The sequence below is a fragment of the Zootermopsis nevadensis genome, unplaced genomic scaffold (genome assembly GCF_977971745.1).
Source record: "Zootermopsis nevadensis isolate Lab colony 2312 unplaced genomic scaffold, Znev_1.0 Znev_ptg000017l, whole genome shotgun sequence".
In the NCBI taxonomy this organism is placed as follows: Eukaryota; Metazoa; Arthropoda; class Insecta; order Blattodea; family Termopsidae; genus Zootermopsis; species Zootermopsis nevadensis.
The window spans coordinates 11062682-11530929 of NW_028259149.1; the positions used below are offsets into that span (position 1 = coordinate 11062682).

The 468248-nt window shown below is 38.1% G+C and overlaps 13 protein-coding genes and 2 long non-coding RNA genes across 37 annotated transcripts; 9 read left to right on the forward strand and 6 right to left on the reverse strand.

The window, feature by feature from the left end:
• Positions 1 to 2596: 2596 nt before the first annotated feature.
• Positions 2597 to 12099, reverse strand: LOC110834010 (transient receptor potential cation channel protein painless). Its single transcript, XM_022072708.2, has 2 exons — positions 11434 to 12099; positions 2597 to 5565 (listed from the first exon to the last, which is right to left on the reverse strand). Exon 2 carries the CDS (start codon positions 5560 to 5562, stop codon positions 2863 to 2865), a length of 2700 nt encoding a protein of 899 aa, XP_021928400.1. The 5' UTR covers positions 5563 to 5565; positions 11434 to 12099; the 3' UTR covers positions 2597 to 2862.
• A 663-nt stretch (positions 12100 to 12762) lies between these two features.
• Positions 12763 to 29020, reverse strand: LOC110834011 (uncharacterized). Of its 2 annotated transcripts, none has more exons than XM_087350416.1 (16): positions 28741 to 29020; positions 27712 to 27772; positions 25918 to 26160; positions 25148 to 25352; positions 22594 to 22724; positions 21788 to 21870; positions 21249 to 21372; positions 20469 to 20708; positions 19676 to 19800; positions 19153 to 19276; positions 18372 to 18611; positions 17381 to 17608; positions 16700 to 16812; positions 16176 to 16284; positions 15134 to 15324; positions 12763 to 13269 (listed from the first exon to the last, which is right to left on the reverse strand). In XM_087350416.1, the coding sequence occupies exons 2-16, from the start codon at positions 27730 to 27732 to the stop codon at positions 13266 to 13268; spliced, it is 2181 nt and encodes a 726-aa protein (XP_087206542.1). In that variant the 5' UTR covers positions 27733 to 27772; positions 28741 to 29020; the 3' UTR covers positions 12763 to 13265. The 2 variants fall into 2 exon arrangements, with proteins under 2 accessions (XP_087206542.1, XP_087206541.1); XM_087350415.1 differs by having other exon boundaries at positions 27712 to 27791.
• Positions 29021 to 30495: 1475 nt separating this feature from the next.
• On the forward strand, positions 30496 to 38668 carry LOC110834014 (putative pyruvate dehydrogenase E1 component subunit alpha, mitochondrial). 5 transcript variants are annotated; one of them, XM_087350426.1, is made up of 8 exons: positions 30683 to 30749; positions 31458 to 31544; positions 31619 to 31687; positions 33045 to 33218; positions 35056 to 35274; positions 35952 to 36200; positions 36631 to 36879; positions 37795 to 38668. In XM_087350426.1, the coding sequence occupies exons 4-8, from the start codon at positions 33129 to 33131 to the stop codon at positions 37981 to 37983; spliced, it is 996 nt and encodes a 331-aa protein (XP_087206552.1). In that variant the 5' UTR covers positions 30683 to 30749; positions 31458 to 31544; positions 31619 to 31687; positions 33045 to 33128; the 3' UTR covers positions 37984 to 38668. The 5 variants fall into 5 exon arrangements, with proteins under 5 accessions (XP_021928410.1, XP_087206553.1, XP_087206552.1 ...); XM_022072718.2 differs by lacking the exon at positions 31458 to 31544 and having other exon boundaries at positions 30496 to 30749; XM_087350427.1 differs by lacking the exon at positions 31619 to 31687 and having other exon boundaries at positions 30681 to 30749.
• An 855-nt stretch (positions 38669 to 39523) lies between these two features.
• On the forward strand, positions 39524 to 41012 carry LOC110834017 (uncharacterized). The gene is made up of 3 exons (XM_022072728.2): positions 39524 to 39711; positions 40128 to 40260; positions 40493 to 41012. The coding sequence occupies exons 1-3, from the start codon at positions 39618 to 39620 to the stop codon at positions 40737 to 40739; spliced, it is 474 nt and encodes a 157-aa protein (XP_021928420.1). The 5' UTR covers positions 39524 to 39617; the 3' UTR covers positions 40740 to 41012.
• Positions 41013 to 42473: 1461 nt separating this feature from the next.
• On the forward strand, positions 42474 to 48474 carry ND-B22 (NADH dehydrogenase (ubiquinone) B22 subunit). Its single transcript, XM_022072734.2, has 3 exons — positions 42474 to 42742; positions 45424 to 45566; positions 48016 to 48474. The coding sequence occupies exons 1-3, from the start codon at positions 42642 to 42644 to the stop codon at positions 48207 to 48209; spliced, it is 438 nt and encodes a 145-aa protein (XP_021928426.1). The 5' UTR covers positions 42474 to 42641; the 3' UTR covers positions 48210 to 48474.
• Positions 48475 to 49300: 826 nt separating this feature from the next.
• LOC110834012 (trafficking protein particle complex subunit 12) lies at positions 49301 to 59523 on the reverse strand. Of its 4 annotated transcripts, none has more exons than XM_022072713.2 (10): positions 59386 to 59523; positions 57715 to 58471; positions 54710 to 54921; positions 53614 to 53733; positions 53119 to 53229; positions 52352 to 52603; positions 51481 to 51627; positions 50980 to 51152; positions 50152 to 50302; positions 49301 to 49629 (listed from the first exon to the last, which is right to left on the reverse strand). In XM_022072713.2, exons 2-10 carry the CDS (start codon positions 58397 to 58399, stop codon positions 49384 to 49386), a joined length of 2097 nt encoding a protein of 698 aa, XP_021928405.2. In that variant the 5' UTR covers positions 58400 to 58471; positions 59386 to 59523; the 3' UTR covers positions 49301 to 49383. The 4 variants fall into 4 exon arrangements, with proteins under 4 accessions (XP_021928405.2, XP_021928404.2, XP_021928408.2 ...); XM_022072712.2 differs by having other exon boundaries at positions 57715 to 58468; positions 59386 to 59518; XM_022072716.2 differs by lacking the exon at positions 59386 to 59523 and adding an exon at positions 59044 to 59236 and having other exon boundaries at positions 57715 to 58468.
• A 14-nt stretch (positions 59524 to 59537) lies between these two features.
• Positions 59538 to 67829, forward strand: LOC110834018 (uncharacterized). Of its 5 annotated transcripts, none has more exons than XM_022072730.2 (5): positions 59547 to 59672; positions 60259 to 60408; positions 61879 to 62035; positions 63487 to 63647; positions 65803 to 67829. In XM_022072730.2, the coding sequence occupies exons 1-4, from the start codon at positions 59658 to 59660 to the stop codon at positions 63633 to 63635; spliced, it is 471 nt and encodes a 156-aa protein (XP_021928422.1). In that variant the 5' UTR covers positions 59547 to 59657; the 3' UTR covers positions 63636 to 63647; positions 65803 to 67829. The 5 variants fall into 5 exon arrangements, with proteins under 5 accessions (XP_021928425.1, XP_021928422.1, XP_087206555.1 ...); XM_087350429.1 differs by having other exon boundaries at positions 65973 to 67829; XM_022072733.2 differs by having other exon boundaries at positions 59538 to 59672; positions 60097 to 60408; positions 63487 to 67829.
• Positions 67830 to 68589: 760 nt separating this feature from the next.
• Positions 68590 to 71393, reverse strand: LOC110833991 (mitochondrial potassium channel). Its single transcript, XM_022072670.2, has one exon. It carries the CDS (start codon positions 70804 to 70806, stop codon positions 69733 to 69735), a length of 1074 nt encoding a protein of 357 aa, XP_021928362.1. The 5' UTR covers positions 70807 to 71393; the 3' UTR covers positions 68590 to 69732.
• A 92-nt stretch (positions 71394 to 71485) lies between these two features.
• Positions 71486 to 129138, forward strand: Galphas (G protein alpha s subunit). Its single transcript, XM_022072669.2, has 11 exons — positions 71486 to 71895; positions 72018 to 72090; positions 88303 to 88357; positions 89839 to 89958; positions 99496 to 99593; positions 105866 to 105920; positions 108254 to 108327; positions 111157 to 111336; positions 111759 to 111957; positions 115185 to 115385; positions 115878 to 129138. The coding sequence occupies exons 1-10, from the start codon at positions 71757 to 71759 to the stop codon at positions 115329 to 115331; spliced, it is 1140 nt and encodes a 379-aa protein (XP_021928361.1). The 5' UTR covers positions 71486 to 71756; the 3' UTR covers positions 115332 to 115385; positions 115878 to 129138.
• Positions 129139 to 130947: 1809 nt separating this feature from the next.
• On the forward strand, positions 130948 to 143869 carry LOC110833967 (kelch-like protein 23). Of its 6 annotated transcripts, none has more exons than XM_087350418.1 (10): positions 130948 to 130970; positions 131645 to 131818; positions 133110 to 133224; positions 133778 to 134080; positions 136377 to 136649; positions 137938 to 138145; positions 139905 to 140083; positions 141437 to 141548; positions 141881 to 142067; positions 143597 to 143869. In XM_087350418.1, exons 2-10 carry the CDS (start codon positions 131652 to 131654, stop codon positions 143844 to 143846), a joined length of 1794 nt encoding a protein of 597 aa, XP_087206544.1. In that variant the 5' UTR covers positions 130948 to 130970; positions 131645 to 131651; the 3' UTR covers positions 143847 to 143869. The 6 variants fall into 6 exon arrangements, with proteins under 6 accessions (XP_087206544.1, XP_087206549.1, XP_087206546.1 ...); XM_087350420.1 differs by lacking the exon at positions 130948 to 130970 and adding an exon at positions 131025 to 131316; XM_087350419.1 differs by lacking the exon at positions 130948 to 130970 and adding an exon at positions 131025 to 131266.
• Positions 143852 to 151783, reverse strand: LOC110833968 (chitinase-3-like protein 1). 2 transcript variants are annotated; one of them, XM_022072623.2, is made up of 11 exons: positions 151681 to 151783; positions 150394 to 150469; positions 149619 to 149789; positions 148897 to 148997; positions 147917 to 148048; positions 147690 to 147817; positions 147434 to 147560; positions 146788 to 146973; positions 146182 to 146298; positions 145219 to 145365; positions 143852 to 144179 (listed from the first exon to the last, which is right to left on the reverse strand). In XM_022072623.2, exons 2-11 carry the CDS (start codon positions 150458 to 150460, stop codon positions 143922 to 143924), a joined length of 1434 nt encoding a protein of 477 aa, XP_021928315.2. In that variant the 5' UTR covers positions 150461 to 150469; positions 151681 to 151783; the 3' UTR covers positions 143852 to 143921. The 2 variants fall into 2 exon arrangements, with proteins under 2 accessions (XP_021928315.2, XP_087206550.1); XM_087350424.1 differs by lacking the exon at positions 151681 to 151783 and adding an exon at positions 151022 to 151045.
• A 1486-nt stretch (positions 151784 to 153269) lies between these two features.
• LOC110834020 (inactive pancreatic lipase-related protein 1) lies at positions 153270 to 170141 on the reverse strand. 5 transcript variants are annotated; one of them, XM_022072735.2, is made up of 8 exons: positions 169856 to 170141; positions 166581 to 166725; positions 161708 to 161834; positions 159963 to 160111; positions 157619 to 157873; positions 157140 to 157331; positions 156129 to 156297; positions 153270 to 154088 (listed from the first exon to the last, which is right to left on the reverse strand). In XM_022072735.2, the coding sequence occupies exons 2-8, from the start codon at positions 166672 to 166674 to the stop codon at positions 153983 to 153985; spliced, it is 1092 nt and encodes a 363-aa protein (XP_021928427.1). In that variant the 5' UTR covers positions 166675 to 166725; positions 169856 to 170141; the 3' UTR covers positions 153270 to 153982. The 5 variants fall into 5 exon arrangements, with proteins under 5 accessions (XP_021928427.1, XP_021928428.1, XP_021928430.1 ...); XM_022072736.2 differs by having other exon boundaries at positions 166581 to 166728; XM_022072738.2 differs by lacking the exon at positions 169856 to 170141 and adding an exon at positions 168130 to 168180 and having other exon boundaries at positions 166581 to 166728.
• LOC110834021 (uncharacterized) lies at positions 160280 to 162846 on the forward strand. Its single transcript, XR_002544450.2, has 3 exons — positions 160280 to 160486; positions 161007 to 161141; positions 162629 to 162846. It is a non-coding gene; the product is annotated as an uncharacterized LOC110834021 (long non-coding RNA).
• Positions 170142 to 173220: 3079 nt separating the features above from the next.
• Positions 173221 to 283959, forward strand: oaf (BRICHOS-like domain-containing protein out at first). The gene is made up of 5 exons (XM_022072619.2): positions 173221 to 173415; positions 195264 to 195377; positions 238642 to 238776; positions 240653 to 240836; positions 280594 to 283959. Exons 1-5 carry the CDS (start codon positions 173308 to 173310, stop codon positions 280935 to 280937), a joined length of 885 nt encoding a protein of 294 aa, XP_021928311.2. The 5' UTR covers positions 173221 to 173307; the 3' UTR covers positions 280938 to 283959.
• An 18295-nt stretch (positions 283960 to 302254) lies between these two features.
• On the forward strand, positions 302255 to 467683 carry LOC147873664 (uncharacterized). Its single transcript, XR_015535506.1, has 4 exons — positions 302255 to 302502; positions 318356 to 318422; positions 371643 to 371779; positions 467439 to 467683. It is a non-coding gene; the product is annotated as an uncharacterized LOC147873664 (long non-coding RNA).
• Positions 467684 to 468248: the final 565 nt, after the last annotated feature.

The following is a 468248-nucleotide window of genomic DNA, read 5'->3' on the forward strand; positions in this document are numbered from 1 at the left end:
ATATTCAAATGCGGTGGACAAGTGAACAATTCCCACTTTTATTGGTTTAACGACGCTTCTAGTTACGTAGATTAAGTAGCGTCGAATGATCGGATGATACTGAATAATAAATTAATGTGGAAGGGAGTGGTCGTGAAGTGACCTAATTTAAGGCAGGCCTGTCATTCGGACATTTGCATAGAGTAACTGAAGGAAACCACGAATATCCTTAGGATAGGTGATACCCAGCATTGTTGATATCGGTATGGAATTGTGAAAATTATTTATATTCTCTCTGGATTCTGCAGTCGAAGATGAACATGTTCTTTCTCAGTCTTTTTTTTCCCCTGCAGACCGTTTACCATTTACAGAGTTTGTTAATAAAATGTCTCATAACTGTGAACAACAAGAAAAGATTTATTTTTTGAAACAAAAGTATGAATATAAGTGATCTTAAAACACAGTTACTGCAGATCTTATTTATTTTTGTCCAGATTTTAAATTGTTTGTTTACGGTTTCTATGCAAACCTAATCTTCCTTCTGCAGTTTTTATGCGTAGAACCATATGTATAATTTAAACCACGAAATATGGGCAGATAGTTGTCACCTACCTTGAAACAAATCTTGCAAGGCAGTTAATTTCCATGGACGCTACTGAGGGACTGGCTTGCTGTGCACATAGTGTAAGAACAGTGCAGAAGAAGCACCACTTGGGCCGCGAGACTGCGTCAGCGCAGTGTTTCTAACCGTTAATAAATTCAATTCAGTACACCATATTACACCCCAGGCCTTTCTTCTCCACATCAATACAGCCTGTGGAAGCAGCTAAGGAATTTAATCAGCCCTTGTAGGGTGAGATGCAAGGCCGAACTGACGCAAAATACGGAGACGGTGTCAGTGTCTTGATATTAATTCTGTTGTAAACTTACAGAAACTTATTTAATCATTACAGAAATTACACACAAATGGATGAAAGAACAATATAGTAGGGTCCATAAATCAGTTGAGAGGGAAATGGAAGCACTAGAACAGAAAAACACGTAAAATTGTAAAGAGAATAATAATATTTGTAATAACAAGAAACGGGAGTTTTCAGCATGCCAACTGGCGTTAGACGTGGTTTCATACTTTGTGGAAAGGACACGAATTAGGGATGTTCGAAAATAATGTTCTGAGAGTAATATTTGTACCCAATAAGTATTCATTTGTGGTTAATTTAGACAACACTATCAATAACTCAGATAATATACCGTCAAATTATAAGATGATTAAGAAAGAATGGGTTGGAAATAATGGAAGGTAGCGGTCTTGGCTTAATTTAAAGCATGATTTCGGCATATGTTAGAGGTTCTGAGGAAACTATGAAAAATGTTAGGGTAGCCGGTCACTGGGCCGAGATTTTAACCTTCCAAACCCAAAGCGAATTTGCTAACAATTCGGCTGAGACGTTAGGTGAGGGGTATATATGAAGAATTTTGGTTGATGAAGTAGCCTACTTGTAAGCGAGTAACTAAGGATGTAATATAGCTAGTAATTCCTTTATAGCCCACATAAAGGTAGAGAGCAGCTAGTTTTGTCAAGAAGTTACGATGGTCTAGGCGGTTGCGTAGGTTGAAGGAGACAAGCACCCGTACCGTACAGAATTTACATGGAGAATCCCTTAAAGAACCTCCACTTGGAAGGCTGAGGAACTCCGAGGACAATATTAAGATTGATCTTAAGGATATATCTTGTTGGAGTTGGAACTGACTCAGGATTTTCACTTTCATACTAGCGGCATCGAATCTTCGGCCCTGCTCTCAGATTACATTGTAGCCACGTAAGCTTTGTATTAAAATCGAAAGTAATTAAACTGCTTTATGAAGTACATTTCCAGACCACTGTCACTTCCAATACTCCATCCGGCTACTAAGTAAGAATTATTTCCCGCCCTTGCACCATATCCTATACTCGTGCAGCTTTTAATTGCATATTGTATTTAATGAGTTCTGTAAAAGCAAATCAATTTACGAGGAATTTCTTGATGATCTGAGTGACCATTAGCCTCTCAATAAAGATTCCATACAGATAGCATTGCGATGGTGTTCATGATTTTAATGCTTACTGACGAATTCTCGTATTCAGAAGAAATCTATTAAATCGTTTGTCTGATGTCCATACATGAACCTTCTTATGCGGAATAGCTTTAAGTTGTTTACAATGCCGCGGTTTTCACCCCCTCCCCATACTTCTCAGTAACCAAAAGGATTGTCATGTGTCTAGAAGTGTAATTAGAGCTGAATATAAGCGTAAAACTCATTTTAATTTTACAATCTCTAAAAAGGAGTTTCATTTTAATGTTGTATTAAGTAACTCTGCGTTTATGTTCTGTGTTACAACAAAGTGTCTGCAGCAGACTCTGAGTTCATACCAAGATGCCGTCACTGTTACCACTCAGCGTGTGTGTCGTTGTAAAGCTGAAATCGGCCATTAACAGCATCCGAACGGTTCCACCACGTAATTTTCATCCAGTTTTTCTGTTACAGCTCACTGACTGCTATAACTACTACAGGACGATCTCTGGTAGTATGTTATATAGGCTGTAGATGATTAATGATGGAAAAGGAAGAAGTGTGATAAGTTCCAAGGCACCTTTATTATGTAATTTGCTACATTGCCGGCATATCTCTTTGTTCCATTGAGACACCAGATTTTTATTGTCATTCTGAACACATTAATTGTAAAGGATTTTGTGTAGTATTTCTATATATTACAATATTTATAGTCACTAAGGCACAATGGGCTGGGAAAAACTCTGAATTAGAATTAACAGGATCTCTATTGTAATTAACCTGAGAGGGATTTTCTAAGTGTATTTTGCTAATTGTAGTCGTCCACAAAGTTTATTTTTCTCGACTGATGTTTATCAATTGTCTTAATAATTTCTCCAAAGTCTCTAGCTGTCTCTTACAACCCTGCACATCATCTTCTATTTTAGCTATTCTCTTCATAACATGTTTGGATTCTTTCGTTCTTCTGTCGACAATGTCCTTAGCTGCTTCTATAACTTTCCTATCGAGGTTGAACCCAATCCTGCACTTACCAATTGTAAAACATGTGTCTGGCCTAAATTCCACGTCTTTCCTCTTCAGATTTCTGTTGGTATACCGTGTTCCTCGATTGACAGTGATGTCCAGAGAACCACCTGCTAGTACGTTAGGAAATAAGCTGATTGTCCTCAGCAATTTGTGTTGCCAAGCACAACATAAGGATCGCGATTGGCCAATCAGTTCGTAATCGTAACGGTTGTGTATGGGACCACCGAACGCCACGATCTCGAACTGGTGCACCAGCTTCGCTCTGGACTTGTAAGCAACGAGTTCAGCGTCGTTCTTGATGGCCTGCGTGTCGCTGACAGCCAGGCCATTCAGCAGGTTGATCAAAACGATTGTCATCATGAAGACAAAGAACAGGAACACGAAGTACCCCCCGTGGTCGAACGTCATGCCGGAAGCGTCGAATTCTCCTGTCATCATCACGACCGTCTTGAGCAGAGACATTGGTAAGTTGCTGTAGAAGTCGACGCCGTTGTCTTGCACGGAGGCACTGAGGTTACGGGCTGAATAGTTAGCGCCTTTGTCTTCGGAAGACGCTTCATTGTGGTACACCTTGTAGAAGCTGAAGGTGAAGGCAATGATGAGAGGGGAGTACCAGAGAAGAAACTTCATGTAGTTAACTGTGACCCTCTTCAGCATCTCATTATAGATTGCCAGAGTGTAAATGCAGCCGAACTGCAGGATTACCTCTGTCCATGCTAGGAGCAGAGCCACTGCGGTTAGTATTTTGGAACAGCTGCCGATCAGAATAAGAAGAGTGGTCGTTATAATGCCTATTTCAAGCCAGTTTTCCAAATTGTAGAAATAACTACTCTTCTCCGGTGACATGCAGAATTGCATAAGCTCTCTGAAGACGAGTACCACATACAGAAAGAATAGAAGAGCCCGGATAACTCTCACTCCACTTTCGTCACATTCAAAATTCTGACCGCATTTGCCACACATGTTGGAGTCGGAGAGAATTTCTGATGTTAAAAAAACAACAAATATGATGTAATAAATCATATTTAAGTAGAATATTATGCTGATACGGCTCCATTTCATATGCAAGAACATTAGTAGGACGGGGTGTTTGAGCAGATGTCGAAATTTGTTTGATTGGCTGATGAAGTACAAGGGAAACATCTCAGGCAACATTTCTTTACGCCATTCTCCAGATTCTTCATCTTTCGGTCGCTCGCTGTCACGTCCCAGAGCGGGATTCAAGATTCTGAAATTAAATCTCAGAGTGTATTCGTTGTCATTTTCTTCTTTGGTACACTCCACACAGTCATCCAAAGCCTTTTCCAGTGTTTCGGGGTCGATGTCATCCAAAGGACAGACGTCGAAATCGTTCAGGGATCCTATATAGGCCCCATGCGCGAGTAGTGCCTTAGCAAATTGATCATTGTCTTCCTGAACAGCGTAGTGGAGTGCTGTATGACCAAAGCTATCGCCGTGATTGATAGGAATGTTAAACGTTTCTTGTTCTTGCAGCAAAAAATTGAAGCAATCGCGGTAGCTGTCCCGAGCCTCTCTTTTAGCGCTGAACCCCCGAAGAACTTCGTGAAGGAGAGTCTTCCCTTCTATCAGCTCTGTTTTTACGTCTCTTGTATTATATAGACACCTGAGGATGTCATAGTGGCCGTAATAACAGGCGATATATACTGGTGGCTTGCTCTCATGTGTTCCGGTTTTATTTACATCCGCTCCACTGTTGAGCAGAAGTTCAACAATATCAAGAAGACCTTGTTTGCAAGCCAGTTGTAGGAACGTCATTTGTATCAGATCTGTTCTGTTTACGAATTCTTCCTTGAAATTATGTCTGAATGTATCAACATTTCCATTTCTGAGGTCCATGTAAGCGTCATCATGTGCGTATGTGTGTTCGGCACTCTCAGGGACCTCATCTTTCAGTTCCGGGTGGTTGTGTAAGATCAGATTCCTGTCTTCCGGTCTGAGGTCGCGACGCTGGAGGACTTTCTGAAGTGTGCCTCCACTGCATTTGCCAACTGCGTCGGAGATCGCAGACCGGTCGTTTGCACTTCTGTGGCTCGCGCTCATGCCCGGAATACTGGCAAGGTACGAAAAACATTCTTCAGCTTTGTCGTTCTTTCCGAGGCTCCGAGCGGAAAGGTGCAAAGCAGTTTCTCCTTTTCGGTTTATAGCACTTATATTAGTGTCAGGGTGCTGGACCAAACGTTTGATTACGTGAATCTGTCCGTTCTCAGCTGCAAAATGTATCGGAGCATTTCCATCGTAACTTTTACATATCAGGTTGGAATCTGCGTTATTGGCCAGTAAAACTTCAACAAATTCAACCATTCCCTTCTGGCAAGCTATAGCCAGGCAGGTCTTGTAGTAAGGATCGCTGTACTCGTGGTTTAGGTTAATGTCGTTTTTGTCCTTACCTTTCAGCAAGTTAATAAAGGCACCAAAATCTCCGTCTTCCAGATATTTCAGCAGATGTTGCTGATTTTGTTTGCCAGTCACTTTGAACTTGGACATATTCTGGAACAAGAGAGACAGACACGAGTAGTTACACCTAATTGTACGCTGTACTCCGCCTAGCGGATCTTATATGGCAGAAAATTTTTCACAGAAACTTTGCTGTGATTTAGTATATGCAATAAATTAATTAAATAATTTAATGTATTTTCTATACAGAATATTCTGTTCGCCTGACACCGTCTTTTTAGGTCCACGGTTCTCGATTTTATAACTCAATCAATTGTAAGAAGCACCCTGGATTTAGTAATAGGTTTTCAGGGAAAAAAGAGACGCTTAATCGATTTTTATACACCATCAAATGTAAGACGCGCCCTGACTTCAGAAAATTTAAAATGTAAAAATGAATGTGTCTTACCATCGAGGGAGTACGATACTTTTGATTCTATTCCCCTATTTACATCTAATTCTGTGCGAGAATTTTATCACGTTTTAATTCTGCAGAATTAGAAATATTTAGTAAACGGGGTATGGAGACGTAATACTCGGAGAACAAAAATAAAATACAGAGTAAACAACATAATTAAGTAATGAGTCATCGAGACAACATTTAGATCGACCGGACATTCAGAACGCAAGGATGAGATAAGACACATGAGTAACTTCATTTCTTATTTCAGGTTCAGTAGAAACTGAATCCCGAGATGAAGTTGGGAGGAATCTCTGTAATTCTACTGCCGAATTATCGCTCTAAGCATTTGAAAAATTAGATACGGTTAGTAGCCAAATAAGTCCACGCAGCGTTACAACGCAGAAAAACAACACGGACCACGAGAACCTGAAACCTACAACTAATTCCGTGGAACGGAATCATCTTTGAGAAGCTAATAGTAGGCTCAGCTAGTCAAGAAATTTCTCGTCTTCTGCGGAACAAAAACATCAATTACCATGTTCACAAAAACCAGCCACCGGTCCTAAAGTTATCGCCATCTTCAGCCCTGAAGAAGGATACATTATATTTCTCCGAAACGCTGGTATCTATCTGTGAGTCCATACGGCTTTAATATCCAGAAGACCAACATCTTTTTCTCCATACCTGTGAGAACCTCAAATTTCATAGGGTCTATATGGTATTGTAGCTTCGAAGTAAATACATTGCTTAAAATTTCTTGACCAGCTGACCGACTATTAGCTTCACAAGAAAACCTATGTTTCGTTATGAGTCATTTCAGTGTTTGAATACCTAAAGTTAATCTATTTGAAATTGATTTAACTACGTTTCCACTATATCAGACTATAATAGCGTAGAATGATAGGATGATTAATGAATGAGTTTGATATTGAATATGCTAGGAAGCGGTCATGGACCAACTTAAAGTACAGTCCTGTTACTTTCATGGGTGTTGAGGAAGATCACGATAAAGCTTAGTCTGAATCCTCGACCTCCCGAAAGCGATACAAGAGTGCTAACCACTCTCTGGCCACTTTCGATAAACAGCTGCAGTCCCAAGGTTGGCAACTGTAACATTTCAGAAGATGTCTGACAGTAAATAGTTTAAATCTGTGAGAAAGAGAGTTGGTGGTATTTACTGTCATAGTAACAAGTATTAAAAAACTACTAACCATGTAACTATCTGACGAACTAACAAACCAGCCGATTAGTATATTATCTGACGGACTGACCGACTGAGCAGCTGAATGACAGGTTTGTCTTGTTAAGCCATATACAGGTGTCCCATGAGGAAAGGTCAATATTCTGGGAGGTCAAAGTATCGGTCATTCTAAGCAAAAAGGTGTAAATGTACATGTGTCCTATTCCGAACGGTTTCCGAGATAGAGCTATTGTACAGTTGCGAAATTGTTGATAAGAAAGAGATATTACGTACTGTTTCTAACACCGGTATTTATTGTTCAAGTGACAAAGTTGGTACAGTTTAGATAGTATAATATATTTTCGAAAATTCCACCGTCAACATCAATGCACTTTGCAACTCACCCGAGTGCATCTTGACGTTCGTTTATGCGGGCGATGACATCCAATATGGAAGGACAATTTTGGGTGCCAAATCCAAACTACTGTTCACTGAAATAGCTCTATCTCATAAACAAAAACCAGTTTATGAAATAGATATTTTACGCGTGTGAATGGGTACAACTAGGAATATGTTTGAAAACCTGCAGAAGCCACCTAGGAAATCAGTCTTGTTGAAATGACTGTGTCGGAACTCCACCGTGTCTTTTAATCTGATATTATTATGCGTTCGCTGTATCCAACGCATAAATTGAACGTATAATCGGTTACGTCTTTCTGTCAACAGCAGTGCTAATGACTTCACGCAGCATACTGCAGCCTCTCAGTCAAAACTTGATCTTCGCTTGCAATGAACGCATGTCAGTGCCACAGAGGACTGTAAGAACGCATTAGGAAATTCTGTTGACGTCAGATTGTAGTGCCCTTTCATCATCACAGGCCCATATAAGAGAAATTGAAGAATGTGTTTTGTCTAGATTTCTTGAGGAGTTCAACTCTTAATATCTATGAGACTTTCAACAAGAGTTTGTTTAAACAACGATTTAATAAAAAAAATAGACGACATAGTTATAAATCTAGTAAGAGTGAATTTAGTGCGAACACATTAAAAAATTTATAATCCTTTATCGTTTGTGAAAATTAAAACTGTGTTTTCTGTATTTTAAGACACATTTTTTTGTTCACATTTTAAAATTTCTTAAATCGGGGTGCGTCTTACATTTGATGGCGTCTAAGAATCGATATAGCGTCGTCCCCCCCCCCCCCCAAACCTATTATAATAGATGGCGTCTTAAAGCTTAGGAAATACTGTATTTTAAACTGAACATGTCTGTAGTGTTTGTATTTTGACTTCTACAGCCTGTAGAGTCGCTGTCTCTTATGAATGTGTTACAGCGCAGTGAACACGCTTATGCTTAACTGCTGGCAGTGTGGTATCTGTGAACAATTCGTGACTTCCACGCCAAGAAGTGCTCACTGCCATGCATTTTAAATGCGATATTATGAAATGAGCTTGGAACAGAGTGTGATCAAGTTCAATGCCAGTACATGTTTTGTGGCCCTCGTATTTCAGCTACATAGTTTATGGCTTTGAGTCGTACTGCATCCGTGTTCTTTCCCGAACATTACGCATGGAAATCGTTTGCTGATTTTCGTGTAGCATTTATTAATGCGTGTCCCGACAAAGTATCGAATAAGACAACAATACACCGACTAGTAACATGTTTTTCTGTGACAATTGCTCATCGAGTGACAAAGCAGCTGAAGTTACGGCCGTACCGATTCCAAACAGTTTATTGGCTGTAGCAACGGGATATGACTTCTAGAATTCAACATACCATTGGTTTCATCGTTATGTGCGTGAAAGTTCTGCCTGTAGAATGTCAGTGGGTTTTGTATAATTCTCAGAGTAAATAGGAATTTCTTCCTGAAGCAAGACTGAGAAATTGGTCGTTGTAATGAAGAAGCGGTCTTGAGAACAGAGTTTTTCGGTGTTAGAGCCGGATATCCGTCTGATAATGTCGAGTTCGGATCGTCAAGTCACGTGCCACTGGCGTGTTCAAGTATGTCGAAGATAGTTGTTTTTATATTCGTCTAAATAACTAATAAACTGCGTTAGTATTTAGTTTACTAACTACCAAAGTTGCTACTAAACAAATGAATTAAGTTATTTATTAATCAGTTGCATTACAAACTAATTAACAGTAAGTAGAACCCGAGGTTCCACACCTCTAACAGTAAAACCCGCCACTGGACACGTGTCTTATCAGCAGTGCATGAATCGACGGTATCGTCAAGCATGGCTGCCACCTTCACGCTTCGAAAATAACGACGTCCGGGAATAGTACTGAAATACATCTGAAGTATTCTTAGCCACTAAACTTTGGATTAATTAAATTTTATAATTTCAAAACAAATAGATTCTAATATAATACATGAAATATAATCGTTATCTTAAGTAGTTAACTCTAATATCCTTATCCAGTTTTGACCTCTAATTCTTACGTAGGTAATTCGGTCTGGGATGTTTCACAAGGCTATCTAAATGAAATCAAAATTCTGCTGACATATACAGATTCCAGCTACACACAGTATTTAATCGGTCGTGGTTAATAAATAGAGTATCATACTCGGTTTACCGTCATTTTAAATTTGAGAAATGAAATTATTAAAGTTTCTGCCACCTAAAATACCTCCGCCATATTGACTTATTAGCAACGTGCATCACAAATGCTCATACGTGAACACACAATAGTCGGTAGATACTGGTCCGAACCAGTAGAGAAGGATATATAAACTGTAATCGCCCTTCTTTTGTCTTGGACAGGAGATGAGTGGTAAACACTTTACGTTATAGGTAAAGGTGAATGGGTATCTTAGGGTTTGATTTAGAAGCCCTGAAATATATGAACTTATGGAATATTCCGGGCCTGCCGGGGCGAAGATAACACAAGATTATCCAGAGTCTGGCAGCATTCGCGCTCTATTAGCACGTTAAACGGTTATAGGAGGCGCCCGACTATGAATATGACCAGCATCTCCTACTTTTCAGTCAATTTTATAGCCTCGAGGACTTCCGATTACTTGTGATTTTTGTAGTCACAAACTTAGAATCAAATGGTATTATAATACCGTTGAGTTTATAATTAAATAAAACTTGCCTCGATACAAATCCTGATTTTCAACAACCAAATTATTGATTTAATGAAGGAGTAATTAATTAATGGTCCAAATCGCATCTCTTTCCCTTTTATGTAAACCATATTCTGATATCGAAATATCTAGTTTATTATCACATCTCAGGACAGTCTACATTTGAACTCAGATCTGATTGGCATAAGTTCGGTTCCCTTATCTTGGGAAACATAATCTAAAATATTTCCATCACACAATAAATGTCATGTTTAGTGCTATTTTAATATTATGAGATTAAATCTAAAGTTGAAGACTTGTTGTAATCTTTACATTACAAATTTAGTTATAACTTATCGCCCACCCATTCACGGAATTATATCAGCTGTAAGGAATTGGAACAGGCCATAAGGCCTAATCTGTATAAGCTAAAGAATAATAACATCCCTTTTTACCACAGCAAGGAGCGCCCTCAAACTGCTGGGAGTACATTGACAAGGGGTAGACACCCAGCTTATGGTTTAGGCAACAGGCTAAAATAAACAGCACGTTATGAAACGTTACACAGGATCTCTGGTTTTAACGGATTCTTAGGAACGATCTGGAAAATAAGACATGAATTTTCAGATAGATCGGACAGTATCACGTTTTCTAGACCGATCTTCACCTCACACCAAAAAAGCTTTGGGTGCAGAGAGGAACTATTTGACCCCGTTATTTACTTATAACTCTTTTAAATCAAAATGACTCCACAACAAAACGTTTGTATTACAGATGACGTCATTGGTTTGAGAATTCTCTGGAAGATGGCTACGAGCGAATTATTGTAAACGTCAACCATTTTGCATAACGTAGCGTTCAATGCAGTTATTATCAAAGAAAAATACCACTGTGTGGAATGTCTCTATATTAAATAATGAAGAATGTTTTTAGTTTAAGAAACAAATATATATATATATATATATATTAGTACACGATTTAGAACATAAATACATAACATGGCTATGTAATATAGTTCGAAATAAAGTACAATTTTTTGTATTCTCTCAGTAGAAAATTTGAAAAACTTTATCTGAAAGAAACAACAATATACGATATAAACTTATCAAATTTCAGTAAATAAAATATGTATTTGTGTACTTGATTAAAATATGCCTGCATAACAATAGGGCTTTAAGTTAAGACCTGAGTAGTACGAATTTCCACCTGCTAAAAATATGATCAGAATTAGATTCTGCATAGGCACTTAGCTGCATAATAATTCTAACCTCTATATTATTGGCGGTCTGATGTCCTGGAACACTGCAGATCTATCGTTCCGTGACTACCACCTTCCCTGTTCTGCAGAGGACAAACACTAAAGTCTGCGCGTGAAATGTTCGGTGCCCCTCCCAGGAAGGAAGTGCTGTGCTAAGTCCTGCATAACAATTGCTTGCTCTGTGTGAGTCAGAGATTTCCAGGCCGCACGCCATATTTATTTTCAAGCGAAACCGAACCCACGTAATTCAAATTAGCAATTAAATTAATTAAAACTGACAAACCAAATACTACTTAAGGTACGAAATGGACCTCCAAACCAACATGTGTGGTTTAACTATGATACCCCAGACTGCTCAAAGTCATTGCACTGAAACTGTATCACTTATTGTTTCTCCGGATGTTGTATTAAATAATAATAATACAATTTGGACAAAATCAAAATAATTTTTACTGATGAAACTCGGTATCTTCATCAGGGACGGACACAGACTTGATGTTCCTGGAAAGAAGCCTATTGATGCAGTTGAAGGCCATTCTGACAACTGAGGTTTCACCAGGGCTGGAGAAACTCTCTTCATTGGGTTAGGAGCCCATCATATCTGCTGGTTGCTGCAGCCATTCTGCATGAAAGTCACCCTGAAAAACTCATGTAGGTTTCCCCAATGACAAAGGGATATGACCCTGAGAAGACTTTCTTTGGGCTATAGCACCATATAGTCTGGTAGAAGTTTACCAGCATCTAAGAGATACCTGCTGACTCCATCATCAGGGCAATGAGTAAGCCATACTTGTGGTATCAAATGAATGGACACAGAAAAGACCTCAGAAAGAATGGTAAACTTCTACCGCACTACGTAGTGCTACAACCTAGAGGACAGTCATCTTTTTACTTTCCACCATGGAAATCTTAAATCCTACTTTGGATGTTGCCCCGCATACCAACATAGAAATTACAGCCTATTTCTTGGAATTGAAAAAGAGGTTAGTATGAATGGGTTTACAGTAGACTTTATGATTCCACAGGAAAGCCTGCATTATGTGATGGAATAACTCAGGGTCACTTTCAGGCAGAATGGATACTTGATGGTTATTATTCACAGTCACTTTTTTAAACACTCATTTTTCACTAGTTTTATTTTGTTAAACTACGTGTTTCAGCCCAGCATGGCCATCTACATTTTCGAATGCAGGAATGAAGTCAATGTCCTGGAACTGTATCACTTGTGGTGTACTGTTGTGGAATTTCACAATGGTACACCACAAAACACAGTTCAGATACAAAATACTTCTGGACTCACCAAACTGTGCAAGCAAATTTAAATTACAATTCAACCACTTAAAGTTAAAAATAATATATTTTACCCTAATTTAAATATTATTTGAGAAAACAAAAGGAGAAAGAGTAAGTCACATAATCCCAGTGCAAAGACTTTGAACATACATTTGAACCTGATGATGGCCACATTGGGCTGAAACATATAGTTCAACAAAATAAAGTAACTAAATAATAATCATCAAGAATCAACATAACACACTGGGATACTACAGTACAGAAATACTACAGCAGCCTTCAGATCCAACAGATTCTCAATCCACTAGAGAGAGTTGCTCCAGAGAAACCCATCTCAGATACATTTCCTTCCCTCTGTCAGCATGACCTTCAGCCACATCAGCATTTTATGTGCCTGAACAGCAGCCTGGTGACGTTATTGAAGGTCATAGTGACAAAAGGAAAGAAGGTGACTGAGACTGGTTTTGTTGGGGCTGGGGCAAATGCTTCCTGCCATCGGAAATGCTTTAGTTCATTGTCTCTGTCTTGTCTTCTTTGCACTCTCCTTCTTTACCTTGAAAATGAAGAATAGTTTTATAAATATCAAATCTAAAACTTCTTGATGATGGTGAAGAGTCATTTGAATAAAAATTTTCTTGGATATTTTCCGTTGTCTAGTAAAATATCGGCGAAACTAGCAGACCTCTGGAGGTACGCATAAAGGAACATAAATATAACTTCAGACAGGGCCTGCTGGAGAAATCCAGATTGGCCCAACATGCGTATGAAGAAGATCATCATGTCTGTTGGGATGGATCCAGGGTGTTACTAACAGAACCTAATACCATCTACAGGAAATACAAGGAGGCGGCACACATGGCACTACTTGCCAATCCTATCAGCCAGCCTAGTTTGGATTTATCTCATATTTGGATTCCGGTCATATCTGAAGAAGTCCAAGTTGTGCATCGAGTTTCAAATTAATGGTCATATGTATTTATTCCCACATTTTGTGAGTTTTTGTTTTATTTGGCTTTTTCGTGTTTAACGAATTTTGTTTCTACTATTTTATTCTTTTACGTCCCACGGATGTATGGTGTGGTGATGTCTTTGTATTCCGGGACTTTCACTTTTTTACTTTGCCCGGAGATAGGGATTAGCTCAATCTAGTGGGCCCAACTGAATAGGAACCTGAAGACGGAGATAGAGCCCCATCTCCGAAACGTCGTTTTACGTTTTATATTTTACTAGACGATGGATAATATCCAAGAAAAATTTTATTTAAGTTTTATAAATGATTTGTATATTTTGAATTATGTCACTTAATGTATTAGATCAGAGTAGAGTTAAGTGTTACCTGCCACATTCAATTATTAAAACTTAGTGTATAGACAGTGTTTAAATTTACAAATCTCATAGTCAGGAATTTATTGTACATACTGTTCCTGCAACATAGTTAAACCTTTAACCAAATAAACATTCTGATTTCAATATTGTATACCGGTAATTCTGCATGTTTTTTTTGTGTCACTGTAAAATGTAGCCTTTCATTCTGTGAGAATAAGACATAAGTTGTAAGACTTGAGGTTTTCACAGCAGTGAGTATGAAGATTTCTGTCTTCTGCGTTGTTGTGCTGTGTGGTCTGGTCGATGTTTACCGATTCATCGCCCTGATGACGGAGGCAGTATGACCTCTGAAACGTTGGTTAACATCGACCAGACTACACAGCGCAACAACCCAGAAGACAGAAATCTTCATACTCATCGCCCTGATGACGGAGGCAGTATGACCTCTGAAACGTTGGTAAACATCGACCAGACTACACAGGGCAACAACCCAGAAGACAGAAATCTTCATACTCATCGCCCTGATGACGGAGGCAGTATGACCTCTGAAACGTTGGTTAACATCGACCAGACTACACAGCGCAACAACCCAGAAGACAGAAATCTTCATACTCATCGCCCTGATGATGGAGGCAGTATGACCTCTGAAACGTTGGTAAACATCGACCAGACTACACAGCGCAACAACCCAGATGATACCTTCTTACAAATGTTTAACTGTTCATCATTCATGATTATCATCACATCTCACTGAATACTTTGCAGTTTAAACAGCAAAACTAAATTCTTTAAGAATCTATGGACAGTCCTTATACATGAGGATGTCTGTCTTGTGAGATGTAGCACCATGGAGTTTGCTAAAGTTAACAAACATCTCAGAGGTCCTTGCTGCCTCCATCGTCAGGACAGTGAATATGTTCTACAACCCAGAAGACAGCCATCTTCATACTCACTGCTCAACCTCAAATCCTACTTAGTCTAATTGAAAGTACTCCCTAATGCATAATGCAATGTAATTTTGTTTCGAAAACTAGTTGGCATCTGTGTTTCACATCTCCACTAGTGATAGCAGTTTTGTAAATTTTTCTTACCGTTCTTTTCCTTTTTCGTGTTCTAGAAAGTTAAATGCATTCTTATAAGTTTCTATCCTCTTCTTCAGCTTAAATATAATACAATTCTTCCGCTCAATAACGAGCCCCGCCCGGCTTAGGGCTATTTCGACACATTCCTTCTCATTACGAGTTTTCATTAGTTCTGCCTGTATGTCAAGCAAATGGCCCCACTACACACACACAAAGAAAACATATGTTAGATATATTTGATTATAATATTGTGCATGGGTAATTGTGCTTGTTCTTCTGTATGGTTGTGAATGATAACCTCTCATTTTGTGAGAAGAAGGCATTATAAATGTCAGGATTAAGGGGTTCAGTAAAATACTTGGAATGACAGAGTAAGTGGAGAATATAAGATATAACATAAAAAGGACATCACATTTTCTACGAACCACTCACTTTTACAATATTGAAATTCAGGTGGTTAGACTGCACTTCTCATTTATTTATACTCAGTACTGGTGGGGTAACATCTGGGACAGCAGCTAGAAGAAATTGTGAGACATGCAGAAAGAAGTAAAGAAGGAAAGTGTTTTGAAGCTTAATAAAATGACAGATGATATCAAGAAATGTCAAGAGAAATACAGAAATTGCATCCTTCAGATGCAAAGGCACAACTACCAAATGGACTTTTCACATTCAGACCCAGGAGAAACAAGAGATTTGTGAAATGGAAGGAGCAATTTGTGTAGTTTCAGAACAGGGCTAGATGGTCCAATAAAGAAGAAAAAAACTATAGAATACGTGGGAAACAGATGGAGGAGTGAAGGCATATGAGGAAGAGAAGGAGGAAAATAAAATGGAAGGAGGCAGCTGAAAATAGATAAGAATAAGAGATGGAATGGAAGAAGAATAATTGGGGTAAGGATGAGAAGAATAAGAAATCAAGAAAAAAAGAAAAAGGAGTTAAAGGAAAATAGGACAGTGTGATGAATGCTGTTACAGAGTAATGATTGGCAATACAGAAACATACTGCTAATAGATGAATTCTTACACATGAAATTCACTTGTGGCATACCTGTTGTTGTGGGACTTGTTCGTTGATTTGCTTCTTTACACAAGAGATGTCTTTCCTTACATCAATCTCTTGGTATCCCCTGAGTTCCATTTCAAGACCATTCTGTTGCCTGCACACACATGGAAAACAAGAAACACATAAAAATCTTTTGTGTGAGAGAGAGTTTCAGGAACCTAAGCATATCTGAGGGAAGGATAATAAAACTGATCTTAGAAGGAAGTAAACAGAAACAGATAATAGATGGAATATAACCTGTTGCTCATCCAACATGTATATCCCTGGGATTTAACCTGTGTGTCCATAGTGAGAACCTGCCTACTAGCTGCCTCACCTATGGCACAATATAGCTAGTTAATTACTTAGTTAATCAGACAGATCATTAACATGGCTAACTAGTTATTCATGAATCAGTTTGTTAGCTAAGTAGCTACCTACTTTAATAAAAAAAGTTGTTTATTGACGTGTAGAAGTGGTAGAGGAAACATAAGTATGCAAACTAGTGTTTCTCTTGTAGTACAACTTACATGCTTGAAAGTGAGTTCAATTTCTCTTGCAGCTGCTTGATATGTTTATCTCTCTCGATAATCATTACATCATATTTGGCACATGTTTGTTTTAAATTGGCTTCATATTGTTCCTGAAATGTCAATAGTTACATGAGCTATATGAGAAGCTTGAGAGACTGATTTTTGTGTACTGAACAACTGTTTTCAGAAGTGTGTGTACTTCTTGTTAATAGATTCCGTTCATTAGTCTCTCTTAGTTATTTTATCGATGCCTTTCAGTTGCATATGCTATGTAGCATCTAATGGAATTAAGATTTTAAATGATTATTTAAATTTAAAATGATGTGGAAAGAAGCAGTAATAACCTATTTGACTAGTTATATTAAAACCGAAATGGGGGATAAGCAATCTATGTTGAATGGAAGGAGCAATTTGTGTATGTGCAGAATAGGACAAGATGGTCCAGTACCTTGCAAAGAAAGGAGAAAAATGAGAGACAAGTTTCAAGTTAGACCTTGAAATAGGCCACGATGCCTGTTACTAAATTTTTAACTACCCAGCATATATTGTCATCTTCACATCTCATTTAGCATTAATTAAAGTTGAAACGCCAATATTACAATTTTTACAAATCTGTGAGTAGTCAAATATATATGAATACTTCCTAATACATAATGTCAGGTCATTTTCTTTAAATACCTTTTCTGCATGTATATATTTCACATGCAGGTTTGGTAGTATTTTATGTTGATTTTTCTGTAGTTCTTCAATTGCCTTCTTGTAAGCTGCCAACTTTTTGCTTTGCTCTTTTATTATACAATCCTTCTGTTCAGCTTCCAGCCCCCTGTGGCTTAGGGCTATTTCAAGACGTTCTTTTTTATCATCAACTCTTGCTAGTTCAGTTTGCAGGTCGAGCACTAATCCCCACTAAACACACACAAAAGAAAATATATTTTAGATATATTTGATTTTAATAATATTATTGGTAAATGTAATTCTTCTTTTGTGTGGCTTAATATCTGGCTTATTTTGTGAGAAGATGGTATAAGTGTTCGGATAAAAGGCATTTAGTAAAGCACTTAGAATGTTGAGGGACAGAGTACATGGAGAATACAAGGTAAAACGTAATAAGAACTTCAAAAACTTTTAGAATACTGAAATTCAAGTGGTTAGCATTTGATGTTTGTGTATTTATGATGAAAGAACACAAAATGCATGCTGAGAAAGCAGTGGTTATGGTAGAGAAAAGAGTAAAGAAGAAAAGTGTTTTGAAGCTTAACAAAATGACATAATATCAGAAATGTCAATAGACATAGAAAAAATACATTCATGAGAAGCAAAGGGACAAACTACTTTATATTCATATATTCAGACAAAAAGAAAATTGCGATTGCAGAACAGTCTATGTGGAACAGAAGGAGAAATTTGTGTAGTTGCAGAATAGGTCAAGATGGTCCAATACCTGGCAAAGGAAAAAAAAGAAAACAGACAAATTTGAAGTTAGACATTGAAATAGGCCAAGATGCCTGTTAATATATTTTTAACTACCAACAATTTTTCATCTACACATCACATTTAACATTAATTGCAGCTGGAACACCAATATTACATTTTATTTACAAATCTGTTAGTAGTTAAAATACATAAAACCCTTTCCTAGTGCATATATCAGGTACTTTTCTTTGAATACCTCTTTCCCATGTCTCACTTGATCATCTGAATTTATTTCCAATGTTGCAATATTCTCATCCTCTTCCTTCTTTTCTCTGTTTATAAAGTCAATTTCCTCTTTACAAGCCTTCAAATCTTCTGTTTGCTTAGATATTACACGATCCCTCTCTTCAATATCCAGCTGGTTCTGGCTTAGCGTAATTTGGAGCTCTTTATTTTTATCAGTGGCATCTGTTAGTGATGCCTGCAGGTCCTGAACCTGGCCCATCATGCAAAAAGAAGTAATTATTATTTATGCATTATAACTAAACCTTTAAACAAACACACACAACTGATTTCAATAATGTTCCATATTTGTGTTGGATTGTGGTGTGTTATTTTGCATGGCTAAAAATGTGTCATTTATTCTGTGAGAATAAGACATTTTACAGGTGCTGAGAAGAAAGTGTCCAGTGAAATAAGTGGACTGATGAGAGGTAAAGTAAATAGGAGAATATGAAATATAAGAAAATAAGAACTTAATTATTTATATATGTCACTCAGTTCTAGAGTATACAAATTGAGGTGATAGAGTGTGTTTCTCGGGAAGGGGAAAAGAAGGAGACAGCTGCAAAGAAATAAGAATAAGAGATGGAAGGGAAGGATGAGAAGAGTAAGAAGCCAAAAAAAAAATAGAGAAAGAGGAAGGTGTGATATGTATTGTACGGAGCAAACGCTGGCAGTGCAGATACTTTCAGTAAATAGTTAAATTTAGTGGATATACAAATCCTTTAACATCAGATTGGCTTTTAGTGACATACCTCTTGTTGAAGCTGTGAGACTTGGCCTTCCATTTTTTTGTTTGAACTGCAGATGTTTTCATTTGCTTTCTTCTCCTCTTTGTACTCCCTGACTTGCACTGAAAGGAGAGTATTCTGTTCTTGTCTGCACACATGTGGAAAACAAGGAACATATAATAATCTTGTGTGGAAAGAGGACTTTAGGAACCTATGCATACCTCAGGAATGGATAATAAAACTGAACTTACATAGGAGGTAAACGGAAACAGGTAACAGTTAGAGAAAAAACTGTCTCCCTCCCACATTTTTTGCCCTGGGATTTAATCTGTGTCCCCATAGTAGGAACCTGCCCAATAACTGCCTCAGTTATGGCACAATATATCTAGTTAGTTGCTTAGCTAATCAGATAGATCATTAGCATGGTTAACTAATTATTGTAGAAACAGTAGCTAGCTGGTTCAATAACAGAATTGTTTATTGACATGTGGAAGTGTTGGAGGAGGCAAAAATTCACATTCTAGTGTTTCACATATAGATAACTTACGTGCTGAAAAGCGAGTCCATTAACTCCTTCACTTTTTCTTCCAGCTGGCAGTTACGTTTATTTTTTTCAATAATCACGACTTCACATTTGGCACATGTTTCTTGAAAATTGGCTTCATATAGTCCCTGAAATATCAATAGTTGCATATAAGAAGCTTGAAAGACAGAGTTTCTGAGCAATGTCTTCATTAGTTTGTGTACTTCTCGTTAATTGATAATATTCATTCATCTCTCTCAATTTATTTAATGATGCCCTTCAGTTGCATATGTTATATAGTATCTAATGAAATTAAGATTTTAAGTAACTACTTCAATTTAAAATTATGTGGAAAGGAGCAGTAATGAATTATTTGACTATTTATGTTCAGACTAAAACAGATGATAGATCTGAGGGCAGTCTATGTAGAATGGAAAGAGCAGTTTGCGTAGTTGCAGAGTAGGTCAAGAAGGCCAGTTTCTTCCAAAGAAAAGAGACAAACTTCAAGTTTGGCCTTGAAATAAGCCAAGGTGCCTGTTACCAAATTTTTTACTACCAACAATTTATCATCATCTGCACATCTCATTTAACATTAATTGCATTTTTACAAGTCTGTGAGTAGTCCAAATACATAAAACCTTTTCCTAGTGCATATATAAGCTATACACAAAAGAATGGCGCGGTTTCAAAAGTTAATAAAAATTTATTTCTCACCTTACACGGTATGTTGTGCCCGTGTAAGGTGAGAAATAATTTTTTTATTAACTTTTGAAACCGCACCATTCTTTTGTGTATTAGGGGACTTTTCTTTGAATACCTCATTTCTGTGTCTCTCTTGCTCATCCAGCTTTGATTCCAGTGTTGCAATTTTCTCATCATTTTCCTGCTGTTTACTGTTTATAAAGTCAATTTCCTCTTTACAAGCCTTCAAATCTTCTTTTTGCTTAGATATTACACGATCCCTCTCTTCAATATCCAGCTGGTTCCGGCTTAGCCTAATTTGGTGGTCTTTATTTTTATCAGTGGCATCTGTTAGTGATGCCTGCAGATCATGAACCTGACCCATCATACAAAAAGAAGTAATTATTATTTATGCATTATAACTAAACCTTTAAACAAACACACACAACTGATTTCAATAATGTTCCATATTTGTGTTGGATTGTGGTGTGTTATTTTGCATGGCTAAAAATGTGTCATTTATTCTGTGAGAATAAGACATTTTACAGGTGCTGAGAAGAAAGTGTCCAGTGAAATAAATGGACTGATGAGAGGTAAAGTAAATAGGAGAATATGAAATATAAGAAAATAAGAACTTAATTATTTATATATGTCACTCAGTTCTAGAGTATACAAATTGAGGTGATAGAGTGTGTTTCTCGGGAAGGGGAAAAGAAGGAGACAGCTGCAAAGAAATAAGAATAAGAGATGGAAGGGAAGGATGAGAAGAGTAAGAAGCCAAAAAAAAATAGAGAAAGAGGAAGGTGTGATATGTATTGTACGGAGCAAACGCTGGCAGTGCAGATACTTTCAGTAAATAGTTAAATTTAGTGGATATACAAATCCTTTAACATCAGATTGGCTTTTAGTGACATACCTCTTGTTGAAGCTGTGAGACTTGGCCTTCCATTTTTTTGTTTGAACTGCAGATGTTTTCATTTGCTTTCTTCTCCTCTTTGTACTCCCTGACTTGCACTGAAAGGAGAGTATTCTGTTCTTGTCTGCACACATGTGGAAAACAAGGAACATATAATAATCTTGTGTGGAAAGAGGACTTTAGGAACCTATGCATACCTCAGGAATGGATAATAAAACTGAACTTACATAGGAGGTAAACGGAAACAGGTAACAGTTAGAGAAAAAACTGTCTCCCTCCCACATTTTTTGCCCTGGGATTTAATCTGTGTCCCCATAGTAGGAACCTGCCCAATAATTGCCTCATTTATGGCACAATATATCTAGTTAGTTGCTTAGCTAATCAGATGGATTGTTAGCTTAGCTAGCTATTTAGTTATTGGAGAACCAGTTTATTAGATAAGTAGCTAGCTAGTTTAATAACAGCTTTATTTAATGACGTGTTAGAAGTGGTGGAATAGATATGAATATACCTAAGTGTTTGTAATGAAGGTAACTTACATGCTTGAAAGTGATTTATTTTTCTCAGTAATCAAGGCATCATATCTGGTACACGTTTCTTTTAATTTTGCCTCATGTTGTTCCTGAAATGTCAAAAGTTACATGAGCTAAATGAGAAGCTTGAGACAGCTTTTTTTTTTACTGAGCATCTGTTTACTCAAGTTTGTGTGCATCTCATTAACAGATTCCATTCCATTCATTCATGTTTCTTAATTTATTTAATAATGCTCTTCAGTTGCATATATTATAGTATTTAATTAAACCAAGATTGCAAATAATAATTTGAATTTAGATTGATCTGAAAAGAAGCAGAAATAACTTAATCTAAAACTGTATCCTGTAATTTTCCTGGACAGACTGAGAATAAATATTTGCAAGAAAAAATGTAGCTTGCTTCTACTCTGAGAATGTACACACAGGACTTCTTGAGTATGAAGCCTAATGCAAAACAATAGATGTTCACTATCAAGCTGATTGTGATTTTTGGAGGAGTTATTATGACTGAATGAGGAAGAATTAGGCAGAAATTTGTTGCTTAAATAGCTCACCCAGCATCCTGTCCAATGGACACCAGGTGCTTTTTTCCTGGGGAAAATTGACCAGTGGGTGGAAGGGATTGACCACCTGTAGGTAGTGTTAATTTAATAAATGTGTGGAGCTCTACCTCCACTCTCCCTGTATATCTTCATGATGTGGCACTTGGCCACACAGACCTCATATCTGTTTTACCTTTTACATTTCAGTGACAAATGATTCAATTACATGAAGTTCTGCTCAAGACATTTGTAATTACACTTATTATTTACTTCAGCTTTTTTGAGTGTCTCCATCAATTTAGCTTTACCCTCCTCAGCCTCCTTTTTGTGGTCCTCAGCTGATTTCAGTTGTGCTTGAAGAGTCTGCAGTTCATTCCAGAGCTTATCTTCTTGCTCTGATTCTGCACATGAACATAAAACAGTATAAGTCCAGGTATTGGTCAGAATTTGTGATCAGATGGTTCAAAAGTCATAACACAAGTGGAGGTTTAGTATGGGAACATTTTAATTACAGACTAACATGACACTAATATAAGTGAATATGCTATGGAATTAACAGGCAATCTACAAATTGCTTCTTAGTGGGTTTCTGTCAAAGGACTGACTCCTCCAAATCAGCAGTGACATTGCATCTGCATATTTCTGTGGTCTTCCACTTCATTTCACATCTAACATAGAACAGGTTTTGAATGTTTCTTTTTCTTACTTAAGGGAAACAGCCTCAGGTGAAGCTGTTTTATTAAAACACAACACAATATTTACTTTTGTTTTGTTATAACTTTGTCTACTTCATTATTTCTCATGAACCCACATACTCAAAATTAGATGCTCTTCAGTTATTGACTTATATCCACCTAGAGCATGTTTAACCACAAAAGAAAGTTATAGTTGTGTAACACATATCCATAATATCACATTCATGGAAAAGAAGATCCCCGACAAACCTGGGAATCCCAGCCATGGCAACCATCTTCACCCTGCTTCAGTAACATCTTAACCACCCCTCATATTTACCAGATTTTTATCGCCGATTCAAATCTGTATTGGGCTGCCAGAAATAGACTAATGGCTGAGAGGTTGAAGTCTGGTGTAGGACGAAAAAAAAATATTTACCAGATGCTGCTAATGTGCCATCATAAGAAATTTCATCTGTTTTCCTTTTCTCATGACAAATCTTTTGTTATGCCTTGCAGACTATCTGATCACAATTTATGTCTTTCCAAAGATTAAACTTCTAAAATATAAATATGTAATAAAATGTTATTGTTGATGTGATTGCACACAGTTTTCAGGATTTAAGATTTTCATGGCGGTAAATACAAATATGGCGGTCTTCTAAATTGTAGCACCTTGTAGTCTAGTTTATTAAAGTTTCGGAGGTCCTTGCTGCCTCCATCATCATGGCGATGACCACTGTTGAAACATTGGTAAACTTCTACCAGACTACACGGTGCTACAATTTAGAAGACAGCCAGCTTTGTACTTACCCAATTACTTTGTGCAATTTATAGTCATTTAACTGAAGCAGAAATATCCTCTTTATTAGAGATCCTGAAGATTTACCACTGCATTTACAAATAGTTATGTAACAGTCTTGTTTTCTTGAATGGTGTATGTCTGGTAACTTTTTTTTGTATTTCCATTTAATTCAAAACATTTTCCTTTAAACCACATTAAAAAATGAGCAAAATAAGTAAGTTGATAAAGTTTGAAACTTAATACATCTGTGGTAAGATATGAATAGTTCTTACTATTATAATCTCCCTTTTTGTTTTGACATCACTTTTACATAAACTGTAGCTTATTTAGCCTATGTTTCTTTAAAAAAAATATGTATAGTCAGTGCCCAATAGTGCCCTGTCTACATGCTCAACAACCAAACAGTTGTGATGTCAGTCTGTTTTAAACCACAGTACTGATGAGAACATCTGAGGAGTACAGATACCAGGTAGTGTCATCAGATCCAAAACTACATCTGGCCAGCCTCAGACAAAAACAACATTTTGTCCCTCTTAACTCTCTAATATATAAATCTAAATATATATATATTTATTTATTTATTTACAGTTCTTACACTGTATTACGAGTATATGAAATATTCAGATGAGCATACAAGACATACTGGCTCTCTCCTCTTTTGGTACAGATTAATTCTTTCCCTGTGCAGGATATTTAAACTGAGTCACATGACCCATTCTCTTACTTACTTAATTAGCACATTTGTAGATGTGTTGAAATGAATAATGTGTTTGGAATTGGCAAGTGTCTCATTTTTTGGGGCCCTTTTTATGACTTTTCATCTAACATGAAGAAACAAAAATGGACCTCTTGTCATGCTTGGTTTGCAGGAAGCTTATGGCTAAGATTTTTGCTGGCTGAATGACTTACTCAGTAACTGATCAGTTTGGTCAACTGGCAATTCACTGTACAGCTGACTAATAGACTTACTGACTCATTGCACTTACTAACCAGCTAACTGCCTGTCTTACTGACCCACAATCACTCGCCAATTAGGCTGATTGGCCAGCTAATTGACTAATTGTATAACTCAATAACTGACTGACTCATTAACTCGCTAATTGGTTGTTTAGTCCCTGATCCATTAATTTATTGATTGATATCATTATTTATGTCATGACTGATGGACTTTTTAAAAGATTACTGAGGATAGCAGCAGAAGCTTCCAAAACATACAGAACTTGTTCAAGCATGGCTTGTCTATAGCTTGAGAATACTTCATTCATAATAAGTATTCTCTGGAAACTGCAATGTAGAAAACTGTATTTATATTGATGTTTTTAAGGTCATGAATGCTTTAGCTTACCAGTAATTGTGACAGCATAATCCACGTTGAATTCACCTACTCCTTTATCTTCATATTTTTTGATGGATTGTGTGTCTGCAGGAGTTTCCTCAGTGCTCAGATCAAAAAATTTTAATTTTTCCACAGGTACAAAATCTCTGCCTGTTAAGCTCCGTATTCTGTCATGCAGGTCAATGAGGCTTGAGTATTCTTCCTTTAAGTTCTCCTAAAGAAAAATATGCATAATGCGTATAACACCATTTTCCATTTGCATTCTTTACTATTTTACATTCCTCTAATGGTTATGTGGTGGTGTACAGTTATTAGAGACAAAGAACACTGTTGCAGGTATAATTATAATACAGATGTGGTCCTGCAGAGACCAATCATTTTATTTTTATTTCATTAAGTAGTGACAACAGTAAAAAAGAAGTTTGAAATAAATTATACAGATTTTAATGACACTGAGATTATTACATTTCATACCATGAACCAGTTTTGTGTATGGTGAGATATTTTGTGTAAAATGGATAAAGTCTGACTAAAGATTAATGAAAAACAGGGGTAAATTAGACTAATACAGTAATTAATTTTGCCCAGCAACTTTTAGTGTATTCCTCCCACTCCCTTCCACTGAAATACCAAATTTCATGAACATAATTTCAATACTTCCAGAATTAAACATGTAGATGAAGTATCAAAACTGTGACTATTCACAATGCAGCCATTTCATACTGTGAATATAAAGAACACATAATATAGAAAATAAGCACTGACTTGGAGATTCTCACCCGTCTTTTTTTAAAATCAGTTTTCAGTGAATACAACTTCTTTGTTTTGACATGAAACTGTGCTTCCAACTTCTTCAGGTCCTTCTCATTAAACATTAGAGGTCCTTTTGTTATGTTCACTCTTGGAGCTGGCTTGTTTGCCACATTGGGCACAAACAAAGGTCCTGCTGTGGTAGCTTGTGTCTTCTTTCCATTGTGCAATTCATTGCCTTTGTCTCTGTTCAGGCCAGTTCCATTTTTTGCCTGAAAGAAAAAATAATTTTATAGGTTAACCAAGAAAACTAAGTTACCTGATTTCCAAAGAGACTTGTACATTTTTCTTGTTTCAGACAAGTTCCCTTTTTAGCACCACCAGGGACTACTTCTAGATATGAAAATGTGTACAAATCCATATTATTCACCTGTTTGAGTCACATTATAAGTCAGTGCATATTTTAGTTTGTTTCTGGTAGTTTTAAAGTATTCTGTCAATGGTATTGTCATATTCTTTCCAAATTCTGAGAGAACCTACTCCTTTTAGATAATTTTGTGGAACTAGAGTACAAAACAGAATTGTGTGAGAAGAAAATAATAAGTAATCCAGGAGTTTTTGTTTCCTATTTGATTTTTAGTTAAACAGTTTCTGTTTAGCATAGATAATTTTTTATCTATTTTCACTGTCTATCCTGAGGAATGAATACTTACTTATCCTGTAAAAGACAGATTCTGTTTATTTCAGTTTCTGCTGTAGACAGATTTAATGGTATTTTGACTCAAGGCTGATTGCAGAAAGGTGTAATATTATAATCAACCTAGATATTTGCTAAAGATGGTATTTAAAGGAAGTGTTGGAGGAAGAAGCACAGTTGGAAGACCTAGGAACAGATGGGAGGATGCAGTTCAAACGGATGCCACACTGCTCCTGAGGATTAGAAATTGGAAGAAGGCAGTGGAGGATAGGACCGAATGGAAGAGGAGAATTGAGGAGGCCATGGACTGAATATGGACTGGAGAGCCATAGAAGAAGATATTTGCTAAGAATATGAATTGGTTCTTATGCTACTGAATGACACTGTATCAGCTACATACATTGAGACAGAAGTAAATGAATGTGCTATAAAGAATTGATGTGCAGGTACCAGTGGGTAAAGCAACATTAGAAAGGTGAACTCTATGGAGTACACCAACATTTCAGAGGCATTCTTCACACCATATAATAAACAATGATGCCAGTACAGCAACCAAGGGTTGATGGTTGCTCAGTTCATAGGAAAAATATGACAGACAGACATGGACAGGCCCATAATGTAGTCTTTCCTCATGCTAGCACATGAAGAACCAATGTGCCACCACAACGTTCATCAATCGTTTTATCTAGCGTAACTTCCATACCAATTTAATAAAAATCTGCCCAGCAGTTCTCAAGTTTAGACATACAAATGTTTGGACAGAACTGTTCGCCCTTTTTATTCCGTTTTGTGAATACCATGAAAAAAAATCATAATACCTATAATGATGATGATGCTAGATATGTTATTGTATTTAAGGTAAGATGGTAGCATGCACACATACATTAGGAGAATCTAAAGATGAGGCGACTTTGATGAACTAGACATAAATGGGAGGATAATATTGAAATGGCTCTTAATTAAATAGGGTGAGAGTATGTGGACTGGATTTATCTGGCTCAGGATAAGGTCCAGTGACATGTTTTTCAGAAAATGGTAATGAATCTTTGGGTTCTTGATCAGGTGGGCACCTATAATTTTTTCAAGAAGGACCTTGTCCTTTGGAGTTGAATGTTCAGAAAGTTACCTTGGGTGTAGGCCTCTTCATCGCTGCGCCTGCGTCTGGAGAAGGCGTACTTCCTGCAATTCTAGGAGGAGACACACGATCTAAAGGAGTTCCACAGAATGCATTACATATCATAATGTTTCAAGTTTGAAACAGTACATGTACTACACAGAAAGTGTTTCAAAATGAGTAATGCGTGTTTTGTAAGGATATTAAATATTATCTCTCTAAGGCAGGGAACATAAATCACGAGTATTTAAAAGTATTTGAATCTAAAGCAAAAAAGTAAGCAAACAATTTAGGACATTACATAACGAGGAACTTTGTGATTTACAGGCCACGTAGTGGAATAGTCCTGCGAGAGTAGAATCACGGATGGAATGATGGTTTCGGCACATAGGTGGTACAGCGGGAAGCAGGATTACATATCGGATTATATTGTGGAAATCTCTTGCAAAATGCCTATTTAAAGAGATGTGAAGATAATATTAAACTTGATCTTAAGGAGTCAGACTGTGAGGATGCGTTGTGAATAGAACTGGCTGGCCCAGCGCTGAAACATTATTACTTAGTACGATACTGGAGGAAAAACTTTTTTCTTAAAAGTGATATAAAACGAGCCTCGTGAATCCTTGAAAAACGGCCTATGTAACTATAGTTAAAGACTGTAATCTTGAGACTTGCGGGGTGAGGAAGTGGGGTGAAGGAAGAAAGACAGCGTGTGCCTTTAACGCTCAGGACTTCCTGCATTCCTTGCAAGTCTCAATATTGCAGTCGCGCACTGTACCTTATATGTTTCACAGTCATACGAAAAATTAGCAAAATTCTTTTAAAATGAATATCTTGATACTTAATTTTTCAGAAAATAAAAAAATTGTTTTGAAAATAACTAAAGAATATTGCAATTGTATTTCGTTTTCTCTAGTTATGTACGAAATTTGGGATTGTGAAAGGTCTCACATCAAGTTTTAAGTTTCTTATTGGCACTTAGCCGAATTAAAACATATTTGGTAGTAAAGTAGGTAAAGTGAAATGCATTAAAATACTTACTGACTTTCTTCAATAATTTTGTGTTTGTCGCCATTTTACAACGCTGGAGAAACTATAACAATTTTGCTCAATATGAACATCTCATTGCGAAATAAATTTCCAAACTGTTGTATAGCAACGCCCAGTTGTGTAACAATGATTCCGGATCTCAATAATACAAACGGCCCCTGACCAATCACGGATGTGTTTATGCGTGACGTCACGTCACGTGTGTGTGTGCGCGTGCGTGCGTGCGCGTGCACACGTGTACGTACATACATCTTAATTACATTCCATGGATCCATAAGTTAGTCAGATGACAATAGCATGTAGAATAAGTCATAGTGGGTGGTTGCATTCCATTACGTCCATGTAGAATAAGTCTCAGTAGTAGTTTCACCACTATACAGATTATTGTTGGTGTATAGGTTAGGGTTGGCCTCTATTTCATTTAACACCATGCATTGAAGATTTAGTAGCATGTATTTAATTGAATGTCATCCCTTCACAATCGTATTGTTTCTGAAAGTGTACCTCATAGTGTGATTAATGTGCCATATCAGTAACAGTGTGAGGGAATTAAGTTTTTTTGTGTTCTGAAAGAATTAAAGTCGTGCTTGCATTGCGTGGTCGGCCGGCGCTCTGTTGATGTGGGCGGGAGTTGTGCGCGTTCTTCCGGTGGGTGACCGGCGAATCAGTTTCAGTGCCGCTAGTAACAGCGAACTATGAATATTTCTCGTAACTAATACATGTTATTACATTAATTGTTCTTACCTTAAATCACAAAAGATGTTCAAAGTGACTTTCTTGTGCTTGCAGGCAACTTCACGTCTTGTTAACATGTTTCAAAATACTCGACGAAGCTCTTCTTGGGAAATTGCCGAATATTTTCTTTAAGTGCTTCTGCAGTGTGCGGATAAATTGTGAACGTTATGTAAATTTAATAATTAGACCCTTTTTCCAAGAAATGGCCGATTAAGGAAAGTCTTACGGTTTCTTAATGCAAGACAATGCTACAGCTCACACAGATGATCGGTCGATGTTAGCATTAAGAGAAGTGCTTGGTGAACAAGTTATCGATCAGTGGCCTTTGCGTTCCCCAGACTTAAACCCGTGCGATTTTTACCTGCGGGACATGCTGAAGAAGAAAGTTTATGTAAACAATCCGCTATTTTGAGAACAACTGGAAAATGTTAACCTGTGTAATTGTTCTTCCTATGATTTGTTTTTTGAGGATGGATCAGTAAATGTCCCCCTTTGAAGTGTCCATACTGTAGAAGTGATCAGTTTTGTGGCTGAGAATTATAAAATGAGATTCAGTGGCTTTTGTAGCCGTGCTTAAAATACACATATCTTTGAAAACCCAATCTTCATTGAAGTCAGTGATGCTTCAGAACAATTACAACTTAAATTGATTTATCTGCAGTATGTCTAAATTTTGTGTAGTATCAGCTCGAAAGCTTTATTTACCCTTTATGTTTCTTTACCAGTCTCTCAGTTATGTAAGTTATCATACAATTTGGCAAGTGTATTTGTTAGCACATTTACAAGTGGACAGGCATTATCACATGAAACAAAATACAATTTTATTTAGGAATCACTGATGTGCACTTCTATGTTGTAATGTGAATTGTCATTTTGGAAAGAGAACCAAATGTTTTAATTTATCTTTTGGAGAAAAGGAAGGTCTAAGCTTCTTATTAATATGGCAAGTTTAGACTGCTTTTTGTTGTGATGTTCAGTTTTGTGATGGCTAAAGTAGAGATATTTAAATTCTTCAGCCTTCATGGCACATTGTACCTTTCAAGCTGCCTAAAAGATATAGATAATTGAGAGTTTGATTTTTATAAGGTTGGATCATCTTGAATGTCTACAGCAAGCAGCCTTATAACCAGCACTATTCATAGCTACTGAGATTGACCTGAAGCTATAAATAGCTTGTCTCCTCAGTGTGGCTCAAGCAGTACAGCTGTAATCAGCTAGCAGTAACAATGTTGTCAACTTGTATCAGATATATCTGTAAACGTGGGGTAATGCTTTGTAACTTGTAAATGCAATTTAGAAGTAACAAAAATCACATTGTTCTGATTTTTTCTCAGAATTGTGTTGGATTTACTCTTTCACATATTGGTAAATTATTACTCTTGGTGCAGTTCAGTGTATAAATTGTGTAACTGCAGTACATTATGTTGTCTGAGCTTTTTTCACAGACAATGGATATTTAGTTACAGAAAAAATTACATTTACATGATTTTGACATTTCACAGGAACATCATTTCATTGAGTCAGTTCTCATTTACCCAGTTGCATTTGATCTATGTTGTTGATGAATGTTTTTTTTCTGTAGAAAGTTCTGGTTTCTAATGATAGGCATTAGTTTGGTTATGTGTGTTAGAATATTACAGATGCTGGCTTTGTCCATTCATCAGTCTCTGAGAGCATCTGCATTTCTTTTGAACCCCTTGAGGTATTTGCATTTTCAAAGTATGACTATAGCAGTGTCTGAAGCTGAAAGGAACATTATTTAACCATTAAATGGGAGAATACCCACTAACTCTAAATAATGAGTGAACTTAATTTCAGTGACATTGACTTAAAATGTTTATCATTTTAGAATGTTAATAGTTTCTTGTCGTGGTTTGTGATTCACATAATCAGTTTAGAAGGCTAGGATGAGGTGTGTTACAGATGTTTCTGTTTAGGAAAAATAACTAAGTAAATTCTAATTTTTGTCTCAGATTGCAGAGGTTGGCTAGTTCACCTCCCTCCCATAGAAAATATTTTGTCTGCCAGGCTAAGTTCACCTTTCAGAAGAGAATTTACAGGTATTATAACTTAAGCAAGTGAATTAATATTGCAACTGTGATGTTTTTGGTTTGTAATGTTTGTTTTGTTTCAGAAACCACAGTCTTTGCATTTGGTTTCTTGTAGTAACAATTATGCTACAGAAGCAACATTTGAAACTAAGGTATCTTTACATGGCAGGTATGCATGGGTTTGTTGTTACCTTTGTTGTAAATGTTATTACATGGTCTTTCAAAAAGGGCATTCCATTTTAAAATGTTATCTGATTTTGAATTTTGTAAAGAGGAAGCTTGATGTCTTGTTGGATGATTTTGTATGTTAATTATGCAAAGAGAGTCTATGATAAATGTTTGATTGATTTGTGAGAGCTGTGAGCAAGCTCATATTTAACATGAGAGGCATTTTCTTCTCTGCAAACTTTTATTTTTGTTTACAACCTCTTTTACATCACCTGTACATTCAGATTTGTGGAACTGGTCTCGTAATCATAGACTTGTATGATGCATGTCTGTAGTCATATTTTCTACAGAAGTCTTGTTAATTATGAAATCACTTTTGGTAAAAATAAGCCCTACTGTATATGGCATCATGGCTATAAGTGAAAGCAAAGGGTAGTACAACAGACATCTCAAACTCCCGACTCTGATGACTGGTATTTTATTGTTTCTTTCTACATAGCACAGATCAAAGATTGTAAAGGAACAAGAATGGAACATCTTTTTTTAAAGACATTGTGTAAAAGTAATATCTGATATTGAAATAACTTTTCAGTCTGGTATTTTTTCCTGCATTGAGATCATGTTAACTGTAACAGTTGCATTTGTGGCTTGCAGTATTGAAATTGTCAGGATCAGCCCTTCAACTGAATCACAGTTTTTCATGTTACTTTAATATCACCCCTGAAAAATGTATCATTTTACAGGTCCCACAGAAAATTAATTGTTGGTGTAACAGTTGACATTTTGATAATAGATGTACAAATGCATGAACTATATTATAATCTTGCATTATAATTCATTACAGAATAGAAATTTATATTGCATGATTCTGTACTCATCCTCCCATGTATTTTACCAGCTGGTCTTGGGAGAGGCTCACCTTTTGATTGAGAGATTGAGATGGGGGGAAGAGTTTAGTGAAATGTTTTTATATACATTACTACTTTCCTTACATATCTTTTATGCTCTTTCCCAAGAATTCAGTGTAAAATGTATAAATAATACATTCCGTATAAAATGGTTCTTGCTAGTTTAAATATCTTTGGTAATTTGTGTTAAAATTTGAAAGAAGGTCAATGAATGCAGAAAAATATTTAGTGTTAGGCAATGTTTTCCAGTTCATGAACTTTGCTTGCATTTTTAAAATACTGTGATATGTTAAAACTGAGTTTTTGGCTGTACACAACATACATTTTCTCATAAATACAGAATGTATATAATTCTAATTTATGAATTACCAGTACTGTCTGGGGTGGTTTAAATAATCACCAAACTCCAAGATCAATTTATATGTGTTTGCAGCCTTTCCGCTTGCACAGACTGGAGTCTGGGCCTTCAAACATTGTGAGCATTACACGTGATGATGCTTTGGATTTCTACAACAAAATGCATATGATCAGGAGACTGGAGACTGCTGCTGGTAATTTATATAAAGACAAGTTCGTCCGAGGTTTCTGCCACCTGTACTCTGGCCAGGTCAGACTGACAGTTCCACAACCTTTACAGTCCACGACTGTAATCTTGAGACTTGCAAGGAATGCAGGAAGTCCGAAGTGTTAAAGGCAGACGCTATCTTTCCTCCTTCACCCCACTTCCTCACCCCGCAAGTCTCAAGGTTACTGTGACTTAATTCGTAATAGTCGCTGAGTGTAAGATAACGTGACTGCCTATGGTGCCATAGTCGAGGCATGAAATTCTCTTCAGAAATTTGGATGAGGACTTAGTGCATGGCATTAGTTATTAATGTTACAGAAATGAAGTACATAATACCTTCATACCATCAGAACACAATTGTTTATTACAGATATTCACCCTACACGGTTAGCATCTTAAAGGGAATCTCAATGCTGAAGTTTCTTAAAAGGTTTACATAATTATTAGTGCTTCATAAACCTATGTCTATTATTCTACACTGAAAATATTATGTTTTTAATTTTGTATATATGTACATGTTCTTTATTGTTCATCATTCTCCTTATTCTGTTTTCCATGATTATTTGCTATAGAATTGAAAATGTTATATTATTGATTTTTGTAAATAAATAGGTGATAGAATGTAAATCTTTTAGGGGGTTGGATGGCCCTTCTGCTGCGGTCTTCCTTCATTTGGTGAACTTAATAGAATATAATGGCAGTGGATACTATATTAAAGTAATACAGAAATTAAAATCAAACCCATTAGCCTCCTAGTAAAATATGATATAATATAATATTGCAGTAGATACAGTGTATACACAAAAGAATGGTGCGGTTTCAAAAGTTAATAAAAAAATAATTTCTCACCTTACACGGGCACAACATACACCGTCAGCGGCGGCAAATATCCAAGTTTCTCATGCGTTAATTACAGTCCTTCAATGTGTGCACCCTGGGTCACACGACACACATCCACACGGTAATCAAACTCATCCCATCCAGCGCTGTGGAAAAACACGATTGAGAAGCACTCATACATTCCTGTGAAAATGGGGGGGGGGGGGGGGGCTCCGTCCAGTTGTAGAATGTAATCATCATAATTGGTATTCAGTTGGGGTAACAACCAGCTTTCCAACATGTCCAAAAATGAGTCACCAGTCACAGTTGCACCATTCTTTTGTGTATATCCTGTATTTTTAAAAATAAACTTATTATAGTTATAATTAATAATAGCAGTTTTCAAATAATTTAACATTATGATCATAAATTACTAAATAATAAACTATTACTGTAAAAACACCATGTAAACTACATTCTCAATTCCCAAAACTTCTCTCACCAATATATGAAAATCATGAACCCACAGGTATGAGATGAATACTTTCAGTAGTGTTGTGATGTGGCATGAAGAGCTCTTTTTGTGTAAATGATTTTCTCAATTCAGACTAACATTTCCCCTCACTGTCATTGTAAACTTAGCAGCTGAGGGTGCCTTCTGGAACCATTTCTCATTTTTGGAATTTATAATGCTGCTTGGTAAGGTGTGCTTAATAACATTATACGTCTAAATTAGTCCATGTTGATATATGAATGAACAGTTTGTCAGAACGTCTGAAGGGAAGAGACTGCATTGGATATTTAGGTGGATGGAAGAACAATACTGAAATTGATCTTGAAGGAATAGTATGTGGATATTGACTACATTCATCAGACTCAGTATAAGGTCTCTTGACGGGATTTTGTGAACATGGCAGTAAACCATTGGATTCCATAAAGGTTAGGGGAAATTGTAATAGCTGAGCAACTCTTTGCCTCTCAAAAACGACTCTGCTTTTTGGGGTTAATTAAGTATGGAGTTCTTGTTTGAGATGTGCAACAGTTAACATTGTTTCTACAGGAGGCATGTGCTGTTGGAATGCGAGCAGCCATGCGGCCTCAGGACTCTATAATCTCAGCTTATCGCGTGCATGGTTGGACATACCTAATGGGTGTGCATCCCTTGGGTGTATTGGCAGAACTCACGGGCCGTCAGTCTGGCTGTGCTCGTGGTAAAGGTGGATCCATGCACATGTACACAAAGAACTTTTATGGTGGAAATGGTATTGTAGGAGCTCAGGTATAAATATACAAGTTAATGTAAATGTGTAAGATCTGAGTTTTCCATGACAGTGAAAATTGGATTGTGGTCTTGTGGGTTATGATATCACGCCTACCAACATTGCAGAGGAATCTATTATCTTCAACTTCAGCTTAGAAGCTATAAGAAGATTACACAGCATCATAACTCTGAAGGTCACAGTCATAATGTACAAATTTGTCTAGATACTAGCCCTCCTGTCTTTTATTCATGACATCTCAGGGAGATTCTCAATCTGAGACTGAACATTACTTACTGAATTCTCTTAATGTCTTTGGCAGTGGTATTTTATTACTACTTTCTTTCTTTGTGATTTTATTCATTGTCTCAAAAAAATCTTTAAACTTAAAAATATCACATTTTGAAGGATGGATCATCTTTTGTCTTCAGCTGAAAAGAAAGATATGTATTCTGCTGGATCTGGTACACTGAGCTATTCGTGATCTGTCTACAGTTTGGGAATAGCTCAATCTACTGCTCTGTCATTACAGGAATTGATATTGCTGCTTCTAGATTAATGTTTAATTTAGATTTTAAAAATTACAATGTCAAAAGTAATATATGGGTATATTAATTATTGTTCACTTATATATACAGTTTGTGCAAGATCTTTATACACTGAAAAATTAAGTATTTACTGTACAGATATTCTGTAGGTTCCATTGGGAGTGGGTGTTGCATTTGCAGCCAAATACTCTGGAACTGATGGCATCTGCTTGGCACTTTATGGTGATGGTGCTGCCAACCAGGGTCAGATATTTGAAGTATACAACATAGCAAAGCTGTGGGACATCCCTTGTATCTTTGTTTGTGAAAATAATGGCTATGGAATGGGCACTAGTGCAGAAAGAGGATCAGCTAGCACTGCATTCTACACAAGAGGGGACTATGTTCCTGGTATCTGGGTAAGATTTTTAAATAAACTGCATATACTAGTCACTCATTTATTGCAGATCTGTGAGCCATGCTTTACTCATCATGCTTCATTACATAATTTTACAAAATTTTGTGATCAAAGACGTGGGTGCATAAGTTATGTGAAGTTGCAATTGATCTGCTATGAAGAGCATCATAAACTCGAGAACATCATGTATTTTATTAAACTTTGTTTTAACATGTTTTCATTAAATGCTATACAAATAATTGGATTTACCAACATCTTAATTGTGTTATTCTGTAAGATTACATGTTATTATTAGACTTAGTAAACAAAACTAAACTCTAGTTCTGTTCATAGTTGCATTTCAAACAAGTGTTGAGTTGTTTGGGTTTAACATTTTATTTTCACATGTTAAATCAATTCATAACATGAATCTGTTTACTCTTCAATTTCAGGTAGATGGAATGGATGTATTGGCTGTTCGAGAGGCCACACAGTTTGCAGTCAGTCATTGCATTAGTGGTAAAGGTCCCTTAGTTATGGAGACAATGACCTACCGTTACAGTGGCCATTCCATGTCTGATCCTGGCACGAGCTACAGGACCAGGGAAGAAGTTCAGGAAGTCAGGCAAACTAGGGACCCTATCACATTGTTCAAGGAGAAGATTATTACAGCTGAACTGGTGACTGTTGATGAACTGAAGGTAAGATGCACTGGTGCATATCCTGGAATTTATGTAGAGTTCTGCAGTAAGTTGTCACACTTTAAATTTTGGTGAATGTTATATTATAACTGTACTGACTTTGGAATATTTTGAATTTAAGTAATGTAACTTTCTTTATATTTTATTCATGCCATGAATTCCCAGATTGTGATGAAGATTGTAATCTTGGCCCAGAGATTGGCTATTTTAATTGAAGATTTATGGTTTTCCTCAGTCTCTTCAGGCAGATACTGGGATATTACCTTAAATTGGAATTTTGACATTTAATCTACCATGCATTTTCCATATTTACAAAATATTGTTTGTCCTTAATTATTTTTTTAAGATGGCTGTCTTCTGGGCTGTAGCACCTTGTAGTCTGGTGGAAGTTCTACTAGACTACTTTGCCATCTTAAAAAAACAATGTACAGAGAATGATGATTTGTAGTCATTGCTGTGAGAACCTCAAATCCTATTTATTATTTTTCTCTGTTTGTTGTGTGTTATTTCATTACAGCAAATGTTTGTTGCTGAAATATGAAAACTTTTATGTAATATGAATATACGCATAGAAGGCAGTGGTTTTCAGACTGGATGGTGCAGTCAAAATGAGACACAGAACACATGTGAAACAGGTGGATTGGGGAAGAGCTAATGCAGAAAAGAGTTATCTTAATCTCTTCACATATTTAACCTGAAGGGTTATGCTGTCAGTTTTTTGAGGGGGGGAAATGCATGCATGTTGAGAATGGAGAGGTCTCTGGCAGGTGCTATTTAGTCGATGCCTTCAGGATATTCTGTTTGCGCTACTGCTGGGAATTTATGCTACCAAAACCATATTTATGAATATGTTAATTGACACTGTTGTTCTTGTGCAGGTGATTAGTGATACAAAATTGTATGTTCTACTTCCAGAAATTGGAAAATGAAATTCGAGTAACAGTAGATGAGGCTGTGAAGAAGGCAAGGGCAGATAATGAGATTGGTTTGGATGAACTCACTTGCGATATTTACTCTGCCCCCTTGGAACCAACTGTCAGAGGCATCACACCATGGAACAACTTGGAACATAAAAGGCTTGGACCAGCTGTGAATCTTCATTAGATTGAGTTTGAACATTAGGTACTGTGGTGCCTGGAACAGGTCAACTACAAAACCACAGCAATGATATGCCTTCTAGTATAACAGTGTACATAATCTGGTAAAACTATACTCTTTTGTGTTTCTTAAAAATTTACACTTTATTTATTCTGAATGTTTTGAAATGAAAGGTAAGTTGTTAAAGTTCACATTGAAATCTTTCAATTACTAGTGCTCAGTGCACCATTGTCTTGTACATAAAATAATACATAATCTTGTAATTTCACAGATGGATCAATTGGCCACACTGTATATCTCACAATAAAGTGTTGTATAGGTGGAAAATGATATTGAATAATAATAGTTAACAATGGTTATGCTCCAAGACAAAACTGTAAGGAACTACTATTTATTCATCTTGTGAAATATTTTCTGGGAGCCTGCAAAGTGATTGAGTGTTTATCTTGAATTGTACTTGTTTCGTGTGTTTATATTTTGTACACACATTCATCACACATATGATGCTACCTTTTTGCTCATCAACTCATTCTTTCCAGTCCATTGTCTTTAATTACCCTGCTTTGTGATTCAAGTCTTCATTTCATTTTAGTTTTTCAGTCATGGACTTTATTTGAGTAGAGTAGAATAAAATCAGAGGGAATGGGTATCCAACCCCTTTGCACTGTGACCAATAAAAGTGTAATCTTCACCTCCACATTTATTTCATCAGCATCCTTGCATGCTAAATAAATTACATTAATTTTCTGGTTGTAGCTGTATGATATTCACTAGTGTTCTATAAATGAGCTGAAAAGTGACAGTGCTGCAAGGGACCAACAATATCATAAAACACAATCATAATTTATTAAAAATGCTACTGATTACTCATATTATTGCAAACAGGTTTACGTTACTCAGTAATTGTCTTTAACAGAATCAGTCATTAGTGAAAATGGTGGTGGATAATGTACAGGAAGTAGTTTGCTTCAACAATGCACCATCATCACAAACTTCAGAATTTTCAACCATGCTGTTCATTCATATTTAGACACACAAAAGACGTGACAAGGATGGCGATATTATGTATGCGGAAAATAAATAATTTGTTCTCTTCACAAAATGTTTGAGTGATCAAGTTGGCAAAAAATGAGGTGGGCAGGTTATGTTGTGCTCATGGAGGAGTACAGAAAAGTAAACAATTTTAGTGAGGAAATTATGAAGAGAAGACACTAGTATTATAAGAAGCAGTGTGAAACTGATTCATCAGGCCCAAGATAGGATCTGATGGTAGATTTTTGAAAACGTAAACAAACTAGGCGTTTCGATAAAAGAAGGGGGGGTGGAACTTGACCAACTGAGAGGTCACCAATTTCTCAAGAATTCTGCTCCGTAATAATACTTTTATCCAAGAGAAGATGAACTTGCCGCACATATAATTAAATCTGTACAACCTGTCACTAAATGTAATTTCGAGGGAAGAAGCGGATGGTATGATACAATCCGCATATGAAGCTCCCAATAGAGAGAAATGTTTTCGTGACTGCTTGGCTGCACTGGTCCCACTTATCGAAATTCAGTCATGAGTTTTGTCCTTTGATTGCGGGAAAAGCGTAGGTTATGTTTGCACGATGTGTGTATGGAATTAATGTATTATAAAGATGTCAGCAAATTCAGAAGCACATACAGAGAAGAAAACGAACGCTTTCAACAAAAAGGAATGGAGGCGACGGAAGTATAGTAATAAGTATAAAGGTAAAATTCACTGATACTGTTTCAAAACACTGCGCGATATGATTAGAATCTTTATTACGTGTAAGTCGGATTCATAATCTCGTCATGGGAAGCGTTTCGTGTAGTTTCAGTATAATGTGTATGCATTTAAGTAATTGGTTTAAAGTAGGCCTTAAAAATACGCACTACCTCAGGCCCTTCACCTGCAGAAGGAAGGGTTACGGAGGACGATGTTAGTTGAGGTGAAGTATTGGATTAGAGTGTGAAAATAACAATATTTTACATCAGATTTCAATATTAACTTTCACTGTATGAAAATGGGTGTTAAGTCCATGTACTACAGGCTGCCAGCTGTACTGAACTCCAGGGTTAATGGTGATATGTATTGTGTGTGTGAAAGCGTTTTTAAAGCCTACTAACTTTGGAACTTCATGTAGTTGAACAGTGGGAAGAGCACAGACGAAGAGCTGTTCTCCGCAGTTATCACAAAGAGTTGAGGAGGTCTGCAAGCCAGTCGTCTGTTGGAAAAAACCACATGTCCACATCATTAATTTGTGAAAATAAGGAAAGGTATGAGTGTTACTTCATCTCTCAATTTATGTTCGTACCTAGAGTGTGAAATCTCATTGAGCTGACTTGTTTATTTTTATGCCTCTAGTTCTTGTCAAACTATGCTCAATTGCAATTCTCTATTGCATTTTCTTGAACAGATTTTGTGCTTTTCTAGGCCAGCATTTTTATTAAGTTTGCAGGGAAATAGACATAGCGTGTTTTCCCCAGAACTTCTGATTTTCTTTTTCAGGTTACCAAGATTAACTGCATACCAGAAAGCAGAGGAGGATTATAAGTGCAAACAAGAAGAAAAGATAGCAAAGCTGAAAGAAGACCAAAAGAAGAGACAGGAAAGATCACAAGCTATTGCCAGATACCAGAATAACAAAGCAGAAGTGTTCAAGAAGTTATCCAAGAAAACAAAGAAGGGCCAACCTGTAATGAAAGGAAGGATAGAAATTCTGCTTGAGAAGTTGCAGCAAGATTTGCAATCTTGAACTGAATATACTGACATAAACTGAGTCTTGTTTTGTTTTTAATGTACACTTGATAAAGCAATGGAATCCATTTTAATAGTGAGCCAGAATTTGAAAACCATCAATTCCTTTCATGAAATATGAGAGTATTAGTGAACTGAAGCATTTCCCCCTCTATATTTTGTTTGTTTTGGATAAGCGTCTTGTGAACATATTTTTAATAAACCCGTGGTTAATGTTACAAGTAAAATAAGATCAGCTATTTCTTTGTGAAATTGGCAGATACGATGATAAGGTTTGTTCTTTTCTGATTTCCAACTCTTGTTTCAGCAGGTGCATTCTGTAGCCACTTCAACAGTTTTCTTTCTTTTACATGTGGTTAACCTTTAATGGATAATAGAATGTGTCCTAGTATGTTAAACAGCCAAATGGAACATCAATGTCCTGCTGGGGAATGGAAGTAGTTAATATCCTGCTGCCCTTAAAAATATATCTGGGTTAGTTAGTAACTGGATCTCAGTGTCTCATTATGTAATTTTGTAGCATGTTCTGTCCAATACCATAGTGTCCTTGAAATTGGTACAATGGCCTTTATTAATGCTGTACTTAGCCATTGCCAGTTTGTGTGGTTGGTACAGGTGTATGTGTCGTACATGATCTGTACATTTCATGTAGGTGGTATAGCCTTTCTGCCACTTGTTTCTGTTTCTAGTAACTGGCACTTGAAATCACAGAAAATCATTCACCTTGTCTGCCTATGTAATGTAGTTATAAAGGTTGAAACCTTGGAGGACCGTGGATTATATCCTTTTGTTGCTGCTATGTAAAACAGCATTTCCCAGTGGGCAGCATATAACACAGTAAAGTTGCAGAGTCATCAATATATTCATGTCCCTGCCAGCCTGCAGAGACAGCCCTGTGCCTTTGGCATAGAGTGAAAGTGGTTTAGGGAGAGCAGTTATCACCATCTGTTGGGTGCTGTTTGCAGTGGAGCCAGATGTGGCCAAAGCACTAACAGTTGCAGTGTTGTATTTGGCATGTCTTGGCCCCATATAGATACGAGGGTAAGGTATTTAATATTCCAGTTATCACTGGACACCTTGTCCAGATATGCACTGCCAGTGACCAGGATGACCCATTGTGGTGTTACCACTACAAGGATCAAAGGACACCGTACTTACTGGGGTATGAAGGAAAAGTATGATACTGCAGCAGACACTGAGCATTTGTGGCTTTCGCCATGGATGTCGACCCATACACTATCGGTGAGGAACCAAGTGTAATGTAATTGTGCCTGTTGGGATGAGTACACCAAGAATAGTGGGTCCCATGTTTCTTCAGTGGATACTTGAGACTTCTCCAAAGGAGCATGGATATCAAAGTTATGACTGTAAAGACTACAATTGTGAGTCTTGAATAGGGACGTGTGTAACTTTATATTGAATCCAAGTAAAGAAAGAGTTCATGCAGTTTCTTCGCTGACTTCGGATAGCAGGGAATGACAAAAACTTTCTGAAAAACTATATCCCCCTTGCTCTGTATTATGTAATAAAATGCGGTACTTGTGGGTTATCGGGACATCACTTTAAAAATAGGTTAGGTTAATGTGTGTGGATAAATGACATACTTGAAAGTTATTATATTTTATTTCAATAAATGACAACTAATCTAATCTATTTTTAAAGCGATGTACCTAAAATGCTATTCGTTTGTGTTCGCGATGTGCTGCTATCTGTCGGAAACATCAGTAAGGGTTAATTAATATAAATAAGTTTGGTATTCTCGTACCATATAACAGTCATCTGGGTTCATAACGATTCTGTTTGTACCATCTTTGGTATCAACCACGTTTGACAAGAACAGCTGATCAGATTAGTATAGTACGGCTCCAATACGTTTAAGGGTTGGTCGTTGTGTTGGAAAATGTCGGTCGGTACTTCGTTATATCTGTTTTCACACACCCAAAAGGTTTGCAGGCTTTACAAAAGAGCTCTAAGGAATTTGGAATCGTGGTATGATAGACGGTGAGTACTGAAACATTTGAAGATGATAGCCACTTATTAGTGTATATGTGTAATGAACAATTTCCAATCATTAATGCTTTCGACAGTATTCCGTATCAGTTGCTGAAAATACTTTATTTGATGGAAATAAATTAAACATTCCACTACTAAATAATATCGCAGTAAATGTATTGTCATAAACCAGTTTCCAACAACTGACAAAGAAATTAATGGCTTCACATTATTTTATTAGAAGTAAAAATAATTTGTAATAAGATGGAACGTCAACAAAAATAGTGCTCATCTCCCAAACCCATATTAATGAACCTGTAAGTTTCGTGTGTTCCATCATTTTCAACTGCTGGAACTTTCCCATTGAACCCAACAAGGGAAAAGATAAATGTGCCAACTTATAGTCTAGTTTCTTTTCTGACTTGGATTTTCTGAAGTATTTGCGAATGATATGTACGAAAGTAATGCAACATTTAAATTCCATAGTTTGATTTTATAAAAATGTACTAACAAAGGTACATTCAAATTTATGCATGAAATGCTAGTCACATAATGGCAGTAATCATGTGTCTGTTACTTTGTCATGTTGCTAAGGCTTGACTGTTAATCATAGCAAATAGATAAATAAACTGTAGTAGTTTGGTTTAGAGGCAAGTGGTTTATATGACATCCTACTTCCAGAAGAAGTTGGATTAAGAGCTCCAAATAGGCATAATGTACATTTTTATTGGGGAAAAGTACATTTAAAATTCCTCAGAACTCCATACTGTGGTTGTTTCTATTTCTCTTTTATGTTAGTGATCTTATGCCTGATATAAACACAGTTTTTACAGCTGTTCTATTTGCTGTTGGTACTATAATAAGTAATTGAACCTGAAGAAAGTCGTTAGAGAAGTGCTAAATATCTTTGCTGCTGTGAACAAGTGGTTTATAGGTGATTAATTTTTCCTTTAAATCTTGGCAAAACAAACTTAAAAAATTGAAACTGATTTTTTGAACTTATCCATTACATTAATGTTATTACAACCACAAAGTTTTGGAAGTTGGTTCTATTGCTTTTTTAATGTGTGATTAGCTCAACCAGGGGGCCCTTCTTTCACCTGAAGTTGGAAGTAGAACTGACTTCTGAAATTTTATGGTTTTAATAACACATAGATGATAGATAAATCCAAGAAAACAACTTAACACAACATAGCAAACCTTCAAACTTCATTAAACTTTATGAAGGTAGTAACCAATAAGAAGCCAACATTAATATGCATATAAACTGTTACAATCAGTATCCAGGAAAGGATAACAAACTTCTGTAATGTGAAACGTTAGATCCCTGATGGCATCAGCATTGCAGTGTGTTGTGGGATAATGCATGCCACCTAAGAGCACTACAAACTGCAAGTTATGGGAAAGACTCATAAAGCTTATTTTGCTGTTGCAGAGACTTCCAACTCTACAGATTTTGCTAATGTTGTATTTAGGTAATGCAGGTTTATGATCCTACAATACAGTTCAATTTAATTCACTTGTAAGCATATTGGACTCATGTGTAAATGCTCATAGGATGAAGCCCTACTTGAGTCGGGATGTTTTGTCTCACAGTTATAAGTCTATTACAGATTACTGTTGTGCTTGATGTTACTTTTTAACACATTAAATTTTTCAGATATAACCTCAAAGTTTTGTATCTTCACCATGTTTGTAATTGTTGACATAGTTGGTATTTTATACATATGTAGGAATGTTTTTTATTTGTCTTATACAAAAGCATAGTCTTCATCATTTGGCTGTGGAATCTATTCATGCAGCTCAGAAGTCTTAAACATTAGTAATTTTCTTCAAATTAGGCAGACATATTGGTGTCTTTGCATAATAGACATCTGGCATAAATAATTGTAATTAATGAAAGGCACAGAATAACCGCACATGAACAAATATAAGGTTGGTACAAATTATTGGAATTATGACACCAGCTGTACACTTACATCATTTCTGGTTTGTGACAAATAAAATATTAAGCACTATTCTTGTTGCACAGAGTATTCAAGGCAAAAATTGGAAAGCTGTACAAAAATGTTAAGTAGCAAATATCTCACTAAGTTCACCAGCATACTACTAGAACTAGACCATTGAGGTCATCTGAAACTGTTTCATGTTGGTAAATACCATTTTGCAAACAAGTGATTTGAATTGCTGTTACTAACTATCATGCACAAAAACTTAACTACATTACAACACAGTGTGAGAAAAAAAGAAATGAATTTAACTTTGTATGTGTGGTATCAGAGGATAAACTTGTAAGTCCTTTACTTTATTCTATATGGTGATTCTGCCATAAGTATTATTAATTATAAGATTACTGTGGGCTGGATTTGGCGTTCAGAAGGGAGAAATATGTCCAGAATTGTGGAAAACCCTTCTTGAGAAGCAAAGTCACTCGGCTATCATATTCCCCAATTCCCTCACTTTTATTGAATACAAAGGCTAATTACTATGTTCACAAGAACTTGAATTTGAGGATAACCTTTAAATGGACCATGGAGAGAGATAATTGGCTCCAATTCATTTCAATTAAGGATTGGTGTTAACCTTCAAGAGATTTTACTGCTTTACACTTATAGTACTGAGCAGTGTTATATTTGTATAATGATTTAGTTATCAGTACTCTGCATTAACACAAAATGGTATTCTCACAGTGAAGTTTTTCGATATGAAGCTGTACTGCTAAGACAGCGGTTTGAAGAAAATCGTGATGTAAAGGATATGCGGATAGCAAAACAGCTGCTGGAGAAGGGAGAGCAGGAACTGTTTGAGAAACAGCATTACCAACCAAAGAAATGTGAGTTTAATGGTACAGCCTATAAAGCTTTTCCCTTACACTAATTCAGAAATTATTCTTTGGCTTGATTTGAAGCTTACATTTCAGAGATTGCTTTCACATTGCATGCAAAGAATATTTCATGAATTAATCTCTGGCTTACTTCTGAGAGGTGGCAGGAACATTCAGCACACTCACCCTTAGTTTGTAAATTCGCACAAAAGTCCTAAAAGATATTCCAACAATGCCCACTCACATCAACACATTTTTAATACTTATGCACAATGCAAGTAGTGGATCTAAAACCCTCCAAAATATGTGAACTACAAGTGGATATTTCTACTTCCTCTCCTGCCTTTGGGAATAATTTATTCCCTGTCTGCTAAGCCACCCTCCTCTCTCTCTCTCTCTCTCTCTCTCTCTCTATCTTCAGTTGGCTGTCAGCTTCATTTTACTGTTGTTCAACTGAATGTAATAGTGTGACTGTTAGGGAATATAGTGTAAAATAGTCCATCAGAACAATCTTGCTGCTCAGGTTACCCTAGCAATACTGACACTATCTTACTGAAAAAGTGTTGGGCAGAAATTACTCAAGTTGCAAAAATGAAAGTAGTGCACTGACCTCTACTGCAAGTTTTAGCTTGACTTGTCTTATAGTAAATTAAATTTGGTACATATAAGATGTGATCCATTATATTGTGTCCTGAAGCTGTGTGATTTATTGTCAGTAAAATTATACATTTATGTATCTTGTGGAAAGGGGATTTCGTCATACATTAATGGGATAATGTTTATGACTGTATTGTGCATAAATTATAACTGTTGCCAGGGTAATGCTGTTATGGTATTTTTGCCTTATAGTTTGCATGACTGACCATAAAATCACTGCCTGGTGTACATATTGTGATGCGATTGGTGATTATACCATGAGTTTTTATTCAAGATGGGTTTATCTGGCACTACTACAATTGATTGTGCCTTGGATTAATATTTGTTGCTCCACTAGTTACCATCATGGTTTATTGGATTTAGTTGTTCTCTTCTGCTTCATAGTATGCCATTCCTCTTAGCTGTGATTCTACATTATGTTTCCGTTCGCTTTACCCCTTTTTAGTATTTTAACACTCACTTGTCACCTACTATTTTAACATGTGTGGCTGTCTGCCTGAGCCCATATTTTTAGCACTTGTAACTTCACCAGATGATGAGTACAGTTGTTTTCATTACTCTCTAGAATGTTCTATGATTTTCCAATAGTTTATAGTGAGGTCCTGAAAGAGAGCATTCTTTTTCACTCTGTTGAACTTTCCAGAATGTGGTGTATGTAGCATATTGGCACCACTGTAGGAGGTGGTTGGGTATGCCACCTCAGCCTTTAAGACCACTATGATATTTGAAATAACAACTTTTCTGCATGTATGAATTTATGTATGGTTTATTTACCAGTGCTGTCGGCAGCTCAGATTATCTAACTGTCAAATGATAAATGAATGGTGAATAATGAATTGGATAGGATTTGGAGGGAAGTGGTCATGGCCTAATTTAAGGTACTAATGTTGTATTTGTGTGAAGTGATTGGGGTAAACTGTGCAAAACCTCAGTCAGGATATGCAGTATCTGTGCTGAGATTTGAACCCAGAATCTTTCAGATTTGAAGCAGGAGTGCAAACCACTCATGTGTGATATTCAGTCAGCTAATATGAAAGAACCCTGTTGTATCAGGAATGTTTCTTCACCAGACATTCCAGAATCCCATGTTTGAGATTTCCATCCACGTTATAGCATGGCATTTGTCACAACCACAAACCACTACCTAATGACCAAGTTCTGGATTGGGGTGCTGTGGACTTGGTAGAGCCAACATTTAGGAGAAACATACTGTCTCCATGTTCAGCCCAGAAGACAGCATATTTCTCCAAAATGTTGGTTTCTACATCATGTCACAACCCCCCCCCCCCCCCATTAATTTCACCACCACAAGAACCTCAAATCTCACACTGCCTATTAGATTTAAGGTAAATAAAGTTGTCCCTTGTGCTTATGCACCACAGATATTTGAAGTAAGCTCCACACATAAACTCTGGACTAATGGTTATAAAACATTTAATCTCTGTGACTGTGCTTTTGGAGAACTAGGCATGAATAATGGACAGTAGATACGAGTGTCTGTAAGTGATGGAATTCTGCAATTCTCTTGGCCAGATGCTATTCTAATGTTCTGTATTCAAATGTTCATTCTCACTTGGTGGTGTGTGATGTTAGAATTCTTAGTGACTATTTCAGTGATGGATAAAATTAAGACTTACACCATACTACTAATTTGCAACTGGGTCACACTGAAAAATATATATCCAGAGACTAAGTCAGAGGTTCTGCTATAGTTTAAACAGTGACCAGAATATTTTAAAGTTGTAAGTATTAAAAGAAACTGAAATTGAAGTGTTCCAGTTATTACATTTTTCATGTTTAGTTCCGAAGTCTCCAGGAGGAACTGCATATGAACGTGAAGTTTTACCACCAGACTGGGTATTGGACTACTGGCACCCTCTTGAAAAGGCACAGTATCCTGAATACTTTGCCCGCCGTGAACTCCGCAAGAAAGAGTTCATCGAAATGTGGGAGAAAAAGTACGGCAAACCACCAAAGGAAGAAGCACATCACTGAATGTGTGTTACTGAACAGATAGTATGATGAACACAGAAATGTGATTTAAAGACAGTTTGTATTTAGATTTGACGTGGTAGCTTCAAACAAGTGTAAGAATTTTCAATAGTAAAAGTTGGCACTTGGCTGTGGAATTATCTGGAGCACTAAATTTCATACATAGTTAACAATTGTATAACCATTATGAAATTAATAGGTTTTGTACATTAAGATAAAAGACGGAACTGTAAATATAATAATGCTAATAAAGATGTTTCTTCACTTATATTCAGTGTAAGTTGATTCCTATATGAATTTATAGCTGCTGAAGAAATTTATGCAGAAGTGAAGACATATTTTTTGTGACAGTAAGTCATAATAATAAGCTGGATACTTTGAAATATTCAACCATACCATCAGTAGATAGTAGGTGGGTATAATGGGTGGGATATGTCTCTTTTAAAAAACTTATCTACCTTAGAGTCACCTTAATCTGAACCCTGTTTTTAGAAGTGAGATGTATTACATGTGCTGTGGAGCACATGCCAAACTGCTAATTTAGTTGTTTGTTTTTTAAGTTCAGTTTGTTAAGAATTGAGTTTATTTTATTTTATGTTGCCATTCACGAATAAAGAATGAAACTGGGTTAAATTAAAATCCATTACTAATAGATAAGAGGAAAGTGTGCATGTAAAATGTATTATTTTTTAAATACATACTTTTTATTTAGTCTGTGCTAATCTTATGTACCAATATGATAATGGAAAACAAAAAAGTACTTATGCATAACAAATTATTTTGAATACATTTGTTATGGACTTAATTTTCTGTATCAAATGCTTTAATGTGTCTTTTCTTCTTAATTTTAATACCATGGGAAGGAAATTAAAATCAGCCTCTGATCATAGAAGTTACAAATTTAGGCAGCTTCTTTCTCAGTAAATGTAATTTAAAATATCCAACCAATAAGTATCAGTTGTTGTACCTTCTAAAGTCTACTGTCAGAAACTGTGAGCTACCACTTCCAGGGTTAAAAACATGATATATGAAGAGGAGAAGCATGCAACTTACACAAAACATTAACACCTGAAGAATACATTAAAAACATTCAATTCTCTTCTTAGACATGTATTTTATTATATTATTAATTATATTTGCAACTACAAGTTTACAGAGAGAAAGTTTGACTCACATCTTACATCTGCAGTTTAAGACATGCCACACATGCTCCGTCACCTTTATACCTACTCAGTAAGCGTAGCATACCAAGTTTCTTCTGGTTGCTGTAAGAACTCTCTAACTCATAAAGAGTGCAAACATTGAGCAGAAGGTTTTCATGTAGACCTTGTGTTGGATTTTTATTCACAGCACCTTCAAGTAACGACAGTGCTTCCTTCAGCCGACCCAAGTAAAGCAGGCATACTCCCATGTTATTCAACAACTGATAACAAACACAAATTTTCAGTTTGGAGAAAAATTATTGCATACAAAATTCTGGAAGGAAAACTTCAAGGAAGTGATTCTAAAAATCTGATAAAGCCTACATAATTCTGCAGTTGCCAGAAAAGCTGAAGGTTTCATAAGATATCACAAACACTTGAATCCAAGATTTAAAAAATAATGCTCATTTTAGTTTCTTGTCTAAACTGTCTCAGAAGTCTAGAAATGTTTACTGAAATAAATATGTAGATCTTTCAAAGATCAAACTTTGCGTATTTGTCAGCACTCAACTCCTAGTCATTGAAAGGGACTGAAAAGCAAATGAAATGTAAATAATTTGGAAAATGTATTGAGATATTAGAAGTGAGGAAACTGTAAAATGGAGGAAATTAACAATGACATATCTGGGTTGGGGCCACGGAAGTTTAACATTATACGAGGAAAACCCTATAATCAAGGAGCATTATATGACTACACTGCAAAGCACCATCACAATATAGCAACATTATTAAGATACACTTACCATCATGTTGGATGGATCTAATGTACTTGCTTTGTTGAAGCAGTCATAAGCCTCTTGGAAAGCATTTTGTGCCACAGCCATCAATCCTCGGTCTATCAAATCACGCAGATCAGAGGCAACTGAGCCTTCTGATAGCAAACCCCCAGTGCCACTGCAGCAAAGACATGCATAGCTGACAGGAAGAAATATCTGAACATGACAGTAGCAGTAGAAAGCTTTATGTATTATACGCTGTGTTAGACATTGTGTTTCATCTATCCTTATTAATGCTGGTCACAGTGGTCATGTGGTCTGAGGCATGGGCCTTGTGCCACTTGGACACTGGGACCGCGGGTTTGAATCCCACTTAAGTCATCGATGTTTGTCCGTGTCTTTGTGTGTTGTGCTGTCCTGTGTGCAGGTAGATGCCTTGTGATGGGATAATCACTCTTCCAAGTAGTTCTACCAAATGTCTAAATAGATCAAGAAACCTCCAAAAGGAGATCCCTATGCTCCACATATAGTGAATGAGTATAAAGAGGGAAGAAGAAAAGATACTTATTAATAATCCGCAGTAAATACCATTCAAGTCAGTTTTGCTTCTTTAATAGTGACATCAGGAAACATTTCTACCAGGTCAATTTGTCTGTAGTTGAAATATTATTTCTGCATTTTAGAGAGTGTAACAGTCAGTGCCAGAAGTTCCACAGTGTTAAAACCATCTGTATGGAAGGCCTTGTCCCTACACCATAAGCTCTCCAAAATTTACATGATTCATTGTGATTTATAAATAATGTTTTATTCTAGTTCTTATGTTTAATGTTACACATGTCTCACCATTATTCTTACCTTTGCTGCTGCTTCAGTTCCCGAGCCAAAGCAAAGTTCTTTTCAGCACCAGCAACATCTCCAAGCTGCAGATACACACGTCCAAGTGCTGACTGGAGAGCACGTTTGTGATGATTACCCCATTCTCGACCGTTCAGTAACAATTCCAGCACTCTGACAGCCAAACTGTAATCCTGTATGCACACAGTAGTACACTTGTATCATGTCGATAACCGAAAAAAATATCTTTATGGTGTGCATATAAGTGAAAATGAGACATTACTCCATTGAAGAAATACAAAATGTACTACTTCTCACTTTTGGGCCATCCTAAACTCCAGCACACAAAGACGTGTACTTCTTAACACTAGTCCCAACATGATATTAACAGCAGAGAATATACTGATCAGCTAAGCAACTGCAGTTAATTTGATATAAGCAACTTAATAAATTGTGAATAAGATTTATGTAAATCATTCCTTCCTTTGAATACATACCGATTGAACAGTAATTTCCACATACCTTCTGACAAAGTGCACTGTTAACAATGGAATGAAGAACACGGGCCTCTCGGCTGCCCCACAGTTTCCTTGATTCCCTGCGGTCTGATGGACTTAGTTCTGCCAGACTACCATCTTCACAAAGACCAGCATCAAGATTACGAAGGATCTAGTATTTAAAGAAAATGGTTACATTGTCGTGGACACAAATTTTGACATTTCCAAATGCCAAAGCAGCATGTCTCAGGAGAAGACTTGCATTCAGCAATAAAGCTAATTGTGCTTTGACTTAATATATACTGTTTTGTCTCTAGAGTACAGCACCTTCCAAAGATGGATACATATGAAGATTTCTGTCTTCTGGGTTGTTGTGCTGTGTAGTCTGGTCAATGTTAACCAAAGTTTCAGAGGTCGTACTGCCTCCGTCATCAGGGCGATGAAACGTTGGTAAACATCTACCAGACTACACAGCACAACAACCCAGAAGACAGAAATCTTCATACTCACCGCTCTGATGACGGAGGCAGTATGACCTCTGAAACGTTGGTAAACATCTACCAGACTACACAGCGCAACAACCCAGAAGACAGAAATCTTCATATTCACCACTGTGAAAAAATCAAATCTTACATGGATAGATATGTTCCTCCAAAACATTGATAACTACCTACAAGTCCACACAGCATCACAGTCCAGAAGACCAACATCAAAATGCCTAAATTAGTTACTGATCTAGAAATACTTGCTCTATGCTTTCAATGCAGATCAGTGATTAAATATTTGGTAATCACTGGTCTAAAGTACTGATGATGGTGTATATAAAATCTATTTCTACCAAGATGTGATTGTGCATTTGTCAGGAACAAGCATAAAAGAGTGTGAGCATGTGATACCTTTCTAACAGTAGCCAGAAGCACATGCAAGCGGTTCAGTGCCTCTTGATGTTTTGTAAAATACTGTGGTATTTCAGCTAACAGCAGACGGAAAGCAAAGGGTACCATTGAACCCATACGACCTCCATACAGTTCTGGATAAAACTGAAAGTACAAATCTGGACGGTCCAAGTCTCCAAACGGCTCTGCTTCCACTTCAGCTAATGAGAATGAGCGCAGTTTCATGTGGAGAGCCAATCGTGTGAACCAAAGCTGAGGACAAAATGTCAGATACCAATTAATCTGGACTAACAATATCACCTGCACCCTTATGTATCAGTGTGATGTTTGCATGTCAGTCTTCTTGCACTCCTAATGGACACTATGTAATTTCAAAATCTTTCAGGAGATGACAGCATCCATATGAAGTATCCTGATATCTTGCAGATACACAGGAAACTATAACTCACCCAGAAATTCAGTTAACTGCATTTACGAAAGAATGTAGTATGCAGCATGAACAAATGAAAGGGATAAGAAAGTAATATGAGAAAAATTGTGGGAAGAAGATACATTTATGAAAGAGACAAAGGAAAGAAGAAAAGTGGTGAGGGACAAAAATAAAAATAATAAATCATTCCCCCTTTGGATTTTAGTGGGCCTTTCTCACTTATATATGAATAAAAATATGTTATGGATGTGGCTACAAACATTTTCTTGTGTGTGTGATGCAAATTCAGCAGAACCCCAGCATTCTAGTGTGAAAGGTAATTACTGTGACCACAAACCTGAATGGAATGTACAGTGTGTTTGCTTGGGTGACCAGCTCTTCCTGCACCCTGACCATATATAGTAAGAAGTCGACCAGTCAAATTGATTGCAGCCCGGAAACAACCAGCCTGAAATGCAGAATAAATTCTAGAACCATTTTCTAGACTGCTAATAATTTTGTGAATAAAATAAATTGTTATTCACAAAATTATTTCCAAGTGCAGCTTTCTACGAGTTTACTTTATAGTTGCTAATATACAGTTCAGCTTTCAGTGGAAGTTGATAGTATGTATTAGGCATTTTTCATGTATAATAGACTTCCTTAACCAGCTCTCTGGTTTAAATGCCTCTTCTGGTAATTCCGAAAACAATGAAATAATTCTTTATAAACATAACATATTTAGTAGTATGCCACAAGTATGTGTCATTTTACAGGTTTTGTGGTTATTGTTTAAATTTGTTTACTATTGTACACTCTTGTTTTCTGAAAATGACAACTAGAGTAACTGCACCTGTATAAGTTCTCGAAGCCCCCTCTCATCTTGGGTAACATCATTCATGGTTAAGACTTTACGTTTTGCTGCTTCTGCTTCCCCCAAATAATGATTCACAACTTCATGGACTGTATCAACCTAAGGAATTAATTGTAATTATGAACCTTTACAAGTTAACATGTCAGTCATGAACAATGAGTAGTGATGGTAATTAAATGTGGCTTATTGTAAAAAGTTGGTGAAAATCCACCAGATACAAGGCCAATTAAGACCTTGGCAGAAACACAAAATATATTGTTCAGGAGAGATATTCTCACTGCATATGAATTACACAACTGTAGCAGATATAAATAAAATATATTTGCTATAAGATTTGATCATATTTTGCCAATTGTAAGACTTCATAATGCCCAGTATAAAAAAGTAAAATAAAATATATGCACTTGAATTTTCCACATTATAAATAAATAATAATTCCATTAGTGGAATGACACTAGTGGCATAATATTTGCATACATGCATGATATTGTCTGAAGCAAATCAAATGCTATACAGACAATCATCAAGTTTACAGTAACATCACGATGAGAATGATTAATGATATAAATTGCTTATAGTTATTACATACTGACTCCAGTACCAGCAGTAATGGTGATCAGAAGAAGCCCTGCATAACTAACCGAGAAAAAACAGAACACACTACACTACAGAATGAATATAAATGTATAAGAAAAATATAAAATTTATTGCGGAACCCATCCTTGCTGCATCAAGTACCTGCTTATTATTATAACTGAATTGCAAATTTAACACTAAGAACTGCCCATCACAAATAGCTTTATAAAATATGGGTATTGGTTGGGAAGCCTGAGGGGAAGAGACTGCTGGTGAGACCTAGATGTAGATGGGAGGATAATCTCAAGCAGAATCTATGGGAGATAGGAGTTGAAGGAGACTGGATTTTGTTGGCCAAGGACAGGGTCCGGTGGAGGGCTTTGGTTAATTCGGTGTTGAACCTTCGGGTTCTGTCAGCCAACTAGTTAGTTTGTTACACTAAACAAGAGCTGTTGACAAGAGGTAACACTTGTAATCACAACATGAAGTTTTGACATACCATTTCTTCCTCAAGTACTACCCCAGGCATTGTTAACAGATCACGGTCAGGGAAATACGTGCCAGGGGATGATGCTGCTGCTATAATCAGAGCATGCCGGGTCTGTTCTGATGGAATCCATGCGTCTCGTCGTCGGTCAGCCTCACTGGGATGAACAGGACTGGAAGCTTTTGTGAATGTCTGATCACTTAGAACAGACTCCACAGTGTCACCTATTGGTATGATCAAATCACATTATAAGCATGGTATAAGAATGTGTAATAATGGGCAATAACAACAACCGAAACTCTGCTAATGAGGTTGAGTATGAAAATGTAAAATTTGTAATACTAACAGAATAGTATCATCAGAATATGTTTTTAAGTACAGTAAACCTTAAATTTAATGGATTTCAGATTTAATGGACTCATCTGGTATTGCCTAATTTTTTCTGGACATGAGGCATTAGCAAATATTTTTGGTTTTAATGGACAAAGTACTTTGATTTTTTTGCACTTAATTATCTTTTTACACTCAAGTCTTTTAATGAACCTGTGTCATTCCAGGTGTCCAGTTTATATTACTAATCTGTTTAATGGTGTTCTCAATGAAAATTATGGCCTAAGGATGCATTACTGGTATCATAAAAATAACTGTGCAATTTAACAGACGATCAGCATTATCAGACACCCCTTCCCCCCACTGGGCCATTCAGTTGAGAGTTTACTGTATTATTTTGCTAATTTTGATACAGTGATATATTACTCTGAAATGCTGTAATCCCTATAAGACTACGAGGTGTCACAATCCAGAAGACAAGAATCAATGTCTCATCACCATGACAATCTCAAATAATAAATTATACTTTCCTTTCTCATTCAATTCAATTTTCATATAATTAAACTTCAAACATGTTTGAGATTACTAGTTATTTAATGGTTCTTTCTTAATTATTAATTAAATACAAGGATGGTATGGTGCATAATGGTGAAGGAATGGTAGAGGAAGCAATCATGGTCTAGTTCAAAGTTCTGTCTTAGCATATATACAGACTGAGGAAAAGTTCAGAACGCCTGTTCAGAATTGTTGCTTCCTTGGCTGCATGATAGCAGGGCACATTCCTATTGGCCAACATGCAAACTTCCAATAGAAAAATGTGGCACATTTCTCTTTTGTAATTGATGATTTCTTTCTATGAAACCTAGTGAATATTGTTCAGTGTAGCATGAATGATACTTTTAATATCTCACATACAGATCACAGTACACCCATTACAATGTGTATGTAAGGGAAGACAGCCAAGGAACTGTAACAGATTGGGTATGTAGGTCTAGACTAACCAAGACTGGAAAGGTGTAATCCATACCAGAATGCACACATGCATTCTTTGCAAATTCTGAATTCTGAATGCTACCAACTGAAATACAAAGGAGAGAATTGAAGTGTTATGAATTACTTTCCACAGTTTTTGCACAAATGCATAAACATAAGTTTTAAACATTGTTTGTTTTCTTCTCTACTGATTAAATTGTTTATCACAAACTGGTTGTTGAGAACAGCATACATTTCAAGGACACTGATTTTGTATTACAAACTAACCAATAAATGCAATGTACAGCTTATGATATATGATGTTGAAATATCTTTTGACCTATTAGTATTTAAAGAACAATTCAATCAGTTATCTTACTTATACAACTTTTGGTTTCCAACTATACAAATCATATAATATTAATGCCTTCTTTAAGTGACATGAATCAATACTAATACATCAAAAGATATGGTAGCTCTGTGGTAGCATATTGGATTCAATGCATGGGGTCATGGGATCCAGTCCTGGTCAAATCATTTTTTTTTATGTTGATGCCATGTTACTTTGTATCATACAATGAATTATTATACCAGAGTTTTGTATTTTCCAAAAGTCTGTGCTGATGTTGATCCCACCTCACAAGTTTGCTTGCCTACCATATTAGTACTTTTGATGAAAAGGAGATTGAAAAGTATTTTTTATGGTAGACTTCAATGGTTTACCATCCATGCCACATTTAATCCATATCTACATGATCAGCCCTATATATGTCCATTTCATGCAGTTTGTGCAAATATTGCATAATAACTAGGACCTGACAGATGGGTTTTGGAATGTAAATTCTTCACTGTACCTGGAATGAACATGCAACCTACCAACCTTTCTATTCATTAAGTACTTGTCATGCTTTCCTCGGTGATAAGTGTTGTCATAATCATGTTGCTGACTAATGACTTAATTTTAGTTCCAATGCAATACTGCTTGCAAAACCTCCCATGCCACAATCCTTAGTCAAGAAATTTCTATACTGACTGAGATTTTATATGATTAATCTAAGGTTATCACAAGACTTATGTTAAAACAGACTGTGATCACAACTCAAGATCATTATCTTTCTCAAATGTCAGATTGTGGTTTTCTGGGTTCTAATACTATGCAGTCTTGTAGGTGATTACCAATGTTTCAGATCAATCTGATGCCTCAATCATCTGGGTAGGTGGCAGCAGTAGGTTATTCCAAAACACGGTATCATGAGCTACAAGACCACAATCCAAATTTGTACTACCATGAAAACCCCAAATCTTATTTTATGATACATAACCTCTCCAGTTGATGTAGTATTGCTACCAAATCTATGAATGTTTGTTGTCTGTTTAATAATGCTGTAACACAAAGTAGATAGCACTGAAGAGAGAATGCTTAATAAATGAATTGGAAAGGATATGGATGGAAATGGTCATGACCAAATTTAAAGCACTATCCTGGCATTTGCCTAGGGGGTGTCAAGAAAACCACAAAAAGCCTCAGTCAAGACAGCTGGTCTTCATGCCAAGTTCTGAATTCAGGACCCAAATATGAAGCAGGAATGCTAACCATCCAGCAAAACATTTGGTCCCAAATCTACCAATCAACTAATTGATACTGGAAGGCAAGTAAGAAGTCATTATTCCTATCATGATTCACATGAAGATTCTTTTATTTCAGAATTCTTCACCTGTTGGTGTTGGTGTTGGTGTTGTAGGTGATGATGGAGTAAGGAATGAATCATCTGTGGTGGTTGTAAAATCAGGTGATGTCATCATACTGCTGGCACTGCTACTTGTGGGTAACCCAGGAATCATTAAATCCATGCCGAACAAAGCTGATGCAACTGATGGAGAGGGAATGCTGTGAGGAGAACGCATTGTAGTAGAGCCCAACATGTCAAAGAAAGATTTCGCAGATGCCGTACTCAGATTATCTGAAGGAGCTTCCTGAGATGAAAAGATTCTGCAAACAACAGGTTCCTCCTTCACTGGAGTTTTCATACCTACATCTAACATTTTATCTTGAAGTTTTGACCCAGTGTTTGCTGTAACCTGGCTAGATGTTGATATCTCTGGTATGATTCCCATGGATGCCAGTGGTTTACGGACAGATCCTTCATTGATTACAGTTGCTGAAACTGTAGTTGTGGTTTGGGTTGGATGGCACGTAGCTGCGAAATTTAATGGTACATTTGCTGACTGGAAAAGGTCTTGAGAACTTGCACTTTCTCGCACACTTGTCATCATGGCAGGGCCATTGCCAGATGAAATCTGATCAAAGAAACTTGCACCTGATGATGTAGATGTAGTCTGGGAAAAATACTGACTAAGTGAAGGTTTTTCTGGATCTTGTTTTATATTACTTTTATTCATCTTTGGCCTGTATTCAAGGGCAAATATCAACTTGTTATTGAAAAGTTTCTTCAGTTTCTTGATTCAATGCTGCTGTGAAAAAGAGAAAGTAAAAGACTACTGTATCTAACTAAATTCTATACATTTATATAATTAAAACTGCACACAAATTGCTTATAGTTTAATTTGAAGCAATTTTCCAGCAAAGTTAGTAGTAGTGGTTATAAGTGTGTTGGCAATGGACAAGATAGCCATAAAACACTAAAAAGATCAGACTGGAGGAAGATGATCATTTTACAAATGTGACAAAAAACACAGTCTCATTATTGCTCTGTGACCACAAAAGGACAAAATGCTGACCATGAGGTATTGTATCAAATATTTCTTTCTAGCCAACATTTCTGTTGCATGTCATATGGATATTTAAATGAATAGATGATGGATGGGAATAGTCAAGACTCAATAAACCCACTCACCAGTTTAGGGTGATGGGATGAGTTCAGATAGTTTGGGACGTTAATCCGCTACTGAATACCAAAATCCACCACAACTAATTTACTTATATTAATCTCTTAGTAGGCTCTGAATGAGATAATTTTGAATACTGACGGAATACAAACAAAATAAATACAATTAAAAGGCATTACTGCTAATTGCTCATTCACCTGAATGTGAATCTTCAGTTTTGTTCATTATGGTTTCAATTAAATTTGTTTCCCACAGTCAAAATATTTAAAACAACTCAGATTTTGGAAAATCATTTTTCTACACTAATTATGTTACAAATACACTTGAAAGTTGGTAAAATTAGTTTCAATGCGTTCGCCTTGTTCTGTATATTCTACAGATTCCAGATTGGCCTTCCTTGGGTATAGTACTCACCAAATACGTTATTGAACCAAAAATGACTATGACATAATTGAGGTTAAATACGCTAAGAAATTCAGGAGAATTGTTAATATGGCACCGGATAACAAAACAGCTATTCGGTTTGTATAGTCCCTTACCCTAAAAGATATAAATGATGTTATTTAATTACGCCATCCTTAGACCGTAAATGAATTAATAAATTAATTTTCGTCAGCGCCAATCACACAACGTATTTACTGTTTATGAAGGCCATCTTTCGAGTTGGTATATTCTGTGATTTCGTCACACACAGAAACATGATGGCGAAAGAAGTGTAGTGTGTGAGTGGAGAGCAATACAAAGGAACTCGTGTGACATTATATATTTATAGGTTATTTTTTACAATACATTTGTGGTGAATGCCGTCGAAATGAGGAGTTTCAGAGTATGTGGTGTTTCATCTGTATTTATAGCTGTGTCTTTGAAACTTGGAAGCATATACTAATGACAGCTTTGTAAAACAAATATTGTTTAGAAGTCAAGGTTCAATTGTAATGGTAAAATACGCATATGTACTAGAACATATTGCCAAATTTGTATGTTTATTATCATTAAAACCCTGTTCCACTGCTCTGGTTTTGTTTACATTGTTCATGTTGCTTCAATATCAGAAATGTTAGCTTTTTATAAATTTGTTGTACTAGTTCAGGCAAGAGGTATAAAAATTATTGCTGGTTCTTTTTAGTAGGGCTTCCCATGCTACATTTGTGTCATTAAACAATGCTATGGTTTCCAAATTATAAAATGGAAACTTCAACATGCTGTGTAAGATCACATATTTTGAACAGAATGTCATTTCTTTCTTTTAGGAAAGTTGAAATTCCAAGTGGTGGAACTGAGTTTGCAGTTTGCTGTCTAGTCATATACATCTGTGAGCTAACTCCAATATCTTAGGGTTAGAGGACAGAACAGTCTGTAGAAACTAATTAAAGATTTTGCTTCAATACTGTAATTGAACAATTTGGATCCAGAAGATGGCTCCACGGAATAAAGAGAATAATGGTGGAGGCCAGAGAAAGGGAGGCAGAGGAAGAAGAAGTGCAGAAAGAGAAAATGGGGACAACAATGAAGGAGAAATTGGAGGAGAAGATTATCGTCGACGCCGTGATCGCAATAATCAGGTATTTACAAAAATTCTACTTTTGGAAAGGGTCCAAGTTCTTTTCTGTTGTTGATTAAACATTGTCCATTTGGGAATATTATTGGATCCTGGTGTCCAGTGATTGATATCTTCTGCTGTTCCTCTGAACCTCAAGAATTGAGCAAACATCCAAAATATGGTTTCTATAACTGTCCTTGTTCCTGATGGTAACTGCATAATAATCACAGAACCAGATTTAAGCAGTCTTATAGCAAATTGTATCTTTACTGTCAAGAAGAAATGAATTATAGCATTAAGCTTACTTTAAATAATAAAACAAACTTTATTAAATTTGTAACTAATAACATGATTAACTAATATGCATAGTGCTTTTGTCAACAAGTTATGATCATCTAAGTTGGAAGAGTCATGTGGAACTCATTTCATCATAATTAATTCTAAAGTGGTTTGTAAAAAGCCTTAATTTTAAATATAGTTAGTAACTGTTAAAAAAGTGTACTGTTTATACAGACTGTTAATTATTAATGTGATATAATGTATGGTTACCCATGCAACAGTAATTCAGTGTTCTTTCTACAAAAGAAACTTATTATAATAAACGGAAGTCTTTTTGTAAATGATTCATTCCATGTTCTGCTACTAACCATCAAGTGTTTTTAGCTGTAATAACTTATAATTAACAAAATAGGAAATGTTTCTCACAAACTTCAGAGGTTCATACAGTCATTATGAGACAATCTTAAAACTTTGCATACCGTGTAGTGTATTAGAATATAGAGTGAACAAACCAGCAACTATTAACACTTTAATGGACACTATTACCATACGCGTTTCGATCTCAAGAGATGATGATCTCTTGAGATCGAAACGCGTATGGCAATAGTGTCCATTAAAGTGTTAATAGTTGTTGGTTTGTTCACTCTACATTATGAGACACATGATTTTAACAGACCACTTGTTAGACTTACCATGTATTGGAAAGTGGTATGCTATTTTGGGATAAAACTACTTTCCAAGCTCCTCAAAATCAAATGTTTTGTCCATTAACTTTAATTAATGGGTTGAGGGGGGGGGGAGAAAAAGGAAGCAGTGTTGATATGCACCTATGTTTGCATGAATGTTCTGATATGTAGGTATTTTAGTTTGTTTTCATTTTACAGTATTACAGGAGGAAAGATGTTCTGCCAAAACTTTTCTACAGCCAAGAAATCATCCATATCCAGTACCTAAAATTGTTGATCTTATTTAATGGTTAAAGTATATAGGGTAGAACTGTTTAGGGTAATAAACTTTTTTTTTGTATTTCTGTGAAGACTGATGTACTACATTTGTTTTTGTTTTTTTTCTCACTACAAGTTTCTACTAATATAACACTTTATATATTCACTGTATCACCATTTTCACTAGTGCCTTGCTTGAGATTAATGTTAGACTAAAGTAAATGTTATTAATTTCAATATGACCCTAACTTGGTGATATGGCATGTCAGGCAGTGAAGCGTAGCCGTGTGAAGAGCAAGCTCCGCACCCAAAAGACCCTGGAACGGGTAAACCAACTTAAAACAGAAAATGAGATGCTGGAGGAGAAGATTCGTATGTTGACAAAGGAACTTGGATTCCTGAAGGATCTCTTTTTAGCTCATGCTGGTAGGTGGATCTGTGATCAGCACGATTTGTTGTCGTAGATCAAAGGAATATAGAAACTGAATAGATTTATCCTTTACATCTTTGAGAAGTCCACATGCTTTATACTAGCAGCGCCCATCAATGCGTAATTTTGTATCAATATTGGAGTTTTGTATGGGTATCACACTGTTTTATCAGTTTATGATTGTTTTTCGTTGCTGAAGTAATGTATATTGTGCTGTTTTTATTTTCATTACAAAACTATTTTGATGATAGGAGGCTTTCACGGTGACTATGAATGAAGTACTGACTTCAGTACCCTGAGGACGAGGAGGAAGGTGGTTCTTGAAAGAGTGTTTTCACCTTTCAACCACACATAACTGACACAACTGGTAGCCCAAGAAGAATGCTTTAAAACTGTTATGGTTGTCCGTATATTTTTCTTCCGCAAAACAAATTGAAATATTTCCCCAAATTTTATGCAGTGAACAGTTTTTTTTTATATATATATATATATAATTTTGGATAAGAGTAATTTTATGCTAAAAAGAGGTTATGTATTAATACATTGAATACATTTTTCTGATGCATATTTGTTTATCAATATCATGTTATATTCCTCCTATAGATATAACACCCAACTGAATGTTATAGTAGGACGATGTACAGTAATGTACACTGAAAATAACAAGTTATATAACATTTTTGTTTGAAAAAGAGTAGTGTACTTACTTGACTGGCTGAAATCAGATGGAAAATGATATTTGCAGTACCAAATTAATACAGTTTACCTTTTGAAGAAGTAACATTTTCCATTTGACCTAGGGAGCACAACTGCAAACATATTCGTTGGCATCTGAGAATCCATTAACTTAAATATTGAGTGATGGTGACACAGCTTGCTTGCCATTACACTTGAGCCATCTCGTCGCTGTTGGAGTAACAAACTGTACTGACCATTCTTTGCCTGCAAGTCATGAATACTTCAGCTGTTCCTGCTCTTCTGCTACTAATATTCATACTAACATTATTGCTACTACTGCTATTAATACCACATTAACCACCATTTCTTCTGTTACTTCTTGTCCTTTTGCCCATGTCTTAACTGATGTGATCCCTTAAACAGAACTTCTGTCCTACCATAAACTGTCTCCTGCATTTTCATTCCACATTTAACTTGTCTTATTTGATGCAGCACAATCTTCTATACCATGACACGTTTAAAGTTCACAAATTTCTCATTGAAAGCTTTCTGAAAGAAAGTATTTGGATCCATGTTGTGTAACTGGACTAGACTTTCTGCTTCTGATGATATGCTGGCTTCCACTGCTCAGGCGATATTAATATTATTATTGTTTAGTCAGGTTTTCTGCAGTATGTTTTATGGCAGGGAATTTAATTAAATTGGGATTAATTAATTCTTGTTTCTTAATATAAGCAGGTCGATCTAAAATTGTTGCATTTGTCCAAAGGATCTGCTCATGGTGTAAACTTAGAAAATGTTGATTTGGAGTCTTTGCTCAAAGAAGAGCCAAAGACAGAGTCAGACCGCATCAAGTCACTACAGGAAGGAGAACGGTTGCATCTTGGAAGAGAAGATGGCAAATCTGAATTCAAGTAATTTGACTGACAAGTAAGTGTTCTGATTCAAATATCACTTGAGTGTGGTAACCATGTGCCCCCTGTTGGTTGACTGCAATGTGTAGGTAATTAAATCTCAAGACAGTCTTTCTTATGACTTAGATCTTGAAAGGAATGCTCTGAAGTGTTCAACATGTGGATAAAATTGAGTTATACATCATGGTTTTGTTTTTCCTTGATTTTTTCCTCATTTTATTTGAGCATATTTGGGGATAAAACAGGTTACATCTTCTTCCTATGACAGTGTCTAATCACTGTAATATATTTTACCTTTGCCATATTTTTCTATAGCTTATCTAAGATGTGATATGTAGTGCAATATACAGAGAATTGCTACGTATTTCAAACCTAAACCACTGTTCTAGGGTTTTTTCTGGTTCTCATCTAAAGGCTTTTTATATCTGTGTTGAGGTTCAGATATTAATTCTGTATGAAAGTGCCTCAAGGTGTGATGAGTGGATTGACAGACCTTAGAGTTTTATATACATACAAAGATTTTTAAATGAAATTCTTGTGATTTTAAATGATTTTATGTGCTGGATACATTAATGAGAATATTGGTTCTTTTATTCATTTTTAATTTGTAACCTATGGAATATAATACAGTGAACTTCCAGTCTGGAACAAAAATGTTTTCTAATACAGGCTACAGCTACCTTCCTAAAATATAATTAATTATTAAGGCCTCGGAAGTAGAGCCAGCAGAATATGTAAAAGTGAATATTGTGTGTGTGTGTGTGTTGATAATGTGCTGAACATTGGCTGTTGTATATTTCATATACATGACATTTCAGGGGTTGGCTCTGTTCCCATCTTCAGGTGATGAGTTCATGTTATAGTGATATTTTTATTATTTGTATTTTGACTTATGGTGACAATTTATATACTAGGTTAGCATACACTAGTACCACTATACCAGTGGGGCAACCAAGAAATGATTGTTGTTATCTCCTGAAGTTAGGGGTAGAACTGACTTATAGTTATGCTTATGATAGTGGACAATGTTTAGATATTATTGGTGTAATGCTGTGTTCCACAACCTTTATTTACATGTGGAACACCCTAATATGTCAAAGGCACATGATAGCACAAAAGATGTTTCCTCATGAAAAGGGGGTATGAAACTATACATGGCCAATATGTGTCAACATATCATTACTTGCGCTATAAGAATGCAGGCACATGAAAACAGAAAAAACTGCTTGTTGAATAAAACCATCAAAGATGAACCTGTGTGTGTATAGTGAATTTTGATTATGAAAGATAAGATATTTCCCTTTTTCCTAACTATAACATGAATATTCAGTTTCTTATCAAAATCTGTAGCACACCTGAAACCTTGTGGCAGCATAATGGTCATACTGGTCTTGGAACACTGGTGTAATGAACCAACTATTGTCACAGACTTTTTGAAAATTAATGTGTTAGCCAGCCAGTCAGTAGAGTACTTGTCATGACTGCCATTTGCATCACCTGTACGGTCTGCTGGCAGGTTTGTTCGTCATACACCTCTGAATATTTTTTGTTGGGATCTGTGTACCCATAATTATTTGTTGTATGGTACTAACATTTTCATTTAAATTGCTGGTATTTATAGCTAACTACATGAAGCAGAATCCATCCTGTGCAGCTAAATTGCTGCTTTTTTCTAGCTGTGTTTGTCTTTTGTACTGTCATTATTTCATCAGTTAAGTAACTCCATGGAGTGGAATCCTTCTTGAGAAGTTAATATTTGCCCAGCTGGTCAAGATATTTCCACTTCTGTGGAACCCAGAGGTTAATTATTGTATTTACAAGAGCCTGCCTGTGGATCATTTTTAAAAATTTGTTTAGAAAAATCATCTGACTATGCATAGTTCTCCCAAGTGACCTCTTTTTAGATTTTCCAACTAAAATATTTTGTTACCCATATCCCCCTTGCATGCAACAGTCTCCACTTATTTCATCCTTCTTAATTTGTTCACTGAAATAATATTTGGTGAAGGGTACAAGTTATGAAGCTTTGTCTTGTGATTTCCCCTGTTCTGTATTTATATGGATATCAATTTGAAACTTACAGTGTGTTGTTAATTACAGGTAAAAATTATATATTTTATTAAATAATGTCACTATGCAGAATGTTTCACTTGATGTTGTTTTCTCAACAGCTTTTACAGTGATTTTTACTTTTTAAAAGCAAGAGACTTCAACAAACATGATTTGGAGAATATTGAACTTTACCTGATGTAGAACAAGATGTGGGAAGTTATGTTTGCTTTCTTTCTTTTTTTACTGTGTCTTCATTTTAAGTGGATATGTGCATTTGTGTTTACTGCAGATGAAAATGAAGAGGATCTGCTTTACCATTTCTTGCGCATGGTATTATTGTTTTTGCTCAAAGGTTTTAGACATAACTTCATACTAGAGTGACTGTGTTTCGATATATTATGGTATCTGATACTGTCGTAGTAGGAAGTGCTAGCTTTTTAGTCTCTATACGCTTAATTCATCAGCAGGGCTACAAGGTCTTTTTACTTTTTAAACAAATATAACTGTGTCTTCAGTACAGGCACTTCTTTCATAGAGTGATGTTATTCTTTTCTGTTCCATCAGTCACCAAGAAAAATGGTACTCTGCTACATTTATTTATAGGCCCAGATTCAAGAGAAATACACTTATGATGACTCTTATATGTGATCAGTAATCAATAAATTCATGCAGGTGACTGCCACCTGAAGTCATGTCTCCCTGTAACAGAACTGAGGTAGTATGTGAACTAGAATAGGTCTGCAAAAAATATGCAGGTTAAGATAACATTATTCACAAAAGGAAAATAACAATATTCCTTTATGGATTTTGGTCTTCTGTGTTATACCATCTAATCTTATAGGTGGTTACCAACATTTATGAAGAACTTATATATCACCTCAGTTAAAACTGCAGAGTGTACAGAAGACCATAATCCAAATATTCACCACTACTGAAACCTTGAATCTCATATACTAAACCTGTGTAGGGGTGCAACATTACAGTGTTCAGTGTTTCTCAGAAAATTGAGGTGGTAGGTTCTTCCAAAATATTGGTAACCACATACAAGACTACACGGTGTCATAACCCAGGCGTCCACGATCTAAATTCCCACTCCTGCAAGAACCTAAATCTTATGTTGTTGCTGGAATCAAATGGGATTGCTTAAATTTTATTGTATAGTAATTATAGTATAGTATGAATTATGTGACTACACGTGAAATTTTATACATTATGTTAAGTGTACTCTGCTTTCATTCGAAACTGTTTTGTTAAAATGTCAGCATGCAACTTCCATAGTGTTTATCAGAGATATGGATGCTACTGCATTTTTAATTTTTATTGATGCTGTCAGTAACTCAGCCTGTATATTGTCAATTGAATAATAGTAAATTAAAATAGATTTGGGTGTAAACAATCATGATCTAATTTAAGATGCTATCCTGGAGGTGCTGATGATAGCCATGTAAATCTCAGTCAGGATAGAGGTGTCCAGGCTGAGATTAGATTTGGGATTTCCTCAATACAAATCAGGAGTGCCAACCACTTGATCATGATGCTTAGTGACATTGTTGTCATGTTGATTTTCAGTTAGGTTGTATAATTATGACAGACATTTGTCAACTAAGCCGACTGCTTTCACAAGTATAGAGAAAGGATAGTGTAAGGCGGGTTTTGCATAACTTATTAATCTTGTAGATAAGCCCATCATGTTTTGGTTTCAGCAGAGTGTAATAAAATGACACAATATCAAATGTTTGAACCCCTATTGCTGAGACTTTACTAAGAATCCTGCAAAACACATTTCTGTAACATGTTTATTATGTTTGGCATTCACTTGATAGGCTTGAAAAGCATTGTTTGAAATTAAAAGTGTAAAAGTTATATGCAGAATGTGGCACAAGTTCTTGAATTTTTCAGTTTCATAAGAACATGTCAGAAGTCTGAAAAGTAAGAGGACAACTTAATAGCAATCTGAACATTGTTATGTATTGCGTTGTCAACGTGGTATGAACATGTGCATTTGTTTCTCTCTTGAGAAACACTAATAAAAGCATATGCCACATATTGTTAACATACTACAGGTTAGTTAACCTTCTCAGCTGATATAATTTGATGTTAAAACTTTGTAAACTTTGGATATACTCGCAATAAAAGCAAGCTGTAAGCTGTGTGTAAAATTAATAATCATAACCTGAAAAAACAGTGAAACTAAAGAATCTTAGATGCCACCTGATTTTGGTTTCAACTATTTACTGAATGCAAGTCTAGATAGATTGGGACTCCTGAATCTGCTTAGTAGAAGATTAATGCATTTTTTATAATAATTCTTACAACCATCCATTCATAACAATATTATCAGCCATGTCTAATTCCTGCATCTCCATCATACATTTATCAATGTAAGATACTTAGTTGAAAGCCAGGTATAACAAAAGATGTATTCATAAATTATCATTGTTCTTAACTGAATACTTGAAATGAGATGCACGTTTTGCCCATGACATTTAATAACCAGAATTATACATGAATGCCATAAGTTTCTACTGGCTTTTTCTTCTTCTTTGTAATAGAAGAGTTGGAATAGTTTTGCTGTTGGTCCGGAATGTTTCTGGATGCTCAAACTTTTGAGGCAGGAGGGTAATGCTCTCTGATAATGTCGTTATATATAATTCTCCATACCCTTATGACATCATCCCAGATGATTATCAAAACAATAAAGAAATAATCACCATAAATGTTTGTTTTAAATGGTTACTGAGCGAAGGTCAGTGATCTTCCAGGGCTTCATCTGACAAAAGTCAAATCATGGCAATGTTCCATAAATGTCATTCTATGCGTATGTTTGCTAATTTGTTACATACAGAATATAAATCCTGTATGTTGCCACATTTTAAATTATGAAAGAATATGTCAACAAAACCTCATTATGTCATGAAAATATAATTTATATTTACTTAAGTGCTCAATTTCCATTCATAGATTCCCAATATAATACATTCTCAGATGCAGCTTCAGATTTTGGCTGTATTATTATGTTTGCAATTTAATGTTTATACGAGGCGCGTCCTCAAAGTAAGTTTCCCTGGGGCCGTTTACAGAAACAAAACACAATTTCATGGAAATATTTATTGCAACAGATACAGCAAGTGTCCAGCTATTTTTCAACATATTCGCCACCGGAATTGAGACATTTGTCATACCGTGGGACCAACTTTTGAATACCTGTGTCGTAGAAGTCTGCCGCCTGGGATTGGAACCACTGTGTGACAACCATCTCCGCCTCTCTGTCATTCTCAAAACGCTGACGCTGACCGGACAGGAATTTCTTGAGGTGTAGGAAAAGATGGAAATCACTGGGAGCGAGGTCTGGGCTGTAGGGTGAATCATTAAACACCTCCCAGCTGAACTCCTGCAGGAGACTTGCTGTCCGTCGAGCCGTGTGCGGCCTAGCGTTATCACTGACCGCACTTCACAGTCGGCGGGAGCTGGAATAAGAACCTCCATCTTCAACAGCTGCAACGATGCTACTGTGAGAACGCGGGAGGTGCCGTTAGTGCATGCGCCATGCTACGTCATTGCTCTATCACGTACGCACAGTCGCTTCGCGCAATATAAGGTTTGCTAGCTGTGGGACGAGTGGGAAACTTACTTTGAGGACGCGCCTCGTATATATGAAACTGTTTGAATTTATTAGTACATTCAAGACCCATCTCTGTGCAATTAAATAAAACTGACCTATTAGTTTCTTCATTTTGGATTTTGTCCATTATTAGTTGCAATATTACTTATTTTCAACAACTGAACATTTTGAAATATGGATCGATCTTGATCTGTCGGTTGGAGCTCAGCCTACTAGATTCAGCAGAGTAGGTATCCATCTTTTATCCTGAAGACAAAGACCCATCCTTTGAAATGTGTTGAAACTGCAATTGATGATGGACAAAGTTCAAAATGAAGAAACTAGTAATACAATACTTATGTCAAAGACATTTAAAGATCCTAGCAAAAATGTTTAAGAAGCTAATCTCTATCATAGTAAAAGCATTTTACAAAAGAATTGCCATCATTCATAGAAAGCCAAAATATTTACATAACAGTGGAATTACAACAGAAGCTACAGTACAGCAGGTCACTATTAACTTGGTTTGTTGGATCTGTTGTTGAACTTTTTCGTCTATGCTACAGGGTAAAATTACTACCTGATCATCACCAATCTGAATATTCTGAGAAGACATAATTAATTTCATTTCCTGAAAGTTTCTATCAAGACACTCTTCCTGTTTTTTAATTAATTGTAAAATTTCATCAGTAATCTCTGATGGCATAGTTACTGCTTTACTGTTCACTTTATTGTCTAATGTGTGAACCAGTTCGTTAAGTTGTCCAAGTATATGATTACTTGGGAGGGAAGCAGCATCTTTCATTTCACTGATAAACTTTGACAGTTCTTTCTCATGTTTGGAAAGAACTTCTGGCACATTTATAGCTATGTTTTGATCTCCATGTTTTAGTACCAACTCTCTTACAAGTTTTCTCAGTTCTTTCATTTTCATTTCACTGTTTACTGAGCTCCCAATTATACCAATTACAGTACCAATTACTGAACCTATTATTGACCAATATTTTGTTCTTTCAGCTTGAGCCCTTTCCTTTTCATGGCTTTCCTTGACTGCTGATGATAGGGTAGCAAAATAGTCCCGCTCCTCTCGCTCATACCTCTGAAATTCATCTACTGCCTTTCTTTCTTCTTTAAGAACACTGTGTTCTTGAGTTACGAGGTACACATATCGTTCTTCCCCTCGTGTTGTTTTATCTAATTCGGCGTATAAATCTTTCAGTTTGCTTTGAATTTCGGATACTAATTTATTGGCTTCTCTTCTTCGTTCTTGTGCGGAAACAAATTTTTTTTCAGCTTCAAGAACCCAGTTCTGTGCAGTTCGAACTTCATCCATACCAGTAACTTTTTCGTACCACTGAAGCAGTTCTCCAAACTTTCTCTTCACCAGATTTTCCGATGTGTTAATTCTGTGAATCGGAGCCGAATTTGATATTAACCTAACTTCACGTGCCAAAACATGACGTGTAACTATAACGTCTGATAAGCGAAGAAATGGCCAAACTCTATATGTTCTTCCTATCATCGTTTGTCTCAGGCCTCTTAAATATCGCTCACGTTTAGCTTGTCATAAGATTCAACACTACCCCGGTAACATAATGCTAAATTACAATACAAACGCAGAATCTCGTTTGTAACACATGCTCCTGTCGCAGATAGGTTATACCCTCATGTGTACGTGAAAGCCACAGGTAAACACGAATGTTTTGCTGTGTTCAAATTTATCTTTGGTGTTTTTTAATCCATGCCGGCTGTTTTCAGAACAGAAGAAAAGTATGTGTGGAATAGAACAGTTATTCTTTTTTATATATAAAATTTTTAAGGTCTTCTGAACAGGCTATGAAACTGCTCTCAAGTTAAAACACATTTTAACCACAAAAGCTAGAACCCAATTCAAGAGGAGTTCATGACAAGTCACACAACAATGTACAAAACAAAATCGGCACAACTTCAATTTTAAGCAAAATGTTTTTAGTGTGTTTTACGCAAAATAGTAACATATATGCTAGATCCAGGGAAGTCGTCAAAATTCAAGGTGAAATTTATTGCAGATGAGATGTGATAGTATTTTAAAAAACTCATCTTACGCTAGGCTTCGTATCGTCTCGTTCCTCGGTCAGTAAATTTTAGTTACGTTCCCCTCGATGGTAGGTGGCAGCACAATACGCATGAGGGTACTTCTCCAACCAACACAGAGTTCCATATCTGATTGCTTGTAATCTGTGGCAGTGAGTGCAGTCGTAGCTGTAAGCGATGTATTGCCCATGAAGACTTTTCGCTAAAACAGTGTTTTAAGGAATTTGTAATGGATGACAAGGGTTGGAAAGTGTTTCAAGATATGTGTCTTTAAGTGTGTTGTACTTTGCGTGTATTAGTAACGCCTACAAAATAGGGAATCTCGCCGTAAACGAGAGGCAGCGCGAGTCCCATCGGTGCTGCCTACCCACCATATTTCTTGATAACTGGCCTGATGCCATGGGTTGTTTTGGAGGTGGGGGCTCAAAAGCGGACCATGAAGAAAGTAAAAAGAATAAGGAGACAACAAAAAGGATAGACGCACAAATCCGGAAGGATAAACAGTTGTACAGAGCAACACACAGATTGTTATTACTAGGTAAATATTTTATCACAGAGCTTTGGGTTCAGTCGTCTAGTTTTGTCAGCCATATTGAGCAAGTAGTTTTGTTGATTTGTGTTTGTACTGCTGCTGATACTTGTTGTTTCGTCTCTTACAAGGTGCCGGAGAATCGGGAAAAAGCACAATTGTAAAGCAGATGAGGATATTGCACGTAAACGGATTTAGTGAAGAGTAAGTTCTCTCATTTACTTTCTTGCTTGATAGCCTCTAGGATTATCATAGTTCATAATTTAATTTAACCACGTAGTAATTATTCCAGGCTTTGTTCTAAGTTGTCTTTTTTTGTGTGTTACCTGAATTGTAGCATGTCAGAAGTTGGTAAATGTACTTGTAATATCCAGTTTTGTCATGTTATTGTAGTTGTCAGTCAACAACATTTGAGTCATTCTTATCCTTCTGTTTTTGACAAGATATAATTTTACTGACAGTACTTTGGTTTTTATTAATATAAGCAATGGGACATGTTCTGGATTGTCTTATTGAACAAAACTGTGTGTTCTGTCATTGTAACACAACCCTTTTAAGCCAAAGATTATTTAATAGTTTAGTCCCTCCTACTAAGAAAACACAACATGTCTCTGATAGATCTGTTGGTTAATGCTGTTTAAGGAAATTACTCAGATTATATGAAGCCCATAAATACACTTTGGGCAAAATGCAAGTTGATTATTAAAGCATGTGGTACAGAACATAGAGTTACCACCTGACTTCAAAAGATTAATGAAGTTTGAAACAAATTGTTTGCTTATTTTATTTTCTGCTTCATATATTAACTTTTAAACAGCAAGTGGTGTTGGGATGTAAATAGTGTAACCAAATTGAATTACAGTATGGAGTTTTCAGACTGTATGATTATATAAAAGGCTTTTGTGTGTTCCTCCATACTGAAACCACAATTTTTTTAGGTTTAGTATGTACAGTAGACATATTCATCTGGTTGCCCTAAGGGCAGTAGTCATTCTGTCCATGCCCTTTACTCGGTGGGGTCTATTCAAAAAGGAGCCAGAGATGGTGAATATTTCCCTGTGATACTGGAGGGTGGAACATCTTGGCTGTGGTGTGTTACAAGCAGCTTAGTAACAGCTTCTTTGTTGTTATTCACAGATTATGGACATAATCTCATGGGTTACATCAGGAGAAATAATGGCTTCATGCTTATATAAATTAGACTAAAATGCATACTGATGTACAACCTTCTTTTGGGTGCTGGCAAGCATGTTGAAGTTGACTTGTTATGATTGTTTCAAAGGTCCATCCTGTCTGTATACCCAGGGCCAAAGTGAGGAAGGTCTGGAAGTAGCTAACCTGCTTCATCCTTGCATGTTGAGGCAGTATTTTCAGATGTGTGAGAAACCAGTATTCCTTACTTTCTGAATTGAAAGATGATTTTTTGCATTCCAGTAGGGGTTCTTCACACTGTCATGTTGCCATTTAAAGTTCTTCACATCTTGTCGGAAATTAAAAACACACAAAATATGGATAGAGACATCTGCTATATCATATTCTTGCTAACAGTATGAAAGCAGAAGATTTTGTAGGACTCTATAAATAAAAATTAATTAATGACTGATTTGAGGGTTAGGTAGTTTGAATGATTTTGCTAGTTGTTAGGGCCTGAAAGTAAGTCAGTAATGCCTGTTACAGTATTTACACATATTATATTAGGTTAGGTCTAGTTACCATAAATGAAATCTAAACTGTTTGCCCGGTGAAGTCGATATGGTACGTTAAATTGGATAATGTGGCACATTTTCCTTCCGTTTGGTTTAAACATTATTTGTAATGCTGTTGAAATGGTTGGAGTTTTAGGAGAACTTATTTTGCTTTATTTTGGAACAGTTTTTCAGATGGTTAACTGTGCACTTGAGTAGTTTTAGCACTCACAGATATTACATTGTTACTGTTGTCTTATTTATGTGTACTGATGCTAGCAGAAACATAATTTTAAAATGTTTTCCCAGTGCCAAAACTCAGGGAAGCTTAAGGACACTGAATGTAAAGGTTTATGAATTCTAAACTTTGACATTAGATTGATGTTAGTGATAGGTTGTTGGAATTTATGGGCCATTGCTTGCTTTTGAAGTTGACTCATTTTTACTTCAGGCTGATGCTTCCCTGTTTTAATTCATCTGTTGTTCCCGGGTTAGCAATTGGCCAGAACTTCTGCTTCTTTAAAAGCTCTACTTGCATGTCAGTGCAGTCTGTACTATCAGATGAGCATAGTGAACCTGAATTTATTTATGTGTTTTTTCATGCTGTTTGCTCATGGTGGCACAGTGTATGACATGTAGTTAGAAAGATATTGTCTATTTAATCAACTATTATCATACAAATTAACTTGTGGAGATGGTTTCTACTGTGAGTGCTGATTTGTCATGATGCTGTATGCATCTTTTGTGATAATTTATGTAAATTCACTCCAGGTCTATCATGCCTATGCCAATGATATCGGTGTCAGTCATTGATTATTGCAGCAGCTAAATTTCTTTGCCTCTAAGGACAGTCTCTTGTGTCATTCTTGTGCTCAGAATTTCCTTGCTAATGGTGTCATAACATTGATGTATGATGACCACACAAGGGCACACTTTTATCATGTGCAAGCTTACCTCTTGGTGTGGAAGATAAAGGTTTTCAGGCTGTTCAGTGTGAACATATGTGCCAGTATCAATATGGGTATATTAGTTGTCTTCAAAAGGCCGCATTTGTATCGTTTGTTTCATGAGGTTTTATGTCTACATCATGAGTATTCTTTCTTTGGTTTTGATATTTTCTGGCAAATGTATTTACATTTTTCATAATAATAGGCCTTGTATGTGTGATGTGTTTGGCTACGTAAATATGTGCTTTATTTTAAAATAAGCCAACAGCAGTTCTGCAGTTTATTTTGAAATTTAATGTGTTCAGGGACTGTTGTTTATTAGAAGCATATCACTTGTGCATGTTGTAAGCATCATTTACATTTTCTTACATAATTTAACTTCATTTGTTTCTGTTGAAAGAACTGATTTGAAAAATGCAAAATTGGCAGGATGTTGTTTCAATGCTGTGTTGGTAGCATTTAGTGTCAAAAGGATAAATAATGTGTCACGATGTACTCTTAGGTATAGAAGTGGATACTTTTGAATGCAAAGTCAAGAATGGTTAATCTCATTCTGAATTGTTAATTTTAAAAATTATTAAAACAAACCATGGGTGAACATTAACATAGGATGAAAATGGGTAATGAATATTGCAATTAATGATCAACTCTTAATCATCTGTGAAATGTGTAATAGCAAACATTGCTGAATTTACTTCCTTTAAAAGGGTTTCACATCATTGAAATGTCAGTGTATCACCACTGAATGCAGTGGATTGCTGAATATATTGCAGGTTTTTCCAGTGTAACAGGACATTTTTGACATATTAGTTTGATGTAAAATGGTGAATACAAATTTGTAGGTGTCACATTACTGATGACAGTCAGCATTTTATAATAATTTAGGCAATGTGCAAAAAGGATATTTTTTTATAACAACTAACCATACTTTTAATTGTGATGCTCACAATGGCAATTGAGTAATTCAGAAATTAGTTTTATTGTTGAAGAGAAACCAACATTTAAATATTATTTTTGAATAAATGTGTCTTGTACTATTTTTTTTCTTTCTAACAAGAAATTCCAGTGTTTATCTGTCTTGTCATGCTTGAGCATAGATTGCCAGTTGAGCCTCTCTATATCCCACTGTAAGTTCTGTGATTCCACAGTTGTTACCTTCAGAAGCCAGTTATTAGGATGAGTCATTGCTGTGGTGACCATTTTGATCATTTTTTAGCTAGTAATCTTTGTCATGGTCTAGTAGCAGTTGTTTAGATCCAGAAGTGTAATACAATATTTTTTGTCCTAAGAGTGTGTGATTGTTGTTGAAGTGAGTGTGTACATAGTTTTTTTATTCAGTGTTATGTAAAGAAATAATGAATGTTTCCTCCCTGCTGCAGTGGTGTACTAAGGAATGTGCATATTTACATGTCAATACTGAATAAAATTTTCTCCAGTGATCGGCTGAGAAAATTTTATTGAGTTATGTCGCCGCGAAAGCTTCAAATCATATGTCAATACTGGTTAGACATTGTACTATTTCTGTTACATCTCCAGATATGAATGTCATGACATTTTAAGAAAAGAAAAGTGGTTCCATAACTGTAAGAGAAGTGTATTTAATTTCTGAGGGTTCTGAGCTGGCGGCTGATGGAATGAAGAGAACGTAGTCAGCATCCCAGATTAAATGTCGTTTTAGAAGTATATTCAGAATGCGATCAGTAATGAAGCTAACCAAGGGCCATCAAATGAAATTACCTTCTGAGATGAGGAGGAGCAAGATTTTTAGTCAAGAAGCGAAGATGCAACTAATGAAGAAGATGAACATGAAGATGACCCCCTTCCCTCCCATTGTGTAGTTCATGGACAAAAAAGAGACAATTTGTCCATTGAAAGGGAAGCTCCCACAAAGCACTTATCATTCAGAATCACCAATAATACTCCAGGAACATGCTGGACACTTAAAGTCAATACAAACATTACTGAACAGACAAATTTATGTTCAGTGCTAAGTTAAGCCAGACAAACCATTAAATGTTATGACTAATGAAATTGAGCAGATCAGGAGTCCTTTGTTTTTTATATGTCTGTGTATGGCTTACCATATTTTGAAATGTTCTGGATGACAGAAACACACAAGTTGCATATGTTATGAGTCAGGCTGTAAAGTGCAATTGGTATTTTAGTGACAATTGAATTCATGACTGGCATTTTTAAAAGTTTTCCAGTTGATGAGAGTGTGTGTGTGGGTGTTCAGGTATTCCATTTAGAGGAAAGTAGGTACTGAAAGTATGTGCAGAAGAAGACAAAAAGGTGAGGCACAAAGTATTTGCTGTTGTTGCTTGTTCTGGTGTTTTCGTGGCAGCTGAATATGGTCATATCTTCTCGGGTGATCAGTGAGAAAATGCACATCAACATACAAAACAGAAGCATCTTGGTCAGTTTTGATGGGCGCTCTCTTAAAGGTGCCATTATTGGTTACCATCCAGCTACTTTGACACTTGAAGCTGGGATTATGTGTATGTTCCTACAGGTTCCTATATCAATCTACTTTCTTTGCAGTGGGCAATACTGTGATCAGACAGATGGGGTTACAGCCACTTGCTTCCATTGTGGCCATTTTTTGCATGGAATATTTCAAACATCAGGAATTACTCTTGGATCACAGAATATAAAATCTGTGGCATGGGCCGGCATTGCAATGATTTTTGCAGCCTGGGGCATATATCTCCCACCCTTTTCTAGTAAGTAGTGCCAATATTGCTGGGGTGTCGGTTGCCAGATTGTACTCACATTTGATCTTGTTGTTTAACTCTTCAGTGCAAAATTATTGCCCTTGGTGTTGCACAGTATTCTTTCGTTTCCCATTGTGAACAATTTTGTGGGGCGTGTTCATTCACCATCTTCCATACAACAGTATGATCGAAAAGTGATGACCAGCAGAAGAGAGGAAGGGTGATTTAACAAAAGGAGAAGAGATTTTTTTTTCCCAAAGCAGGAGTAGACGTAGGATCTCTGCTTTTAATTAAGATGTTTTCCGGGATTTTAGATCAAGATCAAACATCCCAACGACTTTAACAGAGACATGGGATTCGCTCTGATTGAAAGTCAGTCCTTGCATCCGGCCAGAAACCAAAATTGTTTTGGCACGGTCATAAGAAACCAGTGGAAGGAATGGCAGCTATCTTATCGGATTGTCCGAAACATAGATTTTGTAATGACTTTCTTACCGTCGACTCTGCTCACCCCCCCCCCCCCCCCCCCTTATCTGCTCACATTAAGGGCACTGTGGTCTTCGAGAGCTGATGCGGGAATAAATATATCGGGCAGTCCCATCACTCATCTTAACAACCCTAACTATGTGCGCAGAGGCAGTGTTTAAGACGCTGTATATTAATTTCAGTCCCACATGGGTAGTCGTCTGTGTTGACTTTGGTGTTGTGTGGCGCTCTTGATGCTGGAATTCGCGAGTGTGAATTGCCTGATGTCAGAGAAGTGGAAATATTGTTCTTCCGCTCACAACATACTAATATCGAGCGATGTCTATCACAAGGTGTGTTGTGTTAAGTGGTTTAGCACTGTGCCGTTGTTGAGCTGAAGAAGAAGTCAAGACACTTTGCCCTGTACGGCCAAACAGACTGACTGGATGGGTCTTCATATCTGGCAAGGAAGAGGAATCCTCGAAGAAAACAGTCATATTTATTTATCAGGGCAAAAACTTTAAGTTGGTACTACCGTATCAGTGCACATCGTTCTTTTGCGGGAGTATTCCAATATGCGTTGAGAAACGGTGAGATCGGGAACAAAAGAAGTTGATATCCAGTACCCCATTGCTGTATTGCGGTTATTTGTTATGGCTGTGTTTCCGATGGACTCAGTAACTGCACCGTACAGAACGAAGATCATCTCCAACAAATGATACCATTACATTTCTGTTTTATTGGTGTGGTGATGTAAATGCCCGACTCCTCTCCTTAAAAGACTGCAAGTTGTATGCCATAAGGAAGGATAAACTGTCTTACATTTAAAGTGAAAGCTGCAGGAAGTTTGTGTCAGAAAAAAACAGTGTGTGTCCGGAAGAAATATGACCGAAGTTATTATCACTGGAAACTGAAATTGTTCTCAGGAAGAAGAGGCCAATGTTTGAATTTCTCCCAGTTCGGGATCAGTTAGATGTTGACCGCATGGAGGAAGTTTGACAGAACCTGGACAGAAATCCGAGACGAAAGATTCGGATCACGGTCAAAGTTCTGAATCAGCTCTTGGAAGTGCCAACACACTGGAATAGATGTAACATTGGTAACGCTCCGTGGATTCCACATATCCGGTCCAGTGCTAACCAGACTAAAATAGCAGAAATTTTAAGGATTACAAAGTTGTATCGTGACGAAGAACCGAGTGCTCATCCACATTCATTCAGTAAACAATACAAGGTCTAGTGAAAGCAGTAGTGTAAAAATATATCGCGGTAGTTGGCGCACTTATGGCAGAGTATTGAGTCATGTGACTTACGACCGGAAGTAATTTTCTCGTAGTGCATTGCGATGTACTCTATGACGTCAGTATTAAAATTCCTTTATTTGCGTTACCATTCATTGCGCACCTGCCATGCCTGGACTGTTGGGAGTGGGGGTAGGCGGGCTTATTTCTGAACTGATACGGCAAAGAATCCTTAGGCAGGACCTGCACCGAAGACGCACAACATGGGTGCGACGTACGGCGCATCGTGCAACAGGTCCAAGACTCTGTCCTTCGGCGTTGGCTATTGCGCTCTTCGGTCTAGACCACTGCTTCCCAAACTTTTTTTCATTACCCAAAACCGCTTATCAGAAAGTCATTTTTACCCAATGTAGGTAAAACACTAACTGCACAGAAATCGTATATGACACGTGAAGAGAGATCGGTAAAATATAGGAAGCAAACAATATGTTTGATGCAACGTCTTTATTTTAAACATCTATAAACATTTTTAGCAGCCACAAAAATTTGGTAATTGTTCACCATGAATATTTCATCACCCAGGTCCCAGCTAATGAGTATAATGCTACTGCTCCATCTTATTTACTAGTTCCGAAAAATTGGGAGGAATTGGAGACAGGGCAGACCTTACATCGTATTCGGTGTTCCTCAAACAGTTTTGTGCTCTTTATGAAGGCAAGAGTGGAAAATCCTACTTCATACATGTAGGTGCTCGGAAACTGCAATAATTGCATCACGGCCTCCCCAGCTACCACTGGTGGTACGCGAGCCAACTTTGAGTGGTACGCAAACTGAGTAAGAAAATTAAAAGATGATATTACGTAAATAAGTTTTCACTGAACGCTTTTGGTTAGTGGTACATTTAGTGGTACGCCAGCGAAAAAGGGTGAGAACCCCTGATCTAGGCCATTGGCAAGTCCAGCTGTTCTTTCTTTTGCAACGCTAAAGACTCACGGAGGACTAAGTTTGTGAACGTTATAACCCTTTTTGATCATATATCGCATGCAGTCGAGACCTGTGTGTGTGTATTGGAAACGGAATTGAGTACTTTTTGTACGTGTTATTGTAATAGAGTAATTAATTTTTGCACATAAATGCATTGACCACGTAAATGACACTACTGAATGATGCTTTCCTTGGCTGATAAGAGTACATTTATTTTAGTATGGTTCTACAGATTTTCGCGATCGAGTGGTTAGCATTCCTGCTTCGTGTTCGGGAGATCCAAGTTTAAAACCTCGCCCCAGATACCGGATATCCTGACTTTTATATTGGTTTTACTCAGCCCCTCAGATAAATGCCGGAATAGTACTCATTAGGCCAGGACCACTTATATATCTTTTCCAGTCTTCATTAATCATCCTGTAATTTGATGCTATTGATAGCATCGTTAAATGAACAACACAGTTTGCTAGTACAGAGCCAGTTATATGGTTGAAGTAAACAGCTCGGCATTTTCACTGTCAGTAATGTCGCATCGGATACTATGTGAATAAACGCGAGAAGGGTTTGCTCAGATGTTTTCGTCTCGAGTAGTAATCAGCTCTTACCATGATACGATATGCTTGTACTACTTGAAATGAAAACATTGACTGAAGAGTGTTTCTTTACGTAATCTTCCGTGTCTCTCCAGGAAAGATTACTTTAGTTAGAAAATTTATTGTTTCTTATGTTTACCTTCTTGTATACTTTAAAATTTAAGAGTAACACATTAGTGACGGAAACCACATCAGAAGAATGTTTTCATCTAAGATTGTAGTTAGCCATTCCGCCAGTCACCTTGAATACGTTGCCGAGAAAGCACGTAACTTTCCTGTTTCCGCAAACTATTTACGCTTTTCGTATATTGAGCTTTTAGGTGTTTTCGGACGTGGTATTTCCATTAGCTGTTGAAATTCATTCCAGACCGATTACCTCAGGTTTGCCATTTCTTCATCTTACGTAGGCCCTCTTTTCTAATAAGGGCTGCTCTTGACATGGTGATACTAAAGTGTGGAAGAACTGATTTACCGGTTTCTCTCTATCTGCCAGGGATCGTTCGTTGCCACATTGATCTGTTACATCATTACAACTTTAAAGGCTCGCATTCCATTGGCACAGAGCAGCGTATCTTCATTAACAATTAAGTTGTGCAGTAATTTAGTCAAGGACGAATCTGACCGCTGACCCATTCTAAGTGTGTTTGGTTTTATCAATCCTTGAATCGTACAGCACAAATGAACTTTGTAGTAGAACAGTAGTTTTGAAGCAAAAAATGCCATGGTTCGATTAAAATGTAAATATTTTGTAGTGGTCTCATAATTAGTGTTAAATAACATGGTTCTTTTTATTCCAAAGTGTGCATCGAACGTGCAGAAGTTATTTAGTACAGAGTTTATTCATGGAATGCAGACATTTGAGAACATTAAAAAAACTTATTGTAACAAGGCATTGCGAAAATCCTGAGGATTTAGCAACCTTTGCGTTGCATTCGGTACTCTGAGATTTTCGCTCTTGGTAAGAAAATCAAAATATAAAAGCTTTAACCCTTTGAAATGCAAAGTTAATCTAAATAACATTTAACAGTTTATTTTGCATATTAAATAAACACAACGCTTCTCCATTACAACGATTGGCTGGTTAATGCTGTTTAAGGAAATAAGCGATGTTTACCCATCATACGAAACCCATAAATACATTGTGAGCAGAATTCAGTTGATTGTTAAAGCAGATGGTACAAGTCCTATAGTTGCCATTGGGCTTTAAAGAGTTAACTTCTGTCGTTGCCAGTAGATTGGGGCCTAATAAAATTCTTATCCACATTTTACTAGTTCAGCGTCCTTCAAGAAACTGTTGTAAAGGAATATATCTTTGAGAACGCTGATTTCATATTATTCTATCAACTTTGAAAGGAGAATAGATTAACTTAACAGCAGTGCTATGATTTTTTTGTCTGTACATCTGAAGTCTCTGGCAGTTTGACCTTCGAGGAAGGTGCCCCCAGAACTCACTGACAGGACTCTGTGTTGGAACCAGTACAGGATTTATCGTACTGGTGAAGAGAACCTAACCCCGGCCGCCCAGTCACTATACTGATTGACATGTTCGGCTTAAGACATTCAGTTGATATCTTGATGAGAAAAAATAACTTGCCAACAGTTCTGAGGTTTTTATGGCTTCATATCCCCTCAGACAAAATACCACGCACAACCTTTGTATAGAAAAGAGCGTTACCTCCTCCACAATTTTTCGATAATTCTAAGGTCACTCGTCACTTCCGTAAGCTCTTTAAAACTGTGGGCTGTAGAACCATAAAAACAAAGGCATTTTCGTCCGCGGGCAAAGTGACGTATGATCGATCACTCGATATATCGGGACTTCGGTCCTGTATCTTCCAAATGAAAGGTGTTTATTCGTGGTCAAAGGAAAACAGCGTATTAATTCTTGTCACTGATGAAGAATTAAATGTTGTGTCGGAAGTAGACCTACCATTGAACAAAAGATCGTTCATTCGAGCGAAGGATAAAACTGTTTAAAAATACAGCCTTCGATGGAAGACCGAGGTGTAAGTAGGACATTGTATTTTTTTTTTTGGGGGGGGGGGTGAAATCAAGCGACTTTATGACTAGATTTGAAATCGGGGTTCATTGTAGGACTTCTTTTATGTACTGTCTTTAGTGGAGACAGCATCCCATGTGATGAGCGCCTGAGAACAAACTATTATTTATTTAAGTTTTTGTTTATTAATTAAACGAAAGCTAGTAGCTCAGCCTATATAGCTGGAATGTTAAGATAACCAGTGAATAGTGAATTGGAAAGTATATGAAAAGAAGCGGTCGTGGCCTAATTTAAGGCACGTACTAAAACGGCATTCGTCTAAATGGGCTGAGGAAAACTATGACACTATTCTTGGGCCGAGATTTGAGCCTGAGACCTTCCGAATACGAAATACGATTGCTCGCTATTCAGCCGCTGCGTTCGGTGCGAACTAATGATTGTCCCGCAAGTTGGGGGTTGGGCGTGTGGTTAAGAATTGTCACAAAAGAAGGGATCAGGCTAAGTGGAGTCACAGGTACGCACATGAGAAAGAGTTGATGGGCGCTAGACTTTGGAACGTGGGACGTTACAAATAGCCCAGGCACGCCGACTAAATAGGAAGGATTCTCCTACGTCGATTTAACCGAACTGCAAAAGAAATGACATAATAGTCGTACTATAATCGGACGATATTTTCTTATTCTTTGGAACGAAGTTTCTATGCGAGTAGAAACTGGTTTCTTCGTACTTTTCAGCAGTTAAAAGTTTAATTTTTTAAACCGATAGGCTGGAGTAACAGTTTGCATTTAAAGAAGTAATGGTAATCCGGTTGAGGAAGTACATTTTACTACGGTAAATGGTTCAGAAAACTGTGGAGGCGGGTAAAATCGATATATTCGAGAGAATATAAAACAGCGATGATAAGTCACCCCTTTGTTTTATCACGCTGTGATCTGTAAAAGCACCTTGTACGCTGTTATTAGCTGTATTACGTCAAGCAGGAAATTGACCGCCAGCCTTCACATTCGGTTTGGCTCTGTTGTGGTGTCGACACAGTCTTAAACCAGTGTGGACCGGGAGCGAGTTTCTTTTGGGGGTAAAGGCGGTCCCAGCATGACGCTGACAATTTATAACCATGAAATATCGACGTTATGAATCCATTGAGATTTACTACCACTTCCCTCGATGTGTCTGTCGCCCTTTATTGGCATAACTATTATCAACGAAGGTCAGGGATTAGGTCGATTGTAGTCTTCTGGGCTGTGACGCGTGTAGAAGGCAGGCCGAAACGTTGGTAACACCTACTAAAAGACTCGACGGAGTCACAAACCAAAATACCACAGTGGACCTCGTCATAGCCGTGAGAACCTCAAATATTAGACAGTCGCGGATTAAATATTGTGGGTATGTTTACTTTTTAGATATGTAGTGCTGTGATTTTTAGGTGTTGGAATGACTTGATATGCGTTGTTATCTTATGCAGACCCTGTTGTGAATGTGCAAATTGTTTTAATTTTGTCGCAGTGTACTCTGTACCAGCTAATCGGAGGTTGGTCACCCACTGGACGGCTGTCTTATCCAATTACTTAACGGTGTTATTAGAAATTTGTTATATTCTTAGGAAGTTTGTTTCGAGGGCATCGTTCCAGAAGGGCGTACCGGCATATTTGCACAATTAGATATATTTTTGAGATGGTAAAGTTGCGTCATATTGTGATATAATAAATATATATTTTAAATATATTTAAAATATATAGATATATTTTGTTGTATGTCATGCAAGAAGGGCATGATGCCGATGCTACATTTGGGCATATGACCACTAATAATGCACATTTATCGAAGTAAGCGTAAGAGTTCAGTATCTTGTAAATCAGTAATTTTGTTGATATGCCTTTGTGGCATGATGCCTGCGGTTTGTTTACCGTGGCTATCAAAAATATTTCTAGAGACTTTTAAATTTGTCAGAAGATTTCTTTTATTTTAATTCCTTGGTTTTTATGATACTCGGCACTTTGAAGAGACTTTTAAATGCCGGCCATCGACTAATACGGAAGTATTTTAAGTGGTACACTGAAGGTTAACCACCAAGGGGAAGGCTTGTGGTCATCAGAATTCAACTGTCAAGAGCAAGGCCGACATCCTGTGGGGTAACTAAAATGCCACGTAACCTCTGCGTTTGGGACTCAAATGTCTGGTTCGTTTTCTCTTACTACATTATGTAGGCGGTGATATGAGCGGGTTTAATTTCTCTGAAGTTTTTGCTCACAAAATTAGTGCAGCTTGTTAAACGAGGCTACCTGCTATATTATGCTTGAGAAATTTGCAGAGAATCGTAAAATATAAATGACCGTAGTAATAGACCTAGTAGCGTGGTGAGTGGAAGCGTTGTGTACAAGGAAGATAGTCCAAGAACTCGGTGTACTGTCCGATATACAAACATCAGTAATAGTTGACAAGAATGAAAAATTACTTGTGTTCAGCGATGTAAAATGTGGACTATCCCATAAGAATGTTGACCGTGAAGGCTAAGACTGAACTCATATTATTTCTTCCTTAAATTGCATACATTTTTGTAATGAGTTAACCATGATAATTTTCAAGATACTGTCTTGAAATATGCTTAGAGAAACTTGTAAAAATTACGAAAGTCAGAATATCTGGCGACCTGTGCAATATTCGAACCGAGTACCACCAAATTGCAAGTTACATGAGCTGAGACACGATGAAACAGCTGGTAGTCAACAGTCTGAGTACCAACATGCAGATAACCCTCAAGGTCCTCTATATTTTCACAGGCTTGTTCTAATTTAACTTCTACAACATGCTAAAATTAGATTTAATACTTCCCCATGCCTCATTACTAAAATGAATGATCCTAGCCAAAAGTTTCCACAAGTTCACATGAGCGGATAAAATGTTTACCCCACAATTACAGCTACGAGGTAGTGATACCTCAACGCAGTTGTTGGCTGCAGAGTGGACGGGCGGATTTCGATTTCCGTCGGGGGCACTTCTGCTCGTCCTCTCATCACTGAATTAAGAACGGATCTTGAGGCCGCATGTATTATCTCAACCCCGTGCTTTCCTGTATGACATGGTGCTGGAAACGGAGACACGTTTAGCATGCCACAAAAGTTTTTTGCAAACGTCCAGCGCAAGTGAAGCCAGCTTTTAGTGTAATCATGCAGCACCAAATTTCATTGAAGCTTTTAAGTAGTTTCAGAGATGCAGGTGGACATTTTATTGTACGTAACTAACTGAAGAAGATTTGTGTCTTCTGGGTTGTTGCGCCCTGTTGACGGAGGCAGTATGGCCTCTGAAACATTGGTTAACATCGACCAGACTACACCGCGCAACAACCCAGAAGACAGAAATCTTCATCGCCCTGATGACGGAGGCAGTGTGACCTCTGAAACGTTGGTTAACATCTACCAGACTACACAGCGCAACAACCCAGAAGACAGAAATCTTCATCGCCCTGATGACGGTGGCAGTATGACCTCTGAAACGTTGGTTAACATCGACCATACTACGCAGCGCAACAACCCAGAAGACAGAAATCTTCATCGCCCTGATGACGGAGGCAGTATGACCTCTGAAACGTTGGTTAACATCGACCAGACTACACAGCGCAACAACCCAAAGACAGAAATCTTCATCGCCCTGATGACGGAGGCAGTATGACCTCTGAAACGTTGGTTAACATCGACCAGACTACACAACGCAACAACCCAGAAGACGGAAATCTTCATACTAAGAATCGCCCTGATGACGGAGGCAGTATGACCTCTGAAACGTTGGTTGACATCGACCAGACTACACAACGCAACAACCCAGAAGACGGAAATCTTCATACTAAGAATCGCCCTGATGACGGAGGCAGTATGACCTCTGAAACGTTGGTTAACATCGACCAGACTACACAGCGCAACAACCCAGAAGACAGAAATCTTCATAGTCACCGCTGTGAAAACCTCAAATCTTACAAACTGACGGAAGCTATATCGGACCTGTGTTGAGTGGATATTTTCTTTATTTAGTCGATGTGACGTCTCGAATTTCTTTCCCGTTTATGATGCAGGAAATGATGTTTCTTGTTTTATTGACAGGAGTACGGACTCATGGTAACGCTGGGATCAAATTGATATTGTGTGATGAATGTGGTCCATTCACGACTGCATCCTTATGTAATGACACCCCATATTGAAAGATCAAATGCACTTGACATTTACGTCGGAATCTTGCTCCATTGGACCAGCTGTTGGTATATACTTGTATTTTGCCACTGCTGAGATGTGGTTACAACAGAAGTCACGACCTCTGTTTAGGATCACAAATTGGTGACTGTTTCGGAATGGCAGAATCTTGTTGAGTCTCATTAAGCTCAAGAACACTTGTTAATTGAATCGTATTTATTGCTCATACATGTCTTCGCATTACAAATATGGTACGCTTTTTATATCCTTTGCTTCCGAAGGAGGTGATCCTGGCTCTTCTGTTTAAATATGTTTCGTATCTTACTTGACTCTAGTTGTGGTTCTCATAGAATTTACGTCACGGGAAACGCACTTGGGGCGTCTTGCGGCTGACCGGATGTAATGTGCAGCTCTAAGGTGTGATTGAGAGTATAACGAGATTGTAATTTTCAGGCCTCTTGAAGAACACTTTAAAATAGCTTCATTATCTGCATTCAGGAATTTGTTTTCTTAGCCTCCTTTCGCGAGGAAGAAAGCAAGGTTTTGAAACACCATGTCTGTATGTGTGCCCATTTTATAAAGCATTTCACCGGGCTTAATGCCATTTCAGGCCACCCTAACCTGATACTTTCTTCTTTCCTACGACAGTATTAAGAACAATACTTGTAAGGTAGGATCGACCCAAGTACCGCGTAATATGGAAGCCCGAAATGGTAATGGTTTGCCGAAGAAAAGTATGCAGCTGTTGGATGATGTTTTTATCCATTCTGTGCAACAAAAATTGTCAGTCCGAAAATGAAAGTAGTGTAAGCGCACGGCTGGCATCATAATTACAATAATTAATGAACTTCCTGTATTTGTCGGCATGTGGCTTTTATGCACCTACTACTAATTGCTGCTGTTCATGCCAGATGTCTTTTTTTAGCAAAGACACCAGTATCTCTGCTTAATTTGAAGGAAATCATGAATTAGTGTTAATGATTTTTCGAGACGTGAGACGAAGCCCCACGGCAAAATGGAGGTGAAAACTATACTTCTCTTCGCTTCCATATCCCCTGGTGGGCAGGTCGGTAGGTCAGGAATCTAGTGTTGATGCGAAGATAACATTTGCAAAGTTCCAGTCCTGATGTCGTAAGTTTTTAATGCGTATTTGTATTTGCACAAATACTCATCTAAACTGTAGTACAGTTATATATTATTCAACTACATGCTTTAACATTTTCCACGTGGAGGTCAAACCAAGAGCGATTAAAAATGAAGCCCGAAAAAATAGAATGTGTAATTGTTTGTAAAGCATGCGCAAACCAGCAACCCTTTGTAAACGAGCAGTACGTAATCATTAGTATTATAATTCATGTTATTGCTGTATTATTTGTGCTGTATTTGCGAGGCTCTAAGTGATAGAGAAACTGGTATTTCTTTTGTTTTACGTAGCAGTTGTAGTATTGTAGGCTTGATATATGAAGATGAAAAAATGGCTGCCATAGAAAATGCTAATCAGATTGAAATGTACAGTGATATTAATGGGACTTCAACTTCGTCACACTCAAGATATCATTTGCTTATTTATGTTTTAAATTTGATGCTAATTCCATGTTCTTTTTCTTTCAGAGAGAAAAAACAGAAAATAGAAGATATTAAAAAGAATATACGAGATGCAATATTAGTAAGTACCCATTTATGTAACATAGATTAAAATTTACAAAAGATGACATTTGGATTGGAACTAACGAGTAATTTCTAATATTTTGAATTTTTAAAACTATAATCTGTATAAAATTTAGTTCACTGGTGGCGTATTTGTAATGGCTATTCACAGCTTTACCGTTGGCGCACTTTACTGCTAATACTAAGCATAAAAGGATGTTGTGGGGCGCAGTCTGGTGCTTGCATTCTCACGTGACTTCGAGTTAGTCGATTTTCCTGTCAAGTTTCCTTTCGTACGCTGCTGTAGCACGGCCTTACGTTAATGAGAATGTAGGACAGGTATATAAGTTTAAAAAAAAGGTTATTGGGGGTGAGTCTGGTGTGGTTATGGCGGCTGACTGAGAAAACTGTTTTTTTATGGTCTAGCAAACGTCTAGTATTTATAAATTAGTGTATGGTAACTAAACTACGAGCTGGACAACCGGGGTTTGATTCCTGACAGGGGCGGGGTTTTTTCTCTTCTCCATCACGTCCAGATCTGTAGCTCTGATGCAGAACCGGAGATTTGTATCTGACGTGTGTCTTGGGGGATGGGAATTGGTCACTCACCTTCTCTACTGCCGAAGGCAAGAATACGTGGAACTGTATCTCCACTTCTATGTACGTTTTCATGTCGTTGTCCAGCAACGACCCTGCCAGTCGTGATTCGTTTGCAGTTGTATTAATTCTTTCATGTGGAACGATGAGATTTTCAAGTTTACGTCGGAATCTTTTTGCAAAACTACTTGCTGTCGTACGTGAACACTCGTTCCGGTGTGTACCACACACACTTCGTTCCGACATGAAATAACACGGTTGGGTGAGTGAGTGTTATCGCACAGGTCAGGTACAGAGGCAGGAGTTAAAGAAACATGGGGCTAAGGATTCGGCCGTCCCCACAGTCGATGTTCGGCGAGTTGCTGGGGCGCTCGGGGGTAAACCTCACAGATAATGTTTTTCTGCCGTCGGAAATGCTGGCCGGGGAATCCGCAGGCTACCATGGTAACGAAGGTAGTCCAGGGAATTCCCATCAAGCCGCACAACCACGTGACAGAGGCATTTGTGATACGTTTTATTTGCCGTTAATATTTGTCTTTCAGGACGTCGTGCTGTTTTTAAATTGATATGTTTTAGTTCTTTTTCACTGTTATTAATTGACTAGCTTTATGGAGATAGTTCTTGAGAAGTTGGTAGTCACTCTGCTGCTAATAAATTGTACACCCTTAGCGAACGCGAAAGTTAATTAACGTGTTCCCAGCTGTCCATTACTGGTTTCTCTCCTGAAACAGCCGAATTCAGTCCGTATCACCCAACCCTTTTTTTTCCAAATCCATTTTTATATTATTCTTTTGTCCATGTGTATGTCTTGCAAGTGGCCTTTTCCATTCTGGTTTTACAACTAACATTTTCATTACATTTCGTACATTGTACTTATGCTGTCACATCTTTTGTGCCGTGTAGACAATTACGGGTGCAATGAGCACATTGACGCCTCCCATTGCTCTGGAGCATCCGGCCAATCAGAACCGAGTGGATTACATCCAAGATGTTGCTTCACAGCATGACTTCGATTATCCTTCGGTAAGTAGATTCTTAATTGAGATGGATGATGTTATGTTATGTGCTTATACTGTAAAACTGAAATTATGGCTGTAAAGTTTATAGGAAAATAAGGAAATGCCAGTAATATTTTTTATCTGGTTGTTTGTTGTGGGCCTGAGGCTCGCTGAACCAGGGGTCTCGGCAGATAGGCATTCTGTTTCCTTACCTCCGTTTCTACCTGAAGATGGAAGCAGAATCCAGCTTCCAAAATTTGAAACTTGTCAGTATAAAATGCAGAGTTATTGATTGTAGAGGCAGGTGGTACATATAGTAACCATCAGGCTTTTGAGGATTAAGTTTTACGTTAAATAATTCTATCGTTTTGTGATTAGCGTCTTATGTTTCCCACTCAAATGTTTTAATTACGGTCCTAGATGAAGGCCAAGTCCGAGCTGGTATTGGCTGTTTTTTGTTATACCATGAAGGCGGGTGTCTGTTGTAATTTTTTTTGGACATAACATACCACAGTGCAGACATTACGTCGTGTAATTCAGCCCGGAAGATAGGATCATTATGCTTCTCCGAAACGATGGCGTACGGCCAGAACACGGTGTGTCATCCCACGCCACCGTCCATTTTCAGGTCGTCGTGAAAACCTCCTCTTACGTGTGTGTGTATACAGCTTGGTCCAGTGGCGTTGCGAGATTGTGCTTCGTTAAAAGTAATCACTAAACGGTTCGAGTCTACCATTAAAGTAAGGGGGGAAAACTGGAAAAGTAGGCCTGCTCACGTGCTGGTATAACTTTAATAGCCGGTGCGAATCACTTGCACGTCGAACTGCTAGGTAAAGGTGAAGTTGTCCCTGACGCTTAACAGAGTTCGCGCCTTGCAGACGTACAGAAGAGTGGAATTTAGCTCCACCCATTCTTAACCTCGACATTATATGGAGCTTCACGCCCCGGCCGATTTTTCTTTGTACAGAAATCTTAGTCTTAAAGACTACTAATGCTGAAACATCTGAGGACTTCAGCAGGAATTTGGCAGAACTATATAATCCCTTGGGAATTATCTAATTTCGGGTTTGCTGGTGATAACTCTCGTAAAATTAAATCCAGGTTGTATTTGAACAACTTTGGTCTGGTGTCGCAGGTTTCGGTAACTTTGCACTAAAATGAGGCCTAAAAATTTGTGCATTGTTTTGTGTATTATAGTAGACTCTTGATTATCCGAGGGTGGATTAATTGAGGTCTATCTGGTTTAAGCGAAAATTAAAACGTAAAAATGTGCTTCAAGAAAGGAATAAATACAACAAAAACATTATTTAACACATCAACAAGAGTTGTTGCTAAAACCAGACGTTTACGACAGTAGAACGTATTGTTTTCCATTTTAAAAATAGTTGATATGTACTATATGAATTTTATATAAAATTCTCTCCGTTAATAGTAAGTCTTTAAACATTTAAGTAGTGTATGTCTGTAAATACGTTTACGTATTTGTTATATCTGCGTGTTTTTATTTCATTTTTGCGTATTGTTGATTATCCGGGGAAGTATACTATTTCCCAACCAACCCGCGTGAAAGTATGTTATTCATTTATCGATTTACGTGTTGATGGGTGGACAATATGAAAATGCATCTTAAGGAAAATGTGTAGGACAGTGGACTGGATTCATCTGCCTCGGAATACGGCCCCAGGGTTGGCGTCTTTTGAACAAAGTAATGAATATTCGATTTCTGTAAGAGAAGGGGAATTTATTGGCTGGTTGAGCGACTATTAGCTTTTCAGGAAGGACTCTTCTTCGGTGTAGTTGCCTTTTCTTCTAACATTGATCATTTGCGTGAAATTCTAAAGCGGCCATCTTCTGTCAGCTGTTTCGGTTTCGCATATTCTGCTGCTTTTGCCAAGAAGCTATCATATACAGTGTGAGCTGGATTATCTTCTTCTTCTGTTTTTTCCGAATCAAAACGAGAGTTAGCAGTTTCATTTATATAGAGATAATAAACCAATTCTGGCGTCTATAGTGCCATGTGATTTTAAATTTCAATAAAAACCCGTTTATCAAGAACGTAGATTGTAGTTTACTTTCCATGTAATAATAAACTATTGTATGTATCGATAATACTTTAATAAGTGAAGCAAATGGATTATTAAAATGACCAAGAAAGGCGAACCCGTGTACGTTACAGTAGGGATGTGGGTCATGTCGCTCCGCAGATGTAATTTAATTGATTTCCGATATTTTATAAAGTTTTAACAGTGAGGTCTGTTTTTGACACAAAATGCGCATTTGGGTGAGGCCTCTGATGGGAAAACAGCAAAATTAAATTTGGCACTTAAATTTTCAACGCAGCAATAAACTTAAAACAGGCGACTGTATTGTGTCAGTAACGTTTCTATGTAATTGAGAGATCCTTCTGAGACTAGCCCAGAAAAAGTAAAATAAAGTTTGTCCCACTATACGCCATATAGGCGCTTGGAGTGAGTGGAGGTATAGCTCCTCTCTTCCTTGACCTCGGCACTAGATGGGGGTGAGTGGTCAGCATCACGCTCCGGCCGGCTTTACCCCCGGGAAAGGACCCCGGTACCCATTGTAGAGGAGGCTGGGTGGGCCCCAGAGCCGGTCTGGACGCAGAGGCTAGAGGAAAAATCCTCTGCCCCCGTCGGGGATCGAACCCCGGTCGTCCAGCCCGTAGCGACTAGCCCAGAAGTCAAGTTAAATTTTAACAAATGTGGTGAAATATGGAATTCTGATTAATTTTATATTAAGAAGACTATCAAATTTGGCAGTGGTTCTGGCAGTGTAATTGTTTTAATATGCTTTCGTCATTTAGAAATATGTTAAAAGTATTTTCTGACACTGAAGCTGGGAATTTAATCTTCCACGTCTGTTCTTTCTAATTTGATAGCTCACGTGCCCTCTTTAAATCCAGACGTTGTTGGTGTCTCGAAAAATTTCTATAGTGATTTACATGAAAAATTAATGTTTCTCGCCATACATTGTAAACCACCCTTTCATAGAATTTCGAAGAAGAAACTGCGTTTATACAGTTCCAGATTCGGATTTAGCTTCGGAATATTTGTGCCCTTTCTTTGCCGTGAGGCTTGAAAAATTCTGAATCGTGTTGAGCCTTGCCGGTTGCCGGTCCCCGTGAAATGTTCTCTTATCGGAAGCTATACTGACGAGTGTGCCTGCCTTCCAGCAGTCTCGACGTTACATAAATACTGGCCAACCACAAGCTTGAACGACTTTGACATTGATGATTTTCAATGCCTGGTATTATTCATTTGAGACAGATATGGTAGGCGGAAGTCACGCTTCTCAGCAAATGACACAATGATTTGAACTTTGGCGCAAGTCGAGTTGCATTTTAAACAGTGGAACATTCCCTAGAATTACGTGATTTATTCAGGCACTACACAATGAAATCGTGCGTAGCTCGCTCGTGTTTCGTTCGACAAAGTTACCGACTAATCATGCGCAAGGCTTGGGTATTCAGCATAAACAGAACGGTGCCTTTTCGTTTGTCCACCCTGAGCTGGGCTGGGATATCTACCGTTCCGTGGTCCTGTTAACATTTTCACTTTATAAAAGCAAAATTCGTGAAATTGAAACCTATTTGAAATTTAGATATGCAAGCCATATTATCGTGCAATTACAGCGATTGTGCCTTATGGTTTTGTAATCTTATGAGTTGTTTTATTTTGAGTGTGGTGTGTTGTTTTGTTGTCTCTTATTGTTTTGTTGTGTCTTGTTTTGTTGTGTCTCATTGTTTTGTTGTGTCTTGTTGTTTTGTTGTCTCTTATTGTTTTGTTGTGTCGCATTGTTTTGTTGTGTCTCATTGTTTTTTTGTGTCGCATTGTTTTGTTGTGTCTCATTGTTTTGTTGTGCCTCATTGTTTTGTTGTGTCTCGTTGTTTTGTTGTGTCTTGTTGTTTTGTTGTGTCTTGTTGTTTTGTTGTGTCTCATTGTTTTGTTGTCTCTTATTGTTTTGTTGTGTCGCATTGTTTTGTTGTGTCTTATTGTTTTGTTGTGTCTCGTTGTTTTGTTGTGTCTTACTGTAGCACCACTGCTACCGGTATAAACCCATTTGCAGTTAATAATAAATAAAAATAAATAAATAAAAGCAGATTTAGACGTCGTAGGATTTGAGGTTTTCACGGTGCCAGGCCATTCTTTCTGCTCGTCTTTAGATGTGCGTTTTGCGTTGTAGAACTTGGCCGGTCTTCTGAGCTTTTTTATGTGGTAGACCGTAAGGCTGGGCTTTTTGAGTTAATTATAATGCAATTCCTTACTGTGCCTCGATTAAAAAAAATAGTTGATCATTGTCTCACTTAATTTCGTCTTCTTTTTAGTATACTTTATATTAATAACATTAGTGTCGATTGGCCCTTTCCCCCCCGAACCTCGCTCTTTGTTTTCAGACGTTTATTATATTCTATTTTACATAGTTTTTCCTTTGCTGTCGTATTCATTCATTTTCTTGCCGCCCAAGGCGACCGCCCGCCTTTAGTGGTTACTTCCAGTGGCTTGTTTGGAATGATTTTATGTTACGGTTCTATTTCATCGCAGCTGTTCATGCAGTGAACGTAATTTTAAGGTAAAAGTGTCTCTGATACTTCACTAAGCAGCGCGCATTGTAACTGGATGCGGTCAAGAGCCGGTCTGGACGTTACGGCGAAGATGAAAGTATTTCCCAGAAGAGCCTACAGAGCAGAAATCATACGTCGCGACAGTGGAAGTTGTTGAAAAGTTGTAGTGGTGGATTTTTTTTTAGCGGAACGTACTTTGCTTGATTTGAGGAGGCATGTAATTTTAAGGATGTAAGAGAAGTTGTTTGATGTCGGAAATATAGATTTATTTGTAAAATAAAACAAGATGGTAAAATTCAATCCGTTTGCTTCATCTCTGAGAGAATTATAATGCCTGACGTAGAATGCATAGCAGAGCATAGCAGATTCTTTCTTCATGCAAGATAAGCGCCTGCCTAGCTGGGGTGGAGCGTCACGAAGCGGAAGAAGACCCCGCTGGAAACTGAGTGAGTATCGGTATGGAAGAGCGCTTGCGAAGCGTACAACAGTTCATTGAGCGGAAATTGCGCCAATGAATGGAAAAGTGGTGACCAGCGAATTAAAGATTATTTATTATACGTTTTTCATTGCGAAAAACAGGCAACTGCCACACATAGCACATGCTTATGTCTTGGCGGGTTTCAGTTTTGTCAGCTTGGTATGTTCTTATGCAGATCATTTAAATTTGTATAATTATTGTCCTTGGATTTTCGCTGCTGGAAGTCAGTGAACAATTTCGGCATTGTGTGATGAGCCGCGTTACAGTTGTCGTTCTCAGAGTCAATACATATTCGTCCTGAAGATGGCTTCTGTAATGTTTGCCGAAACGTTGGGTAATTTTTAACATTTTGCGTGGCTCATCCCAGAAAGCCGAAGTTGGACATTAAATTTGTCTAGTTCGTTGATATGTGAAATGTGTTTTTGTCTCAGAATTTCCAGCCTTTACATTAACTAGACCGTGAGTATGGGTCGTAAGTTAATTTGATATTGCTCCAACCAAAACTGGGCTGTCTTTATTATTGGATGCGTATTCCACGGTTTATCTGCTCGCATATCGGTAAAACTGCCGTGAATTCCGTGCACATGTGTCGAGAGAATATGTTCATGACTTCTGCATGCGCGTAATATCCTGCACCTGCCGTGTTCATAAACTTGTACCCCAGACTGAAAATTGCTATTCTGTTGTCAGTTTCGTGTTATAATTATCAAGTTGTAGAAAATTAATATGCACATTAAACATTTAGAGCTCAGTGGTACATGTATATACCACCTGCATTTATAGATTTGACCACAGAGGGTATCTGTGTGTTTCGTAAGATTCTCACTGCAAACAGCTATTATTTTCTTAAACAGCGTTAACCAGTTAATGTTTGTAATGATGAAATATTGTTGTCTTTGAGGTACGGATTGAATTTTTAAACATTTAGACGAGATACGGCTTCAGAGGGTTGGGTCATTGGTTCATAAATTCCTTATTTTTGGCCCTGACTCAAAATTGGCCATTAATATGATCTCGGGGACCCACAACCGTAACCTTTAAGCTACGTTTCAGCAATAAAAATTCTTACCTTACTGAAGATCCCCTTGGGTCGTATCCAGTTTGTTAACCGCTTGCCAAAACTGACTTCGCCTGTAAGGATCTCCCGACAACATTTGCCATGCTCATCAAGTTTCAAAGTGGCAACGTCTGCCTACTTCGTCTTGCAGAAATGTAGTAGTCGCACATCGACTCTGTCCGTGAGTTGTTGCCAGTCCTTAGGGATGGGTAGAAGAAAGGGTGGTTTTAATTCAGTTGGAGCGATAGCCCTAATTTTAAATAACAGTCGCATCATCACTGTGCTCTTGTCATTTTAGAAAGCGGAGTCATTTTAATGATATTGTTTTCCTGGATTGGGGACAGATAACTGAACTTCGCAGTGCAAAGGTCGTTCACATTTTTATCTTTGCAAATGAGTGTCATTTAACGTGGCGGAAATGTGTACTCATACATGTGCTACTGACATCAAAGCCAACAAATATGCAACCCTAACTTTCCGCGCTGTTCTGTACTCGCGATCGTGATACGCGGTTGGTTTCTGTACGGCAGAGGACGAAACTCGATTTCAGATCATCGATCGTTCGTAAGTTTCGATTCTTGTGAAATGTTTTGATATCTGTGTTCTGTAGGTGTTCATATCAGCACGGTGGTTTGAAGCTTACTGATAACTTTTACCGGTGGTTGGGTACAAAATAGTGTTTGTGGTGGTAAGTAATAACAGGTTGACTTTTTATGTATGATTTGAGGTTTTCACAGCGGTGAGTACGAAGGTTTCTGTCGTCTGGGTTGTTGCGCTGTGTAGTCTGGTCGATGTTTACCAACGTTTCAGAGGTCATACTACCTCCGTCATCAGGGCGATGAGTATGAAGATTTCTGTCGTCTGGGTTGTTGCGCTGTGTAGTCTGGTCGATGTTTACCAACGTTTCAGAGGTCATACTGCCTCCGTCATCAGGGCGATTCTTAGTATGAAGATTTCTGTCTTCTGGGTTGTTGCGCTGTGTAGTCTGGTAGATGTTTACCAACGTTTCAGAGGTCATACTGCCTCCGTCATCAGGGCGATTCTTAGTATGAAGATTTCTGTCTTCTGGGTTGTTGCGCTGTGTAGTCTGGTAGATGTTTACTAACGTTTCAGAGGTCATACTGCCGCCGTCATCAGGGCGATACTGCACGGCACAACAACCCAGAAGACATAAATCTTCATACTCACCGCTGTGAAAAACTCAAATCTTACACATTTTTCTCCTGTTTGTTTCTTGTGTAAGAAATCCTGTTTACAGAGCGGTGATAAATGCATGTTGCAATCGTATGTAACAGTGAAATAGTTCCATTACCAGTTGAGTGTTTTTAGAACACGTCGTGCAGTGTGTGACCATAACGCTGGTCGCAGGACGAAGGGTGAGGAGTATTGTTTACCTCGCTTCTCAGCCATCGTGGTCTCGGGATATTTTAATAGGCCTATTCGAATATCACCACAGGCCAGACTGAACATTTCTAGGACCGCGTCTGAGCTCCGGGCCATAGTGTAGTATTTGTCGTGTTAAAAGTAGCTTCTTGCAGGAGGCAGTTTCTTCCGGTTGCCGTAAGGCCATCAGAACCAGACTAAAAGTGAACGCCAGTTACAAGCTAATAAACACACAATTCTGCTGGTTTGCTCTAGTTATTGCTGTTACAATTAGCGGTGAGGCACTGGATACGAGATTAAGACACATCCTTTTTTGCGTGTTGTGCTCATTCACATTTCTTCACTGTCGAGCGTTAATTTCGCTTGGAAGGTGCTCATTTTCCGTTTATCCAGACTGTTTAAATGGTTTGAAATGTATCGTAGCCATTAGAAATAATTAAACAGCCCCCTTATTAACCTAAATTATATCCATAATGATTGAAGCGTACATATATGAAAAAATATATACATTTTAATTTGGAGTACACTCTGACAGTACTTTCAAGTATGCTTTGTCGGGAAGAGGTTGTTGATCTGGCATCTGTTTGTTTATTCTTTGTTTATTCAGTCTTCCGCCGAGAGCTGTTATGTCAAAGCGTAAGTCGTGTTCGAATAATTGGCGTGAAGCGTTCAGTTGGCTCGGAGGAAGGGTTTCTTGAAAACGTATCTGATGGAACAGCAAAAATAGCTGACCGGTCACCCTGTCTGTTTAATTGTTTCGTTTATTTAATGACACTGATCTTTGAAAGAACTTCACTGAGTGCTACGTGCCTTCATTCGTCTTTGCACGTGGAGATGGAGGCGAGTTAATTTCCAGTTCGGTCGGTCTCCGCCTCTCAGGGTACTTACTCTCAGATGCGTTATTTTTTTCATGACTAAACTTTTGTAATGCCGGATTTGAGTATGAACACTGGATGGAAAGTTTTTGTATTACAATTGTAAATCCTAAAGTGAATTCTGCTTTTGAGCTGATGATGTGGACCAAAAATGTGAAAACGAAAGCGTAGTGACAACTTGTTATGGACAAGTCCACGAGAAAGACCGAGAGCTACAAATGGTTTTTGTTTGCATTGCATATCATAGGATTACATTGTTCTTTAACCCTTAAACCTTTGAAGGCGAGTGGTAACTATATGTACCAACTGCTTTGACAGTCATTAACTCTAAAAAGAAAACATGATCGGGTTATCTCAGGCTTGTCGGTGTTGTTCTTCTGGATAGTATATAACGCTCTGTGGGCTTGTAGAAACACGCTGCATGATGTGCCCATACATAGTATGAAGCTCCACATTCTTAAATGCCAGCCTGTTATCAGACGAGGACCTGGAAATCGAATCGTGGTGTGCAACCTGACATGAACATGCTGTTACGAAGAGATAAAAGTAGATTATGATAAATTATTGAGTTGGGAATCCCCACGTCTGGTGTCTCCAGGCTGCCCCTGTCACCTGGGGAGTCATAACCAAGCTTCACAGACCCCTGACATCCCACCTACGAAGAGGTCACTGACAGCAGCCAATCAAAATGTCAAAATCTGGCGAACGCCCAGAATAGTTAAACTATGCGTGCATGTAACTTGTTAGGTTTTAAATTTTATTTGCTGTTTTAGGACTTGAATAATAACATATTTTAACGACGCTTCAATAATATAAATATTTCTGGAATTTGTGTTGACTCCCCTATAAACAGAGGCTAGGGAGGTTGAGGTCATATATGGAGGTTTAGCAACAGATTCTGTAGTAAATTTTTATTATAACCGTTCATTAGGAAGGAATGCTTTGCGAAAATGAGTTACAGGTCTCCATAAAATAAAAACAATGGAAAAAATACTTTGGAAGACCTCAAAGAACGTCGCGCTTTCTCATTATTTTTGTTAATTTCCTCATTTGTAGTGATCGTGCATTTGAAGTAGCGATACTTGAAAGTAAAATCAGAACCTCTTGCTTTCTGACTTTTCCTTGTAGTATATAATAATAATAATAATAATAATTGAACCTGTAAGTAATTGAAATTTTATCTTTTTCAGGAATTCTACGAACACACGGAAATATTATGGAAAGATAGAGGGGTTCAAGCTTGTTTTGAAAGGTCAAATGAATACCAGCTAATCGACTGCGCAAAATAGTGAGTATGCAGATAAGATGCATTATGCATGTTATATAATTTAAGCCACAAATATATTGTAGTGCTGTATCTAAAATTCAGCTGATCTCTTTTTGATTTCCAACTTTTTAATTTCATTGACACGCATAAATTTATTTACTAATGGGATCAATGTAAGGTCGAATTCTAAACATCAAAACGGTGAAAAAAGTTCATGTAAACATGGGTCCAGAAACTTCTCATTTTCTAGTTCCCTTTTTTTTTCTTCGAAATTTCCGACGCGGGTCATCGTTTTTCGTTCTCTTTTCTCTGCCCTGGGTGCAACTACGGGCATTGTTAATTATTTATTACTTTTGCCTTTTTTAACTGCGCTGTCACCATCAAATGAGAGGATGATTAATGGAGAATTAATTTGAAAGGATATTGAAGTGAATCATATAGTAAGTAGTTGATATGTTTCAGATGCAACAGGTAAGTGCAGTTATGTGTTAGCTGTTCCCAAACCAAAAGGTCAGAAACATACCGAATTCCGGGCAACTGTTTACCATGGGTTTGGTGTATGTCTTCCTTTGATTCACCGATCTTTTGCTAGTATGTTCTTCAATATGAAGTTCCCCCCCCCCCCCCCCGCGCGCGCGCTCCCCTGACATTTTGAATGTACGAACACCCAGACAGATCTTCAGGATTTTCTCACAGTCCATTTTAAACGTTCCGACTGTTTCTATTGAAGTTCACTTATTTCAAGTGATGTGTAGCGGAACTGAGTGGTAAGTTACTTTCGTTTTACACTCCTCTGTGCGATACACATTTTAATTTAAAGAATTCACCGCCAAAGTTCTGTGAACTGTGAGGGTTTTGATTATCTTTCGTGTCCACCAGGACACAGATTTTGACCTGGCAAGCATTGCGGACCAGTTGGATATCTATGAAACGGTGTTTCGCTGGAGCTTATTCCGTCCGACTCTGCCAGTCCTGTAGCACGTACTACCGCACGGCCTTTCACTTTCGGCAACCTCCGTGTCGTTCGACTCGTGGTTGGTTGAGACCTTTCAATCCACATCGTATTTGTACATGTCACACGCGTCTTGCTGGGCGTTTCAGCATTGTGCGTGACTGATGGACATCTCAAGAGAGTGGACGACCCTGGGCGCCATGTCCGTCTCCGTGGACGCGTTTCGGAACTAAGTTTCTATCGTGCACATCTCATTTCTTAGATTGCCTTTCGAAAATTTGTTTATGATACAGCATGTCCGTAAATTAGAGAACGATTTGAAGGGCGTCTAATTAATTATAACATACGGAAAACTTATGAACTTCTGTGATCACATTAAAAAAACTTGATGGTTGTTTGACTGTTTTGCACTGCGTAAGTTTTTAGTTTGTGTTATAAATAAATAATAACACGCCCTTAAAATCGGCCGCTAATTTACGGACACCCGGTACATAGACGTCGGAATAATTACACTTTTATGATAGTATATAAAAGCTATCGCCCACTGAACGTTGTAATCGAGTTCTATCCCCTTTCTTGCTGTGTTTTGTGACTTGTGCGGAGACCGTGCTTCCCATAGGGAGAGTTTCAAATCGTACATACAGCTGCAACTGTTTTCTTAGTATGCAGGGTTACGGGTCTTTCGATATCAGATTCGTGAACTGAAATCGGTTTGACATCTTATCGGCCTGGTTAATTGCGTTATGTAACTCGGTACATGGAATATGTTCGCAATAGGCAAGGAATTTCTGTACTAGTCGAGCGAATATTAGTTTTTGAATAAAGAATTGCTCTGTGAGGAGGAGTCAGGGTAGCTCAGTCAGTGCAGCTACTGACTACGGACTGGACGACCGGAGTTCGGGGCAGAGGATTTTTCCTCTAACCTCTGCGTTCAGATCGGCTCTAGGGCCCACCCAACCTCCTATCCAATGGGTACCGGGGTCTTTCCCTGGGGGTACAGCGCGGCCGGGGCGTGACGCTGACACCCCATCTAATGCCGAGGTTAAGAATGAGTAGGAGCTATACATCCTCTCCTCCCAAGCGCCTACATAGTTTATAGTGGGACTGCTTTACTTTTTTACTTACTTTTTCTATGAAGTTATGAAATGTTACATTTTGTATGAGAGGTGATATTTTTTAACCCGCTAGTACCTAGAACGTACCTCCGTAGCGATGAATAACCAAAAACCTGGCAGCTCGTGATTTGCGTGGGCGTGTTGTGTTGAAATTTTATGAAAAAGAATGTTTCGAAACAAACAATTTTAGATAAACTTAATTCAGGTATGTTTTAATAAAAAAATATACAGTTTTAAATCCACGCAATAAAAATAATGAAGTACACAATCTACCGGACCTTAATTTGTACATTCTCGTTTCTGCCGTCTGCTGAGTCCAGTTGCAGTTCGTAATTCTAGCGGCAGGAGTATCATTAAAATAGTTAGGCTTATTTAAAATGTGTTTAAATGTAAACTGTATTAAAGTCCGTACAGGTAAACATTTTTCTGACGCGTTTTGTACTCAAAATACTATAAAGCAAGGAGATAATTTGTCGCCATTGCTTTTCAACTTTGCTTTAGGAAGGCCCAAGAAAACAAGGTGGGACTGAAATTGAATGGGGCACATCAGCTTCTGGTCTATGCTGCTGTTGTAAGTCTATTGGGGGGTAACATAAATACCATAAAGAAAACACAGAAGCTGTAATTGACGCTAGTAAGGAGATTGGCCTGTAAGCAAACAGAAATTAATCTCATCACGAGAAAGCAGGGCAAAATCAAAACTGAAAGATAGCTAATTCATTCTTTGAAAATGTGGCAAAGTTGAGTAACTTACAAAAGTTCCATTCATGAGGGAAATAAGAGCAGGTTGAATTCGGGTAAAGCTTGCTACCATTCTGTTCTGAACTTTTTGTCTTTCGTCTGCTGTCTAAAACCCCAAATTTGAAAATATACAAAATTATGATTTTGCCTGTAGTTTAGTACGGGTGTGAAACTTGGTTTCTGGCATCAAGGGAGTGTGTATGAGAACAGGGTGCTGAGGAGAATATTTGGACCTAAGTGGGATGAATTTCTCGGACACTGGATAAAGTTGCATAATGAGGAGCTTCCTCGCCAAATATAATTAGACTGATCAAGTCAAGGGGGTGATATGGGCGGGGCATGTAGCACGCATGGGATAGAAGAGGAATGCAGGGTTTTGGTGGGCAAGCCAAAAAGAAGGAGACTACTGGGAAGACCTAGACGTAGGTGGGAGGTATATTAAGATGGATCTGAGATAAATAGGATGGGGCGGTGCGGACTGGATTCGTGTGGTTCAGGATTGGGACCAGTGGCGGGCTCTTGTGAATGTGTGATGAACCTTAGGGTTCCATAAAAGTAGGGAATTTGTTGACTAGCTGAACAGCTTTTAAATGCTCTTACAGACTGGACCATGCAGTATTACACAGTTTCAGTAGACGACTTTATTTTTAAATGCTAGCCATATCTTGACTTGAAATTACGAAATGGGTGATATCGATTATCTACGATTGTTTACATTGAAATAAGTGCTACAAACGAGAAAGTCAGAAGTAAAATTTGTGATCCAGGTCTTGTCATGACAGTAAACAATATCACAATTACAGTATGAAATGTAATATTTGCATGTGTAAATGCAATCTCCATCCCATGTATAACTGTCCAGAATTAAGCCTGTAAAAGTGTAAAATATACAGAAAGAATATTACAAAGGTAGAGTAAGGGACTAATAAAGCATACACTATCTAGTGTTTGTACTTCGTTAACAGCCCTAGTAGTCATCATTTGTAAATTTATAGCCGGCATGACGTGTGTGTTGTGCAGAGTAACATAGACTACAGAGTGTTTGGACCCAGGGATGAGAAAGTAACAGGAAACACACTGCACAGTGAGGAACTTAATAATCTTTGCTGTTCGACAAATATTAGGATTGTCGGATTATGGAGGATGTCATGTGCGGGGTGCATATAGACATGAGAAATTCACGCAGAATTTTAGTAGGAAACCCTGAAAGGAAGAGGTCATTCAGGACTCTAGGCGTATGAATGAGAAAAATATTTTAATGCATTTTAAAAGAATATATGTAGCTGGATTCAACTGGCACAGGATTAGGCTTCGTGTCGAGTTATTCCGAACGCGGTAGTGCATATCCTGGTTCCTCAATATGCAGGGAATTTAACCATCTGAGAGATTATCAGCTTCTGAAGGAGGATACTACTCTATCTATTGGGAGGACAATTTTTTCCGAATTAACAGGCGCACCAAAGTTGGCAGAAATCTTAATTTTTTGATCATCAAATGTAGGTAGAAATAGGCCCATTTCATCTGGGTTTGTAATTAGTGTCGTCATGGTTCGTACTGAACAATGCGATTCGCGGGACATGCATTTCTTTTTTCTGTATGGGGGGGAAGCCCCCGTTTCTTGACTCAGTCCTGCAACGAGTGAATTTTTGTTGAGGTAGCGCGTTATATTGGCGACTAGCTAGCAACGGCAACAACCTTGCCTCGCCTCGCCTCAACTATTGATCTTGCACTCCACCTTCACAGTCCGGATCTCCATGTCTGCCAATACGACAGCTAGAAAACACGCCGAATAAACGAACCCGTTTCTTGGTATATAAAGGTTTTAATGGCAGCTTTAATAGTGTGTGCCACATTGAAAAGGATCTGTTTCCTCTGTGCAGTAGCCGAACATTAAATATGAAAACTTTGCATTGCAATGTATAGCGATGGTGTTACAAATACGACCTTAGAACAAAATGAAAAACTTTTTAGCGGAATGCTCGCTGTGTTTGTAGCAATGTCGCGAGTACAAAGCCGTGCCGGTGAAGTCCAGGGACCCAGAGCCGCGCCGTTCCGAGCCGAGCAAAGACCGGGCTTGCTATTTATAGATCGCGGCCAAACTAAAAATGGCAGCGAGTGGAAAATAAACACTGAAGCGTAATAGTCAAGGTCGTGGGCGGGGGGTGGGAATGGCGTAATCCTCCCCCAGACTATCCCGAAGGGTTGTGATAGCATACAACGCCAGGTAGGGGTTGTAGCTAGATTATGATGTAACGAATTTTCACCTGACAATACGTACCCATCCGTTGGAAAGAATGGTAGAATTGTGTATGGAAATAGGTACCTGGGAGGTTATTTGCTGTTGAAATGTGATAAAGCCAGAAGTGGTTGTGAATCAATGACTACGTAGGGTATATATTTTTCTGCTCCCCTTGCGGTGTTTTGTTAGCGCCCAATAAATCGACATTTTAATTGGATTTAGTTCAGAATCTGACATTAGTTTTGAGTTACACAGAAGCAACGTGGCTCCCTCTACGTTTGTTCGATTTTATCATAGGCTTGAATTAGGAAGGCTGGTTCTTTCTGGCAGGTTTGGTAAAAAACATTAACAAGGAATTGCCCGCAACGGGGAATTTGTTGAGAATGGGGGTTTTTATTTGACGCTTGTGTGCCTGTGATGTATTAGGTAGAATCGTAACTCTGGCATGACTTCAAAATGCAACTATTCTGGAGGAAGAAAGCCTGCTATTAGACTCAATCCTGAGCCATTTGTGAGGGCCTGGGTGAAACCTAAAAGTTCCTACACGATTATACTTGCATACATTCATCCCACCCCAAAACAAGTTTGAACAGACCAGAAATGGTGTCAGTGATTCAAATGGCAAGAACCTTCTTCTCATTTTTGACAAGACACAACTGCCTGGAAAAATGGAGATGTTTAAGTTAATGTTACTGGATAACATGATCTGCAGCAAGAGATGACAAAAAGCTTATAATACCTTTTTCCATTGTATGTTGTAATTATGGAAGCAAGACATACAAGCATGTCCAGATCTTTTTTTTTAAAATTTGTTGCAGTAGTGGACAACACAGAACAAAATACAAGTGCACTGAATATACATTAGAATAATTATTCTCAGAAACTTTGAAATTTGTAATAAGTTATCATTATAATCCCAGACAAGTGGGCCTCTATCACTCTTCAGTTGGCTTTGGGATAATTTTTACCATTTGTTTGATTGTTCTGTGTTCTGACAAACATTAATCATTTGTTTTGGGCTCAGCTACTTTTGATTTTAGTGAGAAATATTAATTTGCTTCTAGAATAAAATACCAATAGCTGTACATATATATAAGTTTTGACAATGTTTGACATATAAATTAACAGATAGATTTGAGGTTAAATATATTAAATCTGTATATTGTCTGAAAAAGTGTAGTGAATGTGTTTAACAATTTTTCATATGATATTTTACACATATATGATACCTTGTTCTTTGTTTCAGCTTCCTAGACAAAGTGCACATAATCAAACAACCGAACTACACACCTACTGAACAGGTTAGTAGCATTGGATTAAAAATTATGACAGGTAATCCCACTTTTATGGTGAAGACTACAGAGGCAGGCTCTGCTTCATTGTACATTGTACCGGCTGCTTCATTTCATTAACTATTCACTTTATACATTTGCAACTTATATTGGTAATGACTTCATGCATTTTGCATTTTGCTAGAGACTAATAATACTGGAAAAATGCTTTATCTAAGAAAATCGTATTTTGTGTCAACAGATTGTAGTTCAATCTTCTAAATTCCACACAAACCACTGAAATGTAGTGTTACAGAACACTTGTTCTGAAAATTATATGTTTATTTAGTTGCCCTTGGCCTGTAAATATTTATCACTTGTATAAATTTTAAGAAAGTATGCAAAGACATTAGCATTACAACTGAAAAATATATTTTGCATTAATAACATGTGCATGCAAGGTCTGATCAACAGGAATAACAACTATTTTGATGAATTACTGTGCCAAGGGATGGAGACAGTTTGAGGATAACAGTGCACATGCATTAGATTTTGTTAACAAGTAGCATTTGTTCATGCAGTAATGAGCAGAGAATGAGTTTTGAGTGGTTCCTTCATTCTAAAGAGGTATGAATATCTACAAGAACGTTGATGCCTTTCAGTCAGTAGAAACGTTAAACCATTAGCTCAGTTTCATGATTTAGTGTGACATTGAAGATAATTGATTATTCATGAGATGGCTGAAGATACTGTAATTTGGTAGGCCTGTATATAGCCATTTTAACTGAATATTTGGGAATGAGGCATGTCTCAGCAGAGTTCATCATTCTACAACTGCTGACACAGGAACGGAAAAAAGATCACTTATCTGTGACTTCTGATGTACTTGAATCAAAGCTTCATAAAAAGGTAGGAAATGGTGAAACTTGGACATGCAGTTATGATTCTAAAACTAAGCAGCAGTTGCCACATTATTGCATAGTTAGGTGTGTCTTCTCTTCATGAATAGCACCGGAATAATTACCGATTTATTCCATTGTTGTGGTAATTCCTCCTGGTTCCATGTCTGTCATATTTGTCTGAGTGCAGGGTCCTCCTGCTACATGGTTGCAGTAGTTGAGTTGAAGTTAATCAATTCTTTGATCTTTATAAAGTTTCAGTTTCTCAGTGGGAATAGCGGATTCAATTAAATTGTGTTCTGGGACTAGTGGTTCAGTAGTATGTATTTCAAGCTGTCTAAATTATTCAGCTAAATGAAATTTCAGTAGTTTACTGATAGTTTCTCATCCTGTTTACAAAACTGTGGGGACTTGTAAATGAGCCACCATTTTCATTCTTCATAAAGTGTACTCTGGATTTATGTCACTCAAATTCTCATATAGGTACTTAGATGATGCAAGCAACACAATAATGGAGAAGAAAGGTAATCATATGATCAGAACTTCAGTACATTATAAGTGGGAAGTTGTTACAACACAATAATGGAGAGAAAAAGTAATGATGTGGTCAGGATTTTTCTAACTTTGTGATGATAGTACTGAAAGGACTTCAGAAAAATATTTTTAGTCCTAGCAAAGACATTTGAATTTGTGTTTAAAGTCAGAAGGCAGGTGGTTACTTTGGAGGTGACTGCACTCATTAAATGTTAATGACAGCAAGTCTGTTCACAGCGTCATTCTGGCTATTTGTCATACCTCCATGCCTTTTTAAAGGGTTTCATTGGTACTTCGGGACTTTAGAAGGGTTCCATAGTGAAGTTAGTTTTTGGAACTCTGCTAGACACACCTTTCATAGACACAAAAGAAGACGTGAAGCTTGCATATAATTATACCAGTCATTCTGGTAGTTCAAGTAGACAGTTTTTTACTTTTCTGTAATCACCTGCTTCATCAGTTACTCTCTTTTATGATGTGCTCATGTAAGTGGGCATGTGGCAGTATTTGAGATTTGAGGTTCTTACGGTGTGAAGATGTTGGTGTTAGTCTTCTTGGTTGTAACACTGTCCATGAAAAATGCAAAGAATAATCTTCTTATGTTAATTTTGAACTCATGCATATCAGGGTTTTTTTGTTTATATGTGTAGCTAAATATTAACAAATTATCAAAAGCTTATTTCTCTTAGTGGTTCAGCATTCAGGGTACAGATATTTTTTGCGTGCTTTGCACTTCCAAATTATAAGGTATCTTGAGTATCTTTTGTTGTACCTTCATGAACAAATGAAAGCTTGTGCTGGCAAATGCACAGACGTGTTTGATTTCACTAGTAGACCAAATATGTACATTCAGATTTCTATCATTCATGCTTTAATCAATGGGTATACCACAATAAAATTATTAGTAAGTAGTGTATCTTATATTTCCAGGATATCCTGAGGTGTCGGGTTTTAACATCGGGTATATTTGAAACAAGGTTTCAAGTGGAAAAAGTCAATTTTCAGTAAGTATAATGTTAGTTATTTTTCCTAAAGAAGTGTGGTCACCAGTGATAGATGTTTTAAGCATGACTATATGCACAGTATATAACTTCATAGTCATCTGTATGTCTTGTTTCTTCATAAATGCTGACATATTTCCTTTATGTTTCATTGACAATGTAATTGTGTTCATTTACTAATGCTTAATTAGAGATCAAATTTGGAAGTTCTCACAGCAGCGGGTATGATCATAACTATTTTCTGGGTTATAATGTTGTATTGTCTGATGGAAGTTTGTCACTGTAGTTATGGAGGCAGAAAGTACCTCTGAAACATTGGTACACTTCTACCAGACTTCATGGCACAACAATCCAAAAGACAGTCAACTAAATATCTTTTTGTCAGATGTGTTTGATAAGCAAGAGGAGTGATTTTTTTAGCTTCTCGAGTAGTTTCCTTCAGTAGTCAGCCTAAAGTTTAATAAATTTTGAACTGTTTAATCATGGATATTTGGCGCTTGTTTGCGTAATACTACATATGACATCACTTGAAGTTTCGTTTATAGGGGTGTAAATAGAAGTCTGAAAACTTTAATGCTTTTATGGAATGGACTTTTTTTAATCCTCTGCAAGTAAAATTTACTGTTTTGTTTCTAAAAAGTGTGAGTTACAGAATCTCTGGCATTGTCTTTGTTACCTTTTCTGATCTGTTGGGTTTATTAACAACATTAAATTTTCCATTTTTGATATTTCATTTGTTCACAGAAATGCATGTTTTCACATAGCTGCTGTAATATGACCATTTATCCTGTGTTATGTAGTTAATACTAATATATATGTTGCTGTGGTCTGGATTAAATGTCAGAGTAGTTATGCGTGAAACTTTTTAGCCTTCTGCAGCATAGGTTGGAATGTGTAATTGGAGGAGTTTTACAAGAAAGTTAGTGAGTCTAAACAGATGTTTTAACCAGAATTCTAGACGTCTTCATTATGAAGAAAGTTCATTCATTCTTGCTTCATTACCTGAAATGTTGCTGTATGCATGAATATCTCTGTATGTACAGTGTGTCCGTAAAATAATGGTGGGGTAACAAACAGTCATAGTTTTGGAACAAAGCACGATAGGGACATGAAATAAACTTCAAAATAAAGAGAAACTCTCCAAGAATCTTACCTGTTCAGTAGATTTCGATATGTGCTCCTTTAGTTGCCCTGCAGACATCAAGACGATATTCAAGCTCTTGCCATATACGACCGGGAACATCCGGTGTGATAGATGAAACAGCTTAAGTGATCCGTTCTTTCAAATGGTCCAAATTTATTATTTGGACAGAGAACACTTGTTGCTTCACATAACCCCACAAATAAAAATCCATAGGGGTAAGATCTGGAGAGCGTGGAAGCCAGGCTATCCACCCTCCTTGTTTAACCCATCGCTGAGGAAATGTTTGGTTTAGGTAATCCCGCATGAATGCGGCAAAATGTGGAGGAGGTCCATCTAACTGGAGAATGCTTTGTTCCAAAACTATGACTGTTAACCCACCATTATTTTACCGACACCCTGTATATTTGTTACATTTAATCAGTCTTTTGTTTTAGGCATACTCCTTAAATACCTTCATGATATAAAGCTAAAAATGACTGCTCTCAAGAGCTTATTGTAACAGGCAGAGAAACAAGAATGTTCAGAAATCTGTTGAGAACATTTGCAAAAAAAATTTGATTGTAACAATTGAACAAGCTTACTGATCTGATGGCTAAACTTAGACTGCTGGCAGGACCACAATAAGTGTTTTTGCCTGACATATATATGCCTGTACATCATTTTCCTGGCCACTCATTGCCAGAGCACCAGTATATCCTTGTCTGAGTATGAATTTAATATTTAAGTAATATTTTTCAAGATATTCTGACAATGCCTCCATTAAATTTAAACCATAACATTTGTGAAATGCTGAAATTATGGATAGTATTCTCCAGTTGATCTTTGTAAACATACCCAATACTAATATTAAACTGTTCCATTGAAGGTATAGCTGTTGCTTCATTTGCTAATGCAGGTTACTATCTTGCACTTTTGGTGACAAGTATAGGGCATTTCTAATTCCAGTCTGCATATGGCATAGTAATTAATGCTTCTAATGATGTCATCAAGAAACAGAAGTAACTGACTTTATTTTGGGGGCTTTTCAGAAAATTTGGTGGTCCGCTGTTTCTGTGACCTCTTAGGAATAAACATTGACATCCACAAATATTTATAGACTCACTAATAGGTTTTATAGTGTTATGTTTAGTTTAATTTCTCTCATTTTACTTGAATTTGGTTTTAGCTTAACACTTTCTGTTTCCTGATATGTGATACTATGTGGGCCTACTTTCATGATTTTTAAAGTTTCAGTTGAAGACTGAGCCACAAACAACTATCATATTTCTTATATGTGGTCAAAATTTGTCAGCAGGTAGAAATATAATAGTTCTAGAGTTCATATTTACTTCTCAAATATTTTAATGTTCCTACTGCAGATAAATTTACATTCCAGATCAAAGAAAAATTGTGGGTTCTTTTTACATGAAGCTTTCACATGACATGAAATGATAAAATTCTAATGTTTTGGAGACTGTATCCACCAGAGAATGATGTGATGTATAACTACTCTTCATAGATTTTCGTCGTGGCCCTGCCTTTATGGATAATCTGTGAAACAGGAGCAGGCAAAGTCAAATGTAAACCCATCCTAGTCAGCACTGTTAGACTTACTGTTACAACCCAGAAGACTGCTTGCAACACCCATAATTTTTTGATGTGTAATACTGATGATAGCATACAGAATGTAATAAATATATCTCTTTCAGTATGTTTGATGTGGGTGGGCAGCGGGATGAGAGACGGAAATGGATTCAATGTTTCAATGACGTGACCGCCATCATCTTTGTGACGGCCTGTAGCAGCTATAACATGGTTCTTAGGGAAGACCCTACACAGAATCGGCTAAGAGAATCTCTTGACCTCTTTAAAAGTATTTGGAACAATAGGTATGTTACTGTACTGAAGTTTGAACCCAATTGTTCAGGTTTCATTCTATTTGTAACGTTCAGGCCATAAGGTTTATCCCCCCCAAAATTATTTTAAAACTCGCTCTGCATGTAAGTTTGAGATGTATATGATCTTTATATTTAATGGTAACAACCAGGTGAGGAATGGATTGTCATGTTATGTAAATATTTCATCAGTCTTAAATACCTGAAGTTAAATCCTGAGTGATATTTTAAAAGGAGCTTGTTGTCCTGCAGATATTTCTAATTTAATTTATGGCTGCATCAGTATTATTTTTAAGATAACTCCAACAATTTTTTGGAGTACAAACAGATGATTAAAAAATCATTTCATGTAAGATTTGAGGTTTTCACAGCGGTGAGTATGAAGATTTCTGTCTTCAAATCATTTCATGTTTCAGGTGGCTGAGGACAATATCAGTGATTCTATTTCTCAACAAACAAGACTTGTTGGCTGAGAAGATAAAGGCTGGAAAGTCACGTCTAGAGGAATATTTTGCTGATTTTTCACGATATCAGACACCAATAGATGCGACAGCTGAGCCTGGCGAGGACCCTGAAGTGATCCGAGCCAAATACTTCATTCGTGATGAGTTCCTGGTGGGTGTTTGCTTAACGGATAAGGAATATTTTGTTCTGAATGTGATTAAGTACTTAGAGAATTATCTGCAGATTTTGTCCAAAAAATTTTAAGTAAAAATAATTTTATTTCTTGTTAGATAAATTCTTATGTACAATTCTCTGGAATAAAGATAGTGGCCATCTCTTTATAATGGCCTGTTTTTAGGTATGCTTAATGCTTTTGTCATAGAACTTATGCCTAGCAATTTTTCTTTGTCCTTCCTCCATCTCACATTGGCCCATGAAATACCATAAGAGTATAATTTGAAATTAGCATCATGTGCTATTCATGAGAAATCTGCATGTCATGGTCTCACTTACGTTGTCATATGGTCACTCATGACTATAAGTTGAGATATATTCAGATTCTGTTGAATGGGTACAATAATTATAAATACAGTACTGAGAACTCTTTAATAACATCATGTTCAGTATGTTTACTCACACTATGTATTATATCATAAATCAGTTCTTAACAGTTATCGCTAAGTTTCATTGTGCATCCACAAAATAAGGTACATTCAAGAACCATAGCATATATCAAAACTTGTATGTTCATGAAATATTGATAATAGAATATTTCTGCTTGAAGAATTATTTTCTTTGGTCAAATTTTAGTAAAGAAGTTAGAAAATAGGAATTTATATTTGATGGATGTTGCATTAATACAAAATTTATCTCAAAAGCAGTACTGTAGTGGCTCCAGAAATGTACTGGGTGTCCCATAATTCTTTCAAGAAAGAAACTTTATTGCACATAAACCATTGATGAGGAAGAATTGGGGGGGGGGGAGGTAGGAGCAGGGAGTTATGTTTAATGTGCTGGCAACAGTGTATTGACATACATGGCAATGATGGTCAAACAGAAGGCAGAGTATGTGATTTGATGTTTAAAACATATCAGTGTCTTGCATGCGCATTGTGAATTCAAGAGGTTGTTCAACACAAGAGTAGCCGCAACATTAGAGTGTATTGTACAGTGGAACTGATACTTCAAGGAGACAGAAAGAATGAAGTTCAGTGAAATTGCTGTGACATTTATTATGTGAGTTGCAGACACTACACGGCACATATCAGTGCACTACTACTTCATTAACAACAGGTTTCTGTGTTTTTGGGGTCAGCTATAATCATCCATGTCATTTTACTTGGAATCTGCACTTATAGATTTGATACTGGTTAATTTATGCAATTGGATGGTAAAGTAGGTATTTGTGCGTAGATTCGAGAAATGTTGTTTAGACAGTGATACTGAGCAGAACATGTCATACAAACCTTGCCTCACTCCATGTGCTCCTTCTGTAAAATGCCAAGATGACACAGAAAAATACAGCTGTTGGAAATGAATGAAACTAAGTGACTGCAATTGTTTACCATCTGATAGAAACTGAAGATTTCTTCAGAAGGAGAAAAAATAGGGTATTATGCGATGATCAGAAAGTAGGAGTGAAAGTTGCATCTGAGACTAAAAAATAAACCTATTTTGCACAAAAGTAGTAGCCACCAGTGGACTTCTTGTGAGCAAAAAGCAAACTTCCCAGAGGCAGAAGAAAACCTCTCTGTATTTAAATAAATGGTGGCATTGTGGTTGTTTGATATCTAGTGAAATGTATGAGTTGAAGGCACTATAAATCATGAAAGAAATTGGAATTGGGATTCTATATGAGCCAAGGCCAGTTGCAAAAAATGTTTAAACAAAAAAAGAAGTATTGCAGAAGGTCTGTCTAGTACATACAAATAAAAATGCTCATGTTTAAAAAGTAGTGATATCATAGTTTGAAATATTGGTGATGTTGAGATCCATTCAGATGGCAGTGATAGCAGCAGTGAAGCAAACTGGTCGTAGTAAGTATGGTATTATATTTTTTATCACTATTGAGGTTTTATCGGTCATTGTGCATACTTCTGTGGATGTCTAGAATGGGACATTAATATAATTTGTCACTTTTTGGTCTTTACTGTTATTTTCATTCAAGCAATGACTTCTTTCTTGAAAGTGTTAGAAAGTGGAATAAGCATCTTGTGTGTGAATGAATGATATTTGAATAAATACAGTATAATAATAATAATAATGCACAGCAACTAAAACATCTATAAAATATTTACAATTGTAGGCAATAATAATATAAATGTGGTCCAGGTGGGACTTGATCTTATGATAATGATGATTGAGACTGACCCATGGGACTAAATTACATTCTGTTGTTGGACTATAAATTTGAAATACCTAAATGTAACATTAATGTTGCAAGATTTGTAGAACTAGAAACCTGTGCAATAGAAGAGTTGTGTGTGGGGATCCTTGTTTATTTCTTTTATCGTGTTAATCTGGATAACCCACTCAGAATGCCTGGATAAATATGATTTTTGTCAGTCATGTCCCAGCTAATAGGGATAATTTATCACACTGATCCTGTGGAACAAGGTGTCTTCACACACAATGCAAGTTAAGGTCATCATGCAGAATGGTATGGCATGATCTATGTAATATGCTGTTGATTTCAATGTGTGTCATTTTTGGTTCTTTCAGAAGACCTGTAAAACAGGAAATGCCTCTTGAAGGAGTTATGAACTTTGACTTTACCTCACATATATATGTGTGCGCATGTACACGTGCGTGCCCATGTATGCACACGGGAGTACATTAGTAGTACTTTTATACATACATCTTTTGTATATTTGGAAAATACAATTCTTATACTGTAGAGGAAATTTTAGTTCAATAAATACAAAAGATATCGCATTATTCTTCATTATAACTCCATGATAACTGTTTAAAAAAGCATATATTTTCTTAACAGTAGTATATTTTTAAACCTTAGAGCCATATTCTAGCATTCCATGCATAATTACAAACTGGTAGATGGACTTGAATGTTATGTATTTCAATGATTTTTTGATATTGTGTATTTTCATTAATCCAAGCATTTTTTCAAGTTTTATAAATCCATATTATATTGGAGTTGTACAGTGTTATCCTCATCTGTCCATTGTAAAAAATACTTTTATGAACAAGTAAGAAGAAAATACTGTGAAAAGAACATTTGTTACCATGAAATGCTGAGTTAACATTCCTTGATGTAATACTTTTATATCGTTTAATTTTGAGTTATGACTCATAGTACTCTTTATATTTTTCAAATAACATGGTTCAAATAATTGATGGTGATTTTATTGTAGTTGACACTAGCGTTTGATATGTTCCAGCGTATCAGCACAGCAAGTGGGGATGGGAAGCATTATTGCTATCCTCACTTCACATGTGCGGTGGACACAGAGAACATCCGGCGTGTGTTCAATGACTGCCGTGACATCATCCAGCGCATGCACCTGCGCCAGTATGAGCTGTTGTGATGTCATGGCAATAGCACAACTGTTGCCACTACTACCACACAGCAACTGCAGCAGGTAAATTTTACTTTAAATCTCTTGCTTATGTAGTCTGGGAAGGTGAGATGTCTGTGTTTTAAGAGATGTTTTTGTTAAAGTTTTGGCTTCATTTACTTCCAAAATTGAGACAGTATTATGAATGGAATAAAACACTATCTCATATAAGGTGACAGCTTTATATTGTAATGTAAGTGAATTAAAGGGTTCTTTTAGTCGGCTGTTAGATTGAGAATCAAAGACGCATGTGTGATCTGTAAGGAGGTCTTAATTATGTGCACTGCATGGTGTTGACCTTTTTATATATATATATATATATATATAGAAGCTGATATTCACTCAGCCAGTATATAAATTGCCTGTCTTTTGTAGAACCCAAAGGTTTATTACTGTGTAAGTGCCTGCCACTATTCAAGAAAGAATTTTCATTCTGCAGAACTTTTTACAGTGCAAAGTGTTGCATAATGGTATCATTGTCAGTTCTGTGGCTTGCATTATATTATGATGTTGCAGGTCAGCATTACAGACACCACCAACACAGCTACTGTTACCATTATCACCAGTCATTACTATCGTCGCTGTTATAATCACCACCATGTCACCACTGTTATCGCCACAGTGGCAACCACCGAGGGAAGGGGGAGGGTTCATGATCATAAAAGCTTTGTCATGGATGTCTTATCACTACAGTTTTATTCATGGTAATAATTTAGTGACGTTTCCTTACATACACAAAGTGTATACACAAAAGTATAAAGGTGGCTTTGAAATGCAATCCGTAGATTGCAGACTTTTCTCAGCTATGAATTCAAATAAATCCGTATTGGCTGTTCTTTCAGGCCAGAATAGAAAGGTTCAAGAATTTTTAGCAAGGGTTATTTTTAATATTTTATTGGTATTGCTAATCTCTGAAGTGGGTCGCTATGCTGTAGTGCACATTGTCACACTTTTCTACTGGATCCCATCTGGAAGTAAAACTGGGAAAATGTGCTATGAGAGGTCTGTAAGCATAACCTTTATGGTCCATGTGTTGCAGCTCATGCATGATCCAGCTAGTTGTGCTTGGCCATGCATTGCAGTATCATATCACTAGACTCTTGCCCCAGGAGTTACCATTCTACTTTGCCCCACAGTACAGATTACTAAATCTCCTTGTACTGTATGTTAAAGGTTAAGAATTGTTTGCCTTCTTTATTTATATATATATTGTTTGATAATTCAAATTTGACACTGTCACATGGTGAGTCCTGATTACATTATCCAATTTGTCAGTTTGATGTCTCCAACATAAAATAGTGATCATAAATGGTTGTCACATAGAGTGTGCTGATTATAGAATAAATATACCACTTCACTGATTTCCTATGTCTTAATTTTGGCAGGTTTTGAAAGGAATGCATATTAGGCAGTATCCCCTTCATTCTGCATGTGCATTTGTAATGGGTCATCCAAGCTCAGAGTTATTTTGCATCCACTGTAAGTTTCATTCCAAAATCATATTCTCTTACAGCCAGAGTCATCGTTGTAGATAACAGGACTGTTGTTGAAAATGCTGTCTCTCAGTGAATGGTTTTGTTTGCATCTTACAGGTTACTTGCAGGTCAGGATGTAATGATTTTATTAGCCTTAGTAATGATCTCTTTCATATTGTATATTATTGGCAGCAAAGCTACTAACTTATATTGCAGTGAACTTGGACATTAATCTGCTTTATTTATTGGAAAATGTATTGTTAGAAGAACTGTGTACTATAAAGATTTTTAATTATAATCCAGAAGAGTCATCGATTGGCCTTGAAAACTGTGTATTTTAGCTGGAAGAGGTTCATAGCCCAACCTTGAATGGTAGATTGTTCAATTCACAGTTTTCTAAACATCTTCATCTTTCTGGTAAGTGCACCTCTTCAGAGTTTACATCTACAAATAAGGTGCTTGCACCTTGTGGATCATGAGCAGCTATAGGAGTTGTTCCATAGGTCATAGCTTCCTCATTCATAATATTTAACCTGGAATTTCTGATGTTAATTTCCAATACATTCCCCTGAAACATTATAGCGTGGATGAAAATTAGTAATTTTTGGTCTTTGTGTCAGATGATATGTAACAGTGTAAGAAGCTGTTCTCCAAATACTAAAATAGAATTAAAGGATATATATAACTGCATTGAAATTGTGTTAACTCTTGTTAAGATTCTTGTCCTTATTTAAAATACAAACAGGATTCCAAATTTGCACCAGTGAAGTTTTATGAGTATAATCTGTGGTGATAACAGTGACATCTATGTTAGAGTAAGTCATTGTGTACATTGAAGGAAAGAAAAATTTAAATATTGTATCAATAATGATTTTTAAGAATCATTGCAGATATCATTAATGCTAATGTCTGTTGTGTAATTATATTGTAAAAACAAGATACATGCATTGTAATGGCAACTGTGTAAGGCGTTTAATGGTAGTCATGATTGAAATTACACTTTTTGTCTTTTATCTTACCACTGTACTAGTGTGGCATTTCTGTGCAGTGCTAACAGACGTTTGCTTGAAATAACAGTGGCTCTCCGGGACTGAAACTCAGCTGAGATTGGTTTTAATTTTTATAATGCTGCTTATTTCTATGAATAATTTGGTAATTAAATTGTTTGTTATGTGTATTTTAAGACCACAACTTGTAGTACATGTCCCACTTGAGCAACCCTCTTTTCATATGTATGTTAATGACATCACTTTTAGCATACAGAATTGTTGGAAGGTGCGTCTTATACTGCCATATATATTATTTACTGTGGCAATTGAGTTTTTGTTCTTAGGACAGCCAAAACCCAATCTGTTGACTTCCTTGTATACCTAACCATATTTTGTTTTCAATAGAGTACATTTGTCATATGCTGTGTTGTTACATGCAAGGTATATGTAAGTTGGCCAGTAAGTAAAGACAATATTGCAGTAAGTTTAAAAAATAATGCAGTTTATTTTACTTCTCAGCATAGTCTCCGTTAAGAGCGACACGCTGGTTCCACGGTTTGCTAGATATTTTAGTCCTCTGTTTCTTCTTTCTTTTATTTTTCTTGCTCTCTCTCTGAAAACCAAAGTTGACCACTGTTTTCATTTTATTGTTGCTCCAGAACTTTCTTCCTCATAGTGCTGCCTTCAGTGGACCAAACATACAAAAGTCACATAGTGCCAAATCCAAACTGTGTGCTGGATCTGGTAATGCCTCTCTCATACCAGTTTTTTTGGCAGATTGAGAGTAGGCAGTATCGTGAAGCAGAATAATTTATTTTCTTTACTCAACAATTCTATAGTATAACTGTCTTTACTGTGGTCACTGATGTGCCTGGTTTCACATTATAAGTGAAAATTGGCCCTCCATTTCCCAAAGTAAAGCATAATTTTGCTACATATTACCTGAACCTTGAACTTCTTTCTCACTGATAAATCCAGGTGAGGTATCATCTTCTCATGGTGACAAGTATGAAGATGAGTCTTCTGGGATATTGCACCATGTTGTAGAAGTATACCAGCATTTGAGGTGCTTTCTGCCTCTATCATTAGGGCACCCATTATCATTGCCCTGATAATGGAGGCAGCAAGCACCTCTGAAATATTGGTATACTAGCAGACCACATGGCACAACATCCCAGAAGACAGTCATTTTGTTTAATCCAGGTTTCATCTCCTCTTTGCTTTCATACTTACTTGTCAGTTCTACTTTCTTTGTGCTCTTGTAACATCATTTGTGGTACCTGGTGAACACGTCCAAAAATGAGGCTCTCTATTAACAGCAGTATGTACAGTATCTGCAGTACCTGTGTACTAATACATGAGTTTATGCATTGATGCATGTCAGTCTGCCAGAATTTAATTCTTTGATCAATCACATGACTGGAAACTTCAACTGGCCATCCCAGGTGGTGAACATCTGATAAGTAATTTCTGCCTTCATTAAACCTTTTTTGACGTAAATACGTCTATATGGAAGGGTCAGTGTCATTCCGCAAAAAAGTGTAAGAAAAATGTGTATCAACAATCAATATCAACAATTTGTAAATATGGACTGACAACAGTGGTCAGCTTTTATGCATTGTTATGTTACCTAGAAAACGTCATCTGTTTACTCGGCATTTTTGTGTTACATTACTGCCGTCAACAATCCGCTTTCGTTATTGCAGAAAGAGCTGAGCTGTGAATCGCTTGTAGAAGAAGTGCGTCATAGACTAGATAATTTTGTGCTGGTAAAAACGTTTTACAATATCACAGGTACTTATCTTATATAAGAATTATTAAGAAATCTATTGTTGCGTTAGTTTGTTTTGAGTCATTTGAGAAATTATACAAAGATGTTTTCAGTTATGGCCACAGAAGATCCTAATACAATGCTGATAATATTGACAGGAGATTTTAACATTGATTTAAAGAAGGAGGAAAATCAAAGCTTTGTCACATTTATGGAGGAAACGTTTGGCTTAATGTTGATGTCAAATCCTTGATGTAGTACTACTAGATCAAAATTTTGTATAGATATGGTGTTAGCACGATATGTTGATACTCTAAAATGTACAAATTTTATAACATAGTTCAGCTACCACAGACCCATCTTAGGTGTAACTAATTCAAGGTAGGCAGTACTGTCTTACTCAAACTTCAATCAATTGTAAAGCGTGTATAAAGAAAATATTTAGAATAACGCCACTATATAAACTCCTTACCGTATAGACGTATTTACGTCAAATTCTCCGGAACTTTAAATTTTTATGTCTTGTACAACACATAAAATCACTTATGATTAAAAAATATAATTACCTGTTATTGATAGTGCTGTCTTACTACAACAGACAGTTTAAGTTTACCTCATTTGATGTGACTAGGAGCATACTTGTGAAGAGGTCAACCCTAAAAGGTTCAGACATTCAGTAATAATAATTGTCAACAGGATTCCCTTCCTTTGAAGTCTGAAAAATAATTGTATATGACACTAGACAGAATATAAAATTCACTGCAACGTAATATTTGTTACTACAGCCATATAATGTTCAATTTTTCTTAATTTCAGGCTCAGATCAGTCACAATTACAAAACTATGCAATTGTTTAACCATGTATAAACTTTTTTAAAGTTCTTCTTGTGGTGATGATGACTGAAGGTATAGCTTTACACATTCTTAACTTTTGTACTTAATGAAGGCAAGTGGTCAAGTTTTATGCTCATTACCACTGGGGAAATGCCCCCTGTGCCCATTGTATAGGATGCTTGTTTTCCTCAGCCAGTGTGGATGCTTAGAGTGTGCTTGATTTGATGCTTCAAACTTCACATCTGCTTCTGTTTTTATATCATTGAGCACTGCGGAATTAATGTATGTAACAATGAACATGGAAGATAATGGTGTTTACATTTGAAAGTCCCCCCCCACCTATCCATTCTCTGGTTGCTGATATTATTTGCTGCAAAACCAAGTTCTGTCAGGTGTGTGCTTTTATGTGCAAGGAATCTTGGACCACTTGCCATGTCAAACAAAATGAAAATTTACATTAAACGTATTTATAAGAAAATGTAAAATAAAGTCACCAAATATGATATCTATTCACCATTCAGTTACATAAATATCTGCATTTATATTATCCAGGTCAACAAATATAACTTATGATTTATTAAAATTGTAATGTTTATTGTCATCATTAAGGGTTTAGAAAATTCTCTAAAACAAATGTGGTGGTGTGTCTTTTGTGAAAATCATTTCCATTAAATTGTGCTTGTATTTCTTAGTAGCTAACACTAAAAGTATGTACACTGTATAAAATTCATATAAAAATTATGTTACATAAAATCCTCTTCTTGCAAAACATAAACACATCCTTCAGATTTCAAGTGGTAGTTGTTTTTAAAAATGTGATGTGATTAATTGCGTCATGAATTTGTGGTTTGTTCATTGTCAGCTTTTTAACACCATATTTTTTTTAGATTATACTGTATTGAAACCCTAATGATGAGATTTACAGTAAGATTGTTTAGCTTTATAATTTTAATAAATGAGAACTTAATATTTCATTCTTTAGATAATCTAAATGTATGAGTACAAAATATACTTCTAGTGTCATGATTGATCACTGACATCAGCCATGTTCATTACAGATGATGGGCTGGATATATAGACTTTCTAGCCATCTTTGCCAGTTATCTGAGACATTATTTCATCATTTAGATGGAGCTTGAGAAGGAACATTTTGTGATTATCTTGAAATATTATAGCTGTGATATGTTCACATTGCAGTTTTCATAATCCCCATCTTTTCAGTTTCAGGTCCTCTGGCTTTCTTAATGCATTGGTCCAGTCTTTCCTTTCCACATGCATATGTGTTCCTTTAAAGAAGCATTTCCATTATCCTCCTTGTTGACTTTACCTGTTGTTTGATATGGAATTCAGTAAAACTGCTCATACTGTGCCATACAAATGGAATCCAGCAATCATCCAAACATCTTACGGCTGTAGGCAAAATGGAAATAAAAATAAGAATCACTCATGTTAAGTTCAAGCCCTATTTTGACAATCTGCAAGAAATCCATACTCAAAATTAAAGGCATATCCTTGAATGTCGCCATATTTTCAAAGCATGCTGTGCATTTCCTGCAGTTTCAACCAGGTACCTAGTTTTAAAATTAGTGTAAATGTTTTTATGTTATTTAAACTGATATGTATCACATCTGTACAATTATAAACTGGTAAGGCAACACAATACATGTGCACCAAAGGGGAATTGAGGGAAAGCCTTGAATTGCATGTCATTGGTACAATGGTGGTTAATCTAGGGCATCCTTGGACACTAAATTCAGCAGACAAGCTGCTAGAATCACTTCAAACATTAAACATTTTTCTTTGTAAATCGAGAAGAGACTATTCAAAATTGTACAGAATGAAACGGACATCCAAGAAATGTTTAATTATGCTATTAATATTAGTGTATCTTAGAGATCTCTGCATATAAATGTTTATTTTACTTGTTTTGGTCATTTTGCTGTATATTGAACAACAATGTTACAAAGTGAATTGCATTTATTGTAGAGGATAAAGCTTAAAATTTGGTGGTTGGCTTTAAAAAAACAACAGTGAGACGATGGTGAAAAGAAGGTTCTTTTTGTAGAAGTGTAATAGATGAGGACTTTCTTGATTGTTCAGAAAAATAAAGGAACTGTTTTCAGAGTGGTTCATGCAGTCAACTTATCATTGCTGCATTTTGTGAAATAGCAGGTGCTGCCTACATTTTGATGCAAGAAAGAAGTGTATTTTGTGGAGGCTTCTGAGTGAGGATCCATCTTTATTCTAAAATTTTGCTAGTAAAAGCATTGCATTTCTTACTATAGTTTTGCAGCAGGTATTGACAGTTACCAATATTCAGTATGGCATAAGATGACTAAGTTTCCTGTGATTTCCATAATAACATCCCAGGTTTTGTGAGATTTGAATTTCTCATGGTGAAGAAGATGACAGTGATATTCTTAGAAGTGCAACATCATCATTATCATTATCATAGTTTTGATTGACAAAGCCTGAAGATGATCTGATATAGTAAAATAAACTTGTGTTTAAAGTTCACAGGACATTGAAACGATACACATTCATGTTCTGATTGTTCAGTCTTTGAATCTGGTATATGTTTTGGTGCAATGTCCTGCCACAGAACTCCTTTCTTTAGTTAATTTTTCAAAATTCACACCAAAGGATTGTTGAATTGTATTCAGTGTTTCAAGGGTTTTGACTCTTAGTACATGCTTTGGTTATGCCAGTTTTATTGGCAAGAAATCAAGTTTCATGCAAATTTTTAGCATGTGCTAGAGTACAGTTCCTTACTGCATCACAGTGTGTAATAGGCATTGCTGTATCATGAATATAAATATAACTACAGAATAGGTTGGTGAAGTGTTGAACTTCATGGAAATTTTATATAAGTTAAAAATTGTCTAGTTTTTTTAAGTGTTACACAAGTTAAAAATTGCCCAGTCTTCTTTTTTAACATAATTGTTATCATATTCATTACATGATAGTTCTGCATCATATGTAGAGATACTCATTCACTGAATGTCATTTGAAACATACTTTGCAGTACTTATAAAACATAATTTCTCACCAGATTTTGAAAGAAACTGTAATATGTTGCACTGGTCCACCTTTAAAGCATTGTACACACATTGACATGTGTGTATGTACATGTTATACATACTGTATTGGTCTGAGCTCAGAAACCCTGTAGGATGAGTTATGAAGAGATGAGCTAGAATAAGGAAAAGCAATAGCCAGTCAGCAAGTAATTGCTTCTTTACTGTATGCAGCTTTTATCTACCTTGGAAATATTTGACACAAACTGCCTCTGTAAGAAACTTTTGCCCTGTGATGTGGAAAGGATCTGCTCTTAGTGAATTATATTTTTGTTTGTATATTCTGACAAATACCAAAGGAAATCAGTATATAGATTCTGCAAACAGCAAAGGCAGAATTGGTCAGTACTTTCATTCTGAGTAGTAGGTACAGCTCCTTCTCCTTGCCACCACCCACATTCCAGTTTTCGCATTCCGTGAAGAGTTTTAGAGCTCAAACCCATGTGTATTTACAGACCTGTGTATATACATATACAGAGACTCCTGTATTTTAAATATGTTATTGCCTACTATCTTTACTTTATATATAACTTCATGAATGTATAGTACCTTCTGATGTGTGACTTTCATTTATCAAAGAAGGAAGATTTAGTAATGAACTTTGAAATGCAAGAAAAATTACATAGTAGTTTTAGCCATCAACCATTCATAAAGTGTATTTTTAAAATTGTATAAAGTATCAGTCTTATTTCATATTGGTCAGAAAGGCTACTAATTACACCAAATTCTGAATTCACTCTTAACTCTTAATCTTCAAGTAAAATTGCATGTGCACGGCTCTAATTCTTTGTCTGTAAAAATATTAACAGACTTCAATTACTTTCATTTATGGAATGTGGATCAAAAATGTCATTCAGCATACAGCAACAGCAAAACAGCTTCTGTCTCAGACCCACTGCACGTGGCAGTAAGAGGGAAAAAATTGCAAAGAAATGATGCTTTATGAGCATAACCAAAGTACTTAACAGGTAATTTGTAATATCATAAATATGCAACTGGGAATAAATTAAAATTATCTCACAAAATATCCATCAGACTGCAGGATATTTAAGATATTTTACTTGGCAAGAAGATATTTGTTATTTATGGTTTTATGTGTTAGGATCTGGTTCATCCACCTATATGTTTCACTTCCCAAATCATTTCATAAATTTTGGTTTGGGAGATTTGTATTATAATTATTGCCAAATTAACTGTATGTCAGTATTGGTCCATTGTACATACACTCCAAACTAGAGTGTACCTTTCTCCTCTTGTTCATATAATGCATTATGTTCAATAAGGAATAAGGACAGCTCTTCTTCATGCTTTATGGTCATTGTACACTTTACTGATGTGATTAATGTTTCTGCCAAATGAATGTAAAATGGTAGGCTGTGAAATTCATTTATAATTTAAGTTTAGTGTTCATTGACAGAAATTTGGATCCTCATGAAATGTGTTATATGAATTGTTGCACAGAATTATGCAAGTTCCATTTTACAGCAACAGTTTCTCCCACCCAAATATTTCTTCCACTGACTACTACAATTCTACTTTTGCACACATGGTAATGTGATAGTTGGTACTGGTGTTCTGGTATATTGATATATTAGCGTCTGGAATTAGGCATTTATTACCTACATTTGTCTAAGTCATGAAAATAATTTGAAGAGTTGAGAAATGAGGGTAACAAGTGTGGACAGTAGTTCTAATAATTATTATTATGATAATTATAGTAATAATAATAACAACAACAGGCAAATTAAATGATTCATGGCCACAATTGAGTTTCATTACGAGCAGTTGAGTTTGTTTCTGGAGAGAAGAAAGTGAGCAACAAACATAAAGTTTAATCCATCATTAATTCAGAAAAGTAATATATGTATACACACTGATATATTTTAAAACAAAAAAGAACGCTTGTATTGTTGATAATATTTTATGCTTGTAGATTTTGTTTTTATTGTGTATTGTTAACAGCTGTTTATTACTTTGTTATATTTTACTGTCTTTTCTTTTATTGCTTTTACAAGATTATGTATTATTTATCTACATGATGATTATTATTTATTCATTAACCTGTTAAATTACTATAGTTTTATTCAAACATGTTGGTTAAAATATTGACAGGCATTTTGGTATTTTATACTCGTTTAAAGATATGAATGTTTTATTTTCTGTCATTCAGAAGTGGAATCCTCAAAAGCAGAGGTATCAGGATCAGACAGGATGTTTATTGGCAAAAAGTGTTCATATTTGCTTTTGAGGGAGAGTTTGTTTTTTAGTTTTGTATTACAATAAAAACAAGGCAGCATTGCTTTGTTTATATTTGTAGAGTGTACATGCAGTAGAAGAATTGCTATAAAATTGGAAGCCTGCACAAAGCATGATAAGGACTCTTGATATTCTGGTTGGAAAATACCAGAAGATTAGCCAGTTTTTACTTAAATACAACACCACCATCATTCTTAGGTATGCTTTTAGTATTGTTTTCTTTTCCATGTCATTGTTATTTTAATACTGAACAAACACATGTACTGTTTATTGATGTAATTAAAATTGCAACTCCTCTCTAAAGGGGTGTGACTTGAAATGTTATCTTTAAACATATTTAATAATAAGTGAAAAAAAATTTACTTTGGTGTATATTATTGTGAGATCATATGGCCAAAGTTTTTGAATAATATAATTTGATGTTCATAAAACCAGATTTGCTTATTATATTGGAATAGACTGTCATGTGTATTCTCTGTTCAGAAACCTCTCATATTTAGAATTTGGCCTTAAAACTTATACTTGGATATTCCACAAGTATAGTTTTATTTGTTTTACAACACAGATTTCTAAGAAGATAAAGTTAATTTTGCTATTAATTCAATGTACATTAAAATTAAGAAGTATATATAACTTCAAGATATCTTATGCTAACAGTGATTATACAGTGTTTGGACATGCACATCATTAAACAAGATTAAAGAGGTGTCTGGCACTCCAAGTGTTTGTTCACAAAGACAGGGAGTTGACCTACACTAGTCTTCTCTGTTGCCTGGACCCCAAACCATTCCTCCAGCAACCAGCCATGTCCATCTCTTGTTCACACCCATGGATATGACCTTGATATTCTCATTGCAGACCATTGACTAACCAGGTGTAACCCTGAGGTTGTTGAGGAACAAGAACTATCTGAAAGAAGAGGGTGCATGACTTCTCTATTCCAAGTTTGGTTGAATCTTGCGAAAATTTTGTTTTCTGACATTAAAATTTGTTTTTTCTTCAAATTTTTGTTATGGTTAATATATTAGTTGGGCATGGAGTTTGTAGGAGATGAATGAACTCTGCAGTTATTACTGAGTTCCAAGAGGAATGTTGCAATTTTTTTTCTTGTGTCTAGCAGTACATGAAGGGGGTTAAGGTACAAATACTACAGTTTGATGTCTGACATCCAGTATGAGTGTATGTACATGTAAGAGTTATTTTGTGGGTGTAAATGGTCTTCAGTAACTGCTTCTGCTGCCGTGATACTGCAACTTTTTACAAAAAAAGTTTAAAAATTGAACATAAACAAAATAATTATACATGCATTGCTAGTCCTTTATTATTATAATTTATTTGTTTTTCATTTATATTGCTCTTGTAAATTTTTTGAGTCTGTGGTGAAACAAATCATGTGACTACTTGAGTTGATATTGTGATTAGAGAAATATGAAACGCTGTAACCAAAATTAACATCTTACTAGAAGGTACCCATGTCGTTGCCCCTTCTGGTTGATTTTGTGGGTTTATTGTGGATGTATAATAGAAGAGAGATGGTTATTTGAAAAATACATGACTAGTGTAAATACATTGTATACTATATATATATATATATATATATATATATATATATATATATATATATATATATAGTTATATATATATATAGTTATCAAGTTCTATATTTACTTAAATATGAAATGCATACATTAGTAAAACCATTTTTAAGTTTTGATGCATAGTTTTGTATGTTTGCAATTAAGAACAGAATTTTGTTGGTCAATTGTGAATTGAAGCTCATGTGCAGTTATGTTTGGGTAAATATGTTTGATAAATATGTTTTGGTTTGTAACCATCTTAATCTTAAGTATAGGCTGCAAAATATCTGTATTCAAATATCCAATTTAATATGCTTGCATTACTTTTCTAAATATTGCATTTTATGGCTGTCTGGTTGAGGGAGCCATATGCTTCCATTGAAGACATTATTGATTGGAACCTGATTATCCAAGAATGTGTAAGCTGGTAAACCTGCAGAATGGCCCAATTAGATGAAAACCAATCATGATCACCAGTAGTCACCCAGATAACATGTATACAAGTAGGATGACATTTGATATTGCACTGACCATGGCAGTTTATCTATTAGGCTGGATAATCAGTTTCTGTTGTAACAGAATAGAAACTTTTTCATAAATGCTGCCCATAAATACACAAATCTGTGAGAATAAACTTGTTTATTTGTTGTTGTTGGATGTGAAAGTTGCAAAGGCAATCAAACCAAAACCAGATTTTGTTTAGGCTCTCCTTCCCCCTAACAATTGCTATTTAGTTGTTTAAAGAAGTTGCTATGGGAACACTTCTTTAATTAGAAACTGAAATAAGCTAAGCTTTTCAGAGAGAAATGAATTTTGTAGAAGACTGGTTGGTACAAAAATTTTAAAAAAGTCAGTTTTAATTTTTCCCAGAGATATGAACTTTGCTATATTACAGTATATTACAGAATAACAAATAATAAATAAATAAATAAATATTAACTGTGTTGATAAAACAAGAATAGTCTACAAGACAGTGAATACATGTTGTTATAATAAAGAATCTTGTTCAGTGTGTGAGTGTGTGTGCACATGCTCATGTGCATGTGTGTATGAATATGGACATATAAGTGTGAGTATGATTGAGTATTCTGGGGAGAATAAGTGTGTGATATAATGTTATTGTGATTGAAAGATATAATTTGAGAAATATGAGAGAATAGAGAAAGATCTAATAAAAATGAATGCTTTTGTCATTTTGTACAAAAGTGAAATGACTGTTGTAGTATTATAATAATTGTTCTGAATATTTGTTGAAAGCAGTAAGCAAAATACAGAAACAACACTTGCATATTGATAATACTTGGAAGTATCCCCAAACAGAGGCATTGTGTCAGAAACATTTATTTTGAGTTTTCCTTAAGTATAATTAATAGCTCAGGCCCAGCTCGATTTGATGTGACGTTTGTTTATTGCATCTTTTCTTTGAGCAGTAAAAATAATGTATTTTCCTTTCATTTTTTTTAGATGATACAAGAGTTGTGTGTTGAGAAAATTATAAGTAGTAAAGAAAACAAAAGTAGTGGTACTGTACAATGTAAAAAAAACCTCTCCGCGACACATCCAGGCCAACTACTCGAATCATGTGTCGTCCTTATCATTATAACTATACGTATAAGATACAATAGCACAATTTATGGACGAGTCATTTCAAAATGCTTATATTGATCACTGTACATTGTGTAACTGTGAATAAATTTACAATGTCATTTACAAGAAATATGTATTTAATGTGTGTTAGCAGGATGCAAGGAGACAAGTTTCTTTTTGAGAAAGAATAAATTTAATTATATACTCACAACAGAGCCCATAATTCCTTTTCTAAGTTAAACCATTACTGTTATTGTAGTATTAATTTTCCTGTTATAAACACATGCTTCATTCAGTGACTTGTCTGTCATACTGCCATAAATTCACCACAAAAATGCTTGCCATAGACATTGTGCATTATATGGTTCCAAAGGATTTAGACCTTGCTGGCAAAAACTGGTATAATGTATGTGAAATATACTCTTTAAGATAACACATTGTGATCCAAAATATTCTTTTGTATACTGAATGTCTGGACATAAAGAGTGTGATGGCATGCCTGACTTGATTGTGTGACACCTGTTTAGGATTACTTAACTTTACCAAATTGCAGTGTTTCATACTGAATTTATAGTGTTATAACTTGTCATTGAAAATTTCATGTCAAATTACAATTAATCATTGTAAAAGAATTGGCAAAATTGCCATATGACTTTTACTTTTCTAAGTGATTAATTTTATTAATGTTACTTACATTTTAATTGTCTGTTACCCTACAAAACTTATGAAAATTACTTTGAATGTTATTGAGTTGCAAATTTATGTGGCTGCTATGTTTTTATTGATAGTTGAATTAAGATCTGCCATCATGGAATATCTTCTAATATCAATATCTTCATACTAAGTCTAATGAAAATTGATATATGCGTAATATGAATATTATGGGGCTAGCTTGAGGGGAGTTAATTTTGCAAGCTGGCAAGTACAAATTCATAGTAGCAATTTATATCAACTGACTTTGTTTCAGTTCTCATTCCTTTAAATATATACCTTAATATACTGGCAGTACCTTTTCAACTGTTTTCCTATGTGTTAGGTTTCAGTTTCATTTCATGTTGGGAGTGAGGTCTAAAAACCTATTTTTCAGTGAACCATCTTAGAATAAATTCAGCAGTCTTTAAGCCAACACACAAAGGTTTTATTATCTTCCATACAATATATCCATGAGGTAATATAAGTGTTGCTTTTTTTAAAAAAAATTTCACTTTAATCACAGTAACTTTTATTGCACAAAGACAAGTCATATGAAAAGTGTTCATGCCTTTCTTGATGATGCATAGACTGGCAGCACAGCTATCTTTCTTTGAGTATGCATAAAATAACTTGTCTACTTCTAGGTGTTCCTATAAAACTTTTACATGAATATAAAGAAATTATTGAATTAGAGGGTGATTATATAGACAATTTGTGGGGCCAAAACACTTTAAGTGAAGTACATAATAAAATTAAGTTCTAGTAGAATTTAATTCTAGAGGTGTTTGTTTATTCTCAGAAAAATAACAACTGCAAAAGACAACTGATGTCATACCAATGGCCCTCTTATTTGTATGGCATAGTTTGGTTGTCATAAGGCCATACCCATAATTAAAGGTGTACATTTGGTTACATTCTGCTTTCTCATCACAGCCCATCCTACAATGACAATGTAATATGCAGGTGATTAGAGGTTACAGGTGTGGGTAGAGCAGTTGGATAGTTGGAAGATCTCACCAAGGTTTCTTCTGCCTGTAGCTTTGTGACCAGGGCTCTGTACAAGTTTTGAAAGGGTTCTAACAAGAGCAGGGGTGAACAGTGGACCCAGCAGTAGTCTGAGTGCCAGTGGTAAATTTCCACAAGATCAATACCAGTGTCACGTAATTTGTACACGCAAGTCGGTCCTTGAAAATACTTAATTTTACATTTTCAATCTTGTGACGTGTGTATTAATAAATTTCGTCTATATACCCTTTTACCAGTGGTTTACGGTTCTGTCGATAGATGGCAGCAGGGGCCTGATTCTCAGGTTGTGGAGTTTCATTCGACGATCGTATGTTTAAATTTGTGGTTCGTATCATAGATAACGTGGTTTTTAAAATTGAGTTTGCTTACCCGGCCCATCTCACGGTTCCTATATTATTCGGAACGTTTGTAGACCGTGATCGACAGCAAGACTGCTCATGTTTATATGGTGACAATGTATGCTTATCAAACATTGGTAACGACCTGCAAGAGCATATCACACCGTCAGGTGTTTGTTGTCAGTCTAGGTTTTTGTCTTGTCTGTACAAGTTCTTCCTGCTTGATGGAGCGGCAGAGCGCATGCGTTCGATATCTCATTGTGTCTAGAAATCTTCACGAAGGTACGAGTTACAGTAGTAACTAGAAACATGGAAACCAATTAAAGAGTGTAGTAGGTATCTGTGTAATAGGAAGGCTGTCTTTGTAGGATTTGAGGCTTTCGCAGCTGTGAGTACGAAGATGGCTGTCTGCTGGGCTGTAGTGACATAATTAGGTAGAAGTTTACTAGCATTTCTGAGGCCCTTGCTTCCACCATCAGCAGGGCAATGAGTCCCAGACAGCTACATGGGTCATCTCTATTGATATTGGCTTTGTGTATGGCAAAGAGCAACCTGCCAAGAATTGCGAGCCCAAGTGAGGTTTAGCTGTACTTACATATGTCAGGGAAAGTTTGAGGAATGTATTTTTCATAATTTATACTGCTTGGTACTTCATTACAGGTACAGAATGTCTTCAGTGTACAAGTTCCATGATGGCTTACATCCTATATGTATACTGCAAAGTCTTTTTGAGTTGCAGAATACAGGTTCTTTATGTGATGTGACCCTTGTTGTTAATGGAGATGAGATTAGAGCACACAAAGCTGTGTTGGCTTCTGCATCTCCATATTTCAGGTAGGCATGCTATAGCTATTTGCAGATAAATTTTCAAAACTTATTTTTGATTATAACTACACCACTCATCATACATTTTGGTCTAAGAATTTAATGATTTATCTCAAACTTATCATATTTAGTGTTTCTGACAAGTTATTTAAAAATTCAATTTGTTAGAAGCTGATAGTACACTCAACTATTCAAGAAATTTCCTACTTTTGATGGAACTCAGAGTTTGGGCGCCCATTCTGGACAACCTTGAGGTACTGAACTTACCAAAAGCATAACTGAAAGAGTTAGGTAAAATAAATCTGTGTGATTCAGAAGTAGTGAGTTAACATCCATACCATTCCTCTTTTTCACATCACTAAGCAGGGGTTGTCTCCCTGAATCTTTTTGGAAATATGGATTTTAGAATATAGGCTGCATTTACACAACACATCTTTATTCTTTAAACATGCAAATAACTTCTAAATATCTTCCTAAAGTTCAAATTTATGTAGATTGAAAAAAGGGGGGGAGGGGCATATCAAAGCCTTCACATGAGTAATTATTGTCTGCTTTACTAGCAGTGCCATGTACTTTTCCTAGAAGTGTTCTTCACAATTTGAAGCAGAAATATTCTCTTCAAACTTTCATATGCAATAATTGCATATGAAAGTTATTTTATGTACAATTATTGTACATAAAATAACTGGGAAGAATATAAGGATTTTAGATTTCTACACTGAATGGCATTGATCTTAAATAATTAATTTCTAGTGTAGTTAATTTTAATTTAGGTTGCATTAGGTGAGTTTAGGTTAGTTTAGTTCAGTTCTGTTTTGTTCTGGCCAAGTTATGTCAGTTCAGGCAAGATCAGGTCAGTTTAGGTGTGTGGGCTTATTTATCTGTTATTTATCTATTATTATGTGTCCATTTATCATTCTGTTTACAAACTTTCTTATTCACCTGTATATGTACACACCTTTGCACCATTTCACCAGTTAGGCATTTCAGTAATTTGAAGGTGATTTTCTACCTTATGTTGTAATTTTGTTTTTGTGTATTATATTGTGACATCAAATGCTGAAATTTCAGGTTATGAATCAGTAGGGTTAATGAACACTTGAGTAACTGCAGGAAACCGATTTTACCATGGAGTTAATTAATTTAGATGTGGAAATTTCTGTAGTGGAAGTTTTATATTAACAAATTTCTGTTTTGTGCTGTTGGCTGGCTTTGATTTTCTGGTAACAGCACCTAAAAGAAGGTAAGTACTCCAGCATGTCTTCTTTTAGTGTAATAATGTTTGTTGTGTTTATTACAGGGCAATGTTTACTTCAGGGTTGACTGAAACAATGCAGGATCGTATTGTATTGCATGAAATGGAATTTCCCATTTTGAGAGATATTATTTCCTTCTTCTACACAGGACATATAGATGTAAGGTACCAGTAACTTCTTGAATAAGTCATAATTGCTATTACAGTAGTTATTTGTCCTCTACTGTGACGATCTAATGATTAATTCAAAAGCTATTTGGCAACAGTTTATTGATAACAGAGAGAATGATTATGAATTTGTGCCTATCTAGCTATTTCCTTCATTATCTTATATGCTATTGACATGCCATTGGAAACCTGCTTGTCTTAATACTGTTTGATGTACGATATGAACATTCTAGTGGTAGGAACTTGTGATTTGGGAGCAGCACTAGTAGCATTCTGTCAGACCATAAAATTGGGTCTGATTGTATATCTTCTAAAGGTGTAACATATAAGATTTTTTTTGGATCATGAGAAGTTTTTCAGTTTTGTGCTAATGACTGATTAATAATTTTAGCTTGACATGTGAAATCTGTATGGTGACATGCCAAAAAAAATATCCATTAGTAGAACAAGTGTTATAAACCTTTGGAATCCTAAAGTATGCCTAGCCAATGGTAAAGGCTTTGTATATCGTTACTGAGAAAGAATTTTTTTTATGTTGATTTTAGATGACTGAAGAAAATGTGTATGTGATGTTGGAAATGGCAGATTTTTTGCAAGTGTCAGCCCTACAAGCAGCTTGTTCACATTACCTGTTGTCAGCACTGAGTGCAAGTAATTGTTTATCAGTATATGTGCGTGCCAGTTTGCGAGGTGATAAGTACACAGCTTATAGGGTCTTCCGGTACTTACTGCTCAACTTCAAGGCTGTGATGGAGGAAGAGGATTTCGTGCTTATGCCACCAGAGGCTCTTTTGAAAGTTTTGAGTTCACAATTGCTCAATGTATCTCATGAAGGCCAACTTTTGGAGGTATGGTGAAGTTGTTATATAGCTTCTGTAAAGTTTTGGGATGTCGACTGATTCATTATATCATTATTATATTTGGCATTGCCATATTCTGAAGAGCAATTACTATACACAGCATTTTGGGAGTTAACTCTGCTCTTATCTTGAAGACAGGATTGGGTTGGATCAGCTGTCATACTGACATATAATTTTTTATTACTTTTATTAATTTGATGCAAAAGTTGGGATAAAGTTTTATGTGAATTACCAAACAGTTAAAAAAATCTCCCCTTAAGAAAGTGGTATGCTGATATTTCAGTTTCAATTCAGATTTTTAATTTTTTTTTATTTACATAGTGTATGGACAGTCACATAACAACTAGTACAGTTCAGTCAACTTCAGATTATGAATCAGTCCATCATGTGCTGGAAATTGCAATACACGCATAGGTCAAAAGGAGTGTATCATGCTGAAAACAAAATAGATCAAATAAACATCATAACTTGACAAAGGTAGAGGCAGAAAAGTAAAAATAATAGGTATCATCCCAGATAAAAGAAGTACAATGTATTTTTACATAATAAATGTTGGGACAGAGAGAAATACAAGAACTGTAGAAATTTCTTTCCTTCTAGTGGTCTAACAGTTGTGATAGTTGAGACTATAGGAGTACAAGCAGCTTTTTAACTTCTGATTATCTTTACCGTTCATGAACTGAGTTTTCAGTTAAAATTAACCAGTTCTATTGGATGACTAAATTGAAATTTAACCAAATGTAGGCTATGATTGTGTTTGAAAATTACTAAATCTTGTCTTTTCAAGTGATAAAACTTCCAGTTACATTATATTTTGAATTATCCAGTTTTTAATTAATGTTGTTTTACTGCATATGCTATGAAATGTGTTTGGTGATACAAGTTTATAGAATAGAGAAGTGACTGGAATGAATGCTGATAAATTGAATACAGAGTTACATATTGTCCTGACAGTCAGTAAATTGAAAACTATGAGGAGCTTACGGTATATTCCAGTACTTCCCCCCCCCCCCCCCGCCCCCTTCACTCTAGCACCAGGAGTGAAATTATACATGCAGCGTGCATGTGACATCTGTCATTGAAAGGAAGAATGATCGTGTTTACTTATGTTATGGTGATAATAGAGCATGTGCAGCAGGATTGGACATTGCTGTCTTCACATTTTATATAGATGAGGAAGTATCTGGTGCTGAAGTTTGTAGAAGGTTCTGTGTAGTGTTGAAGGAGTATTTTGTAATGATCAGAAATATGTCAGCCAGGTGCCAAAAGAGGTGCTGGAAAGTTCAGCATGAAGCTTCTTTGCAACATTATCAAAAAGAGCAAAAGTATTACTCAAATTATATCAACCTGTGATGAATCCTTTGCACACCACTTCAAGGGAGAATCACAACAATATAAGCACATAAATTTGCATGCATCACAGATGATATTGTTTGTTTTTTTGCATGCTGTTCAGGGAATCTATTGATTTTCCACAAACTATTACTGATTCTGTTAAAGGGATGTGCCTAGCTTATTTGTAAGAAGTGAGTAGGCATGCAAAAGTATTGGTTTTACAACAATACAAAATATGGTCACATAAGTTTAGAAATACATAAATGTTCTGGAGGAAATGGGCTGAAGAATGTTTCAACAACCCCTTGTAGAATAGTTTACATTTCTATGTCAGACTGAAGGCATTGAAGCAGGATTTTTCAGAACTGTGTGTTTGGGTTTACAAAACATTTAGTGTGGTGGTGTAAAAAGTGTGCATTGTTGGAGGGTTCTTATAAAGAAATAAATGTGTCAGAACTCTTGCAGCACATATACAGAGTGTGTAATTAAGTCCTGGAACTTATTGTATGCTCCTAGTATAATAATTGGCTATTTACATGTATATAGTAGCTACTGTAAACTGACCTGTGAGCCGGGATAGCTCAGTCAGTATAGTAACTAGCTACAGGCTGGATGACGGGTTCAATCCCCGACGGGGGCAGAGGATTTTTCCTCTAGCCTCTGCATCCAGACCGGCTCTGGGGCCCACCCAGCCTCCTCTACAATGGGTACCGGGGTCCTTTCCCGGGGGTAAAGCCGGCCGGGGCATGATGCTGACCACTCACCCCCATCTAGTGCCAAGGTCAAGAAAGAGAGGAGCTATACCTCCACTCACCCCAAGCGCCTGTATGGCACGTAGCGGGACAAACTTTACTTACTGTAAACTGACCTGCAAAGGCTGTCCATGTTCCTATACCAAACTTCTATGAAATGGATGCAGCTTTAGTAATTGCCTTGTCTTTTGTTTTAGGGAGTGATACGATGGTGGAAGCATGATCATTCAGAACGATTTAAATATTTGAAACCCTTAATTTCAAAAATCAGTCTTGAACAAGTGCCAATGGAACTGTTGCTTAGTTTCAAAAGTGATCCATTGTTAGCTGATACAGAACTTTTGTCACAAATAAAGCAAACTGAAAATTTTATTTTAGAATTGAGATATGAAAAACGTGACATTAAGGCACTTTGGGATATATGTCATAAGAAGTCACTTTGGAAAGGCAGATATGGCATGGAACAAGAGGTATGATTTCTTCAAATTATAAGCATTGTACTGCATGCTGGTGTATGTTACAAGATTCATAATTTATTTCTTTCCTCAGGATTGTTTCATTTCTTATTTTTGATACCTAATTGTCATCACATTGTCTTCCAATTCCTTAGATGTCTAGACATGTTGAAGAAATTCAGAACCATTCAGATGAATCTTAATTTCTTACCTCTTATACCTCATGTGTCCTTTGTTTGACAGTCTACCTTGCCAAAAGTGGCATTTTCCCCCGAATTCACAATTCTTAGAACATAGAAGATGCTTCATGGCCAGAAAACAAAATATTTACTGATGTACTACCTGATGTTCATCACACTTATACCAATTATAAGCTTTTACATGGTAATGCTGTTCAGGGATTTTTGGCCCTATGGTATTCATTACTGCTGCACCTTGTTGTGGTGGTGGGGCTTGAGTACCTCAGTGACCCCAAGAGCTATGCTGGTGGTAGCATAGCTACTGGTAGGGTTGAGGGGGAGAGGTCAGACTAAGACAGATACCCTGGTCCTCCAGGTTGGGGGTTGGTCGCAAGGCTAACAACCTTACACCGTAAAAAGGAAGATGTTTCGAAACCTCAACCTCGGACAGACGGACCGTATGGAAGAGGAGAATTGAGGAGGCCATGGACCGAATATGGACCAGAGAGCCATAGAAGAAGAAGAAGAAACCTTATCTATCACTTCTGGCTAGCTACCGTCATGTCTCACTGCTACCACCACCACCACCACCATCACCGTGGAAAGACTTCAGAAAGTCATGGAAACTTTAGTTAGGATCACTTGTGGCTTCAAGTCTCAAGGAAGATGTTTCCGTGGCTTGGAAACTAAACTCAGTAGAAGAGTGGCGTGTGTTTGAGTTTGGAAATCGTGGGAACAAGGCCACAACTGCAAAAAATGTCTTGGATATGAATACCAGTGACAGTAATTTCTTTAGCTTGGAAACCAAGCATGATAAAAGAATCACATCAAGGTCAAAGTTATTTGTTTAAGTAGGGAGATAACAGGTGCAAAGGCCACAATCCTAAAAATATGTCCTGGATTCAAGCCCTGGTGATTTTCTGTTGCTTTTATTAAGAATGATGCGATTTCTTCCATATGAATGAAGAACATGTTTCAATATAAAATACAGTCACTGAGTTTTTCATCCTCTGAATCATATAACAGAAATTAAAGTAACAGCTCTAACATGTAACAAAATGCATATCCTGTGTATTACTGGGTCATAATGTGTTAACGTTTTCTTTGCTTTTACATAATGGCAGGTAATATTGGCAATTGGTGGTGAATCATCAGGAATAGCTCTAGGCAGTGTAGAATGTCTTACTTCAGGCTATGATAGTTGGAAGTGCATTGTTCCAACATATATACATGAAGGTGAGCCTTGTGAAGAGACACGGGTCATTCCTACCATGCACCATGCCCGCTTCTGTGCAGCAGTCACTGCCAGAGATCATGAAGTTTTTGTTATTGGTAAGTACATATTCTAGACTGATGTGGGTTTCGTCTCGTCCTTCCTTTACAAAAAGTCATTCAAGTCGGTGATTAAGAGACAGTGAATTATTTGTCAGTCTGTGCGTAAAATTGTTCATTGTGGTTGTGTTGCTTTTGAGATGATCTATCCAGTTCTCAGTTTCTCCATAGCTCCCTCTCTCTTTCTTTCCAGCTTAACAGTGTAAGGTGTAGGATTGAGATGGTGTTGGATAACAGTCTTATTCTGATTGTTTTGTTGTTGTTTTTTTTTGTATCCAGTACACACCATTCAGTATGGTGTGCATAGGTGGTTAGCAGGATTCACGACCCATCAGTGCATGGGTTCGATTGGGACCACGACATTTAATGCTCCTGCTGTGACCCCCTTTTGCGAAATAATGATGAAAGTGGAGTAATTGTTGGGATGCCACGAAGAAACTGGGGAAACCCCGGAGGAAAACTCCATGATACCTGGACCACGGCCTTGCCCAACACAAGTTGTAAATCTGAGCACCGCCGGGAATCGAACCCGGGACCCCAGTATTACAAGCCTAGTGTTCTAACTGATTGTAATGGAAAGCATGCAGGATGAGCGTGTCGCTTATTATGTGTTCCTCCAGATGCCTTTGAAGTATACGACATGAAATTCATGGCATAGGATGTATTATGTTTTAAAAGCGTAAGTTCTTCATCCTGTAGTAGCCACAACCAAATTTTGTGCTTCAAGGTCACAGCAAAATTGTGTAACATTGCAACATGAACAGCAGAGCCCAGTATGAAGGCTTCTGTAGTGGTGAGCCACATGAATGTTTGAAGCATGGATAAAAGCAGTATCATGTAGGATTCTGAAATTGTATATACTCTTTTAAAAATGTATTTACTCTTCAGCATAACAGTAACTGGTCAACCTTTGTAGCTAGACACATTTAATTTGGTATTTTGTCAGGTTGTAACTTTTCTACAGATTTTGTATGGCTTTTTTTTGTATGTTGATAATTGGCAGTAAAGTGAACGTTTGAATTCATGTTCTGGTGGGGGATTTCTTACATGCCTCTACTCATACAATTGATGATCTTCTTCAAGGTAGGCCACAGGTGGCCTATTCTGTCTTAGAGAGAGTCTTCCCAGAATCTTTTTGGTCTGCCAAAATCTCAAATTCTGTTGGGTTTTTAGTCCATAATCCATTAATTCCATGTTGATATCAGTTAACTTTGTACTGATTCTTTCAGTTATATATCAGGTATTTATACTGTTAACTTAATCTATGTGGTGGGGGGAGCCCAGAAGCATAATTTATAAATTACACTGCTTCTTTTATACTCTCTAGAGCAGATAGAATGACAGAAGTAGATGAAATTAAATTTCTGAATTATGCTTTTGGGCTTACACTCTGAGATAAAGTGAACAGTATTTTCATCAAGTTGAAGTTGAAGGTTGTATTATCCCAAAAATGGTTCTTTTTTACAGAAATATTGTACATGACATGAAACACACATATCATTAAGATCTGCCATTTGTATTTGAAATATTATTTGATGTACTGTAATGTATATTTTATAATTTATATGGAAAAATGTATGCCTAAGTAGAGTATCATATCTGTGCTGTTTATTAGCTTCACAGCAGTAAATGAACATATAGCCCAGAATTGCTGAGAAAACATTTGGAAAATTTGTATATTTCATTCAGGCACAACATTCTCCTTATATTTATCTTACCAGAAGATTTTATTCTATAGTGCAAACATTCTGTTTTGTAGGTGGGACTAACTCTTCAAGCATTCTAGACATGGCAGAGTATTACAGCATCCAGTCGAATGTGTGGTGTGACCTAGCCCGTCTTCCCGTTGCTGTGCTTGGTGCTGGAGCAGTTTTTCTAAATGATCAGCTTTATGTGGTTGGAGGCAAGGGCAAAATGAACTATGAGAATAGAACATGGGTATGTTTTTGCATTTCATTTGCTGATTTTAAAATGTTTGAATTCAGAAATATGTTCACAGAATTTTGCAGGACTTTTATGATATCTGATGAATAAAAATAATCTGTCCTTTATGTATAACTGAAATGTCTAGGGGTGATTATATTATAAGTTTCAGAATGTGTGCCTCTATATAAGCCACTTGTAGGATGTTTACGAAAATGATCATGTGTGACGGGGACATTTTGTACATTCCGAATCTAGTCAGCCAATGTGATTGACTCAAAATGTTACTCTTGATGATTATTGATTGTACTTGTTTATTACATGAAATCAAATTGCTTATCTTCGTGGTTTGAGTAGTGGTTGATTGTTCTTGTTATCTCAATCATTTTGTACCATGTTTGGATTGGGTAATAATATGACATTATGAAATCAAAGTAAATGAAATGTGAAGAACATTAATGACTATTTAAAGTATTTGTGGAATAAAGTTATAAAGCTTTGCTAATGTTATAAAGTCTCACTAAATGTTCTAAAGACTCATTGTTTTGGCTTCAGTTACTAGTTGATGGAAACACCTAAAAGTCTGGTAGACTTGAGACTTAATACCGTAGAAAGTTAATATTTTGAGCAATCTATTGGCAGTGACGTGATGGTGTAGGTGTTAAGATGTTGAACGTTGTTACATGTACTTATGTTTGACATATACTAGATTGAGTGCAAATAGTCTTCATAGGCCCTCCTGACCTCTGATAAAAGTTCTTATTAATGAATGAGAAATAACAGGCCCTTATCATGATTTGGAGCCCACATTAAACTTGAGGCCCCCTTTCTAGGCAATGGTCATCGTCATCCTATCATCGGAGAGAGCAGAGTCCGCATTACAGTGCACCCACCACAGAAATGGAGTCTTTCTCCATTACATTAGTAGGCATAGAGCTGTAGAAACACATTCTTGAGGTAGTAAATTTCAAGTTTAAAAATCCTGAAGTTCTTTTTTCTCATAAGGTGCTGTTGTGTATCTGACCTATTTAGTATGTAAAATAGTATTGTGGAAAACCTTCATTTTGGTGTGCAACTGAAGTTTCTTAGGTAAATTCTGTGTAATCATTCATCATAGTGATTTAGTTACATTTACCTCTATATAGTGTTTATTCTTATCATCCTAGGTCTTGCAGAAAGATTTCAAAAGTATTTCCTTAACTTGCTAATGATATACTGGTCTTTTAAATTGTAGGAATGCTAATGCATTTGTAGGTTAAATAGTGTCTCTGGAAAGTAAGTATTTACAGTTATGTAGATTCTTATTTTAATGTTACCCTTAAGTGCACATGTTATGAGTAATATGTTCAGTGTTGTCTTTCTCTTTAGGTTTATGAGGAACATCATAACACATGGCATGAAGTATGTCCAATGATTAAACGCAGAGCGCATCATGGTGTTGTGGCAGTTGGAGGAGCTATTTATACTATTGGAGGAGTTAGTAAGTGATAATTACTCAACTAATCAAGATATTCCTTACCTTTTATGGAACCCAAAGGTTCATTACCGTGTTCCAAAAGCCTGCTACTAGGTTACTATCCTGAGACAGATGAATTTAGTTCATACCCTCACTTTCTTAAGATTTATCGCATATCTAACTGTTGCTTTCAGAGTCTTTAATACAGTATGTAGCAGCACTGAAAGAAGTGGACATCAAATGTGATGTACTTTTGCTTATGTGATGTGCGTTTGCTTACTGACGGAATTTTTTGATCATCTTTTTACATTACTTAGCACAGATGAAAGCAGTGAATACATACATTTTTATTTTAGGTGATGATGGAGATGGTAAAGATACATATTTAAAATGTATGGAAAGATATGATCATGGAAGAAGTCGGTGGTTTGCCATGGCACCAATGCATGAAAAAAGATCGTCATTTGGTTGTGCAGCATTGGGTGAATTTATCTATGTTATGGGAGGAAATGCTGGTGAATTTTGGCTGAAAGCTGTAGAAAGGTAAGTTAAACTGGTCAAAAGTGGGACTGCTTTGTGTCAGATCCATTTGGGGATTTTTGTTTTGGACAATGGAGTAGAGGCTGTTAGAAGTGGTCCACATTGAGGCAGACATTTCATTGATGCACAAGCTGATGGAAATACCTTCCATGGAGCACTCCTAAGGCTGCTGCTGGAACTGTAGCACTGCTGCTGCGTTGATGTCTTTGTTTAACCCAAATTTATGGTCCTGTAATGCTTCCGTGTAGGGGAAGAATACATGGGGATTGGTTCAACGCTGTCTAGCACATAGTGCGGTGTATCCAGCACAGTGCAGGCCTCATGGAGTGGACAATGTTATGCAACAGAGTGACATTCTTTATGATCTTGCTGGAACTCTAATGTTGAAAATGTAAATGCCTAGGAGGGTTCCACAATAGCACTCTGTTGGTGATGTCATGCATCCATCAGGAAATTCTTTCTTTCACCAGAATCCTTAATCATAGTCAGTATTTGATTCTAACTACAGGTAAACCTCAATTTGCGCCGATTCAGAATAACGCCGCTTTTGAAACCAGCAAGTCAAAAAGTGGGGGGGAAATAATATTATTTGTAATGTTTTACAATGTTTCTCGTACTGATTCTTATACTAAATTGTAATTGTTACACCTCTGATTTTAAATAAAAATTATAAATACAGTCACCTCTGCACTCATTGCTAAGTAGTTATGAGATAATCTCCTAAAAATCCATCAACATTGCGCAACAGTCATGTGAGCATTGGTCACTCTTCACGGTGAGTCATTTGTGTTCAGCCTGATAAGGGAGTAAGGAAAAATGCGCTCAGTTCGCTTCTTGTTGACACATCAAATGTGCTGAAAACTGTGTGCTAAACGTGTTTGTGTTGTTCGACCACTATTCTGCAGTAGCAACTGTTTTATATTTATAAATTGTAGAAGAGCCACCGTGTCTGGTAAGAGAAGTGAATGTGTTGCTAAAAAGTTGCGTAGGTCTATCACGTTAGAAGATAAGATGGATGTAATTCGTGGAATAGAAGGTGGTGATACCCGTCGTAGTGTGTGCAGAAGTATGAAGTTGCCTCCTTCCACTGTGACTACCATAATGAAAAATTCATATAAAATAAAAGAGTCAATGCAACGCAAGTGAGTTATAGCAGAAGTAAACTTTTAGAAAGAATGGAGAAATTACTGTTGCTGGGTGGATGACGAATCGAAAAAACATTCCCTTGACTGAAATTGCTATTACGGATAAGGCAAAGTCAATTTTTGAGGAACTTAAGTCGTCAATGTTTGGGTGCCGGGAACGCATGTCATTGACTTCCCATTGATTTACATTATAAAAAGAGTCTCAATTTACGCTGGTTCATCCAGTAATACATCCCTGGCGTAAGTCAAGGTTTACCTGTACAGAGTAGTTTATCATCATGAGGATCAGGTTTGATTATAAGCATAAATGTGATCAAAATCATTGTAATGTTCTTAATCTGGATGTCCATTTTCACCACAGGTATTAATATGTTTTTCATGTATTAGGTATGACACTCTGACCAACCAGTGGAGTTACATGGCCCCAATGTCTGTAGTTCGAAGTAACTTCAGTACCACGGTGTACAATAATCGAATATACTGCATGGGCGGACATGACAGTGTACATTACCTGAACAGTGTTGAGAAGTTTAATCCAAATACCAACAGATGGCATTGTGTGAATTCAATGCAGGTGAGAAGGTTTGGAATGGGTGCTGCAACGCTCTTTGTACCTTTTTATAAACAAACTTTGTAATAAAGTTCATATGCAACAAACAAGTTTATTGTCATAGTATGTACCACCAGTGCATAGGTATTGTAAGTGCAGATATCAGCATTGGACTGCATCAGGATAGTTACATACGTTGAGTGAGGTATCAAAGACGGTGCCTGCAGGGCAGTTAAACTGACTAATTGAGTACTGTCCATTGACATTATCACAATAATAGAAGACCTGACAGTTACTGGGATCCCTCACATATCCGCTTCTGGTGCAGACCCCACTTGCTGGAGCTGGAGCAGGAGCGACTGTTGTTGCTTGTACTGGTTCTGCTACTTGCGATGGAGCTGCTGTAGCCTTGATACTAGTCTGTAACAGGACAATTCATGTAATAAGTTCTATGAAAGTAAGGAAAGTTGATGAAATGGTACATTCTGTATGAAAGTCTAATTTGTCTTGAACCAAAATTTCTAATATTATTAAATATTAAATATTTAAGAATCTTCAGTCATGTCATTACAGTGAGAACTGAATTTCTCAGCTGGTAGTCTGCACCTTTGTGGTTGGCAACTTAAGTTATGCCAGTCTGGAATTTGTAATTAACATTATACAGTGATATTACCACTCCTGAAAAAGCAACTGTTTTATAATTAGCAGATATTATTATAATGTTTTCATTCCATTCCGTTATGTACTAATGGAGATTTCTGACAAATTATTTCATATGCCCTTTTGTATAATTTAAAATTGCAAACTTACAGTATAGGTGATTTTGACATCTTTTCAGTTTTAGTGCCACAAGTAGGCAATGCTTTTAATATTGTAAATACAATTTTTGTAATGCATTGATAATGATTATATTTGTTGACTTTAGTGTCAAGTTAAGAATTTATGGAGCTATACCTTCACTCCCCCATACATTTGCATAGAATGGTGCTTTCTTAGCTTTTTTATAATCTTGTGTTTCTTAAATTTGATTCAATGCTGCTTTTAACGTATATTCTTTAATTTATGTTTTGTGGTGACATTGTTAAATAGAGCTAATATGCTGAAGTAATTCATGTGATGAAAATTGTCATCTGTCTGTATAAACCAAAGCTTTCACTGGATGATCATATCATCATCAAACAAACAAACAGGTTCTATTATGTAGGTTATAATCATTTGATTATTGGAATAAGTCCCTTGTACCCTGTAAATTTTTTACCTGCTAGACTGACATTAGTAATATTTGCCTTCAAAGTGTAGTTCTCATTTTTGTGAAGTTAATGATTGTGGTCTTGTGGGCTGTAACATCATGTAATCTTATAGGTAGTTAAAAATGTTCCTCCACAACAGTAGTATCTACTTACAGGACAACATGATGTCACAAGTTGAAGACAGCAGTTGAAAAGATTATTTTTGTTACCTCAGTTCCGCTTGTCTTGCCAGTCAGCACAGAATTAATAGCGATTAGCAGAGGGAACTTGCCAGCACCACAGACACCAAGGAAGTCGTCTGTCTCTACGCTCCAGATCATAGCTCCTCCCAGACCTTTGTCCTTCACATATTGTGCCTGGATTTAGAAAGATATGACATTAGAATAAGGGGAAAACACTGAGTGAGGGTGTTTCAGAACAGGATGCTGAGGAAAGTAGTTGGACCTTAGAGGGATGAAGTGACAGAAGACTGGAGATCCTGTGAAGAAGAGAAGGGATTTGTGAGATTTGAGATGAGCTATTTGATGATAGTAATATGAGAGTCTGGTTATCCTGGATGTGATCAGTAATGAGTATGGGGGAAGTGAGAAATGTGTGCAAAGTTTTGACTGGAAACTTGAGGTTTACTAGTAGATATAGATGGGAGGACAATATTAAAATGGATCCTAAAGAAATTGAGTGGGACTGAGTACTGTTGATTCATAGGACAGGGACCACAGATAGGCTGTTTTGAATATGGTAATGAACCTTTGGGTTCCATAAAAAGGCAAACCATTTTGTGACTAGTTGAACGGCTGTCAGCTTGCGAAGAAAGACCGTGCTGCGTGTAGTTAGTCTGTTGCAAACTATTGAGTCAGTTTATTGTAATTTTACTTCGGAATCACAATCAATGGCTTCGTCAGTAGTATTGTGTGGTCAGAAATTATGTAATCGTGCATGTTAATTGTCTCATTTTGTTTAAAGGCTTAAACTTGTAGATAAATTCTTAGCTATAGCTGCCCATACATCAAGGGTTAACATATCTGTTCTTTGTGCTTGTGTTAAAGAAAGAACAAATCCATGGTTAACTTTTCATGAATGAAGGTAATTTGATCCAGAAAGAAGCAGCAGGTTGAGGGACAAAGAGTTAATGGTGTTTCTGAGGTTAACAAGATATTCAGAAATATGTTTACCTTTAATTTGAGAGAATCAGCATTATCGAAACCAACCCACTGGTTTCCGTTGACTGCATAAGGAACCTTCTGTTCATCATTCCAATAAACTGTCCATTGGTTTCCCTGCTCACAGATCTGTTCATACAAACATATGGCACAATTTAGTGATGAATCATTTTTTCTAATCATTAATTATTTACATAAATCAGAAAATTTCCTAATTCTGGAATTTATGGAAGAAACATTATCACATGTGTACATTTGCTTTTCATTCACCAACAGTCTATTCTGGACTCATATTCTTAATGGAAACCCCATAATGAACATTACAATATTCACAAAGCACTTGCTAAATTTATTATTATATGACAGAAAAGGATCCTTATAAGGAAGGTGCCAGAAGACTGGGCCATACATAAGAATAGCACTGTATGTAACTTTGGAAATATATCGCTGGTATCAAGTATTGCATGTTGTCATGAAAATACTGATATGTACAGCATGATCAGTGAATCACTTGCATATACATCACCATTCAATTAGCTGTTTGTATAATTCAAATAACTTTCAGCATTATAGGACTAATTTCCTTGTGAGAAATTAAGTGTGAAGTTTACTTCATACCTCATTGTATCCCAGTGTGCCAGCTTCTCTGGTATATGGACCTGCTTGCCCTGGACCTGTAATGGCAGCATCAATACCTGTGCTTTTAGTATTTTGCAAGGTGAAGGAGCGACCATATGTGCCCATTCCAACATTCAACTTCTTAGCAGGTGCACCTTTCTGGATCCAGTAGTTGATAGCGAAGTCCTGCAAAGAAAAACATTCAAACTGTGGTAAAGAAATTATGTACATTGAAGCATGCCATTTGTAGAATCTGTGCAGAAACCAGATTTATTTTTCAAGTACCTGTTTCCTAACCCGGAGATTATAACCAACCTAACAGACTTATCATATCATTATGATCTCTTAGAATAGTAAAAATTTGTAGAGTTAAATATAGGAGGATTGAATTTTTTTTAACATTGTAGAAATGTCTCTTACATTGTCAAACCTGGAATGCTTGGCTGTCTTCAGATACTTTTCATTAGCTTGAGAACAGTGCACAAAAATATAGGAGTGTCAGAAATTCTAGGATGATTGGCTAATCTAGTGGTTTAAAAAAAAAACATTTCTTTTTTCTGAAAAGCCGCCCTAACAGGGAGAACATGGAAATACTTATGTTGTATTTTACGAGGGTAAAGTTTGTGTGAGCGAAAAGTGTACTTACAACATTCAATGTTGCACTGTCTGCTGTTCTGTCAGCAGGTCCAGCATACAGCGGGGCATTTTCACCTGTCGTAGAATCCCATGAACCATGCAAATCGTAAGTCATGATATTGATGAAGTCCAAGTACCTTTATAGAAGCAGAATATTTCTTTTCAGTTTTTCCCAATAAAATTAAATAGGGTGTGGACTGAATTTAACTGGTTCACGATGAGGTCTAATGATAGGTTCTTGTGAGTGTGAGTTTATTTTGGCTTACTTTGCAAGTGCTGGTACGTCATAAGCAGCATCAATGGTACTCTGTCCAGCTGACACAGCAGCAGAGAGGATGAATCCATTTGCATCAAATTTTGGTCGAAGTTCACTCACTAATTTTGCAAATGCTGCCTGAAAAACAAAAAAGTAACATGTTTGGCTTCATATTCTATTGTTGACCCTAATATATATGTAAATCTCCATCATTAATTGTTTGTATCTTCAAATTACTTTGTCTCCTGCAGCTCCTCCTCGCTGAGTTGGATACTCCCAGTCTAAGTCAAATCCATCAAATCCGTACTGTTTCACAAAGTTGACAATGTTGTCCACAAATTTAGCTCTTAAGCCATCATTATTCACCACCTGAAAAAAATCATTTTAATTTCCTAATACCAAAGTGGGGTCCTTGTATGACATGAAATACTCAATAGCCTACTTCTTTTCCACTGCTGTAGTTTTGAGAGTAAAAATTTGTTCTTTAAATTCTTCTTTGAATTCCACATCCTTAACTAATTTAAATGTGAAATTGAAATGCCTAGTCCTATCTATGATATGTCATTGTTTATTGCTGGTATGGCTTGGAAAATTTACGTTCACTACTTAACATGGTAATAGGCATAACATTGTTGCCAACAAAGTAACTGAATTGTTACAGTAACAAAACAGTCACAGCTGGTACAACATGGTGGGGATTTAAATATAAGTGCGTTTCTCGTCTGTTACGATGATCTTGTTCTACCACATATAACAGGCTGGACAATAAAATTATATTTAAAATTAACAAATATTTTATTTTTAATAGAAGTGCTGGGGTCCGCAGTGGCCGCGCGGTCTGAGGCGTGGGCCATGTGCCGCTTGGTCGCTGGGACCGTGGGTTCGAATCCCACTCAAGCTATGGATATTTGTCAGCGTTTTTCTGTGCTGTGCTGTCCTGTGTACAGGTAGAGGCCTTGGGACGGGCTGATCCCTCGTCCAAGGAGTCCTACCGAATGTCTATAGATCAAGCCAACGAGAAGTTGGGACCCGCAGTGCTCAGGCGCTTGAAGAACGGGTCGTTCCCAGTATCCCAGTAATAGAAGTGCTGGAGCAGTGCCCCAGAACTAATAGAAGCGCTGGGATATGGCAGTTTTAGTTATTATTTGCACGGTGGAATTAGTTCAATCAAGAATAGACCATATATGAAAATGTAGTTTTGCTGCATTTTATTTCACCTGTGAGAAGGTGCTGGATCCAGCATTCCAGCCTCCAATAGCAACCATTGTCTTGGCGCTTGGGCTAATCTGCTTCAAGGCATTGAAACGGCTGAGTGCACCTAAGGAAAAGATGTTTAAGTACAGAAGATTTTGGCTGAAGTGGATCAGAATTTTTTTTTAAATTATAGTTAAAGAGATCATAAAAAATTGGACTTTAAATTAAATATTTTCCTCTTTGTCTAGGATTGTTAAAAAACACTATAATCATTGATTCTTCTTTTGGTTGATCCCACAGTTAATAAATATGTTAATGAAAATCTTAAGCTGTATAATAATTTTAAACCTTTCATACTTAGGGGCATTCACAAATAATAATTACAGGAAGTCCATTGCCTGTTGGCCAAAATTAAACTTGACTCTAGATGAATGTAGTTTGATAACGTGTGCAGAATAACATCAACACATCAGAACAGATTTTATTTTGAGCCATGTAGTTTACTAATGTTTCAGACGACTGAAAATTCTACTGTCACCTCTTAAATCATTTTATGACCCATGTGAAATTTGGTTGTCAAAATTTCAAGATATTAATTTCTGAATTGCACTTTTCCTTTAATATAGATTAATAATAATAATTTAGATCATTGCAAGTGATTCTATGTGTATGCTTCTTTTAGACGTGTTATGTTTTGTGAATGAACATAAATTTAGCATGATTAAAAATCACAAATGGTAATTACCTTTGTCAATTTCATTCCAAGAGTCCAGAATCGTAACACCACCTTCAGAACTGACTCCCACAAAAGTATAAATAAGGTGGGTGCAGAGTGTGGGGTCGATGTTCTCTACGTCAAATTTACCGTTTCCAGGACGATAGACGGCCCAGCTTCCATAGTAACACACAACTCTGTCTGTAATACATACAGTTTATGAGGGTACAAATCATAAATTTGGGGAATTATTTGTTTTAATTTATTCAAGTGACTTTCAGACTCTAGTCCATGAAAACCTAATGAGTCTGAGGGATACCATGGATATATTTTTTAATGGCAAACGAATTTTATACATCGGCATAAATGCGTAGTTTTCCATAAAAATTATTTCTGTTCCTAATTAAATTCTGTTTAACCTGAGTTCAGGTCTGAGACTGTGAAAAGAAAAATACGTCATACTCTTTATGTATTATTGGGAGGAGAATTTTCGTTTACGTATGTAGCAATTTTACTGATGAGAAATATATTTCCTCAAAGAGGATTTAGTGCGTAAAGAGTTTGGGAAACACTGAATTTTACTTGTGCTGACCTATAAAAATAATTCTCGTGAAGATTTAAAGGATTACATTGGAGCATTTAAATATTTGAAACTTTCGTCCATGTAATAACTTTTCTGTTATTAATATTTCATTATGGCTATTTTAAACAGTGATACCTTATGAGAAATTTCAGTTCTGTAGAATAAATTGGAGCTTTTGTTGGAAGACAGTCTGTGATGTATTAGATGTTATTTATTACTTACAGTCATCTGCTTGTACATAGCTTGTTGCAATGACAAGCGCGGCAACAATGGGCAACCAATACTGCATCTTACTATCCTGATTAAAAAAGAAGAAACAAGAATTATTAAGTCAAAATATTAAACTTCAGTTCCATAGGTATTGATGGAAATTTGTATTATAAACCTTAAACAACAAATGCGAGTTACGTTGCTCTGTTGTTCAGTTATGGTACTCTGGATTGTGGCTCAGTGTGATTTTGCAAGTGTTTGCCGAAGGTAATGAATAGATAAAAAAGTAATATCGATACTGCAATCATCTTCCACAATCACTATACTCGTGGATGGCAATGCGCAGGCGCTTTAGCCACTTTACTGACTTACTTAACCTGATTAAAATAAGCTTTGTGTTCGTATTACTGATGAAGTAATTTTAATATATAATTTCACGTGGAGTAATTACAGGGCGCAATATGAATAATTAGGTCGCTTACTAGGCTATTCTGATCTCTATATACGTACTGAACAGAGTTCTTTAGTATGCATTTGGTTACAACATGTTTTAAGGAATTTAAGTTGTAATTTCATCTGTTTTTCTTCACGGGAATATCAGTTGGATATTTTTTAAGGATCATACCAGGTACATACTTACGAGCTTTGCTAATGTTGTTCAGTCGAAATGACTTCTGTAAATGGAAATTAGCCGTGATATGACTATACAATCTTTGAAAATTTCTCTTGAAATCTCTTTGATTCGTATGAGAAATAGAAAAAAATTAAAATTATCACAGCACTTTACAGCAAACAGTAATACATCTAAAGTGCCCCATTCGAATCTTGTCAATGTACTGGATATCCTAAGTCAGGTCTTTCGAAGTTTTCTGGGGCGTGATTCAAAGGCACAGGCTAATGTTGTATAAATGTGAGATTTTAAGTTTCGCGACGGTGAACATTGGATTTTGTTGGCCTGCGTTTGAAGTGTCATTTTCAGCGCCTTGGTACCTTCTTCTTTATAAGGCTCATATCTGCTTGACTTACTATTATCCTGAAGATGGAGGCGGTATGTTACTCCAGAACTTTATTAAACACCTACAGGACTATGCGGTATCAACTAGGAAGACCAAAATCCAGTGTGACATGCACATAGAATTTGTAACTCTGCAAATGATTAGCATAAAAGTGGGACCTGATACATAGCGTATTTGTGGAAAATGTCACTGTTTCAGAATGTAAGTACTGAAGAGGAAATTCTGAAGTCTTATTTAAGAGGAAGAATGAAATGATACAAAACGTGTTTGATATTCTTATTACCTGATAGAGGAGCAGCAGCGGTGTTAAATGCAGAACGTGTTCCTTACCTACGTTTTTATATGATTCCTTGTTTACACAGAAGTGTGTGTTGATACGATCAAACGAGTCAGACCTTGAATATGATATGTAGTTATTTGGGTAGTTGTAGTTCATATGTTATACAGTACAGACGAAAGTCAGAGAGTTGTAATGGGAGGTGATTTAGAGGTGCGCAGAAATAAGTGGAGCTTGAAAATATATAAAAAAAGATGGCGTTGAAACAAATCCTGGTCTGCAAATGGAGGTGAAGATTGAAAGACTGATGGATTATACGCAAGAAAAGATGAAGGAAAGAAGAATTGCTAGAGAAAAATAAAACTAGGATGGATGTATTGCAAAATACTACAAAGGAATAAGGCACCAAAGTAGACCAGTTGAGCGAAACGACGAATATGACGAAAGAAGGAAGAGAAAAGGGTAAGAAACTGGTGTATGGTTGGAAAGTAGAGTAGAATGGAATTTAGAAGAGGAATTATATTTCTTAGGGGATTGGCTTAGGAAGAATTTGTTAATCTTAGACGAATACCAGCATGTATAATATTTCGACACGTTTAAAATAACAAGATTATGGACAGCCTGTGGTAGGTACGTAAATGAGTCAGAGTTTAATTCCAATACAAACTCACGTAATTTCAGATCAGGAAGGGGTGGAAAAGAGATGAGGAGACCGGCTGATGCAGGGGCAGGTTAAAAGCATCGAAAGCAACAGACCTTACGGATAGTAACGACCCCGAGTTACGGGTTGATGCAAGTAGTAACTTCTTAGATTTATCCAAAAGAAATTAACGTTGTGGGTTTTTTGTGTTAGCGGGGCTGGATTTGTTACCTGTAATACTGAGAGTGTAAGAGAAGGTTACACAAAATGTTTATATAAAAAAAAATAATTGATAGATATTTGAGAGAAAAAAAGAGGTCGACTTTACTGGTGTTTTATGGACTTCGAGAAAACTTTCGATTCAGTTGATACAGAAACGGTATCGTGTAAGATTAAGTGAAAACATGGTTAATTGTATAAAGACAGAGTATGAAGATATTAAATTGGGGAGAATTAACGAGTTGGATGAGACAGGGGTGTAGTTTAAGCCCCTGCTCGTTTAACTTTTTATAAATAGCATGGAAATGATTAAATATAGACAGTTCTCCGATAGGTGGAAATATTCACTACTCGAGATCTCCAATTGGCTCGTTTACCATCAGTGAGAGAAATGGACCAAGCAGCGAGATGTTAAGAATGGGTGGAATTTGAACTTTAATCTGAGAAAATCTGAAGTCGTAATATTTAAGAAGGGAAGTAAGCCGATGAACACAGGAAGATGGAATAGCAGCGATAATAGATACATTAAAATATTTAGAAATCCTTCAGGAAACGCTGGAGGTGCATCTTAGACACGAGTTTAAATATTTAAACTTTATAGTTCAGGCCGAGGACGGGTGTCTGAAGTTAAGTCGCCGTTAGTGAAATCGAATGAAACAAACCTGTAAATATCCTTACAAATTCAAACTTCTTCATTAACCTAATACAAACTTTAAACTTTATAATCTCCGTGAAGTAATAAGCACAAACACAAATAATTTATTACAGTTATTACTACAGGGAAGTAAACGATAGTTCACTAATCACAAAAATAATTGTACCGCACGAAAATCAGCCGAAGAAATTAAAATAAACTGACACATATTCTGTTTCAGTGTACAAATATTAGGTAAGATTTGAGGTTTTCACGGCGGTGAGTCTGAAGATTTCTGTTTTCTGGGTTGTACGTCGTGTAGTGTGACAGAAGATAGCCCTGATGATGGAAGCAGCAAGGACCTCTGAAACGTCTGTAAACTTTTAGCAGACTGCACGGCGCAACAACCCAGAAGACAGCCCATCTTCAGTATCAACATTATTATGTAAATATTAAATTTCACTGTATTTTTACCACATGTCACTACTGCAACATTGCTATTTCATAACCGCAATGTCAAAGTGTAGCTCTTACATGCAACTTTGTGACACTTTCTGAATGTTCAGATACATTTCGGTGTACTAGTGTACGTATCTGTGACACGGCGGTGTAAAGGTAACATCATAGTGCACACATTAGCAGACTGTTTTATGTTCGTCATACATTGTATGGCAAGAAAGCAGCTGAGTTTTTGTGCTTTTCACATACACGTATACCTGATAAAGGCAGTATTTTCAGTATGGATAATGCCAATCAATATGTGACATTTATTAAGCGTGCTTCAATTAAACAGGAATTGAATTTTTGGAGTCCTGTCAGCTTCTCGTATTTGCGCCTCTAACTGGGACTCGTCTGCCTCCTGGTAATCCTTTGGCGTACGGTTTCTTCGCGTTAGTGCTGAGGTAATATATTCCACGAGCTCTGGAAAAGAAATGCCTTAGTCAGTGCGGAATATGAACTAGCGTATCACAAGGACAGTCCTAATTATGTATGATTAAGCTCGCACCAACGATGCAATTTGAGATTTTCAGATTCTTACTTAAAAGGCACGAAGAAGTGACGGGAAGGATTTGTAATTCGATTGAATTTAAAGCAGCAACGTGTTGTCTAGAAAATGAGTGTTTTCGCCACGGATAATGTTTGTCGATGTCTGTACCCGTGGCCGTTACCGACAAGCAAAATTTATTCTCCAAATGAAGGTCTCTGACGTGGATGCTTATATTTGTATGCTATGTTTGTCGTCTGTTCTTGCTACAGCTGGCAGTAAACCTTGGGGGGAAAAAACCCAAAAAAATTACATAATTTTAGACGCGTGTATGTGTTTGGAATTTTTCGGGTGTTTATCGTGTAACATGACGGACTAGTTACTGGATAAGATAAACACTGCCTTCAAGCAGACAATACAATAACGTCGGTAGAATAAAATAAAGTAATGAAAGAATCGATTTATGATCTTAATATGTTTAACACTGGTGCCAGATACATATGATGTAGTCAGGTTTGCCAGACATCGCGTATAAACACACAGCACTAGCAAGTCAGTGTGATGCTGGAAAGGTAAGCGATACTTGAGTATGTGACGAATACACATGAGGATATTTTAAATGCAAACTTTCGCATTCACCATTAAATTCAGTTATTTAACATTCTTAATGTCAAATATTTCAATGTGTCATGTAATATTAACAGTTTTATGCGTCGCGAATTAGATCCTTTAAATTGTTCTGATTCCAGATTTAGATCCGACCATATAATTAGGTCTTCTTAAATAATTATCCCTTTTTTTTAATATTTGAGATTTGAGGCTTTTACTGTGGTGAAAATGATTAAGTATACAAGTAATTATAAAAGTTGAGCAATCTCTAGTTAAATAATGTTCATACTAAATTTCACGAAAATCAGGCAAGCTGTTCAGAATTTATCAGGGATAATGGCCACTGGAGAACGATTACTGGAGCTAGGTATTGTTACTTATAAAAGTAGACTAAGATTAACTAAGTTCTGTAGTTCAAATTTGTATAATTTTCATTCTACGTAAGTAGTTACATATCTAGCTGGTTTAATTATTTTTCCTGAAATGATTATACTTCTTCTGTGTAACCATGTGAGACAATGCACGCGTACTTTTACAGCGATAACGGACTTCAAATAGCCCCTTTCGCATTCAGAGTGATACAGTTGAGTTAACTGAATGTCAATAATTTAAGAAGGCAAACCGTTCCCCCGAATGTCTGCAGACCACAACATTCCCGGAAGCAATATGACATTTCGCTGCTTTATATCGGCAAGTGATTAACTTCCAAGAATTGAACAATTCAAACTCTTGAGCCAACAGCCTTCCACCACAATACAACATTCATGTCAGTATCGATTTCAGAACAGTTGCTTCTTATTCGAATTCTGAGTGAGTGTACTGCAACAGAAATCATTTCTAGAAATATTACGACGCAGTTTGGAGGCAGTGGAGCGGTTTACAAAATAACGCTGCTGTTTAGAAAACGTATAATTGTAAGAAGGTCCATTGCTGTCACATAAAAATCGATATTGCGTAGAAAGTAGGAACTTAAACGAAAATTGTGCTGTGTAGTCAGCAAGAATATAAAAAATCCGGTAGAATTTTTTACATTTTCTGTAGCTTTTTCTTGATAATTGCGAATAATATATTCATAAGGTAGTCATAATAGATGAACCTCATTATTTCAGTAGGCTACAATTTGTTCAAGAAATATCCGAGGGGAAAAAATGAGCAGTGTCCCTAGTAATAAAGGAAATATTCGTTTACGGTTATGAGCGTTCATTTTGAAGTAATTGATCAAAAACGGAAGGTCCTGCCCAAGATGGAGTCATCATCGCACTTACATACAGCAACGACATTCCTGAAATAATGTTGGCACACTGAACAGACGTGAGAAATTTCATTCTAAAAACGATGGAGGCTATTGGCAGAACGAAGCGACTTACTTGTGTGACACGTGTTCTCCCATGAGAACGTACTGGTCATCGGGCGGGTTGCAGAAACCCAGGTAGTACAGGAACTGATTAGGACAGGGCACTGCCCAAAACCCGGCTTTGCTGTTGATCGATTCGATGAAGTATGGCGTCACCTTGGTGTGGTCGCAGGACAGAGTTCCTGCAACGGACAACAATTTCGTTGGAAGCACAGCATCTACTATCCTATTATGCAAGCACTGTCGAGTGTGAAGATGGTTGGCTGTCGTCCGACATGTTGAGCCGTGTAGTCTCCATAAGAAAATGAATTTACAATCCCGTGTGAAGAATTTATTCCCTTCTACCAATTAAAACGTCGGACCATCTGGAATATTTATGTGTAGTATTTAAACAGATACTTTAATTTATATAGTACAATTGTTTTACTTATTAATAAACACTGCGTTTTGAATTCTAGACTTGGTCTCCTTGACAGTTTGCAGAACATAAAACGTTGTCAGTATTCACTCGGTCGACGTTGATATATGCATTCTCAATGTATGTTTTACAACGACAAATAAAATACAGAACAGGGAACAAATAAGAATCACGACACCTAGATCAAATCGTTTATCTGCCTTCTGGTAATAAATTCCCAGAATTTTGCCGAATCATTTGCTGATCTTGCTCTAATTTGTATAGAAACTTCAACAAAGAAACGGAATAGAAAATCTTTATTATTTACAAACATAATTTTAAATCTTTAATCTGTTTTAAACTGTTTTTATATACTATTTCGAAGTGTTCATTAGGCTGCTAGGCAACGCAAAGGATGTGGACTTTTCTTTAGAATGTCCCGAAGGCTTCGCCCGGCTTCTAGGTAAAGCAGGTTTTAATTTAACGACTGATACAATTTGTATGAATGACTCCACTCCGCCAGCACTAGAAAGCTTAACCATTATAATTCGGGTTCTCATAAAACACTGGAATCACAGGGCTGCCAAAATCAACGACAGTATTTGCAATGGATGTGTTGAGCCTTACTGAAAATGGAGTTCTGAGCGCACCCGGGCTGACTTGTTCCTCCATTCACGTAGAAGTCTGCGTGTCCGTTTGGGCCCCACTGGCCCAGAATTCCCGCACCTGTGTGGATCACGTCTATGAAGTGAGCGTCCGTAGGGTCAAGGTCATGGGACCTGTTGGTCCCCATGTAAAACAGGATGGTTGGATCCAGACCTGTAACAGTTTTCTAATGTTCCTTATTTTTGTTTTGGAGCGAACGGATATTAGAACATAATTGTATTTATTTGCTAAAAATTGTTTAGATGTTTGTTGTGAACGTAATTGTGAGGCATCCTGTGGCATTACAAAATCAGCAATTTTCTTAACGCGTAACTTATACAACAGCACTGCAACATTAAACATTTTTGCATGCTAATGTTTCATGTTTGTCTCGTGGATATCCTGTGAAAGTTACTTGAGGCGTGTTGTGGGAATGTAAGAAACAGCCATCACTTCCTCACCCGTGATCCGCCCCAGTTTGCCTGCAGTGAGATAGTTGGCAACCAGCCCTGCGATGTGAGCCCCCACGCTGTAGCCAATAAGATGCAGGGCGTCTGGACGGACTCCACGAGGGTGGCTGCCAAGGTAGTCCACTAACTGTGCGATGCACTTCGCCCCGAACCGAGGCGCCCAGTTGATCTGACTCAGACAGGGTTCCTTGACTAGAGTCGAGTAGTCTACGATGATGATGTTGTATTCACCATGTGTGAAGTAGGCTGGAAGATCGTTACCATGTATCGCTATTAACTGTGCACCTACTTACTGAGTACCAGCAAAACGTCTATTTCTCGGGCAATCAGCCGCGTTAACTGGTTACCGTAGTAAACCGACGTTTCGGGAACCAACTCTGTTCCCATCTTCAGGGTTCTGATGTGACTGGATACCTCGGAAGTCGCCAGGCCGAGGTATCCAGTCACATCAGAAGATTTTATTGATTGTACTCGCCGCGAAAGTCTCAAATCCTATATTTCTTTTATGACAATCGTACATTCCCACTTACCAGATTTCATGTGGGGTAGTGACCATTTTTACGATGTAAGCGGAGATGGTTTAGTCACTACAAACGTTGTTATCGCCTACCATTTAGACCAAGGAAGGAAGTAATTTTAGAAAGAAACATTTAACAGTGTACAGAAGGACTTGTGTGTAAAATACTTCACGTTTATTAACTACATATTCTTTTGTCAGGCCGTAGAGCATTTTTGCTGATGGTTTAGGAGTTCCTGATTAAAATCTAGGATTCACAATCGGTCTATGTGGATAACGGAATAGTATTGTATTTAATTTCTAACCTGTCATAAAATGATATTAGAGGGTAATATTAAAATGTGATTAGGAATCAGATGTTAACTTGCTCATTGATCAGTGGCGGATTCAATTGCCAGACAGTTCGTTGATTATAAATAATTTGTGGCGTGTGTGTGAAGATGCCTGTCTTCTGGGTTGTTGTGCCGTGTAATCTGGCAGAGAAGTTCGCCGACGTTTCAGAGGCAGCAAGATCATCTGAAACGTAGATAGACTTCTCTATCAAACAACCCATAGGACAACCATTTTCATACTCGCTGCAATGAGAACCTGAAATTTCGCTCGTGTATTGTGGATTTTCCAAACAGCGGAGCCATGAAGCCTCATGAATCGCCCGAGTTGGCCGGAGGAACGTACGCGCTTTCACAACAATGTAATCGAGAATCTTCTGCAGAAAACAAGCGTGCTGGCTGAGTAACTCTGCGTACGCAATTTAGCCACGTTCACTTTCGCTACTCACTCTCCTACCATCTTGGCACGCGACTCAGCAAATCGCCAAAAAGTTACGTGCAGAACAAGGAACTTGGTTCCGTTCACGGAACAGCCGTAACAATTCATGCAGACCTAAACGCAGGACACAGACCCGCATACGTCACGCTATTTAATGACGCCATATCACCAGCTATGATGTCTTTTACGACTGCGAAACTGGTCTTTCACAGTGAAGAAAGAACAAAGAGTGAGAATGACGAACTTAATAATTTTCTCTCTTCACCACGTATTAACCCAATAGGATGATGAAACCAAGAAGGCTAAGGAGGGATGGACATGTATCAACTAGCTAGATTAATCTCGCTCTGGACAGGGTCGAATGGTGGGCTGTTGTGAGCACAGGACTTTACGGGTTCCATAAAAGGCGAATACTTTGACTATTTTGAAGACAAACATCTTCCCAAAAAGGATTTATTTCCATAGACATAGTATTTACTTCTGGCATTACCCGCAGTTTGGGGCGGAGCGATCATGTTTGGTTTGATGATTTGTTGAAAGTAGTTTTTTTGCTTTTAAAAATAACGCGAAAAAATGAACATGAATAAGATAAATAAATTATTAGCCATATCTCTGACACGGTGGTCTAGCGGTTAGAACGCTGGCCTTGTAATCCTGGGGTCTCGGGTTCGATTCCCGTCGGTGCCGAATTTATAACTTGTGTTGGGCAAGGCCGTGGTCTAGGCAACACGGAGTTTTCCTCCGGGGCTTCCCCGGTTTCTCCGTGGCATCCCAACAATTACTCCATTCACACACAGAAGAAGGCAATGGCAAACCACTTCTGGATCATCTGCCAAGAACGTATATGAACAGGTCCCAGTCCGAGAAAAGGATGGAAGGATCCTGTTCATATGGACCTGTCGTCAGACAGAACACTAAATAAATAATATAATAATATCTTTGACAGAACATTTGGCGCTATTATAACTTCTGCGTAACTATAAAATGGGATGCGTTTGTTTCGTATTGTGTACAGTTTCCAACTTGTCATGCAGTCTACTGACCACGTACCATCTCTGAGATCTGTGCTAGGAGAAAGATGGCGACCGCCACCAAAACCATGTATGATTATCTTTGTTGGGTGACTCGCGTCAAACCGTGACCCGTACAAGGAGCTGGAAGACAGCGAGTTCAGGAGTTCAGGGTCCTCCTGGGTGTCCCTGCGAACAAGAAGGGTATGACAACTCGGCGAAAGAGGTGTCAACACAATGTGGGCTAGCAATTGTATTATTTTCATTATGCTTTCCTTAAAGGACGGAAGAGAATAACTTTCTATGGTGGTACTACTGATCCAATTGCAGCAATTAATCGTCTCAGGTCCTGTGTGGGACTCTTGTCGACAGTCACAAAAGTTGCATTCCGGTTCAGTGCTGGACGTACGCCAGTCCGACAGTCTTAAAACCACAATACAGCGGACATAAAGAACGGTAAACAAAGAAAGGAGTAAATGCATTCGGTCTTGATACGTCGTCTGTTCAGAATAATAGACCCGTGTTCGATATAAACATCTGGACAATAGGATTGAATACCTGCGTGTGAGTCTGACTGTTTTGAAACTAAAAAAATTAACTGTGTCGGATAGACTATCAAACGGTTAATATCAGGTACTTGTTGAATAAATTATGAGTCGTCATTAAGAAAGAAATATAATTTTACAGTTTTTAAAGACTGGTTTTATAAGGAGTGGAAACCAATTCTATTTCACTTTACCGTAATTAGATCTATATAATATCAGAACACATTAAACCACAGAACAAATAATTGTTATAGAGAAATGTCACTTCAAAAAATTTGGTCCCCTGGCCAGTTGCGACTTAAGTTTTTTTCTGAAAATAAAAACCTTCAGATATTTGTTAGGACTCGTTATGTCGGAGATAAAAACATCGCATGCCATGGCCTCTACGTGTACAGATCGAGCCAACATTTAAGGGGCACGGTTATATTTAATCTTACAACTTCATGAACATTTCTGTCATAGACTGAGGAGGGTCTGGTTTGTTATTTGTGCGTTCTCAAGGTCCGTATTTTTTAAAGAGTCCATCCGTTCCTCTTCAGTGACTGTGAAGCAGAATCGACGTCACAGGGATCGATCATCATTGTGCAATCGACAGGTGTGCCATAGAAACTCGTGAGCTGCTCGCAGATGGGCAAACACCATGAACAAGAAACATATTTCACATTTAAACCAAGGTAAATCCTAAAACCTTGCATACCGTGCAGTGTTGAATGTATAAAATATAGAATCATACATACAAACAAAACTGTTAACACCTCATCAGGTCGAAATGCGTTTGACACAAAGTGTTTTTCGAACTGTTAACAGTTTTCTTTGTATGTATGATTTTATATTCGAGGTAAGTCTGTTTATTTCTCCGCACATATACTCTGACTGCATAAGAATAACACAGCTTTCAACCACATGACTATAAAGATGGCTGTCTTTTGGGATGTGTCGTGTCGTCTGGCTGCCTCCATCATCAGGGCAATAAAACCCTGATGATGGCACCTGAGACGTCGGCATTTTTCTTCCAGACTACACGGCGCAACAGATCAGAAGACAGTCATCTTTATAATTCTCTGATCTGAGCCATTTTCATACTTGCCGCTGCGAGAACCTGAAATCTTACAGGATTATAAATGACAAATGGAAGAACGTGTGGCCTGTTTTAATGTCTGTCCTACCATTTGCCTGATGTTACTGAGGTGTACTAGAAAAAGTATAACTGAGCAGATGATCCCACTGATCGGCCACTCACCGAGTGTACAGATAGAACTGAATGCGGGGATGCGGACACGTGTACGGTTGCTGTATGCAGGACGTCGAGTTGAAAAGGACGTTCACGGCGTTCTGCCCTCCTTCTGGTCGTTGCTGAGCTTCGGCACCTGCACAGAAACGTCACGATACTATGAGGTGTTTGAGAATAAAACTACTACATACTCAATACTGAACACAATTACGTGAAATGTGGCTTTTTCGGGGTAGTATCCTAGACACCAAACATCACGGCAAAGTGCTTAGCACTCCTATTTTATATTCGATAAGTCCCGGGGGGTTTGTCGTGCTGACCACACGTTATCCTATATCTGGTTGGATGATCGTCCACCTCTGCTTAGGCATGTGAACGTGAGGCCAGCAGCCAGCTAGTCGACTTTGGCTCTCAGAGGGCTGTTACACCACGGATTATTATGATTATTATTTAAGTCCCGGGTTCATACATCGGCTCGCAGACCGGCTATTCTCAACTTTCGTGGTTTTCCTTAATCCCTCCGGGCAAATTCCGTGTGATAAAACGATACGACCATTTCCTTCCATATCCTTTTCAATTCAGTATTCATTAATCATCCTGTAATTCGAAGCTGTGTAATCTGAGCTGCTGACAGAATCGGTAATTAAACTACAAATTTGATTGTAATATTTTCCCTGCGTGTTTAACTATTCGTAACAGACACAAGTCACAAACGGAAAATCACACACCAACGTCACATTGTGTTGTCACTCACTTTGTTTTATGACTCAGTTTTCTTTCTTACTGCAACTCAACGCACATAAACTCCCACAGGACGTCTTATCGTGACTTCATTATCAGTTACCGGTACTGTAAGTTTATTTAAAATTTCTGTCAGTTTACATCCGACGCGAAATGTAACCAGCATGCAGTATGATTTTCTCTTCACAGTGGCTTCGTCTTCATTCATTGCAATCATCACCTCAAGGGCAGAGTCTTACATGACAGAGTGGCTGCAGAGGTCAGCGTCGTAACAGTTCAGCAGACTGCAGCTTGCCAGGACAATGAAAACACGATTCCCAGGAGTCGATTATCGAGTGGCTATCCACAAGTTACCGCATTATTAACATACGCCTGAAAATTTTAATTAAAATTAAATCGACTACAATTTTCACATTTTCTTAAATAATTGTTAGTAGTTTTGTGTCCTGAACGTCGTACCGGCGCTATTCAGCTATGCTTTATTGGAATCTTTGTTATCAGTCTTTACAGTCGCCTATTTTCCACAGTCTTCTCCCCACAAGACGTGGCAAATTGTACCGATTCAAAACTAAGGCTTCAGTTAGTTTTGCTCTTAACTTCATGTTCTTTCAATACTGCATTATGTAACATATTTAATAAGAGCCACGTAGACATACGTTATGTTACTTAGGTCTACGTACTGAAAAGCTAAAGTGACTTACAGGCCCATTCTTCTTTGTATCTCATTGCTATTGATGTGACGAACGGCGATGCAAATACACTGAAATCGTACGCACTGTTTTGTTGCTGAACGCCTTTGACATTAACAGGAGGCAAACAGGAATGTAGTCTCATGTTCGTCATAAAAGTTGTGTTGCTGTACTACTACGTACATACCCAGTGGCTAATTGCGTTAGCCTAAATATTTGTGGTCGGAGGGTGTGAAAAGAAGTGAAATTTAGGTAGGAATGACAGTTGAGCATTTCGGTAAAAGCAAAGGAGAGTTTACGGACTGGTGGAAAGATTCAAAGGAGGGATTGTTTACACGCCTTCTGGGTGGCCATTGAATGTTACATTAATAGTTTTTGAGGTTGATGAGCAATTGATCAGTATTCGGGGCAGCCAAACAATCAGAACTAATGAAGCTGGACGCGGTCAGAAAGTCTCCTGTGACAATACAAGACCCTGGCAAACAAATAGAATGGCTACTACCTTCACAAAACGCGACCATCTTTCGAATAAGAACGACATCAAATAATGAAGTCGTAAGCTACTGCTTTAGGCTGAGACAGACTAAAGCGAGTTTAAACTGAGGTTTGAAGTTCTCAGGGTGGCAATGCGTCGGTTGTGGTCTTCTGGACTGTGAAGCCATGTGGTCATGCATGTAGTTAACCAGCGTTTCGGAGGAACGTATCGCCTCCATATTCAGGGAACAAGGCATTAAAACCCATAATTGAGGAATTTCAACTGATTTTATCCCGAAGGTCGATGTACTGAGCAACCAAGCGATAATATTGCAGTAACCCAAGGTCAGGATAACAGAACACTACAACAAATACGCCTAATCATTACAATCATTGCCCAGATCTATAATTTGACGGGAAAGTACGAGGAATGTTGACGAACGGTCCTCCGGTTGTAGCAGTACTGCTCCGTGATTTTGCAACTTACGTTGCTGACCCAGTTTCACCCAGTACTGACCTTAACCGTTTTTGTAAGTCGCGTTCTTAATTGATATTAGATACAGAATTTTTTGCTGATCGCGCCGCCTATGGAATGTGGAAACACCATTAAGTATCTTTGGCTGTGGTCACTCCGGTACCGAGATAAATGCCGGCGGCTTGACTTTTATAGCCTCCTGCAAAATTCCAAACTACACGGTGTTCTAAAAAGATTTATACACAACATAATAGAACCTCGTGTGTAGTTATATATCTTTTTGGGACATTCTATATGTAAAAATGCGAATTAGTCTTTGTGTAAGGATTAATGGGCTGTTTCAGAATAACAATTCACTAGCCACAGTGAGTCCTTCAGACCTTATGCAGGCCTATAGAACGAATAGATTCATAGCTCTTAGCTGTTTTATTAGCCCATTAGCGTAGCGTAGTATTTTTTGCGTGACTGCTAAGCTTTTTATTCTTAGTTTTGATCACTGGTCGTTTATTTTGTAAGCGCTCAAAGACAGAACTTGTTAAACTCAATTAATTCTCACAGAAAGCGCCCTGCCTTATTTCCCACTGATTAAAATCCATCGTGCCATCTATTACCGTTTCCTTTCATCACGAAGAAAAATCTAAGCCAGCTGTTCGTGAACTGTACAAGTAAGCGGATTAAAAGTACATTCGTGGTAGATACGGTGTATTATACTGTGCTTGGTTTTTAATAGTCCGTGTGCTTGTGACAACTCATATTGATCCACGAGTTCTTCTTTCCACACCAAGCACAAGAGCTACATCCCAGATTCCTATAAAATAATTTCCGTAACATTTAATCAGAATTTCTTACTTCAAACACCCCGCATCTACTGCGCCACTGACTTTCTCACCTTAAAAAAAGTTCGCAGGATCGCCACTTTGGAATTTTTTTAGTGGTGATGATGTTCTGCCTACTGGTATCGTGTATACTCGGTGTTATTTCAGGTCACGTAACGTGACGTCACCAGTACTCAGAACAAGACGTCCTCGCCGTACTGAAAACCTCAGATCTCACTGATTTGTTGATGAAATACGAATGAATGTTTGTCGAGAATGAAATGGTGTCTGTACGGAGTTTCCCTAAAATTAGTCAATTAATATATGTAACGCTGATGTGGATAATTGAATCTGGTGTCTTATTGATACAAGAACACGCATATTGTTAAGTGTTAAAAGCTCACTTCAAAACCGTAAGCGTTAAGAGCTGAGAAGGAGATACGACTTTGTTAAGAAGTTGACAAACACATCCAAGCATTTCGAAACAGATGTAGTTATTTACTGAAAGACCAGTCTCTTTGCAAATGCTGCTTATGTAACAGGGCACAGGCAGGCAAGAGAACTTGCGAAGCTCTGCCATCACAGCAACCGACTGTGTCTTGTTACTACGGGAATCAAGATCTGATTATTATTATTGAAACACTAACGTCACTTAGTGATGGTCTAGTGCAGGGGTCGGCAAACATTTTTTATAAAGGGCCAATCAGTAAATATTTTAGGATCTGCGGGCCAAGAGGCAAACTCGAGGATATTTATATAGGTAAGCCTACTTATGTAACAAGAAAAAAACAAGTTTTAAAAAATTTATTGAACATTTCACCAAACTGAGGTTTAAATTCAGTACTCCCTATCATCAAAATTGATTGTAAATGTTCATCCGTTAATGCTGACCTGTATTGAGATTTTACATATTTCATTTTTGAAAATGTCTTTTCACACAGGTAGGCTCTGCCAAATAACGATTTAAATCCCCGAGCATATGATCTTAATTGACGGTATTCATCGCTTGGAAGACATTTATAGAATTCTTTCTCTCAACTACTCAACTCGGCTGTTTCGTTATGGCTCGTACTTTGAAATTTCAAAGAATTTAAATATGTAAAATCCGTTCTTAGCTCGCGGGCCGGATTTGGCCCGCGGGCCGTAGTTTGCCGACCCCTGGTCTAGTGAATTGATGAGTGCAAATTATGAAGCCCCTCACGTCGAAATTTTGCCCACCCTTCTGGGTTTTCCTGTCTCTTCGACACAGATACTCCCTTCAGACCGTTTTTTCAAACATTCTGCCCGTTCTTCCTTTCGGATGAATGATAGAACTTCATACCCGTGCAGAATAAAAGCTAAATTTATAGTGCAGTTTCGAGTGTTTCAATATTCAGCTGGTTACATAGCAGACAGGAAGCCAAGAGATTCTGAACTGGATAGTAGCAAGTATTCATCGAATTTAATATGCTCTATAGTACTTCGGAAAGTAATTTTGGTTTGTTCCTATCTTTTCTAAATATTTTAACATTAAAACAGTTTCCTAATAATTATTAATAATAATTAATAATTATAAGTTATACTTCCTTGTGTCCTGGATGTCGGCTGCCGTTTGTGTGTCCAAACTCGCGTTACGGATGTGATGCAAGCGGAAATAGTAGGTGGCTTTGGCTTCGTGTGGCCGAACAAAATGGAAAGTGACATCTTACCTTCGTTAGAGTAAAGTAGTAGAAAACAGCTGAATTCAATGATCACTGCTCTTGCTATGGCCATGATGCGGTCTCCACGGCAACCGGTCCTCATCCTTGAATCTCAGTGTACTTGTTCACGACTCCAAATATCTCAGTCTTATATCTGCTGAAAATAATTAGATATCGCATTTATTATTACCGTCACAGAGTATAATTATGGCCTTCGTCATTTCAGTATGTAATAAAATAGTGATAGAGAGCTTTTTTATGTTAAATAACTCTGTTGTAATGCGTCCTCTAGTGTTCATTTTATTACGTAAGAAATAAGACATCCTCTTGAACTGAATTGGTCTGATGGTTACATAATGAGTTAAGGATAATTTTGAACGGCGCTGTAAATTTGTTGAAGTATTATCTAAATAACATTTAAAGTAAACAATTTAGAACTTTTCCTTTTAAAGTGAATTAAATATGGAGATGTCTTAACGGCGACTGAAACCAGACTCCTGCCAAAAGCACCGATACAGAAGCGACCCCCTGAGTCCAGATGTAAAACGCAGACCCCACCGTAGACGCTACTATAGACTCGTTTGCGTTTCTTGCTATCAGAGTTGCCACCGTCAGAACCTAATCTCTTCTTTTCTATCCGCATCGCAGGAATGGCACCTTCGTACACTTAAGTGTGACAGACACTGGCTATTATATTAGGAATAGATGTTCTAGCCTCTTTTGATAGCGCCTTTGTTACTGTTCAGTGTCTGTTATTCTATTTCTTTCTCTTTATTACGTTTATGATATCGGTACTTCATTCTGTATTCTGCGATCGCCCTGAAGAAATGTGTTTCTTCCGTCTTCATTCTCCTATGTTGTTTAGTTAACACCAAAACATTCAGACGTGTACTGGCTGTTACTATGCAGGGTTTTATTAAGGTTTGCTATGACTTACGTGTCTATGCTTCGTACATTTCTGTTGTTGTTTGGGCGAGATATATCAACTTGCTTGGGTTGACGCATGATTTGTATAAAATCTATATATGGAGTACTGTCAACTGCAGAACAGTACAGTGGTTGGAAGTGACCGTGGCCTAATTTATAGCTCAGTAGCGCAGACGTGATAGCAATAAAGTCACGCCTGTCGAATCCAGATTGTGAACAGAGGAGAAAAGTGATTTGTGACGTGTCTTGTAATATAGTACTTGAAGATAGTTCTAGAAAAATAGTAATGAAAACTATTTATAGAACGAAACTATAAATTTCTGTTTTCTGATCATATTTTCTAGTCTTGGCTGCACATTTAATTTGAAGGCCTATGTTAAATGTAAAGTGAGAGGTAAAAACTTAGAGATATTTGTAACGTATAAAATACACTGCATACAGCAATCAGTAATATAAATGTGAACTTTTATGTTTCTTTTGTAAAAAGAGAATGTAAACCATGGATGGACTTGAAGACGTTATGGATATTTGATGATTATATGGAACGCCACTAATTGTGTTACATACTTGCAACGAATGTACTTTCTCAACGTGTCAGTTAACTTCTGAAGATTCAGAACCTGGTACATACCACTTCAGCACTATCCGAATGCTCACTACCTACTGACGGATTGCAGAGACGACGTCTGACTGTGTCCTGCCTATCGAAGTGCGTCTCGTACTTTCCGAAACCGGTGATTAATATACTCAGACACGTGAAGAAATTCCTCCTCAGACATTAATTTAGCGTCCCTTACAATAATTATTGTGAATGCTCTGAATAGCTCGTCCTTCCTGGATTAAAATGAGTAACTTTTACTTAGCATTGACAGTAGTCGCTCGTGTGTGGAAGTTGATGTTGCCTTGAAGTAACGGATTTATGTCAAACTTAACCGAGAATTATATGAATTAGGAATCATATTAGCTCGAGTGTAAAACGGCATTAGCCTATGTTATCCAACAAACAGCATCCGGAGATTATCAGATACACATATGCAGGTTAGTTTCGAAAGCAGTCTGTCAGTTCTGTCACATCCGTCCTTCCGTCCCACTGTCCACAAACAGTAGCACCACATCATTTCGATCAGTGATGTTAGGCTTTTATTAAAGAAACTGAGAGAAAATCTATTTTTGAGACAGTTACCTATTTTCGTTCTTTACGTGAGAAGTTCTGTTTGCCTGAACACAACTGCATCTCCGTGGTATGTAGGCTACCTGCATAGCAAAGTACGAACAGCGTGACGGCAAGCAGAGGCTCAGCCCCCCCACCTCACCTTTGAGCTTTGGAATTTGATGGGAAACTTTTCTTTAGATTAACTATTTCTTAATTCCACCAATTTATTTGGGTTTCGTTCAATTAGTCTACCTCCACCATCATCGTCAGTAAATAAAATGTAGTTGAAATGAAGAATCAGAACAAAGACGAAACCGAAAAATGAGGCTTTTGTCTCGTATTGTTGTAATGTTCCCCATAAATCGTGAATTATTTCCACTAGGTTAAAGCGGTCGTATCGTGAAGCTGACCATTAACTTCTAGTGCCGATCTAGTTTTTGGAGATTTGCCTCGATTTCCCATATGAATATTTTTAGCGCGATGCTTGGGCAGAGGGGTAACTTTACGTTAACCTAAACATTTGTCGTTAATTCAACTTCTAGTATACTCTAAAATTCTTTTGGTTCTTTAAAGGTTTGTGACACTGGTTGATTATTATACTAATGTTATTGTGGACATTATAGATTTTTTCAGGGATAAATTATCTGATATATACCTGAGGGCAACCACTTATTTCCACATCCTTGAGAATTTATTATTAATAAGCGTCATGTCATTCGGAGCTATATAGCAATTTAAAGCGTCGTTAAATAGTATACCAGGAATAGACAGAATATTATCAAAATGTGTCGGAATAGTTTCCAAAAATTCGCTGTCGATAGGTTAACACTTCTGTTTCGTATTGGGAGATCCCAGGTTCAAAGTCGGTTTGGAAATCGTTATCCTGATTCTTTTCGTAAATTTCCTCAGTCCCTCCAGGTAAATGCAGGAACAGTAACCTAAATTGAGACATGGCCGCTTCCTTCAATACAGTTTCAAACTAATAGATTATTAAACATCCTATAATTTAAATGTATTTAGTAGGAGCTATAACAGCGTAATTAAAATAAACCACGAATATATAGATAGGGTAAACAAAATTGTCAGTTGCTGTGGCGGAGTGACACATATATTTATGGGAATTACTTCCAGATTTTATGATGGACACATTTCTACTACCTTAACATTACAACAAATAAGAAATAAAGACAATGAAATGATTCACCTTAGAGGCGGTCTTCTGCAGAATTCAAACACCTGGAAAGTCGAGTCCAGTCCTACGTGGTGCCAACTGTTTCGAAATAAAAATAACTTGAAAACTTGGAACTGCGATGTGTAAGAGTCGACCCCAGATGGCTTCCTGGCACCTGCCTAAACACAATAGCGCATGCTTTAAGCCCGCGAAACACAACACTCGACAGTCACAGAGCTGCAGATTACGGAACCGGCATGAGTAGCGAACACGTGCACACCGGTCGATCCGAAAGCAAAAGGCCGACTGACCATCGTAAAGACACGGCAAGGTTGCCTACATGTGAAAGTAGCAGCGCCTCAGGAAGACTCTCACTTCTGATAACGTCTCTTCATATGCATATAGAAAGTATTGGGCCCAGTTCTAGAGAATCAGGGTTATGGGGCCACAAGTGCAACTGGCGAGGCACAAGGGCGCCGGTTCCTTTTAACTCGAATCTTTTAATCGGGTCCATTGTGTGCTTACGTTTTAAGCAATTTGAAACCGACTATCGCTGTAAATTATGCAGATTACAAGGAAATTGCGTTATATTGCGCAAAATGTATGATAACTAGCCAAACAGCTCAGTTTTCTCCTAGTACGAGTATTTCTTAAATGAACTTTACATAGGTTATTACATTGCTAATTTATTATTTCCGCGTCATTTCGAAAAGACTGATTGCTTGCAATTATGTGAATGTTGGATTAAATTTCATTCGTCTTTGATTGATCTTCGCAACGAATTAAACGGAACACTTCAACCTGTTAGATTAGACATGAAAGTAAGCACAAAACAAGAAGCAAAATAATTATTCTTAATTATCATTAAATTCAGGTTGTAAAGTCAAAAGGATAACATACATCTTCAGTAAAAATGTAATGCGTAAGAGACAGTAATCTTAATACTCGCGGCCGTGAGAACCTAAAATCTCGTATGTTTGCAACTTAACAAAAGTTCAGCCAAAAATTGCTACTGGTAACAAACTGAACTGCTAAGGTTTCATTCACGGCAAAATTGCTTTTCTTTTCGTCACCGGATCCACAATTACTTGTTTTATTCATTACGGCTGCTTTAGTGACTGAATTAACAGTAATCCAGTTATTTATTTTATAATAATAATATACGTAATTTTTTATAATAATATATTTGCACATGATGTGGTGTGCAGGGGCTATTGAACTGTATTTTAATGTGTCGCCACATGGAAACAGTTGAGAAACACTGTTAGAGCTTATTGCCTGATTTCGAAATACAACTTTGAGTACTTTTTTGCCTTATACTGCAGGTCTGTACCTACCCACTCTCATCCTGTTACACATTATTAACACAGAGGCTGTAGTTAAGAGTCCTGTAACTACCTTCCCGGGGCCTGACCGTCATTCAGAAGCGACGGAAAGGAGACAGATCTCTTAGGAATCTAGAACACGGGCGGGCTCTTCCTTTCCACAGAGCAATTCATCTCCGCCTCACAAAAGGCTCTTTACTCGGGATGTACCTTGTATTCTGGAAGTTTTTCGTTATATTCCTCAGTGACCAAACGCCTTGCCATTTGAAATGTTAAGGCCTTAAAAGAGTATTATTACTCCTCAGCCAGAATGAGGACACTTAACGATCACTTTCACTGCAAGACCGTTAGAAGCAGGACTAACAACTTTTCCTTCCAGTCAGATTATCACCCTGCGTGAGATGCGAGGTTTCCACGGCGACGGGTATGAAGATGGTTGTCTTCTGGAATGTAGCATCTTCTTGTCGACGTTCGAAAGGAGCTTCTCTAATACGTCGGTCAATATCTACCAGATTATACGATGCTACATTCTAAAATACAGCCGTATTAAAATTATCACTGTTTGATTATTTTATTTCGAATCCAGAACTTCGATTCCTATCTACATTTGCTGTATAAGTTTCATAATGTTTTGGTGAATGTCGAGGTCTCGTGTGTCCACCATTTTGGACTTGAAGGAGGAACTTTATATAATGGCGCAACACGCAAATTATTTATTCTTCATTTCTGGAATTTTGCACAAGAGAGAATCTTGTTTCTAGACAGGCGTGTTAGTACCTGGCATTATTCCCACGTTAAAGCAGTTTGGAACACAGAAGGAAAGACGGGCAGACAGAAAAAGACATAGAGAGAAGCAGACAGCAGGGAGGTAGAGACAAACAAAGACAAAACGAAATGTAAATATCAAATGCTGATATTTAAGTTACAGTCCATATCTATAGTGATATATATATATATATATATATATATATATATATATATATATTTTCCAGATATTGAAAGTGTAGAATCACATCATACAAAACATATTACAAGAATGACTTCTTACAAGTTTCTTTGAACGAGAAATCTATAACGATAAACCTTGAATACAAAATTGTTCAAACTTATTTCCACTCTTCGTGTTCTAAGAAAGTCGGTCGGTTTCTTGGCTAGCTGAGCGACTAGTAGCTACCTTACAAAGGAATATCTTGTCCCATGGAGTTCGTTCAGAAGCACGAAGTTTGTTTACATACTACAACTCGTAAATTAGGACATGCAGGCATATGGTTGAAAATGTAATTGATATTATATTGTATAAATCTGGTTTGCAGGCAATTAATCTAAATTCGTTTGTGCAGGGGCTTTGGGCTAAATTAAATCGGCAGTTGAAATCAGTCACATTTTCAGTAAACTCAGTAGGATTGAAGCTCTCACGGCGGTGAGTACGAAGATGGCTGTCTTCTGGGTTGTAGCGCTGCGTAATCTGGTAGAAATTTAACAACATTTCGGAAGTTCTTACCATCAGGAGGGTCTCTTGACCTTTAGATGCATTTTTGTTAGACGATGATTTACAGCAATGAATTCTCCCCAGTTGAGATTCTAGATGCTCACATCATCAGAAGGATAATACAGATAAACCAACCGTTTATTCTGATCTGGACAGCATATGATAGTGTTTCTTAGCCGATTAAATCGGGTTTTGAAAAATACTGCTATTCTAAGAACGAACCAGTTAATTATAACAGCCCTGCTTTAACGCTTGCAGTAGTTCAATCAAGATGCATATCTACATCAGAAAGAACAGTTGAGAGTATCTATAGCAACGAAAACTTCTCAGCCGTATAAAACGCGTGGTTTCAAGAATGCAATTTTATGACTGGCCGAACTGTCGTTGTTGTGCTGACACTAAATTGCAAATAACATTTATTTACTGGCAGAAGCTTAAATGTGAGGCCAATCCTATTTTATTGTACTGCGCCTGCGTCTGTGCAGCAATAAAATTCCAATAATTTTTATTATTGTTGATTCCCGGTAGGTAGCAGCAAAGTCAGCTGTACGGTGCTGCTATCTGTTGGTGGTTCGGCGAAATACACATGGGTATTTAGTTGCGGGTCTGCAATGGTTATGGCGAGTTGATAGAAGTGAGTTTGCGAGAAAAGTTTGAACGTACGTGTGAAAATGATTGTTAGACGTGGTGCTAGTTGTGCCTGCTATGTAGGCCTTTTATATTTTTTGTACTTTATCAGAATTGGAAACACACAGCTTCTTATTAATGTGAAAAATCAGGTAAATTACAACCAAGTTTATTTTAACAAATAGGGTTAGGATGTTGGGTTGTCATTAAGCAATGAATATAAGGTGCAGAATCATAAAAGACTATGAGTAGCTGAGAATAAATGCTGATTTTAAGTGACAGTTACAGTTTATCAAGACTAGAAAGAATATAAGTTCACACATCTTTTGTTATAAGCAAATATTGTGTATGTGGTAAGGTTATGTTGGTACTTTGACAAGCATTCAGAATGTCACGATTTCAGTATAATGCAGGGCCTTCAGTCCATAATTTCGTTCTAATTATGATGGTTTCAAAAATTTTCAAAATCCTTTTATCAGAGTAATTTTCCAAGGGACACATGTCTAGAGAAAAACACATTGATAGTGACATAGTGGGCTAAGGTTACATACACATGCTTTGTTTTGCATACTAAATGTAGAATTAAATAAAAAGAGTACGTTGAAATTTAGGCACTTGTCAGACAAACACTAACATTTTTATCTCTGAATTAGTATTCTAGCATACTTATTAATGTGGATTGTAGGTATAATTAAATCCATGTTATTTGGTTATGTTTAAAATTGTAGCACATTCTTAACACAGCAGTTTTTTTCTCAAAGATAATAGAAATGATTTCTGATAAATTAAATTTTTGTCTGTATTGTAATTTCTGAGGGTTACTACCCTTACACACAAAATTGATGGTAATCAACAGCCCAAGCTGTACGGAAGTTACACAAGATGAACAAACTGTCATTTGAAGATGGCCCTCTTCTGGGTTGTTCATGCTGTTTAGTCTGGTTGAAGTATTTTCTACTTGTTAAGGAATCCTCACACCATTATTTAATTTCCATTATAGTGTTGTTCCCCTTTTGTGTGAGGGCCTCCAAAGTAATTTATTCTTTTCATGACTTTCCAATTAAATTGTGAATAAGTGACTGGTTTTGTTTTCATTACATCTCTCAGTGTGTACACTTATTATTTTGTGAATGCTATGTCAATTTTCTTCTCAGCTAAATAATCCCTGCAAGAAGTCTCATCGCTCTCCCATGAATTTGTGTTGAGCATGAGTGAATTTCACCTATTTCAGTTTGTTGGTACTACAAATGTGATAATGCATTCTATAAAATCTATCCTAATCAATAGCTCTTAAGGAAATTTAAGCCTTTTGGGATGATATTTATGAATGTGTTTGTTTGCTATTTAGATTTTCCAGTCATCTTTGATGGGCAATTTATTATCTATCTATTCAGTAAGTGTTAGTTTGTAGTTTGGTTGGTTGGTGGTCGTTGTGAAGGGATTTTGGGTCTTGTGGGGAAATGTTTATGAATATGTGTGGTGTTGTTGCTGTGGTAATGCTGTTAAGGGAATTTTGACCATATGGGATAATATTTATGATTGTGTGTTGGATGCTTTATGTTTTCCCATCATTTGTGATGGAAATTCGCTAGTATGATAATAATGATGAAATAATTAACTTTCTTTATAGAACTTTCTGAGGTATTATACAGTGTAATTATTTATTGCTATTCCACAATGAACATGGATGAATGAATTAGTTGCATACAGGTTCCTTTATTAAAGGTGAGAAAAACCTGTGAGTCTAGGAATACATACATATAGAGTAGAGTAGAGTGGAGTAGAGTTGAGTTTATTTATATTCCATAGAGCCTTCTTAGGACTCAACTAAAGGATGTAGAACATGTTGATGGGTATGTTCCAAATGCATCACAGAGTATAGTAAAGTAAAATGAAAGTAACTCTCCTAAAAGTGAATGGGTTAGGTTGACATTGTGCATATTTTTGTTATAAATAAAATCCAGTCTGACTAATTTGGAGTAAAAATGATTAAAAAATCCACAAATAGAAATTAGTTTTTGTGGACATTCTGATGAGTGTATTGATTCTGTTGATCAGCTGTCAACTTCTCAGAACACAACTTCATTGATTTAGGTAATGAAATTAAAATGTAAATTAAATATGATACAGTGTCATTGCTTTCATAATTCTAAGCCCATGTTTTATTGGGAATATTTTTTAGAGGATGAATATAAAATGAACTATAAGGAGAAACAATTTTGGACAATTATGCAGTCTGTTATGATGAGTGCCACGTTAATTGGTCCGTGTATACTGTGATATGATTGTGTGAAAACAGAGTATCACTGTTGCCAAAGAGGTGAGCAAAATTGCAAACATTACACGTGAATATATGTGCTGTTGATCTTCTGGATTATGACAAAATTATGTTTCTCTGAAACATTGGTAATCATCTGAATGACTACATGGCATCACAACCCAGATGACCATAATTTCCATCTCTGTTGCTTGAAAACCCCCAAATCTCATATGGCTCCTCTCTTTTTATAATATAATTATTTCATTTCATATCTATTATCAGGTGTGCACAAATTTGGGTGCCAGGTTGCCAGAAATTTTCTTGATAGTGTCTAGAGTTTTCTGCATGTTATTTTAATGATTTTATATATTATGACGCATTTTAAAATTTGTGTATTATAGTAACTTAAAAAATATATTTTTGGTACTATCTGTGAAAATGAGTTTTTCATTCCGTAAAAAGATACCGAAAATATGATTTATATTTCTTATTATATACTATATTCTAGTTTTTGGAGATGGTTCGTAAATTTATAGGAAATTTTTGCATGTCTGTTTTCTTCAGGTGCCATGTGGTCGTATCTCCTACATGTGAATTATAAAGGCCAGATTTAAAGGTTAAGAATATTCTGGGTGATGCAAGAAAGATGACTTCTTATAAAGTAACGATAAAAATGAATGGCTATGAAAGAAGTTGTGTAGACCGTAATAACTAGGTCTGTGTAATGGATCAACTGAAACGGATAAATTCTCTGTACACAGACTTAGTTACTCAAATCTAAAAGTTTGTGACGATGGTGAGTTATTTAAATAAAAAGTTTTTTTGTGTGTTATCCATCGTCTAATAAAATATTAAAATTGAACGACGTTTCGGAGATGGGACTCTATATACTTGAAGACGGAGATAGAGTCCCATCTCCGCAACGTCGTTCAATTTTATTATTTTATTAGACGATGGATAACATCCAAAAAACCTTTTATTTAAACAAACTTGGTTAAATTTATTTTTACGATTCTTTTTGTAACAATTTTTTGCACCACCTTGTATGCAGGCTACATATACATATCATTTGCATCTTATGCTTGTACTTGAAGTCCTCTCTGAACTTGCTTGAGTATTCCTGTTTTTAGTTTAGTTTGTTTTTGTATCAGAATTTTTAAGTTCTGATAACAGATATTCAGAATTAGCAGGTGAACTTCATGCTCTGTATATAGTACTTCGTTGCATGTAGCTGGGCTCTTGCCTTCAAAATGTTGAAACTATGCAATGACTAAATTAATGTTTTAATTGATTAGCCATGAATCCATGCAGAGAGATTCAATTTGCTTTGCAAACCATGCATAAAGATGAACAGTATAGAAATGGCTGGTCACTTCGTGTATTATCATCATCATTTCATTATTCATGATCCAAGAATTAAATAATTAAGCTCCCATCAATTTTAGTAAGTAATCTGTTGCTTCAAAATCGAGTAGATTTATCACCACTGATTTGTATTAAAAGTAGCCCTTAAGAATCTATTTTAATTTTACCCCTAAAACCTCAGACATCCGTGTAAGTTAGTAGTGAACAGTCTACCGTCCCATGTACAACTAGTTCTACAGGGCATGTTTATTTTTTGAAACACATGTTTACGTATTCTGCTTATAGTTCATGTAAACATGATGAATTAATACAGTGAAGCAACTGCAAAGAGAATGCTTTGAGTTACACCAGTAAAACATCAGCTTTAAAAACCGCTTATATCCGATTGGTATTTGCATTTCTCCCGACCAAAATAAGTACCGTTACTCTGATTTTTAAGTAGCACGTAACTGTACCATCCGTACTTTTGTACCTAGAAACAGTTTTAAAAATCTTGCATGTCAGTGTCAGATAATGCGTTTTAGAACGTGATGTTTGTCGTAAAGTTTAGTGATTTAGACGTGCGTGGTTTTAAAGGTGTGACTTTCTATTTCCATAATCAAGACCTCGTAGAAAGTTGTGCTTCTGAGTTTGAAAATTAAAAAAAAAATTCTTTCTTGCAATTCTTTAAAATTCGAAGATACGCCATGTTAAAGGATGGATCCTTATCAGCCGTATGAAGCGCTTAGGCCTACCCTCACGTCTTACGTTTGGCTGTGTTGTGCGGTTTCACAGTCACGTTACATACGTAGGCTTTAAGGCTGTATTCTAACAAGTCCCTCCCGCCGTCCTCTTCCCTGCCAAGAATACTGAAATCAAACTCCCCCCCTGCCCCGTCTCTCTGCGTTCCCTGTAAATACTTCCGAACTTCGTGACCTGTAGTTTGCATCTACCAAGGTGAGAAACTAATGCGTACATTCGAGTAATTGAATCATTTAGTAGAATGTGGCAATGTAGACTTGTGTGACAGCGGTTTGGTGTAGTGGCGAGGATCTGTGTTTAAATTTTAGCCATTCTGGTTGACTCTTCTTTTTTGTGATTTTGTTGTATTTTCATGAAAATGCAGGGATAATATTATTATAATAGGCAACAGTGTTTCCAGTACATCATTCTGTCATCTTGACACTCGTGATATTTGAGGTTATTCAGCGGTGACTGATGTTCTTCTGGGCTGTAACGCCATGTAGACACCATTTCGGAGAAACGAACTGTTTCAACAGCCTGATTTTCGCTTTTCACCATTGCCACTTAAGCCCTTTTTATCTGCCCACGAATCTACACGGCGTGACAATCAAAATAACATCGTTGTCCTAACAGTCGACGTTTTGTAACCGAACCGTAGTTAAATAAGCCAACAACAGCAAAGTATATGCGGTTTAATCTTCAAGCTGTGCACGGATATTTATCTTATCAGAAAGTCGCTTCAGTAATCTTCAAAGTAAGCACTGTGCTATAAGGCTTTGAAAAGAGTCCATAATATTATGCACATTCAGATCAAACCTTCAAACTAACTACTCACGGCTGACTGAAGACAACTTAAGTCGGAAAGTTTTAAAATTACTTAACTATAGAGTGCAAGTTGACTCACCACTGACTGACAATTGCGGGGAAACAGTAAATTGCTGTGTTTTATAAATTTACATACAGCATTTATTATCAGTCGTATTTTTTGTAATATGCTCCTTGTCCGTAGTTAAGTTTGAAGGCTCTGTGTCATTAATTACATGTGAACAGCGAAACGGTGAAGGCCTATTCTATTCTGAAGGTTTCTGACGAAGACGTAATCAGTACAATATGGATTGTTGAGGTTTTGGACTTTGTCCGTCGTCTGATGTTATAAAATTACACAACATTTGGAGGACTGGGTCTTTCCTCTTTTCAGGTGTGGTGGCGGGGACGATCACCTACTCTGTGGAGTCCATTAGAGTGAGCTAATCCCAGTCACCTTTCCAATGTTTAATTTATTTCATGCAATGTTCCGTTTTTCGGAGACACTGACTGTCAAAGGATATAAAGACCTGTGTCAGCTGTGAACTCCGTTTTAGCAATCATGCTTTCTAAACGTATTTCTAGCAATTTTTTTTTCTGAAAATTAATTTTGAGCCACCCTGTGACCGATATTGGTCTGTAAGAGAATAACTCGACAGAACCTTGTTTTAGAGCAGGGACAGCATGAGGCTGGTCGATGTGTTTTGTAAAGTTGTGTCACTTTTTATGATGACAACTTTACCTTACCTGTACGATTTGAGGTTTTCACAGCGGTGAGTACGAAGATTTCTGTCTTCTGGGGTTTTACGCTGTGTAGTCTGGTAGATGTTTACCAACGTTTCAGAATTAATTCTGCCTCCGTCATCAGGGCAGTTTGACCTCTGAAACGTTGGTAAACATCGACCAGACTACACAGCGCAACAACCCAGAAGAGAGAAATCTTCATATTCTGATGACGGAGGCAGTATGACCTCCGAAACGTTGGTTAACATCGACCAGACTACACAGCGCAACAACCCAGAAGACATATCTTCGTTACCTTACCTGTTATCATAAAACACACTTTGTTAATTTCGTCAATCTTTGGCATTATACGTCGCGTAAGAAACTTTTAGCTTTTGGAAGAAAGTCAAATCGCTGAGTATAACGAGTCTTACGGATAGATATTTGGAGCAATGTATTAAAACTGTAACAAGAGATTTTACTTGACATTGAAAGACCACTCAAGCAAAATAAATTCCAAATACTGTGTATTACTGATGGCATTATTAAAGGAAATTACGGAGTAGTAGTGAACCTGTTCGCAGTAGTAAATGACATTTTTAATAAATTTCCACTTAGTTTTAATAAACGTATTTAATAACCTTGCGGCCCACGAGCTCATAAGCAAGAGTGAATGTGGTCTTAGGTCTGTAGAAGGTAGGAACCCCTTTTTACCTGTTTAGAGTATTTTCCCCTGAACGTATAAATATTATTCCGACCAGATCATCCTCTGTCATTCGTGTTGCCTGCCACCCGCATTCGTATCTATTTTTGCTTGTATTCAAGTCCGGAGTCAGGTATTCACGATTTCATTCGATAGATAACACGAGGACATTTGCTTGGACAGAAATGTTTATGAATAGATCGCCTCATGCTTTGAAGTTATCAAACATAAAATTGTACATAAACATAACATAGACTATTGAAGTGGAAGATACGTGTAAATGCAAGCAGATTATGACTGTATCATGAATCCATTTTCCGTTTTCAGGGACTTCTCTCCTCCCCTGTAAACAGGCCTTAGATTCCCATTATCCCAACCTTGTCAGATCTCAGTAGGCCTACATTATATTACATTCAGTTGCATTCTGCTAGTATTGTAGTAAACTTGTCGTCTTGTGACTTCGATTTCAAGGAAACTTATTGCCAGGTTTAATTTATGTGTTTTGAAGCACGAAAATTAAAATTCACCCCTTCGCGACCTTGCTTGCTGAAGTTCGCCAATTTAAATCATGTCAACAAACAATTTTCGCTAGGGCTAATGTATTCTCCCTCTTGTATTTTCATCTTCTATAAATCACAGAAGAAACTTGGCAGAATAAAGAAAAGGAAACAAGCTTTCATTGAGAACTCTGTCTTAACCGATGTATTTAAAAGTCCGGGGTCTGTTCCTTCATGACTCTTCGCAAGAGTGACTGCCAATCCAAGGCGGGCCGCATTATTTAGTATTGTACCTGAATTTCGCAGTACATCTGAATAAAAGTTTATGAAATCAAAGTATTGGTAAATAGTAGAAAGTATATGGGGCCAGACAATTTAAAGTTTAATAGCGTGAAGCTGAAATATATTTGCTATTTATTTAGGGAATCTCTTTGATAATGTTTTTACGTTTTCATGAATGAAGTGTTACGAAGGATGAAGTCCTGTCGCATCGGCATTCTTCATGTCCCTATGCATTTCCGTTACATGAAGAACTCGCTTAAAATTTTAGTGCACGTTCCATGCACTTGTAAAGAGCCTAAACTTGCTTTTAGTATTCATTAACCGCTGAATAACGCGTGCAGGTTAATGCCCAGTCATTCTAATACTGTTGAATGTGTGTATCGTGGTCAAACGACTTAATTAGATAACAGTAATTGTGCTTTGTACGTAGTGCAGTGGATGTGAAGGAATGGGGTGAAAGCTCGCGTTTAGGTCAAATTGTACCAGTTCTTACGCTAAGACTGGGAAGTAATTTTCATGGGTCTACTTCAAATTAATATGTGTTCTAAAACTGTTATTACGCCCATTGTGGAAAACGGCAAGGCTGAGGATAAACAAAACAGTTCGTGTGTGCTGTTAACGCAAAAGGCCTACAATCCGTTAACGACAGCGAGTGATTACCAGCCAACCAAGTATTCTGTGAGCCGATGGGATGTTGAATGTCGGATGCCGCTTTTCATTTTACGAAAGAACTTAATGCGCACCCTAAGTTTTCATTTGAACTCATCACTCTGAACATGATATAAAACAGTTATTCATAGTATGCTTGAAAGTGACAAGACTATCTTGTATAATGGAAATTAAAGTAAGTCGGATTTGAGGTTTTTACAGCGCTGAGTTTGAAGATGTCTGTCTTTTGGGTTGTTGCGCCGTGTAGTCTGGTAGTATTTTGCCAACGTTTCAGAGGTCCTTACTGCCTCCATCATCAGGTCTCACAGCGACTCATTATCCAAATAATGAAGGCAGCAAAGAAATTAAATTCTTCATTATCTTATGCATTTTAACAGCTTCAAATTGGGTTGTTTCTTATGTTTGTGAACCGCCCTCAATTAATGCTAGGCCATGTTTCCACATAGGCGAATAATAATGCGGCTGAAAACGGACTTACTCATTCAACAGAATCTATTATACGACCTTACCCTTCCGTTTATTAGCCAGAATCTTCAGCGATCTCTCAGACTGGATAACCGCCGGTCTTTGTCGGTATATAAGTTTATGTAATTGACTTCGTTCAACTATTTTTCCATGTCAGGAATGCCTTACCACTTTCTCTCAGGTTCTTATCGAGTGTGTGTATTGCACCGACTATTTTCATGAATTTGCCAGTGTGTAATGTGTGTGTTTGTGTGGGCGTATGTGTGTGTATATATATCACTGCTGTACAGAAATTCAGTACGAATCACTTTACCTTAACGAGACTCTTAAATGGTTTGAACTCTGGGGAAGGGAAGTATGGTGAGAAGTAGCATTTTTAATCCACGTCTCATTTTTAGTCAGGAGTCAGACAGCTATAAATGGATGGATTTGATCCCTTACTCAGTTTGTTCATCCTTTCTGAGGTTTTCGTATTTCAGACGGACACAATGTGGTTGTAAGAATAATTCCCTGTTTCACTTCCAAGAAAGCCCACTGTTGTTATGGCATTGTTGCATACAGATTCTGAGAAGGGAACGCCAAGGTTTAGCATGTATTCACATTTTCTTCCTCCCCTGACGTCAGAATCGAATGGGGCTGCTAAGATACAGCGGAAGCTACGCTATGAACGCTTCCTTGCAACCGAGATCGGTGCTGAACGCAGCAGTCGCGTTCTTTGTGTTGTACACCCTCGTGTTTTCGCCTTATTCCTTTTAGACCTTGAACATGGATTTGTACATACGAGGATGTTATTCTAGTGACATCGAAAGGAAAGGTTTCTGAGTCTTGTACTGCTCAAATGCGGGACTTTCGGATATGGTAGCAATAATCTAGTGTTTGTCTGTAACGTAAGAGTGTGTCGCAACGTGGATGAGAGTAAGTCAAAACTATTTATAATTTCATAAATATCGCGACCTCTAAGACATTATCACTCCATAAAATGTGTGAATTCCTGTTTCGACGAGCCTGAAAAGGTTAATTTATATTCAATTTTTATTACTTAAAGGGCATAGAACGTCGCGTTTAGTTCTGCGTCATTCGGGAGGTTCCCTAATCGAATTCTAGGCGAGGAAACAGATTTTACGTGTTTTTCGTCTAACCCGTCTAGACAGATTTCACGAAGAAAGTTATCTCAAGCTGTCAGTTTACACATTCGGCAAGTGTGTGATTCAAATCTCGATTAGGACATCAGTTATTCTAAGGTAATAATTTTTTCAGGTCCCCTAGGAAAATTTCACCGAGAAAATTGGCAGGTGTAAATACGCGGCAGGACACCAATCATTCTGAAGTTGTTATTGCAGTTAGGTCTTTGTCTCGCTTCTTGTAGACGGCCCATCGAACAGGTTCTCTCGACCTGAAACACTTTTTATTTTCGGAAGGCCCCTGGTTCGAACATCTGATAGTAGAGTGGTTTTCCACCGACCCTCCTCCGTGCTAATGCCAGGACAATACCGGAGAGTAGGCTGCGACAGCGTCCTCCAGATCTTTTGAAATCCACACACTCGGCTGTTCTCATAGTCACTAAATAACATCTGTTGTTGATGAGGCATCGTTAATTTTGACGCTTCATGGCCCAAAAATATGGAAAATAAGAGACATATTCGTAGGTTTGCTATTCGCGCTGGTAACTTCAAAACCGTTGCGAGGTTGTGGATGCAGCTCCATTTTGTGTGGGAACTGTACTGACGCCGTGCGGGATTTCGTTTAGGCTACACGCTCCACAGTCATGTCGGAGAAGTTGCCGATGGAACACGGCGATTCACACTGCACTTGATTTCTAGATGTTGATGAAACCATTCTACTACTGCAGAAATATGTAATGTAACCAGGATAGAAAACGGAAGAGGATACGGTTCATTTAACTGCAGTTTATGTTTTTCTTTGTTTTATAGGAAAATAAGAGGTGCATGTTCGTTCGTCATTGTTTCCCTACTGCAGCATTTAAATAAATGAGAGTTTGTATGACCGTAATGCATCTGGAGTCCTGTTTTGTTTTCTGCCGTCTGTAGTACTAGTGTTGTGATCTTGCGAACTTCGAAGTTGGAAGACACTTCAGCCCTACTAATTGCAGGGTCTAGGAATGTTGCTTGTAATATATCTTCGAAAAATATGTAGTATTTTTGCGGGAATTTTTTTCAGAATGTAAAATAACATGGCATTCATGGGAGATATATTGGTCTGTTCATCTCTTGATTTGAGGACGATAAATAATAAATCATTTGGAGCTAGCAATATAAACGTTGTATGGAGGTAAAGTGAAAACGTATCATTTTCATGTAAAACATTTTTGTATGTTAGTAGAGACAAATTTGCGACGTAGCGATTGCTGTTGTCTGACAAATGCCCCATAATGGAAATATGTGTGCCTGCTAGTGTGAATTGTACACAGAAGTTGATCACTAAATCGTATAATTAGTAATTTATAATTGTTCCTAGCCTCACCGTCAGAATGAGATCTTTTAAGAAAGGCTGCGAAAATTGTCACGTAAGTCAGTTTTATGCTTCAAGGGCTTAAATGAGTTTGTTTCTTAAACAAACTGGTGGCGTGTGTATTTGCTTTTAGACGTAAATATATAGTAAGCATTCAGTTACTTAATATATTAATGCCCAGTGAGTGAAATTTGTCATGTGTGACGTCAGAGCTTCTTGCTGCCGCCACATATTTTAACTTCTAACGCAAATATATTAGTAACATCTCCATAAGTAGGTCTGTTATCTGTCGTCAGTCCCAAATATCACATGCTTGGAAACAGCTGTGCATTAGTTATGTTCGCCAGAGCGGAATTTAAACTTCCAACTAGTCATATGTATTCTCGCCATTTTAGTTTGAATTATACGAAAAAAAATCCATTAAGGCTGCATTTTTTCAAAGATGTACCTTGTTTATTTGTCACGTACGAGTAGAAAAATATTAGTAGTAGTAATTATATTTCCATTTGAGATCATGTCGGATTCCCATGAATCCAGGATAAGACTGTTTTTGAATTTGTGTCACTGTGTCAGGATACAATTTCGCCCAGCAGTTCTGCGAATCAGTTGAAATAAAGTTTAAGAGGCCTAGGACCTTTAGTGAAGCCAATAATTTATTTCTTGGAAAAATATATTTTCTAGGCTACTCAAGAAGTTACATTCTTTCATGAAACCGAAGGTTTGTAACTGTAGTTAAAAAGTCTGATAATGGATCTACTCCTGGACTAGTTGAATGCAGTATTAGCAAATAATAGCATGAAACCCATCTCGTGAAACAAATCAGCAATTATTTTCCACATAATATTTGACAAATAATGACCGATTACTTTTAAAGACGGACTTTATGCACGGAAGTTTTTTTTTAAACGGGAGGGATATCTTGACCGAGGGACTCTTGGGCTAGGAATTAGTTAATGACAAATTAATAAATCAAACGAACATGCCTGACATCGTGATATGGTCCTGAATAGGACATTCCGTGTCATGGAGGTCAGAGGCTGTTTTTTATTTTCGTAATTCCTCCAAACAAAACCGTGTATTTGTTTCCTCCCACATACGTAATGGGCACTTGACAATGCATCATTATACACAGTGTAATTCTTGCTTTTGATAGGTTAGTAAGTGCAATGAACACAGTATCTTAGTTCGTTCTTCAGGTGGTCTTGACAGTATAATAATTGGAAAGGGCTCATTACCCCAGAATATGTTTCAGTAATATAATTAGGTTTGTGTTTCAAGGTATTTGGAAAACAAAGCTTGCTTATTTTGTTTTCCGCTTGGCGTGCCAGGCAACGTTTTGCGTGCGTTCTACTTTACACGTACAACTAAATTGATGTTTCTTGTCAAATGTACACGAGATGCGTTGTTAACGTTCGGTATAAAAACTGCTTGGCTTGAATTGTGTTATTGTTAGTTTGTCCCATATGTTGCGGAAATTTGTTAAAACATTCTATCTTCCCTCATCGTATGTATGGCCGGTCGAGTGACGTACAAGGCTGAGTATTTAATACCATATCCCTCGCAGTCTAAGACGGTTGTGTTATGTAAACATAGTTGGTTCGTCGTGTGTGTGTGTGCGCGCGTCTGTGTGCGTGCACAATGTAATTTATTCGGGGCAGATCACGCCTCGCACGAGTTATGAATGATGAAGGCGCGGTAGCAGTCAGCTAAGGGTGGCTTGATGACCCCACTCTCCGGCGGTGATGCTGTGGAACATGGCTCTCTTTATCAAACCAGCCTTCCTTGGTTGGTTCACGACGTACTTACTGTAATGTGACACAGAGGTTTCCGTAACATACCAATTTTATCTTTGCTTGTTTCTGGACGATAACACCGTCTTATGGTGGTTTATTTTGTCAACATTTCGGAAAAGCTGGCTGTCTCAATTTTGTTAACGTTGAAGATGGAACCAGTAATGATTTCCGAATATTTGGAAAACATGTTTTTCGTTGCATGCAGTGAAACCGCCCTCCTTATGGCATGCTACAACTGTTTTAAGCAGTGTGGAATATATATATTATTTAATCTCGTGTTTTCTTCGTGAAATTTATTCCCACGTGTATGACAAGGATAGGTTGCTTTATCAAAATTGTAGATTTTGTGGCTTGGGATCTCAGCTGGCGACTACCTGGAGCCCTAGGGAAGGCCATCTTTGTCGACTCTGCGTCCCATCCTAGCGGGACTCATTTTTCTTCTTTGTTCCAAGGTTGTTGCACATCTGTTTCGGTCGTCGGTATAGAAGGGCATCAGACGTTATTGATCTGCGTGATGTATGAATTTGTGATCCAAATTAATGAGATGTTAATTTCGTTGGTTCAGCTTCTGTTTCTTCGCAGTGGCCTGTCATACTCATCGGTACCCAAGAATGAAGTTGGCAAATTAATTCTCGGTCAGATGTCAGATTCTCACAGCGACGAGTATGATAGTCTCTTTTGGAATGTTGCGCCGTGTTGTCTGGTAGGAACGACCGAAGTTTCAGAGGTACTAATAGAGGACGGGAGTCAGTTGTGTTCAAATTAATTTACATTAAAGCTGCAGAACAGGTGTTGTATTATAGCAGATGAATGTAATCACTGTCCAAACCGACTAGAACCAAGGCCAGTTGGGACAAATTACATATGAAATGAGATATATAGGCTAGATGTAGGAAATGAGATAAGCTCCTGAAATTGTGTAAGGTAGTGTTTAATTCGTTTAGGGTGTTTCTGTGTATAAATTACGCATCAACTTAGAAATATATGGACATTTAACATTGGGAAGACTTTCGAAATTTGAGGAGTATGACTTATTTAAAGTCTAGATTATAAATGAGATTAAAGGTATGGCGATGAGAAATTAACGCAAAGCACTTCTATTAATATTTAGTGTGGTTTTGAAGAGCCATTGTCGATAGATTACAGATCAGGTATGAAATGTAGGCATGAAATATTAACTGAAATGTTCTTTAAATGTTGTTCAATTGAGGCTTCATCATTTATCGATCATATGTCAGTTGAGATATATGAGAAATTAACTCGAAGCGTGTTCTTGGAACGTTGTATATGGTGATGAATATTGTGGAATCTGCACGTAGATTAGGTGAATAGGTCAGATGATAGATTTGTTAGAAATTAACTCAAAAAGTTGTTGGTACGTTTGATGGCGAGTCAGTGTTTCTAGCTAGGTGACAAATAAAATGAAAACTGTAGGTACATTGCATTAAAGGCAGGTTCTACAAATTTTGCATGGCGACGAACGAAGACCCGTAGCTTACAGATCGCAGACCAAGTGATGAACATGTGAAGATTGAACCCAAGAAATGCAAGGTGCCATTTGGGAGATTAATAGTAACATTTATAATTTTTCTTAAAGGAACAACAGTGAATATTTTTGTTTTGTGTATTCTAATCTTCAGGCTTTTAGACGGGAGATGGAAAAACGAAATATTTTGTACTGAAATTTTGATTTGTAGCAGAATGCTACATGTTCGAAGATTTATTATTACTTGTCAATATATAATGATTTTGTCTCTCAGTCTTGAGACAAGATATGACACTGATAGATTTCTAATGTTCCACTTGTGATTCTCTAATGGCGGATTTCAGTATGATCTCGTACCCAACCTTAAATTACCGCTGTCTTAAATGTTGAAACCTACCGCGCGGTCTAAGATGCGTATGACCTTGGGCCAGTTTTAACACGGACTCTGGGATCGATTCCCGTTCCAAGCGTGGATATGTGTCCTGCTAAATGTTTAAAGGAATACGTTTTCTTAGAATTCTGATCTGGAATAAGTGAGATGGTGTAATCCGCGGTACATGAAATATTTGAGTTATGACTACTACTTTTGTTAGTGATTCAGTTTTGTGTCTTTAAATTTATGTTCCACACAAAGAGAGGTTTTATTGACAACCGTTGTCAGTGCCGATCAGTGTAAGGGCAAAGGAATGCAGGGGTTGAAGGACTTATGCGATGTACGTGCAGTGTTCTATTTCGTCGCCTTTACCAGAACACTCTAGGCGTGAATTGGGTTTTTATGACCGTTTCAGAAACAAAACGTTGGAGTAATGACTGTTTCTTTAACACCGTTACTCCAAGTGGTCGAGTGTTTTTACAGGACATTACAGTACTGCCAAATACGAATGCGAAAAGTATCACGCTTACAAAACGGATGAAGAGATGACTTCGCGAACACCTCTTGCTGTAATGTAGAGTCATGTAAAATAGGATTTGCAATGAAAGTAAGTATCCAGAGTTTCTATAGCCCTATATTATGTACTTTATATAGGGAATTACATCCAGCTATTGTCCATCTGCCATTAAGACTCTCCTGTGGGTCTTATATGGGCTGTTACTTAGAATGGTATCGCCGTACAGAAGAGATTAGAGATGACTTTGGCAAAGCCACTAGCTGTAATTCAGAAACATCTAAACTGCAGTTTCGAGTTAAAACATTAAAGGTTTGTACAATTCTGCCAGATGTACTTTAGATAGAGAATTAAATCCAGGCGCCTTCCATCCACCTGCGGATGTTTCGGGCTGTAATAACCTCGGCGCTACCAATGCGAATCAGATTCCGATTTGTTTATCTTCACTGGGCTGTAATGTATTTACGTTTTTACCGCAAGTAATGCGTTGTTTGATGGTGGTTGAGAAAGATTTAATTTTCCCCTAGCAATGGTGTTTTGTTTTTATACTTGCTGCTTAGCTCTCACTAGATGTAACGGCTTCAGCGTCTTTTTTATACCAAGTTCCATAACGCACGTGATGTGTCCAATACGCTCGTTAAGACTGAATAGATCGTTGGCTTCTGCGTTTCTGCGTTGCTGTGATTGTGTTTGATGATAGTGGAGCCTGTGCGTTACCCCCTTCTTACCATAAAGACGGTACAATATCAATATTAAATTACTTCGTTGTACCTCACGTGACAAACGGAGGTGAACAACGTTTCACCCTTTCTTACTTCTGAAGCTTTCTTGCATTTCCCGATAAGAGCTTTAAGTGATTTTGTGAACCAGTTCTGTCCCCCCCCCCCCCCCATATCATTTTCTGTCTTCCTCTCTCATCTGCATAGCTCGTACCTTTTAGTTGGAGCCCCTACTTACCATATCGTCGTTTCTCTTGAGAACTTGCTCATGGAAGACCTTTGCCTTCTGATGTGAAGTCTTGCCTTGTGGTTAGGAATGAATTACATTATTAGTGGAATTCGGGTTTTAAAGTTCGGATGACGTAGTAAAGGTGATATTCTGCCGACGATCAGGGGTGAGAAAACAAGCCCGAAAATTTCTGGAGTATACAAGTAGGCTACTAAGTGGGAAATACCCTTGTGTACGGTCTGCATTGCTTTTTATAGAAACAGTTACGTTTAGGCTGCTCACTTGTCGGACGCAGAGTTGTGTGACGTGTCTTTTCACGTGTGAACCCGGCTACCGAAACTGTCGTGAAGGAGCCTCCGTTGACTGACGCGTGGGCTCGTTGGGAAGTCCGTTTGCCCATCTGTACGTCGGTGTGATTTATCTCTGTAACTACTTCGGATATCAGTTGTATCGAACTTGACGAGTTTTGTAGCATTTGAGGTTTTAACGGTGGCGAATCTGAAGATGGCTGTCTTCTGGGTTGTTGCGCCGTGTAGTCTGGTAGTAGAAGTTCACCGACGTTTCAGAGTTCCTTGCGCCCTGATGATGGAGGGAGCAAGGGCATCTGAAACATCGGTAAACTTCTACCAGACTACACGGCGTAACAACTTAGAAGACAGCCATCTTTTAATAGTTTTATTAGAAACGGTTCATTACAAAATACTCTATAAACGATTTGGATTAATGAAACGTTGGTAAGGACGTACAAGGCCACACAGCCTCACAGCCCTGAGTAACATCACAGTCGAAGACCTCAGATTCCAGAGTATTGGGGAACGTGGTGCTGAGGGGATCATTTGGACATGTGAGAGTGGAAGTAACAGGATGACACAGACAGTTCCACAGTGAATAGCTTCATAATCTGTATTCTTCACCAAAGATTTTCAGGCTAGTGAGATCAGGGGTAATGAGTGGTGGGTGAGGTGTGTGGTGTGTATAGGGAGACTAGAAATACACAATTTAGTCGAAAAAACCCGAAAAGAAAAACAAACCGCTTGTTGAATTAGGCGAAAATTGGGGAATGAAATTATCAACTTTCAAGGAAATTCGAATGCGAGCATGGCCTGGATTTAACTGGCTTATAACAGGGTCCAATGGCGACGGTTTTAAGTACAGCAACGGACGTCTGAGTTATGTAAAAATCGGCTAATTTCTTGACTACCTGAGAGATTCTGTAAGGTGGCCGGTGTTTTTCCTTCATTCCGGACATAGCTACACAGTGGATTGCTTGGTGATGTGGAGGCTGTATGCAAGAACATAACGATTCGATGAAGCAGCACTCAAAAGTGAGTGGCTCCATTAAGAGCTTAACTCAGCAAACAAAGCTCGAATCACGTCACATAAATGTGAATCCTATGCTACATGAAGTTTCTTTAAGCCGTAGGACTGAACATCGAATATTTTGGCAAGTTAAAACAGGAATGCTGCTGCTGTATAGGATTTAGAATTGCAGAAGTGACAGTCTCTCAGGAAACAGTCACATGCAATTAGAATGGTAGAGTGGCACACCGAGACGTGATTATACATTGGCACCACGGAACATGTTCCGAAGTTTGTTTGTAGACGGATTTCTAATGCATGCACCAAGGTATTGACGTTAAGTTGTGAGGCGTGGCCACACGAAGGATATGTCTCTTGTTGGGGGATAAAGAAGAATTTGCAACGAAAAGCGTATTGATTTGTACCTTTTATCTGGGCATAAATGTTAGTTGCATCAACACGGAAATAGTATAAATTAAATCTATAGCAAGGTTTGGCGGAGAAATATCTTGGGAAAGATATGACACTTCAATGAACACGATAAAATATTCTCCGGCTATCAGTCGCGTCAATTAGGAATAGGGTCCTGACGTTTCAGACTGTCTTCATCATCAAGGTATGATGTGATGGGTGACGGCATCGTTGTGTCGCACCATAACGGCGTATAAGGGGCATGGCGACCAAATTCCGAGCGTTCTAGACCTCGTTCTTATGTACTTCCTCCGTCCGTCTGTTCCCAATGGAAAATTCTCCCAACGCCATTCAAATGTGAGGGTGTTTTATCTGAGCGTCTTTGTGTAAAATATTCCCAACGCACCTGCCGTGAATCGAACCGTGGTCTTGCAGAACATAGCCACGTCTTTTGCAGAATAAGCTGTAGACATCATCTCATCTGAATAAAATTAGAAGACTTCCACGTAACTTGCAGATAATCCAACATTTATCGAATTTATTTTTGGGGAACGAAAGAATAAGTATCGAAGGAATTCAAAAGTGCAGGGTCTTTCTTCAAATACTTACAGTTGCTGAATAGGTCAAGACCTCCTGCATGAATTAAATTGAAAGGTTAATTAAAATATTTGCAAATGATTGGCGTTGAACTCTATCGTGAGCCAGCTGACTTTAGTTTGTTTGTGCTCTTATAACAACTTGTTTATCTAAGATACACTTAATATTATGATACCATGTACGCTAGTTCTCCTAAGTAGTATTTTCTTTTCAGGTTTTCCGACTAATGCTTCTTTCCTTTTAAGTAAAGTAGGTATTAGTCTTTTGTTTCTGCATTTCAATTTTATATTCATTGACTGTAAATTATCCTTCAAATAAGAAAACTTATCTTAGTGGCTATACATTTCTATGCTGTTTGTTGTACCTAAATGACGCACGTTGTCTTAAGTTTGGGCGGTGGTTAAACACACATTCATTTATTACAGAGGTTCGTAGCATAAAACTAGAATTAATTAAATTGTGTTGGTGTTTTCTTGTGCTTTTATTGAATTGACGGCTTATCCAACTGGAGAGCATCTTCCAAGGGTAAGACACATTCATTTAAAGTAGGCTACGTCATTTTAATGCAACTGCAGTTGAGAGCAGTATTTTTTATTGTCGTAGTTTATTGTCTTAAGCGGAGGGTTTTGGGTTCTGTTCATTACGATCTTCAGTTTTAGAGACGGTATAGTGTAGTAACAGCTGAAGCAGAGTAATTGCTGTGCTCTAAATAATGCAATGCATTAACCCCCCCCCCTCACTTTTATTACTGCAGACCATGCAAGAGCGGTGTTTCGTAGCTTTCGGCGCGAGCCTTTCGCATTACGACTGATCTGCTTTAACGGATTTTCATTCACGATTATGATTATTATTTTAACGTCTTTGAGTTACGATTGTCCGACCATCGGTTGTCTCACATTCCGTTTTATCCGACGTGCTATGTCGGAAGGCTCCATTTTATCAACAGTCAACTTGGCATGTAGCGGAATGAATGTCTCGCTCCCACCACGCACCTTCTTATCATGCACTCAGTTGCTAAAGACGTTTTACTGTTGAAGCGCTGGCGTGTGACAGCTTATTTTTCTTTACTTTACCAGGTATATTTCATTAGTCTTCGACATTTTCGACCGTCCTTCGGTCTCGTTCAGTTCTGATGATTGGGATTCTACTGTGTTTACAAATTATATAAACACGTGGACATCATAGTAGTCGCGATAGGGAGCCTGACTGGAAGTGGGTTTATTTAACGAGCACTGCGATTTAATTGTGTGATGTATGCATTCACTGCCGCCATACATAATGTATGGGTATAAAGACATGGCCTATCGCCGCACCTTTTCATACGATAATAAACCCTTCTAGCTGTCAGAATTTCGGTCTGGGTGTGGGTGATTTCTCGAGGGTGTCGTGACCTGCAAGTAGCTCTGAGACGAGAGTTCCCCACTGCAGCGCAGCGGGTCCCAACGTTTTAATGTTTTCTCGCTGTTTGCTTATGACCTTTTTAGTTATTACTGAGTAACATTGAACGTGATTGGGAACGCAAATATGTTAGTTGCTCAACTTTAACTAAAATCTAGTTTAGGTGTTAATTTGGAAAAGTCAGGTGCTTGCATTCCTTATATTTACTTTTATAACCGCGTTGACTTACGTTTAAGCCAAGAAACGAAGATATGTGCTTTCACATGACAGGCGGGGAAGGGAACGGTTTTGGAACGTAATTAGAGCGATTTGTTCTTCATATCTAAACAGTTTGTTTAGAGTTTAGCGAAGTGTTGCAATTTTGGAACCTAATCAGATTTTAGAATTTGAGGTTCTCAAGGCGAAGATGGCGATCTTCTGGGTTGTAGCGCCGTGTAGTCTGGTAGAAGTTTACCGACGTTTCAGAGGCCCTCTGAAACGTTACTAAAATTTTGGCGGACTACACGACGCTACAGCCCACGGATACCAGTCTGTAATCAGACTTTTCGTACTCACACACGATATGCAGGTGAATGCTCTAGTAAGATGCCAGGAATTTGAATGCTGTTTCTGAATCGTGTTCCTGCATTGATAGGTATTGTGAAAGAAATGTTGGTAGATATACACATCAGCCAAGCTCAGCCGTATTTGTTAATTAAGAGTTCTGTTGCATGAAGAAATAATGCAGGTTGAATTATTTAATAGGCAGGTTGCATGGTTGCCATAGTAACGCTTGCCACCACACTGACTACATTACACAAACTCTATTCATGGTTAAAGAGCTCTTGCGCTCAAGTGCGAAACTTTAATAAGACCAGAACCAAATTAACGAAAATTTAAGTATTGAAGATTATACGGCGTCATAACCCAGGAGCAGAAGCAGTTCTGCTTATTGTTATTTTTTCTCTTTGTATTTGCCCATCTTTTGAAATTAATTCAATTATGCTGTGCCTTTAAAAGTTTCACAGACTTACTAAGGTTAATGATTTTATGCGCGTTGGGGGTTGTGTGGCCAAGGCATATAAACCTCACGTGACATGTGGATCTTGCACTAACGTTAAGTTGCAGTAACAGTATTTACAGTTGCCCATTTAGCTGCTGAAAATGTAGCAATAACCGATCTTTGAAGAATATGTAGGCAACTGCAAACACGAATATTGACATTATTACGATATAAGCCTATACAGGCCTACACAGAGTTTGATGCTTTTGTGTTTGGCCTGACATGGAAGGTAACTTAAATGGCCGCTGATTTCGTGATAAGCGACGTACCGCGAATTGAATTTGAGGGGGTATTTTGAGCGACGCCTTATTTATGATCTGTTTTAGATGCATATTACAGATTATTGGATTTCAGTGCATGCATTGTGTTATGAATTCATACTAGAAAGTTTTGTTAAGGTTTCGCCTTTTGTTTTAAGAAATTTAAATAAGATAAAACATATGGTGTGATGTGGTATATGACGTGTGAACTAAAACGAGGTAGAAAGGAAGGGTGGAAGGACCATGCAGAGAGATGTGGAAGGGAAAGAATAATGGGATAAAATGGCAAGAACATGGAGTACGTACGAAAAGGAATACGGCAAGGAAGAAAGGACTTCGTGTGATGTTAATGTAATAAACTGGAACTTAACTACGAAATTACATTAGCGAGTTTCATATATGACGACTTCATTTTGATGACGATGTTAGACTCGGAGAGGCTATTGCCTTATTACTCTTTTTGGCCCGTTTACCACGGCTAACCCATAAATTTAAATGTTCCAGCATAGTATGACCCGTCAAAGGTGACGGGAATTATTAACGTCTTTCTGTTGAACAGCCATACATTTATTCCCGCATTATATTTGCAAATTACATTGGAAGTACAAAATTCATAACATTTCTTTTTAAGTAAATTTAAATTGAAATGTCTTCACCAAATGCACCGTCACAAAACTGACCGCCTGACTCCAAATTCCAGACCCCTTCCAAACGCAGACCTCGCCAGACACCACCATAGGCGCCACAGTGGCTTCGTTTGCACTTCTTGCTGCCAGAGCCGTCACCATCAGAAATTATTTCTAGATTCTTACGCGTCGCTCGTACAGTTACGCAAGCTTGACGGACGTATTAGGGGTAGATTATCACCGAACCTCAGTTCATGGCGCCTTACAGTCTGATGTTTTTTTTCTTTTTGTAGGGCGGTGACGTTCTTCAAGAAACGATAACTGCAAACGTGAGTGAGGACGTCGTTACCCTGGAGTTCCAGCGCTCTGATGGAACTCTTATTACTCAGCTCGTCGACTTTAGAAATGTGAGTATTGTTGTTTTTTGTAGTAGTTTTCACGTTGCATTGTCTCCATCCTGGTGCTGATTTTTTGATAAAACATGTGATTTGTAGGCCTATACGCTGTTTGCACAAAGAGTGTAAAATAAACGCAGCATGGGGTAACATGGTTTCTGTTCGTCTGTATGTTTCATCTCCGAAACTTCTCGACGGATTTAGATTAAATTTCATATTGGGTCATACACTAATACAGTAATAATGTAATTTTGACCTATGTGCGTCCAATATAATCCCTCCAAAGCTGTATTGAACTTTATCGTTGTTGTCAAAAACGGCTTATGGTACTAAAACCAATGTGTACGTGATAAGTAAAATATATTTGTCATTAACATCAATGTTGTGGATATTTTTCGATCGAATCAATATTCAACGAGAGAGAACGATAGTTAATTGTCGACTCTGCAGAGTTATTTGTAGCGAGATATCAATGTTGTGTTGGAGTACATATTTTCACGCTTGTCGAATTGCGAGTTCAGATCGCGGTTGTCTGGGTAGTAGCGTAGAGTACTCTTGAGGGACGTCACAGTCGTTTCGGAGGAACGACTAGCTTCCACCATCTTTCCTGAAATAAGTTCTCCCGAAACGTTGGCATCTACCTACATCAGATCAGATCACAATCTGAATGTTTTAATTAAATCTGGAAGGAGATAATTCATAAGGTGGAGTCGTTTGTCGTTTTGTATGTCTACAGGTTTTACTTCCGGAATTCTATGAAATTCGAAGTTGTCGATTGATTTTAAATTTGTTCCATAACTTGATCGAACATTTAAATTTTCTCAAAAACAGCTTAACGAAATACAAAAATGAATCTGACCGTGAGAATCATGTATGTAGTGGGGCGAGTTGCCAACAGTGGATTTGTGTCTGTGATAAATGGACAAGGCCAGTGAGTGCGTAAAGCTGCAAAGGACACGCGTGTGATGTAGGCGTGTGTGTGTGCTCCAGTAGAGTACGCCCTTTCGCTGTGATTTCAAAGAGTTTGTAAATGCAATTGCTGTTGAAATTCGTGCTTTGGTTTGTGGCAGCCGGAGAGCCCAAAGTTAACATTCGATTCACGAACTTCTGCCGTTGTTATTTTCACATCAACCAGAGCTGTTTTCTCCCTCCATTTGTTGTTTATGTAATTTATTATTACTGTTTACTTATTGTTTCTTATATACGTTCTTCTATGCAGTAAAATATACGTTCTGTTGCTCATTTGTCTCCCTTGCTATTTGTTTCCTTTACACTTGGATTCAGGATATTCTTTGAACCAAGAGCGTATAGTTAATTCGTGTTATGAAGATCGTGTGTTCTGTATGCATTTTTTCCCGCAGAGGCTCCAAATGATCGGATTTCGATTACATTTAGCGTTTTGGGTCCAGCGCATTTAATTTTTGGATCGTATCGATACAGTACATGCCTAACTATACACAGGGCTCAAAAATAGAACTTAATCGATTTTCTTAAAAACGGTTTACCGTGAAATATGTTTCTGCAATACATAGAGCCGAGACCCAATTAAATTATGTGACATTTACTTGAATCAATGTTCTTAACAAGTGATTTCTGGAAGTCGCCGAGTTGTATGTAAATATCGTTATGTGCATTACGCATGGTTTATGAATTCCTAAAACTTTTATTTGACGTATCTTACACAAATACGTAGCCAACTCCGACATAATACATACAGGGTGGGCAGAGTAAAAGGTTAGCGAACTGGACTTTCGTCCGCAACGTTAAGATTGTTTCTATTTTGGGCTTTCCTGTATTTGGCTGTTATATTTAATACTGTACATGTATAAGTTTAGGTAATCTGTTTGTGTAATATTTTTCATTTTTATTTCATTATTATTGTATGTATTATAAGTGTTTGCCTGTTGTTGGCTTCTTGGTGCTGTTGTCAAACACTTAAATAAATGAATTGAATTGAATTGAGTTGCTTTAATTGTTGTTGTAGTTCTGGACTGACATATCAGTTCATGTTCTCAGTGCGCAAACAAGGAAGTTCGGTTAATACTACTTCTCTCTACGACGTGTGTAGATTCCTGAAGAATGTTGTGATCAAGACACGTTGAAGAGAATGAAACAAAATATATGCCAATTTTTATATAACATGTTGAATATCCAGTTTATGCAAATCTACATCAGGACTCAAAAGAATTCGTGTTAATTTAGATCCTAAAGTAAGAACCGTTGGAATTAATCGGAGCATTATTAGTTGCACAACGCAAATTCCACATATAAAGGCTGGTTAGAATGCGTCAGAATATTCAAATAGGTTATGTAGACGCTATTTGAAGTTCAGTTACACCCTGAAGAAAAAACAGAACTTTAAAGAAATTAAAGTGAATAAATGTTACACTTAGCAGTACTGAAATAACACAAGAAGCGTGTATGATGTTTCAGCAGAATCTATCAAGAGATTAAAAATACACGCAGGCTAAACTCTCTATTCCCTTAAGTAAAATGCCTCTTAACGCGAGCCGAGGTAAAGCGGAATGAAAATGGCTTTCACTCTGCTCTGACGACCGTGTTCTTTTGTAGTATTATTGGTCAATGTAAATAGAAATGGATGAATTAGTGTGTGAAGGAATGAATTCATGATTTCGTGTAATGATTAGTGAAGCAGACGGAAAATTCTTTACAAAACGCGGTGTGAAGGAAGCTTCATCTTCCACAAAACACACGTTATCTAACGAAATGTCAAGTCTCGGGCCTATATAAATAATTTAACTGAATACATTGAAGTTATTGTTATATATAGAGATAAAGCCATTCAGCTTGGTAAGAACTCTGCCGTGTGGACGGAGGACAAACATGGAAGCGATGTAATTTAATTTCATAACGCGTCCTTTACACAAATATTTAATGTACAAAAAATGAACTGGCAAGGTGAAACGACAGGAATCGCTCATATGAATAAAAAGTCGTAACATGAGAGCATTACGATATGAAAAACCACTCTTTTCACTTGATAACGTAAGTAAATTGCCTTGCTAGATAAACAGACACTGAGTTTAATTCGCAACGTCATTTTCACGTCCGTGAAATCGCTTGTCTGGCCGAAGTCCCCGTGGGAATGGGGGAAGACAACATGGATGCAACGCACACCGGACCAATTTCCGTAATGGCGTAATCACCCACACCACTCCAAGCTGCCATGTCATTTCATTCCTCATGGAAACCGCAAGCCTCTATTTTGCCTCTTTCTCACAACAGCTTCAGCATGAAGATAATTGCAGACCGTGGAAGAGCATCACAAACAAACACAGAAAGGGTTTCAGCGCCACAAGCTTCAGTTCACAATAACTTGTGTCATATAAATGGGGTCTCCAGGTTTCTTTCCAGTAATTCAGTTGCGTTATCTTACATTTTCTTTGTTATTTGACTTCTTTTTATTATGTCCCTGTAACTTCTCATGAAACATGGAGCTTATCTAGAAGAGACCACAGCAGTGCATCTCGGCACGTCACCGCCGCTGCGCTGTGTTTCATCGCATTTCTCGACAGCCATGTTTCACAGTTTTCTTTGACTACAGCGGATTTTGTTCTTCCATGTTGTATTTTTCGCTATCCGCATACAAACCAGGACCGTGTGAAGTTATGGACGGCAAAGCCTGTCTAAACCGGTACATGGATTTAGTCTGTGTTTTACCGTAGCATATTGGACAGGCCTAATTTGTCTTAATAAAGAAAAAAAGCATAGCATGTAGAAACGGGAAGGAAAGATATGATATGTAAGATTTGAGGTTTTCACAGCGGTGAGTATGAAGATTTCTGTTTCCTGGGTTCTTGCGCTGTGTAGTCTGGTCGATGTTTACGAACGATTCTTTGCCCTGATGACAGAGGCAGTATGACCTCTGAAACGTTTGTTAACATCGACCAGACTACACGGCGCAACAACCCAGAAGACAGAAATCTTCATCGCCCTGATGACGGAGGCAGTATGACCTCTGAATCGTTCATAAACATCGACCAGACTACACAGCGCAACAACCCAGAAGACAGAAATCTTCATCGCCCTGATGACGGAGGCAGTATGACCTCTGAATCGTTCATAAACATCGACCAGACTACACAGCGCAACAACCCAGAAGACAGAAATCTTCAAAGATATGATATGTTTTCTCTTATGTAACCGTGTTCAATACTCTTCTTTGTGGAATCTGTGGAGGAACATTAGTGTCCCAGATGGAATACATTTAAACATGGCCGTGGACATGAAATTTGCGTATTAATTTAAGGTTCGTCTGGAAAGGTAGATAAATAAACATACATACATACATTAAAATTAAATCCGTGGCGTAACAGCCCTATGAGAGCCAAAGCCGACTAGCTTGACTGCTGGCCTCACGTTCACACGCCTAAGCAGAGGTGAACGATCATCCAACCAGATACAGGATGACGTGTGGTCAGCACGACGAACCCCCAGCCATTGCTAGTTTTCATGACCGGTACATACATACATACATATACGAAAAAAGAGAAAAAGGCAGTAAATGGAAGAATATGAAAATGTGCGTGCTGTTCAGAAACTCTTTATCATCTGCATGTATTTATCATTGTGGTATATATTACCCAGTGTTTCATCGTAACTGGAGCACGTACCTTTGTTTAGGTCTGTTCGTTTATGTACGCCTATAGTCGACCGCGATGTTCCGTATTAGGCTCAAACAGATTTTGAGTGACCGGAAGATACCGTAGCAGAGTCCTTGGCAAATCGGTGTGTTGAAGTAACATTGTTACTCAGAGCCGTCTATTATGTTCATATATCCATTAAGTCAAAAGCGTTAGGTAGGCTATAACATGGTGCTGAAATAAGTTTTCATTACAGATGGAGTAATCACTCACCCTCGTCTGCACATTTCTGCCCGTCTCTTCTATCAACTTTTCATCATTTCCTTTCATTATTGTATGAAACTCGTCGCGAGGCGCTCAACTCAGATCCATGATAGACAGACGCTAATTGACATTTATTAGTAACTTGAGCCAGGAATACCACCCGTTGTGTTCCTGTGTTGTGCACATTCCTTTGTGAGCTCGCGTTTCTAAGAACACTTTTTATGTATTTTATTGAAATAGCATGTTATTAAGTCTTATCAATTGCTCGCCCTACATTTCACATTGTATGTTCAGACTAGCTGAAGATGAGACTTACGGTTTCGATCCCAGTATCTGCAGGACTGAGTTTATTCTCTTCTTGTGACGTTTTATTTTGTGGGCATATGTATTCTTGGTTTTTATATGTTGAACGTTTTATTACATATTATTAGAGCCTTATTATCAAGGATTAGATGGGCGGGACAGTTAGCACGTGTTGAGGAAATGACAAGTGCATACACAATTTTAATTGGGAAAACCTGAAGAGAAGAGTTTGTTTGGGAGATTTACGCTCATATCGGAGGATATTACTACTACAGATCTTAAAACGGGGGGAAAACTGAACGCACTTTTGGATTTCATAGAAGGCGGGTAATTTCTTGACCAATCGAGTGACGGTTGGCTACTCAGAAAGGTATCTACCGCACATAGTTCTTCGTAGTGAGTATTTTTTTCTCTATGTGAAGCTGAAATCGAACTTCATTAGATTTCTTAAAACGGCTAATCTCCGATACAGTAGGAAGCAGAAAGGTCCATGCTTGAATGTATAGATCTCATTAAATAAATTCTGCAACTTTTGAAGATTACAGAAGACTGGAATTTTCATACCCGCCGTCGTGAGAACCTCAAATTTCACTCAGTAGCTTTAATTTTGAATATATATTCGTGAGATTGTCTTAACAGTGAAACTATTTAATTACTTAAGTAACGTTCGTTTTAAGAAGTAGAAAAAAGGTGTTTTAAAAACGACCTCGGTCTCTAGTATTTAATAATTCAGGTTTTGAATGAAAAGTTTGTGTGTGGATGGCCGTCGTAATAACGGAGTTCCCTCGTCGCTTCTCTTATGGACCATATTTCGTTTACGTAGTTTCAGATGTGAGTGGAGTGAGACCAGTATAATTGTATTCATTTCGATTATTTATATACAAATTAGGATCCTTTCCCGTGCTGTGGTTTCTACCTTTATTCTGCGCGCATAACAACTATTTTTATTTTCAGTCGTGTTGAAGGTGAACAGTTTACAGTATCAGATTTAGTTATGTATAGCCATTACGTACCTTTGTGGTTAGACCTGTAATTTTAATTATTTTGTCTTAATGTTTCTGTTGAGATCCAAATGTAGTTCGGCCCAGTAGGTTTATGTCTTCTGGTGCTAATGAAATTTAACTGTTCTCATTTAATTATAAATTAAATTATGGAACCGAGGAAGATTGTATTAAGTTTTATTATCTGCATCAAAATGTTAGTGGGAACAGATTCTGAGATGTTTTATAACAATTCATGTGAATCGTGGAGTTGTATTAGAGATTAATTTTCTTGAATTTGACGGTTACTGAACTGAAACGTTTATTGGTTAATGGGATTGAGGTTAGCGACTCTATTTATTTTAAAATAGAAGTGTAAATGTGATGTAGGTGTATTGTTATGGCGATGTCAAAGTAAACCGTTGTGATGAAGGTGAGACTGGTACATCTAAACGACTTATGTCGTCGTTAATCGAAATTACGGTTTCAGTCCTTCTCATGTCTGAATTTTGCCAGGCTTCAGTCACATGCAACTATATCAAGACATGATCGATGTTGAGGTTTGATGGTGGTGGTAATGTAACCTACTGACTTGTGTAAAACGATCTGATTTTTCCCTCTTCCCTGTCTTGTCCTCACTTTTTGTTTCTTCCTGATTTTCATCCATTGTTCTTCCGGTGGTCTGCCGTTGTTATACATTGTTCCGACTTTGTCAATTAATTCATATTGTCTTTATTTCCTCTTACAATATTTTACACAATAGCGTTCGCCATTTGTTTATCAGCGTCTTCCTTTGTTTTGTGAATGCAGAAAATGATGCATATCGATCGTATGCTTTGTCTGTCTAAAATTTAATTTCCTTATTTTTACTGTGGTCCTGCGTGTTGCAGATATGTTATAAACCAGTGAGAATTAATATTTGCATTCTCACTGAGGATACGTGTCACGCAGAATTGTCAACAGCGATTCAGCTTGTTGACACAGATTCAGTGTCAGGTGGTTTACTTTTAAGAAACGTAAACCAGCACAAAAACATCCACTCACTTTAAACTTTTGTTGACTTGAAGAATGTTCCTCTTCTGACCTACTTAAAGTTCTTTTCCATTATACAGTAATGTATTTATGCTTCATATTAAGTTCAGAGCACACTCCTGAGTTTCATTAGCAACACAAAGTAGAAGAAACGCTCGTTGCAGTTGTTAAAACATGAAATGATCCTTACACTTTACAGTAAAAAGTTGTAAGAGACATTAAACCCATACGAGCATGTAAAACATTATAACGTACAAGCTGTTTGTAAAAAGTCGTATTTCATTGCATTGGCCTTCATTACAATCCAGGTAAAGAGCTTTTATGTTTAAGCTGGTTGTGCTTAGAAACATTCAGATATGGTTCTGGCCCCAAACCATTACGCCGCTGCACAGGGTTTATGTGCAGGTATACTAAGATAATATATTTAAACACTAAGTTAAGTTAATTTAGAAGCCAAACTGAATGCATATAAATATGTAGACACTCACTAGACCTAAATAATTTCGTGGAGCAGATTTTTTCACAGACTGGTAGTTGTTTATTTGGTCCAAAAACTTCCATTCTTTTGTGGTGCGTAAACGTTTATACCCTCACCATTGGACCCTATTCTAAGCTTATTGAATCTGGTTCACACACTCGTATCGTATTTAACATACTTTTTAATATTATCATCCAGTCTCATATGATAATTTGCAGTGAAAAAAATGTGTAATGAAACGCGGAGGATACACAGATATTTATTAGACGATTGTGTTGAATTTAGGAACATAGACAGACATTGTGCCTTCTGGATCTTTTAAACTACGTTTTCAGCATATCCTCGGGGCACGAATCACTAAATGTATATATGTCTGTGTTTGCGTGCGTGCGTGCGTGTTGGGGGGGGGGGGCTATGCTTGTTTCTCTGTTTCATACATCGTTTGGCGTCGCTTTAACATATGGAACCAAATACTCGTACGTACGCGTTTCCTCGTTTTTACAGCCTTGTGTCATTAAGTAGGATATGAGGATCTCACGGCGGTGAGTACGAAGGTGGCTGTCCTCTGGGCGATCGCCCTGATGACGGTGGCAGCAAGGACCTTTGAAACGTCGGTAAACATCTACCAGACTACACGGCGCTACAACCCAGGGAACATCCATCTAACTCGAAAGCTGTTCTGTTGATGTACGAATATTTACAAACTGCACTGAAACACGTTAGTGGGAGTGGTAATAAGGCGTCACCACTGTAATGCAATTTTGATTACGTGAAAAATTGTAGCCTGCCTAAGAGTTCCCGTGAGGTTGAATTAATTTAATGTCAGTGGCGGAACTCTGAGCTGTTCATTTCTTAAACACATTCACGTGCACACTCTTGGAACGCTTCACGAGGAAAACTGCTTGCAAGTAGCACATCTGTAGAACACCGAAGAAAAAGTTAGATACATGTACGCCCTAACATGCGGCAAAAGTTACTTATATATCATATTAATGCATAATTTATGGTTCAGTGATGCTTAAATTGTACCTAATGCACTCTTTTTTCATGCGGTTGTTTGATTGTTAACGCATGACAGCAAGAAGCGAGCACTGAATTATTATCTGTCTATACCACAAGCGGTCAGAACACTAGCCTTGTAATCCTGGGGTCGCGGGTTCAATTCCCGGTAGTGCTCAGATTTATAACTTGTGTTGGGCAAAGCCGTGGTCTAGGCATCACGGAGTTTTCCTCCGGGGGCTTCCCCGGTTTCTCCGTGGCATCCCAACAATTACTCCACACACACACACACACACACACACACACACACAGAAGAAGGCAATGGCAAACCACTTCTGATCATCTGCCAAGAATGTATATATGTATGAGCAGGTCCCTGACAACCTGAAGAGGATGGGAGGATCCTGTTCATAATATATGGACCTTTCGTCAGACAGAACACTAATAATAATAAATAAGCACGTGCTGGTAGCGTGGTTGGATGGTAGATATCTACTGCTAAGGGATTTTACACCTTATTGGATAATATTTGTGAATGTATATGTTGTTATAATCGTTACCATGGTAATACTGTAACGGGGCTTTGGGCCGTGTGGGATAATATTTGTTACTATGTGATCGTTCATGGATTGCCTATTAAGCACTTGTTCTTCTGCACAACACAGCGCAGTTATTATAACCTCTTACGTCAGTGTAAGATATTGGAGATTACACTGCATTAAGTCATACTGGACTCTTCAATTAAGCAGTATTTTTTGCTGTGCAACATTACTTAATTTTAATTTGTATATGCTTTGTGGAAAAATTGCACTGAAACGAAGGACCCTTCACTCATCCATGTCCTACGGAGTATGTTTTCACCCATGCAATGCAGTAGAACAGCGTTTACGTGTTATCGCTTCGCACCTTTCGTTATTGAGTAAAGAAAGATACAAATTGTTTTAATTTTTATGCGCTGCTGTGTTACACTTTTAAATAAAAATGTTTTTTTCTCAAGTTTTTTCTGCGATTTTTAACGGGTAGGGTAGTTTTCTGGTAACGAAGAATACTTGTTCCTATAATTGGGTTCTGAAAGGGAACGGATCAGAACGTATTTTATTTACTGTTGGGGTACCGCATGGTGATACAACTTGTAACTAATAAATACGAGTTAGGCTACGGGTATACATTAAACCGTTTATGGCTGCCTAGCGACGAAACGCCGGAGAACATATATGTAGATCTCTTTAGGCAATTTTCATGTAACTGCCGTCTGTGTAGTGTTCTTGTAACCGCGACGCAGACAGAACTACAGATAACGGGGTAGGCAGGAGGATTTTTATATTACACATACGCATGCACACACTGGCCTGCTCATATAACACATTGCTTCTGGTGTTTATCTTATAATTATTGTATTTCTGGCGTCATGAAAACAACTGTGACATTTAAGGGACAATTGGAATTACCACACACCCCTTCTATTAAAAAAACATTGAGTTCATTGGTTCCAGTGTCCGTTTATGGGTTCAGTTTATTCTCATCGCCGAAATAACGCGCAGAAACGCGATTTTTAACTCTAAGAAATTACGATATATCACCGTTGCTAATGGAAGTATATTATTAATGATAGTTTTGATAATTAATGATAATTTTGCCTGACCTCTAAAGGGCAGGCAAAATTTTTTCTTCGCATTTTGATTATCACTCCAGTACCACGTACTAAAACCACAAAATATACAGACTCTTGGAATTTGTTTCTTCTCCAAACATAATTTTTAATAACTTATTATTTATACTTTTTAAACATGATAGTGTTATGGTTTTTTATCTTGTACGATTACTTTTTTCTTAAATTCTGAACGCTTTCTGAATTGCGCCATATTTTTTTTAAAGAAACCCAAAATCCGAAGACATGCCCTGTTTTTTTTATGACTGGTTGCAGGCATGCCGTGTGCACGTACCGAAAACTTCAGAATTGAATTTAAGCAAAGAACGAAAAATATAAAAGTATCTTTGAATTGAAGGATTTCATTACTCTTCTTCGGAAGTTGCGTAACGCCCATAACTGAAAACAAACACTCTTGTGTAGTTTCGTGTGGGGAAGGCTTTGTACAGTGGCTAACTCTGTAAAAGTCATAACATTACGGTTATTGATTTAAAGTATGGTGATGGTGTGGGCGATATTTTACGTGCGACCCGTTTTGAAATATTACGATGTCATTAAGATTTTACATTTTCATTTTGTATTCGTTATAATGTTTGTTTTAGAGAATATTGTAATAATAACTAGTGAAAGCGTAGCGTAATAATGTAGATTATCGGATATACGCACATTAATATAATATAAACGCGCTCGTAAGCTTCTTTCTGTTTATGGGGATGGTTTTTGTGGCTGAAACCACCGGTTTGCGCCGTGAAGATAGGAATGTGGCCTACTACAGAAGTTATATACGAAGGAAGAACCGGTGGTTTATGGCATTAAGTTTTACTCAGATACCAACTTCTACCAGATATGAAGAGACACTTTGTAGGAAACAGGCAGGCGTGGGAGAGTGGCAAATAAGGTTATGGAGGGGTGTTAATGACGTGATCAGAGATTTTTGACAGCGGTAGAACGTTGCTCTCCATAAGAATTCACAGAACTTGCAAATATTCTTGTGGTTATAATTACGTGATTTTTGATGCCGTATAGTGTTATAGGAGGTTTAAAACGCTTTGTAGGAACGTGTCTTCCTTATATTCGGGGTAGAATTGAGCCTGAAGTTGGAGTTCGTAATTTCAGGCAAAACATTCATAATCACGTGCTAGACTACATTACTGCATCATACCGGAAAGATCATAAACCTAATTTTTACGACCGTGGAGAACTCAAATCTAATATTCCAAATATGCTTTTTAATGACAGTTTTCAAAGATTGTTTGTAAGCTTGACCACGCTAATGATAGCCACGTTCCATTTTTTCAGCAAAGCTTTCCAATTGGTTTGTCCCATGTAACAAATGCTGGCAGTTAGATTAGCTGAAAATTTAATAATCTGAACCTTATTTTATCGGATTACTTACATTTTGAAACAACCGTCTGATATGTTATATACAAGAATGTATTTACTGAGTTGAAATATAATTTTTTTATACAATCTTACGGGTATTTATCTTTGAGCCAGGGTCAGACTTCTTACTCGATGCTCATTATGTACTTGCTTCTGGAAAACACACATGAAAACAATGAAGTTCTACGTTAATATCTTCCTCAACTTGTGAGATTTTCCTAGAGTAGACAGTCTTTTGTACTCCTATGCTGGTAGTTTTACCAGGGATGTTATCTTAAAGTTTTCGAAATTATCGTAATAACTTTCCAGTTGCACCGATAATTAAATGTATTACTTCCGCCTTTTCATCACACATCTGCCATATTTCAATCAAAAGGTCTTTGTATTTTAAAAATTTTCAGTTACTTTGTGCATGACGTTTCTGTCTGTTGGCATGGAAATGTCATTTATTAGGCTGAACGAGTTAGCTTTCTCTTTCGAAGCGAGATGTCAGGTTTGTTGCACGGTATGGCTCTGGTATTATTGTTATTATTGTCATCGTCGTCATCATCATTATGCTCATCATTTGCTGATGCAGCGTCTGTTTGGCTGCGTCGTGATGGCCACTAATGTATCCATTCCGGACTATGGCTCACGTTAACTGTAATGGAGGTTATGGAATGCTGCTCAGATGTTTGTGGTCTACATCGCTTATGTGGTTGGTGATATTGAACTGCAACGGTATTGTGTAATTACTACATACTCCGCTAACTTGCGGTCTTAAATGGTATCGTCAGCAGAACTGTGTTGGACGGTGGATCGAAAAATTGATTATCACTTGAGCATAATTTGAAAGGAATGTTGCATTGGTGTTTCGTCTTGTAATGCCTCTTATTAAGTTGCGGTAATGGACATAATTGCGATGCATTTTGAAAGACTGTTTTATTTACGAAAGTGAGTCACTGAGAATAAAAATGACCACTTTCTTGGTTAATGTAACGTCGCAAACAAGGGAATGCTGTTTTTTGAAGTGATCCCTTTAACACGGGCGATTTATTACTATTTACTAAGTCTGATAACTGCTTTAAGATTACATTGAGATGTCTTGATTCCTGTAATGATTTTGAGGTACGAGATTCAAAGACTGAGTTTCAAGACGATTGCATTGGTTACGTAGGAAACAAGCTGATGTTGGTGGTGTAGTTCTCACTTCACGTGAAAAGTTATGCCTAATGCGCTTTCGCCAAATATATTTGGAAATGAAATTTTTTTGAACCAGAATTGAATGTGAAGAAAAGAAATTGTTGATTTTGAGGACGGAGTCCATTAGCGGGCAGTAGACTCTTGGCTTGTTACCAGAGGGTTAGGTTAGGTTTGTTGTTGCGTTCAGATGTGAAGTTCTGACGGCGCTGAAGATGCCCATATTAGTCTTCTGGGTTGCAAGGTCAGGACTGAAAATGGAGGCAGTATGATCCTCTAAAACGTTACTTGGGTAAGCCCCGAGGTTGGAGGAAATATGTTCTGTAGTAACAGTAAATAATAATAGTAAAGCTTTCGATACTAGAGCACGATATTTCCGAATATTCTAGCTTTGACTGTTAAAGTTGTTATAATTGATATTTTTGCGCAGACCTCATTAAGTTTAGTTACGTAAATCGTTTCGTTCTGTGGTCCATTGTAATTCTCCTGAAACTTTAAGCAGAAAACATTGTTTGATTTAACGTGTCGTCGTGGTTCAAATTATATGTTGATGATCTTTAATCCAGACCAGAACTAGTTGTTTAACTTTGTATTAAAGTTCAAAAAGAACAGAATGATTCATATCATGTTATTATGTCATTTCTTGGATATTCCGAATGCAAAGAAGCATTTTACTGGAAACAAATGAGTTAAAACTTAAAAAAAACATGATCTTATTTTGATGCAATAGATTTGTTTTGTGTTGCGCCTTTTGTGTTTGGCGTCTGTAGAATACTATAGCAGCACATTCATTCAGCTACAGCTGCTTATAAATATTCGTTCTTTTGTTGTACTATTCCTGATTCTGTTCTCTTATTTATGCTGGAACACAATTCAGTGTGTTCCCATATATTTTAAATGCAGCTGTTGACTACGTGCGTGGATATAGGTGTATAAATAAAGTGTAATACGTGTCATGAGCGCTCGTTTGTTGATAAATAAACTCTATCAGTGCTCTTCAAATTCGCAGTTTAATGTAGAAACACCAGTCTCTTTTAGTTCCAGTTTGTCTGATAATGTTGAAACTTTTTTTTTTTGCTTGTGTGAGTAGTTTGATAAAATATAAAAGTTATTGAGGATCACATCTGCACAATAGCTTTGTCTGTGTAGACTATAATGATGTATGTTTAATACAAAGCTGATCGTGTTTTATTCTTTTTGATATTGTAATGGAATAAATATATGCGATGTGTGCTGTGTTTATCCGTACTATCAAACTGTGCTGTCGAGCATTTCAACATGACCCATGTATTCATATTCCAAGGTTCAGGTAGTGCGTTTTTTTATTTAAATTTCTTACAGAAAAAATTGTCTTTGTTTCACGCGTTGTTATTTGTGGGATCGATTGATGTATATATATATATGCCACCCTGTGTAAACTGAAGATGGCAGTATTTATGTGTACTCGCTATGTCTCTTTGTTTCCAGCACGCAACACGAGTAGTACGAAATGCAATGTGTGCGTTTTTATTCCGAATTCTAATAATTGTGAAGTATAAAAAAGACATGGTATACATTTACATTGTTATTAACAGCTGTTCACGTATTACGAGAAACACAGGATTGTGCAAAATGGTACTGCTATGTGAATATCATTTTATTAAGTAAAGAATATGATAACGTGTTTTATTAATGCGCACGCTAAACGGATGAGTTCTAATCCCTGATATCATCTTCAATTATCCGTTCAGGATGTATGTAGCGTCAGTATATAGAATTATACATATTACAGGTAGGATTTTTTTTGCCGTATACACCTTACACACAAACAGTTGTGTCTTTGGGTTCTTACGTTATGTGGTCTGATGGAAGTTTACTAAAGTTTGAGAGGCAGCAACTTCCACGACACAGCAACCCAGAAGACAACCATCTTTATACTCGCCGCCCTGAGAGACTGAAATTTCACTTAGGATATTTATTTCCCAGGGATATACGTGATGTTACTTGCTAAAGTAATAAACTTAAGACTAGTTTATTTTTCTGTCTGACTCAGTGTGCCCGGGATAAAATCAATACGATTCTAAATACTCGTAGTAATTGAATTTAACGTTGTTACGATTCGCTTTAGTGAATGTACACGACAAATGTTTGTTCCTGTTCGTTATCTCTAGCTTGTCACTTAGCGTGATTGACAGGGATTTTATTGAATTAAAGGAATTATAAACGGCAGAGCCATAAATAGTTTTACGTATCGATGGAACGTGCATATATTTCATCTGTAAATAATTGGCATTCGGCCTAACCAAGGCAAAAAGTTGTGTTTACCTCTTCTTCGATTGCGAAATTTGGTCCAAGTGCTCTTCGTATGGAATCCAACCAGTGACATGTGAAGTGACACATCCTTCGGTTCAGGATCTGCGTGATCTATGTTTCATGAGGGCAGAAGCGTATCTGTGTTTGTTAGTTTTCACAACTTTCATACTCTGTATGATATTTTAATTATTTATGTGGAGAGCTTCACTGCAAATTTATGCAGTGATAGTCCTATGATAACCCTTCGACGTGACAATGTTTCATCCGTGGAAGTAGTTTTTACCATCGTGGGTCGCCCTGTCATGTCCATTTTAAGGGCCCATACACATCATGCTGCATGCGCAAACAGTTGAATTCGTATATTAGGTTAGCCTACACACCACACCAGCCGGTTTTATAATATTAATTTGCTAAACTGATTTCTAAGAGTCAAGTTCAGAATTTTTAAAATCGCCTTAAGTGATTTTTAATGAGTGGTTCAGCATGCTTAGCTATAATTTCTGTATATACATCTTGATTGATTTCTTTTAATTTTCTGACTAGCCTTTCTTTCTTTTAAATGTTTACGTAACTCTGTTTTATATGCCAAAGAAACTGAAAACTTCCGTAAACAAGGAGAAATTCCGACCACAAATCTTTGTTATTTGTTGATGCCGTGCTAATTGTTATTTCACATATTGTTATTGCACAAGTATCAGTATGAAATACCTGAATTCTCGCAAGCTGCTTATGTAATCAGTCATCACCACACGCAGCGCAGTCACTTGTTTGCGCACAAAGATTGTTGTCTTGGGGAGCCCCTTTGCTGTTTGGAACAGTTGAGCAGTACGTCACATCAGGTCCCTACACGCTGATGGTGAGTGCTCCCTGTTTATGTTTGCACACCGAAAGTCGATCACCGTTTCACCGCACATTTGACACACCATCTCATATCTAGTGGTCACCAGAGGCATTTTCCATGCGTACCCGGTTTCGCTGCGAAGTCCACCAAAATGAAGCAACTGACACGCATTTTGTTTGGTTTTTTTATTCGTGTGCCACATTTGGGTATCAATTTGTTTTGACTGTACTGAAGTGACCGTCACGGACGACGGAAGCAGAATTTCGGACGTTGTTACGCATATGCTGTCAATTTCCCTTGTCAGCCAACCACCTTCAGAGTTTGTGTATAAGGTATTCAGTTACTTTAAGCGAAAATCATACCACATGTGCTTCTCCTCTCTCTGTGCCATCCGCCTTCGTTCTTGTCAATCATTATCCCACGGGAGGCCTTCTCCTTGTACTTGCGTTACGTCGCACTTGCACTTTCATTGAGAGCTTTACCGTAATCAACATTCTCCAGGTGTTTTTGATGTATTGCAGTTGTTGACAACATGAAGATAATTCTGTATGTGCCGTTCCCTTTGGTGTAGTAGTAGCCTACTAAAACATTGTCTGCATATTCCAGGGGTAAGGGGAGGATCTAGGCAACACGGAGTTTTCCTCCGGGGGCTTTCCCGGTTTCTCCGTAGCATCCCAACAATTACTCCATACTCCATTCACACACAGAAGAAGGCAATGGCAAACCACTTCTGGATCATCTGCCAAGAACGTATATGAACAGGTCCCAGTCCGAGAAAAGGATGGAAGGATCCTGTTCATATGGACCTGTCGTCAGACAGAACACGAAATAAAAAATAAAAGGGGAGGATCATGAGTTCTGATCCCTAAAATATTAGACACTGGACACGACACTGCCATCTTAGATCTTGCTAAATGATGTACAGAAGTAAAATGCCCCCAACAGACACATGGATTAGGAATTTCTTGTAGCTATCTTAATTACCTTACAAATCGATATATTTTTGTTTGGAATTAAGTTGAATGCTACTGAACACAGTTATATACAGCGCAGTTCGTGCATGAGGGTAGTTGCCGGCATTTAGCGAAAAGGCAGATCGCCCGGGCTCCTATTACGGCGTTTACACTGCAGGATTTGAAGCGGTTTGGGCTGAAGTTCAAACGTATGCCGCATTTACTCAGTCAAAGGACAACCATTCCCGTAATTCCTGTTATCAGGTGAACGCGACAAATCTGGAGTTGCTAGGACGATCTCAAACCGTACAGAACAGTAATTGAACAAATCATTCTAGTCACTTGTCTCATTGCTCAGTTTGTAAATGTGTTTGTTCTGAACATTGTAATTACTTTATTAAATCGGCGAAATTAAATTAATTGGGCACTTAATCCACGTGAAACGTTCAACACGTCCTTTAACATACGAATTCGTGGTTCCTTTAATAATACACAACAGTTTTAACTAAATGACTGCACAAGTCCCGCGTCATATTACACCCGTTCCCTATACACGCGCGCATATGTTCTGCCCCTCTTTGTACATGCGGAGGTCCGGTAGTATTTAGATGTATCTCCCTCTGTTACCTGTTCCCCGTACGCAGGTCACTGCAATTGAAGGGTCACGTGCAAAAACAAGGCCTCTCCATTGCGGTCCGAAATTTAGTTTCTTTTGTAGGATTTGATGTTATCACGGCGGTCTAGTATGAAAATGCATGTCTTCTGGGCTGTAGCACCGTGTAGTATGGTAGAAGTTCACCGACGTTTCGGAGGTGTTTACTGTCCCCATTATCTGGGTGGAGTGAAATGTCGGTAAAAGTCTGTGAACTTCTACCACACTACACGCCGCTGAAACCTAAAAGACAGCCATCTTGTTTATACTGGTAAGTACACAGAAGTCGCCCGACGTTTTTATGGGAGAACGACATTTCTCTAGTCGTTTATTACTACGTTGCAGTGAAAATGGAGCCACGTCGTGAGAATTTGAATTTAAAAGTATTTTTGTTGTGTTCAAAAAGTTTATTAAGGTCGAATCACATCTTTTTTGCACAGAACCGTTCAGTTGTCTTTATGTTCTAGCGTTTTCGTGTTTTTCGTACAGCAAAATTTGGCGTCATATTTGATTTTTCTGTGCCTAGTGCAGTCAGTGTAGAGCACGCCATTCTGTTAAGATGACGATGATTTGTAACGTGCACTGGTATAGGGTGACAGGTGTGGGTCATGTGTTGTTCCATGTCCCGTCTAGTAGTGAACATGGTGTGTAATTAGTGAGCGGTCGAAGCTGTTTATTAGTGCACACCGCACTGCGACGCACCGCCGAGCTTTGTGGTCCAGTGAACCGTCCGAGACATGACATCAAACAAATCTGACTTTTGTATCCGCTTTGCAAATAATTTTGATCCGTATACAAACTTTATCATAATGGAGTATTATAACGGAGTTTACAGAAATGTTTACAGACTGTCTGTAGAATCAGATTGTTTAACGAATTTTGTGTGTTCTATTGCAGAGTCTTTGTCGTTCGTCTGTTGATATTATTTATTACAAAATACTTCATATGTTCCCAGTTCCCTACCGTCAGACAGTGATGTGGTGATGTTGTTTGGGGCGTTTGTGATGCCATCGGGGCGTCTGCCTCCTTGGGAACTGTGTTTCGCGTCTGGCACACTAGAGTCACCACAACATGCGTAACACAGGCTGCTTACCGTCTAATTCACATAGCCCTCTAACCACCAATCAGGACCCGGCATATAGACTTACCGTGTCCTGTACGGAGTTTGTATTTCCGTTGCGCGGCGCCGTCTGCAAATGCCATGACAAAAGTTTGATACTCTTTAAAATAAGTTGTCAGTGGGACTGTTAGAATTTTAAATGATACGTATATCAAATACACATGATTCTGATTGTAAATCTTTACATTGTAGTATATCGTTCTCCTTAATATATTTCAGTGTTTCATTTTTATATTGGATTAAAAACTCATCTTTAGGCCGAAGTTTTTGTCCTTTAATAATATATTGTTTACAATTTCTTGGATGCTCCTTTTCGTAATGGTTCCATTCGAGATTGTGTTCGATCAGTGCGAGCGACTGTTACGGGCGGCTCGTAACGCTCGCGGTACAAGTCTTGGCCACTCCATACTGAAAACTTTATCTCAGGTTTCGGTTGCGGATAGCATTTCAAGTTATGCAGTTGAATCCATAGTCATGTACGTTTTCAATGACTAGTAAAATAGGTGTCAGTTTTCCTAGATTTGTGACGCTACGCCATACCGAGTTATTTTCCGGTTACTATACTGGTGTAAATAAGAATGTTCTTCACGTATTTCTTTATATTTCTTTTTGAAAACCAGGATGAAATTTATAAAATTTGGCGTGCTACCTTAATATTTACTGGCTCTCCAGAAGTAGATTATTTGCAGTTCGTGAACACGAAGGCTAATATTGCATGCAGAATATAATTTTTAAAATGTTTACAAAATTCAGTATACTTTTACACAATTTTTGCTTACAATTCTGCAGTGTTTTGTCCTGTTTCCACGGCGTATTTACATAATAGTTGTGTACGTACGTACATTACACGCCCATTTGGATAACACATGTAAACCTAAATCCATACTTGAACGTAAGCATGAAGCGTATACGCAAACATGCAGCCTCCCACATGCATGCACCATGTGTTACCTCCGTTAATATGTAATCATCAGAACACCCGCTCCCTGCGTAGATGTGACCACAGCCTGAATGACCCCTGGAGCAATTTCATGCACCAGATTCAAAGCCGCAATAATTCGGCTTTACCCAGGTATGTTAACTACATTTATCTTGGTGCGGATGGGAAATATCATGTGTAAAATTCGTCTTTTGGATTACCGCTCGAACCCGTATTTTTCATTGGTTGATGACCGATCGAACGTCGTACTGTGATATTGGTATGAGGAACAAGGATGTGACAGGAGATCTCTGTGGAATGTTACCATCACGTGGAAGGTGCGTTTTCATAGTTTTCCCTTTTTTACTCTAAGACGGGCCTGCATCTTGCTTCATTTATACAGGGTGATTCAAAAGGTTAGGGCCAAACTGAAGGAGCGTGTAAAGGGACTCAGAGAGAACAACTTTCGAATAGGAATCAATGTCCTTCGAAGTTATCCTGAGTCAGTCGAGGCCATTGAAGGTAGGGAAGTCTGATAACAAACCGCTGAAATAATTTGGTTTGTAAGATCGCTAATGTAATTCTTGTAAATTAATAAAAAAAAATTAAGCTAGTAGGAGAATAGCAAAGTATGAGAATGAAGAGTCATTCTTAAAGTGGAATAGTCTGTACGAGATTCGATCTGGATTCTCCCCGCATAAGACCCTCCTTGACGACGAGTCGCATTAAAACTTGCGTTACCTAGCGTCGTCGTTTGCTCTCGGCTGCGTGACAGGAGGTTTTCTCAGACGTCGATCAAGTCGAATCCGATGTCAGTTTTCTAAGGAAATTAATTTCCGAGGTCATCTGCCGGTCGATCGATACATATTGAACAGACTAATTCGTCTTGAACGTCAACACAGCCATTGGGAGTAGTAGGTTGGAATATCGCACTGCAAGATTTGCTCTTAATTGGTTTTTGACTGCTCAGAAGTTCTCCCTACAGTGCGCACGAATGTCAGACATGTTTCTTGGACCCAGATTACTTTAACTATTCAACGAGATGTGCCCTCACAAAAATGTTAACTTTGCGTTTTCCAGTCTTACTTTTTCCTGTACAGAAAATTTAAATTCCCGGGTGTAATACCTTAATAGTTACCATTGAATTGTAAAAATGTTTGTATAAGCCATTATAAATTAAATTTGTGACTTCAGTCTTTCTTGAGACTCTGATAGACACTAAACTAGGCAAGATATTATGTATCTTTTGTTGAACCCGAGGATTCAGGTCCGTAATCACGAGATCCCGCTACTGGTGTGAATTTACTCCACACTTTCCCATCCCATTTCTTCAAATCTATTTTAATATTATCCTCCTGTATATATGCTGAGACTATTTACGTGGTTTCTTCTTTTGGTTTACGACTAAAATTTTCCCACTCGTGCTACATGCCCTCTACATCTTTCCTTCCTTATTTGGTGAAGAGTACAAATTTTGAAGGTAATTGTCTTGTAAAGTTTTCTTCAGATTCCAGTCTCTCAGTCTCTTTTAGGTCCAAATAACCACACTGACTGCGCGCCTGCAGTCAGAATGACTGGCGCTGTACCTGTTACTTGTCCCTGCCAGCCCCCTTGTCGTCGTGGCATGCTTCTTGCAACTGAACATGCCATCCACGTCTGCAGGCTTTTCTACATTTGTGAGTGGGTCCTAACAACCAGACTTCCATTTCAGGAGAAAAAGAGACGAGAGGCCCAGTATCATAATAACATTTTGCCTGTCCCCTTTTCTTCGCCAGTGACGAGAATCCTTTATTTACAGGCAAGTTCTAAACCAGTGTTACCTCCTCTGTGTCAGAATCCCTAACTACGTGCTCAACATCGTTGGTTCTTTCTTCGGTTCTCAGTTGTTAACTCTACTGGAAGTAGTCGCCGTATAATAGATCATTTACTAACTGTTGCAGGTGCGCACAGCTAGCGTTTAATTAAACAGAAGGCTACTTACTTACACATGGACTTGTAATGCTGTTTAAATGAAAGGTGAACTTACTAAATTTACTGAGGTTCAGAGTATAGAAGTTGATGTTATTAGTGTACGAGAGGAAGAAATTCTGGAAATGTGTATTCTTATTCCTTTCAGAAAATTATCCTTTTCTTATTCTCCAGTAGACGATGGATAACTAAGTTAAGGACAATTTTGCGAGTTATGTAGGATTTGAGGTTTTCACGGCGGTGTCTGAAGATGGCTGTCTTCTGGGTTGTTGCGCTATATAGGCGATCGCCCTGATGATGAAGACAGCAAACACTTCTGAAACGTCGGTAAACTTCTACCAGACTACATGGCGCAACAACTCAGAAGACAGACATCTTAAATTTTGCGAGTTGCTTTTGCTTAACTGTGAACGTGGTCTGTTGTTCCGAGAAAATTTTTGGACGATGCATACAGCTGTCTAATATCGCAAGAGGGGAGTGAAGTCGGGATTCGCTGGTCATGAGGTCCGGGTGGGTACAGAAACAAGAGATGCGTGTAAGGAAAAGGTAGTTTCATACGTTGTTTCTTGTCTTTTCCTTTGGCGACGAGCGGTTCTCTCCGACTCCACTTCTGGCCATAAGAAGTTTATTCGTTTTCTTTATTTAAGGCACTTTGATTTGTTTTGTTGTCGTAGTCTGGGTGATTCTTTCGTAGAATATTTGACGCTACTTACTTAATGAAGTGGAAAATAACTGATTCCGTGATGATAGCGAATAGTGAATACCGGAGAGGGGGAGAGAGGGCAAAGTGTCTTTGGCATGTTTTATCCTCTAAAGCCTGGTGGGAACCTTACGTACCACCGGCTATGAACAATTAATGATTTTTCATTGTCAAAAAATATTGGTTTCTTAAGATTCTCAGAGTAAATAGTAGTTATTTCAGTAAACGGTATTAATTGGTTGATATATGGTATGGTTATGGATTGTGTATTGTTTAAGGTACGGTTTGAATGTTGAAATATTATTAAGATGAGATTAGGCTTCAAAGGGTTAAGGTACCGTACAATCAAATGGAGGGACTTTGGAAAACAAAATTTGTCTTCTGTGGGATTCGATTGAGGGTTGTCAATACAGAATATTTGTACGAGCGAGACTGCAAGGAGCGTTTGTTGATTGTGCCGTATCACAACTCAACCAGCCCGAGAGCGAAATAGTTCGGACTGTCGTAGGTTCCGTCTTCTTCCCCGGCCTTCTCTGGGTGTTTTGCCAAAATCGTAACGCTGTTTCTGACTAGCGAAGATCGTGGACGGTAGTGGAGTGGTTGAGTGCAGAAACCTGCCGCCGACCTTTGGCAAAGTTTCGTGATTAGATTAGAGATTCTCATCCCTTCTGAGTGCCATAGAATCTGGCGTCCTCACGAGGTCCCGAGTTTAGCCATAATGCACCTGCTGTTACTCTGTAGTGGCTGTTTCTTTTACCAACACTTGGGTAGGTTTCTAAATTACAAACTTCTGAGCTCCTGTGACCACAGTAGTGTAGTTGTGGAAGTTAATTATAAGAGATTTCTCTTGTGGACCTAGGTCTGCTGGCATACATGTATTATTAGGGTGATCAAATGAAGGAGGATGAGATGGGCGGGGCATGTAGCGTGCATGGAGGATATGAGAAATGCGTGTAACTTTTTATTAACAAAGCTTGAAGGGAAGGAGCCACTCGTAAGGCCTTGGTGTAGATGGTAGAATAATATTAAGATCGATCTTGGTAGATGAGATTTCATGTTGTAATGGCGGCAAGTAGAGGATGGCTGTAGTCTGGTAGAAATTTGCTGACGTTTCAGAGGTGCTTGCTGCCTTCGGCATCAGGGGATAGTCCTGAGTTAGGTTTGAAGTGTGTGGATTCGATTAATTTGGCTCGGAATAGGGAATGGTTGTGGGCTCTTGTTATCACGGTAACGCACCTCCGAGTTCCAAAAAATGCGTTGATTTCTTGTCTGGCTGAGCACATTATTAAGTTCTGAAATAGAGCGCTAATTAAGTATTATAAGTAGAGTAAATGCTACATTTATTTCCTTTTAAAAGATTTTAAAGTATCACTATAGGAAACATTTGAAGATTGAAAGGCTGAAGAAATGGAAGGAAAGTAGTGAAATAGACCATATAAAATAAATCGTGAGGATGAGCAGAAGTGGATAAAACTGGCGTGGGATTGTATCCAGTATGCGTCTTTGGTATGAGCGATGTTGATCCTGTGGGATCTAGTACCTGAGTAAAAGGAACGATTTATCACTTCCATGCACATGATAGGTTCTCTCTTCTTTTTTCTTAATTTTTAGACTATTTTTGGGCCATAGGAACTTTCCATCTTGCCTTATTACAAGTGTCAAAATATTACTTTTCCGTTAAATTATATTGACAATTTTGTGTCGTATTATTAATGCTATAACTTTGGTAGCGACTGTCTAGCCATATGAACCTTGGTTTACAAGTATTTTTTGTCTTCAGAATTTGTTGTGGTAAGCTTTGTGTTTCTGCTACGTCTGTTTTTTCAGTGCAGTGCATCTCAAACTTTTCCAGGCCTAGGGCAACATTCACCCTTTCATATCGACACGCGGGCCACAGGTATGGGCAACACGAGGTCAGGGTCTTAAAATTGCTAATGAATTGCTTCTAATATTGTGAACAAGTTCACAAATTGCATTTTTTAAACGAAATCGGTGTTAGTGACCTGTTATTTGACTCTTCCCTTGATTGAGTGACGCTTCGTTTTCAGGCTTATTTCTTTTCTCATGCATCCCTTAAAGTTTTCATCAGTAAGGCCCGTGCTATTTCTTGATTTGAAGTTCATCATTTTATCATTTAGAGTGAGATTCACAAAAAAAAATGTAGCTATCCGTTGTTTCAGAACTCTTGTTTTAGTGTATAGGCCTACATGTTAATGACTTTTTATTTTATCTTACAGTTCATTGTACTGGATTAAACTTCTAGCCCCTTGTCTCGTCAGTAACGTTCCTCACTCAAAGATGCTCCTTTATTCATTTTGTTTCCCCCCGAAACTCGTACTGTTAGCTATTAAGCTCTGTTTTCATTCCTTTGAAAGCGCATTGCAGATTTGAAGTCTTAACGGTATCATACATCCCTCCTTGTTCTCTTCGTGTAATCTGTTACATTTACTGAAACCTCATAAGAGAACCTCACAGCCTAAGGCAAGTGTTTCCCAACCGGTGTTCCGCGATGCGAATATAAGTGTGCCGCGATGCTTTTAATTTGTATGAGTATGTAAGGTAGTATATTTGCGTCATATTGTGAATTAGGTTAATATTTTAATATGAACCACGCCATATAAAAAACAATACCTTCGTTCTAATATATAAGAGTAATCTGATAAGAACATCTTCAATAAACTGCATAACATTGTAAAGGATTGTAATTCGAGTTTTAAATTTACCAATCTAATTTATACCTGAGGACGGTTAAATATAACCGAAACATGTCGTAAAAAACGTTCCAATTTGTAAATCGATCATTCGATGCGGAACGTGAAATGATATTTTAAATATTTTATATTTTATTATCTTATTAAAAATTGTGATTTGACGGAAAATATTAAAATATGAGTATGTAAACTTTGAAAAATAGTTGAAAGTTTGGTGAAGTCAGCAAGGTCGTGTTTAGCAGGTTCGTTTTTTCATCTTACCGCACTACGATGCTATTTATTAAAATTTGGCTTGATGTTTTTGATGTTTCTATATATTATTCCACAAACCTATACCAACTCTTAAGAAACAACAGTTGTTAAGCTTAATATTTTTATTTTTCTGTCACTCTTGTTAAATTGCTCTTTACAGAAATGTTGTTAGTCTTAAAATTCTTTGCTTCTGCTGTAATGCCATATAACATCTCAGTATGCCTGTTCTTGTGTTTAAGATTAATTTTGACACCACAGAGGCTCAGAAGTTATTTTCCTCAGACGAAGCTAATCGTTAATGAAACCACTGCGGCCAGATTAATTATTAACTCTGACACGTACCCTCGTAGCTGTATTTCCTTACATCTGATCTTTGAAATTAAGTTTCTTGGGTGTACTATATTACGTTGTGAATACAAAGACAAACCACACAATAGCAAAGTTAATTAAAGTAATGACTCAATTATGAGAACCTTCGGTAAGAATGCAGCACGGTTAAAATTTCATAAGGCCATGCCAGTACAAAGTTTTCTGTACGGGAGAGAGACTTGGTAAAGGAAGGAAAGTGATAAAGTAGATTTGAAGCAAGTTAAGGACGTAGGTTCATGGAATGGAACGATTATGAAAGAAAAGAAGAGAATTAAAAATCATTAATACAAGAGATGACTTTTATGAGGAAATAAGACTTTCTTGACATCAATTACGTTCATACCAGACGAAAAATCTGTTCTGAGATACCAATGCAAAGTGAGAGGAGAAGGTATTTTCAGACCGTCAGTTTGCAACCAAATATTGTGTAAAATAAAAATGCTCAAGGTAAGACTTTTAACGTTATAGTATGTATATTTTATGAGTACCGATTATTGTAAAAGTTAGGGAGTGTCCATCAGTAACTAAGCGAGTAATACAAAACTTTTAATGGTCGTATTGCTTGTCCCATTAACTTTAATTCATTTTAAGGACTCCTTTACTAATTAAACGTCTAAGTATATTTTATGAGTTTTGTGGCAAATCTTGTAGATAATCTTGTGTTCCAGTCCGACAGTTCTGAAAATCAAAGTAATGTGAGTCTTTTGAAGTATTCTGCGACAATGTATGGACATTGGCGTGTTATTCATAAGTCATTGAATAGACATCAGACAAGTAACTTTGAATTAGTCTTATAAAACAGATACAACGTTTCACAGATCTGCAGACGAGTGTGAAGGCCAGCTTCCCATTTTTTTAAAAAAAAAAAGATTGGCTGACCCAGAACTTACGGAAATTGGGATAGCTCTGTGACGTTAGTGGCTGGTCTACAGGCAGGCCGATTGAGGTTTGACTCCCGGCAGGGCAAGGATTTTTTTTCAACGCCACCGGCTCTATTGCCCGATCAACCTCCTACCCAATGGGCACCGAATATGAAACGCCCGGGGCATGGAGTTCACTATTCATATCCATCTTGTACGGTGGTTGACTGTGATCTGCTCTTTCTTGAACGTGTTAAAGGCGTGTGCTTGATTGTTTACAGGGTATTTTATCTTCATTTTTACCACTGCCGTTAGACTTACTAGCGTACTGTTTATTCCGTTCTGACAAATGCGGTTCTAAGCTCGTTAAAGAAGACTGTAAAGGTGTAATCGCTACTGGAATACAGAGTTTCCGTATTAGGTTCCTAAGAAATGTTGAATTATAAATTCTTCCTAGCTGAAATAGAAAATCATTCATATACTGCGCAAACGTTATCATTAGTACCGTCCACATATGCGTGTAAGCGAATGTCAACATAAGATTTGTTCACTGACTATTACTTACTAATTATCTTAATAAAAATAGAAACGAGCGACCAGTAATCTAATAAACGCACCTACCATACTTTTCACCAACTCGCATTGATAGGTTTTAATCACTATTTTACTTCTCTGCTGATTATTTTTTTTTTTAAATGAACCAGTTTTTAGATTATGTGCAATAGTAAATGAACTTCTGATAGTCGTCGCCCATGAATTACGTATTTCTGTTATTCTGTAACTTACTTTCTACTGTTTTTGGCTGTAACAAGGCCATATAATGGAAAACACATTAATTTTTCTGAGCGTAGCTATCTCCAGGAATTTCACACATCAGTGTTCGCCAGTCATCAGAAGCGCAGATATTTAATGTGTTACTTATACTGATCTCTTTATGAGTTATATTTCCGAAACGTCTTCTTTGATTCCAATTACTGGACAAGTATAAGAAGAAAATTAGTCGGTTTAGAGTTATATTAGCACAATGATGGCTGTATTCTGGGTTGTTGCTGCTGCCTTCATCATCAGGGTGAAATCGTCCTTGTGATGGAGGTAGTAAACACCTATGCAACTTCGGTAAACTTCTACCAGACTACACGGCGCAACAACCCAGAAGACCTTCATACTCGCCACCGAGAGAACCTGAAATCTTACGTGATGCAGCATTTCGAGTGTTATCCAGTCCCTCTTCGACGTGTACTGTAATGTGCAGACTGCTGTCCTCATTTCTGTGACAAGGCTTGTGTTCTCAGTGTAGCAGCAGAGCAGTAGTATCGATTGCGCCATTGCCAACGGCTCGTGGCCATTTGGCTGCAAAAGCTTTCGCTTTGTCTTCTGTCTTGGTGACCATCGGTTCCTTCCTTTGCCCCTCCAGTCTGAATTCGACTTTTGGTGCTGTGATTTCTCAGGGTATGGGGGATGAGGAACAGAATATACTCCTACGTGAAGATTTCTTTCTTCTGGGTTGTTGCGCCGTGTAGTCTGGTCGATGGTTACCAACGTTTCTGAGGTCGTACTGCCTCCGCTTATTTCGGAGGTTAACTGTTTTCTAGACTTCTGCGTGTAACATGCGGAATAGAAGTGATAATTCAAGCTCGGTTCATACCAATAATAACGTATCATTCGAACAGAGGCCAGTTGTAAGATACAGCATATGCATTCAAGTAATTTTCAAGGTTTTGAAGCGTTTCAAAACGTTTGATATGAAAAGATTCTGAAACTAACTTTTTTCTGCGAAGACCATTAGTTCTCGTATCACTTATAAAATAGGCATGCGATTTATTCGGAGTATGGAAAACGGGAAATCTCTTTAAAACGTGATTACGATAAATAGACCAGTAGCAACACATTGATTTTTTGACTTGGTAATGGCGCTTTGGGTAATGGATTGCTTAATTTTTATCACAAGTGCCTGGAAAAGAATTGTAAAGATAGGTAAGCATTTATTTAGTCCTGTCATGTATTATGAGTTTGTTTTGTGGTCTTCTGTAATTTGCCTTATCTGCAAATTAAGTTGCCTGCGCTGTCTGTATATGGTCTTTCTATATTCGTATCTTCTGTTTTTTCTCATTTCTTTATTTAAATTCATGAAACTAAAATGTTCCTCTTCAAATGCGGTCGCCTTTCAGTGTCGATTGGAGACTTCCTTTCTGCCCTCATGTGTACGCGTTACAGAACGTAATACAGTGCAACGTTTTGAACAGGATGTCCGGAAGGAAAGAGAAAAATGAACGTTTATCTAAATGAATGCAGAGAAGAGAATAGAATTGTTGGAAAACGAAAAAGGGGAAAGACAGGAAGAAAACAACGGAAAAAAGGTGCAAAGAAAGTAAACAGAAAATTAAGGTAATAGGAAGAGAGAAGGGAATGAACGCTATTAAGCGACAAATAAATTCAGGTTTAGGGTTTTCTTGGGGAGGCGGTGGATGGACTAGACGTAATCTCTGGCGTTCTTTCTTGTGAAATGCTGTCACTTCTGTTGCGAAGGATGTTGCACGCTGGCTGTAGAAATTCTGCGGTTACAGACAGAATCATGGCTCTTTTGTGTGTTTGTGTACAGAGCCGGTCAGCTGCGTTGATACTGAGCCTGTCTTCCATTTAAAAATTGCGGCATTTCGTGAACCGTCTCTGAGTATTGTTTACATGGGGATTACTGATTTCTTTCACGCACTACGGTTTTGTACGTCGAACGACTTAGTTGAGACATGAGAGACTGAAAGGCTGGTTGAAGGATGCGAAGTTCTGTGTTGTGGGTGTATTTTGAATTTCCCACAGTGGGAATGGGGTAAACTACAAGTCGGCTTTAAGATCGTTTGGCTGTTACCGTACTTGGTAGCAACGTGAAGTGGGTGTGTATATATTTGTAGGCAGACTCCGACGTTTCGGAGAAACAAACTGCTTCCATTTTCAGGACTGTAGGGAACAGACAATTGTTCCTCGGCGTTGCGATCCAGTAGATTAACATCGACATTTTTAACCCCCCCCCCCCCTCCCCCGAGAACCTCATTTCTTAACAAGACTTACGTTAATTTAAAATATTATACATGATGTGGTCTTCCAGTTCCAAGAGCGTAATACGGCTAATTCTACTTATATTTTACCACCAATTACGATATGACGTCATTTATAATTTCGAAGATTGGTCGTTATGAAGTGACGCACGCTGCAGAGTAGGGCAAATCCATCCTGATCCTGAATGGAGTTCCGCATATAGTTTACATCGAAGATAAAAAGCGAAATGCAAAGTAAAATCCGTCCACAAATACTCTATGGGCTTACATTAAGCACCTAGCCATTTGTCTTGCCCATCTAGTTAGAAAGCAGGCAGTAAGCCCGAAATAGAAGTGGACTTAATGCGATTACAGCGAGAGATTCGTTCATTATTCAGCAGTGGGAAAACGTCGAATGTTCCCATTAAGAGTGCAATACTTTGTGTCAGTGAGTACCCGCTGCTGGTTTACAGTGACATTTCGCTGCTGTACATGTTTTCCTATCAACGGGTTTTCATTAACGAACTCTTGTTTTGTGATGTCAGTTGCCTCAGCCTCCGCGTAAAATACGAGATTGTGTTGTAAGATGTGGGTTTCCGCGGTAGTTCCCTATGCCTTGTAGTTATTTAGCTGTATGTCAGCGTTTCGGAGGAATATACTACTTCTGAGATTGTATGGAGGCGACAAACACTTCTGAAACGTCGGTAAACTTCTACCAGACTACACGGCCCTGGAACCCAGAAAAGAGCCAACTTCACAAATACTTCGTTCGTACCTTCCTTAGCTTGTCTAGACAAATTCTGCCCCTTAGTAATATGTTGCGTTGTACAGCGAAACAGCAATCCAGTGTAATGAACCTTTTGCAGTGATGCGAGGAGCGACAGTTTGTACGGCACACGGAGTGGAATAACGAGAGTCGAATTTTATAAGGAAAGTTCACTAAAATTACTTTTTCATCCAGTATCGAAATGGATCTTTGTGTTTGATTCGTGTGAACGCAATTTCCGCGGTTAATTACAGTAACTTAAGTAACATTATAATTTAAATTCGAGCGATTATCGGGTTTTTTATAAGTAGAGAATTATGCAACTGAAGTTCGTGTTTTTGAAACGGATTCGAACAAATGTTCCAGGTGTTTCGAATCAGATTCCGTTATTTCTTTCCGAGATATTTCAATACAGCTTATAGATTTTCAATTCAATATATAAATAATGTAAAAATTCCTTTTAAATACATTTATTATGAAATTTAAGAAATTCTATGGCCTTACAAATTAATGTCGCATAGTTTTACATACCCTCTGACGTACTTAATTATTGATTGTGCAAGTAACTAGTATACCTGTGAGCAACCATTTAGAAAGATGGCTGTTTTCTGGGTCTTTGCTGCCTCTATCGTTAGGGCGATCAGCCTGATGATTGCGGTAGCAAGGACCTCTGAAACGTTGGTGAATTTCTGCCAGACTACACGGCTCTACAACCCAGAAGATAGCAACCTTCGTTCTCACCGCCGTGAAAACCTCAAGTCCTAACTGTTCAGGAGTCCCGAGTCGGTGCTAAGGAGGAAACCTTCAGACTGAATTGAAGAGATTGTGTCCTCCCTACGTTTGTGAACACTGGTAACCTGATGGGAAAAAAAACACAGTACGAGTAGTTTCAGCTGCCATTTTTATAACGTAATGTGCCAAAATAAATAACTATAACTCATTTGATTTGATTTGATTAAACATTAATTTTAAATGACCACAGTATACGCCATTCAGTATCAAAACTTAAAATTGCCACGCAGTGACGTCGGTATTTTTCATTGTAGTCAGAACTCTTGAAAAGTTTCACACCCCTGATCCAGCATATTCTTTCCTGCCTCTGAAAGTATGACAGGAATCGAGGGAGGACGGTGGGGAGTGGGGACGCGAGATGTTGCTGAAACAACATGCTGAGGACTCGGACGTTGTTGAACTACCTGAAAACACTATCACTGCAGCCCGTGAAGGGGATGCTGCTTTGCTGATGGAGATTGTGCAAGAGGCGTTTGCCTGCTCTACGTGTATTTGGTTATCGGCAAGAGTGGTATAAGTCAAACGTGGTTCGTGTTGACGTAAGACCTTCATACCGCGATCCAGATATGTGGAGAGAGAACTGTGCTCAAGAAAGCAAAACATCTAAGAAGCTTGAGGGTTGGCCAAAATATCAAGAGTTTTTCAAGTGAAAGATAAGATGCTGATTTTCAACTTTCTGACGTAGGGTAAGTCTTCGTGATTGTCGCAGACGTAATTATGAGACAAATTATGCCAAGGAATATTGGATGTTGCGACACTGTTAACAGTTTCAGAAGAATAATACGTTAAAATTCATTTTAGTATTTTAATCGGATGTTTCATTATATTCATCCATATGAAACACCTGAAGATGGCTATACATCGAAACATGCAGTGTTCTTTCGTGCGTGATAACGATTGTTTGCCATATGCGATACTCAGATTTTATTGTATTACTGTTTGTTCTCGAGTTATATACATGACAGGATGCAGCGTTATAAAACACACGTAAGCCTGCGTACTATGTACAAGAGAAATTCTTTGTTAACTTTGATGCGTCAGACTTGTTTCCTTTTATCGGCAGTCCACATTCATTACAGTCTTCTTCATCGTGTCGAAATGGTAAAAATTACAGACATTTGGGAGGAACACGGACTTAGTCACTTATAGCCTAAATAAATCTACATGCAGTTTCGGGTTATAAACCCGTCTTTAGGTAATCATTAACTATTGCGTGTTACTACACTGTTGTTAAGCACTGGGATTCTGATTGGCTAAAATAGATCCTAAAGGTCACTTAAAATATGTAAGAATTATATAAAATCATGCATACAAACAAAACTGATTACGCATTAAATGGCACTGTGTGTCAAAAGCGTTTCGACCTCAAGAGGTCATCATCAGTGGCAAAAATATTTATTCATTAGTACGTCTTATGTGGCTCACCAGTAAGCTGTCCTGTTTATGATTAAAATATTAGAACGTAAAACAAGCCAAGATGGCGTTTTCGTAATCGTATTAATGTATAGCTGAGAATGACAGCAACTGTCGCAGTGTGTATTCCGTCGAGCGCGGGTGGTAGAGTCAACGCGGATCAAGAGTAGGTATGAATTCTGGAGTTCTGATGTCGTTTTGTGAACCGTCTGGCGGTAATTGTGGCCAAGTGAGTGTTTTAGGCTCCTTAAAATCATATTTCTCTCCCAGATGAGTAACTGTTAACGTTCCAAGGATGACCCTGCATCGGCAACGAAGCAAGAGTGATGTTCACTCAGCAACAGAGTTCGGTCAGTAGAAGTGGAGAGGAGTTTTTGTAGCCCTGGTAATTGATTCGAAAGGGTTGTTCGGCTGTTCTTTTCAGTCGTTTTACGTCCGTCGCTTTTGATTACGGAAACAGCTGTAGATGTCAGATCAGTTACAAATAATTTGAGAAGGCGACAGTGGAAAATGCGAATGGCCCAAATAGGGAAACCGGGATCCGATTCATACTTAATTTATCCCGAATCCGCTTTAGACGTGTTGGGAATATTATATTAATCTGGAATTTCAGGTGAGAGAGACAAAACAGTGCCATAAATGTCATCAGGATGGACGTGTATCGAACTCGGATATATGTCCTTTAGACCATTGGACGTCGAAATTCCTTAGACATTTTTCGATTCATGTCTCATCTGATTTGTAAGCTGGGTCCTGTGAATCTAAATCATACTCTCTGTGCCTGGGTTGTTCGATGCTTTGTAATTGGAACAGAGACACCTGTTGTCGCTGTAGGATTCCTGGAGACTTGTCGCGGTTCCACTATTTTGAGAACTGTTCCCATCAAACAATATTTGAAAACCTTATTCTTTAAAATAATTCATTATCAGGACTTTTTCCATCATCTGTTCTTTAAAACCACGACGTTCACTCCAGTGACAGAGACTAGCTCTATCCAAAGGACCCAACAGAGTAGGCACCTCTCACCTGAAGACGGAGACAGAACCAGCCTCCGAAACGTCTTGGTTTTAAAGAACAGACGATGGAAAAAGTCCTGACAATGAATAATTTTAAGTGTAAGCTACCGTCGTCAAAACCCTTCAGAATTGAATTACTTATTCTTTAAGCATAAGCGCCGTGTGTTTTAAAAAAGGTCCAGCGCGCTTGAAGGCTAATTCAAGCGAATGCTGCAGATGATCAATATCTCGAACCCCGTGCATTCCCGTACCAAAACCTTTGCTTCGCCCTTCCCCCCCCCCCCCTCCTTCCTGTGGATCATGTTCCCAGTGAAGACGAAGATGCGATGTAGTGGGAGGATGTTTTTGTGGTAAACAATACAGAGAGAAGTCTTGATGGCTAATGATCGTTATCTATTCTCTTCCTGCGTGGGACAAAGGTGGAACTTCGTTAATTACCTTTAGTTACCTAACGCTATTCTTTTGTTACCTTATAATGAACCACTTTTCAAGCGCGGCAGCTCGAAGTTAACATTACCTGAGCATAATTGCTTTCCATTTTATGTTTGTTGACTTTGATGATGTGTTTTCCTAGTGGAGGAATATTAAACTTGCACTGAAGGCCGAACGTGATATTATAAGCATTCAGAGTAACTGAGTAACTTTGAGGCTGGGATCGACGGTTATTGTTTCATTAAGAAACTTGAGTATTCACTAATCTCAGCTACTGTTTGTGAGGTAGTAGATAAGTCATTTTGATTTCGAATAAGTTGTCTGGTATGTCAGATAGCAAACGTTTAGGTAAATTGCCATATTTAAATGCATATGAAGGGAATTCCTACTTTTAAATTTTGTTAGATGAAGGATTTAATTTTTGTGGCATTTGTTTTTTATATGTCTCTGGATATATTTACAAAAGCGACGTAGACCACATATAAGAATTTCCTGGGTGGGATTTGTGTTCTTTGTTTGTAGTGCGTAAAACAAACACACAGTAAGGTTGTCGTGAAGTGCTAAATAGATTTCGGCGAAATTATTATAGGGGTTCTGTACCTAATTTTGTTTTTCATATCGGGTATTTTGCAATTCAGCAAATACTTTACGCACGCTAAAACGACATATTCTCTTTGCAGTGTTGCTATGTTAGAAACAATCGATAGCTTTTATCTGCAATAAAGGAACATGGAGGCAACTGAGGTATGGAAAGTCACAGAGAGGGGATTTGTAAAATATAGGCCTGTCTAGGCCTGCAACGTGACTAGCGAAGAATTCTCACGCCTTTGTTTACGGATGGACACGTATAAATTTAAATAACACGACCTCCTGTGTGTGTATTTCTGTCGGTTTTGTTAACGCATTAGTCTGTGTTTTGGTAATGTTGTCCTTGTTCTTTTGCACTACACCATGGAGGCGTGGAGGTGAATGGTATCTTCACGCTTCGGCGTCTTCAGTCGAGGTGAAAGAGCCTCCGGTATCCATTAGAGAGAAGACTTGATGGGTCTCAGAACCCGTCTGGATGTGATGGTGAAGTTGAAAGTACCTGCCTATGCCGGATAACGAACCCTGGTCTTTCATTCCGTATCTAGTCACACTTTTGACTCGTCTATCCCGAGTAATATGATCCTTACAAATTTTGCTAACCGTTACATAGGTCAGTGTGTATTTATTCTTTATAAGAGGAATTCTGAATTTGAATGAGACTGCATTGTGGAAATCCAAACTGAAAACAGCGAGCCACAGGCTAGACACTTGTTGCGCGTTTACCTACCAACCTACGCACCTACCTACCTACCTACCTACCTACCTACCTACCTACCTACCTACCTACCTGTCTCCCATTCGCGAACACCGTTCAGCGATGTCCATTGTAAATCTATTTATGATTGCTTCTCTGAATGTGCATGCTTGAGTCGCGCCTGTAATTTATAGGTTTTGACATCAGTAATTCACAGCCTGTTGAATTATGAGCATAGACAGGTTGTCCTTTCGCGTTACGGCATAGCGATGTAGTATATAAATAGCAAGGAGTGGTCTGTATTGAAAAGAATTAGACAGGCGACAACGTAAGCAAATGCAGTGATTTGTCTGCTGTAAGGAACCCATTCTGTCGGTTGGCGCTCTGGTACCATTATTTCCGTTATGTCCCACGCAAGCCACGGTTGAATTTGTGCGGTAGGCGCTTTCCTGAGAACACGTAAAGAAAGAATTGGCAAGAAGATGAAAGTCTCTGATAATTGTAGACTTTTATGGATATAAAATTGTATTTTAATGTTTTGAGACAAATTTTCCCCCATCGCTCTCCGTCAACCACACGCCTTCCGCTGTGTTGTCTCTTACTCCCTGTTAACTGCGTTGAACTAACGGTGATGGACATGAAGAAGTGGTGCACATTGAGGATGACTGTCTTCTGGGATGTTGCGATGTGTAGTCTGGTAGAGGTTTGGCGCCGTTTGTGAGGAGCTTGCTGCCTTTATCGTATCGTCAAGGTGATAACTCATCATCCTGATGGTGGTAGCAGCGTGCACCTCATAATTGTCGGAAAACGTCTACCAGACCGCCCGTTGCAACATACCAGAAGACAGCCGTCTTCGTACTCACCGTCGTGAGAACCTAAACGATCAAGTGGTACGCATTTTTCAACAGCTTTAAACCGAAAATGTGTAGGTCTCGAAAATTCTGAAAACTAATAATGGTATGCAATTTCGTAATTGTGGAAAATTCCACCGCGTTATACTCTAAATCAGCGTTTCTCAACCTATGGTACTCGTATCCCTGGTGGTACTCGAGTCAGTGTTGAGTGGTACGCAAACTAAGTAAGAAAATCAAAATATAATATTTACATAAATATGTTTTCCCTGAACGCATTTGGTTTGTGGTATATTTAATGTGCTAAATTAGAATTAGTGGTACGCCAGCGAAAAGGGTGAGAACCCCTGCTCTAAATCATTCCTATGCTGCAGGGTGGGTGTGGTAATTGTCTTGCCGCAAGGCGGAGGAAGGCGTTCTTCTGTACCCACCAGGTGGTGCATGTCACTTGACTTGTGCTGGTAAACCGGTGGAGAGATATGATTGTTGTACAGAAGTTTTTGTACTCATGTAAATACATCAATTTGAATTGAGTGTTTTGTGTAGAAAGAAAAATGCCCCTTGCTGGTAACATGCAATATTTCTATCCCTTTAAATTCTAGTTATAACTACGTTACCTGCTTGAACAATCAGTAACTCTACATTTCGCCTACAGATTGTTATGCGTTCTGTATAATTCTTAGAAAAGACATCGATCATTATCAAAGGTAGCATTAACATTTAATCTTAGCAATGTAGATGGACTGTTTCCTTTGCGGTACGGACTGAATTTCTAAATATTATTAGATTAGCCTCGGCTTCAAAATTTTAATGAAGGCTGAAAATTATAAACCATTTGTTAGTATCTTCCAGAGACAATGACATACATCTTAACATTTATCGTATATCAGTTTATTTACTGCGGTGAAGATAACATCAGTTCGGATAATTATGGAAATTTGTACCGTATCAATATTGTTTGTTAATTTACGGCCAATTACAGATACAGGACAGGAATATAGCTATATTCGGATTTATATCGCGTTATGTATATAACATTTATGAATCTGTACGGTCATCTTAATGTGGTTTGACATTCCCCTATCATATTTTCGTTAGAATCCAGTAACCTCATAATTAATTCCATTTGGCAAGGTCTTTTAATTGCTAATGATTATTCAGCTATTCAACAATTTCCAGCCTTTCATGGAATCCAGACCTTCATTGTCGCATTTAAAAGGGCCTTGAGTCACGAATCCAATTGTCTCCCTCCCACCCTATGCAGTTTAATATTATCCTCCAATTTGCGCGTAATTTTATAAGTCGTTTATTCCTCTTGGATTTTCAGACCAAGACGTTTTCGGTTCTCGTCTTTCCCATTCGTGCTACACGTCCCTCACATCACTTCCTCGATTGAGCACTCTAATAATTGGTACAGCTTATCACATTTAACTCCTCGTTAAGTAAATTTCTTCGGCCACATGTTACTTCCTCCCTCGTAGACCGCACTATTTTTATCAGCTTCCTGTTTTCAAATACCTTCGGTGTATGGTTACAATTAAATTTTCTGGTGAAATTTTAGATGACGTATAGTACGTAAACGCAATTGTCAAAACTACCGACAGATACAGGCTAGAAGTGGTCGGTTAATTCAGGATGGGTCTAAACCGAATTCCAACAAATTCCTTAAATGTACGCCGACATAAAGAAAAATGTGAGAAGACCAAAAAACGATGGAAGGACTGTTCTTAGAGTTGGAACAAACTGAATGGCCTAGGCCGCGATGATGATGATGCTCCAACGTACATTTAAGTTAGCACAGATTTTGCCAACGTTGGCTTTTGTTCAGATATCTGTAAGCTTATCAAGAGTGTGATAGACCCACGAAGAATGACATAAATAGGAAGTTATGCCTTCCCTCTTTCTGTTTCAGTGTAACTACAGTGTTCTCAGTCCAGTAGACATTATCTCAGTCAAATTGAGTCTTCTGTACGCCTCAGTCGTCAAATAGACCTTTCTCTTTGCGAGTTACTTTCTAAGCTGTAATATTTGAGGTTTTCACAGCAATTCATCTCCTTGATGACGGAGGCAGTATGACCTCTGAAACGTTGGTAAACATCGACCAGACTACACATCGCAACAACCCAGAAGACGGAAATCTTCATACCCATCGCCCTGAAGACGGAGGCAGCATGACCTCTGAAACGTTGGTAAACATCGACCAGACTACACATCGCAACAACCCAGAAGACAGAAATCTTCATACTCATCGCCCTGATAACGAAGGCAGCATGACCTCTGAAACGTTGGTTAACATCGACCAGACTACACAGCGCAACAACCCAGAAGACAGAAATCTTCATACTCACCGCTGTGTCGCCCTGATGACGGAGGCAGCATGATCTCTGAAACGTTGGTAAACATCGACCAGACTACACATCGCAACAACCCAGAAGACAGAAATCTTCATACTCATCGCCCTGATAACGAAGGCAGCATGACCTCTGAAACGTTGGTTAACATCGACCAGACTACACAGCGCAACAACCCAGAAGACAGAAATCTTCATACTCACCGCTGTGTCGCCCTGATGACGGAGGCAGCATGATCTCTGAAACGTTGGTTAACATCGACCAGACTACACAGCGCAACAACCCAGAAGACAGAAATCTTCATACTCTGATGACGGAGGCAATATGACCTCCGAAACGTTGGTAAACATCGACCAGACTACACAGCGCAACAACCCAGAAGACAGAAATCTTCATACTCATCGCCCTGATGATGGAGGCAGTATGACCTCTGAAACGTTGGTTAACATCGACCAGACTACACAGCGCAACAACCCAGAAGACAGAAATCTTCATACTCACCGCTGTGTCGCCCTGATGACGGAGGCAGCATGATCTCTGAAACGTTGGTAAACATCGACCAGACTACACATCGCAACAACCCAGAAGACAGAAATCTTCATACTCATCGCCCTGATAACGAAGGCAGCATGACCTCTGAAACGTTGGTTAACATCGACCAGACTACACAGCGCAACAACCCAGAAGACAGAAATCTTCATACTCACCGCTGTGTCGCCCTGATGACGGAGGCAGCATGATCTCTGAAACGTTGGTAAACATCGACCAGACTACACATCGCAACAACCCAGAAGACAGAAATCTTCATACTCATCGCCCTGATAACGAAGGCAGCATGACCTCTGAAACGTTGGTTAACATCGACCAGACTACACAGCGCAACAACCCAGAAGACAGAAATCTTCATACTCACCGCTGTGTCGCCCTGATGACGGAGGCAGCATGATCTCTGAAACGTTGGTAAACATCGACCAGACTACACATCGCAACAACCCAGAAGACAGAAATCTTCATACTCATCGCCCTGATAACGAAGGCAGCATGACCTCAGACACGTTGGTTAACATCGACCAGACTACACAGCGCAACAACCCAGAAGACAGAAATCTTCATACTCACCGCTGTGTCGCCCTGATGACGGAGGCAGCATGATCTCTGAAACGTTGGTAAACATCGACCAGACTACACATCGCAACAACCCAGAAGACAGAAATCTTCATACTCATCGCCCTGATAACGAAGGCAGCATGACCTCTGAAACGTTGGTTAACATCGACCAGACTACACAGCGCAACAACCCAGAAGACAGAAATCTTCATACTCACCGCTGTGTCGCCCTGATGACGGAGGCAGCATGATCTCTGAAACGTTGGTAAACATCGACCAGACTACACATCGCAACAACCCAGAAGACAGAAATCTTCATACTCATCGCCCTGATAACGAAGGCAGCATGACCTCAGACACGTTGGTTAACATCGACCAGACTACACAGCGCAACAACCCAGAAGACAGAAATCTTCATACTCACCGCTGTGTCGCCCTGATGACGGAGGCAGCATGATCTCTGAAACGTTGGTAAACATCGACCAGACTACACATCGCAACAACCCAGAAGACAGAAATCTTCATACTCATCGCCCTGATAACGAAGGCAGCATGACCTCTGAAACGTTGGTTAACATCGACCAGACTACACAGCGCAACAACCCAGAAGACAGAAATCTTCATACTCACCGCTGTGTCGCCCTGATGACGGAGGCAGCATGATCTCTGAAACGTTGGTTAACATCGACCAGACTACACAGCGCAACAACCCAGAAGACAGAAATCTTCATACTTTCTAAGCTGTTTTCGTTGCCTTTATCTTTTTATCTCTTATATATTTCTTTCTTCTTTCTTCCATGCTTTTGATATTTCCACGAAACTCATTTTCTTCTTTAATGATTCATAGTACAAATCAGGTTTTATTATGAAGATCCCTTATAATTGTCCTAAATTCCGACACATATTTCTTTACCAAAAATATACATAGCGTTTCTCATACATCACAGATTTTTGGATTACCGAGTTTTTGGACTTTTGTCCATCATCCGATATATAAAAATGTTTTGAGAACCGATGTCTTCGTCCTCTGGTGTAAGAGGGGGCACCTTTACTGTTGGTTCCGCTGAAAGAGCTAGAATTCTAGACGACTCATTAATCAAAATTGTAATACACCATCGTCAGAATGCTTCAGAATCGATCACAAATTTCTGTCCATTGTTAACAGTTGCATTCAGAATAAAGTTCAGTTATTTGTCAGACCTAATGCAACTGTTTCAAGCAGTAATTTATTTTTTATGCTAGTTCTTGCACTTCTAACCTTTTAAACTAGTTCACAACCAGAGTGATTGAAGTGTTCACTAATACGCACATTGTGGCTCGCCGTCGTCTTGATTTTATACTTGCGTTGAGCTCATGTGAACGGATTAAACGACTGATTGGCTGGCTGTGTTGTTCTTTCACACATGTGTAACACCGCAAATTCTGAGACGCGGGCGTCTTTGCGAATCTCATGTTTTTGTTATGGGGCAGGGACCCTACACAGAGGGAGTAAGAAGGGAGATGGGAAATTTGTTTCAAAGTTTTACCCACCGATGGTTATTACTTCATTGCTTTTCGTGTGGTAGAAAATAAATGCTCCTTTACGGAAACTCTTGGCGCTTGTAGTAAATGCAATTAAAGGAGCTTATCTTCACAGCATCATAGTCAACTTTTGTCAGGACGACTTTTTGTCTTATATCTTCTGCATCCCAGTGGAACAGGAAAGTGCACATACGTGAGATCTAAGGTTATCACGCCAAGGAATATGAAGGTGACGCCCTATGGTTTGCAGCATGTAATCTTCGTGATGATAGAAGAATACGTCGGTAAATATCTAGCGGACTGTAAGGTGAAATATCCGAGAAGTTATCTTTAAGAAAACGTAATCAGTGTTGATAACGCAGCTTTGCAGAGAAGACATGGATTTGTTGTTCTGGGTTGTGACGCCGTGTCGACTCGCGTGCAAGTTTCAATGTTTCGGAGATGCGTAGTCTCCATCTTAAGCCCTGAAGATGGAGACTTTGATTTCTTTTTCGGAAACTTTTGAATGTACCTTTGAATGAACACTGCATAACATCCCTAAAGAACATCGACATTTTCACTGCCGTGAGAACCTCATATCTACAGAAGATACGGAATTTAAAAAAATGTTAATGTTGTTGACGCACTTCAGAAATGTAAAATTATGGGTCATTAGGCTTAATTATGTTTGGGTCTAATGTTTTCAGAATCTTGTTCGATGCGTTACATTAATCTTTGTATCTGTGCTGTTAATTACAGGACTCCCAAAACCAGAAATTTGTTGAAATATTAGATATTTTAAATGGAGTCAAAAGAAATTCATTTAGTGTAATGCATTGTCATACTTTACGAGCATATTCCACATAAGGTTTTAAAACAAAATTACTTTGTGAGATTTAAGGTTCTCACGGCGTCCTGTCTTCTGGGTTCTTGCGATAAGTCGTCGCTCTGATGACGGAGGCGACTAGTACCTCAGAAGCGTCGGTAAACATTTACTGAACTACACTGAGCAACAACCCAGAAGATAGCTATCTTCTATGAAATTACTGTTTGCATCATCCATTGCTGTTTTTGAAGAGACATCATAAGCAGATTTAAGAGTAGCGCCAGGGGGCTATCCACTTAGGCTATCTATTCAGACGCGGTACATACATGCATCATAGAAGGCTTTCTTCTTGTGATCGATGCTGCTTTGAGCAAGTCTGCGATTAGCCACTCTTACGGGGATGCATGCATACTGACAAAGGCGTTAGATTCTAGGAAGTTGTTACTGCTGCATGCACACTTGAATGCCTATAAGCCCTTGAAACTACTAATTACTTCAGGCGACATTTACGTTTCTGGAAGTAAGCAGCTTAGTCCACATCGCCACAACGAACGTAGCGGTTGTTGGCTAGCGCTCCTGCTCAGATACTGTCTAATTTGACTTAGGTTGTCGTAGGTTTTCAAGGTATTTCCAGTCTGATGCTTGGATAGTGCCTTAAGTAGACCACTGCCGCTCCCTTAAATACGATTTCCAAATCATCATTCACCTTCGGGGTCTGCATTGACCGCGCGGTCTGAGGCGTGGGCCTTGTGCCGCTTGGTCGCTGGGACCGTGGGTTCGAATCCCACTCAAGCCATGGATGTTTTTCTGTGTTGTGCTGTCCTGTGTACAGGTAGAGGCCTTGGGACGGGCCGATCCCTCGTCCAAGGAGTCCTACCGAATGTCTATAGATCGAGCCAATGAAAAGTTGGGACCCGCAGTGCTCAGGCACTTGAAGAACGGGTCGTTCCCAGTATCCCCAGCATTCATCTTCACCTTGCGATTAGACTTTATGCAACTTACACAGTTGAAATTGTAAAGTGACCCAACAAGCAATCAGTAACCACCAACACTGTTGATTAAATAAATGGCTGGAATAGCAGGCGATCCCTTTGCATAACTCGATGTGTAGTCTGGTAGAAGTTTACCGACGTTTCAGAGGTTCTAGAAGACAGCTATCTTTGTACTCACGGCCTTGAAAACCTCAAATCGAACCGTTCTGAACTGGACAGTCCAAAAACTGACTGTGCATGGGCATTCTTGTTCGATAAGAGCGGGTAATTTGCTCACCAACTGAGTGTCAACTTCCTATGAAACTCTGTACTCCACTTCTGCCATTTGTTCGTTCGTTATTTGTCGCGTAGAATTTAGAAGAAAACTGTTATGTGCATTCTTTCATTGTTTTCAATTTGGTTTGTGTTTCAGGACGTACAGATATTGAAGGCTCTGGTGCTTGGCGAAGAGGAGCGTGGTCAGAGCCAGTACCAAGTGATGTGCTTCTTGTGCCACTTCCAGAAGGGGGAATTTATTTCCTCTGACGCAATGTCCAAACTGCGGCAGGTGAGATGATCAAAAGAGACCATTGCGAGAGTCTTTATTTGTTCGTGCAGTGGATGAGAAATAAGACTGGACGTTTCCCAAATGGGATTATCCTTCGCCGAGGTTGTGAATCTGGGATGTGAAATTCGAGGCAGATTCTGAGCAGTTTGATTGCACATTTTGCTTGCCTACTTAATTATATGTAATATTAGTAACAAAGCTTCGAATATCAAATTACGTGGATTTTCTTTAATTAAAATCTTGAATGAAATTCCTCCTGGTGTTTGTTTGTTGTTGACTAGTTATAAGATTAAAGTTAAGATCCTTAAACTTTTGCCGACATGGTATTTGCAGTCGTTTCGTTTCAGAACTTTGGAACTTGAAAGAAACCGCAGTGCGGAACCGTTTTTGAAATCCCATTACTCAGACGGATAGACTATATAGCCTGTAGCGTGGAGTGATACGATTATTAACGAATAATTGGAAAGGAAACAGCCATAATTTGATTTAAAGTACTGTTCTGGTATTCTGAGGAAGACCAACAAAACCTTAGCCAGGGTAACCGATATGATGTCCAAGAGCTGGTTCTGGGACCCCTCGAACATAAAGTGGGAGCACCAATCACACGGCCGCGACGTTCGGCTCCCATCTTTCGTGTCTGAGAGCGAAATTCCTAATTCTTCAGACCTATGGCGTATGGTCGTGCTTTTGTCTGTATTTTAAGTCTACGTTTTTCACGATAATTTATTAAGGGCGTAATGATTTGGCCAAGGTGTGAAAGGGGTTGGAATTGGTTTATTATTCTGGACGCAGATTAGAGAGGCGTGTGTTACTGGAATACTGAGGAGAATGTTTGCACCTTAGAGGTAAAGGCGTGGGGGAAATTGCATAACGGCGAGCGTAATGTTTCTGCTATTGATGTAGATTGTTAGGGTCATTTAATGAAATTGGATTAGTTGGAGCGTGTCGCTTGCGTGGGAAAATTACGTGGGAAGACACTTGAAGGGGGTATTACAATCGATGTTCAGAGAAACAAGTTGTGTAAGTATGCACTGGATTCCACTACCTTTAGACAATGTTTAAAAAACAATTTTTTGTTATGTCGGTGTTGAATTACTTGATCAAGTGTTTTACTGCCACCGTAGAAGAATTCTGTTCCTAACTAACTAACTAACTAGATGGCTTACTGAACCCGAAGGTTCATCACCGAATTAACCAAAGCCCTCCACCGGACCCTGTCCTGGGCCAACAAAATCCAGTTTCCTTCAACTCCTATCGCCCATAGATCCCGCCTGAGATTATCCTCCCATCTACGTCTAGGTCTCCCCAGCGGTCTCTTCCCCTCAGGCTTCCCAACCAAAGAATTCTGTTCCACTAACTTTAATTAGTGAGACAGTCAGTGAGTTAATAATTTGGTTACTTTGTCGTTTAATTATGAAAGGCTTGTGGTTATCTGAAACGCATCTCGAATTGTTGTAAGAGCCCGGAAAGTCCAATCAGGAGAGTCACGTGCTAAAGCTGAATGGCACGGCCTGTAGTGACTTAATATTCTCAGCCACGGTCCACCCAGATTTTGTCTAAGGGGTGCAGGGCACTGTTTAACCTGGAACAAAGATGGCGAAGCGTGAAATTGACCTCTTAAGAGAGGTTTACAATGCGTTGAGTTCACTTTTCCATTGACCTTTCTTGGCAGTTTACTAAGGCTCAAGGGAAACCTTATTTTTACTTATTTCTGCTACACAGTAGTTCGACGACAGCTGTTGAGCGTGTTCGAAGTAAAGCCTGAAGTCCTGCTGACTACGTGTTTCGGGCTGAGGGAGTGATACATTCAGTACTGATATCAGTTTGACTTCTCAGTTCTTCCGATTACTTTGACGCTTGATTTGCATGTCAACAGAAAAACCCCGGAACGATCCGGACGCCGGAGGAAGATAAGGGCAGGGAAAATTTCACGATGGACCTGTTCGTCAACGTGGGGAAGTCCGGAGTCATATCTCGCCACATCTCGAGCCTGTGCGGTGAAGCAGGGGATGCCACCTACACGAGGGAAGCCGACATCAAGATGTGGGCCTCTCAGCCTGGTGAGTGCACGCGACAGACTAGTATCATGCAGGGTCATATTTGTTCTAAAAATATTATCTGATTTGATACCAGTATGTTAATGAGAAACTCTGGAGGCTTTATTAACGTAATCATGTGTCATCGACAGAAATTATTTGTTATTTCTGTTGCCCCATGTTTTCAACGGTGCTTCTACCCGTGTATTTGTATGTGTGTAATCTGAAAATATTTTAGAATTTGTCAAATAAATATTATTTTTCGCACAAAGAAGACTGGATGCATAAAGCAAGCGCAACGTATTTGTACACGCAGTGTAAGGTAAATACTGAAAGGAACAAGGTAGCCGAAGTGTAGAAATGAGGAAATTACGTAACGAGCAGCTTGCGTGATCTGTCTCTTTACCTAATGTTGTTAGGGTAGTTAAATGGAAGAGGTTGCGGGGAATGGTCTTAGAGCCCAGACATTATCACATGCAGTCATAAGGAAATTTGTTGTTATTATGTGAATTAGATTGTGTGGGCGTGGATGACGGTCAGGTGGCACGCGTAGTGACGGCGGTTTTGAATCTTCAGATGTGAATACCAATCTTTTAGTTCGTCAGTCAGTTAGTTTCCTGAATACAGAGACTAGTTTCATGAACTCTTCTAACTAGGGAATTATTTTTACTTGTGGTAAAGATGCGCGTTATTTTTCTTTTATTTGTGTCTCCTATTGTGTTGAATTATTATTTTTTCGGCTGTTGTTTATAGTGGAACTGTAGTGTAACCGTCCACTGCTCGTGGCCTCGTGACAGCTACCTTATCAGGGTGTAGGATTGTTAGGGGCTAGCTAGCTAGTCGGGATGTAGCTCTTGTCTCAGGTCGTGTTAACGGCCTGATCACACCAGCCAATAATGATTCGGATTGAAGTTGGAAGGCACTACTATTTATTTCTATACAATATACAGTTTCCAGTATGTCCTAGAACCTCCGCTATCGCGACTTCAAACAAGAGTGAGTCTCTACCCTAATTTTCTTCGGCGCCTGGGTCCCGGGCTTGGTGCAAAGCACCCCCCGCTGTCAGAGAGAGACCTCTCACGGACCGCCCAACATGATCCTCCACACTTGCTCCTAAAGGCACTTCTTTGTCTGTCGTAGACGGAGTCGAAATCGGATTGTTACCCAGATGGCCTAAACATGACTTCTAGCTCTTAGGGCTGAAGTCCACCCTTGTTCTCTGCAGGTGGTGCTAGAATCTTACACAAAGGTTTTGAAATACTGGAAACACACACAAAAGAAAAACTAACAAAACCTAACTACTTCCAGATGAGCGGTTACAGTAGTTTGAAATCGTATGGTAGGAACTTCGATTTATTAACTATTACGCCGTGTGGACTGGCATTTAGATACCAACGTTTCGGAGAAACATGCTGTCTCCTTGAAGATGAAGCGGTTTCTCCGAAACGCTGGGATAGACAGTGAAAATTGACGAATGGAATAATGACTGATAAAAAAACTTTTTACTTTGCTATTATAATGTTAATTGTACAAGTTTTTCGTATGCCTACTTTTGTTCGTAGGTAGTGACCATGAAAAGCTTTGATCTGCCTGATAATAGATTATCTCCTTTTGTTATCGGTGACATTTATCTGAACAAATTTGTTTTGAGAGCTGGACGTGTTTCCTCGAAGTATTTTCAGATCCAGCTTTGTCCATCAATGGTGCTGTTTTAATCAGCGGATTGTGAATCCACTAAGAATTTTATCTAGTAATGTGGACCAAGTTGTTGTTGCTGTAGAAATGGGGACTTGGTTTGGAATATGGGAATATAAAAGGGATAGGGAGGGGCTTGAGCAATCAATAGGAAGATGTGCGTGCAGTGAGTTGAAACTACTTAGCTGAGTGCGGCGAACTATAAATTTCGTTTTGAGGAATAGAACTTTCCTCTTCATCGTGGATGGCAGGAAACACAGATACAGTTCGTATCCAGAACAGTCTCCTGCGTCTTGGGAATGGTTTGGAAATGTAGTTACACTCTGGAAGTAGCCCACAGCGAGCAATCCCTCTCATGTTGCCGCTTTAGTGCTCATTTCAGCGGAAACGGAACAAATTTGTTTAGCAGCTTTTTCATCTCCTTTCTCCTTCCGATGCAACTATGATTCTCATTGAATGGCGTTTTTATTTATTTGCGTTATAAATTCTGTAGGAACTAAGGAAAAACTGTGTAATACAAGGTTCAATATTCCAGAAGACAAGTCATCTTGAGTCACTCAAACCCTCCCCAACCCTACGTCACTATACAGGACCTCGGCAGTGTATTAATCGTTGTTAAGCAACTCGCCAAAGAATGCAAACTAGTTGAGCTACTATGAAGATTTCTGTCTTCTGGGTTGTTGCGCTGTATAGTCTGGTCGATGTTTACCAACGTTTCAGAGGTCATACTGCCTCCGTCATCAGGGCGATTCATCGACCATACTACACAGCGCAAAAAACCCAGAAGACAGAAATCTTCATACTCACCTCTGTGAAAACCTCAAATCTTACGTATTCGAGCTAGTTCGCATTCTTTGGCGAGTTGCTTAACAACAATTAATACACTGCCGAGGTCCTATATAGTGACGTAGGGTTGGGGAGGGTTTGAGTGACTCAAGATGACTTGTCTTCTGGAATATTGAACCTTGTAGTCTAGTACACGGTTACAGGCGTTTCAGAGCTGCTTTGCTGCCTCCATCATCAGGTCTTCCAAAAGACAGTCATCCTCATATTCTCCGCCGTGAGATCCTGTAAACCTCACCTTAATAAATGTTGCATCATTTTGGAAGTTTTATTACCGCATACAATTTGAGTATGTTGTCCAGTGTTATAGTAGTAGTTCCACTATCGTTTCGACTTGACAATTTCCCATGGTCGCCATATTGTTAGCTATGAAAGTAGAAAATTTAAAAGTATAAAATTTGGATTCTACTAGTTGCATGACGTTCGTACGAAGTCCCGTGAAAATCTACCTAAAATTCAGGAATTTCATTCTGTATGTATCGTTACGCGCGAGATTTCACGCTTTTGCTTTCGATAGATGAAATCGTAGATGCTAAAGCAACGAACTAGGCAAGCGCAGACAATTTAATAAACCTAAGGTTGGTAGCAGTGCAAAGAAATCAATTGAGTTTAAATTAGATTTATCATTCGTATCTACGAAATAGGTCTCTGGAGCCAATTTAGTTTACTGTTTGTGTCGGTAGTTTCAGGAAGACTGTGTAGCCCTACGCAAAATGTTAACCCGGCCTCACTCAATCCTTCACAGACGTTATTTTCGTCTGCTGCGTAGTCCTATCAGCAATCTATCATCTGCCTTTGGCACTTTTGTGAGGGAAAGGACTATCTATCATTGGAGGAATAAATTGCCCGCCCTCGGGCTTCAGGAACACTGTTTCACACCTTCTGTACGTTTAGGGGTAATATAATGCACTCTTTTTAACAGAATTTCCTATTTGTAGTACGACTATTTTAAGTATAATTGTAAGTAGTGTATGATGGTTGCTTTCCAAAACGACAGTTTCAACACTAGAATGTTCTTCATATCATATCCTGCCATTGTAAACCAATATACGTACTCCCATTGTCACAACCGTCCCGAGACCAATCTCCCAAATGCTTCGAGATTTTATGTTCTCACCGCGCTGAACATGTCGGTTGTGATCTGGTTTGAGACCTCATGAAATCTTACAGGTGATTACGAACGTTTTGTAAGGACATACAGCCTTCATAAGAGGGGTTGAAGTGAACTCCGAAGATGGATACGGTACGTTTCTTTAAAATTTTTAACTATACGTTGTCACAGCTCAGAAGACCACAATATTCTTGGTGTATTGTGAGGTTACGCCACTGAATTTCTATATGCGTTTCTTTGTACCAGCTGCACGCACAAAACGTCGCCTCGAAAATTTTTACACCCGACGTGTGAAGTGTTTTTCAAAGGTACGCTCAGAGTTTTGAGAATTCCATCATATGGCACTTGCTTATTCCGAATGATTCACATAGGGCCTATGGTAAATAGCATATTAAACATTCATCCATCGTTCCATCTTTATATGTAAGATTAATTTATATTTAAGTAATAGATCTTAAATTGTTAATAGTTACCTTGAGGGCCTACTTCTGTGTTTACAGGGGTCCGCCATTGTTGAACATCCTCTCACCCAGTTTAATATTTTCCCATCCACGTCTAGATCTCCAGAGTGGCCTTTTTCCTTTAAGATTTCGGACCAAAACTTTCTGAGCATTTATCGTTTTCATACCTGCTACGTTCCCTGTCCGTCTTAAAATGTTAATGCATTCAGGTAATAGAAATAGATTTTTTCATTGGTACAGAATCGCTTGCCTTTGGATTTTTTTAAAATAAGACGAACAGTTGGAAAATTAAACCTTTTTTTAGCTTTTCATTTGGGTCAGTACTCTGTATTGAGTTATGTCTACCGAATTGAATTCAGGATTTAATTCGCCCTTGGTACGAAGAACGTTTTATTTCTGTTGAATGAGAATTGCCTTTCTGCAAATAATCTTATTAGTTTCTGCTAGCGTCTCTTTCCTTTTTTCATCGTTTAAACCTGATTTAATTTTTGTATCACGTAGAATCATCGACGAACAGCATATTGTGCTTTATTATGCATTTCTTCTTAAGTATTAAGTCTGAAATTTTATACGATCCACTTCATAAGGACAAGGAAATCTTGGCCGTGAAAAGAAGAAAATCGGCACTGGGTCATTTGGCTTGATTTGTGCCCTAGAGGAACTTAATGTCTTAATACTACAGCTACGTGTAGCATGCAGTATTTAAGATATTTTCCTTTCTTGAGAGAAAGTTTGTAATTTTGGGATTCTTACTGTGTTAATATTTTGTAATAAAAATACATGACAAAATCTGTGGAGGACATGCATTACGAATTGGGGAAATAAGAAACGTGTACAAAATTTTAGAAGGAAAACCTTAATGGAAGAGACCATGTGGGAAACACTGGCATAGAGGGATAGGTAATATTAAACTTCTGGTTTACAAAATTGTTATATCTGCATGAAGTCAGAATGAACGTATAGATACACTCGAGAAAAACACGTAAACATAGACTGTGTTGGCCATGTTACTGTCCGTCAGTGTAGTCTGCTATTACAGGTGTTAATTCCTTCTGGCAAGGAAAGAACTGTATAGAACATTCTTTATTTTGGTAATAATTATTCATCTGGAATGCATTGCTTGCTGTGCTGCATGTAAGACAATTTAAATGATATTGAATTTTTGAACATTAAATTCCACGTGTCAGTTCACACCTGCGTCTGTTCAGAGATTACTAGCGTCTGAGAACGTGTTCCAGTTTAAACTCCCATTTTTCATGTATTGGTATGGACCGATCTTTATTTACATTTAAATGCTATGAAAATATGCGTCTGTGGACCCTTGGACGGTGATCATTTGTTTTACAGCCACGTGTTTGATCGATTTGCTTCCTATAAAGGCATGTAGGCCACTGCTAGTTTTTATGTGAGCTCGGATTTGGGCTGAAGATCGGGTGCAGTCCTGCCGTCAAGTCGGACCGGCGCTTTACGGCTGCGTTGTCTGGAAAACTCACGGACCGAACGTCGTGATCGAGCGGTTATCACTCATGCTTCGTATTCGAAAGACCATGACTTCAAATCTCGGCTCGGAGATTAGCTGCCCTGGCCAATGTGTTCATTATAATAGAGAAGACCTTATTAAATGGATCAAATGTAATCCGAGTTACGTCACGAAAACACAATCAGGGAGATTCGCAGTAGAAACCCCAGAAACGTCTGCCAATTTCTACTAGACAGAAGACGTTATCATCACGCTCGCCGCCGTGAGAACCTGAAATCTCGCTAATGTTTATTGATTAATGACGTAACACTGCAGACTGGATGGCTGTTGGTGAAGAATGTATTAGGGGCGATGAAGATAGGGATCATGTCCTGCTCCAGTAATTTGCTTGAAGGGAAACCACGAAAAGCGTCAGAATGCCTCTAGGCCAGTTTGGCCAATTTGAAACGACCGGAATACGAATCAATAGTTTAAGCACTGAACAGCAACGTTCGACACGTTTGGTAAGCCACGAACAAGAGATTATTATTATTATAATGATAAATGAAATAAACATATTTTACGAATCGATTTGGATGTGTTAATAGAACGGTTATGTTTTATGTAATGCAGCGAAATGTGTTTTATCATTTTAATGAGATTTGATGTTCTAACGCCGGCGAGTATAAAAGTGGCTGTCTTCTGGGTTGTTGCACCGTGTAGTCTGGTAGAAATTTACTGACGTTTCAGAGGTGCTTGCGATGATGTCTCTGATGTTGCTGACAGTAAGTACCTCTGAAACGTCAGTAAACTTCTACCAGACTACACGGTGAAATATCCCAGAAGACAGCTGTATTATTATTTCATCGTAATTTTTGTGATATAATACATTTCTGTTCTTCAATATTTACAAGATGTAGAAGTGTCTTATGTACCAGTGTACCAAAACATCATGTTCATGCATTTTTTGTGGGCGATAAACTGTGATGAATTTTATTCTTAAGCAAAGAATTTCTTGTAAGATTTGAGGTTTTCACAACGGTGAGTATGAAGATTTTTGATGATGGAGGCAGTATGACCTCTGAAACGTTGGTTAACATCGACCAGACTACACAGCGCAACAACCCAGAAGACGGAAATCTTCAAAGAATTTCTTGCGTAGAGGAGATTCCTCTGACTTCAAGTCAGCTTTTTGTACGCTGTAATAAAGCCTGCCTTGGCCTCTTCCTGTTGATTTTCTCAGGCGTTCTCATTACTTCTTGTTAAAGCGTACATGCAGTGTGTGTTGGCCCCACACATCTTGACTGCCGAGGTCATTTCTATCTGCAGAATGCCCTCATAAGATCTAATTCTCCGTGCACTTTAACACCTCCCAAATTTGTTTTTTCCTGGCTTCTTCGGTCGTTCCTACAGTTTTATAGGCAGCAACAAAGACTCTCACCTAGTGGGAGCGCAGTCTTTTAATGCAAGGTTGTTTGCTGTGGTAGCGGCTTGGGCGTAAAGATTGCTTCAGTAGAAGCTGTAAAGGTCATTGTCGTCCATCTGGGATTCACCTAAGAGCCAAGGTTTCGTTATTTGTCGGTAATTCCTGGGAGGCTATTAACGTAGCGGTTTAAACTTATCTGCCTGAATTACACTATTTCAACGTTAGAGTCGTTTATCCATTGAAATCTACAACTTAGAATGTTAAATTCAGTGCACTGAGAGGGAACCGATACTCCCAAGAGAATCCAACGAACTTCGGTCCTTTATCCATAAAGCACTTTTTATTTTTTATTTTTCCCTTTCAAGCTGCAAAACCCGCTGGAAATTCTCAGTAAAAATGCTCTTTGCTTCTTTTAGACGGGGAATATTAGTGTTTATTCGATCCATTTTTGTCAGACCATTAAGATAGAAGAGTGATTTAATAATGTCAGGATTAATGCATGTGTGATATTAGTAGTGCCAGGATCGCGTGTTCTCACATGCAAACAAAACAAATCATTACTGGAATGTTGCAATATCTGTTTTAAGAAATGTTAACAACTGGGAAATTTTATGTTAATGCCTGTGAATAACAGTCTGATGTGACGGGACATATCGACATTCATCGGCGCAGTTTCGTTTGCGATGATTTGTTTCGTCATTAGTTGAATTAACAACCTCATTATCTTTAGTTTCCTTGAGTGATTTGCTGCGAATTTACTTTATTTCCAGTGTTCAGTTAAGTTTACATGAAATTTGGTTTCTTGTGAATACGAAATGGGCATATACCATCATTGTATTTTTAGTTTTTTCTTCATAACGATTTGTTATTTCCATTTATTCACTGACGCCGCTGCGCTTACAATCTTAAGCATATCACAGCAGACTACAGCACTAGATGATTTATACACTTACTCTGAAGTAAGTTTCCATGTTCTGAAAGTGTGTCACTACGTATGATTCGCGTTTTAACCGACATCTTATATATAAAATAGTTTTGTCCATTAGTCCCCTTGTCTGTCTGGTTGCTGGACGTCTATAACCATTTTACAGTGCAAGAAGTCACGAGTATCCTGCGCTGTTTCTTAGTTTGGCAGTCATTTAATGCATAAAGCGATCGCTGTAGCGGTAAACAATAGAACAATTGTCAACGGGAGACACCAGACGGCTTCACAATCCAGAAAACCAAGACTGAAATCTTCGCTGTTAAGACAACTTCAGATACCAGATGTAACTTAATAGGCGTTTACGTAAGTAATTTTATTATTTCAATATTTTACTGGCACTTCATTTTTGGTAAACAGTGTACCCTAATGTAGGTCTCTAATCTAATGTGGATTTTTTGATTAATGGAACCGTGTAGTAATTGTGTTGTATCGCTTCCAGGATTTGCGTGATTTGAGTAACGGACATAGGTACATTTCAAATACGCAGCGAATTCCATTATACGCAAACTTCCATCATGTTATTATAACATTGTCTTAACAAATGAGCGTTTTCATTATTTCAATACGTTTACGTTCAGCAATTCTTATCTATGTCCACGGAAATGTTGTTGAGCGGGATGTAGGCCTAAGGTCTGTTTTTATTCATAAGATTGTCACATTAAATAATAACAATTATTGTATTTTTGGGCATATCAGTGCCCAGAGCTGGCATTTTTGCTAGTCGAGTATAAATATTCAGAAAGCTACTGTTTACTGTAATGAAGTGTGTTTATGACGTAGATTATTTCACGTCTCTGTGTCAGTTTAGCCCCTTTAAGCACAGATGTACTTTTTACACCAGTGCAAAATGTAGGCTGGTTTTTATTGTCAGTGGTGTGAGCGTTAGGTAATGGTGGCATTGTAAAATAAATTACAAGGGAACTGAGATAAGCGTTTCTGCGTAGCTGTCTGTATCCTACATGAAACGACAGACCGATGCCCTAGCATATAAACTTCATCATAGATTTTTGTACATTTTTCCCTCCGATTGCACTGTGATTTTAGAAAGTTCCGACGGATTCCTTATTTATTAAACCTAATGTTAAATGTTATAGTTTAAACTTTTTTATAACAAGGAACTTTATTATTTGTAATTTTGGCGAAAAACTGTGTTATTATAGCAATGGAATGGAGAACTGGATGGGACATGTAGTGCACATGGTGGAAACGAGAAATAAATATAAAATTTTAGTACAAATTCGGAAGTGAAAAGCCTGTTCGGTAGACATAGGCGTGGGTGGGAGGATAATACTGAACTGAATTTTGAAGAATTGTCGATGTCAGAGTGTCCAGAGAGATGTTTAATTTTATTGTTTAGTACGTAAATAATTTAATTTATTACGTTTTATTGTAATGTTTTCTTGATCCAAGTGGAGTTTATAGGCAGCAAGTGTGTCTTGTGAAGGTTTCCGATTGATGGGCTTGCTATTTGGGGTCACGTTGTCTTTGTGAATATTCAGCGGACTTGTAACGCTGGTTTGCCAGTGTTGGGGTATTCGCGCCCGCATGTTGTCGCATTCGACCGCATCACCTGCATGTTTTGATGTGCGGCATCTGAGTTATGGGTATCCTATATTTGTAAATTGTATCCTGTCGTTTTAACGACCACAGTACTCGGTTTTCCGCACAGCCACGGCTAATTTGAGCCCACTGCGGTCGTGAATCAGCCTCCACCCTTAGCATTCACCGGATAACATCGAGGAACCATGGACTTCGGGCTTTTCAGCCTTCTAACCATCTTTGCTATCGCCCTACAATGCGTTGGACGTTATTTTCTAGGCGTTTATGTAGGCATACATGTTGTGTTATTTGCGAAAAGTGTACGTACGTTAAAGAATGCACAATCCGCGACTCGTATCGATCTCCTTATTCCGTCTTTGATACTAATCAGGCTCTTGGAATCGAACATTCACTTTTATCAAGCACACACAAAAATTGTGCAGTGGAGACTTAGTGTGTTTATCCATAAATATTTTTCGATGTGTAGGCCTATATAACCTATTTACTAAAACGCAGAATAATAGCAAAATTGGTTAAGGTAAGGTTTAAATCGAATCAACTAGAAACTAGCAACAATCGATAGGCTATACGCGATACTGCGTCTACGTTCACACCAAAGCAATCTAATTGCTAGATTTTAAAATGTGAATGAAATATTAATGGCATATTTCATATTTTATAGTTTTGTTATATAACTTGATATTTTGTTCATCTTCGGTGGTATTTTTACTGTCTAGCGTGGTGCGTTGCGCACAAAATGATTTATGCGATGCCGTAAAACAAACCCTTCAAATAAACAACCCCTTCCATAGCAATAAATAAATATTTATCGCTCGGTGATATGTCAGATAAATTGCTTTCAACAAGTATCGTCTACGTCTGTATGTATTGTTTCATTGCATTATTCTCCCTCCGTCTCGGGTTCAAATAATCTCCTCTATGCTCTCGTCTCGAACGCTGCTAAGTTTCATATTTACACATATCGGGTAGGACTCTCGAAGTTCTTAGTGGCGTCCAATGTTTTACAAATGCTGTTACCATTATGAAAATTTTAGAAGTCCTACTTATAAAGAAGATGAAGGTTAATGAAGGCATTTAAGGGATTCAAAATGGATTAAATGATGAAGACACAAAATGAGGCATTCCCCGTTGAATTTCAACAGGCGTTTCTGCAACAGTAAACATTTGACTTATCTGTGTACTAGAACGAAGAACAGACCATTGTTTAGTGTAGCCGAAGTCGTGAAATCAATAACCTGTTCATCAAACATAACACTACCTCTCCCATTTTGCATGTTCGACTTCCATTCGTGCGAGGGTCGTTCGGAGTTACGCAGTTAATTGTACGGCCAGGAGTAATAATATTGTCGTCTGTAGTGGTCGTCTGTCTTTTTGCCGGTGAAAGCAGCAGCTTCAGCAGCCTTAACCGCGAGACTGTACATGACCCTTGAGAATCAACCGGACCTTTTACTGCATTCCCCTTCCTCAACTTTTTACAAATTCATTTTTTTAGAGAATACGTCACCGCGTGCTGCGACGGATTCCTGACCCACGATGTACAGAAATACACGTACAACCCGATGTGTAGGGCAATTAGTTGCCTTTGTAGAGAAGGACGCGTAAGCCAATTACTTGTTTTCATATACTCCCTTTTACAAATGGGTGTTATATCCCAGGAGGGATTTTTTTTGTGGTAAACTTTTTGATTCTGGTCTTGTCGATGGTGGCCTCCTGGGATTTGAAGCTGTGCGGACCTGTATTTGGACTCTTACGAAACCCCAAGGCATCACAACCCACAAGACCGCTGTGAGAACGGTTTTCTGATGTGACTGATCTTGTTTGAAGATTTCTGTCTTCAGGGTTGTTGCGCTATGTAGTATGGTCGATGTTAACCAACGTTTCAGAGATCACACTGCCTCCGTCATCAGGGCGATGAATTCATCGCCCTGATGACGGAGGCAGTATGACCTCTGAAACGTTGGTAAACATCGACCAGACTACATAGCGCAACAACCCAGAAGACAGAAATCTTCATCGCCCTGATGACGGAGGCAGTATGACCTCAGAAACATTGATAAACATCTACCAGACTACACAGCGCAACAACCCAGAAGACAGAAATCTTCATACTCATCGCCCTGATGACGGAGGCAGTATGACCTCTGAAACGTTGGTAAACATCTACCAGACTACACAGCGCAACAACCCAGAAGACAGAAATCTTCATACTCATCGCCCTGATGACGGAGGCAGTATGACCTCTGAAACGTTGGTAAACATCGACCAGACTACATAGCGCAACAACCCAGAAGACAGAAATCTTCATCGCCCTGATGACGGAGGCAGTATGACCTCAGAAACATTGATAAACATCTACCAGACTACACAGCGCAACAACCCAGAAGACAGAAATCTTCATACTCATCGCCCTGATGACGGAGGCAGTATGACCTCTGAAACGTTGGTAAACATCTACCAGACTACACAGCGCAACAACCCAGAAGACAGAAATCTTCATACTCATCGCCCTGATGACGGAGGCAGTATGACCTCTGAAACGTTGGTAAACATCTACCAGACTACACAGCGCAACAACCCAGAAGACAGAAATATTCATACTCACCGCTGTGAAATCCTCAGATGATCTTGTTTGGTTTGTAAAAGTGTAATAACATTGTAAAAAAATTGCACAGAAACATATTCTGTGTACTTCTGTTCATATATAACTGCGCGCTACGACGAGCTCACATTAAAACGTAGTGTCTTCAACTGTGACATGACTGAGGAAAAAAAGGGCTTCTATTGCGGGTAACTGGTCATAGTCTGTTTCGAGATACTCTCCGGAGAAAATTGAGAAAACCACGAAAAATTCTTATTTACTCATGTCCGTTCTTAACAGAGAATTACAACACTCAGCGTACCAGAGCCCTTTTCGCGGGTTCCCGATATTCACTCTCTGGTAACTTGGTTTTCTAAATACGGTGGAACCTCGACGCACGGGTTTTGGCGGGCAGCTTCAGTGCCCCTGTCACAAGTGAATCGTATCGGGGGACATCAAAGCCGCGGCATGTCCAAATCCGCGTTATAACTGGGCGAGCTTTATGCCGAGGTTCCACTACTGTGTTTTAAGGGAGGGTGAGCTATATAAATGAAGTTGTGATTTGTGCCGCCAGATATCGTGGCATGCCTCCCGGCGACTGGAGCTTGTAGCGAAAAGCTGAAATGATTTATACAGTGCCAATCGTGGGCTTGTCAGCCTGTTGGCAGTCCATCGCTTTATTTCAATCTTGCCTGCTTCTGTTGTGGATTTTCTGTGAACTTTTTCCTTTCTCAGGAATAAACAAACTGCGATATGAATGAAGTCTTGGCTTCCTCTGATATATGATCGATAGGATAAATTGCGTCGATCTGTCACAGTTTCGATACAGTGACAGGTCCTGACAAATAGAAACTCGGAAAAGAATTAGCGAACTTCGTTCTGACTGTTAACAGCATGTAGCTAGCTTACTGGTTTAGGCTTATCCTAATTCTTTTGGTCATTAACTGTGATATGACGTTCGGGGTTTCAGTGGTGTGTGGTAGGAAGATTTTGTCACGCGGCTACTGAACTCTGAACCAGAACGTACGGTGAACGTTTCTGTGACGGTGGAAATGTGTGGAAATAATTACTTAGAATACTTTCTTCACACAACGAAGAAAAATAGACACGATATCCTGTTATCTGCGTATATACCTCTTTAAAGATTTCAAACAAATTATTAATTTTCGCCAAATCTAATATGAATACTGCCATCGGAACACTCTCCAACGCACAAACGTATGAAGTGGGAGCGACTTGCCGCTTAATATGGAATCCAGAAAGGCGTAGGGCTATGATAATAGACTGGAAAGCCGGCCTCCGCAGTTGGCTAAAAGGATATTGTCTATAAGGTTCTACGTCCAGACCGATTTTAGGTCCCACCTCGGCCGGGGCATGATGTTGACCACTCATCCCCATCTAGGGCCGAGGTCAAGAATGAGTAGGAGCTATACCTCTTCTCCCCTACAAGCTCCGCTATGGCCTGTAGCGGGGGACCACTCTGAGTTACTGTTTTATTCGTTTCTGTACCTTATTTCGTATTAAAATAATGAGAGTAGCGATGAGAATTTGTTTTGCGGGGGCGCTGTATGTGAAGAAAGTTTAAATTTCATTGTGCAGATACCGGGACTCATACAGTGCATTGTCCTCACTCTGGGCCACATCAGTTCATCTCGGCTCACAGAGATGGCGCTCTAAATCAAGTCCGTATATTGATGGATCCCATCGCAATGGTGACGGGTTTTCCCTTTCTGCCTTCCTTTGTTACGTCAGGTACACAAAAGAAGAAAGGACTTGGAGAAGAGACGCGTGTAATGAAGTCATGGAGGTGGTATTGCTTGAGAGACTCTGCTCTCTTAAGAGTAATGACGGTATATGCCAGACAGACGCCTCTCGAACGTCTAAAATTATACTATTTTGTTTTGGGGCTCGAATCCTACCTCATGCGCAGGACGTTACATTGTTCCTTTCTTCATCGTCTGAGATAGAGGCCGCTAACTCAAACACAGGAAAGAATTTTGCTTCTCAACAGACTTGTTCTCTAAACTCGATGAAGTGTGTCGTTTTCATAGCATTATTATGGGAGAACAGAAGTTATTTCTTGAGACGGAACATTAATGGAATAGTGAAATGTAGAAAACAATGGGCAAACAATGCATGCAGAATTTATGTGAAGAAACCTCTTTGGAAAAATCCGGTTGAACCAGAGGATGACATTAAGATGAATTTATGGAAGTGAATTGTGAAGATGGATGAAACTGGCTCAGTGTAGTGTTTAATTGCGGGCTTTATTATCAGCCTCCACAATGTTTGCAGTTTCTTCGAATTCGGTAGGCGTTCATGTCGACAAACTAATTTTTCTTTTCACGCGTTTTGGCGACTTGGATTCTGCTTCACTGACAGGTTAGCTTTGGGATGAGTCGCATTACAGCGTCGCACTCAGGCTTTCTGTGGTTTAGAATTACATTTATTTAAACCTAGGGTTATGTGGAGGTAGGTATAGGATGAATGTTAAATTGGGTGTTCGTGAAACGGGGTGAGGATGAAAAATAAATGTACGGTCAACTGACATACTTCTTTAAAGCCGGCAGTGAATCTTCGGGCTACTTAAAGGCTAGAAATTTCGTCTTAATTGTATCCTGTCTCGGGATTAGCACTGAGGTCACACTCATTCTTTGTAGATTGAGAAATCCTACGCGAATTGGCACTGACTGACGTTGGATCGTGTTTGCATTTTTGTGTGTTGTACTGTCGTATGCATGTAAGGGTCTTTACCACGGGCCGACACGTCCAAGGAGGCTGCACTCGATGTACGGCCCAAAATGTCCCATTTGTAATAAATATTAAATTTCAAGTTTTTGTCAAATGGCTTGTTATGTACGGCATTTTTATATTTCAAGTAAATAAAGTGAAAACGTGTTTCAATAAAATTAACATTTTTATGTGCTTGTGTGTGTGTGTGGGGGGGGATGAGAAGAATAAACTTCAGCGCAAGCTTGGAATTAGTAATAATAAGCAGTTTTGATTGACCCCCCACTCCCCCATGTGATGACCCCAGGAAGTTGCCTCTGTTTGAGCGGTCATTAGTACACACATGTACGCGCTTAGGTTGGCATGTCTGGCGTTTCTAGTAGCATCTGAGTGATTGTTTGATGTATACGGTTTGTAGTTAGGTTATATGGCGATGGCTGTTGCGTACCCAGTGACCGCGCGGTCTCTCATAAATAATAAATAGGAAAATTTAGGAAGGTGTTATCTTTACGGCACTTTTCCTGAAAGGATTGAGGGAAAACAGTGGAATCTGTCAGCAAAGATAGATGGTTTTTGCGCCAGACTTGATTCCGGGTCCTCACGAACACACAGCAGGAGTGCTAACCACTGTTAAACCCACTGTGCTGAGAGCTATGTTGTGTGTTCATAAAAGAACAGAAGTGGATTGCCTGACATGTACGAAAACTGAACTTGAGCATGGTCTAAGTGTCTCATGTAATGAAAATACGTTAGAGTTCAGGTCTCACGGAAGTGATCATGAAGATGGCTTTCTTGTGGGTTGTAGACGGTCATCAGAACACCCTGCTGATGGAGGCTGTAAGCCCCTCTGAAGAGTCTGTAAACTTCTACCAGACTACACGGTGCAGCAAGTCTGAAGTCACTCGTTTTCATAATGTACTTCCAAATGGAAATACAACCAAATTGTTGTTAATGTACGCAAGGCGTAACAGGCGAAGGCACACAGTGAACAAGAGTTGCACGGAAGCGAGTCCTTTGAGTACTCTGCTTTTGCGGATGGAATGGCTCGAACGTAATTCCACTCAGCAATTGCTCGGCTTATTGTTTGTTCACAGCCTCTTCAATTTTCTTCGTTTCAGCTCACCGTCCGCGCAGGTCGGCGAATTTTTTGCACTGTCAGTCTGTAGACTGTTGTATGCAGTGCTCAAAACAGGCAACGTTTCGAGAAAGCATTCCTTAGGGTTTATACCAAAACTGACTTTTTAAAAAACCGGTTTTCGAATTTTTACAAAAAAAGAAAACAAAATATAGTTAAAACATTAAAAAATATTTATACTTATTTTAATTTTTTTCAGTTTATTTAATATTTATGGAACTACAAAAATATAACAAAATGAAATATACTCTATACAAAACCAAATAAAAACCTAAAGTAACTAAAATCCGTACAAAATATGAATTATAAACTATGTCGGTTGCTAGATCTAAGTTAAAAATTTGTACCATCTCAGAAACTAATTCTAATGTTTTCTTAGCATCGCAGGAACTAGCTATTGGAACTAAGCCCAAATTAAAATCTTCCGCAAAATGGTGTACGTTGATATTCAAATATCTGCGATTTCTTTTGCTAGTCCACTCATCTAAAGTTATAGAAAATTTTTTCCCATTCTTCTTAATACAATCCAATTCATTTATAATTTCACGTTTGGCATTGTCATAAAACTTATGAATGAGATCCATTACTCGAGAGTTGTTTTTTGGTAATGAATATGGGTTGTATTTGCCTCAATACATTTGTTACGTACAACAATCCTGGCGAAAACCTGCATGTGACTTTGTTACCGGTTATTTTAACACACTGTGCAGTTTTTAAGGAAAAGGAATACTTATGAGACCAGCGTAACATGATAGACCTATTAACTCCTGAGGTGGGAGCGACATTTAATACGAGACCCTGAAATTATGTGTGGTAAGAGAGCTTGAACTCTATGAAAGTAATTTTACAGTGTGAATATTAATGTTGGCCGTACGAATGTTTGTATTCAGCTTTCAGTTTTACATCAATAACTAGAGGGATTTCATTTGAAGATACATTAGGTCTATAGACTTAACAGTTTATCTGAAACGTTGGTAAACGTCTACCACACCATACGGCGCAACATTCCAGAAGACAGCCATCTTCAGAATTTATTAATTTTCCCGAAACAGCCTTCCAGCATCTTATGTAAGGGCTAGTCACGATAAGTGTTATCGTGATATGACTCGTCAGTGGCCCGTGTAAGTCAGTAATAGAGTACCCAGTTACAGAATTGAACGTTTCGGCTTAATCAATAATCTGTGCATGTTTATACAACAAAGGAATGTGCACCTTTTCTGTCAAAATGCGCTGTCTGCCGGCCGATTTGAGGAAAATTTTTTTTGGTTGTTTTACGACGTTGTATAAGCTGCTAAGGTTGTGTAGCTTCGATAGGAAACTTTAATAAAGGGCGAAATAAGTTGTTTGTCATTTTTAGTAGAGATATTAAGTTTTTTTATAACACTTCGGCAACTGACTGTTAAGAAAGTAATAATTTTGTAAAAATTCTATACGAAGTGTAGGCCTACATTAATATAGATACTGCATGTAAATGTAAACATAAACGTAGATAGCTGTAGTACCGTGTTGTCTTGTAGATGTTTATCAACGTTTCAGAGGTCCTTGCTGCTACAACCCAGAAGATAACCGTCTTCGGACTCACCGCCGTGAAAACCTGCAATCCTGATTATAAACGTAAAATAAGCTTGTCTTAGGTAGGTAATACATTAGTAATGTGACTGCTAAGTTAGCTGTCCGGACACCAGGGGCGATGTCTGTTGCGGTCAGTCGAATAGGCTGATTAGTAAAGCGAATGCATTGGTCTGTAATCGGGTTCCATCGTTGATTTGCTTACCTCCGTGAGCAGGGAATCCGCATATTTAGTTCCAATTACCGCTTCAGTCTGTACTATTTTGGTACACTTAAGTTTTATTTACATGCGGTTCTACCTTCGTGTTCAGTAAAACAAATTTGCCAGTGCCATTGCTCTTATAGTACTTTTTTTCTCTCTTCCAGTTTTGTTTTCTTTGATTTAACTTTTCATCCATTGAGTTTGTTTGTACAACTGACCAACTCTACAACGGTAATGTGTTCACGTAGTAATTAGGCTTACTGTGTCGTGATTTTATGTATTTCCAGTGTCTTTTGAGCTCACATAACGCTCCTGGCAACTTTTTGGGCATGAAAATGTACAAGAATCAAATCACATTAACAGTATCACGGAATATGGGCTACACACGCAAAGAACTGAATAGGAAACTAGCGTGGATGGAAACTGTGATATTTTGCTTTCGGTGGCAATAAATAGAACAATTTTATTTTTATTGACAACTAGTGTTATTTCAACCCTGAAGATGGAGTTGATACATTTCCTCGCAACGTTAATAATTGCATACATTGCTACATGGCGTCACAACCCAGGAAATCACACCCAGCATCTTCAGCACTGCGAAAACTCCAAATATCGTTTACCCCGATTTTAGATTACCGGTAGTCTTTTGTATGAGGAGGCTTGAATTTTAAAAAGCCGAAATCTTTCACAGATTCACGGTACCTGCTTTTCTGTGTCGGTAAAACTTCAATAAAATACGATCTTATGCGCCATAGGATCAGAGGTTTTCACGGCGGTGAGTCTGAAGATGGCTGTCTTCTGGGTTGTAGCGCCGTGTAGTCTGGTAGAAGTTTACCGACGTTTCAGAGTTTCTTGCTGTCTCCATCATGATGGAGGCAGCACGGAGCCCTTTTAAAATTAAAACTGGCCATATGATATAAAATGTAGATCTGTTTGAAATACGGATTTTATTCGGAACATTCTTTTTTTATATCGAATATGCAACGAAGTACAACGAAAATTAATTTATTTTGCTACTCTTACGCAGTGTGTTAAGAATAATGTGATTAGCTCAGAACAATTGATTTGCATATTCAGTAAGCTGCATTAAGGCCAGTGATTTACGAAACCTCACAACTAATTTGGAAACTACCTGTGCTCTCAATTGGTGTTTATGTGGTACGGTACAGCTGTAGACTCTTTTTATTACCACAATACGTTCTTTCATTTCTCCCATTCCCACAATTATGTTATTCGGAGTTATCAGTCCTGAGAATTAAATAGAATGTCTAATAAATCATATCACACTTTCCGCCGTTTTCTGCCATAACACAGGACCCGTAGAGCATAATTTTTTTTGTGTGTGTGTGAAATGAGAAGACATTGAAAAGGCGGTGGTTAGGGAATGTCAGGATTTATTTCACACTTTGGTAGTTACGGGAAAGACCAGGCGACGTTACAAATGAGGCGACAGAAATTGGTGTCTGAATACACAAATGGTAGGAACGACACTCTGGAAATTTAGAAATGATGATCATTAAGGTCACTCCAGGCGACTTGTCTGCGCTCGTTGACACGCAGTTTCGATTATGTATTTTCTTCGTTAAATTCGTGAGAGCAATTATGATTTTATCGTCGTTATTATTTACCTGCTGCCTCATTTTAGCCTTTATTCGTCCCGAAATTTTTTACTGGTACACAAAGTTCGTTTAAATGTGACCATTATAGAGAGGAACTTTGGCTTTTTGTGTTTAAATACATAAATTTAAATGATTCGTAATTCAGTGGTGCAATGCAGATGCTCGTCTCCAGATGTGACAGAACTGTAGCATGAAGAATAGCAGATGACAGTTAAATTTGTATGCTGTTGAGAAAAATTCTTGTGAATAGAACAGCAAGACTTGAAGAATAGAATACGTTTACGTCTTAAAATAGGAAACTAGTAACATGACCTATTTACAAACTAGGTTAATTTTCCGTGCCATAATGTGTGTATATATCTTTTTTGGACACTGTATGTACGTTTGTGTGTGTATATATATATATATATATATATATATATATATATATATATCTGTATAGTATGTATTGGTGTATGTTCAGATGCGTAGTAATTAACGTGTCTACCATATAAAGAGGCCACATTTTTACATACTGTACTGACAATCGCAAATGAACTAATTATTCGTAGCTCTTTGTGCGACCTATGTCATTGTGTTGTCGAGGACTGAGCTATACGTACATCGTCAAATATAACTTGTATTTGATGTCTAAAAATCCTGCTTTAATCACTTTACCATGCATATTACGTGTGCTTGTTACATACGTCTTCAGGGGATTGTGCAGCAGCTCTTCCTGACTTGTTAAGATATCGCCAGCTGTTCTTTTTCCGTGATAAATTTTAAACGTTCGCATTTAAACATTACAAAAAAAATAATTATCACATTCTCCAATTATTTTTTATCATTGAGGATACTTCGAAAATCTTCGTTTTTAGTTTCCGTACACGTGTTTTTGCAGTCAGAATATTGACCATTATTGACCTGTGAACGGAGGGTTGTGTACATAGAGATGTGTCACCTTTACAATGAGATGCTTGACCAATATAACAAAATACCTCATAGCTACAATCTAGCCACGACAAAGGACAAGTAACGTTTTATCGTTCTGGAGACACGTTACGATGTTACAATGTTCTTCGCTTTGATTTGACGTATGTCCGAAACCACATGATCAGCAGTGCGTTCTTGAACTTGGAAGACGGTTAGCACGGGTATGAACGGTAGCATTTTCCTGAACCAGCGAGATGCGTGAAATACTCGTTTCCAGGGCCTACTTCAGGACTTCATCGTTAGCGCATCAGTATTACATTCAGACTGTTCTGTAGCGTCTGACCACACACAGACTTCTGTTTCATCCACAGGCTCTACTAATCAGTTGTTTGTTTCGTCACTCAGGTCTTGTTAGCCTGAGATCACAGGTTCATCGGCTCTCGTCTGAAAGGGTGCAGTGCATTTTGCTGGGATTTCTATCCTCAGCAGTCGCTTCAGCTTACGTGAGCCACGTGCGAAAGGGCCGTTATTGTCAGTGTAGTCTGTGAGTCTCCATGCACTCCGATCTCCTCAAAGTAGCCTTCGAGTCTCCACAGGTTTCATTACCCTCGCTGTAGTCTTCATGAATTCCGCGTGTTTCGTTCTCGTCACTAGTTTGTATTCACGTGTTGCATGCTCGCCAATGGTGAGACCTCAGTGCACTCTGGTCTTTGAGATTTCGCGTGTTGAAAAATCGTCATTGAGAATTCGCAATTGTTGCATTCTCGTCGCTGACGTATTTGTGAGCCTCCGCGACCTTCGATTTGTCTGTCGTTTGTATGTGATCCTCAGTGTAGCCAGGTTTTCAGTTACGGTCCATTAGTGTTCAAAGTAGTATGTGCGCCACCAAGTCCTTTGTTTCAAGACTTGTGCCGAAAACTTTTTACTCAAGTCCCTTCCCCAAGGAACTGGAAAGAGCTTTTGCTTCAGCCATCATAGCGAATGAAATTGTAAGCTCCGAGTACGGATGCAAATCTCGAGACGTGGTCTGCTGGTTGCATATTCTGTTTCTATTTAGGTAGTTTGGGATGAAGTAGAGTCCAACTTGTGAGAGTTTGTATATTTTAGAGTAAGATAAACGAGGTTCAGTGGGGATACAAATGCTCTAGGGAGTCCTGCGGCACGAAGAGCCACTGTCTGTTTGGTGTGAACCCTGTAGGCTCCTCCAACTAGGAAGTAATCATAGCTGAGTAATAGTCATTTTGTCTGATAATATAGCGAACTGCTTGATTTTTATGCCTCGTTTGCTTTGTTCTGTTATTATTGCTGGTATTAGTGTTAAAAACGACGTTTCAGCAGCCAAGGGTATGTAGAGAATGTTCGATTTAAAACGTAGTCGTAAATACAGCTATTTGTAAGTCTTTGTGGTATCAATTTAAGAAGACAAAAGAGTTTTTAGATTCAATTTTGCATGAAGAACTTAACAGAACATGTTCGTATAAGATGCTTAAAATGTCCACTTTTACGAAGACCACCATTTTAATATGTTTCGTGCAACTTCCAATGTGTTTCTGTGTCATTGTTGGCTAAAGACTTTTCGGTATTGTGTTTTACTTCCTCAAAGGTCTCTGGGTTATTCGAATAAAATCTGTTTTTGGAAAATCCCCACAGAGAGAAGTTTAGCGGGGTGAGGTCTGGAGATCGCGGTGGCCAAGGGCTATGCCAAACATTGTTCTCACCAAACAACTCTTGCAGTAAAGCAATTGTTTTCGCATTGTTATATCCATGATTTTGAAATCAACAATAACTCCCGCATTTCTCTTCGACGCTGTACATGTTTGCTGTCGAAATAATTTTGTAAATATCGAAAATTTGTTACCATTCGGTGTATTGTCTCGATACTTGTAAATACTTCTATGCGAAGCAATGTTCGTCAATGAATATACGTTCTGCCTGTGAATACACGTGCTTGATGTCTACACATCCTTGCACAATTGGCGTGGCAGAGGCCAAGCAACAAGAATGACCTTGAACCTAGTGCCAAGGGGGGCGGATGGTGTTACACGCGATTTTGAATTCTTTTTGGGATACGATTTGCGTGCTTTCGTTTATTCCATTCTGTGCATCTCTAACGTCTTATGACTGACTACCACACACATCTTCTACGACAATTCCGCGAACTTGTTTGGAGTTGGTAGGGCGACTCGAATGTGCGTTGTCTACCACGGAGCCTGTTTGTTTAAGCTTCAATTTTGCATTTCAGCTGTATGTAACGTGGTTTCTTCCTAGATGATTGTTAATATTATCTTTTACTCGCCTTAAAGTAGTTCATGAACGCTGACTACCGTGTATTTTGTGCTTGCTAATGATTTTATGGTCTGGCATATACCAGTGGACGACAGCCTTTAGATTACCGCGGCTTGCATTGGGTATTCTTGTTTGCTGAGGGCCGTAGAGAGAAAAAATGTGGACAGTAAAGGAAATAATCTGCTTTTTAAACAAAAAATATATCCGGTATTCACCTGCAACCGTATAACTCTATTTCCCCGTACAGCTGATTTTACTATAAAGATGTTTTTTATTCGCTTCTATAAAGTTTTGATTTCAGGCCGTTGTTAATTCTATAAAACCCGTTTTAATACCAAACTAATTCTGAAAATGTTTCGTGTAACAAGGCTGTGAGTGCTACATGCGTAGTTAAATAATTTAAGAAACAAACGCTGTAATTTGTAGGTCAGTATTGAAATGCGTCTTGATTATTTGGCAGACTTTATTCCTTTGTAGTTGTTTTGTTCGATCTTTAAGGATTCAGCCCTCTACTGACATTGATGCGGGGAGTGGATCTACTTGTCAGGTTGAACATTTGAATTCGGTTCCAATTTCACGCTCATTTCCGGGCCATCCATATTTACAGAACATTATGTGGAAATGCAGGCAGGGCTTGGAAGCAGATTGATCTGAGATCTAAGAGTCACTGCACAAAATTCTGCCTCATCTTGTCTTGTGCTAATTAGAACAAACAAGTTGTGCACGAACAAAATTATTAAATTATTCTTAATGTAATAACGTCTATTGCTCAGGAGAAAAGCTTTGACCGGCAGTCCAATGGCGGTAAATCTGTGGTTAGAAAGTCATTAGTTGTAACTTATGTATTAAAAGACTAAATTATGCAAAGTTTTAATCGAATATTTCTGGAATTTAATAATAATGCGTGTTATTTCGCTTATGTATTCTTATCTCATTCTCCCACCCATTTATTTACATATGCCAGTCATATAACTAATATTGATTCTGGTAACACGTTCCTTCAAAGACGCCCCCACAATTTTCTGTACGAGACAGGGAACTTTTCAGCATCACACACCATCCGGAACCACCATTGTTGTACCGAGTGCTACCAGCCAATAGGATGGTATTTACTGCCAAGTTCCACGTCAATGTAAGCAGTCATTAAACGGTAACCGGTCACACACATTCTATGCACGATCTTAGCATTGCACCTGTCATCAATAATGAACTCTGAAGACAAACGCAGTTACGCCGAGCATGTTAAAGCAGTGGTTAGGAGATTCGTATTCCGAAGAAATCCGTTCCGAATTTAGTAAAGTGTATCAAGTGTTGCTGGTGTTTATGCAACTTCGGAGTTTCTGTGTGCCGAGTTGTTGGTGGAAGAGAACTGTAAAGTGAGAAAAAGAAAGTAAATACAGCAAGAAATAAAATGCTTATTATCCTCTAGTTGCAGATTATGCATAATAACTTTCATAAAATTTTTTCCATCGATTCAAAAATTATTGCGGGGAATGTACGTAAGTGGTGAACTTTGAAATTACGGCTTATTTAATTATTAATAACTTATGACAGACCGCCACGGTGGTCTAGCGGTTAGATCGCTGGCCTTGTAGAAAAGGATGGAAGGATCCTGTTCATATGGACCTGTCGTCAGACAGAACACTAAATAATAATAATAATAACTTATGACAGGTAGCACTACATTAAAGTCGTCATTTGGTCTGTCTTTAGTTATACAGATTGCAGTTGGGAAAGAAAGACGGTTAGAAAAAAAAAACAGAAAAATATTAAGAGTATTTATTATAAGGGATTTTATGCATGCATAGAATGTTCGCGATTCTTCTGGAAAGGTTTTATTGAACACGTCTATTCCCCAGTGTGCTGTAGGCCTGCCTACGCAAGCTGTAGGTTATCCTGCTTTTAAGTCTCGTTAAAAACGCCCGTTGCATCGCGTTAGTAGTTGTATTTTATTGCGATATTATAATTTATGTTTTGCATTTCAGTGGCTTGTTGCGTGATGCAGAATATGAGGGCCAGGTTTATGTCACATCCACTGATGCCAGTTTTAGACCAGATGTAACTGGACGAATGATTGTGATCGGTTGTTTCTCTTGGCCTGTTTGTTTATACCACAACACGCAATGCAGCAATGATGGGCAATGCATGTTGAGGAGTAGAAGGAAGACATTTGATGGACTGAATAGAAACGGCGATTGGGGATCGGAAGACGACAGTAACTTAACGACCAGTTTGTAGCCGAGAAGGGTTAAAATATGGATTTCTTTTTCGTGTTGCCATATTAAAATTTCCTATATATTTCTCTTTTTATTAATGTGTATTTAAGATATGATTTCTCGATTAATTATATAGTGTGTATTGAAACGATCTTCTTAAATGCCGTGTCCACATATTTGCATTTAAATGCAAAATTTTAATAATTTTGTTTTAAATTGACTAATAGAGAAATTACTTTTAATTTGTAGGGACTTTTGAGATGGAACATTGTTTGTGTTGTCACGGCTGTCATGTTTGCCGTTGTGTGGCTAGATTGTGTACTTTTTGAAATGCCACAAACTAAGAAGTTTGTCTAAAAGTATAAATTCAAGGGAAAACAGTACAAATCTCGTGAAGAAAACTGTAATTAAACTTAAGGAGGTGAAAAGTACTAAGGGCCAAGAATGGAAATATTATAAATCTTTTTGGGCTATTAAACGTTGCAGTTTTGAGTTTAAAATGAGCGTTTCGGAGACTAGCTCTTCTCCATCATCAGGGCGATTATTCATTGCCCTGATGATGGAGGCAGCATGGACCTCTGAAACGTCGATAAACTTTGATCAGACTACGCGGCGCATCAACCCAGAAGCCATTTTCAGACTCACTGCTGTGAAAACCTCAAATCCTACATGAATATAATTTGTTTTTCTCAGATGGAATCAAATTTTAAGTGACGGTATTAGTCATGGTCTTACAAATAATGTTTGTCTTGTAAATAAAAGTCAGTGTGGTAATATTGTTCTTTGTTCAGATCTTTTGATGTACAGTTGCATACAGAATTTGCAACGTCTCTATTCGTAATATATTGTGTCAAAAAAGATTGAAAATGTGACGTAAAAGACAAGAAATACTTAGCTTAAGGTTCAAATTTCTATTTAAATCCTGTTAGATAGCTGCAGAATTACTCGCCTTAGGCAATGTGGCGACCCTGATCGTTGCTAATCCCTTAGTACGCGTATGCACATGACGATATTAAGTAATCTTGATTTTGCGTTGCATTAAGTGAAATAAGTGATTTTTCTTCTTGAAATTATTCAGCTCTCTTGAAGTGCAGCAAAGTTTACTTGAGTCACTTAATCTCTTCAGGTGTAAAGGATACAAGTTTTAATCACGCGACAAGAGTTGGATCGCAGTGTGGATGTGTTTGCTTATGAACAGTATATTGAAGCAAAATCCTTGTTTGAAATTGGTGGTTACGAAGTTGGTGTTGTAGTTCTGGCTTATACTTCAGCAACGCTTTGCCTAGCTCAAGTGTTTTGTAGAGGCTTCGGAATGCTTTGAGTAAGTCGCGCGGGTTGTATCTGAGGCTTTTGTATAGACAGACTTCCATTCCCGCTGCAAGTAATGGCAAAACATCTTTCCGTGTGGCAAATGTGTCGAAATAAATCGTGTTTTCTTGCATTTTATTTTCTACGTCGGGAAGAACCAAAATATTATCCCCCCTCCCGTTTGAGTTAGCGTGTGGGAAGTGTCGTCGCGAGTGATGACGTATATATTCAGTGTTCTTGTTTAATGAAAGAGTGTACTAAGTGTGTGTTGGGGTCTTTTCGTTTCTTCCTTCCACAAACTCGTAAAATGAACGCATAATGGATATGTGGCGCCACTGTGTCCTATTACACGTTTCATTTGTGAAGCTGCGTTGGCCCAGTCCATTTTGGTTGAATATGTACTTCTGGATATTTCTAAATGACTGTGCAACGCGAAAAATTGTGAACTGAAGAATGGTTACAACTGAGCGAACTCCATTCAGCAGAATCTTTAATGAGAAGTGTAGAGAAGAATGAGATTGGCTTGGCATGTTGCGCGCATGGATGAGGCAAGAGGTGTGCACCGAGTATTGGTTGGGAAGCCTGAGGGGAAGAGACCGCTGGGGAGACCTAGACGTAGAAGGGAGGATAATCTCAGGCGGGATCTATGGGAGATAGGAGTTGAAGGAGACTGGATTTTGTTGGCCCAGGACAGGGTCCGGTGGAGGGCTTTGGTTAATTCGGTGATGAACCTTCGGGTTCGGTAAGCCATCTAGTTAGTTAGCAATTTTAGTCACTGAGGTTCGTTATTGTGCTCACAAGGACCCACCGTCGGTTTCTGCCCCTGAATCATACGAATCCAGTCCACACCCAGTAGCCCTGTTTCCTTAAGATCTATTTTAATATTATATCCCCATCTACGACTAGTTGTTCTGAGTAGTGTCTTTTCTTTTGGATTGTAGACAGAATTTTGTTCGAGTTTCTTGTTTTCCTTACGCACTCCGCCCCTCCCATCCTCCTTGATTTGATTATCTTAATAATATATTTTGCAGAATACAGATTATGATGCTCATTATGCGGTAGTCGTTTGCTTGATAACAACGAACGTTTGATTGAAGGGACTGGCGGAAATAAGGAACAGTTCAGAATTGTCGGCCTCCAGCCAGAGTTTCGAACACAAACTCCCCATATACAAAGCACTAATGCAAACCAGTCGATAAACACGTTAGTTCCTAGTAACTAACTTCCTGGTGCTAGGTCTTGGGAAGGTGATAATCGCTCAGCTCAGCTTTTGTGGAACCCGATGGTTTATTACCGTCTTCACGACAGTCTGGTCCCTGTCCTAAATCACGTCACGGAACGCTACACCTTCTATTTGAAACCAATTTTAACATAATTATTCCATATATTCCTTGGCCTTGCTACCGGTTGTAGATTTCCTTCAGTTTTGCGCCTAAACTTTGTACGCATTTCTCATCTCTTCGATGGCTTGTTCCTTTATTGGCGGACTGATGGTAAATGTGTGTTATCAGCTTCTTAACCTCCGTGCATTAGTTTAATTAATTTAGGTTCATTCAGAGACGTGCGAAGTATGACTCCAGAGCGTCGAGGCTTCGTTCTGTTTTGCTTCCCACGAAAGATGCAACATTTTTGCAGGTCAAGTGCCTGAGTGAACTACTAACACATAAATCAAATTCTATATTTAATAGTCATTACCATGTTACCTTTTTATTTGGAGGAGGTAGGGGGAGGGTTGTGAATAAATTGCTAAGCGAACCGCAAATGGTCTGTTACGCTTCGACCATACACTGGCTATGAGACAAGCCAATTTGTATGCAAATGTGTTGCAGGTGTGAGGAACTCCGAGACGTCAGGAGTATTGATCTGTGTATGAAATATGGAGGGAGCCTGTGTTTAATGTAGCTACTCCACACACACACACTTAATTTCAACAATATGAACTTTACCTCAATTTAACCTAGTTGCTTTTCATTGCCTTTTAAGTAGTGATAATGCTATGAAACTTTTAACTTTGCTGCTTCATTGACACAAGGCAGCAAAGGAGAACAAAAATTTTTGTGGTCAAAGTATGTGACAATTAATATAATTTTTGGAAGATTAACATTTTCGTCGCCCATTTTATAAAATGGGGGACGAATGAATTTTGTAGTGTGTGTTCTGGGTCGCTATCGACTGTGGCGTCAGTTATTAAAAAGAAAATCGATCAGAGTGGCCAAAGAGTCATCATTGATGACGTTGCATCTCAATGTTGTTAGTGAATTGAAAATGTGCAAGAATTGCTTAAAATATAACCTTTTTCACTGTGGTTCAGTCAGGAAATTAGTGGGCAGTTGGGCCAAATGACACGAAAGCGGAATGATTATGTAGAAAATGAGGTGTCCTACATTTGACTAGGCCTGCAATGAGACACGTTGTCAAAACTTGATATAAAATTACCCCTAAACTGTTACTTATGGTGTGTAGGAGTGTAATTGAAGGGACTAAGGTTGTAAACCATGATTATGAATTGTTGAGTACCAACTTTATAAGGACGTAGAGGAACTAGTTTGGGTTTTCGTATGATATTATTATACTGGCTTTTTGCTGGGAGGATCCGGCAAGTTGGTATCTCTGCCAAATGGTAACGCCTGCAGTTTGTCTTAGCGGTTTTGCAATTTCTTAATTTCACGATATTGTCTGTGTTTGCTGTTGAAACTTCAGCTTTTGTGTTTGGATTTTCATGTATTGAAATTCCGGAGTAGGAGACGATTCTGCTGTAACTTAGCAGGTACTTTTAATTTGCAATACTAATTACTTCCAAACTAATACGCACGCTCCACTGCTACCAACCTATAGATCCCACAGTTAATTCGAAATACTGATTAGCTTCAAGATCAACACATTCAGGCCTCGGGCGACTCACCAAGAGAGCTCATAGTCTATTATTTGTAATAGATACTGCTGATTAGTTTCCTAATCAACGCGTACACGCCTGGAGCGTGCCACAGGTGAGACGCATGGTCTTAATCTGTGACACAGACTAGCTTCCAAATCAGAACGTGGGCGCGTTGGCGACCCACTGGAGGATCGCAGTCTGTGTCTGGCTCTGTCAGGAACGCCAGACTCTGTGTCTGCCAAGAACTGAGTGTGGAAAAGGTGAACCTTACTGGGACCAACAGCCTACTTTTAATGTTTCCAGGCTTAAATTAACATCCATTTTTTCGTTTTTTGAATTGGGCGTAAAACATTAAAGACGGCTGTGATTTTCACTTATCTGCATTTTCCAAAAACTGATCGTCATGTTTTATGATACAGTATCCAACTATCTGATTAGCAACGTAACTGTGTTTCATGAAACTTCATACTGTTTACACATAGTTTTCTTCGTATTTTTAGATCAAAATCATCTTGTACTAAAATGTAATTGAAATTCAACTTACACGGTGATGCATAGTACAAAGTGTTTATTTTAACAGATAACCCAACTTCGCAGTCCCCGTATCTACGCGATGGGCAACCATTATCTTAGTACTCCAGTGGGGAGGACCGTTGACCTTGACAGCGAAAACAAGCAAATGTCTGTCTTTTGTTCAGTGTATTACAACTGAGTTCGTGCTGTTCTGATCAAAACAGGTGGGGATCTTACTTTTGAGAAAGGAATTGTTGTCGTGGAAGATTATTTTGCTAAAAAATTGTTTTTATTATCCCGAGAAGCTTGTCAATAAACGTTTCAAAACGAGACAGTGCCAGAGAAGATAACGATTAATCGCCTAATCAGGAAATTCTGTGAGACCAAAATCACAACCGTGGACGTACGCACCTCAGCAACGACACGCTGGAAAGCGTGAAGCATGGTCTCCTGCCGCCTGCCTCTAAATCACGCTGAAAAGCCTCAATGTAAGTAGGCAGTGCACATAAGACGACAAAGCTGCCGACGTTTCGAGATTATCGCACGAGTTACGAATTGCAGGCCACTCTGGACATCGTTACTATCTTAGATTTAAAGATTTGTGTTGGACAACACTTTCTTTTCGGTTGAAGCATGATTCCATTTGAAGGGCTATGTGAACAGTCGGAATAGAGTTCTGATAACCTGCTCGTTGCGTTGAAACTCGGTTGAGCCCGGCAAAAATTTGCCGTGTGGTATGTTGTTTCTCGGCTCAGCGTTATCAGTCCGATATTCCTTGAACCTTTATGCAGAATGTTATCAGTAGGTCCTCATACAGCTTATCGCATTGCTGGAGGTTCATGAGAGGGTTTCGTGGCTTCAACAAGACGGGGTCATCTGCTACACCGTGGGAATAAGCATCACGTTACTGCGAGAATTTTTCAGAGAACGGTTAGATTCTCTGGGACTCTTGTCGTCAAGATCCCTCGACCTTACTCTACAGTTTTCCTTTTATGGGATGATATCAGAGAACATTTGTATGACGATTATACCCACATCGTAGAGGAATTGAAAACGCACATTAAAATATAAATTCAATTCAATTATCGATCATAGTAGTTATTCCTCTGGTACGCAATTTAGTGAAACGAGTTCTCTACGTTCGGGACAGGCGTGGCCAATTCAACGTATGTTGTAGGAAAATACAGAATATTATTTTTATTGTTTTATTTTGTACACGGTTGTACTGTGTTATGAGGTCGGGTTGAGTTTTAGAATGAGCACTTTGTTCCTTGCTTCTGATAACAGTGCACCATGTACTGCAAGTTTGTACATTTACATTACCGGCAGGATGGATTCATACGCTACTTTTGATGTGTCCTGTAAATCCATGGGGAATTTATAGGAAAACTTGAGGGCATATAAAGAATGACGATACATAACAATTTTAAGTTTATATATCAATATTCATCTGTTCGAAAAATCGAAGCAACTTCAAGAAATGAAACAAAACACGCAGAGGAAACATGGTAAAATAAGCTTTGTGTGCCGCGGGCTAAACCGATTCTGTAACAGTGATTTCCTGACAATATAATGATGTATGCAAAATACGTCCTTTGTGAACCCAATTTCCCATAACATACAACGTTTGTTCGCTGAATTAGCGTGCCTTGGTTGTCAGGATGTCATAGCTTTGTGCTACATTCAGCAAGTCAACGACCGAAGATCGCATTTATTCATTGATCATCCCAACATTCGATGCTGTATAATGTGAACATCTGAAAGCGTCGTTAAATAACCCATATAAAAGTTAATACATTCCGGTGAATAACCTGAAATCAGCTCTGTGAATTGAAGTTGTGCAAATTGTTATATTCTATGGGCTGTCCCGAAAAGATGTATACACACATTCGGTGAATGAAACAATACATTTTAATTTATTAAATAATTAAATACATCAACCATAGCACTTAGTGAAATAGCGAATCCAGTATAGGTGTTCAAAATGACCACCGTCAGCTTTGTGGCACAGTTCACAGCGGTTAGCAATTGACAAGCGGCCACCAAATTTGTTGATGTGTATGCATGTTTTTGGGACAGTCTGTGTATACATCCTTATAATAGACTTAAGGTTTTGAAGGAAGTTTAGTATAGGCCAACTTCAGGCTATCCGGGATAGTTCAGCCAGTATGGGAACTGGCTTCAGGCTGAACTACATGTGTTCGATTTCCGACAGCATCTGGGGGGCGTTTTCTCTTGCCGCATGATACAGACTGGCTTTGGGATCCACTTCCTGTCATGTTATGCCAAAGAAGATTGAACTTGTGGTTCACCGCTCGTCCCTTATTGAGTATAACATGGTGATGTCTGCATTTTTGTGGTGAGATTAACCTTGTTTAAGCAGTGCCATACAATTTTATTTCAAAGTAAACAGCGTCAGTTGGACGTTATGAGAGCGAAATAAAAAGCTCTATAAATCTAGGAACTTTTATGTTGCCGCGTGCATTCCTTATAACTTGGAATTAAAACCAATAAAACTCTATAATCCGTTGTTTTATATCACTGCTGGAATTTTACCTGGAGGTATAAAAGAGAGAGGGGATGCATTCGAAAACGTGGAACTGTTGTAGGGAACTAGAAGGGGGAAACGTTGCGAGTTGATGTCGCAATTAGAAACGAGCAACAAAGGGAAAGTTGTAAATACACCATCACAGAAGAACAAGAGTGGTGACGTGTAGTGAAATTTTGTTGGCTACATGTGTTTTGTGCCCGCTTTCTGTACCATTCTGCATACCTCCTCATTCTCCTGTGTGTTTAATTATTGCAGTAAAAATGTACTGTTGCAAAGCCAGTCACACAAAATATGAAATTATTTTTGTGTTAGAATAGCCATTTAATATTATAACATTAAATATGAGCTTCATGCAAAGTTTAAACTATAGGGCTGATGATAATAAACATTCAGATGAAGATTTCTGTCTTCTGGGTTGTTGCGCTGTGTAGTCTGGTAGATGTTTACCAACGTTTCAGAGGTCATACTGCCTCCGTCATCAGAGTATGAAGATTTCAGTCTTCTGGGTTGTTGGCTGTGTAGTCTGGTAGATGTTTACCAACGTTTCAGAGGTCATACTGCCTCCGTCATCAGGGCGATTCTTAGTATGAAGAATTTTGTCTTCTGGGTTGTTGCGCTGTGTAGTCTGGTAGATGTTTACCAACGTTTCAGAGGTCATACTGCCTCCGTCATCAGGGCGATGAATCGCGACACAGCGCAACAACCCAGAAGACAGAAATCTTCATATTCACCTCTGTGAAAACCTCAAATCATGCAATAAAAATTCAGTTTGGCGGACAACTTTGGAGTGGAATGTCCCTTCTCACAGTATTAAATTTTGTGGAGTCCGTACTGTGGTTTCGGAGAGGAAATACTGAACGGACGCACGTGTTGCCTGTTTATTCAGTCCAGCTGTTTAAAATCAGTTAAGTAACAGCACTTTTCTGTGGTGGTCTCTGTACTTTTGGCCGGAATAACGTAAAGACCGTTCCTTAACTTTTAAGCCCATCTTAGCTGTTATCGTTGGGATTCGCAGTTTCACGTTTATGTGATGTGCTATCTGAACTTCAGACCTGCTTCTACACTGCATTGTAATTTGATTGTGAGTAATAAAGTGGCTTAAAACTTGAGCAAACTTTAGATCTCTACTTATGTCTGAACTTGGGTTTTCTCCGCGCTGATCCCTTATTTCTGGCAATTATCGTGTGTCCTATCTGACTCTAGAGTCGGAATCTGCAGTTCCTGAATGTGTTACACTGAAACTAACGAACAAACGTAACCCCGGGACAGTGATACAAGGAAAGTGCCGTGTAACGCACTTCGTGTATCCTACGTTTGAAATTTCCGTGCAGATGTTTCTCTTCTGGGGTCAAAGTCATCAGATTTCACAAATACTTTCAACCATAACCAAACTGTGCAAAACATGTTATTTTGTAATACGTAAAAAGAGTTATTTTGACATATATTCGTTAAGATTCTAATATACTATAGGATCTACAACGTTTCGGAGGCTGGATTTTGCTTCCATCTTCAGGTAAACTGGGGAAAGAGGGCATAAAACCTGTCTATTGGCATTCCTGATTGAATTAACCTCAGACCAAGTCTATTATGAGCAATGCCGTATTGTTTCAAGTGCAATCGGTTTATCACGTAGGTCTTATCTACAACATTTCAACCACAGTTAAGTTTTATTACGTATCACCCGTGTATTTCTGCTTTAGAAAGACATCTGCAGTGTTCATACGAGTATAATATGTGTATATGTGTGTTACTCATGCAAATGAGTGATATGATTATGCGCATGATATGACACAGTAATGTTTGTTTTGTAATTTGTGTTGCCGGTGCCTTGTAACACGTCGTGTTACTGCACCTTCGTGACAGGTGATGGCATCGTGGAGATGGATGACTAGGCGCGAAGGTGACACTTTGTAGTTGATTACCCAGGGTTTGGAGCAGTCGTTGAGGTTCATCATAATTTACACCACATATTACAGCGTGCACGTAGTATACATTTGAGAAAAAATAGGAATTAACGGTAATTTTGATTAACCGCGTAAGTGAGGTTGCCAGACTGATGAGCGCTACGACTGTGAACCCTTAATTATTAGCACGTGGTCCCTTTTCGTTGTCTTTTGAGTGGTGACTTCGCACTGGCGTGTTTATAACGGTCACGTCATTGACGTAATGTACAAAAAGGTTAATAAAGCCACGATAAGCTAAAAAAAATATAGGCAATTGTATGTATTTTCGAGGGAAAGTAAAAAGGTAACGGTAATTTTAATGCACCTGGAAAGTGATGTTGGCATACTGATAAGCGCGAGGATATATATAGTATGAACTTTCTCTTACTTTCTCGTATTTACTCATAGTCGCTTTTAATTGTATTTTGAATAGTGATAATAGTCTGACGTGTTTAAAATGGGTGCCTTATTAAGGGAGTGCTAAAAATAGCGTGTTATAGTGTTTATAAAGCATGAAATCTTGTATATTTACAGAAGAATCATAATTAATTATAGCAGCAGCTGTATGAGTCATTCGAATGTTTACAGATACAGTATATTTACGTTTATCTGGCTTGGTTGGGAAATATATTTTTCCGGATAATCGGAACCCCGAGTAATCAGCAAAAATAAAAGAAAAACACGAAAATGTAACAAATTCGGAAGTTTATTTACAGACATATACTAATTTTTTTTTAAAGATTTACTAATAACAGGAAGGATCTTATATAAATTTAATACAGTACATACCAACTATTTTTAAAAGGAGTTCGACTGGTAGTAGTAATAACGTTCTGTTGCTTTAAACTTCCGGTTTTAGCAAGAAATTCTTTATACGTTAAATAATGCCATTGTACTTATTTCTTTCTTTTAAAACGTTCTAACTTTTACAGCAAATTTTCTAAATTCATATTTAATTTTCGTTTAACCATTTAGACCTCGGTTAATCCGCCCGCCGATAATCGAGAGTCTTCTGTAGGTGGATAGATTCAGACTGTAACATGTATTAAGATTAGGAAACATTAGTCAGCGTATCCGGGACAACCCACGAATCAAGATTGATGGAATTGCTTCTGAAGTGAGCTTTAATCATGGGAAAAAGCTGAGTAACAATAGTTTGAGGCCAGTTAGAACATATTTGAGGAAACCCTACCGCTGGACCATTTTATACTTCTTCAGTCTGATTACAAGTTAGGAAATGGTCTTTAAATCCGCAAAAATTGCCATGCTTTTAGACTCCGGGTCCGAACCTGTTTAATTGCGTAATGAAGCCATATGGATGACTAAAGAAGGGAGCAAACAACACATTCGTTGTTCTAACGAAGGCATTCCGTGTTTGCTGTAAATTGGATACTTAAATTTATAGACACCCATACCCCCGTCTCCCTGTTGCACGGTTTACTGGAGGAGAACAGCGGGTGTACTGCCTAATTGCCAAGTTTACCACTTATCGATAATTACTGGCGTAAAGTTTGTGTTGCTTTTACCAAGTACTTGGTTTCAAATAGTAATTTGGTTTTAAAACTGTAGAATAAATTAAAGTTAACACTGTTAGTACACATATGTACAATGTTAATTACATAATTCGAATAATTATTTCTTAGTTTAATGTGACTGAAAATATTCAGCTCGTATAAACTGTTACTTCGAACAAACATTTGTACCAGTATCGGAGCATGTCCGACGTAACTGATTTTTATTTGTTTTATTATTTTGTTGTCTGTTACCGGTTTTTTTTTTGTAGGTCTGTAGTTGTTGAATCAACGCATATTTTTGCATTTATATGGCGGAGTAGTGTGCAGTATGTACTAGTGTACTTTTGAGGAAAAGCGAAGGTATGCTACTTCATTGCAGTGAATGTAGTTAATCGCTAACCACGGAGAGAGGGAGGGATTCAGCTCGCATACAAGAGTTCAAGGCTCGTGTCTTGCTAAATTGATGTCTGACCTCGTTGCAAACAGAATTATTAAATTCACAACGTCTGCTAGTTGCGCCAGCGTACCTCGCATTGGTATTGTCTTCGATAGATTGTGTTATGTGCAATTTTGCATTGCGTTGTTCCATTAAAATTCAGAAACATATTTATAATTTTCGGCTGTATCGAAAAATGACATTGAATTTCAAGACTTGTATTAATTTGTACTCGAAAACTTTGTATTTATCGACTGATCACAGTCGGAAGGTAATTATGTCGTAGATCAGGAAATGTTGTCTTTAAATTCATGAGAAATTAATTTTTGTTTTACGGATTTTTTCCTTAACGAATGGCTTTCGTAAAACAAGGACTCGTGTATTTTTTTAGACGATCATCGTTAAAGGCATTGAACGGAAGTTTATATTAACAGCGTGTGATAGTCTGCACAGTGTTGCCACTTCTTTAATCTGTAATCAACGCCACCAGCATGTATCGATCGAACGTCTGCAATGAATACACTTCCGTTAGTTATTGTAAGTGTCTTTGTAAACAATGATACAATTTAGCGATCTGCCTCTAAGCATAATTTACATCATTAAAGACTTTGAGTGCATGCAATTTGTTACCGTCGCCATGTTGGCGTGTTTCTTCGCTTCATGGCATAAACACTGAAATTTGTCCCGACTTCACAGACTTCCAATTTTTCCGAGGGTTCTCTGTGTCGTTTCCTTTTTTGGTTAATATTTTGGAATCCTTTTGGGTACTCTTTTATGTCGTTCTGTCCCTTTGTTTAGCCGTGTTAATTTTTTTTTTGTACTGATTACATTTTCACCTTAAATTTTAATTGTTATCATATAAAATATTTCATACATCATTTATGGATATATTTATTATGTATCTCTATACCAAAGTATACACATTTAGCTCCAGTGATTTATTAGTTGCTGTCTTCAAACTGCGAATAAGATGATTTCGCGCAGCTGCCATGTTATTTTACAGTCCATAGACGATTGCATCAACCAAAGTTACATCTGTTTTGTAGATCTGTTAACCACGCAAAATTGCCATCTCGTTTATTAATAGCGGTTAGTGAACATTCCACAGAAATTCGCACTACTCCGATGTTGTATTTACTGTCGAAGGGAAATCAGAATGTTCAAAGATGGGGTGGTGTCTAATGAAATGTTATTCATTACCATGTTTTATGAGTATCCGACATTTTTCTGAAACATTATTTTGGGTAAAAACAAAAGTTAATACATACGCCCATATTTCCTTTGGGGCTTAGGCTTAAAGTGGTTAATGAACTTAAACAAAATGGATATTAGTAGACTGCGAACAACTGATCCTTATTACTAACCAAAAACAGACACGGGGGCAAGAACATGGTTATGAAGTTGTAAATACGTAGCTGCCGTGTAGTCTGTGGACATTAGAAGGGTTTTCCTTTTGCGATCTGTCAGCTCTTTCCACGTAATGGTGTCATTAAATGTGCTCCGGATAGATCAGTGTGATATAGAAACTATTGTGTAATGGTTAATTCTGTATGTGACCAAGAGATAGGAACGCTTTCCGGTTGGTCGCACTAAATCTTGGGCATGACGCCCAGTAGGCGTATTATAATTGATGTGCAACTCCTGTTGTCTGCAGGGCATCAGCCTCATGTACAGTTGATTAGTACACAACACTACTTACAGCAGATCCTCGCTCAGTGATGTGTGTCTTGCCATCAGCGTATCACTCGGAATAGAATATCAAGGAACTCAGGTAGGGCAGCCAGTCCCTAGCCAACGGTGGGCGGTCGTGTTCCCGAAATACGCCTCGGTTGACAAGGCCAAGGTCTTGTGGAATGTAAGCAGTTTGTGTAACCGCGGACTTCGTTAACACTCATTCAAGTCTAAATGGTCTGTTCTTTTACGTAATAATTGTAGACATGAAGTGAAGGGAGAAGTATCACAAAAAGATACGCTGAAGCGTTTGATGAGGAGTTAGAAAATCAGTTACGGAGATATTACGACCCTACCCGCAGAAAGTGTGGATCTCATGGTGCAGAAGCCATTGATTTTTTTCGTGTGTACAGAAAACCGCGAATACGTAGAACCAACAACCGCGGTTGGTCAAACGGGATACTTGAAGTTTGCATCTGGGAAAATCGCCGTTGGTAAGGAATTTGTTAATTTAAAAATAAGAAGATTTCTGTCTTCTGGGTTATTGCGCTGTGTAGTCTGGTCGATGTTAACCAACGTTTCAGAGGTCATACTGCCTCCGTCATCGCCCTGATGACGGAGGCAGTATGACCTCTGAAACGTTGGTTAACATCGACCAGACTACACAGCGCAATAACCCAGAAGACAGAAATCTTCATATTCACCGCTGTGAGAACCTCAAGTCTTACATTAAAAATAAGAATCCGATCTCAGTTGTTATTCTGAATAACGGTATATAGAAACAGTTCCACTTTCATGGGCGTATTGCAGACTTTCGTAACAGTGAAATTCTCACATCCTTCTGATGTTTCATTCAGTTCTTTTCGTTTTGTAAAATAATTAACTGAGTTTTTCCCTGTAGAGAACACCATTTATACTCTTGGCTGCTATGTAAAGGATTGCCCCTCTATCGCTGTTGTTGCCATTCATCTACAGCGCTCTGTTTCGGTTGAAATAATTTTCCATTCACACAGAACATGGGAGATCATTAAATTATCATACTTTAAAACCAGTGATGAAATATGTCTACTTAAATGACGATCAGATAAATTCCTTAAGTCAATCGTTTCCATTATTTTAACGTGATTAAGATAAACGATAGGATGGATTTGTGGTTCTCGCGGGAACGAGTGTGAAAGATGGCTGTCTCCTGGGTTGCAGCGCCGTGTAAGTTTGCCGACGTTGGTAAACTTATACCAGACTACAACCAGGCTGCAACCCAGGAGACAGCCATCTTCAACAATAAGATAAAGTTCGCCTCCGTAATTAATCTGAACAAGTTCTGCAACAAGACTTAGTTAAGACAATGTTTTTATTAACAATAAATGAGCTTGTGTAATTACGAGTTTTGAATATTGGGTTACAGTTATGGCGTTCCCAATACATGGGAAAGGTTTTAAATAAATGCGTGGTTCTTGTAGTCGCTTGACACAGTGCCTCATAAATCTTAAACTCCCTGTCCTGTGTGTCGTGTGCATTGTCAACTTCGTCTAATTAATTCGCGTGTGTAAACAGTTTACAGCAGGACAGGAAATTAGGTTTACACCTGTCATACAAACAACACATATGCAGTTCATAGTCCAATTATTAGTGTTGCTTCGTACGTTAATTGATTAAATCAACATGATTTTTGATAACTAAACTACTCCAGTCCTGTAATTTATTCAGTACTGTAAATGTACTAAACTGTTGGAAATGTGTGTATGTGAATGTTTACTTAACGTGTTGCATACTTGCAAATAACCTCTAAGTTTGATTAATTTGGAGTATATCAGTTTCGAACAGGCAAACAGATGCAGTAAACATTTACTTTCAGAAAAACAAGTCGCAAAGTGACCTCGGTAATTCTACCATAATTATAATCTGCAGTTCCCTGATGTCGTGTTCGCCCGGAATGTTGGCCAAATGTTTTCTGAGTGACCTGGAGACAGTTCCTGTTGCTCTTATATTATTATTATTATTATCATCATCATCATCATCATCCAATTGTTTGGTTGGTCCACAAACAGCCAGAAACTTCGGGCGTTTTGCCGTCAATGCTTGCAGGCCAGGTGAAACTAGCCACGGCTTGAACCACGAGATGGGTTGCTGCGGTGAATACAAGCATCTGTACGTCTGTTGATACTCCTCTGCTGCTGTTCCAGGTGCTTCACTGTCGGCACTGCTGGGAGCCGTTACCCGGTACCCATCCCACGTACCTTTGGGAGTCCATCACGGTGCTGACGTCGCCTCCAATGTCGTAGAAGAAGATCCCGCGACGTCGACAGGGCGGTGCCTCGAGACTGTAGACCCATGGACGCCGTGTTTGTGTCATCTTGAGATGTGCATAGGTTGGTACCCCTGCGGTTTAAAATACTGCAAGGGAAAAGGTGATGGGAAAGTAGGACCAGTTGCGGGCAGTTACCGTTGTGGTATCAAGACGTGTAAGAAGTGCAGTCTGTTTTCGTACTATGTGCGACAGAAACAGCTTTGTCTGTGGGACGAATGACCCCGAGCCCATAGTTGAAGGTTTTGTGCTAGAAGTGGCTAGTTCGGTGCCTGTGCCCCTGGTGTTTCGCAGTCGTGGGATTCCTTTTTTTTTTTAATATTTAAACAGCAGTAACAGTGACTATATTGGTACCACTGTAACAGTTGCTACTTCACAAGGCTCATTTTTGCCTTGGCAGCAACCGGTTACTGGAGGCAAAATAGAAACTCCGGTTATGTACGTCAGGTAGTAATTTAACCATAGGTCTTTTGTCTATTGGTAAATATCAGACATCTCTTTTCAGAGACTGAATCTTGTTCAATCTACTCTGTCGTATGAGATGTGAGTGATGTTATGTGGAGTTATTGCACGTTTGTAATAAGTTTATGGCTAGAAGCGAAGATAGCAATGCTAGGATTCAAAGTTACGCGAAATTTCAAACATCGCAATGAATTTATACAAGTTACATATGCGGATATGCAACAACATTTTATAGAAATGTTTACAGAAACACCCCTGAGTCAACAATAACAGGTACTCGTAATAATTAACATTAACTTCTTCATTACTGTACATTAAAGAGAGACCCGAATATATATCACATTTTAAAACTAAATCCAAATAATGGAGGCGTCTTCATTTTTCAAATGTCCAACTGAAGTTACGTACAGCCGAAAATAGTTGGATTTATTTTAACTTTTAATAATTTATACCTTTATTTCAGGAAACTGTTAATAAACTAGCAGTAAATATATGCATGAACAGTTTTCTTTTGAGTATAAACATGACATTAAACTAAAAGCTTGGACAATTTAAATTTGTCTTGCAGCCATACTCGTATTTAATCTTTGTGTAAAGTACTGTCCTCTGCCAGGTTTTCCAAAACAAGGCAGAGAGCTGAATTCTGAAATATGCATTAAAATTGATCTGAAATGACAAAGTAAATACCTTATTAGCATTGATTTATACGTAATAGTGTTTTATATGCCATCTCTCTGCGTATGGAATATGTGCCTTTGCTGTAAGATAATACGGTTTAATATTCACAGCACCATTCCTTACGATTAATTTGACTTAACGTAGTTTAATCCTAAGTCCTCTTTACTGTACTTTTTATGTTACGCATAATTTTCACCTTCTTAGCACTTCATTATGGGTTCATGTGGTCATTCTGAAACACATTTACAGTTGCAAGCGATTATACAAAAATGTGGCCTAAATAGGTTTTGATCATGTGAACATCTGTGCACGAGCTGTATTAGGTTGTGGGAGGTAGTCCACTAGGATAACGATTCCAGCCAGGCATAACAAACACTTTGAAATGTTTTTTTCCCTGCTGGAATCTGTATTCACTCTTAACCTGCTTAGCGCACTAGCCACACACAAAACATTGCAGTTATTGTGAAGACGGCAATAGCAATTATTGCCGAAACGTTGGTTAACACTCAACATTCGAAGATGCTCATACCTAAGAGCTGATGTTATATACCGAACTTCAGCCGCGAAAATCTAAGTTAATGTTTGTCTTTCTTATCTAATGGAAGGTAAACCATTAATAATGTACGTAAAAGTGATGGCTCTATTTTATTAGAATATCTGCCATTCCAGTTGCTGTCCCATTTTAATCAAATAATTTAATGTTATTGTTCGTCAGGGATCGTGTTTGACACGATGGGAAGGGGAAAGCTTGTCGTGTATTAAAATACAGTCGTTTATCCTTTGAGGCTATGATTGCATTCCTCTTAAATTATTGAAAAATTGTGTTGGTTGGTTTAATTGAGGTTAGGGGGTTTGGGGTAGAGAGTTCGGACGGTGTCACTCCATCGTGTGCGTTACATCGGAACTCATTCTTATTCTATTAATATGTGCCACGCCAAGTTACAGTGTTAACCTACTCTGGCAGGTTGACAGTTCTCTGACAGTGTAGCTGGTAGTGAAAATAATTCACTATCAGTGTATCTGTAGCCAAGTCAGAACAACAGGAGCCCATTTCATATATGCATTTACGGTGTACTTATCTGAAGTTCGTTCGCTGTTTATGGAGACGGCCTTATTTTCTATTTATTCGCGTTGTTGCCAACTTGCGGTATGAAAAGGCGAGTAAAAGAGGAAATTATTACGCACGTGGCGAGTTATTGTTCGTGGGTTGAGATAGCTCGGGGTCATGTCTGGGGCAGAGTTTTTTCTTCTTCTAATTTACACCACATGCAGACCAACTCTGGGCCCGATAAGAACCAATTGAAGTTTGTCAGGACGTGAAGCCAATCACTCACATTGTCTATCGAGGTATATAATCTGTGCATCTTTAAATGTATGCCTCCCCTTTTAATTTTATGATATGATTTATTTTGGTCAGCACTGTGATAAAATCTTAAAGTAAAAGCGATGTCACCAATTCCATAACAATAATGAAGAGATTGACACTTTGAAGGACAAAATTTATCAAAAAATTATATAAAAATTCAAGCGTTTCTTCACTAAAACATCTCATTACAGTTATAAATGTATTTTAATGATGTTTAAGTGGAAAATTCCTTTTTGTTCTCGGAACGAAATGAAATCGTAATGGGAATCCGTAGGCAATGTACGGAGATGTAAACATTAAAGCAGATGGTATCTAGTTACTGCTGACCTATAAACAGTTCAAGCGTCATTTAACCATCTTAACGGAAATTGTTGGGTGAGAATTACCAGTTTAATAGTTTCTTCGCCCTGGTCCTTATAAAAGTATTGCCCATAATTCAATATACTATCCATCTGCTTTACAGTTGCAACTTTCTGTTGATTTTATTAGTGACATCTATATAAAAGTTGTATTTAAAATTAGGAGCACTTCCCATATTTTCGTATTTTTAATGCTATAGAAGGTCCATATTTGTCGGTGCCTGTGTGTTCGCTCTGTCAAAGAAAGGTTTGCTGTTTCTCTAATGCAACGAAACAGAATATTTTATACAAATATAGTTTAACAGCAGCGGGAGTTTGACACTCTAAATGCAAGAACAGCTCCATTCGTATGTAAAATGTTATTACAGAGTATTGTGTGTTCAAATTCAGAAATTAACATCTATTCAAAATTTGCTTCAGTTCCAAGACACAGCACAGCGCAGTTCAATTTAGTGAACATAACAGGCTGATAATGAAGCGGTTTATTTAATTTGGTTCAGAGTGCAGTGCATGTCACTCCAAACTTTTCAGGTTAGTTATAAACGGAATGCATGTCTCTAATGAAATGCTATGCCACAGTGTAGTCGTCGCCATTTGAGCACGATATTACCTTGCAGACGCGAGAAGTGCATACAAGAAATACGAGGTTCTGATTGAGTTCTTTCATTCTCAGGGTGTCTTCGTGACAAATTTACTTCGAAAAACGAAAAAATGAAGTCTTTTGCGTTGGAAAATGCTGTGTTTTTAAAATTGACACCACCTTACGAAGTAAACATCAACGTATTACATACATACTTGCATAATTCTATGTTATAATCCGTCTTTATAAAATTATACGTATAATTAGAATAGAACTTTCTGAACCACGACCGAAAAAGCCTCAAAAGCTGGAACTTAGACGGAAGTTCTACAGCTTACTCTGTCGTGATGCGCAATTTGTAACATAGTTTATGTTCGTATTTAAACACTGAGTTGTATAACGGTCTTTTACTGTTTAGAGACAAAACAGCAAAAAAACAAAAACAAACTGTTCTTGCTTCTCAGACAACAGACTACAGTGTGCCCCTATAGAGCTGATAGAAAAATTATCGAAGTCTCGGTGCAAACCTAGGGCTTTCCACTATCTGCTTCTTGAATTTCAAAGATAATATTCAGGCATTGTTTCTGATATATCGTGATACTAGCAGAGATTGCACTGTAATGTATGCTACACGTAATCGTATGCGTACAAAGACGCTGTTATTAAAGACTAAAATTTTATCGACTGCCGACTTTATACGTGTAATAAGGGAGAGGGGGCAGTGGCGAGCTTGTGAAGATATACTATATGTTCTGTTGGTCATCTATTTAAGAAAAAACAGTGAAGAAGAATACTGTACTTAATTTGGTCGCTTAAACTGTTTGATCCCGTTCTCTCCCTTTTTTCGTCATCTCTTCTCCTTACCACGTGGTCGTCAAAAACCACATGCATTATCTCTCTTTCGCAATCACGTGCTCGCTACCGATTGGATAGCATCTCGTTCTTCTTTTCGCCAAGATAAACCTTCTTGAACCTGCCAGTACATTCACTCTGAAGATGGTAAATGCAGTGTTTTCCGAAAGGTTGGAAAGCCTTCAACATTCGACACGGCGTATCCCGGAAAGCTGAAGTTATACATGAAGATAGTTGTATTCCGTGTTCACCACCCTGGTGTCGTAATGGCGAAAAATGTAAAGTATGTATGATATGTGGAATTAGAAAACGTGTTCAGCACAGTTCAAATTTAAAATTCGAATGGCATCAATGTATTACACTTTCACATATTTCCACTAGTTCAAAGAATTGTATAGGTAACTGATAAAAATAACCTATAAATATGTATGAAAAGATTCTGTCGCTGCGTAGGCATGATAATTACGTAGTCCTCCAAGCGAAACCAATGCAAGAATGGCGCTACTAGAACTATGCACACAGTTATCCGTCACGACCAAGTACGTCACACACGGATAACATACACGAGGGGATTTTAATTAAATCTGCATCATCCAATTCAACACCGTCACAGATTTGCCTTTTATCCACCAATTCTTTGGAAGTGATGTTTCGCCTATATTGTTTCTTCTTCCCGTTGGATGCTTCATTTACATGCTTTTGTTTAAAATTTTTTGGTTTCCCAGTTCTTAATTGGTCTTGTACCTACTTGATTTTTCTTTTGTGTCGTTTTCTATGTCTTCGTAAACAGTTTTCATGCAGAAAATTACTGTCTTCTGGATTCTAGTGCCGTGTAGTCTGGTAATAGTTAACCGACGATTCACAGGTTCTTGCTGCCATCATCATCAAATCGCCCTGATGATGGAGACAGCAAGGACGTGTGAAACGTGTGTAAACTTCTACAGGCACTGCAACCCAAAAGACGGCCATCAGCCATCTTCGTGCTCACTGCCGTGAGAATCTGTTTTCATTGCAGTTGAAGTTAAGACTACCGATTGCGTGTGTGTGTGTATATATATATATATATATATATATATATATATATAGAGAGAGAGAGAGAGAGAGAGAGAGAGAGGGGGGGTGGAGCAGCAGCTGTAGATATTGTTGAAATAACATTTGGTTCTGAGTTTTATCAATTTTGTGTCACGCATAAATATTTATTATACGGCTTGACTTGTGTTGTTTGGCTACGCACAAGTTTTATTTGCAGATTGCTTGTTAGTACAGGTGACGTATTATGACTGGTAATAATACGGTAACAGCGCGAATACTCGTGGTCTGTGTCGTGCGCAGTTATTAGCTCACTGATTCACACACCCACTTCGTGAACGTGGACTCGACCAGATTTCCAGCGCAGTCAAAACTCAGCGGCCTGTATAAAATGGCTGCACTGTATAAATAAAGTGGGCTTGTTATTGTATTGGCTTGTTTCTTCATATCTGCGCCAGACGAGCCATCCATTTCCTCAGAGTCTGCTCCTGACGTTGGAAGAGCACTTTGGTATCCGTATCGATCTGGGTCTATGAGTTACAATGCAGTTAACGCAGTTAAACGTTGTCAAGATTTCCTGGTAAATGCCTGTTGTAACAAAACAAAGAACTTCGGTTGAAAGACGCGACATTGCCTCGTAATAATCTGGTTTTTAGAATATGGAACATTAGAATTCACTGCTTTAACAGAACTCCGATGGAACCCAAAATCTAAAACAGAAACCGCAGATATGAAAGTTCGCAAGAATAGGGCGACATTAAAGATGTATGCAAAGGTAATTGAAGTTTGAGTCCTTTGTGGCATGCTTAAGATTACAAGTCATTAAAGTAGGTATAAAACCTATGCGATCATTAAATAATGACGCATATAATAAGAAACGTTTTTCATGTGTCGGTAATTTATTATTGCAATATCATGTTCATTCAAAAAATTTGTACAACACAGAATTTTATTTAAAACCGTTAGTTTATTCTCTAGTCTCAAGCGATTAAGTGGCCTCGTATGTATTTCTGATAGTGGGATGTTGATTTGTTTAGAAATTTGTGGAATAGCGTCTTCATCAAGAAAGTACATTCAACCACGAAGTTTTGTGGTAAATTCGGATGTATCCACCTCATATAGATACCGCTAAATACATTGCACTCACAATGAAATTAAACATGGCCGGAGCTTTTGTTAACCACGTTAGCTTGGCTAACATTTTGAGGGAAAAAACGGGAAATACTTTTCTGTCTTACTTTCGTGGTTCAGTAACACTCCATACACGGGGAAACCGCAGATGCTCGCGGATAAAATGCATCGTTAGCCAGCTCCCGTCAACCAGACACGCTCGCCGCTAACGTCATCACTGGCTCCTTCCGATTCGACTTAAAAATCAGTATTGACCCAGAATTGTAACAGTTTCCTGTTACCATATGCACATTGTTTACCTGTTGCGCCTTAGGTGGAGCACCCTGTATATTAATTCGGACTCGAATTTCGATTGGCTGGAATTCGGGCTCGAATTCTGCTCAGATTTTCCTTTCTCTGGATGTAAATTAATGATGGAATTCGAGCTTCTTTCTCAGTGTGGATAGCGTCACCTTAGACGTAGCAGTCAATGAGGTGTTGAGTGCAAAAAAAATGGAATCATTTGTGTGAAAAGGGGTTTGTTGTTAGTGAATTATTATGCGCAGCGTTAATGAAGATAACAAGGAATATAAAACGTAAGTGTTTCATAAGACGTCGTAGTAATGTGGGTTGAGCGTTTGTTCATATATTTTTCGACGCCACCAAAACACTTTTCCCATTTTCTTCCGCTGTGTCTTTGTAAGCATTTTCATGAACGTTATTGTCTTTGTGCGTAACGGATGTCGCATTCTGTTAGCACACGCGAGGAACAATATAATTCGACAAACTTTGTTGTTCGCTACAGAAAACCTTGACATTTTATTTTCTTGGGACGCTATATGCGAGTTGAAAAGTGTCTTAGACCGTATTTTCTTCGTAAGAGGAGGACTCCTCACTCCAATTATGGCAGCCATAGATGGCTGTCTTCTGGGTTGTAGCGCCGTGTAGTCTGGCAGAAGTTTACCATCGTTTCAGAGGTCGTTGGTATGCTTTTGCCAGACTACACGGAGCTACAACGAAGAAAACAGCCATCCTCGTACTTCCCGCCTTGAGAACCTCAGATCCTATTATGGTAGCCTTTTGGTTCCTAGTAGAAGGAATAGGGAGAATTCTTCCGCAGTTTCGCCTCTCCTATTCTTGGTAACAGTCGTAAAACCAACCTGTATAGTAACATTTGTTGACGTGTGTACAGACTGCTCTGAGCAATCTCCATCGCCATTACTTCCTGACGTCAACTTAGAAGAAATAACGCTTGTGGCAATCTGACGCTGCATTCGGCTGACTGAAACTTTTTGTATATGACCTGCGCTGCAGATGGCCCAATATGACTTAGACATGAGAAGCCCCTCTTTAAGTCCAAAATTTCAATAACTGATTCACCATTACCTGATCATAATTGTTAGTAATGTATTGTGAGCGTCAGAACACGTAGTGAGCGGCTGGAACGCGGCAAGAAAATTGTCCTGCTGCAGGAAATTGTGTTCGTAATCGAATTACTCGACCAGTTGGGCCTTAATGGATAACTACGTGTCATGTTCTGGAAATTGATTTCACGTTTCAACACAGGGCGCTCTTCCACTGTGTCTTGAACGTGGAATGTGAGTTCTACGTCGAGGTATTTTGTAATGTTACCCTCTAGAGTGGAATTCATACAAAATTCTTGGTAACAATTGAGGAATATGTCTTCAGATGGTCATAAACATCCTCATTACCGCTCGTAGGTATTGCATTGCCACTTTTCTTTGTACGTATGAGAAAAGCTGCTTAATCCACACTTCCGTATTCCTCAGGGCGTTTATCACTTGCGATCCTACTCACCCAGTCGGTTCTAACTGCTCCTGGCGGTCGTTCTGTAGAGCCTCTTGTCTGACTCTAGTGGCGATCGGTCCGGAACCCGTTTGACGTCGCTTTTCCCGCATGCGTTGTGCTCGATCTTTACACCACGTCTTGGACCTCCTGAGAGGCGCCGGTCGTCTATAGTTTATTGTCGCGGGAGCCGTGGGGCGGAACTTACTGGCTGCTACTTCCTTGGTGTTTGCTTATCTGTTGCTGGTGCTGGCCGAATCCATCTGCCGGCTTGATTGTCTTGATGTTGGCTGAGGTCTACGAATCTTACAGCCAATTCAGGATTCGATCGAGGATCTGCTGTCCTTGGTTTAGTATCGCCCAACTGGCTGCTGAAGACGTGATCGTTTAGCGCTTTGCACTGCCAGGCTCCATAGCAATAAAATGTCTTCTCCTGTTGTGTGCCTTGTACTTGCAGGCCTAGCACTGCCATCTAGTCCATTTGTAGTGAAGTAATCCTTCTGCGAGTAACGGCCAGGGTTAGGGTCACTGCTGCAACCTGCTTCATACATTTTCTTGTTACGGTTCTAATCTTTTCACGGTTGTTACAGTCTCATTTACGTGGTAATATTTTTATACAGAGATTTGTTCTTTATGATTTAGGACATACTACACGTAGGAATTATTGTGAATCCTCCCAAGACAATATAAATATTTCGACCCGTAAGTTGCTTAAAGGTGGTGGGTTTTTTCTCACTATAATTACATAGATCCGCTGTTTACATTTCCCTGAGTTACTAACGTTCATGCAAACATAAAGTGACGACAAGCAATACACCATAGGCAGACCGCACAGAGAAAACGTTGTCCTTAAAGGATCTGCTTGTGATGTGTATCAGTACGTAGACACGGACATGCTTGCCACAGAAGGTACAGATTATGCAGTTCTGTATTGATATCAGAATCGTTTGTAGTAATATCGAATTGCTTTGTGGGTTTTATGGATTTTTAGTTTCCTAAGTATAAAATTAAATTCATAGCCTTAAACATTGTATATTGCCTGTATTTGCTTTACAGATCGTTCTACTTGGATATTAATTACGAGTATAATGGGAAATTATTAAAATGTTTAAATAATAGAATTGCGTCCTAAACACTCCATTAATGACTTTAATTTTCTTTCATTCATTTGTTGAGTCGAACACTCTATACATAAGTCGCTGTCCTCCTGACACCGGGTATTTGAGACAGACGCCAGTATTTAGGGCTACTACGTTTTCCTCACACGCACCTGGGTCTCCCAAGTGAGCAATTAGTTCATGTCTACCCGATCACAGAGAAGGAATTATGTAGTTCTTCCTTCTGCATCTTAGGCAATCTTGTAATAATGTATCGACGTTATTAGTTGTGTTATGCAGCAGTTATTTTCCTTCGAATGGTTTATTTCACTAGCAGTAAATATAATTTAATTTGTTTACTAATGTGGTTTGTATCGCCTTATGCTGCGCTATGCCTGAAGAAATTGAAACCGCTTCGTATGCACAGATTCAGTCTTTCGGCGCTTTGAGCGAAATTATTTTCAAGTCCCTTAGTTTCAGATTGTGCTAATGATATTTGTGTTTGTGTTCGTAGTAGGGATGAGAACGCCAGCCACTCAGCCATGAAGTGTCTGGTGAACGCGAACCATTAACCGTCCGCCCATCTCTAGTTTGGCGCAATTCATCACCGCCGTACGTGGTTCTAATTGCAATGTCTGCCCTACACGCAACATTATGTTCTGTCACTCAGCGCCTGCATAACTCATAGCAGGATTCTGCGTTAATACAAAGAGCTGAAAATTGTATAACTTTACAGAATTTAATCTTCAGTATAGAATTTCCCAGCAGCTGTAGTTCGCTGTGTAACGGGCATCTTCTCGGCCTTTTATCCGGGTAGTCCTTTATATTAACCCCAGCCCGGAATTAGAATAAACATTACTTCTGTGTTAATACTAATTTGTGTTGACTTCAGCGGCATATCCTTACATTCAAGGCTGCATTGTTTGTGGGTGGAGAATATCTGCCCATGACGTACGAGGGCCAAAGTTTCTCTTTAGTAAGGATATATCTGTTGTAGGGATACATTCCAGAGGTCTTAAATCCTGACTTGATATATGGAATAGATTCAATGTGAACACGCAGATGGTTTGTGATCCATTGCTTCACAACCTCAGTTGACATAGCTTTTCACTGGTCCGTAGACACTCCAACAAAGTGGCCGGAGCGTGTGGCTACAGTGAGGTGGGAAGCAGAGGCCGGTCACCCCGTTATCCTTGCAGTAGTCGAGTGTAGCAACTGACCGTTCTTTTGAAGGTTTCGCATTGAAACATTTTCACAAATTTAAAGAAAAAATCTGCTTTCAACCAGTTTCATCCATCCAGTTAGATTTGCGTCACCATGACTACCTGTAAGAGCGTTGTTAAAAAATGGGAACGAAAATGAACCCTTAGAGAAAATGGCTGTTCCCGGTTGCTGGAATGCCAGACGCGAAGTCACTAAGCCAGGGCGTGCAGCAATCTTGTCCGTTCTTCTTGAACGAGTATTGTGCCCGTTTAACGTGTTCTAGATGCCCGTCCCAGTCTGCAGACGACCAGACACCTCTTCCAGGTCGTCTGCATTAATTCTGCTAAATAAGGGAAGACGCTGTGGCGGTGCTTTTCACGTAGAAACGTTTTTGTGCCTTGTCAAGAACTTAGTAAATCACTTGGCGCCAGCCACTTTATGAAACTTATAAGAATTGTTAATTTAGTGAGCTCATAAACCAAAATAACTACGACGGATTTATGTGGTTAATTTCTCTTATGAATTATTTCTCGTAGCAAATATATAGCTTGAACTCTCCTGGCACTATCTGCTGAATCCAGTGCTGAAGATCGTGTTTTGTGGAATTATTCTTACACCCTTATCAGAATCTTCGAAGCAGTATCGTAAAGGAACCAATCGGAATTTAAAGATCCCTTGGCGCACCTCTTATTATCATATTCCATACTTCATTGGCTCGAAAAATGTCTGCGGCAATGTATACCACTTTCCATTTCTCCTTTGTTTGTTCTTGGTATACATTTTCTAAAACAACAATGAAATGACGGTTGAAGGCCTAGTATGTTGGCAGTAAGCCAACCTGCTCCTTATCAACTGTGCTAACTAGCCATAACAACTTTCAGTTTTTAAAGTAACCTTTCTCTAATGATTTAGGTGCATGTAACTGTTTTAGTGCTCAGCTTTATTGCCACACATGACCAATAAATTGGAGTTACATAACTTATATTTCACTGGAACTCCATGCTCACTGTTCATGAAACGTAATTTCCAAAGTATAGCTAAATCATTCGATGACGTGTAAGACGTAAACGCGATACAGCACACAGAGCTCTGGCAACTATCTTCGCGTCTCTACAGTACCCTGTCCTCCGTACTGGTTGAATTATGCTGCGCTATTACAAAGTCTGGGCGAAATTATTAACTGTGCCAAACTTATCCCTGGAACCAACTAGACCCGTTCTCCCCCACTCGGAAAAATAACTGAATTCATAGAACTCGCTAAATAATACCACAGAACTCGTTGGTGAAATGCACAAAGGCACAGACGCCAAGAAAGTGACGTGTAATTTTGTAAACCGCTGAAAACAGCATTGCCAACCCCGAAAAGCGAAAACATTTCTTTATTATCTTTTACAAGACCGTTCAAATTCTCTTAACGTACGCAACATACGCAATTAGAGACGTATGCTTGCAGAGTAAAACGTGATTTAGTATGACCTGAAAGTAGACGGAAAGCTTCCTACCCTTGTGCAGTAAACTGAGAGCATGTACAACCCATTTTGTTATTATTCGTACCTTTTCTCTTGAATGAACAAACTGGTGGAAGGGAGAGAGAGAAATAGGAATTGATGTCACGTGCGTCGGACACTCTGAAGTGAGGGGACAGGCTTGTTAGCAGTGACGCGCCCTGTTTATAGATGTCAGCAGTAATTGTGCTTATTTTTTCCTGAAAAGCAGCGACCCTAATCTGCAGTCATTCCACATGATTTTGAACGCTGGTTGACGTACGCAACGTAAGCGCTGTTCAGAGTCCTCTAATTAAAGGGATTGATGTTAAGTCTCCTGTTTTGTATATGGAATAATGTGTCAGGTTCATTCTCTTTGTTCTACTGATACGGCCTGCGAAGCTAACGGCATCGACCTTTTGAAAATATAACAATGTGTCCTGAATTCATCCCTGAAACTCGTGGCTGCCCATAATTTTTTAAAATTGACCTCCTCTATTGCTCTGAGAGTTGGTTGGATTGACATGTTTTGCTGGTTTTCGTATGAAGTATGGCAAAACGTTAATTTACTGTACAGAAGCGTCTTTGAACTTAAACACTGGGACAATATTAATCATCCGCAGATATTTTCAGTTATTGGCAATACAATTAACAGTCTGGACTGTAAAAATGAAGGCAACTATAAATGCCACTAAGTTCCGCATACGTGGTTCAAATGTACGCAATTAAAATTTCGTTTTCAGTTAGCTAACTAATCCGTTCTCCTCTTTCGTCGACAAAATTGGACCAAGTAAATTCCTAGGTAGGATTTGAGGTTATGACTGCAGTGAGTACGTAAATGGCTGGCTGTCTTCTGGGTTGTAGCGCCGTGAAGTCTGGTAGAAGGCTACCAACGTTTCAACCAGATTACATGGCGCTACAACCCGTGAGAACCTGAAGCCTCACCAGTATTCCGTAATGCGTCCATTATATTATACGTAGTTGGCGCATTGAAGACGTGCGTTGTAACATAAATAACTATGGATCACTGTCCATGCTGTGTTAATATGAGGCAGTCGAGTGGTTTACATGCTTTCTGGGTGGATATAAGCAGAAAAGGTTATGTTGTTATTATTTTACTATAGGAAACTATCCGAAACAGAAAAAATCGCTGATTTTAGAATTGGGTTACCGTTGTTGGTGTCTCGTCGTGAGGGAAGGATGCCAATTTCGTGTGTCTACTTGAGCCATTACAGAGCTAGGGTGGAAGGATTTGCCCCAGTTTTAAATACTTGGGGGAAGGGGTAAAGAACATATTTTGTGCTTGGTACAACAGAATTCAGCGAATTTAATAAGAACAACACACGCGCTTATTGCATGGAAGTCTCGCAGCTCTGCAGAACACAGGATGCCAATTCCACACACCTGCAGGGGGGCTTCCAGCTCTGCCTATAACCTACTCTCCACTCCCTGTTCAACGTTATGGGAGGGTTTTAGCTCTGTTTTCCCCTACATGATATAGTCCCTCGAGACCCATCAGTACGCGATTTATCGATATGGTAAAGATATCAGAAGCTTGCCCGCTCCACATCGCCCACCCTCCCTGTATTTGCGTCCCACACCCTGTGACTGTAGGCAAGCTACCAGCTCTGGTTTTTATGCTTCATTTTTTACAGAATTATAAAAAAAATATGAGTGGTAAGGGAAACTTTTTGGCTACCAATAACACTGGTTGCTAATTTATGTGAATTTTACCCCTGCATTCACACACATATTATTTTGGAAGTTTTTTCCCCGAAGCTATAAAATGTGTCGTCGAAAGCATAAAACTGTTTGCACAGTTGGATTTCAATACGCGAGTCCCCTGCCTGATCGTGATATTTGTTTTACAGCTGGAAGTGGGCATGGAAAATGCAGTGCTATTATAGCCCGCGTATCATTAAGTAATCTTTGGAATGTCGCTCTTAATGTCGGAACTTTCTTCTCGTTAATGTTTCTGATGTTTTCAAATTTCGTAATATGAGGCTTCCTGTTTTTTTTACTTCTGGTCATAATTTTATCGCTACTCTTGAATCTTGAATGTAGACTTGTTTAAACTAATACTTGCATAACAAAGCAACTTCTCAGAGAAGAGTCCTTATGGAGAATTGTTAGTTGCGTAGCTGCTCAGTGCATTTTTTCTTGTTATGGAACACTATAATTTATTACAAGAGACAAGTTCTGAACCCTATCCTGAATAAATTTAACCCATTCTGCATCTTCACACACTATTTCTTTAAGATCCATGTCCTATAATTCAAAATACAGGAGTTGTCACACAATAAATTCACATACATTTTGTAATCATTTAAACATTTTCACCCCACTAATACATTATGACGCTAAGCTCGGCAGTGGATTTTATCGGTATTTGCAGTATTGATTTTTTAAACAAAGTAACACGACATTGCGCTAAATTATAAATATCGTTTCTTTACTACAAACACTTTTTCGTTACGTTTATCATACATTTCGCGTCAGTAGTTAAATTCTTAACTCATCCCAGTAATTGGAATGTAGCTTCTCACTAGGATGGTCTGTATGATGAGATCAGATCTGCTTTCCATTATTGCAGAAGTAGCCATTACAGTGGCAAATCTCGTTAATATTTCTGCAAAGGCTTGTAGTTCTGCATTTCACTTACGTATTTACTTTGATGACACAGTTATCGAGCGATCGGCAAAGCCGAAGTACGTATCGACGCTGTGGCTTTGTGTTGACTGATCAAGCTTATCGTACATTTCTGAGACGGTTATATAAAAATGGAGTGCTGGTAGATTGACTATCGGGTCTAATCCAAGCTACTAGTATAAAACCTGCTCCAGTGACAAATGTCCACCAAAGTTCCCGAATAGTTTGCTCTGGGATTGAACCCAAGCTCTGTGCATAGTGGACCAGAATACTCGGAAAGCTGGCCAAAACAAATATATATAATTGTAATACTTTCCATTAATATTATTTCTTGGTTACGAGATTTACAAAATGTATTTTCTAACCGAGATTCAAATCCAGGACTTTCCAAATTCAAATCAGGATTTCTGACTAGACAAGATGCTGTGGTTGGTTGCAAATAGAGATCCGGCAAAATTTGCGAGATTGAAGATTCGTACGATGACATAAATTCAAATTTCAGTCAGAGGTAATGAATCATTGTTCTTGTCTCTCTTTTAGAATGATCCTTTCACGTACTCGAGACTTAACGTTTTCTTTCAGTAAGGACGTGATTTCTGGAACACCTGGTAAAGTTTCGTAGACATTGTCGGTGTAAGTGTGTGTGTCTGCTTTGAAGGCGAGGAAGAGACTTGTTAGCGAAGAAATCCTTGGGGGGGGGGGGGGGGGGGGGGGGGGTGTCCTAGATGGAGGTTTGCCTTCGCCGGTTTTTTAAGGTAGAGAATCTTGGAGTGATTGTTCGAGAACTATTCCTCTTCGCGGAATCCTAAATTCTGATGTGACTGGTCTACATCAAGGAACGAAGTTCCCAAAGAAGCGCTCTGAAAAGTATTTTAGCTGGGAAACTGGGAAGGTAAAGTTTATTTGGAAGGCATAGGCGTTGATGAGAGGTTAACAATATAATTAATTTTAATCAGGTAGTGTATTTGGTATGTATTCGATTTATCTGGTCCAGTGGCTGTTTTTCGTGAAGTGAGTTTTGCGTTCCGTATAGTTTAACAATTATTTATTTTTATCCGTCTTATCACAATATTTAAAATTTCTTATAATTAAGATAATAAAATATTATTGATGTTCCATATCGATTGATCGATTTACACTTTGGAACATCCTTTACACAACATGTTTCAGTTTTTATAAAACCATCTTCAGGTGTATAAGATTTTCCGTATAGTTGTTGCATTTATTGACTTCATAACAAATTTGATCTTCTTAGGGATTCTGTTCTGCAGTGTTAATTTAGTGATGCTGTTTATAAACCCCACACTACCTGTGCCCGTTGCAGTATTGACTAGTGGTGTTTGACAATAGGCCTAATTGGAACGACGCCCAGTTTTTGTCGCCAAGTAAACAAGTGAGTTACGAATCTGAAACGTTCGTAGACAGGTAATGTAATCACTGAAATATTTAATCTTGCACTGAGATAGAAGACTTTTTTTTTCGTACTGTTGTAATTATTTTTCTCGTATTTTTGTCACGGAATGCGCGGTCTGCAGCCCCACATATAAACATGACGGATTATTATTATTATTATTGTTGTTGTTATGGAAATGCCTGTACTACATTCTAGCCGAGATTTAACTGGTTGTTTGTTTGACGGTGGGACATAAATTGAAATGCTATAGATATATATGAGTAAAATAATCAGTTTGTTAGCATTATTGGGGTTGTGATATGATTATTGTGGATTATAGCCGTTGAATGACAGTTATTATATGGTATAAACGGAAATGGTATTTCCACACGATGAAGTTGGTGTTGGAAGATTGTTAAACTAAAAACTGATTTTATAATTGTCTGTAAGCGATGTATAATGGTTAGTTATGAATGTTGCCTACCTAATTTGAATAGGCCTATTTTACACAGACGCAGTTACAAAATACTTTTTATTTGTTAAAATTGTCAGCGTTTTCAGTGATTGGACCACGATTGATGCTTTCAAGTCACGAGTCCTTAAAACTGAATTCTGACATTTAAAGCTGATCTCTTGCGTAAGGTGAATTCAGTGTCGTTTGATTCTGGCGACCGTTAGTAAGAAGTAAAAAAAATGTTTTTCTATGACAGTCGGAACCATTAAAAGTACGCAAATTCATAGGTCTACACAAATATCACTCACTCGAAGTCTCTTGATCACAGTTGGTATCTTCTGGTTCTCCACTAATAAACTATCTTTGTCTTCGCTTGATTTGGGTTGCAGAGGTATTTACATTTTTATCGGACATTTGTAAGCTCATCTGAATATTACAGGTATTTGACTTTAAAAAGATGGTTACATCTAAACGATGAAAAACAGTTAGATCTCTCTAGTACTCACTCCACTGTGTAAAAATATTGTTAATTAATACTAAGTACCTGCTGAAGGAATGGTTCTGTAGAATTGTGAAAACTTATTAATGTTATATGACTAACGGACCGCTTCTTCGAACATTAGTTGAAAGCTAACAGCTCGTATATTTGAAATTAAAACATTTGTAATACTCTACTGAATGTTTATGTTAACAACTGACGGAGAATTTTCATCACATGGTAAACCAGCCAGTGAGATGCCTGTTTTTCTATTGCTGGAAACATTTAGGTCATTTATATGTCCGTGATATGCTTTATCTAAGTATAAAAGTACGAATATCTGTAACGCTATGACCTTCCTAATTTTTAAGAAACTGTAACATGCTGTACTCTATAAAGTTGTGTTGTCGGCATTTTATTTTTAGTTTAAAAAGTACATGCAGATATACGCGTAATTTAGAAATGAATACATTGAGAGAAACAGTTAATAGTATGGACAATATAAACAGTGTGTGATTTAACTGTTGCAAACGAACGTATTATTTAACCATTTCCATGCTAGTGACGAGATATAGCGTTATGATTTGTAGTACGTTCTGTTTAATTTTATAATACTGTAATTTCTTGAAAACGCAAGCTTTCTGTGTGTGGGCTTTTAACAGTGAAAATTATAAGTAAGCTGTACAGACACAGAACATAAAGCATATGTTTTGTAAATCAACCTTTGCACCGAAAGGGTTAAGTGATAAATTCGTATAATTTTGCACAGTAAGCCGTAATTGAATTGCAAGGGCCAGTGATCTGAATGTACAGGTCATAACCTCAGAAGCTGACGATTGCCAGCAAGTCTCATGTTCACTGAACTTTCCTTAGTGTATTAAAATAAGCTTCGATCTGCTCTAACAGAGAAGTTTGGGTGCCATTTTATGGAACTGAATGAAGGTAATATTCAGCAATTACTCTGCTGTATTTTAATTTGCCCCTTTTTTACATTCGCTCTTTATTTGTTTTCCCAAGGAACACATTTCTGTTTCGTGATGAAAATTGTTTTTACTCAGTGTTCTTTCTGTTCCTCGTGGCAGGGAGAAGTAACATTATCTCTTTCTCGTCTTTTCTTCTGTTGTCTCTCATTTCATTACTGTCTTCTGTCTTCCCTTTTCCATTTTCATCATCGTTTCGAGGCTTCCGGTTACTCCCGGCTTCTCCGTTAGGGGTTCCGTATAATAAAGTTTCTTTTTTAAAGAGTAACGTGAATGGGGGGCAAGACGACGGCTATAAAGAGAAAAGGTATGCTCAGGATTTTGTAAAATAATGATAAAACAACATGGCGTATACTTATCAGGTGGCTGTGACAAGTGTTGCGCTGCAGATTGTCATCTGTTTCTGTATCAGTGCTGTGATGCCCAACACTTGCTAGACAATACACGTGCAGCGTGGCCAAAGGAACACAGTCACGTGGTAATTATGCACTGCGTAATATATGTATAAACAGCGTGTTAATATAATATAGATGTCGCTTGTGTAATATATTTAACCACATGAAGAAGAAAAATTATTGTATGTTTGTGGACCACTATGCTAATTTTATACAGTTTTGTACACTAATGTATCATTATAATAAAATAAGGTAAACAGCACAATTTCTTTTTGTATTCCCCGTTCCTATCTGCATTGTATCATCGAGTCCAGATTCTGTTAACAGATAAAGTGGTGATTTGAGTTTCTGAAATAATGTTTAAAACTGAAATGTTACACACTGAATGTTTTTCAATCTGTCATATGGCCTATATTAATTAACTATATTCTCTGGAAGGCTGTTCTACTGATACTTACAAGTTTGTCTGGTGATGAACCGAGCAATATGATGTACTTCTGCTGAGTTTTTAGGTTACGGGAAAAGCAGGAAATGCATACACGAATTTGGTAGGCAAGAGTCAAGTCCCGGAGATCGAAACGTCAGGCCTGGAGCTAATTGGTTCTTAAATAAACTAGATGGTAGCCAGTGAACTGAATTCAGCTGAAGACGACTGTCTGCTGAATTGTTGTAACAAGGGCAGCAAGAAGTCTGAAACGTCGATAAACTACTACCAGACTACACAGCGCAACAACCCAGAAGACAGCCATGTTCAGACTCACCGCTGTGAAAACCTCAAATCCTATTGAATTGCGAAAAATTCTTATGAAAGTTTTAACGTTGTTGTGATCTGTATTAGTTTAAACTGTGCATACAGATGCATAACTAGGTTGTATAATTATCAATTGGTAGTTTCAGTTAACATCACTATAGGTTCATAGACTGAAACTTACGAAGGAAAGTAAGCACCTTTCTTTTAAGAATTTCTTTGTTTACAGTAGACGTATCTTATTTTTTTTCTAGAATAATCATAATATGACATGTCTGAATTTGTGCATGTATTGCCTCCTTTGCGTCCATTCTTCCATCACTGCTTCGTATTAATGTACGTTTCTTCCATATTCGTACATAGTTTCATTTATGGGGACAGTTGTAACTCTGCGTATTCTTAATAATGTGCGCTGCGTGCCTATTTAAATGACACATAAACACTTATATGAACGTTAGTGTAATATAAAAGAGAAAGAATTTTATATTCCCATAAAAACGACTCTTCTGAAAAGAGAAACCTTATCTTGGGAGTACTAAACGACAAAATTATTTTCTCTCCTCTTTTTCTGCATATAACGAACTAAGATTTTATCAGTCACAAGAGAACTTTTCAAGCCATGTTAAAAGCGCGAGAGGAAGAAACCAACTAATATAAAGGTCATCTCTATTTGCATTTCCTTCGCTTCATTTGTTAAATTGTCTGTGTCTGGTCAAGTAACTCTGACATGTTTAAAGATCGTTGTAGAACCGTTGTTTAATTTCCTTTTCTTCTCCATTTTGCAAATGACTTTTACGTTGTGACGTGCATTTTAGGATGACGCGTTGATCTGTCACTTTTAGCTCTAATAGGCCTGTACAGGAACCATCTGAAATTCAGACTGCAACTCGAAAATGTTAGTCATTTCTTGTTACTCGTGTGTGCCAGTTAAGTGATTTGTTCCGAAAAGATTGGTGCAGCGATAACTTTATGAAGGTAAAGTTTCCAATCCCCGTCGTGTTAATATGATTGTCCTGACAGATTATATTTGGCTCTCCTCAGTTTGTTCAGGGAAATGTGATAGAACTTTCAAATAGACCACGGCTGTCTCCTACGAAACTATTACTTACTCATCATGATCGTATTTAGATTTATTTTGACGCCATATAACCTCTGAAACTAAACAGGTTTTGTTAAATAATGTAAAAATCAGTGTTTTTATATGTGCTACAATGCAGTACCTAGAGTTATGATCCATATATTTTTGTAAATAAATTCAGCGATCATTATCGTCAGTTTTGAGAATAACAGAGATAAAATTTAATGAGGCATATTTTTTAGACATTCTTTTAAATTCTGTATATTACTGTTGTTAATGTAATGTTTGATCAATTTAGTCCTATATATTAAAAACATAAGATTTTAGATATTATACAATGGAATCTAAAAATAAATGTCATGTTAGCCTGCAGTTTTAAGAGACCTAACCTAGAGCCGTAGAAAATAAATACTGTTGTTGTAATTATCGGTTGGTACAATCCATGTTGAGATATGGAAAAAGTATAAATCCATTCCATGGATACGCCACTTTTCTTCAGTATTTTGTTCCTACTTATTCAATTCACACAAAGCGATGCAGTGGATTGTTTGGTGCAGCTGACGGAGTTGTGAGCTGAACATTTGGGCTTAAGAGGGCGGAAGTAACGAGAGGTTGAGAAAATATCCGAAATTACTCCCATTTTGCGTAACGTATATTTTTCACCAAGATTGGCGGGGATATTTACAAGAAAAGAGGATATGTGATATGCATATGCAATTTTAATTGAGAAACGTATCTGAGAGAAATGCATCCAGATATATGGATATTATTAAAATGAATATTGCAGAAATAGTGTTTGAATATGTGGATATAGCTTAGTTGGGTGAAGAAATAAATTAGTAAGAGAGTCTTGTATACATGATAACGAACCTTTTAGTTGCATAGAATAAGACGAATTTTCTAATATAGAAATCAACCTAAAAGTCTAAACATGTTAGCGGTCCGCGATCTTAAGAGTATCTACAACAGTGGCACCTAATGGACAACTACGCAATTACAGTTGCCATAGCTTCGAAATAACTACAAAAAACTATTAAAATCCACATCTGCAACGAAGAAATGAACTGATAAATTGCAATTCTTGTGTCACAGTACTCTAATCGTACACAACCAACTAAAAGCGTTTTGTGAAAGAAACATTCTTGTGAAAACATTTTCACTACAAACGAACGCACCTCTAGTACGTAATCTTCAGAAGTCATGGTGTCTCGTTCCGAAGGTCATTCACTTGCTATCCGCTTTCACCTAACCGATCAGAGCGCGGTGGTGGTGGAGTTGTGAACGTTGTGGCAGATGACAAACTCTTTCCGCTCAAGTTTTTCACAGATTAGCCATAATTCAACGGCTGACTAGAGCAGTTAATGCGTCACTTCCCGTGTTTGGTAGTTCCGTGTTGTGGTTGAGTGTTCTTTGTTCAGTTTAACTTACAATTAAAAACGTTTCACGCTAGATTAAGTGCTCAGAATAAAATATTGTGTGTAAATAAGTCCATAGTCTATACAGCATTCAAAGTGTTTGTTATTACGCGTGGTGATCTTACTCTAAGAACATGCTAGAATTCAAGTTAGACTTGTTGCAGATTGAAGGTAAAGAAAGATTGAATTTAATTATAAGGCTTATAAGGTGGACCTTTCCTGTTATCGGTCATAAATGTGTATTTGTTTCTTAGATTGTGTAATTTAAAGATAGATATTTAACTACCCTACCTAACGGTTAATGTTCTTACTGACGTAAGTCAATGCTACGTCTACGTCTGTATACAGCTACATATGGATGGCCTGAAACAAGAAAGGACCTACTAGGTTGACTGACCTTCTGGAGACGCTTTTTAAGCTACAATATTGTATTTGTATACATATATTTTAATTACCAGCATATGGTAAGTAGGGAATCTGAAGGTTAATTGAAGCTGTGTTGTTTTTCTCAATCAATTCAGGAATAGTCTGTGTTAGTAAGCAAAAATAGGCTATTTTGTTGAGTGGAATTTGTAATTAGCCTATTAATGATTCGGTTAGGTGTGGTAAAGATGATGACGGTGTTCTTATGGATTGTCACATTGTATGAACATGAAGGTAAATACAAATATTTCTGAGAAAAGTGCTGTCTCCATGTGAAGGGCTTAAAGGAGATGGGATTGGGAAGTAAATATTTTCTTCACATTTCCGAAATATCTACTTCAGCCCTGAAAATGCAGACAGTACATTTCTCTACAAGTCTACACGGCATCACAGCGCATGAAAACTACATCGTTATCAGTCGGCCCCACATGACTGTGCAGTTAAGACCAAAGACTCGAGGAATCTCTATCCTCTGTAATGCATTACGGCATTACAGGAATTTAATTCCATTGTATAAACATTTTAAACTTTCCGTCATCAGGCTGCTGGTACGTTATTTCATTAATCTACTGCCTCAATAGAAGACAGCCATCTTCAGACTCACCGTCGTGAAAACCTCAAATTCTATTTAGTGCCTCAGTGTTCGGTGTGTTAGATTTGGTGTACAGAGAAAGCTAATCACTTAAAATCTACCTGTGTGATGATAGCAGTACGGTTGTATTGAAATGGAACTTGTGCTCTGATTATGGGGACTTGAATGAACCTTATACAGAGTAGGTTTTCATGGAAGACTTTTGTAAACTGTGTAGTCCACTTTCGGGTTTCATGCAAAACATGAATTTCTTGGCTAGGTCAAGCCACTGTCACATCCGAATTCATGGTTTACCATGCAGTTAGGGAGTGGTTTGTTTGCCCTCCCCATCTACGTTTATCCTTAACGTATAATTTGGCTGCACGCGACAGAGACAAGCGACCGAGGCAGGCGACAGAATTGTGAGACCGAGACTGGTCGCTTCCTGGCTGCTCTCTGTACATTCGTATGAAGTACAATTACGAGCGCGAGACAAAGACAGGCGACAGAGACAAAGCACAGGAGACCGCTCTCGGACCAGTAGTGTCTCGCGACGGGCTCAGGCAGCACGTGTGTTGTTGAGTAAAATAATGGCAGAAATTAAATTTACTGGTGACCAAGATGAGCAATTGGTAGAATTAGTAGCAGTAAACCGACCACTGACCACCGACAGAAAGATCCTTCTTCACGTCTGGTTTTGAATATTGAACTCATAGGTTTTCTTTGTTTCTTTCGCAACAAATAACACAGCAACACATCTTCTTCTTCTTCTTCGATTAACCTTTTTAGAAGCATTTTTGTACTCATTTTTCACAGAATATGTGCACGTATGTCTCTACAAAACAAAGAAAACAAACACTTTGCCGCATGTCTTGGTCGTCACCTCAAAAGTGTGTGGCGACAAGCTGCGATATGTCCGTCTCCCGTCTCTGTCGCCTGCCTCGGTCGCTTGTCTCTGTCGCGTGCAGCCAAATTGTACCTTTACTGTAAGAGATGAACCTTTCAGATATTTCCGTTTGGTGGAGCTCAGTACGAAAAATGAATTCGCTCGTAGACTTGTACCAAACCTCTAAGCAGTGGTGCCAACCAAACTCTCTCGGCATCGGTGCCAGTGGATTGCACAGCCCAGATGTATATTATACTTTAGTGTTTTATCTCATATACGTCTCCATGTTCGTGTAAAGTTAGTTTGCAATTATTGTAAGATGCCCAAAAATGACTTAGGCTGAGTACTTCCAGTTAGCTGTGAACTGCTTGCGTAGGGGACCAATTTGTCATATTCTATTCTGTTAGCAGCGCAGCAGAAACTGATAAAAATATTGTCTGTTCTTGTACAGCCGTCACGTGAAGTAAATTTTTAAGTTACTCTCCCCATTTATGTTGTTTATTCTCTTTATTAGTTCTCAGAATCTTTTTGAGTTCGCTGCGGGTTTCGATATTATGTCCTGCTTTTTTTCTTCTCTCTTTTATCCCCTCTGTTCAATTTCGTGGCTCTCAGAATTAGCTTTTCCTGCTAAGTACAAGATGAATTATTTGATATTTCCACCCTTCGTCCCTATCCTTTCCCCTCTGCTCGCTGGTGGTGATACGCCGTACTGAGCACCGCTAATGAAGTGCGTGACATAGTAACATTATCATAAATTATATTTCTGTCACATCCACAACTTGGCTATGTACAGGGTGTTTATAAAGTCAGTGCTGTGTTTGTTCAAATGCGTAAGCTATTACATAAGCCTAACAAATAGAGTAGCCATGAATCTTACCATACGTGAACTTGTCTAGTTTTCGCCACTACGTTTTTTAGACGTGTTTGCACATACAAATTTCAGAATTGCACCTTTTGTCGTCGTCAAAACTGCCTGGCCACCCGTCTGCATATAAAAACGCGATAAAGACTGCACGGATTTTTACGAAATTTTATATCGGAGAGTTTTATAGTAAAACTCAGAAGTTTGCCGATACATTTCAGTTGTGTTTAAATTTCGACGAAAGAAAATAAAGACGAAGTGAGATATTAACTGCCTTGAGAATCTCGTATAAACAAAATAACGGATACTTTTCATGACGTACGAAATGTAAAATGTCAAATCCCCGAGTATGTAATCTCGAGCCAACCATACTGGGAAATTCTTTTCAGAGCATCATTACGTAGATCACCACTTTGGCTGCGGGGACAAATTATCTTAAGCCACCTTAGGTAGCCCAAGGTATTTAAGCGCAAATTGACTAACCTGTAAAATGCTTATTATAATGTCTTTCCTGACGTCAGATTTTGCTCGCTAAAGAGAGATGTAATTTATCTGATAGAATCGGAAAGGATTAGAATTTGGCATCATCTGTCACAACGGTTTCTGGATTACTTTTGGATTGCAAAATTAATTATGGCCTATTTCTCAGCCGGAAGTCACACTTTGCAACAGAAAGTTGTCTGCGTTAACGCGAGAAATTAAAGTGACTTGTATCTCCCACTCTTAAACATTGAAATTTCAGAGTTTGTATGAAGGAATATAAAAGCTGCTTTGTGCTTTGCGTGTTTTTTGTATTCCCTGTTTGCTTGTCTTTCATATATTTAAATGTATTATTTAACTTTTGTAAAATTACGTGCGTTTTTTTTAAAACAAACTTGGATTCTCATTCTCTGCAAGAACATTTTTGTAGTTTTTTTATTCTTAAACATTCTGTGGGCCTTTACAGTTCTGTCCTATAGGTTGTGAAGGATACGCATTTGCTGTCCCTCATGAGGACCTACCATGTAAACAACTTGGGAGACGGTTCCCAACATCAGGGACAATCACGGTAAATGCGAAAGATATATCCTCCAAGCAAGTGCCGGGATAATACCTTAAATTAGGCAACTACCGCTTCCTTGCACATCCTTTCCAATTCATTATTCACTGTCATTCTCTCATTCGAAATCGTCGTTAAATAAACTAAAATAATAAACAAACATGCAATACGTTTTCGTGTGGTCTGCTAAAACAGCGTAGTTAACAGTGGCCAGTTATTCTCGTCGCATTGCAGTCACTGGTCGTTCGTAATACGTGTTACACATGTCTGTTATCACATCAATATGCTACAGTTCTGCCGGAAATTTTAACACACGGAGAAATCAATGTACATGTATTGTAACAGTCGTCATAAACACGGACTGCTTCTAATTATGTGTCATTTTATTTATCAGATCTGATTTAACATCAATTGTACAGCGCTTCTGTTCTGGAAGTGAACATTAGTTATTTGTGTTTCTGTGAAGGTATTGGTTTAAATGAATTTGTTTAAAATACAAGCACATATGGAAAGCTATTGCAAATGACAGAGTTCCGCAAGAATTTCTATAGTTCATGGATGCGCACAGCTTAGGCTCACGAGATGACAAAGCTATTATACATACAGAAATAACGCGCACATAATTTTCGTTATTTTATATATATCCAGGACGTTTTCAAAATAACTTCATTTTTTAAACCAGAACCCTGTATACGTACATTCCTTTTCTCTCCCATGCGGACTACATGCCCTGCCCATCTCATCCTCCGTGACTTGATCATGCTTATTAGATTTGACGAGGAGTACAACTTATGAAGTTCCTCGTTATGCAACTTCCTCCATCCTCCTGGTAATTCGTCCCTCTTAGGTCTAAATATTCTCCTCGGCACCCTGTTCTCAAACACCCGCAGTCTACGTTCCTGCCTCAGTGTCAGAGACCAAGTTTCACACCCATACAAAACTACAGGCAAATTATAGTCTTGTGTATTTTAATTTTTACGTGTATGCAGCAGACGAAAAGGCAAAAGGTTGTGAACCGAATGGTAGGAAGCATTACGCGAATTTAACCTGCTCTTAATTTCCTCATAAAAATTTTTGGTTTGTAGCTGTCGCTCCCAAATATGTAAACTTTGCCACATTTTCGAAGGGCCCCATTAGTTATCTCTATGTTACGATTTTTTCTGCATTTTGGTGACCCAAGCAATGGTGATAAATTATCTCATTGTTTTATAGTATTTTGAGTAGGAAACGTGCTAGACAAATGTTTACCTGTACGGATTTTAATATTTTCATTCAAACACATTTTAATAAGCCCAACTAGTTTCATGGGTATACCAAATTTAATAATAATATTTTATGTTGCCTTCCTCCTAACTCAATCATAGGTTTTCTTGAAGTCTATGAATAGCTTATGTACTGTGTAATTGAACTAGTATTGTTTCTCTAATGTCTGACCAATACAAAAAATGTTATCAGTAGTTGAGCTATTACGTTGAAACCCACACTGATGATGCCCAATAATTTTGTTTACGTATGGACTTTACCTTGAATGGATCTTAGAATGTAATATTTCACCTCCTGCTTGAATCAGTTCTGCCAGAATTTGATTGCAGCCTGGCGATTTATACCTTCGCAACTTTTTCAGCAGTAATTTCAACTTCAAAATGACTAGGCTTATATACTAATGGCCGAGCTCTAACATCACTAACCCGATGCACATTCAGTAGCTGAGAGAAGAAATTCTTCCACCTATTCAAAATGTTGTGGGAATCTGTCAGCAGATCACCATTCTCATCCTTTACCAAGTTACTTCTAGGTTGGTAACCCTTCTTAAATGCATCTGTACCACTGTATAAATCTCTAATGATCTTGTTCTTACTATGTGTTGCAAGCTCATTAATTTTTTCTCTCGTAACGTTCTTACTATAAAAAATCAGATAATGAACTTCTCGCAAGTACTTTAAGTTTATTGTTTGTATGCGAGATTTATATTCTTCATTGTTCGGAATATGGGATTCCTATTGGTTGTCTGTTAACATCTACCTTTACTTTTAATCCTGCTAAGAGTTTTAAAGGATCGTATATTATGCGTTGATGAGAATCGGATCAGTATTCGCCATAGGATTTTACTTGTAATGGTATCACTGACTAAATATTACGCCCCACACTGTGGGAACAATGTTTTAGACTTCATACATTTCTCTCTAAATGTATTTCTGACCACCTACGTATTTTTAGCACAGATTTTTATTAACCGTACTGTATGCCTGTAGCATTAAATTCACAATGTGAACAGACTTTCTCAAATATTAGCGATGAACATTGTAAAGCACTGAACTAGGACAAAAGAAATGAGACACGCCGAGTCTAGTTCAAAATGCATATGACCTCGACGCTATTTGCTTAATGAATTTCACTAACACAGATCCTTGTTTTCAAAAACCTGTTTCGTATTCGGTAGGTACCAGTTTCAAATCTCGGACCGAAGACCGGTTGCCCTGACAAGTTTTTCGTGGTATTCCTCAATTACTCCAAGCAAATACCGGGATAGTACCCTGAACTAGATTACGAACGTTTTCTTCCGTATTCTTTTTTATTTATTGTCTATCAGTCATTCTATCATTTGACTTGAAATGTAGTCTGAACTCCCGACAGCGTCGTAATGAAATCGATCTCTGTTTCCGAAAATGCCAGTAGAATTTACATAAATATTTCCCGATCACAAGAAAAATGAATGATGACTTTGTTAGCCAGTTGATTATTTTAGAATAGAACACCACAACCTTCAGATTTTTTACAAGACAAAGGATCAGGAGATGATGTATGTTAAAAATGAAATATCGTGTGCTGTGTTTACATATATCAAATATTGGTGCTTGTAGTGTTGAACCAGAGTTGGCGGAAAGCCATATGGGCAATTTTGTTTTTTAATTACACCACTGTCTCTTGATTTGTGACGGAGAAAGCTTGTCCTGCACTTCCTGCAACTGAAATACAGGATTTCTTTTCTGTGCATAAAATCCTGTACTCTCAGTTATTTTTCTTCACTCGTCTACCTGGTTGTTACCAGGAGGCATGCAATGCACAACGCGGTTTATGTCTGCCGCTGTTTTTATCTGCAGACAGCCATAATATATTGTTTAATGTATTATATGTTATGGATAATATTATTTGGCATGTCTATACAACACTTGTTATGTCATATTCTTTAGGTAATCTTAACGTAGTAACAGGAAGAATAATTTAATGTTTGTTACTTGAAGTGCGCCTACTTTCATGTGTCATTGGAGAGGTTAAATGTCCTGTCATTGTTCGCATTGCGTATGAAGCTTGTTAAAGTTACGCGTAGAATATTAATCGAATATACACGTATTTATAAGTTTAGGGTAATGTGTTAAGATATGTGGGATATTTATTGTTGTGATTGAGTGAGGTTGTCTACGTGGAGCTGGGCTGCTGATTGGCCCGTTGTCGATATTTGATACAACTTGAACAATTTCGTTATTTTAGAATGACGTATTTAATGAATCCGTACCAAGAACGGATACTTTAGCTAGTTAAAATCTGGAACTAATTGATCAATACAGTTGCATTATTGGAAGTTTAATAATAAGTAATTAAATATTTAAGATATCTGTGAAATCAGATTGTTCAATTTTACAATTTCTATATGGCAATCATAGTCAATGTCAATCATTTTATTGTTAAAACTGATATACCTGATACTGAAATTAAATGAGAATATTCCAGTATAAATTACCTAGGTCTTCAAAACTGTTATTGTTGGAATTTGTAATAATTACTAAAAGTTGGACAGTTTTAAACTGTCATAGGACGATGTTTACGGTTTCTGTGTATATAACAGCAATTTTAAATGCCTGAAGTTATTTCAGCCACTACAAATGTAAGGATGTTAGTGCACCCAGATAGCAAACGTATTATAGGCACAACTAAAATATTTGAGATCTGGGGTTTTCATGGTGGCGAGGATGACAACGGTGTTTTGGATTTTATTTCCGTGTGGACTTCAGTCCTGAAGATGAAGACAGGATGTTTCACTGAAACGTTGGCAGCTACCTACGAGTTTACACGCTGCCAAACCCAAAAGAACATTAGTTGTAATGTTATCTCTGTTTAAATTTTACGCTATCAGTGAGATCGCAAAGCCGTGGGACTAAACATTGCTTTTCCATCACCGAGCTCTGTTTCGGATGTCACACGTGTTTCGACTCCCGGCTGTCTGACCTACATCCCTGAGGCCCATATTGTTGTCATTGTTGCCATAGCTGTTGGGTACATGACTCTGACACAATTGAAACACCTCACCGGACTCGCATATACAAGCAGATGTCAGTGAAGTTTATGATTACACATGACCGACATTTATCATAAAGCACTTTAAGAGGCTCTGCCTTCGTGTTAGTAAATTATTAATTTTATCTCAAAATGTATGTGATCAGCCTATATCACTTGCAGTTTCTTAAGAAGATAAAGGTTCCTATGGCATACAGATTTATGATTTTTCATATTGTCTCACAGCAGGCGACAGAGTAACGAAGTACAGAAAATATACAAGAAATCTGATTCGTGGCTTGCCATGCACTCGTGATTTTAATTTCAGAGATCTGCAACTTAAATATATTAGCAGAAAAACGTTTATCTTATTAAATATTAGCAAGGAAAGAGGAAATAATTCAATGTACAACTTCGGATTTCCGGAATAAGCAACATCGAATGTTGAGAATTAGCCAGTGTTTCTGCAAACATTGCAATTTCCATCTTCAGGGTAAACTCCAGTCGCGAAAACGTAAGGACAAGGCGTAAGAACTTCAGGAAAAGTGTCGTTGTTTATGTTTGGGAAGAAACGTAACTCTTAAATCTGCCGTGGAAGCATAAAGCTAAGTTTTTGACATTAAACAGCCGGTAACTGTATTCAATTTTTGTTTCAGTTTTCTTCCGTCTTCTGTCTTTTCGTTGCTAGGATACCATACACAATGTAATTCACAAAGAGATCTACGCCCTTTGCACAAATATCTTAGATTTAATACACAGAAGTACCTGTTTGATCACAAGTCAAATGTATTTATTCTGCTTAGGTGTAACTCGGTTAAGTGTAAGGGGATGGAGTATGCATGAGGCTAAATTATTGGCAAAAGGAATTTGAACTCAAATAGCTGTTGATAGGCGCTTTGCAGAGGCGTAGAATATAAAGGGGAAAACTGTAAAAATGTGTGAGGTGCTATGTGAATCCACACAGACGCGTCGTAGAAAAGTTTTGGTGTTAAGGAAAGGTACAATAGATTGACAAAACTCATGGCAGATTCTGTTAGAAAATGTTACGTACCCTATGCCGACAGAGCAATCATGTGTTACTAGCAGATATTTGTTTCTGTCCTCAAAGATTGCTTTTAATTAATGCGTTAGTCGTTGTCACGGTACATAATGAAATTGATGATGACTTAAAATTAAGTAATTCTGCTTTAGCATCCTCGTCAGTCTGGACTGAACGAATATAAATATTAAAGACGGATTTATTGATGGTACATGCGAGTTTTATGGAATTGCCTTTCGATCATAAGCGTGTTGCCCGAGACAGCACTTGTATGTGGTTCTGATACGCTCCAAATAAACAGTCCTCTATTATGTTGTCATTCTACAGTGTTAAAATATCGCACACAGCCCCGTGGCCACAAGAGAGCTTTATCAAATAAATGCTCTCGCTTATGATTTTAGCAGTAAAAAGGAGGTCAAAACATAAATAACAATATTTTCGTGACATAATTACGCTTCATTCATAGCGAACGTGTTCAATTTGGTTTACTTAATTAGCAGCCCGCAGTGGAGATTTTCATCATGTTACGAAGTAGGTAGGGACTCCTAACCGTTATATTATGATGTGAATATGTTGTTACAGTGCATTTGCGGTCCCCTGTTAATTGCAGCTAGTGCTGTCATTTACAAATCTCTGGTGCACCATTATGGAACTGCACATCCAGTCACATCACAGTATCCACTCTTGCGACCCCGAGGTAGTGAACCTGAGGTCGAAATTTTGTTCAGAACTTACTTTGAGCCTGCTTATTCTCTTGTCCGGTAACTCCCTGCTGAGAATTAGAAACAGTAAGATCATAAATGAGATTGCTAATTAATGAGCATTTTTTTCTTTTCTTTTGGACTTCTACCACACGGTACATATACCTCTTGGAGTTGGTCGTCAGAGCCTCGTTTGTGCGACGTAAAACTGAGGTAGGCATTAAGGTAGGAGTGTGTTTGGGACATAGATTAACACCCTGGCATTCCAGTAACCACTGTTATTTGTGGCAGAACTGGCAAATGCAGGGACGTATGAAGGCAGGTAAAACGCCAAATCTTGTGTTATTGTTGAACAAAATTCGAACACTAAGAAAAAAGGCGACTACATCGTTTTAAATAATGTTCAGTTCGTTTCAGTACGCGCTGTCTGTCTGCAGTCTCAGTGCGTTGTCAGTCGACTCGGCGCGACGATTGCAGGAAGGTAGGAGGGTGTAGAAGAACGCCTTCGATGGTGCACACTTCAAAGTATCACAGAAACAGAACTCAAAAGACAATGTGCATCAACTAGGTAGACACGACGGAATATGAAGACTTTAATATGGGGACAGTGCGTTCCTCCGAAATGTTGGCATCTACCGACGAGTATACCCGACACCAAGACCGAGAAGATCATCAAACGACGGAATGTTCACGTTGTTTATGTGTGTTCATGTTTTCAGCAGGCTACTCGGAGCGTTACTTTTGAGGCAAAGTTGCTTTTCTGTTTTGACTTTCCAAACCACATTATTATTCTTTGAATCCTGTGTTGAGACCCTTTAGGAATGCTGACCACACAGCCTTCTCCCAGCTTCGTTTTGAAATATCGACACTGGTGAGAGATGTTTATTTGATTTCTCCGGGGAAGAAAATTCGTATGTCAAAGAAAGACTGAAACATTATTAGAAGGCAGAGACGAATTTTTTTAGATGCGTCCAGAGATGTCCTTCATATTTGCAGAAGAGAAACTTTTCATTCCATAAAGCGAAGTCGTAGGAGAGCATAGGATACCACGCCCACCATATTATGAACTTTCATGTATTTTTGTCCCTCTGTTTATTCTGAGTTGTTGTTCTTTTCTCCTTTTTATTCTCATCCTTTGACGTAACATTAGATGTCTTTGTAGACGCAGCCACTCGGCAACATTTTCCATTTCTTGGCACCAGAACTCCTGCGAAATTACGTAGTAAGAAAGTAGAAAGAGATTTTCGAACAAAGTTGGGAGTTAACTATTACAGCGCAACGAGTAGAGGATTTCTTGTGGCTCGTACATTCTTTTGGAAGTTTCCTGCTGGAACTTTTCTTGCGGGATGCCACTGTTTATCCTCACAGTGTAGCGGGAAACATGATGTTGAAGTTCCTTATACCTTTTTCCAAGTATGCTATGTGTTTCTACCATAGGGAGTCTACGAAGTTGACATAGCGTCACACAGTCTGTAGAATGCAGATTCTGTGGGTATTATAGCCTCATAGGACTATTGACCTTGTTTCATCAGGTGAGATTTCAGGTTTTCACGGAGACGAATATGAAGATGGCTATCCTCTGGATTGTTGTAGTATGGTAGAGGTTTACAGACGTTTCAGAGGTGATTGTTGCCTCCATCATAATGGAATATATAGCAAACCTGTTATGCCACATCTTTTTAAGAAAGAAATAGATTTAATGTTAATAATTTCCTCGAAATAACGATAACATTACCTCAGGATAAAGGTCGGTGGTGTCTATCGTGAACGCAGTAATGAACCTATGTTTCATACAAAGTGGGGAATGTCTGACTAGCTGAGCCACTGTTGGCTTTTAAAGAAGGACTTTGCCCCACGGAGTTAACTGACGACATTGCCACTCCTTGTTTGGGAGCTCCCGGGTTCAAATGTCGACCCCGAGACCAGCTTTCCTGAATAAGGTTCCTCGTGGTTTTTCTCAGTATATCCAAGTAAATGATGGGATACTTTCTTAAATTAGGCCACTCTCGTTTTCTTCGATTCTATTCCGATCAACCTATTGACAGCGTCGTCATATAAAATACTAGCAAATAAACAAATACAAACCATTGCATCGAATGTTTTTGTTTTTGTTGCAGCATGTAGGTGGAATGTACTGGTTCGGATAAAATTACGTGTCTATTACAATTAAAAGATAATGTATTACAAGTAGAATGAATGTTGTGGCACCACTGCAATTTGTGAATCTCATGAAAGAGAAGAACTTATATGACCGAATGGGAGACACGCAACCAGTAATTGTTAATCAGCGTGATATGATCTATGTTAAAGTGCAATATCGTCTGTGGTTGTTAGAGAATGTAATTACGTCAGCATAAATATGGAACTAACAAGAATTTGTTCGGAATCTCAATTTCAGGAGAGACACGTCTTATGTTATCCCGGTTTACCTTCTGGAGCCAAGATTTAATGCCATAATAATTAAATTTTCTTCGGACAGCGTCTGCTACCGCATCTCCACACTCCCTGACGTCACAGGGAGAAGATGAGAGAGGGGAGGGGGGTAAGAAGTTCTCCGAGTACAATGTCTTTATTCCGGTTACGCGCTCGGTTCACCATTTCTCAAGAAAAGCATCGCTGGCAGACGTAAGCTCAGATATGCATCCGATAATTTTTCATTTTTCGTCCCTTTTTTGTCGTCGTCGTCAAATAGTAGTCAAGGTAATAGGCCACTCGTTTGTGCATGATAGGAGAATGTGTAAGCATAGAGTAAGAATAATTTCGTTGGAAACGAAGGTGCGTGGAGGAAGATCTAGGGGCACACCATGCACACGATGCACGGACCAAGGTATGGGAACTATAGAGAGGAGAGGTCTTGGCTGGCAGATGGTAGATAAAATGCAAGAATTAGCACTTATAAAAGGCAACCCACAAGTGTGGAAACGTCCTGAACAAAGGCAAATGTCACTAATATTCTGCAGAAAAATAGAAGTGGGATTTGTATATCTTTTCTCCTACGACAGGCTAAACGTAAGTGTTTTTGGTGCACCCTCTAAGAAACATATATAAGGCAGGCGGAGAATAAAAAGGAAAGTTCTTGCAAATCAGAACGAAGTTTAAGTACTTATCGGTAGAATGTGTAAGTCACCAAGAACTCGGTAAGCGTGTACAGTAAGTCTTAATTTATAGAGCAAGGACTTTCCCTTTCAGTCCATCAATCGGGCGAATGGTCTTAATGGAAATTAACTGCTTCCCACGAGTTACGACCCTCTTGAGATATTGCTCTGAAATTGAAGTGTCTCGAAATTTACGAGAGACTGTTGTACGAGAGTGTTCAACTCTGCCGTCACACCGCCTGTGTCATGAAAGACTTGTAACAACCTAAAATCAATGGATTACAAAGATGGCTGTCGTGTGGGTTGTAGCGTCGTGTAATCTGGTAGAAGTATGCCAACGTTTCAGAGGTCCTTGATGCTTCCATCGTCAGGACGGTAAGACAGACAGCCCAGAAGACAGCCATCTTCGTACTTACCGCCGTGAAAACCTCAAACTACCAAAGACTTATGAATCGTTAGTGTTGAAACATGGCGTATATTTTGAAGAACACGTGCATTATTGATGTTTTTAGTACAAACATTGCTAATATACATGAATAAATGATGTACTGCTGAAATTGAAATTGGTAATTGGATTCATGTATAGGCCTACAATTAATTGGTTTGGAAGCAATGGGGGCGGATATGACGCTATGATTTATATGCTAATGGATCATATCCGATTATGTGACGCTGACACCCCAAGGGGACTGCCACCTGCCACTTCCATACTGTTACAGATGATTATAACCCTGTAAGTGATATTTTGACAGTCCTGCAAACCTAACGTCCGCGAGCCATTTGTGTTAGACGAGCATGATCTAACTGAATCCTGCTTTTAACTTATATTTTCCGTGAAACAGCAATGCATGCTTTAGATGGTAAAGTTTTTAAATAATAACGGTATTTCAATTTAAAATGTGATCCCCGTTTACGCGCATTTGTTATCCGCGTTTCTTCCGTTTTATTTCAGTATTATCTGGAAAGTGAATATTCTATTTGCGGCTGAACTATAAAGCCTATTAGTTACGTTGGACTTTCTCCAGTATGAGGAAATGCAGATGATACGCTTAACAAGAAAGGATTTTAATGCCAGTTTAACATAAAAATGACGAATATTGTACGTTTTCTGTAATGAATGATGTTATAACCGTACATGACGAGAGTCAAGTGTATTTGTGCCGTACTTTGGCTGTTATGATGGAAACTTGTAACAAAAACTATAAATCTGAACCGATTTCAGTAATTGTTGGAACTGTGGGAACTATAGTAGGAACATTCCTTAAGGAAGCCTGAATAAAACCTTTAAGAGAATAATCGTATCTGTGTTTTAATATGGATCCGAATGTTGGAATTTAATGAGAAGAGAAATTACAAGAATGGAGATGGCAGAATCTCGTTTCCTCAGAGTGATCGCAGGATACAAAATGACATCATAAACGTAATGAGGATATTAGATAAGAAGTGGGAATGACATTGGCTATCAGTACAATAAGAAGAAACTTCTAATGTGCCCACTAGATTTGTAATACCTGAATACCGATTCCTGGAGCAGCTGCCATTGCGTATCAGAAAGCATTGTTACGTGTTTAAATACTGATTAGGTTTGTTAACCTAGAAAAATTTTGTGGCGAAGATAAGTTTAATTAAGAAGATTTCTGTCTTCTGAGTTGTTGCGCTATGTAGTCTGGTGAATTTTACAGACGTTTCAGAGGTCCTTGCTGCCTCCGTCATCAGGGCGATGAATAAGCCAATAGGGTGTGTGGGGCTAGGTTTATAGGTGCCGGAATGTGAATGGTGTAGCCTGATGACGGAGGCAGCATGACCTCTGAAACGTTGGTTAACATCGACCAGAATACACAACGCAACAAACCAGAAGACAGAACTCTTCATACTCACCGTTGCGAAAACCTCAAATCTTGCAAAATTTAATTAAATTATGTAAACGTTCAAGATTTATTTAATGTCTTAGTATTCCGTTAATACGAACGTACCTTATTTCGTAATGTGAAATTGCTTTCATAACTAAAATAATGCCGTATATCCCGAATTTTAAGATGCACTTTTTCACACATTATAATTTCTGAAATCGCGCGTCTTAAATTTGATGGCTGTAAGAATCGATATATAGTCTTTTTTCCTGAAATCGCAGAATTTTTCATTTGATGACGACTCTACTAACTTATTTTTGGTAATATGATGACGCTTTCTCAATTACATCATTTTCTTGGCATCAAGTGGCAGGTTGATTGTCAATGATGGATGTAGCGACCTATTTCAAGTTATTGTCTCAACGAATTAAAGGAGATATACATAAATTTTAAGTTTGAAATCATATTTGGACAACGTATACAGGATAGATGAAAGTTGATACAATGGCATTTTCCTTATCGACTGAGGGGGAAGTCATGGCTACTGAGAATCCAAATCAAAAGTGTGATGCAACGTATCGCTTGCAGGGTAAGGTTTGTTGGAGCTTTTCATTTAGGCCACTTTGCGCTCTGTGTACAGTGCCAAATTTGGCTCTTTGAAAATAAAGCAGTTTCAGTAATACGAAACATAGTACGGGTGGAATTCTGAGATCTTGAACGTAATAAACTGGTCACACCTCAACGTCAATTTATTTGTATAAATTATAACTATGTAAATAAATATATTGTACGCGGAAAAATTGATACGTAATTTTATAAATTAATAAGGAGGTAAATATTGAAGTAAGAAAATATAGAGGCATATAAACGAAGAAAAATACACAAGTAAAGTTCTGGTCTCTAGATTTGACTCCGAAAGTGTACCGTAACGAAGAAGGCTGTGTGTTTGTTTGAATGCCTACTTTGAAAGCCCGGTAGTGTGTTTTACGGTAACGTGGATGTGTTGCGGTCTGCAGTTTACCTTGCAGCTTAACCAGTGGTAAGGAACACATACATCAACAGCGCCATTTGACGCTGTAACGCTGCGTTTTATTGAGGGTAAACGGCCGTGGAAACCTGCCAAGCTTCTGGAGCGGTGGCGCGCGAAGATGCCGCGTTCGCTCGACTCATCTAAATAACTGCGGTTATTGAGAACCAAGAGGACGTTAAAGCCTCGAACTACTCTGTCGTACATTTGTTCACGTTTTTACGGTATAGTCACTGACATTCGCCTTCTGTGTCTGCAGGGAACATGAAGAAGCCCAGGTCTTCTGCCCCTAACAGTGACAAGCAGCACAAAGATGATAGCAGTTGGTAAGTTTATTTACCATATAAGTTTGTTTCGTAACGGAACAATTTATAATATTGTCTCTGAATCTGAAGATGGACAGAATTTGCAGTTACGCTTTACGTATTCCAAGCTAATGAATCACTGTCATTTGTAATTCAGTTTTGGTTTTGAGTTAACTAACCTTAATGTAAACCATAATAATTGAACGACTAAAATAGTCAGGTTATTGTGAATATTTGCTTTTTATAAATCTGCGAATGGCGTGGCTATCATTTTCATTAGAAGGGCTGTTGTCAAAGCAATTTATTGTTATGGGTCTTAGGTCCTCAAATTAAAGGTAAAATTAAGAACAGGGAGAAACATGAAAGTATGGACGACCGTTGAAGGAAGGATTTGAGGTTTTCACGGCGGTGAGTCTGAAGATTGCCGTCCTCTGGGTTGTTGCGCTGTGTAGTCTGGTAGATGTTTACCGACGTTTCAGAGGTCATGCTGCCTCCGTCATCATCGCCCTGATGACGGAGGCAGCATGACCTCTGAAACGTTGGTAAACATCTACCAGACTACACAGCGCAACAACCAGAAGACAGAAATCTTTATACTCATCGCCCTGATGATGGAGGCAGTATGACCTCTGAAACGTTGGTAAACATCTACCAGACTACACAGCGCAACAACCCAGAAGACGGCAATTTTCAAGGATAGATAGGTCTCATCTGTCTCAGGTGCTGGAACAACGTTTACGTGTATTTAGGCCTACGTATACATACGTGATTCTGATATATGTATGCGTGTGCATATAAGAGTATGGATGCAGGTCTGCATGTATGTATGCATGAAAATGCGTGTGTTTAGATACTCGTTGTAGTCTACGCGATGGTGTGCAGACTGTAGGGAGTGTGTCGGCTTGATATCAAGAGAGCCTGATGTGGATCGCATCATCATTGACTTTCAGGAGGCTTTGTCTTGAAAGAACGTTCTTACACTCTGCCGTGGATCTGAGATAACCCGCAGACTTAACCTCCCGCTCCGCTAGAGTGTCTTATCCTCGTGTCTGTCCTTTTGCTTGTGCTTCTGAGAATATCAGAGGATTTTGTCCCATAGCACAAGTCGACTAAGCAAAAAACTCACATTTTTATCAAATCTTTACCCGTTTTTCTTTTCTGAGTGCGGGTCTACAGTAAATATATATTGCTTTCTAGGAGCTTGAACCTCGTAAGCTTTAAATACTTAACCCGCAAAACGAAAAGCATACTTTGTATCATGTTACGTGCTTCTCTGATTTAGGTATTGAATTTCCTCTAAAATACGCCGTGTCTTTATAATTCACAGGACATTGTAATTAAATGACGTTAAAGTTATTTGGACTATCGAGTTTTTGGATTTTGGTCATCGTCTGCTATTAACTTATGGAAGAGTGGATCTGTCTTCGTCTTCAGATGTAAAGAATGAAAGTAAATAAGAATATTTTATACTTTCAGCATAATCAGTGCATTGTAACATTTTTCTGTGAACGGTATGTAGGTTTTTGCACATTTTTGACAAAAACATTGTCTCCTTCGAGTACACCTTTTCGATACGAGGAATTGTTTAGATTTATTATGTGAACGATCATTCAGCTTAGTCTTGTTTTGCTTATTTTTTAACGTTTTCTCTTTCTGAAGTTTATTTTATCTTCTTGTGCTGAATGTATTCGGCTCATGAAGCCGTTGAGTTAGCACGTTAAAACAAAGAATTTAATTATAACTAGTCTACTAATTAACAAAACGCATCATGGCGACTAAGACTCCTGACTTGAAATATGTGTGGGAACTATTATAATGGTGGTTTGTCATTAAGCCGGAGTAACTGCCAGTCGTAAAATAACATGGACACATTGGTTGCTCCGTTGAAACCACGATTAAATAGTTACAAATGGAAATCATATCAAAATAACAATTAAAATAAACAATATACTGTTATTTATGAATAGATTGATTTGTTCCTTTCTGCATTTAATAATTGTTTAAGTTTGAAATACTGACACCCCTTTGGAATAACTTTGGGGAAAAAAGTAGATATCGGGTTTATTTATTATCGACACTGATTTCGAAAATCGCTACTGTTACTGCTCGTTGTGACGTGCTGTTTGAAAACTATGTCCAGCATCCGCCATTCTCATCGCCCTCTCATTTTACACTAGTCATAATATGCTACTGAAGTGAGTGGAAACAGCAGATTTTGAGATTTGTCATTTTCAAAGCGCATCCTTGTAATTCAATTATACAGGCACATATTTTGTAAATAAACACCAGAATGATGCACGTGTTTCAGTGGCTACTGCATTTTCCTTTGAAAGCTCACAACAAAAAAACTAAAGTTGAAATACGTGCAGGCAAACAAAATATTACAGTTAAACTGTTAATTTCGCTACAGAGAACTGTCACATACATTTTGGTTAGACCATGACGCGAATGTTTAATACCTTTTCCGATTAAATTTATTTAATTACAGACGCTCCACGACTTACGCAGTCATTCCGTTTTGGGTGATCTTGAGTAACCCGAATTTTGCGCAAGTCGAAATTGTTACTGTAATATACTAACGTATGCGTGATTGTGCACGTTTTTGCTTTGTAAAAAAAACATGAAAGCACGGAAAAATGTCGTTATAAGCATAGCGAATTAACATTTACAACAACATTTCATTTACATTTTAATTCTGGTGCTAATATGTTTCACTCAAAGCGACAGTCTGGCGTTGGACGACAAAGAGCTTCATCTGTAGAAGAGGAAGGATATGGAACAGGTATTGTATAATCGCAAAATTTTCCGCATCTGGAAATGTTTTTTGTACCTAATGGAATAGTTTACGTAACTCGGGATCCTCTTAATATAAGAAGGTGGAAAGAATAGACAGACATGTTTTTATACTTCATAGTATGAAAATATAAATATAATAGGCTTAAATAAATGTATGTTTTATTTTTTCTATACTCTGGTTTATAAATTCCTGTGACAAGCAAAGCTTAAGCAATTGTGCGTAATAAGTGATTAGTAGAACAAAAATGAGCATTAAATTAGTATAGGAGAACTGACGGGAGGTTGCGTTTGCATCTGCTCATGCGCACACTGTCGCTTGCGCATGTGCGTAACTAACCTCAACTTACGTAACCTAAAGTAGGCCAACGTAACCAAATTCAACGTAATCTGTCCGTTAGAAGCCTAATTTTGCCAACTGCCTGTTGCGCATGCGCTGACGTAATTTTCCGCATGTGCATATCTAATCTTACCTAACTCAATCCAACCTAATCCAATAACTCCAAATTAAAATAAAGCTTAACCTTGTTAGCTGAACATGGCTCATTTCCTTCTGCGCATGCCCACAGTTTCGTCTGAATTATTTCCACATTTTGCATTTACGAGTTTCATGTGATTCTTAGAATAAGCCTCAATAATTTTCGTAGACGACATTAAGGGATGTCTCTTTGTAATGGAGAAATATTGTTTTATATGCCTAGGATCTAAATCTGTAAATATTATATAGATACGCTTCGGTATTAGAGGGTTACGTGTTATCTTTTATAATTTGCAGACGGAAACTGAATAAAACATAGATTTCTATAGTATTCTTAATGCAAATAGAGTTTTCCGTGAATTGAATGGAACATGGATGTTCGATTAACCGGGTACAATTGACCTTAGCGGTTACTGAGAGCACCAAGCGTCTAATTGTCTATTAAAGGCCCTGATCGCCCTGTTTATGGAGGAAGAAAACACGTCTGAAACGTCGGTAAACTTGTAATATACTACACGGAAAGTAGCCTTCTTTAGCTGTACGAGACTATGAGTCACAGACTTTGGTTGGTAAGTTTCAAATCACAACAGAAACTTCTGTCAACAGTCTGTTGTTATACTACCTGGTATTCTTTTGCGTCTGTCCACAAAGCTCTAGTATTCGAACCCGTATAGCTGGAGTATGACATAAAAGAGAAAAGAAAAGAATTATACTTTCCTTTGAAATTCCATAGATGACAAACAAAGCTATCAAAAAAGTAAGGGTGGAAGTAAGAGAGGTCTAAAGTCATTCCTGCACGCTGGTGAATTATTGCTCTGACTTTCGAGAGAGGAAGTTGGCTGGAAGAGACAGGGGTCAGGTCGAGGCATGAGGTTGCCGACGAGGGACCATCTTGTCTATTGCCACCCTCTCAATTCCTCCCGGTCGATGTGGACGCCATCAAAATATCGATGTCTATCGAATACCAATGCTTTCAGCTAGGTCAATGTGTGTGTTTATATGAAGTGGACATGCTGGAAAGTTACGTGGGATCTGTAATAAAAATTTCTTCCCCTTTGCATGTGGATTAATCTGAATAGTGTGTTCCGTATTTCGCGATTTGAATCCTCTGCTTTTGTAGTGTGCTTGTTATGTTCTTCGTATCCCAGTGGACGTTCGTAAAACATTTTATGTTAACTGAAGAACCATTTCAGAAATCGGACGTACATCCAGTTTAGTACCTTCAAAGCACTAAGCCTATTTGATTATTATCTGACCTTCTCCTCGCGGTGGGAGTGGTATTCTCGCTTTTGGTTTGAGTTTTGTTTGGTGTGTTACAGAATCATTGTAAGAAACCTTTTTTGCCGTTTCTGAGCAGTTATAATTGTTTTTCGACAATTTAAAGTAACCGTTAAAATATGAAACAGAGAAAAATACCTTGCTTTATAAAATCTCATCGTTGAAATATCTTATTTAATCGATTTTAATACGCGCTTTATTTAAAAACGAGTCACTTTAAATTGTCTTAAATCGAGGCGCGTTTTAATATTTATATGGCGTCTAAGATCGATACAGCGTACCTATTGTTAAAGCAAGAGTGCGTCTTATAATCGACGGTGTTTTAAGGTCGAGGAAATGCGATAGTTAAAAATTCGGGTAGCTTATGCAAAGGGCCAGTACCGTAGTAGCCTTCTAATATAACAATAGCTTGTTCGTTGGTTTGAATTCCGCTATGGACAAAATCTCAGTTCTTTATCATTATCACTATATTCAACTGACGAGTCTGGGCGCACTGCCTTATTTCTTTAAACGAGTTCGATGCCGTACTGACAGACGAATTTGTATCAGCTGCAAGCGTTGTTTACTATCGAACTGTAATTATATTGACATGATTTGTGCCAGGGGCGGAGCGTGTTTGTTAACAGTGTTATTTCGGCTAAAACTTAGAAAAAAAACGAAAAGCAAAAAAAATTCTGTATTACTTTCGTGATTCATTGGTACTGCATATGCTGGACCACAGCAATACCGATCAGATAAAATACGTCGTTCGCCAATTTCAGCCAGCGAGGCGTCGTTATTAGGATTTTTAGCCTTGCTGGCTGTAGTTGGGTACGCTGCTTTTTTTGTGATCGGTTGGACTGTCGAAAATGGATGGAGTACCACTGAACCATAGAAGTAAGACAGAAGCCTTTTATTTTTTCAAATTATTAGTCCCGCCAACATGTTTTAGCGGATAATTCATTTCAGATCGTTTAAGGATTTGAAATAAATAACGTTGTCGTCTACTCACATAATAAATACTTTCCTCGTGTTAGTTGGGCAGCCAGTGCAGATCACGCAGATGGCACGTGGTGTTACGTTACTCTCCTCTTCTGTAATTACATCACGGCCTTGTACATTTTTGAGATCCTAGTACTGCTCGCTTAATGGGTACGTTACTGCATCTTATACAAATATGGACCCAAACCTTTTCATACTATCGTATTCCCATTATATATTTCATACAAAAGTCAGCAGGAGTGAATGAATTTGTTGTGAAAATATAGTATTTTGAAAAAGCTCGTGGATGGAGTCGACTCGAAAAACAAGTTTTGTTTTCTAATCATTTTATTTTTACGTTCTTCTTTTTTATTTAAATTCTCTTCCCCTCAAACTCTTCCCTTCCATTCAACTCAGTTTTATTCGCCTTTTTCTCCTCCTACCTTCCTTGTTTTGGTACTCTGAATTCGCTCAGTTTTGTAATCAGGGTCTTGAGTGGCGATAGCAAAATCACTCCAAAAAATGCTTTCTTTGGTGACGTTAACTTATGATCAACGTTAATACTTGTATGAATTGTAAATAAAATCCTGTTTTAAAATTCTGTAGGAAAATGTGTTGTGCCCTATGTTTCTTTTCTGTTTGTTTGTTTGTGTGATTGTGAGTTATGAATTGGCAAGTATGTGCAAATAGCTCTTAGCTGCTGTCCCAGATTTTGCCTTGATGAACTGTTGAGATCCAGAGAGCTCTCAAACAGCCAGTTTTCAAGCCGAAAGTAAATCCCATGACTTTCTAAATAGGACACTGAAATGCTGACCACTGAACCGCGGCGTTCAGTAACTTAGTGTGTGTTGCAAAGTACCATCACTTAGAAACTTGAAATTTATGCTGCTATAAGAAACGGTAGCCAGCTGTACTTAGTTCGGGCCTAGTTTCTTGCAGTTGTTACAAACTTTATGGTAACATAAAGTTACATGTAGATCTCATTTAGGCTTAAGTTACGATCAGTTCGCGAAGAAATTGTGGTGTAACTAATGTGTGTTCCGAAATCGTTTGTGTTTCTTTCTTTTTACCTTTTCTTAATGTCGTAGCACTGTGTGCTAATCATTAGAAAGGTTATCTACTTAATGAATGAGGCTTACATAATACCAGTACTGCATTTTGGGTAGCTGCTTCTATTTGGTTGTTATTTCTCGTGGAACTAGTAGTCACACTGTTGATGTCTCTCTTTCCGTTATGGTATGTGGCAAAGATCAAGAAGGTCGAGTATTTTATTTGTGTTTTAGAAGTATCCAGTCCAATTTCCGCCCAACATACCGAAGATTTTTGAGATTTTTGTCGGATTCTTCCGCACGAATGTCAGAAGGCACAACTATGACTACTTACTCGATCTTCTTTATTTATCATGCATATCACTCATCGCATTCGACTCTAAGTAGCGTCTCAAGTTAAGGCGTTGTTGTTAAGTAATGTAACTAGCACTGTATACTGCGTTCCAGCGTTTTTGATCGCTGAACTTTGTGAATCGGAACCTCGGAGCGAGTCAGTTACCAGAAGTTTGCTGGTAGGGATGACAGCAGGCCGCGTACAGTACACTCCAAATAAAATACCACCACGGTATGGAGCAGAGGAAAAGACAATAATAACAGGCTTCCACACTGTCGCACTGACACAGACTGTACTGACTGCCGGAAACTCCTTCCTTCATTGAGTGGTCCGCATATTGTGCTCTCCCTACAAGGTCATCGGCCAAAATCGGTGGATCAAGTTCTAACAACCAACTAAGAAGCCATAGAAGCTACCACCGTGAAACAAAGCTGTTCAAGCTTGGCGATTTACCAACAAAAGTAAAATTTGTATTCGTAAGAGTAAACCGTCTGGGGATCAATCCAAGTCGAGGGTCATTTGTTATTATGTAAGAGGTGCCTTGAAAATGTACGTCCGTTTCTCACTTTTGCAGAAGCATGCGGTGGAACAGCTCTGTTGAGCGAGTTGGCACAGCGATAGCATATCCCAGTAGGATTCGGGGGTTGCTGTATTAGTATGTATCCGCACTCAGTGGTTAGCACTCCTAGCTCGTATTCATGGAGTCGTGATGACGAGTGGCTTAAAATAGGGTACAGCGGCATTTTCTTATGAACACGACAGTGCATCTTAAAATTTTATAAATGGCTGATATTTTGACCAATTGGTGCAATGTTATCCAATCACTTTAAGACGGGAAAAGATCCAACTGGCGAAATATCGTTTATATAAAATATTACTCAGTGAATGTACAATGACCAATGCAGTGTTTCTATAATATGAATGATAATGATAATGACATTATGGTAATAATAGAATATATCTAATGATATTACCTTCCAAGAGTATAATTTGTAACGTTAAACACGAAAGCAAACATTTGTATACACTTTCGTCACTTTGACTGATAGATATATCAGCTTTGTTCTGGAACCGATTCACTTTATATTTGTTCGTGCTCTTCTGTCTCCCTGGGTTGATGATGTGCTTTTGGGAGATATACGCCTGAACTTGACTTGTCTTGACTTCAATAAACTAACCGGCTCCTCCGGGAATGGAATGTCTCGCACTGTGAGCGGAATAATCAACTGTCCCAATGCTGTATGACTAATCAATGCCATCTGGAGCACTGTAGTATCTGTACTCCTACAAGATAACCTCTGAGAGCGACAGAATGTTATCCAGCCTCTCACAACCAATGTGAGGAACCGTGTTGGGATCTTTAGGCAGAAAAGTCTCTAGAGAGACGGCGGACCCCTGCTTAAGATTTCTAGACGCACAATAAATAGAGAAGATAAAAGGATAAGAAAGAAACAAGTCCGTTAACCTGTTTTATTTAATATTATTGGAGCCAAGATCTAAATTTATTTAAGAGCGCATTATCTCTGTTTTAATATTAGAATAATGGGCTATACTTCAACATGCTCTATGTCACATTTTCACTTCTTGGGCGACTAAGGTGTCGCTGTGCAAGAAGTATTTCTTACATCGGGGCCCAGGGCGGCTGCGTCGCTCGCCCCGACGTAAACACGGCCCAGCCTCCAATTGTTCATAGAAACGATTGCTTCGTATCTGTGCACCTGTCGTGAATTTAAGTACCAAACTATATTTTAATTTAATATCAGATGGAAGACATTCATTATAATATAACTAACTGGCAAGCGAAAGTTGGCCTGCGTAAGTGGGCTTCAGTACAGGGCTCAGAATTTCTTGACCAACTGAGGAACTTGTTTACTGTTCCAGAAAACACTTCCTTGCTGCTTTTGTTATAAAAGTTCCTGTATGTCTGTGAGTTGTGAGCGAAGCCGTTCTTTACGCAATTAGTACTGAGCTCCTTGGCGCCGTTCTGAAGTCTGCAGGCTTTTTAGAAGCATATTAGTCACCGTTCCCTTATAATATCTTTATGGCGTTGCCACGCTTTGCTTTAATGGAGCTCTTGCTACTGATGACGTATATTGATTTATCGCGTGGACCGAGGTGGAAAACCACCGCAGTATTCCTTCTTCACCCTATTAAGGTCAAAAATAGTTTAAACAAGAAAGCTTTAGATCTAGTCTACACATTGACATTTTTTTCTATGGTGTGTTCACTCTTCGTTGACAACTTACAGGTGGTTTCACCTAATTCATTCCGTATAATTTAAAATTATCTGATTATTTTCTGGAGTCTCATACATATTTCAGTCTATGGTTTATAGACGAAATTTGTAATGGTTCTTTTTTCTTCATGTATGATGGATTAGCCGTGTTCCGATTCATAAATAATTCTGAAACTCTGTTTCCCTTGAACATTTTGTACCGATCCTGGGGTCGGTTGTCGGCCCAACAAGGTTTGTACTTTCACGGAATAACAGAACACGGGAAATAAATTGATCGGATTGGGTTCTCACGGCAGTAAATATGAAGATGGTTGTCTTCTGAGTTGTGCTGTGTAGTCTGTTAGAAGCTTGTGTTCCACAGGTGCTTGCTTCGTCCATGATGAGGGCGATCGCCCTGATCACAGAAGCAGCAAGCACCTCCGAAACGTCATTAAACACCCATTGTTCTTTCTTCATTACGTAAACGTTCACGTGATTAGGACATGAAGCCTAACAGCATGTGGGAAAACGTAACATACTGGACAGAATTGAAGCGAATCTTACGACGTGGTTATTAACTTCGCACAATGTGATGACAGTGATAAATTTTAAACAAAGAATTCTCTGAGGAAGAAGATATGGTAATCTAGTCTATTGAATGGTTTCTGCAGCGAAACTACCGCGGCTTTACTCCATGACGTCATCAGTCACCGTTGCTTGGCAACGACGGCATTGTGATCTCCAACGAAGCGTCTTCTCTTATTGTTCGGTCGCGGTTTTAAGTTTCAAAGAACCTGTATAACAGTCACTCGAAATCAGACGAGGAATGTTTGAAAACGAGATCTTTCCTCAGCTTCCTGATTTTGAAAACTGTTGACACAGAATCGCTCGATTGAAGAGTTACATCGCACTTCAGGACATTTAGACGTCGCCTAGTTCTGCCCTTTGTATTCCGGCGTAGTCGTGGTACACAAACGCAAGTCTTAGGTTTGCTTCTAAGTCCATATATTCAGACCTTATTGGGTAACTTGAATAGAATATTTAATTCTGATAATTTCTTATACACTTGTACGTCACTAAAATAAATCATCATCACAAAATGCTTCCAAACGTTTCCCTTAAAAAATAACCTAAAATCCACTACAATACTTCTTATTCATTGAAGAAGTGTAAATTTTGTAGCTTATAAAATAAAATGTACAAAAGAATATATCAAATCTAAGAGTTCGTGACGATGGTGAGTTATTTGAATAAAAAATTCTTTAGATATTTTCCATCGTCTAGTAAAATAAAAATATAAAACGACGTTTCGGAGATAGAGCTAATCCCTATTTCCGGACCTAGGGAAGTTGAAGTGAGGCATCTTATAAACTGAGACTAACCTATTTGTATAAAGACTGTCCTTAGTGTAGGGGTACACACTTTGTGAAGCTCACAGATAACTTGGAAAAATTAGGATATGATTTTCTCGCGGCAATGAGTGCGAAGATGCCTCTCTTATTGGTTGTAGCGTCGTGTAGTTTGGTAGACGTTTACCGACTTTTCAGGGGTATTTGCTGCACCGATCATCAGGGCGATGCGTTGCTCATCGACCTGATGATGGAGGCAGCACGATCATGGCCATATCCGTAACCTGAAGTTCTTGTACAGTATAATGGCATCTAGGTGGTTGGGATGGGCTGGGCATGTGGCTCGGATGGTGAGGAAGAGAAGCGACTGCGGAACTGGGTTGGGAAAATGCCTTGAAATGCCGTTGATTTCGTTTACGAAGTGGAGAGTGAGTAATACTGGTAAAGATAGGGAAATAGATTGGATTTGGCTCAGAATCATGCAGCAATGATGTCAGTAATACTGAATCTTTTAGTTGACAGGATTATGTTAGTTCGATGCAGTATATGATTTATGAGAACGTTATGGAATTCAATTGATCTGAATACGATTTGTTATGTATTCCTTTTTATATTGTAATTTTTACGATTCAGAGCACTTTCAATCAGCGTATTGCCTTCAGGCGTTTCAATTACATTGTGGTCACTGGACTCAAAAAGAGCACCTGCTGTTTGCTCCCATTATTTTGCCTGAAACTGCGTTTATTAATCACCACGCTCCACGCTCCACACGAGTACATCTGTGTTGCTTGTAACTATGGAAACAAGTGAACCCGCATAAATTTAACCATTAGAGCGAGCGATTTTGTGGTCTGACTCTTCTTATATCGTTACACGAATAAGTCATGTAACCAACATGTGTCGAGCCTTGTGTCCACCCCACGAAACACTTCTAAACCGTTTGACAGACTTCCATGAAGCTCGTTGGTAACACACCGTACATGACAGTCCAGAGATTTGATTTGTATTCGGGAAGTCCCGAGTTCAAATCTCGAATCGGAGACTAGCTATCCTCGCTGATTTTATTGCGGGTTTCCTCAGTTTCTCCAATCATACGCTTCAGTAGTGTCCTAGACTGGGACATGGCCACTTCCTTCCACAACCGTTTCAATTCATTATTCATTAAATATCTTGTTATTCGATTCTAGGCTATAGGATGTAGTAAGATCTGTTGACAGTGTCGTTAAACAGACCACAAATAAATTGTTTTGAACATCACCTCCCTGGAGGCTGTTTGTCCATCCTTGAAATTTTCATTTCCTATAATTAATAATATAAGGTACTTAAACAGAGTCCTGGAATTTCATATGCAAGTAAGTCTTTGAAAAATAACAATAACAATCACATGTCGGCTGCTTAAAATCGATATTTAGCTTTTGGTTTGCTATCAGCGACTAATGAACCAGTGAAATTAGACATGTGACATTTCGTGAGAAGAAAATTGTTTAATGTACGTACGATTATTTTATGTTAAGCCTTGCAGACATGAAACTATGTGATTCGTTAAGTTATCATCTGAGAAATGAAAATTATGCTCAGGAAAGGACCAATAAGCTGCATAATTATTGTCGATGTTGGTCATCTGTGTAGCAACGCCGTCTCGTACTGTAGTAGCAGCAATGTTAACATAATCAAAGGCACTTAATCTGTAATTGCTATTTCCCGCAATTTTTGTCTTAAAACTTTTTAAAGAAAAATATCCAGAAATTAATTAATAACCACGATAGACGTTTACCAAAAAGTATTCTGATAAAAACGACATTACGTTTGATGTAATATATCTTTTTAAATGCGTTATAATTATAATATACATAAATATAATTTTGTTGTTGATTGTATTGATATGATGGTCTTTCATGCGAAGAATAAAATCAAGAATGTTTTTGAACAAAGTGCTGAGGATATTCTTAGATCCAACAGAAAAATGTAAGTTAGACTTTAACAAAATTGCGTCGATAATTTATACGCTGGAACTTTTTGTGTGTGTGTGTGTGGGGGGGGGGGGGGGTTAGGTCCGAACAGGTATAAAGCGGGAAGATGTAAAATGTAAAAGAAAGAATATATCGATTGTGAAATATCAGAGGAAGAGTCCACGTGAGAGATCTAATCTCAAATGGAAGAATATCAGAACGAGTCATTGGTTCAGTGTATGAAGGTGTGGATGGATTCAGCCGCTCAGAAAGTCCTATTTTGGGGTTTTAGGAACGCTCTATTGAACTTTGGTGATTTTTAAAGGCATTAGAAAAACTCTTGCTTGGCTGAGCTACTACAAATGTTTGATGGAGGACCCTGTGCCATGAATTTAGTTATTACTTTATGAATCTCCCTGTCGCCTGAAACCTTTATCTCTGAATATAGTTCATTAGTACAGCAATCATCATGGCGCTGCGTGTCAAGTGGTGCTTCATGCATGCAGTATAATTATATTCACATACTCCGATACTACGGGCGTTAATTCTTAACCGGTCCTATCGGTAATTAGGGTTTTGTTCGTCATGAATCCTATGCTTCCACACAATATATGCTTATTAATTGATTCGCCCCACCGCTTATTCCACCTCTGAAAGCTGTTTGTTCCGTCCCATATCTTTTTGTGCAGAATTCAGATATCCCTGTAATAATCCTCAGATACAGAATTAGTCACATAATACATTTATATTGTATTGTCGACAATTAACGTAAAGCAATACATACACTGTCAAATGAAAGTTTCATGTTTGACGGTCCGAAATTGTTTATTCAGTTCCCCGAAATGTTTCGTCTGCCCATTATAGACGATCTCATGAATCCAAGCAACAAAATTCCATTACCCACTGTTTTAAAATATCTCGTGAAAGTGCGTTTTTAGTATGTTTAACCCTTCTAAGCTACAGCTTTTATAAATAATAATTAAGTCCATGCGTAAAAAATGATAGCATTTCACCATTACATTTGATAATCTGGTTAAAACTGTTTAAAGAAATAATCGCTGTTTATTCTGAGAATCGTAAAAACACAAATACAAAATGATGATGGCGATGGAGTAGGTCGGACTTGTATACTATTCGCCTCCTTCACTTTACGTATTGAATGTTTGAAGCAAATAGGCCATGTTATAAAACAGAATATAGACTATACATTTGTGAGACTTGATGTTTTCACGGTTTCTAGTATGAAGATGGCTGTCTTCTGGGCTGTTGCGCCATGTAGTCTGGCAGAAGTTTACCGACGTTTCATAGGTCTTTTGCTTCCTCGTTCATCAGGGCGACTGTCCAGAAGTACAGAGGTGGTTTCAATTTATTTGCATCGGTAATAAATGAAAATTAAAATCAAACGGGAACTCAAACTCACAAATAGCTAGTTTGGAAAATATGGAAGTTGCACAACGTTAGGGTGAACCGTTCATTTCTTGTTCTCTTTAATATTTAACACATTGGCCCTTCTTTCTGCTAGAAGTTTTAGGTTTTTGTAGCTCGGAATATTATAAAATGCACTGGAATATTTATACTGGATACGATAATACACGTTTCTTAGCCGAACGGTGAAGAGCTATTTATTTATAGTCGCATAGTTTTGTTTTTAAATCGTTCGAGGACATTTTACATTAACCCTTGACTCTGAATATTGTGTAACACTAGAATAACACCTTCCTGGTGTTCTTACATCATGTCGTTTGAACGTGCCACGACTGATTTTTACTGTTGACCGCGCCGTTATTCTGAATTTCAATACACTTTTCACATGTAAGTATATTTAGTGCTGTAACAGAGATTAATTAATATTCTTTGTAGCATGATAGATTGCAGATCAGAGGAAACTGGAACACTAACTCCTTTTGTATTTGTAACATTGTTAGTTACAACAGAACCTGATTTTAATTCTAACCTTCCCAAGTAAATTATGACACCGTCCTCCGAATACCAACCTCTGGTACGTCGTAGTTATAAATACCCATCCGGCGGCCTGGAAATCCAAAAGCGTCTTGTTTAAACGCGTTACATTATTGAAGGACGAGCTATATATACTGTGTAATTAATTTTTCACCTGTCTAGTAGTGTGCAATTCAGTTTAACATCGCTTTGCTGAGGAAGATGGATTTTGAGTTTCTTTTTTTAAACTTCGTTGAAATGAACCGAAGAATTTTATTTTATTTTCAACACTCGTAGCTCATAGTTCGAATGTTTAATATTCCAGCAAGAGCACAAAACTTTCCTATTTACGTGTGTAAATTCTGTTGCGTGCCGTGAAGGTCTCCCCTTCCCAAATGTTATTACAAGCTCGCAATTGCAAGACATAACAATAACCTTAATATCTCGGGCTGCACATGACGCACTCTAGAGGAGATTTCTCTGGGTCGCTTCGCCCCGTCTCCTACCCAGTACGTACTTCAACAATAATCACGAGACCGTAGGAGCTCAGAAGCAGATAACGTACATATGAACTGTATCTGGCCCCATTCTACCCTCGTACCTGTCAGTTGCTTCTATAGCCCCAGAAAGTACTAGCATTATGTACTATGAGGATCAGATGATTTTAAATTGTACAGAATCTGTAAAAAAAGGGCTGAAATAGATTTACGCACTGTTAAATACCATAAGGCGACCATTGGAATACGAAGCGTAACAGAATTTGACACTAGATAAATGTGCTTTTTGTGGTGGCAGGAGGAATCATATTCCGCTGTATTTCCTTCTCAATTAACATATAGTTTATTTCTGGTTCAAGTAAGCAGGGGTAAATAAAAGAACGAAGGACGATAAGAATTAAATGAGAATAAAGAGAAAATACGAGACATATTGTGACGTGAATAATCCAGGGTTGACAATCTAGGTCGTAAATACCGTCCCACGTTACAATATGGACAAAAAATTGTAAAAGAAGACACAAGAACAGAAATAAACTTTGTGAAGGAAAGAGAATATTACACAGAAAATGTTTGTAGCTTTTACTTCTCATCTATGATTTTACAGGAGTTAAATCAAAGAGCTGACCGTGTAGCTCGGGGAAACAAGAAATTCGTACGGAATTTTGTGGAGAGCCTTCTTCGTAAGCGGTTACTTGGAAGACTAAGAAGGAAATGAGCAGAACAAAACTGGAAAGAATCTTTGAAAAATGAGCTGGATACAGAAATACTGCTAGAAATTCGTCCCACTTCACTATGACTGCCGAAACGACGCGATAGGAAAACTGAAAGTTTTTGAATCTCGAAGCTTATCATTCATTGTTAAGGCTTGGCCAATCCTGATACGTACAAAATAACGGAATTTTGTGCATTTTGATAAAATACAGGAGATTAATCGAATGATTATCTTTCACTAGAAAGGTGTTCTAGTCACGTTCAGTATTCATCTTGAGTATTAGTGATAACAGTTTAATTAAGGTACGTGGAAGAATAAATAAAGAATTTAATGTATCAGCTATTTACGTATGCGCAGTTATTAATAATATTATATTTGCTACCACATATTAGAATTAATGTTTCACAGATACTAATATTTGCCAGAAATAAATACATTTTCCAGACATATCATAAATTTTTGCACAGGTAACTCCGATTTATTGTCACGAAAAACCCTGATGACGGAATAAATACAGTTGCATTCCATTTGTCTCTCATTCCATCTAAAATATTTATGGGACATACGAATGTATTTTTCCCTCCAACGTCTCTAATGTTATGCACCATTTTCATTGTAAAACCTGCTTTTGAATAATTTATATCTCTAATGGGTTTTAATTCCTGAAATTTTAATGCCTGAGCTGGATTACAAATGCTAATACGATGACGTCTCTATAGTGATAATGTGGAAAAAAAGTTGGTAATTCTGTTATGACGTTATGTTATCATCTAATGGGTTATTATGGAATGATTGGATTGTGATGACATCAGTATTCTTAATGTAGGGGTGGGGCAGTCGCGTAATAGATCGGATGCTGTGAACAAATCTTGTTAAGGGAACTGTGTAACAACATTGTGTCCGTAATTCCAACTTGATGTAGTCGGAAATAATCCTTCTTCCCTCCGTCCCCTCGCCATCCAATCCGCCGTGCAGACAGTATTGGAAGGTATTGGTGTGGGCAAGGCGTAACGACTAAACACTTTCCAAATGAAACGTCTGTGCTTGTACTCTTTCTTCCGGTTGGCGTGTGGTCCAGACCATTTATCTCAGACTGGAACTGGCATTGAGAATGTGTCGAGCGTTGTTTCTGTTTGCCTTGACGTTCTGATGCTTACGCAAAGGAAGAAAATTTTTTCTCTCCTATTTTTAGCTACGACAGACTTGCAATATACATGTGAGCATTCTAATAGATAAGACGTTCTGTATAAATAAACGAGTTTTTGGTGGTAGCAACTAAAAGCTGCAGAAATGAGCCTAATATTTTCGCCCGGATTGTTTGTCCGTCTGAACCTGCGGATTCTGATAACATTGAATTATTTATTTAGATAGTGGCATGCCACATGGTCAGTTATGTTTATTTTTGTAGTTATATTTAGAGATTAAATTTTGAAATGAGTTAAAAATTATAAAGTGGTATGCACGCCCTTTCTTTAGTGTGCTTTATTCTGATTAAGATCCACTTTTTCGCATTTTAAAATGTTTGAAATCTTGGTGCGGCTTACATTTGATGGCGTCTAAGAATCGATATAGCATTTTTTCCTGAAAACTTATTACTAGATCAAGAGTGCATCTTATAATCGATGGCGTGATAAAATCGAAGACATAAGGTGTTCGGTGGTGTAACTTATTCCACTTAAATATCTGTTTCCTCGAATAAAACAGGCTGACAGGAATATAGATATAAGATTTATTCAATTTTTTTTATTTTCACTTAAGACGGGGAAATAAATGTGATTATCTGGAGGAAGATCATTCAAAAATATGCAGTAAAACACGTACATTGTGATATTTGCATCTCTTCGATCTGTGGGATTGTACACCGTCACGTTGAATTGTTTTATGAGGTTATCATTCCTTTCATTTCTGATGCTTGGAGGAACAGAGACTGCAGATATTCGTGCTTTTGTGACTGTAAAACAAAGACATATTAAGTTACAAACACCTGAGATACACACAATTTTAGTTATTCGATTTACAAAAATCCTTGTTTTTGTAATAGAAAGAAATGCAATATTGTTATCGGACGTAAAATTATCCTGGTACATTGGGAGTTTGAAAAGAGAACGCGGATAGCAAGCACATTCTTTAGAGATCCTGGTGCTTTGTGTTATGGCATTGAGCGGTCGGCTCTTTTGTTTCGGGAATTTGAATGGATTTGTGTGCGTTACTAAGGTTACATCTCCCGCAGGACATGGCCTCCTATATACTAGTTTCTAAAATGACCAACTTAACACGCTGTTCTAATGAAGCCTCGCTAAAGATAATATTGAGACTGCTCATTAACAATTCATTAAATATTTATCTTTTGACTGACTGCCAGATTGAATTTACGAAAGAAATTAAGAGCAGATAAAATTCTGGGGATATGTGCTCTCATTCAGTTCAGCGTATTTTTTTATTCTAGTCTGCTCTCGAGGACATAACGATGGCTAACCGCAATTTTACGTGTTCGTTGTATGGGTCTTTCACTTTGAAGGGAAATAGTTTTAGAGCCTTTGAAAAGTAAAACGATTCGGATATAATTGCATAAATAGGAGCTTCGTGATTCGTAGTATTCGCAGAATATTTTTAGAATGATAAAATCAAAGAGAATGGGAAGAGAAAGGTATATGGCACGAATGGGAGAGATGCTGAACGTATACAAAATTTGGGCTGAAAACTCTTTAAGGAACAAGAAAAGTTGAGAGACCTAGGCGTAAACGGAAGATAATATTAAGGCGGGAGTTAAGATTGAATTTCTGCGATTGACAGTAGGGACCAGTGACAGACACTTGTGTACTCAATAATGAATCTTTAGGTCTTATAAGCGGCTATGAATTTATTGAACACCTGAAGAAATTTTAGCTTCTCAAGAAGTGTTCCGCTGGACTAAGTTGATGCACGTGGAGGTAGACTTGAATTTCTTAAGCTCTTTGCTGATAGGTACTTACCTCTGAAGAGGCACTGTATTTGCTGTTACAGAGTAGAGAGTGTTTAACTTCGTGTTTGCGCACTTCTATCGTTTGTAAGAGCTTCACAGTACATTGATTTCATATGGCGGTGCAACCATTCCATGATAATAAAACTTGCTCGTATACATAGAGGCTTAGTAAAATTAGAACTGTGTAGTGTCGCATACAATCTTAAAAATATTAGATCTGCAATAAATATTTTACCGGCTGCAGACTCTGGTTAATACTTGTTTTACACAAACCAGACCGACATGCGGAACGTCTTAGACATTATCTTACAAGGCACTGTTCTACAACCTTCTAGCAGATGACAAAGGATACAGTCTTGGTTGTACGTATATTCGGAAGAAGGTGGAATCCAAGGACTTTTAATACAGTATAGAGTTTGTGTGACTCGAATTATCTCTATTGGTATAAAGTATTTGATTATAACTAATACAAACTCATTTAAACTTTTATTTGATATTTTTGATGACAAAGGTTTGCTAAAGACTGAAACGAAGATTAAATGAAAGAAGGAGCTACTTGAATGCTGGTATTTTAGGTACGTCTCCTTGCATCATGCACTATAAAATAATGATTCAACGGATAGTTTACTCAAACACATCTTACCTGATGGGTCCTTTGACCTATCTTATCTTGATACGAATTCAAAGAGCCACAATTTCTGTATTAGTGTGTGTAATTAACTAGTGAAGACGCTCTTTTTCAGCTCGGGGTTTCTTAAACTTGTGTGTATTAAAGAATGAAAGTTGTATGTCTATGTATTTATTTGTTTGTTGTGTTAGTGCGTATATTCTGGTTGCTGAATGTTATGCTTATCGTTATGACAATGTTATTTACCGCCTATCTGCCGAAGAATGATTGCTTGTTGGGATCGGTTGGTGGAATCGAACTTCCACGAATGTTTGCGTTTCGAAGCCATTGGACTAGAGCACTAGGGACTAGTATGGGCAGTAGAATAACACAATTATATCTCTTAGTGGAATCCATATGAAGGTAAACATTTTAATGCCTTCGGCTTAAAAATGTCAGTGTTTTACGAGTGTTTTTATTTTCAAGCCGGCAGCTTTTCACTCTCGGATTACTCGGGAGGGTTCTAAAATTGTAAAGGAATGAGAATTATCATACAGAAGCTTCAATCGCCTTCTTCTGGATTTCGTCCTCTTCGCGTTTTGAGTTCCACGTATTGAAGGAAATCTCCTAGCATTATGTCTGATGTAGATTGGATCAACATTAACATGATCTGCAAGCGTCTGGACTTAATCTGAAGGTACAAAAGATTCCTTTAAATTCTGGTTGAGATGCTAGTAAATCTCTGTGGCACAATACTGAAATCACTTCCAGAAACTCCCAGTGCATATCTTGTTGCATCAGACACTTTACAGTACTGTACTTCGAGTTAAATTGGAGTCGGATTACATCATTGTTGACGTAATTAGTTTATAGAAATTCTGACGTAAACCGCATAGCAACATAACAGATCGAAGACATGAGAAGTTTATTCATGCCTGTGCTTACTTAAGGCCGTAATTTGAATCCTCGACTTGTGGTTCCCATCTCAGGACTCACTGCGATAATCTGCTGGGTGTTAACTTCCACCTCTGCATCGAACATTTAGGAGAAGAGATCGATTTAAGATACACAGCGCAGACCCACCGAGGAACCTGGCGTGTCAGCCAGACGTGTTCGACGCGTGAATGTAGGAGGTAGGTCCTCGGTGTGTGTCTGCAGCACTAACTGTTGTGGAACCCAAACATTCAACACGTTTACTAACGAAGTCCACGATTCGACATGAACCTGGGACATTTGTATTTCCTCCCATCTTCTTCTCAGTCTTTCAAGAATCTGCTTTTCAGTAGGTTTTCCCACAGAAATTTTGAGAGCATTTCTGACTCATGTCTGTTCCATCAAAATTTTCGAAGAAATCCATTCACTCCTTTAACACACTAAGGACTTACTGCAGGATACATGCACGCACGCACACACGCACGCACATATGTGTGTGTGTGTGTCTTTTGTTTGCTTATTGGTGTTCATGTTAACGTTTTGTCCTGCATGAGTGGTTCTGATGCTTTAAACAGCCGAGCATCTGTTAGATTCCCAAGTATGCCTCTGCTATATGAAGTTATTGTTAGTGGGCATAGTTTCCTATTATTTGGAATCAGGACAGTGTTTACATCTTCTCTGCTTGAACCGGCTCTCATTTTAGACCTGACGAATATTAATATTCCTGTAATATTGCTGGACTGCTCTTTGAGAGATCCAGCAGCTGCACTGTATACCGTGATATTTGAAAGTTGGAGTAAATAGTCATTCCATCCATACTCACTCCACTACACACGTGTTATTAACGTTACTACTGGTTGTAAAAACATGAATCTTCTCGACAGTTAGTAGTTAATTTACAAATACAATTCATCAATAATAAACTAGCAGTACAGCTAAGAGAGTTGAAAGGAAATGCATGTGTAGGAGTTTACCCACTGCTTAAGAACTGTCTTCGGCATGTTATATTCGGCACCAACTCTCACGATTAAAAAAAATTCTAAGAGCAGTGTAACTCCTCGCAAGATATCTCCGAGCTTTGTTGACCGTTGCAAATACACGCGTTGTCGGCATAAGGCGTTTACCTTCTCCTGCCGTTTCCATCTTTCGTTCCCTCTCACTGTGACGCAGCTCAGGCTCCCAAATATTTTGCATCCAGTATAGCAGTTCAAAGAAAACAGCAGTTCCAGGGAGTGGCGTGCATCTCAATGTCCGGCGGATGTTTGAACATGTTTTAAATTTGCAGTTTCTAAAATTAAATAATTTACTTTAACAATTAGAAAAGCCAGCCATGCTGAAATTTTGTGAAATATTTATACTCGTATTTTCTTCGGTATGATACTGTAACAATTTATCAGAGTCTGTACCTTACCAAAAAGGTATTACATCTAATTTCGTGTAGAATTGTAAGCTGTACTTCAGCATAGCTTATCATATTTTGTCTAAATAAAATTAATGAATTAACTTGTTCTCAATCTTACAGATGTTTTTATCTCCTCACACATTTGACCAATTTGAACTCCACTGATTATAAATGCTCCAGATAAACAAACAAAATATAACAAAAATTATGCGTTGGGGCGTTTGTAAATAGTACACACACGTGTAATCCCTAAATGTATTTGTTGCACGAACTGGAACATGTACCACTCGTTTATCAGATCTGCCAGGAGGATTACATTTTCATGTGAGTACGTTGAAGTGATTTAGAAATCCTCGAAGCAAAGCCGTTTCCAAATTAATGGGTTTATTTAAATACAAAATTGATAACTGTCGCTGATGGAAGGGAATCAGATCGTATTAGAGTGGCTATGGTTGAGCGGCAGATGTTATTTATTTGTTTATTTTACAACGTTGTGACAAATACTCAACATAGCTATAGTGCAGAATGAGAAATATTTGAGTTGTGGAGAACAATATTTTGATAATGGCGTTGGAGTAAAGGATTGTGACGTATTTTTGCTGTATATGAGACTAAGAACTCAGTATTGTATTTGGTATCTGTGTTAGTATGTTAACGGCTATGATATATTAGGTTGAAAACTTTTAATTTGATACAAGTTACATTGAAACATGAGGAAAAACTTTGCTTTGGAAATTTAACCGATTTTTGGAAACACTGGAATATTCCACACCACCAGAGTTTCTTCCTAGATGTCCTGTAATAAAGAATCACGTTACACTTTCGTTCTGTGTTTGTCGTTTGTGTTTATGGAGCGGCAATTCGCTCCTGCACCAGAACAGCACTAAAACAGCTCTGTGAAACGCACGCAGTTTACACATTTCCCGCAATTTCTTGTTTTTGTATTCGTAACCTACATGGGGAGGGGGTCTTATGTCAAATTGTTGCTCCAAATGGTATCACAGCCTCATTCTGTACTACCTGCAAAGGTAGCTGCTCCGACACAAAATACAACTCTCATAACATACACGTTTTCAGTCCATAACCACAGCAGTCGTCAGTGTGCCGAGCGCAAGAATGAGTCATCTCTCAGTTATTTATACGTTCTGTGAAAAGATTAATACATACTGACTGATTCTTCCACAGAATTACAAACTTATTCACTGATTTCGATTGGGCAAGGAATCGCCTAACTAACTTCATCGTAGAACAGCTGATAGTTAATATAGTAGTCAAGGAATTCAGTGAGTTTATGCTAATTCAAGGTTAATTTATGTGTTCACAAATTCCTTTCAATTATTCGTGTACTAGCTCAACTCATTTGTCATTATTATATACCATTTATTTAACATTCATTTTTGTGTCCCATTCTATCGAACGCACCACAATTCTTACGTTTTGCGTGAAATTTGTAATTTATTACATATAAATTAATCTGCGTACTTTTGGCGCTATTTGAGATATTAAGATCTTTGGCTCAATCTCAGTTTCGTATCTCCGTGTGTATGCATTTTTCTGTACCTTACGAATGGCAGACACTTTGTCGAAGAAGTCCTATGGCATTTCTGAAAGTTTTTCACAATGAATTCAGTCTCTGAAGAAAAGGCCAGAAGGTCTAATCCATAATAACCGATATATCATCAACTTATTATTTGTGCGGAATGTAGCACGTTTGAGAATTTCTCTTCTCAATGTTGTTCGTAGGAGATGAAGTAGAAAAGGCCCGTGGACTTCAGCGTTAGTTACAAAATGCTGTCCCTTTGTTCCGTTCGGAGTTGGGTTAGGCCCACTCCAGCTTTTAACTTTGTACCTACGGATTTGCTACGCGAATTGAAGCTTTTCAGTCTTTCTAGTGCTGTTGTGGGACTGTTAATACACAGAAAAGTTGTGGCTAAAGCATTCCTGTCTGTCTGTCTGTCTGCTCACACACACACACACACACACACATCAGTACAAACACGTAAGTTTGGCTTATAAATTTTTTATAGCGCGTATGAATCAAATCGATAACAAAGTAGGATTTGAGGTTTTCGCGGCGGTGATTCCGAAAAAGGTTGTTTTCTGAGTTTTAACGCAGTTTAGCCTGGCAGAAGTTTGCCGACGTTTCAGAGGTTTTTGCTGTCTCATCGCCCTGATGATGGAGGCAGCAAGGACCTCTGAAACGTTGGTAAAGTTCTACCAGACTACATAGGACAACAACCCAAAAGACAGCTATCTTCAGCTCGATAACGGATTGATGCATTTTATTTAAATATAATATTGGAGAATTTTACGAAAAATTGAAGATGGTTTTAGCGCCATATAGTCCGGTAAATGATGGAGGCAGCAAGCACCTCTGAAACGTTGATTGGCTTGTAGCAGACTAATACGGCGCTACAACTCAGAAGACAACCATGTGTATACTCGTCGCCGTGAGAACCTCTTGAACTTATCTAAAATTCCTGCGAAAAGTTTGTATAAACTTATTTATTTAGCTTATATGGATGAAAATTAAAAAATATTACGTAAGTCAATTTTAACTCAGTTCGTTGAGCATTTACTGCTACAGTATTAATTAATTAGAATTTTTCATGATAGAAAGTGCACTGTTCAGTTCGATTTTCATTCTCCGTTTATATATATCTTATTTATTCCCACCGCGGTCTCTTGTCAGGCCAGGAAACATTGCTGGCAGTTATTTACCTGTACGTCATTTCGGCATTATCGTCACCGCGAGTCTGAATCAAGATTGCCTTAGGAGCAGAATTTGCAGCTCTCACAAACTTGTTACACGCGCATCAATCATCCTCTATAAATCCTTTCAACTATGACGTGATTAGTTCAACAATGCAAACAAAGTTAATCTTAGAGGTAGGAAACACTCAGCCTCGTTGCCAAGTAACCGTTGCTTATTGTTCCAGCTTCGCTGTCGTACGTAAATGGAATCGCAAGGAGACAGCTGCTAAATACTAGAACATATTAGTTCTGCTTGCAACAAATGAGGAAAGTTATTGTTGTCTGCGGTAAAACAGTATTCACAGTTCCGTTGTACGACTGATGGAGGAAAGCCGTGGATTTGGAATTCCATGACGGATTATGCGGAATATTAAATTTAAACTCAATTGCATGACCAAGAGTTATGTAAAACCTGGATAATGTATCTTTGTTCCTCGTGTAACTGATTATTTTTAGAAGTTGGGAACAATGTGAGCGTCTATTAACATTTACACATCTGTCTGTCTGTCCGTACGCATGTAAACACTTGAAAACCGCTGAATGTTTTACAGTGAAATCTGTTATTAAGAGTTTGTGCTAACATACGCCGATGTATTTTTAATTTCGATTAAAATGGAATAACGGAACGTAGCTTAATACATATTTATCAGAGCGAAAAATGTTTCCCTCAAAATTTTATTCAGAAATAATGCATGCGTTCTGTGTCTAATACATGTTTCTTCATAAGTGTTGCGGTTCTCGAGGTATTTAGTCAGAAGTTATTTTATGCTATGTCATCTTATTCCGAAAGAACTGTATGATTTTGATAAATGTGTAGACGTTATCGTTTAAACCCAAGTGCACCAAGGTTATTGAATAGAAACTCTAGGCATAAAAACAGAACGAATACTCCAATACTGTTACGCTATGCGTACAATTCTTAACTTCTCAATTGACAAACTTCAACAACAAAAATATAATGAAGGCAGCAAGCACCTCTGAAACGTAGGCACGCTTATAGCAGGCTAAACGGCGCAAAAATCTAGAAGAAATGTATCTTCATGACAGCCGATTTCGAGGTCAAGAGTTGAAAACCGAAAACAAAGCAGGAGCGCCAACTTTTCGACAGCGACTTAGATATTATAATTCTATCGCCGTTTTCGTCGGTTGGTACAGGTGGGATACACTTAGGAAACAAAGAATTTTTTCTTCGATATGCTCCCTAAATCGGCATTAATACTCGTTCTGTCTGTTGATAAATGTTCCTCTTTGAAGGAATGAACAAAGTCAAAAATGAATAGCACTGGAAACCTGAAATCCTTGATCGCGAAGCGACCTCTTTCCTAACAACGGTGTTTCCAGAACCACCTCTGGTTGTCACAGACTATTGTAAGGAACAGAATAACAAAGATGTTGGAGAACTCTAGGGAAAGAGATAAAGAGGTAACTAAAAATTGGCGAGACTGGGGAGTTCAGTGCAGAAAGGTAGTGATAGCTGGGATCTGGGTCCAACTTTCACGACAAACTTCGATGACTGGCCTCAAAATCTGATTTGAAAGCGGTGCTTCAGCGTAATCGGATTGAACACAGAGGATGATTTGTTTCCTTGTGCCGTCTCTTATGTGCAGCAAGGACACAAGTCGCCTGTGCTTGCTTTGTGCTTTATTCAGTCAGGATTTTCAAATGCTTTTAATTATTTGAATGGCGGTTTAAAAGTTTAAATATCCGATTATCTAAATCTATGATAATGTGTTTCGAAATATATTATTCATTGATGTCTCTTACACCTATAATTCAACTTTGTCGTGTTTACTAATCGAGATTGCTGAGGTTTCCATTCCCTGCACAAGTTTTTTTGTATTTATAGCAAAGTCCCGATTATCCGTCCTAAACGAAACCGAAGGATAGTCGAATAATAGAAAATGTAGGATAATACGGAAAGCTAATGACAATTACGAGAAAAATATCAACTCATTTTACTTAAATAAAACGTTCTTTGAGTATTTTCCATCGTCTAGTAAAATAATAAAATAGAAAAGATGGAAAATATCCAAAGAACTTTTTATTTAAATAACTCAACATCGTCACGAACTGAATTGAAACTCAATTTACGGTGTTATTAAATGTCGAAGAAAACAAAATACTTGAAATAAAAAAAAAGAATCTCACAAACAGAAGTAGTATTTAATGTAATGTTAATTTGTAAGTAACAGAGTTGATTTTTTAAAGAAATTACTAATCGGTATTTGCTTCTGAGCCTCCTTCCTTTTCTTTACGGTGAAATACCAACGCCTTAACAGTAGCGGTCAGTGCGGTCGCGTTACTTTGTAATTCAACGTAAAGGCTGTGCGTCCTCGATAGAATTCAGTCCCTCTCTACGGCTCACGGAATTTCGGATAACAGAAGGTCGGATAATTGACAGTATACTGTATTTCTTAATCGATTGCCTATAAACGTTTAGTGCCATTATAGTTACCATCGATTTCTTCCATATCTGTCCTCTTACAGTCTCGAAACATTTCTTAAGCATCGTTGTTGTCTTTTATGGCGTATACGTCATTCGCTTTCGCATGTAAAAGTGTAATCTTCCAATCAACTTTGCAGCGTCTGTCTGTTCGCATGTAAAAACTCGAGACGAGGTGGCAAAAGATTCTAAACTGAATGGTAGCAAGGAGATCTATAGTGATGGTCACACAAATTGCAAGCTTCTAGGCCACAGAAGGACTTCGCACCCATTATCATGCGGCCATACGTAACCAGCGCAGCGTTCTTAGATCTGCTACACTGCGAGTTCTGAACTGTCTTCACTCGTCTGGACTACGCTGTTCGTGTTACGAACATACGATTTTGTTGTTGCCTTGAAGCCTTCAGTTACGTGACGGCTACTGTAGGATTTGTTTCATGAAACATCCGGATTCTGTTTATTTGGGAATTAGCACATATGGGCTTGAGACGACTCAGTGCTTGGCCTGAGGCAGTTTGCATGAGCACAGCAGTGGTAACCAATCAGCCGAGACTAATGACCCCGAGCTGTCCACTTGCACAGGAGCAGCACAAAGTTTAACTCCCCAAATTGCGAACAGATCCTCTCCTTTGTGCCCCTGTCTTGAAATTAGAGATTAATCGATGTCTTCTCCCTTTGGAAACAAGGACCATTAATTTTTCCTCGGCGCTACAGAGAGACATAAGATAGTAATGACGCCTAATTGTTCTCCACTTGCTGTTGAATAGTTTTCTTTTCAAGTCAGTGACATTTTAAAATGTGTAATGTTTCCCTCTGATTGAACGAATCTGTTTTTAAAAGGCCCAGCGACTCCTGATAGTCGTCCTTGTTCCAAATAGAAATTACACTGAAGATTTCTGTTTTCTGCGTTGTTGCGCTGTGTAGTCTGGTAGATGTTTACCGACGTTTCAGAGGTCATACTGCTTCCGTCATCAGGGCGATGAATCTACCAGACTACACAGCACAACAACCTAGAAGACAGAAATCTTCATACTCACCGCTACGAAAACCTCAAATCATGCACAGAAATTACACTGCTTAATGAGCCATGAAACGAACTTAGGCATGTGCGTCGTGGCATGGTTAGTTTGCCATGGCGTTTTCATGAGAATTAAGAACTTCCATGGCGACAACTTTCACTGTTTTAGATCCAGACTTCATTGCCTGTTATCAGTTTATATTTGACATTCCTGGGAAAACTGAAGTAAATCTCGGATATAAACATCTAATCCATGTTAATAACATCTGTCTGAAAAAAAACCCACGTGAAACTCAGTTTGCGAAACAAATCGCTTTTTGTTGCTGATTAATTTTCTAGAATGGCATATTCGTTGTAATGTATTTGTCATACGCCGTCTAGTCGTAAGCCGTGAGGGATTACATTATCATAATACTCGGCGTTACGTTTAAATTGAGAAGTTAGAATTTCCATGGTGCACGGCATTTCAATCAGACAGCCAGTACAAATGAACGTCAAAATGTTCGTCTGAGCCTTGTTATACTGACCGGTCATTGCAGTGTCGTGGGTTCTGTTAGTAGTGCTGCTTCACGCAGGGTAAATTTGATGTAAGAAGTTCAACTTTCTAACTTTATTTCTTTACAATAAACGGCAAGTGCACGGTTGAATGTGCCACCAAAAAGGTATGTTTCGATTATGCATGACGTTCGTCTGCTCCGCATAAAAATCGTCTGACAGCGGTGGAAAATTCATGTTCTATGTTGATGAAATCAGCATCGATCCCAGGGCCTTATGCATGACTATGAATAACTCTGAAAGAAGCGATACTTTTGGCGGTTGTAGACGGGCTAAGTCGGTCCCAAGTCTTCGTCATCTCGTGTAATCGCACAAATTTTATTCGATACATTGTTATTTCGAGTAAATAATTAGTTCGTTTCGCTCAAATGTCTTTTTAGATCCTTGGTAAGAACTTTCGAATATATAATTAAAATGTCGTATATTCTGTTTTCTTAAAATCGAAATATTTGTCTTATGGTAATTGTGTAGTCTGTAGGCTACAACTCAGAAGTGAGCCGTCTTTGGACTCACCGACGTAGAAATCTCAAATCCTGCGTACGAAGAAGTGTTTTAGAATAAAATATAACAGATAACTTTATTATTCGTACTAATCATGTAATACTGTTAATATAGTGAGATGTGAGAGGTTACTGTGCACTGGGTTCTGGAAGCTGAGCAATTGTTATGTTCTGCAAGGAGTTAGTTAATGATCTGAAGTAAAGATTACAAGTTAAAATTGTTCAGTCAGAGCTCATGGAGTATAGAATTTGGTCGAAGTGCAAATTGTGATGACGACTAAGCCAAAGCACTCCTCTGCGAATGTGTTTCAATCTCTCGCCATTTCGGAGTTTGTGTTATGATAATATTTATACAATATCGTCTGTATGTGATTGTCCTCTTCTGACAACTTTTGAACAAGCTGACAGGCTTTCATGGACCTCATTATGGACATCATGCCACCGATCACCGTCACATCATTTATCTTATCATCAGGAACACTGACATGTTGACTGTGTGGCCCAATCTGAATCTGTGGAATATTTCAGTCGCTATCCTAATATATCTCGAGGTTTTGAGGAACACCACGAAAGTTCTCAGTCAGAACATTCGGTATCTTGGGCAGGGTTTAAATAATGAGCCTGTTAAATACAAAATAGGAGTTTTAACTACTCTATCACGACGTTTAGCTACCCCAAATTATGAGTGATTCTATAACTAGACTGTTAGTCTATATTTATCATAAACCTCACCATGTGAATTGAAGTATTTGAAGATATTGTTTGCTTGTGTCTGTTCCCACACATGTTTACCATCTGTAAACATTTTTAGACGAACATTTTTTTATTTTATTTGTAGTGTTCTGTCTGCCGACAGGTCCATATGAACATGATCCTTCCATCCTTTTCTTGGATTGGGACCTGTTCATATACGTTCTTGGCAGATGATCCAGAAGTGGTTTGCCATTGCCTTCTTCTGTGTGTGAAATGGAGTAATTGTTGGGATGCCACGGAGAAACCGGGGAAGCCCCCGGAGGAAAACTCCGTGTTGCCTAGACCACGGCCTTGCCCAACACAAGTTATAAATTCGGGCACCGCCGGGAATCGAACCCGAGACCCCAGGATTACAAGGCCAGCCTTCTAACCGCTAGACCACCATGGCACAGACGAATATTAACTTAATTTCGCTTTTAGTAGAAGCCTACACTTCCTTGAAGTCCTACGCATCTTATTAACTTATGCTTAATGCTCTATTATTTTATAGTCGCGTGTGGTTTATGAGATCTATGGGAATCGCATTGTAGCTGGGGAAAGCAGAAGGAGAGACAGTTATAAAGTGATTATGGACCTACTGTGAAACATTAACCTTTAATAAACCAGAGACTTACGTCACGCAAGGATATTTACTGCAGCGCCACTAGACTTTTTTACTTTTAAACACACTGCAGTTGGCGATGAACTCCAATATTTGTGGGTAAAAAGAGATGGAGAAAGTGCGGTTTTAAAACTGTTGAAAAATGGTAACCGTTAATTATCATGACATTTATTGAGATAATTTCAAGCACGATTTTTACTGTTCCACTGCTAGACATTTGGCTGGCATGTTTTATTATTCTTCTGTTCTGTAAACGTTTATGCTGAAGCTTACTATATGCGGTATACTAAAGAAAAAGCTGTTGTTTTATTGGCTTTAGTCAGCCAAAGAATATTAGCTGCCCTATGAGAGATATTAGCGTGGACAGCGGGGAAAAACCCTGTCTCGATGAAATAATGGTACTGTAACATGCGAAATACTGACGCGGTGTTCAGAAAGAAGTTTTACAGCTGCACAAATGACTTTTGCCACTCCTGGTATTTGGCATGGGAAATGTTTCCATGTAGTCTACATAATAGGTTGCATGCTAAACCGAATATTTTTGTGCTCGTTAATATGACCCGCTACAATATCAATTTTTGACCTCTGCCGAATTCAGCTGCAGGTGAGCGCACACTTGCGTGAATTTGGTCTCGGACGATATTTCTGCGTAGACAAAATTTATAATTACAGGTGCATCTTAATTTAGGTAACATTTAATTCTCTCACGGCAGCGAGCATGAATATCTTCTTGAATGTTGTGCCGTATAATCTTGTAGAAGTTTACTGACGTTTCAGAAGTGCTTACTGACTCAGGCATCAGGGTGTTGTGTGATTACTCAACGATTAATAAGAATACACATAGGTAAGAGTCTATGCCGAAGAGATACGCTTATGGTTTTGCATTGTCTGCAGTCTAAAAGTGATTTAAAAAGTCAACCAACAAACACTTGTCTGTTATATAGATAGATAATATGGCCTGTTGGATACCATGAGGAATGTGAGAAGTAGACCCAGATAAAAATTTTAGTCGGAAAACTTCAGTGGAAGAAAATGTTTAGGAAGGCCAAACGGATAAATGTGAGAACAATATTAAAACATATTTTAAATAAATTTGGTGGGACAATATGGGCTAAATTCACCTGTTCACACATTCTAGAGAGCCCGCTGTTGAACATCGCAGTTCCGCAAAATATAATGAATATTTTGCTTTGCTGCGCGATTAACCTCTCAGGACTGATTTTGCTCAGTGCCGTTGGCAGATATTCGGAATTCTGGGGTATAGAAATTCAGAGAAAGTCACGCTCACCGCTTTTATGATCGAAACGAATTATAAATATTTATTATGTACCATTACCACAGTGAATGTGGAGAAAGTGAGGGGCTTCATACTGTAGACACAAAGTTTCGTCACTGATCAAATTCAGAGCTTCGTTGAAAGCGCTGTCCCTTTTAACCTGAAAGCGGCCAGGAAGTGTTTCTCACTGAGAAAATTATATGTATTCACTTTTAGTGAAAAACAAAATAGAACTGTGAATGAAAATAATAAAATATAATAACAAAAGTACCGGATATGAGCCGTGATGAAATACTGGAACTCACAAAATATGTACTTGAATGATATCATAGCACGGTTTTAACATTCAGCTTTCGTCATTTGTATTTATAAGCTGACAAACAGGGCGTTGTAATGGCTCCTCCATAATACCCACTGAACGGTGAGCTGAATGGAATATGTACCTCTTTCATACTGAAACGTGGGGGCGGAAAGGCCCTGAAATAACACGCTCCAATTGAAATCGTTAATATGTGGCGAGTTATCACCCTCACTGTCTAATCTCAAACGGTCGTTTAGGATTAACTGAATGATGATATTACAATTACTGTAGCTCCTTACAACTAATTACTTTTGAGTCGTAAGTTTAAAGTTTTGAGAACTGTCGATAACTGAAGATCAGTAAAATCGTCGCCCTGATGATGTAGGCAGCAAGCACCTCGGAAACGTCGGTGAACGTAACCAGACCACACGGTGCAACATCCAATAAGATATTTATCTTCATACTCGCCGCCGTGAGAACCTGACATATCACCTGCTCATTCTAGTATCACGCCCCGGCCGCGCTTTACTCCCGGGGAAGTGACTCCCCCCCTCTCCCTTATCAATTTTATAGGAGGCTGCGTGGACCCAACAGGCGATCTGGGCGCAGAGGTTTGATGAAAAATCCTTTGACCCATTCGGGATCTAGCCTCAGTCGTCCAGTTCCGTTGTCAGACGCTGTGCTGACTGAGTTACACAGGCTCTAACTTATAGATACAGATCGAAGCAAATGGGCTCTTTGCGCCTACGTGCGCATCCCCTTGATACCTGTGCAGATCCTCACAATAGGCGACTAGCAAATCCCTGCTTGTTGGTTCTTTATTAAGGTTTCTCCCTTCATCAGTCTCTCCCGGCGAAAGCCCTGTAATCCCTCAAATGGAGGACGAATTTCCGCTTCTGATCCTTCTGTTCCTTTTGTCACTCGAATCATAAGCCATGACTATTAGTGAAAGTCCCCTTTGATTTTGCTGCTTTAATGAATTCAGGGATGAAAAGCAATTTTCCATTTTGTCATTCTGGAAGCTTCTGGTTTAGAGGGATACCACTTTGCATTTCGGTTCCTTGAAGAAGCGTGGATTTTATAATAACATGTGTTACCGAGAAATCAGAAACTTGCTATAACTACGTATATGAAGTGAAGCTTTTGCAGCGACTGAAGTTGATGAAATATTCTCGGGCTACAAGCCGCGTCAGGTGGCTACACTATATCCTCTGACAACGTTTCGAGAGCCATCTCTGCTCTCATCTTCAGGGCTGCTGCGTAATAAAACTGGTCCTCTGATACCAAGATCTGCCATTGGGTACGGTCCTGGACCACATGCATTTCTTGTCTACCCACGCGCCATTAATCTAAACTTGTTATGCAATTGACCTACATAAAACTGTCAACTTCGTTCTTCCTGGATCTCAGTTGTTCACTGATCACTCAAGAATTTATATTCAGCAGATACAGACTGCAAAAAAAAAAAGTATAAGGAAAATAATTAACTACGTTCACGAAGAAGACGACTTTCTGAGAAATGTTATCAATTGGTGTAGAAATTCCCGTCTTTTATGAAAACTGAAGGTTCGTTACTCTGTTCAAAATAGTCCGACTCTGGGCCCTGTCTTTAGCCACTTTAGAATTCTAGACATAGAAAAGAACGATAATATTAAAATGAATCTTAAAAAAATATGGTGTGAGGTTTTGACTAGTTTTTATTTGTTAATTTCATCTAAAATTAGGTACCTCTGAACAGTCTGATTATATACTTGGTTCTTTCTGTTACGTCCCAATATTATAGCAAGCACACAGCCTAAATAACGTGTGTGATTATCACTTGTGTAAGCTATGTAAATTATAAATTAAACAAAGGCCCACGGACGCCATATTTATCGCTGTGTGACGAAGACAGTTACCAGTTTTGTTGAACACGTTGTTCTTTTGCGTCTTGGCGACCACAGGCTTTTAACTGTTCTTACGTATAAAAGGATTTGTCTGTGGTAATGCTGACAGAGAAGTATGGGGTTGGATATCTGTCTTGATTTACTCCATAAGAGCGCAATAAAAGGTGAGTAAGAGGTAGAAACAGCAAACTATTTTATTTGTGAGGGCAAAAGCGGATCCACTGGACGATAAGGTCATGGCGGACGTCCCTAATTTTCGTTTGTAGTACCAGAAGCCACTAAATTGTTCTGAACGTCAGAGACGCAGTAAATTACACTTAATGTTTATCCCCAAAAGCCCGGCCGCCTGCCTGTTTTGTAAATACAACCATCTGAAGCCACTCCCTTATATTAAAGCCTTGTTAAGTGGGATTTTAGTTTCTGACGGCGAGGAATATGAAGATGACAGACTTATGGGATATTGCGCGTACTGCCTCCATCATCTCCCTGATGACCTAACTAGCTTATCAAACAGGATGCTCAACAGATAAGCTTTATCCCCACTCCCCATTTCCTACCTGAAGATAAAACCAGAATCCAGCTTTCGAAAAGTTATAGTTTTATGATTTAGACGACGTACGAAGTCCGAAGGAACAATTTGACACAGTAACAGTCGGCACATTCATAGGCTGACATATCGGATTTAAGTCCGAGAGTTAACAGCAAAACTAGCCTGACTTAAGCTAATTCCCAGATTGAAAAGTGACATTTCTAACGTTATAATGAAATACCTATCGCATCCACGGTATTTTAATCTGAATTTGGCAAAAACTTGCCTCTGTGGGCAAAACACCGTGAAGGTGTACGTGGGACTTGAAGTTGACTTGCACCGTAGACTTCGTCTCTAGATGAAAGTCAGTAGGTAACTTTGCCCTCCGGCCGCTTTACTCACTGAGAATAAGACGTCTTAGGATAGGTGGGATGGGTTCTACGTTCTGTCTATACATGAGGACTGAGAAAAAGTTATCTGCCCTTATTGGGAATTGAACACTAATCGTCTGCGCCTTACCCAGTAACTTCACTAAGCAACGTTGAAAGAAAGGGGGCTTACGGTGTATGAAACGTCAAGTGACTCGCTTCGAGCAGTTTATCGTAGCGGTAACGTTCATGATGTGTCCTGGCTGAGGGGTTCTCCACTTTTACATTCTGAATAGAACGTCGCGAAGGTTCCATACCTTGAAAGGACAACGACCGCCTCCTTCCAGATGTAACGAAGTCTGTTCAAAGTTCATTTCCATCTTTCCATATCATTATACGCTATGTAAAACATTCGACTGTAGATAGTCATGAAATGATTTATGGATCAGCTATATTGTCCCTCAAATGCTACCCACAGCACGCTTGGATCTAGTGACCCATGTATCAGCCTCTTGACTCTGGTCCTGCCACGCCCAAGGTACGGACATGTGTTTGTGTAGCGTTTTCAGACCGCATCTTGCAGATTAATTCTGCTGAGTTAAGTAAATCGATTAACCCATTTAAGTGAATTTTCATCGAACTTGCTTAATTAGCTAATGGGTTTAAACTGTACCGGACATTCGCCACTGTTACCGTAATCTGCTATAAAATAAAAAAGTTGTCTGCCTCTTTGCTTCGTGTCGAGTTACCAAAGAAGCTGCTAGGGGACATTTTCGGTTTACTTGTAATGCTTAACTCTGTATACGCTATTTTCTATTTACAAACTTTGTTACTGTGTGATGCCACGGAGGTAAATACTAGAGAAGATGATTTATGGCATATTTTTTCTAAAAGCTCGGATTCTTTGGCGCTTTTATACGCCAGTAAATAGGTTAATGTGCCCTATTAATGAAAACATTGTTAATTATCAAGGTTGAGTGTCGAAGATTAATCTAATAACTTATAGTATTTATATAGTTACCATTGTTAAGAAAGAGTTTGTTAAAAAATGAAGTGTTTTGTTGTTTCAATACAGTTTATTTAAATCAGAAGCCTTCAGCTTGTCATTATCCACCTTTTTAAGGTTAGGATCAGACCTGTTTCAATTTTGTAGTCGTATGTCCTTTTGATTTGTTATTAAATGTAAACTCTGAGAATCCGTCACTTCTCAAAGGGCTTACTCATGTTGGATGAATATTTACGTTCTTCTTTATAGTTTTGTATAATTTTTGGTAGCCTGGCAGACTTTTTGACTCATAAAAAAGATTTAATTTAGTCTGTGTAAAGTATACGAACAACTTCATTGTTTTTAACTTAAGTTTCACTTCACTATAAATGTAAGGGAAATTCTAAAATTTAAAATAATATATTGAATTGTTAATTATAGACTTTTTTGTTATGAGACTATAGTTAATTTTTCATTTTCTACGTCACAGTTACGGTGCTACCTGAAACGTATTTGACGTTGCGTACATTGAACCTTAAAAATATTTGTAATATTTAACATTCCAGAAAAAATATTTTAGAAAAATTGCATTTGTTACTTATCTCCTTATCAGATTTCACATGTACAACTGCAAATGTGCATTTGTTAAATACAAATATCTCGCACTTGCCCCCTTGTTTGTTATATTCCACAGACGTATAATATTTTTAAAAATATGCATGTTTGCTATTATTTATCATTTCCCATGACTACTTACAAAAAATGGTGTAGCATCTTCTGCATGTTGGTGTTACAAGTTTGTATGTAAACTGGGCGTTTGTTTAAAGGGGTAATATTAACCGTTGTACGACACATCACATGCGCGTGGATATTACGGTATCATGCACAAATTTGTCATTATAAAATAAGGGAAAGTAGTTAAAATGAGGACTTTGGTGAAAAAGTCTGCCGGATGAAACATATCGAATAGTGCGAATCCTTCATGGCTGGAAAATCTGATGAAAATGTTTCTGTGACTGCCGTGGGCAAATACTGAACGATTTCAGCTAGTCATTCCTGAAACAGCTAAGGGCGAGATTACATTTCCATGATTGTCACGGAATTAGTTATTAAAAATACAAAAAAAACCTGGCTACAAGAACCGTGCAATGTACGGAACATTGGATACAATGCAGCAGCTGTGATGGTGGGTAGTTTTACCTTGTTCGAAGAAACAGAAAAACGAAAAGCCAGCCGGGATGATATCTACGCCCATTTTATCGTCAGTGTTTTATGTTGCCTTGGTATATTGCATCCTGAACTTGTTGCCGGAGAAGTCGGTCTCCAGATTTGGAGGGTTACTGAGAAAATACTGAATAATCAGTCGTAGATAACCGACAATGGGTGGTCGTACATATTGTAAGTTGCTTGGATCCTGACAACCTTGCAAAACAACGCAATACGAAATATTACATGTTATATTATAAAGTTGTAGTATGAAGGAGGGTGTAGTAACCTGCGCACGTATGGCACATTAACACAAAATTTTAGTGGGGAAAACCGAACAGAAGAGACCGCTTGGTAGGCCTATGTTAGATTAGAGCATAATATTAAATTATATGCTAAATACATTGTTCTTGAGATGCTAACACACTGGTTTGTTTTATATATGAGGAAGAAACAAAAATACGTACAATTATTTTGGCCAAACACTAAGAAATCCGTAGCTATACTATGTAGGATTTGAGGTTTTCACGACGGTGTGCCTGAAAATTGCTGTCTTGCGCAACAACCTAGAAGGCAGCAACTTTTGTAGCTTTTCTGTATCAACTAAAATATTGTATTCATTTGCTCAAACTAGCGATGTCAGAAATAATTAGGTACCTTTGTTCTGTCGAATATTTTGTTATTGAAGTGTCACCATCTAGAGGTCCTATAAAACAGACCCAGCCTTGAATTCGGTGTAGCCGCAATTGTAATAGATACTTGTAAGCTGGCTTTTTCTGGCTTTCATTGCGTCATGCTAGATCGACGCTTTCATGCACCTGTCGATTCGACGTCTGTGAAAGCTAAATTTATCCACAGTTAGTTGTAAGTTATATTTATCTCATGGGCTCCTAACTTGCAACCACAAACTTAAGCTTCTCGAAGTCGCCGCTGTATGAACGGAGCGCCTACAGGTATAAATCAGAAACCTGTTGCTTCGTCTGAATAAAATTCTGTGCAAACTTTCAGTTCGCTGAGCTGTACGGTTCATTGCTTTAATTACAATTTTCAATGCATTGCGTGAAGCCTGCAAGGGGGATACAGGGTTCCAATTGAAATGGTTTATAAAGAGTTCCCAACGGGTTTTCCGAAACAAATTCAAAACGTAGTCAAAACACACACGCACAGTTTCAAGTATGTATGTTAAACAAATCAGGCGTGTTGTATGTTGTGTAACTTGAGTTGTGGATCCTCTCTTGTAAATTGTCTTCAAACTCTTGTCTTGTCTTAAATCATTCTGTTATAGAACACGTTAGATCAGTCACTGTTTTTGGGGCCACACAGAGGCCTATCAAAACGACACTTGGCATAAACGGCCACAGCTTGAAACTGTCCACTAACCTTCATTTAGTGACGATGTTAAGAATTCGTGGACAGAAGTACCTCCAATATCCCATGACGCGGTGGTTAATTAAGCGCGCAGCCCTCGATTTGCGCCAATTCAGAATAACGCCGATTTTGAAACCAGCAAGTTAAAAAGTGAGAAAAAAATTTACTATTATTTATGACGTTTTACAATGTTTCTCGTACTGATTCTTATACTAAATCGTAATTCTTACATCGCTGATTTTGAATAAAAATTATAAATGCAGTCATCTCTACAATTACGTATGTTTCGTTAACGCGAATTTGCTCCAATGATCGATGAATCGGTAAAAGCTGTTTGTGAAATGCAAACTTTTGTATATGCAAGTTTGCTCTTACGCAATTTCATTCCTGGCGCATTAAACTTTCAAAGGACTAATTTAATCTCTGCAGAGATACCGGAGTTATTTTTACTACGCGATTTTCTATAGGTCGGCGTCTTACATGAATGCAACTATCTCATAACAGCAGAGATGACTGTAAACATCAATCACATGAAAGAATCGCAGTCAATCGCGGGGACCAACGAATTGCCGTTTGTAAGTGTATAAAATATATTTTTTTAAATTCCCTTTATTTTATTTACGTTATTTCAGAGCTTTAAATGTAATGCCATTATATTACTCGTCAATGTTTTGGTGCTGGGAACACATGCCATTGACTTCCCATTGATTTACATTATAAAAGAGTTTCAATTTACGCCGATTCCGTTTACACCGGTTCGTCCAGGAACGCATCCCCGGCGTAAGTCGAGGGCTATCTGTAGTTTAATGATAAATTTTGCAGGTAAGAAATCTTGCCTCATCCTTAACGCCCTCATATACAATAAGATTAAAGAAAATAGTTTTGTGTATTTAAATATTGGGGTTTTCGGTATGAGATTGGAAAATAAAAGTGTCCGAAGCAAATGATACCAAACATTCCCGCAATTTAAGTCAGTCATAACTCAACTGGGGATTGAAAAAGAAGTTAAATTTGCACTATATGTGGGTGAAATAATGACTGCTGTCTCCTAAAGTTCTGATTTGATTTCCCTTTAGTGAACAAATGTCACGTGACTGAAATTTATATGTTTTTTAAGGAGTAATTTTATCAAGTAATTATATTTATTACTTCTTCAAAAACTGAAGTTGTAATAAATTTTTCGTAATTTGGTAGCTTCTTAGGTGAATTATGCATGATGCCACTTTTATCCATCTCTGTGTGTATATATAAATTTTGAAGATACTGTGTTTATATCATTTAATGCTTCTGTGACTGACGTGAATATGGACAGTTTCACACCAGTGAGCATTATGTGTATCCAAAACACCCTGGTCCAAGGACAAAATATATCATTTTAGTTATCTCATATAAACTACAATGATAAGAAGTTAAATTGAAATTAAAAATCCAGGTACCGCAGACTTCTGACAAAATTTTATGTGGAATAATGCCCCTATTCATGTCTATAATATTCTGCGGTCACTGTTATAACGAAGCCAACAACAAAGTGAAAACAGTGGATGAAAGAAATGGGTAGCAAAAAAAGGATTTATGGAGAGTCAGCCCAATTATTTATAGCCATTTTATGCATTTATGAAAACGAATGTTAGGCAGAAAATGCCACAACTTCGTACGCTGCATGTGAGTTCAATTTTTTAGTTGAATTAAATGATGTGTTGTAGAACCGCCACTGAATTATTTTAACAGTACGAATTTACGTTATGCGGCTTACCATCATTTATAATTACTGTGGTGTTCAATCAATAGCTTCAATTATATTGCTAATTGATTTATCCATTCAGTAATTAATAATAATTTATATTTCGCAGTAATCATTCAGTGTATTATTCCGCTCATGTTCCAGGTACTATTAGTGATCAGAGTGCCAGTATCGAATTTCACTGAAATTGACGTCAGAATTATTTGCACTTTAATTATTGTTCGGAGTTTTGCTTCTGCGTTTGTATCGAATTTTTGTTAAGTCTTCACTCCATAATATCAATTAATATCACGAAGTAAGGGAGCTCAGTCTTACCAATATAAGAAAACAACTGTAGAGAAAGAGGTCTCGAACTAGTGTCTGCTTTGTTAAGAGACCGATCCTGTACGCATGGCACCACCCGTTTTTTGTTATTGTTCCAACTATCAACGCTGAATCCATTTCTGTGGTTACTAGTATTTGTTACCGAATGAAAGATATTATAGTCTTGAGGCGAATTCCGCTATCTGTACTCAACCCAGGTCCGCTTGATGTGAGCCACGAGACAGTATTCGCCACTGCCTCGTGTTCAGTCCGGGTGAACAACAACGCTTCGTTAGAAGAGACGCCACATGACACTGATATATGACGATCACTCTGTAACATTCTAAACAGAGAACTATGAGTAATGATTCTTTGTGTTTTATGTTCAGTCTTTATGATGATTGATTGTTAATATGCAGTTTCATATTTAGTTATATTTGTATTACTCTTCCAAATGATTCTAGATCTATGCTAAAATGTTAGAATAACTTCATGCGGTGATAGTGAAACGTTTCGGTCCTGTATGTTGCAGTTGCATGTAGGATTAATGACTGCTAAATACTCCCAACAATTGCCTTGAAGATGGCAACTGCAGTGTTTGCCGAAACGTTGAATAATTTTAAACATTCGACGCCGCTCATCTCCGAAAGCCCAAGCAACACGTTCATCGAGCACAGTTTTTGAGAAATGATTCAGCTAATTATGAAATCCTCCACAAGAGTCCGATACCGTTCCCTATCCTAAGTAAGATTAAGCCAATTGGCACTGTCGCAACTGTTTTCCTAAGATGCATTTTAATATGGGTAATCCTCGTTAATTTTGTAATCACTTGTCTCTCCGCCATGTCCCCCGCTCTGGCTTAGGAATAAAAGTAATTCTTGTTTGGTGTGTTGTTTCTCAGTATGTAGCTCAGCGAACATCCAACGTGGCGCAACGACCCAGAAGACAGCCATATTTAATTTTATACTCGCTACGATATCCTTTGTGGTTGTTAAAAGAGAATGGGTTAAGTCAATTTTCGCCCGGTGTCAATCTGTGTATGGACTCTCAAAATAAGAGTGCTAACTACTCAACCGCGACATTCGGTAAGCTGATTGGTCTTCCAAGTGGACATTCCTAAAGAACCAGAGGAAGGAAAATAAATATAATTCATCTGCGTCTTTGCGTACAGGATCCTAGATGTTTCAATTATATCCAGAGTTCAACTTTCAGCAGTTTGAGGCTTTGATGTCTGGTGTGAATCCTGACGGACATTTTAACGTAGTTGCTGAGTTATATCATGTGTCACTGTGCCATTAGTATAGGACGTGAGGACAAGACAGCGCATGACGGGGTTTATAAACTGCTGGACAAAGCAGTCCAGAAGACCAACATGTAGTTCAGCTTCCTCCTGCTGACCTGACAGCTTTGGTCCGAAGTAAGTTCTGTAATTTTAATTCTTTGGAGGCTGGTCACATCCTGAAGTAAATGGAACACTGCAGTGATCCGTCGGGACCTGCATGCTCATCCTGTGGCTTCGACGTGGTTTCATGTTTTTCTCTTCATGGAAAAAAGTTCTTGTTGAGAAACTGATCAAATAGTTCCCCGCGTATGGAACCAGAAGGTTAATCTGTGTGTCCAGAAGAGTCCGCCACGTGACCCTACCCTGAGCCAGATTAATCCAGTCCCCATCCTCATACACTATTTGTTTAATATGCAATTTAAGTTTATTCTCTCATGCAAGCATAGATCTCTAAAGGTGGTCAGAAGTATGGGTATCCGGATCCTTTCGAATTCTTAATTCATAATCTTCTCAGTACTCATGCACGGTTAAAATTTTTCTTCTCAAGTAATTTAAAGTAAACACCAAACTCTTTAAATAATATTATTAGCCCCACAATTCTAAATGTTTCTTTCTTTAGATGATCAATATTTACACATTATTACTTTTAAGAAACTGAGTTTTGTTGTTAACGCTTTTGGCATTTCACTCGTAGGCAAGTATAAAGTAGCAGAGACCATCTAAAATTTGACGTAATTTTACTAATGTGATATTTTAGTCAGTTCCGTCGGCGTTAATTGTTTATACTGCTGTTGACATCACGACATTTGTGTGATGAGAGTCGACGAAGTTTAAATAATAACCATTATGGAATCTGAAAGACGACGCATCACAAAGACCACTCTGTCATAGAGTGTGTCCTGCCCGGCGAAGTCATCATGAAAACACGTCACGACGGATTGCGATGGCTCTGTCGCTGCCCCAAATAGCAGCCCAATTTTATTTTATGGCCTCAGAACTTAAGGTTGTTTTCTCAGAACATGCTCGAAGCCAGTATCTGGCTGTTGTGTATTCACTTCGTTCTGCAGCCGACCTTTTGGTGGGAGGGGCGGGCGGGTAATTTCATGACAGAACGCGTGTTAGCACTCAGGAATATAATTTTGTTGTGATAGAGATAAAATCATTAGAGCTATGAGATTTAACAACTGTTCGACACTGGCGATCTGGATTAGTGGCACTTTTGTTATGTGAAGAGTGATGGATATAAGACGAAATCCATATTCAGTGGCGTTTATGCGGTATATTTATAGTTATAATATATAATTATATTTTAATTTTACATTGTTTTAAGTTGTATTATTGAAATGTCTGGAGACGAACAAGTAGAATGACCTATTCCTGAACAGAAATAGACTTTCTTTTAATGAAGACTTAGCTTTAAGAGAAGAACAAATTTTGCTAATACTGTACAATTAAGGTGAAATTAAAATATTTGTGCAACGTCAGATATAATTGAAGAATAAAATTATTAAGATTTAAGTGGGAATACAGAAGAGGAGGACGAGCTTTTAGAGTAATTACGTTTGTATATCAAGAGAATGAAAGCGTAGTTATATTAGAGCTGTGTGCGGCAGAAACCGGTGTTAGACAGGCACGGTCTTCTGTATGGAGAACTCATCTCAATAGATTATTAATTGATTTGCATTGTCGTAAGAATGTTTTAAAAGATCCCAACATCGTTATTGGTAGACATAACCTGTAAATAAAATGGCAGTTTCTTAAATTGCAAAGTAAAAAGAAATTGGACTTAATAAGTTGATAGCTGAGTTAATAGAAATGGCTTACGTCGTTGAAAGGAGTATTTTTGCTGACCATTGAAAATTGTGTTAATTAATTAATGATCGCAATAATGAATTTCTTTAGAAATTTAAAAAGACAATATTGCAACAAAACTGACAATAAACAGATTCATTTAAGTTTTTTCCAGACAGATGTCAATACCCGTGATGACAATGAAAGTTGTGATTATGAAAGTCAGCTATTACAGTTTAGAAAGTTTTTTTCTAATTTTTTATTTTCACACCAAGGAGAATACTTGAAGACGAGTGCCTTCTGGGTCGTTGGACCGTGTTGTACCTGTGAAACGACGGTAAACGTTTACAAACTACACACCGCAACAAACCAGAAGACAACCATCTTTAAAGAATATCGTAATGTAAACTGCCAGATACTTATTTAGAACCTTGAAGTTCCAAAATTACACTTTCAGAACATTTAACTTAACTATGCGAGATTCAAAATAATGCACAACTAATATCCAATGCGAGACGGGAATCAAAACAGCCAAGGGAGTTTAAAAAATGCAAGTTTTACGTTATGTGCTGGCTAAAATATTCAAAAATGTAAATCAATTTACTAGATTTTACTAGCTGAATAACAAAACAGTATAATATATTTTCCTCTAAATCCGTGGCGTTGGCTGAAAGATCGACACCCGTTATAAATCCTTACCCATTTTCGATATCTGCGTGTGTCTAACCTATATATAATATATTATCTTTGCATGAATTCATATTGCATAGGTGTTATTGATTTACGCGCATAGTCGAGTGGCTTTCAGATTATGGGCTACTAAGCTTCAACGCTTCTGAATATTCGAAATTTTTATTTGTTTTATTTCCACCCGTTAGTACTAGGCTACACCGATATCGCCTTTCCTTCCTAATCATTGAAAAAGAGCAGACGAAAGCAGGAAAGCGCGAGAGATGGTGCTTCTCCAAAGTTCGTTGTTAACATGTACAGTATTGTTAGAAGTCTGATAAAGATATAAGAAAGAGTTCTGTGTATATATATTCACGTGGGGATAATATTTGAGGTTCTCGCGGTGGTGAAGATGTCGACGTTGGGCGTCTGGGAGCGTGCAACCCAAAAAACCAACATCAAGTATATCGGAATTTTCGGCAGTGGCGTTCAAAGAGTAAAACTGTCGAGAATGAAATTTAGCGGTCAAGTATTACAATTGAACTTGTAATTATATCTTTCTCGCACCATTGAAGGAGCAATGATACAAGAGTACAAAGTTACTATGAAATAAATGGAATTATTTGTAGGCATTTCAGCAAACACGTGTCATTTGTAATAAAATCACAGGGAAAGTAATTTTAAACTGTGTCGATCTCTGAGCGATAAAAAGGACAATATGAGACTTGAGAAATATTTTTAAGTTCAAGAGGGATGATGCTGGCTACTGAGAATTAAGTGAGACACGCACTCATGTGTCGGATTGTCTTTCTCGCTTAATCCACCCACAGTCAATTCTCCTGCTACATACATGCAGACTGTCCACCCTGATAAGCTATTTATAGCTGTGTGATGAGGGGAGTGTGGGGAGAGTTACGTCGGCCCAGTAATAAGTAGAGGTGACACGGACCCTAAAGGCCATTTATCACCCGTGGGGAGTGGTTTATTAAACTAGTCACACTGTACAGTATGCCCACGTGGCGTCTTTCACTGTCCCAACACTTCGCTTTGCGAATGATAAACTAATAAAAGGCATATTATTTTTATATTTCGTCCACATTCGGAAAAGTCCAGCTCGGGGAATGGAGTGCAGAAAACCGACTTGCATTTCTGCCCATCGAAGCCCACATACATACCTGCTTTTCACTGGGCACAGTATCTACAAGCCTGAGCTGTATCACAGTAAGGGCGGTATCGCACTAGGATGCCATGGCAGCGACACCAACAGCGATGCCATGGCGTCCAGCTGCCAGCTTTCGACGCCAGTCGAGCGAACAGATGGATCAACATTATGAGATCACGAAATGAAGGGCTATTAGCAAGGAGAAATGTCCACTTTTATCACTTTTGAGAAAATGAGATTTACCTTTATCAAAACTACATACCTGGAGTGAATTTCTATTCTGCAACAAAGAAATAAGTAAGAAAAATTCTTCATACACACACTTTGCACGTCCATACCATTATTGAATTTGAAATATTTCAGTTCTTGCAAATCACATGTAATATTACATGAAAAACTTTATTTAATAAAACGTTATAAAAGCAGGTTTCTTCTTAATTCACATTATTTGTGATATATAGATTGCTAAACAAAAAAACTTAAAAATCAAGTTGCCATATTGGAAAGCGGCCCCACAAATAAAGCCATAGAAACACTTCTTAGCTAATTCTTTCTTTTCTACTGTAAATAAATCTCCTCCAAATATTTCCACAAGTTCTACCCAGTTTTTTTTTCAAGTCCCGGTTTGCGTATTCAATAGCAGATGAATCCTATAGTGATGGTCGGGACTGAATTTCAATTATCAATCTTTCGGTGTCGAAATTATCCATGTTTGGAAGAAACAGAAATACACACAAGCACATTCACGCACGAACGTCAATGGACTGGCCAGACTGTCATGTGATGTTGATTTGGCCTTGGCCGTGGCAGCGATTCCAGTAGCATTTGAACTTGGCATCTTGGTTGGCAGCGATGCCAAGTTGGAAGCGCTGCCAGACGGATGACAGGTGCGATATATGACTACTAAATTAATGCATTGAGTTTGGCCGAGATGCTGGCAGCTGCGCCATGGCCTCCCGTTGGCATCCTAGTGCGATACCGCCCTAAGAGTGGAAGGGAAAGACCAAGGGGAAGGAAGACGCCTGGTTGGCCATCGACGTGTGTCTTTGTAAAGGTCAACGGAGCTCGGAGATATCTTGCGACAAATATACACCAAACGAGGATGGAGCCAGGAATTGTCAAATCCAGTCGGGACTATTGAATTTAGTGCAATTTCTCTTTACTGTTAGTCGCCTATTGAACTAGTATAATGCGTTATTCATCCCACATGTTACAGTAGTTTTTGCATCACCGTGTACATGGCAGCGTGACTATGAAACAATATGACAACGCTGGGGGAGGAAGCATTAGCCACTCAAATAAATTTGTAATTTAGACATGTTTGTTTTTAACAAACAGGTCATTGCATGGCTGCAACAAAGTATGTTTCTGTGCGCATATACGTTTCTACTCTGTTTTTATTCCTGCGGACGTATCTTTCTCTGTCAGTGTAATGGCGTTTCGCATTGTGTGAATGCAATATACATTCATTATTGTAATTGTGTGATACGGGTACATTAATACCACAGGGGTGAGCCAGTCTCTTATGACATACATTATGCACAAAATAAAAGTAGTGTTTTGTTTTAATGATTGGTGGTGAATACCTAGAAATATCTCATGTGTACGAAACCTGTAACGATCAAAGGTTCATGAGCATTTCATAGGAATTGTTTAGTATGGTTGATTACACTCAAGGTTCGGTGTTTGACTGTGTATTCTCTTTGCATTTTGCATTGAAATTTTGGGATAAGTGGATGAATGATACATAGTGATGGTTTTGGAATTGGATGCTGTGACATGAGTTTCATTGTGCGCCGTTAGTAGCTGGGACAACGGACATCGGTGGAGAAATGTCATTTTTAACTGAATTGGGATCTGAAAATCTTTCCAATATTTTGTTTTTAGGCGTGGTTGTGGAAGTGCAGATAAAATGTGGATGTTTGTTTGTATGAACGTATGTGATTCAAGAGAAGAAATAGAAACAATTCAAACTGCTGCTGTATTGAATATAAAGTGTGACATATTTTTCTAAAATGTGAAAACCCAGTGGCAACTGTTTGTGTTACCTGCTGTAACAGCCAGTAACTCTGCGTTTCGCCCATGGAGTGTATTTTTGTGTTTCATATGTTTCTTAGTATAAACAGCGATTGTTCCCCTAAACAGCATTAACCAATTTATCTTCGTAATTGTGTTTTCTTTGCGGTACAGACTAGATTCTTAAATATTATTTAGACGTCACAATAAGCGAGAATGGGATGATGGAAAATGCAGGGGAAGGAGGCAAGACTCTGCTTTGTTTCCTTCCGCGTTCCTCGGCTGCGCGGCCACCAACGTGCGTATTTATAATGGTAGTAGAAGCTCGGAGATATCTTGCGACAAATATAGTTCTGTGCATCACGTAGCATCGCATATTGTCGGCAAAAGCGTTGTGATTTTATTTCATGATCTGGACTCAGGGTATTAATGCTGGGAACGAACTGTTTTTCTTCTGGTTTAATTTGCAATGCGCTATTCTTGTCGATGTTGTTGTGCCGCTGGTGCTGCCACCTACATACGAAAGTTTGGCTGTCTTATAGCTTCCTTCTGGTTACCCCATGTGCCTGCAGCATCAACAACAGCTTCTCCTGTAATAACATCCTCTGAGAGATGACCACGTTAAGACAACGGTCCAAGTTAAACGTCTCGCCCCTTTCGAGAAATAAACCTAATAAAAGCAGGGCAGTCAGAGGTCGGAGGTGGTGATCGATGCTTGACCCTTTCAGTTCCTCTACTCAACACGTGCGCAACAAAGGGGAGAAATAACTAGGCTGTCTATGGCAGTGATCGGAAGATATCAGACTAGTCGCCATTAGTGAGGTTGGGACTGGAGGAGGGGTGTTTTATCTCGTGATAGCGACGTATGGTAGCACAGTTTGATGCGGAGGAGCTGATTCGCCTGTCTTCTTTGCACTAAATCGATCCAATAACAAAACCCGTATTCCTACTACAACCAGGAGGGCGAGCTTAAAGTTGGTACATGCTCCGTTTTCTAAATGTCGGCATTTCTTATTTTTATGCCCTTGGACCCCGACGTTCATTTGAATATTATGTAAACATTTATTCCTTGCCTAAAGAAAACACACTTTACCATTACAAAGATTAATTTGCTAATGGTGGTTATGGAAATAAAAGCTATTTGTTCCGAGAATCTTACTGAATCCGTAAATACACTATGAGGAAAGTGTAAAGTTGTTGATTCTTTAAGCAGATGGTGCATTTGTTACCAGTGGCCTTTAAATGGTTAAACCGGAAATGGAAATACGAATAATATCCTATATTTTATATCGAAAGTATTTAAATAAAGATGCCCGGCAATATTTCGCATTTGTGTGTGTCTGCAGTACTTAACGGAACAAACTAATTACAGGAATCCTTCGCCGATATTTGCAGTTACGTTTCGTTTAGGAAACCTCCACTTTGTGAGAGACAGTTTTACGAAAATTTGGGTGTTAGGAATCTGCGTTCGCTAACTAAATTTAAGGGATCCATACACTGACTAAACTGCAAGTCTCTACAGAATTTGACACTTCAGGTGCAATATGTAATAAAAGATTCTATAAAATACAAAATAGAGAAACAAAAACACGCATTTCGAAGACTGACGTTGGATGCCTGTACAGTAATGAAGTGGTCATTCGGAACGGTTTTTGGGGTGTGTCGCTTCTGCATTCATTATAATTACTAATTTGCATTTTTCATGTTTATTTTTATTCATCAGGCATGGATTTGGTATTCTGCGCTGTTCCGATCGAATATCAGTTCTACGACAGCGAATTATTTAGCATGGTGATGAGGGTGATGATAATATTTCCAAATTTTGTGGCTGAGTCGTTAGCACACCTCTTTCGTATTCGGGAGTTCCCTGGTTAAAATCATAGTCCAGCCTATTCTGGCTGAGGATTTCGTGATTTTTCATTGACCTCCCAGGCAAATGCCAGGATAGACTTGTAATTACGCCACGATCTCTTCCTTCCACGTCCTTTCCAGATCGTCATTCACTGATCTTCCAGTCATTTGAGTTACTAACAGCTCCGTCAAACAAATAACAAATAAATAAGATAGCTGAATCGAAGTTTCACCACTTCTTAGCTGATACGAAACATTTTGTGGAGGATTATCTGAATAATAAATGAAAGGCTGAGATACTGTAGATATTAACCTTTATAGAAAAATATTAAGTTTATGCCTCAACACCAAAAACTCTTCATTCTGTGAACGAAATTTTTGTGTTTCGTATGATCCTCACTGTAACTGTAAACTCCGTTAAATGAACGTTTGATGTCGCTTATGGGTAGGAGTTTATTACGTATTATTTTGAAATAATAATGCCTTGTATTGGCAAGGTAATTTTTTAAATCAAGTTACCAGAAGCGACAAACAAGAGTACCTGTGTGTTATTATCGGGCCAATCCCTCACTGTCAGACGCTAATTACAGCCACACTAGTGTCATCTGGTTAAGGCAATTAGAACAGACATCGCAAGTACCAATTCAAACAGATTTAACGCTGAAACACTGACTGCGTGCGGAGAATTGAGCCCGGGAATGAGGGATGAGTCAGTAGATTGTGGATGACGGATGTTTGCATACGGCAAGGGCACTGTATGCAAGTATACACATAGAACTCCTAAATACATGCCGTGTTTCTGTAAGCTGTTAAATACTTAATTACGTGCTTAATCAATGCTGCAGAACCTTTCTCGAGCTAATAATAAATAAAAAACCAAGGATTTTATAAAACCCGAAGGTTCATTACCGTTTTCAAAAGCGCTCATCACTGGACTCTATCCTTTGTATTTTTGTATAGAATATTCCTTAAGTCTGGAGCCATAGTACTCTTACTAATGACGTGAAGAGTGTAGCGCCGTATCGACTTGTCCTCGGTAAAACATTCAGACATTTGAAACTTGGAGCACCTGATTCACAACAACTTGTACCTCTTCACACTTCACACTTCTCCGTACTTTGCCAAGTAACAGGATTTTCCTTTCCTCCCAGACTTACGGGGCACTTGTATTATTCTCCCGTCTGAGCTTCCTGTTTTCCGACCAAAACTTTATAAGAATTTCTTATCTATTTTACGAATTAGCCTTTGAATTTTGCATGCTCCTCCCTCTTCATTTCCTTGATTGGACAATGCTAATAATACTTGCTGAAAACTTCACAAATTACAAGTCTCTTCGTTATGCAGTTAAATCAATTCTATCGTCACTTATTCACTCTTGGCTACATATAAATTTCTCAGCTCTTTGTTCTCAGACTTCCTGAGTGTACGATGTCTCCTTAGTGTGAAACATGAATTTTCATCCACTTGCCAAATAACGAATAAATTAGTATTGTATAATATTTACGTTGATAGACAGCAGTCGATAAGCTGTTAGTAAGGAAACGGGATGCAAGCTGGACGGCCTGAGTTCGAATCCTCGCAAGCACTTTACCTTCGTCCCCACCATGACTTGACATGTGGATAACTGAGATACGCGCAGAATCGCTTGTGATCTTCACGCGAACCGAATATTATCGTTTTTAGGTTTTAACCAAAATTGAGATGTGTTAAAGTTTTATTAGAACTCTCGAATATCAGATGTATAATTCCGTTGAGGGGTTCTCGAAATTTTGTTACATACGAACAGACATAGTGATGGACAGCAGAAAGGAAGAAGCTAAAAGGAGGATTTTGCGACCTCTACTTCCGATCTGGCCAGCAAAACGACTTCTCTAAGGACAGAAATGGTCTGTGTATTTAGGGTAGAGCTTTCGCATTCTCCATGTGCACAGAAGTTTAAAATACTTCAGAATCGAAACCGAAATTTTCACTGCATTGTCTGAATACAGAAATCCTCGTCCCAGGATGTGAATTCTAAAACTCAAATAAAAAAAACTCAAGAGATTTTCTGGGATTCTCTGACGCGTTGTCATAACTGTCGACTGGTGAATGTTTTGGATTGGTTCGGAATACTGCACGTAGATGTCATTGTGATCGCGACAGCTGTCACATGCATTCGCATTTTGAAGTGCAGGCATGCGACATGTGTGAGAGAGAGAGATTTGAAGGTTTATGTGTGCATAATCGATATTCTGATGTCAATGTAAGCCTGTACAGCGCCTCTCGCCTGTCAGAGTGTTACTTGTAAGCAGCGAGCTCCAAGGTAAACAGCAGCTTATGTGTAAGCAGACAAGGAAACCTGACAGAAACAGATTAAAGGCGAAGCCAAGGATACCGCTGTGTGTGTGACGCTATACGTATTCTAGACTTAAGCACTTAATAGAAATCTGCGGTGAGCTTCGTGCTCCGTCTGGTTTACACTGAGAGAAAAATGTGCAGAATAATGTATACCCATCTTCAGAAGATATATGGCAAGCAAAAATCAAAATTGTGTTGGACATTGTCCATTAAATGTAATAGAGCCAAGTTTTTTCGGTAGGTGTTCGAAAGATCCCGAGTTAAAATATTAAACCGGAGACCCTCTGTCCTGACAGTTTCGTGGTGGGATAGTTAGTCTGCTTTAACATAGGGCACGACCACTTCCACACACTTTCTAATTCGTTATTCTTCATTTGTCACAATTTTATGGAGGATGTTATGAAGCACTGACAGCGTTCTTAAATAAACCATCAATAAATAAGTAAATAGATCATTGGAGAACGTCAGGCGGTGAGGATGATGCTGTTCGTCTGGGTTTTGAAGCCGTGTTGACATCTTCGGGGCTGAAGGTGGAGACAGTATGTTTCTCCAAAATGTTGACTTATACCGACGAATGGATAGTAAGAATTTTTGGTATTTGACAGACCTGAGTATCCGGTTAAGGATGATCGGTGTTGGATTACGACGATCGTATTCAGTGAGACTGTGGCTTGGTTATGGGAAACATTTATAACATACAGCCCCTACCTCACTCCTCCGACAGTGAAACCTACCGTCAAACAGATCAGTCACATAGTCTGCACAGGTCTTTGATCACTTCAGCTCTAACAGTCAGTGCCCGGTCTTAACGCCCGACTAGTATCTGTTCTTGCATCAGCACGCTGTATGTCCGTTGCCTCACGCAATAATGCAGGCCCTAGCAGAAGTGTGTCCCTCGACAATATCGGGTGACAGCAGGTCAGTAGGCCTATAATGTTAAAGGAAGTATTTCCCACCTGAAGGTATAGGTAGAATAGAGCCTTTGTAGTCCGGGCACTACGCTCAGCAAGTCAAGAAATACCCAAACCAGACGGCCCAATACCGTGATCACTGACCCTTAACCTGAGATACACGAATCCAGTCCACATCCTCCCACCGTATTTTCAAAAGATCCATCTCTTTACAGAATCATCGAAATTAAAATCCCCAATTTTAATGTCTAATGCCATTTCTTTCGACTGCTGATCATTTGTAAAGTGTTCAGTTCATATCAAAAACAAATATAAAATAATATAGTAAGAAAACTGATTTGAATTTACTTTTACATCGAACTCGACCGGTCAATGGCTGAATTTTTTCTCAACTGGAGTGCATCGGTTTCTGACCACAGATTTGCTGCCGTCGAATTTCCGCATGGCTCCGTCCTGCCAAGGTCAAAGATTTTTTATTCTTCTGAGTAACAAGAGGCCTTGATGTTTCTTTCACTTTTTTCTTCTTCTTATATTTTTTATTTATTTCTATCTTTTCTACCTATTTTTGTTCTAGTTCTTCCTCTGCTGTGCTTTATTTTTGTTTTTTCCCGTTCTTATCTAGCCTATATTTATTTGTTCTTTAAGGTATTGGATGTTTGTATCTTCCTTTTTGTGTTCCATAATTTCTTTTCGATCTTTTTTCTCAATTCTTTATGTAATTCTAAAATCAGTCCAAATTTGTCTATTTTTTCCAATTCTTCTGTAGAAACCTAAAAGTTAATGATCTAGAAGTCATTCCACAGTTCTTAGCCAACTGCTCGTTTGTGATGAATGACAATTTTGTTATGAGATCTCCATGCTATAAGTTAGTATGCCTGGGTTTTATAACGCGGCCCCGCGTCTAAAGGCTGCAGTAATCGAACTCAAAATCTTTGTCCTTTTCCTCACTGTATTGTTAGACAGGTAATTAGACTTCGCAAAAGAGAGAGGAAAATGAAATAATAATAACTAGTAGAAATATTTTGTCACTGGGGTGAGGTGGTGTAAAATCCGACATCGACGTAGCTTCTTTAATAAGACGATTTGTAATTGAGGTCTCAGGTTCTCACGGCTGCAAATATTGGGTCTGGTAGACATTTACCGGCATTTTAGAACTACTTGTTTTTTTTCCATCATCAGGGCGATGATCGTCTTATCGATGGAGGCAGCACGAAACATCTCTGAAACGTCGGTAACCCTCTACAAGACCACGCGGAGTAAGATCCCAGAAGACAGCCATCTTTATCTCTGATTGCAGATGATGTTTCGAGAATTACGTGAGTAGAGAATATATAGAAATGTTAAAACTTTCAGAAGATTCTCTGCTGGTGCAGAATCTCTCTCACGCTGAACACTTTTGAAAAGAGAGTTTTCCTGTGAAAATGTCATCGGAAAACGCGTCGCAATTATTTCCCAACACGATTGTTGAAGAGTCTTCCCGTATCATATTACTCCTTCGTAGTAGCGTATCGACGTTTTCAGGCGGAAGAAGTTTTTTTCTCTTTTTTTACTTCATTCTGTGCCTGAAATCCGGTGGCAGTGGCGTCGAAACATTTGCATTCGCCTTTTTGTGATTTGATACAATTCAGAATCTGGATTGGTACTGCACAGATGCCCCTCCTCACCTCTCCTCTTCTCGCGGGTTTCATCTCATGTTCTACCCTCTCTTGTTTCCTCCTACTTTCCATCTTCCTTCTTGAGATGTCGGTTTAAAATCTTGGCTCTGATGTTTGTGTTTTGGAATGAAAATAGATTGAATACAATACAGCCCCAATAGCCACACAGGGTCTCATTAAACACACAACTTCCCCTCAAGATGGTAGACATTAATTCTGCATGCTTTGTGTCACCTGGAGCTGTCTTGGACATATGGCAACCTTTTATTGGGCTCGGCCAACCAAAAAGCTTCTTCGAGAATTCCATTCCTGTCCTTCAGTCAATTTGTAATGTGTCCCGGTCTCCAACTACAGAACTGCTGAAATGCATTCCCAGACAAACTGACAAAGCTACTGCTACCCTGTTCATATGTTGTTCTCTCCTACTCACTGTCAAATTCTTCCCTACTCTCGCTCTGGATCGATGCCGCCATGATCAGAGCCCGACGCCATTCTACCGGCTGACACTTCCGTCGGTATTTTCGCGGAAATATAGCCTGTTGGGGGGAAAAAGGAACATGAATTAATGTTTATCCTCTTCGCAAGATACCCGAGCTTCGTTGACCATTACAAATACTTTGAGGTTGTTGTTTATTTACTCTGCCGATTAATCAGTTACTGAGTGAACCAGTAAGTTTACTTACTAAGTGAATTGATCTCTCAGCCAGTTAATTAGTTGATTGCTTACAGAGTTTGTTGTTCAGTCATTTAAATAGATAATAATTTGAAGTTGAAGTCGCAGCGCGAACAAGGAAAGTACAAGTTTACGGCGAATCTACTCTGGACATGTCTGAGAGAAAAACAGTAACTTGGGGCAAGGAGACAATTTGATTGCAATGGGACATTGACGTCAGTCCCATGCTGTTATATTGGCCCGCCCGATATATTGATTAGCTTCATTTCAAGTTCAACACCTGTCTGGGTGAGTGCGCTGACGAAGGCATTTGTAATGGTACAGGCCTGTTTTTTTTAATCTTACTTCTTCTTAACAGGGAAGTATTTTTACTGCTCTTTTCACATTTGTAGACAATTTCAGAGAATGTTGGACAAAATAATGTTTGATTTCGTACTTCGTTAATTCTGACCAGTTTGACATGAAGGTCTTAGTGAGTAAACAGCCTTACCGTAAGTGCCATCTTGACTTGAATTATTATTTCAATATGCTCATGATCTAGGTAAATGTGTTTATCTGCAGCCAAACTCATGCGGTTTGTAACATCTACCGTAACGTTGACTCCTTTATTCACGGGTTCAGCCACTTTAGTGTTCAGAAATACAATACCAACTGAAGACAGTGTTCATACCTGTACCACACATCAACTGCGGTTATACAGCGCGTTTTCTAGACCGTGCAGCCTTGAAGCGAATATATGCATTTTGAGTCGGCCGGCTTGACAGCAGATCGTCCTACACTTCCGCCTGAGCACGCACAGCAAAACATAAAAAGTAAACCCTGTACGTAGGTTTCATGAGCGAGACATGAAACCTTAAGAACGAGAAAACCTTGTCCCAGTCTACGTAAGTCACAATAAATACCGTGGATAAATATATTATTGTACAATGCAGAAACGAATTATTTATTTATTTTCTTTTTCTACATTACGTAAGGATTTGTTGTGCATTTATCGTGGGCCTAGTGATATTGTCTTAAATGCAATCCATGAAACCATGACTTGTCTTATTGGGAGTTTCCTATTTCTATTGAAGCATATTTTCTAAGCCCAGGAGACATTCGGAGACTGAACAAAACGAAATGAAATTGGACGCTCTGTGGTCATAAGGCCCGTAGGAAATCTTCCAATATACACTATGACACAGCCCACCATCTTCCAACTCGGTAAACATAATCTGGGCCTCGGCTGGCAATGTGGACACTACGTTTAGAGCAGAAGACCCGTTTGTCAGTCTGTCCGCACAGTAGGGTCCGGATTGTATTATTGTACAGAGCGAAATAATTTGCTGCCACGTAAAATGGGCTGGACAACTAATAACTGGCTAGAAAGTTTGTCTTCAGGCAGTCAGTATACATTCTGTCTGAACAAGTGCGGTTGGTGACCGACATCGGACGATTTCTTGTAATTACTTTGCCCTGATAGCTCTATAAACAAGCGAGATACTTGTTCGGCTTTCATGACGTTTTGATGACAGTTGGTTAATATTGACGCGTTAGTTTACTGTCTGCATCATCACTGGGTGTCTACAAACAGTTTATTGTTTGACCTTCTAACGTTTAATGTGTTTTCAATAATACGTTAACCAGACGTCACTGATTGAGATAAGCGTTAGATGTTTTCGGACATCCACAGATTATGAAATATAGAAAGTGTAACATTAAAAAATGTGTAAGATTTGAGGTTTTCACAGCGGTGAGTATGAAGATCTCTGTCTTCTGGGTTCTGCCCTGATGACGGAGGCAGTATGATCTCTGAAACGTTGGTAAACATCGACCAGACTACACAGCGCAACAACCCAGAAGACAGAAATCTTCATACTCATCGCCCTGATGACGGAAGCAGTATGACCTCTGAAACGTCGGTAAACATCGACCAGACTACACAGCGCAACAACCCAGAAGACAGAAATCTTCATACTTATCGCCCTGATGACGGAGGCAGTATGACCTCTGAAACGTTGGTTAACATCGACCAGACTACACAGCTCAACAACCCAGAAGACAGAAATCTTCATACTCATCGCCCTGATGAAGGAGGCAGTATGACCTTTGAAACGTTGGTTAACATCGAGCAGACTACACGGCGCAACAACCCAGAAGACAGAAATCTTCATACTAAGAATCGCCCTGATGACGGAGGCAGTATGACCTCTGAAACGTTGGTAAACATCGACCAGACTACACAGCTCAACAACCCAGAAGACAGAAATCTTCATACTCATCGCCCTGATGACGGAGGCAGTATGACCTCTGAAACGTTGGTTAACATCGACCAGACTACACAGCGCAACAACCCAGAAGACAGAAATCTTCATACTAAGAATCGCCCTGATGACGGAGGCAGTATGACCTCTGAAACGTTGGTTAACATCGACCAGACTACACAGCGCAACAACCTAGAAGATAGAAATCTTCGTACTAAGAATCGCCCTGAAGACGGAGGCAGTATGACCTCTGAAACGTTGGCAAATATCTACCAGACTACACAGCGCAACAAACCAGAAGACAGAAATCTTCATTCAAAAATGTATCTTCTGTCACCGTGGATAATAAATAGAAAGTGGTTTTGAATTTGCGTCCTCCTGTTACAGTGACAGCGCTGTGTAAGGTGTTTGTCTCAGCCGATTCAGCACTTGAATCGTGGGTTTGATTCCCGTGTGAGGCATGGATGTGTCCTAGAGCTTGTCTGTGTTGTTCTGTCTTGTGTACGTAGAAGCATCGCGACGAACCGACACCCCATTTTACAGCGTGTCTAAAAACACTCAAAGGGCTGCCTGAAAATTACCCAGAAAGATAGCGATAGCGCTGGTGTGGTAGTGTTATAAGTTATGAAGCATGTATACATTACATGAACCTAAATATAATATAGATATTATAAATTAGTTTGGAAAGGTAAACACAACAGAACGCTTAAAGTGCCTAGGCGTTGAAGGAGGGGGTGGTAGTGAACAGAAAAGGATGCGTGAACTAAATTCAGCTAGCGAAGGTAATAGTACATTGGCAGGCTCTTGTGAACACGGTAATGAATTTTCAGGTTGTTGTGCCGCTGAGTAGTTTGGTAAAAGTTTCCCGACATTTCAGATGTGCTTGCTTCAGAGCGATAGCCCTGATTATGGAGGCAGCAAGTACCTCTGAAACGTCGGTAAACTTCTACCAGACTACTCAGCGCAACAGCCTAGAAGACACCTCGTACTTGCCGCTGTGAGAACCAGATATCTTAAATGCATTGAGACTGGAAATAAGAAAGGGAAGATGAAGATGAAACGAATAATGAAAGAAGGAAAGAGGAATTTGTGAATAAAAGAGCGAAGAAAAAGGAATGTGTTGGTTACGGTTTTGGGCTGTGATGCTATGCGGTCTTAGACCAAAGTTTCAGAGAATCGTATTTCTTCCATCAGATTGCGTGATCTTTTATGTTACTACTCTGTTGTGTTCTTTTGATAACCGCGGAGTATAAAAATGCACTTTTTATTTATTATTCTTAGCATTTAACAATTTTTACTTCGAGATGCAAGAATAATTTTGACTTAATTGTCCGTTTTACAGTATTTTGTGCCTGAATGTGTTGTTTTGAATGTAGGTCGACTTATATGCTTTATCACGTTCTCATATATTCCGTTTTCTTCGGTATTTCTCTCGAATAAACTTTGTTGAATGTTTCCGTTTATGTTCACTTAAGGAGTATTGAACACAGTAGCTTTGTAAAGCTGTCTCTTTTATACGAACATTGAACTGAGTTTGACGTGTGACGTGACTTGTAGCAGAATTGTATTGCCTCGAGCTGACAGTAAGACGGATTAAACTACAGGATTTATGTTCCCGAGTAAAGAGGGACGAGGAGGAGATAGAAGGGAACATCTGGCCGTTGTCTGTCCGGTTTGGAGACAGACATAAGAAATATGTAGATACTTGTTGCAGTTCATGTGGAGTAATTTATAAACGTAATGATGCTACGAAGTAAATAGCCACACCATTCTATTGTTAAGTTCAGTATCTAACAGTACGACAGTCATACTATTCTATAGATAAAAATTTAAAATGGACGAAATTATATTTTACGAAATTAATATTTGAAATTTGTTCATGAAACTTTACTGTCTGTTGATAGATTGAGAATATGTGAAGTTTTAGTTCCAAGATTTGTGTTATTTTAAGGCATTACCTCGATATTTTTCTCACGAAAATGCGCAAAACCTTCAGTTGAACTATTGGGTGTAGTCACTACTGAAGATTCTGATTTAAAAGCTTCCCATTTCCAAAATCAGGCTACTGAATTACTACAGGAATATTTCTCGGTATTTACTAGACCAGGAGGGACTCCCGTCTAACATTTCTCAACCCCTAATTAGAATGCGGTTCGGAGTGGAGTAGCTATGTAGAACGCATTTTTTTGGGGCCAGTCTGTCGCAGTCCGCTCACGAGGGAGAGTGAAGGTGGCGGGTTATAGGTGAGAGGAAGTCTCAGACACTAACCTAATTTCCGGGGACGAGAGCCAGACGTAGGGGCGCTTCTGAAGAGAAACGCCTGCAAGGGATGGGGGAAAAACCACAGCGTTTGACGTCGGAAATATCCCATAATTCAATTCTATTTGTTAGAACGTGACGCAGACACGGTCTGGGATTTGTGCTGCATCAGAAAGGAAACGATAACAGACCATAAATCGATCTGATAGGGAAAGAAAAGGAATGGCAGAATAAAGAGAGTAAATCGACGTCAATCTCAAAGGAGTTTCTGATATTCTGAAAATTATGCCAGATATTTTTATAGCGGTATTATTTTTAAGCTACATATAGGTTTTCTAACATTCCCAAGGAAATAAACTTGGAAGTTAAAATCCTTGCCAAGATTAAAGAAATTCCGATTATCCATTATGTTGTTATAAAGGACAGAGTGAGTCACACATGTGGCGGTGTGTTTCGAATGGTCTTAATTTTGAATTATGAGAGAGTTCATAGACAACGTAAGCTCATTCTCATGTTTCGATGACATTTTTAAAATTTACTGTTCTCATTCAGTATAGAATCAACCGTCATTACTCCATGAAACGAAAAATAAGTACCATGTCATTGAGGAAAAGTGTAAAGACTGCGTGTCCCCTTCTGACACAGATGGAAGTCAGCACTCAGCTTAAGCTTCAATCTCATAATTAAATTTTGATATGATCCTCTATTGTATACCTACGTTTTCTCAGTGGTTCGTTTCTCTTCAGGTTTTCCAATGAAAATGATTATTTTAATACATACATTTAAAATGTTCCAGTTATTTCGTTATCATTTTCTTGTATGGAACAAATCTGTTAGTCATCAGTGTAGCATCTTTGGACAAAAAGTACAAAAAAATTTATTTTTCATAGCAATTCAATGGTACAAGAACAGTCCGCACTTGTATAAGAGGGGATAAAATTTGTTGTGCATTAATCTTGACACATGAAAACACATGCAATATCTTTTGTGTAATTTTGTTCCATTAACGAAGGAGATTGAACAGAACTAGCAGAGTGTAGGTACTTTTTGTATGCCCTGTACTTATTACGAGATTAATTACCAGCGAGATTCGCACGCAAGATGAGAGGCACTGATGAACCTTTTTTAAAGTGTAATGGATCAATGATATTTAACAGCCAGGAAGACACTAAAGATAAGAAAGCTGGAGGTAGGCTTCACAAAAACTCTCCCTAAAGAGAACTGGATCATAGTAAGAGCACAATGTATAGTGCTATCGCAGATAATTAACTTCACGTTTTCTTATAAATTCTGCAGCACTGGTATTCGGAGAAAACAGTTGAGGTCATGTCGCATCTTTCATGTGAAAATCGACGAGGCAAAAGAATGACGAACACTCAGCTCGTCACTAATTGCACGTTTTCTTCTTCAACACTTCAATACAGTTAATTCTTAACGTGTGATTTTACCATCAAAGCAAGATATGTGATAATATTAAAATTGATTTTAAAGAAATACATTGTAGACTGGATTTATATGGCTATTAACACAGTTAAGCGATGAGGTGTTGTGGACACTGTAACGAACATTGAGATTTCATGAAAGGTGAGGGATTTTCTGACTAGTTCGTCGAATATTATATGGGGTTTATTTACCTCTATCTATTGGGCCCAATAGAGTAGGTATCTGCAGACGGAGATAGGGCTCCATCTCCGAAACGTCGTTCTATTTTATTATTTTACTAAACGATGGAAAATATCCAAAGAACTTTTTATTTAAAGAGGTAAATGATTAAAGGTCGCTGGTATTCTGTCGTACTGCATTAGAATTTCTCTCGTTCCAAAGAAGTTTTTTCTCTGTTTATTTAATATTCCGGTTTTTATCTATACTCAGCAGCTAGTGTAAAGTCATAACAGGGCGAATAAGAACGGTAAAAAGTATTTGCGTTGAAATTTTAATGTTTTGAATAAATCACTAAAAATAAGAGCAATTTAATAAATCCCTGCTATCTTGTCATTTCGTATGATTCTTCATCCCTGCGTCTGTTTTCCATTGAAACTGGAGACAGAACGAAACAAATAATTAATTCTTGTTGATTTCTACATTTCTCACAAAGCTCATCAAAACTTCATAGCTATTCTATATGTTTCTAAGTATTTTTTATGTGCTGCATGCACTTCCGTCTTGACCTCCTTGATGTTATCATCTTGGACTGAACGACCGTAGATCGATTCTTTGTAGGACAGAAGTTTTTTCTCAGTTACTACGTCCGGACTGGCTCTAGAAGCCACCCAGTATCCTATGCAGTGGACACCGTCGATATTTCCCTATCAGTTAAGCTGCCGGGGCGTGAAGCTGACAACTTATCTCCATCTAGTTCTGAGGTTAAGAATGCGTGGATGTATGCATCCACTTCAGCAGACTTCTGCATGACGTGATAGTTTAGCTCCAGGTATTAATTTTACGTCTAATAGGCATAGATCCCTATATAATTTGTTCCACGTTCCTGTTAACTTCGTCCCATAAGTACTTCATATTTCCCTCAGCTCTCAACAAGTACCGCTACTTTAAAAGAGATTTTGTAATTCTTCCCTTCTTCTACTTCAGCGGGTTTTTTTTAAAATTTCCTGTTTCAATATACGTGTATGTTATATACATGGCTGTGTGCGCCGGGAATGAATTAACCCATTTAGAAGATTGATCGATATTGAAGGAGGTTTTAAGGAGTTTTGATGGATAAGTTGGAAGAGTTTTTAAAAACGTACCTTGTATGCGTATGTGTTAGTTAATATGTATCGGCGGCCTCTGAATATTGGAAAATGTTTTCGTGATGAATGTGATGGGCGCCCATCCACATGAAATATTCGTTTGGGTTGGCTTAGCAGGCTCAAATCATGCCTCCATCATCAGGGCAGTGCTAGAAGACAATTATATTTATACTCACTGCCGTTATAACCTGAAATCTCAGTGTGAGGAATTTTTCCTTTATTCTACGGAAATGTTTTCAAGGAAAGACGCCTACAATCGCGTACAGAAACACAGGAAAACTACAAAGCATATAAACCGATCAAAAGTTTAAGCAGGGACTTCGACAAAAAAGGAAGGGCTTTCTTCAGAGAGTAATGTTTGTTTAGTTAGTAAAGAAATTTACCACGTGTTAGGAAACACGTCATTTCGCCACGGTTTTCAAAAATGCCCACCACTGGACCCAGTTCTGAGAGAGATGAGTCCAGTCACATCCGCCTTTCAGCATTTTCTTCCCATTTACGCTATCCCCAATAGTCTCTCTCTACTCTTCAAAAACTCATGCTTCACTTCTGTAAGCAATTTTTAACTATCTCAAAGGTACTACACGCGAAGCCTGTCTCAACCCCTTTGATTTGATCATAATAATAATATTTGGTGAAGCTGCTCATAAAGCGTGCATTAAGAGAGCAGACGAAAGTCGGCTTTTTAGTGACAGTATCCAGATTTAATCCAGAGACAGATTATTACAAATTAAAGCTGCACGAGCCATATTTTGTCGGAAAGTGCTCAAAAAGATTTAGATACCTAGAAGAGTTCCCGTGTCATGCTTTATCTTTATTCATTACGCATCGTTGAATATTATAGGAAAAATATCATTTCACCGAGACTAGAACCTAGGACAGATTTAGGTTTGTAATATGCTCCTGTAATATTTCGGCCGAATCAAATAATTTTGGTCTTGTAACATTTGAGGTTTTCACAGTGGTGAGTATGAAGATCTCTGTCTTCTGGGTTCTGCCCTGATGACGGAGGCAGTATGACCTCTGAAACGTTGGTAAACATCGACCAGACTACACAGCGCAACAACCCAGAAGACAGAAATCTTCATACTAAGAATCGCCCTGATGACGGAGGCAGTATGACCTCTGAAACGTTGGTTAACATCGACCAGACTACACAGCGCAACAACCCAGAAGACAGAAATCTTCATACTCATCGCCCTGATGACGGAGGCAGTATGACCTCTGAAACGTTGGTAAACATCTACCAGACTACACAGCGCAACAACACAGAAGACAGAAATATTCATACTCATCGCCCTGATGACGGAGGCAGTATGACCTCTGAAACGTTGGTTAACATCGACCAGACTACACAGCGCAACAACCCAGAAGACAGAAATCTTCATACTCATCGCCCTGATGACGGAGGCAGTATGACCTCTGAAACGTTGGTAAACATCTACCAGACTACACAGCGCAACAACACAGAAGACAGAAATCTTCATACTCATCGCCCTGATGACGGAGGCAGTATGACCTCTGAAACGTTGATAAACATCGACCAGACTACACAGCGCAACAACCCAGAAGACAGAAATCTTCATACTCATCGCCCTGTTGACGGAGGCAATATGACCTCTGAAACGTTGGTTATCATCGACCATACTACACAGCGCAACAACCCAGAAGACAGAAATCTTCATACTCATCGCCCTGATGACGGAGGCAGTATGACCTCTGAAACGTTGGTTAACATCGACCAGACTACACAGCGCAACAACCCAGAAGACAGAAATATTCAATTATGGTCTTGATTCTCTTCGTGTATCGTAGTTATTTACGGTGCTGTAGAAATCAAGATTTTCCTCGGAAAGAGGTATCGACCGACAAAATGCTGTCTGTGAGGCTTAGAAAACAGTAAATACTAATTTGGCAACCCCTGAACAAGACCAGCTTGTTTGTAATGCCCCTGCCAGTACACGCAGTCTTTCATTTGTCTCATTCCGCCTCGATAACAAATTACTTCTGGGCAGATTAAAATTATTCCCCATTTCCTTGTGTCCTTCCTACGAGCTCCAGCGACTCCGAACGGTTTTAGATTGCAGGAAGCTCGGAATTAATTTCTATCTCCCTTATGAGAATACCTCCCTTCCTCTCGTCCCAATTCCAATATCTTTTTCCTTAAACGTCTTCTATTGATTTTCGTTTCATTTCTTCAGATTTTCGGCCAAATACTTAAGGCGGGGAGGGAATGCACACTTATGAGTAGCTCATCACAGGGGTCGCTTTAAGAGCCTGTTCTTTCGGGCCCTCGGCTGTCGTCCATTGCTTTGAAAAGTAAGCAAATTTTTCAGAATTATTATTATCTCTGGTAAACATAGAAGAGCATATTCAATTGCTGTATATTGAAAAAGTTTAAAGAGTCATTATTGAGAAGCTAATAATCATTTGCCTAGTCGAGAAAACGTGTCCACTTTTACAGAAACCCAAGATTCATTATAGTGTTCAAAAGTGTTAGTCACTGGTCTCTATTCTAAGCTATATTAATACACACCACAGGTAAACACTATGTCTTTTTAACATTCGTTTTAATATTATCCTCCATTGTATGCCTGCATGTTCTAAGCGGTCTTACGCCTTCTGGTATTTTGACGAAAGCATATGCAATTATATAGTAAATAGCCTATTGTATGTTAACGTTGTTTACATGTGTCGCAAGACATCTACTAGTTTCACTGAACATTACGAATAAACACGTTGTTGGTCAACCAGCCGAGGTAATAGAAAGGAGTGGACTATATAGCACATGAGATGGTAATTAAGCTTGGGATTCCATAAAAGGCGGGAGATTTTTGACCAGCTGAAGGACTGTAAGAGTTTAAATTTCCGGCTAAGACAGAAATGTTTCACTTAGTTACCAGTCTCCTCTCCAGTGGGTATCGAGGTTTATTTCCGAGGGGTAAGGCGATCTGGTCGCGAAGCTGGCCACTCGCCTGTAACTAGTGCCGAGGTTAAGAAAGATTGGAGCTTTACCTCCACTCCCGGGGCATCTTCATGATATGGTCCTTCATTGAATACCAGTGGGAATTCAAGTTTGTCAAGTTTGATTCTGCTTCATGGTGTTCACTAGAAATTTAGATGTTACTGTAAATGGACGAATTATTATTTTATTGTGGCTTAAAAATTCCAGAATTTGTTACGTGGCCCCACAGAGAGAGTTCTGTTTTCGTTTACCTATTCGCTTCTATGGTTCATTTAATTACGAGGTTAATTTTCAAGGTCAATCGTTTATTTCCGGGTTAAGGCTGGTGTTCTCTTATCCAAGCCCTGCACATTGCATTGCATGATACGAATGTACGTAAACCCAAGACGATTTAATCTTGAAAATAAATTTAAATAAGGTATCAGCTACGCATCTGAATACAAATCTCAGCGATTTCATTTCTTATCGCCCTGTGGAAGTTGAATTCCTCCAATATGTGAGAACTAGGCGAAACACAATTTCAAAAGTTATATGACTTCTTCTATATCAGTTTCAGATATTTTACTTTGGAGCGCCTATCTTCATGCTGACTTCAAAAGTTAACTCAGAAATTTTTATGGACGGAGAACCGTGAAGCTGTGGAATATTCGACTTAGTTTTGTCGCGGATATGAAGTAATTTCAGACACATTTTAAACCACTCAATATAAAATGTGACTCCATTTTGGAGTAAACAATTTCGAAATGTTTTCTCTGAGATTTTTCATACGCCAAAGTAGTTTATCTGGATCCCACCCAGCTTCCACCCATTAGATATCGGCGGTCCCTTCTCTAGGGTAAAGCGTGGCCGGGACATGTCTATTTCACTACCTAATTGGTTTCAGTTAAAACTTTTGAACATATGAATTCTGCTTTCTCGTTGCAGTTACTACAAACCTTGTGTTATTAACGTCGTATTAAGATGGGTAAATTTATAGTCATATGATGAAACTGAATTTAATGGTTTTAATGGCATAGCCGGTAAAGAGATCGAATGATTTTCGAGTTGAAATTATTTTAAATTTGTATGAGATTATTATTGTATTAATTTATTATCTACATTAAATTGCCGGCTAATACTTCAGAGTTTCGCACCAACGGATCGCTATGTGTGTAATTATTTTTTGACGGAAATAGCATTTCATAGAGAATTCGTATGCAAATCGTCACACAAAATGTCCAAGATCCATTAGTTTTCGTTGTCAAGGTGGACACTAAAGACAATTTCCGCACGACTTGCACTAAGATGCAGTGATGTTTCTTTACATTCTACCAAAAATTGCTTTATCAAATGTCGCATTTTTTCCCGAATATCTAATACTATACATCACTTCTGAGCCCAATTTAAGTGAAGCAAGTGTTGCTTTATACATCAAGCGTTTTGTTGTTCATGATTACAGGAAATTAAAAAGTACGAGGTTGGCGTGACCTAGGATGGCATAAAGGTACACAGACTTACCTGAAAATCGGTCAACTTCTCCAAGGGTTTGAACGGGGGATGCAAAGAGAACATTGTCGTATGAGTCTGCTTTTTCCATGAAAGTTATGCAGTTTATGACCCTCTCTGTGTACAACTGCTGTTGAGATCACATGAAGATGTAAATCCATTGACCTTTGTGTCTTCACAGAGCATGGATAACTTTGTATTTTACATTTTTTTCTGCTCGTTTCTTTATTTTATTTTACATTACTTTGCTTCACTTAACTTTACTTTAAGATTTCTGTCTTCTGGGTTGTTCCGTTGTATAGTCTGTTCGATGTTTACCAACGATTCATCGCCCTGATGACGGAGGTAGTATGATCTCTGAAACGTTGGTAAACATCGACCAGACTACACAGCGCAACAACCCAGAAGACAGAAATCTTCATACTCATCGCCCTGATGATGGAGGCAGTATGACCTCTGAAACGTTGGTAAACATCGACCAGACTACACAATACAACAACCCAGAAGACAAAAATCTTAATACTTACCGCTGTGAAAACCTCAAATCTTACAACTTTACTTTACTTTTCAAAACTTTACATTAGTTTCCTTAATTTATGTAATTTAATTAATTTTATTTTGATTTCCTCTCATTTCCTTTGCTGTAACGTTTGCTTTACTATATTACTCTTAGCCTACACGTTTATTTGAGCCCATCTGTGTTAACGAATGGGGCATCTTCACTGACACTGTCCACTGTCTCCGGATATTTTTGTTGCAGGCGTCAAGAGAGTTGGAACGGACTTGTAACAGGCTAGAACGATATATAAAATATCTTAAGTGTGAAAGATGACATTCTGGAGGAGGTTAAAACACCAAGACACGGAATTGTATTTATAAAATAAAATTGTTCGAAACGAACCAGAAATATTTCTTTGCCACTGCACTTAGTGTTATTAGCTGAGTCGCATTGACTAATGTCTCCCGCGCGTTTACTGGGGTGGCTAAAAGGTACACTTTATATTGGGCATCAGATCCAATAAGCAGATTCAATTTGTCGTATTTATGTTTTCTGCCTATTATGAGTAATACGATCGAACAGGTTGAGATGAATGGACATGTGACGCGTATGGGGCATACGAGCAATTTCATTTTCAGTCCGAACGCCTTGAACAAGAGATCACTTGGGAGACTAAAGTATAGATGGAGAATAATAATAAGAAGATTGATTTTAGAGAACTAAAATTTGGTGTGGAGTGGATTGGTGCTGCTCAGGATAAAGACGAGTCGTGGGATAATAGGTTGAAAATTTCTTGGTCAGACGAAAAGTTTGCTCCATTGAGTTGGCTAAATATTCTGCAATGTTATGGCTGAAGCAAAGTAATTCACTCACTCACACACACAATCACTCTTTGGTGCAGGACATTCTTTGAAAATGTCAGTGAGGGAAAGTTACAGATTTTAGCATCGCTGTTAATCGATTTCTCAGCACTGAGTTTGCATTTAATTTCCACAAATGAGAAAACTAGAAATGCGTTTCTGAGAGTCCATGCTTGTTTCTCAAAAGCTCAAAAGAAACGAGAATAATTAATTATAATTTACTTATTTGCGGTATAGAAATTGGGACTGCGGCCGTAGCGAGTAGCATTTTGCTGATTAAGAAGTGATCAAAGGATAGAACAAGCAGTTTCTTCTCTTTCTTTTATGAATATTAATTTCTTTATAACGTGGCGAGCTACCTGCACAGTCTGTCCTCTTTTTTAGTCAAAGTTTGCATATCTTATAATTAAAAAGATTCTGTAATTAACATGCCGCTTTTCAGCGCTAATGACGTTTCTGTGCTGTCTTGTGGCTCCCGTTTCGACATGCTCCTGCGTTAGTTCCAATCTGAAATCTGTGAACTTACATCTAGGTAAATTCCAACATTGATATGTCTCATCACTTTCTCCTTTTAGTAGATACAACTTAAATTACAGCGGTTAGATTTGCAAACGGAAAACGCGTTTAGGATTTGAGGTCTTCATGGCGGTGAGTCTGAAGATGGCTGCCTTCTGGGTTGTTGCGTCGTGTAGTCTGGTAGAAGCTTAAAGACGTTTCAGATGTCCTTTCTGTCTCCATCATAAGGATAAATTTTTTACTGAAATTTCAAATACTATCTTCACTTTACGTTAAGTGCTTCCAAAGATAAGTGACATTTAAATCTTTCTTCATTCGCATCTTGCGAAATCTTCTCCGTATTCTGAATTATCTGTTGCACCACAAGGTTATGTATTGGAATCGTAGTCACTGTTTTATTAATGAAGTTTTTTACTAATGGCACGGACAGATTTCTGGACATATTTAGGAAAAAAAGTCTCCTTTATATGGGAAAGTGTTTAGATTTATTATTTAATTTATTTTACTTTATTCTGTTTCTTGTGGTGTATTTTTATTAGTGTTGAAACTTTGGGTTAGTATTTGCCTTTTGTGGGCTATTTGCTATTGATAATCACTCTGGTAAAGAAATTTACTTGAAGTGAATTTATTATTATGGTAACAACGTTACAAGATGGCTGGCTATGATCAGCCTGATGATGCGAACGGCAAGAACCTCTGAAACGTCGGTGAACTTATGCCAGACTACACGGTGCAATACTCCAGAACACAGCCTTCTATGAACGGACTTTTATAATAAATTTATATAATGTAGTTTATAGGGCAAAATTTAAGAGTATACGTACTTTTCCTCTGTATTCGTATATTATAAGTCTGGATTCAATTACAATGGGAATAGATATGCGCGTGAGGGTATTTATTGAAGTTCAACACTTTTCTTAGGAATATTTCCTGCCTTTTATTCCGAGAACAGACGCAGTTCCTTCCAGAAAAGATCATATCAACTTGAGAAGCAGCAAAGTGTGAAGTGGTGATATATATGAATGGTATGCAATACTCCTGTGTTTTCTCCCTCTCGTCTCGCATTTGTTGAGCACAGTCCTTAGTTCCAGTCATCTGGAACATTCCATCATTCACAGCGACGTTTCTGTGTCGTCTTCTTCTGCCTTCTGTTTGCCGTGCTACGCCACTACTCTCGTTGGAATGCCCGCCCTCGGCCTACGACTGACGGTGTTAATGTAAGAGGGAAATGGAGACAATTACACGATGATGAGCTTTATAATTTGTATTCCCCGATAAAATTATTGAGAATGAGATTGGCGGGAAGACAAACAAGTATAAAATTTCAGAAAATCTTAAGACGAAAGAACACAACGGAGGCATATTTGTCTTTGGGAGATATTATTAAAATGTACCTCAAAGAAATAGGTCCTTGGGATGTGGAGTGTTTATGTGCGAGGATTTTATAGCATTGTTATGAAACTTCTGGTTCCATGAAAGGCTGGAAATATTTTAACCTGCTGAACTAATTCTAGCGTTGCAAGGAGTAGGCCACTCTGTGGAGATAGTTCGCTGAATACATGCGTTTCGATTGTCAAAATATTGAATTAGTAATTTTGAAGAAAAATAATGTTGCATTTTTATATTGTGAACGTGGGCCTAAGTATTTCAGGTCGCATTATTTTTAACCTTGAGAAAATTTTTGTCGGTTTTTTCTAGTTCTTTCACATACTTTAATAAAACGGAATTATAATTGTGTATACGGAGCTACTGTAAATTACAAGTTTCACTCACTGTGATACATTTTAAGCCCCCCCCCCCCATGTTATTTTAGGGCCTAAACATATCACGTGAATATGTCGCCATAGTAGCCGTCATCAACTGTCTGCTCCAAGGCCACGGAATGACGTCAACTCCCCCCCTTCATAGTTGGCTCTGTCACCAGCACAGCGTTGATAACTTTGCTACTTTGCGAGTTCTGAGCTGTTCGTGTCGCAACGTATTCATTTGAGAGGAAACTGATAAACGTCTTGGGATTCGTAAAATGAACAGGATTTCTTCACTCGATATTTACATAACACTCACTGTGTTCGGGATTATCACTAGTTTTACAACAATAGTTAAGAGTGCGTCATCGAAAGTGTTGTCCAAACCCCTTTTCAGCGATAGGTCCGCTCCATTTGCAGCGCGTTTCACGTGTCTAGACAGAAAAAAAGTTAAAAGAAACGCTATCTTTCAATTCCACTAGCAAAAGTACATTTGTCTTTTCTTGTTAAGCCGAAAACTGGTTTCTGTCCGTCTTTTATCACTGGACCATTCATTCTCTGGCTTTGACACACTCACGTAATGAAGTTTAATTGTATTATTGCATCTCTGCTCTGTTCAAATTGATGCTTAAATTTGATCTCTTGTTACTATCATAACATTGTAATGACTTGATCGCATGTAGGATTTGAGTTTTCATAGCGGTAAGTCTCAGGTTTGCTGTCTTTGGGTTATTGCGCTATGTCGTCTGGTAGATTTCCACCAACGTTTCAGAGGTCAGTATGAAACGTTGGTGGAAATCTACCAGGCTACACGGCGCAATAACCCAAAGACAGTAATCTTCACTTGAAGGCGTATTTGGATTCAAATGTGGATTAAATATGGATCAATACGGTCGCCCAAAACATTGGCAGGAACCTAATGTTTAATTATTATTCAACAGCGGAAGGTTTGGTACAGGACGCAGTGTATGTCCTGTTAATGTCTTTTTGAAGTTGTCCGATGTGTTAAGTGTTACAATGAAATGCGTTTCCTGGCTGTTCAATTTAATAACCTTGCACTAATGACGTTCTATTATTTGTAACAGATTTGATCGGCAGTAAATAAGATGGGAATCAGTGAGATTCGAGTACACCTTTCACTGTTGTTATAATTGATGTTAAATGGAGAAGGGTCCATCTCGCGTGATCACAGCAGTGAACTTGGCAGGACTTGGATCTGTTCATCGTTTCCCATGCAACCATCAGTAACATGCCGCCCAGACACTTGAACAAGTGGTGTTTGGGGAGGGATGGGGGTGAGGAAAGTGCAGATTAAATTTAAGTTTGTCAGACGGAAATGCAGTTCTATCGCTTGACTGGTGGATTATGTTTTAATATCACAGTGTGTTGCATTGCGCGATGGATAAAATCTTCCCATGTACGAACTACATGAAATAAGTGTAAAGAGGAATTAATTCCAAGTCAAAGCGCCTGTCTGTCCGACTCGAAAATTTGAGTGTATTTTCTATTAAATTTAAAATATGACAAAACATTTTCATGCACATTGTGTTCAATATCAGAAAAATAATCTTGACTATAAGAAACTGTTCTTGTCAGTATCAAACATGAACATATTGGGTATCAGCTTGCATCACGTAGTTCTGATGTCAAAACACCCGGTTATGCCACAGCAAAAATTATTTATGGCAATCTCAATATATACAGGGTGTTTTTAAAAAGACGCTCTAGTTTAATTGCGTATAATTACTTAACCATAAACATCATTGTATTTGAAGTTTGCTGTCTTCTGGGTTATTGAATCGTGTAGTCTGGCAGATTTCCAAAAACGATCGCCCTGATGACGGAGGCAGCATGACCTCTGAAACGTTTTTGGAAATCTACCAGACTACACAATTCAATAACCCAGAAGACATCAAACTTCAGACTCACCGTTGTGAAAACCTCAAATCCTACATCACTATATTTGGTGTCTCTGCGTTCAGTAGTCTTTGAAAAATATGCAGCAGTTTACAGAAGCAACGACATCGGCTGCTTATGGTCCTGGACGTCGATGTTACATGTATTGAAAATATTTTTACGTGATTGTGAATCTCACAAACTCCTGAACTTAGAGACGCCAAATGGAATAACGTTTTTTTGTAGTGACTTAATTATACGTGTGTAGTTGAAACTGGAGCGTCTTTTTTAGAAGTCGCATGGAAGCATTTTAGAGAAGTTAGGATGTCTTGTCATATCCATTGAAGTTAAATTATAATCCAAACACAGCTTTGTTATATTGTGAGTTGGTTGGTTTCTGAACGTGGTGGTATCTATGTGAGGTCTGTTTAATTCGAATCACGTCTAAAGTTTAATCTTGTCTCTAGCAGAAAATAAATTCTGTACTTGAGACGAACAGGGAGTTGGCAGAACTTTTTGCTTTGTTTTACTACACTGTCAGTTTGGAAGAGTCGCTTGTACCAGAACAACATATCAAAACTAGCAAAAACGGATATTTGTACTTCCGTGGAAAAAAGACACGGAAGTGATGCTGGGGTTTTGCAGAAACGATTTGGTCTCGGCTGCTTGAAGGCACAGTTTGAGCACAAAGAAGTTTAATTCTGTCATAAAATGCCGACAGTTCATGACTGTTTAATGCATCGGTTTCTCGCCTTGGAAATGCGAGTTAATCCTATTGTAAGTTAATCAGGGAATTTTTGGTTGTCAGAGTGGTACTGGGCAGCGTCTCTGTCAGACACCAGACAGAATGGTGCTGGCACTATTTTAATAACATGTATGTAGCAAGTGCATACTGAAATTTTGAAAATGGTAGCGGAGTGATTTTGTTGCTAGTGTTTCTATAAAACTTGCATGTCTAAAGGTGGCGACTGACTTGTAACATTTGCCTGTAATGTAACGTGTTACAAATCGAGCATTACACAAGTGAAGACAGCGAACGGAGCCGCTCGATGCGAGCCGCTCACGCTCGCGGGCGCTCCATCGTGTTGTCGGTTTTTTCGCGAATCCCTTTGAGTGTTACATTACAAGTCAGTCAGTCAGTCGAGCGGCGTCGTAACGAGCATTCACGAGTTCTTTAAATAAGAGTAGCGTATTAAATTAAACAAAGATAACACAACCTCCACGTCCGACATATTGAATGAAATGAATGGAGCACACACGAGCACAGTCGAGCCGAGCGTTCAAAACGAGCATTCGATACGCCTCACCAGTTGTGGTGTAATGTAACATGCTCGCCGCGAATGTTACATCACGAGTAAATGTTACAAGTCAGTCGCCACGTTTATGCTATTACAGCACAGCGTCTTGTTGACTTATAATAAGACTGGTAATGAATATTGATGATTTGTAAACAGTTTTCTCATGTGATCTTTGATATGTCTGTACAAGTAACTGGATTGTCGTAGTTCTGGGCGAAAATTTGTTTTGCGTATCAACTTTGACGAGCCACTGCGTGTTTCAAATTTGAGTTCCCTTTTCTTTGTTATCACGATATAATAAACTAACACACGCACACACACAGAAGAGAGGATAGAATGTGTAACATTTTTAGACCTTCCGGTTTAGAATCTTGTGTTAGAATCCTTTGTTTAACCGCATCTGCCCGCATTAATGGTATTACTTTGTAAGGACGACTCTCCTGGTCTGCACTCATTACATAGTTCCGGTGCGTGCATAACGTCTGCATGGTAAGACTTTTACCCTTTACCGCATGGCCATGTGAATCTTACTGCTGCATTAAACCGGAGTCAACTGTTCGTTTGAGTTACCTTAGAGAAGGAAAATTTTATTGAAAATAATGTGCCCTCTAGACATTCAGTTACTTGGGATCAATAATTTTTAACATTATTAAAAGTTTTTTAATCGCAGAAAGTGAAGAGATGAGTAGTGAAGTTAGCTGTTACTCACAGTTAATGGCTTATACACTTTGTACAGTCTCTTTAGGCATTGATGCTTAAACAAGTTGACAGAATCGACGAACTAAAATAAATGGTTAGTAATAAGGAAGAGAGTCACTTTTATTTTATGTAGTCGCTCTGGTTAATTTACCCAGGTGTAGGGTCTTGTTCAAGGTTATTTAGAGCCCTAAATGTCTCTTGAAATTATATCAACGTAAATAAATCTCACAAATAACATCTGTGTATCAAGTTTTTTGAACAATTATCAAAATCCTTAAAATAGAGGTTAGGTGTCTGCTAAGGTTTTATTTCATTCCTTGGTTAAATCGGCGCTTAAACGAACGGAACTATATAAAAATCGGAATGGTTCGACGTATATTGGTGAAATTACCGTGGTTCGAACTTTGTTACTTGGGGACATGTGCATGAAGAAATTCGAAAGAGGGCTTGAAGCGGACTGTATTTTTGTTAGGAGCATTTTGAGCACTCACTGGTCTTGAAGGGGTCTGACGTCGACCGCTGATAGCCTTGGACGCCGATGACAAATTAGAAATACGTGATCTTTCACTTGAAGGTGACTGTTCTGAGTCACAGCGCCGTTTAGTCTGGTAAAAGTTTACCGATGAGCAGAAGTACTTGCTGCCTCCATCATCAGGGCGATCAGTGACACTGTACAACACGGCGTGCGCAGGATTTATAGGACAAGAAACTTTTGTGCACTAAGAAAATATAATTTATTAATTCTGCCCAGTGCTTCTTGTTGGAATGATGTGTTGGGTTTGTCAGCCTGCCGCTAACTGTTTTATCATCGGCATTGTTCCGCTGTGGTAGTCGGGGTAGTAACATGTTTGGGAAACTTTTCAGTTTTTATGTAAATATGGGGGCTGAAATTACAGCAATTTATTGGCATCCTTATTATCTCTCTTTGAACAGCGTTTCATATTTCAAACTCTGATCGTCTATCAGTTCTTGCTATCAAGCTGAAGTCTGAATGAAATTTTTACCCAGTTTCCATTTTATATTATATTACAAAAAAGCATGGGAACAAATGCATATCTTTCGAAGACAGGACAATATTAATTTCTATAATTTCAGGGCACTGTATTAATTATTACTCCCACCTCATAATTTTCTACTTTCACCGTTTTGTTTTAATTGATTGAAGGGTTAGAGGTAGCCCCAAGTGGTGTGACGTCTATACATTTGTCTAGTCAGTGACTTGGATTAGACGTTGAGCGGGGACACGTACACACTCAACTTGGTGACATTATAAGAATGCTATGTTGAATACGGGCTAAAATAACATTCACAGTGGCCAAATTTAACATTGAATAACATGTTGATATAAATAAATAAGTTTTGGATCTTCTCGTACGTAATTTCTTGAATTTCATTTCTTGGTCCTCTCGAAACTTTGTTCTGAAACGCCTGTCCTTAGCTTAGGATGAGAGACAACGTTGTAGTTACGTATTTTTTATTTTTGTCGGGAAGAACTAGCCCTCCTAACCTTCGCCCTTCTTTTCCGGTCAAGATAATTGTGACTGGCGCTCTTCCGCAGGAAGTGTGTTGAGAATTGTAGTGGAAGTTCATCAGGAAGGATGCTCATACATACTTCCTGCGTTATGGCGTTACTTATCATGCAATTAGAGTTCGAGAGTCTCTTTGTTTTGGCTCAGTTTGGGCGGGGGGAGTGGCAGACAGGAACATAATTGAACACTGTATGAACGGCTACAATGACCGCAAGGGGATGCCTGTGTTTGGTTGTGGTGTCCCGTAAACTCACTTTGTGGCTTTAGCTGCAACATTAATTATTTGTAAACTGGTGGCTAGAATGTGGCGTGCTGTATAACTTTCATTCAAAGCACGGTCTGCTGAATAATGAAGAGGAGGACGTTATTATGTATATTGCTTGTGTCTTAGCTTATTTAGTGACGTTGTATCAAGTGAGGGCGGCCGTAAGAGGGTAGTGAATAAAACAAGTGAAGATTTCTGTCTTCTGGGTTGTTGCGCTGTGTAGTATGGTAAAATGTGTTATTCATCGTCCTGATGATGGAGGCAGTATGAGCTCTGAATCGTTGGTAAACATCTATCAGACTACACGGCGCAACAACCCAGAAGACAGTAATCTTCTTACTCACCGCTGTGAAAACCTTAAATCTTACATAAAAAACAACTGTTTGCTTGGTGATATTTGAGGTTCTGATAGCGTCGAATATGACGATGACAGTCTACGTTGCCTACCAGACTAAGCTGTGTTAGATCCCAGAAGTCGGTCATCCTCATTTGTCGTTTTTCAGTTTAAGGAATTAATATTATTAACAGTCTCGTTGTAATTTACATTTTTGCTCGTTTATTTACTTATTTATTTAAATTTAAGTCTTTGAGAAAAATATGTACTCTTGTTTGGTCTTGGGACGAAATGCAGTTGAATGGTTAGCACCAAACACCGCACGACTTCTCTGAAAAGGGAACAGGGCAGACAACTTATTAATTTACACGTTGTATAGCCTTGTAAATTTTTTGTGTTTCAATATTATGCTTGAGATATCTGAAAATTCCCCTTCTTTCTAGAGCTTAGTCGTGGCACTACGCGGTAGCATCAGTTTTACAAAAGGTGTCAGAAGGCAGATGGTACATGCAACGTGTGATAGATTATGCTTATAAAAGCTTCTTTATGCTCTGCTCAGAGAAGTAGGGATGCAAGATCCAACCGCTTTCAAAATAAAGTAGGCTCAAGGTAAAGTAGTCTGTACTGCTTAATTAAGCACCACATCATGTAGACGTTTCGGAGAGGGTGTAGTTCCACGTAACCTTAACGTTGGTTCTAGATGGTTAGGTTTATTCTCCGACCACTTTATCCTGAAAAAGAACTTCGGCCCCACCTATGGGACATGATGCTAGCTGCGCTCCATAGTCGGTCTGGACTCTGTGCAGAATAGAAAAGTCTCCCCTGCTGGGAATCGAACCTCGGTCGTCTAGCCGAAATCCCAATCGCTGTAATGATAGAGCTAAGATCTACAAAGGAAGAACTTTTCTGTCTGTGGGGTGTTATAGTTTATAATATTTGCCAACAACAGTATTTATATCAACAGCATGCTATGTTATGTATCGCGTCTGACCATGGATGACCGTTCCGTCGGTGAGAGCTTGTTAATGTTTCCATCGTAACGATGGCTCTAGAGAGGACACAAAAGTCAAGCTGGAGGCTGTGTGCATTGCTGTACACCTGAATGGCATTTGGTCAGACATTAATATGTCTTTATTGTAGACTAACTTATGACACAAGATTCTTGAGTAAAGATCAAGGATGTATGCAAAATTGCATTCAAAACATTCTAGGTTGCGTTCCGCCATTGTTATAAATCATATAGTTTCATTACACATCGGTATTACAAACAGTATCTGTTCATTGTAACGTGTTGTGGCAGGCATGTAACAAAGGAAAGAAACGTTAGAAGGCTGTGAATATTCAACTCCGCTGGATTCAAGCAACATCTGCAAAAAGCAGTGTGTCGGTTTTTGTAGTTGGAATTCCTACGCGCCAGCTGATGTGCTTGTGAAAATCTATGCGCTGCGAAGAACCAAGAAACATTACGCTACAAGGGAATGTTCATGAGAGAACGCAGAATTTCGAGAGGTTAATCGTTGAACACACAGCCGAACACGAGCCAGAATAAATATAGGAGAAACCGTACGAAACAGGTAGAGAAATATGAGCGAGTGTTCACTTCAAGTGACGAGACGAGCAAACAGAAGTACTGCTGTTTTAACAGTAGAGCCACAAAGTGGAGGTAGCCATGAGCTGTGAAGCTCAAAGCATTGCAGAGAGAATCAGGCGTTTCCGTGTAATCTGAGGCTTGCACAGTCATTTTACCTTGCTTCAAACATGAAATTTGCCTGGGACTGCCAAAGTCTCGGTTATTGTTGGTAATTTTAAACTTGTAATGCTGAGTGTATCAGAATACAAATGAAAGAGAAGGGATAGTGGACGAGCGAGTCAGCACGTAGGTGGGAAGGTAAATGATAAGCAGGCCGAGATTAAGTTACAGAAGACATAATAATACCGGCAGAATTATTATCAGAGGCTAATAAAACAAAAGAGTAAGCTTTGTGAATCAATACGCTGGTAGTGACGTTTGAACACAGACGAACTGCGTCGTGCAGGAAGGGAGGCTGTCTTGGGAGAATGTCTGACACAACGGCTCATTTCACGGCCGTTGAGCGCTCAATTGCCAGAATATGCGAGCTTCACAGGGGGTGTGGGGGTGTATGGAGTGCCACATTAATCCACAGACCCAAATGATACTCTTCAGAGGACTCCTATCCTCTGAAACGTCGGTCAGTATCTGACTGTATCCCAGAGTAAACCACCTTCGCTGTTATTAAACCACATCAATGAAGATTTTACTTTATTCTTTAGCGCTGTGTCTAATTTAGGCAACAAAGCTATAAATTGCCTGGAGCTCAAAATCCAATACACACTAATGCTCCATTGAAAGGAAATTCTTCCTAATTTATTCTACGCTCTTTATTTTAACAAATTCAAATTATGGGCCACTTCCAATAATTTATATTATTTTTTGTTTCTAATATCCTATGATATATTCATTACTTTGTGTCGTAATTATTTTTTTTTATAGAGTTACGTGCGTAGTTGTAAATTCAAGATCACTACATGCGAGCTTTAAATGTTAAATTTTCCATAGTCTTAGACATTGGTGTTTGTGTGTTTAATAAAGTAGAATTATATTTAGAAAGACTGGGAATAATACATATCGACAGAACAATAAAGACAATAAAATAGTTAAAAGAACATTTAAAAAATGCATGAACACTTAATCCCTGAAGGGACGACGGTTAGAAGATGCTGGGGACGTCCGACCCCACTCCCCCCTCCTCACCCCCAAAAAACGTAAAAATTTTAAACCTTGAAACCGAAGGGGCCAGATAATTCAATCAGCGACTTACTAATTATTATTGTTGTTGTTGTTGATACTGCTGCTGTTGATGATGATGATGATGATGATGGAATAAAAATGTTATATTTCTGAACTTCTAACTGCAGTCTGTGAAGAATGAAACCACGTATTACACTGTACGGAAACAATTGCGTCAGAATTTTGACATTTTTGCAAAGTCTGGTTATTCGCTTTTGTGAACGGAATTTGCATCTCAGTTGAAGGTTCATGCACAAGCCGCTGCGCGTCGTTGCTGCTTTCTCTGCCAAGGGGAACACGAGGCCATAGCTCATGTCCTCTGACCTGCTTATTAATTTAACTGAACATGAAAGGAAAGTAGACGTCAAGTTACTTCACAGTTTAAATGCTTTATATCCGTATCGTTTAAAGAAGTTGGCAGATGATCTGCCTCTTGTCTGTTGTCTGACGTACGGCCAGAACAAACATTCAGAAACAAGAAAGCAAAGAGTGCTACTGTTTCAGCTGAAGAAATTAATCCTTAATTCTCAGTTTAATGGCAATTTGTAGACGTAATTTGAGCTTTAAAATAGTATACAATGACTAAAATATTTACACTTTCACAACGTAGAGAACCCGTATCCGCATTTGACGTTTTACTGTAAAATCATGACTGTTATTAATATTAAAAGTTAGACTTTTCTAATTGCTCGTATTTTGAAATTGCGTTGTATAGACAACATGCATGCGTTCGCCAAGAGTTTCGCCGAAAATGTTTTGGGTCCAAATTATCCCCTGGCGACTCTCCTTGATTACTACTTGCAGTTTCTTCCTTACACAACTCAGAATATTTGAATATTAAAATCTGATTTTGGGTTAAACAGTAATGGCATTTATCTATCCTCAGTTACTTACTCCGGTCTTCAGTAATTTCCAATTTCATCAGCTGTGCCCTTGACTTCTGCAGACGTGTATTAGACTCTTCGGACTAAGCGACAGCTTTTACTCTAAATTCGATCAAACTGACTTCAGCTTTGCCTTTTTCCACATATTGTATGTCATTCCTTTTAACATTCTGGTGTTTCGTGAAATAAGAAACGAGCTTATCGATTTTCATCTAATTTTTTTTTTACTTTTCTTAGTTGTCAGAGACATTCTCTGTTTAAGAAATCTAAATAATATGTGACTCCATGTAAATACAAACAAACAAACAAACAAACATTTGGTAAAAGTAGTTAGTTTTTATAATAGTTGTATGAAATAATTTAAAACGTGAAGAGTTTTAAGTAGTCCTGATATTTAGTATCACTTTTATTTTTTCTTCATGTTTGTGACGAAAACAAAGAACTTTGCCATGGAGGGAGTCGCGCGAGTGCTCTAGCCGACAGAAGCTCAGGAACTACATTGGTCTCATGTACTGAGAAAACGCCATTCACACACATGCAAGCCACCTCATGCAAGGGTGGTGGACCACTTTGGGGCTGTAACACGTCTTGGGCGCTTCAACAATCGTGCTGAGGACAAAACAGGTCTATGTATTCTCTTTCAAGAAGAAATTTGTGCCCTGTGTAATAAAGCAAATTTACCGTAATGTTATGACAAGATGGACACGACCCGTAGTACGTATGGGGGAGCTGAGATATGGGCATAGAATTTTAGTCGTAATACCTAACCATAAGAAACACATTTAGAGACTACGATGCAAATGGGAAGGTAATATCTGATGTTAAAGAAACAGGATTTGTGGTTGTGGGCTGGATTCATGTGGCTGAGGACCGGAGGTGGGTTCTTGTTAACGCGATAATGAACCTTCGGCTCCCATAAAAGATGTGGAAACTGAAGAAGAACACCGTCTTATGCTGTCAGTTATGTTAATAAAATATAATTCAATTTGTCTTATAAGGGGACCAACTTCTTGGACCTTAAACCCACTGGTAATTCTGTGTATCACCTCCTTTAAAAACCTGTGATTCTGAATTTTGTCAACAGAGTGATTTACGAATTTCGTATGTTTGAGAGAATAAATAGTGATCATTTCCCTTCACTGCATTAACCAACTGATCTTTGCAATGGAGACACATCGTGTTTTCTTTGCGGTACTGACTAAGTTTTTAAATATTATTTAGATAAACTTCTTCTTCGAAGGGTTAGTATATGCCTATGTTTGTTAGTGCGTATGGTTTCACTACATTGCATAGACCTACATCGATGCACCACCTAACGTAGAGGTCAAGTGACTAGTGCTCTCGTATTGTATTCTGCATGACGTTATGTTGGCCCCGAGACCTGCTATCTTGACTTCGGATTCTGATTTTCCTTGCTGGAACATGACACCGTCGAACTACAAGTGTCTACACAATTTGAACCTGAGTCAATTTGATCGATAACGAATCTGAACAGAAGGCTTGGGTCTTGCGATTTCTTGGTCATTCTGTAGTTCAAATTTGAACATGGGTCACTTATGCGCTGGGCGAAGCAATTAACTGATGGTGCCCGGCTTCCTGTGATAACGCCCTGTAGCTTAGGCGGCAACTCATCGAGTCTACTGCAGCTAATTTAGTGGAGCACACCAGCTTTTTGTGTATACATAATGCAGCGAACATGATCTGCTTCATCAGAAACTTTCAGGGGAGGGAGCGAGTTTTTGTTCCACACTCTAGTGACCTAAAATACAGCGAGTTCAGTTTCCGAGACCGGAAATTCCGGGACATGACATTGATGGAGCTGAGTCGAGCTTGCCGGAGTTTTGCCCCGGAAATATGGTGTGCAGAGAGTACTTTCTCCCTTCGCAGAATAGGGAGCTGGTGGTAGGCTGGCCTACCGAGAAGCCATCGCCCCTTTTGCATGTTTCCACAGCTGTCAAAAGGTTCCTTGTTCCAATCCCTGGCTTGATTTTACCGAACGTCACTCTGGAGAAATGGGATCGTTCTTTGCAAAGACAACATATTGTTTACTTCATACTTTATCCTTTACAATTCGCGAGACATTGTCGTCTTGCTGAACGTCGCCATCGACTTGTTAGTAACCTTAGTTCTTAGACCCGAGATCGATTCTCAGTCCGGACACACACCCTGAAATTTTTGGTCGTTTTTCTCTACCACTATAGTGAATATTGAAGTAGAACTTAGAACAGCCCACGACTATTTACTTTCACATCCTTCCCAATTCACTATTCATAATCATGATGAAGTTGTTAAAGCTATAAAAATATCTCCATGTAAAATTAAATTTTTCTCCTGAAATAATGCTGTTCTCAATGTAAACACGGATTATTTCCTTAAACAGCGGTAACAAACTGATCTTCGTAATGGTGAAATGTTGTGTTTTCTTTGCAGTACGAATTGACGTCAAATAAAAGCAAAGTGCTGCGGTGCTACTGCTGAAAGATTCAAAAAACCTTTTTCCTTATTCGGGGCGTGAACCCGACCACTAACCTAGTCTTGTGCTGGTGTTAATAATGTATGGAACTGTATCTCCACTCCCCAATATGTTTTCATAGCTTGATGCTTAATTAAGCTTAAGGAAATGCTCATCTTTATATTTTGCAGGTTGGAATGAGATTTCTTGCTTTCATAAGAAACTTTAGCAAAACTCTGTGTGATATTCACTATCATTTTACTTTGTAAGAAACGTAAGTCCATAAGCTTTTAAGCATGAATGTGTCTTTTACAGGGATACAATCAGGTTACTTGTCAGTACAGATTTATGGAACATACTGTGGGTTTCTGCTCATCAAAAAATGTCCGTTATATTTGAACGAGGCGTCTTATATCCCGTGCAATATATTTTGAAGTCCCGAAGGATATTCTTGATGTTCCAGCGTTACTGACTTCCCACGAGCGTCGTACGGCGTCTTAAATCGCATTTCAACATTTCTGAATATTTTTTGACACGAAAAATCACTTTTAGTTAAGATTTTATGCGCTCGGTTCAATATGCAGGACGACCGAAATTCGAACTTTGGTAACTGTTGGACCTGAAGAGATGAAAGAGTCTTCGATGTGGAGGGAGGTAATGGATTAGTACGCGGAAGGACTCTGTGAAGGGATTCTTCCTCAGTTAATGCAGTTTTCATGTCAGGACCCAGGACTAGTTTGCCACTCCTCATCCACGGTACTTCTCATAAAAAATACATAATTACATAATGTAACTGTAGTTAACTCATCGTGGATTCTATATGAGGACAACACATTTGATGGCGTCTTAATATACTGGCTGTAAACAATGCAAGCAATATATTTTACTTGCCTGAAATGCGAGATTCTAAAGCAAGATAATTTACGAAAAGAAGAAAAACGTCTGCCTATTCCTAGGTGGGCCTGTGAATAGTCTTTTATCATCGTAGGTATTTATCAATTTTTCCCCTATTTCTGACACAAGAGTTCAGAATTACAGGGATAAGACGACGTATGGACGTCCTGTCTATCATTTAATGGTTTTAATTTTGGAAACTATTTAACGAATTCCAAGTTACGGATCGAGAAATCAAGCAGATATAATTTTGGTTCCTGTGCATGCGATATAATCTGCCCTTTTCACGTTTACAAGAGGTTTGTTTGGGTAACGTCAGTGATCCCAAACGATGCTGCTTCTCTTAGTAACAGCTAATACGAGTAGCAAGAGTGTTAGGAAATCGTTTTCGTTTGAGGAGCAGTCCCAATAACCCGTTGCTGAAAGTTTTACGAATTTTCCATACGGACTACTAGTTATCTATTGACTGTTATCTTTTCAAACAGAAGCTTTTATTCACAGTTATTCACACTGGCATACGAGTCTGAGACTTATCGGATCATTATCAGTCTTTCCTGTACCAGAGTTACACTGTTTGTTTCTCATTACTCTACATACATCACTACTCATTTCTTGTTATCTGTTTGACTTTGCTGTCGCACATTCTGCCCTATATACGTAAAATTGTTAAAATGGATATTTGTGCATTATCTGACATTTTGACATTTTTTTAACACACTTTAATCCATTATAAATTTATAAATTCACTCTTTTAAAGGGTTTAAAAATTTTGAAACACTTAAAATTATTTAGATGGAACTTCAGTTAACATACGCCTATAGCACAATTAATTTCCATTGACATGGCACGCCATTAACTGAGTTTATCGCACTCACTTCGCGGGAGGCTTTAGTTCATATTTATAGAGATTCTCTCAATCGCACACCTGTGTCACATGTCCTGCAAAAACGTTTTCCGGGGATTTTCCTTCTGATTCATTCAGCAATCATTACAATTGATGTGAGATTTCAGGTTCTCACGGCGGTGGAAAAAATGATTTTCTGGGTTGTGGCGTAGTGTAATGTCGTCGGTAGATGCATAAGTTTGATAGTAACATAAGGTCCCTATCATCTCTTTTTCAGCCGAAAATATGGTAGTAGTATTTTTCTCCGAAACGTTGGCATCTGCACGGCGCCACAACCCAGAATAATAACATTATCATTACAAGATAGGCAGTCAATAACCAACCTCGCTCCGATACGATGTACTTCTGATCTCTCCTCTTACAACTTCAATATTACTTCTCTGACCAATATACGCAGCATTAACATCACTCCGACAATATGATTGTATCAATGATATATAATACAACAACAAATGTTGATAAAATGTGAAAAATGAAGAAATGATACGAAAATTAAAAATTAGTAATTGAATTAAGAGTTTATAACATACACCTGATGACGGCTCTATGAAAGCCGAAACATGTCGAGAATGTTCCATATGTAAATCGAGTACTCGATGCGGAACAAATGATAATATTTTAACCATTTAATTATCTTATATTACTTTATTGTGATTGACGGACAATTTTAATATATTTTAATACTATTATCATTACAATTGATGGTTTCTAGTTGAGTTTATTTTATGTAGCTCTCCGGGTACCTCAGAATGTACAAAAACTGAAGATCGTTATATGCATTTAACTCTCGCTATATCGTTGGTTTTCCTACTTCTTGATTTGGGCAGATATGGATTGAACATGGCAGAAACTGGGGTACTACACTGTATAGATTTGAGCCTCTGACAGTTGTCAATAGTAGGCCAAGATGTGATTAAGGGCTGGGTAACATGAAAGTAGCACAGTATCTGAGATTATGTCTACGATAAAACAAAATCTATAGAGAAATATAATTCACAAAGAGTATACCTTTACTATTTTCATATCTACTGAATGTTTGTATATCTCTGACAGCGGCACATGACAATGTAATGCAATGAAGCAGTTTAAACTATAACAAGAATATTTAGCGTTTAGAAACTTTAAAGTTGAGAGAAGTTATTTTAACGAAACCGCTGTATTAAAGCCGAGAATAATTCAAGGCATAAACCCAGAGGACTCATTAATACACTTTATATGCGAGTTTAGAAGCAAGTCTCATGGGAAATGTATCAGCGCTTGTCTGGTGTATAGTGTTACAAAGGCATTCAATTAAGTGTTCACGTCGAGGCTGAATATTAACATTAATAATTACAGGTAAGACAGGAAGTTGTAGCTGGAGAACAGAACAGTTAGTGCCGTGGAATTATAGTAGAGTTTTCAGCCCCAGAATGTTTTGCTAGAACCGGAAGTTCATCTCTGTTGTGTATCGCGATGAAGTACGCTGGAAATAAAGTCGTAAACGCAGTTACCAGTACATGAATAAAAAATTTCCGCTTAAGCAGGACACACAGTGTCCTAGGTGACAATATTAACGCAGTTGCCAATGGAAGTTTCATATTTGGCTTGAAATCTTCCACAGTAATGCAGAGGACACAGGAATAAATAAAAAATCGAAACATAAAGGAAATTATTGTTAGAAATTTCTCTCCTTGTACATAAATTCTCTCTTTGATACCAGTAAACGGCAGTAAGACATTTTATCTGTTGAATTCGTGTAATATAAAGTACGTTTCATAATACTATACAAAATTTATATGAACAGATAAAATATTTTCAGGTTTAGAATCTATTTTGTCTATTTAAAATTTGATGTTCTAACGACGGCGAATATGAAGATTAATGTCTTCGGGAATGTTGCGCCTTGTAATATGGAAGATGTTTACCGACGTTTCAGATCGTCCTCACAACAGTTATTTTTATTTTCGTATGTTTGTCAGAGGTTCTGAGATGTAACGTTTATAGATTTTTTTTACCCCTCGTCCGCTTTAGCGTCCCCCATTTATTTTCAGTTTCTATGTTTGTTAATTTGTTCATTCTTAGTTTTTCATTGCTTTAAAACTAGATAATGGCGATAATGTTGATCGCTTCCATTGACATCTACGTATTCTGTACAGTTCTTTCACTATATTTACAACGCATTCTGTCGTCTCAAGCAAAGACCATTAAAGTTTATTTGCTTTAATATACGACGAAGTGATAAATATTGTAGCAGTATATTTTGTAAACCTTGATATTATGGCGTGTTTGAAATAAAAATAGAAGCATAGGATTTGAGGTTTTCACGGCTGTAAATTTGATGATTGGTGTCTTCTGGGTTGTTGCGCAGTGTAGTCTCTTAGATGTCCACCAAAATTTCAGAGGTTCATGCTGCCTCCATCATCAGGGTTCTTCATATTACTACCAGACTATGCGGAGCAATATTTCAGAAGACAACCATTTTAATGCGCGCCTCCGTAAGAACCTGAAATCTCGCCTATAATTAGTCCTGCTTAAGGATCAGCCAAGTGGCGAGTCAAAAGAAAAGCTCAGTTGAAACATTCCTGATTTGCAGTGTAACGTGAACATTCAGTAACTGCGTGTTCTTTTCCCCCATTTACTGGCTGCACGAATACTGATATTTTAAGTGGTGTTAAACATAACGGATATTCTATGATGCGTGTTGCTAATTATTATCGATATCAAAATCTATCATACTCTCGATACTCGCTTGCTTAAAGTAAACTTCGAATAAGAATTACACTTCATCATATAGGCCTATATTAAAGACACCATAAAGTTTTGATCAACAATTTGGCTCCCAAGCGAATTTTGCTAGGCATAAATTTCATCCCTTGAACCACCGGTCACCCTCAACCTTCAGAGGTAAAGAAAATTTAGAACTTTTGTTGTATGAACCAAGTGACATTCCAGTGGCAATCACAAACCTCATGTATCTTCCATGTCCCAGCTGCGGTGTTAGAGATATATTACACTCCACGAAGGCTGAGTCCGCAATAAACATTGTAATCCTGTGACCCACTGAGGGCTCTCATGGTACTGAAATTTATCTCAGGTACCCGACAGGTGACACTCGTGGGAGCCAGCGTGTTATAAAATAAGTTAATTAATGAAGAATTCAACGTATGCTGCTAGCAACACATAGAACAGTCCACGAATGCATTTCAATCAGCTTGTTTTTTTGAAGAGCGTAACAAAAATGTAATGACGAAATTAATGTGGTCTTTATCTCTACAGACCCTCGGCAGTGTGAACTGCCGTATGCCTGTTTTACATACATATGAGAGGCTGCATTGCATGTGTGCTCAGATTTTGTGTTGGTCACGTGGCAATTCTGTTTCGTCACAGTCATTACGAGAACTCTGCTGTCGAGATGCAGTTTAACTGAACCTGTCTTATCGGCGATGCATAACCAGCGACCATAGTTGCTATAGTCCAATGGTTACGCGTAAGGAAGTTGCAATTAATTTTAAAAGTATTTCTAATGTGTGTAACAAAGTGATCCAAAAGTCACGCAGCCCATTTCTGACAATGAAAATAAAGAAGAAAATTGTTTTATTAAGTGTTGGAAGTGTCCGCCGCGATCAGCGATGCGCGCATTCACCCTATTTCTCGTGTTGATGCAACCCAGTGAAAAGTTTATTAGCCCTGGAAAGGATTCACCACACGAAATACTGCCGATTTGTTTAGCGCAGGAGAATCTGAAAATGCAATTGTGAAATTGACATCCTTGCACTTCGACTGCTGAAACCCAACTGACAGACTGGCGCAGGTTGCATTATATGACCTGCGCGGGCTCTTGTAAAGTCTCAGCGATATTATGTGTTTATTAATCTAATCGAAATCTATTAAATTGCAACCACCAGTAAATATTTTTAAAAAGTTTTGTGACTTTTCGATCAAACTGTTTATTAACAAAGTTCATAATACGGAACTAAGACTGTAAACGCACGATAATAACAGTAACGTTTCTTGATTTTTGTCGGCCCTAGTGGAAGGACAGCGAGAGGAACCTAGATCATATAAATTGAAAAGTAATGAGATAAATTATTACCATAGGTAATTTCTTTTGGTTAAAGGAACTTCTGTCTTACATAATTTTTCGACGATTTCGTGTTCATTTTGTTTATTAGCAACACCTCTTACTTATATTTGGAAAATAATATAATAAAAGGGAATTATTTTATAATGTAGTCAGCTTAATCTCATCTTCAAGTCAGTCAGATATTCGACAGAATATTACCAACTAGTATCCTGCAGTGATCTACATTACTCGATAAATTAGTCACGAAAACGTATTGAACACTATTTTTACATCTGCATTCAGAATGAATATTGTGTCCAACGGGGACAGGACATCCGCATCAGGTAATACAAACAAATAATTTATAGAGTGGTTAATAAAGCGAATGAACGTTGCAAAAGAGCAGAGGTTTTGAAGCTTGTAAAGGAAATAATAAAATACGTTTTTTTGACAATATGTCCCTCAGTGGAGTAGAACCTGTTTCGCTGCACAATTTGAGACTACGCCGCTGGGTGTGACCTTATTATATCATGCTAACTTCCGCCAAGCACAATGTCACGTACTCAATTTCCAAGAAATAACGTTCTTGTCGTACTGATGTGGCTGACAAGGTAAACGAAGAAAGTTCTCAACTTGTACGAAAATGCACATGGCTGGTAACGTTCGTTGGTTTCCTCCGTGAGAAACTTCAATGGCTACACCCGCGAAATTTTATGTCCGATTCAGACTGATAGACACAGATATAGACATTAAGATATAATCTGACGTTAAAACTACACGCTCAATTTTTATTTCCTCTGGACCGCAGAAGAATTAAGCAAATCAATGTTTGATGTAGTATTTACCGTCTGAGTGTTAAACGTCTCACACCTAAGTGATTTTTATAAAATGCCTTTACTCTGATTGGAAATGCAAAGAGAATGTTAATTAGGTGGCGTGGAAAAGCTTTTAGAGTAGCGGTGTCCCAGTAGGTCCCCAGATAAAGGACGAAAGAATGGAAGTAGCTGTACGATTTTCCGAGCTTGTATAGGGTGTTTCGTGTAACGATGTACATTCAAGTGAAATGTTTGCATTTATTTCATGCAAACCATATTATTGGGCATTCAATGTTACATGTATGCCAGGCAACGGGAAGAATCTGTATGTTCCACGTCCGTTAGAAGTAAACGGAAAAAGGGAAATAAAATGATGTCGAAACTGTAAACATAATAATGTTAGTGCATTGGGGCTCCTTCGGCACTGCACCCTCAAATGAGCTTGATGTAATGACCCTGTGTTATAATGATGAAGATAATGAGTTCGAAGCGTTGGTTGAATGATGATTGGCGTGGGAACATTGAAGTACTCGAAGACCACCTGCTATAATGGCCCGATGTCCACCACAGGTCTCTTATTAACTGATCTGATATTAAACCCGGGACTCCGCGGTATAATGTCGCTGGCTAAATGCTGCCCTATCGCACCTTCTATAACTTAGAAACTATTTTATTTGTTGAAACGTCACCAAATAATTTGGTCCTATTCTTAAGAGTAGAAATTCTAATAACAAACATGTAAGTCAGAAAGAAATGAATTTCTGAAGCACGTTGACCAAAATCTATTCATTACCCACCAAGCGTTTTCGCGAACATCTTTACACTATGTATCATTCAGAATTGAAATGACGTCGTTAAATAACGAGTTGATCAATCTTTACCAAAAATATTCTCTGCGAAATTTTTTGAGGTTTCCCTAAACCGCGGTCATGCAGTGAATTGTATGGAATTTCCTCGCCATTGGCCGTACTTCCATGGAATGACTAGTTGGAGAGAAACGGAGAATTAGGAAATAGAATTACAGTAATCGAATTTGTCCCTGTTGCGATTGTGTTAAAAAGGGCACCACTTCACTTCACACATCCAATTAGGTACATTTCTGTAATTGACGAACCCCATTCTGGCAATTGCTTGACTGCCCGTTCCTCTGAAGCACAGACTCTATTCAATCCTCATGAGAACGCGCCTCTCAGAGCCAGCGGAATCATATTCAAATAAACCAACTCATTTCCCAGGTCTGGCTACGCTAAGCTGACATCCTTCTACTGTGTTCCAGTGTACAAGATCTAATTGACAGGACTACGCCTCAGACAGGAACAATAAATAGGAACAACGTGTTTGAATCGACCCGTACTCTTAATGCATCTAGTGCTTTTGATCCTTCTTCTTTTTTCTATTAGTACTACTATTACACACTATGCAGGTAGCAATGGCGCTGTTTCCGCACTGTAAACCGGAAGAGGTGCAATGATTTACATGCCGACAGACTCGTTATTTTTAGTGATTTATTAAGAACACGGTACAGTTAGCATGCTCATTGATATTTGAACAGATTCGCGTGGTTTAATATTCTGTACTGTACCAGGAAACAATTTGCATTTAAAGCAATAATAAAAGTAGTCAAGATTTGTGTAACAAGCCACAAGGTATAAACTACGACCGCTTACGAATTGGTAAATTACGTGTTACGCGGGCCTTCGTCTGGATGGGCGGGTCTCTGGTTGTTTTATGCGTTCTTTACACGAAGTTCGTTACGACAAATGCTCGAAGGATTTTGATAAAATGTGGTATACGTGTGGTGTACATTAATGGAAGCTGCGTGAATTTCGTTTTGCTTCACATCAACACCTAAAAAAGAAACCAAGTTTGTACGTAAACCTATTACTGGGTGTGTTATCTCTTGTAGGTGTATCGCTGTAAGTTTGGGCACGGCCTTCAGCTTGTGAAATACAGGTCGATCGAAAAGTTTGACAACCCATTTCTGACACGTGTTTTATTTGTCAGAAAACGAATTACAGTGAAATTAGAAAAAATGTTATATTAAGTGTTGGAAATGTTCACTGTGTGGTAAAGTGTCTGTGTAATGGAAACGCTTCTGCAGACGAGATACAGCCGACATTTTTGGCACAGGAGAATCTGGAAATTTAACCCTAATCTCGTTATGTCAATGAAGGATTTGAGGTTTTCACGGCGGTGCGTTTGAAGACTGTTATCTTCTGGGTTGTTGAGCCGCGTAGTCTGCTAGAAGTTTACCGACGTTTCAGACTACACGGCTGAAGAACCCAGAAGACAACCATCTTCTCGTTCTGGCAAGTTAAGTAAGAAGGAGATGTTAGGTAGCTTTCGCCAAGGAACACTTTGCTCTTGTGAAAAAGACATCCTTGCATTTCGACTGTGAGATCAATTGAAGGACTGGCGCGACCAGGTTACAGTGTTCACATATCCTGCGTGGTTCTTTTAAAATCACAACGATACTGTGTTTTTATTAATCGAACCGAATTGTAGTTAATTGCACCTATCGATAAACGTTTTAAAAATGGTTCAGTTACTTTTCGATCAGAGCCTGTATGAGGGTGGTAGGAAGGTTGGGAGTGGTGGTCCCAATCTGTGTTTCCAAGTACTAACAAATAGTTGTACTGTATGTATCGATAACGTAGCTCAAATACTCTTGTTCCTTACCTACAATTATTATTATTATTAGTGTTCTGTCTGAGGACAGGTCCATATGAACAGGATCCTTCCATCCTTTTCTCGGACTGGGACCTGTTCATATACGTTCTTGGCAGATGATCCAGAAGTGGTTTGCCATTGCCTTCTTCTGTGTGTGAATGGAGTAATTGTTGGGATGCCACGGAGGAAAACTCCGTGTTGCCTAGACCACGGCCTTGCCCAACACAAGTTATAAATTCGGGCACCGCCGGGAATCGAACCCGAGACCCCCAGGATTACAAGGCCAGCGTTCTAACCGCTAGACCACCGTGGCTCAACTACCTACAATATATACACAAAATTCACTATAACTTGCACTGAAACAGAGAGAAATTCATGGAAAGCTAAAGTAGTAACTGGAAAGTTAATATACATTAACTACTCTTTGATAAATGTTTTAGTGTAGTTGTTACGATTGCCATGAACTGCCTTTCATTCAGCGGAAAATTACAAAGAACTGGTTTGTCGGTATCCACTCACAACGAGACAAATTTTGTTTTCAGGAGTTCAGTAGTGGCTTGTGCAACTGGGGGTCCGCTGCGACTTAGTTAATCTTTTGATCCAGATTTTGGACACGAACTACGTAAGTAACGCCGATGAAGAAAATTATGAGATACCAAGAAAATCGTGGAATTGTCCGTGGTTTTAGGTGAAAGATAAGATATCAATAGTTACAACTTTTAAGGTTTTATGTCCACATGTTGTGATGCCACGATGTGTTCATAAAATTTCAACTGAGCCTTGCAGAATGTATTTGTATTATATGAAAATCCGTTTGAAGACATCTTATTCAGTATGACACAAAGGTGCACCTTGCTTTCGGGGAAAAATTCTTTACGTGTATGACTGTTTCGTCAGAAACATATCAGAAAATCGGAGCTGTCACCTTTAAATATTTAATCAAACACCCTGAGAAGTGCGGCATGGCGCTTAATCCAAAAGTGAGTTTTCATCAGCGGTATTGTCTTTATTCATATAAAAATTCTATGAATTTCCTATATCTCTCGTCTAGTTATTTCTTCATGAAGAATTGCGAGATTTTCTGAAAAGACCAATTCTGCCTTCCGTAGAGATATTGGGGTATTTCTTGCAGGCAGGCGTGGAAACGTAGTTGAGTAGACTCCTCATTACAAGTCATATCGTAAGGAAAAAAACAAGACAAGGAGAAGAGAAATGCAGTGGAATGGGGGACGTTCAGTAGCAAAATGAATCGAAATCTGTCATCAATCATCGTCCTGATGATGGAGGCAACAAACACCTCTGAACTAACTCGAGAATTAGAATCCTGTTCTAATTTATGAAATATAATATTTCATTTTTACTAAAATCTTTTGAACTTTTACATTCTCATTTAGGTAGGGTAGTTTTAATGATGACTTTACACAAGAGCGTAAATACGTACTATTTTTTTAGCTTCTCTCAGATGCTTGAGAGGATAGATAGACCTCCATTTGTGGACATCTTGCTTTACCCGCCGCGAGGCAGAAGGAAGCGAGGTGAGGGTACGTAAATCAATGAAAAGGCTCTTATATAACATTGGTGAATTAACCGCACCATATCGCGGTATCGTACGGATAAATCAGCAACTTAATTGCAGTTCTGTCACGGTAAGTAGGAACAAATTGTTTCAGGGTTCGTGATAATGGTTGTTAGCTGTACAGATGGATCTTTTAAGTACCTGTTTGTTACAGATAGTCTGTGATTTCGTAGCGTGATGAAACATGATTTATGAGACTAGCCACAACCACTCGTCTTGTAAAAGACATCGTTTAACAATTTCTTGTCTTCTCACAGAAAGTAATGTCCTAAAATTCGCATTCCTTGTAGAATCATCCAAAGCGAGAGCTTTTGTAAGTTTTAACGACATGGCCGCTGAGTTCTTAACTTGTCAAGGGCACAGTTATTAATTTCTTTTTGGGGTATAACTTAGGTAGATGTAAATGTCAAGATTTCTGTAGAACAGCTTACAGTCGTCTAATCTTCATTGTGTAATCGGTTTATGTTAAAGACATCGTAATGACCCTTACACCACTAGGTCTTTTAAAATAGGAAATAAATGTGAGTTTTGGGGTTCTCATGACGACGAGTATGAAGTTGGCTGTCTTCTGGGTTGTTGCGTCGTGCACAAGGTGCTGTAGCCCGGAAGACAGCCATCTTCATACTCGCCGCCTTAAGAACCATAAACCCTACTAAGAGACACGTGTTTATAAATATGATTGGGATTTAATTGTGCTCTGACCGTTTGCGTAATACGTTGCAACGCTTTAGTTATAAGATAAATGAAAAAGGGGATTACTTTACTAGGTGAGTGACTATTAGCTTCTCGGAGTTGGTGCACCATTTAAGCTATGACGTAGTACAATCTATTATGTCACGCGGGACATATGTACAATATGGCATGCTTACGTTCAGAGCTGCCTAACGGTGGCTAACCTAGCTTAAACTTTGTAAAACACATAGCTGGTTACATTAACAGCAATTTTAATAGAAATAAAATGCGATTATTCATAGATTTATGTTCTGTGTTTGGTGGAATTATTAATGAAAAATTTCCTTCTCAGTGGAGTTAATTACGAAATTCATACAAAGCAGAATTTATGATTTACAGAAGAACAGAATCTTGGGACAAATTTTGCTTTATTTACCAGTGGAACTAAATGTATTATAAAACTGACTGTATAAAGTATAAAATGTGACATTGGAAACTCCTGCTCCGATGGTTCTTGGTTGTAGCAGAATCCTCAACACCACTGCAACGCCTACAGTATGACAAGTTATGACCTTTCAGCTTCCCCCTTGCACCTCCGGAATTCCGGTTTCCGGGCCTGCAGAATAAGAGAGGGAGAGAGACAGAGAACTAGATGCCGTTCGGTATTGGAACTCTTTTCCTGTTTCCGTGCACCCGGAGGACATCGGGGAGGATGTCTGTCGTCCATACTGCAATGGAAGTGATACGACAAAGGATAGCATGAATATAAAGGAACATTAGTCATCATGGGAGCATGAGATAGTAAGCAGTGTTTTCAGAATACTCCATTCTTTCTGACAGAAGTAAGTTTGGGGACAACAGAGCAAGTGATGTGACTCCTGTATCAAAATGTCTCAGATTCCTTTAATATTTCGTTATTTCAGTTGTAATAAGTGTTCATCGAAAGAAGACAATTTGTTGTGTCCCAGTGAACGAATAGCATCAGAAACTGAAGTTAACATAATAATAAATTTAAGGATTGAATAAACTGGCCCTAATACTTTATGCTCAAAAATATTTTTTACACAAGATGGGAGTGTTCTGGGTTCTAGTGCCGCGTAATCTGGTAGAAGTGTATCAACGTTTCAGAGGTCGTATCTGCCTTCTTCATTAGGGCGACGAGTCGTGAGACCTGATGACGGAGGCAGCAAGGACTTCTGAAACGTCAGTAAATTTCTACAAGACTACACGGCGCAGGAACTCAGAAGACAGCCATCTTTTGACTCCTACGTAATTTTTACAGTTTATCCAATATTCAGTTCACTCGTTGATTAGAATTGGCGTAATATTGTCGTATGAATATAATTATATATCCGTAATATATTTCTTTGTCCGTCGTTTTCTAAATGGATGATTAATAAAAGAACGAATTTACTTCAATGGGTTAACAGAAATATGTTTGAAATTTTTGATGTACGAAAAATTTAAATTTTTTATTACGATTTAGACGAAATCATAGAAGCTACTTAATGCTTCTCATGCAGCTCTCCCGATTTAAATTAATAACAATCCTAAAGTTGCTTTTGAGGCCAACAGACTGCTTAAACATTCATCCGAAAACAAACTACCACAAAATTATAATTCTTGTTACCCTAACGTTTCCACTTTTATTTTATCCTTATCAGAAGGATGAGCGGGTAAAGCCTGGAAACATTGTAAGAAATATGCTCTTTCACCTTCCCCATTTTGTCTTCTTTAAAGGTTAACTTTTTTGTATTCAAAGTTTATACATTCGTGTATAGAAACTTAATCTTCGACATGCTTGTTATAACACATTTTTAAATAACACATGTTTAAAGAAGAACGGGACACTTTAACCTCTTAACTGCTACACTGCAAGTAACAAATACTGAAATGTTATTGTTATTATTACAGTGAACTCCTTCTTATCTGGAGGTCTCTCTAGTTTGAACGAAAATTGAAAATTAATTTAGAAATTTTGTTGTAAACGTTAGAACGTTCAAAAATAATGGGCAAATTACAACATTGGCATATTATTTAACGTATTAACGTAAATAAATTGTTTCTAAAACCTGAAGTTTACGACAGTAGAACTTTATTATGTTATACCCATGGAATCATTTTTTGGTATGTACTGTATTACATTTTATATAAAATCCTTTGTGTTATTAGAAGGTGATAAAAAGTGTCATTTTTATTCCGGACTAACTGGGTTCAAAACTGTGCTCCGATAGCCCTCTAACCTCCAGAGAATTTTGTTTCTCTTAATCTGGCAGGGGCAAAGGGTTTTAATTCCAGTTTCTGATTCCGGACCGGCTCTGGGGCCCACCCAGCCTCCTATCCAATGGGTACCGGGGGTCCTTTCTTCTTCAGTGGTTGAATCGCGGCCGAGGCGTGAAGCTGAATACCAAGTGAACTGTTGATGCTTATTGCCATTCTTGCGAACGTGTGTGACATAAGTGAGCGAATACGTCACAAGTGCCATGTGCCCATCTTGAGCACAGTAAGCGCTGTCGGCGAACGCACCGCAAACACAGTTAATGATAATCTGAAGGAAGTGTCTAGAATTCTAACACCCTACTTTCGGGGACATAAACACAGATAACAATGAAACGTTTTTCTTTTTTACGAGCGTGAAGATAATAAGATGGTACGAGATTCCTATTCAACCGCGTTTTGTCCTCTGAACGTATTCAGACGGTGTCATAGCAATAACGAGGAAAACCTTTGTAGGGCCATTATGTCTTTCCGCGTTTCCTACGGCATGAGTTTTGGTCTCTTTCGTTTTTATCAGCAACTGTGGTTCTTACTTTTAGTGAAACTGAACCGCTGGTAATGTCGCTTAGACGTAGGCCTTTGTATACAGAACAAGTATAAATCTTGTATTGCATTTCCAGAACTACTGTGTACTGCCTGGAGGTCTTCGAGACCAAGTGATTTCGAATATTCTCGGTTTTAGCTTCACGACAGGCATCTAGCTGCAAATGAAACGTTTAATATTGCAACCCATTTCCAGTTTCTAGCTGAATACGTAGGTGAATCCATCAAGCATCTTACAGGAGTGCGTGTCGGCAGCAGACACATCTCAAAACAGACGGTGGCCATGAAATTAGTAGCTATGCAAGAAGGGTACACTGACATTCAAAACGCGTTCTTTACGCCACATCACGTAGGCCTTATTTACATCAATGTGTTCTAAGATTATTATTGCTTCTTAAGTCAACCTTGCAGTACTGTGATGCAAAATCATCTGTTGCGAAATAATTTATGGCAAGAATGATTCCCAGTTATAAAGTTTGCCTACCCCCTTCGAAAGACGTGACAGACACGGACGGACCCATATGGTCTTCTTCGCTCACGATAGAGCATGAAGAACTCCTAGACACAATTAGAAATCATAATTATTTTGTCTTTATGTATACTCACATATTCGCGACTCGAACTCTGGCCTTACATACATACCAAATTCCTTACGTATTTTATTGTTGTTAATTAAACAATTGTATAAAATTTTAGGCATTAGATATTTAAATTCTGCATCAAGTAAAACGTGATTTGTTTAATGTGCTAAGAAAATAACCACACGGCAATTGGATATTGTATATATTTATATATTCGCCTATCTTGTCGATACATTTAGTTCAAGAACCACCAGGAAACAAAATCAATAAGGCCTTTAATCATTTCTGCTGCTCTTAAGTTATCATGATCATTTAGTACGCAATTTTATCGATTCTTGTTCTTCAGTTGTTTCAGATACGATGATGTATCTGCGCCTCACATGTTACAGTCTATTCCCGAACACTCACCGGTCCTATTTTGAATATTTGAACCCATATGTGAGCTTTCCTTTGGTTGGTAATATTATCACACTGAATTATCATTCTTCGTTAAAACATTTTCACACTATAAAAATCTGACCAGAGTTCGATGTTCGTGCTGGATTATATCTGTGGAGCGACCATGTTAAAAGTGTAACTGATATCACTATTATTACTCAAAATGGAAACCAATTCGGTGTAAATCCGTCATAATTTTCAATGCTGCGAACACCACTTAGAGGTAAACTAAAATTGTCCTTCCTGTACACATTCCCTCTTATTTAACTTAGCCTTCACGCTGTGCCATATATTACATTATCTTAATAGCATGACATGATATACTCCAACTAATGAACTGTTATGGGCCCGGAGTCCTTGCTTAATGTGGTTCCCCAGTCTGAATATAAACCGCTTAAGCCCTTAAGCGTGCGTCGTCTGATATAATCTTGGCCTTTTGTTGTACAACGCAGATAAGAGGCGTTAATTTTTCTTACCCGGACGCGAACATGCACCACGAACCACACCTCGGCCCAGAAATAGGATAATTATTCAACAGCAAGGAAATTAGGCATATATTTCAAAAGAAACGTCTCAGGTAAATGTAATTATCTATACGTCGTAAAATCTGCGTTGGCGTAATTTATATCATGATTCGGTATGTCATATTCCTATCGTAACAATAATCAGATTTAGGTTTGCGGTCGCTGGAATCAAAGTTCTTGAGCACCGATGCCGCGGATAAGATATTGATGATCCTCATGATACTGAAATAAAATCAAAAATATGCAAAAAAAAATATGATAGCGAAAGCGCGTATAACGAGAATCACCTGCACTATAAAGACCAAGAAGCCTAAATGTTAAAATTTATGCTATTATAAATATTAGTGCTACAGTGTTGTCCCTTAAAACTAAAATGGCCTTGTGTGATTTGGGGTTTTCACAGCGGTTAGTATGAAGATTTCTGTCTTCTGGGTTGTTGCGCAGTGTAGTCTGGTCGATGTTTACCAACGTTTCAGAGGTCATACTGCCTCCGTCATCAGGGCGATTCTTAGTATGAAGATTTCTGTCTTCTGGGTTGTTGCGCTGTGTAGTCTGGTAGATGTTTATCAACGTTTCGGAGGTCATACTGCCTCCGTCATCAGGGCGATTCTTAGTATGAAGATTTCTGTCTTCTGGGTTGTTGCGCTGTGTAGTCTGGTCGATGTTAACCAACGTTTCAGAGGTCATACTGCCACCGTCATCAGGGCGATGAATATGAAGATTTCTGTCTTCTGGGTTGTTGCGTTGTGTAGTCTGAATCGCCCTGATGACGGAGGCAGTATGACCTCTGAAACGTTGATAAACATCGACCAGACTACACAGCGCAACAACCCAGAAGACAGAAATCTTCATAATAATGGCTAATTAACCGAATTTCTTGTTGCATATTACACATTACATTTTCTTGTGATACAGTGATCCTTTATCATAATGTTCCTGCCAAAAATATGAATTAAATTACATAACTTGTTAAATGAAGTTATATGAGTGAATACCACTACGTAATCATTTTAACCATTATAGGCCTATTTTATAAATTTTTGAGTGCCGTCTTAAACAGTTAAATGCACTTTAAAACATTCCACATTATGGAAAGTGGCAGAAGTTTGCCATTATTCTCTTCTTTAAGTTATTATGGGAAACTTTTCGGATGAGGAACTTTCAAAAAGGTACAGTGACGAGGAGGGGAAAAGTGAATGAGACGAGACGGTAGAAACCAGGGGGTAAAAAAGAAGGCGCGTAGCTGATGGAGACAGTAAGCGGAATATTTATGAATTATGGTGCTGTGAATTTAAATTAGCGTCAGAAAGCCATCTTTCACAGTAGGCTAGTAAGTCCAATGATTCTCTTGTGATAGGGAAAGAATTTATCAGTTAGTTTTGGTTAAGTTATGTTAAGAAGGAATGTGTTCTTCTGCTTTTGAATCAATCCCCACATGACTCGTGCGTCTGAACAATTGTGACGCTGATAATTCGCGTGTGAAAGGGCAAGGCGTATAATACGAAATTAAATTGTTTCACCGTATAATCTGTAGAATATTTTTGTCTTCTGAGTTGTTGCGCCGTGTGGTATGGTAGATGTTTACCATACTACACGGCCCAACAACCCAGAAGACAGAAATCTTCATACTCACCGCTCTGAAAACCTCAAATCATACATAGTCTGTAGAAATTTATCGACGTTTCAGAGGCTTTTCAACCCTCCACCATCAGGGCGACGCTAGCCGCCGTGAGAACCTGAATTCTAACTTAGTAAACCTCTGTGGAGAGGTTAATTTTTGCTACATTCGGATATTCGAAGCCACTCATCGCCCTGATAATGGAGGCAGCAAGTACCTCTTTAACTTCGGTAAACGTCTACGACACTACACGTCGCAATATCCCATAGGACTGTTATCTTCAAACTTGTCGCCGTGAGAACCTGATATCTCAGTTTTTGAAATTCTCACAAATTAGGTTTGCGAATTTTTCCAGAAAATTGCGTAAATCTGAAGTCATCGTTTTTCTAATTGCAGGTCGTTTAAAAGTATAAGGTTTATAGCGGCAATCATACTTCAGTTGTAGCTTTGGAGCATGTATTTCTCTACCCTGGCACCGGCGAAATGTGATACGTAGTAACTTCTATGTTCTAACATCGTTCAGTACTGGGTGAATCTTTATACTTTTCCGAAGAAGCCTCTTTCGCTGTCTTCAGATTATAAATGCGGACATATAATGTTGGACGTATTCATTGTATATGGTTTGTTTAACGACGCATTTTCAGCTGCTCAGACTATATAGCGTCGAAATAATGATGGAGGTCATGAGATAGTTCGCAAGGGCATTGACCACTCAAGGTGGTATAAGCGGTTAAATTGTTTACTTTTATTCAGGCATTGCACGGTTGTAACATTGATCCTCATATACATTAGACTAGCAAAAGGTTCAATAGAGTTCTCAACAGCACGCCAATGGACACTCCTGAGCCACTTGAATTAAATTTATACTTCTATTTACATAAGATCATGATAATATTATCCTCCTATCTTAACTGTATTTTATATACTTGTCTCTCCGAATCAGGTATGCCGAATAAATGATATTTATCAACTATCGCATTCTTTCTACATGTTCCACGTATCTAATCATCTATTTGATAAACTAATAACATTAATCAAATAATATAAATCTTAAATCTCCTTATGCATTTTTCTCAGTCCTGTTTGTTCCTCTTTTTTGAGTCAAAATATTACCTTTAGCATTTTGTTCTTAAACGTTTAAAGTCTGCTTTACCAACCAATAAACTTTTCAGTTTGTGTTGTGGGTTTTGTATATTTCTCAGTGTAAACAGCGTTAACCAGACGACTTTTGTGATAGTGAAGTGTTGTTTTGTTTGACGTATGGCCTGAATTCTTAAATATTATTTAGTTGAGTTTCTGTTTCATTCATAAGAACCTCCTTTGTGATATTCTCCTCTTAATATAAGTTTTATCCTCATGCAAAATAATTGGTAAAATAGAAGTTTTTGTATGTTTAAATTTGTACGTTATTAGATAAAAGACTGGAAGACAAATTGTTGAGAACTGAACAGAAATAAGCACTTCCGAATTTAATCTCGCCTTAATTTCTTCACGAATGTAATTTTGATTTGTTACTGTCATCGCCGAAGAGCATAAGCTTGTGTTTATAATCAAATTATACAAATTAGTTACGTGTGCTGTGAGTACGATCTCGTAAGGGCTTAATTAACTCTTTAGCGCTGTCCGTCGCTAGACTGCGCTTTATGCTGCGTGTCAGTCAGGCATGAGACTTGGAGAAGTTACGATAGCTCCAAAGAGGAAGAATTATGGAAAAACTTGATGTGCAGTTGCAAACTGCTAATTAAAAAGTCCCTCAACTTTGTCTCTCGGCTTAGTAATTTGCAGTGGCTTTGATGAAAAGTTGTAACTTATTCGCAGTAGAGTGTCAGAACTTTTGTCTACCAAGGGCATTGCCACATAATATAGCATGCCTTACACGTTCTGCAAACTGCTCTAGTGGAATATAAGAACTGGATGCTCATCACCAGACATACCACATAAGTGGAGCACATGCACTACAAATTAAAAATGTCGTAAGATAATCATTTATATTATTTTATAATGAGGTAGGCTTATGATATAGTGTCCGCATATCTTGCTTTGCCTTAGCGTCTTAACAGAATACATGAAGTTCTAGGAAGAGCTCAGAAGCGCTCCTTGTACTAATTCTTCCGCCTGTCTGAACGAATCAGCGAAATTAATTAATTACTTCATTTATTGGTATTTCATCTACAAGAGCAACCTGTTGGTTCTTAGACATGTACTCAAATTTTCGCACCATCGCCATATTTGAAATATTTAACATGCGAAGAGAACGTCCGAATAAGTGATAATGACCCTAGTGTTTATTTCAATAATTTTCCAAATGAAATGATTTTAAGTGCAGAGAAATATGGTTGGCTTTAGATGTTCATCACTTCATTACTACATCTGAGGAATCATATATGTGGAAATCATTAAGCTTCTAAGTACCAAAGTCTCTAACGCAGTACACCTCTTACATGCCTGAATAAACATGGCGTGTGTTGAAAACAGGAAGGTTATTAGCGGAAGCTGGACTATTTGAAGATTATATGTCTTTTAGATCAGATATTTTCTAAATAATAAGTTGTAGGAAGGATTTTATGAATATCGTATCTAGAGATGGAGAGAAGAAATGGTTATGTGGTCCACCGCACAGTCAATTATAACGAACATAACACCCACCAAATAAGCACGAATTTAACATATTAATAGTTTTAAGACTTTATAATAAGCCTGTAAATGTTATACTAGAAAGGCGGAAAAATACGAGCTGATACCAACTTTCCGACTGGAAATCAAACCGAGTGCCCTCTGCCCCCTTTCGGTTCTCTGTTAATGGAACGTAAAAGGTTTTGGTAGGTATTCTTAGTGCAAATTAGTTGATTGAAAGTTGTTTTCGCATTTGCAAAATCAAGTAATTACTCTTACGGCTTACAGCTTTGAAATTCTAATGCTCGAAGCCAGTATTGGCCTACATCTACTTGTTCTCGTCTGAAGTGAAATGTTTCTTACAGTTTTACACTCGAAAATTTTTTCTCTCGGCTGATCTAACCTCGGTAAAAGGAAGGTAAGTAGTTTATCAGCAAAAATTTACTGGAAGAAAATAGAGGGAACAAATTGGTAACTTTAGAGATTAATCAGAGGAGAAAAAAAACCCGCTGAGATAAAGTTATAACTGGGAAGCCATAAAGCATGATTATAAGTTGAGTTTGTTAGATTTTCAAGAGGTCTGGCTAAGATAAAAAACAAACAAAAGTTAGTAAAGATTCTGTGTGGGACATGTCCTTGTTGTTACTCAGTCACAAAGTTTCGTTGTAAAATTTCTTTAATAACCTTAAGAAAACTAGGAATAAGTTCTGTATAAAGAATATTTTGAAAACTTTTTAAGGAACTATGTAGAATACACAGTTTTAGGTAGTAAAAGAATTGTCAGGAAAGAATATGGAGCTAAACAGACAGATTTTATCTAGCATGGTAACAATTCCGTTGTCATCAGGCAGTGCGTGGTCTTCACGAAACTTTGAATTCAATGTAGATGAAGGCTTTGAAGCCAAATACAAGAGAGTGTATGAAATTATCAGCACAGATTGTGAAATTTCTTCAGGTTCCGTAGAACTAACTAACTAGCTGGCTCTTTTTTATACGCAGTTTTCACTTTGGGTTGCAGTAAATTTTTATTTTTATGCCAAAATCGTTCTACGGTTGTACAGAAGTAGGGAAATATTGTGCTAGAATGTAGTACAAATATTTACTATGCAGATTATGTGTAACGCACACATGAAAATAAGCTTGCTGTGTGCTGACAACGATTCCTTTCGTTCTCTTGTTTGTATTTAAGTACAAGCGTTAACAAAACTTCATGTGCTTCTTGTAAAGAAAAAATTGTTGTATTAAACTGATGATGGAAAGTCTTTCGCAATTATGTAACCGCAGCAGTTGACACAATGTAATTAAATAAGCAACTAAACGATCGTTTAATTCTGCTCACGTGTAAATTCTACATAATCTGATGACTAATCCCCTGCAACTTTGCACTGAAAAATTCGTGCAACTGAAAAATAAGTAACAATAACAAGCCCTTACAGGAATTTTATGTTCTGTATTCCATATTAATTGTGTACGGTTGTTTAGGACAGACTAGCACGGTGATATCGGATATTCGTGGTCTCGAATAATGTTCGAGATTCGTTGAGGTTGATGCTTCACAGTCGCAGTATTCAGGAAAAGCAATCCAGTCTTGCCGAGCAATTAGTTCTGCGGGCAACAACAACGTAACACGAGAACCCTTCAGAACACTGATTATGAACAAGTGAGTTTTGCAACTAATGTAAAGCCCTCAATTATTTGTGTGTATCATATTTCAATATAAATAAATATGAGGTAATTATCTTCCGATAAAGGTACGGCTTGCAGATCGTGCACTAACAAAATTGTTTTGCCGCGAGTAGTTTATATCCGTGTGCCGCGTAGCCATTAATTTGCTGTCATATTTTATACAGAAAATTTTTCACTTAATATTTAAATTTAATTGTCTTAATTTACTTACTTCAGAATTTTATATTTATTGTGTCTGATCTTCGAATTTCTTGTAGAGTTCAACTCTGAAAATTACTTTGCACGAAGCAGCCACTCGTAAGAGATACAAGTGAGGACATTCACTGATAAACTAATCAACGCTTTTAAGGGCGTATGAGAAGCTGTGGCTAATCACTTTTATGTTAATGGGGTATTTGGATCGCAGACTGATCCGGGCGCTGTTCGTCACATTTTCAAGCGGGGAACGGAATTTTAGACAGTTCTTTCGGGATCGCGGTTTCTTCACATGGTTGGGGGAAGTATTAGACATAATTATCAGCAATTTTGAAGAACGTACGTGATTTTTATTAGCTTTTATCGCTTTTGGAAGCATTAGTTTAGTGAGGAATGTTACCAAAAATCCCGATGTGCCCACATTGTGCAGCTATGCGATATGACATTTCAAATATAACGAAGTTCAAATTAAGAAAAATAACTTTATGATGAAGAGTGTATTTGACAAGCTCTTTACAGTCTCTCAGCTAGTGAACGAATTCTTTGCCGTCTATGCAATTCGAATATTTAATTGAGTGTTCGCAAGTGCTCCGTCCTTTACCTTATAATAAGCTGAGTCCCGTCCGTAGTCTCACAACCTCTTTAAAACAACTTTTTAATAGTATTCTACAATATACCCCTATGTTTTCCAAGTGGTTTCTGCCTTTTATGTTTTCCGATTAAAGTGTTCCCTATTAATTTGTCATCTTTCCTATGCGTGCTATGTGGTAACTCCCCATCATCCATCAGTTTGTCACCCTAATAATTTTTATCCAGTATTACAAATTATTTAATAAAATTGAATCACCTTTTAAAAGCTTAGTTTTACAGAAGTACAATTATAAACGCCATTATGAAATACGATTACTTTAACAAAACATAATATGTTTTAAACGGCAACTGCACTTTGTCATCTGCTTTTTGTGTACGTGTCTTTGTTACAAAATAACTGTTAATTGCTGTCGTCTTGTAATTAATTATATAAAATCAAATCTGTATTATTAACTGATAGACTCTCCTGTTTTCAGTGTATGGATTATCAGTGAACCACGAAAATAAGACAGAAGACTTTTTAACTTTTGGTTTATTCAGTGTGTTAGCCGGGCTAAGACGGTTAACATGAACGCTTGATAAGGATGTATGTGATACGTGTCTATGGGAGTCAGTCCAGCTGTTTGCCTGTCAGACCTCTTATTATTGTGCAAAGGCGAAGTGAACTCTTCTCTTTTGTGATCTGTTGTGTTGTAACTTCATTATAGAGCGTTTCTTATTCAAGCTTCCCCCCTTCCACCATCACCAACGCTCACAAAGTCAAATTCGACATCCTCTGTCTTTGCTGTATCTTACTGAATCATGCCTCTTGGAATAATGTATTACGTTCTATGATCTTCTTCGCATTTCTCAGTCAAGCTCCTCTTAGAGAGGCTGGCAATCGCGTTTGTCAGATTTAATTGAATCGGCTATTCAATAATTTGTCAGAAGAAACAGGAAAATGGGAAAGGGGTAGAAGACGGAATTAATGACGTCTTACGTAAAAGATGGATGCTAATAAACTCATCCAATACAAAAGAAGATGAATCTGTTTTACGAATCTGTTAACAAAAGACGAAAGCAAATGGAATAAAGAGGCTTTAAATATATCGTAGTGAATTTAAATAGGCAAACAAACACTATAGAAAGAAAGACACTATTGCCATACGCGTTTCAACCTCAAGAGGTCATTATCAGTGGCATCAGGGAAATCAATTCATTTAATTAAATGGCTCAAACTTGATTTATAAAATAAATAATGAATAGGACAATACACTACACGGTATGCAAAGTTTTAAGATATCGTAGTGAATTCTTCAGTATATATTAATAAAGACAGCACGATACTAGCCTCTGTCTGCAAACTAAAACACTAAGTAGGCGCCATTTTTATAGGCTTAGGTAAAAACTGGCTTGGACATAAATTATAACTAACAGTGATGTTTGTCTTCATAGTTAATTACGCGCAGACGAAATAGTGCATGTTTGTTTGTACCAGAACAGCAAGACGGTTGAAGATGTCCTTACACTATTGTTTCCAGTATCACTAAGTAATTTTAAGTCCTTTCGAAGGTAACAGAGTAGTAAGTGTGTGATTAATTTCTAATTAAATTGATATGACGAAGCTAAAATAAGATTTGACGAGCCAGCTGATTTTGATTAACTAGATAAATTGTACGCCAAACACCAATTCAGAGTTTGTTGACGGATTTTAATAAAATATTTTATGGGACACGTCTGTAAGAGTTTTGACCCTGTGTGCGTTTTATTCAATTTAATTAGTTTAAAATCCCACTTAACTTAAGGTTACAAATAAACGTAATATTTGGAACTATCTCATTAATTATTACCATGAAAATTGTAAGCCATCGAAAGCATTACCCATCTTCTACGATGACTCTGCAGTTTGATAATACGAAAATCGGACGTAACTTCACCGTCGTGATTACAATATGTGACCTGTATGAATAACGAAATTGTCAGACCTTGATCCATTTTGCCTTAGCCTAGAACTTAATAAGAAGAATGATTTAGAATTTCTTGTGCGCCTGTAAGAACAAGCGTTGAAAATCCGAAGAGATTTCCAGAAACGCCTGTGCTCACACGCGCCCTAGGCAACAGCGCGTGTGACTAGCATGTGTCACGTGGCTATGTAACCTTGACAAATATCTCATTTCAACCTGGTGTACCATATATTAACGGTACATATTTCGTCCCGAAAAATACTTTTCTTACAGATACACGGGGATTTTTCAATCAACCTGTACAAACAGCATGTCATGATGTTACATTCAGAAGTTCTTGTGGCAAAGCTTTGCCAAGAACAGATGCCTTCTGTGTCAAGAGGAACACTGTCATTAATATTTCTCATACGAAAAAGGAAGTAGAATAATGACATTTACGCTTTTCTAAAGCTGGAGTTACCTTTAACATTAGAGTGGATATTTTTACATTTATCTCTAATGAAGATATCTTTGTCATTTCTGTGATTATGAAGAGCCCGGGCAGAGTTAGACGCTTCGCTGTATCATCTCCTGAATGATGGATATTACTCTCGCATGTTTTTCTGTACCAGCAAAGCAAAAAAGGCTTCTTACAAAATGAAATGTGATCAACCTGGTGACAGCAAACGAGAGATGGCAGCAGTAGGCAACAGAAGTATGTAGGAGGGGTGAGGTCACGTAGGCGCTGTACGTTCTCTCTCGAATTCATGATTATTCCTCCGTTGAGAGAAAGGCAAAGAACCACGTGCATGAAGCAAGAATGAGGTACAGAGTGTTCTTGCATACAACGAGCTGATGGGCACATTAACATGTTTACATCTGTTTACCGAGTAGCTGCATTGTCTTCACAAGACTAAATATCGTGCCCGGCTACTTCCCCATTGCTTGTAACAATTTGAACACTGGATTGTACTTAATAAATAACGCAAGTAAAGAATGTCTAAACAAATTTAATTAACAATACAATAGCTGTTGGTAGTGAGGCCTGTAAATGTAATGTGCCCAGGGAAAATGAGAATTTTACAGAAAATTGTTTTTAAAATACCAGAGAAGATGGGAGGAAAAAATCGAAGTTAATAATGTCTAGAAGTAAGCCCGGATAAAACAACTAAAAAGCGTATGCGATCAAGTCTCGTCATCAGACTGCTGAACGAAAGCTAGCTAATGAATCCTTTAAAAATATGTCAAAGTTATATTATTTGGGAACGACAATAACATATTAAAACGTGCGTTCAGAAAGATTAAGGTCAGATTAAATTCGGGGAATGTTTTCTACTATGTATTCCAGCTTATTTTGTCATCCCTTTTGCTGTCTGAAAGCATCAATTTAATTACAGCCTACAGCGCTGTAGTTTTACGTTGAGGTGTTCGAGAAAAGGGTACTGAAGAAAATATTTGGGAGATGAATGAAGAAAATGAGGCAGAAGAGAGTTGCATATTCACGAGCTAAATCATTTGTAAGCCTAAACTTTAATAAATATTATTAGGATGATCAAATGTAAAATTAAGATTTCTGTCTTCTGGGTTGTTGTGCCGTGTAACATGGTCGATGTTTACCCCGTCATCAGGGCGATTCATACTCACCGCTGTAAAAACTTCAAATCATACAAATGTAAAATGATTAGATGGGCGTGGCATGTAGTACGCATGCGAACAATGAGAAATACAAAATTGTGGTTGGAGAGCCTGGAGGAAAGATTTAACTCGGAAGACCAAGGCGTAGATGGTAGATAATTTTATTTTACTAGACGATGAAAACTATCCAAGAAAATGTTTATTAAAATGACTCAACATAGTCACGAACTTTCTGATTTGGTAACCTTCTACCTGACCACACGGTGCTCTAAAACCCAGCTCTAAAAACAGCCATCCTCATCTTTAACTTCTTCGTAAGCCTATAATCCACCTTGCTGATGTTGAATGTTTTCTAGTACCTTTTAATAAGGTCCAAAGCGTTTTAAGTTCTTTAGGATGTTGAACAGTCAATGAATATTCACGTCCTACACGCCTTTACACTCATTGCCTAATATTTTATAGAATTTGTATTTGTGTAGAATTCTTCGCAAAATTGTCATCTTTTATGGGCTAAATAATATATAGAACAACTTCAACTTTCTCTTAAAAGGAAAACTTCTTGTCGTTCAGGAATGCTCTGCGTTTGATGGAGGTACTTCGCTTCCTTCAATCAATCCTCTGCTTCTTCCCCACCCACCCCTTCCTCTGTAGCAGACTTTCTTGAATATAAAGAATTATTTCCGATGTGTATTTGAATAATATATAAAGTGAGAAGTTACAGAATTCACTTGGAAACTCAAACAGAGGTTTCCATGAGATGACCAGATTTCAGACTTCTCGGTCAGTGTAACTGTTCTTCAGATAGTGAACCCGTAATTGACACAGAGGACCAAAACCTACAGCTGTGTCATAAAATATACCTACATCGCCGTACATCAGTGATAATGTCACGCTCGGAAAATACCCCTCACTGAGGTCCCTCGTAGTTTAAACAAGTAGGGAAGATGGGACATATTGATATATTTATGTTTGTCCGTTTTTATATCTTGCATATTGCTGTGTTAGTAGATGTCTGTAAGGAATTTATTCCCTATTTAAAAAGCTGAACAACAATTTCAAAGACTGAACTATAAAGGAGACACCTATCGGTCTGTATTCTAATTAAGAATAAGAGCAATTGTAAAACTATTAACCATGGATGTCATCAATTTTAGAACTAGCCTCTGAACCATGTTGTGATTAATTTGTTTTGAGAGACGGAGTCTCTAATGATACCTCACCCAGAATATGATCCAAGGGTCTTCCGCGTGTGTAGGCAACATGTCCTTATCTGGAACCAGTACGTTTGTTAGGAGTAAACGAATAATGTATTCTGATTATCTTCAATACTTATTATTAATCTTGAGAATTGTTTTCACGATCCACTAAATTTGAGGTAAAGTGACAGCTACTTTGTAACATGAATTGAAAATTTGTGGTAAAAGATTCCGAGGCTGTTATAACGGAGAGCGATCTGTTGGACTTCATTGAAAGTAAAGGAGGAACAGTGAAATGAGAAAATTACAGAGAATATGGGGTAACTAAAACGGTTGAATTACTCCCTAGGGAAATGGTATAGAAATAATGAAACTATGGAGCAAGAAGAAAGTGGAAAAAGGAATTGTGAGTAAAACGTGAAAATAAGCGAGAGATGTAGAGACAAACGGAGAACAGATGCCTGCACTTAAAGTTACTGCAGATGACAAAGACTCCGCTTTGAATGCAAGACATTTTTTGTCATAGAAGATTATAAGTAAGAATATTCCTTCTTTTATTTATTCATGGAAAAACTAATCTGAATTCTATTACAGTTTTTATCGAGTAATGTATCTTACAGAGCATGGCAACGTGCTGAATATATTGGATGCTTATAAAAGTACTTCCATAAATTGTAAATATTTGAGCCCCTGTTCAATGAATGCCTATTTACTTGATAGTGCTTTTCAAGGTCACAAAACAGTTCTTCTTCTCCGAGACAATTTAACAAATTGCGTTTTTTACGGATACGTGTTGCTTAATTCTGTAATGAATGTCACTACTTAAGACACTAATTGACAGTTTAAATAAACGTCTGTACAAACATGATATTACGGATTACCCAACGGAAAACAATTTGTGTCTTGTAAACCATAGTTATTTATAAATTTCTAGTAGCAATAAGCAAAGATTTAATATAGCTGATATCAAATTTAGTAATTTGTAGCGATAATCACTCCCATCCCATCCGACAAATTTTTTCACCGAAATTCAGATTAATATTATCCACTCATGTAGATATTATATCAATGGCATATCCTTCAGGATAACATATTATGTTATAAAACCAACCATATAAATCAGACGCAAGTATTCCTTAATGAAATGTTTACACAAAGGTGTTTCCCATTATGCATACTAAGTTGAATATCTTAAATATCTCATTTCTTCCATTCATATCCCGTTTTTGTTATTGCCACTTCTTTCCCAAGGGTTGCAGTCTTATTTTGGCACTGGGTTAGTCAATATATATAATTTCGAAGTAATTTCATATCCAATGAGAGTTTAGTACTAATAGACTATTAATAAAAGTGAATTCTATCAAAATAGACCTCGGATAAATTGAGAAACACAATCAGAAAAATGTTCTTTTAATTTGTATTCATATTTTATAAAGATCACTGCAATTTTTTACGAAAGCATAATTAGATCCTTTCAATTCATCAGATATTCTATTCACAGAACAAAAATTGTATTATCCATATTATACGTTTTATATTTCTGAAATGAAAGAATACTAATGTAATGTACCCAATTATGTTATACAGTATCGTCCTACCTCGAGTGTCCCGTCGGATCAGTGACTGTTCTCAGGCACAGAAGCATCATCATCGACAGAACTAAGAATAAAAAGCAGACAAATGTATGTTTGTATGAAGTAAGCCTGCTTTAGGCGGAGAATTAAATTATGATTCGTATCCAGGAGTCTTCCTCTCACCTAATTAAGTTTTCAGAACAAAGCGTACAGGGTTGAGGCAAGTAACTCGACACAAACCCCCATACCTCTGCCCTGATAACTAAGATGCAGCATCCACCTTCCTCTGATATTATTACACTGTAAACGGTCTTTGTGCACTGTTTCAGTTGTAATCGTCTGTTTGATGAGCCTTCTCAGAGACATCATCATAACTGTGTATATACGTAAACATTACAGTTGTGAAAATGAAGTTAACATTAAGTTACCAGAAAATGTTAAGTACAGGATACACATGAAATAATAACGGTATTTCAGAATCAAAAATTTTATTAAATTCCGTGAGATAGTCGAAGTAAATTAGGCCTATGTTTTACATTCAACGGTGTATTTTCCTTTATTTCTTTCCACTTGCGCGTCAGGATATCTTGGGTGGCATAGATGTACATTTCGATTTTCATAGAGTCGGTAAGCACTTCTGAAACGTCGGTGAACGTGTACCAGACTACACGGTGCAACAGCCAAAAAGACAGTCATTTTCATGAAGTATAATATTGTTCCAAGCCATATTTAACTAACAGTTTTGATTAATCACTCTTAATTGGTCTCTGTATTCTAGAATATTTGTTTTTCAAGAAAATATATGTAAAGCATCTGGTAAATGCAGATTTTCAGATATTGTTTTAACATAGTGCAGAAGATATCAAATATGCCAATTCGTAACGATTTACAACTGGAAGAGAGAGAAATTTAAAAATAAACAACTAAAGTTAGCAAAGTAATTTACGCACGGAGTACTCGCGTGAAACATTTCCTGTCTCACATTTGAATGCGAGTGATAAAATGCCATGTGACATTTACGTTTGTGTAGTCACTGGATAGCGTACATTGATTCAAACGATACAACATGCAATGAAATAAACAGAGTATAAAAGTCTGGCATGTCGCACTATAACTAATTGAATACAAGCACATGCTTTGGACACGTACGACTAGAACAATAAAATCCCTGGAAAAATAAATGTCTCTACGTGTAATGCTTCAACATGCAACAGCAGAGAATCGACACATATGTGACTGTTAGCTGTTTACTTATTTTCCGCATTGCAACACATTTACGTTAAAATTTGAAGTGACCTGAGCAAAAGTGAATCCATCACTTGGCCTACAGGTACTAAGCCACAATACGAGGTGCGATCGGAAAGTTTCCAGACTGCGCGTATAAAAACCCGTACATTTATCTCAGGTATTAAATTCATCCATCACCCTCGAAGTAGTTCCCCTGGGAGTGAACACACCGATCCCAGCGCCGCTGCCAAGCCTGGAAGCATCCCTGGAAATCTTTCTTTGTCAGCCTGTCAAGCACCATCTGCGATTCTGTCTGAATCTCTTCTATCGTCTCAAATATCCTTCTCTTTAGCTGAATTGTCATCTTTGGGAAGAGGAAGAAGTCACACGGAGCTTAGAAAGGAAGTTGGGGTCGGTTCTTGCAAGATCTTTGAGCTCCTGACAAACGAGAAGTCGATTCTGCTTCTGGTCCTCAGACAGCATGCGTCGCATGTGGAGTTCTTCCTTTAGAATCAGCTGACAGGTCCCATAGCCTATCCCAACAATATCGCACAAGTCGTTGATGGTACGACGTCGATCTTCGTGAATGGCCTGCCGAATCTTCGTAACATTTTCGGGCGTTGTGCTCGAAGATGGTCGTCCAGAACGCTCGTCATCATCGACAGAGGTTCGGCCATTTTTAAAACGTGAATGCCACACAAACGTTTGTGCACGACCCATTGCGGACTCCCCAAATGCTTGCTTTAGCATTTCATAGGTTTCCGTAGCCGTTTTGGCGAGTCTTTGGCAAAATTTGATGCACACGCCATTCCGAAATCGCAGGAGGGTCGGTGTAATGCACTACCAAAACGCCCGTAATTAAGAAACAAATGCTAATTCGATGATGCCGGCTGGCACACTGATTCACTATGAATGTAGGCCGCACCCCCTAGCGGCAGAAGCTCGTACTACATCCGGTTCTCCCTCTATTGACACAGTCTGAAACTTTCCGATCGCACCTCGTGTATAGCACTGTGGAAATTAGGAGGTCCTCTGATGTAACATGAGAAAGTAAGTAGCTTATGGGCTAGCGTGTTGAGTACGTGCGTGTATGGTGCTGTTTGGCTCTTAGTCTGTATCATTGTTTGTAATTGTAAATATTTTAAAGATATAGTTATTTTGTTACTAAGACTTTATTTTTGACAAAGACGTATTACTTAAGTACAAATTCTGTCAGCGTTAAATTTGTCGGATATAACTTTAAAATGTCACTCAGTCACCACTTCCATGACTGTTGTCTTCCAAATTTTTATTCAGAATTTGGAGGTATGTCTATAATATATTCCCGCATCAAATTTCGCGTGTCTGTTTGAAGTGGTTCATTACCGACTGGGACGTAAAGCTGACGACTCACGATAAGAATTTATGGGGCTTGCTTTCACTCGCCCATGCATCTTCGTGGAATGGTACTAGATTAAGAACAAAGACGACTTTACCTTTTCTTTGCGTTCACGTAATTGAGGATTAATTCTGGCCCAGATTATAAGTTGATATTCCGGTAACTGAAACAGTATTTATGTCCACAGCGCCTTTGTATTTAGAGCCACAGCAGCGCAGTGCTTTCCGCTAAAGCTGTCTGCAGTGACAACGATACAGCTATTCATAGTTCTATATTTCATCAGTTAAGTGTCAACAAGTGTCATAAAAAGCAGTAAAATGTGCAATGAATATTTTCTCGCCGGTTATTTGTAGGGAATCCTGAAAAAAAACGGATATGAAACTATTTCCATTTTATGCGAACTATAATACAATAAAACACTGATATTTTCTTAAATTTTTGAGCATGCAAATGTAAGATTTGAAGTTCTTGCTGAGGTGATAGCTTTGATGATGAAGGTAAGAAATACCTCTGAAACGTCGGTAACTTTAACCCAGAAGACAGCGATTTTCAGACTCACCGCCGTGAAAACCTCAAATCCTAAAGTTAACATATTTTCACGAAAATCACATTAAATGCTTGTCGCTTGAGACGATTTCAATGTAATAGTTTTTAATTTTCTGCTATCGGTAATAAGTAGATTACATTTTAGGTTTATAGGAAATTTTTAAAAATGATTTTGAGGTGATATCCAATAATACAACGTTCATGCCGGGTTTTACAGACAGAACAAGATGTAGGGCTGCACTATGCAAATAATTCTTTTCACTACCCTTCACGTGTGGTTTTCTAGCAACCTCATAACAGGCGTAACAGATACACCTTTTACCATGTCATATGCCACTGTTTCCATTAAATTCAGCTGTTCCTGCTATCTTTCTAAAAAACGACATTAAAATTATTAGCCACTTTAAAATTCGTTTCCCTTTGTCGGATCTATATAACCGGTGGGGCAGTTCAGCCCACAGCGATTAAAATGCGACTGCTTAGCCTACTCTCCGTGCATAATTTTGCAAATTAACTTTGCTGCATAAAGAGACTATATGGAGGAAGGGACTTTTTACATGAGCTTTGTTGCACATGAACCAGAACGATACGATTGTACGCGTAGACGTATTTTGTAACAAGTGACAAGTGAGACTGAATTTACTTCGTAGGTTTTGAATGAGAAAAATTGTTTCAGTATGGAATGAGTTCATGCCCAACTGAAGAGAACAAGAAGTCGCATGTTCCGAAATTACAATTCTTTTTCTTGCTTTATAAACCATTGTAGATAATATAACGTTCGTGTGTCTACCCTCCTATAACATTTTAGGTATTTTAACTGACTGTCCAAAGTCTTGGTTCGTGTGACAGCTAGCAATGAATAATTTATCTTTTTACCTATCGATATGGATCTTTGCAAGGGCATTTTACTTTTTATTCTAACGCTAGCTAAGTTCCCAGAATGTTCCTGCAGACAAAGTGAAAAAGCTTGCATTTGCTGTTATTCTTATCTTCCGGAAAATTTATGTATCGTTGAATATCGCAGGGAAAGATATTATTATTCTAAACGCAAAATATTCACCGGGACTCGAATCCAGGACACTTTTCGGTGTTGAGACATTTGTACTTGTAGTGTCCCACCAAAAACAAACATTTTTTACCTTGCTTAGTTTCCGAGATACAAAAACATTCCCACCGGGACTCGAACTCAGGATGATTGTTCGAAGATCTGACCTTTCTGACATATCTTCGTGGTCTCAAGGAACAAGCATGCCAAGTTTGATTCAAATTTGTACATCCGTTTTCGAGGTATGAGTGAACATGCATTCAGTTTCAATTGTATATACGGCGCTGAACATTGAATTACATGTGACGTAGTTGCAATCTCTACTAAGACTTTGAAATTACGCACAAAGTGGGGCATTAAATTGTGCTGTGCAGTTGTTAAGTTTTATTCGTGCCAGAGTATTTCCATAACTTGTGAGAATTCGGGTTCTCACGGCGACGAGTATGCAGTTGGCTGTCTTCTGAATTGTTGGGTCGTGTAGTCTGGTAGAAATTTTTATATGTACATCATCAACAGAGAGATGAAAATGCATACAAAATTTTAGGAGACGGGACCTTAGATTGGAGAAACGTACGGTCATAAGACTTGAGGATTTGATTGGACTCATCTGACTCAGGTTCAGTAGGTTTTTGTAAACCCGTTAATACAATTTTCGGTTTTGTAAAAGACTTAGAATTTCTTGACCATCTGAGTCACTATCAGTTTTTGTGTGGAACTCTTCTCCGTGAAATTAGATAAGTAGTTATAAAGTTATATGTAGTCATTTTATCTGAAAATTTTATGTTCAATCTGGTGCTTGGTTTGAAGAGAATTTCTAGTTGTATTTACTACTGTACGGAAACTTCTACAGTTGAGGATAACACTCGTCCGACCAACTGTTTCTGATTCCTGAAAAGAAAGAGATGTTTTGTTTGGGAGAATGATCTTCAATTACAACATCTTGCACCAGGAAACGTAATATACACAGAAAGTTTAGGGAGAAAAATTTTAAACCTAGACACAAACAAGTTGGTAATTTGAAGCTTCAGATAGAATTACGGCGGGCCCAAAATAATAATAAAAAAATTCTTATGGCAATTCTGTTTATCCGTTCCCTAATTTGAAATGCTTGAAGCCGAAGATTGTTTAAATATTATTTAAGAATTCAGTCCGCACCACAAATAAAACACTACATTTCACCATTATAAAGGTCAATTCGTTAATTTTTGTTTAAGGAAATAACTCATTTACACATGAAAATCTTATGACTTATAATACACAGTGTTAAAGCAGGTGGCACATATAATTCTTACTTAGTTTTAAAGGAATAAAGGAGTACTTACTAATTTTGATGCTGTTGAACATTACTATTTTACCGGCAGCAGAACACTGGCCCCATGCAACATGTCTTTTTTCAGTATCTAGTTTTACGGTAGATTAAACGGTAAAGGCAAGTGGAGTTCAAAGCAATCCAAGATAGACTGGGGGCGGCAGTCTTCCTCTCGACAAAGCAGCGCCCTCGTTTGAACTCCGCTGTGGCTATAAGCAGTAGGTCCAGGGTAGGTATAATATAACCAACACAGAGGACCACGTAGATTTTAATTAATTGTTCCTTTTTTTTTTTCGTTTTAAACACAAATTGCTGTATGTTGAGTTGAGGGATTACAGAAAACCAGTTTCAAATCTTTCTTATCTTCCGGCCAAAAATGTAATTATTCAGGTTCAGGATGTTTAAATTGTTTTTAACAAAGAATAGTATGAGTATGCTAGAAAGCAGACGCAGATCAGTATAAATGCAATTCCGTCGGAGAAAATAGATATTAGTGTGCGAGTGAGTGAGAAAATAAATTTGTGCGGGATTGGATGTTGAGTAAGAGAGTAAGATAATGCGTTAGTAGTCTCTACAAATTCGTGAACGAATTAGTTGCCGAACGAATGTGTGAGTTTGTGCGTCAGCGAGTTAGCCGACCAAACGATCATCGCATTCCGGACAATCTGAGAATCAACACTGACGAAAGCCCTGCTAGGACACATTTTATTCTTATATAAACCGAAACTTGTAGCCCGTTGGACTAGATGCATTAAACGTCACAGTGAATACATAGAAATATATTATATGTTTAACTGCTTTGTGATCATTTTTGTCAGAATTTCTTTTGTAAAATCTGAGGTTTTCATAGCGGTGAGTATGAAGATTTCTGTCTTCTGGATTGTTGCGCCGTGTAGTATGGTAGTTGTTTACCAACGTTTCGGAGGTCATACTGCCTTCATCATCAGGACGATCGCCCTGGTGATGGAAACAACACGCACCTCTAAAACGTCTGTAAACTTCTATCAGACTGCACGGCGCAACAACCCAGACGACAGCCATTTTAAATTCATCAATCTTTTCATGAAAATTCTACGTCACAGATTGATATCAGCGATCTGCCTCAAAGCTTGTTTTGGAAACGCCAGAGCATTCTCCTTCTGCATTAGCATTTTAAAGAAGCTGTACCCTAATTCCACTCGACCAGGGTGTGAGGACGGTTTTGTTGTCACGACGCTACCCCGGCTCCAGGCGTCTCATTCGTCCCACTGCTTTGCCCTGTAAACATCGCTTTATATTCCTGAAAATCTGTGCGCTGAGACCGCGGTAATCTCATACTGCAAAGTACACTGAGAAATCGACAACTTTTCATTAAATTATATAACAAGGGCGGGAGCTGCGAATCTTACCAACGATTTGTATTATATAAGATTCGAGGTTTTCACAGCGGCGAGTATGAAGATTTCTGTCTTCTGGGTTGTTGCGCTGTGTAGTATGGTCGATGTTTACCGACGTTTCAGAGGTCATACTGCCACCGTCATCAGGACGATTCTTAGTATGAAGATTTCTGTCTTCTGGGTTGTTGCGCTGTGTAGTCTGGTCGATGTTTACCAACGTTTCAGAGGTCATACTGCCTCCGTCATCAGGGCGATGAGTATGAAGATTTCTGTCTTCTGGGTTGTTGCGCTGTGTAGTCTGGTCGATGTCAACCAACGTTTCAGAGATCATACTGCCTCCGTCATCAGGGCGATTCTTAGTATGAAGATTTCTGTCTTCTGGGTTGTTGCGCTGTGTAGTCTGGTCGATGTTAACCAACGTTTCAGAGGTCATACTGCCTCCGTCATCGGGGCGATTCTGAAACGTTGGTATACATCGACCAGACTACACGACGCAACAACCTAGTAGACAGAAATCTTCGATTTGTATTAGGTTGTGACTACTTCGATATCTGAAATGTTCAAGAAGGCAAGAGCCCAAATTTTGAACTACTTGGTTGTGACATTTCAGAGGGTAATGCTACCTGCATCTTCAGGATAGAGACCAGAAGGTGAAGCTGACATTATTTAATTAAAACACACGTATATCCTTACTAGGCTGGAATTTAAACTCATAAATTATGCATAAATGAAATATTTTCTTAATCTTATTTATTAACTTCAAATTCAATTACTACGAGAATTCTGATACTAAAGCGAGGGACTGCAGAAAAATACTCGGTAAGTTTTCTAATATGTGCATAATAGATTTCCTCTTAGATATTCCACTGCGGAAATAAAACAGTCTTTTTAGACACACTTCGATAAAGAATGAAATGATAGAAGGAAATAAGGCGTTGGAACAGGAAAAAATATTGTGAAAGAAAACTTGTAGTACATTGCACGACGCCCGGCCTTTCTTCTGTTGGTTCAGGTCTGTCGATCTGACTTGGTAATTGCAGAAAGCACTCAGCGTAACGCAATGAAAGAAGTGGCGTGCCAGAAATTTGCATGAGAGGAGCTTCATAAAGTTCCCGCAGTTTATAAGAAGACTGTGCGCAGAAGAGTTAAGTTAAGACGCATAGCTGTGCGTATCTACACATGAAAAGCGACGTTTTCAAATCTCTAGTCGTTGGTATAAAACAGCGGTCGGCAACATTTTTATTACCGCGGACCACATTGGCTGTTAGTATCTTTGTGGAGGGCTTCAGAACAAAATAAATTTCGTCAGCAGTAAACGAAACAATTTTTTAACTTAAAGAAAAAAGCTGGTATGTATTTAAAATTAATGAAAGCTGTAATTTTTTCAAACGCGCGTCTTCGTTGTCATGTCTAATTTATGAATTTACGCGATACGAGAACTATTAACACCGAATTCTGAATTCTGATGGAGATATTTGACAGAGCTACAAATATTTCTCGGGATTATTAAAGTTATAGATGTGTTATTGTAATAAAGTAGCCAAAGATTTTCGTGTCACATCTGCCTTATTTCTTGTTTAAATTATTATTAATGTTGTTACAAAACTGCAAAGATGTTGGCATATTTAGTAAACATTTTGTTATGCTTAAGCATACTTTAAAGTAACTTTTTGTCTTAGTAGTATTTGTTCATTAGTCTGATTTGTGCAGTATGAATAACTAATACTTAGTAAATGTTTGTTATTGTTATTTTGATTCTATTTAATAGTTTTTCTTTGTTTTTGCTGCATTTTTAATTGGTCATTAAACTGTTGATGAAGCACACTAAAATAATTTGTATTATTACCCCTCAGATAGAAATATTTCTTATCATTTGCAATGTCATTGGCATTTTCAAGGAAAATTCTGTTTTGATTAAGCTAATTACTTTTGAAGCCTGAACTTAACTACATACAACCGTTATTTAAGCCTATGTTTTGTCCGTATATTGCATGTTTAAACCTTGTTTCTTATATTATTTTATATTGTCTATTGTCGTAAACTTTATGTTACATCATAAAGAATATTTCTTAAAGCTCTAACTTGCAATTGGCTTTATTTGCTGTTGAAAAATACACTGGTAAGTAAACTGAACACTACGTATTGTCCCAAAACACAAAATCTCAATTATCGATAATTGTCATGTGCACTGCATTGCTTGGTCGCAGAAACAAGGGGTGTGATTTTGATATAAACACGTAGGACGAAGGCAAGTGCAAACGTGTTTAGCCAAATATTAAACAAGATGATAAGGAACAACTCTGACATTTCTTGTACTCAGCAGAAACATACAACTGCTGTAGATCTGCAATCTGCCTTTTATTTCGTCCTGTGTCACATTTGTTATTGTCATCCGGTAATCGTAATTAAATTGCTTATTCTGACTTGCAGAAGAAACACTTGTTTAGATTTCTGTGTTTTTGTAAGGTATTTGAAAATTTTGAATCAGAGGGAAAGCGAAGCCCATACAATTGACACCCCACGCCAGTATTCTTTGCTTAAAAATGTTTTCCTTCGTTTTAAAAAGATAAACTGATAACATAAGAAATCAGGTCTGAGTAATTGAAGTACATATCACGCGAAGAACTTTGCGAAAACTGGATGATGAAATGAGGAGAGTCTAAGAACGAGAAACTGCTTGGCTTCCTATCACTGCCTGCACCAACTCGGTCGCTTTGTTATTTGCCACCAAAGTAGTGCGCCCTGTACGAGGAAAAGAAGAGACGAACAGATGAGGCGACATTTCAGGAATTACGTCTGTGAAGAAAGCGAAGGATCGAAGCTGTGCTTGTTTCTGCTGTCCAAAGCTCTTTAAGATTAAAGTTCTTTTAGCTGAGCTGACGCGTTGACAGAAAGGAAGACATTTTAGACAGACAAAGACAGCTGTACCGTTATATGAGTGACGAAGAGGATGCTGGCGGGGGTGAGCGAAAATGATTAAAATTCTTTGCTTGTGCTTAAAACACGCAGGAAACAAGATACGACAAAGCGAACTGTAAAGTACATGGACATCAAAAAAAACTCAGTTCTACGTGCAAGTCAAAACAATTTTTAAATTAGTCTGATCTAAAGGTTCTTTGAAACTCAGGTCGATATGTACCAGACTACGTGGTGCAACATCCCAATACACAGGCGTATTTTTATTATTTACGAAGTATACGCAATACGGAAAACATACGAGGAAGTATTTATAAATAATCATTTGAGACTCGAAATAAAATAAGCACGTGTTGCGTTTATTTTCTGCAAACACAGTATTATAAGTTATCAATGTTCCTGGCCCTCTTCTTTGACGGAACCAAACATGCGTCTTCCATTAAGAATGGTGTGATTCTAAAACCGTCTCTTTCTTTACAATTTGCTTTATGAACTTGAAAAGAACAGCGGTGTGAGGTTGACAGCCTCCAGGGATATTGCGCCGTGTAGTCTCGTAGACGTTGACCGACGTTTCAGAGGTGATGATGTCTTGATGATGGAGGCAGAAAACTGGCAAACCTCTACCAGATTACACGGCGTTACAACCCAGAAGACGACCGTGAAACCTCAAATAATACTCACAATTTGTATTTTGCCTTTTACATGTAGACCTCTATCACATTTGCATATTTTGTAATTATCATCACGAGCAAGACCAATTTCCGCGTATAAAAAGAGGCCCGTCTTGTTGTTCCATGTTAGTCCACAGCACACGTTCGCCTACTGGCTCCGTGATTAAAGTCTTCGAATCACATATACATCGTTTGCCCAAATTATGGTTACGTCTTACGTGCAAACGCACTTCGCTACTTCACGCTGAGATTCCTTACGTTTTCGCAGTAGTAGCGCCAGACAATATCCGTAATGTATGAATACAGGGGTGAATAATTCTTAGAAGGAAGTGCTTATGCAGATCCCTATCAGATTTAATTTTATCCTTTATCTTAAAGCCGAATTACCAGCTCAACATAAAGCTGTTTAATCTACATGAAATATATTCTTAATCAAACACAGCCTCTCTGGGTTTTTATCTGTTTTCCGTCCGTCTTCAGTCTGTCTTGTTGAAGGAGTTTAATCACTTAAGATAATGCACAGCGAGATTTGCATATTCCCTGTCTAGTTTAGAACCGCGTCTCTTCTGCAACCATTCCAATGTGCAAACATGCATTATCTTCCGAGAGCAGCGTGAGTAAGGGTAGCCAGCGTGGTTCAACATTGCACTCTACGTAACGCTAGGGTACGTACTTTAGTTAACCAGTTTCAAGTGTAGAAATCTACAAATAAAGAACCGCGTAAAGACTGGAGATCAAAGAAATCGACAGTAATAATAGCCCTGTGACTGAAGTTTGGTGGACACTGAGAGTTTATCAGGGTTCGAAAATTAGTATAATAAATTAATTATAAAAATATGATATATTACATAATTTATTACCTCTCCTTAAACTCATACAACTCGCTAAATACAGGATATTGCATTTTTATGATAGCTTCTATTGAACTTTTAGAGCCGAATCTCGTCTAATTATTATTTAATAATTCAGTCTGTACAGCAAAACACCACACTTCACCATAACAGTTATCAAAGACTTAACGAAGTTTGAAGAAATAATTCATTTTTTAACACCGACAATCATACGAAACAAAATATTGCGTACTTGCCGACTGTTAAAGTTGGTGGGACGTACCATTATACTTCAAATCGTTAAAAATCTGTGTTCTCTCACTTTCTTTATAGTTCTGTTTAATTTTAGCTAACGGAAAGACGCTATTAACTGTACCTGTTAAGACGTGCCGGACAAACTTCTGTTACTGATATCAGAAACCAAATTAATCGGTCATAAATATCGGTAATTATGAAGTGGGATATCAGAGCGTAGCGCAGAAGACGGGGTCTAAATAATATGATTATTGAGATTAGAAATTTTCACGGCGATTCCTGGATTATTAAATTGGATAGTCATACAGGTGGTTACCAACTTTTCGGAAGAACGTTCTGCTTTAGTCTTCTGCTCTGGAGTACTATTAAACACGGCTGAGACTACACTGTGTCACAGCCCAGAAAACCGAAATCTAAAATTATTGTCGAGAAGCAGTGATCGTGGCAGTGGATGGTTTTCTAGCCCTATTAGTTTTATAACTGGACTAGAAAATTCCCTGTGCAATACAATTTATTTCCACACTTTTCAAATACATAATACACAGATTTGATGCTTTGTAAATGAAAAAAATCGAGGTACTTTGTTGGAAATTATAAAGTCTGACAGTGTCCGTCAATATAAATATCACGAAAGCAAAATTAACTCCTTGATCGACAGTTAAAAGCTTTATTATTTCCCATTAGCGTCAATTACTTTAAAATACAGAACCACGATTTGCTCAATTAGTATAATTACAAAGTAAATTTTTAATGCATATATGGTTATGTATCATCAAACCTGTGGCGTTATATAATAAGAATATACATTTTGAACATAGCAAATCTTCAATGAGAAGAATATTTTACACAAAGAATTTAATATAAGCTTTTACCTCTTCTCGTCTGTGGAGAGCCAGATATTAGACAAGCAAGGGAAAATAAGCAGTGTTTTAGAGGTTAAAAATAATAAAACAACGCCTAATTGAATATTAAATATTAATGAAATGAGAGACATTAATAATTGGCATGGCTCTTTGTTATGAGGGTGTGGAAAACTTAAAAATGTTAACTACCTGCGGTGTGATTAGTGGCTCTTGTAAAATAGCGTGTGTTTAAAAGATGGAATTTATAGTAGGCACTGATGCGCCCACTGGTCTGTATTTTATTGTTTTATTTTAACAAATGCCTGCGGGGTTGTCCCACTGCAAGTACGGCTACTCAACGTCATGATATAATTTGAACAGCTCCATTCTACGGTACTTCAAATAGCTCACTTTATCTTATGACTTTTAATAAAAGCGAGAGATACTTCGAACCGCTGACTATCGTAAGAATCTAGCCTAATATAATAACCGATCTCCGTCACGCTTGCCTACGATTGTACCGTTTCCGCGAAAAACCTGAAATCAAGTTTTGACAGTGGCGACTCTGGTAACAAGAAATATAAACGCGGCAGCAGTGGTGCTTGTTGTCTGCGTTTTTCGGGAGTCTGGAGGCAAGCGGTCAATTTTGTGTTGGTACGTTGGTACGTTTTATCGTAATACTTTATAACTCCAGGTCTGCCAAGTCATTCCTTTGCGTTTAGCAACTAAAATTTTAAATGTATTTCTCGTATCTCTCGATGCGTGCTAGGTGTCAATCCAATCACATTCTCGTTTATTTGGTCACCTTTAGTAACACGTAGCTAAGTACGCAAATTATGAAGCTCTGCATTGTGTAATTTTACTCACCGTTCTATAATTTATTTTCTTTTAAGTACGGATATAAACTGGGCTCCTTAATGCCTTGTAAGAGGCTTGCGTGCTATTCACAATATGAAGTGTAGTTTTAAAATAAGTTGCGTTTGTAGGACTGCATCGTTTAAGAATACCAGTTCCTATATATATATTCTTGGAGCTCTAATTTTATCACGACTTTCCACAAATAGCATTGCATATATGGGGGTGCACTGGACATTATGGAAAAGACTTGCCATACTCTAAAAATGAAAGCCGTCTTGCGCACGCGATATAGTTACAAAGCAGTGGCTTTATGACAGATAGGCAATTTCCCCAACCAGCACATAGAAGAGATTTTTATTTTCTTCCCTTGTCCTCGTGGTAACCCGCATTCCGTGCATATTTTGTTTTAAACACAGGAAATGTGATGCGTGTTGAATATGTTACCTTTTAGGGGAGTTGGTGTCTGGCCATCCGCATGTTTCATCTTTGAAATAACTGAAAGGATTTCGATGAAATTTTGTAGCGTGGACTGACACTAAAAGTTGTTCCATGTATTTAATTTTGACTCTTTTGGTTTCGGCAATATTTACATGAATCTCAAACTGATTAACTAGTACTGGCATGTAATAAAACATAATATCGATTTTATTGACATCTAACAACTTATGCAGAACAATTATTGATGCATAGCTAATAATCGCTCAGGTAGTGAATAAAGTCATCGCTTTTCAGATCTACTCCCGTGATTACATGCATTTGCTCATAAATTTATAAAATTTTGCTATATATTTACATTTTGAAGCAGTCTCATAGTCTAGTTATAGTGGGGCCATAATTTGCAGTTTATATACTGACCTCAGAATATTCGTACTGTTGACATGTTTTTGTTGACTGACTAGAAAAATAATACATTCACAAGAGAATACTATTTCTCGAAGATTTATTCTGCCCTCATCGTCAGGGTGATGATGAGGGTAGAAAGAATCTCTGAAACGTCGGTAAATTTCTACCAGACTGCACGTCTCTACAACACATAAAATAGCCATCCTGAAATTCGCAGCTGTGATAATCTCAAATGTCACTTACCACATAAGAAATTCGCATGTCGGCCATGTTGTAGTTATTGATGGTAGGGAATTGTAAAGAATAAATAATGTTGGGAGACTATTTGCATGATACGAAAACTTATCTATTGCTTGAAAACTTCGAAGAGACACACACATAGAGGGATTAGAGAACTTAGAAGCAACACGAAAATGGTTAATAACCGAACAAATATTTGTCTGCAGCGCAAGTTACATTACTCAGACCTTATGCGATGAGATGTCCCTCCTGCGTTCTGCCCGCTTAAAGCCTTAAGCTGTGCAAACACTGCAGGTTGTTATCCTGTGACTAATTTAAAAGGCGTTGTCTTACGAAGTAGGAGACGCATACAAATTTAAGACGCCAGCTACTTAACGGCAAATATCACGTTTGAATGTACGAGATACAGATTACTAGGTCTAAAACAGTCTCAGATACAATTTGAAGAGAATGGAGGCCATCGGACTCAATTTGGCTCGCTTTAATTCAACATCAGTATCTATTTGTGGACCATTTTGATAACTACAGAGATGTAAGTTTTGAGGTTTTCACAGCGATGATTATGAAGATTTCTGTCTTCTGAGTTGTTGCGCCGTGTAGTCTGGTCGATGTTTACCAACGTTTCAGAGGTCATACTGCCTCCGTCATCAGGGTAGTGAGTATGAAGATTTCTGTCTTCTGGGTTGTTGCGCCGTGTAGTCTGGTCGATGTTTACCAACGTTTCAAGGGTCATACTGCCTCCATCATCAGGGCGATGAGTATGAAGATTTCTGTCGTCTGGGTTGTTGCGCTGTGTAGTCTGGTCGATGTTTACCAACGTTTTAAGGGTCATACTGCCTCCATCATCAGGGCGATGAGTATGAAGATTTCTGTCTTCTGGGTTGCTGCACTGTGTTGTATGATCTCAGAAACGTTGGTAAACATCGTCCATACTACACAGCGCAACAACCCAGAAGACAGATATCTTCAACTACAGAGATCACAGCATAAGCGCGATCCTTCAAATGAAAAACAAACTGAAAAACTACACTCCTAAGACAGCGTTTTGTTAAGCTTCGGAACAACAGTTGTGTCATACCAGAGAACGGCCGGCAGAAATTAATAAGATATATTTAAGAAAATACGCAGGAATCATAGGAATTATGTGCGATAGGCCTATATATTTCTGAAGAAAGTCATTACATACCACAAAAATACGTTCACAACTTCATGAAATTGTTTAGAGGAAATAAATACCATTAGAAGTTTGTTATGATTAATAGTGAGTTACATGGACAGTCAGTCAGCCTGTCGTTGATGCCAGATTGATACTTATTTTTCCTAATTTCTGAGCGTGAATTCTTCATCAAACATCAGTACAGTGTCAAACTGAGAAATACGTTTCAGAATCTGTTCTTACACTCTTATTATATAATCTGAACATTCCATCTAAAACACTAAATTCTGAGCCTGAACTTTCACCTAAGGCGTTTCAAATCACGTGTAAATTACTGACAGAGATTTCTTCACCGGAGTTTAAATCTACTTCTCTTTCCTCGAGCCGGTTCAATCCAGTTCACACACTCACTATTTTCATTAATATCATATTTACCTACACTCCCTTCAGATTTTCTGATCTCCATTTTGTATCTATGTCTCATTTATCTTATTCGTCTGCATGGTATACTTCACACATAATCGTTATTTTGTCCATCCTAAAATATACGGCAATGAATGAAAATTTTAAGACTCTTAATTCCTTAATATTCTCCATTTTCCTGTTACTGCCTCTTTCTTTCAGGTGCAATTATTATACTCCACAAATTCTTATTGGACACCGTCAATCTGTGTTCTTCCTTTAAAGTGACAGACCCATTTTATACCAATAAAAATAACAGGTAGAATTATAATATTCTACTTAGAATCACTCAGCAAATCTACACAAAATTCTCTCCTGTTATAGGACGGTAATCTTGAATAGCACTGACTTGAATGTCTCAGTGTAGCGGATCCATCGCAGAATTGATTTCATTGTCTACAAACTTACGCTGTGGTGAAAGGGACGGACGGGTTGTTTATTCCGCGAGGCTGCACCGGACTGCAGCTTTTCATCTTCTAGCGCCATTCCCTTTTACCAGAACCTTCCTACTTCTCCATTTTGCCTCAGGCTATTAAGTAATAATCCAGCAACAATTTTACAGCGTTATTAATCTAACGACTGAGACTTAATAGATCCCACCCCACAAGGTAATTGAAAACGTAATTTAGTTGCGACGCAACACGTCTCAGCCGTCACTGCCAGGCACCCAGCCCTTTACTGAACACAGTACAAAGGTCAACATTTGCATGAATATCAAACAAGTAAAAATTCCGATTACGTACATTTTGTTACAAAAGTATGGTATTGTTATGGCTGCCAGCAAATGTCCTATGTGGATCTCAAATGTTTAATAGCAGCCGATTTAGTGTTGCTGATACAGGCAGGTAACGACGCCTATACACTTTAGCGAAGGAAGAAAACGGAACGTGCTCAAGCAATGATTGTTGGAAAATCCATGGTAACTACAGCGGAAATTGCTTCACGGCTGAGCATTTATGTTGAGAGTCCTTTGTGTGAACCTCTGATGCAACAACCATCTTTACGCCGCACTCAGTCGTCACATATGAACTGCAACTGAACCACACTCGTATCATGTGACTGTCTGAACGTGAGCTACGGTATTACCAGACCTCTGCAGTTATGCCAATCCTACAACGAAAATATTGTAATTGCCCTTTCCTCTTTAATTCTCCTGGTACTTTGCAGTGACATTGTAAATCCCACTGTCCTGGTGTGGTTTCTTCTGAAATGTGTTACGTCGGTTGTAGCAAAGAATCTTCACTGCATTTAATTCGTGCTGTAACGTGCAGACTTCTATGGGTGAAGAGAGAGAGGGAGGGAGGGAGAGAGAGAGAGGGAGAGAGAAATTGGGTGAGTCGCTCGTCCGCTGGCTGTGCTATTTAGTAATGGCGGGGCAGCGCTCCATTGTAACATGATAATGCTCTGGACATTTGGCTTTGTCACTGGGGATCTGCAGTCCATTTTTAATGTACGCTATTCGTCGTCCATTGCCTTAAAGGCAAGACAGGGCATTGGTGTAAATCGGAACACGTGCAAAAACGAATGTCACGAGGTGTTCTCCATGAAGCAGAGTACAATCACTGCATCAGGATCTTCAGTTCTGGAGCCGAGGTTTGGAAATGGTATCTGAAAGCAATGATAAAGGTCATCCCGCCCTGTCATCTCTCAACCAGTATAAAGAGTATATAAAAAAGCAATGATTTCTTATAGTATCGTGCTCGGTTTCTTAACTGCATGGATCGCATAACACAATTTAAAAGGAGATGTCTCTTACTGCATCAACACTATTTGACACTAATTCTAACAAGGCCTACATAACGAATTTGTCGGTAAGTGTCCAGGGAAGAGCAAGTTAGATGATCTAGATGTAGATGTGAGAATAATATGACGATAGTTAAAGAAATAGGGCGGGAGGTTGTGAATTGGAATCATCTGATTTCAGACAGGGACGGACAGTCGATTCTAGTGAACACGGCAATGAAATTTGGGTTCCAAAAGATGCGGGAATATCAAGAGAACTCCGCTCCGTGGAGGTAGTTAACAAAATAGATCTTTTAAAGAAATTTGTAAGAACGAGAAAAGGATGAGAATGCTGTATTAAGATAAATATGGGGGAGGTTTATTTCGAATGGGCAGGCTCTGGAAGGGATCCATCGCTTGCCAGTACTGGAACCCTCTAACGCAAGAAAATGAGTTATTCCATTAGTCACTTCGCTGATTAACCCTTTAAAGCCGAGTGGTAAATATATGTACCGGATGTTTTTACAGTCACTCATTCTGCATTTCGTATTTATGGGTTTTGTTTCAGGGCAGCTGCGTTTGTTACGCATCTGCCCTGAGGATGAGAGCAGAGATGGCTCTCGAAACGCTGGCAGAGGATATGGTTTATTCACCATTCAGCCACCTGACGCGGCTTGTAGCCCGAGAGTCTTGCACCAGGTTTCCTAATCGGTTCAGCGTATCGAACCGTAGGGCACCTTTGAAATAAAAGTTGTTTTAGATTTCCACGTGTCGAACGTTTCTAATTTCATTCTAAATTACACAGCAGGTGGAAGACTCGCATTACACCCTCTTTTCATTAATGAATTTCGGAACTTGTAGTTTTCAGTTGGCCGTTTAATTGTGACGACAGCTGTAGACTCGGGTAAAACGTCCCCATGTCAGCAGCTCCAGAATTCCACCCCTTACAAACGGTGTGGGCTCATGTAATTACAAAAATTCTCAGAACAGATGATACAAATACAAAATTGTTTGCAATTCAGTTAAATTTGTTGTGTACTTATGTGCTTCAAAATTACAGAATGAGGGGCTTCGTAGCTTGTATTTTTTATATAATACTTTTAGGATGATTAAATCAAGAATAATGACGTAGGAGGAGTATGTAGGACGCATAGGGGAGATGAACTATTACAGTATCAACTGAATTTATATGACTAGGGATAGTGTGACTGGTAGCGAACTCTTGAGAACACATTGATGGTGTTTTTGTCCCACATAATCCATATCACACAGCGGGAGCAGTTCGCCTTCATATGATTCACCGCATTTAAATAAACGAGGCTAGGAAACGAATTATTGCCGGATAAGTGTGACGTTTGTGTTGTATTACATATTACTGCTAGGCCAATTTGCACAAGATCGAATGTTAGTGAAATGTTCATTGCATTTGACGTAGAGGAATTGTGGCTTCCAAAAATTAGCGATATTGTAAATCACAGAATTGTGAAAATATTGGAATCAAAATTAAAGTCTGTGATGTGTTAAGGACACGTGAACAGGCATATGTATATTACGTAATAATTTCAAAATGTCCATGTGTCTGTCACTCCATCGCAATTTTTAATTAACTTCTGTCCATCATACAGACTTGCTCATCCTGAAACAATAGAAACTTCATTATACTTTGCCCCAGTACCGCGGTGTCCAGTTGTTACTAATTGCCTCCATTCAAACTCTAATCACTAATTAACTCCAAGAGAAGTTAAACAAATAAAACAAGTATAAACCTCAGCCTTGACGTGCATGGACATTTCGGTGCTCGGCTCACGTGCACAGAAAAAATCCAATTATCAATCGAAAATACAGTCGCTTACAGATCAAGTTAAAGTAGGTCTGGCATGAAATAATGAACTGTGGCAGCGAGCCCTGTCTGTATGCATAATGCATAACGTAATAGTGATTCCATTCTGCGCACAATTTACCCCACAAGGAGTGAGTGACAAGGGTGGGGGCTGTGAACAGACACACGGCGGATCAAAGAAACATCCGTCATGTCGGATGTTGATCTGGATTCTGGCGCCGTGTGGACTCGTAAGGAGATACCATGGTTTCGAAGATGCATTACTAACATTAACCTATGACCCGTCAAGGCTGGCGGAATGAAACTTTTATGTCTTCAACAGTAATACAATTTGTTATATAAAATCAAGTTGAATGTGCAACATTTAAAAATATTGAAGATTTCTGTCTTCTGAGTTGTTGCGCTGTGTAGTCTGGCAGATGTTTACTAACGTTTCAGAGCGATTCTTAGTATGAAGATTTCTGTCTTCTGGGTTGTTGCGCTGTGTAGTCTGGTCGATGTTAACCAACGTTTCAGAGGTCATACTGCCTCCGTCATCAGGGCGATGAGTATGAAGATTTCTGTCTTCTGGGTTGTTGCGCTGTGTAGTCTGGTAGATGTTTACCAACGTTTCAGAGGTCATACTGCCTCCGTCATCAGGGCGATGAGTATGAAGATTTCTGTCTTCTGGGTCTTTGCGCTGTGTAGTCTGGCAGATGTTTACTAACGTTTCAAAGGTCATACTGCCTCCGTCATCAGGGCGATACAGCTGTGAGTATGAAGATTTCTGTCTTCTGGTTTGTTGCGCTGTGTAGTCTGGTCAATGTTTACCAACGTTTCAGAGGTCATACTGCCTCCGTCATCAGGGTGAAAATAAACCACACTTCGTTTGGGAAACCTGAAGTCCAAGAAATATTTTAACACGTAAGGTTATTGGAAGGAAAATATTAAAATAAAAGTTAGGTAGGGTGTAAATGTGAGTAGGCTACTGCAGCCAGCTGTCTTGAGTTTATGACCATACGTGGACTTCTTTTAATATGATAATAAAATTTGTGTTCCACTAAAAGTCGGAACATTTCTTAACATCTCCGTAACTGTAAACTTAAAAACTTTAGTACAGTGCAGATAATTGTTAGCTTATATGAAATTATTAAAATCTCCTACAGTTTAAGCTAATTTGTATTCACTCTGCACAAATAGTAAAACTGTAAATGTAGCTTGAGTTCAAAAATAATGAAAGATGTCTAAATTATGATGAGATGTCATTGGTGTTACAGTACTTATTATAAGAATGAACAAATTAAAATTATGAATAATTGTCATTGACATCGGCTATGAGAGTGATGCTAAAGCTACGATGTTGCTCGTCCAGCATTAAACAACGACCGTCCTGTAGCGAAATGCTGGAATCCTCACACGGAGTCAGTAAATTGGGTTTACGTTAATTCCAGCTGGCATTTATTTTTTCCTGGAATTAATGTAAACCGAAAATTGTTCGAATTCCTTTGACTTGAGTTCGCAAATATTTCCGTTATTACAATAACCAACCAGCATGCTGGATGGTAGCAAGCATACATAGACGAATTTAAAAGAGGTTCTAAGAAAATAAAATGTCATGGTTTTCTGAAGCGGGCAACATCAAATTTGTCCAATTATATTGTCCCCAGAAGTGCTTCTGGAATATGATATCTGTTGCTAACAAAGACAAGAATGCTCGTGTAAGTGGTTACAAAAAACGTAGCGAAATAAAAGGGGAAAAGTGATTTGGTAGCATCAAAAGAAGTTGCTAACAAAACTAAGAGCATAAATCAAACCACATCAGTACGTCTTCTTATCTACTCGAATTCCCATCATGTGTCCTGCTCTTTGTAAGCTCCAATAACTTAAAGCCTGTTAATTCTTAAACAACAAAAGCATCTTACACAAATTATTCCTAAGAGCTGCTGTCTTTGATACTTTCTCACCGATGTCTGTCGGTCTTCTAAATCAGTTGTGGACAGGAATATCATTTTTGATAGAAGACCGATTTTCTAAATGCAGTAGGCCAGTGAACTGCAAGCTCATCGAGTTATGTATGCGTTTCTCGTCACAAGTATGCGGGACCAGTTCAAGTTAAGTTCTTCAGAAAGTTCTTCGAAAATGAGGCATAGTACAAACGTTTGGAATAACAGTAACAAACCATAATTAAAGTCAAGAAGAATGTAACAGATTACATTCCGGGAATTCTTTCTATCATTTAGTTGAAAATATTTTGCCTTCCGGCCCATTTGTGTCGGATCATGTTGTTGACTGTAATTTGAAGACATGTTATAGAACTTACAACTATGTCTACCTTGGGAAAGAGAAATAATAAAAGCGGCAGAAGTTTCAGGGAAGTAACCATAAAAGTATTATAAATCGAAAGTGACGAATGCAACAAAAGAGCCCCGGATTTCAGCACCACTAATACCAAAGAGCTCGCTATTGGCCAGTTCTGTGGCGTTAAATCGTCGCATTCTGTCTTTGTGCAATCTGTCCTAATGGTATCCTTCCGTCTACCTCTCATTCTTCCAAGTGGGTGTTTTCCTAGAAATTTTCTCTCAGAAACTGTGTAAGCATTCATTATCTCCAGTAAATCTCCCAGATTTCAGTACCTCAACAATGCTATGCGACCTGTATGCATCATAGAATTTCATGCATTTTAGGTCAATATATTTTTCTGTGCCCTTTTCTAAACACAATTAATAAACTATTAATGAGACATAATGCGATTATAAAAACAGCCAGGTTCTTAGTGGAACGTATAAGATTTGTCGATTTGCATTCTGTAGCTGACTGAAGAGATAGGATGCAACGTGTAAGTGCGGTAATACGACCTTTTGAGCCCGGAACGGGTCGTCGTGGGCGTATCCACCCACACTTGAAATGTTCTATTCCAGCAATGGATTTTGTTCTGAATGTTCCAAATCATCTTTAAACCAGGACGTGGTATTTTCTACGAACGCTTTTACATTTTTTCATTTTTTTCTGTCTTTCGTATTTCTTGTTATGACTTCACTGGGTTTACTTTTTAAATGTCTTTCCTTCTTTCTTAACATACTGACTTCTTACGAGGGCTTTCATTTTGACCTCAGTCTCGGGATTATCAGCATCTACTGACTGCATTTGTTCAAAAAATAAATGTGGTTTGTTTTATATGTATTCGTAATTATATGTAATGAAGTATCAACTGATATTCTCATGTTGTTGTAGTTGTTGTTTCTTCGATCTACAACACGGTTGTGGGTTTTCGCCGCCTCATTTTCCGGGGGTTTCTTGGTCTTTGAAGTGTGCATTTGTGAGTAGTGAGTGACCAGCCTAGTGACTGCACAATTTTTACTCAATCCTGATTTGACTGCCAGAGCCATCTAGCAGTTAATCAGGAGACTCGGGTGAGAAATGACCGCTGAATTTTGCTTACGAAACATCTCGTACATGTTCTAACCAGTTACGGATAAAATCAACGTTGTCGAGAGTAGAGAGAAGAGGGCATCAGTATATTTACATAATCAAAAATCTTTGGTCTGACAACATAAATCAGTGGGATGTATGTTATGCTTATGCTGCTCTAAACAAAGATCAAGACAAATTTGTGTTACGAGCACTAATAATGCACGCTGTCACACAAATAAGCGTAAATATTTAGTCTTATGTAAGTCAGCCATTTTTAATTCTTCGTTCTGGTATGTTGCTTTCGATATGATAATAGCCTTCTTTATTTCGTTATGTTGGGCAAATGTATGTTTGGGACGAGTTGACTGGCACGTAAACACTGGTAAATAGAACATGGTAGTAGGTGAATGCAAGAATGTAGGCCGGATGAAGAACGTTTTCGATATGACGGCTGCGACTAGAGTGCAGTACTGAAGCAGATTGACGCTGACTGCAGACGGGACGGAACACCGTGTGTCCTGTGGGGACCGTTTCCGGAACATCAAGTCCCTGGAGTTGGGGGGTCTGCAGGAAATGAATGTTTCACTCCGAAGCCTCTCCGGTGTGATCGATAAGTCTGTTGCGAAAATGCATTCGGCTACTGCGAACTTTTTAGTCTGGTGGATCTTTTCCGACTTTTCAGAGGAGCTTATTGCCTCCATCATTAAGGCACAACATTACAGAAGACAGCCATCTTTATATTCGTCTTCAGGAGAACCTTAACTCTCACCAAGTAGCTTATCCCGTAATGTTTGAATCGGATAGTCGGAAAGTAGTGAACTTGTCTGCAGACTATCTATAAAGCCAATAGTTGTTAATGCTGTCATTTATAAGGATCTTACCACTGCGTCTGTAAACAAAGAGAATGGTTATATAGGCCTATTACGTCTCGATTTATAGATATCGAGTTCTTTGTCGACTCTCATCTCAAGTGTTCAGTGTGTATAACGTGTCAGATACGATCTGAGGGTGAACAGGCCTGTGTTAGTCGGGTATAGAAAATGATGGAGTAAGAACTGTTGTGGGATACTTAAAGATACATTACCTGAATTTGTGTGAGATGTCTGAAAAGAACGAAAGATATTGGGTTTTATTTTATTATAGGGCTTCGAATCTCTTGCGTTGGAGTTCTGATGGACATGTGACGTTGAAAGAAATTCTGCGATATTGGGGTAGTCGAACCTGATTATCCAGTCTGCAGCATGTCACATGACTTTTCAGCTTATTTTATACATTTAACAAGGTGCGGCACTATCATGTACCGACATTCTAGGACAGATTTTTGCTCAGAAACTCCAGCTCAATTATAAAAGTTTGTTCAACATATTTTCGCTGTTCATAAAATCGAATCTTTTATTATTAATACCGACATACAGACATATTCGACTCATTATTATGTGCCAGTAGACAGAAATATGACACAAACAGTTAATGATCTACAGGGTTGTGAAACTGTAGATTCGTATGTAAACACCAGCGTTTTGGAGAAACGAGCTGTCTCCATCAGCAGGCTTGAAGCCATTCTTCCGGCCGTACGAACCTCGAATCTGACAATCGAAACAATTACGTATCACGCCGCTGTGTTCTGTAGGTAACATTGCGTACTTGTTACGTATAGAAAGAACTGACGTAGTTGCGTTGTATGGCTTGATGAAACAATTCTGTTTAATTTAGTCGGCGAGAAGTGATCATCAAAGCGAGTCACACCTGCACCCAGTGGGCTAGACACTAAAGCCCATGCCCCGGAGTCATTGTAAATTTTGTGTGTACCACTGACAAAACCCATGTGCTGTGTCAATGTTATTATAGTGGTGTGGTCAGAGGCGGACCACGCACTCAAAGAGCTGCTAGTGGTCACCTCAGGGTTTACTGTCCACACGTGTATAACTTCACAGGTAATCGTAAAACTTCCAGCGGTTTTGAACTTTTGTAGTCTTTATAATCAGTGAATGTGATTCATCGGTAAAGTACAACTGTCCCGCTGCACGCCATTAATGCGCTTGGGAGGAGAGAAGGTACAGCTACTACTCGTTCTTGACCTCGGCGCTAGATGGGGGTGACTGGTCAGCGTCACGCACCGGCTGAGCTTTGACCCGCGGAAGGACCACTTTGGGGCCCACTCAATGGGCCTCAGAGCTGGTCTGGACGTACAGGCTTGAAGAAGAATCATTTGTCTGTTTCGGAGATCGAATCTCGGTCGTCCAGACACAGATTTCAATCTTGTAAAAGATTATATATTTTCTTAGAATTTGGTTCGTGCACTTTCATTGCACGTTTTAAATGCCATCAAAATAAAACTCAATGAAGATATCAGTAGGCTACTCTTAATATGAGATAGCAAAATCAGAATCACAGTAATGAATGTTATATAACAAAGTGTCATATAAATGTGTTACATTTTACCGAGCTACGATTGTATTTTACAGTCTCTCTGTATGACGAAGGTTTGGTTTCAACTCCATGCGTATTCTAGACCGGGTAATGTTTTAGTTGGTTTCTGCCGGAACAACAGATGTTATTGAAATATCACAATATAATTTTTTAACACAAGTAATATATATCCAATCTCCATCGAACAGACATATTACTGAGAGTTTGTTACATTGTTCATTATTGTAATATGTACGTATAATGATTGAGTCATTTGAATGCATAAATTCTTTTGGGGGGTTATAGTGCACGTTTCCTCTCTAAACGTTGTGTGTTTAAAATACGTAATCAATACGATTAGTTCGTAATTCAGTGGAAGCTTTGTGCAAACGAAAAATATTTTACATGATATTTTGCACAGATACTAATGAATGAGGTTTATTATGTACAAAGGATAAAGCCATGAATATTTTTATGTCTATAAAACCCCACAAACGACATGGAAAGTAATAATGTACATTATATAATGTAATTGAATGATTGACGTGTTATCGTAACGTAAGTGATATTAACACTCTGATTCAGCAAGGACGATTAACAAATTTGTTTTGCAATTTTTAATATTTTCGCTGAAATTATGTGTTCTGACTTCTTCTTAGGGTGTATTTGTAACTTTTACGTACTTACTGTATTTATTTAGTTCAATTGTTCAATCACTGAAAAGCACAGAAGGCGTTTTCCTACTCTGAAGTTGTTCCTCAGTTAATTTCATTCTCCAATGATAATGTAGAGAAGAAGTGTTGAAGCAAAAAACTCTTTTAATATCATTTAAAATGTGGTGAAATATTGTGGGCTAAAATGGAGTCTGTTCAACACTTTAAACTTTGAAGATTTCAGTCTTCTGGGCTGTTGCGCTGTGTAGTCTGGTAGATATTTGCCAACGTTTTGGAGGTCATACTGCCTCCGTCATCAGGGCGATTCTTAGTATGAAGATTTCTGTCTTCTGGGTTGTTGCGCTGTGTAGTCTGGTCGACGTTTACCAACGTTTCTGAGGTCATACTGCCTCCGTCTTCAGGGCGATGAGTATGAAGATTTCTGTCTTCTGGGTTGTTGCGCTGTGTAGTCTGGTCGATGTTTACCAACGTTTCAGAGGTCATACTGCCTCCGTCTTCAGGGCAGTATGACCTCAGAAACGTTATGCGTTATGAGTCGGCCCGACTTGACTGGTAGAGAGAGTCCTACTGATCCGTTGGGCCGCTTTCGCACAAACACTGTCTGTAGAATGGTGCATCGTCCGCTATCTGACCAACTTAGTATCACGCCTATTCGCTCAAGTCTGCATTAGTGAAATTCCTTACAGACAGAAACACAGGTTGATTTTACAAAAAAAATATTCCAGCTGATAAATGACGAAAGAGGCGGTTAATATCAGCTTGAATCATCGTCACTAACCAGGCATCTTTACAAATATCCTGGCACGATGCATGCCGTCCTGTGTGTTATTCATTTCTAGGCTCTGATATTGAAATATCCGCGGACGATTCTCATTGCCAAATATTGACATGCCAAGTGGCCGGAATACAAACGCCCCCTAATTGGAAAATTTAATTAAAGCAAACCCTCCGTTTGTGAAGTTAGTTTGGGAAGGGGGCTGGCTTAGTATATAGGGGTTAGCTTTGTTTTTGTACCGGCCGGAATGCCTAATTAGCAGTGCATCCTGCTAAACAGCCTCTCTTTATTCTGTCTGTCTCTCTTTTCAGTATGTGCGGATATCATTTTCTGTCTCTGTGTTCTCACTCATTATCGTAACCGACGTATGAAACAAATGTGACCATAGATTGAAAATGTATGACGACTTCCACCATAATGAGGTTGTCCTACTGATACCACGATATGAAAGCATCATTAATTACATTTAGAGCGGCTGATAATTCAAAAGTGACGCTACATTTATTCACTTCATGGACTGAATTCAATAATAATAAAAGTCGTTTGTCTGCAGGAAGATATTAAGTACATCTAACATTCATAAAATCATACACCCGAAAAGCGTGTCGATTTATTTTGTAAACAGTATGTTCAATAAAAATTCAGATGCCTTATAATTTAACTTGTAAATAGTAATCTAAATTAATTAAACATTTTTAACGGCGAAGATTATGAATTATGGATCTTGTCATATTCAGCTCTTTCCAGCCTGCTGTCACTTCGCCGCTCTTAGGTCCAAACGTTCTTCTGAGGTCACTGTCTTCTAAATGTGAGATGCCAAATTTCACGCCCAAGCAACATTAGCTTTGTGTAAAGTTATTTTGTTTTTACATCTTTGTACGGCAGACTAGACGACAAAAGAATATGAAAATCGTGGTATCAGATATTCCCCAAATTTAATCTCAATTTCTTCGCGAACGTAGTTCTTATTTGTTACCATCTTCCCTCCTTTGTCACGTAATCAAACTTGTTATAGTGTTGCAGCTTCTGTTGATATTACTCCTCAAACACAAAGTAACGATGAAACTGAAAAGATTTATTTTAATAATATCTTGTCGCTAAAAGTACAGGTCATGTCTCCTGGTGCATCTCTTTCTAAATCCTTTACATTTAACCTCGTGACGGCACTGAAAGCTTTGTTCTCTGTGTTTGTTGTTGGCCGACGGTGTGTTTCAATCAGCTGTCGCCAGTCTGCAAACTAGACACAACGTGATGAAAAGCTTTCAAAAGAGGAAACTAGAACAGGGCAGTGACTGATAAATGGGCAGCTGCGAGGGCGGAAAATATCGTAATTAAAACGCGGTATTAGTCCCATCATCCCAATACGTCACGTACAGTACACATGCGCTTATCTGCATAAAGCTTATCTGGTAAAATGACCATAACATATCTGTCATTTCATAGGCTTATTGCTATGAATACAAGAGTACGGCCTAACAGTTCTTTCTGCATCCTTATCACTGTTATGTGGGGTATGTTTGATGTGTGTATCCTGTATTTAAAGAACGAAAGAAAGAAACGAACAAAAAATAACATACAAATTAAAGTAAAAGAGACAGTTGATCAAAGAAGAAACTGAAAAAATATTTGCATGTATATAGAAGGTATTTTGTGTGTATGTATATATATATATATATACATATACATACATATATATATATATATATATAGGTTTATAGAGAGAAAAACATAACTATAATTTTTGTTCAAAATGTCACCGTCCTTGCACATAACATTTACAGCAGAAACATGTAACTGAAGGACTGACCTTGAAATTGCGATTGTGTTGTTAATAATTTTATTAATTTGTAATGACAGTTATAAATAACGATTAGTCAATCCAGAGGCAGTATAACCATGATGTCCCGCAGAAGTAGTCCCACGCATTCCCCGGCAAATGGTCGGGGACTCGGTGACACTCGCATTCCCAAAGAATCTGTATTGGATGAGGTCGGTTTCGAAGTCGGAGACTATAAATTGTTTTAGAAGGAAGATGCAACCTGTACTAGCTGTTATTTAATTTCGCCAGATGATCAGGCAGGAAAAAGGGGCCATTCTGAAAGTACTTTTGCAAGAGTGTGAATTCTTGCAAGATCATTCGAGAATATTGGACAAGTATATTCTTGGTATGGCATTAAAAGTGGACTCAGATTAGGCATGACGTCTGCGTTCTGTCCAGTGCATGCAATGTATTTAGATAGGACGTGGCTTTGTGGCATGAAGTTAAGTAATTATTTTAATTTCGCACAATTAGTAGGCATTATTATTATTACTATTACTATCCAATCTATTCACCACTTTATGGGGTATGTACTTCCATGTATCCGAGGCAGACCTTGTCCCTAAGATACATAGTGCAGCAGCTATTTCCGGAATACATATTGTTTTTATCACGTACTGCATGTATTATATAATTTTATTGTTAATATTATTATTATTTGTAAAGTGTACCATGGGATTATCTAACTAACTAACTAACTAGATGGCTTACCGAACCCGAAGGTTCATCACCGAATTAACCAAAGCCCTCCACCGGACCCTGTCCTGGGCCAACAAAATCCAGTTTCCTTCAACTCCTATCTCGGATAGATCCCGCCTGAGATTATCCTCCCATCTACGTCTAGGTCTCCCCAGCGGTCTCTTCCCTTCAGGTTTCCCAACCAGTACCCGGTGCACACCTCTTGTCCCATCCATGCGCGCTACATGGATGGGATTATCTACGAGGGATAAAACGGCCGGGGGGACAAGCTATTTCCTCCATCTCATACCGGAGTGTCGTCTGTGCTTCACTCAGCTTGTACGTCTTTATGGAGCTGCACAGGTATAATGGGCCTTATGAATTGAATTGCTTCATGTATTTGAGAGACTTCTGTCTGAAACAAAGAAACTGAACTGCCAGCTTTGTGTAACAACGAGCTATGCTCAGTTCGACCTGTTGATTCTCTTAGTCGAAACTGTGTTGTTATTTCAGTAGGATACGGTCGAGAGTTTCAGGTACACGCCAACTTCTTGCCGCTGATATGACTTCCCAGGATTGTGTACCTGGTCGCAAGTACAACTGAGGTACTGTGCTCTCACTAAACTCTGCAGACCTTAATAAAGAGATTCTCCAAAAATCCGGGAAATGTTTTTTTTCTCGGAATATTGCTTTCATTTCGCTGAACTGTATTATTAAGGAGGCTAAAGGACGCAGAGGTACGGCGTAAAACAACACCACAAGAGTCACCACCCGTCTAAATATGCAACGATTATGATTTATTAGATGATTTACGTAGCAACATTTCGTAATATCCCGGTTGTTATGATGGAGAAATATTAACTTCCGTACAGTACGCAAGCTGGAAAATCACCCCTTTTCAGCTGTCGGCGGCTGCTTATTCAGTGTATTTAAAATTTCCCTCCGTAACAAAGCCACATCAGATAAAGCATTGGCATTTTTGGTCTGAATTTACTTTTGAGAAGCCATGTGATAACAAACACGCCAGCCACCACCAGAGTTAAATTTTTTTTTGTGGATTCTGAATAAAAGACGTTTGATGGCAAAGACAACACGACATGAATGCGAGTTGCAATATGTAGGAGCTGAGGTTCTAACTTTGGTGAGTACGAAAATGGCTGTCTTCAGGTTTGTAGCTCCATGTAGTCACTCATGAGTGATGGAGACAGCAAAGACCTCTGAAACGTTAGCAAACTTTTACGAGATTACACGGCGCTACAGCCCAGAAGACAGCCATCTTCGAGTTGCAATATGTTAGGCTTTTTGAAAGTCATGTCTCACATTGTAAATGGATATTATATTCATTGCCTACAAATGATTGTTGATTAGACCACGTTCAAGAACGAACTCCGGTAACATCATTGTGCTATAGGTAATGACAGACGGGAGCAAACCGGAGATTGAACTGTCTGACGAAGAGTGGTGTGTGTCACAACCTGCCACTCAAACCAGGAGCCCTGTCACCAGCTACTTATTTACCGAAGAGAAAGTTCGTAATTTATTATGAAGAACGGGTCAGCTAGTGGCGTCAATTTAACTGGTAAACGATGAAGGTTATGTATTAGTTCATACATAATAGATTATCGACTCTTAACATGCTTTTTTCTAAAAATAACTTTATTCTGTTCGTGTATTTTATGGTAAAGTATAATTTCTTTTGTTGGTAAGCCACCAATAGCTACTGCAACGAACGGCAGCTGTATGGCGTTGCATTTGGTAGGAGTTATAATAGTACTGACCACAACACAACCACAGTGCGTCAGGTAACACACGGAACAGTTTCGCATCCTGGGCTCATATTACTGGACAGGGGCTAAATTTCCTAACGAATGCCAGTAAAATTGTTTTCGGGTTTCACGCAACACTTTGTTGCACTTAAATTTCGAAAAATTAAATACAAATACAATTATGTGCTAATGTTTATTTAAGGGGAACGTAGTGAGGCTCTGTACGCAGAGGTCAGTAAAACCTCGCCACTGCTTTGATTGAATTTTACATACGCACTAATCTGTGTGTATAGTTGTAATATCGTGTATTTTTAGGTTGGTCATGCACACAGGAAACTAGCTGAATTAAACTAATTGCATGTAGTACGTTTCCTGAAAATAGTTTCTTCCTAATCAACACACACGAGAGACTACTTTGATTAGTCTTCATCATGTCATCAGATAATGAGAATATTTTATTTCTCTGGTGATGTGCATATCGGCGAAAAATAAGACGGTGTTTGGTACATCACGTTAAAACTGTGAATTTGACGCACGGTGCACGCGTACTGCTAAATAAATAGATTCAAAAGAAATGTTTCGATCTTTCTACAGGATGAGTCAATCCTCTTTTAGAACTTCTTCGAGCGTCTAGTTGAGGAAACTAATTGTTTCACAAGAGAGGCATCAGAGGACAGTTCGTTTTCCCATTCATATAAAACCAAGATGTCACTGTATAGCATTCTTACCATCGGAACAAAAATTCCAGGGAACCGTTTGGCTGTTTTCATGTTAACAGTTAAGTAGCAGCCTTTCCATGTAACTCTGCGTGTCATTCAATATAAAACAACGGCATTTTCTATGAATCCAGGGTTTGCAATTTCTTAAAAACCATTTAATTGCTGTTTTTTAGCATGTGCTGTATAAAATTATTACACGACTTTAAAATCGCCATTAATTTATGGACATGCTGTATATACACCAGCATTTGTAAGAAATATACTGGTTCCTAAAAATTGGGTCAATTAATTTCTGTAATGTCACGAGACAGGCTGATAGACAGCCAGCCGGATTTCGCTAATAGGACTTTGACTAACGTTGCATTAGGCATATGAAGATTAGCATTTCGCTTCGTATTGTGGAGGCACTGTGATAAAATCTCGGAGTGTACACGCTGTATTATGACTTCTATTTTCGCACTTTCTCTCAGTTAAGGTAAATAGTGTTCCGTATTTTATGATAGGCCACTCTTGCTCGTTTCTGGTGTCAGTATTTCGTACTATTGTTATTGGTCTGAGCTTCGTTTTTGTTGAGACCTTTACATTTCTGTTGTAGCTTCTGTAAAGCTCTTGTTTATTACTTTCATGTGAAAGAGAAGTCTCTGACCTGAATGGACGCGTAACATGAAGAGTAAATAAGAAAGAATTAGGTTAAACAACACACGAAATTTGTTGTAGAATGTTTGGAACTGCAAGGCTTCAAATATATACAGCATTTTTATATATGTTGACACGCACACACATATGTCGTAAAAAAATTAATACACTCCCCCCCCCCCACACACACACACACACACACGCAGATGCGGACTGCGTTGTCAGTTTGTTTGCTTCTCGTTAGATCGCTAGCATGCCACGGGGATTCACAGCGCTACATGAGGTCAAACCTCTTGATTGAGTTTTTTATGGTTTCCAATTTCATTCGAGTGCTTACTCTTTCTTCTTGAATCTTTCGTCATCATCTTTTCGATCATGTGGTCAGCGTTACGCTTTGTTTGTTGTTACACACAGTATCCTAGCAACTGGAAACGATAAAGCAATATATAGTTCAAGACAAATAACAGCTTTCCTGAAAATCAACCTCCAAAACTTACCGGCGTTGAGATCGCGTAACTTAAGTAGGATTTGAGTTTCTAACAGCAGTGAGTACGAAGATGGTACCTTCTGGGTTGTACCAACGTTTTAGAGGTCCTTGCTGCCTCGGTCGTCTGGGCTTTCGTCATTGCACTAATTATTGAGGCAGGAAGAACCTCTGAAATTTCTGTAAACTTCTACCAGACTACACGGCGCTACAGCCCAGAAGACAGTGATCTATGTGCAGTTTGTCACGTGTGGTATGTGGCAGAGATCTCTTTCAGACCGAGTTATGAGCGAATGGTGCTTTCAGAAGTTTACGGTTTATGTATACTTAAGTTGAGGTAAAAATATCCGTATGCATTCTTTGCAGCAGGTGTTTCGACCTCATAGGCTTTGATGTTCACTTGTTGCAGATACAGACTTCTTACATCAAACTCCTATGTTGCAAAGACAACCATCCAAACTTCAATACACTGGTTGGAGTAAGATATTTCATGTTTAAAAGTGCTTAAGAAACAAGTTTTAGATCTTGATGAAACTTATGTTTTGATTTGAGATGCGGTGTTTTGGCAGTAATATTCGTGCGCAATCAAACGGGTCGATTCTAATTATTGGAACTACGATGTTTACTAGTCAGTTCTGTGCCTTGTAATATTTATTGTTTAATGGCGATCCTTATGCCGAAACAAAAGAGGACCTCTTCATAAAACTAGATTTAAAATAGACGCTGTATAAACTGGACCACGTATGCCAATGCTAAATAAACCACAAGTAAATATCCTAGGCTTGTGTTTAGAATAAACAATTATTGAGATATTTTTAGGATTATTTTCATTCTTTCTTTTTCTTTTGTGTTTGGATATTTTCCGCGAGGCTACGTTTCTCCACTACCATCCGTATGATGGAACCAATTTCTGCGGTACTCGGAAGTTTTGATTACGCCAACAGATACAAGCTATTTAAATCTTACCTTACTAAGTAATAAGTGGTTTTTTCGTCTTATGGTGTTTTCGTAAACTAAACTGTACCGAGGAACAAACCGAATTACTTTTATATTTATTATGGGAACTTTATGGATGTATATTAATTCCCATTGATCAGATATAAAATAAGATAGCGAAATTTCGAAAATATGTGACATAGTTCGTTTCCGTATTTACTGTTGTGGCGCCTCGTAGGATTTGCTTCATGCATTAAACGATTGCTAAGCAACGAAATATTTGTGGGCATAGAACATTTTATGCAACATAAAATCGAATGTTGTCTCCTAGTAATTAGACCACAGACAAAAAGACGAAAATTAGTCAAAGTAGAGATTAAAGTTGTTTATATGTAGTCCTTATGAGCATCGCATTATATTCTGATTTCAATTCAATTAATTTAATTCGCAAATATAAATCCAAAGAAAAAGTAGCTCATTTTTTATTCTTATCTTCCCTTATCTGAGCGAATTTAGGTAGGTTAAATCTTCCTGGGCACAAAATACGTTTTAAAATGTTCTGAATATTTACGTGCAGAGACATCCTGTGTTCTAAGCACTTCCAGCAAATAAAGTAGATTTTAAAGTAAGTCCATGAATAAAGTAGGATTAGACAGATTCTAGGACATGTTTATGGCTTCACAACAAGGAAATGAAAATTATGTAACACGGTCGTCTAATTTCGTTGAATGCATTGGGTTATTTAGTAACAAAATAAATCAGTAAGTCCCAGGAGAAAGAATAATGTCTCAGGCACGAATAGACAGACACTGCTCTAAATCTACGGAGCGAGGCTCTCGGACGTGTTTCGCCACTTCAAGCATCAGCCACGGGGCCATGTCCGTCTCAGCTCGCCAATTTTAACACGTTTTTGCATCCAGCGTAACGTAACGTAGTTAGGTGTAACTTCCCTCGTGTTCATAAAGCTTTGTGATAGTAATGTAATGCAGTCATGGGAGGAATTCTTTGTGAAACGCCCGCTTGTGGTTTTTGAAGGTACGCAACAGTCTTAAGACTGGCCATATCTGGTGCTCATTACGTGCCGTCAGTGTTTGTTGGACGAAATTTTATTTTGGTGTGTTGGTTTTAATGACAAAAGAACTTCTACGTTTCGGGTGATACTTACGTCCTCGACTTCAGGTAAAACAAAATGGTACTACTCTCCTCCTGACACGTTACATAAAACTGATCTTATCGCTGAGTATAAAGGACCAGAAAACTGAAATTGGGTGAGATTTACTATGCTCTTCAATGACTTGTACCTTTATAACGTTGTTCTTATTAACCGTTTCAACAAATAAACCAGTAAGTAAATCGAGGAAGGTGACATGACTAGGAGATACAGCATTTATGTAACATTTTGGGTGTAAAATAACAAGAGACTGTTCAATAGAAATGTTTTTCAAAAACAAACCACTTCCTGGGATCGTCAGTTTACAGCTTAGTGTCGTAAAGTGTTCGATTTTGTTCAAAACTATAAAATATTGTCCGCGATGTTATTGTTCGTGACACTGTTTATACAATTTTGCCCTCAAATGATCAGTATTCATGAAATGGCACAGGAGCATGGTCACTGGGGGCCACGCCACGTTGTAATTACATTGATAATAATCGTAGGTACTGTGACAACTTGCAAGGAAAATGTATTACAAGTGTAATTAAATTTTTAATTCTACAATTTTGCATGTCAGGTAATTTTAGAAAATTATTCAGTATACGTAATTAAAATTTCTATAAAATACTAAACTTGGTACATACTAACTTTTCGGATGAATGTAGGTCCACACGGCGTTACTGCCCAAAAGATAACGTCGACATTTTCACAGCTGTCTTGAGAACCTCAAATCTAACCCACGTTACGTTACATTATATTACATTACATTGAGCGGATTACTTGGACTTGCAATGACGGTGAGTACATGCTGCCTGCGTTCCTGCCTGTATCCGTATATAACGGTCGGACCACTGGACCACTGGACCACAGCACATTACATATGGGCCTCGGAGGAGAAATAACTTTGCCCTAGTTACGTTTATAGTCGAAACCTCGCGTTTAAGAACAGCCTGGGGATGAAAGCCTTGGTACAGCATATAACCACGTCTCGTACGAAGACATACCACAGAGAGGAGAATGACGTCTTCACGTTAATTCAGATGTGGGGGCAGAAGTCAACGGAGTTAACGCAAAACATCGTTGATGTTCCATTGCTAGGTAAATCATTTAGTTACACTGAGAATTAATTGAGCTGCTATAGTTAATTCTGTGAAGCTCAAAGATATGGATGAGTCCGGCCGTAAGAAGGTTTGAGGACTGGCACGCCAGTTTGTAAGTGATGTTTTTACTTACCCGGCTGTCGATTTAGGAAGGAAAATCGTCCTGATGATTGAGGCAGCAAGGACCTCTGAAACGTTGGTAAGATTCTACCACACTAGACGGTACTGCAACCCACAAGACAGCCTGGCGTGAGAATCTCAGAATTTACTAGCGAGTACTTAAAATATCAACTCGAGTCTTTAAATAATATTAACGTGTTTTATCATAGTGCCGTTCCGCCTTTGGAAGTCTCGGTAAATGAAGTATGTTGTTCTACAAGACTTATAATATTGGTTTATATAATCAGCCAGTCAGAAGATGCTTGGCTTTAAGAATTGTTCACATACCACAAAAAATACGATGTTACAGGCCTAACGTGCGGAACAAAAGTATTGCCATGCGATTTGTCGTAGTAACTGTAAAACACAAAGAACCTCAAAAGTATAGTTTGATTCCAACATATCAAGTAAACAAGGTCTGCGTAACCGATCTTTGGGTGCTTCCACTTATATAAAATTCTTTGGTTGAGAGGCTTTTTCATTCTGTTTTCGTCTCGTTGATAGCAGATCATAGCCGACTTAATCGTAAAATAGGAAAGTTTTTCCAATACTATTTCGTTGTTTTATCTTTTGGCATATGATAAAATAGGTTTAGAGAGACTGAATATAATTTAGGATTAATATAGGCTCATCAGAAAATGTGAAAGTGGTATTAATAATTAATTCGGGCACAATTTCTTAAATTTTGAATGGTTCTGTCACGACTTAAACGCAACGTGGTGTGGGACCCACTCGACTTTTTAATATCTAGTTTTATTAACGGTAACTTACATTTGCAGGTCCTAAATACGCGTCCCGGGGCCTCAAAATGTATTAGTTTCTTAGAGCTAGGAATCATACGTAAATAAGCGGCTCTGTGATGTGAAATGTTTCCTCACACAGTTGGATATATTCATGGAATCAGCATTATTATTTATTATTACAGTATAATGGTTCTAAAGAACTGGTTTCTTCTTGATTATCTGATTAATCTTTAGGTCTTTTCAAGGTTCAGGAAACTTTTAAAAACACTGTAGTTGTGAAATACTACGGTTTCCTTTACCACTTCAGTACCTGACTGCTTGCAGGATCTAAAGGAACAGGCCGTCACAAGTTTGTACGTCGAGACTTGGTAGTATTCAAGTGTCAGAAGAAATGCACATCCGTAGAACAAATGTGTTTCCTTTTGTTCAGTGTCCGCGCCTGGTTAAAGCCGGCTGTAATCTCATCCAACCTTCATTCTGAGGGATTGAACCGCTTATGACTTCCATGGCCGCAAACTATAGTTTACTGTCCATTCGAAAGTTTATTTTCCAAACTCTTGAATCAGTGCACCTTCTGGTTCCTTGTTTGTTGGGTGTGAGATTAAAGGAAATAATTATTCGATCTGCCGATGAATAGACAAATTAATGAAGTATGATCACCTTTATTTATGTCAATTTTTCCTCTTAACGAAATTTAAGGCTAAGATTCAAAAGTTTCAGTATGGAATTTGAGGTCCTCACTGCGCTGAAGATATCGACATAGTCTTTTGGGTTGTGTGCCATGTGGACAAGTAGGTAGACCATTTCGGCAATATACTTCATCCATCTTCAGGGCTGATCATTTGTCAACATGGCATTACAATGCAGAGAACCAGCATCCACAAATGTTTTTGAGGATAGGAAGTTATAAATTTACAATTACTCTTTATTGAATACTCTTTTACTTGAGTGTGCAGATTGAAACTACGTTAAATTTGCAGAATATTGCATCAAATAAATAATGTGCTTTTTTAGTAGTAGATTATCTTAAGACGAACTCATTCAAAGAAGAATCAATTTATTGTTCATTTTCTTTAGTTATTGGGCAATTATAATACTGCAGTATCGGTGAAAACACGTAGACGACACTGGAAATTTCGTTACGAATTTAAAAAGTAAAGTATACTGATTATAAAAATGGATACAGCGTAAAACGTGAAACTTAAGTATACTACTAAAACATGATTATTTATTGTGCAGGATTTGAGGTTCTCACGGAGGCGAATATGAAGGATGTTCACCCTGATGATGGAGGTAGCAAGCACACTTGCAACATCAGTAATCTTCCAAGCTATACGGCACCACAACCCAGAAGACGATCATCTTCATTTGTTATGCATTTCTTCCTGTTAATGAACCAGAAAATTATTTAATAAAGAAAAAATTCTGGTTAAGGAGTTGGTCACCAAGCCAACTTCTTTTTAGAAACACAGCTAAAAGACGATGATTGCTTCATTGATTGATTTCATTTACATTTTATGTCGTGAAGGTTATGAAGATCATAAATTAGTACTCGGTATCTAAATTATGACCATAGTAGTCTTCAGTGATCTGCTCAGGAAGGACTCTGCCCGTGGAGTAAATAGTCGTCACCAAATTCGATGCTTTAACGCCACAAAATGACTCCCCCCCCCCCCCCCCCCGGGGCCTTACTGTGCGGGTTATCCTGCAAGTTCGGAGTTGTCTTTACTCACATGGGCTCCGCTGTTCGTGTTACAACGTTATACGATTTTCCTGTGACCTTTAAGCATGCTGTTTGGTGACGGCTACTATTGGCCTGCTCTAATAAATTACCCTATTTTCCGAGTCAAAATGAAATAGAACGTGAGAGCAAAATGAGACAGTAGGACCTATTAATCGCCGCGGGTTACATTCACTGCTTAATTGAAAGGATGAAAGACCGGCAGAACAAATATGAACTATTAAAATCAAATATGCCATTCAACTCGTTTTCACAGGTCACTGATACTTTACAAATGAGATGGGGAAAAAAACATGTTTGTTGTTATG

Excerpts from the sequence above, each read along its gene's own strand:
- LOC110834010 (XM_022072708.2), bottom strand. The coding sequence starts at position 5,562 with ATGTCCAAGTTCAAAGTGACTGGCAAACAAAATCAGCAACATCTGCTG.
- LOC110834011 (XM_087350415.1), bottom strand. The coding sequence starts at position 28,774 with ATGGCGACAAACACAAAATTATTGAAGAAAGTCA. Across the intron at positions 22,725-25,147 it reads TTATGCTGTCACAATTACTG|AATCAGAGCAAGAAGATAAG; the intron begins GTAAGCTAAAGC and ends GTTCATGTGCAG. Across the intron at positions 16,813-17,380 it reads AATATATACATGCAGAAAAG|GAACAATATGAAGCCAATTT; the intron begins GTATTTAAAGAA and ends TTGACATTTCAG.
- LOC110834014 (XM_022072718.2), top strand. The coding sequence starts at position 30,711 with ATGTTGTCAACTTGTATCAGATATATCTGTAAACGTGGG. Across the intron at positions 31,688-33,044 it reads AAGCAACATTTGAAACTAAG|CCTTTCCGCTTGCACAGACT; the intron begins GTATCTTTACAT and ends ATGTGTTTGCAG. Across the intron at positions 36,880-37,794 it reads TGACTGTTGATGAACTGAAG|AAATTGGAAAATGAAATTCG; the intron begins GTAAGATGCACT and ends TTCTACTTCCAG.
- LOC110834017 (XM_022072728.2), top strand. The coding sequence starts at position 39,618 with ATGTCAGCAAATTCAGAAGCACATACAGAGAAGAAAACGAACGCTTTC. Across the intron at positions 39,712-40,127 it reads GTATAGTAATAAGTATAAAG|TTGAACAGTGGGAAGAGCAC; the intron begins GTAAAATTCACT and ends AACTTCATGTAG. Across the intron at positions 40,261-40,492 it reads ATTTGTGAAAATAAGGAAAG|GTTACCAAGATTAACTGCAT; the intron begins GTATGAGTGTTA and ends TTTCTTTTTCAG.
- ND-B22 (XM_022072734.2), top strand. The coding sequence starts at position 42,642 with ATGTCGGTCGGTACTTCGTTATATCTGTTTTCACACACCCAAAAGGTT. Across the intron at positions 42,743-45,423 it reads GAATCGTGGTATGATAGACG|TGAAGTTTTTCGATATGAAG; the intron begins GTGAGTACTGAA and ends GTATTCTCACAG. Across the intron at positions 45,567-48,015 it reads GCATTACCAACCAAAGAAAT|TTCCGAAGTCTCCAGGAGGA; the intron begins GTGAGTTTAATG and ends TTTCATGTTTAG.
- LOC110834012 (XM_022072713.2), bottom strand. The coding sequence starts at position 58,399 with ATGAATAAAAGTAATATAAAACAAGATCCAGAAAAACCTTCACTTAGT. Across the intron at positions 53,734-54,709 it reads TAGTACTTGAGGAAGAAATG|GTTGATACAGTCCATGAAGT; the intron begins GTATGTCAAAAC and ends TTAATTCCTTAG. Across the intron at positions 52,604-53,118 it reads ACACTGTACATTCCATTCAG|CTTTGGTTCACACGATTGGC; the intron begins GTTTGTGGTCAC and ends TTTTGTCCTCAG.
- LOC110834018 (XM_022072729.2), top strand. Across the intron at positions 60,409-61,878 it reads GCCGTGATCGCAATAATCAG|GCAGTGAAGCGTAGCCGTGT; the intron begins GTATTTACAAAA and ends ATGGCATGTCAG. Across the intron at positions 62,036-63,486 it reads TCTCTTTTTAGCTCATGCTG|GATCTGCTCATGGTGTAAAC; the intron begins GTAGGTGGATCT and ends ATTTGTCCAAAG.
- LOC110833991 (XM_022072670.2), bottom strand. The coding sequence starts at position 70,806 with ATGATAGGAAGAACATATAGAGTTTGGCCATTTCTTCGCTTATCAGAC.
- Galphas (XM_022072669.2), top strand. The coding sequence starts at position 71,757 with ATGGGTTGTTTTGGAGGTGGGGGCTCAAAAGCGGACCATGAAGAAAGT. Across the intron at positions 72,091-88,302 it reads GTAAACGGATTTAGTGAAGA|AGAGAAAAAACAGAAAATAG; the intron begins GTAAGTTCTCTC and ends TTTTTCTTTCAG. Across the intron at positions 89,959-99,495 it reads ATGACTTCGATTATCCTTCG|GAATTCTACGAACACACGGA; the intron begins GTAAGTAGATTC and ends TATCTTTTTCAG.
- LOC110833967 (XM_087350418.1), top strand. The coding sequence starts at position 131,652 with ATGTCTTCAGTGTACAAGTTCCATGATGGCTTACATCCTATATGTATA. Across the intron at positions 134,081-136,376 it reads ATGAAGGCCAACTTTTGGAG|GGAGTGATACGATGGTGGAA; the intron begins GTATGGTGAAGT and ends CTTTTGTTTTAG. Across the intron at positions 136,650-137,937 it reads GATATGGCATGGAACAAGAG|GTAATATTGGCAATTGGTGG; the intron begins GTATGATTTCTT and ends ACATAATGGCAG.
- LOC110833968 (XM_022072623.2), bottom strand. The coding sequence starts at position 150,460 with ATGCAGTATTGGTTGCCCATTGTTGCCGCGCTTGTCATTGCAACAAGC. Across the intron at positions 149,790-150,393 it reads CTATGTACAAGCAGATGACT|ACAGAGTTGTGTGTTACTAT; the intron begins GTAAGTAATAAA and ends TATGTATTACAG. Across the intron at positions 148,049-148,896 it reads GATCCAGCACCTTCTCACAG|GTGGTGAATAATGATGGCTT; the intron begins GTGAAATAAAAT and ends GATTTTTTTCAG.
- LOC110834020 (XM_022072735.2), bottom strand. The coding sequence starts at position 166,674 with ATGAGGACCGGTTGCCGTGGAGACCGCATCATGGCCATAGCAAGAGCA. Across the intron at positions 157,874-159,962 it reads TAGCACAGATCTCAGAGATG|CCTACTTCACACATGGTGAA; the intron begins GTACGTGGTCAG and ends ACGATCTTCCAG. Across the intron at positions 157,332-157,618 it reads CAAACTGGGGCGGATCACGG|GTCTGGATCCAACCATCCTG; the intron begins GTGAGGAAGTGA and ends AAACTGTTACAG.
- oaf (XM_022072619.2), top strand. The coding sequence starts at position 173,308 with ATGATTGTTAGACGTGGTGCTAGTTGTGCCTGCTATGTAGGCCTTTTA. Across the intron at positions 173,416-195,263 it reads TTATTAATGTGAAAAATCAG|GGCGGTGACGTTCTTCAAGA; the intron begins GTAAATTACAAC and ends TTCTTTTTGTAG. Across the intron at positions 195,378-238,641 it reads AGCTCGTCGACTTTAGAAAT|GACGTACAGATATTGAAGGC; the intron begins GTGAGTATTGTT and ends TTTGTGTTTCAG.